Source organism: Pelodiscus sinensis, chromosome 5 (genome assembly GCF_049634645.1).
Source record: "Pelodiscus sinensis isolate JC-2024 chromosome 5, ASM4963464v1, whole genome shotgun sequence".
NCBI lineage: Eukaryota > Metazoa > Chordata > Testudines > Trionychidae > Pelodiscus > Pelodiscus sinensis.
Genome location: NC_134715.1, coordinates 8,036,352 through 8,613,067, shown reverse-complemented (window position 1 = coordinate 8,613,067; position 576,716 = coordinate 8,036,352). Strand labels below are relative to the sequence as shown.

At 46.8% G+C, this 576,716-nt stretch overlaps 8 protein-coding genes and 2 long non-coding RNA genes across 21 annotated transcripts in view; 6 read left to right on the top strand and 4 right to left on the bottom strand.

The window, feature by feature from the left end:
* The window catches only part of CCNG2 (cyclin G2), a 10,876-nt gene extending 3,511 nt beyond the window's left edge, over positions 1-7,365 (bottom strand). Inside the window, exons 1-7 of the mRNA XM_075929450.1 lie at positions 7,098-7,365; positions 5,705-5,842; positions 3,774-3,911; positions 2,564-2,814; positions 2,322-2,400; positions 2,139-2,237; positions 289-494 (exon numbers count right to left, since the gene is read on the bottom strand). Coding sequence (XP_075785565.1) covers positions 289-494; positions 2,139-2,237; positions 2,322-2,400; positions 2,564-2,814; positions 3,774-3,911; positions 5,705-5,842 — 911 coding nt within the window. The 5' untranslated portion in view covers positions 7,098-7,365. The remainder of the gene's footprint in view (positions 1-288; positions 495-2,138; positions 2,238-2,321; positions 2,401-2,563; positions 2,815-3,773; positions 3,912-5,704; positions 5,843-7,097) is intronic.
* A 29,567-nt stretch (positions 7,366-36,932) lies between these two features.
* CCNI (cyclin I) lies at positions 36,933-92,364 on the top strand. Its single transcript, XM_075929449.1, has 7 exons — positions 36,933-37,192; positions 63,497-63,653; positions 81,242-81,376; positions 87,046-87,120; positions 87,289-87,429; positions 88,708-88,938; positions 90,661-92,364. Exons 2-7 carry the CDS (start codon positions 63,540-63,542, stop codon positions 91,117-91,119), a joined length of 1,155 nt encoding a protein of 384 aa, XP_075785564.1. The 5' UTR covers positions 36,933-37,192; positions 63,497-63,539; the 3' UTR covers positions 91,120-92,364.
* SEPTIN11 (septin 11) lies at positions 91,672-213,558 on the bottom strand. 4 transcript variants are annotated; one of them, XM_075929447.1, is made up of 10 exons: positions 193,731-193,890; positions 147,638-147,752; positions 135,171-135,366; positions 131,978-132,164; positions 128,672-128,833; positions 124,448-124,544; positions 121,768-121,936; positions 116,388-116,520; positions 114,238-114,425; positions 91,672-104,776 (listed from the first exon to the last, which is right to left on the bottom strand). In XM_075929447.1, exons 1-10 carry the CDS (start codon positions 193,758-193,760, stop codon positions 104,761-104,763), a joined length of 1,293 nt encoding a protein of 430 aa, XP_075785562.1. In that variant the 5' UTR covers positions 193,761-193,890; the 3' UTR covers positions 91,672-104,760. The 4 variants fall into 4 exon arrangements, with proteins under 4 accessions (XP_075785562.1, XP_075785563.1, XP_075785561.1 ...); XM_075929448.1 differs by lacking the exons at positions 91,672-104,776; positions 193,731-193,890 and adding exons at positions 105,171-108,967; positions 213,527-213,558; XM_075929446.1 differs by lacking the exon at positions 91,672-104,776 and adding an exon at positions 105,171-108,967.
* LOC142829524 (uncharacterized) lies at positions 101,224-110,359 on the top strand. Its single transcript, XR_012903969.1, has 2 exons — positions 101,224-101,350; positions 109,616-110,359. It is a non-coding gene; the product is annotated as an uncharacterized LOC142829524 (long non-coding RNA).
* Positions 213,559-213,656: 98 nt separating the features above from the next.
* Positions 213,657-218,775, top strand: SOWAHB (sosondowah ankyrin repeat domain family member B). The gene has a single exon (XM_075929445.1). It carries the CDS (start codon positions 213,810-213,812, stop codon positions 215,571-215,573), a length of 1,764 nt encoding a protein of 587 aa, XP_075785560.1. The 5' UTR covers positions 213,657-213,809; the 3' UTR covers positions 215,574-218,775.
* A 27,026-nt stretch (positions 218,776-245,801) lies between these two features.
* On the top strand, positions 245,802-248,873 carry LOC102462628 (16 kDa beta-galactoside-binding lectin-like). The gene is made up of 4 exons (XM_006133873.4): positions 245,802-246,011; positions 247,816-247,895; positions 248,127-248,298; positions 248,661-248,873. Exons 1-4 carry the CDS (start codon positions 246,003-246,005, stop codon positions 248,805-248,807), a joined length of 408 nt encoding a protein of 135 aa, XP_006133935.2. The 5' UTR covers positions 245,802-246,002; the 3' UTR covers positions 248,808-248,873.
* Positions 248,874-249,448: 575 nt separating this feature from the next.
* Positions 249,449-255,316, top strand: LOC102463593 (uncharacterized). Of its 2 annotated transcripts, XR_003091318.2 has the most exons (5): positions 249,449-250,645; positions 250,776-250,871; positions 251,086-251,205; positions 252,416-252,544; positions 255,178-255,316. It is a non-coding gene; the product is annotated as an uncharacterized LOC102463593 (long non-coding RNA). The 2 variants fall into 2 exon arrangements; XR_332767.4 differs by lacking the exon at positions 251,086-251,205.
* On the bottom strand, positions 253,457-494,283 carry SHROOM3 (shroom family member 3). 7 transcript variants are annotated; one of them, XM_006133874.4, is made up of 11 exons: positions 494,119-494,283; positions 415,327-415,481; positions 313,296-313,427; positions 295,478-295,609; positions 287,521-290,788; positions 281,250-281,326; positions 274,803-275,714; positions 272,433-272,957; positions 270,632-270,782; positions 262,702-262,974; positions 253,457-261,403 (listed from the first exon to the last, which is right to left on the bottom strand). In XM_006133874.4, the coding sequence occupies exons 1-11, from the start codon at positions 494,281-494,283 to the stop codon at positions 261,050-261,052; spliced, it is 6,144 nt and encodes a 2,047-aa protein (XP_006133936.2). In that variant the 3' UTR covers positions 253,457-261,049. The 7 variants fall into 7 exon arrangements, with proteins under 7 accessions (XP_006133936.2, XP_006133939.2, XP_075785548.1 ...); XM_006133877.4 differs by lacking the exon at positions 494,119-494,283 and adding an exon at positions 397,946-400,804 and having other exon boundaries at positions 415,327-415,463; XM_075929433.1 differs by lacking the exon at positions 313,296-313,427.
* An 8,572-nt stretch (positions 494,284-502,855) lies between these two features.
* Positions 502,856-563,857, top strand: CCDC158 (coiled-coil domain containing 158). Of its 2 annotated transcripts, XM_075929437.1 has the most exons (27): positions 502,856-503,111; positions 506,970-507,075; positions 508,278-508,314; positions 512,278-512,408; positions 512,937-513,181; positions 513,504-513,613; positions 513,933-514,260; positions 515,719-515,795; positions 517,482-517,592; positions 519,364-519,478; positions 524,292-524,411; positions 527,030-527,227; positions 529,431-529,913; positions 532,286-532,475; positions 534,866-535,018; positions 535,467-535,579; positions 536,748-536,906; positions 539,066-539,158; positions 540,932-541,054; positions 547,270-547,433; positions 548,986-549,045; positions 550,939-550,998; positions 554,628-554,695; positions 555,632-555,844; positions 556,505-556,528; positions 562,252-562,353; positions 563,673-563,857. In XM_075929437.1, exons 1-27 carry the CDS (start codon positions 502,959-502,961, stop codon positions 563,747-563,749), a joined length of 3,813 nt encoding a protein of 1,270 aa, XP_075785552.1. In that variant the 5' UTR covers positions 502,856-502,958; the 3' UTR covers positions 563,750-563,857. The 2 variants fall into 2 exon arrangements, with proteins under 2 accessions (XP_075785552.1, XP_075785553.1); XM_075929438.1 differs by lacking the exon at positions 556,505-556,528.
* Positions 563,858-571,350: 7,493 nt separating this feature from the next.
* On the bottom strand, positions 571,351-574,130 carry STBD1 (starch binding domain 1). Its single transcript, XM_075929432.1, has 2 exons — positions 573,912-574,130; positions 571,351-572,677 (listed from the first exon to the last, which is right to left on the bottom strand). The coding sequence occupies exons 1-2, from the start codon at positions 574,093-574,095 to the stop codon at positions 571,848-571,850; spliced, it is 1,014 nt and encodes a 337-aa protein (XP_075785547.1). The 5' UTR covers positions 574,096-574,130; the 3' UTR covers positions 571,351-571,847.
* Between the last annotated feature and the right edge of the window lie 2,586 nt (positions 574,131-576,716).

Genomic DNA, 576,716 nt, shown 5'->3' with positions numbered 1-576,716 from the left:
TGTTGCATGCGACAGAGTGGGTTCCAGACCATGACAGTTTATGCCCATTTTTTTTTAATCTTTAAGGTGCCACAAGACTCCTCAGTTTTTGTAAATTTTCTAGTTACCCAAGGAATATATAGCTTTGAAGTTAAGACAGTTGGGACTGCAACCAGGAAGACTACACTTCAAGAAACTGTTCATGCAAATAAGATCTACTAAACCAAATCTATTTTTATGACTGTGCCATTAAAATGCTTTCAGAAACTAAAAGTCAGTGAAAACCACCACTGTAAGAATGTAATTTACCTCTCACTTTCATTGAAACATCCAACCTCTGGTATAGTTGGCAACTCAGGAACACTGTAGTAACTATTTTGTAGATTCTGAGCGGTACGTCTTGAAACAATCCAAACCAATTTCTTATGATCTGGTTTGCAACATTCAGGAGAAGAATAATCTGCTAGGCATTTTGAAACCAACTCTCTCCAGAAGAGTAGGTCCCTATCACTTATCTTAAAGATAAAAGTGAGAAACATCTAATTAGTTCTACTGCACAGTCTAGAATGAGACTGTCTCACCTTTCCCAACACACTGGCATGTAAGTCAAGTAATATGCTAGTGAAGTAATGGACCAAAATGTCACAGCATTTTTCACTTTTGGAAGACTGGCACAGTTCCAAATATTTTCTGTATATAATACACATTTTGAATAAAAAGATTAATCTGTAGATGGAAAAATTTCAAATGTTAGGCTGTGAGTGTAAACTATCAAACCCTCATCATAGGTGCAGAAAAGTAGTACCTTGTCACCAAGGTAAACAAGATAATTAGTGTTTATATATCTGAACTAGTCCTGCTAATTAAAGTATTAAAAAAGTTTTAGTAGATAGCTACTTAAGTCTAGCCTCTTATTTGCACATTTCAACCAATGCCTGCTGGGTTACACAAAGGCCAGTTTCAAAGTATTAAGAGCTTTTTCTGGAAGTCTATAAAATTCCCAACTGAACACAAAACATCTCCTACATTTCTGGGTAAGTCATGATTTCAAGAGGCCAAAACTAGAAATTCCAAGCTACATTATTCCAAGTACAGTCTGAATCTTACCTAGAACAATTTCCTTCTTCCTTTAAGAAAACAGTCATAGCACTTCACATTGTGTAAATGTGAAGTGGTATGATTGGGTAAGGGATACTAACGTTGTCAATTTTAAAATTTTCAAACTCAGCTCCCTTAGCATGCTCCAGGACAATTTTGTGCAATACAGTGTGAAGCTGACAGTTCAAATAAAGTTCATATTACCTGTAAGTTAAAGGAAGGTTTTAAGCAAATGAGCCAATTATTCCTTGCCTCACAACAGATGCCAACATAACTCGTGACCCTGGATCACAAGATTTTCCATGAAATGAAACTATACTATTTAATGCATATTAACAACATTAAAATTGTATAGTATCAATGATTTTTAAAGGGTGTCAGTCATAACTATTCAGAGCTAGGAAACATGATATAATTCCTTCAGGGCTGGGAACACTTATTCGAGGTTAAATAAATCTGGGTAGGCTTGTTGTCGTCTTGGTTTTATTGTACATTTAAAGTTAAACAAAAGCACTTAGCTAGGCTAATTTCATTAATGCTTTTAAGACTGTGGCTTTCACGTTTTCTATATTAAACAATTAGCATAAAAACCCTCACAGATTTACATAGACCACATTTTAACAGTAATGTTTAAATCCCTTCCCATATAAGAAGCAGGATAAATAGGAAACATCCTAGGATCCACATACTGAAGTGGACTGAATAAGATGAATTTAACAGGTTTTTAATCATATTGCTATCTAATATGACCCTGCTATCAGGCTGCTTCTTGGTAGAGAGAGCACAAAGTGTACACCCATTTAAATGTATCTGTGTGGTAAGATATGTTACATGGTATTGGGATTTTTTCACGTGAGATTTTCTGTGAATCAAAGTTACATACAACCATCCATATCACTTAAGTTGTGAAGGCGCCTGACCAGGTGCCCCAGTACCTCAGGATACCAACGGAGGGGTGCAAATATCACCCAACACCTCAGGAGGCTCAGGTTGGGAAAGTAGCACTTAATTATTCAGTGCTAAAGCCAACATTTAAACAAGTGGTTTAAAATATAGTTTACCTTTGAATGCTTTTGAACACGCAGAACAATTTCAAACAGCTCAATGGATTTCAAAGTCTGAACTTCCAAAGTGAGAAGGCACAAGGCCAATATGGATGGCTAGAAGTACAACAAAAACACCAAATTTAACATACAGGATTCAAAATCCAGTTATGGATTATTAAATATATTTTTTTTACATACTTTTGCTTTAGAAAAGACTAATCGGCAGTTGCAAGCTTTCAGCTGTGCTTCCAATTTGTCAAGGTTCAGTACTTCTTTCCTACAAATAAGGAAAGAACATTTGTACTCAGGAAAAAAAAAAAGACAGATAAAAAGAGAGCTATTTTTACACTAATGGCAGAATTTCACAAGACTGCTAAAGGGATGAAAAGTTTGTATAACAATGACAGAGCATTGGAGATATGGTATATAATTACACTTACCTTTCTGAGGTATGACAGCGTACAATAGTATGATACAAGTGCAAAAAGGTTAAGGCAGTAGTAGCTTTAAATTCAAAGTGCAGTTTTTCAGAAATTATTTTTTCCATCCGTTTTAAGTCAGAAACAGTGCATTTACATTGGCTAATCCGGATGACATCATGAATGGACGGAATATTGCATTCCTCTTCAACAACTTGGGCAGCCAATTGAAAACAACAGACTCCAATACAAGATAAATGTTTAGGTTTCACCTGGAAAAAAGAAAGACTATCAATTGTTACACTAGTGATGACCTGGTGATCCTACAACATGTTACAGTGGAAGTATCACATTTTAAAGTCACACCAGAAATACAAAGTGTTTCATATTTTAGGCTCCATGTTTTTACAAGCAGGACCATCACATATGTTTATACTAACAGGAATTTAACCTGGTTGAGACCTCTAGGCATTACTACAATATAAACATAAGTAAAAGGTTTAAACTGTATTTACTGTTACATGATGCCTAAGCCAAATCCTATACATAAAATGCACTTGGTTATGGCAGTTTCACTGCAAAGATACACTGACAGCACTTTGCTAGTAACAAAATGAAGGAACAAACAAAAATAAATGAATAAGTACAACTGATTACTAGGAGGAAAAAATGGTCACTAATGCAATATTCTAAAATGCATAATTTCCCCCATGGCCTCTGCAAAATTAATTCCATAACTGAGCACCCTCTACTGAAAATACTTGTTCAATGTACTCTTGAAGCTGTTATACTGGACTTTAGCAATACTACACAGACTGACCTTAGTTATACAGAGCTCTCAATACATTACGATTAGTTTGCAAGATACTGAGACTCATCTTTGTCTCTTCATTTCCTATATTTGATGACCAGTACAGACTTAAGGGCAAAAACCTGAACCATATTTTTTGTTAATGCATGCATAGTTCTGTTGAATATTTATATGGTATAACTTTAAATAGTCACTCTGAGAATCTTCTGTTAAGTGACTTACCCAGTTCTGAACTAGGAAGTAGGAGCTATTACAGGATGTTGCTAACCAAGAGATAGGTACTACATTTATTCACTATTAAAGAATTTTTATTGTTATTTTACTTTAGATCAAAGCAAGTATCATGAATGCAAAACTAAAAGGAAGTGTGCATATTCAACAATATTTTTCATGGTAATACTACTTCCCCACTCAAGATACCTTCATAAGAGCCAAGAATCTGTCCAGAATGTTGACAGCTAGGACAAATGTTTCAGTTGTAAATCCAAAGAAACTGGTCAAACTCCAGAGATCTTCAACCTTGGCATTTCTTAGTCTTGGACATAGAGTGTTTTCATTCTGCAATGGAGTGAGTGATTTCAGCATTTATCAACACTGTATCATCATCCAAGGTCATCTGTCTTAGAAGTAGGTAAGTAGATGGCAAATAGTCTCTTAAGGGATATTGTGAAAACTGTAGATTTAATTTACCAAACAAAGGATGCTATCCTACAGCCTTCAAGCCAAGGTGTTTGGACTAAGACCAGACCTTCTAAATCAACATAGTGCAAAATCCAGTATAACTACATTTACAACATGCAGGGCTCGACAAAACTCTGAATCTACTCGCCCATGGCAAGTAGATTTCAGCCGGTCGCTCTGTGAGCCCCGTTCACCGGCGGTTCATGCATGCGCAGTGCAGGGCTGGCAAGTGGCTCTCACCGGGGTTTGTCAAGCCCTGACAAGACGTATTTGTTTCTAAAAGATAATCGCTACAAAAAATGTATATAAAACAGAACAAGTCCTGACCTCAAGGCGTAGGTAAAGAACACAGAAAATGAGTTCCTTCTACTCTCTACCAGAAAGCAAACATTAGACCCATTATGAGCCCTGTTTGTATTAAGTGGAGTGACCACTGCAACCACATAATTCATAGACAGATAAGAATACCTCTGTGATTATACAGATTACTCAACAAAATTCCTCTTTATATAGTGTCTAATTAAAATAATTCCATATTCAGCTAAAGTTGAGAAAAGCTAATTTGGTTAGTTCTACATAGATAAAATATTAAACTGCATGGAATGGCACTTTACATGTCTTAGGTTAAATATACTGATGCCCATTTCCCTCCACTGCCTACTGTCAAGATACCACAAGTAGTTTACAACCTCAAAAAGTGTTTAGGTGTCTGTAAAGTATTTTGAAGACAAAGCACTACGACTTGGGCATATCATTAAAATCCACAAGACTCCAACATTTCTATGTGAATACACACAATTAAGGTAGAACTATTAATAGGTGAAAAAATTATTTTAATGTAAGGTATTTACTTCATATTGAAGTTAGTGGAGTTCGGAACCTGCTAAGGGGAGCAGACAGAATCTGAAAGACTTTGGTGGGAGTCTGCCCAGATGGAACCATTTGATTAGGGCTTTAGACTCCAACTTGAAAAAGTATCCCTAGAATCCTACAAAAACTTGCAGCTTGTGGATGGGCACAGATCCAAATTTTATGGCTTCTCTAAATTGGGGTCTGAGATTATTAAAGCTGAAAATTTGTCAAATACTTTATTTTTCACTATTTATCTTTATATATTTCCTTTGCTTTGACAAAGAAAAACTATGATGTTTCACTTGTAGTGAGTTTTACATTCTGGTTTTTATGCATTAGCGCAGTGCAGGGCCTAAATACTGCAGTTAAAAGTGAAACCAATAGTAACTCTGACTTCAGAATTGAGCAAGAACGCTCTATTTAATATACAATTAAGGCTATGAATGCACAATACCTTGTTTTAACTAGTTCTTTTATTAATGGAACTATCTATTAAGTATTAGAATTTAAAAACAGTTCATTGCACCTAATATGTATTCATTTTAGTAAAAATATCTCAAGCACATGAAAAGGCTGTTTACGTAGAAAAAAGTGTTTCGACTGGTATGCAGTTTCCTACAAATTTAACAGAAAATTTAGGTTTTATAGAAACACATTGAACAGCATCCCTTTACTATTTAATTTCACGTACTGCAATTCTCTAGCATAAAACTACAGTAGGACATACAGTAGATCTATGGCAATGAAAACTAGTTGTGTAAATCTCTCTCTCATGAATAATAAACTCTTCCCCCTTAGAGCTCTCTCCTCCTGCTCACCTCGGTGGTACACTCAATTAGGCTCAGCCCCTTTTCCCGAGGTTGAAATTTCCATTCTTGCTCCAAATGTAGATTTAATTGCTTGAAGAGCCAGAAAGCTTCATTGCTCATTTGTTCTTCAGCCCCCAAATCCTTCATCTTAATAGAAAAACAAATCTCAGTATTTGGTAACTAGTCATAGAATGAAAATTAAACAATGGGAGGCACAGAGAATCTAGAGACTCAATTATCAGTGAGAAACATTCCTATTCCAACTTTAGCAACACTTATTCCCTTTGTCTTGCCAATACAACATCTGTCTTTAATAGAGAAAAAGCTTAGGTTGATGTACTTAGCCCTACCCCTCTATGGGAAAAGACAAGTAGGATAACTGGGAGAGGCTGATACTATATGCTTCCCACCCTGAAGAGGGAAGGGAGAGGAATCCTCTCCCAAGACAGTAGGGACAGATTTGGTGGTTGCTGGTAGGGTGTGTTGTCTCCTACACAGACCAAAGGATAGCTCTGGCATGGGTATTATTGAAGAAAACAATAATACTGCACGGGGAGGTTCAGCATCAGCAATGCACCGCCTTATCGAAATGAATCATGTTGGGTTTCAGTTAGGTGGCTAGAAACACACACTGGTGTCTGGCCACTCTACCCAAACCATTGTAAGGTTTAATTTTTGCCAGTCTTTCCCCAGCTGACCTAGGTATGTTTTATCCGTACCCCGAGTAGTGATCAGATGCTTTAATGCATTTCAATCAACGGCCACCCGCTGTGGGGCGCAGGGGGGTGTCTCTGTTCGGTAACTGAAACTTATCATGGGGCAGGGAGAGGGACACAAAACAAAGGGAGGTTGGCCAGGGCCGCTAAAAAGCGATCAGGGGGCAGGAGGCGCTGGGGCTGAGCGCAAAGCTGCGGAGACCGGCAGGGAGAGAAAGAAACAGCATCTCCCCCCCCCCCCCGGTTCCAACGGCCCCCTCCCCCCATTCCCCTCCCCCCCAGGTTCCAACGGCCCCCTCCCCCCCGGGTTCCAACGGCCCCCTCCCCCCATTCCCCTCCCCCCCCGGGTTCCAACGGCCCCCGCCCCCCATTCCCCTCCCCCCCCCCGGTTCCAACGGCCCCCTCCCCCCATTCCCCTCCCCATTCCCCTCCCCCCCCCCGGTTCCAACGGCCCCCTCCCCCCATTCCCCTCCCCATTCTCCTCCCCCCAATAAGCCAACGATCCCGTTCCCCGTTCCCCTCGCCCCCCATTCCCCTCCCCGCCACAATGCCTACGGCTCCCGCTCCCCATTCCCCACCCCCCATAATCCAACGACCCCCCCTCAAGGACCATCAGCCTCCCCTTCCGTTTCCCCCCGGCCCAACGGCTCTTTCCTCGCCCCTTCCCAGCCCCGCCGGCTCCCTACCGCTCAGCAGCGCTGTCCCCTCCCGCCGGGGCAGCGGGGCGGGGGGCGCAGCGGGGGCGCGCCCCGCCTCTGGTCACCGCGGAGTCGCGCAGCGGCCCCGATCCCAGCCCCGCATCCAGGCGGCGCCGTCAGCGGCCCCCGCCCCGCACTCGCTGCGCCATCGCCGCGGCCTTCCCCGGGGCGCCGAGCGACGGGCAGCTGAGGCCGCCGCAGCAAAATGGAGACGGCTCGGCTGCGACTCGCTCCCCCGCCCCCCGGCTCAGCCCCGTCACGTGACCGGCCGCGGCCACGCCCCCTTGTTTTTGTTTCTCCGGAGCCGCAGATGTTCCCGGCGGAATGATCTTGGGCAGAGCCGATCGGTCAGATGTCGGAGAGGGGCGGGGCAGTTAAAGAGTCCCTCCCGGGGAGTCTTAGTCAAAGGCTGTGAGGGGGCTGCCCCCGTGCTCAATTAGGCTCCTCGCTGCTCCTTGGAAGAGCCCGGGTGCGCCCCACCTCCACCCTGGCGGGGACCTTTCTCTGGGTATTTACGGAGGCGGGGGGGCGCGGAAGGAGATGGAAACAAAGTCGAATCACACCTTTAAAGGGGCCCGAGATTTTTTTCCATTTTGAAAAGGCCGCCCAAACTGTCCTGCGCGCGGATTGGTCCTCACGTCCTGTTCGCTGATTGGCTAGAGCCGTTCCCGTCCTTCTCGGGCTTGTCGCTGTTCAAAATCAAGGATTGGTCGGCGGTGACGACAGCTGCCTGCGATTGGCCAGCCGCGGACACACACGGACACACCCCCAGCTCCAAGCCTTAGCAACTGCGGCGCGCGCGCGGGCGCGGGCGCGAGACGGGGGTGGGGCGAGGGTAGGGGAGAGTAGCCACTGGCGTGCCACCCCTGTCACTGCAGGGCCCGATCCTGCTGCCTGCGAGGGCCTTGGCTGCTGTGCCCTTGCATTGCTGTGGCCCTGGCTGCTGGTGCAGCAGCGGGACAGGGGGCCATGCTGGGCAGCTCCAGCCTAGGAGCCTGCCACTGAGACCAGGCTGCACCACACAGCAGAGCCCTGCCACTGTCACAGCTGCAAGTGCAGCCTGGGCCCAGCCACCTCCCGTCTGCCCACCACTGCCCATGCTATGCCACCCTTGCCTTCATGGCACAGACAGCTGTGCTGCCATTACCGCCAGTGTAGGCACTGCCAGGTCAACAGGAAGGTGCCACCATCACATAGCTAATCTTGTTTGGGGAGATGATACTCTACCAGCAGGAAAAACTCTTTTATTTTGGAATAAATTGTCTACTGGGGGGAATCTGCCGGTACAGCTGTATTGGTAAAGCATTTCTAGAGTAGACAAGGCCTAAATGTGGCAGAATTCAGTCACCCACTCCTATGAGCATACCTATTGCGGTAAAGTTAGAGGCAGCACCCACATTTCACCCAGAGGCAGCACCCACATTTCACCCACATAACACTGAAGGCCAAAACTCTGAACCCACAATCTGTGGGAAAACAAACCTGCTCCCCCTCCCAAACATCTCCCCCCATAGGTGTTGGAACTAGCGGATGCTGGGGGTACAGCAGCATTCCCTGGCTTGAAGTAGTTTCCACCATATATCAGGTTCATAGTTTTCAGCACCCCCACTGTACCAATTGTTCTAGCACCCCATTTCTGCTCCAATGCAGTTGCAAGACACTTATGCCTTGTCCACCCCAATTGTGTTGTTAATTTTATGTGGTTCAGTAACACCAATGATTTCTGCTCAGAAATCATGAGATTGGCTTAAAAATAACATTTCTGTTTGGTCTTACAGTTTTGGAGTCATTAGGGTTTGTGTTTTCAAGCTTTTCTGCGCAAGGGCTGGAAAGTTTGTTTTTTTTTAATGAAAGGTGAGATTGTTGTAGTCTCATTAATACAGGAGTTGGGGCTTTAAGACAAAGGTAATATTATGAGACAGCATCACCAGTTATGCACCCTTCCATGTCATGATATTTACAGGCACTGCTGAACACCTCAGTTTCCAGCTTTCATGTATTACACTTCCAAATGGAGACAATCAGAAGATACTAGCAAATGGAAGGAAAATGGTGTTAAATCATAGCTAAAACTATGCTAGTATTTGTGAAGTTTGTCAGGCTCAGAAAACAAAGCCTTCCACTCCACAAGACAGTTGCGCTGCAAACTTACCCATATTACTCTGACTCTGGGTACTGCAAACTTACCCATATTACTCTGATTCCAGAGGTATCCTGGAAAAGCTATGCCGTGTCCAAGGAACATGCCTGCTTTTCCGAAATTTTTTTTGGAAAAGCAGACACGTTTTTTTCGGCATCCCTGTAAACCTTATTTTACAAGGAAGAAGGGATGTTCCGAAAGAGGGTTTTTCCCCAACAGTTGGCCCCGTGTAGATGGGCCAAAATTTGGAAAAGCCTCTTTTGGAAGAAAAGCGGAAAAAGATATGATTTTTTCCGATTTTTCTTTGTAGTGTAGACATAGCCTGCAAGGTGGGATATGCTGAATGACCACTAACTGTATTATAATTAGGGCCCATAGTTTAAGGATTAAACTCAATTTCCACCTGTAACATGATTTCACCTCTGGTGACCATCTTCTTCTAAGAGCAGTGTTTTCTGTTAGCTACATTGACTTAGGATGAACTATTAACAGTGCTAAACATTGCTTATGCTAGTGAATGTTTGCTGAATAAGGCTCTTGACTTCCAATTTCTGTTTGAATTATTAATGGCATCAACATTCTTTAATTGGTGAAGTGAATCTTGTAATGTCAACACACAATACAGATGTACTTTTTCCAGCCCCTGAATGAAAACGATAATGGATAATGGATATCAATTTCTTCCAGTAATAAACTTAAGTAATAGCAGAACTCTATTTCATTTTTAAAAGAACGATTAAACACAAACACTCACTTTTAAAAATAGGGGTTTGACCTTTCATCTGAACATAGAAATTCCTTTTGTTCACTCAATGATTTAAACCTAATTAAAAACTGCAAAAATACAATTAATATGTCTATCACTAATAATAATAAGAATTATTATTATTAATAATGGGAAGGAAGAAGAAGAAATGTTGACATTACATAATCCACTTATGCTTCTTCTATGCAGCATTGCATTGGAAGGGCTTCTTTTCATCAGTGGAGAGAAGAGGTTCACAAACTATCATCTTTGCTTCTCCTACAAACAAGGTTTCAAGAACATCTACTCCTCTGTATAAATGACACATTCTTCAGCTTTGAATTTGTAATGGGGAAAAACTCAAATTTTGGTTCATGGTTAGATCCCCAAGCCGACTGGAGCTGGCAGTGCACTTCTACAATAACAAAGTTCAGTAACTGTTAGTTTTTTCAAAGAGCAACTACTGCACTTTTAACCGAGTCACCTGTTTTGGATTAAAGGACACACCAAGAAAAGAATATAACATAGCACCACTATATCCTGAAGGAAACCATAGTTTATCTCCTCAAAAATATGCTGTGCCTCACAGAACAGCAGCTGCTTTTGGAGTTGGTTATTCCTGGGATATTTAAAAGTGCAGTAAAAATGAAATTGTAACCGTTTCTTAGCTACATACACACTGTGTGAGAGAACAGACTGAGCCCTGGGCTTTCAAGGACTGCTTGCACTATGTGAGATAACAAACCAATTCCAGGCTGAGGTAATTTTGGATGGAAGAAAACTTGTGGTGGGATTTTGAGGAGAAACAGAGACAATAACCTACCAGCTGCAAGGACACACTCAGGGTACATCTAGACTGCAAACTTCTTTCGAAAGAAGCTTTTTCAGAAGAGATCTTCCGAAAAACTTCTTTTGAAAGAGAGCGTCCACACAGCAAAAGCACATTGAAAAAGTGATGTGGACGCTATCTCGCATTTAAGCTGTGATTACTGTGGACGGAGTGGCCACCAAGGACACCTGTGCTTTTTCTTCTTTCCTCTTCTTTGGAAAAAATTTCCTCTTCTGCATCCCCATACACCTTTTTCTGAAAGCTCTTTCAGAAAAGGCTTTCTTCCTTGTAGAATGAGGTTTACCAATGTTGGGAAAACCCCTGTGTTCTTTCGATTTTCTTTCAAAAGAACACAATAGCAATGTGGACATAAGTGAAGTTTTTTCAGAAAAGTTTCGGAAGTTTTTCCGAAAACCCCCTACAGTCTAGATGCACCCACAGAGGAATCATGACACGCCCTCATCCTGCCATAAAGGTCCAGTTTTAGAAATTGCTCTGGCATGTGTTTATGTTTAAGCTTGTGAGTAGACTAGTCCAGTTGAGGTCAATATGTCAAAGAAGAATGGAGCTTCATTAGTCTCTATCTATAACGGGGAAGGCCTTAGTTTGTGCAGAAACTTTAAATGCTTGTTTATCTTTGCTTAAAAGACAAGAAAAGTAGTAGACTTTACTGAATACTATGCTCTTGCCAGACTTGAAACTCCAGTTGGTTTTATTATTATAGCCTCTTCTGAGGGATATATTTTAACATAGTCCCACAACTTGCACACGATGGGGGGAAATACTTTTGTAGGGAGATCAAGCATGGAAAATTTCATTCTCAAAGGTAAATGTGGAAAGTTGTAAAGAACAAAAACTGTTTCTCAACATTAGCTGTAACAGGTTCCACCAGGCTCACTCCTAGTTTTGGTGTAAACAATCTGTGTTTGTACAAAGCAGTACCGTGTTTATTTGGCATTGATTGTGACTATAAATTTATTCTCAGCCTTGTCCTATTACAGCAGCCACCAACCATAGCTAGATGTTCCATAATTCTATGCTATTGCTCCGTGATGTGTACTTTGAAAGGTATTGGCTGCCGGCTACATTGCTGGTTACCAATTTAGCTACATTAACATTGCACTTTGATCACCAAACAGTGTTCTTGCATAATAACAGAAGTAGGCCCTATGAAGTCTTCATACTTATGTATCTCTTATCTAAGGATCTCTAGACACTTTTGGAACATTAATTAACCCGTTGCAAAGACAATAGGAGGCTTCACTATTTTAGTAAATGGCAGCATAATGAGAGTAATTTTCCAGAGGGGGACTAGAACTCACTGATTTCCTCTTTGTCTATGATGCAATGCTGCTTCCCTTTGACATTTAGGAAGGTAATAGCTGGTTTTGGAAAACCTGTGCATTAGTTTGATAATACCTTTATTTCTGTGATGGTTCCAACAGTGAACAGCTCATCTGATAATCAGCATTTTCTCCAAATATAATTCAAGTTGAACTGAAAAATGTGGGTAAAGTATCCAGTACAAAGAGAGAGTCTGTCTCTTGTCTGATAAGAGCTCTGAATGAATTTCCATTTCCTGTGTTGGTGTAATTTGCAGAAAACCTCTTCATCCTCTTTTTATAATTAGTAAACAGACCTCATATGAGAAATGTTTCTAGCAGGCACCATTTAAAGCGATGCCTATGTAGGTTAAGCTTCACATTTCAGTTTGTTAAAGATAAGATTTGATTCCAAATCTTGTTGGGAATAAAAATGTGTTCATTGAGCAAATTTACATACAGAATGTGGCGTGGTTTTATTGGAGAACTTTACTGCAGTATTTGCAACTTGTAAAGGGAGAGGGCAAGACTAAGAAATGCTGCCAGTAAAGGATGTGATCTAATTCCACTGCAGCCAATGGCTATCAATGTAGAACTTTCAATGGGCTTTAGGCCCATTTGTGGGGATGTTATGCTTATAAGAAACACACAGGATCTTTTACAGGGGAGAAGGCAATACACTGTGTTTATTAAGAAGACAATAGAGAAGCAGTTAGCATATGATTTATAAAGACACACACACACACACACAGAGTCTACAGATGTTGCATAGTTACCAATCCATCGTAGGTCAAGTTAGTCTTACTGGCCAGGCAAAGCTGAATGAGTGAGGAGTCGTGGTCTTTTGATTGTGATTTGAGGCTCCTCCGAGCTTGGCTTGCAAGACTGAACCCAGAGTCCCATGGCAAGAGCTTCTCTTCTTATCCATGTCAGTTCCCATTGGAGTCTATGGGTTTTGCAGTGTCGTGCTGCAGTCATCCACCCTTAGGAGGCGTTAATTTGTATTCCTTTGATGGTGATTGTTTTTCACTCTTGGTAGGGTCTTTGCCTGCTCCAGGGTTCTTCAGTGCTGCCAATTTAATTCAGCCTCAAGACACAATGGATGTTTCAAAGTTTCCACTTCTTCTTGATCACCTGGTCATCTGTGATGGTTTTCACTCACACACACCCTCCACTCACACCACACGATTGCATAGAGTTTCAAATAAGATCAATAGTTACAAGGGGTCGCCTGTGTGTATAGGCCGACTCAGCAGTCACTTAGGGTGCCGCCTTCAACAGGGCGCCCAGGGCACCTGCTGATGACGTCACTCCATTGATGGCCGTGCAGGCGGGGGCGCCAATCGCACATTCCGCCTGGCGCGCCAGTTGCCGCAGCCCACCTCAGGCCACTCCTGCAAGGGGTACAACTTAATTTGCAATATTTAACAGGGAGCAAAGCCTTGTAGTGGACATTATCTAATCATAAGATACAGAGAGAGAAATAAAAGCTATGTAACTTATAAGCAAGTCATTACATCAAATCATTATGTATCATACTTATAATCTTATAATCCATATTAAAACATGTATTTTTGAACATGTATTTTTGCTACAGGGAAGGGTCATAGCCGGGGCAGCCAGAAGATGCACTGATTCAGATCCCTGCTGGCATATAAAGCTCCCTCCCTTGTAGGAACTCGCAAAGGAGGGTGACAATGCACCCAGTGTCCTCTCCTTGGGTTAAATACCCCTGAGGATGCAGCTACTCCATGTATCACAGAAGTCAGTAAAAACTTAAAAATCAACAAAAAGTGTATCATGAGCTTTCATGGGCACAACCCACTTCTTTGTGCTGGTGGAGGAGACTCAAGCTCAGAATTCATAAGTAAATTCAGATCTGTGGCATTCTTCTCACATAACTAGGACAGAAGAAGATTGACTTGTCAGGAATTCAATAAAACAGAGTGGAAATGACTGTTTTGAAGACAAGGTATTACTGGAAAGTATGTGCCTTGTCTCTGTAAATTCAGGATTGACAGAGGGTGTACGATAAATTGCTTCAAGTAAGTCCCTAAGACAAGTCCATGAAAGCCTAATCAGCAATCTAAAGGCTCTCTTCCAGGAAAAACAAGGAAGAGAATAGACGTAGAGGTGTGTAAGCAATGGCCCAGCATGTGTAGCTCAATGACTTCAGTATGAATTCAAAGTAGTTTTTTCAATTAATGCAAGAACTTACCTGAGAACAAAACCAAGATATATTTATCTTGGGGAAATAAACTGTGTTTGGATCGTATATGCACAATCTAAGAATGACAAACCAGAATGGAAAGGCAGGCTAACACAGACTGTAAGATCTTTGGAGCAGAGATTGTCTTTTTCTTATGTATACACAGTGCCTAGCACAAGGGACATGGCCCTCTAAGTTTAAAGTACTTGTTGATAGACCAGGGAAGTTTCTCTGACAATAGGAAGCTATTGGCTCTTCCTACAATAGTGGGATGCAGGCCTGGTTGACACTAGAAACGTGATACTGCTGTCGCTATGTCAGTAAGGTCTGTTTGTTCTCTTTTTAACTGGATCAGTAATGCGGATACAAGCCCTAGTGCGGGTGCAATTACATTGCTGTAATGCTGCCTCACAGAGGGTAGTTGGCTTTCTGAAGGGGTCAAGGCCCTGGGTACCTCTGCTTCTGAGGCAATGGAAGCTGTCGGAAAGAATCCAGAGCCAAGTCCCTCCAGCTGACTGAGGAGAAGCTGGAGGTCAAGCCAATACTCCAAAGAGAAAGAGACAGGGTAAGAGACAGAGGAGGAGAGGTAGGAAGTAGAGCAGCAAGGGACTGAGAAGGGTTAGATCCGGCCGTTCCCAACAAGGGCCTTGAGCTGGAATGCAGTGGAGACTGCAGTCAAGGATTATCTACTCCAGTCAAGGATTCTGGAGAAGGCTTTAAACCCAGGAGACCTAGGTCTGTCTAGCCTCTACTAGAGCCATAGGATTTCTGACTCACCATTACCCTGAAGCAGGTAGAGATTATTAATGGCCCAGCTATAGGACTGGGTCCTAACAAGGCCTGGACAAATACAGAATTGAGTGTGCATAAGAGGGGCGGACTTAGATGGGTGTAAGTCCCCAGTCTGCTGCAAAGAAACACTGACAAAGGCACCCCCTCAAAACATTATGTGCCTTATACTATATAGCTTTGTTTGCTTCCCAGACTATAATAAGCTATACCAGTATACTAGTCTCATACTGATACAATTGCGTCCACATTAGAGGAGGGGGATTTGTCACTTGAACTACAGTATATAGTTAAAGCAGCAAAGCTTTTTAGTATAGAGACTGATAAGCTGCAGTTCAGCATATCGGTCAGGAAGCAGTGGCCAAACCTTGGTAGATCATGAAATGCTGATGCAACATGTTATTTTGAACTTCTATTTTCATACCAGTGACCCTTATCGTTCAAGACTGTTCTTTTGTGAAACTCACACAGTCTGCTTCAGGGTGGGTAAATTAACCTTTGTCCACTAGAAGAGGTAACTAGACGGGAAGAGACCAATGACTCATGATCTTTACACTTACACCTGCTTGGAATTCTCTTCCCCACAAAAAATACCGAACGTTAAAAAAAAAAAAAAAAGCCGGGAAAAAATTCTGTTAAGCCAAAAAAAAGCCACAGGAAAAGTTGTTGAGTAAAAAAAAAAGGACTAGGGTCGAAATGATGTAGTCACTTTCATTCCCGGGCTGCCCTCCTCTCTCCACCCCAGCATGTCCTAAGCAGCCTTCCGTCAGGCGCCCGAGCCAGGCCTCAGGGAAAACAGAAAATACCGGACATTTTAGATGTTCAGTATTTTCTGAATTTTTTTTACCGGACAGAAGGTGCAAATACCGGGCTGTCCAGTTCAATACTGGACACCTGGCAACCCTAGTTGGCCTGAGGAAAGACTTCAGGATTAGACCCATAGGGTATGTCTACACTACCCTCCTATTTCGAAATAGGAGGGTAATGTAGGCATACCGCAATTGCAAATGAAGCCCGGGATTTGAATTTCCCGGGCTTCATTTGCATAAGCGGGGCGCCGCCATTTTTAAATCCTCCCTGGTTCGAACCCCGTGCAGCGGGCTACCCGGGGCTCGAACTAGGTAGTTCGAACTAGGCTTCCTAGTTCGAACTACCGTTACTCCTCATTCCACGAGGGAGTAACGGTAGTTCGAACTAGGAAGCCTAGTTCGAACTACCTAGTTCGTGCCGCGTGTAGCCGCGCGGCACGGGGTTCGAACGAGCGGGGATTTTAAAATGGCGGCGCCCCGCTTATGCAAATGAAGCCCGGGAAATTCAAATCCCGGGCTTCATTTGCAATTGCGGTATGCCTACATTACCCCGCTAGTTCGAACTAGCAGGGTAGTGTAGACATACCCATAGTTACTATTTTGTGACTCAGAATGGGTCTAGGCAACATGCTGGAAAAACACTGATGGCTTAGCTCGCACTCTTACCAGTGTGAAATTTCCTGAAAAAAGTCCTAGTGTAAACTGTCACTGCTCAGGGCAAGTGCACCTGTATTTCCTCTAGGAATGTAAAGGGGTAACCGGTTAACCAGTTACCTGGTACTCATTTCCTTACCGGCATGCTTACTCATGTTAACCAGCTAAACAGCGCCCGGCTTGGCTGGAGCAGCCCACCACTTGCAGCATGGTGTGGTGGGCCCTGCCCGGCCTACCACAGCATGCCATGGCTGGGGGCTGCTCCAGCACCCTTCCTCCCTGTGGCATGACACAGCGGGCCAGTTAACAGGTTAAACATATAGTTTAACCAGTTAACATTTAAAATGGTTTTTTACATCCCATTTCCTCCTCCTGCTCCAGAAAGGGTGTCTACTCCAGGTTCCTCACCCATCACCTCTCTTGTGTGAAAATGTGTGTCTCTTTCCCTGCTGAGCCTCCTCTTTCCAGACTACACCATTCTCTGCCTATACTGTGAATTCCCCAGTAAGTCAGACTGCCTTGCTTTCTCTTCAGTGGCTACAAGCCGCTCACCATTATAGGTTACCACGCCACTTTTCCTAAGCAAGCACACTTATTCTTAAGGTGAACGCATAATAGAGAAAACAATAACATAAGCTCCATGCATGCTAATAAGCTTATCAGTGATCGCCCCGACTCCAACAAGGAGTCAGTCCTTCAAGCCTGTGGCATTACAAAGTTCATAATGACCTTGGCTCAGACCCAGCACACCCTGTCTTGTTCATTGGGCCTCTAATTTTGTCCTCATGTACCAGGCGATCAGCAGAAAAAGGTTCCCACCCCAGGGCAAACCTTCAAAAGGCTGAGTTGTTGCATAAGTGATCTGGGTACATTGGCATAAAGATTTCATGAGAAAGCCATTCAGTTTTAAAGGTGCATTCTTGTCCAGATGCTGTTGGCAATACCCCTTTTGAAGCTCCTAACACTTTCTAGGGTTTTGCCATGTATTCTCCTTCCCGAGATGATACACACAATCTCCCAATAATTCATAAGCATTTGCCTTTTTGATAAAATAAACACCTAAAATACGTCAATTTAAAGATTTGCCCTGTATAATGCGGGAAAGTGCTCTATTTGTCACCTAGACAAGCTGTATGACTTAGAACAGTGTTTTTCAACCAGTGGTACGAGTACCCTCAGGAGTACTCAAGAGAAGTCTGGGTGGTTTGTCAACAAAAGTGAAATGTGGAGAAAACTTATTTTTTGTTTTAAGTTTTACAGTGTTTTATTATTTTTGGACTTTTTACACCCAAAAATGTCATCGCCTGCCCAGCTACGATTAAGAAGTTTAAACAAATGTGTTGCAATGGTAGAAAAAAATGTTGCATGTCTAAAAACTGTAGGTACTGGGGGTACTTACAATTTTTTTTAAAAGGGGTACTTAATCGGGCAATAGTGATAGTCCATTTGATTTTGCTGACATCTGACTGAGATGCTGGCTAGCCATTTGTCTCTTAGGAACTGGTCTGAAGTTGTTTCCCCAGACCTAGGCTTATCAGATAGTCAGGTGGACTAGTCGACTACATGCTTTCCTCCCCGACTCTTGCTACCTCTGCATCAGAGACAGGAAAGGTAGGAAGAAGAAGCTGGAGCTGGGGGGGCGGATCTAACTTAAAAGCCGGTTCCCAACAGCACGTTTCTACGGTGCTGCCTGCCTGCCCTCCCCGCTGCTGTCTTTGTCAGCAGGGGAGGCAGCTGCGAAGCAACCTCTAGCTGTGGCGGGGCAGGGCGAGCGGGGCGGCCGCCCCGGGCCCCGCGCTTCAAGAAGTCCCACACATGCACCCTGTCAAGGGCGGGGGGGGCCACGAAATTGTGCTGCCCTGGGCCCCGTGAAATCCTCATCTGCCCCTGATGGCGGGCCCAGGCTAACCATGGGCAGAGGCTGCTCTGGCATCAGCCCTGTTAGTGCCAGCCCCGGCAGCTGCCCCTGTTCAGGAGCTGGGACTGAGGAAACCTTCCCTTATCAACTAATTGTGTAATCGATAAAAATTTCCTGCCAGCACCATCTCCCCGGTGAGCGGAGAGGTAGAGGCAGTGGGAAAAGGTGCAAGCAGGGACTGAAACAGTCTCCGCTTGCACCAGGTCTGCTGCGATTCTGCTTTTGAAATGTACAAGAACTCCGGCAAGGTTCAATGGCTGAGGCGCCGCAGGGAACACGGAGCCAGCGCGGGAGTTTCCCGCCACTGGGGCTTTTGTACATTTTAAAGGCTCAGGCACCACAGGGAGTGCAGGGTCAGTCACCTGCTGGCCCCAGGCTCCCTGTGGGGCTTCCGCTTTTGAACTGTAGCAGGAGCCCGGCAGTTCAAAGATGGAGGCGCCCTTATTGACTAATAGAATAGTTGATGGAAATCCCATTGACTATTTGTTTAGTTAATTCATCTAAATTTAACATCCCTAGCTCACCCTGGTATGAAGCAGGAGTAACCTTATAAAATGAATGGAATTATGCCAGTATAAAAGGTAGCACAATCAGCCTCAGTGCTTTTCTGACAACTATTTGCCTTCAGTGCAAGTTAAATTGTCTGAGAGTGAGGGAATGTTTCAATGGTTGTATGCTTGTCTAAGCAAGACCATGTAAGTAGCAGTTCACATAAAGTTCTCAGTTTCTCTTTTAATAACAGCTTGTTGCTTGAAGGTGTCTTTCATCCACTCTACATTTTTGACACTTACTTCAAAATGATTTGCTCATTCAATTGACAAGATAATGCTAGGCAGTGCTGTACTTGTGGGTTGTTGGTTTAAAAAAAAAAACGTTCTGTGCATACTTTCAAAGCCATTTTCAAAATCATATGGAATCTACATAAAATGGAATTTAAATTATAGTCATTAAGCAGTTAAATAACTATGAAGACAAAAGAGTAACCAGTCACCTTTCTGACTGCACAACCAGGCAGCTGCTGAGCAAAATGATGGTGCAGAAGGTATTCAATTGCAGAGAACATAAATTAGAATATTTATATTTGTCTAGATTTAACAACTCATTTGCAATTTCAGTCTCTTACAACTCTCATGTAAAAACATTAAGACGCTAATCTGAAGTGCACTGAAGTCAATGGAAAGACACTTAGACTTTTTGTCCCTCAGAGTATGTCTACACTAGTCCCCTAGTTCGAACTAGGGAGGCTAAGGTAGGCATTCGAAGTTGCAAATGAAGCCCAGGATTTAAATATCCCGGGCTTTATTTGCATCTTCCTGTCCGGGCACCATTTTTAAATCCCCCTAGTCCGAATTAGGAATGAGGTGTAACAGTTAACTTGAACTAAGGACTTAGTTCGAGTTAACGTTTGACTGCCACATGTAGCCGCGGGCAGTTAGTTCAGACTAGGGGGATTTAAAAATGGTACCCAGACGGGAAGATGCACATAAAGTCCAGGATATTTAAATCCTGGGCTTCATTTGCAACTTCGAATGCCTACCTTAGCCTCCCTAGTTCGAACTAGGGGGCTAGTGTAGACATACCCTCATTGACTTCATTAGCCTTTGGATCAAGCCCCAGTCACCAGAAAACATGTTGATTAAACCTATGAGAATAAAGACATTATTGTACAGTTAAACTGAAGAACACAGAAATATTGCAGAGAGATTATATGTATTCTGTCATGTAAATCATTCCATAGTACATCACAGTACGCCATTTATGCTTGGCAGAATTTGCTTTTTGCTTTTTTATAGTTTTGATGGATAATATAGATTATTTATTAGGCGTTTCCCCCAATTTCTATCTATTTAGATGTTCGCAGCTGTGGGAAATTAGGGGGCGGGTGTGAAACAATAACTGCTTAATGACAGTAGAAGGTGACATTCAAAAAGTTAAAGCTGTATAACCATTAAATCATATATTGTCAACATCACATGTCAAAATATACTAAGTATGTATCTCAAATGAAATTCTAACAAGTGCTCAAGCAAGCAAAGTCAGAAAAATGCTATCTGTAAATTTCATTGGCTACCAATGGAAAAAAATGGTTGGTTTGTGCCTTGCATGAACAACAAAAGAAAAATAGAAGTAAGGAAACAGAGGTCGGTGGTGGACAAAACGTGAATTCATAACTGGCCTTGTAAATAGCATGTACTTAGTAAGTAAAAAAAAATAGTAAAGAGGCTAACGTGTGATAGGTTTGCAGCTGCAGTTTTGTTTACTATCATATTTTGTAGCTTGTGGACTGTTCAGAATTTGCTTATGCAATGCAGATGCATGTATATAGACTATCTCTCTTTGAAATAGCGGTGTCTTTCTATACCCACCCCACTGCATTTAAACTTAATCACCTCACGGTAATGCTGCTGTATGCCAATAATAAATCTGGATATGAGCTAACTTCTTGGGAAGCAAGTGGAAAAGGTCTTAGGGAAAAGAATCCCAATATCCTGTGAACTGGACATTGGTAATCCTTCCAGACAGAGCCGGCCCAAGCTACGGGGCTCTCGGACCGGGCGGGAGTGGGGCTGCACATGAGCTGGGCGCCTGGGGCCCGTGGGCACCGCATCTCGGCTGTGGGGCCACACATGTGCCGCACTCCCAGGGCTGGCGCTGCACTCTTGGAGTCCAAGGTGCACGAATGGCTTGGGCCGGCCCTGCTTCCAGACCCACAGATATTGGATGAAATCTTAGCCTGGTAGCAGTCAATGGCAAAATAGTGTCAGTGGATTTCTTCCCTTATCTCTTATCTTGCCATTGTCCATTCTTCTATGGTCAATTCCCCCTTCATCTGTTTTTCAGAGGTGCAGATGTCATCTAGTTCAATCATCTGTGAATCACAGGCCATTACATTTCACCTGTAATGAGCCCAATAACTTGTGTCTTGGTTAAAGCATAACTTCTAGAAAGGCATCTCGTCTTGATTTGAAGATTGCAGGTTATGGAGAATCCCAGCCTATCCTCCCTAAACTTACCTGTTTTTTAACCCAGTTATACTTTTGGCCTTTACAGTATCCCCTGACATTGAATTCCACAGCTTGACTCTGCGTTGTGTGAAGAACTTCCTTATTAGTTTTAAACCTACCACCTATTAATTTCATTGGGTGACCCCTGATTCATATGTTATATGAAAGGGGTAATTAACACTTCCTTATTCTCTTTTTCTCCACATCATTTATGATTTGATAGATCTCTATCATATCCCCTCCTCAGTTGTCTCTTTTTCAAGATGAATAGTTCCAGTTTATTTAATCTCACCTCATATGGTAGCTGTTCCATCCTCCTAATCATTTTTGTTGCCCTTCTCTGAACTTTTTTCAGTTCTAATATATCTTTTTTTAAATGAGAGCAACCATAACTGCACACAGTATTCAAGGTGCAGGTGAATCATGGATTTATATAATGTCATGATAATACATTTTCTCTTGCCATGAAATACCAGGCAGTCCCAAAGCAACTACAGGAATATCAGACCCTGTCATTGTATTTCTATAACTGCAGGGAGTTAAATACAGCTTGTGTGAGAAGTGGACACAACTTTGCCAATGTCTGGAGGTAACTCTAAACAGTTTTATCATTGCAAGCATTTGCTTCTACTCACTGCCTGCTATTTGTACAGTATCTCACTGGATAAAAAAAAAAGAGCTGAACAGTTTGAAAAGAAATTAATATCCTGTTCACATGCCTGGAAGTTCAACTCATCTCGTCATTCTCCTGAGCTACGAAGCTGCATGGATCTCAGTTTAGGTATGTCCTATATGCTTTGAATGTTATTAAAGAGTCCGCACAGTACTCCTGCCCCACCTTAGAGTTCATGCCCTATTCCCCAGAGTTGTGACAGTACAGCTATAGAGGTGAGAAGCATTTTCTGATTTGTGGAAATTGTCCACACAGCTTCCATTTGCACTTACGAGGTCAAAAGAGCGCATCACCTACAAGTGTGACAGATTTTCACGCGTGCTTAGCGCGTGGCACAGGAATTCCTGTTGAAACCAGCGGGAGCTGGTGAGTGCAGAGTTCTTCTGAAAATGTTGCCTCTGGTGTTTAATTGCATTTGTAGTATTTAAATGGTTGCTCTGTCAATAGCAGGGCCAACAGAGTTGCCGGGCCCCTGAGCAAGGTGTGGGGGGGATGGTGGCTCCGTGCTCCCGAAAGGGGACAGGCTGTGGGCGGAAGCCCGGAGTATGCTGTGCTGGGTCCCCATCAAAGCAGCCCTCAGTACCACCTTCTGGAATGATTTAAAGGGCCCAGGGCTTTGGCCACCATTGCTCCTACTAGCCGTGGCTGAGAGTCCCAGGACCTTTTGGATCACTGGGCCCAAGGAAGTTGCATCCCCCGCCCCCAGTCCCGATCAGGCCTGTCTGTCAAGAACTAAAACAGCTGTTTCATCCATAAACCTAGAAGAATCCTGTGACACACGAGTGTAGAAATCTCTGGGCTATTTGAAAGCAAATTACCCCTTCTAAAGTCCTGTTTGACCAGACATACACAATAGCTAGGTATTTCAGGCATACAGTACATGTCATCAGACTGATAACGGCACAAGCAAAGTTATTAAAGAAGTTGAGCCAACATTACAGATAGCGATTTCTGATGAAACCAGTCCAGGGAAAACCAAGACGTTAGTGATTTAATTTTAACTCCTCCTACTCAGTATGAATATGGAAAAAAGGGGAAAAAAAGTTGAGGTGTCTTGGGAAAGAAAAAACATAACCAAGAAAGTTTGCATTACGTGAAACTTCAATGGAAGTATTCAGTTTGGAGGTATTGTCTCTCACCATCTTTCCCCCCCCCACAAGAAAATGCAAAAGAGAGCCTGTCACTTAGAACATAAGAATGGTCATACTGGGTCAGACCAAAGGTCAATCTACCCCAGTATCCTGTCTGCCGACAGTGGCCAATACCAGATACCCCAGAGGGAGGGAATCACAACAGGTAATCCTCGCGCGATCCTCCCCTGTCACCCACTTCCACAGAAACAGAGGTTAGGGATACCATTCCTACCCATCCTGGCTAATAGCCATTGATGGGCCTAACCTCCATGAATCTATATAGCTCCTTTTTGAGCCCTGTTAAAGTTCTAGCCTTCACCGCACCCTCTGGCAAGGAGTTCCACAGGTTGACTGTGCGCTGAGTGAAGAAAAGCTTCCTTTTGTTTGTTTTAAACCTGCTGCCTATTGATTTCATTTGGGGACCCCTAGTTCTTATATTGTAGGAATAAGTAAATAACTTTTGCTCATTCACTTTTTCCATACCAGTCATGATTTTATAGACTCCTATCATATACCCCCTTAGTCTCCTCTCTTCTAAGCTGAAAAATCCAAGTCTTTTTAATCTCTCTTCATATGGGACCCGTTCCAAGCCCCTAATAATTTTTGTTGCCATTTTCTGAACCTTTTTTGAGATGAGGCGACCACATCTGTATGCAGTATTCAAGATGTGGGCGTACCATGGTTTTATATAGAGGCAATAAGATATTTTCTGTCTTATTCTCTAGCCCTTTTTAAATGACTCCTAATGTTCTAGTTCCTTTTTTTTGACTGCTGCTGCACACTGAGTGGATGTTTTCAGTAAAACTTAAAACCATGTTGCTACTATTTATTCTTCGGGGCAGATGTGGTCAGAAAGGGACAGCTGTCTGAGGAACTGAGAGTTTTAACTGTGCTCTGAGGCAGATCATAATCTTTGGTTTCATGTAGACTCCACACATAGCTACTGGAGCTCGGAGAGCTGGAGGTGCTGCCGCAGTCTCTGGCGTGAAGTGGTTTCCATCACACACAGTTTTGCTCAACGGCTCTCAGCACTCGCACTATGAAATTGTTCCAGCACCCTTGATTCCCAGGCCACTGTGACCATTTGGTATGACCGCCTATATTACACAGACAACAAAGCTTTCCCCAAAATAATTCCTAGAGCAGAGCTTTTAGAAAACCATCCAATCTTGATTTTAAAGTTGTCAGTGATGGAGCCTCCACTAACATCCATGGTAAATCGTTCCAATGGTTAATTAGTCACACAATTAAAAATAAATGCCTTGTGTTTGGTTCAGTTTCAACTTCCAGCCGTTGGATCATGTCATTGCTTTCTCTCCTAGGCTACGTCTACACTGGAATGATTTTCTGAAAATGCTTTTAATGGAAAAGTTTTCCGTTAAAAGCATTTTCGGAAAAGCACGTCTAGATTGGCAGGATGCTTTTCCACAAAAGCACTTTTTGTGGAAAAGCGTCCATGGCCAATCTAGATGCGGTTTTCTGCAAAAAAACCCCGATCGCCATTTTCGCGATCGGGGCTTTTTTGCGGAAAACACTACTGTGCTGTATACACTGGCCCTTTTGCGCAAAAGTCTTTCGGAAAAAGACTTTTGCCCAAACGGGAACAGCATAGTATTTCCGGAAAAGCACTGACGATCTTACATGAGATCGTCAGTGCTTTTCTGGAAATTCAAGCAGCCAGTGTAGACAGCTGGCAATTTTTCTGCAAAATCATGTGATTTTGCGGAAAAACTTGCCAGTCTAGACACAGCCCTAGAGTAAAGAGCCCATTATTAAATATGTAGCTGCTTTACAGACTTAAAATTAAAAATGCTCCAGAGGTTATCCCAGCGATTACAAGCCACTAAGCCTAATGTCAGTACCAGGCAAATTGGTTGAAACAATAGTAAAGAACAGAATTATCTCACATACAGATGAGTATGATTTGTGGGGGAAGAGTCAGCCTGGTTTTTATAAAGGGAAATCATGCTTCACCAATCTACTAGAAGTCTTTGAGGAGATCAACAAATATGTGGGCAAGAGTGATCCTGTGGGTGTAGTACACTTAGATTTTCAGAAAGCCTTTGAGAAGGTCCCTCATCAAAGGCTTTAACCAAAGTAAACTCTCGTGGGTTAAGAGGGAAGGTGCTTTCATGGATCAGTAAGGGTGTGTCTACACAGCAAAGTTATTTCAGAATAACGACTGTTATTCCAAAATAACTATGTGAGCGTCTACACAGCAATTCTGTTATTTTGAAATAATTTTGAAATAATGGACGGCTTATTCCGACTTCTGTAAACCTCGGTCTACAAAGAATAACGCATATTCCAAAATAGTTATTTTGAAATAAGGCATGTGTAGATGCTCCACTTCTGCTATTTCAAAATAGAATTGCCGTGGTTAGGGGCTAAGTTATTCCTCCTGGGACTATAAATCAAGATAGCACGTCTACATTAGAGAAGCCTGCCTTGGACTTATGTTGAGGCTTCCCCTCAATGTAGATGTGCTATTTCAAAATAAACTTTCGGAATAACTATTCCAGAATAGCTTATTCTGAAATAACTGTGCAGTGTAAACGTAGCCTAACTGGGTAAAAGATAGTAAACAAGAGGTAAGAATAAATGGTCCATTTTCAGAATGGAGAGGGATAAATAGTGATAATCCCCAGGAGTGTTAACTAATACTAGTACTTCATTCATCTGAAGATGTGGGCTGTGCCCATGAAATCTCATGTTACCATCTAAATGTTTTGTTAGTATCAAAGGTGCTGCAAGACTATCGATTGTTTTTTAAGTTTTTCCAGTTACAGACTAACTTGGCAACCCCCTGAAGCTTTTGGTACAAGCATGGTTCAACATATTCATATATGATCTGATTATTTTATGTTGATATGTCAGTTGTGCACTCTTTTTAATAATCAGAGAAATTAGTCTAAAATATTTTGGATGCTGATCTTTAAACTAATGTTGAAGTCTTCAAATGATTTAGATCTAGGCATCTAGAGCAGTGGTTCTCAACCTTTCCAGACTCCTGTATTCCTTTCAGGGGCCTGATCTGTCTTATGTACCACAAGTTTCACCTCTTTTATAAATTACTTGCTTACAAAATCAGGCATAAAAATACAAAAGTATCACAGAAAACTGAAAAATTGCTTGCTTTCTCATTTTTACCATATAATTATAAAATAAATCAACTGGAATATAACTATTATATTTCAGTGTATAGTAACATAAACAAGTAATATCTGTACAAAAATTTAGTTGTACTGACTTCACTAGCAATTTGTATGTAGCCTTTAGTAAAACTAGAAAAATATCTAGATGAGTTGAGGTAGCCCACGGAAGACCTCTGTGTATCTCCAGAAGTACACATGCCCCTGGTTGAGAACTACTGATCTGCATGAGAACTAATTAGGTAGAAATGTCTATAAAATATTAACATCAACTAACAGCCTCAATATATAATTCATTGTAACCGAACTACTAAGACTATAAAATGAAAAATATCGTGGAGAAAGACATGTTTGCATCCACTCTTTGCCTTCCTCGTGTGTTACAACGTGCATTTATGACTCTCCATCTCTTTTCTCGAGCCAATCAATGATTTACTGGTGAAACTGACTGGTAAAAGTATCAATGCTTGCAGACGAAATTAAAAAGGATGTTGTCAAATACTTCCCTAACAATGCAACCCTTAGGAAAACAGGTTGAAGGGGAAAATTACCTTCTCTAGGCCTGGCAATTTAGTGACCAAATCAAGTAAGAGATCATTATGAAAGTAGCAATGCACCTTTCTGGTCACTGGTGGAGGGCCAGGCATTCCAAGAGCAAGAAGGCAAGCACTATAGGGACTCACCTACCTGAGGCCCTGTCTACATTAAGGGCATTGCCACCAGTGTGGCTGCATCAACATGGTTACACCCATGCAGACGCAGAAGAAATGCTGCTCTGGGAAAATGCTGGTAGGGTTGCCACGTGTCCAGTTTTCAACCAGACAGTCCAATATTTGAGCTTTCTGTCCGAGAAATAAATTGAGAAAATACCAGACATATAAATGTCCGGTATTTTCTAATTAAGTTAGTTTTATTATTATGAATATCAGTACGTAGTAGTGTACTACCTGGCTGATAGACATGCTCATGCTGCGTGAGTTACACTGCGTGAGCGTGTCTACCAGCCAGGCAGTATGCAGCTATGCAGTAGAGAGGAGGGAGACGGGGACGGGGGGTGGGATGGGATGGAATCCCCGGGGCCGGACTCGCTCGCGCTCCACCAGGACTGTGCGTGGGATGGGCAGCACCCCAGGATCTGTGTGAACCCGGGCCAGCCCTGCTCCCCGCCAGCCGATTCTCTCCCCGCTGCTCCCTCCCCGGCCAGCCCCGCTCCCCTCGACCCCTTCCCAGCCAGCCTTGATCCCCGCTGGTTCTGCCCCTCCCCCCGATTTCCCCCGGCCAGCCCCGCTCCCCGCCGGCTGGTTCTCCCCCAGCCAGCCCCGCTCCCCCCGACCCCCTCCTGGCTAGCCCTGCTTCCTGCTGGCCGGTTCCCCACCACCATCCCCAATCTCCCCCGGCCAGCCCCGCTCCCCCCTCTCCCCTCCCAGTCAGCCCCACTCCCCTCCCGGCTTGTCCCCCATCCCCCATCTGAGATCAAATGTGTCTGGTATTTTTTTTTGAAGCCATCTGGTAACCCTAAATGCTGGGGCAGTTTACATTGGTATGTTACCAGTTTAATCAGCAACAGAGTAAGCCCTGCTTTGTGTCAGTGCAACATGTCTATGCAGTAACTAAACTGATGTAGGTACACCACTGTGAATTGCTTTAAGATAGACAGGACCTCAGTCTGTCTCTAGCTCTATAGTTTCTCAGCTGACATGGTCCCAAAAGGCCTTTTATCTGCTTTCAGGGCTATCAGCATTTCTCGGTTCCTACCCTTTGAGAAAGGAACTCCTTTTTTCCTACAGAACAGATGTGACTCAGCAATCCTTTCCACAGGCGTCTCATTTCCAGCCCCCAATGGCTCCATGTTGCCTCTTGCCCTTCTTCTCTGGACCCCAAGCCTCTACTGGCTAATTTGCTGCCCGTTTCTCAGTGATCTTTTAGTCCCATGTTCTCTGGCAGTTCCTTGTTTATGGGAACCTGCCAGCCATAATTCTGAGCTGCTCTAAGTGCACACTGCATCTCTTCCCCCCGTCCCCCATGCCTTTCTATTCCATGCAGGACACAGCTATGATGTTATCTGATTAAAATGTGGCAATTGGCCAGAAAGGGTTAACCAGCTCACAAAGCTGACTGACCCAGGGTCAGCCTTTAAAGACTTGTTGGACAGATGTGTAAGTGATAGTTGGGCTATTACATTAGATTAGAATAAAACTTTGAAATGGAAACTTGCATTGTTAGAGCACAAGAATTGATAGGTGTTTGCCCAGGTCTTGTGATGTCAACAAACAATCTTTGTCCCTGTGGCTTTGATTCAAGCTTAGAAGGGAATATTAACATTTATCATGAAACTTGATTGAAGCAGTATTATTGTTCATATGTCTCTTTGAAGGTTGTGGTAAACTGTATGTGAATTGTTTATTGGATAAATCACCTTGTCCTAGTTGCCAAGATGTCTGGGAGACAGAAGTTTACATCAAAAGCCTATTGGGTTCCCTCAGGCCAAGGGGCTGCTGCAAAGGTGTAAAGTCCCTTTCGGTAGGATCCTTTTGGTCTCAGATCTGTTTGAGGTTTCATACTGGTCAGGGCCATCCCAAAGGGGGCACGAGGGAGGCAACTCCCCTGCTGCAGGCCCCTCCTACCCTTTTCCAAACCTTTGCTACTCCCCTCCCACAAGCAACATGACCCTGGGGATTACAAGAGCCTGGAATAGTTTTCATTAGCACAATTAGGCACATCTATTATATATGTGAGAGAGTTTGTGAGTCTGTCTGTTCAGGAACTCCTCCTAAAAGATAAGAGCTAGGACCATCAACTTCAGCATCTTATTATCATAACTTACCGCAAGGTAAGGGGTTTGGTTGTGCCAGGAAAATGGAATGTGCCGGAAATGGGATTGCTTCTCATCTACTATGTACTTGAGAGAGTTTGTGTGAGTGTGTGTGTCTCTCTGTGTGTGCCTCTGGGACTGTTTGTTCAAGAATTTCTCCTCATCACCTAATAAACCATCTTGTTAGTCTTTAAAGCAGTGGTCCCCAACGTGGTGCCCGCGGGCGCCATGGCGCCCGCCGGGGCATTTGTGTGCGCCCGCCGACAACCTGGGCCGGCCCTGCCCCGGCGCACGGGAGGCGCCGGCCCCAGGCACGCGACACGCACCGGCGCTGGGTGCGCAGTGCTCGGGCGCGCGATGCTTGAGTGGCACCGGTGCCGGCCCCAGGTGCGTGGCTTGGGCGGCAGCACCGGCCCCGGGCCCAAGGCACAAGGTGCTCGGGCGGCCCCAGCCCCACCCCTAGGGCACACGCCGGCGCTGGGTGCAAGGGTATCCCAGTCCCCTGGCGTGCCCCCGGACGCGCGGCCCCGCCCCCAGGCGCCCGGCGTGTGAGTGGTCCCCACCTCCCGGGCGCCCGGCACATGAGTGGCCCCACCTCCCGGGCGCCCGGGAGCCTCTAAAGGTTGGGGACCACTGCTTTAAAGTGCTACATTGTCCTGTTTTTTGTTTCAGCTACACCAGACTAACATGGCTACATTTCTAACACTATCCTACATGGTAAGCGCTGATACCACCAAATTTGATAGGCAGCTTCCTCTTATCATAGCTTTAAGCGAGGTCAGAGCTTGGCTGTGTCACAACAATGAGATGTGCTTGGAATCTGATTGTTTCTCATCACACGGAAACGCAAGGCTCCGATAATAGGGATAGTTATACTCTAGCTAGGCTGTGTCTACACTGGCGCGATCTCGCACAAAAGCGGCCACTCTTGTGCAAAAACTTGCTGCCTGTCTACACTGGCCGCGTGTTCTTGTCCAAGTAAACTGACGTTCTAATGTATAAAATCAGCGCTTCTTGCATAAGAACTCTGACGCTCCCGCTCCAGAAGAAGCCCTTTTGTGCAAGAGCTCTTCCAGAAGAGGCTAGTGTAGACAGGCAACATGAATTTCTTGCGCAAGAAGCCCCTGTGGTTCAAATGGCCATCAGAGCTTTCTTGCGCAAGAGAGCGTCTACACTGGCATGGATGCTCTTGCGCAAAAGCACATGCCAGTGTAGATGCTCTCTTGTGGAAGAGTTCTTGTGCAAGAAGCTGCCAGTGTAGACGTAGCCTAGGGGTATGTCTAGATTACGTGTCTCTGTTGGCAGAGGCATGTAAAATAGGCTACCCAACATAGTCAATGAAGCGGGGATTTAAATATCCCCGGCTTCGTTAAAATAAAAATGGCCACCGCGCTGTGTCGGATCAATTGATTGTCGGCACAGCGCAGCAGTCAAGACGTGGATCGGTCGATAGGGGAAGCCTTTGTCGACTGCTACTGTAAACCTTGTTTCATGAGGCATAAGGGAGCGGTCGACAAAGGCTTCCCCCTGTCGACGATCCACGTCTTGACTGCTGCGCTGTGCCGACAATCAGCTGAGCCGGCACAGCGCGGTGGCCATTTTTATTTTAATGTAGCCGGGGATATTTAAATCCCAGCTTCATTGACTATGTCAGGTAGCCTATTTTACATGCCTCTGCCGACAGAGGCATGTAGCCTAGACATACCCTTCAATGACCACAGGGGGAACAGCAAGCATGGGTGGACAGTTATACTTCGGAATGACCACAGAGGGCAGCAAGTGCCCCAGCTCCGGAGAGCAGGTGCCAGCCAGGCAGTGCAGCCCATGCCACCCCAGACTGGCCTTGGGGAGCACCCCGCTGGCCTTGGGGTGGCAAGCGCAGCCCCGCTGCCCCTGCTGCCCTGGCCCTGGGGAGCAACTGCTGGCCATTCCCATCCCCTGCCCTGACTCCTGCACTCCTTACTTCCTGAGACCCCCCCCCCCACACCTCTGAACCCCCTTCCCTGACTCCTGCAACCACATACCCTGCCCTGAGTTTCCCCCATATCTCCCAAACTCCTGCCCTGACTCCTGCACTCCCCAAATCCCCACCCCATGCCTTGAGCCCTCCATTCTCTGCCCTGAATCCTCTCATACCTAATCTGCATGAATATTTCACCCCCCACATTTCTGCCCTAAGCCCCACTTTCTGCCCTGACTCCTGCATCCACCACCCCCTGCCCTGAGCCCCTCCTCATCTCCCAATCTTGACTCTGGCACCCCTCATGCCCACATGTTCCATCTAATTTTTCCATTCATGCATGGAATAAATTTTATTATGTGCATGGAGGTATGTGCACCACCAATAGAAGCACATGCTGATTCATACAGGAACACTGCCGGCTGTTCTCCTTCATCAGGGAGCGAGGGGAAAGTGCATAGTTTGCTGCACTCCTCACTCTGGCTGGGGAGCACAGAGGACAGATGAATCTGGACTCCCTCATCTGGGGGACATGCAGTCCTCTCTCAGCTATGCCTGCTGGAGCTGCAGCAGCCATGGGCAGGTGTTTTTCACCTGGCTGCAACCAGTGCAGGTAGTTCTCTCTCCCCAGGGCAGCCTGCGTGCTTAGCCCCTCATCTCCAACCCCACTCTAGAGCAATGATTTCAATGAAGAAAATAAAAAATGGATTGAATTAAGGACCTGAGCAAAACCAGGTAAATCTTCTAGTTCTATAGATGCCAAAAGTGTAACATTTCATAGAAGGAACCTTTGTGTAACTGTAGGTGATTTCTGCTCAGCAACAGGCAGGATTTTTATTAACATGCTGCAACTTAGGGTTGCCAGTTTTGGTTGGATATATTCCTAGAGGTTACATCACATGACTTAGTCTTTAATTAAAGATTAATCTTTAATTCCTTGAGACTCCAGGACAGTTCTAGAGGCAACCCTAATAACCGCATGGAACTTTGCTGCCTTTGATGGAATTTGGTGTCGGGATGAGAAAGGGGTGTCGGGATGAGAAATAAATAACCAGTGTAAACAAATCACTTAGATACACCCCTAGATTGTTCCTATAACTAAATCATAGTCAAAAAGTCTCAGAGAGCTAGTTGTGTTAGTCTGTGCCTTTAAAAACAACGAATACTCCTGTGGCACCTTAGAAAATAACAAAAATATATATAGTATCATGGGCTTTCGTGGGCAAGACCAGCTCGTCTGAAGAAGTGGGTTTTGCCCACAGAAGCTCATGATACTATATATTTTTGTTAGTCTCTAAGGTGCCACAGGACTACTCATTTTTAAATCATCGTCAGACTTTTAGGCCACGTCTTCACTGCAGAGTTTTTGCGCAAAAACTTGTGGAGCGTCCACACTACACGTGCTTTTTTGTGCAAGAAAAAGTACAGTAGAGCATCAGAAGTCAGGGCTTTTTGCGCAAGAGTTATTCCTCTTTCTACGAGGAATAAGCCTTTTTGCGCAAGAGCTCTTGCACAAAAAGGCAAGTGTGGACGGACAAAAGAAACCCCTATTGGAAAAAGCACAGGTGCTCTGATAGCCACTCTGTGAATGGCCATCAGAGCTTTCTTGCGCAAGAGCGTCGATGGCAGTGTGGACGCTCGTGCGCAAAAGGCCATCTCTTGCACAAAAGCACATGGCAGTGTGGACGTGCTATTGAGCAAGAACTTTTTGTGGAAGATCTCTTCCGCAAAAAGTTCTTGCGCAAGAAGCCTGCAGTATAGACATAGCCCCCCTGTGTAGGTCTCGTTGAAAGAAATGTGGTGTCTTTCTGATGTTCCTAAGTGGGGAGGGGTTTAAAGATAAAAATCCTAAAGCTTAAGAGTGTGATACTTGATAGGAGGGGAATTATACTTAGAGACTGAGGGTAGTGGAGAGGAGGCTGTTGTCACACATTTCCTGAGTAGAAAAAGAGATCAGATTGGCTAAAGCAGGGGAGGTACTGCCGAGGGACTCCTTCCCCAGTGACTCCCTGCCATCTCTTCCGTTATGTTCCCCTGCCCTTATGCTCCAGTCCCATTGTTTCCACATATGTTGCTCTCTTTCCTCCCTTCTCCCATCTCCTAACCCATCTGCCACCTACTTCTCTCCCCACCTCCTGTCATCCCTGCTCTCTGCTGTTTTCTTCCTCTGCCTCCTCCAGCTGGCCACTGCAGAACATGCGCAGTGAGGCCTCCCCAGAATGGAGGAGGGGGAGGAAGGAAAGATGAGATTCATCATAACACAGAGAGCTGATCCTTCCGCCAAGCAGTGAAAGGAAAACCAAGTCCCTTTTAAACAACATATTTGTGAAAGATTGGAACAGAAAAAGCGCTCAGCGCTCGTAACTCACCCTCTGCACGGTGCACATTACATACACTGCTATATTCATAAAGTTAGTTAGGATTTAAATATTAAAATCAACCTTTTACTCATCCTCTTAACTGACAAGTAGTGTTTGTGAGGGACTGATACAGTATTTGTTTTTAAATGATCATGAACATTATTTTAAGGATATGTAAGAAGATTTCATGTTTAGGCTGACCGATTTATATAGACTGTAAATAGAATGTTCTGCATATCCATCAATATGTCACCACTATTTATCTCCTGTTTAAAAGCAGATAGCCCTGCTATGAGATGTTTTATTCCCTATACTCAAAAGTATATGTGTGTCCTTGCTAGACACCCATTGATGTGTCCCTGTTCCATGTATTCCTTATGTCCATAGATGAGTTTTAGGGAGACAAGGAGGGTGAGGTAATATTTTATTGGACCAAAAGAAACAAGCTGTCGATCTTACACAGAGCTCTTATTCAGGCCTGGGCAATGTGCTCAGTGTCACAGCTAAATACAAGGTGGAACAGACTGATTAGCATAAGTAGCTAACACATGGTTCAAGGGATCATTTAAGGTGAAGTGGCCCATTGCAGTCCCAACAACACTGCATACATCGGTAGGGTTAGCATGTACAAACTGACCTACATTTTTCAAAAGTCATTAGAGATTTTGGATGCCAACCAAAGACACCTTAAATGAGCCTGATTTTTAAGAGGGCATGCGCTTGTTACTTTCTGAAAATAAAGCCTCATTATTATTTTTTTTAATTTCAGTAGTACCCAGGCACCTTAATTACTATCACTCCATTGTACCAAATGCTAAATTGGGCACCCAAAACTAGTAATGTGTGGTGGTATAAAATATATACTATATGTATGGCATACATTTCCTTCCCTGTGATAGGCCTTTGGGCACATGCATAGGACATGTTCTGGCATTATAGGATGCCCAAAATATAAGAAACACATGAATCTTTTTATCTACATAAAGAACACACAACTCCACTATGTACAGCAGCCTACACTTCCAAAAGTGACTAATGATTTTGGATGCCCAAAGAGAGGCATCTTGGTGGCACCCGATTTCAAATCATGATGCCTGACAGGTGTCTCAAATTGGACACACAAAAGCACTAATACCTTTTGGAAAAAATAGCAGTACACAGTGTGGCTGCGTCTACACTCATGGCTTCTTGCACGAGAAATATGCAAATGAGGCTAGGCGTGGACTATCGCCAAGCCTCGTTTGCATACCTAATGAGCCGCCATTTTTGCAGAAGAGACTCTTGCGCCCGAGAGAGCTATCTACACTGCCCCTTCTTAGGCAAGAAAACCCCTCTTGCGCAATGCCGCTACGCCGATTATTTTCAGGAAGAATGGCATTGCGTAAGAGGGGTTTTCTTGCGCAAGAAGAGGCAGTGTAGACAGCTCATTCTGGCGCAAGAGCCTCTTCTGCAAAAATGGCGGCTCCTTAGGTATGCAAACGAGGCTCGGCGATATTCCACGCTTAGCCTCATTTGCATATTTCTCACGCAAGAAGCCGTGAGTGTAGACATAGCCTGTGTGTGTAGGTGAGTGGATACACTGTGTTAGGGTCACACTCATGCATTATATAGATGTCTGTAGAGCACATATGTGTACGCAGTGTAAGTAACGAATATATGCATGCATTATATAGATGACTCCTGGGCATGCATTTAATGTGTTTATATCAATGACAGTGGTTCTCAACCTGTAGGTTAATCAGCACCCAGCTGTGGCCCAGCTGACAGCCTCGAGGCCATACAAATGTAGTGTATATGTATATGTATGTGGCCAGGTCCATGGCCAGGTCCATCCAAAACATGCAGCCACGTGGGGCACTGTGAAATTTGGGGCACCAAAATTTCATAGTGCCCTAAGAGTTGTATATGGTGTCCAGTGGGCCCTGTCCCCATTCCCTGCTACCCTTCCTCCCACAGGCAGTGCTCAGCCACTACTCACCAAGTGGCGGCAAAGGGAGCAGGGGACAGCCATGTGGCTGGAGAGAAGTTGCAGTTTCACCTTCAGGGTACGTCTAAACTCACCGTCGACGGAGGCATGTAGATTAGACAGATCGGCAGAGGGAAATGAAGCCGCGATTAAAATAATCGCGGCTTCATTGAAATTTAAATGGCTGCCCCACTCTGCTGATCAGCTGTTTGTCGGCAGATCGGGGCAGTCTGGACGCGCCGCGTTGACAAAGAAGCCTTTCTTGATCGGCACAGGTAAACCTGGTTTCACGAGGCATACCTGTGCCGATCAAGAAAGGCTTCTTTGTCGACGTGGCGCATCCAGACTGCCCTGATCTGCCGACAAACAGCTGATCGGCAGAGCGGGGCAGCCATTTAAATTTAAATGAAGCCGCGATTATTTTAATCGCGGCTTCATTTCCCTCTGCCAATCTGTCTAATCTACATGCCTCCATCGACGGAGGCATGTAGTTTAGACGTACCCTTAGAGTGCTGCTTCTCTCCTGCCAGTGGTCTGGCCACTCTCCTCCTTCTCCTGAACCCTTCGGTCCACACTTGTGTTGCTCCCCACTGCCCACACCGGAAACACCGCCACCCATTGCAGCAAATGGTGTCTGATCCAGGAGAACTGGCAACCCTCTAGAAGACCCTTCACAGCTTCTGCCCCCGGAGCTCCACTGCAGAGGGGCTGGCTTCCCCCTGGAGCAGGATGGGTGCAGGTGTTGGGCTGTGACAGCCCCTGCAGGCCCCTGGGCAAGGTGTGTGTGTGGGGAACAGGCTGCACGCTCCTGGAAGGGGTGGGGTCTTGGGTGGAAAGGGTGGCATTGGGGGCACCCAGCCCTCCCAGTGGTTTAAAGTGCACCATGCCAGCCCCCAGGCAGCTCAGCACCCCCCCCCCCCCAGTCCATAGCAGACCAGTCGCCACCACTGCCCCAGTACAAGGGGTGACATGGTGCAAAGGGGCAGCTGTTCCCAGGACAACTGCCCCTTTTGCCCCCTGTGTGGGGGCTGGCAGGTAGGGCGCCAGGGCTGGCAGGGGCAACACACAACACACCCCGGGGTGCAGACGAGTGAGAAACTGAGGGTAGGGGCTGGGCACAGCCTGGCTGGGGGGGGGGGGGGTGCCCACAGGGAACCCTGCCTCGCGGGGGGGGGGGGAACACGTTCTGAGAGGAACGCGCGGGGGGGGGGGGGAGAACACGTTCTGAGAGGCACGCGCGGGGGGGGGGGGGAGAGAACACGTTCTGAGAGGCACGCGCGCGGGGGGGGGTTGTCCCGCGCGAGGGGCGGGGCCAGCTGCCGGCCCTTCTTTCCCGCCCTGCGGCCCGGGCCGCGGCTGGCTCGCTCGCGCCGTCCTCCCCTCCGCGCGCGCGCCTCTCCCCGCCCCTCCCGCAGCGCGTCTCAGCCCCGGGGGCGGCGGGAAGGCGGGCGCCCGCCATGGAGCCCTGAGTCCCGCGGGCAGCAGCCGCCGCCTGGAGCATGGCCCGGCACGGGCGCTAGCGGCCTCCCAGCAGCGCCCGGCGCCGCGCCGCCAGCATGGGGTGCTGATGGGCCGCAGCCCCGACCGGCAACCCCGCGGCAGGGGAGGTGAGTGGCTCGTCCCCACCGGGCCGGGCGCCTTTGTGCGGCTGCAGCGGGCAGCGGGCATGCTCGGGGGGGCGGGTTATGCAACGCCGCCGTGGACAGCGTGCAGCCGGGGATAGCCTGCGAGAGCCGGCCGTCCTCGTGCATGCGTCCCGGCGGGCGGGCGCTCCCCTGCGGCGCTGCAAGGGGCATGCTGGCGGCGTATGGAGGTATTTGTGCTTGCAAACAGCGCGGGCCTGTGTGGCTGTTGACATAGGGAATGCATGCAGCGGGTATGTGGCTGGGAGTAGCATGCATGCCGAGATCCTGGTCTGTTGCAGGATACAGTATCTAGTATTGTTTGGCGATGTAAATCCGCAGTACCCCTATGTCTGTGTGTAGTGTGTGTGTGTGTCTATTGTGTTTGTCTATTGTGTTTACTTCCGTGTTTACAGTATGCACTCACATCCATGTTACAGTTTGTGTAGGTCTTTTTTTTGCAATAATCCTATCTATATCTATATCTATATCTATATCTATATCTATATCTATATCTATATCTATATCTATATCTATATCTATATATCCATTGATTTGTATTGACTGTCAAATGCAATAAAGAAATTAACTGGGTGTATTTCAGTTTGCGTGCAAGTATGCATGCTTTTATCCTCTCTTCCGGTGTGTCACGTTTCTAAATAATCCCGTGTCTGACCAGTCCTGCAAGATATAGGCCAGTCCTGAAAGGTGCTTAGCATCCTCCTCTCCTGCGGGAAACTGAGGGCCCCTAATATGGACTCTTTATTTCTAGGTCCCCAATCTTGAAATAAACTCTGATTTGGAGTACTCTTGCACCTGTGTGGTGTTCCAGTGCAGCCATTAGGACTCCATGGAGGTTCAGGGGGCTACCTGGGCAGAATTCATTTTTGGCATTGGGGGCTTTGATGTTCTAAATCTTGTTCAAACTGGCATAATTCCACTTTATTTGTACCCACTTCTCAGTCCTGTAATTTTACTGCAGATAGGGTATCAAGTATTTCTTGTGCTTTAGCTCTTGTTTTTGTCCATATGATCAGTTGTCCCTAATTCTTTCTGTCTTAGATTGATTACTCTCTAGCAAAAATATGCTTTAAAATACAACTGTGCTATATTTTAAACTCCTGATCTGACTCTAAAATTGTGCAGTCAGGTTTCTTGGATGCTGTTGGTTTTTGTTTGGTGGTTCTTGGTTGGTACCATCAGTTGCAGTGATGGGGACCCCCCATGGAGAGTGTTTTCTTGAAAGATGACTGAATTACTCATGATGTTGTTTCTTGTAATCCTGTCCTAGAAGGGATGAGAGAAACAGATAATGTTGCCCTAGGTTATTTCATGCTAGTGGTTTAAAGAAGCCTTTGCAAAAATTCTCATGATAATTTGCTACCTTAGGCAAAAAATCCATTTCCCCACCTCTTACCCTAATGTTGGAAAACAAAATTAATGATGCTTTATTGCCTGTTTTAAAAAAAAAAATGATTAGTTGCCCTGGGCAGGCAGGATTAATATGGCTGACTTAAACAGTTGCTTTTCAGCTGCTGTGTAGCTCACAATGCCCCTTTCCCTGCATCTCTGACATAGGCACAGTGTTTTGAATTTTTTTAAAAACCCCTATGTATTTAAATTGCACAGAAATCTCTCCGGTTACGTGGTTCTAGTCTTCCCCCTCAAGCTTGGCTAATGTTTTTACTGTCATAGAGTGATGAGTCTGTAGGCTTTTGCAACCTTTAGATTAGTTTATTGCAGTGCTTTATTTACAATTACCTCAGGGATACTTGTATATGGCACTAGGTTTTGTAAGGTATAGCTAGTAGAAGTTTAGCTCTGGGAAAGCAACCACAATATCTTATTCCAGACTTGGGGAAATCTTCTTTGGATTGCTGCCAACAATTATATTTGCTTTTAAAATTGTTCATATGCTTTGAAAATGTGGTGCACAGTTCTGTGCCTTGTTCCGACCTGCTCTGTCTGGAAAAACTGTGGGTTTGAGCTCTGCAGAGCTAATCTGTTGGGAAAGCCAATAGGCGTTGAAACGTTTTGGTGTGTGCACTTTTAATTGCTCTGCACCTCAAATTTGGAATGTTCTCTTAGCTGGGGTTTGGAAGGCCTCATTAAAAGACTCTTCTTAATCTGTTCCTTGTATATTCTTATAGATTCTTGCTTTTTGTGTGTTTGGGATCTAATTTAAAACACCTTCTGAGACATTTGCATGAAATGTTTCTCTGCTAGTATAAATCTATTGGGTTGCTTAAATGCCCTTTCCAAAAATATATTGCACTGTAGCTATTTGAAGAAGTATAGATTGCTCTGCTGCAAGTTAGGGGCTGCTACTCTGTGTCTGTTCCAGCAACTGCTGGAGTACACGCTGGTGAAGGCCTTCAGGGTGGAAAGTCTGTGGGAAGGGAAATAACGCCACAAAACACCTAGGAGTTCCCTTATATTGGGGTGCTGCTTGTCTGGGATGGGGCCAGGCCAAGATGACTCCAGGATATGCACCTTGGGGGGTCTCACAGCAGCAGTTGCTGTTCATGGAGTTTGGGGTGGACATTACAGATTAAAGCAATATCTTATATCCACCTCCTAACAACTGGTAGGAACCATGAAAGAGGAGGGTTGTGGCAATCACACCCTCTCTCCTCTTTTGGGGTGAATCTCTGTGGAGCTTTGCTGGCAGCTAGAGGTTTAATATTGTATACTCTTTGGGCTAGCAAATAACTTTGTTCTGTGTTTGTAAAGTGCCCGGTACAGTGGTGTCCTGGTCCAGGTCTGAAAGCACATAGTGCTGCTGCAGTTCTCTTAACTAAGACACTGACGTTTGCAATGGAAAATTGGGCCTTTGTTTTACAGTTGCTTTTTGAGGGATAGGGAAGGGCAAAAGTGTATGGATTAGGGAAGTAAGTGACTAGTCGACGATCCAATAAGCAAAAATTTATCCAAAAGCAAAAGTCAACACGCTAGTTGACTAGTCTCTCTCTCTCTCTCCCTTCCGTCCCCGTATCTCGTTGCCTCTGTCAGAAAGAGACAGCGAGAAGGGAGTGTTGGGGAGAGCCGGCTGGTTTCCTCCAGCTCTGTGGGAGCGGTGCAGGGGCAGCGTTCTGCCTTTGAAATGTGGCCCTTGTACACTTCAAAGGGAGAACATCACGTGGCCCTTCATCCTTTGAAAGGCAGCAAAAGCCCACCCAGCTGTTGCTACATTTCAAAGTGGAAGTGCTGTTATTGATCAATCGAATAGTTGATTAATTCATTAATCTAATTTTAACATCCTAGTATCGATGGGTTGGTTTGGGTAATGGCTGACTGACTGTATATTTCATAGGAAGTGGGTAAGAATCCAGCCCAGGTTGGAAGGGAAAGGACCCGAAGCTATTGTTTACTAACAGGGTGGCTCGATTTAAATCGCAAAGAGAAAATCATTGATTTTAAATTAAACTTCTCGCTGATATTTCTTCACATTTTTTAATTGTGCAGATCTCATCACTAAAACATGTTCATTTACAGCTAACTCAGTACAGCATTTTACAACATGTAGGAGGGTATACTTTGTGTAACTTTTTAGGTGACTTTTCTTTAGGAAACAGTGCATTATAACCTGCATCATGCTGCTTATGCAGCATCAGTACATTAGGAATGGTAAGAACTAAATCATACACACAAACACAATAACGCTTCTATTTTATTAAACTAAATCTTAAATGTTGCATTTACATCTCTGGAACCGTTGACTTATGGCTGTCCTTGCACTTTAATTTTCCAGTTTTTTTAACTCAAACAGAAAAGCCATCGCAAAATGCAGGACAATGTAGCACTTGAAAGACTAACAAGATGGTTTATTAGATGATGAGCTTTCGTGGGCCAGACCCACTTCCTCAGATCAAATAGTGGAAGAAAGTAGTCACAACCATATATACCAAAGGATACAATTTTAATTGTATCCTTTGGTATATATGGTTGTGACTACTTTCTTCCACTATTTGATCTGAGGAAGTGGGTCTGGCCCACGAAAGCTCATCATCTAATAAACCATCTTGTTAGTCTTTAAAGTGCTACATTGTCCTGCATTTTGCTTCAACTACCCCAGACTAACACGGCTACATTTCTATCACAGAAAAGCCATCATGACAGTAAAGGTCCGATCTCATTAAAACTTCTCCAACTTCTGATTTTCTCCACTTCCAGTTGGATTTTTTTATTCATAGACTAAAAATGAAATACAAGTTTTCCTGCTTTTTCAATTCCCGGTCAGTTTCTTAGCTTTGAATGAATAATGCCAACCGATGAAATTATTATCTATGCCTACAGAGAAAGCTACTGTTGTGAAAAGATGGCTGAGAAACTGTGTTTCAAGATGCCTGGCTAATGATTCCAACCAAACCAGGGGAGTGATTTGGTTCATAACATCAGTAAACATGTTCAGATTAAATGGTTTTGCTCCATAGGATGTAAGCGACTAGTCGACAAACCTAGGCTTATCAGGTAGTTGAGTCACTACTCAGCTAGTTACCTCCTCCCCTGCTGCCTTTGTATCTGAGGCAGCAAGGGAGGGAGCAGGGTGCGAGTGTGGACCGAAGCAGTCTCCACTGGCATGTGTCCAAACTGCTGCGCTTCTCCCTTTGAAATGTACAAGAGCTGCATGCGGCTCTTGTACATTTCAAAGGCAGAAGCACAGCGAGATATTGAACGCCCCCCTTATTGACTATTGAGTAGTCGATAGAAATTCCATTGCCTGCTCGATTAGGCAACATTTAACATCCTTAGCCCTCACCTTTATTATGACTAGCATAACCGATTTTTTTTTTTTTTTTTTTTGAGAAGCTCATGCCATGGCCGCATCATCTTCAGACATTGGGCATCTACCTTTATATCTGGGGTCGAGAATGTTTGCAAGAAAATCAGGCGGTATTAGTGTTTGATCCATCCGCTTCTTTCCTGCCTGCAATTTAACTTTCTGGTGAGGTATTTTTTCCTCGGTGTCTCGAAGTGCCTTCCAAATTTCAACAGCATGGGCAACTCATTAGCAATTTCTCTGAAGTTTGTTTAAAGCTGTGGAACTAGGCTTCAGTATACTGAGCATAAATTCCTGGAGAAGATGTACTTAAGTCTTTGGCTGAAAAGTGCATTAAATAGGCACTGCAGCAGTATGTTAAGGAGCATATTTCTGTTTCTTCTTCTAAATACCTTCTCATCTTTGCCATGTTTGCAGCATTGTTTGTGACAAAACTGTGCATGTGACAGTTGAATTTTTGTTCAGTTGATTACAGCTTTCATTGCCACTTTTTAAATATTCTCTTGCGTGGGCACTTAAAAAACAATAGATATATTGGAAACGAGATGCAACCCAATCTTCTGTTGTCAAACAGGCACATATTACTGAATCATTGTGTACATTGCTTCACCCTTCAAGGCTTAAACTGGCAAATTTCCCCACACTGTTCTTGTTCCTTCTCCTATGTTGTATCTAGTAACTTTCCACCAATGCCTGTTCTACCAGGTGGCATGTAGCCTTGTAAAAACTTAACCATGTCAATGAAGTGTTAAAAAATATGAAAAAGTTAGTTTGTGGCATAAGTGTACCCAGCAATCTTTTTATCTATAGTGTCTTGTATTTGCTGATCCTTACAACAAACCCATCCATGGTGGTATTTTTGCTGGATGATTGAAATATTTTGCTTGCTCCCTATACTCCTTTGTTGTCTGAAATGTATTTAGTTGCAGCACTGCTGCTAAAAGTACTAATGGATTGCTCTGAAGTGGTTGCAGGTAGACTATCACAGTTTCTTATGCTTAAATGAGATCCTGAAACAAAATTAGGGTCTTGGAATGGCTGTCATATGAGGAAAGATTAAAAAGACTGGGACTTTTCAGCTTAGAAAAGAGGAGACTAAGGAAGGATATGATAGCGATCTATTAAAATGACTGGTGTAGAGAAAGTGAATAAGGAAAAGTTGTTGTTCCCATAACACATAAACAAAGGGGTCACCAAATGAAATTAATAGGTAGCAGATTTAAAACAAAAGGAAACATTTCTTCATTCAACACACAGTCAACCACATGCTAGAGGATGTTGTGAAGACCAGGACTTTAACAGGATAAATTCACAGAGGATAGGTCCATCAATATCTGTTAACCAGGATGGGTAGGAATGGTATCCCTAGCCTTTGTCAGAAACGGGAATGAGTGACAGGGGAGGGATCACTTGATTACTTATTCTGTTCATTCCCTCTGGGGCACCTGGCATTGGCCACTGACAGAGGAGAAGCGACGAAGATTCAGACTAACACGGCTACCCCTCTGATACTTGACAGAGGAGAGGATGCTAGGTTAGATGGACCTTTTGGTCTGACCCAGTATGGCCATTCTGATGCTCTTGTATACTAAGATAATGACACCCCAAGGCAACTGGCAACTCTAGACTTCTCTTAACTGCAGCATTCTGTACTCCAGGTGTGGGCAATAAGCTGAAGGCAGTTTGCCAGGGCTAGCCACTGGCAGGGTGCCAGGGCTTTATTTAGCTGCACGTTTGCAGGTGTGGCTGCTTGCAGGACCTGTTGGCTGCAGCTTGCCATTACTGGTCAATGGCAGGCACAGGAAGTGGTGTCCGGGCCACTGTGCACAGCTTGCATTGGCTGGAATAGCAAACAGTGGTGAATGGGAGCTGCAAACATCTCTACCTGTAGATGCATAGGTAGATAAAATACCAGTGGCCCACCAAGGGCTAACCCTGGAGAACTGTATCTGGCCCATTTGCTGCTTCTTGCCCTCTCCTGCTGTGCTGCATACTTGGGTAATAGATTCTAAACCTAGTTAACTAATTAGCTAAGCCAGAAGGATTACCCAAGCTAAACTTCTTTTCTTTTTTAAACTTCTAGGGCATTTAATTGTTAAATCACACTTTTATATTGAAAGGCATAGAAAAGGTGTTGAAGAATTATGCATGGAAAAATGAATTATTTAAGTTACTAGCCGGTTGATTCACATTGTTCAGACATTCACATCTTCATCCACGTTGTTTTCTCCCAATAAGTGGTTTTCCTTATGATGTTTCATTCTTGCAACTAGGCCCTGCATCATCATCTTTCGCTGCTTACACTTGGCACATTTTTCTTTTACTCAGGGAAGAAATTTCTTCAAAATATTCCCAAAGATATAGTCTCCCTTTACTCCCAGAAGCGATTTTTCTGTGGCAAAAATGTGGGGGAATAAGGGAAGCTGTGTGTGTACTGAATAATGTCTTTCCTTTTTCTTTCGACTCCATTCTTCCTTTCTGTTCTGCCGTCATCCTTTCCTATGTTGTCTTAAAGACAGAGACAGTATCTTACATAACTCCCAGCAATTGTTGTTTTTAAAGAGGAAATTGAGTATTTTTATTTTTTTTTAAAAAATCACAGATTTTGTATTTAAATGTTTATTTTATCAACACTGTTCACTAATGGTTGTTAAATGGCTATCGTGAAATTAGTTTGGTTATCCTAGGTCTACTCACAGACGACAAGTCTTAGGAGCTGAGCATCTAGTACAGCATTTCTTAAAGTGTGTTCTGCAGCACACCGGTGTGCCACGAGGCAGTTGGAGGTGTGCCGTGGAGAGAATAGAATCCAAAAGGCCACCCTTAAAGGGACAAGCCTCTTTTTTCTCAACAAAAAAAAATCCTCGGTGTTCTCCATTTAAAAAAAAAAATTGTTTAGTGTTCCTTGGTCTTAAAAAGTTAAACACTGATCTATTATGAGTCTGTTAATGCTTGTAATGTGTATGCCTAAGTAAGTAGAACCAGATCTAGTGGTGATGTATTTTGCATTCTCACTCGCCCTTTTGCTAGCAGTATCTCAGGGTTACACTTAGTTGATTTGCCTTAATTTTCCTAAAAGTGTGAAGTAAGGATCTTAAATTTAGATTAATCAACAAATCAAATTTGCATTGACTATTTGTTTAGTCCATACGGGCGACTCCACCTTTGAAAGTAGCCATTTCAAAGGCGGAAGCACTGCTGGGAGTGCGGCGCCAGCCTCTGAGGCGCTTTTCCTGTTTACCTCTGAGGCACTCACTCCTTATTGGGTCTCAGCAACCATGTATCATCTGCTGAAGCCATTGATGGTGGCAGGCTGCAGGGCTATTTCCATAAGGAGCTATGACTCTGAATTCACAAAGTCCACATTTTATTTGTCTTAAGCTCTGTTTCTCTAGGCTTTAGTAGTGGGGGAATTCTTGGGTTGGAGGAGAATCATCTTGGTCTAATTTTAGTTTGGCATTGTATAGTTCTTAATGTACAGGCAGTCCCCGACTTACGCGGATCCGACTTATGTCGGATCCGCACTTACGAACGGGGCTTTCTCTCCCCGGAGGTCGAGGTGGCGGATTGCTATTTGCGAGCTCCGGGGCGAGAGAGCCCCGTTCGTAAGCTGCTCCGGTGCCCCTGGTCTGCTGGAGACCGTCTCCAGAGCAAAGCCTAAGAAGCGCGGGAACCTGCCGCGGCTGCGGCTTCAGTCCCGGTGCCTCTGGTCTGCTGGGGACCGTCCCCAGCAGACCACAGGCACCGGGACTGAAGCTGCAGCCGCGGCGGGGTCCCGCGCCTCTGAGACTTTGCCAGAGCAAAGCCTCAGAGGCGCGGCACCCCGCTGCCGCTGTGGCTTTGCTCCCCGTGTCCCTGGTCTCCTGGGGGAGGGGGACGCAGCTAGTGTGCCCCCCCCCCCCCCAGCAGACCAGGCTTTTGTTTTGGACCCTGGGGCAGAGCAGCTGGGGTGCTGCCGATTGGTCCTGCAGCGCCGCTCTGGGCACTACTGGACCAACCCGGCAGCACCCCAGCTGCTCTGCCCCAGGTCCTGATTCAGCCGCTGCTGGTCAGTTTCAGCAGCGGCTGAATCAGGACGCCTGGGGCAGAGCAGATGGGGTGCTGCTGGGTTGGTCCAGTAGCACCGAGGAGCGGTGCTACTGGAGCAACCCAGCAGCACCCCAGCTGCTCTGCCCCAGGCGTCCCCAAGTCAGCTTCTGCTGAAACTGACCAGCGCTGACTACAGGAAGCCCGAGGCAGAGTTGCTCTGCCCCGGGCTTCCTGGAATCAGCTGCTGATCAGTTTCAGCAGCAGCTGACTTGGGGACGCCTGGGGTTCTTAAGTTGATTCTGTATGTAAGTCAGAACTGGCGGTCAGTTTCAGCAGCCGCTGAATCTGGATGCCAGTTCCGACTTACATACAGATTCAACTTAAGAACAAACCTACAGTCCCTATCTTGTACGTAACCCGGGGACTGCCTGTATTTTGTACGTGTACCCAGAACTCTGGATTGGATAAATAGACCATAAAGATCCAACAGTCTTTTTCACTTCTTGTGGCGTGTTGTCTGGATTGAGGCAATAGAAGAAAACATACCATTACATGTACTATATCTTTTCTGTGGACAAAACACTGGCTTTGGTCTCCAAAACTGTCAATCTTGCATCTTTAACTCGCATTGCCGTATACCTTCACATTTTAGAAATATCTTTCTTAGTTACTAAGGTAATTCAGACTTTACCGATAATTCTTTAATAAGATCTGATGTTTTAAAATATGTTCCAGAATTGTAGACATGGTTTTGAGTTTCAGTTCCACTAACTTTGCTTAGACACTTTTTTGTTTATAGAATACACTTTCAAAGACACTAATGACAATTGGGCACCTAACTGCCCCTTTATGCCTCTGAAAAATCTTCTACATAATTGTCTTTTCTCCTGTCAGCCTCCTGTTCTCAAGGGCTGATTCTTCCAGTGTCCCTCTGTTACCAGGTCTCCAGTGTAGCTTGTGCTTGATGAGAAACAAAATACTGTACATACTTATTCTCACAACTTAGAAATGATAGTTTAGTGAACTCAGCAGCTCAGAATCCTCTTGGGAGACTTCCTTCCACAGAAGAACCCTTCTCTTTGCATGTCTGCGGTTGTCACTGCAGCTCTGGTTACTAATTCTGACCTGCTACCAAACTAGAGTCCTTAAAAGCTTGTATCTTTACTTTTTTTATTTCTTCAGCTGCTTTTAGAAGCAGAATATTTTGGTAGATAGAGCAATGGAGTGGGATTCAGAAGACCAGAATTCTATTCCTGGCTCTGCCACTGGTCTCTTATATGTCCTTGGGCATGCCACTTTTCCTCTACCTGCCTCTGTGTTTATACAAGTCTTGTAAAAATGTTTTGAAGTCTCCTGACGAAGAAACACTTATGTAGGAGTTGGGTAATAGTATTCTTTTTTTTTGTCGTTTATTTAAAAATGTGACTTGATTTTAAAAGTCTGATTGGAGGAGAGGAGTCTGATTGGAGGAGAGGATCAGGCTCATGTACTGATTTATTTTAACTCTGATTCTCAACTCTTGTAGTAAAAGTTCAGTTTGTCCCCCTACTTCCTCTGAAACTTCAGATGCTGCTCTGTTCGTATAGAAGTATTTCAGCTGCATTTTTTTAAAACCCTAAAAACATATACTGAAATTTTACATCAAAGCTGCTACTACTCTGAAGCTTGCAGAAAGTTGATTAATATTTTGCCAGAGGGACTGGTGATGAAAACCTCTCTGCCTGATGGATTTTACACAGGGGGTGTTACATTGAAGAAGAAAGCTAAGTCCTTAGAAATCCAACTTTTATTGATGGCTTTATGTAGATTTTTTTTTTCAAAGCAATGGGTAACCAATCGCTAATTCAGTATTGTTAACCCCATTTTACTGAACAGGAAGGCTTTAATGATTTTTCACAAGGTTATGCATGGCAGTGGCAGAGCTGAGTTTAGTCCTCAGGCGTGGGAGGCAGGCCCGTCCCATTCTGCCTGGGCCCCACCTAGGGATGTTAAATTTAGGTTAATCGGCTAATAGAATAGTCAATGCAATTTGCTCCCTGGGCTGTTGCTACACTTCAAAGGCAAAAGGGCTGCAGGGAGCACAGGGCCAGCAGGAGACTCAAGCAGTCCCCTCTGGTCTTGTGCTACCTGTGGCGTTTCAAAGTGGCTACACTGCATGGAGCCCAGGGTCAGTGGGGGAGTCCCCAGCTGACCCTGGGCTGCACGTGGAGTTTCAAAGCAGCTGTGCCACATGGAGCCCAGGGTCTGGTTCCAAGCTCCACATGGCACTGCCACTTTGAAGCAACTCCATCTCCTTTTCTTTCCCTACTCCCTGCTTCCTCTTTCTGATAGAGGCAGCAAGTGGAGGGCTGGGGGGGGCGGGGAAGGGGAAGGAAGCGAATAGTCTGTTAACTATCGAATAAGTGTTTGCTTATCGGATAGTCGACTAGTCGTTCACATCCCTAGCCCCACCCCCATGAGAGGAGGCAGGGTCTCCGGGCCAAGGCTACTGGACCGCTATGGCCTCAGGAGTTCCTAGCTCCTAGTTCCATGATCAGACCACTAGATCATGCTTCCTCTTCTGCTCATTGCTAAACTCTGCAAGGCAGCGGAAGTAACCAGCTGCTTGTAAAATTCACTGGGGTTCTTAGAAAGAAAGAGCAGGGGTGGAGATTGAATTGTGGAGGGCAGCCCTTTTCTTTCTCCCCCTTGTCCACAATTGAGGATGGGTGCCTCAGTCCTTCAAGGTATTTACATACATAGAGGGGCACCTAGATACCTGTGAGGATCTGGATTTAAGTCCTGTCTGCTGCTGCTACTGTCCTTGTCAAGTAGATTTTTCAGGCTTTTAATATGACCTACCCATCATTCAGTTTACAGTGATGTAACTTATTGTAATGCCTTGAAATCTGAGACTTTGGTCCTGCCATGAGGGCAGGGGACTGGACTCGACCTCTTGAGGTCCCTTCCATTTCTATAATTCTATTGCCTGCTTTTTGGCTTGCTCTTGGTCTGACTGCTACTGCTCTGACTACTAGGAGTGATTGCCCTAGCTATGAGTGATTGCCCTAGCAATGAGTCTAAAAGGACGTTGTTTGGGGAGGTGGTGATATGGCAACAGAAACATTCCTGTGCATGTAGGCTGCATTTGAGTTAGAGGGCTATGTTAACAGAGGCTCTGTAATGTAGATGCACCATCAGCTTTCATATCAAAAGTGTTTTCAAGTCCTTAGACTTGCAGAGAAAAGGCTGAGAACATGACCTGTACGTGTCCTCAAGGCTCAAAGCAAAGACATATATTTTACCCCCACCCCCATATTATCTGCCTAAGATTTTAGATTCCTCAGTTCTCTGTTGTAGGCAGATATTTTCTGTTTTCCTCTGTTCCCTAACTGCAGATGCTATTTATGTACTGATTTATTTAATGAAAAACTGCAGTTGGTAACAATATGCAATATACTACAGGTGGAACCTCTCTGGTCCAGCAATACCTATGATCCAGCTAACTAAAACCATGCTGGAAGTCCACTTATGGGTGTGGCCAAGTTTTCCATGGTCCCATAAAGTTTTACAGCTACAAGTCCTGGCTCTCTGTTCTTATGTTTAGTTCTATTTGTCCCTGAAATGTCTTCTAAGAGCCCAGTAAGTGTTGGTCAGTGTTGTCTAGTGGCATTACCTCCTATGGTTGAGCAACCAGTCAGGTCCTGAGAGTGTCAGACTAGAGAGGTTCAACTTATAGTCTGAACAGCATATTATTGCAAATACTCAGTTTTGCTTGTCAATACAGAAATCAAATGATTCTTTAATTAGATAAGTGGGGTATTGAATTAAGACATTTGCCAGAGGTTCACCTGTCCTTGTGACATTACTTTTTCCTTTGTTCCACAAGCCATATTCTCTGCTTGTATAACTATTTCAGCAGCATTATACCAGCTGAAAGCTTTGTCCCCAAAATCTTGAGGCTTTGCTGTTTATAATTCAGTTTAAATGTTAAATGCTCTAGTAAGTACTACTACACTGTCCAGCTGGTGGTTGCTGTCTTTGGAAGATCAAGCTGCTAAACACAAGTCCACTCCCAGCTGTAGCTTGTTCTTTATTGGTGAAACAAAATTTGAAGCACAGGGAGCTACAAATGCTGCTGTAATGGGATGTATGGGAACCAGTGCCAGCTTCAGACTAAATATTTTGCAAAGCAAGCAGAAGAGAAACTCAAAGATGCAGATGTTGACACACCCTAAATCTGCAGAGTTTGCTTCCTCTGGGCAGTGAAGTGGCATATGGGGATAAAATAGTCCGTGTGTTTCTAATAATTACCTTATTCATTGGTGTCCTCTTGAGAACTTCCCAGCTTGAGTTACTTAGGCTTCTGATGCAAAAAAACCTGTACAGATGCCCCAGGACCAGACTAACAGAGGTTTGCACCAACTTGGCAGCAGGTGTTTGCAGAGAACAGATAACACACCCATTGTTCTAGTGGACAGTGGGAATTGGATCATTTATGTCAGGAGTGGGGATAGGGATGTAAGTGACTAGCCGATAAGCACAAGCTTATTGGCTATTGGACTAGTGATGTGACTAGTCAGTCCCCACGTGCCCCTCCCCATCAGAGAGACAGCAGGGTGTGGAACAGGAACTGGTGCTGGGGGGGGGGGGGTGGCTTAAAAGCCAATTCCCCCCAGCACTGTTTGTGGGGCCAGAGGAGGTAGAGGCACAGTGGGAAATGGCGACGGTGGGGACTGAAGTAGTCTCTGCTTCTGCTGGTTCTGCTGCGGTTCCGCTTTTGAAATGTGCAAGAGCCCCAGCGGGACTCTTGTACATTTCAAGAGCAGAGCCCCTGCAGGGAGCTCTGGGCCAGCTGGAATTCTGTGCTGGTCCTGCTTCCAGGGGCTGAATCTGGTCCCTGGGCTTTAGGTTCCCCACCCCTGGTTTATATGGTGTCTAAATGGCATCTTGGAGAGACTGAGAACACGTGATCCTTGTATATAATTTAACTTTGTAATTCTTGAATTGTCTATTTAGTTAATGAGAAGGAGGGCATCATTGTACTGCCTCATTGTTCCAAAGGTAGCTTACTGTTCTTTCCTTCATAATTGTTTCCTCCTAGTGCCTTAAACTGCACCCTTACGTTAGCAGTAATCACTGACCACTTTCCCTGAATCTGATCTGAGTTTGCAGAGCAAAATGTTGGCTTCACTCTGAGTTTAGTTTGGTTTTAAATCAATGTATGGTGGTGGTTTCTTTCACTGAGAATCTTGCTTGCTGTTGTGAAGGGGAACCAAATTATTGTAATTGCTCTGTGTGCTAGACACACAATATAACTTGATAGAAACAAGACTTAAGAACAATGAGAGTTTTTTACTCAATTTTGTTTTTTGTTGCTGTTCAGTTATATTAATGACTGGCTAGTTCTGCCAAAAAAAAATTGAGCTCTTGCTCAGTCTGTTACATTTGCAACTAGATACACATGAATTACAATCATCCAAGGCAGATGAGTGCGTTGCTTGTAAAGCAGTGCACAGTGGGTTTTTTCCTCAATGTATAGCAAACTAGCATAAAAAATTAGACTTTCAGTCATAAAATGCAGTGGTCATTCTACAAATATTACTATCAGAAGTAACTTAAGTGGTGTCAGTGGGCTAGATTGGTGTAACTAAGGGGTAACTGGGACTCTGTTATGAGGGGAGCAAAGAGCAGTTTCAAAATTCTGGGCGGGGTAGGGGTGGTGATGGTGTTAACTTTTAGTATGTATGGAAGGTGTACTCTCTAGTCCTAATGAGCCAACTTGAGGTAAACTAGTGCAGCTGTTGTCTTGAGACCAAAGAGAAGAGGATGCATCGGAGTAAGGGTGTATACAATTTTGCTCAGTACTGTGCCGTTGCCACCTCATTTGCCTTTCATTGTTACTAGACTCAGAATAAAAAGTGGCTTTTGTATATCACAACTGTTTCTTCGAGTTCCCAGTCTGTTTGTATCCATTTTTTTTCCTCTATATTCCTGGGCTTAGAGTGTAAGCTCATCTGGGCAGGGACCACATCTTTCATAGAATACTAGGACTGGAAGGGACCTCGAGAGGTCATCGAGTCCAGTCTCCTGCCCCCATGGCAGGACCAAATCTTTCATTTAGTGCCTGACATAGTAGAGTCCTGCTCTGTAGCTGCAAGGACAGAAGTAAACATACATAATCCTGACTTTGCAGACATGGAAGAAGAAGAAGTCAGCCTGACTATTGTGTGAGATCTGAGTGCCCAGAAATTGCAGGACTGGGCCCAGTAAATGGGCACAGTCAGATGTTAAATCCAGATCTGGACAAATAAAGTAAGAGACATGTCAGTAAGAGCAGTGTAAAGATCAACAATACAGTGTCCTTTTTAGCAATGTTTTGGTTTGAAGAGGTTCATACAAAGCTTTTTGTTTTTTGGTTACGTTTTAATACAGATTCACGTCAAGTTTTGCTTTGAATGTGGGTTCAAGTAAACCAAAATCTCAACGCATAATTCATCACAAATGAGAGGGAGGGTCTTGTATCTTGTAGCTGCAGATTATCTCATGTGGGGGCTAGAGTGTGAGTTTGCATGTTGCCCATAGTAAGCAGGGGTGTTTGTACTGTCTCAGAAGCACTGCGGGTGAAGGAATTGGGACTAAATTCTGCCACTGGTTTATACCAGTAGGCAATTATTTCCTGTCTGTCAGGCCAGCTTGCAAAAAGAGGGTGAACAGAACAAAGACAGCTTATTACTGTCCTCAAGAGTCCTGCCTTGAGCACCTGTAAGTAGACTTGGGATTCAGTGTTCTTTCCCGTCACTAAAAATCCTTAAAAGCCTAGGGCTACTGCCGCACATGCCTCTTCTTTGTTGAATCTTCTGTAACACTTTTTATCCATAGGTTTCTTGTCCGGGAGATATTTCCCCTCTATTTGCTGTTTTCTTGGGGATATTTTGTTCATTTAAAGAATGCCAGTGAAACACTTGAGACCTTTCCATCTTGTTTCTTGGTCTTCTAAAATTTATAAATTGCTATAAAGAGTTTGTGGATTCTGCCTTTACAGAATATTTTGCAGTGTGGCTATTTTCCCCACCCTCCAAACAGTCACTTTTTTATATATAATAAAGGAACTCTTCTAAACAGAAGTTTTAATAATTTATTGATAACTTTAAAGTCCAACTGGTGCCATAGGTTGTTAGTCTAACTCATTGCTTGTAATCTTGATTTTTATGACTGTCTAGAACATCTGTCAATGTGCTGATATTTTGTAAATATTCTGTTCGTGTCTGTAAAATACTTATAACTAAGCTTGAAAGCATTAGATTTTCACTGGTAAATGTCAGTAAATGTTGTTTTCACTGTACATGCACAAACAGAAAAATATTTCCATTGACTGAAATTTACAGATTGATAAAGTAAGAAACACTGCTTACTAGTTTAAGGATATTTATTTTGTGTATGTTGGCATGTGTCATCTGCAGTTCATGTTGTAATGGTCATAAAGCTTTAACCTTTTGAAACCTATTTAATGACTGTGGACATTGTTATTGTCTAACCCAGTGGCTTTCAACCTCTTTCCCTTTGTGGAGTCCTAAAAAGTGCAAATAAAGATATGGACTGCTTTAGGAAATATTAGACCTAATCTGCAAACCTCCTCCCTTCCCTCCTTCTCTCTTCCCCCTTCCTCCCAAGTCCACGGAGCACAGGTTGAAAACCACTGGCTACCCCATCCTGTTGTTTGATCTCTCCACCCCTTAACTTCTTGCAACTTTGATAATTTAAATGGATAAAAATAGGGAAAAAAATGCTTCAACATCAGTATCAGTCCCTTAGGAAATGTATCTCATTCTGACCACTCTTCTTAAAATGTCTATTGATCGTTTATTAACCCTTTTGAAACTGGCTCTGTGTTAAGGGTAAGGATAGCGTGACCTTCTGTGCTATCTAAAGAGCTATTCATCAATATCCCGGCGCTGTGTTAGAGAAATGGCACAGTCTGTCCACAGAGGACACATCTTTGGCTCAACTGTAGGTTTCGATTGGACTTTGCAAGTGCAGATTTTTTTTGGGGGGGGGGAGGGGGTCAGGCTTTGGTGCAGAGGTGATCCTGCCATAGTCTTCTAAAGATGACAAAGGATTGATCTTGCCCACTGCAAAGCTTTAGGTCTGTTCTTGAGCAAGCTCTCTTCCGATTCCTTCAGCCTTGTATGCGGTCTCCATTATTTCTAGAAGTGAGTGGATTATTGTACTTTGGCCTCTTGGGAGGAGAGGCCATTGCTGTGTGGGCCTAGTGCAGTAGCGATACTAGAACTTTGGCCTAGATCATGTGAGTGATTTGGGAGCAGGATGTGAAACACCAGTAAAATACCGTGCTTTTCAAAGGGTTTTATTTCCAAGTTGGGTTGCTGTGTGTGGTGTTGTCTCTTCAGAGCTCTTCTGCTTGTAGAGCAAGTCGCCGTGCCTCATGCTGGCTGTGACAAGTGTGGTGTTCAGCAGTTGACACAGCGAACTGCACAATTGCTGCTTGCCAGCTGATGTTGGGAGAATACCTGTTTGGAGTGTCCACACTACAGGCTGCTCCTTGGGCTGTCAGTCTTGTCCTAGGGCAACGACTGAATAGATGCTGTGATTTAAACACCCTTTTTTTCCCCCCCCTCTTGTGGTGGTCCTCCAGAGTGGCATGGAGATGGCAATGTACGTTGGAGAAGCCTCACTTCAAAGCACTGCCTATACAGTTGCTTTTGGAGCACTAGCATGAGCTCTGTTCACCCAAATCGACCGACATGATCCAGAGACGTGCTCCCTTGGGCTGTGTAGATGTACTGCAGAAGGACTCCAGTCTCCACAGTTGTTCAATTGTCTCCAAAATTCTAAATCCAAGCATATGGCAAAGCCTTTCTTCTCTCAATCTACATAATTATTTCTCCCCTGCCCCCCGTCCCCCCCATAAATTGTGACTTTGTATCCATTAATGCACTAGTCAGATATACACCTTGTTAATGATGTAACATTTTATGTATTGGGGCCCGTTTTGTTTCACATCTTTACCTCTCTAGACAATGGGATAGGTTACACCCTCAGTAAGCTTGTAGATGACACTGAGCTAGGGCAGGGAGGGGGAGAGGTGAATATGCTGGAGGGTCGGGGTAGGGTCCAGAGTGAGCTAGACAAATGGGAGGTTTGGGCCAAAAGAAATCTGATGAGATTCAATGAGGACAAGTGCAAAGTCCCGCTTTTAGGATTGAAGACTCCCGTGCTTACAGACTGGGGAGTACCTGCCTAAGCAGCAGTTCTTGTCTACTGTAATCCCCAGGTCTTTTTCTGCAGAAGCTGGATATGAGTCAACAATGTGCCATGATTGCCAAGAAGGCTTATAACATATAGGGCTGCACTAGTAGGAACATTGCCAGCAGATTGAGGGAAGTGATTATTCCTTTCTTTTTGGCACTTGTGCAGCTATGTCTGTAGAGCCCTTGGCTGGGGGGAGGGTGCAGGCAAGAATTGAAGAGCCATCGATAAAGGAAAACCTACAGATTGCAGAAATGGTCTTTATTCTGTCGACATGGAAGACTTTTTGGAACTGTGTGTGGTCGTTATTCTGCCCCAAGTGGAAAGTGGTGGTACTCATGAGAGAGACCGTGTGTGTGGATTTTGTAAGGGGCCCGGAAGAAGGGACATGTGGCCATGAGGGGAGACACAGAGAATACATCATCACCTCTAAAAACTCTCTGACTTCGGAGCAAGAGTTGCCAACTTAGGACCTTGTTTGGCAGAGAACAGCCTTCAGAACAAAACTGAAGCTTTTTACATAGCGGACTTCCCCCATCCAATTTACCAACCTTTCCATAACAAATATGACTGGCCATTTGTGCCGATGTCGAATGGATTAAGAAGTTGGTGTTTGAGCTAGGGATGTAATAGGTTAACTTTACTGGCTAAACTCCCAGCCTGCGGAGCACTTAACCATGTAACTGATTGAAATTCAATTACACAGTGGCTTTTTAAAAAATGTTTACATCCCTAGTTTGAGCAGTGATTCATGAGCATCTGAAATGGAGGGGGTGGGGGTAGAGGAGGAAGGAGCAACATCAGCTTACTTGTTTGGGGAGGGGGGGAGTGGAGAAGTTTTTAAATCCAACCCCAGAAAGTGGAGACCAAAATTCAGCTGGAGTTGATTAACAGTGGTCCAATACACCCTGATCCAGGTTTGTTGAGTTTCTGTGGTGACAGATACCCAGTTATGTATGAAGGCTGACTTTTTGGGCAGGCTTCTTTGTTTGTCTGTGCTAGCCTCCCTCACCCCCCCCCCCCCAAACTGCCACAGTAGTACCTCAGGAGCACACCCACACATTTAATTGGATGTAGTACAAGTGTTTTTACCACTGATGGGACCTTGGAGAGATCTTTTGTGGAGGCAGCTCATCTGTTTGAGTCTGAGCGCACGCAAGCATCTGAGTTGCCTAAGGAACTCCAGTCTGACTTTCATAAAGCTGGATTCAAAGCAGCAACGCCAGTCTTTCCAGTGTGTTTCCTTCACATATGGCCCTTCGGTGTGCATGTGGTCTGTGTGCTTTGTAAAGCATGGGGTATGTTTGTGAGACTAGATGTGCTTAAAAATCTAAATTTGTATGCAAGTTAGTTTCAGCCTCTAGGGCTCCTTGGCAGGTTGCCCATGGTGCACTCAGTGCTGCAAAAGTTGTGTGCCACTTTGGCTTACCGGGATAGGGATGTTAAACATTGGTTAATTAATCGACTGTTCAACCTCATGAATTCTTATTGGCTACTCGACTATTCTGTAGTCCCTAGGGGTGGGGCTGGCAGCCAGTATGCTTGAGCCCCCTGTCACTCCACACTGCTGCCTCTGTATCGGAGGCAGTAGTGCGGGGTGCCAGGTGGGAGCTAGTCCAAAAACCAGCTTCCCTTGTGGACCAGCTGCTTGTTGCCGTATGCTGCTGCCTCTAGGTACAGAGGCAGCAGTGTGGGGTGGCAGCAGCTCCTGTCTGGGAGGGGGCAGGCTTGAGATCCAGCATGCGCCAGGTCCGGGAACTGAGCCAGGCTGCATGGCCGCTCAGCTTCTAATACACTTTAAATGCAGAGCCGCAGCAGGGGTAGGTCCCAGACCCAGTGTAAGCTAGGCTGCTGGCCAGCCTGCTAAAAAATTTAATGGCAAGGGAGGAGGAGAAATGCGTGTAGTCTGTAGCATTAACTGATAAGCAAAAGCTTATAGGTTAATGTTATAATCAGCTATACTATTGCATCCCTATGCTGGGACACTTTCAAGTGCTGAATTTTATTGTCGTCCCGTCTCCCCCACTCCGCGCCCCCCCCCACCCCCATTTCCTGCTTGTTTGTCCTTCTTGGTTTGGAAAATAAATCTCTTCTATTGGGCAAATGGATTATTTTTTTTCTCCCATCCTGTGGACCGCCTTCTCTTACTCCCAGTTATGGCTCTATTCTCTGTCGTAGGTGCACCTATGTTTGTTCCTTTAGGGCACTTTGGAAAGTGACTTAGTCCTTTGCTGCAGCTGTCAGGCTATTCAGTGAGGTGCATATGCTCTCTCTGAACCCCGGGTGCTTCCCTGCAGTGGAACAGCTGCCTCTGGGTAAATCCTTAACCCCTGAGGGTTAATCTCTTGCTCCTTCTCGCTTCTGCTGGTAAATTGTGTAGTTAAGTGCTTGGCCATACTTCGGTTCATTATGAAATATTCTCAAGAGCCCAAATAACCAATATCAGTCAGGTTTATTGTTAAGTCAGTACAGCCAGTTTCCAGGAAGCTTTGTTGGGTAGTGCTGTTGAATTCATCGTACAAAGAAGGTTTTGCTTTTAAAGTGACACATTTCAGGTGATGCTATTTTTACAGGATGATTTTACAAGTTACAAAATTCTTTACGCATCACTCAATCAACCTTGCCAGTTCGCACCTGCTCCTTAACTTGTGCTTTATCTTCCTTATCTTTGTTTTGGCTACTAACATTTCAGTTTCTGGTCTGTGGATGTACCTCTTGTTTGTACTCGCTAGGACTAGGGATGCTAAAATATGTTTGTTCAAGTAAATGTGTAATTGCTGAATCTCATTGGTTATGCTGTTACATATGGGGATGGGTGGAGCTGGTTTAAAAGCTTCCTCGTTCATTCTAGCTCCCACCTACTCCTCTGTGCTGCTGCCTCTACTGCGCTCATTGGTTAACTGTGTAAACAGTTACACTTTCACATCCCTAACTAGAACATTAATGTACTTAGTTGCCTATTTTCTAAAACCAAAGCTGACTTTAATTTCGCAAACAAATTTTGCAAAATTTTGCCAACAAAAAAAAACCCTATTGTAAATGAACAGGTTATAGAAAGGCACCAATTCAGCCTAGGGATGTTAATGGTTAACCAGTGGGAGCCCCCACCCACCTTGGGTAGGGATTCACCACTTGCCCCTGATTAACTGTTTAATGAAATGGGATTTTACATCCCTAATTCAGCCCATGTAACAGCTAGAAATAGAGTATAATGTTCTATTGCTATTGTGTGCTTAGTGCATCGTAGTTATATAGTGTGAATAATATAGATTGATAATACATATATATATACTGGGATAATATGAGAGAACACTCCCTTCTTTGTGCATAGGTGCCCTTGCAGCTGGGGGAAAAGATGCAGATTGCATCTCGTTTGCATTCTTGGGGATGAATCAGCTAGATATGTTAAAAATTGCTTATCTGTGTAAAAGTGTAACTGCTGAATTTTTTTTAGTGATTACACATTTACACATGGCGGGGGGGGGGGGGGTGGCGGGCAGAATGACAGGTGGGAGCCAGTGACCATGGAGAGCAGGCATTTAAGGAGGCTTCCACTTGCCTTCCCACCCTGCATTGCTGCCTCTATAGGAGGTGGGGGGGGGGGGGGGGTGAAGGAAGGGAGCCTGCATGCACAGAGCCAGCTTAACAGCTGATTCCCCACGGGCACTGACTCCTGCCCCCTTGCTGCCTCTGATACAGAGGCAACAGTGGGGGTGGGAGTGTGGAATGGTTACTCTTAATCCATGAGCCTGGGATTATCAGTTAATCATGTATAATGGGTACATGCTGACGTCCCAAAAACGTATTCAACTCTTGCGTAAGTTTAACTCTTGAAGTCTGGTTTTATAGACTTACCAATAGGTCTTGTTTGTTCATGTATGTAGTGTGTTCATCTGTCAGATACAGTATGTGTATTATTTAGTCTTAACAGTTTCTGTTGAATGAGTCACGCAAATATCTTCGCATTACAAGCCCACAATAAAATTATGAAAAGTCTTCATACTGACCTTTTGTTGTGTTCTCGTGTGTACAACAGAAAAGTGCCGTACAAAAAGTGAATCATGAACAAGTAGGTGTATAATCGCATATAACCTATATTGAATGCCCTTTGTGTAATTGTGTATAAAATATATTTATCAAGATTATATCTGGGCTTCATGCAGTTCCATACTGACTGCTGTAATCAGAGAAATGAAGACACGTATGATACGCAGCCTGTCATGCAAAATCGTGAGTTTGCCAAGTTAAGACTCTCCAAGTTCAGTTGAAGTTCAGACAGTTGTTTCTTCTGTAACATTAATGTTGGGCTTAGCATTGTCTGCCGCATTTATTAAAGACATGGATAGAACATCTCTCTTTGGGCAGCCAGAATTGTGCATTTGCCTGTATTCATTTTATTTACACTGCAGTCTTACTCTTCTGTTGCATCAGTTGATCTCTTCTGGGGAGAGGCAGCAATTGCCCTGCCCTGTGTGTCCTAGGAATAGTTGTACCATTGAAGTCTTTTGTGATACACCCCCCTCCTTGACTGCTTCCTTCTCTTGCAAGAGCTGGCCTTGTTTTCACCATCCAGGCATTGCTGATGAGAGGAGAGAGGGCTGAAGGGAAGAGATGTTCTCTTGCGGTTTCTTCCCTTGCATCAGCTACTTTCCCACACGTGTAGGTATAGTTCACGTACAATCAGAGAAATGCCTCTTGCCAGGAGTGGAATGACCATTGGGATTGCTGGCTGTCTCAGAAGAATCCCTGTGTCAAGAGTCTTATGAGAGGAACGGGTGCTTGGTAGGAGATACTGGTTCAGCGTTTCTTTGTGCAAAGGAGTTGGGAGCACACTTGAAAGCATGACTTTTGGGAGAAGAGGTTAAGCAGGTGTGAGTGACTGGACTAGTGTGCAGTGCTGTACGTGAATGTTGGTAGAATGGATGTTTGGTTGTGATATAGAAAAACAATTTACAACTGCTGGTGTAGACCGACTAACTTCAAAACAAGGCCAGAGAAGAAGTTTGATCTAGCTTGAAATGTATATGTTTAAACCAAATACCTGGAGATGTAAAAGTCCTGAAAGATTGACTTTTGCTTGAAATCTTTAGCCCCTTTTGATATTTTATGTCTGGAGTTTAAGGCATGTCTGCTTGTGTTTCTGTGTTAGGAAATCAAGATATGATGATCAGAAATATTTTAAATAAAGGGACGTGATGTGCATGGGATGTTGTGAAGGCCAAGACCATTGCAGCGTTCAGAAGAGAACGAGAGAAATTCATGGAGGGTAGGTCCCTTAGTGGGTATTAGCCAAGCTGTGCAGAGATGGTGTCCCTAGCCTCTGTGTGCTAGAAGTTGGGAATGGGTGACGGGATAGATCACTTGATTTCCTCTTCTGCTCATTCTCTCTAGAGCGCCTGGCATTGGCCACTATCGGAAGACAGGATCCTTGACTCGATGAACTGGTGATCTGACCTAGTATGGCTGTTTTTACTTTCTTAGGTTAAAGGTCCCTCATGCTTATTGTAAAATATGAGGAGAAAGGATCTTTGTGCTTCCAAAATGGCCCTTGTAACTTGACTTTTTTTGTTCACAGGGCTCACACCTTGGGTGCTGCTGTTTTGAGGTAGAAGAACAGAATTTAGGGCAGTGCTTTGGGGGACTGATCCAAAACCCGTGGAAGATGAAGTCTTTCCATTGACTTTAATGGGCTTTGGATCAGATCCTAAAAGCAATGCTTGTCTTATCCCCCACAACCCTATTCTCTCTCTCCCTCCTTTGTTTACTTATTTTATCTCCTATCAAGTTAAATGTTCGCATAATTGCAGTGTTTTCCAATTATGTACTCTATGGTCAAGACTGCACAGGCTGCAGTTGAAATCCTGCTGGATGTTATCCAGCAAGGATTACCTGAACAAAGAATGTTGTTTCACTAACTTAGTTACATAGCAACTGAACTGCTAAAAGTCTAATTACATTTGAAAATAAATGTAGCCGGCTTCTATACTGTGGAGTCCCTGAAAAAATCCAATGTTGAGGGCTTTATTTAGCAGGTAGGGAAGACAGATTTCAGTGATGTGGAAGCTAGTGTTTGTTTTATCTGAATCTGTTTGTAAGGACCAAATCCAACTCCTATTGAAACGAAGGAGTATTTCCATTGACTTGTCTTACCTGCAGTTGGATCAGGTTCTAAATTGATTAGAGATTTAAAATCCTCTTGAATCAGTTAACTGGTTAAACATTGTTTTAACTGCTTACTGCTTACATAGAGGCAGGTTATGATTGTGAGGTGCTTCCTAAAGGTAGCCATCACAGCCCCCAGTATAGGAGGGCTAGATTCTCCCCCGCCTGGCCCTTTGCGTTGTCACACACATGCGCAAAGCAAGTGTTCTAGACCATTATTCTGATTTGTTGGTGTTTTGCACCCACTCTACAGAGGTGCAAAGGACCGTGTAAAACGGGGGTGGATCAGGCCCCAGATCTGTGCTTCGGAACCAACAGTTCTAATTCTGCGCACGTTCAAGCGAGTGGGAGTTTTGCCAGTGAGTGTGGGATTGGACCCTACTGTGTGAATTAAGTCTGCAGGCCTTGTGATCTCTCACTGGTTTTACAGCTGGGTAATTCCAGTGGAATTACTCCTGCCTTACTATGGCCTAAAAGTCTTCCCCTGAGAAGAGGTGTCTGGGGGAGGGGGGAGAACAGTAAATGGAAAAAGTACAGCAACTATCCAAACAATTCCAGAGCATGTAAAAGGCCAACTTCACTTCTGCTTTGGAAACTTTCCCATGTGACTGCACTTCAATAAAGATTAATTCTGTGTAAATCCCAAACTGACCCATTAGCAGCCAACATCAAGGTATTTGTTATTATTTGTAAAGTATTTTTAACCTGTTTAGAATAATTCACTGGGAACTTGAATCTGAAATGTTTCTTATGAAATTCTCTCGATTGACTGTTACTTTGGTTTATTATTGGGTTTGGCTAACAAGCTTAAAGGCTTTGTTCGCTTTACTTTGAACCACTTTATTTTGGAAGAGTCTCAGAAGAGGTGATTCAGGCTATGCACAGAGGTGTATACATAACTTAAACTGTAGTTGTAGGTGTAAGTGGTATTGACGAGTTTAGGCCTTATGCCTCCTGGATGGGGTGAATAACACCTATTAAAAAGTGCAAGAATCTTGCAACAGACTAAAACAAACTTGGTTTAGTCTTCCTTAAATTTGTGGTGGTAGCATACTGAATCTGCCTTTTCAAAACAAACATGTTGGATTGGCAGGAATCAGTTTTCTCTTGTCATTCTATGTATGCTCTTACATTTGTCAGAAATAGTAGTGGGTTATCTTACTATAAAATTTGAAAGAAGCATGGTCTATGTTGTGTATACTTCTAATAACTGCAGTCTTTGTAAATAGCCTGGCCAGGAGTTGGCTAGCTTCCTCTGTATTGTGTTTCAGATTTCACAAGAAAGCACTTAACTTAGTTCAAGGTTTAAATACTTTCCCATGGACTTACATTTGTAGCATGAATTCTTTTGCCTAAATGACTTGATTGTACCAAGAAATCTGAATTTAATTTTTTTTCCTCTTGAAAACATCTACTCTCTGAGCTCTACTAAAGAGTCTATTTAAAAATGTTTGGGGGAGTTGGGGTAAAATTGTAGCACAACATCTAAGTTTTAGTTCAGAAAGCTGTTGGGTTAAGGGGAACAAACCCTTCCTTTCCATTTGTTTGTTTTTGTGCATTTGTGGGAAGGTTTTATAAGGGAATGGGACTTGTGGTCTTAAATTCTGTAGGCTTGTGTGGGAAACTTCCTCCTTGATTTATCTAGATTGCAGGGCGTTTATGCCTTATTCTAAGCTAATGAATTTTATATAGATTCCCGTGAGTGCTCCAGCTGAACTGGTGTTAATGGTGGATGGCTTCAGGTTAGCTGAGCTTTGTCTGCGGTAGCGCGAACACGGGTCCATTTGCCTTGGGATAACACTGGTGGGGTACTTTGCATTTTAACAGTATTCCTTAGCGTAGACTTGGCATTAAAAATTGACATGTGCAGTATGGATGCCAACAGGTAACTGGTTACCCAATAAGTATCACTCTTCAGTGGGTGATGCTTACCTGGCAAGCTACCCAGAAGTAACCACCCGCCTCTGCCGGGCCGTGGAGCAGGGGCTGCTAGTTCCCAGCCCATGTCTATACTCCTGTGTTTAAAACTGTCTTGCCCAGGTGTGTCACTGGTTTGTTTGCCTTTGCAGGTAGCTGTATCCAGTTGGGTGATAGGCGGATCCAAGGATCACCATGAAGTTTTCAGGGTCCCTGGAGAGCCAGAGGTTGTCTCTCCTCCTGGAGATGGCAATCTCTAGAGAAGCTCAGATGTGGAAAGTGCATATGCCCAAAATTCAGCTCAATCAGGTAAAGTCTCTCCTGTTCATCGTTTTACTCTGTGGGGCTGTTTCTTGGCATAGTTTTCAGTAAATAACTGAACCCATTACATGAGAAGTGATCCTATTGCTCGGGGGAAGGTTAACCTGCTATTCAATGTAATGATTAATGCTTTGTTTCAGGAACATACCCATAGTCTAAGGCACAGAATGTGCTGTAGAGAATAGTGCTAAGTCGCTGCTCTTCTTTCTAGTAGGACGCACGCACGTTTTGGTTTAATTAAATTGACTCTGTGAATTGCACTGATAGTTAATACACGTTTGCTGCTGTACAGTTAATTTGAAAAGCAACTCAGTTGTATTAGGTTAAGTGTAACTTACAATATTGTTGCTGAAACCCTAAGCAGTTGTCTGAAGTGCCCTGTGACTGCTCTCTGAATTACTGTTGGCATTCACTCAGCATGTAGGCAGTCCCTCTTGATTTTTTTTTCCTTCTTTTTCAAACCTAGAGCCTGATTCTGCCACCCTTACTCAAACTGGGCTAGATTGCCATGTAACGTAGGTTGGTGTTACTCCATTGACTTCAATGGAGTTACTCTGGTTTACACTACCTGAGGATCTGGCGTGATGAATAATCCCCTACTCCAGTGGTTATCAAACTGGGTCAGGACTCCAGAGTGGGTTGGGACCTCCTTCAAATAGGGTTACCAGGGCTGGCTTAGGCTTTGCTGGGCTCTGGGGCAGCATCCCGAGCCCCACTGCCCAGGGGGTAAATCCAGAGCTTGAGGATTTGGGCCCTGTGCTTCAGCTATGGCCCCCTGCCCAGAACAGGGGGCTCAGGTTTGCCCCACACACACACCTGGAGCAGTGGGGCTTGAGTGGGCTCAGGCGTTGGTCCCCCCCCATCATGGGGTAATGACGTAACTTTGCTTGTCAGAAGGAGGCGCACAGTACAGTGAAGGTGGGGCAGCCCCACCCTACTCCGTGAGTAGCCTCATTGATTGGTTTCAGAGGAGGGTACTATTTAGTTTAAAGGTGGCAGAACTGGGCACAGAATTCTCTTCAGTAAACCATAAGTTTCTGCTTGTGTTTGGTATACCAAAAAACACCACCTCACGTTTTTGTTTGACTGGCCTCGGTGCTACACAGCAAGTGTAGTTCGATTTAAAACAAAATATCCCGGTGATAGGGTGAGGGATTGGACCTTCCTATTCTTCCCTCTTAAAAACTGGGAGCACATCAAGTCATATTCTTGGGACTCTTTGTGACTGACAGCGGTATTGACAAGTTCTGGAACAAAAAAGGTCCATCCTCTAGGTTGGTACACAGCAAACACATTAGTGCAGGCGCTCAGTAGCTTCCATTGGCTTCAGGCATTGACCAGAAACCAATATCTTAGCCACAGATCTTCATCTCTATGCAGGCAGTATCCAGAACCCTAATTACACATGTGCCAAGAAGTAGTTACTTGCATTCAAGGCATCAGTCATTCTTCGCAACAACTATTGCATTCTAAAATTGGTTTAGTACACACTGATGTATAGGTTCCCCAACCGTGGTATGTCTGTGTGGTAATGGTAGTTTGAATTCAATCTTTACACCTTGCTGTAGCTGCCTGGTAGTACAGTAGTCTTGCTCACGGTCATCTTTGGGGCCTCTTCTTCTGTGTTAGTGACTATTTCAGGACCTTATCTTGAGAGGTTGACCTAAAATGAGGGGTAGGGTGCTCTACTTTCTGCAGGATAAGTACAGATTCAGTGACATTGATTTGACTTAATCATGTTTCTGGCCATCTGCAGCTATGAAAATGGGGAGGCAGTGTTATTGGAGTCTGTGAAACGTCAGACTAGTGTAAAGCCATGGAAACAGTCTTGGTTAATACTTGTGATACTTGCAAAAATCCTACAGTGTTTCTTTTCAGTAGAACTTGCAGTTACAGAATTTAATGATTCAGGGCTTTTGTTGTAGTATGCCATGATGCCATTACACATAAGGATGACTTAGTTAATTCTTATTGCCAAGTTACTGGCCTTGAAAAGGTTTTTGGAAGCGCTTGGGTGGACTGCTACAATCTTAGAAGTTCATTAAAATCGCATCATTTTAATTATCTTGCATCTTTCCATACTTCAGTTCAGACATGATTATCTCCGCTGGAATGCCAGACTGCTTTGACGCAATATGAAATGTCATTTTCTAGCATTAGTGATTTCAGTGAAAATAATCACTAAAGCAGGCTGAAATTTAAGCCTGAGGGGCAAAAATATATGGTAATCAGATTTAAATGAATAAAGAGAGAGCACATGCTGACATGTAAAACTGCGTGTTTTTGTAAGTTCTGGGTGTCTGATAATTGAAGCTCTGTAGTGTCATAAAATATTCCTTTCTAGTGCTTTTACTGTTCATGAGACACTGAACTTCAAACGGTCTCAGATCATTTCATTTTATCAGTGCTCATTTTGGCACTGTTTCAGTCATAAAGTTCAACCCACATTATTGCCATAAACCTTCTGTTATCTGAAACGGGTAAATCTTCCCTAGCATCTATTCACTTCATTGAAAATAGTCTCAATCGACTGAAACTGCAATAACACAAAATTGTTTGTCTCCCTTGGCAATCAGAAAACCTAAGACATACTGAATAGCCAATCCTGGGACTTTGTGGACACTTAATTTTCATTGCCTGTTCAAGCATCAACTCTATTTTGATATGGTAGCTTGGTTTCCAAACGAAGAAACATGCAAAGATAATCTTATGATTAAAACTGACAATATATTTTACAATTTTTCCCCCACTAATGACAATTGCACTAGGGTCTTGGCTGTGTTCAGTTTTAATGGAAAGGGATACATGGTTTCTACACCTTTGTTTTTCTATTGTTTCTATCCTTGGAAACAAAAATACAGGTCGAACCTCTCTAATCCGGCATTCTCTGGTCCAGCAACATCTAAACCAGCTTGATTTTAGTTAACGGGATAGCCTCTTATCATGGTTTGGCACCATTCAGATCTTGAGGGTGCTGAATTGGAGACGTTCAATCTGTATGTGATAAAGGTATAACTCTATTTGTACTGCAGTCTGGTGGGGATTTCTGTCCCAGATATGTTTTGGAAAGCCCCATTCCCTGATGACAAGTGTGTTTCTTTTGGTTTTCCTTCTGACTTGTGACACACTGACTCAGCCTATGTTTGGTAGCTCTAAGTCAGAGTTTGAAGGGGTTTTTCAGTCCAGAAAAGATGTCTGGCTTGTGCGTTTAGAGACACTTTGCGCTTTGTTAGCACTATTAAGTTGTTTGTTCACACACATATACATATATACAATATTTTATTGTGTGTGTATATTGTATATCATGGTCACATGAAAGGAGGGTGACTGATTCTCATGCGGATAGGATGAGAGTGAAAGTTGGAGAGTCTGATCAAAGGTTAATTTTCTTGTTAACAAATAACATGCTATGGCAGTTTCGGCCAGGAAAATTTTTTTGTTAAAGAAACTTGATGCCATTTTATCTTTCGTTTTCCATTCCCTGCTTGTTCTGTTCCCCTTTTTACATTCCTCGTGATCAAGAGGCTTCAGTTCATTCCCATTGCCTTACTATGTGACCTTGGACGAGTCACTTTTAACCACTTTATCCTTTTGCTACCCCATCTGCAAAATGGAGATTATGCTGTTTACCCAACTTTCTAAAGCACGGTGAGATTAGTGGATGAAAACCTCTAAGTGCAAAATAGTGTATTTGCCTCTTCAGATGTCTATTTCAAAGGTTGCCATGCACATTAAGGAGATTGTACTGCTTATGAATTTCGCAGCTGTCATTACACTAGAACGAAACACTATAAATTATCACCATTGAAGACTTCATAGAGATGCCCGCATCCGATTTCGTGCTGGTGCAATTGAGAAACAGAGCCGCTGAAATCAGTAGTGACACTGGTTTTACACGGGTGTATCTGAGATTGGATCTTGATCCAAATTCCATACTGCTATAGCTGCCCTTTAAAAGTCTGCCAAGTGCTGATAAAGATTATTGCTGCTCACAAAACAACCTTGTGAGAGAAGACTAGGAAAGAACAAATCCCAGGAATTCACTGGCTTTTTATTTCACCCTCTCAAATATTTTACCTGAATTTGAGGTGTGAAAACTTAGTAGCATTGAGTTGCTAGGAATGTAAAGTTTGGTTTTCAAAGGTGTCTAAGGAAGTGTTCAGTGGGATTTTATTATTAGTGTTGCAGTAGCACCCCCAGAGCAGTAGTTGTGGACTGAGACTCCAGTGTGATTGACACTGTATCAATGCAGAACAAGAAGGCAGTCCTGGTTGCAAGAGACTTCCTGCCTAACAGCAAGGGGAGACCACAGAGAGGGGAGCACAAGAAAACAGTGAGGCAATACTGATCAGCATAATAGGCAGCGGGATTGTCACTCCAGCAGCCGAACCGTGGGCAAACTTTTGGGTAGGGAGTTGGTCCAGAGATTTGGGTACCTAACGTCACTAAATCCCTATTTGTAAAGTGTGCATGTGAGGTTGGAGTGAGGGAAGACCGCAAGAAGTCAGTGTGGTTAGCCCACAAGTGTAGCAGTATGTCTCTGCTCTGGAGGACAGCTAGGTGTGACAGTAGGTAGGACTTTGCTGGGGGCGGGGTGGGAGCTGAGGAGAAGGGCATCTTATTTTTTTAATCTGGATTTAAACAGTAGTGTAGAAATAACAACCGCCTGTGCAAAAAGTTCGAGGCACCTTCACAATTAATCCCCTCCCAACCTTAAAAACTGAAGTGCGGCTAGCACAAAACCGGCCTTTCAGCAGCATTATGCAGTCAGAGACGGTAAAAGATTAATTCAGCCATTCAGTATCAAAGCAGTATAAAACCCCCTTTCCAGCCTCACCATTTCCTCGACCATGCCTTCAAGCCTTCCCTCTCCCCAGGTGTCAGTTTTTTGGTTGAACTGAAAATCAAAATAACTTTATAAATTCATGCCGACACTTCTGAATGTCTACGAGGCACCTGTGACCTGGCTAGTAGCTAGTGGTCAGGACTGATGGTGCTCTCCTGTGTGCTATGGATACTTTTTCTTCTCTGCTGTCACTCGTTTGGAGGTGGTAGAGTTACTCCACCAGAGGTGGCAGCACTGCTGCCAACATGCTATAGCGGATCAGCAGTGCGAAAGGCTAAACAAGTGGTGGTTTTTTGGGTAAAGTTTTCCCATTGGTTCTATAGAATGTGTTACTAGAGGTGCATTATTACTGTCACAGAAGCAGGAGCATCTTTTCCTGTAGGGCTGATGTGCGGCAGTGCCGCACAAGAGTAAGCAAGTTATAGTGGGAAGAAATAACCATGTTAATCTTGGTGCCACGTTATAAGTGTCCTCACAACTGGGTCCCTGTACAGAAAATTAGTAACTAGACAACTAATCTTTGTGTGTTCTCATGCTGCTCTGAGCACCTTTCAACAGAAGGCCATATTGCTAACTCTAGTATCCTTTGGTATACAGGCAGTCCCTGGGTTACATGGATCCGACTTACATCGGATCCCTACTTACAAACGGGGTGAGGCAACCCCGCACTAGCTGCTTCCCCCCAGCAGACCAGGGAGACGCAACGCTAGCGTCCCGTCCCCCCCCCCAGCAGACCAGGGAGACGCGGAGCGGCTTTTCTCAGCAGACACCTTAGCTTGAGAATAAAGGACTGAGGGAAGTGAGGTGTGGGAGAATAAAACTGAGCTCTGGAGAAATGTTTGGCTAGAGTTTCCCCTACAATATGTACCAGTTCCGACTTACATACAAATTCAACTTAAGAACAAACCTACAGTCCGTATCTTGTACGTAACCCGGGGACTGCCTGTATATGGTTGTGACTATTTTCTTCCACTGTTTGATCTGAGGAAGTGGGTCTGGCCCACGAAAGCTCATCACCTATTAAACCATCTTGTTAGTCTTTAAAGTGCTACATTGTCCTGCATTTTGCTCTAGTTCTCTGGGCTGTTTAAAAAAAAAAAAAAAGATAACTGTTGTAGTGAGAAAATGTAAACCTACTTTGAATGCATCTCTCCAGCGTTGGAAGACATGTTTCTGCCCTCGGGACACTTTCCATGTAGCAAGCTGTTTTGTAGTGTTAAACCCCCACAGAGATGCTTTCTGCCTTGGCCCTGATCCAGCACAGCACTTTGACATGTGCTGAAGTGCTTTGCTGGGTCTAGTTCATAGGGGTGGATCCTGCAGCATGTTGAGCAGCCTGGCCTCGAGGCAGCAAAGCACTTCAGCACATTCATGGCTTCAGCGGGTGAGGCATCCCAGCGAATCCCATACTGACGTGCCTAAAATGGTGATTGAATTTAAATGCTATAGGGTTTCACCTTGCAGGGTTATGCTGTTAGTGCTCTGCCTCGTGCCTCACTAGCAGTGTGACACACAAGAGGGGGCATGCGTATGTGACTCTGCATATGGGCTCCTTAGGCCATGTGCAAGGCTGGTGTGTAATGGCCATTGGGGGGAGCAATAGTTACTTTTGCAGGAGCGTCCGGAGACAGGGCTGGCTTTACCACGATGTGAACTGAGGCGGCTGCCTCAGGTGCCAGACTGGGGGTGGGGGTGCGCCACTAGAACACAGAATGTAGAAAATTGTCTTGCTTCTGGTGCATATGTATTCTCTCTGCTCTAGGTGCACAGAGATGGTGGAGTGCCATGAGAAGAGTAGAACAGGAAGAAGACAGAATTGAGACCTTTCAAAGTTTTGGCCCAAGTGGGGGGGAATGGGATACCCAGAGATAGGCATCAAAGCCAGACAGCCAGTCTCACCAACCCAGTTACTGCTGGCAAGTGTGTGACCCTGCTGGTGCTTTTGGTGGGGACAGAGAGCACTCCCAGCTCTCATGGGGTACATCTAGACTACATGCCTCTGTCACCAGAGGCATGTAGATTAGGCTACCAGGCATAGGAAAATGAAGCAGCGATTTAAACAATCGCCGCTTCATTTAAATTTACATGGCTGCCGCGCTGAGCCGATCAGCTGTTTGTCGGCTCAGCGCGGTAGTCTGGACGTGCGGGTGTCTACATCAAAGGCATTTGTCGACCACCCAGGTATACCTCCTGGGATTATTTAAATCGCCGCTTCATTTTCCTATGCCTGGTAGCCTAATCTACATGCCTCTGGCGACAGAGGCATGTAGTCTAGACATGGACTTGGATCTTGCAGGTTTTCCTAATCCTCCATCTAGGGAAGACCTGGAGAGACAGCGTGTTCCACCATGGGTCCATAATTCACGTTGCCCAGCTGAGGCTCTGGCACATGGACTCCTTTTAAACACTAAGCCTGTCCTTTGGGAAATCACAGGGCAAGTCTCATTGTCCCTTAATCTTGTCGCCCATCGTTGGTGTTGCCTGGAAGCGGAATGCGCTGGTGCTGCTCCTGTTTGCTGCTGTTGTGCAGAAAATTGAAGTGGACCCCCCCCCATCAGTGCCGTGCATTCTCTAAGTTTCCCTTGCATGGGCAGGGGCTGTCATTAAGACAGCAGCGCTTGGACTGAAAAAGTAGACCACAAATTAGTAAGGATAATAATAAACAAATGCTAAACAAGGTCATGAAACCAACATTTAGTTTAATTGCACATATTTAAAAACAAAAATCACATAATATTAATTGTTTTTTAAACCATAAATTATCATTGTAATGGAATTTTCTCACGGAACCATTAGTTTCACTTCACGGAACCCTGGGGTTCCACAGAACACCATTTGGGAAACATCGATCTAGCTGGTCCTGCCATGAGGGCAGGGGACTAGGTCCCTTCCAGTTCTAGTGTTCTATGATTCTATGACTGATACGCTTTGCCAAGCCAGGAAGTAAGTGTCAGTGATTGGAATGTGGCAACAAAACAAACCACCCTGGCACGTGATGGGTTAGCGGCCTGAGAGAACGTCCAGCGGGGAGCACTCTGACGTCTCCTGCTGCAGCCGAAAGGGGCTTTTTATTCTCGGGAACAATCTTGCTTTTAATTTAACTCCTGCAGCGTGAGATATTATGACCCTGCTCTTTGTTTAGTTTTATAGCTTCCTGCTTATTGCTTGTGCGGTTGGGAGTATATGAGAAACATGTCTCCTTTCTTGGGCATTTCACAAACATATGATGTGCAGCAGTCTGATTGGCCACTCCTCTACAGGTGGGTCCCTGCCCTGCATGAGAAAAAGATGGGTGCGTTGCTTTGATTTTTCTCTAGGAAAAGAGTTGGTCTTCTCCATATCCGTATACGGCGCCTATCTAGACTGCAGCTTTTTGTAACGTTTCTACAATTGAAATTTTAAAGCCTAAAGCAGAGACGCTTATTGGGCGCTATTCAGGGGAAAAAAATTACTTTTCCAGATGGCTTTTCTGAAGCTGGATTTTTCTTGTAAGCATTACTTTGTCCATGTATCTAAAAACATCCCTGCTCCTCCTCCCCTCTCCTCCCCAGTGTCTGCTTCACATTAAAGTAATGTGAGTGTCCCTTTCCATATTGTCTGAAGAGATTAGATACCACACTTGCATATGAGGGGCAAGGTCACCACTGTCTTTGTGACACTGCTATTCATAGAATCATAGAACTGGAAGAGACCTCAGAAGGTCATCAAGTCCAGCCCCCTGCTCTAGGCAGGACCAATCCCAACTAAATCAACCCGGCCAGGGCTTTGTCAAGCCGAGACTTAAACACCTCTAGGGATGGAGACTCCACTACTTCCCTAGGTAACCCATTCCAGTGCTTCACCACCCTCTTAGTGAAATAGTTTTTCCTAATATCCAACCTGGACCTCTCCCGCCACAACTTGAGACCGTTGCTCCTTGTTCTACCATCTGTCACTACTGAGAACAGCCTCTCTCCATCCTCTTTGGAACCTCCCTTCAGGAAGTTGAAGGCTGCTATCAAATCCCCCCTCACTCTTCGCTTCTGCAGACTAAACAGACCCAAATCCCTCAGCCTCTCCTCATAAGTCATATGCTCCAGCCCCCTAATCATTTTGGTTGCCCTCCGCTGGACCCTCTCCAATGCGTCCACATCCTTTTTGCAGTGGGGGGCCCAGAACTGGACACAATACTCCAGATGCGGCCTTACCAAAGCCGAATAAAGGGGAATGATGACATCTCTGGATCTGCTGGCAATGCTCCTCTTAATGCAACCTAATATGCCATTAGCCTTCTTGGCTACAAGGGCACATCGTTGACTCATATTTAGCTTCTCATCCACTGTAACCCCCAGGTCCTTTTCTGCAGAACTACTACTTAACCGGTTGGTCCCCAGCTTGTAATTATGCTGGTCCCCAGCTTGTAACTATTCCTTGAGTTTGTGGGCTTGCATGTTATACCCAAGTCTTAACATTTATTCTAAAATTCAAATTTCGGGCCACAAGCTTAAGGTGATCTACCATGGAGGAAGCAATCAGACTTGTTGGCTCATTTTTTTTTTTGTTTTTTTTTAATTTTCAGTACATGTATACCACCATTGCCATAGTCTCTGAGCACCTCACAATGTGTATTCATCCTCACATCACCTTTGGTGAGGTAGGGAAGAGCTGTCCTTCCCAATCTGCCAGTGGGAAACTAAAGAACAAAGACTAAGGGACTTGCCTGAGGTCATATGTGAATTCTTTGGCAGAGCTTTAGAATTGAGCATAAGTTTTCCAAATCCCAGAGGAACAACCCTGGCTCCTGGACACTTCCTCCCCTCCCCCCTTCAGTTTGATATCTCTAAGAAGTCCAGAAAAACTGGCCAGTTTTTAAACACTTCCCTCAAAATCTTTCCTTCCATTGGAAATATAAGGAAGACTGGATCTTCCCTCTCCTCTTCTTCTGAGGGGCCTGTGTTCTGGGGTGCTTTCTCTGGTCTTGAAAGGGAGCGGGTACAGAGCCTCTAAAAAGGAGATTCCCCCCCCTTACCTGTTTGAAATTAAACCACATAATGAAATCCAAAGAGTTGCCAACATTTTGACTAAAAATCCCTTCCCTCTCTAGGGATCAAGTTGCAATTTTTTAAGGACTTGCTGTGATGTTGTACATCTAAAGTCACCAGGAGAAAAGACCTGACCTGACCTGAATTTCAAATGTAAAAACAAGCAGAGGGCGGGGGAAAAGATGAAGCAAACAAACAAACAAAAAATCACTGCTTGTGTATAGAGCATAAAGGGGGGGAGGGAAGGAAAACCCCAACACAACTTGTTTTCCTCTGCAGGTCACATTTCCCCTTTGGAATGGGGGAGAGTGAGAAATGGGGATGTGGGGGCGGGGGGGAATAAAAGTTGCAACTTCACCTTTTGGAATAGGCAACTTGGAGATTTCATACGCTTCTCCCTGCACAAACTTCCCATACTGAGCTCACCTCTTTCTGACATCTCACAAAAGGAATAACGAACGTTAGGACTAATAACATTTCCCCATTCCTGCGGTTTAACAAGAAATGGAATCCACAATGTGCAGCTTTTACTTCGTGTTGTTTTAAGACTGAATGTTGTGACTTGCCAGTGTTTTCTTCAGTTGACTGTTGGGTCTGGGCCTGGGCCTGTCACGCTAAGGTCTCATGGCAGAATGCGACACCTCTGGAGGCGTCCTCTTTTTCTACAGTGTCGGAGGTCCAGCTTTTGAGAGGATGTGGTCAGAGACCTATAGTTGAAGGAACAGTTTGGAGAAGTGTCACACAGCTGTAGAGACAGATACAGGCGTGTAAACCCCAAGCTACCGTATAGGCAAGTGACCTTGCACTACATGCTTCCTTAGGGACCTAGCTGGAAGGAAGATGCCGAAATTCTTCTGCTGAGGGAGCAAATGAGACCCAGCCCAGTTGTACAAAGTTAGGGGTCAGCAGGGAACATACCACCGTGGGAGCAGTTCCTGGCCGCTCTATCAGCAATGGGCATGAGAGCCTCCATTTCCTCCCCCCATCCCTTGTACACAGATGCGTGCAGCAAGAGGAAATGCTTCAGAAAGCGACACTGCTGTTTATTTTCAGTAGTATTTATTTTTAATCTTTCCTTTTGCCCACTAAGGCCCAAGGCCTGTTGCCATTGGTGCCACTGGCAAAAACTCTTACTGACCAGACTGGGCTAATATGCTAGCTGTGATTGGGGTCCCATTATTAAAAGCGTGTTTTGGTTTGTCTGAAGAAGCATTTTGGTTCAGCTTGGATGCATTTTATATTTGGAGTTTAGCTTCCAGGTTCGCCCAGCTACTACATTTTCAAACTAAGCCGTTAAGCCGCTTGAAATCCTTTTAAGTCGGCGACTCTGTCCAAACTGGGTTGCGGCTGTTTCTCCCTTTATGTATTTTGTCTTGTAATAAAAATTAACACTGGATAAAGGGATAGTGGCATTCCTTCTGCTGAGAACTCTGCCGTTTTTCACCCTTTGAGTATTGTTTTGAAGTAGGCTGAGGGATAATATTTGTATTTGGTGTACCATTTTATCTGTCACATTAATATGTGATGTGAATCAGGGGTAGCCATGTTAGCCTGAATCTGCAAAAACAATGAAGTCCTGTGGCACCTTTATAGACTAACAGATTTATTGGAGCATAAGCTTTTGGGGCCAAAGACCCGCTTGGTCAGATGCATCTGACAAGTGGGTCTTTGCCCATGAAAACTTATGCTCCAATAAATCTGCTAGTCCATGTGATGTGTGTTCCTTAGATCATCTAGCTCAGTGGTTCCCAAACTTTTTGGCATCATGCCTCACTTTTTGATTTTTGAAAAACCCTCACGCTTCTCTCCCCCCCTCCCCCCCAATAGCAGCAAAACTTGTTGAGCAAAAAAAGAAAATGAACAGGGCAGCAAAACTTGATGGGGGGGGGGGGGGGGAGGCTGGGTCGCCTTGTGCCCCCCCTGGAATTTCTTCACGCCCCCCCAGTGTGGGAACCCATGATCTAGCTGTTCCCTATTATATTACACAACAAATGGCATTTCTAGGGTAAGTGAAGTTCTGACCACATCTGAAGTCAATGGAAATGTTGCTATTGATGTCACTGAACCCAGGATTTCATCCATACATCCTAATGAGACTTGCTAAAATGATATAATGTTATAGAAATAAATGTACTCTCTCTAGAAGACAGTACCATTTTAAAAACAAATCTGTTACTGTGTGGTGTTTGCATTACAGTAGTAGGTCTCCACTTGTTGTGCTAGATACTTTACCTACGCATAGTAATGTATTCCCAGCTCCAAGAACTTGCAAAGTCTTGTGTGTTTAGTTTTATGCCTTGTAAGTTCATTGTAATAGTTAAGCTCATAGTGTGGTTTGTGTGGTGGGTGTGTGGTTTTTATTTTATTTTATTTTATTTTTGCACAAGTTTGGGGCCTAAATACGCAAGACTGAGGGAGAGGAGAGAAGTGAAGTATCCTGCAAAACGCTTGAGCATGTGCGTGACTTTATATATATTGAGGCGAAGGACAAGTTAAGGATCACTTGACTTTACCCCCAAATGGTGGCAGAGCCAAGCATTGAGCTCAGTCCGTTGCCTTAACCATACCATCGTGCTTCTAACTGTTTCTGTAAATGTTTGTAAAATACAGGAAATGTCTCTCAAAGTGAAGAACTGTTCAGCATGCAGTGCTTTGAAAAAATATGTGCGTAAAAATCACAATCACAGCAATTTAAAACTGTCTTTGAGAAGTTAATGTGAGTTTTAAAAACCAGTTGCATAGTGGGTTTTTTTGGTGTGGTGTGTTTTGTCAGCACTGCTGCTAACTTTGTACAGGTGTCTCAGACGTGGCTGTGACTTTTAGATGTCTGTGTTCTGACCCTGCCAGCTGTTGGGCTTGGGTAGGTTACTGGAGGTTTGAATTTGAGTCTAGTTCATCTAACAACTTGATTTCTATATGGGTGCTGCACTGTTGGTGATTCTGCACATTGTACTTGAGGAAGTATCCAAAGATCTTATCTATGCATAGTTTAGTGGTGCCCAGTCTTACTACATAGGAGGGCCACGTAAACCTAAGCACAGCCTTGTGTTGGTCAAACGAATGCTACAGATTTTAATAAGATTTAAAGTCCCCTGTATTGATACTTAAATCCAGTTTGTTTGGTATGTATTTAGACAGGTTGTGTCTATGTACGGTATGTTAACAAAAATGACGTAAACCTGATGATTCAGCCATTAGTATATTGTAGCAGGCTTTATGAAATGCTCTTTTAAGCCACGTACAGTCTGGGGGCTGTAGGTCAGGCACACCTTAAATATATTCATTTGAGCCCTGCTGTACTTAAATCGATACAACGCCAGCATCGACACTGTTGTAAATGTGATATATTGGTACAGATTATTTCCATGCATTTAATAAACTGTACCCATACAAAGCACTACCGCCTCTCTATGGGATATATTGATTTAACAGTTCAGTTTAAAAAACACACACAAAGCCTCACCCCAAGTGAAACTTGATCGGCTTCAGGCGTGGTCTATGCTGTTTTTGTGCTGGAGACTGGTCCTATGTACAGGGTCATTCGGGGGAGGGAGGGCAAGAGAGCCATTTGGCCTGGGCCTCAAACTCAAAGGTGGGGAGGAAAGGGTCTCAAATTTAGACACTTGTTAATTGAAAGCTAGATTTTTCCTCAATGATTAGTGTATTTGCACAGAAGAGGGCTAGAAAAGCACTTATTACAATAAAAAAAATCTTCAAATTGTTTCTCTCTTGTGCCTTATTTTGTTCCCATGTTTGTCATTTTAAAATGTTTATTATGCCTAAGAACCTCAAACTTGTAAGTGGCCCGGGCACCTCTGGACATCTGAGGGGGCGTGCCTATGTACATGCTCTGCTGTATTTAATACATAAACTTTCAGTTTGTCAAAAAGGAAATGATATGCATGGAATAGACACTGCGCTGGAGAGAGCATTAATCCCTTGTTTGTCAGTAGAACAGATCTCTGAGTGAGTTACTGCTTCAGTGGTGGGTGGGTGTTTGGGTTTTTGTGCGTTGGTTTTTTTAATTGCTTTTCTCCTTTCTCCTTTGTGTTTGTGCTGAAAAGGGAAGCAACCCACGACACCTCCATATAGCTTGGCGTTGTGTTTGTGCAAGCTGTTAGCTCTCTTTGCCACGGTGTGCTGGCAGCCAGCGCTTAATTCCACATTTTGAAACCACAATAACAGCAGAGAGGGCTGTGGGTCTCTCAAGGACACCTTCATGGTAGAAAAAGCACACCTGAGGGCTGTTTCCATTGTAGTTCTGTAAGTTCAACTCACCAGAGTTGAAGTGGGAAACAGCCCCATGCCTCAATGTTTTATGCAGACAATTGTAAATATTTCAGAAGAGGAAATGAGGCTCTGCGTGTAAGCAGAGCAAAATGTTTTGATGTGCCAGTGACTGCTGCTGTTAAGGTTGAAATGTAACTTGGGCCATAAACCTTCATTTGCAGTTACTCGTGACTATAGCTAGCAAACCCTCTTGGGGCTCAAATTTTCCATTCTTTAGCAGGGACCAACAGTAATCTGGTTGTTGAAATCTTTAGTGAAATGTGTTCTGAGCTGATTTTGAGTTCAGTAAGTGTATGTTAAACTTAAAAACAAAACAAGAAAACCTCCTCCCACGTATGCTGCTAACAAACTGGTGTGCATACCTAGTTCCAGCGTCTGACTCAGTTCTGTTCAGACTGGGCTTGTTTGGTAGGTATGCGTGATCGCTTTAAAAAACTGGAGCCAAGCTGAAGGCAGTTTGGTCAGTGCCTTAGAAGTTAACAACACTGAGGCTTTTTTTCCTTCCAACCATGTGATGTACAACCGTTGGTTTGGGGGTTAGGCCAGGAGTACTGCAAAGCGCTCCAGATCAATCCAGACTTGTAAGGGTGGAGGTTTTCCAAAGGCCGACTTTCCTTGGAACTCAAGTGTGTTAACTCCCTTTGCCATTCCTTTTAAAACGCCCATCTAGAAAGTGCAGAAAACCTGATACCCAGGGAAGATGAGGCATTGGGGGGAGAGGGGAGGTGTGAAGTATTTGGTTCCAGGAGTCCATATGAGTTAGGGCAAGAGTGGGGAACCTTTTTTGGGTTGGGGAGCCTCTGTTTCATAGAAAAATCAGTCGGGGGGGTCACATGCATGATGAACTAACACAACAAAAAAAGCCCTCACTGACATAGCCCCAACTGAGAGGGAGAAAGACACTCCCCACATTCCCCTTGCACACCAGAGCCGGGGGGCTTAGGCTATTAGATTTTGATGCTTGGAGGCTGTATCCAGGCAAGCCAGGGACCACATCCAGACCCATGGCCTTAGGTTCCCCATCCCTGGGTTAGAGAGAGCACTAGTGGTAAGGGTCCACACTCAGGAGCTCTAATGCTGCCTCCCTCATGCTGAAGAGAGCTTTCCTGCCTCTCAGATATGCCCATACCCCTCGCTGCTGTCAAGCTCGCTCTTGAGCTGCTGACTGTTTTTGCTTGGTAGATGGGAAGAGACTTCACTGCCCAGCAGTTGTGGCAGATCAGTTGTCCAGAGTACTGGCGCTAGAGAACCATACAAATGCAGGGCTGGAAGGGACCTCAAAAACTCCTCTGGTTCACCCCTAGTGCTGAGGCAGAACCAGGTAAACCCAGACCACCCCTGACACTTATTCGTGTAACCTGGTCTTAAAAACCTCCACTGATGGGAATTTCTGATGGACGAGCACAACCTCTGGGTGAGTAAATGTGGAGCGGGGGGACTCAGTATTGCAGTAGGATGCCACGCTCTGCTGATGCCCTTTTCAGATGCAGCGCATAATCTGTTGCACATACTGGGAGATAAACGAGATCAGGGCCTCAAAGGAGATTTGTGGGTATTCAGTGCCTCTGAAAATCAGGCCTATTGTTGGTTTGAATATGGAAAAGTAGATGGGGGGGGGGGGGGGAAGAGTGGTATGCATGTACGTTATAACACCTGCTGTGGGTTAGGGCAAAAATAAGGTTGCATTGATTCTTAGGACCTCTGCCAGCTGTTGATTAGGGCAATGTATATTAGAGTAAATATCACAGGAGTGGATTATTATACCTTCAGCTAGTGGCCATATATTTACCTAATGTCTCGGAGTCTGGAAAACACCTGGGATCTATGGGTTAACACTGTGGTATACTTTCATTTTGCAGTGCAAATGTAATGAACCATAGATGGCCAAAGCTTTGGTGCTTTACCCCTGCAGCCAAGAGACACAGTGTTTCAGGTTTCCAGAATTCACATGATCAGGAATGGCAAAGAATGTCTCTTAATAGAGTGTTTGTATCCACACAGCTCAGTAATTGGCAACTTCATTCAGAGGAGGAGACTTACTCGTTAAGCCTTAAAGTGCCCTTAGTCTCTTGTTTTTTCCTGTGAGATAACTATACCTGCCATGTTACCAAATCCTGCACTCACTTAAACATTGTAGGATATAACATACTAGGTTCACAGTAATTGAAGGAGGTTAGGGGGGAAGCGATCTAGATCATAAAATGCATCCCTTGTGGCAGCTCTTCAGAGTGCCTTAAAACGAAGCCAGGAGTATCTGATGGTTACTAAGGAACCATTGTTACAGCAGCAACCCAGCTGTGAATGATGTGGTTATTCTAGCTATCCTGGGACACTTCCAATGAGGCTGGACAATAATCATTCATCTTTAGTTATGTCAAATCTGTCATCTGCCTGGAAAGGAAGAGGTCGAATTATTTCACGTAAACAGTGCAGATAATGGAAAATGAATATGTATCCGAAGGACACGACCGCCTCTTTAGACACATGAGGTTTTTGGAGAATCGGGCATCGATGGCCTTCTCTCCCACGTGGTGGCACGTCCGTGACTTCCACAGGAGCACGCTTTGCCGTCTCTTTAACCATGGGAACTGCATTGTGGGTTTCTTGAGCATTCTGCTCACGCTTCAGTGACACGCAGAAGATGGAGGTGGTTCTGTTTTTTGAGGTTTGATTTATTGAAGCCTAAACTTAAGCAAGAGGAGGTGTTACTGTAGGTCACACAAAGCTGTTCCTTAGCTACATGAAAACCACAAGCCCCATGAAGATGATGTACAGAGCTGATGGAAATATGCTCTTGGAAGTTAAATAGATCTGAAACTTAAGCTCCTTATGGGTAGAACCCCTCCTGTAGTTGAAAAGGTCACTGCAGGCGTAGGGACCAAGGGATTGTTCTTGCAAGTTGCTGATTACACTTGAGTTGCATTGACTTTGGTCAGAGCAGAGGGTGCTAAGTGCTATACAGGATGTGGACCACAGTTACCAGTAACCATAAAATAGGTGTCATATTTGCTGAATTGCATCTTTTATCTGAATAGTGCATTTTTATGTAACTTTTGTTAAATACGAGGCTAGCATCTCCTTATGTAGCCTTTTCAGCCATAACACTATAGGATTGGAGCTCTTCAGTTTTCATACACATTCTAAAAGTCTGTCCTGCAGTTTTGCAGTCATGCTGTGGCTTAAGCCTGCTAGACTTCGAACTCCATGGGTGTGCCCACAAATCAAGGCAGGTGTTGTCAGATATGACAACTAAGAACCCCAGCTGCGAACATGGGAAAGTGGCTTCAGGTGGTGTTAAAAGCATTCCCGCTATCCCCTTCCCACAAACAGGTATTTGTTTCTCTGTAGGTTAATGTTCTGCCTTCTCACTTTTCAGCCATCAGCTTCCAGGTCTGAATGCATGTTTTTTCCTCCAACAGGATGTAGCCATTTCTCCAGCACAGCGGGATGAGGTGATTCAGTGGCTGGCCAAACTCAAGTACCAGTTCCACCTTTATCCAGAAACACTTGCCCTGGCCATCAGTCTCTTGGACCGGTTTTTAGCCACAGTAAAGGTAAATAATTGATGGATATGTATCTTGCAGTGGATGTGTACCCCCGCTCATGGCTTCGGAAGCTAGTCTCCTTGCTGCTGCCTCAGTGTAGGAGAGTGCACTTCCAGTTTACACATGCGCGACACTTTAGATTTCAGATGCTGAGCTAGCCATGCCTGAACAGTATGGAAGGGTCTGTGGCAACAACACACTACCGTGAAAGAACAATGTCTGGACTATGGCTAGGGCACCTAGAAGCCGCAGCAATAGAAATAATAGATGGCTTTCTGTACCAGTCTCATATTTTGATTTCGTGGGGCAGACCTTCACTTGATATCAGTCAAGACAGTTCTGTGGACTACAGTGGAGGCATGTCCATGTACCTCCGCTGAGGATCTGTCCCAGTGCCTACCAGTGTCAGGAATATTTGCTCTTCTCCCTGCTCTGACAGATTTCATTGGCATGCTGCAGCCCATCAATTTAACCCAAAAGAGGAGAAATCACTCCACCCCTTGAGAAGCTGTCCATGTTCTTGCTGTCTCTCTGGGCAGGTCTACACTAACCCCCACTGCCAATCTAATCAGTGTGACTTCTGTTATGCGACTAGCACAGCTGAAGCTGGTGTATTTAGTGCAGGATCTTGCCTGCAGGAAGGTTGGTCCGTTGACACTGGCTAATCTCCTCCTCCTGGCGGGGTGCTGGCATCAACCGGAGGGCTCCTGGAGTCTGATTTATCGCGTCTAAGCAGGCACGATAAATTGATAAGTGGATTGATTTGTTGCAGTGTGGAACCCTGGTATAAGGGAGACAAGCTTGCTGTTAACCTGGTTTGAACATTGAATTGGCCTTACCTAGCTGTATCCAAATATTGCCCCCTACAAATGTGTGGGGGTGGGGGGTCTAAAATCATGATGCATCCTCTGTCTTTTAAAAAAAAAAAAAAAAAAAAAAAATTACAGAAAAGCTCACTAAAATAGACTGAGGGACACCTGCCTTTCTGGTAAGCCCTTCCTATACTCGCCTGTCCCACAGAAGGACATGGAGGGTCTGTTGAGTTACCTTCTATAATATTTAACGGAGACACTTGGCAGGTCTGAGTTTGTCTTGTATCACTTTTACCGTGGTGGTGACATCATGAATATAGTGTGGCATGCTAGAGTGCAAATGGGATCCATCTTAGTCTTTGATATGGTGAAATACTGACAGTGCTTAAACGGCAAAACACTGAAAAAGTGTTCTTTAAAGAAAGAAAAGCCTGTTACGGCACCTCCAGTGACTGGGTCCAACGCTGAATGGATAGATAAATGTATTATTTAAACCTCTAAATAGCAAATTCCCTTAGGATATGGTTGGGTGTTCATTATTTCTGTAGCTGTCGGAGGCTTTGACAGCCTAATAGAGGCTGCTGCTGTGAAAGTGGCACAAATGAGTACCAAAAGAAACTCCATTCTGTACTGTAAGGAGTGGTGAAGATAGAAAACACTGAAAGCAGTTTGGGAAGCAGTTTGAGTGCACACTTCCCCCTTCCTCCCCCCCCAGGCATAACATTGTTGATTTAAACTTTGTCCTTTTTCTCTCCCTAATGCAAATGAATTAGGCCTTATTCTACTTGCATTTAAATCAGATTTGCAACAGGGTCACTGCATTGACTTGGGTTACTCCTGATTCATGCTGGTGTGAGAGAAGACTCCATCTGGGAAGCTATTCTGTCTTGGTATAAAAATCCCTCAAACATGAATGTGCCTTGAAATAGTTCCAGCTGTCCTGTGCCGCCATGTCCTCTTGTCCAGCCGTGCTCTCATTCAGTCACATACCAGCAGTGGCTTTTGCTGTCGCTCACGGCACTACATAACTAATCCTCAACATAATTACAGTCTTCGTTTCACGGTGTGCCGGTTGCCAGCGAATAGGGAGTCCAGAGTGGGTGCTGGAGGCGCGACAACAGTGTGACTGCCCTTCTCTCAGACCCTGCTGATCTGTTTTTGTTTAGAGCCCCGATGATGTCTGGGGTGGAGACACAATTTCTATTATGATGATGTGGTATTTTATGGGGGAATTTTTTAATACACATTGGAAGTCCCCTACAAGCTTTTTTTAAAAGGCTCCTTGTCCATTCTGTACACGCAGTGATATGCCTTTAGCCCTGTCCTGTGATACTCCGCTGCTCTGGCAGCTTTCACATTCTTGGGACAATTATTACATTAAAATGTACTGATTTCTTTTCCTCCACATATCCCAGACTCTCTTCCTCTTGTTCCACTGTATCCTTCTCCAACCTCTTCCGTCCAAGGAGGTCAAAGCACTTCAAAACTAAGCTTCTCTGCATCCCTGTAACACGAGGAAATATTGACCCTATTTGTACACATGAGGAAACTGAGGCATAAGTTGATTGCAAGCCTGATCCGAAGCCCTTTGAATTCAGAGTCCCTACGTGATTTGGCCAAGGTCTTGTAGTGAATCTCTAGCTAAGACAGGAATACAACTCAGCTTCCCGTTGCAGATGGCCGTTGTTAAGTTGGTCTCTCGCTTATCGGCTAGTCAAGTCGACTACTCGCATTTCTTCCCCTGCCGCCCTTGCTACCTCTATCGGTGGCAGCAGGGGGGAGAAGCTGGTGCTGGGGGGAGCCGGCTTGAAAGGCAGCAGCACGGTGGAGGGGGCAGGGGAAGCTGCGACAAAGCAGCCTGTGCCAGCAGTGGTGCTTGCCATGGGCAGAGGGCACTCCACATCTCACCCAGCAGCCTGTGTGTGTGTGTGTGTGTGTGTGTGTGTGTGGAGGGGAGGGGGCGGTTATAAACCTGCTCCCGGTGTACACCGGCTGCTGGCCTCACTCCCGGGGCGCTGGCTGCTGCCCATGGCTGCTGCCCAGTGCTGCAAGCTTTGTAGTATAAAGCTTATAAGCTTAATACTGCAGCGCCCACAGTGCGTGTAACTACTGGGATTTTTAATGGTTCCATGGTTGTTTTTCAGTGACTCTTTTAAACATCCCTGGATTGAATCCAGACTTCCCCCTGCTCCCCCGCCTGTGGGCCCATGGGGGCTGCTCCTTCCTCCTGCACTGTCACCTCTGGTGTGTAGGGATGGTGGTGTGTACCACAGGCTCTAGCTCCTCCCCCCCCCCCCCCCTTGCTGCATGTGATACAGAAGCAGTGGGGGAAGGACGGGGGATGGAGGGGTTGCATGTAACTGTTGGGATTAACCAGTGAGTCCAGGCTTATCACACAAGGAAGTAAGTCAGGGCAGGGTGCAAGTACCCACGCCACTAGGGATGTTAAAAACCACGTGTTTAACATGTAACCACTGACATTTTTAGTGGTTACGTGTTTACACGCAAGGGGGGCAGGCAGGCGCCAGTGCTCGATGGGAGCCGGCTTTTAACCCAGCTCCTGCCTGGGCCCCCCTTCGCTGCTGCCTCTTAGAGGCAGCAGCAAGGGGGGGATGCAAGGTGGTTCTGCAGGAGCTGGTACGTGCAGGGAGCTGGCTTCCTGTGTGTGCTGGCTCCCGCCTGTCCCTCCCACGCCCTGTGCTGCTGCCTCTCTATTAGGGCAGCCAGCTCGCCTAATACCTGTGTCTGTGGAGCCGACTTGTCTCTGTCAGCACCCTGTGGGTGCCCTGCCTTATTTCCTTGTGCGGGCGTGTAGGACAAACCGCAGATTCACCCTCTGGGAATTGACTCTCCTCACTCTCAGCAGTACCTGGGCACGTTGTAACAAGGGCAGACTCGACAGATATTTAACTGTGGCTCGCTACTAGACGCCGAAGTGCCTGGAGATCACACATTCCTTCCTAAGTGTAACCTCACTGCGTGTGTGTGGTTTGCAGGATCAGGCCTTGGAACTGCCCCCCAGCTCCATTCTGTCTGCTAGCATTAATCTGCCTGCAATTAATCACGGAAGTGCTCCAGGTTAAAAATGGATTCGGCGTTCTCTGCGGGGCTGCTACTTACTTATTTCTCTCCCTTGCCCTGTGGCGTTGGTCGGTTCCGCATTCCACCGGGGCATTTAAATTCTTTTCAGCACAGACAGCATGAGAGGAAACTGCCAGCTGTCTGTCTGGAAGTAGCTGGGATGTAGAGAGGTGCTCCGTGTGAACGCAGCGTGCTGTCCTAGGTCTTGGTTGATCTTCCTGGTTTTCACAAGAGCCAAAGTTCAAGCCCGAGCCCCATCTTCCCAGGGCTGACATCGATACCTTAAGGCTCCAACCGTTGGTGGGATGGGGGCCTCTGTTTTGGGCCCCCGCACTGGAGGTTTGGACACTCTGCTTGGGGCAGTAGGGTTCAGGGGGTGCTCAGGCTCCAGTCCCCTTGCTGAGTCGTGTAGTAATTTTTGTAGTCCAAAGAGGTTCCCGGTGCAGTGACGTTTGAGAGCCCCTACTGTACTCTGTGCACACAGAATAGAGGGACTCGTCTTTTTCTCACTGTCCCACTCCACTGGTGTGGGAAACCAGGTCCTGAATCACACTAATGCAGCCACTGAGGTCCTGATTCAGCAAAACTTAAGCATGTGCTTAACTTTAGTCATCCCTGTTGATTTTCAATTGACTTAGCACATGCTTAAGTGCTTTTGCAGAATTGGGACCCATAACAAGGACTCCTCATTGTTGTCACTAGAGAGTCTCTTAGGGTGATTGGATATCCAGATGTTTTTGAGGACCGTTCCAGTACTTGGGGCTTTGTCTTAAATACACAGCTCTAGACCCCCCCCCCCCCCCATCACCTTTGATTTTTTTTCACACTTGCTATTTGATCATCCTAGGCTTTCTGTTACAGTCACCCCTCTCCCTCTGCCCCCGCACTCTCCTGCTTGCTTGATTAAAACATTTCACCTGACTGACAGCTCAGCTTCTCTTTGAGGGACCACTGTTTGAGAGCTGTTGCCGTAAAACATAGTTCTCTTGACCCTGGTCTATGCTAGGACCTTAGTCCGAAATAACCCAAGTTTGAATGTGTAAGTGGTGCATCCATGCGACCAAGCCCGTTCTGGAAATTTGACCTCTGCACTCCTGCTTTCTCGAATGTGCAAGTCTGAAATACCGTTAGTGTGGATGCTCCGGTGCTGCTAATTCGAACTAATTGGCCTCCAGGAGGCCGCCTGCAGCTCCCCAGAGTGCTTCCTGAGGCTCTGAGTCCACATGAACGGAGCCTGCCTTGAAGGACATTCAATTCTTCCCTTTAGTGAGGGGACAGAACTTGGAAATAGTTGAGTCGGGAGTCCAGAAGTCAAATTTAGCAAATTCAAAATAATTTCCTAGTGTAGACATGGCCTGGGGGTTTAGCTAGATACGATGTCAACATCTCAGGGCTGTGTTCTTCCTTGCTTCACTTCTAACTCCTGTTGTTCTCCAGGCCTGCTCCCTGGCTTGTGCTGACATGCCAGTGGGGCGTCTAGCTTTTGTCTTTCTTTTTCCTAATACTGCTGCTCCCACTGAAAACAAACTCTTGTTCCTCTCCGGTGATACGCATCACTGGATGCTAATTAAGGCCGCTGGGGCTGACTGACTTCTCTCCTACCTCACGTCATGGGGTATGGATTTTTGCCTTCTGTGGCTCACAACAGTAACAGCATAGTTGGAGGTCAGCCTGCTTGCTTTGTTTTGGCATTCTGCAATCGATCACAGGGTAGCAGAGCTAGAGCCATGTGATCGCAGATCAGTTTCTGCATTGTACTCACTCTGACATTTTTCTGTTGCCTAGGCCCGTCCAAAGTACTTGAATTGTATTGCAATCAGCTGCTTCTTTCTTGCTGCCAAGACCATTGAGGAAGATGAGGTAATATTTTTCTCTAAAGGCCTAGTATCTACTTGAAATTATATGCCCCCCTAATTCTCTAGCTGCTTCAGCTGGGATGGGGAGGTGAGGGAAGAGGTTTGCCACTTTCCAGATATGACTGATCTGTTTGGTTTTTTTTTGGTAAGTTTAAACTGTCTGTTTCTGCAGAGGATTCCAGTACTGAAGGTGTTGGCCAGAGACAGCTTTTGTGGCTGTTCTCCAGCTGAAATTCGCAGAATGGAGAAGATTATTCTGGATAAACTGCACTGGGATCTTCACATGGCTACGCCGCTGGATTTCCTTCATATTGTAAATATGTTGCTAATTACTTTCTTCCCAATGGTGGGGGTGTGTGTGTGTGTGTGTGTGAGTGTTCATTTCATTGGTATTCGTGTGAGTATGCACCAAATCTTAAGGGACTTACTCAGATTTGGCTCCGACAAAAATCCCTAATGCTGGGGTAGGTGAGGAGTGTAGAATTTGATCATCTATTCAAAGACCTGGCCTAACCAAAAAAGACTCTGCAAAGATTTTCAAAAGTGACTAGTGGGGGGTTTTTTGGGCGGGGGAGGGGCATGATATGGGGCACTTCAATGTGCCTGATTTTTAGAAGGGGCTGGGCTCTCACCCTCTGATAATCAGACTCCTTGAAAGGTGTCTCCAGCACCTGAAACCATTAGTCCCTCTTCAAAATCTTAGCCCCAAATGTTACTGGCCAGTCTGTTTGCCCCAGGATCAAAGCAAGGCAACAATAGAGCACAAAGGAATTAGGAAGGAGCTGGCAGGAGGGGGAGGCGGGGGAATGACACCTATGTGGTAGACATGAAGGGTGCTTCAGTGTGTCCTTAACTGCCACAGGCTTTTGTTTACCTGATAAAAACCAGGCCGAGGGAGCTGTTTTGTGTGGCAAAACCCATGGCAGGGTGATAATGGCAAGGAAAATGGAGTCTCCCCTCACAGAATTCCTGCTCAATGGCCTCCTCCCAGTGCGGGGAGCAGGCAGGAGGCCCTGTTTGTCCCTGGCCAGTTGAACCATTGAGCCTGCAGTTGCGGAAGAGGGTGGGGCTATCCCTACAGGGACTTGTGTCCTCCCTGGCAGCCCTGTGCCAACAGAAATGCTCTATCCGGGTCTCCCCCGGTCACGGCTGCCCTGGGACCTTGCTCCCCTTACAAGACTGACCCCACCCCACACAGGGCTCCGTGGGAGGGGTAATCGTCGCCCAGAAACGGTGACACAGCTGGGGGAAGTCCACCGAGGCGACCGTGTGCATCTCTTGGGCCCATCTCACCTCGGTATGAGGCTTCCCACTCTCGCCGAGCTGTCTGCTGGGAGGCCAGTGCCTGGCTGGGAGGGGAGGCAGAGCATGGGATCTTGCCCTGCATGTGCTGTTGGGGTTCAAGTGGGCTAGGCCCTTTCAAAGGCGCAGGGGCGGAGGGCTCGGTGATATTGAGCGCTGAGTGCTCTTGCTGTTGCACATGCTTATGAAGCGGGGGCTGGACTTGACCTCCTGAGGGCTCTTCCAGCCCTTGTGGTTCTGTGACACTCTCAGTAACCCAGCCTCTTGTTTGCTTCTCCCTTTTCCTCAGTTCCACGCGGTCGCTGTGTCCACCAGGCCTCAGTTACTGACCACCCTGCCCAAGATGAACCCATCTCAGCACGTGGCCATTCTCACCAAGCAGTTACTGCACTGTATGGCCTGTCACCAGCTGCTGCAATTCAAGGGCTCCATGCTGGCGCTGGCCATCGTCAGTCTGGAGCTGGAGAAGCTGATTCCTGATTGGCTGGCGCTCATCTTCGAACTGCTCCAGAAAGCACAGGTGAGGGCAGGGCAGGGGTCTTGGGACATCCCTGCTCACTGGCCTGCTGGCTAGGAGAAGGGTCTCTTGTTTCTGCGACAGTCATTGCAAGGAGGTGGAGGAGAAGCTGAGGGTCTGCACTAGACAACCAGCTGTGGTGAGGAAGCCTCTCTCCTCTTGTGACTTACTCTGGCCATAGGCAGCAGCTTCCTCTCGGTCCAGGGCGGGCTCGGCCCCCGACTTTGTCCTCTCGCAGGCCCGGTCCTGACTCCACTCCTCCGCCTCCCTTCCAGAACCTCCTGCACACTGTGAAACAGCTGATCGCAGGGAGCGCTGGGGTAGGGAGGTCTGCCTGCCAGTGGGTGCTGTGCCCCTGCTAATTGTTTTATTTGTCTGTGGGTGCTCCGGGACTAGAGAGAGACGAATAGGTTGAAATTCAGCAGGACTGGTGGTTTTTTCCCTCCCCTTTGTCTCTCTTGCACTCACCATCTCTCCCCACCTTACTGAAGACGAACGTAGACCTACTACGTGTTCGTTCACATTGATTTGTGCCCGTGGGCTTCAGGAAATCTTTGACTGCAGCAACTACTATGCTGGCATCCGTGTAGCACACCCTTCCAAATAAAAGCTGAGTCACGCAATAGGTGAGTTACAGGAAGGTACATGTACCTTTAACGATCTGTCGGCATGGCCAAGAGACAGACTGGGGCTGATTCTTCTCTCGCTTATGCTGGGAGAAGTCAAGGATTTCCCCATTGAAAGTCAAGGGATTTCATCAGTGTCAAATGGGTCTGAAAGTGGAAGCCAGACTGGATGGGACAGATCTTTAGCTGGTTATGACACTGTCAGCTTCAGTGGAGCTGTGTGCTGCTTCGGTATCTGAAACGGGACAGAAAACGGCCTTTTTCTCTTTGGTGTGGGTAAGCTGTCAGAATCCCAGCCTCTGCGCTTTGGATGCAAGGTTTTGTGTGGGGGAATGTTTTGTGTTCTGTTGTGGGGGGTGGGAATGGAGGGTAGAATTGTTTCTGTGTTTTGCAAAGGCGATCCTTTGCAAAGCCTGAATGGTCGAGCTTTTGAGACATCTCTGCAACTACTCTGCATTGTTCAGCAATTGATACTCTCTCCCCTGGATGGAGGGAACATAATGCAGGTGCTAATGTGCCAACCAAAACTGTACAGCTGAGAGCTCCCAACTGGCCTGGCCACAAGGGGTTAAACTAACCAGAAGGATGCAGTCCTTCCGGCTTTGGAATTCTTTCCACCTTTCCTTCCCCCACCGGTGTGTCAAGGAAAGGTATGCAATACTCCCTTGACATGCTGGCGAGGAAAGTGGTTGTAGCACACTTAAATATGTGCAGGGTCGTAAGTAGAAAGGCTTTGTGGAAGGATTTTGGTTTTTCTGTTGCGTACAGACTTAATGTAAGAGGCAGTCACATGCAGGCCATTGATAAATCATTTTGGATGACGTTTACAGACACCCAATTCTCATGCACTGTAACGAGAGCCAATTGTCCAGATCTCTTGGGCAGCTTTGAAACATCTTAGTCTTTTTAAGCCAAAAGTTTTTGCCCCAAATCACTTTCACCCCAGCCCCCCGTTCAGCGCACAAACAAGACGCAACTAGGTATGTGGAAAATGGCCAAGTGTAGCAAGCCAGAATGACACTTGATTTCCTAGCCCTTTTGCTCCTTACCAGTGTCTCACCTTGGTTTTGCAATGCCTGTGTCTTTTCCTTCTGTCTAGATGGACAGCTCCCAGCTGATCCACTGTCGGGAGCTTGTGGCCCGTCATCTTTCCACTCTGCAGTCTGCTCTGCCGCCCAATTCTGTATATGTCTACAGTCCCCTCAAGCATACCCTGGTGACCTGTAACAGAGGAGCGTTCAAATTCAACCCCTCCTCTGTCCCAGGCCCAGAATTCTCCAAGGACAACAGCCGACCAGCAGTGCCAATCAAAGGTACAGCCGTGTTCTACCAGCGTCTGGCAGTTCCCACTGGGTGCAAGCAAGCCTCTGCCAAGCGCAAAGTGGAAGAGATGGAGGTGGATGACTTCTATGATGGAATCAAACGGCTCTACAACGAAGACAGTGCCCCCGAAGCGGTGGCGCTAGAAAATGTGGGGTCTGTTTGTGGTGCTGATGCGTCGAGGCAAGAGGGCAGCAGTTCCCCTTGCCCACCTTTGCAGCCGGTCTCTGTTGTGTAGCTACCGCCTGCACAAGCCGTCAGCGGAAAGCTACTTTTTAAACCATGCCAAGTCGGGCTGTGATGTGTTTGGGAGGGGACTGAGGAAAGAAGCTGTATCTAATCAGGCTGAACTGAAGAGAGCCAAGAAAACCCCCTTTTTTTTTAATTTCCACTCGCCCTTCTAGTGTGGCTAATTATTGTTCAACTATTATTTAAGTACTTAAAAACACAAAAAGTATAAAAAATCTATAAAAGACCCCAAAAAACAAAAAAAGTAGCAATTTTGTTTCTTTCTAGTGTCATTGGTTCCACTGTTTTTCTGCTACTGTGATGTAATCTGTCTTCCATGTCCAAGAGCTCACATTGATTGTACAAAATTGTGCCAGGTTTCCCAGCTGTGTCTGTTCAGTTTTCCTTTTTCCTCCTTGCTCTCTTCCTGCTTGCTCTTCCTTTAACACTCTGCAAGTCTTGTGTGTGACTTTCTGTACTCTGACCTTTGCCGCAGATAACTTTTCATTATAACCAAAAATCTTTCTTTATCTCATTAGTCACTTCGGTGTTTTAATGTGAGAATATTTCAAACTGGCTTTAAAGATTTGGAAAAAAAAAATCCTATGTGTTTGCAAACTCTTTTCTCTCTCCTCTCCACCCCCCCACCTTTAAAAATCCAAAGCAGTGTGAACATGCTATAGAAAAGCGTGAGGTAGTAAGAGGGAGCCTGTATTTAGTGTCTTACACAAATAATTAGTAATTGTGATCTTTGGAAACTAAGTGTGTGTTTACTTTCATTTTAAAATTTGAAAAAAAAAATCAGTCAACTAATTAGGCTAATTTAATTTTTTTTGCATCCACACCAGGATTTTTGCACTCAATTGGCTCTCTTGTAGATGCTCACAAAGGTTTAATTATGTGTGCATCAAATGCAAACCGTGAATTTGCAATTGATTACGATTCCTATGTTTGTAAACTTTAGCATAAGATCAGTGCTGCTCAGTTAGAGGCTGGGACAGTTCTGTGATCCTGAATTTTGGAACTTGTGTAATTATATGCCACAAAATACCCCAAGTTTTGTGTTTGTCACGTTTAACCAACAATTTACAAAAAAAATCTTTAAAGGCTTGTCTTTTTAAATGTTATACCTCTGTTTCTCAGAATGATTTGCCCTGGATCTTTAGCTCTCTCCGCAGCTCTGAGGAAGGTATGGTGTTCAGAGCCATTGTACTGATGAAAGCCTTCTGGTAGCAATAAAAAAAGTTGTCCTTTATTTTCTGAGGTGTGTTGTGTGTTAATTTTTTTTTTTTTTTTTTTTTTTTTTTTTTTTGCACTGGGCTAAAGTGAGTACATGAGAGCCAGAGGAATGCTGCTAAGCTACAGCCTGCTGGGTTGTTCCAAGCATGGCATCCAGAGAAAAGGAAATGTAGGTTTTAATACACTGTAATCCTGACTTCTGTTTTTTTTTCCAGAGCCGCTAAGATTCAGGATGCCAAGTGAGTCACATGCCATCTGGATTTCATTTCATCCATTCCTTCTCCATCTCTTTACTTCTGAGACTCTCCTTGTTTCTCCTTATCCTTCCCCCTCTGGTTCCTTGCTTTCCAAACACAAGTGCCTTCCATTATCCACCATACATCTCCCAAACCCATCTGCCTGCCTCTCTGCCATCTTTCCCCCCAGACACACTGAGCAAGCTGTTTGGAGCAGATACAGAGAAAAGTCAGCCGCTGTAGTCATGATTTCCCTTCCTCCTCCCCATTGAAAATGAGGCTTCTAATAACCTACTCCTGGGCCACATCTCAAGGTCTCTAATCCGTCCTTGCTCTCCCTACGCTCCCAGCTCCTGTAGAGCGCATGCCCTCCTTCTGGACAGGTACCCTCTCTGGGCAGGCCTCGCTGGGACAGAGGTAAGAACTCTGGTGGCCAGGCTACATGAATGCTCCAGTCATTGGTCGTGTTGGTGGAGCTGCTGCTGTAGGTGAGTTCCACGCTGGCCAGCTCTGAGGTAAGCCCATACACGGCTGAATGTAACTGTCTTGAGAACAGCATCCAAGGAGGTTGCTAGAGAGACATAACAGGCTCTCTCTCCTTGTCCTTTAAACATGAGGTGAAAAGTGTCTTGCATGTTCCCAAGAGGCTGAGTGGGAGCAGATTGGGGATCAGGCCTTTGAACACCCTTTCTAGCTATTCCCTTCTCTCAATTTCTTAGCCGTCTTGTTCCCTTCTCCTGACCTGTGACTAATTTGTGGGCCCTGGGGAGAATGTTTTACAGAGCTCTCTGCTTCCATGGAGGACGTGAAGGGGCTGGAAAATGCATGTGGCTGTTTCTTGATGCTGCTGGACATTTGGCAAATGCCTGGCAATCTGGACAAGGTGACATGGGTAGAGAAACCAAACGGACAAGCTAAAGAAGCAGAGAGGTGAGACAAAGCCCCCTGGGAGGGTGCGAGGCCCTGGGCAGTACAGGGGGTGGGGATGTGAATTGCTGCTTTGGTTAGGTGTGGTGGAGCCCTGTGGGGAGACGCTGTTCACAGCCAGCCAGGCACTAACAGGTTACAAATTAAGTTACCGTACTTTGCATAACCCGCGGGTTATAGTTGCTAAAGTTTTACATACCCACCCCCGGCTATACTCGTCCGCATGTAATACAGGTTTTTTGTTTTTTTTTTTTACTGAAAGGAAGACAAGACTGACTTTTACTTGAGAAAGCAGCATATTTTAATTTAATAAGAGGCAGTTCTATTAAAATCATTAGTTTACTGTGCAACCAGTAAAAGAATAAAAACGATTAAAAACCCCGTCTTCACATTCTCGTTCACTCTGATCTCTAGAATCCACGCCAGCAGCATCCTCCTCGGCCAGTTGCGGCCCGTCAGTGGTCGCCTAGGGTGCCAAGATGCATTTAAATGCATTGGAAGGAGCCTGATTTCCCTCAAAACAGTGTGGTTCAAAGGGGTTATATACCAGTGATAAGGGTTGTAGCCTGCTTAGTGCTCGGTGTTACCAGCTGTGGCTCATTAACACTTGATTACAGGCGCTTTGCATTAACATTACCTGTAGTTCATCTCCCATGGACTATACACATGCGCGGGGCATACAAGACTTTTTTTACTCAATCAGGGAAAACTGGGGGATATACACAGGTGCAGGTAATACTCGTGTGCGGGTTATATGTGCTAATTTACGGTATCAATGGAGAATTCTTTGGTATAGATTTTTGTCTACATTGGCAGCGCCGTGTTGAGTGCTTGTAGCTTCATGCTGCAGTGAAAAGTAAAATGGCAGTGTAGATGTGGCAGGCCGTGCTTGAGCTGCTTGGCTCTGGTGAGCCTTTACTTGCCTAAGTCACGCCTCACTCTCTACGCTGCTCTTTTCCCGTACGGCGGGGCATGTCCTCTAGGTGTTGCTGCCGTAAGTAGAGACCGTCACTGACTTCTCACCCCTCTGCACTCAGCTCTGACTCCCGGGCTCACCCGTGTATGGTTCAGAACCCAGATAAGCTGCAATGCTGCTTTGTTTGAATCTGGGTGAATATTCCCATTGTCGTGCAGCCGCACGGTGGAGGCTTTTTGCATTCGGCACTAAAATTATGGACAGATTTTCAAAAATGGGTGATTAAAAACTAGTGTGGCCTCTGGAGAGAGGGGTTCTGTTCCCAACTGTGCATGGGCTAGTCACTCCCTTGCTCTGTGCCTCGGTTCATTTAGAACATTTTTCATTAGCAGCTCTAGGGAAACGAAGTTTTATTAGTAGTGAAGTTACTACTCAGTGGCCTGGTTTTCAGAGGTTGCGGAGCACCCAGCTCCTCCATTTTGGTGACAATGGCCAGGACTTTCAGAGGAAGCGGAGGGAATTGGGGACGTCACTAGGAACTGGGTATCTTAGTCCCCTACACACTTGGTGACTCCCAAGTATGTATCAGCGTGGCTAGCTCCCTTGGCTTGTTCCTGTTGGCACTACCTTTGGAGACTGTGTAGTTTCGTTTGGGGGGGGGGAGGGCTGGCAGGTGACACGTTGGGCATTGAAATTATATATTTAGTCATTGTTTGATCAGCTCCTTAAATGAAGATCACCCTTAGTTTGGCTAGGAGGCTGGGGCCATGTGCTCTGATTGGGTAAATTGACAACACCCAGCGAATTCTAAAAACGATGATTTAAGTAAACAATTCACTGATTTCTCTCTCCTCCCGCCACAAAAGCATCTTACCTCAGTCATTTCTGCTGTTCTCTTGTCACCCGAGAGTTTTCAAGATGTAAAAGTAAGCATGCACAAGCCAGAAAGGTTAATGTCAGCAGTCTGGAAGGCAGAATTAAACTTAGTGATTCGTAGGTGCAGCAGTAGAGTTCTCTGGGTTACACAGGGCAGGGCAGTTACAGACCAGCTAGTTTGAATGGTGAGAGGTCTTTAAAGTGCTGCATAGTCCTGTCTTTTGTTTCAGAAATATTCTGTAAAGACTAACAAGAGGGTTGATTAGGTGATGTGCTTTCGTGAGCTGAGGAAGTGGGTCTGGCCCACGAAATCGCATCACCTAATAAACCATCTTGTCAGTCTTTAAAGTGCTGCATAGTCCTGTGTTTTGTTTCAGCTAGACCAGACTCACAGGGCTGCATCTCTCTCACTTTAAAGACCTTTGTTTGTGTGACCCAACAAAAGGGAAATGCAGAACTAGCGAGTCTCCAGGGACTGTGCAGCGGTAAACAGCTGGGCTTTCTAGGCCTGAGCTCAGATCCCTGTTCTTTGGCACCAAGAGTTTAATTCAGGACTTAAACGGCCCTGATTCAGTGAAGCCCCTGGTCTGTGACTTGAAAAGTGACTGGGGTGTGCGAAGGAGAAGCCCATCTGTGGCTGAATACCCCCCTGCCTCCTCCAGACTTCCCTGGGCCTTGCACTTGCCGCAAGTGAAGCGCACGCTGCAGTGTGTTAGTGAGGTGTGAACAGAGAACTACGGCCAAGCGGTCAATGTGTCTTAGGGTTGGACTGTGGCCCTGCAGAGGGCCGGGAAGCTCCACAAGGTTCCTGTGCTCTCCGGACTCTGGCCACGGACACTGCTGAGCTCAGCAGGTAGGACCAGCTCCGTGGAGGCCTGGGGCCCCTGTGTCTGCTCAGACTCCTCTGCAGGTTTTCCAATTAGCGCCCTGCCAAGCTGGCTGTAATGAGCCAATGCCCCTGTCCCTCCAATTCCCCAGTGCAGAGATCACTCAACAGCAAAGCTAATCCGGCCCCTCAGTGGTATTCCTTCCCCTCGGCTGTTTCCATTCCACAGCCTCGGCCACCCAAGCCCCTCCTGGGAGCCAGAGGCCCTGCTGTAGGCCTAGAAGCAGCTGACTCCCCATAGATCAGAAGTGCACCCTGGCTCCATTATTTCTGTGCCGTGATGGGAAGCCTGGAAGAGCTGGGGCGCCCGCCCAGCAGCTAAGCCTCGCTGAGAGCGAAGTATTAACGTGCCCTTGCTACACACGCCTTCAGCGTTGAGCCTGTTTCCTGGCGTCGTCCTTCTGAAGTGCCACGTGGAGAAACGGTTTGGCAAACCAGACCTCTGATGGAAGACTAAAGAAGTCGGCTTGTCGAATCTCTCGAGAGAAGATTTGGTAAGTCTGCAAATACGCCCAGGGCTGTGTGACGGGTGGACCAGGCCCTGATGCCCACTGCTGGAGGCCTTGTGGTCATGCCACGCCTCACCTCCTCCCTGGCCAGCCGTGTGTGGCCGCACAGGACAGGGCCACGTCTCCTGGGCACTCAGAGCAGTGGTTCTACTGGGAGAGTCAGATCCATGCGAGCTTGTGGAGAGGGATGGGCTAACGTCCCAGGAGCTGGGTGTTTGTGCAGCCCACCCCACTGCATCTTTGTTGCTGCAGCGCCACACCCTGGTTAGGTTACGTGCTTCCCGACTCTGGAATGACATCTCAGATCCTGGTTAAGTGAGTCTCACACACAGTGTCTCTTGCAGTATCTGCCTCCCTCCTGTGGCCAAAGACGCGGTTGCACTGTGTTCTGAATTAGGGATGTTAAATGTAATCACTAGTCGATGGATGGGAGCTAACCCTGCTGCAGCTCTGCCTATTGGCTCTTAATACATTTAAAAGGCTGGTGTGCAGTGTGGGGGGAGGGGCTGCATGAGCCAGAATTCAGTAGTCCAGGCTCACGCTGGTTTTCCCCTCGCTGCGCTCTGCTTTTGAGATGTATTAAGAACCAGCAGGCTCTTAATACATTTGAAAGGCTAGAGACACATCTGGGACTGGTCGCAAGCTGGGAATCAGCTGATTCCCAGCTCACGCCTGGTCCCCACTACTTCCCTGCCCCCTGCGGAGACAGTGCTGGGGCAAACTGGCTTTTAAGCTGCACTCTCCCTCCCCCCCAGCATGGACTCCTGCTCCTCCTCCTCCTATTAGAGGCAGCAAGGGTGGAGGGAGGGGGGGAGAAGCGATTAGTCAGCTATCCAATAGCAAAAGGTTATGCTTATCAGATAATCGACTAGTCTCTTACATACCCTAAAATAATTCAGAATAGGGATGGAAGCCCCTGAGGATTTTGCCTTGGCTTGAATGCTTGTTGTTACCCCGAGGGGAAGATGGTGTGGTGCCTCTTTCACCATAATTAAACGGCTGCCCTGTAGTTTGCAGCCTGAGACATTGGGCTTTGCAAAGGTTTCAGTTCCTGGGAGTGCTCTCAGGGATGAAAAGAACAGTGGGTCTCAAACTGTGGCCCTCATCAGCCCTGCAAGAGGGCTCTTTGGGATGAGTCTGCAGCTGAATATGTAGGTGGTGAGGAATCGGCCCGTCCCTTCTGATCCATACACGCTTTGTGCGGATGTAGATGGCCACACAGGGTGCATGGCGTTGGTGAACTGGCACACAAAGCAGGCTCTGCCTTCAGGCGACGTGCATCCTGTTTTAAATAATTCACTCCTGGTGTTTCCCATTTCCCCTGTACATAGTCACCTCAGGTGTCAAAACCAGCCATTCCCCATGTCTCTCGGCACGCCCCAGGTCTTCAATTTTGTAGAACAGGCCGAAACTAGGGGGAAAGCCGTTGTAGTCTAGTACTTTGCCAAGGTCTTTAGGGGAATTCTCTGCTTCTCCCTGCGTGGAGTCTGGCCTGTTCTTTAGTTTTTAAATAAAGAAATTGTTTTTACAATATTAAACTCTTTCTCCCTTCATGAAGTTCTTCGAACCACAATGCTGTGCTATGTGTGAGGTGATCACACCCAAGATGTCACATTGAGGAGGGTTGCTTAGTGAATGGTTAACCATCCCCTTCCTCGACAGGCAAGTCAGCCCAGAGTCCTATTGGCTGGGGCCAGAGTTCCTTTGGCTTTTCCTGTGGCAATTTGTGTGTTTTGGGGGGAGAGGGGAAAACTTCAAGTCTCATCTCGGTGGGACTTGAAATCAATTGCAGTCAATGGGAGTCTGGCCCGTGGGTTCAGTGTGCTCTGTATTGAATTGTGAATGCTGAAGTTATGATCTAGACTGGGGTGGGGAACCTTTTTTTGGGTGGGGGGAGGGGACACAAGTGAGAAGCAAAAAAACCCCAATTATCTGCCCTCATGTTTGTGGCCCCCAACAGCGAGGAAAGGGCACTTCCCATATCCCCCTTGCACACCAGAATCTAGGGGGGCCTGGCTAGTAGATTTTGTGTGCTACAGCCCCATGGCGGGGGCGGTTAGAGCACCAGGCGCTGGCCCTAAGGTTCCCCACCCCCTGCCCTAGATACTGGCCAAATCCAAGCTGATGTTTGTCACACTGACAGGCCCGGGAGTGTTCCAAATGTCTCCCTTCCCTCCACCACGCAAGTGGCTCCAAAAACAGTAGTAAATTCTTCATGTCTAATAGGCCGTGGTGTCGCATGTTTCTGGTTCCATTTCCTCCAGCGCCATCCCCACAGCGCATGAGCAATGAAGCCTTGGCAGGCCTGTGACCTGCTTCCCTCCCCTCTGGGTGTAGAAACAGGAGCTGCTCGCGTATCAGGCTGTGACGTAGCGGGGATTGTCTCCGCTCTGTTCTCTTTGGTGGGTGATTCCTTCCCTCCTGTGCTGTTCTGTTGTAACTGTGTGCGCGCCTCCCTTTCCCTGGGCACTACCTCCCTATCCAGCTGGGGATGGGAATACAGGGTGTGGCTTTCAGAGGGGAAGGCTGCCCCATCTTAGGTTACAGGACAGCTTGAGCTGCTATTGTCATGCTGAGTCTGGGTAGGGGGAGCAACCGCGTGAGACCCCCCCAGTAACTCGTCCCCCCCAGCCTGGAGGCAGCCCTGCCCCCTCCTGTGTCTAGATTCTCAGGCAAGGTGAATTCTCTCAGCTGGTGGAGGATGCGGGGAGGGGGGGTGCTGCTGGCTCTGGGCCTCCCTCTCCCCACGAGGGACTGTACTGGCTGCTTCTGGTTCCTGTGTTAACAAGTCTGGGCTACGTTGTGTCCCTGTCAATGAATAAACCTTCTGTTCTACCTGCTGGCTGGGTGTCACAACTGGCAGTGGGTGGGGGCGCAGGGCCTGGTGACTCCCCCTGCTCCGTGACAGAGGCCCAATTTCAAGCATTTGCGTTCTCCTGGGGGCCTGCCCCCATGGGATGGCTGTGCAAGGGGAAAGGGAGCATTGAAAAGACCACACGAGACCCAAGCCCGCGTTGTTAAAACATGAAGCCTGCACACCCAGCGGGTGTGTTGTGGATCGGGTGTTTGTGGGTGCGCCAGTCGCTCGATAGAAGCACCCGAACCATCACTTCCCAGCAGGCTGGTGCCCTTGCAACCATGATCCCTCGAGGACACCACGTTCTGTTCCCCTTGTCACCTCCTGCCATGCTTGGTTGCATCTAACCCCCCATGGAGGCTCCATCCATGGTGGTTCCTTTGGCACCAGCATCGTGACCACAACTGATACTGGCCCATGCTTTAACCATCTCACCATCTCTTCCTTGTAGGGCTGTGTGGGATGCCAACGCAGCAGTGCATGCGCTCTGTACGAGCCAGTTACTGGGAGAGAACAGGTCAGTGGCGACTCTTTCTGACCCTGTCCAGGGTGCCTCAGTAGAGATGGTGGCCACGTGAAGGGTGGGAAAGGGAAGTAAGACGCATGGATGGGAAATTTGTACAAACATTGCCTCAGAGTGCCTGTGCCATGGCCACCTCACAATTACGCTCAGCATTTAAATGCATTGGAAGGAGCCTGATTTCCCCTAAAGCGTGCAGAACCTGCAGTGCTGACTGCAAAGAGTCTGTTTCATATCTCCCTTCTAATGCTGTGGCTTAGCAGTTACACCATCACCGGTAGTGAGTGCTGGATTCTCTGCTCTCAGGGTTTTCCTGGCATTTAAGGCCTCCATACGAGAGTGCTGCAGTTTTTGGGTTGCAGTAATGCCTGGGAGCTCTCACCCCAGAGTGGGATCCTGCTGCTGTGCTAGGCACCGTGCGAACAGCCCAGCCACTCCACTACTGAAACTGTAAGCTCCTTGGGGCACAGACTTTGTGTGTGCTGGGGGGGGAGGGAGAAGAAACAATCAATGGGGGTGGTGCAAGGTACAAGGAACTGCTGGCTTACAGACGAATGGTGCTCAAGCACTGTAAATAGATCAGGGGTTCTAACCGCAATACTCCAGGGCTACGTCTACACTGTAGGCTTCTTGCGCAAGAACTGTTTTGCACAAGCGTTCTTGTGCAAAAGGTCTTCCACAAGAGTAGTCCACACAGCCGTGTGCTTTTGTGGAAGAGCGTCCATGGCAGTGTGGACACTTGTGCAAGAAAGCTCTGAGGGCTATTTTAGCCATAAGGCTTTCTTGCACAAGAAATCCCTGTTGCCAGTCCACACTACCTTCTTGTGGAAGAGCTCTTGCACGAGAGGACTAACTCTTGTGCAAGAAGCCCTGTTTTCTGATGCTTTACTGTAAATTTACTTGCGCAAGAACGCAGCTGCAGTGTAGACACTCTGCAAGCCTGCGCAAGAACAGCTGTTCTTGTGCAGAAAGCCCAGGAGAGCCCAGCTGGTGTAAATCTGCATAGCTCAATGGGTGCTACTGGCCCTACGTCACTTCATGCCCCTGCCAGCTATCCCTAAGCCTGTTACCCATGACACAGCCCATGTTAAAGCTAGTGTCACCTCCGTTGTAGGTGAGATACCAAATCTGATTCATTTTGTTCCAGGGAAGCAGGCTCTTGGCCACGTTCAGGGAAGGAAGGTGATGCAGCACTAATGTCAGGCCAGCTGCAATGACTGTGCCCACAGGGAACATTAGCACCCTGCACCAGCTGGAAGCCATGCCTGGATACAGGTAGGCACCATTCTATAGCTCTTTGTACAGAGAACTCATTGTGTGGGGGCACCTCCGTGTGGGTCTGTTGAAGTCAGTGGGGTGTTAGATGGCGTCTTCTCACAACAGGCTCATCTCCAGAAGGGAGGGGCAAATAAGCCAAAGAGCAGCTTCTGGGAACCACTATTCATTTAATGCCTCGCTGCTTCTAGTAGCTGCTGTAAAACCCTGGGGAAGGGCTCCTTGCCTGGTGCAGTACAGGCTCTAGGCCCCTCGGACCACAGCAGTGTGGGCAGCTGTCGTCTCGCCCCCTATTAAGAACAGTAATGTGTGCCTTGTCTGAACAGCTGCAGTGATGGGGGAGGGGAGGAGTGAGAGAGTCACTCCCACCCTTTGTCAAAATTCCTTGTCAAAACAGCGTGGGAAACTTTTTAAACATGGATAGTAAGAAACGTGCCAGCTTGGAACATTAGATGGGTTGCCATCTCCCAGACATGCTGGTATTTGAGCTCAAGTGCCTTCCAAGCTCACACACCAAAGGCCCCACACCACTAGTTACAAACCCATAAGGAAGAATGAGGAGCTGCTGTACCGTTAGGGGCAGGATTGTCACTGTTATCAGAGTTCGTATGAGAATCCAAGCCTTGCCTTGCCCATAAAGAACCAGTATCCTGTGGCTCACCTGTCTCTCACAGCACCCTCCTGTAATGGTCTGGCTCCTCCAGCTGCCTGGAAAGCAGCCTCAGGGGGTGCTCTGCATGAGGATGTAATAGGGGGTGACTATCCAAGTGGCTGTACAGCTAGGCCCCTAAGCTCTTGCCCCTCAGCTGATCTCTACTCCTTTTACACAGGCCAGCAGGGAAACTTACTCCACGCTGGGGGGGGGGGGGGGGTGTTTAAAAAAAAAAATTGTGCTGTACCAGTATTGCCCCATCTGCAGGGGGTGAGAAATGGCCAGTAGTTCCTGCATGAGCTGCAAGGGCTCCTAGTAGCACATGGAAAGATCGGGTTTTTAGGACCATGCTGTAAGCAGCTGGTTTTCTGTCAGGACTAGGGGGAAATGTGATGAGCAGAGATTTTCAAAATCTGGTCTCCAGTTTTTAACACCATTATCTTTTTATTCAGAAAATACTCAGACTGATTAACCTCTGTGCTTGCTCCTACCTGCACTTCTGCATGCTCTCACAATAGAAGAGCAGGGGGAAATGATTTGTGGCTTTTTGGGAGGTGGCTACTGCCAAACCCATCCTCCCTCGCTGGTGGTACAGCAGCACCCATTTCACTGGGGTGCTTTTGAAAACCCCTTTAACACATGCATTGCTGAGCAAGACTGTACGCTCAAATCAAGGCTGCAGCACGAGTCAAGTGAGGCCTGACTCTGTCCAGGCTGGGACTTTTCACCTCTGCTCTGCTGCTTACACAGTGCTAGAAGATACAATTCAACTCTAATATGGAAAGGTCACATCTTATTAAAACAACAAAAGTTTGTGAAAGAAATGAAATATTAATAGCCTAGCCTCATTCCGATACACTCACCATCCTGTGTTTAGAAATGGTTCAAAGCCTTGTGTTTTAACCTTAATACGTTGCAAAAGTGTTGTGGTGTTCTGTGTTGTTTTGCTTCAGCTATAGAGTCCTAACTGCACACCACTTTCTAGTGTAAAATTCTTCATGCATGTGGTCAATTTTTCCCCAGTCCTGGGTCTGTGCTGTTATTTAGCTCTGGCTGTGTGTTCTTATTAGTAAACTGGTGTTCTAATGTATGAAATCAGGGCTTCTTGTGCCAGAACTGACACTCCCACTCAGGAATAAGCCCTTTTGTGCAACTGTTCTTGCACAAGAGGGCAGTGTACACAGGCAACATGAATTTCTTGCACAAGAAAGCCCTATAGTTAAAATGGTCATCAGAGCTGTCTTGCACAAGAGAGCATTTACACTGGCAAGGATGGTCTTGCACAAAAGCATATGCCAGTGTAGAGGCACTGTAGCACAAGAGTAGTTCTGCAAAAGCTCTTCCAAAGTTCTTCCAGGAAAGAGTTTTTGCGCAAGATCACACCAGTGTAGACATAGCCTGAAAGTGCTGGTAATGCTGTTAGACCATATTGACCTCTTGTGGTCTGGAAAAGTCTCTGGTTTAGAACTGCTCAGGTCCCAAGTGTGCCAGACTAGGGAACTTCAACCTTTTGAGCTTTTTTCTTTTAACTAGAACAAGTGTCAATTCTCAAGCTAATGAACTAAACTGTAGAACAGAAATACATCAGAGTAGCCTTACAAGAGAAGAAAAACAATGGTGGTTGTGCTGTTCCGGCCCCAGTCCTCTTTCCAGCATAGGGCATCCAAATCTTCTTTCAGGAGCATTTTTGGTACTATTAAAGCATCTATGCAAGTTTGGCATAACTGAGGGTGTTTAATTAAAATAAGCTGCAGTCCCTTTGTAATGCCACAGTGCACCCTGTGGCAGTGGTTTGTGCTCTGCAGCCATGAACTTCTACTATATGGCAGCAACGGATTAAGTCTCTCCCCCTCCCCACACCTAAAACTACTCAAATGAACAGCACCCACTGCCACTAGAGGGCACTTGACTTACACATGTAAATTAAGTTACAAGCTTACTTGTTTTTAGCAAAAGTTTGGCACTTTTCAAGCTCTTCTACAGAATCTGCTTCTGAAGTGAAAAAGTTATGCCCCAATGCCACAGCAAGACTGCATAAAGCAATAAATGATTAGTGGGTGGTTTCCATATATTTAAAAATAGTCTTCTGCTCAACCAGCAATCTGCATGGCTGGACTTCCTAGGAAAAGATCCCATTTTTCCACACCATTAGGCAGAAGACCAGCTGACAATGTGAACATATTCCATCAATGGGACACTATCAACTAGCAGCTCTTCTGCTCATGCAACCTTGTATTAAAAATAGTAATTCCTGTCCAAGGAACTGTTTTAATAATTGGCTTAATATGTGCCAGAGCAGCCACAGCATGAACGCACTGCTTTCAAAACCATCAGCTCAGGCTGTTTGGCTGAGAGGCTCCGAATCTGCCATGCTTCCCTTGAAAAGGTTTTTAAACGGCACAGGAAAAAAAAAAAGTACTGTGCTAGTGCACGCTCAGTCAGGGGTCCATAAGCTTCTTAGTGATAGCAGTGTATCGGTTGTGGCCCACAAAAAAAGTTTCCCATGAAATAGCTGTGTTTTACTGTCCGCTTTCTCTCTCTGCAATAATGAAAATCTTGTAGAAGACCGAGTGGGCACTGGTAGGGAGCACACAGATCTTTCCACCCACCCCTGACCCACAGTTTAGAGAGCAAGATGGAGATGATGGAAAAAATGAGGTAAATCTTCTCCCAAGGGGTGTGTACACCTCCCGCTGGCTCTTCTAATGCGCTACTGTCCATTAGGAGAAAGGAAAGGGGGGGCTTGGCAAGATGGTGGTTACATAAAGAAGAAGCTACAGAAGAGAGAAGAAAAAAAAAGGATCAGAATCAAATGAGAGAGACAGAGAAAATTCAACATTTTAAAGGAGGTAAGCTGTGAAGGAGAAAGCAGCCCGAGGCAGGTTTTAGTGCAGCAGGACACGAGCAGGATTCGTGTGAAGTGGTCAGCCCAATAAGCACCTGTTTAGTGAACAGGAGAAGAGGAGCAAGGAATGGGAATTTTTTTTTTTAAAGGTAATGAATTCTGCCACTGGTGAACTGCTTTGGTGCTTCCAGAAAGCAATTAAAACACACGTCTACGTTAACATCAAGCATGAAAGTGTCATGCTTAGAGCTCATGCATACATCCGCTTCCTTTTGGCACCAAGTAACCACAAGAAAAGAAAGTTACAAAGGCCACACAGAATGTTTGGGTAAAAATATATTTCCCTTTCCCACGTTGTGTGTTGGCAGTATTCACATAAAAAGGAACGGAGCAATGCTGGAAGATAAGGATTCATTTTGGACTACAAAAAAATGAAATATTCTGACATCAAAAAGTGACATTTAAGATACATACATGTATAATTCTTCATTAACACTGGCTGTTGGGACACAGTCATCTTGACAAAAACATAGGTGTAGAACATTACCTTGCTCTTTGAAAATAACCCATCATTTAAGGCTATGAGCATTTTTTTAAAAAAAGTACACAAAATATTCCTACTGCTGTTCACAGCTTTATTTTCAGTTAGTTTAAAAACATCCTTCATATTTGCATATTCCCCTGCTGTTACACGCTGACTAGGGCCTCACACATATATACTGTAAATGCACATGACTCCTTGGAGGAAACCGATATTGCTAACACTGTGAGAACGACAAATCACACCACGATTCAAATGGACAGATTTGATATGATTGCACACCAACATCAGACATTGCTGTTTTTTCCATCACAACCATTTAAAAATAGAATGAGAATGACTTGGAAAAAATGGAATTGTTAAATACAAGATCACTTACCACTTTGTCAAGACGACTCGTGTATTTCATTTTTTAAAACCCTTATTTTATTTGTTTATTTTTACTTGCTTATCAGTTTACTGCTTTAAGAAAGCTTCCAGGGTTCAGGGGCACACCACTTGGCCTGGCAGCTGAAAGGGTACTTTCTGCACTTCCTTAGTAGTTTGTCTCCCTGTCCCACTGAGTAACTTTCTGTTTCCCATTGCTCCTCAGCCACAAAAGTGTTGACATTTCTAGGAACAGAGTTAGGCCAAGGGGAGTTTTGCCATGGAGTGCAAGAGGAACACTCTTGAACCATGACCCCCTCCCGCCCACCGTATTTTCCATTTTTTAAACTTAGCTGTAAAGTCAGTGGGAATAAGGTGGCTCCAGCAGTGCATTTCAGAACCATCATCAACTAGCCCAAGTGGCCAGTGTGTCCTCCACATCCAGGGAGTACTTGGATTCCCAGAAATGAGCCCTCCATTGGTTATTCCTGCTCATTTATAACATCCTAAGAATTGACTGACCAACGCCTTTCCCAGAGGCACTGGTGTGTGACCAGTCATGGCTGTAACCCTCACACTTGCTTTTGAGGCTCTGTGGAGGCTAGTGCCACCTTAATTTGGAATTTTCAAATGAGTTACGGTCGCTAATCAGGTGCCTAACTCCCTTTAGCGCCTTTGAAAATCCCAGCTGAAGCTGGTGGTTTACTTAAAATTTTAGAAACTCTCATTGCCACTGGTTGAAAAAAGTCAACTTTCATTCATTTCAAAAGCGGGCAGAGCGGTCTTTTGCTGCTGTACTTACATGCAAAGGTGAAAAGCACATCCAACTAGCTTTGAGGGGGTCATTTATTCCGTGCAGAGCCAGGGACTACTGTGAAAAAAGGCATAGATACAGAAAGGAAAGAGAAGTGCAGCAGTAACAAGCTAAACATGGCCCAGGGATTGTTAAAGTTAGTGTGCTATTTGGCAAAAAACACAACCCCAAACACTTTTGCAAGTTTGCAATTCATGCCCAGCCTTTCCAAAACTGCTTTGGAGCGGGGGACCCAACTAGCCCCTCCCAGCAGCATTTAATACATATGGCAGCAGCTTCATGTCCAAAATGAAAATAGCCAGCTACTTTTCCTCTGCCAAGCTTCCCCTGAAAGGGATTTGAAACCAAGCAGAAGAAACTAATGTTAAATTTAAATTATTTTACTTGGCACAACCCCCTCACTTCACCTGTTTCCCCCCCCCCCCCCCATGTTAATTAAAAAACGGACATGCACAGACACAGCTGATGCAAGTACACTACGCAAACATGTAAGCTTCAGACTTGTGCATATTACATGATCACACGCAGCCCTTGGCTAGAAACTGGCTTCATGTGTTCAACACCCCGTGAATTAGCAAGGTTAGGCTCAAGCGACTGCCACTGTTGGTCCATCCAGTGATTGTGATAGCCCCGGGACAACTTAGCTTGAACTGCAAAATAGCTTTTCCCTGCTTTTTCCTTTGCTTCAATGCATGCCGTTTGTCCAGAGATCCTTTCCCCTCCCTAAGAGCCATGTTTATTCAGTGAGGGGGAGAGAGAAAAAAACCAACAAAGCAACCCCCACACATTCCCACCTTGCTTGTTTTTACCCAAAGCACTGGGTTAAGACTTTCACACAGTGGGAATGTGTGGGATTAGGTGAAGAGGGTTAAGTTCAAGTGTGCTTTACAGTAAGAAAACAGGAGACTACCTAGCTAGGAGCAGAGGGAAACCTGGCAGCACATCAGCAGTAGAGAAAGATCCAGAAGTCATAGGGTAAACATGGGTTGCCACTTCTTGGAACGTATCAGAAAGGAAAAGACTCTGTCCAAACAGGAACGGCATAGAAAATACAAATTAAACAGTTAGGTTAGTTTTCTCACCAAGTATGCCCTAAGAAAAGGCCTAGCTTATGCTAGATGTTCAGTCACCGTTTTTCTATTTGCATCCCAAGCCTTTGCCGGCCGTGCATTGATGTTACCTTCATTATGTCTCTGTCAAGCAAGATAGCTATAGAGAATGAGCACCTGTATTCTGTGTTTAGGAGCCCAGAGTAACTGATATTAATGGAGTTTTAATTAAGTCCTTTAATGATTCTCTGACAACGGAATGTTCCGAGACTGATCCTGCAACCGCTTAAGCATGTGCAAATATTTACCCCTATAAGGACTCTTCCTGAAGTCAATGCATGACCATGGGTTTGCTGAATGGGGCCCTAGAGGAGTCCATGGAGCATGGTGGGATGATCATCGTACTCAGGCAATCTGGGGACAGCGTATTCAAGCTTTGGATTCGGTTTCAGTCACCTGGTTAGTTTGATGGGGGACACTTGATTTCAAAGCAATTGAGTGGGGAAAACCTTCTGTCTTGGGAATTTGCAGTTCATTTTGATGCACACTGCACGGTTAGCCACAACACTGAATATAAAAGGATTATTGCAGAGATATTTAACCTGTTGGGCGCATAACAAAAAGCCAAGCCAAAAGTCGTATTATCCATAAAGTGTAAAAAAAACCAAACAAACAAACAAACTCATGCAAGAGTAAAACATGCAACATCAGTTGGTCTTTTGATAGATACACACAAAAAACCCCTAACAATGGGATTGCTACAGTCTTACAAATCAGCTATCAAAGAAACACTCATTTAAGTGGACGTATGGGTTTAGCAAACACACTGGGGAGACTTTGGCCAAGTCTGCAGAGATCTAATTCGCACCGAATGGCTTCTCACACCACGAGGACTTCCAGAGAAATCCACGGGCTTGGTTGTGGGGTGAGAAGCTATTCAGTGCAAGTCAGGGGAATGCCTGCTGTCTGCAGAGAGCAGTGTGCACAAAAGAGAACTGCAGCATTTAAGGCCTGATCCGGAACCCCTTACAGCGTCTTTAATTAAGGGGCCTTGGATCAAACCCATGACACACCGTCCGTGCTCTCAATTCAAGACCAAGTTGCAGATATGATAGACTGCTGCTGCTATCACCAGAGAGACAAATGGCATTGACTTTTCAAACAAAATCACCCCCTTCCCCCACTCAATTTCCAGGTGCTGGCTGCCTCACCCACCCACTCCATTATTAAATGAGTTAATAGCTATTTGTGTTTAAAACAAAAACCACGCAGATGGCAGAGACACATTACTGCAAAAGCAGGTGAATGCAGGAACATCCTTGGCTGGCCAGGCTTTATGTGAAGCTTGCACTGCAAGTTAAAAAAAAACACAAAAACGAAAACCATTAGAAATAATGAAAATGCCAAAAGAAAAGAGAAGATGGGAGAGCTGATACCAGCCTTCTGCTTCAGTGGACGCCCATGCAAATGGATTATGAAATTAAAAAAGAGTGAGACAAACCTTAAAATTGGAGTCAGCTCTATTCTATGACAAGCAAAAGCAAAGAAAAACTGAGTGGGGAGGGGAAAACCACACAGTTAGTGACTGTTTGATAGTGACTGAGGCCGATATTTTGAAGAAGTGGCTAGTGGTTTTTGCATGCCAAACCTACCACACCTTCAAAGGGATTTGATTTTCAAAGGGAAGGTGCTTGGCATTTTCTGAAATCCAAGTCCCTTGAACACCTCTCAAGTGGGGCACTCTTTAAGCCACGCCTCACTTTTGAAAACGTAGACAATGCAGTCTGGTCCAGGTCCCAGCTGCACATGCTACAGGGCGTAGGTTTAAGATTTTATGCCAGGCCCAAGTACGGCCGAGTCTGTTTGCATCCATTTACAATTTCCTTTTGTTAGAAGGAAGTTGGAAGGGAAGTGTCTCGGACTGTTTTACAAAGTGACTTTATATTGGAACAGCCCAAACAAGAGTTCTAACTCCTGTGCCTGTTTGATTAATTGCAGGTAATACAAAGCACGTCTCCAGGCATGCAGCTGAAGATCCTCAAGAGCCGAGATGCATTTCACTGATCTTATTAAAAGGGATCCGCTCTGGTTGTGCCATGATCACACTCTTTGCCAGCAACTAACACTAAAACCTTTAAATATGAAGAAATGCCAAGGCCACAACTAAGATTATAGGATTAAGAAGGGAACCAGGCAAGCACTTGAGCACATTAGTTGTAACAGTGCTAACACAGGGGAGTCCTGCTTTACAGGAGCTGCGGTACTGTGAAAGTTGGTAATAATATACCACTATAGCCAAAGAGACTTATGCTCATGTAAGAGCTGTTCCCTCTCAAAATCCTTTCCTTCACCAGAGCCATCATCACAAAAAATGTTAGAAAAATGTGTATTAACCGTAGGTCTCAAATTCCACTTATGAATTCATCAGGGGAAAAAAAGTAACAAGGACAGCTGGTTATTTTCGTGCAGTAGAATCAAATTCTTTCCAACGGCCTTAGGCCAGCAGAAAATTTGGACCTTTTTCATTATACCGGCTTATGCAGAATTTTGCTAAGGACTCTGCTGTCCAACTTACAGATGTGTAATTCCACATTTCAAAAGAAGCAGTCCAATATTCTGGGGAGGCTATAAGGGAAATCCGGCTGAGAGCATTTCAGGGATTAGCCGGACTTCCGCTGGTAATTGTATAAAACATCACAATCATGTCCACCGCTGTTCAATGATAAGAACCGAAAAACCCTTTATCTACTAGAACTCTATCATTTCATTAGTGTGCAAGAGGAAATGTAAAGCTTTTAGGATCTAAGATATGCTACAATGCAGACACAGCCACATTTCTCATTCCAGAGTCTGAGCAAATTTGAGAACCTGGTGTGGAATGGTAAATGCAGATACTTCTTTAAACACATTTACAAAGCAAAGTGCATATTCCTCATGACTGGATTTCTATGGCAGAACAGAAACCATGTGGTTTGTAATGGCAATTAGAAACATTATGTATACAATACACCAATCTCACGCATGTGCCAGAAGAATTCACAGGAACAACTAGCAGCTAACATCTGCTACTGAAAGTTACAAAACTGAACCACTGGGTACAGTCTGATACATAAGAGATGAAAAAAAAATGCAGAGTGTATATAAATATTAGATTAGCAACGCCATTTAAAAGATTTCTGAATAGGAAAAGGTCATCAAAAGTTCCAGGTTACTTAGAAAAAATGCCATACTACTCGGGGAACACAATGTAGGAACAGCCATGCCCAGCAGGACCTTTGTTCCAGTTTCTTATTTACAGAAAACATGCAAGGAAGAAATTTCAGCAATCTCGGAAGGTTGTTGCCAGACAGTACAGTAATTCCTCATTTAACACATGCCTGCTTAACACGTTTTTGCGACAGCAAGATTTTGTTTTTAGGGAACGTTTTTTGAATTACACGACCGTCCCTGGAATAACACGATTTCCCCAGCTGGCCCGTTGCCTGCGGCTGCACGGGGCTTCCCCCGCCTCCCTGCAAAGCGGTGGAGGGTTCGCCACTCGTTGCGCCGTTCCTGGCGACCCCCCCCCCCCCCACCGGACGCAGTGCGGGTCCCAGCAGGAGTAGGTCACAGGGACATATTCCCAACCCAATCCCCCTCTCCTCCCCTTCCCTTCCCCAGAGCCAAACATCTCCCCTCCCTGTTGTAACCCAGTCCCCTTTCTCCCCCAACCTTATATCCCAGTCCCAACAGACACCACCGCTTGAAATGCAACCCCCACTTTTTCCATTATTTTCAATGGGAAAATTGACCCTGTATAACACGATTTTAACTTAACAGGATGGTTTTCTGAAATATATCTATAGTGTTAAATGAGGAATTACTGTATTAGTTCTGCACTGATCTGCTTTTCTGGATTCTTTTTGTTTGAGTTTTCAGTACACATGAAAATGCTGTATTTTCTCTATGCTGGTTTTTGCATAAGCTTTTAAGGCCAGATCCGCAGCTAATGTAAGCTAGCTTGGCTCCACAGGAGCTACACTGATTTACATCTGAGAGGCACCGGCCCTGTGTTGTTTTAAAAAGTCTTTGCTCACATCCTTGTACCAATGGAAGCTGGAGTCTCTCTCTCTATCTCTCTGGTTTCTGCGGTGGGATTAAGTGCTCTGAAAAAATCACACCCAGTAAAGAGCCACTTACCAGTGTGGAATAATACACGAGCGCACACAAAATAAAGCAGCACCTCACTAGTTTGCACAAGTCCCCTTATGAAGGTAGAAGTTTGCTCAGTTAAAGTCTTACCCACATTTTAGAGTTCGTTCAGATTTTAAAAAGGGAGGGTGGGCCGATTTAAAGCATACCAGCCGCTCCTCTATGCAGACAAGCCCTACGTAACCGAAGAACGAAAGCCACATCATGAATTGCACTTCATCCATTCTTCTCTCAGCGGTGGCAGCTTTAGTGTTCATTATTTATGACCGTGTTTCCCAGCATACCAGGAAAAGCACTATGCCATGTGTATAATGCAAGAGCTCGCTGGAGCATTGGCTAGCAAACATTTGCCGAGGTCTGGGGACAACAATTATTTGCGTGGAAGAAGAAGTGTGTTACAAGAGACTCACTGAGTATCAGCCCCTTATTGGCATATGATTTCAGTGAAATAAACGTGTGCTTATCTCTCAGGAAGCAATCCAACGGGGACTTCTGTTCTACAAGAGAACGGCAGTGAGTAGCTATGGGTACTTTTTACCTAACACCAGCCACAGTTAGGATGTTAACAGGTAAACGGTTAAATGGTTCCCCAGTGAACATCATCCTTTACAGGTGATGCCAGTACCCAGAAATAGCTCCTGCCCCCATAATGGGGCTGACTGCTACCAGCCCACACAGGATGGCAGGGGCAGCCACAGAGGCTGAAAGCTGCGGCAGCAGCCCTCGCATGGAGCTGGGAGCAGCTGCTGGATCATACCCCACCCTCCCCAGCCCATCTTCCTTTAACCAATTACATGGGATTTTACATCCCTAGTTATAATAGCTTGCTCTGCAGACAATCCATTCTTAAAACAAAGAAAAAAAAACCCAAATAGTCTAGTGTCACCTTAAAGACTAACAAAACACGTAGCTGGTACATGTTTTGTTAGTCTTCAAGGTGCTACTAGAACATCTGCTGGGTTTTTTTTTAAGTTTTTCCTGTTACAGACTAACTCAGCTCCCCCTCTGAAGCTTTTCATCCATTCTTATTCTGCTTCAGCTCAGTCAAATTCGTATGGTGCCATTGTACATCTCCAATTCAGAGTCGGTCTGGGGTTTGTTTGTTTTTAAGTGGAATGGGGCAGTCAGTGCATGTAACAAAACACAGACCACGTATACCAATGTTGACAGCTAGTACAACGTGAGCTAATAGGCACAGTTCCTGCTGGGGAAAAACCCAGTCTCTCACAAATAAAGGCAGCAAAAAGCAGGTGACATTGAAATATTAACTTAAAAAAAATTAATCTCCTAAAGTTGGGGGGGGAGTGTGATTGGGTAAGAGGGAGGAGCAGGAATCTAGAAAACAGCTCAACATCTGCTTTAGTGAAACAGCTTCTTGGTCAGGCGGGGAAGCTATTTGAGTCCAGAGCTTTACGAAGGATGGGTTTTCAAATGGCCATACTCCGCTCTCATTGAAGTCAATTGGAATTTTGCCATCAGTTTCAACAGGAGCAAAGTTGGCCCAGGAAGAACATAGGAACGGCCAGACTGGCTGTCCTGTCTGTCCACAGCGGCCAGTGCTAGGTGCTCCAGAGGGAGTGAACAGAACTGGGAATCCTCATCCCCTGTCACTCATGCCAAGGTTTTGGCAAACAGGCTAGGGACACCATCCCTGTCCATCCTGGCTAACAGCTATTGATGGAGCTTTCCTTCATGAACTGATCTAGCTGTTTTAAAAGCCAATAAAAGGACAAAGCCTGGCCTTGGATACATTCGGCCTACTGGAAGCCCCATAAGAATTTGAGAGTTGAATATGCCTTCGAGTGTAAGTATGCAATAGTAGAAAATACAAGGCATTATCATTTGCTAGATATATTCGTTTTGCTAGCTTATTATATTGAATTACTACCACGTGAACAAAATTAACCTGGTACCAGAGTTTAAACAAAAAAGTTAAAGCTTCCAAGCGTTCACTTTTTGGCACTAGGCGGTTCCATGTCAAAATGACACGGCTGTTAAGCTTCTGGTTTTAAATGCATTTATAACTAAAACCACAACCTTAAAGTGTTAGGCTCAGGAACTAGCTTTAAAGTATAAACGGGGAAGGGAAGTACAACGAGGGACCCTTTTATTCAGCTCAGGAGAGTAAGAAGTCTGAACTGAGGGTCCCAAAGTTGGTTCAGAATGTGCTTGAGAAATCCCAGACTAGACCTCCACATTTCGATGGCTCTCTCCAACCATCCAGAGGGATCAATTCAACTCTGAAGTACCCTTTTAATGGGAAATTAAAATCATCTCCCCGCCCCACCCCCTGGAGATAGCGTTTTATTGGATCAGTCTGGTAAAAAGCCCAGTTTCCAGTCTGATGATGGGAAAAAGCAAGTACAGACATGCAACAAACAACACAGGCTGGAATAAGGCCACATGGTCGTAGTGTAACAGCCCCTTACTTTTTCTTGTCCTTGTCTTTCTTGGTTTGTTGAGAACCAGCCTGTTGAGCCTGCGACTGTAGTAGCTGAGCAGCTGCCTTCTTCTTCTGGAAGTTGCTCAGCTCCTCCTCGAGCTCCTTCTTTTTGTCTTCCACTTTTTTCTTCTCTTCTTGGTGCGTCCGCTTGAGATGGTCAAACTTTTCATGGAGCTGCCCAGAAAAGGGAGGAGAGGGGGGAGAACAGAGCTTGTTATTTGTGTGTATGCCAGCACTTCCTACAGGGGTGCCACTGGCCTAGGAGCTCTGCACAGACACAAAGCGGGACCACCGCCAAACAGTGGCACCTGCCCCCGAGAGCTAACGGACAGCCATGGCGGCCAAAGGAAGAACTGAGGCAGAGAACGAGTACGGGAAAGTCAACGGGACTCCCATTTCCAACAGTTTCTTACGTACGTAGAAGCCTAAGTCACTGTGGCTCTTTTGAAAACGTTACCCCAGGCAGGCTGTAGTAGAGCCAGGAAGTGAGGCCAGATCCTGCCTCCCCAACGCCTTCACCACAGACCCAGGGATGGGAAACATGCCTATTACTCTACGAGGAGGAGCCAAGTTTGGAGAGGTATTGCCAGCTGCTTCTATGCTAGTTACTCTGCCAAAGGGCTTCAGGGGAAGTGAAATGCGCGAGAACTGTCTTGCACAGCTATTTCACTGAAGTAGAGTGAGGACTCCATGAAAGACCCAAGCCAACTCGCATTTCTCCCCCAGCAGCTGGCCTGGCTTTCTGGGGACTGATAGAGAACTCATGCCCCAGGAAGGTCCCAGCGATGTGTCTCTCTCTCATCGGAGCCCACGGACTCCTACAGTTGGAGTTTTCATAGGTGCATTAGTGACAAAACAGTTGTACAACAGCGAGCAGCAAAACGCACGCGATGAAGAGCCCCCCAGAAACTCACGCCAGGCAAGTGTCAAGCGTTCAGGTTGCTTCCAGAACCATTGTGCACTTACACATGCCGGGCTCAAGTCTCCTCCGCCCTGCCCCTGGTGGAGATGGCTACACGTGCACAGCGCACCCCCTTGCACCGACACACAGGGAATCGGATCCCCAGTCTTAAAGCTCCCTGGAGCACACACAGAGCAGCCCCTGTTGGAGCGGCTCTCCCGGATAACGCCACGGGGAGAAACCCCACCGCTGCAGCGGGACTGCAGAGAGCAGTGGAAGGTTCTCTGTGGAGCTGCCAGCTTTGAAAGGACTGTCATGGTTAAGCAGTGGCCCCTTCAAGCCAGTCTGCAGCGTTGTGTGCCACCCAGTAAAGCAGGGGTGGGGAACTGAAGGTCCGGCCCCTGGCTTGCCTGGATCTGGCCCTCCCTGCCCAGCACTGGGGAGCCTGCACTGGCCCTCTAGCACCCACATCCTCTTGTCGTGAGGCTGGGGTACACAAAATCTACTACCCTGGGCCCCACGGGCTCTGATATGCCAGAAAGGGGGGGGGGGGTCTTTCTCCTTCTCAGTCAGGGGTCACAGTGAGGGCTGGGGAGCGGGGGGGTTATATCTTCTCACTTGTGAGAGAACTATTTTTCTGTGGGTCAGCGGCCCCCACCCCTGCAATAAAGCCATCAGCTTGCGAGCTGCACTCCAGGCAAAGCTGAGCTATATGACCCAGCAAGTGTGCCCCCTTCTGGGGGGGGGGGGGGCCGCGGGGCAGGCAGGATTCCCATCTGCAGAGCCAGCGCAACAGGAGTTCTCTGCGCCTATTGCACTTATCTGCCCCCCACTACCGCTGTATCCGAACCCCTCAGAGTCTTTAATGTCTATATCCTCACAGCACCCTAGTGAAGCAGGGAATTGCTATGGTCTCCACCCCCCAGATGGGGGAACAGTCACAGAAACTAAGGGCCCAGTGTTTAAGTGTCTAACTCCCACTGAAAATCAACGTAGGTGCCTGGACGCACCTATAAATCTGACCCAAAATAACTTGTCTTAGGTCCCACAGAAAAGTCTATGTCAGAGCAGGACTTGAGCCTGGATCTCCCAACACCTACAAACGTGCCCTAACCATTGGACCATCCTTCCTCTCAGGATAGCAATGGGATCGGAATGCTTAAGTCCTTTAGGCCCCTTTGAAGTCCCCTAGGCTAAACCCTCATGCATAATCCTTTTGGTTAGAAAACGCTCACGTCTTTCTCTGCTTCTTTCAATTCTGCTTCTTTCTCCTTCACCCTCATGACGAACATCTGTCTCATTTCTTCCTCCTTCTTCTGCAGTTCACCCAGGAATTCATTCCTCTTTGCTTCGTAGGTCTCTTGGAGACTGTTACAAATACACAAAGGAAAAAGAGTCAGAACTACACCTAGGGCAAGGACCGGAGATATCGGTCCTGGGCTTTAGGTTCTTGGCACATCGGCCCTCACTCAATATCAATGCAGAATTTCAGAGAAGGGATCTACAAGCACACCTACTGCAGATGCATTTACTGCAATCCAGCTGCCAAATTCGCCTTCCACAGCTGTTCATTCATACATTTCTGTTGGCTCCCCATCTTGCCTCATTTTTTCTTTGTCCTGCAACTAGCCTTTGTAAAATGCAGGATCAACAGAACAGAACACAGATTCTGGGCTGGTAGGTTTCATAAAGCTGCTATTATTTTTCCTCTGAATCGTTCTCTTTTACCATTTTCATCGCTTCATTCCTCCATCAACACAAAGAAAATTGTTTCTTGACTCTGGTTTACTTCCCAGTGAGGAGATGCTGCAGGAAACGTCGTCACGGGGATAAAATGGGCAAATCCAGCCCTATATATAAAGAGCTGTGATTTGTCATCGCTCGGGGGATTTGGAAGCCAAATTCACATCAACTTTATCCCTTTGGTGGCTCTGAAAAATTTCAGTCATAAGGATAGTAATTCATACCCCTCCCCACCCCAGCCCCCCACTTTTGGAAAGGGAAGCTGGCAGGAGAGGATGTTGGCTGAATCCTTGGTCCCAAGGGCCGGCACTCATGCCAGCTTCCCTTTACAAATGCAAAGCGGCAGCTGGCTGTTGTGCGGAGACCCTGCGTGAACTGGGAGTGAGTGCTGACACTGCCCTCCCTTATCGACTAATCGAGTAGCTGATGGAAATTCCATCGACTACTTGATTAGCCAATTAACCACGACGTAACATCCTAAAGGATAGCTTACAGCAGATGCAGAACGAGGAGCAATGGGCTCAAGTTGAGGTTGGGAAGGTCTAGATTGGATATTAGGAAAAACTATTTCCCTAGGAGGGTGGTGAAGCCCTGGGATGGGTTCCCTAGGGAGGTGATGGAATCTCCATCCCTAGGGGTTTTTAAGTTCTGGCTTGACAAAGCCCTGGCTGGGTTGATTTAGTTGGGATTGGTCCTGCCTTGGGCAGGGGGCTGGACTTGATGACTCCTGAGGTCTCTTCCAACCCTAGGATTCTATGATTCTAAGTACAGTACAACTCCAATTATCCGGCATCCAGTGGTCCGGCACTCCTGATAGTCCGGCACCAACTGGAACCCAGGAGTGCTCCAGCCAGCCGGGAAATTGGAGCTCCTGTGAGCCCCATGCACACTCATGGGCCGGAAAAGGGAAGGGGATTATACCCATGACGGGTCTGCTGGACCACACTGTGTCTGGCCCGTGGACGGGGAACGGCGCGGCGAGGGGCGAACCCTCCACCGTTTTTCAGGGAGGCGGGGGAAGCCCCACGCAGCCGCCGGCGACAGGCCAGCTGGGGCTGCAAGTGGCAGCGGCAACTTGGGGAAGCGGAGGGGCAGAGCATCTGGGGTGCTGCCGGGTTAGTCTCGCAGCGCCGCCCCTCACCTGAGCGGCGCTGCGGGACCAACCCAGCAGCGCCCCTGCCGCTTGCAGCCCCAGCTGGCCTGTTGCCGGCAGCTGTACAGGGCTTCCCCTGCCTCCCTGCAAAACGAAGGAGGGTTCGCCCCTTGCCGCACCGTTCCCCGCTGACCTCCCCCCCCACAGTGTGGGTCCAGCAGACCTGTCAGCCCCCCTGCTGGAGTACCTCCTGATACTCTGGCATATCCAATAATCCGGCACCCCCTGGATCCCAAAGGTGCTGGATTATCAGAAGTCTACTGTACAAGGGCAACTATTTCTGCATGTTGCATTCCTGAGAACAAACCATTTTAATTAAAGATCCAATGATATGGATTTTACTTTTACACTCAGCGTACTTTTTACGCATAAACACAAAGGGGAAAATTGAAACCAAGTGAAACATTTGCCCCTGCTTTGGGCCAGTGTGTTATTTTTCATTGCATGCAGTGATGGTCTTTGTTAGTCCGCAAGCCCAACCCGACAGCCTGCCAATTGCTAAGTGTTGGGCTTCGTCTTGCACAAAGCGCCGAACAAACCCAGCTCTTATTCATGTCCTTCTAGCACCTTGCAGGAATGGGTTCTCACGAGTTGCTCTTTTGCAGCATCAGCCACAAACAGAGACTGTCTCATGATGCCAGCTGACCTAGCTGGGTTCCTAGTTCCCAGTCTCGTAAGGTTCCATTCCCGTGAGATTCTCACCCACTGAGAATGGCAAAACGGAAACGGGCTTCCTTTAGATCTGGACTGGTAATAACAGGTAAAAATGTAGGGAAATGAATCGGTCTGACACTCGATTTTAGATACAAGGTTCTGTTTCAGAGGAGGAGCCTTGTTAGTCTGTATCTGCAAAACCAACGGGAAGTCCTGTGGCACTTCAAAAAAATCTGTTAGTCTTTAGAGATAAACTTTCCTGGCTAAAAACCACCACAACGGCATCTGGGTGGGAGGTTTTGCCCATGAACACTTACGCCCCCAAAAATCTGTTAGTCTTTAAAGTGCCACAGGATCCTCATGGTTCTGTTCTGGCCCAACTCTAACTGAAATCCTTTAAGTGCCCAATTATAGGCTCTGGAAAACTCGACCTCCTTCATCAACAGAGCGGCTCCCTATGCATGCTTTCAGTTTTATCCCTGAGTGCCGCTTAGAAGCTGCAGTTGCAAGATAGCATTCTAGAGAGCAGCAGAGCCATACAAAACAAAACTGAACACACTCCATACTCAGTTAATCATATCCTGCTTTGCAACCCACATCTTGGTAACCACATCTCCAACAAAAGAGCAGAGTGGTGTGGAAGGAAGAAGGCCGGCCAACTCATGGAGAGTTTTTTTCTGGCGACAGACAAAATTACTCATTTTTACTGATACCATCTTATTATTTTAGACTGGGATTTGCAGAAGAGCCTAACAAAGTTCGGCCCTCGACCACAGTGGGAAATCCCACCCTTTGTGGAAAAAACTTTCACATTCACTCAAGCCAAATTGTTTGTTGATGTAATACCACCAACTTCCTTGAAATCTGCCCAGGCCAGATTTTCTAAAAGCACAACACCATGACGTCTCTAGAATTCATCTGGGCCAAATTCTTTGTTGGGACAACACCCCTGAGCTCTCTGGTGTTAGGCCAGCAAAGAATTTGGCCCAGCAATTCAAAATTACATATGGAAAATTCACTTCCAGCCGGGAGGAGTACAAAAGCAAGACCATTTGGGATTTGAGCAACTTCTCAGTTGCAGCTCTCAAGAGACGCTGTTACTTCAGCTACCAAACAAAGAGGCATAAGCTACAGGCCACAAAAAACTCCCAGAATCTGAACATTTATATCCAATTAAGGAAAACATGTTTTCAAATTACTGTCAAATATTTTTAAAAAATCTAGTTTTTATTTTAAACATTGACAGCAGCTAATAACCCAAGGGACAGGGAAAGGACTCTACAAAGAGGAGGAGAATGCATGGGGAACAAGGGAAATACAATGGGAAAGGGATGCTGTCTTTTTTTGTAGGGAACAGACTACCTCTTCGCAAACAAAAAGAAACTCAAACCCAAAAACCTTCTGCTAGATCAGGGGTTCCCAACCTTTTCTGGACCCCGTACTCCCTTGACTTTTAATAAACGTTCCCGTACCCCCTATTCAATATGAAGGAAATAAGTTCTAGACTCGAGTCCACAACTTTTTTCACTAACACTACTACTTTTGGAATATTTCAATTAGGATAAACTAGTTATTTATCAAATATTCCCCGTACCACCTTGACAAGCTTCTCGTACCCCCTGGGGGTACGCGTACTCCAGGTTGGGAACCCCTGTGCTAGGTACAGACACCGCCTCCTATTTTAGCACCTCTTTGTGCAGGGGTGGGCCATAAAATAGCAGCAGTTCACCAGGGACCAGGACACCGCTATCCATGGCTCCCATTGGCCGGGAATGGCAATCCACAGCCAATGAGGGATGCAATTGCCTATACCTGAGGCGGCGCAGGTAAATATAGAGGCGGTGACCCGCCAGAGGCTAACCCCGAAGAACCGAATCCAGCCCCCCTGCCAGTATTTGCCCACCCGTCTTAGAGTCTGCCGAGGCAGTGGCCTGCATTTTTGCCATTTCACTGATCCGGGCCTCTCATTTACATGCTTCTGTTCCAAAACATCCTATTTAGTGTAAACAGTTTGCTGCAGTCTCTCATCCAGCTTGGCTTAAGATTAATGGAACCCTTACCGCTCCTGACAGAGAAATGTAAACCAGCCCGGGACCCAGGACTGCTGCGGACGTGCGGTCCGTAAAATAGGATACTTGGGCTGGAAGGAATGCCTGTTTGTTTGTCTTGGGAGGAATAATAGATACGGTCCCCAAAACGACCGTTTCCCTCATTTCTGAAATACGGCTACTCCAGGCAAGAGGACAGGGGTATTTTACATGAGCCTCCGCCCCATGTATAAAATTAGGTACTTTCCCTATTTCCTTTCTACTTATAAGTTGGTCAAAAGTGGCCTCAAGTGCACAGGAAGCAATGGAAATTCCTGGGATTCCTGCAAGGGAAGGGCTGAGCCCATGTTAAGTCGTTGCCTTCTGGAAAGGAAATCAACTCCACACTTGAAAGCTGGTTAAAGAGCAGGGGAACGACTCTCCTCTCACTCGTTGCGGGTAGAACTTTGCTTAGCCAGTGAAGCTACGCGGGTGTCAATCGGACCTGAGAGAGACTGATGGACAGACATTACCTTCCAAACCACAAGTCCAGCTCTCCTCTCTCGCTGCATTAAGACCAATGATATTATGCTAGCGTTGGGGAGAGAGGCCTTGTGCTACATGGAACACGCCGGGGCTTTACGTTGCCACGGATCAGAAAGAAAACCTGTTTGCAAACAGCTTTCCGGCTGGCACCGATCCCTGCAATCTCACAGATTAGCATGGCTATTCTCTTTCACAGTTAATAAGCTGCCCCCTCATGACTGGCAACTCAATGCAGAGGTGCATCACAGGTTTAGGCGCAGGCTGACTTAGATGCAAAACTGGAGGCTGATTGCATTGCCCTTGTTACGCCCCTAACTCACACCAGCCAGGAATGACTTGGGGTACTCAACAGGCAACGTACTCGGCTGTTCGGAAGAGGGAACACACACACAAAGCCCTGCGAAGCGTGTAGGAGGACAAGAGAAGGAAAAAAAAAACCTCACAAGTGACTCACACCAGCAAAGGCACATGGACTTCGTTACGCTTTCATACCTGAATGGTTTGCTATCTGGGTCAGTGTCTTTGAATCCCATTTCTTCCAGCTTACAACGCCTGTACAATTCGTAGTGACGGGTGTGCGTCTGCTCTCTCAAATCCTCCATGTTCACTCGGATCAGCATCTCACGCAGCTTCACAAAGTCACAATGGTTTTCGTTTTCAACTACAAAAGTAGCCCCCCCCAAAAAAAAAGAAAAAGAAAGAAAAATGGCCCATCAATAAAGACAAAAGAAAGTAACATCCAGGATTCAGTGGGCTCTTCCCATTCCTCTCTCAGCATGGTTAATAGTTACCGTGCACAGACACGTGTCTATGCTGCTTCTATCTGCAGTTCCACATGCCCGTGTTAAAAAGTTAGGAGCCAAAATCTCTATTTCATGTCAGAGCAGTGCAAACTGGCTTCACTGTAAACGGGAATAAAGCAGGAGGTTTCCTGGGAACAAAAAGAAACGGACAATGCACGTGCCTAATATGTGATTTCCAAATGTTTGTTGCTGCACCCCCATTCACCCCGAGATGTTGGTGGTTTGAGCGCCTGGCGAGTTTCAAGTTGCACAGCCAGCAGCTTGTGTTATCAACAGGAACAGAACATTTTCCTGCCGTTTTCTCCTCAGAGCGGAAGGAATTATTTTGGAAACACTCCTGCCTTTTACTGCACCGGGTCACTTGTGAGGGAAGAGATTCTATTCCTCTTACTTCTTCGTCCCCAAGAATAAAATGGAGGCGGAGGCCAATGTGTGACCAGCTACAACTGAAAAGTTTTCATTCAAAAAGTAAAATTCCCTGTGAATTCCTTGGCAGCAGTAATTCCCTCAGGAGGAGCGCTCATGACTTGCAGCTCTCTCAGTAATAACCATACTCTTAGAGACTCAGCCCACAGAAGCCCTCAGCTTCCTCTTTGGTCTAGACCTGGGTTTCTTAAACTGTGTCAGCCGCGGAGCCCCTACGGGACCATGAAAATTCGATGGAGCCCTTAAAATATCATGATTTTTAATTCAATAGGAACCCAATAAAGATCCAGCATTCTATTTTTATTTCTTGTATATTTCTTACAATTTTTTTTTTCCAAGAACACTATCAGAAAATTAGTAACAAAATACTAGGGTCATACAAAGATCATTCATATTTCTGTGACACTCTCCAGGGCTTCATCGAGCATGCTTTGGGAAATCCTGATCTAGACCATTACCATTACCAAGGTAAGGGTCTTCCGCTTTGGATCACCGCAGCCAGGATCTTTACAAAAGGTTCTCAGCAGATTAAATGAGAAGAGTGGGATGTCCATTTGGATAGCTGTGTCCACCCTGCTTGAGTGCCTGTGTTTCAAGGCATCCACATACCAGCACTGGCTGGATTCAGCAGCATGGTGATAAAAGGAACCAAGCCCTCACCATTTCATGGCATCCACATTTGCTACCACTTGGGGGGCTGCAGTGGGGGTCGACTGCAGGACCTAGGTTTTACCAGTGTTCTGGGTTGGCTTATTAAGAGCTTGTCTCCACTACAGTTAGGATCGATGCTGTAGTAATTGACCCACCGGGGGTTAATTTAGCAGGTCTAGTGAAGACCCACTAAATTGACTGCCAATTGCTAAGACATCAACTCTGGTACTCCAGTGGAATGAGATGAGTAAGGGGAGTTGACAGGAGAGTTTCTCCCATTGACGCAGCACAGTGTAGACCCCGGGATACGTAGATCGAAGCTACATCGTTACTAATGCAACTCAAGTAATGTAGCTTGGATCAGTATTTCCCCCTAGTGTAGATCTGCCCCATGCTGCACACTAATGCTGAGGTAGGACTCAGATTTTAGTCCAAGCTTCACTGCAGATCACACACAATTCAGTCTAACTCAGATCAACAATAACTCTAGAACCCTGCTAGAATGGTGGGTCAGAGCGAGATTCCTACTGAGACTGGGGTCCAACCCTTAGCATTTTGCAGTGTAGACACAGCTCAAGTAGCAGATCTGAATCAGCAAGTATAAGGAGTGCAGCGTGGATGCACTAGCACAGCCATGAGAGCTGGGTCCAGCAACTATAAACACAGGTTTACAGTGCAGTGGGGACACTCAAGTATGGTCCACACACCCTACTCCCATAGACCCATGCAACGTAGACAAATTCTACTCCGGAACATATACATGGGGTGTCCAATGACTTCAGAGGAACCAGCACATCCAAAGGGAGAATTTGGCCTTCTGGGCATTTTGTTAGACTTTCAGGGTGAGATTTTCACAAAAACTCTGATCCCAGCTGTGTACTTTTTGAAAATTCCCCTGAGAGAGAGAGAATACGACAAACCATTCAACTGGCTGACTATTCCCTACTACTCAGAGGTAGTTTGCTGGCACAGAAATGCCAGGACCATACAAAGAGACCATAAAAAAAAAAACCTTACAAAATTAAGTATTTGCTAGCATCTCTTAATTCTAACTTGCACTTCCCGGATAAGGCAGTCAGGTGATAGACTCAAGCCTTCCACAAGTGACAAACCTCTAGGTTAAGAAGTGCTGGTGAAGCCCTGTTTTGTTTTGCTTTTCAATTGGCTTTTTGTGACCCTGAGCACTACAAAATTCTTACTACCCAGGGGCAGAAATTGGCAGGCAGCTTCCACTGATCAGAAGTTTGTGTTTCAAACTGGACAGCATAAAACAAGTTTCTCTTTTGACATACCTTGCACGACCCCCCATGGATATTGCCTGGCCTTGCTCATCTTATTGCCAATCTTCACTTCTTCAGTGCTGCCAACCACAGCAAAGGGAAGGTGGACCTACAAAAGCAAAGGCACAAAGAGATCAGGGATTTCCTCTGTTGCTTTGCCAGCGCGGGTTTTGGAAGAAAGCTCTGTTTACTACAGCAGCTATAATTTTTTATTTCAAGTCACTAAAGTGTCTTTGTAATCCAGCTGCTGTCTCTGGATGATCAATGGAGGCTCTAGATCAGAGGCGTGCTCTCCATTCAGAGGGGAAAAATCCAAAACAGATGAGGCCCCCTTCCCCCCAAAAAAGTCCAACTAAACCACAGCACTTGCATTTCATTATAACATGGACTTTACAGTTAAAGATTAGTGCACTTCCCTGCAGCTTCCCATCCAACATGCTCGTTTTCATAACAAACTTCACCCCTCTATTATTTGAGATGGGACAGCAATTAAATCCCGCAAATAGGAAAGTAATGAATTTTCTTTTCGCTCTGTGTCTATCGGGCGACCATACTAACGTTTATAGCCTGGTTCCGCTGCCCTTCGCACAAAGGCTATCGAAATGAAAATGAATGCGAATATTAAAGACAATCAAACATTTCACAGTAAAAACAACCGTGCTTCTCAGAAGGGCTCATTTAAAACACAAGTTAAAAATTAAATAGTTGCTCAAGCCTTTTAATTCAGCAATTTGCACTAGCTGGAAGTAACTGTTCCATCTTCCAAGCACGGGCAAGGCTGCACAGCCGTATGGAACTGGACCACCGCCAGGTCCAGTCAACTGCACCACCAGCAGGGGGCAGCCTTCCTCACAGTTCCTCCCTGCTAGTGAGCGTGTGCCCGCACAAGAGTGTGAATTTGCAGCTCACCCCCAATCCGCTGCCTCTAGTGACCCACTACGGCCAGTTGTGCTAGCCGGTAAGGAGAACACCAGAGATCACACCCGAGTCTGAGCGGGGAGAAGGCAGGGAAAAGAGATGGAGACGTCCCCACCGTGCTGCTTGGGGAGAAGGGAGGAGAGAGCCAGGAGCAGCTGGATCAAAGCCCTGAAAGGGGATTTCAGACCATCCCAGCAGCTGGAAGAGCTGCACTTGGAATTCCCCGCATGCTCGAATGGGTTTTCAGAAGCAAAACCCCTGCCAAGAGCAAGCTGGGCCCGTGCACATTTCCACAGCCTGTCCTCTGAAAGGGCTCAGAGCAGGAAGTCTGGAGGCCAGTACCCAGCCAGGGCAGCCAAGCCAAGAGCCCGCCCTGCGGGGCCATGGAGCAGCTGCAGCAACAACAGCTGCCCCCTCCGCTCCAAAGGGGCACAAGTTAAGAGAAGCGGGATGTGCTTCTTCTCCCCAGCCCACCCCCTGCGCCTGCCTCTCCCTCCCTTCCTCGCTGCCATGCGGGCTGAGCTCTGCACTGTGCCAGGCACAAACCCGCTGGCACTTTGCCCCCTTTCCTCTCTGAATCCTGCTCTCCCACCACGACATGGAGAGGGCCAGATTTCACCCTGCTCAGCCCCTGCTCCTCTCCTAGAGCAGCTAAGCACACAGGCTACATCCACACTGCAGCCGCGAGTGTTTCAAAGCCGGGGTAAACACATACGCTAGGAGCACTGACAACAGCAGGGTAGGCAGCGGCGCAGGCTAGCCACCCGGGAACACAGGCTCCCTACACACTAAGCTAGCCCTAGCCACCCGGGAACACAGGCTCCCTACACACTAAGCTAGCCCTAGCCACCCGGGAACACAGGCTCCCTACACACTAAGCTAGCCCTAGCCACCCGGGAACACAGGCTCCCTACACACTAAGCTAGCCCTAGCCACCCGGGAACACAGGCTCCCTACACACTAAGCTAGCCCTAGCCACCCGGGAACACAGGCTCCCTACATACTAACCTAGCCCTAGCCACCCGGGAACACAGGCTCCCTACACACTAAGCTAGCCCTAGCCACCCGGGAACACAGGCTCCCTACATACTAACCTAGCCCTAGCCACCCGGGAACACAGGCTCCCTACACACTAAGCTAGCCCTAGCCACCCGGGAACACAGGCTCCCTACACACTAAGCTAGCCCTAGCCACCCGGGAACACAGGCTCCCTACATACTAAGCTAGCCCTAGCCACCCGGGAACACAGGCTCCCTACATACTAAGCTAGCCCTAGCCACCCGGGAACACAGGCTCCCTACATACTAACCTAGCCCTAGCCACCCGGGAACACAGGCTCCCTACACACTAAGCTAGCCCTAGCCACCCGGGAACACAGGCTCCCTACACACTAAGCTAGCCCTAGCCACCCGGGAACACAGGCTCCCTACACACTAAGCTAGCCCTAGCCACCCGGGAACACAGGCTCCCTACATACTAACCTAGCCCTAGCCACCCGGGAACACAGGCTCCCTACACACTAAGCTAGCCCTAGCCACCCGGGAACACAGGCTCCCTACATACTAACCTAGCCCTAGCCACCCGGGAACACAGGCTCCCTACATACTAACCTAGCCCTAGTCACAGCCTGTGCTCCCTCTGAGCTGAAGCAGACCTAGTGCCTGCTTGTCTACACTGTGCTGGGATCCTCGCTCCCAGGGCAGAGCGGACGTAGCCTCAGGCCCTTCAATATGCAACTGTATGATCAGAGTTCTAGGAAGGACCCTTGGGCACTAAGGAGAAGGTCGAATCAAGATACACAACTCCATTACATAGCTGGAGTCGACGTGCCTTGTTTCAAGTTTATCTGCTGTCCCCATAGCGTGAGACACAAGCAGGAGGTACTGGCCGCCAACCGGGACACCCTCTGAGTTTGATTTAGTGAGCCTTAAATAGACTCGCTAACTCAAATTCTGAAAGATCGATTGCGGCCATGTGGATCTTCCATTTAGCATAGACATAGCCGCAGAGGACAACTTGCAGTTTAGTGCTGGCACCACAGAGAGCAAGGACGGCCTTCTGGGAAACAGGAGGCCTGGTTCAACTTGTGGCCCTGGGACACAACGTGGCCCTTAATATTTGTAAGGTGCTCTTAATACAGCAGCAGGCTCCAGAGAGATTCTCAAGGCACAAGCTTCAATAGATATTTTTTTTAAATATAACAAAACAGAAGTAATTTCCTTGCATGTAGTGTGGCTAGAGACATGCCCCGCTAACGTGCTCTTAGACAGCACAAGCCGCAGCCATGAGCTAAGTTGTTGGAACGGCAGAAACGGTGGCTCTCCTCAAAAGAATGGTTCTCGCTACCAAAAAAAACAGACCAAACAAGATCTGGGTGCAGACACGACTCAGCCAGTCCGCCTGCAGCATCAGGGGGAAAGAACAGTGCGGGAGCATTAAACCCGTGCCCTCTCCAAGGAGAGCAAAGCATACCTGAGTTCAGACAAAGAACTGGTTAAGTTCATGGAGGATACATCCATCTAGAGATGGCTCTTAGCCTAGATGTTCAGGGAAGTAACTCCAAGCTCTGGGTGGCCCTAGCCTCTAGAAGCCAGGTGCTCTGGACTAGAGTAGGGAATAGATTCAACACTATGTATAAGCACCATCCCTAGCACGATGGGGCCCTGATCTTGGCCGGGGCCCTCAATGTGCTACTATAATAGCGAGAGGCAGAACGGCTCGGTTTCCTTGTCTGCTTTTGCAAACAAGGTGCAATTCGTGTCTCCCTGCCTAACCCTTGGGCAAAGGCCTGTCTGCACTGATTTTCTTTTCCCTAACACCTCTCCTTGCTACCACTGGAGCAGTTTGGTGCTGACGTAGGCCCGTTGCCAGCAGTCTGCACCCCTCTAACCACCGCACCACTCAGGACTGCTCCCCTCGGCACCAGAGAACCAGCCGCCTGATTCTAACCCTCCCCCCAGGAACAAAATCCCAGGAACAAACAGCTCTGGGGGCCTGGGAACAGGAGACCTTGCTCTGAATCTTGATCACTCCATCACTCGGCCCTCCCAGGATATGAATACTTAGCAATGGGGAAAGCATATGGGAAGGACGTGATCAGCAGAGACTTGCTGTCAAGGTTTTTAAATATGTATCAGCTCTCCCTCTCCTCTCCCCACCCCATTCTGTGCTACGAAGTCCTGCTGACCGGCGTGGAGAGCAGTTTCCATCCATCTCTCTTTACCGGCTCCTATTTGAGTTTCAATTAGAAAAGCAAAAGGATGCAGCATTCCCGGCCCTGAGGGTAAGCACTGATGGATCCAGGCAAGCAAGACTTACACTCATCGTAGCATTTATCTCCGCCACCGTCTCTTCATCTGTTGGGAACTGATAGATCTGAACTCCATTGCTGACCAGTTCGCTCATGATTTTACTCTTGAATTTATGTAACTCGTTTTTTGCAATCGTATCGGCTTTGGCTATGATAGGGATAATGTTGACCTGCAAGGCAAAGAGAGGGCTGTCATTTTACTTTGCCAGTGGCCTCTTAAAGGACGCCTCCCTCAATAGGTTCAACCAGAGGAGGACAATGCACACGGAACAGCGAGGCAATACCAACTTTCTATTGGAACAGGAATTGTCGGCCCATCCGACTCATTGGATTTCTTTTGGCGTTGAAGCTAGTAGCATTGCCTTTGGCAGGACAGCGCCAATTGCTTTTCACGTGGAGAGTAGTGCTCCATTAACAAGCCAGTAGTATCTGGCAATACAGTATTTCCTCTTTTGTAGCTGCGGTTTTCTTTTTTAACTGGGACGGAATGCAAATGCAGACACGCAGACTGGACATTACCATCCAGGCATTCATCCGCTTCAGATCTGCAGAAAGCTTGAATACTCTAAGGTTTACCTGCAGAAAATAGTCTAGAGATTTACACTCAGGCACATCTACTAGGAATATTAAGAAATATTTCACTAATCGTGTAGTCGACAGAATTTGTATCGACTACACGATTAGTCAATAAAGGAAGGCGCTCAGTCCCAGCTTGCGCTGAGTCCAGGAGCTACCCCGGCTGCGGCTCTACAGTTTCAATGTAGTAGTACCTAGGCCGCCTGCCCACCCGGCTCTCATCACATTTAAAATGCAGAGCCGCAGTGGGAGTTGCTCCTGGACCCGACGTGAGCCAAGCTTGCTCAATCCCAGCTTATGCCAGGTCCAGCAGCCTCTGTCCTAGCATGGTGCTGGGAACTCCCATGGACAGGGGCTGCTTTGTGGCAACCTTCCTCCTCACATCCCCCCCCGCCACACTGCTGCCTCTGATACAGAGGCAGCAAAGGGGGGAGGGGAATGCGAGTAGTCAAGTAGTTGACTCGACTTGTCGATAAGCCTAAGCTTATCGGTTGGACAACGACTCACTTACATTCCTAACATCTACAGCCTCTTATTAAAAGGAAATGTTCACATCAGAGGAACAAGGCGTAGGGATTGGTACAAGGATGAATTGTCCCTTTATTGTTTCTTTCCTGTTTTTTTACCTTGTACCTCTTCCCTACTAATGAAGTTTGCACACCCTATACTACACACTGCCTAGGGGAAAACTACAAGGAGTCCTGTAGCACCTTAGATACAAACACATTTATTTGGGCATAAGCTTCCATGGGCAAAGATCCATTCTGTCAGATGCACGGGAGTGGGACTTACAGAGGCAGCAGAGATCCCCTGACACATGAAAAAGAGGGAGTTACCTTGTCAAGTGGAGCACCAGTGCCAATCAGGTCAATTCCCATCAGGGTGGATGTGACCCACTCCCAGGGGCTGAGGAGGGGGGGTGAATACCAAGAGAGGAAAAAAGGGCTTTTGTAGTGAGCCAGCCATACCTAGTCCCTATTCAAAGTTGGGTCACACCCACCCCGACTGAATTGGCTTAGTGAGCATTGGTCCTCCACTTGACAAGGTAACTCCCTCCTTTCCATCTGCTATGCTGCCTCTAGTTTCCACTCCAGTGCATCTGACAAAATGGGTCTTTGCGCCCACGGAAGCGTTTGCCAAATAAATCTGTTGGTGTTTATCTGCAAAAACAACCAGGAGTCTTGTGGCACCTTAGAGACCGTCACGGCTCCCTCTCCGATTGCCTCCGGGAGTGGCATCTAACTCGGCAAATTCCAAGTACATATAAAAACAAACTCGACACAGAGCCAGATCCTCAGATGGAGCTAGGTGGAGCTCGGAGGATCACAGGGTCATGGTGTTCAGGAAGCTACGTGCAGGCCACCGCTCTGCTGTGACAAACAAAGATGCTCTACGTACCCTTTTCTTGCTCGCTCTCTTGCCCTAGATTACTGGCTGTGTTAACACGCTTATAGTCCCTCAAGGGTCTGGCCAATCCAGCTCAATCCAGCCATAGGTTAATGTAGCGTTTACTACACAGAGCCTTTTAAACCCACTCTGAAATGCCCACACCGCTAGGTGCTACCTACGATTAATGAGTAGCCTTCTTTCTGTTCTGACCAGTGGCAATATAAAACACCGCTACAGCAAGGAAGATGTTAATTTTGACCTATATGGAGAAAATTTAAATACAGTACTTGAAAATCCTCTTAAAATTACAGAAACTAATTTCCTTCTGCAGATGGCTCTGTGTCAGCAACTAATCCCCGTCCAGGGAAAACGTCAATATCAGTGCCAAATACAGGCAAATCCTCAGCCACTCTCTGCAAGCACAGGAAAAACCAGCTCCATACTGTACCCACATCACCACCATCAGGCAACCTGTTACCAATTCTTCATGGCTCTTGGGCCCATGCTACTCAACAGGCATGGGTGGCTCTACGCATCTGAAATGGAGAGCTCCAGCTGCCTGCTTTCCTGCCTTGTGCGCATTACAAACCAGAAAGCAAGCCGCTGACCACATCACAGTGCGGATGTGCAGCAGGCACTAACTATGTAGCCACACCAGCTTCCTTTCAAGTGGGCTTGGCTTTCTACCTCCCTTTTCAATACAAAAAGATGCTCCTGAACATGAGAAATTGGCATGTGAACTTTTCTTTACGCATCTAAGGGCTAAATCAGCCCTCTCTCTCCTAGCCCCCAAATAGATCCTTTGGCTGTATCTTCAGTACGGTTGGTTTTGCCTGCAGCGCAGAACTGCTGAGCCACAACAACTAACTGCGTTCAGTGCCAGCATGGTCTCTTGCCTTTGAGGAGCATTGAGGGGGCGTGTGCAGCAACACAGAGCTGACGCCCTGCAACACCAAAAACGTAGCGCTCTCAGCATGAAACGAGGGCCATCCTTGATGGCAGGTTCATGCGCAGCTGCCTGCTTCAGGATCGCTGCTCGTTTGGGGCTAGCGGGAGCAACGTGGCTGATGATGTTCTCCCTGAACACGGTGGACCGGTTTGGATGAACAAGGACACCGATTTTTGCCCAAACCCCTGTTCCTGGTGAGCCGTTAGACATTCACTGGTGCTAACCTGCCTCTAGCCACCTAGCAAGCCGACAAGCTGTTTTAAACCTTCCCTGCACTCCTGTCCCTTCCCAGCAAACGGGTGTTTTCCATTCCCCTTTTGCTAGTTCCGTGGCATGGATGCCCAATTAAGTGGCAGCAGCAGGAGGGGCATCCCAGGGTCAGGAGATGGGCAGCACACACCTTGCTGTCAAGCTTCTTCATGGTGACCAGGTCTAGAGACTTCAGCGAGTGTCCAGTGGGTGCGATGAAATAAAGGCAGGCATGAATCCTTGTGTCGTGGTAATTAAACAGCGAGCGCTTGATCTTCAGCTCCTCCTGCAGGTAGGCTTCAAACTGAGTGTCGATATATTCCACGATGGGCTTGTAGCTGAAAAAGTGGGGAAGAAAAAACGTCTTTTCAGATCAGGGCATTGACTGTGGGTACGTTAGGCCAGGGCTACCCGAAGAAAACGCATCAGACAAGAGCTCAGAGTGGCTGGCAACTGGGGCTTTCAAATCATCCCGAAAGAGGACAGATTTCCTCGAGACACTCTACAGCACAAACCACTTGCCTGTCTGCATCAAGATACAGTTGATGAAGAAACCCCCCCCCCCCCCTTCCCCACACACACACTCATTCTGACCCCAGCTGTTTCACTCTCCTGGCTGGGGAGAGAGACTTACCCAGGAGAACCCCGCTTCTCCAGAGTTTGGATCGCAGAGCAGAGAAGCCATATTTGTTTGACAGCTGTACTGGAGATGCTGCTGTCAATGCAGCCTGGTCCGCTCTGGACTGGGCTTTCAGAGGAGGGAGTCACAGGCCCTGCTTTAGTTAGTGCTGTTCAAACTACCTGCTACTGATTGGTTTCCAGGGTAGGGACTGATCCTGTGAGGAGCTGAGCATTCCTAGTTCCCAGTAAAGACAACAAAAGTTGGCAACCCATGGGACACACAAGGGCCTCTCCTGCTTGGGAGGCATTCATTGGAGTCTCCCTCCGGTCTGCCCAGACATGCTCCGAGAGCAATTACCCATATTCTTACCCTGGTTAGAAAACTGTGTTTAACTGACTTCATTCAGTCAATTGGACACAGTGTAAATCTGTGGTGGCCAGCCAGTCCTGAAGCAGTAGCTACTGCTACCCCGAACTAGCCACTTTAGTCTGAAAACATGAATAATTTCACGAGCCAACTAGCCACACACAGCCCCACTTGCCCTGCCCTATATCCGCCCCTGATCCCCGGGGCACCATTGTCTGATCTGAGCCAGGCGATCCAAGGAGGCCGCAGAGACTAGCGTACTGTAGAAGTGGCTGTGGGTGTCCGCTCGCGGCCTGAAATTAAAGACACTGAACAAAGGGGTCACCAAAACGGGCTGGAAAATCATCTGGTGGTGCCGGCTGCTGTAGTCACGAGTCTTGGATTGTGCAGAGACAGAACAACAGCTTTCCCATCCCCCCTCACGCCCTGGCTGCCCCTCTCCAGGAGCTCAGGAGAGCGAAGTCTGAGAGACTCCAGTAAATGCCATTTACTCCAGCTGGCTGTTGAATGATCAAATGCAAAGTGACCCAGCAGTAACAAGTCGCCCATGTCCCCATAGTGAACACCTGCTCCTTCTCTGCCTTGCCTGCCTTCCAGTTTGAGCGCATATGGCAGCGCTCAAAGCACAGAGCTGCCTTCGGTCGGCACACGCCACACGTGTCACTTCTCCTTGGCAGGAAAGCACACAGTGTGTGGGTTAACAGCAGCCACTGAGCAGAAGGAACGAAGCGAAGATAGTACACACCACGCACACACACGGCATTTTGGTGCAATTGCAGCCAACAGGGATGTTTTTAAAAAAGGCAGTGGCTTTTCAAAAACACAACTAACCAACCAGTCCCGTGGCTCTAGAGGGACGTTTTCCATCGAGGGACAGAAATGATTAAGACAAGCCTCACGATCGTAAAATACCGAGGGTGACTTTGCAGGGGCAAAGGGATCCCAGCAGAAGGCAGAAGCGTGTTTAAGTGTACGAATGTCTGTCTATTTGGGCGGCACAGTTGGGCTGCCTAGAAATTCTAAAAACCAGTCATCTCTGCAGTGTGTTGGAACGTGCATGGAACAGAATGTTTATTTCTTCTCTACAAAGAGAAAATCTGCATCCACACTAAAACCCATCCCCATCCCATTGCTGCCAGCAGAGTGTAATCAGGGAGCGCTCTCATGCTGAGATCTGAAGGAATGGGCACCGAGTCAGAACGGCCAAAATGTGAGTCCCAGCTTTCATGGGTGGCAGGTAATGCAGGCAAGGGAAGGTATTGCCTTCCCAAAACTGCAGCACAGCACTCCTGGCCCTCCAGCTGGCCAGCAAGAATCTGGCTTCAGGGCGGGGCCCGGCTCTGGGCCCAGGGAGAGGTGGCTGAAGGGGTGGGGTCTCAGGCAGATGGGTGGAGCCTCTGGCAGAAAGGGCGGGGCGAGGCGGGGGGCTTGCCTTTCCTAGCTGAGCCTTCCCCTACCGCCCATGCCAGCTCCGTCACCGACTTGAACGACCTGTCGGCAAGTCACTTCACTCGCCGTGTCAATTTTTTCCCCTTCAGCAAAGAGCGATAATAGCTACCTGCTAGCCTCTGGCGTGGATTCTCTAGTGGAGGACTAACCAGTGCTTTCTAAATTCTAAATGAAGCAATATTATTTAATACAAATTACCATCCTATGCAGTTTAGATCAAATTCATTTACACTCAGCTGCACAGTTGATTGAGCTCCTTCCTCGAACCGAGGTTCAGAAGCAATTCAACTTTTGCTTGGCACAATAAATCTCCACCATGCACTGCTTTATTCTGCATTATTATTTCGATTACAGCAGTGCGTAGAGGCCCCCAATCGGAATCGGCACTTCCTTATACTCCAGCATTGCACCTGCACTTAAGAAAATATAGTCTCCGCCCTGAAGAGCTTGCATTCTAAACTGACAAGGGGTGGGAGGAGACAGACGCTTAGGGGAGGTCTACACAGCAACTAGACACCTGTGCCAGCCAACGTGGAGTCATGGGGCTGTTTCATTGCTCCCACAGCCTAGACTCCAGCCCACGTCCAGAAGTCTACTCAGTAATTAAACAGCCCTGCAAGCCTGAGTCGGTTGGCATGGGCCAGCCATGTGTTTTTCTTTGCTGTGTAGACCCACAGAGAGCAAAGGACTCGTGTAAGGTCACACGGGTCTGTGGCAAATGCAGAAATAATCCTGGTTCTGTGGAGTCCCTGTCCCGTACCACTAAACCCAACTATAACTACAGCACCGGGTTTTTGACGCTGCAGGCCTCAAGGGCACTGGATACTAGATATCATTCCCATAGTAGGGCCAAGCCCTTCCCTCTTCAAGATGAATTAATCCTTTTCCTATGCAAAACCAACTTTACCTGTCATCTTTATTAATCTGATCTCCAAATCCAACCGTGTCAACAATAGTCAGCTTCAGACGAACGTTGCTCTCCTGCAGTTCATAGCTTCTTGCTTTCAACCTCACGCCAGGCTCATTGTGGGTGGCCGGGTCACTTTCAAACTTTGTGTTAAACAGAGTGTCCATTAACGTTGACTTGCCAATGCCGGTTTCACCTGAGCAGACAAGAGGATGCGTTAGAGCAGTGGTCTCCAACCTTTTTACACCCAAGATCACTTTTTAAGTTTCAGAACAGGCGAAGATCTACTGCCCCGCCCCTTTCTTGAAACCCCACACCTTCCTTGAAGCCCCGCCCTCTCTATTCTCCTGTCCATCACTTGCTATCCCCAGCCCTTATACACTGTTAAACAGTTTATTTTTAAATTATGCAATATATAAAATTAAAATCACGTTTATAGTTATGAAATAAATGGTCTGTTTTTAATTCATGCTATTTAAATGTCAAATGAAGCATTTACAATTATACATTTTGTTCTCTGCTATTTTGTAAATCTAAAATCAAGTATTGATAATTATATAGTTTTTTTTCCAATAACAAAGTCTCAGTGTGACACCTGTGACTGAACAGTATCTGCCAGTGTCTTGAAGTCTGGGTTGTAGTCTGAGATTGCTAGTCGTATACAGTCCATCAGATGGGCATCTGTGATCCTGCGCTCAGCCTGGGAAGCTTGCTCCAGCACAGCTGGAGCTAGACGCAGCCTCCCTGGGCTGAGCGCAGGGCAGCTGGGCTGGAGGGAAGAGAAGCGGCTGCCCGGCCAGCTGGCCATGGCGCTCAGCCTGGGTGCACCAAGCTCCATGTGGGCAGGTGCAGAGGAGAAGCCACCGATCAGCTGGAGCGCGGGGCAGCCTCTTTCACAAAGCCACAGTCAGCTTGCTGGGGTGTTTCAGCCCTCCCGGCCTCCCAGCTCCCACCATTCCTCGCAGCTACTCACCTGTGTTGTTGCTCAGTGAGTAGCTGCTCCTCAAATGAGGAAATCTAATGTAAATGTACTGCGCAGGCACGCAGTTCAGAGAGGGCTCAAGAGCTACTCTTAGAGCCCCTGAGATCTACCAGTAGCTCACGATCTACTGGTTGGTGACCACAGCATTAGAGCCAACGATCACTCCGCCCCCTCCCATTCTGTCCCAAGTGCTCTTCACAGAGAGCGCGAGCGAGTCACTGTTACTTCTGTAGCACCAAAATCAGAATGGCTGGTTTTCCGACAGTGAGATACGCTCTACAGGCCTACACACCTTCTAAGATGGCTGCCATCTTGGCCAGCTCTCTCAGATTGAACGGAGGACTTTCAGAGCTAAAAGCAAGCGCTGCAACAGCTTGAGCTGTGACTCATTTACGGGATTGTAACAGACTTCAGGTCGGGCACTGAGGGGGACCTGTACAATATACACATCATAGGACTATCTTAAGGTTGTCAACGCTCCAGGATTGCCCTGGAGTCTCTGGAAATTAACAGTTAATCTTTCACGTGGTGAAACCTCCAGGAATACGTCTGACCACAGTTGGCAACTCCAGTCTACATAGAACTTCTGAGCAAAGGAAGCTCGGCTTCGACTATGTGAGGGCCGCCAGTATGGCAGACATCAGGTAGATCTAGGAGGATGAATTTCTGCGGCCTGAGCCAGGCTATGTAGCTGAGAACCGTAACCGATTCCCGTACAGCATGGATCAGTCCCAGGGCACACACCTACCTACCACTGGGTCACATTTACAGTTATGAACCATGTACAGACACTGGATGGGATACCACTGATACCAGCAGCATGAAGCACATCATTTTGGGGAGGGTCAGAGGGCTAATAAATATATATTCCGACAACAATTTTGTTACCTCCTCTCTTGGGCTGTGTCCAGACTCAGGGTTTTTTTCGAAAAAAGTAGCCTTTTTTCGAAAAAACTTCACCTGCATCTAGACTACAGCCGCGTTCTTTCGAAATTAAATTGAAAGAACGCGGCTTTTCTTTCGACGGCGGTAAACCTCATTTCACGAGGAAGAACACCTTTTTTTGAAAGTGCTCTTTCGAAAAAAGGCGTTCTTGAATGCCAACAGGGCTTTTTAGAAAGAGAGCATCCAGATTCACTCGCTGCTTTCTTTCGAAAAAGCGGCTTGCTTTTTCGAAATTTCCGCTTGCAGTCTAGACGCTCTTTTTCGAAAGAGGCTTTTTCGAAAGTATCTTTCGAAAAAGCCTCTTTCGAAAGAGGCTTGCAGCCTAGACATAGCCTTGGGGTGGGGAGAGAGAGCTAACTGGGGCTTGTAGCCCTCCTGGAGGAGGCGTACTTAGAGGAGGAAAGATCAGAAGTCTGGTAGGCTGGGTAGGACAGAAAGGGTTACTGCACGTGCTGAAACATGCAGCATTGATCAACGGAGCAGATGAGTTCTCCAGATGAGGGAAAGCAAAGGTCACTTTCCGCTGAAGGAGCAGGAATCTGCCAGCAATAGAGGAAGGTAATTAGGCCTGCTAGGCACAAGATGTAAACATAGCAAGTCCTACTTTCCTGAGTACCCTTTTCTTTTGTGCATTCTTCTGCCCTCGCTGATTATTTTTAAGCTGGACCAATTATGTAATATCCTCTCTACAGGCTCGTGAAGAAGTAATTAATTCTTTCCTCAGACTGTATTCAGAATGTGCACATCCCAAATACTCACAACTCGTACACAACTTTGGCATTCAAAAGAATGTGAAAGCATTTAGAACGTTATCTTGAGAAAGAACTGTGCTTAAATTCCCTCTTAAAACCCTGAGCCTGATACTAGTTTCGCATTTTTCTTTTAAAGAAATAAGGCAAAGGAACCTTCCCAACTCAGATTTATACACTTTTTTTTTAAATGTTAAATTCAAGTGGAAGATGTCGCATAAGACAAACATATAATAAATTCAGTCCCCTTGCAGTATTTTTCAGACTAAATCACCATAGTGTCATAAACCCAATAATGAAACAATCCATACAAATTAATAGACTTAATTTTCATTGTCCAGTTTGAAAGGCAAAAGTGTAAAAATACCTGAACATGTAACAAACTTTTTAAATTATTTCAGTTTTATTGATTTGAAATTCACCACTGGTAAATGAATTTCTTTTAAAATAAGATTAGTAAATTGAAGGGTTTGTTTAAATCTACAAACTCTAAGTCTCTCTCATCATACCACACTAGATGGTATACAGTGCGGGGGGGAGGGGGATATATACATGACTGGTCTATTCCCGGTTGTGGAAATCAAAGCACGCAATCCCCTGCATTCATACTGAAATCCACGGAGATCAGTAATTATGTTGTTTGAAGCTGATGGGGCTTTGTGTAGGTTCAGGGTCTGGATGTAGATTTAACTGCACGATTGAGGCCTTCACAAGAAAACTACCATATAGACACATAAGAAAAGCAAATTAATTTTTCAAGGTAATTTAAAGGCAAAGGATTATAAATACTAAAAATGGGGCTTGTGAGGTTTTATCCAATTTATGATTAGTCTGGTCAGAATTTGATTTATTGTTTTATAATTCTGAAAGTTAATATACTTTTATTTAAACAGTTATTTTAATAGTCACAGTTGCCAAAGTTAAGGGGAGGGTCGTACAACAATGATTTAACAGCCAGAGATGTTAGGATTAAAAAAATTAGATCTTTATAACCAGGGCTTGACAATTAGCGTAATCTACTTGCCCGAGGAACAGCCGCTTGGCAAGCCCTGTTTATAACCATTAGCACACAAACCAACCACATCCCATCAAAATATACAAAATAAATATCAAATCAAACTAAGTTCTCAAGCAGCATTTTTCTTACTTTACCTACATGTAAATTTTAATGGTCACTGATAGAAATATTTTTTCACCAGTTTGCATGTGTTCAGTGAAATCTGAATCCTTCCAAGCCTGATGTGCATAGAAAGATGGAAGGTTTCTTTTTGAGTTTAGTTCTTGAAACTGTTTTTCTGCTTGTCTGGTCTTCTCCGGTTTTGCTGAGAGCTTCGAAGCTTGCTCATTATGAGCACTCACACATTCGTTATCAAAGAATTCCTTTAAACAAAACGTTAGCCCTGGAACTTAACAGTAAGTCAGTATTGATAAAACTAAACTAGAAGCTATAAATCACGGAAACCAAGAATGTAAAAAGATGACTATAAATCTCTTCTCTCAAATGCTTAACTTTCATTCTTGTGACCACTGCACTAGTTATTTCACAGCATGCCAGGGTAGGGATGTGAACGGTTAACTGGTAAGCACCAACAGTCAAACCAGTGGGGGCTGGAACAGCCCCCCGCCCACTGGCAATATTTTCCAATGCTGAGATATCTTTTTCCGAGATGAAGTGACCACATCTGCATGCAGTATTCAAGGTGTGGGCGTACCATGGAATTATATAGAGGCGATAAGATATTTTCTGTCTGATTCTCTATCCTTTTAATGATTCCCAATATTCGGTTTGCTTTTTTGACTGCCGCTGCACATCGAGCGTATGTTGTCAGAGAAAACAACTAGCAAAAAGGGTTTGGGGAGCCCAATTTGTCTTCGGGTCACCACGAAGATACCTTGATGGAAGGCAGTACAAAGGAATGGTGTCCTCATGAAAATGAAGGTGGTAATATGAGAACTCCTCGTAAGAGAGCCCAGCAGCAAAGATTCACACTTCTGTGATCGCTGTTTGCATTTAATAACCAAAGACAATCTGCCTGTTTTTACAGTAAGGACCTCTTATTTGCGATGGTACTCTCCTTTCTCATTTAGTAACACGGTGTCCTCTTATTTCAAGCGATCCTTGCCTCAGTTTGCCTGGACTATGGAAAGAAATGTTGGCAACCACAACAGCCGTGCATGTTGCACCGACACTCACACTATGTCCCAGGGGTACGTCCAGACGACAATCACTGTGCTCTAAGGATGGGTCCCCAATTGCAGAGCTGTTCCAGGCTGGAATCACACCATGCTGCTGGACCTTGTATAAGCTGGGTTTCATTCCAACCTAACAGGGCTGATTTGAGCTAGGGATGTACTAGCGTAGTGCCGTGGTCCCCAACACGGTGCCATTTGTGTGCACCCGCCAAGTGCTCGGGGCTGGCCTGGCCCCGGGCACGTGGTGCATACACGGTGCCGGAGCCGGCCCGGGCGCACGGTAAGCGTCGGCTCCGGGAGCGCCGCGAATTGGCCGCTCGCGCCCCCGGTGCGCGGCGCTTGCAGGAGGGGGGCGCGCCGGCCCCGGGCGCGCGGCGCTTGCAGGGGGCGGGGGGACGCCGGCCCCGGGCGCGCGGCGCTTGCAGGGGCGCTGGCCCCTGGCGCTTGGGAGGAGCGCCAGCCCCGGGAGCGCGGCGCTTGCAAGGGGGGGGGGGGTGCCGGCCCCGGGAGCGCGGCGCTTGCGGGAGGCCCCACCCCCGAGCACGTGGCTATGGGGTGGCCCCGCCCCCAAGCACGCGGCTATGGGGGGGCGGGGCGGCGTGCATGTGTCCCCGCCCTCTGGCGCCCGGCAGGCTAACGGCCACGCCCCCTGGCGCCCGGCAGCCTCTAAAGGTTGGGGACCACTGGCGTAGTGGATTAACCAATCAGCAAATGCTTATAGGTCATTGCTGTAGACTTCATGCATTTCCCCCTGCCCTAGCCAGTACATTTTTTAGCAGGCTGGCCAGCAGCTATGCAATGGGTCCTGGCTTGCAATGGGTCCAGGACCTGCTCCTGCTCTAAAGTGTTGTTAGGAGTCAGGCAGGGAGGCAGCCTGGCTCAGTTCTGGCTCATGCTGGGTCCAGGAGCTCAGACTCCTTCCCCAGACAGGGGCTGCTGCCACCCCGTATCCGAGGCAAGGTCCTCTAGGGGGACTGGTTTTTAAACTGGCTCCCCTCATGGACCAACTCCTGCCTGGCACCCCACACTGTTGCCTCAGATATAGAGGCAGCAGCACGCAGTGGCCAGGGGCTCCTTGGGAGCAGGGCCGGCCCCACCCCCAGGAACTATAAAATACTTGAGTAATTGATACGCATTTATGAGGTTAATTAACTATTCAATTAACCGATATTTAACATCCCTACTTTGAGCACGCTCAGCTTTCTAGCAGAACCATTTGCCCCTAGCCATAGACTTCCTTCCATCAAGGGAGCCCAAGATACCTACACCTAGTAATTTAAGTTCTATTATTTTCTCACTGGAATAATGCCACAATTCCTGGTTTTCTTGCATTGACTCACAGGATATAGGAATAAAGTCTCGGTGTTTGCAAAGCTATTCAGATAAGGAAAGGAAACTTGCAGGCTTAAAACTCTCAATATTTAAATCTGGACCAGCGTCTAAAAGCCCACGGCTAGCAGGATCAGTGATCGCTTTAATCCAGGCTAGAAATTAGGGATGCCATCCTAGGCTTATTGGTTAATCTTATGTACTCCATGTATTCTGCATCCCTCCACGGAGCTGTCTGCCTCAGTCCCCGCCCTAGCGCTCCTACCTTGGATATAGAAGCAGCACCTTATAAAGTGAAGCAGGCAGGCAGGAGCTGGATACGCAATAAGCCAGCTTGCAAGCCAGCTTCCTGCACATATTAGCTCACACAAGTCGCTGCCCACCCCCCCTCCAGTCAGAGGCAGCAGCGAGGTGCGGAGGCAGGGGAGGCTGCCACGGACAGAGGCTGCTCTGTGGGATGCCGGTGCAGATCCTGTCTGCAGGAAGCTCAGACACCCTAGGACAGAGGCTGGTGGTGCCGTGCACGACTGCCTCTGTATCAGAGGCAGCAGCCTAGGGCAGCGGGAGTGAGCAGCTCCCCAAGAGGGGGGCTGGGAGCGCACTGCCTGCTGGCCCCACCCCGGGGGACTGTTGAATAGTCGTGTAACCGATAATACATTGTGCGGTTACACGACTATTCAATTAATCACTATCTAACATCCCTAGGAGAAATGCTGGTTTTCAAGGCACTCCTAGCCTGGAAAATTGCAAGATCCATAGGGAGCCGGAAAATCGGTTCATTCTCAGAGCCATACAGCTTTGCCTTTTGCTTCGCACCCTGCTTGATTTTGGTTGCCAGTCTCTCAGATTGCTACAGCTGGCAAGCAGTACTGTCTCTACACCGGGAGCAGCTTGGGACCCCAGCAAACCAATAATGCTTTTAAAAATCTGTCTCTCTTTCGTAGCCACAGACCGCTGTGGTCCCCATGAGGAATGGACTGTGCATGCAATTACTATTATTAAACAGATCTATTGTAAACCTCTGGCGTGGCGAGCTGCTAAAGCAAACATTCCCCTCACTGCAGGCTGTTCTCTGTGGCTCAGAGGCACTTGGGCAACACACACCACAGACGTGTTACGTCACCACGCAGAAGCAAATTGAGATTCCACTTTTTTCCCCCCTCCCTTCCTTCCTTTGGACAAAAGCAGCAATTGCGGGCGTGAAATTTCTACGTGGAGCTTAACAAAAGTCGACTAGCACATTTTGAAAAAGAAAAAGCGGGAAGCGAGTTGCTCCGTTAAAGACAAACTGAGTCATGGGAGGCATGTTGACCACAGGAGGAAAAAAAAAAGCAACCAATTGATGCCATTTTAATCAGCCACTTGCTTGCTAATGGGGAAGCTCCCTGCTGAATTTTAAACAGCTTCATGCTGCAACTGGCTCACGTGATGGCTGTTTGCTGTGGTCGTATTTCTCCACGCTCATCTCTCCTGTCTAACTCCTGACGACCGAATGCAGTGAGGGGAGTCTAGTCGGGTTAGCCAGATGTGCATTTCTGACAGCTGAGACTGCACTGTGGAGAGTATTCTAAACATGCCATGAAAACCCCAGTCAATGCATTGAAAAAAAAGAATAAACCTAACATCCTGAATCAGAAAAGAAAAGACGTTTTGCTTTGACAGATGAGCAATGGAAATAGTTCATGCAATGCTCTGCCAAGAGAAGCGTTTTGTTTGCCCACAGAAGTGCATTCAGTGTTTGAGACATTTGCGATGACAAGATCTTGAGGACAACCAAGATGTTACAACTGATTTGACAGTTGAGTTATATAATTTTTTTTTAATCTGGTGTAATTCGAAACTACTAATCACTGCGGGGAGGGGAGAGTGTTTCCAACTCTAAGATGTCTCTCTCCTGGATAATAGAATTTGGGATTTCACTCTCAATACCTGGGAGGAACAGACTAAGGAAAGTGAACACAGCTGCCATACGCACAGTGCTCAGAGTAAATACAACACTGAAAAGGTGGCAAGTCTGATTCTCCTTGACACCCACCATGAAAGCCCTGGCATTGCCAGCGTGATGGAATAGGGCAGAGTTTCTTAAACTTTTTAAGACTGAGGAACACCAAACAATTTTTTTTTTAAATGTGGAACACCAAGGATTTTTTGTTGAGGAAAAAAAAATGGTCGGGGAAAAGATGTTGAGCCCCCTCCACACACACACACACACAAAAAAAAAATCCTGCCCCTTTAAAGGTAGCCATTTTGAACTCTGTTCTCTGCAGTAGAACACAGTTTAAGAAACACTGGAATGGGGCCTTAATATAACAGAACCAGGCTCGCTGCAAGCAGGTTACATTCCCACCCCACCCCAAAACATACAGACCCATGAGAAATCCATTGGCTTTTGTCCCAAGTACGGAGCAGCTCATCTGTCAGTGTTAGCAGGAGCAGGCCCAAAGCCTGCACGTGTTGCTGGAGGTCAGTTCCCCCCCTCAGGACTATTGAGGTTTCAGCCGTGCTCACAGCATATCGGGCACTTTCCAGGCTTAACACAGCTCCATCCACGATGCACGATTTAAAGGCAGGCAGGTTGTGGGGCAAGGGAACAGCACAATGGGCTAACTGGCATCGGACCCTGACCATGTCTGGGCTGAACAGTATCAAGTTAGCAGATGTGCATGCACAAGGCACCCATGTGCAACATCAGAAGGCTCCTCAGCTCCCCATAGGTTTGCGGGAGGGACTTGAATGAGGAAAGCAGCAGGCACTGCGGGGAGAAGCTGACACACATGGAGGCAGCTGGCATTTCTGCCACAGACAGGAACAGCAACATCACCAAAACCAATCAATAAATTAATCAGGCAAATGTCCACAAGGAGGGAGGGGCAGATATGCAGGGAAGGGTAATCTCTATTCTTTCACAATGTCGGTTTTTCAGTAGGAATTAATTATCCTCAAAGAGGTAGCAGAAGAGGAAGGCCACGGCCCACTGGTATATGGAACTCTTTGCCAGAGGAGGCTGTGAAGGCTAGGACTATAATAGAGTTTAAGGAGAAGCTAGATAATTTCATGGAGGTTAGGTCCATAAAAGGCTATTAGCCAGGGGATAAAATGGTGTCCTTGGCCTCTGTTTGTCAGAGGCTGGAGAGAGATGGCAGGAGACAAATCGCTTGATCATTGTCTTCGGTCCACCCTCTCTGGGGCACCTGGTGCTGGCCACTGTCGGCAGACAGGATACTGGGCTAGATGGACCTTTGGTCTGACCCAGTACGGCCGTTCTTATGTTCTTATGAGATCATTGCCACGCAGACCAATAGATTAGCGTCTCACTGTTTCCCTGTTATGCCCCAAGTCTATCTGCAACCATTAGGGATGTAAAAAAAATATATAAAATATTAGCCATGTAACTGATAAAAATTGTATCGCGGTTAACCACAGGGCTGCTGGCCTGAAGAGAGCAGTCCCCCGCTCACAGTGTAGCTGGGCACCAGTTAACTGTTTACCAGCAAGTAAGGACTGTGCTTACCAGGTAACTGGTTACCTGTTTACATCCCTAGCAACTATCTGTTGTCTCCCTGTAAACTGAGAGCTTGGGCAGCCACCCAGAAGAGATTCTAATGTCTCCCAGCTGAGTAGCAGAGTGCTCACAGCATGTTTGTATAGGTGGTGCACGGCTGCAAATGCCTCAGTGCACATAAAACTTATTCTGCACATAAATGGAAAAAATTAAGAGGGCACACTGCCCCAGTCCCCAACTCTTTGCTATGGTAATACAAATAATGATAAAGATGCAACAAAGAATCTGAATTTGACAGAGGAAGTGGAGAGGGAGCCAATGGAGGGATTCAAAGTCCAAAGTCATATACCTGCATGTATTGCACATTTTATTTTTCCAGCCACAACATTCAGCTCCTAACACAGAGTAAGAAATGTGTATGTACTGAATCAGACTTCAGGGTGGTTGTGAGTTTCATTTGTTTAAAAACAGAGCCGCACACAGCACAACTGTCTACAAAGCAGGTGTTTCTTTCTGGAAGGCCCTAAAGTTGGACTATATTTTCAAATTTCAGACGTTTGAATAATCTATCTACAGTAAAACTCCAATGGTCTGGCATCTGATGGTCCGGCACCATCAGGAACCCAGAAGTGCTCCGGGCAGCCGGACCATTGGAGCTGCTCTGCCCACAGCTTCCCGGATTCAGCCGCTCCTAAAACTGACCAGCGGCTGAATTGGGGAAACCGGGGGCAGAGCAGCTGGAGTGCTGCCGAGTAGGTACCGTAGTGCTGCCCCTCGGGGCTGCGGGACCAACCCGGCAGCACCCCAGCTGTCCCCAAGTCAGCCGCTGCTGAAACTGATCAGCGGCTGACTCCAGGAAGCCCGAGGCAGAGATGCTCTGCCCCAGGCTTCCTGGAGTCAGCCGCTGGTCAGTTTCAGCAGCATCTGAATCAGGACGCCTGGGGCAGAGCAGCTTGCGGGGCTGCCAGGTTGGTCCCACAGCGCTGAGGTGCAGCGCTACTGGACCAACCCGGCAGCACTCCAGCTGCTCTGTCCAAGGTGTCCCGATTCAGCTGCTGTTGAAACTGACCAGCAGCTGACTCGAGGAAGCCCAGGGCAAAGCAGCTCTGCCTCGGGCTTCCTGGAGTCAGCCGCTGATCAGTTTCAGCAGCGGCTGACTTGGGGACAGCTGGGGCAGAGCAGCTGGGGTGCTGCCGGGTTGGTCTCCCTGCGCAAAGGGTTGGCGCTACCGGACGAACCCGGCAGCACCCCAGCTGCTCTGCCCCAGGCGTTCCCAAGTCAGCCGCTGCTGAAACTGAAACTGTCCAGCAGCAGCTGAATCAGGGACGCCTGGGGCAGAGCCGGACTATCGGAAGGGGGGGGCTATGAGGGGTCTGGGGCCCCCCCCCCTTCCGATAGTCCGGCATATCTGATAATCCAGCACCCCCTGGGTCCTAAAGGTGACGGATTATCGGAAGTTTACTGTATATATTTTAGAAATGTGCATCTGTCTAAATGTTCATGAGTCCGTTGGCTTAAGAACTTCTCCTAAACCAGACGTTCAAGGGCCATCAAATTTGGTAGGCAGTTTCCTCTTATCCTAACTTATCAGGGGTTGGTCCTCCAGGACAGTGGGATGTGCCTGGAATGTGACTGTTTCATATCAAACAGAAAAGAAGGGGTGTGAGAGCAGACACAGTTATACTCACCCATGACCACAGGGCGGCAGCAAGTCCCAAGCAAGCAGTCGCTGGCTGGCAGCACCCACCCCGCCAGCCAGCCTCAAGGAGCAGCTGCTAGCCACATTGCTGCTCCCCTGCCTGACCCAGAGAACACCAGCAGGAAGCCTATATGGGCTGGACCCAGAGAGAACCCAGCAGCCAGGGCCAACCCAGAGACAAGCCACTTATCTCGGGGACAAGCCAGCCTGACCTCACCCTGTTCCCTGAAATCCTCCCCTCCCCCCCACCAGTTCCTTTACCCCCACACTGCCAGCCGCCTCTTCTGAAGGACCCAAGTAACACCAAGTAATTCTGCTAGTGAATAATAATGTTTCTAAAAGGAAAAAAGGGGAAAATGCTACTAGTTTCCTTCAGGTGAATAAAAATCAACTATCGGGGAGAAGAATGAGGTGGGAAAATCAATTTTTAATTATTTAAATTTATTGTTTAAAAAATAAACTTGTTTAAAATTAAATCTGCATTTAATACAAAATATATTAAGGCCTAACCATATTATAATCTCTTCAAACACAAAAAATAAATGCTGGTTTGTGTGTTTAATTCAATTCCAATTACCATCTTAACACAGCTTGACACAAATCATGAGCAAAAAGTTAATTAGCTAGTGAATAAGCAATATATAGCACTCACTATTTTCTATCATGCTAACACGTTCAAGAAAGAATCAGACAATATTAAAGCTATAAATTTACTTAAAGAAATGTATATAGTGACAGCCATACCCACCCAGGTAAGAAAAGGACCTACCACTGCTAGCGTAAAGACTATTTAGTTGTAAATCAACTTGTTTTAATTATGCACCCAGTGCAAATTCACATTTCTTTAGGAAATAACTGAATTACAAATGGAAAAATTGATTAAAAACAGTGCCTTTTAGAACATTCAACCTATTGGTTTATCGAATGGAAGGGAGGATTTTGTTTTTGGATTTTAATTTACTCTCTCTCAGACACACACCCCCCAGCCTCTGTTTAAATTATTAATTTTCTTGTCACGGCTGTCTTGATGTGAAAAGCCAATTTGTTTAGCCGCGCAGCATCGCTTACCGACACAAAGAATGTTGAAGCAGAACCCTTGCGAGGTGGATTTGTTGACCAGCTGATCTGGAAGACTATCAAAGCCCACATGGCCAGAGAGGGAGAGGTTTCGAAGCTCGTCGTTCTGAAAAACCCAAACAGAAATATTTGTAACCAAGATGCCAAGCAACCGCGCATGCAGGTCCAAGTTATAGGAATCTCTGGCACTCTCAAAGGAGAGAATAACACTGTCCCCCGTTAGCCCAGGTCAGTGTTTCTTAAACTGTGTTTCGTGGCGTACCGGTGCGCCCCGGAGAACAAGAGTTCAAAATGGCCGCCCTTAAAGGGCCAGGCGACCTTGGTGTCCCTCAAAAAAAATATTATTTGGTGTTCCTCGGTATTAAAAAGTTTAAGAAACACTGGTCCAAGTGGTCTATGGCAGGAGGGAATGGACGGAGTAGATTCTCAACTGCAGTAAGTTGAGGGTCAGTAATATGGAGTCAGCAGGCCTAAATAGAGGCCTGCAACATGGAAACAGCAACAGGCCTGCAATCCAGTGAGCAAGACTTTGGTTCAGTAACACAGGAGCCAAGAAAGAAGCCATATTGATAATTGTGTAAGTTAGGTCAGGCATGGAAGGACACAGGGAGGCACTGGGTACAGACTGTAAGCCAAAGGGGAGTAATGGAACATCTTAATAAGAAATGTCTTGGTACAAAAACTCCCTAAAAACTAATGCACATACTGACCTAGGTTCAGGACCAGGTCGGAATTGACAGCATGAAGGATAGTAAGTAAGCCCCCCTTCCGTAAGGTGAGGGGTGGTAACTAGGCAACAGAGGGTGGTAACCTGGTACGTAAAGAAATGATGTAAGTTGTTTGTACCTGTCTATAAAAGGACACCGCAGAGGGTGCTCTCCGGCCGACCTTGGGGGGGGAGGGGGGGGCGCACTAGGCGCCTGAATGGCAGGCGTCATTGCCTAAACTTACAGAGTGCACAGTAGCTTAACTTTGACTAACTGCTGTTAATATCTGTTATGTAGCAATAGGCCTGCCCGGTGTTGGTACCTTGTCAACGCGGGCCATAGTGCCCAGTGGTGTAACATTGTACTGATCTCTGTTACCAACTGGTAGAGCTTCGCATTTGACAAACCTGCTCGATTGATTTCAAACCTTGCCTGCATCTGTCGTTTCCGGGGCCTCTCAGAGATCTCTTGTGTTGACCCAAGTGCACGGGGTCTAACACTCTAGATCAGTGGTCTCCAACCTTTTTACACCCAAGATCACTTTTTAAGTCTCAGAACAGGCAACGATCTACTGCCCCGCCCCTTCCTTGAAGCCCCGCCTACATTACATGAGGCAATCTAATGTAAATGCACTGCACAGGTGCGCAGTTCAGAGAGGGCTCAAGAGCTACTCTTGGAGCCCCTGAGATCTACCGGTAGATCGCGATCTACTGGTTGGTGACCACGGCTCTAGATAAAGGGAGTACCGATTGTTACGCATACAGCCGAGAGTTTAACAACGGAGTAGAGGTCCTGTCAGGAGCGCGCCAGGACAACCCTGACCAGACGACGCTGACACTGACAGTCCAGACCACCGAAGGTACCGGGGTACGAGAACACCGAGGTACGACACTCAACCACCTGTTCTTCTGGCTCAATTTGCTCCCCAGTGCCCAGGTGTCTTCCTTGGGTGTGTGTTCTACCCAACCCTTCTGTGGGGCTAGCTATCTACAGCTCCCCCCCCACAATCCACAGAAAGAGGCAGTTCCTCTGGGCCAGTGACTGGCAGATTGCAGAAGGTGAAACTGAAGTTCCGTGCCCCAGTTTCAGACAGTCTTGTGGCCACAGGAGAGAAAAAAAGTCAGGAGGCGAGACACACGGTCAGACAACGGGGTTGTGACTGCCCCCCACCAAGCTGCAATCTTAGCTCTGCTCAGATGAGCCCCCACTATGAGACACCAGATCCCCTGGCTTGCTCTGTGACCATTGTGCACGGTGGGAAGAGGCCAACAGAGCTGCCGGGCCGTGGACAAGATATGGGAGGGGGGGGGGGGTCACACCTCCATGCTTCAAGAAGAGGCGGAGCCTCAAGCCGAAGGGGCAGGCCTGTGGGCAGCCAGCCTCTGCACCGCGCTACGCTTAAGCCCCCATCCCACCCCTCAGGGACTCGCTCCGGCAGCAATTTAAAGGGCTTGGAGCTCCAGCTGCCGCTGCCCCTAGGAGCCCCCGGCCCTTTTGTTGAATTGCCGGGTCCCGGAGTAACTGCCCCCTTTGCCCCACCACAATCAGCGGGCCTGACCGTGCAGCTCTCATGATGCAGAGACTATGGCAGCTGGTTACCTCCACCCGGCTAAGAGTTTCCCAGTTGTCTGGGGTAGGGGGAAAGAGGAACGGCCCGTCTGGTGCAGAACCATTGTAGGCAGCATCTTCACCACTGTCCCTGCAACCTTTCTACCGGGGGGTTGGGTGGATCATGCCGAAGTCTCTGTCCCCAGCTGGCCGCTTGGGATTTTGACTTCAACGTCATCAGTCCTGATGTAAGTAAGTGGAGAAGCCAGCGCGCTACTCCGTTACATGCGTCACGGATAAAGGAGTTCTCTCAATTCTCCTAATCTGCACCGCAACGTAACAAGGACGGGACGCTCTGCGTGTCAGCCCTGGCGATCGTTGTAGGGCCACGGCAGGGCATAGCTCACGTTGTTCAGAGAACACCCCTACAGCGTCCAAAGGCTTTGGACGCATCGTTCCAACACGGAAGACGGGTGTTGGCCTGTGAGTGGTTTGGTTTACACGCAACAGCATTGCACGGTAAGAAAGCGGGGCAGTCACCCCTCGGCTTTTCAGCATGGCGCACAATTTCCTGTGCAAGGCCTGTCTCAGATTCCATGGCCTTGAAGGAAAAGTAGTCACTTAACGCAGACACACTCAAGTCTTCCTGCAGGTTTACTTTACGCCTGTGGGAAGATTTAACCAGGAGTTTCCACCACCCCCCTCCATCTACCTCTGCTGGCTTGGTCGGGTACCCTGAGCCGAAAGACACCTCAGCAGAGATTTTCACAGGATTTATTGTACCAGCAGGGATCTTGCAGGATAAAGAGCTGGAGCAAGTCCGATGTTATATTTAGAGTTTTCCACAACAGCTGTACAGTTAGTTATGTTTTAGTCTAGAAAAAGCAGCCTCACTAGTTAGCTCTTCTGCCAAATCACCCGGATGCAAAGGCTCAGGAACAGATTACAGAACTCTGTGAAACAGCACAAGATGTCATTCCCTGTCATGCTGGTTTCCATAAGAAAAGTTGGGTGTCCCAGACTTCAGACCTTTACTTTTTTCCCCCCAATACCAGAAATTTGCATAGGAACTACTAAATTGCTACTAAATTATAACCCTGTACAGCCTAGGCCTGATCCAAAGTCCGTTGAACTAAATGGGAGTCTTTCCATGGATTCCAACTGGTTTTGGATCAAGTCCTTAGAGAAATGGTGTTTAATTTAATTCTTAGGGGTCACCCTTGTTTTCTGCTCTGTGTTCTATTCTCCCATTTGCCAGAGATTTGCTATGCAACCGGGGCAAGGCATGGGGCTCTCCAAAGCCCATTCCCCACCAGAAACAAACAAGAGCCCTATTGCTTAGGGGCTGAGAGATGGGGGCTACATCTACACCTCCAGGGATTTGATGGTCTAGATATACTGGCAGAGGTACCCTGACAAACCCTGTTAGCAGTGGGTACACCCCGAAAGTAGGGCTACTCAACTATGGAAACCTTGGGGGCCACAATGATACTTACAACACATGCCCGGGGCCACAACTTAAGTGTGGTTGCATGTACATGCAAATATATATGCAAATATATTCAAATAGCTTCTTTCACACTGACGGGCATGAATACAAAGCACTTCCCACAATGCCCTGGAACCTCCTCTCTGGGGGCTAGAAATGCCGATACCCTGCACCCATCTGTTCTGGCCAGCCTGTCCACTTGTGCCTTTCAATGCTCATCCCTCCTGGGAGACGCCTTGCCATTGTGGAGCGTGTTCCCACAAGCAGGCCGTGTGCTGAGCCCCGCGTAAGCCGAAACCGCCCCGTGGGCCGCAAACAAACAGGCCACAGGCCACACGTTGAGTAGCCTTGCCAGGGAATCTTAAGCCAGTTTCCTGAATAGAGCAAGGCCTAGTCTTCACTTATCTACACTGCTCTCTCACACCCTGACTTAATTTTCTAGTGTAAACGAGGCCCAAAAGGCACCAGCAAAAGGGTGTTTTCGCCAGTATTACGTTGTCTGCACAAGGGTTTTTGCCAGCGGGGATGGAGAGACACACAAAGGGGCTCCCATGACGGACACGGCTGTGCCAGCAAACCTGTTACATGCTGTTCAGGTGTAGGGGTGGATCCACGGCGTTCAGCACTGACTGACTCCCACTGAAGCCAGGGCCAGTTGACGGCAGCACGAGCCGAGTTTAGGTGAAGGCTGAGCGCATTTGAAAACCCCTCCCTTAATGTTTGTGGGGACAAGCACTTCAGATGTAAAATCTGTGGGTCTGTGCCATTTCCGTTAGAAGCTTGGCTCTGTGTGTGTGTGTGTGTGTGTGTGTGTGTGTGTGTGTGTGTGTGTGTGTGTGTGTGTGAGAGAGACACACACACACACACACGACAGCTGGCACACACACAGGCAGTGGCTGCCTTTTCTTCCTTTGCCCCCCTAAACCCAAACAGCAGAACGCAGGAGTCGGTCTACCACTCTTCGCTCTAGTGCCTCAGCAGCATAGAATCATTCATGCCTTTTCTCCTCAGCTCCTCCTCATTCATGCTCATCCTCAGCATCTCATTTAAGGCAGAGCATTTCAGGGGCAATTAGGAATGTCCCTACCAGCAAAAGAGCAGAGAAAGGCAAAGTCAGTGCATGGACACAGGGTCTCCACACACAACTCGCCTCATGGAGGATCCCAAGATCTTGATGCATCTCCAAGGGATCTGCTGGATCTGACATGGACCACTGCCTTTTTCTGGGAGGAGCCAATGCACGCTGCCAACACAATGGAAGAATCCCTCAGCTATTCAACTAATTGAAGTTCACACGCATCTCCTATTGCTCCTTATTTATGCAGGCATACGTCAAATGGCGGCGGGGAGGGGTGGGGGAGGAAAGCATGGGATCATGTTCAGGTAAATTGTCATGAAGTGGGGCAAACAACATGCTGTGGCTGCTAGTCATTTTTAAAGAGTCTGTTGAATTAAGTTTTTAACGAAGCAGTGGAGGCTAAGTCCTGGCCCACCTTTCTTGGTGGCTATTAAGTACAGGAGGCCCCTGCCTTACAACAGCCAGAGTTATGGCCTTTTCTGTATGTGCAGAAGGGGCCAAAATCCGACTTACGTCCTCATCCCTGCAATTACGATGGCATACACGGCCCTGTCATAAATGCGGACTCGAGTTACAATGCCCCCACTTGCAACGCAATCTCCAGAACTGATCACATGGCAAGTTGGGGGCAGCCTGTATTCCTCACCACAACAACCCTGTAGCTCCTTACTGGGAGTATTTTAGGAAATTGGCTGCAATATTAACAGGCAGAAAAGAGGTTTTTTCTATTGCATTTTGGGAGGTGGGTGGGGCTAGAAACGGTAATTATCTACCAAAATAAATAATAATAATTACTTATTTATTATTATTATTATTATTATTATCATCGCCGCCAGGGCTCGCCAAGCAGCTACGAGCCCTGCTCAGCAGCCGCACGATCTCGCGTGGTTCTGTGCTCTGCGCCGGCTCTTCTGGGTTGTAATCTACTCGCCACGGGTGAGGAGATTAAATTATTTGTCGAGCCCTGATTATCGCCATCAACAACAATAATAAAAGGGCCACCAGAGCTGAATGCCATGACAACCCAAACATTTGTCAGAGCTCAGGCTGGGTACTAGCCCGAGGTCACACTAGAACCTTCAGGTCATGCGGGGCTGGGCCAAGACCCCACGCAAACCAAAGCCTCTGTCTCCCAGCAACAGCAAGGAGAGCACAAAGTCAATCAGCTGCCACTCTCCACAGAGCCAGCCAATTCTGACGTATGCTAAAAAAATCTCTGTCATTTTGCATTCACCAGGACCAGACGCCAAGGGGGCCACCGCCACTACAGAGTCCGAGCACCTCCAGACCAACGGGACCACACAGTACGGAAATGCAACCAATTCTGCTGCGCACAGGGAATCCCACAGGGGGCAGGTCTGTGTGATGTGACATTAGCTGCCATTGCATTTGGGGAGGAGGAAAAAAAAAAAGAGAAGTGGAGAAGAAAATACTGGCACGATGCCTGTTTCTGAGCCAATGCGTTAAGGTTAACGAGAGAAGCAGCAGCTAGATCTATTTCCCTCTCTACGCTGTGTCAGATTGTTGCTGCGTTCTTTAAATGGGGCAGGACAGAGGTGAAGACGCATGGACCTGAAAACAGAGAGAGAGAGAGAGAAAGAGTGTGTGAGTGTGAGTGTGAGTGTGAGTGTGAGAGAGAGAGAGGGGGGGGAGATCTGGGCCAAAGCCATTACAGTGCTCCCAGTAAAGGAAATTGGGAGGAGGAGGGGGAAGACGGAGAGGTTACCATATGTGGAGAGTCTGGAGATGGTTGTGTGGTCCTTTTTCAGGCACTTTACCATTTAAGTTCTGGCACCAGGTAGCCACGGAGCCAGGTCCTTGGCTAGGTAAATCAGCACAGATCCACTGGGGTACCGGGGCTGTAACATTTATACCAGGTGAGGATCTGGCTCTGCACTTTGAACCTCAGAGTGGTTCTTTGCAGTCTATCACTGTCCAGCTGTGTGGATCATTGAGCCAGTCATCCCAGAAGCCCAGGCCGGCCGCTTGGGATGATCAGGACAGACTAGTACCAGCAGAGAAGGGACTGTATGAAGACAAAAACTCCACCCCAAAAGCAGGCCAGGGGAAAGCTGCTTCCTGCAGAACAATCCACACCAACACCGTAAGCTCTTCCATGAGGCCAAAACCCACGTGTGGAATTACCATCCCCGCTTTTGCTGCTATTTACAAGCCAAGCCAAGCTGCATCCACTGATGCACACACACGGAAACAGTACGAATGTGCTTTATTTGCCAGGCCCCACCTACACTCTGGAGAAGGGAGGGGGCAAAATGGGCTGAAAAACACCTCTTTTGCAAAAGAGCTCCTGGCCTCAGATTTTATCAGCATCAAGAGGAAGTCACTGCAGGGGAGCTGAAAGTGCAACTATTTCGGTACATAATTAGAAGAGCAGGAGGATGATTCACCCACTCAGTGGGGAACAGCACGACTATTTAAAATAGAAAGACGCCAACTCAGAGGGCCTCCCGTATCTCTTAATTAGCAGCAGGGATGTATGCCACATTAGAGCCAAGGGGCTAGATTCTGCTCTCACAGACACTTGTGTAAATCCTGTTCAAGGGACACCGGAAAAACGCCTCCTGTTGGGAGGGAAAACTGTCAATCCTGGCCTACTGTGATAAGGTTTTTCAGGCTAGAAAGAACGGTCAGTATTCTGACCCTGGTTATTCTGGGGTAAATGCAGGTTTTCTCTGTAGAAGTTAAAGGAATTAGTCAAGTTTAATGCTGGTGCAATTCAGATCAAAATCTGGATCATTCTATTTTCTTATGTGAAAAGAGTCGTTCAAAAGATGAAAACAGACTCCACTGAACCACTGTAGCGCAGAGGTTTGTTCCTAAATGGAAAAGCCCATCTCTCCCAGTCCTGGATTTTCCTTGATATGATATGCTCCAGTATTTTGTTCAAGCCAAGCCATCTAGGAATGTGTCTTCCTACCACCTCCAGCAAGAGATAACTCAGTGCAAGGAAACTTCTCGAGTTTCAGCCTAAGTTTTCCCTTTCGTCATCACCACGGCAAATCCCAAGGGGACATGTCCTCATTGCAAATCATGCACCACCCAGATCCATCCCTAAAGCAAGGTGCTGATGGTGGTCTGGATGTCCATTTAGTTTATCTTTGCTTAACAGCATCCCCAGTGTTACTCCCATCCTCCACCCAGAACAAAAACCATGCTTCCAATGCTGATAACTGGGAGGAGAGGTGACCTGGAATTAAGGGACGGTCTAGTACATGGCCATTTGCCAAAATTTAACTTTGTGCCTTAAGAATGAGAATAAGGGAATACTACCTGGGTGCTTCCCCAAGTGTGACATTGGGCATGCTAAGCCAAATCCTCAGCTGGTATAAATCAGTGGAGCAACTCTGATTTCAGTTATACAAGCCTGCACCCGCTGACGTTTCTCATCTCTGGCATCTAGGTATTTTAATGTGCTGCAGACTTCTCAAGACAGAAACAGAACGGATCAAGGGGAATTTTCATTTTTAAATTGGTCCTTCCTGTAGTTTCGGGACAGAGTCACTTCTTAAGCATTCTGTTGTTAGCCATCTTGGATTGTATTTCTTTACGTTTTTTTCCCCCATAGGGGCGTACATTTGTATGGTGCAATTGGTAGGCCATTAGAATTAAGGATGTTAAAATGCGGTTAATTGACTAGTTGATGGGATTGCCATCAACTAGCTGATCAGCACTTCCACATTTCTCCTTTGAAATATACAAGAGCCTCTACTGGCGCCCTTGTACATTTCATGGGAAGAATGCAGAGCTCCCCTTACAGCCCGGGGCCAGCGGGAAGTCTCACTGACTCTGGGTTGCACTCAGTGTACCTGCTTTGAAATGCACATGAGTCTCCAGAGGGGTCTCTTGTGCATTTCAAAACCACGGAGCCCAGGGTCAGCGGGGGACTCTTGTGCATTTCAAAGAAGGCACTTGCGTGCAGCCCGGATTCAGCAGGACTTCCCGCTGGCCCCAGACTGTATGCGGAATTCCGCATTCCTCCTTTGAAATGTGCAGGGGCTCTTGTACATTTCAAAGGAGAAATGCGGAAGTGCTATCGATTAGTCAACTAGTCAAAAGATTATCCAATAAGCAAATGCTATCGGATAGTAGACTAGTCTTTAACATCCTTAATTAGAATGATTTTTGCCTGATCTATGAACAGCTGTAGTGTAAGGAAGACACCTAACTAATGAGACAAAATTCAAAATCCTTAATTATTCCTGGGAAAGTGGAATGTGATGTAGCTATAATGAATGAACATAGAAACGTTGATGAGCAATGATCTTCTTGGTTTCAATACTGTGTTTCTTTGGGCAGCATGAGAGAAGGACTAAGTGGCAGAGAGGCACAAACCTTCAGAGGCTGACACACCTTCCTTCGAGCCAGGGCAGAAAGCGAGGCTTCATTCAACATAGCACTTAAATCAAAAAACAGCACCCTGGGATTCCACGTTGAGTTTGACACGACCAGCATGGTGACTTGCCTGGTGCAAAGATTGAGGCTCTCTTGAGACTTAATGCAGTACTGGAAAGGAGCCAGTGGCCGTGGAACACATCAGTACAAAGGACATAGAGAAAGGTGGGAAAGTTTCCCAGAGGCCAAATTTAGGCTGCCAAATCCAGAACCTCCAAAGGCAGCATTCTTTGAAATGCAGCCAGTTCCACACACAGGGCTAGCGAGACAGGCAGAACTGCAAGGGGTATCAATGAGTGGATGAGAAGATGGTGTTCAGCGGAGGGATTCTGGTTTATTAGAAACAAAGGAATCTTTTTGGGAAAGGAGAGGTCATTAGAGGAAAACTAGCCTCCACCTAAATCAAAATGGAACCAAATTGCTGGCATGTAAAAATTAAAAAGGCCATGAAACTTTTAAAACTAAATCTGAGGGAAATCCGACAAGTGGGGGGAAGCACGCAGTTTGGACAGAAATATCCCTTAGAGCAGGATTTATTAAGGGGATTCTCTATAATCTGATATAGAGTATAAGTTAATAAACGACGGGTAGGAACTGACGAAAAACAGTCAACACAGGAGTCTCATTCAATTGTGTCACATGAAGGCAGACAACTAAATAAAGACTAATATATAGGGCCTGAATACAAAATGCTTGAAGTCTAAATACTAAGATGGGTGAACTTGAGTGCCTGGTATTAAATGAGAATACTGATGATAATCAACACGACACAACACCAGAAGGCAAAACATACAGGAATGACAAGGCTGGTCAGCACCATCTATAGAGTCAGATATACTAAGCATCTCAAATGACTCAAACTGTGCCACCGAATCTTTGAAACATTTCCATGCCGCTTGCAGGAATTTTACTTGTGTCGCTGCACCTTTTAAAGTCTGTTTAACTAACCTCCTCAGATTTGTGTTGTTCCCCTTTCTGAAATTAAATGCCACAGTGTTAGGCTGCGGGGGTGTTTTTCCTGCCACAGGAGATGTCAAATCTGACTACATTAGGCTTACTATTTCCAAGCAGTCCAGCTATAGTCACCTCTTGGACCAGATCCTGCACTCCACTTAGGACTGAATCAAGAATTGCCTCTCTCCTTGTGGGTTCCAGAACCAGGTTCTCTATGAAGCCGTCATTTAAGGCGTCAAGAAACTTTATCTCTGCATCTCGTCCTGAGGTGACGTGTACCCAGTTAACATGGGGATAGTTGAAATCCCCCACTACTATTGAGTTTTTTAATTTTTATAGCCTCTCCAAATCTCCCTTAGCATTTTACAGTCACTATCTATATCCTGGTCAGGTGGTTGGTGATGTCTCTCTACTGCTATATTCATATTATTAGAGCATGGAATTACTACCCATAGAGGTTCTATGGAACAGTTCGGTTCATTTACAATTTTTACTTTATTTGACTCTACGTTTTCTCTCACGTATAGTGCCACTACCCCACCAGCACGACCTGTTCTGTCCTTCTGATATATATTCTGTTCTTCCTGGTATGACGGTGTTCCATTGATTATCCTCATTCCACCAAGTTTCTGCAATGATGCACATCGTATCAATATCCTCATTCAATATGAGGCACTCTAGTTCACCCATAGTATTTAGACTTCCCGCATTTGTATATAAGCACTTTAAAAACATGTCACTATTTAGCTGTCTGCCGTTATCTGCTGTGACTGAATGGCACTTCTTTTCATTTGACTGTTTCTCATCAGATCTCACACACATTTTATCGTCTTCCATCCTCTACTCTTTATGAGGACATAGAGAATCCCTATTAATAGACCCTCCCATAAGGAATGTGTCTGTCTGATCTGTGCGCTCCTTTGCACCTCTCAGATTGCCCCTAGCCCTTGGAACAAATTGATAAATGTTAACAGCAATAAGACACCAGGAGCAAATGGCATTCACCCAGGAGTTGGGAAGGAACTTAATATGAAACTGCAGAACTAACTGCAATATCAGCCTCTGTACCAGATGACTGGAGGGTAGCTAACATGATTCCTATTTTCAAAAGAAGCTCAGGGTGATCCTGGCAATTACAAGCAGGTAAGCCTAACTTCAGTACCAAGCAAATTGGCTGAAACTATAATAAAGAAGAGAATTACCAGATACACAAATGAACAAGATACGTTAGGGAAAAGTCAGCATGGCTTTTGTAAAGGGAAATCATGATCTCTCAGACTAGGGAATGAAAAAGGTGATCCAGCTAATCTAGTGCAACAAGACTTTCACGGTCTGTCTACACTGCAACTGAAGACCCACAGACTGGTCTGTAGCAGCGGATAAGAGCTCAGATAGCGGGTTTAACTGAAGTGTAGCTGCTTAGGCTCGGGTTCAGCATGGGCTCTAGAATCCTGTGATGTCCCTGAACTCAGTGGTAGCCTGAGCTGGAACATTTACACTGCCATTGCCGGAGCCCCACCAGCTGACTAGGCAACAAAACAGCAGATGAAATTCAATCCTGTAACATGCAAAGTAACGCACATTACGTTTCCCAATCCCGACCACACATACGAAACAATGGGGTTTAAACTGGCTGTTACCACTCGGGAAAGGTCTTAGAATCATCTTGAATAGTTCTCTGAAAACATCCACTCAGTATGCAGCAGCCATCGAAAAAGCTAACAGAATTTTAGGACCCATTAGGAAAGAGCAAGTATAAAATCTCACATTGCCACTATATCAATCCATGGTATGCTCCCAACCCAGGATACTGAGTACTGTCCTGGCTGTCCATCTCCCAAAAGCTGTATTAAAAGGGGAAAAGTCACAGAGAAGGGCAACAAAAATTAACTGGGGATATGGAGAGACTGAAAAGATTTGAGAGGGCTCAGTTTAGAGTAGAGGTGACTAAGGAGGAAACATGCACGAGGCCAATAAAACAATGAATGGTGTGGAGAGAAAGTATTATTTACCCTTTTCACAGAACAAGAGAGCCAAGGGTCACCCATAGAAATGAAAAGGTAGCAGATTAAAACACAACAAAGGGAAGCATTTCTTCACACAAAGCCAGTTAACCAGTGGAACTCGTTCCCAGGTTGAGAAGACCAATAGTATAATTAGGCTCAAAAAAGAATTAAGTTCATGGTGGGTAGGCCCATCAATGGCTGTTAGGCATGATGGTCAGAGATGCAACCCAATGCTCTGGGTGTCTCAAAGCTCTGACTGCTAGAAGCTCGTACTGGCCAACAAAGGTGTTTTATGGACAGTTGCTCTGTTAATTCTCTCCGAAACATCTAATGTTGGCCACTGTAGGAAGACAGGATATTGGGTTAACCATATCCATTAGGGTGGTTCTTACGTTTACAGTCTCTGTTCCCCTCACGGACTTTCAATTTCAAGATCACGTTTTCATTTTACAAATAAAAAGAAAGGCGGGGGCCTCCGATTGGCCCTGCACACTCAACCCCACATCCCTCAGCGATTCTGCGGATCAACCGATGCCTTCGCTCACCTCTTTTCGCTGCCAAGGGTTGGTACTGGTAGGAACTCAGTAAAACTCTTTGGTTGCTAAGATGAGTCAAAGAAGGGGCCCTAGTTCACAACCTCCGAGCCACGCTGGCTCTGTGGGGCTAACAGGAATAAAAAGCAATAAAAATTTATTTTCCTAACTATGGGCACCAGGTATGAATTTCCATGCGGGGGGAGGAATCTGACCTGAGGGAAGAAGGTGCCATTTTTTTCCCCTCATCCCTACATGGAATAAGGTATTTTTACAGAGTATATTGTTTTCTTCCCACAGGAAACAGAGACTGCCTCCAACACGCAGCTGAATCCAAGGCCTTGAGGATAATTTATGGATTCTTAGAGATGACGGCCAAAAAGGCCCATCAGATCATCCAGTCTGACCCCGTTTATCACAGGACAATAATTGCATTAAGTTACTCTTGTACTGAGCCCAATAACCTGTGCCTGACTTGTGCCTACTGCCGTTCCTTTTTCCATCCAGGGGAATGCTCTGCAGGAAAGCAGAAATCTGCTGTTTCCCTTGGTGCACTTACAGTGTCTTGTGTGTCTGAGTGCAGAGTGCTCAGATAGCAGGAAACAGCCTCTTTTGGTTGTCAATCTGTCCCCTGCGCTACAAACCTCCTCAGGTTTCTTCTAGAGTCAGCTACTACTTTTTAGTTCATATGTGTTCTTTTTTTTTTTAAATTGTATCCTTTGGTATACAGGCAGTCCCCGGGTTACATGGATCCGACTTACATCAGATCCCTACTTACAAACGGGGTGAGGCAACCCCGCACTAGCTGCTTCCCCCCCAGCAGACCAGGGAGACGCGAAGCTAGCGCCCCCCCTCCCCAGCAGACCAGGGAGACGCGAAGCTAGCGCCCCCCCTCCAGCAGACTAGGGAGATGCCTCTGCCCCACTGGATTCTCATTTCCGGGCAGAGTTTACTGGGCTTTCTTTTAGGTGTGGCCCCTTATTGCTGCCTTAAATGGGAGACTCATTCACTCACTGCTGTGACAGAGATTTCACAGGCCTTTTAAGAGTAAAAAAAGCAAACAAATGAGCTGCAAATTCAAGGAGGAAAAAATTGTTGGTATGTAAAATATTGAGATAAACCACAGATATGAGGCAATAGTTTAGTAATTGGAGGCCACACATTTTAGGAGTAACTCTAGAAATATTCTTAGAGCTTTATCAGTGTCAGCGTTTCAAGCAGGCTGTATTTTTGCATGCTTATGGAAAAGTATTTCCCGGTATCTCATGCTAGCTCCAAAGCTGGGAGCCTCAAGGATTCTTCATGCCTTGCACAGGCAGAGTGCATGGGAGGCTTTCAAAGACAGAGCAGTGGGAATGGAGGCTAGGAATAGTCAGCGGGTAAAATCTGCCAGCACCAATCATCAATTGGGTATGGTGCGGAACATTGATTAGGCATTTTTGGCAGGCTGGAAGGGTACTTGCATTCTAGCAGTCAGTAAAAATTGCATTGTTGAGGCATTTCTTTAAGAACTGGAGCACCACTCCCACCCACTGCTACACAAAAACCAGAGTTCACAGGGACTACATACTAATTAAGTTAAATTGCGGCTAATTTACGAATGGAGTAGTCGACAGAATTTCCATCGACTACTCGAAAGGCACTTCCACATTCCTCCTTTGAAACATACAAGAGTGCAGTCCTGCTGACTCTGGGCTGCACGCCAAGTGCCAGCTTTGAAATGTACAAGAGTCCCCAACGGGCTCCATGTTGCGCTGCTGCTTTGAAATGCCACACGGAGCCCAGAGTCAGATCCCAGGCTCCAGGCGGCATTTCAGCGGAACCTGGTATCAACTGGGAGTCCCCAGCTGACCCTGGGCTCCAGGCGGCAGTGCCGCTTTGAAATGCCACCTGGCAGTACCACCATAGCAGTACCATCTCCCTTTATGCCAAGAACGGACATAAAAGGCCTTAGGTTTCCAAAAGCCATGAACATTTCTATTTGGAGTAAGTGTGACTAATGCCGCTCACAGCTCTAATGTCACAAATTGCTAACCCGCAGAAAGCTGAAGTTTGGGAATTGATAAGGACCATCTGTGCATTCCGGCGAGTCTTGTAAACTTACTGAAGGGAGAGAGAGAGAGAGACAGTAATGTGACAAACAAGTATGAGGAATTTCCAAAGGCAAAGTCCAATGAGAAACAGATGCTGTATCCCTCCCTGGCCCTGGCTCTGTAGTGTCAGGCAGATAATGTGCAACTCTGCCATTCTGAACCACTGTATTAAGTTGAGGAGACAGAAGTATTAATTCCAAGCTTCCTTGGTTTCAGGGGTAGAGGATGCAAAATTACTGTGTTCCACAAGAGCCTGCAGTTTGTTTTTAAAAATTAATTTCTCCTTGACTTCTGAAGTGTGACAAGGGGAGGAAAACAAGTATAGCTTCTCTCAGTTTGTATCCCACACTCTGCCATCCCCACGCGCCAAGCACAAAAGAAAACTGTGGTGCCATTCATTCAACTACTTTTTACAAAGATGTACCCCATGAGGGCCAGATCTTCTAGTGGTCAACATAAGCATAGTGCTATTGACTCAGTGCAGCTACATCCATTTACAGCTCAAGAACTGGCCCTTAGATTCAACAATTAATCAGAAGGAAAGAAGCATAACTCGGAGGGAAAAACCAAGTTTCAGAACAGGAGCTTCGGAAAACAATTTTTTCCCCCAGTTATTCAGTCACCATTCAAGTTTCTAGCCCTTCCGCTAGTACAGTCCACATCATCAGAGAAAGACTTCAGCCAGCAAGGCAGTCAAGGCAAGAAAAATATGAAATATTTCTTCCTGAGCACTCCTACAACCCACCCAAAAGAGCTGCTTTACATATCACAAAGAAATGGTGGTAGCCCCTGCAAAAAAAAACAACAACAAAAAAAACCACACACACACCACCAGAGGTGGAGTCAGAACAGAATGTGAAATTAACCCAGAGAGGAACATTTGATCTTTGTAGCAGAACAGAGGCAAATCTGGTTTGGTTCAGTGACTTTTGATTTTGCAGTTTACCCCACAGGAGAATTCATGGTGCTATTTTGAAAGCAGTGTCTGAATCCGGTCTAGCTCTCTTCAATGCCACACATGTCAGTCATGGATGAAACACAACCAGGGTGAAACACTGGCCAGAGAGAGAGAGACAGAGACTTAGGAAGGCTCATAGCTTAGACGGTTCTCCTGTCAACCTGTGGGCACAGCTACAATCCAAACTTGACGACACAAGCGACCTCGCCATAAAACACTCATTTTCTAGAATTCAAGTTGCAAGCTACCTTAGTGAGATTAATATTCTTAAGTGGTCTTGAATTTTGTTTTTAACTAGGAATATTCTTTTAAAAGATTTTAGTTATGAGATCACAGTACAGTAATTACTCGTTTAACACGTGCCCGCTTAACACGTTTTCTCAATAGCATGATTTATTTTTGGAGGGAACGTTTTTTGAATAACACGACTGTCCCCGAAAAAACACTGTTTCCCCAGCTGGCCTGTCGCCGGCGGCTGCTCAGAGCTTCCCCTGCCTCCCTGCAAAGTTGGCCCCGGCAACCCCTCCTCACCGGACGCCCCGCTCTCCTCCGTCCCCGCTTGCAGGCCAGTGGCTGGGTTTCCCCAGCTGGCCAGTCACCGGCGGCTGTGCGGGGCTTTCCCCGCCTCCCTGCCATGCCATTCCCCGGTGACCCTCTCCCTCGCCTACCGGACACAGTGCGGGTTCCAGCAGACCCATCACAGGGGCATGCTGTACTCTCAACCCAATCCTCCTCCCCTCTCCTTCCCTTCCACTCCCGAGAGCCAAACTCCTCCCCTCCTTGCTGTAACCCAGTCCCACTTCTCCCCCAACCTTATGTCCCAGTGCCGGCTGCTAACAAGTGCAGGCTGGAGCCGCGAGCGCACATGCGGCTCTCAGCAGCCGCTGAGAGAGCAGCAGACCGGAGCACTTCCGGGTTCCAGCTGATGCCCTATTGGGAGTTTTACTGTACAGTACATCGTCTAATGCTGACGTTGACGACTCAGCACCAACAGAAAATTGACTTTGACACGACCGCTTGAAATGCAACCCCCACCTTTTCCATTATTTTCAATGGGAAAATTGACGCCGCATAACACGTTTTCACTTAACACGATCATTTTGTGAAATGTATCTACCGTGTTAAATGAGGAATTACTGTACAGTAGACATCTGATAATCCAGAACCTTTGGGAGCTAGGTGGTGCCAGATTATTGGATATGCTAGACTATCCGGAGGTACTATAAGCTGGTTTTACTTACACACACACACACACACACACACACACAATAAAGTGTTTTTAACCCTTTTTATTAGACATACTGTAATGCATAAATTTAATCATAGAATGAAAGAATAAATGTACAGTACAGTACAGCTGCTCCCCGAGTTGCGAACAGTCGAGTTACGACCGTTCGCACTTACGAACAAAGTTCCCATGGAGCGGTCGTAAAGGCGGTCCCCGAGTTACGAATGCGACCCGCACTTACAAACAGCGCGGTCGCGTGTAACTCAGTGGGGTCCGAGTTACAAACAGCTCGAGTTACGGCCAAGTGTTTGGTTCGTAACTTGGAGAGAGGCTGTCCTCACCATTATTGGTGCAAAGCCTTTGAATACAGAAAGCAAAGGATACTATGTACAGTAGTGTGCAGCACTGGCTAATCGCTTAAACTATTAATCACTTGAACTATTAATACAGTAACTTAAACCACTTAATACAGCACTTTATTTGCTTAAACACAAACATTATTCACTTCAACACTAATACAGTCTGTAAATTATTCACTTAAACACTCAAAAAACCCCACTAGGCGCTTGCCATTTTGATGCCAGACTATAGGGAGTGCCTTACAATTAGATGCTGGACTATTGGAGTTTTACTGTCTATAGGAGTGAGGTACCAACTTTAACTGATTTGTGTGTGTGGTGGGCGTGCTAATTGATTTTACTGGTTACCTTTAAAATTGGAGAACTGACCCTGCCAATTTGAAAATGTTAATTTGCACATCCAAGAGCGATCTTCCTGTGGAAAGGCATGCAAGCGTGAGGCAGTCATAACATTGGGTTAGAATAAGCCAGAGGCACCAGACCATTCTACAACATTTTTCCTCATCTCCAGTTTTACTCTGCTGATAGATTGTTACAGATATTTCACATTTTCAGCCTTCACCAGCAGCAGCAGCAGAGAAAATATGCTTTTCAGCTACAGACTGCATCAAAGGAAGGTTCCCACAGCACTCCTCACATCTGTCACTTGCAAAGGAAGCATTTGATCAGCACTCTGCTCATGTTGATATTCCAAGCCATAGAGAAGTTCTGAACGGAGAAACGGCCAACCAGACACACTAACATTCCTATCAACAAACTAGAATGAGGTTGATAATCAAACCTCCAAGCAAAGGAAGAAAATTAAATATTTTCATAACCAGGCAATGCAAAGATCTCCAACAGTCTCATTTTGGGGTTGCTATAGGTTCTGTCCTGACATGGCACGAGACTAAAATAACCAAGATCAGGCAAATTTTCTCTTTCCATTGTTTCTATTTTATTTCCTTGCATTTGTACTGAGCAAAGGAGGCCCTGGACTCTAGGTCAGTGTTTCTCAACCAGTGGTCCGAGTACCTTTAGGGGTACTCAAGAAAAGTCTGGGGGGCGGGGAGGAGATACATCAAGACAACTGAAATTTGGAGAAAACTGAATTTTTGTTTTAAGTTTTACAGCACTTTATTATTTCTGTACTTCTTTTACACCCAAAAATGTCATCACCCAGCCGGCTACAATTAAGTTGTTTAAACAAATGTGTTGCAATGGTAGAAAAAAATTGTGTGTGTCTGAAAACTGTAGGTACTGGGGATACTTAAAATATTTTTTTTTTTAAGGGAGGTATTTTTTTTTTTAAATAAAGGTTGAGAAACACTGCTCTAGGTGACCTTGGTGTCAATTAAAACAATACCCAAATCCTTGCAGAACCACAATAGCTACACCCGGCTCTTCTCACCTGCTTCACCTCATACTGGCCTTGGCGGCCACCAGAATACCTTACAAAAATCTCTGCAGAACTGCCTTCCGCTCTCCCTAAAAAAGTCTTCCCCAGAAGCACACTAAGACTACAAGATGGGCTACAAGAGGTCACCACAGTGGTGGGGCACAGTATGAATTTACAAAGTCATGGGGCCTGCACAGAGAATGCCCTGACTACTGGACATCCCCAACCAGGAAACAAAGAGGATCGAGAGCAGAGATTCTCCGTGACTACAGATGTCAGCGCGCAGTCGACTATACAATTAACTGATAAGCCTGGGCCTATCAATTAATCTTGTTGACTACCTGCATTTCCCCATCCCACCTTGCTGCGGAGAGGCAGCAAGAGGGAGGGAGGGAACGGGAGCCCATGCCCATGAAGAGCTGGCTTAAAAGCGGCTCCCCATGAGCACCAGATCCATCTGCTCCCCGCCCCGTGCGCGCGCGCGCACGCGCACACACACACACACACACACACACACACACACACACACACACAGACAGACAGACAGACAGACAGACTGGAGCCTATACACACAAAGCAGCCTCTGTCTAAGGAGAGCTCTGATCCCTCCCCCCCATGGGCAGCCCCTGCTGCCACCCTCTGCTGCTGCATCTGTATCAGAGGCAGCAGTGTGGGGTGGCAGGCAGCCAGTCCACAAGGGGAGCTGGCATTTAAACCAGAGGCAGCAGCGTGGAGTGGCAGGGGGCTCCCGGAGTGGGGCCGGGAGTGACTATTGAATAGTTGTGTACCCAATAATATTTTGGGCAGTTACATGACACTTCAATTGCACTACAACACCCCTATCCATGACCGTCCAGAATTTTCAGATGTGACAGTGGCTGACACTCAGAGAGGACCTAGTGTTTTTCCTCTCCCACCTCCTGGCTACAATCTATTTCATCTGCAAACTAGCATGTTTACCCGGCAGGGGCTCAGGGCAAGGAGCTGAAAGATGCACGAGTCAGAGTTGGGGGGATGAGGAGGGGCTCTGGGTAAGGGAGGGGAAGAGTGAATGAGAGTAGGAGGGGGACAAAGTCTTCCCCTTCTCCCTCCCCCGAGTGTCATACCAGGACTGTCAGTGAGCGAGAGCAAAGAGCACAGCTCATCTGCCCCCTGCATTCCCCAGCCAGAGGAAGGAATGCAGCAAACTGTGCCCTTTCCCCTCTCTCCATGACTACAGAGAACACCCGACAACATCACTGTAGGAATAGCCCAACCTAAAGATGTGTAGGAGTGGGAGGCTCGGGACTGGGGCAGTCCCAGATATGGGGGGGGGGGGGGCACGCCCCCAGCCAGCCCCTTTCACCTGTCCAGTGATTCGATCTCTTTTCTGAACAGCTTTATAAGCAGCAATCCCATCCTGGGCACATCCCGTTGGCCTGGCACAACCAAACCCTGAGCTTGCTTTAAAGTTATGATCCAAGGAAGCTGCATGCCAAACGTGGCGGGCCGAGCTCTTGTCATTTAGGAGGCGTTCTGGCACAAACGCAATCACAGAGGGACCGACAGAGGCACATTTTTACAACAGATAAACTCAGGCCTGGAGGAGTACACACCAGCAACCCAGTGAAGACAGCCTAGATTAAGTAGATTACCTACCACCTGGAACAAATCAGCTGAGTGACGCTAAGCAGATAGGATGGTGGAGGCAAAGGAACGTTTTGCGGCCTCCCACGCAGCCGGGGCAGAAGAATTCCAAAGAATCTTTACGATGCATCTCATCAGCCTCAGCATGAAACTCCTGCCGCAGGCCCTTGCTGGGTTTTCTCTCATGCTTGATCTGGGACAGGTCATCCATAAGCCATGGTGGACAGAGGATGGAGCAGGGGAAGAGGGCAGCGAGGGGGTACATTACTGATAGTAGACAAAAGATCATTATAAATTCCTACTGAGCCATTCCCAGAGTAAGGATGTTGCATTGTGGTTATCTGGCTACTCGTGTAGTCGTTATCATCTGTATCGACTACACGAGAAGGACCGCTCTGCAGAGCCACAGCGGGGGTAGCTCCCGGGGCTGGCTCGAGCCAGGACTGAGCAGTCCCAGCTCATGTTGGCTCCAAGAGACACTTGTGCTGCAGCTCTACATTTAAAATGCAGAGGTGCAACGTCCCAGCTCGCGCCAAGTCCAGCAGCCCGTTCGCAGTGGCCCAGACTGGCCGTGGCTGCGCCGGCAGCAGCCGCTGTCCATGGCAGCCTGGGCTGCCTGTGGACGGGGCTGCTGCTGGAGTAGCCCCTGCACGTGGCCAGCCTGTGCTGCCACAAACAGGGGCTGCTTGGCAGCAGCAATCCCTCTCCGCAAGGGGACCCGGCTCCCCGCTGGGACCTCCACAATCAGGGGCTGCTGCCAGAACAGGCGGCACCGCAGAGACAGTGTTGGGGGGAACTGGCTTTTAAGCTGGCTCCCCTGAACACTAGGTCATGCTCCCCCCGCTTGCTGCCTCCGATACAGAGGCAGCAAGCGGGGAGGGGAGCAGTAGAGTACTCCACGACTACTCCCTAAGCTTATGCTTGTCGAGAAGTCGACTACTTACTAACATCCCTATCACAAAGTAAACCAGCAATATGTTGTTGCCCTTCAACAACACAGATCATCTGAATTTAAGACCAATCAAAAGCCCCCAAACCCCCTCCCACCTCGTCAGAGAGAAGTTGCATACACGCCCGCTGACCAGAATGGGATGTGCCAGTCCCATCGTGACAACGAGCAGATTTAGCTGAGCCTGGTAGTTGTAAGGTCAGAAGCTGCTTTCCGCCTTGCTTTGTCCTGCCTTTCTTTCGCTAGGCATTGACAAGCTTCCTGCCAGGCCGCCATCCCAGGGACTAAAGGTTTGTGAACCCCCTGAAGTAAAACGGGAGCCCTACAAGTCAGTTTCAGCTTTATCCCGGGATATCGACATGGTGACCAAGCTCTTGCTTGCCCAGGTTTGGACAGCCTAAAATTGTGACCAATTTCAACTGGTAAACAAAGCCCTGGAATGGCCGGTCTTTAGAAGCTTGCCCTGGGAAGTAGGTGTCTAGGTCACCGCAAAAAGGGATTTAACTAATTCTACACTTCGCCATGAGCCGTTTATATTTTCAGCTCTGACACTTCGCCCGTGCCTTGAAAGGCCTCCAAGTGAGACACAAGATTCATCACCACCGCCATTTTACAGCGGCACAAGAGAGTTTGTTCAATCCCAACTCCTTGCCCTCAACGATGAGCGATTACACTCCCACCCTCCACAAATCCCCCTCCTGAGGAACGGGGACAGCACAATGGAGATAGAGAATTGGCAACAGTTGAAGCAAGAGCAGAGAGACCACGAGGGTGCCTTAGAGTGGCAGCAAAATGCTGTGCTGTCATGGGCCATTCGGAGGCAGTCTTGCAACTGCCCGTTAAAGCCAGGGAAGAAGCCAAATCCTCTGCAACAAGATTAGACATCGAGCATGTTTATTTCCTGCAGCTATGTTCTTACCTGCACACAGAGAAGGCAAGTGCTGTTGCAATTATGCTCTTTACACTCTACCTGTGCTGTAAAAATCTGCACTACCCACGAGCCAGGCTTGAAACCAATGTCACCAGCGGATGAGGAACCATCAGAGAGAAAAACCAAACACCCGGCACGGAGCAGAGGCTTTAGCACCTGCCCCATTCACTGGGAGAAATTCTCTCCTTTTGAGTAGAAACTGCTGTTTCCGGGGCAGCTAAGGAGAGAGGTTTCATGGAAAGATCAAAATCTTCTGCAACACCAGGGTCAAAGCTTTAATATTTATAGCCCCCAAACAGCCAGTTCTGGGATTCCAGAGGCTGACTCAGTGGGTGTAGATCAGCATGGCTCTGATTTACACTTTCGGCGAGTGACTTAACCCCAAAGGCCATGACCCTTTCCCTCCCGGCCTCTGCTAGGGATACATAAGTGCGAGGAATAGCATATTCAGCAGCCACGAGAAAGAAACCAGGGGGCCCGGCCACTCTTTCACAAGTGGGAGAATTAAAAGCTATGGACATTTCACGTAGTCCTATCAGGCAGGAAGTGAAATCACCAACGAAAGTGCTCACCAGGAAATAACACCTCAAGTCGCAGTCACCGACCTAGAATAAAAGCAAGATCTGCAAAGAGCAACAGCCGGCTGAGACGAGACGAGTGTTGTTCTCACTGGCCCAGAGAGCAGGAACTTATTTAATAGAAATCAGGCAGGATTCTTACTTTACCCCGATGTAATTCCATGGGGGCAGATCCTCAGAGTAAGTTAGCATGGGTCCAGTGAAGTCAATGGAACGACACTGTTTTACATCAGCCCGTTCTGACTCATTGACACTGACGGTGTTAAGTGCAAGGAAGAGATGAGGAACAGCCGGCCCTCCACGCACAACACAAGAATGCATCTACCACTGTGGGTTTTCTGAACCACCTAATTACAACTAATGCTCGGTCTAGAACGTCTGACTGCCCACTGGGCGACGGTGCTGTAGGACCAGAGTGCAAGGTGTCAGGACACGACTGCTACAAAATAGCATTCATTTTGTCCTTCCTTGTACTTAAAAGTCTACCCTGCAAGCGGATTCCATGCCATTTTAAGAACTTTATTTAGGATTCGAAGAGGAGAGATCCTTTTCAACTCTTAAGGCTCACCAAGTTCTTCAGCTGCTCATAAAATCCAGCAACGAGATGCCAGCATTCTTTAGAAGAATCAGCCACATGAGTACACTCTTAAATAGGACACCAACTTGAAAATTAGTTTCAGACCCTATACATACTTATGGAATCCCCAAACTAGGTTTGTGGTTTTTACAACCAGATCTTCCTATTGTGATAAATTTTTTTCTCTCTATTGTTAATGTGTGCAAAAAAAAATCCACACAAACATGGGAAATTGACCAAGAGGGTAGGAGATGCGATTAATCTGATTATATAGCAAGAGCATTCAAATACAATGTACATGAACGGGGCTGGGGGTGAAACAGATTCTTTTCCCCTCCATTTTTGTTCAGTTGGAGAAATCCTAAGTGTTATTTGAACCACTGCAGGTAAAAAAGTTTCAAATGGGACACCTGATTTCCAGCTGGCACCATCGCTATACATAACTGTATTAATGGATATATTTGAAAAGCTAATTAGATCAGCGGTCACACCGTGATGCAATCACATTCACATTGTTTTGTAATGTTTAGAGCTTGATGCAAAGCACAGCGTTAACTGCAAAGAGGGTGATCTTTCTTTAAGATTTTAATTAACCATTGCACATGTGATAAGAAAACAAGATTAAAAGAGAGAGTTAGAATAACCACCCTCCCAAAACACAAAATCATCCAACAAACCAGGATGGATAAAAATGGATGATTTTGTGGGGTTGGAGGGGAATGGATTTAAATTATAATAAATTTGTCTTTTTAAAAATAAACCTGTTTAAAATGAAATCTGAATTTAATGCAAACTATATTAAGGCCTAAGTTTATTATAATCTCTAAGAACATTTAAATAAAAATAAATATGCTGAATCCATGGGTCTCTATTAAAATAAACTGAGTTAAAGGCTGTTTTTCTATATAAAGGAAGAATTAGGGTAAGACCTCTAACTTTTGAGGTCAAGCTTTATAAATATGGCACAATACCACAACCTAAGTAACTTAAATTCCAGTCACTTTCCCTTAAGCACATTTGAACATTTTCCCAGGCTGACCGGAAATAATTAGTCTAATCCATTGACTACACTTGATCCTTTGGTTTAATAAGTCTTTTAGTTGTAAATATGAAACATGTTTTTATAAAGAGAAGTTTAAGTATCCAAAACAGGGATGTAAAAGGTTAAACAGTTAACCGATTTCCCAGTAAGCAGTAGCCTTACGGGCACGCTCACCAAGTAACTGGTAAACAGAGGGCCCAGCTGGTAAGACCCTGGCTGCGGTGGAGCAAGAGACAGCCCCTGCCACTTGTGGCCGGTGGTTAACCAGTTAAACAAATCATTTAACCAGTTAGCTATTTTAGGCTGTTTTTACACCCCTAATCCATAACAGGCAAGGTTATTTTCGTTAATGAAAATACGTTTTATATGCTATTTTATGTGTTTTAATTAAGACTGCATTAAAATAGTAACTGGAATTTAAACAAATCATGAGCAAAAAATAATGTATCTAGTAAACAAGCAATACATCATGCACCATCTTCTAACATACCAAAACGTACAATTAATAAGAGGAGGAAACAATAAGCTATATAATTGCTTCCATAAATATTCATATTTATAGCTTACATGGCTAGATAGCAAAAAGATGTACCAAAGCTAGCATAAAGGTTCTATGTAAATAAAAATGAACATGTTTTAATGGTTATACCAAACTACAAGAATGCACCTTTCTTTAGAAAATAACTGGAGTACAAGTAGAAAGGTTGATTAAAATCAATTCTTTATATCAGGGCTTTCTACTTGGTGATTTTAATTAATCCACCCTGCAACCAACACAACAGAAAGGAAACATCTTGCACGGAAATGTCACAAAATTCAAAGCTTTCCAGAACCGAGTCTTGTACTCAGCAAGACTGAGATAATCAGAGAGCTGGAGAGAGGCAGTATTGATTTTAGTGGAGTTACCACTAAATCTATCCAGATTAGGAATGTCAAGGACTAGTTGATTCCCCCTCCCCCCCCCTTTGCTGCCTCTATCAGAGAGAGACAGAAAAAGGGGGGGGGGGGGGAGAGAGGTGGAAGGTAACTTCAAAGCGGCAGCACCACACAGCTGAACCGTTGCTCTGCACCTTGCCCTGGTGTAAATGACACTGCAAAGCTAGTGCAAAACACTACCACTCACACTTGGTAGCACACTGCACTACTGCACTAACACGATTTCAGAAATTGAGGCTGCAAGCTCAGGTTCAAACTACTCTTTTTAAATCATGTGGATAGTGATTAAGCACAACCTACGCCTACAATTTGATGCAGTTAATGCATAAAGTCAATGTAAGAGATATGGGGGTTCCTTTAACTAACACCAACACACCTACTAAGGTGTTTCAAGACTGCTTGCGGCTAGCACTACAGTTCTGTTCAAGCAGTTGCTACACAAGTGGCCACTTTAACCATATTCGAAAGGCTCTTGTTTTACAATACCCCCTTGATTAGAGTTATGTGCCTGGCAGTCTCATGATGTATTTCAAAGCTCAAGAACCTTTTAGGATTGTATTGAATGTTATTGCCTCAAACACAGTTGGCTTTATGCAACAGAAAGCAATGCTACTTGTAACCAAAGGCATAGCCACAAGTAATCATCTAGTATATTTAACAGCAAAACTAGAACCTTTAAAAAATGCTTTAAATAAACAAAAACAAAACCCCACAAGAGTCCACCTTTCATGTTTTAGGAATGCACTGAAAATGTCAGCATGCCTGTGGCTAAGTGAATGCAAGACTTTGGAAGCACCAGGGGCCACAATGATACTCACAGCGCAGGCCGAAGGCTGCAACTTAAGTGTGGTTGCATGTACATGTAAATAGCTTCTTTCACGGACGAGCTTGAATACAAAGATTAAGGCAAGACCGCACAACACGCAGGCCCCATTTTGTCAGTTCTGCTGATATTAACAACATGCAATATTTACCCAATTTCCACCCGTATGGCAGCACTTTTAATGAGCAATGACAGTCCAGGAGTTTAACTACTAAAATGCATATCAACAGAAAGACCATGACATCGACTACTTTTTTCTTTTTTTGGCTCCCACCCGCGGGCTGCATGTTGAGCACCACGCCAACCAAAACCGCATCGGGGGCCGCAAACAAACGGGCCGCAGGTGGTCCACTTTCATGAAGTCAGGGCTGCTGTTGTACTAGGATGAATTTAGCCCTTTTCAGCAGGTTAAACTATTCCAGAATAAGGTAACTCAGCTGTGGCATTAAATGTTTGTGCAAAGTGAGGCCTGTTCACTACTTGGAAGGCTTTACCAGTATAAATAACTGGTGAATACTATCCCAGCGAACTGCCCCGGCGTGGTGAATTTTGCCAGTATTGATCCCTGAATAAGATACGCTGTACGGGTAAAACCTCAATTTTGCCAGTGTAATTGCATCTACCAGCAACACAGCTACATCAGTCACAGATCCAACCTCATCGCACTCCTGACCGACAAGAGTCTGTATCCCAGCACTCCGTGTAGCGTCGATGGTAGGAAGGAAAGCAGGTGCAGTTTATGAGACACAAAGTACATTGCGGGACTGCGTTGCTGAAATTGTTGGTGCCAGAACAAGGGGTTTATTGTCCTTCATCTTAGGCGGTCCTTTGCAGCTGTGCCCAGCAATTACCGAATGCAGCCTGCTGTTCTGATTTGACAGCGCGAGGCACCCACTTTTGCCCAGGTACACTGCACGCCCCGCTGGAATGGTGGGCTGCACTTCACGTTGGCTTGGGACAGGTGTGAACCACCCCTCGAGCAACCAAGGCGGTGAGAGCCAGGCTTCCTCGATTCTAAATCGCACCCTGCCCTAGGGGCTGAAAGTCCACATGGTCTGAGGCACGTTCCTAGCTGGCAGGTTTCCATATCACAAAGCTGTTGGCGCAGCTCTAGCCCCTTGACAGCAAGGGCAGCAGAACCCAAGCAGTGTCCTGACATGGTAGCTGAGTTTCACTCTCTCCTCTTGAACGCATCGCTCAGTGGCAGGGGACACTTGTACTGCCATTCTGGGGACACCGGCATTCCCCAAAGCGTCAGCCCAGGAGAACAGTGTTAGAAATAATAAGCGACGTAACACACGCTGGCCTTAGGAGCCAAACTGCTTTGAACCCAATAGCAGCCATTGAACTGTCCTCTCCTGACAGCTTCAAACTCCTCCTTCACGCCACTCCAGGGCAAATGCTGCTCTATTTAGTGGCGGTAGCCAACGTCAGTGGGCTCAAATGAGAGCAAGTCCCTCAAAGCCTCCGGGCGTGCAAGAATGCAAATATCATTAAACAGTCACATGGCTCAGTCACAGAGAAGGCACTTGGCCAAAAGCAGAATGAGACACATGAAAAGTGTTGTGGGGAAAGCTGCCACCTCTGGTGTCGTGAAGCAGCTAAGCAAGAAGGTATGAAGACTGGCACAAGTCCAACAGAGCTGCCATCTATTTCTAACAGGGTGGATAAAAAAAAAAAAATGAAAAAGCTTTTGGGGAGCGGAGAAATCAAAAAATGTCTATTTACTGAATTCGATTTTTATGCTGTTATACACTAAGCTTTTCTTTTCAAAAGCAAATCTGTTTACAAAGAAATCTGAATTTAATACAAAACGTGTTAAGGCCTAAATGTATGATGATCTTTTGAAATATTTAAATAAAAAATAAATATGCTGAATCCACAAGCCAATGTTAAAATCTTTAGCTTAGAGGCTTTTTAATGCATAAAGTATTGGGGGGAGGGAAGACACTTTAGAAACCAAACATTATAAATATGCCATTATAGTTCAGCCTATATAATTTAAGACATTTCCTAAATTTCAAGAGATTCAGGAAAGTAGACACTTAAGTCCCAGTCACTTTTACTAAGGTAGATTTGAAAATGTTCCCAGTGTAACCTGAAAAAAAATCAGTTTAATTCACTGACTGATTTAATCCCCCTCTGTTTCATAAATCATTTCACTGCAAGTGTGAATAAGTTTTGAAAAAAGAAGCTCACATATCCAAAAAATGCAAGGTTGTTTTGGTTCATAAAAATAAAGTGTGTAATATGTTTATTTAAATTCCAGTTGCCATCCAAATGCAGCTCAACAAATCATAAGCAAAAAGTGAATTATCTAGCAAATAAACAACATATTATTCACCATTTTCTAACATTCAAATAGTACAACTATTAAGAATTGAAAAACATAAGCTATATAATTCCTTAAATAAACGCATGGTTATAGTGTACCCACCTAGGTAGCAAAAAGATGTACCAATTCTAGCATAAAGGCTCCATTTACTTATCAACATATCCACCAATGAGAAAGCACTTTTCTTTAGAAAATAACTGATGTACAAATGGAAACGTTGATTAAATTCAATTATTTAAACTGAGGATTTCCACTTGGTGATTTATATCACAATTTAAATCACGGATTTAAATCACCTTGATTTAAATAAAAATCCACCCTGATGTCACGGATCCACAAGATAGATGCTATGCCCCCATCTTGTCTACAGTCTGCAGACCCCCAAGTGTCCTCAGTCACCAGACCCCCAACAGGTCCCACTTTTCCTCCAAGGCAAGGCACAAGGAATCGCTGATTGAACGCTTGGGGCTTCAGCACTCCGGCTCCGCTTAGTAAATCCAACTGAGACTCCTAGCAGAGACTTATATGCTCTTCAGATTATGCACGTCCCCAAACTTTTGCAGCGACGCTCAAACAGCCATGTCAGAACACACTGGTTTATTTATCAAGTGGAACCCAGCATAAGAATTCCTCCCGCTAGCAGAGACAAAGGAAGATTAACATACAGCTCTCATATTTCCTAGTTAGCCCAGAGTCCAGCCAAGTTGAGTAAATCCCCCTGTTCAAGGGATCTCTGCTTGACCTCCTTGGTCAGATCCAAGGGGAGAACTTGGACCTCTTCCAGCAGCAAATTATTTTGTTTCCCCTCTCCCTTTGCATCTCCCCCATCCACTGTTCTCAAGCTGGGGGATGCTGCTGAGGGGTGGGGAAATCCATCTCCCTTTGGGTCGCTGATTGCTAGGTGTGTCAGCCCTGGTGATTGATTTTGAGGATTCTCCGCGGACATGAGGGTGGCTTTGGCCAGTCCCTCTTAATGACCCATCCCAGCGCAGATAGTTAGGTGACATTCAGACCTATGACCCGTAGCCTGCCCTGCGAGCAAACCATTCCCCCTGGGAAACAAGTCAGCAGATAGGGGAAACTGAGGCACTCGTCGGCAGTCATAACGGTATTACTAAACATTCACGCTGTCACGTGACTTCTAGCTCTGTTAGTCTGAGTAACACTAGACAAGTCAGCAGGCCTTTCTTAGTCATGTCTGGAAATCCCAGTAGGCAGCTACCTCCATCTTTAGCTGCCTCAACACCTTTGTAAATCTGGCCCTTAACCTGTCGGTCTCAGGCCAGGTCTACACCCAACGCTGGCTCAGCTGAAGGAAAGGTTTGATGTTGACTGGGCGCAGTTTTATACATGGACACTCTTACAGTGGTATAAACCTGGCTTATCTCGGTTCAGCCGGCACCAATACTTCTGGGCGTGTAGACAAAACCCACAGCCGCCTCATCCCCATTTTGCAGAGAACACAACGGACGTGTGCCAGTAGCCGGAAGGTGCAATGGGGCTCTCGAGAGCTAAGAAAAAAGGATTTTCTCAACAGTGAACCGAGCGTGGGGGGTCAGGAAGGTTGCACAAGCGTAGCCTAGAGTTGACATCTTTCCCATCAAGCTACTCAGCCTTTGCGTCCCACATTCTGTCTACGGCATTCAAACACGCCTCCTTCCACTGTCACCCGCAAGCCCCGGAGCATTCCTGCCACAGCACCCCACTGCTCTGCAAAAGGAACAGATCCCAGGTGCTGGCAGGTGACATGTGCAGCTCTGGTCCTATTCCCCCTCTCCCGGTGTTTTCCCCGTGCTGCTCCCAGCACTTACAGAGCAGATGGCTGGGGTGTGTGACCCACCAGCACCCATCCCCACGCTTTTCGGAAATGCTTTTTAAGTCAATCTATTATTCCACAGCTATTAGCTGTCAGCAGAGCACTGCAGAAAGATGCAAGGAGAACAGCCTCGCCTGCCACAGCACGGCACAGCATGCCACCAAGTTCTGCTTTGAATGGCCAATCCAGGTTGGGGTTTTTTGGAGGGGAGGGGGGAATTATACTATCTATGCCGAATTATTGATTATCCTCCTCCTTTGGCAGGGCTTCTCGTGAGGTGGCCCGGCTGCCCCACAGCTACTCTTTCTATAGATATAAGTTTTTCCTGCAGGACAACAGTGACGTAAGGATGCCACACTGCACCCCACAGCCCCTTCTCCCCAGCTGCCCCACTTCCTCCCTGCTGCTAACCCAGCAGGGTTGGGCAACCAATGGTTCCCCAGCTGCAGCAGCACCGAAGGTAAGCTGCTGTTGCTGCTGCTGCTGAGCAGGGCTGGCTGTACTTCCGCCAGCCGCCTGCCACTTCGTAGCTCCTGGAGTTTTAAATGACACTGCTCCAGCGATGCAGGGGGGGGAGGGCAGCAAGGCCCATGATGGGGGGGGGGGTAGAATGACTACTGCGGGGGGAGGGAGGGAAGGCAGCACAGAGACACACATCGACGCACCCACGGGCCTCACTGCTGCGCGCCCCCCATCACTTGAAAACCACATGACGGGCTGCTGCTGGAGTTTTAAATTGCAGTCCTCCAGCCTGTGCCCCACGGCTGTGCAAGGAGTGTGGGGGGCTTGGTGCAGCCGGGCAGGGAGCTATAAGAACTCCCTCTCATGGTGGGGGGGAGCGGGGGGGAGCCACAAGGCCGGAGGGAGAGATCCGGGCTAGGAATAGCCTCAGCTCAAGCCAGTCCGCCCCCCCGGCTGCTGGAGGAAGGAAGTCAGGCCGGCCTTGGCCTCAGCCCGCCAACCACTCCCTCCCCCCCCCCCCGTGGCCATGGGGGGAGGGAGAGAGCAGGGGCTGGCCTGGTTTCAGAGGGGGAGGGGGAGCCCAGTGGCTGAGGAGAGAGAGCCAGGGCAGGCCAGGACTGCCACGCCTCAGCCTGGCCCCCCACGGAGGCTGGGGAAGCTGGGGCTGCCTACCCCCGGGGGGGGGGGGGGGGGGGGGGAGTTGCCGAGCGTAGCAAGCAGGGGGCACCATCTCCTAGCTGTAAGGAGATATTAAAATATATTCAACCTTTTCTAAATGCAACATTTTCCTTGACGTATCCCCCAGAGAAAAAGAAAGCCTTCAAGCTATTTTTCACGTGTCTCCAAACACGTATTCCAGCTACAACAACTTGCAGAAGGGGAAAAAAAAAAAGTCTACAACCGCTATTCAGACTCCTTTCCTGGAGACTTCAGCAAAACACGTACCTGCCAGCATCGGAAATCTTACGACTTTATTTATGAGACAAAAAAAGGGCCAAACCTCCGCACTTTGTGGGAATACACAGTAAAAGGAGAGGAGCTGTTTGGAAGGCCAAAACGGAGAAGCCTGCAGCTCTATTGAAGACAGGGAAAAAAAAAAAAGCACCCAGGACTTGATCCTCCATTGCCTTGTGGATCTGTAGTCATTGCTCCTGTGCAGAGCAAGTGTAGTATATTACACCTGCTTTGCATTGGAGTAAGTCATAGAATAACAGTCATTTAGAGCTGGAAGGGAGCTAGGGAGGTCATGTGTCCATCCCCGTCTACGGTGGCAGGGCCATATACACCTAAGCCAGCCTTAGGAGCCGTTTGTCTCTCTACCCTACTCTTTCAAACCCAATATGATGAGGCTTCCGTGGCTCCTTAGATGCAGAAGCAAGAAACTCTCCCTCTTACACAGTGACAGTCCCATGTAGGCATTAATACGTGGGGAGTTTTACAGCAGGCAAGCGGTGAAGACTTGCCCTCTCGCACAATGCCCTTTGAGGGGAGACGTGGGGGAGCATGCACGGCCCAAGCCAAGTCACTGTCCTGCTACTGGATCCACAGGGCGCAGACCCTGGTGCCTGGTGCCGAGTCCCAGAAACTGCAATGGAGCTCCAAGCAAGGTGGTAAGATACTGCTCTCTGGGTCTCTGGGCACAACCTGGGCCTGGTTCTGTAACAAGGAGACACCGGTGCAATGGGTCCAGTTGATTCCCAAGGGAAACAGGCCCCGTTTTCACGAGGGGTATTTAGTTCTCATTTCAGAAGTTTGTTTCTTTAAAAAACACAAACCAGCCAGAGTCACAAAAGGGTCTAAGACATGCACGCAAGAGAGCGCAGCCAATTGGCTACAAACAGGCAGGGAGTGTGACATAGAGCTGTACATTCATGCAACGTTCTATGTATATGCTGGACCAGAACTGATTGGGTCCCGGGGACAAAAGTTACTTTGGACACTTGCTGTGCATTTGGAAAGACACACTAGCGTTCCTTATTAAGGGCCTGATTCTGCCCCTTTCCCCGCACCCAGCTGTGATTTTTATTACCCTGGTAGCCCCACTGACCTCAAGGGGTGTGCTTGTACCTCTGTAGTAACCCCATCCTAAAGTCTCATTTCCCTACAGTAATTATTGTAGTTTAGCTGCTTGGCATTGTTATAGTGCTCATATTAAAAAGCTCGCTTGTGCCACTTAGGCAGAGTCGGCACTGGGAGCAGCAGGCACACGGTGACTCAGAGGGAAGGGTGACGCTGTCGCTCTACAACACCCTCTCCTAGGGTGCACCCTGCTTCTTTCCATACGCCAGTTCAGTGCCCTGGGAGCATGATTCTGCAGGTGTAACAAGAGATGCCCAGATCTTCCCATCTTTGTAGGGTTCAAATCACCATTCTTGCCACAGTGAGTTGGAGGCTCATGTCATGGACCAGGACAAAATACACAGAATTTACAAGCCTCGTAACACTGGCCACTAAGAGTCTGGGAAGTTATTTGAGCACAGGTGAGTCCTAGAGAGAAACATGTAATAGCTACAGTCATTTAATTTGGGTAGGAAAAGAAAGCATACACGCCCGTAGGCTAGGGTCTTCCATTCTGCATTTCAAGCAGGAACCAACCACTAAGAATCACTCCTTCAAATATTCACACCGCTTAAACTTGGCCCGTGTTTCTACAATAACATATTACATAAAATGTAATAGAAGGCTCCTGGATTTAGATTTCACACTTTCTGGCTCATTTTGTTGGAAGAAAACATCTGTTTGACAGGAGTTAAAAAATGTTTTAAAGTTAAATAACTAAATTAAAAAGGAACTCACACCATGGGGATAAACTGCACTCAAGCCCCCGCCAGGAAGCATGGAAACTCTTTGGAGCAAGCGTTCACTGTTCGATACCTATCCTTTGTACTAGATAATTTACATGTACTACATAACATTTTGCCTTGGATTTAACTGGCTCAAACTTAAAAGCCCCTGGTGTTTTAAATATAATTGGCCAAACCCTGCACCCAGTTACACTGGTGGAGTTACGCTGGATTTTCACAAAGCACATTTATTTAATGCTTTCCGCCTTCACTGAAGTCACACACTGACACTTCTCAAAAAACACAGCTGCACAATATATTAGCTTTATGCCAGTATTAAAACATCTTTAGAATTAGGCTGATGAAATAGTTAAGTGGCAAAACTCTCATTAAGTTCAATAAGAATCTAAATTATTATAGGACAGCACTTATCAATAGATCTCAAAACATTTTAACAAAAATGTGCCTCCATTTTACAGATAGGGAAAGTGAGGCACAAGGTGGTAAAGTGACTCGCCCAATGTCACCCAGTAAACCAGTGGCAGAGCTAGGAATAGAATCCAGGCCTTCTGAACTCCAGGTCAGTGCACTGTCTGCTGAGTCCCACTGCCTCTAATTGCATAGGGAAGAGTAAATACATACTACATACGGCAGGGGTGGGGAACCTCCGGCCCCGTTTAATTAAATCCAAGCTGCAGCAAATCTCCATGCCAGAGGCCAGAAGCGGTGAAGCTCAGTTTCTCCCTCTCTTCCCCCTTTGGGTTGGAGCTGCAAGCACCACTGCCTGCTTGCAGCAAGAGCTCTGCACTCTGCCTGCAGGTGCCTGCCCCTGCAGCTCCCATTGGCCAGGAACCATAGCCAATGGGAGCTGTGGTGGGCGGTGCCTGCATGTAAGGGAGGTGCATGGAGCCACCAGCTGCAGCTGCTTCTGGGAGCCGCAGCACAGGGCAAGGAGCCTGCCTTCGCCCAGCTGTGAGACCAAACAGGAGCTGCCTGAGATAAGTGCCCTGCACCTTCTCCTGCATCCCAACTCCCTGCACTAGGCCTGAGCCCCCCCCCTTACCCAGACTCCCTCCCAGACCCTACGCCCCAAATCCCTGCCCCAGCCCTGAGCCTACTGCCACCCTCAAACTGCCTCCCAAAGCCTGCACCCTCCACCCCGCCCTCACCTGCTCCGGCACCCTCCCACCCAGACCCCACACCTACTGCCTGCACCCCAAACCTCTCACCCTGAGTCCCTGCTCACCCTGCACCCCAAATCAGAGCCCTCACCTCCTTCCATACCTCAATCCTCTGCCCCAGCCTGGAACCCCCCCTGCACTCTGAACCCCTCATTTTTGGCCCAAGCCTCTGCATCCTCCCCCACATGACTGTATGAGGCCCAAGACGGATTTTTTCTGACGGTCAATGGCCCCTGATAGGAAAAAGGATCCCCACCCCCAACACAAGGCACAGTACTATTACACGATACTCTTACTTCAAACAGGAAGGAACACACATCTCAATTTGGAATAAAAGGCAGCCTGTAACTCCAAGAATAAGAGAAATACTAGATTTCTGAAGTCTGCTTAACCCACATCCCTCATCACTGCGACCGTCCGTGCGTGCCCTGGATGGCTTGGCACTTCCGAGATACAGCTTGGCTTCATCTTTCAGCTCAGCTTCCTTGTGAATTCAAAGCCTCAGGGAGGCTTTCTTACTGCTTTGTCACAGTGGGGGCTCAGAGCCAAAGCTCAGATCCATGTCTGAACTTTCCCAAAGCTCAGCAGTTTCCAGATCCATGTTTTCCCTCCACAGGGGATGTGAGGAACTGAAAGTCAATGGTAGGTACTTGTGTTCACCGGCAACACAATGACAGCCCCACAATTCCATTTCAGCCAGTTACAGAGAGCAAGCCCACAGCTTGGGGAAAGGGGTTTGCATCTGAGGTTGCATTTTGGGCTCATCTGTAACTTTTAAATGAGCAGCTTGTTGGACAGTCATGAAGCCAGAAAGCACGTTCTACCAGATGCAAAGCAGCTGGGTGTGCTTGTAGTTCTAATTTCTTCTGGCCCATCCATATCACGTGAAGGATGTTCAACTGTGGCCATAGTTGATACAATTTGTATCGACCACAGGATTAGTCGATACGGGCCGCTCTGCAGAGCTGCAGCAGGAATAGCTCCAGGAGCCGGCTCGAGCCGGGACTGAGCAGTCCCGGCTCCTGCCAGCTCCGGGAACCACGCACCCTGGCTCCTGGTTTTAAATGGACTAAGAGCCACCAGGCTCTTACTAATTTTAAAATACAGAGATGCAGTGTCCCGGACCAGGACGAGCCAGGACTGCTTGGTTCCACATTGCGCCAAGTCCAGCAGCCCCTGTTCACAGTGGCCAGGACTGATCACGGGTAGGGGCTGATAGAGGTTCCACAGAGATAGTGCTGGTGGGAACCGGCTTTTAAGCCGACTCCTCCCACACCGGCTCCTGTTCCTATGACAAGCAGCGGGGGGAGGGCGGGAGCGAGCAGTCGATACTCCACTCGACAAGCTTATGCTTATCGGGTAGTTGACTACTCGCTAACATCCCTATATCAAGTCACATTCGTTTCTCTACCCAGCTCATCCCTGTCCTTGAGAGGGGTAGAGATGGAGCGTCACCAGACCTTATCGTGGGCTGGCTAGCAGCCACTTCAGCAAACTTAACCTGTACCTTCAGCGCTGGCCAACTTCATATTTAACATACAAATATGTTCATGCCTCCTTTTAAGCCAGTGGAGCTCTTTACACCATTGCTTTGGGACTCCTTGTGAGACAGCAGCACCAGGCCTTAGTGGGATATTCAAAAGTGCAGGACTCCCCAAATCTAATCAACATCCACAGGAACTGTGGGTGCTCACGACCCGTGTTCCCTGTAAGCTGAGCACTTGGGCAGTCACCCAGGAGAGAGTCAAATGCTGCCCAGCTGATTAGTGGAGCCAGCAGCATATGTTTCCACTAGTGGTGCACATCCACACATGCCTTGGTGCACATAACAAAATTTATTCTGCACATATATGGAAAAAAATTGGAGGAAACACTGCTTAGCACCTCTGAAAATTGTGCAATATCTTTGCAGACACTGAGAATTCATGATCCCTGTGTCTGACTAATCCTGCATTCCAAAAAACAGGTTAAAAAGGGAATTGTAAATTAGGTCAAATGCTACTGAAGAGTGCCAATTATTTTATAGAGAGCAGATTGCACTAGAATGCCAGTTAATTCTCAGCTTGCAGTTGTCAGATTCTTGCTGAAATTCCTCCTTTGCTTCAGCTGCCATATTAAATTGCCACGTATTCAGTATTAATGAGACAGATGAAACAGAGCGAGACAACCTGCGCTCTTTCTGTGATAAAAGACACTATGTGGCAGACACAAATTCCTTTAAATATTCAAGGCATTAAGAGTTTGAGATTAGCTACAATAGTACCTACAATATACTGGAAACATACTTGAAAAAAGCCATTTTCAGCGTCTAAACTGAAATCTAGTGCCTTGAAAAAAACAAAAGCCACGGAATAAAGCTACCCCTGGTTCCCTATTTGTTAAAGCCCTTAACATCATGATTTTGTTTGGACACAAGCAGGGAAATGTTTACAGGGGTGGGGAACCCTTTTTGGGTTGGGGGCCACTGGCCCACAGAAAAATTAATCAGGGGGCACGCACAAGTGAGACACAAACACAAACAAAACAAACCCTGACTGAAGTGGCCCCCGACTGAGGAGAGAGACTCCACACATTCTCCTCACGCACCAGAGCCTGGGGAATCCAGGCTAGTAGATTTTGTGTGCTCCAGCCCCCCATGGGGGGGGGGGGGGAGAAGGAGCAGAAGTGCCAGTGCAAGCTCCCCAGTGCTGGGGGGAGAATCCTGAGCTTAGGGGCCACATCTGGCCCTCAGGCCTTAGCTTCTCCATCCCTGGTTTAAAGCGGAAATTGTAAGCCTGGATTTTGAGACGACTCAGCTCAAGACACCTTAAAGTGCCTGCCCAGGGAAAAGATCTAGAAGCCTCTTTAATGAAGTAGAGCTCCACTGGGGGGGGGGAGGGGGGGATGTTCTGGTTTTTAGACAATTTGTGTAATTAACCAATTGAACAGGTCACCAAGGAATGGGGTAAAGTCTCCATCATTGGAAGTCATTAAATCAGACCAGAAGTTTTTTAAAAACACAGACAGTGCACATACACCCACCCTTTCTACTCCAAGTGAGTCACTGGGTAAAATACCACCCAAGTTACCCAGTTAGCCAACTGACAGTCTTATTATGGCGTCTCAACCTTATTTTTATAGGGTCCCAATTTTTTGAAGGCGGGTGTCCAGCACGTTCTGAATAAAATATATCTCTGGGTGGCAATCAAATAATCAAAGGCAAAAACTAGCCTCTGTTTAAAAATTTTGACCCAAATTACTACTAAAGAATATGTATTATACATCAATAACTAATAAAGCGTATGTCTTATACATACATGTATCAAATCCTATTGAGCTAAAGAATAATCAAGACAAGAGACTCTCAAAGATATGAAGGAACAAACAAGAGAAAAGAGTTACAGTTTTTTGGAGCTTCGGTAGCTAACAGGAGACAATCTAAGTGCAAGCATCTTGGGTAACGATTGTTATTTCAGTAAGGTGCCAAGAGGTGTTTTCAATGTTAGCCAGATGCTGCTGTCTTTCCAGGTTGCAAGTCTCTCACTTGCCAAACCATGCTGTTGCCTGCCAAATACTATACTGGAAAAAAAAGCCATTATTATAACAATCCTGGCATTCTTCATTCATCTAAGTGTGGCCAACAGCAAAAAAAAAAAAAAAAAAAAAAAAAAAGTAATACTATTACAGTCTGAGACTGCCACTCAAATTGCAAGGGGTGGGTGTTGAGCTCAGTTGAAGAGGATTTGAAACGCAAAGAATAGGTTGTGGGAGGAAGCTGAGAGTAAAATGATCTAACAGTATAATAAGAGATTTTCCGTTCACTCTCCAGCACAGCTTATGCGCTGCAGTTTATCACTGCAATATAAAGTAAAGCTTCTATGTAATTATCAAAGCAATCTTCACAAGGCTGATCCTGGCTTTATCTTCCTACTGTTTAAAAATATAAATGGAAGATGACAGGGGTAGAGATCTTGGAAACTTGACTGGAATCATGTTAAATTGTTCTGAGTCAAGATTTTTAAATACTCACCCTAGACACTGAATCTCTTCCTTAAACGCAAAAGGAAAATGGGGCCTGATCCTATTTTCACTGACCTCAATGGCAAAACTCCCACTGACTTCAACAGAGCAGGATTGTCCCAGCCACCTTATGGAGAAAAAATATCAGACCGGAGTAGGTCAGCCTTTTCTGAGGATTCCCCTCAGAATCCAAACCATTGATCCATCAGTGGAAGAATTTAAAAAAATTAAACATTCTTCTCACTCAGCTTCCTCTTATGACCTAAGAGAGATTAACGTTACTCTGGAGCACAAGGGACAAATACAATGAGATTTACCAAAGGACTTTGCAGCAGGTGTTCAGGAATCTCCGAAGAAGTGGATGTTTGGATACAAAACCAACAAGGAGGGCCACATGGCTGGTAAAGGAAGTTAGGGATGTAAGTGATTAGTTGGCTATCCAATAAGTGTACGCTTATGGGATGCTCGACTAGTGATGCGACGGGGTGGGGCTCTTGTACATTTCAAAGGCTGAGGTGCCACAGAGAGGGCAGGGGCAGCGGGAGTCCCTCGCTGGCCCTGCGCTCCCTGCGGGGCTTCTACTTTTGAACTGTAGTAAGAGCCCAGCCGGGTGGAGGTGCCCTTATAAACTATTTGAATAGTCGATGGAAATACCATTGACTATTCGATTAGCTAATCTAAATTTAACACCCCTAAGGGAAATATTTATGATTTTGGAGCAAGATTTATTAATATATTTTAAATGAGAAATATATTAATAGTAATGTTATATTATAGCTATATTCAGGGCTCGACAATCTATGTCATCTACTCGCCTGTGGCGAGTAGATAACATCCCGGAAGAGCCGAGTTTGGGCAATCTGTGCATGTGCAGAACACCGGACAGCGCGGCTGGCGAGCCCTGGCTATATTAATAGAATCAAAATAAAACAAGGAAGGGGGTGAACTCAAACATATACACATTCAGAGTTCAGGAAACAAGCAATCAGCTGAGAAAATCCCTGAAATGCCCCATGACATTACGTTATCAGTGACAGCAGGAGATGAAAGGAGAAAACAGAAGGCCCAGTCCTACACACAGATGCACATACACTAACTCCCAGTGACTTCCACATAGCTAGGACACACTGTTTGCAGAACAGAACTCTCTTCGAAACAGACTCTGTTTAGATTTTTGGATAAGAAACCCCTAGGACATGAGTTGGGAGGTAATTATTAGCGAAATGGTGATAATAGTCTCTTGGCCACTTGCTTGCTGTTCCAATAGTTGATTTAATTCACTTGGGAACAGCTGAGGCCATCTCAGTGGAAGACCAAAGAGATGCTGTGGGGGTACAGAGAGACAGACAGAGGAAAAAACTTGGTGATACTTGTAAAACACTGCAGGGAATTGACTCCCCCCCCCCCCTTTCCTATGGATTTTTTTTCAAATACAGCACAGCAAGGTGGTCTGTCAGTTCTTGTCTATCCTGGAGTCCGAATGCTGTTAACAGGAACAGTGTACATAACTAGCTCTAGAATACCACTGGCCCTGCGCTACGGAGGGTGGAGAAGCGCAATGTAGATTAAAAGAGTCTCCACTCACGAGATACCTAGCTTCTCAGTGGTATGGTCTCCCGTGGCCCTCCAGACCCCTTTGCAAAAAGCCACGCAGGACGGGCTCAGAGGGTTGGCACCGGCTGGCTGGATTTGTGCCACTAGTTACAAAAAAATAAAAGCCTTGTGCCCATCCCACCTCTGCAATTGTCAGAGACGGAAAAATTCCAAGAGGAAGGACAAAGAAAACCCCCAGATTCTTTCCAGCGCGGGCAGGCACTGGCCAGAAAAGAGTCTCTCTCCCGGGGATAAGGGAGGGGAAAATGTAAAATGCCTCAGCTGTAAGCAAACATTTGCTTCTTGGATTGAGGCTGCTTAATGAGCCATGGCATTTCAATGGCCCTCATTAGGCTTTAAAACAAACTGCTCTGCAGCATCCCTAGGTAAGGAACATCTTCCAAGAGTCTCCCACCTTTGCTTCACAAGGAACTAGCCCTAGGGAAGATGGACAACACTTGCAGGCCCTCCACTGAGAAAAAGGTTAGCCAGGCAGGGGGCACACACTGTTCACGCCCCGGCTCTCAGCGTTGTTAACACCTGGGAACAACTGAAAGGGGGAGAGCAAGAAGGGGAAAGATTTGAATGAATCTTCCTGGTGGAGAAAAGCAGAGGTCACACCCCTGCTAGGTCTGTGATGGAAGGTGTTAGAGATGGCTTGGACAGTTGCGAACAGGGAGATGGGTCTGCAAAAAGCAACCTCTGTATGCAGGTGGAGGGGTTCTGCTGCCATTATAGATACCCATTTATGGGGCCCCACTACTGTGATGTCTGAGGACCTTATAATGTAGACATGCTCATAGCACCCCGCTAGACATTTATCTAGAAAGGAGAAGAAGAAACTTCCCAGAAGCATCACTGCCACAGAAAACCCAACAATAAAAAAAGAGGCATTTGCAAACACCGGGAAAAGACTGATCTGGCCATTAGATGCTACTTCCGGGGTCAATTCCCTCCTCTGCCAGACTTGCTATGTCACCTTGGTTGCATCCTCGTGCTGCACCTCAGTTCCCAACGGTAAAATGGAGATTCCAATGCCTCCCCACCTTGCGGGGTGCTACACCTTCCATAAACCACTCTGCCAGCTGTCAGAGACACCATGTACATAATAAGAGCATGCATCCAATAATACAGATGGAAGCCTCGCTTTCCAAAGATGCAGAGCATCCACAATTTTCAATTATCAATTTTGGTATCAGTGGGTACTGCTGGTGAACAGCACCTGGGATCAGCTCAACATCTCTCTTTCTCTTTCTGTATTTTTTTAAATGAAATCGGACATTGTGCCAGCAGTAACAAAAAATACCGGAACATCCTAAAAATCACAAATCCTAGTACTCCGTTAGCCCATGTATCAAAACTTATACATAGATGTTATACATGTATCAAAACTTTGGTTTTCTCTCTAGAGAGCGTGATTAGTAGCCCTTCCTGCATAATTGATACCTTTTCAGGATAAATCTAATATACTGTAGTTCAAGTCATTTTTAATATTGTAATATCTTCCAAGGCCCATGTGTAAAATTTGCATTCTAGTACGGCTTTATCTTACATAGTAGCATTCTAGTACAGCTTTATCTTACTAGTAGCTCAAGTCCATTTTTGGACTTGAGCTACTAGTCGTCCTATCAAGTTAAGACACAATCTTAAAAACACTCAAACATGTTGCATAATGTTAAGCAGATACAAACTGGAATCCCTACCATAACCCTGCAAAAACACGTGCACAACTTTACACGCAGGAATCACTCTCACCAAAAACAATGAGATCGCTTGCAGTGAATAAACTGCATTAGCCTTTGCTGGATCAGGGTCTTCGAAAAATCTTTCCTTCTTTCAGAACTGAGCCAGCCTTCTACGTTATAATTAAATATGGTTTCGTTGGAGTGGCTGGTTGGGTAATATTTGTTCTAGTTATTTTTAATGCATGTTTTATGACTAGCATAAACCTTACATCCTGCAGGTTTATGGCCATCTCAAACATGACTCAAGAATATCTTGGTTCATTAAATCTGATTAAGTCGTTCTTAGTTTCATTCCTTCTGCTTTCATTTCCCCCAAAATATTATACAAATTTTAAGATACAAATTAGTTAAATGCTTGGTTTTCAAGCTCTGAATTTAAGGGGAATGTCTATCCTTTTCTTGATATATCCAATTTAACCAGTGCATATTTCCATTGGTGCACTATTATTTCGGTTTAAGAAATGCTTATTTTGGTTCAGCTTACACCTCTTTCTAATGGACTTAAACTAGCACATGAAAGCAAAGGATTAACAGACACAAATCAGATATTCAAAATGGTAACACACAGAAACCGATTGGGGGACATTTTAACCTGCCTGGGTACTCAGTAATAGATTTAAAAGTAGCCATTCTTTTGCGGAATAATTTCAGGAACCAACCAGAGATTTGAGACTGCGGGATTGGCCTTCAAATGCAAGTTTGACATGTTTACCAGGGAATGAACAAAGACATTAACTGGATGCAGGGCCAGACTGAGGCATGGGCGTGCCGGGCAGCTGCATGGGGCGCCAACCGATGGGGGGTACCCGATGGCAGCTGTAAGGGGTGCGCGGCGTCTCTTATAGCTGCCATCAGGCGCCGTGTGCCTCCCGCAGCACCGGCCCCACGGCGCCGTCCAGCAGCGCCCTTCCTCCCACGGCCACGGGGCCCTGCACAGCCCGGCGCGCGCGAGCAGTGCTGGCCGTGCTGGGCTGGGCAGCGCATACGCTGTGCACCCCAGGGGTGGGCTCTGGGCTGCGTGCCAGCGGCCGTAGCCAGCCCGCGCATGCACCGTGCACCCTGGGGGCAGGCCTGCTCATGCGCCGTGCGCCCAAAGGCTGTGCCGCGCACCCGGGCCCAGGGCACCAAAAGGACTCGGGCCGGCCCTGACTGGATGAGCCGTTATAGTCAATACCCAAATGACAGCAAAAGCTAAGTATCAGACACTCTATTAGCCTCATTTCATTGACACTATAATTGACAGACGGGTTTTTTTTTCCTCCTCCCCCTGGTCCCTCTTTTAATGCTTTAAATTTTGGGGGGTTTCTATGCCCCAGTGCTTCTTGCTTCACTCATCTGAAGAAGTGGGTGGTGCCCACGAAAGCTCATGATTCTATTTGTTTTTTTAGGTGCTGGATCAGGTGCTCCAGGGCCACTTGTCCTTTATGGTTTTTTAAGTTACAGACTAACATGGCTACTCCTTTGAGACATGAATACCATGCCACTTTTTGCATCAGTTTAACTAGATAAGTTATCACTTAACCTTGAACTGGTTCCCGTCTTCATGTAGACAAGCCGCTCCTCACTCACTTAGCAACACATTTAGGCCTCTGCTACAGTCCCAATGGATTTCAACGGGATTTAAGCCTGTACTGAAGTACAAGTTTTACATTTAAAGTGCATACTTAATGCCTTGCTGAACTGGGATCTTAGAGGGCCATTTCACAGCCAGCTCTGTCTTTATAGTAGCTATTATATAGTTGTTCTTTTATTAAATTTCAACTCGTTTAGTTTAGCAACGCAACTTCCCCTTCTACAACAACACTGAGAAGGGACTTTACACATTTACTCTGCTGCATTGAACTATGCAGTTTATTAGCCTGTTAGAGCCATAATTACGTAATAAACGCTAACAGAGACTGTATGATCCAGGTCCCATCTTGAACACAGACATCATTTAAGAAAGCAGCCACGTTGAAAATCTTCAACTCATGTGCAACATCTGTTTGACTGGTACACACAGGAAAGAGTCAATCAAGTTTCTTTCCCTTCCCCCTCCCGACAAAGTATGAAAGTGCATTCATCTGGTCAGCACTTCATTTCTCCCACATTTCTGAGAGTTAGACATAATGAAAGTATTTTGGTAAGATCGCTTTTAATGCCTTTCTACTCCCCAGCACGTATGAAAAACACTGTGGGAACGGGAGCACAAACCAAACTGGTCTACATCAAAAATGACAAAAGCTTGTCCCAAGAAATCATTTTAAATTACGGTTTCTAACTCAGCGATTATCCATTAGCAACATGTAAAAACAAACAAAAATACCTAAAAAACAAAATCTAAAATCCCAGGCATTTTCCCTCTCCTTAATAAATCCTAGACGGAATCTACAGATGCACTTAAATCCAGCAGCTGTATGTTTTCTGACTGTGGGAAATTGCTTGGGAGAAGCCAGAGCTGCCAAAAGCCCACACTGACTCACCATCACCATTTATTACATGTATTTTATTCTTTGGGGGATAGCTGGGGAGGAAGCTAAGAGAGCATTTCATGCCCTGTTAAGCCAGATTTCAGATGCATTACCCTTCTCTCCCCAAACCCTTCTGTTTTCCAGCACAATTTCTCCCCTCTCCCAGGGCACACAACACCAAACGCTTTACCCAAAGGAGGAACTATTTGCCCAACTGTTGTCCGAAGCAGTGGAAGAGAAAGTAGAGCTAAGGCGTCTCCATCCGGTACCCAATTTACCACCGCTTCTGCCAGGACAGAGGACGTTTGAAACCTCCCAAGAACGAACCAAGCTGGAATCGCCATCCCTGCTGCTGTACGGGGCAGCTAGGGAAGCATCCCTTACGAATGTTTCTCCCCGCGCTGCCGGCCAGGGCGCACACAGGGAGCCGGAGGGGCTGGCTCGGGGGCTGCACACACCTCCCAGTCCCTTCCAGGGAGGGCTCCAAGCGAAGCACTGGACTCGATTCGGATCTCGCCCCACGTGTGAGAAGCAAGGGGCTTGATTCGGATCCCATACCCGGCGGGAGAAGCAAGGGGTCCGATTCAGATCTCGCCCCACGTGTGAGAAGTAGGGGGCCTGATTCGGATCCCATACCCGGCGGGAGAAGCAAGGGGGCCTGATTCAGATCTCGCCCCACGTGTGAGAAGCAGGGGGCCTAATTCGGCTCCCACACCCGGCGCGAGGAGCAGGGGGCTTGATTCGGATCCCACACCCGGCGCGAGGAGCACGGGGCTTGATTCGGATCCCACACCCGGCGCGAGGAGCGCGGGGCTTGATTCGGATCCCACACCCGGCGCGAGGAGCGCGGGGCTTGATTCGGATCCCACACCCGGAGCGAGGAGCGCGGGGCTTGATTCGGATCCCACACCCGGAGCGAGGAGCGCGGGGCTTGATTCGGATCCCACACCCGGCGGGAGAAGCAAGGGGGCCTGATTCAGATCTCGCCCCACGTGTGAGAAGCAGGGGGCTTGATTCGGCTCCCACACCCGGCGCGAGGAGCAGGGGGCTTGATTCGGCTCCCACACCCGGCGCGAGGAGCAGGGGGCTTGATTCGGCTCCCACACCCGGCGCGAGGAGCAGGGGGCTTGATTCGGCTCCCACACCCGGCGCGAGGAGCAGGGGGCTTGATTCGGCTCCCACACCCGGCGCGAGGAGCAGGGGGCTTGATTCGGATCCCACACCCGGCGCGAGGAGCAGGGGGCTTGATTCGGCTCCCACACCCGGCGCGAGGAGCAGGGGGCTTGATTCGGCTCCCACACCCGGCGCGAGGAGCAGGGGGCTTGATTCGGATCCCACACCCGGCGCGAGGAGCAGGGGGCTTGATTCGGATCCCACACCCGATGTAACCACCAGCCCGCCCAGCCTCCGCGCGCACACCCCTGCCCCTCCCGCGCCCAAACTTTTACCGACCCGCCGCTGTGCGGAGCCGGGCAGCGCCCCCTCCCCGCCCTGCCCCCGGCAGCTGCACTCACCGCGGGCCGGGGACCCACCGCCACGGCCATGCCCGCTGCGCCCCGCCGGCTCCCGCTGCAACCTCCGGCTCGCTGCGCGCTGGGCTAGCGCCGCAACATGGCACCCGGCGGGGAGGGCCCAGCCACGGGGGAGGGGCCGGAGGCCTGGCCAGGCGGGGGGGGGGTCCCGCCCCCGCGTCAGGCGAGCCCGGCTGGAGCACAGCGCCTGGGGGCAGAGCGAGCCCGGGGCTCGCGCCCCCCCCCCCCCGCCCGCAGCCACAGGCTCTGAGTGGGGAGCTGCCCCGCCCCCTTGTGATTGCTAAATGGGCCCCCCCCCCCCCGCACCTCCATCCCCCTCGGCACCAGCGCCTCTGCTCGCCGGGCGCCCCTTCAGTGGTGGTTTACGCTGGGATTCACTGTATATACTACAATGACCAAGGATTGTTTTTAAAGCACAATGTTGAGTGCTGGGTCTGTCCATACCCAAAGGAAAACACAGCCCCTGCCCCAAAGATCCTGCAGCATCAGTGATGAGTGTGGCCCTTGATAAATAGGTCCCTTCCCAGACACCAATGTTAGTCTGGCAGTGCTGCGGGAGGGACTAGTGTTATTTCGAAATAACAATGCGAGCGTCTACACGGCCATTCTGTTATTTCTAAGTAATTTCGAAATAATGGACGTCTTATTCTGAAATTTGTAATCCTCATTCTACGACTGCATCTAGACTGGCAAGTTTTCTGCTTTTGCGGAAAAACTTGACAGCTGTCTACACTGGCCGCTTTGAATTTGCAGAAGAACACTGACGATTGCATGTAAGATTGTCAGTGTTCTTGCGCAAATACAATGACACTCCTGTTCGGGAAAAAGCCCTCTTGCGCAAATGCTTTTGCACAAGAGGGCCAGTGTAGACAGCTGAGAACCGTTTTGCGCAAAAAAGCCCCGATGGCAAAAATGGCGATCGGGGCTTTCTTGCGCAAAACCGCATCTAGATTGGCACGGACGCTTTTCCGCCAAAAGTGCTTTTGCGCAAAAGCGTCCGTGCCAATCTAGATGCTCTTTTCCAGAAATGCTTTTGATGCAGTCGTAGAATGAGGATTACAAATTTCAGAATAAGACGTCCATTATTTCGAAATTATTTAGAAATAACAGAATGGCCGTGTAGACGCTCGCATTGTTATTTCGAAATAACACTAGTCCCTCCCGCAGCACTGTCAGACAAACATTGGTGTCTAGGAAGGGACCTATTTATCAAGGGCCACACTCACCACTGATGCTGCAGGATCTTTGGGGCAGGGGCTGTGTTTTCCTTTGGGTATGGACAGACCCAGAACTCAACATTGTGCTTTAAAAACAATCCTTGGTCATTGTAGTATATACAGTGAATCCCAGCGTAAACCACCACTGAAGGGGCTGGCAAACTTTGTTTATTTGGCAATAGTACCTAGGAATCCCAATCACGGAGCAGACCCCTGTTATACAAACACAGATAGTTCCTAATACCAAGAGCTGGAGGGAATTTTTACAGGGAAGTGTCTCTGGTACAGAGAGACTGTCTCTTAAAACAGGAGATTACCTCATAGGGATGATCTCTTCTTGTACCGGTTTCTCTGTAATTAAAGAGTGGAAGGAAAGGGGTGGAGATGTGAAAGAGAATTGTCATTACTCTCAGCTGGAGAAAGATCCTCTTTATTGGGAGTGCCTCTACGTATGGCTTTGCGGAGTTCATACATTCATATTGTCCCTAGCCAGCAAGGACCACTGTGATCAACTAGTCCAGGGGTTCTCAAATTAGGGGTCAGGACCCTTCCAGGGTTGTGAGGTTATCACATGGGGGGAGAGTATCAAACTGTCAGCCTCCACGCCAAAGCTGGCTTTGCAGCCAGCATTTAGAAGAGTGATAAATATGTATTTTGAAGAGTGTTTTTAATGTATACAGAGGCTGGCACTCAGCGGCTTGCTATGTGAAAGGGGTCACTGGTACAAAAGTGTGAAAACTACTGAATGAGTCTGACCTCTTGTATGACACAGACCACAGAACTTCCCCAATATGAAGTTTATGGTGTGTGTCATAAGGGTGGAGGTTAGGCCAGAATGTGGAAGGCGATGGACATATCACTGCGGCACGGTGCTGTCAGAGGCAGCGCCTGGCTGAGTCCTGGCCCTGCTGCTATTTATAGACACTATTGATCACATTCAAGCAGGGGAACTCGATATTGAGGGGATGCTGATTTCGTAAGAATTAGCCCATCACAGCTGGAGCAGATTGTGAATGGCAGCCAATGACATCTTTGCTGCCTCAAAGGTGAACTAGGAAACACTGTCATTTGCTGCTCCATTATGATGTTTAAAGATGGCCTCACTGAGGATTTTTTTCTGGTTTTTAAACAGTCTCACTAAATAAGAATAAGAATACATCTGTGGCTGATTGCTCCTGCAATCCAGTCCATGCTTCCAAACTCAGATAAGAGGCATTGTCACGCCCCTAGGCTCAGACCTACAAAATGCTCAACAGTCTGCCTCCAAGTAAGCAAAGCACTTCAGCAACAGTTTAAGCACATGATTTCAATGGACCCAGCTCCACAGGCGTAAAGTTTGCTGGACCAGAACTAAAGTACGCAGCATTTCGCAAAGTTGAGCCCCTAATCTAGAGCTTATACAGGGGCAGGGGCAGATGACTGTTTTGCGGGGGCCCGGGCAGCATAACTCCGCGGGGCCCCTTCTTTGCCACGGCGCATGCGCGGAGCTTTTTTATGTGCGGGGCCCGGGGCGGCTGCCCCGTTCGCCCTGCCCTAAATCCGCCCCTGTACAGGGGCATGGAACCTTTTTTGACCCACAGAAAATCAGTTGGGGGCCGCATACAAGTGAGAAGTTAAAAACAAAAGCCCCTCGCTCATGTGACCCCGTCTGAGAAGGAGAAAGATGCTCCCCATATTCCCCTCCCATGCCAGAGCCTGGCGGGGGGGGGGGGGGGGGCAGCCTAGTAGATTTTGTGTGCAGCAGCCCCGTGGTGGGACAGTGGGAGGACTGGAGCGCCAATCAGGGTCAGCCCGAGCCATTTTGGCGCCCCAGGCACGCGGCGCCACCCCCGGGGTGCATGGCCCAGCCTCCAGGCGCATGAGGCATGTGTGGGCTCGCCCCTAGGACGTGTGGGCGGATGCTGTGCCTGGCCATGCAGGGCCCTGCGGCTGTGGGGGGGGAAGGGTGCTGCTGGCCGGTGCTGCAGGGGTTAACACGGAAGCTGCTTTTGCGGAAAAACTTGCCAGTCTAGACACAGCCTTACTTTTCTATGAAGGGCCAAATGGTTCTGTACATTCTCTTACTCTGCACCTAGAGTACCTGGGGAAAGGAGGGATCTGAGCAAAGTTTTCTAGCCCTCCAATGCTCTAGCCAGCAGAGCCAGGAATAGCAGGGGGTTGGGAAGGAAAGGGTAGCGGTCTGCTGGCAGCTAAGACAAGCAGGAAATGACTTTCCTGCCAGACCAAGAGGGGCACAAGGGAAGACTCGAGTTGTAGTTCCCAGACTCCCTGGAAGGATGCAGCAATGTAACTGTGTACTGCAGTTTGGGTGCTCCCTCTCACCCTAAGACCATCCCAGGAAGTGTGAATACGATGCTGTTTATCACTGTGTTTTCCACATACAGTCAGGATGTGTAATCATGGCCTCAAAGCTCTTGCCAAAGTTCTTCTCCATTTTGGGGAGTCCTCCTTGATTAATGATTATTTATTTTTATTACTATTTATTAATCATAATAATTATTATTAAAGGGATACCCGGGTCTGACTGGTTTCTTTCCTCCAAGATTTTCATCGCAATTTAAGAGCCTGGGAACGTGACATGAGAGGAAGCTGAAAGCCAGGCGGCAGCTCTCCCTGAGGAAAAGTGTGAGTTTCAGTTCAACGGATGTCGAGTCTCGGTTTTTGCCTACACTGGGGAATGTAGCTGGACAGAGCAACCGTCTAGTTCAGACACGGTGCCGTGGTCTAAAAAGTGACTTGCTTCTGTGCCCCTTACCTCCTTTGTACACCAGGGCCAGCCATACCAGTGTTTTACACTGGAAGCCTTGTTTTACACTATCTGAACTAGTAGTTTCCGTTATGCAGCTACCATGTCAAGCAGTGGTCTCTGACCTTTTTACACCCAAGATCATTTTTTAAATATCAGGGCAAGCCAGGATCTACACCGTTCCTTCCCCGAGATCCCACTCCTTTCTTGAGACCGCGCCCTCTCCAAACCTTTCTGCAGACAACTCGTTGCTAATGGAAACTCACCGTTAATTACATAATTACACCCGAGCCATTTTGCCAGTGCTGCAGCTGGGGAGAACGATGTCATTTAAATTATTAAACAGACGAAGCATTTTAACTTTCCCAAGTCAGTTGATCAAACTTCATTTTAAATAAAGTAAAACATTATGTCCAACTCAAAAGGTTTCAATGTTTTCTTTATTTACAGCAGGGGTGGAGAATCTTTTTGGGGTCTGGGGCCAAAGGCCCACAGAAAAATCAGTTGGGGATCACACCCGTGAGAAGCAAAAAAACTCCTCCCAAAACCCCCAACCCGCACTGATGTGGCCCCCAACTGAGACACCTCGCTCCTCTTGCACGCCAGCCCCGCACAGGGTATGGGGAAGGCGCAGGGAGGACTGTGGTTCAGGGCTTCCCACAGGCCAGATTTACTCTTCTGGGGTTCCAGAGTTAGTGGATTTTGTGGGCCCCCTTTAGGCTCTGGGGTAGGTTCAGAAATGAGGTCAGGGACGGGGCTGCCAGCGAGTGGGATAGGGATGCAGGATCTGGGTGGGAGGTGGAGTGCAGAGTCTGGAAGGGAGTTTCCTGGCAGGAGAGGGTGTGGGGTGGGGGTACAAGAGGGAGTTTGGGGGTGGGAGGTGGTTGGGGCAGTAATGCAGAAAAAGGTGAGAGGGTGAGAATGCAGCCAAATAGCTTGTGGGGGAGGAAGGCAAAGACGTGGGGAGTAAAGGAAGGTGCAGCTTCTGCCAAGTAAAATTATACCCCCTCCCTCACATCTTCCCTCTGATCCAGCCTCACTCCCCTCAGCCCCATGATTCCTCCCAGCCTGATCCCCTGCACCACCCCATGCCCCTCAGTGTAACCCCTGTCCCCTCTCACCCTGCCCCCGCATCCTCCACCCCCTCTCCTGCCTCCACATCCTTGTGACCCCAGCGCACTCTCCGGCAGGACAGCAGTGCTGGGGCAAGGAGCTGTCTACACTGGCCCTTTTGCGCAAAAGGACTTTTGCCCGAACAGGAGCAGCACAGTATTTCCACAAGAAGCACTGATTTCTTACATGAGATTGTCATTGTCTCTTCCCTGCCTGGCCCAGCCCTTTGCTTGCAGGCAGCAGCTCTGAGGCTGGGGCAGGTAGAGCCCAGGGCTGGCTTCAGCAGGCCAGGCACAGCGGGGCACTAAGGCCGGGGCTCCCTGAAGCTGCACACAGCTCAGCCGGGTGCAGCAGGGTGCTGGGGAAGGTGGCTCTCCGACCCCGCACACAGCCCGTGAGGAACAGTGCGGCGTAGTCCTGTCTCCAGGGCGCCACATGTGCCAGCCACCCAGCTCCCTCCTGGAGCTGGAGCAAGAGTGGGGATGCAGGTGTGTGTTTGCACACACGCCTCTTCCCCTCTCAGCTGGCAAGTTAACACAGAGGCTGTGCCATGCTCCAGCTGGGCAGGATCAAAGAGGGGCAGCCACCTGGCCAGCTGGTCCTGGCAATCGACCCCTATGGGTGCCACAATCGACTGGTAGACTGCAATCGACCGGTTGGTGACCACTGGTGAAGGGACACTAGGGTACAAACCCCGCACTTAGACAAGCCCTAGGATGACTCGTCCCCTTCTTCCACAGCCATCCCAGTTGTGAATCAGGTTTCTCTCTTATAGTACCATGTAGAGGACTTCCTGGATACAGTTGTTAGAACAGACGGGTTGGCAAATCAACAATCAAGGGGATTTTCTATGATTCGTTTGAACGTGGGTCATTATCCAGCATGGTGCCTCTAAGAGCCATTTGGAAAGAGGAACCACACATGCACTGTTAGTACCTTCATTTCATCAAATCTAAAATCACATCCATACTTTGGTGCAAAGAGAAAGGCAAGTTATTCATCCTAAAGCACCCATGGGTGAGCAGATCACTGCTTTAACAGAACTTTCCTAGCTCTGCAGCTCCTAGAGACTAACAAAAATAGAGACGGCATCATGAGCTTTCGTGGGCACAACCCACTTTAAGTTTTTCCAGTTACAGACTAACACGGCTACCCCTCCGAAACTATCCTAGTTCTGCGATTTTGCAGACAAGAGGTTCCAGGCCTCTTCCTTTAATAGTATTTCATTGTAACTATGGCACTATTCAATTTATCAGCCTCCCTTTTGCTGAATGAAAACAATTGTGTCATTTTATTTGGCATTTGTTTGATCTCAGTGCTTTAAAATCCAGGAATATGGGTCCCTAAAGTCAGACCTATAGTACATGTGGAGGAATCTGTATCATTCAAAGGGGAGTGGCTGTATCAAGGGCTTAAGCTGTTTGGCAATTTTTTAAAACTTATTTTTGAAATGCGGATTCACCCATTATTTTTGACCAGCTCTATTATAGGTTTATTTCAAATTTCTCCTGGAAGAGTCAGAAATGACCTTTGGCGGGCTAGAGTTGCCCAGCTAGAGTTGCCCAGCAACCGTGAAGCACTAAACTTCATTCACTTCAAGAGCCTAGAAGGGTATTACCAACAAGACAGAGCAAACAATTACAAAACAGCCATGAAACAATAGTATCTCTTTAAACCACTTAGCTTGAAACAGACAAAGGGAAAGATTAAGGGTGGGAGGAGGGGAAGACAGCGGCTTGGCTACATTTAATACACAACATCAGCAACACTACTGCTGTGCACTTGTAGCCTTTCACTACCTATGAAGACAGGAGGGGCGCCCCCCCCCCCCCCAATGTATCAGTAATCCACCTCCTTGAGAGTTGGCAGCTAGGCCAAGGGACGAATTCTTCAGTTGACCTAGCATTGTTTGCATTGGGATTAGGGTAGTTTACCTACACCTCTCAGGGGTGTGGATATTCACACCCTTGAGCAATGTAGCTGGGTTGACCTACATTTTTAGTGTAGACCAGGCCTTAATGCATGTAAGCTAGGGTGTGAATCTACAGCACCTTAGTGGTATGTGCTTCCATTTCAAACAGCAGTCAATGTGCAGCAGTCAACAGCAGTCAAACACATGTCAATGTGCACAATATAGACCTTTTAGCGGCCTGTGGCAGGGACCACACAGCATTTTAGTACAGTACTTGGCAAGCTAGAGCGTTGTGGATTCACACCTGGTTTGCTGCAGACTCAGGCTATGTCTACACAGCAGTGTTATTTTGGAATAACTGACTATCCAGAAATAACATAGCCCGCATCTACACACAAGCAATTATTTTGACATAATGTCAAAATAATGTTGAGCTGGAGGACTGCTTACTCCTACTCCTGAAACCCTCATTGTACGAGGAGTAAGGGAAGTCGGGGGAAGAGCGCTCTCTCTCAAAATAACTGCCATGTAGACAGCACCAAAAGTCAAAATACAGGCAGTCCATGACTTACGAACAGGTTACGTTCCGAACACCTGGATGTAACTAGATTTGGTTGTAAGTCGGAAATATCCTTAAATGCACTGCTCACGCTGTTCGAAAAACTTGACGTACATGGTTCTCAACTCGAAAATATTATAATGGGAGGTTGGTTGTAAGTACGGATGGTCGTAAGCCGTATCTTTGTTTGCGTAACACTGACAGGCAGAACTGAACCTGGGACGCTGGAACTTTGTGCATGAGCCTCTACCTCTTGAGCTAAAAGCCAGCTGGCTCGGAAACTCATTCTCTCTCTCTGTAGGTGGGAAAAGTGCCACTACATGAGACAGTGAGCCACACCCAGTACGAGTGTGGGTTACACCTGCAGCATTGCACCAAGTCAGTCTTAAGGTGAGGCTGCCCACCCTTTGGCCGTTTATGTGCTCCCACTCTTGCTGTCCTCTCCTTGCTTTGCCTCTTCTTCCCCCTCCCCAGCCCCACTTCTCCTCCATAACCATCTGGTGGGACATGTCATGCTCCTAGTGCTGTACAAAGAGCCAGGCCCTGGCTGGAGCACTCAGCTTGCCAGGAGCTTGGCCAGTGGCAGGTTGATTTCTTCTCCTCCGGCTTCTGGCTGGGCCGGCCTCTCAGGAAAGCTCACAACCCTCTGGCCTAGTAGGAGGAGCCTAGCCCTACATGTGTCATAGCCCCCTGGCACGGGGAATAGGGTTGCCAGATGGCTGAAACAAAAATACCGAACACCCCCCCGCCAAAAAAAACCACCGGGAAAAATTTTTTTTGGAAAAAAAAAGGGGGGGACCAAAGTTGTTGAGCAAAAAAAGACTCCAAGAACCTGGATCACTGCTAGGGGTTGCCAGGCAGTCATTAAAAAAAACAAAACCCAGACACACTTCATGGGGGTGGGGGAGGAGGCGAAGGACCAGCCAGGAAGGGAGCGGTGCTGGCCGGGAAGGGGGGGGGCCTGGAAACTGCTAACGGGGGGGGGGGGGGAATGGGGCTGGTCGGAGGAGATAGGGGGCCAACAGGAAGCAGGGCTGGTCGTGGGGGGGGGGTCGGGCAGAACGGGACTGGCCGCAGGATATCGGGGGAGGGGGAACTGGCCAGGAGTGGGCAGGGCTGGCTGGGAGTAAGGGGGGGGGGAAGCACAGCTGGGGGGGATCAGGGGCCTCGAGGGTGGCCGGGAGGAGGGGGGAGCGAGAAGCAGAGCTGGGGGGGGTCGGGAGCTGCGGGGCTGGCCGGGAGGAATAGGGGGCGGGAAGCAGAGCTGGTGGGGGCGGGGAGAGGTGCAGCAACACTGGCCGAGGGAGATCAGGAAGAGGAACGGGCCGGTGGGAAGCAGAGCTGGGGTAGTGCAGGGGGGCTGGCCGGGGAAGATCAGGAGGGGAAGTGGGGGAGAACCGGCCAGCCGGGAAGTGGGGGGGGGTGAGCAAATTGGCCAGCGGGGAGCAGGACTGACTTGGGCACTTGCTGCCTGTCAGCGCAGGCTCCCGGCGACACACGAGCGAGAAGGAGGCTTCCCCTCCTCCTCACACTCGACCGACTGAGGGCTCCCGGTGGCAATCGCGGCCCCGCCTCCCAGCTGGGTCTCCCAGCCGCTCCCCCCCGCCCCCGCCAGGCTTCCGTCCGGTGCGCAGCCGGAAAAATCAGAAATCAATGCACGTCCGGTATTTTCTGATTTTTTTTTACCGGACAGAGCGCGCAAATACCGGACTGTCCAGTACAATACCGGACACCTGGCAACCCTAATGGGGAAGCCTCTGCACCCCTCAGCTTAGCTCCGGAGTGGCAGGTGGAGGGAGGCCACTTTCAGCTTGTCCAGGCCTTGACTCTGCAGGCTCAACTGCGCTCCCCACAGGCAGGAGGGGCTAAGCCTCCCCCCCCCCCGTTACTGCCCCCAAGCAGCCTGAGAAGAGATGAGCTTTACAAAGACATGGACCAGGTCTTCCCCCTCCCCTCATGGCTGGGCACAGCTCTTGTCCCTTCCCTCCTGCACAGGGCCAAAAGGCTGCTGCTGGTCACCTTCTGGTGTGAACCCCAGCAGAAAGAGACCTTCTACTCTCCCCCTCTCCCTTGCATGTTAATTCGGGAAGACATGGCAACGGGAGAGGTGTGTCCATCCTGGGGCCCAGCCAGGCAGGGAGGGCAGAGGATGCTGGGCGGGGAGGGAGGGGGGATAGGGTTGGGGCAAATTTGTTGGTTACCTCCCCTGTGTGAGAGAGGTGTACGGGGATGTGCGTGTGGCCACCTCTCACCAGGCAAGATACAGATAAATAAATAATGATAAAGATACATTAAAAACCCCCAACTACACTGTATTTCTTTTTAACCGGGGCTCAGTCAGTTTAATGTTCATTTGAACATTGGTACTACGTAGTTTTGCTTGATTGCCACTGAAGTCACTTGACATGGAGCAATTTAACCAGCTGTCCCGTATTCAGCAGAGGGAAATTGGTCACCCTAGTAATAGACAATATATCAAGCAGGATATTACTGCCTGAGGAGAAAGGAGGAACTTTAAAAATACATCCTGCTTACACATCACTCCATTACAATTCCACCCTTTCTTCAGAATCATGCTGCTGGTGCTTACCCAAGACATATCGTGTTTTTACCCTGCCGAGCTATCACCCTCTCCCCTTTGATCCTGCAGTGATGAGATTAGACAGCATTCGTTCCTTCATCATCGCTGCCACAGCAGCGCACTGATGTCACACGCCGAGGATTATGAATTCAGTGGAGGGCCCATCCGAAGGAAGAGCGGGGCGAGGAGGGAGAATGCAGCGATGGGCGCTAGTTTTGGGTGGAATAGTGGATGTGGGCATAGCGAAACGTTGCAACCAGATGCATTGGTTTTGATTAAAAAATGTTCACTTTTCCACGGGATCATCCCTGTTTAGCAGTGCAGATTGAACAGTGCCAGTAGGCTGTAAACATGTGTTCATAAAATACACCCTAAGCAAGAATATTACGGCACAGACAGATCCTATCACATGTCGCTGTCCAGGCCTGCCGACAAGGGAAGGGCAAAGGTGGCAACGGTCCCAGGGCCTGGTGATTCAAAGAGTCCCAGCCTTTTAAATCGCTGCCAGAGCACCGTGCCACATGCTCCTCGCGGCTCTCAGGGCTGGAGGAAGGAGAGTGGTGTTGAGATCTGGGCTGCACTGAGGGCCGGCTGCCCCAGCCCTTCTATCTGTGGCCCCTCCCCTTCTGGGGCACAGAGCCAGGCCCCCACACTCCTTGCCTAGGGGCTCCTGGAAGCTGTCAGCCCCCCTGTTGCTGTCTATGCTGGCTCTGGAAGTGCTGGCAGATCCTTGAACAGTTCTGCTCTTTGTTCCTGAGGTGTAACTTTTGACTTGTAGCCATTTAAAGCTTCCTTACAGAGACAGTGTTGCGCCTGGAGAGCTACGTCCAGAAAAGCAACAGTTAGGACTCCTTTTCCCATGTAATACAATTTGTTACACCAACCAGTCTGATAATCTGTTGTAACTGATACCCAGAACCAGCCCCTTGTATGGACATAAGTGCAGGTTGGACCTCCCTGGTCCGGCAACAGGAGAGTTTGCCAGACTGGGGAGGTCAGACCTGGGGCTCTCCTGGGATTTACCTCTTGGCCACCAGCCTGGCCAGTGTTGCTGCCCCTGGCCAGTTGGCAGGCTCCAATCGGGGTTTGCAGTCCCACTCCGGCTGCAGCTCAACTCCTAGCTAGCAGGGCTCCCTGGCACCACTCCAGCCAGCAGAATCCAGCTCCTGGCTGGCAAAGTCACAGCTGGCCCAATGCAGCTGGTGGGACTCCAGCCACAGTCGCCAGCCCTGCTCCAACTGCTGGCCCGCTGGCCGGGCTCCCTGCTGCCAGACTGGCTGAGCTCCCTGCCGCTGGCAAACTACCACAGATGTTGCCGGACCAGAGAGTCCCGGACCACAGAGGTTCAACCTGTCCATAGTTTACCTCCTTGAAACCCAGTTCTGCAATCATACATGCAACATGCGTCATGCTGCTAAGTGTCTGCAGGATCTGACCCCTGGTGGTTATAGCCATAGTTAAAACCAACCAAAAATACACACAGTGTGTGTGAGATTTATTTTCATAATGGTCTATGCAGGGTGTTCACAAAGACCGTGCATGCTTGGTGGTTCCTGAGGTTTGTGGATATGTGGTTATATAAGCCAAACACCTAAAGGTCTGCAGTGACTTGGGATACCAGCATGCCACTGATGCAGTGTGAGAAAGGACAGAGGCCTGTCTTTTGGTTAAGGCTGGATTCTATTCCTGGATCTGTTACAGACTTCTTTTGCGTGTCGCATACCCTAGGGCAGGGGTGGGCAATAATTTGTAATGGCCACTCCACTCCAAGGCTTTGGTGAGTGGTCAAGAGCCCCACTTTTCTGTGGAGGGTATGCAGGGTCTGGGATGGATGTTGGGGGCACAAGGGAGCTTGAGGTAGGGATTTGGGTGCAGGAAAGGGTGAAGAAAGGGTTGTGTCCTGGGGCAGAGGGTCAGGATGCAGGGGTCAGCAGGGGGTATGGGTGCAGGAGAGGATTCTGGCCTGAAGGAGGGATGTAGAAGGAGGTGCAGGAGCTGGGAGGGAGTCGTGACTTGGGGCAGAGAGGGAGGTGCAGAAGGTTTAGGTGGTGACCGCAGGGAGTTGGGAAGCTCCCGTTGGCAGCCAGCCGCTTGGAGCGGTCTTGGCTGCTTCAGGCCTACGGGTTCCGACGGGGCTGGCCACGGGCCGGATTGAAAGGCTTGGAGGGCCACATCTGGCCCACCCTGATTCAGCACAATAGAGCCCCAGTCCCTCTGAGCCTCTGGGTGCTACTGGAATACAAAACAAGGACTGAGTTATTTACTGGAAGATGTGCTCCAGCTCCCTTCAGCCACGCTACAGATGCAGCTAGCTAGTGTCACTTCACTTTAAGTGTTTTCGATACATTTGTTTCACTGTAGCATTTGAGCAGTTTATAATATGATACATACCAGTACAGGCAGCTACAAACCAAGACATCTCTACAAGCATAAATGCCACCAATTTGTTTCCTTTTTTATATAGTATATTTTATAATAGACAATAGCAACCTACTCTCTTGGGTCAGCATGCCCGCTAGGGCATTGGTAAGTCCGGCAGGTCCAAAATTTTACCTGTTTGCTTCCTATTATCTCTTTGCAAAGAGGCCATATAATTAATTCTCTCTTGTGTTTTTCCCATGAAAGCAAAATACAGGTAGTCCCCGAGTTACGCGGATCCGACTTATGTCGGATCCGCAGTTACGAACGGGGATTTTCTCGCCCCGGAGGACTCGAGCGGCGGGACGCCTGGTCCCGCCGCCCGCCTCCTCCGGGGCGAGAAAAGCTGCTCACCGTCTCCCTGGTCTGCTGCGGGAGCCAGCAGACCAGGGAGACGGGGAGCAAAGCAGCGCAGGACCCAGGGCCGGACCCGCGGCCGCTTCCAGATCAGCTGATCTGGAAGCGGCCGCGGGTCCGGCCCCGGGTCCTGCGCCGCTTTGCTCCGCGTCTCCCTGGTCTGCAGACCAGGGAGACGCTGAGCAAAGCCGTGGAGGACCCGGGCCGGACCGCGGCGCTGATCTGGAAGCGCCGCGGTCCAGCCCGGGTCCTCTGCCGCTTTGCTCCGCGTCTCCCTGGTCTGCTGGGGGGGACACAGCTCGTGCCCCCCCCCAGCAGACCAGGGAGATGTGGAGCAAAGCCCGGGGCCTGTGGTAGAGCAGGTGGGGCGCTGCCGGTTGGTCCCGCAGCACCGCTCCTTGGCGCTACTGGACCAACCCGGCAGCACCCCAGCTGCTCAGCCCCAGGAGTCCTGATTCAGCCGCTGCTGATCAGTTTCAGCAGTGGCTGAATCAGGACGCCTGGGGCAGAGCAGCTGGGGTGCTGCTGGGTTGGTCCAGTAGCGCCGAGGAGCGGCCGTGCTACTGGACCAATGCAGCAGCACCCGAGCTGCTCTACCCCAGGCGTCCCCAAGTCAGCCGCTGCTGAAACTGACCAGCGCTGACTACAGGAAGCCCGAGGCAGAGTTGCTCTGCCCCAGGCTTCCTGGAATCAGCCGCTGATCAGTTTCAGCAGCAGCTGACTTGGGGACGCCTGGGGTTCTTAAGTTGAATCTGTATGTAAGTCAGAACTGGTGTCCAGATTCAGATTCAGCGGCTGAATCTGGATGCCAGTTCCGAGTTACATACAGATTCAACTTAAGAACAAACCTACAGTCCCTATCTTGTACGTAACCCAGGGACTGCTTGTATTTCAATGTTCTTTTTATGCCCTTTTGAAAAACAGCATTACTTCAAGAATAATGAAGGGGGAAAAGTCAGCAATTAAAAATTACATCTGAAACTTTCTATGAGACTTTAAAAATATTATATATTTTAAGCACTTAATATTGACTGTGTTATTATCCGTGAATTAAGAAAAGTGTCAAGAATGTGTGTATATAATTTCTGAGCACCCTAGCAATTGCTTTTACAAAAAAATCACCCAGCACCTAAATGAAAAAAAATGGAGATGCCTATCTCCTAGAACTGGAAGGGACCTTGAAAGGTCATTGAGTCCAGCAGGATCAAGTACCATCCCTGACAGATTTTGCCCCAGATCCCTAAACAGTCTTCTCAAGGACTGAGCTCACAACGTTGGGCTTAACAGGCCGATGCTCAAACCACTGAGCTCTCCCTCCCACCTAATACAACAGAAAAATTAATATGTTAGCCAATAAACTCAGGAGCAAACTTCATTCCACTCCAATGCCCCACACCCCCACTCTTTCCTGGAAACCTTATCAAGCAGTGGTTCTTAAATACTGCAATATAATTAGAGGGTGGTATCACCTACTTTGTTCTAAGTGCTTTCCAAACCGAGAAAGATTTGGTCTCTGTCCTTGTAAACATTACCGAAAGCCAGGAAAAGATCTTTGAATTCCCTTTGCTCTGCTTTTTCTCTCTTCACCCTGCTTGTTATTATGTTGAATTGCAGATTGGTGAAGGCTCCTACACTCAGAGTTGCTGACCCCAGCACACCCTCGACTGCTGTGAAAGGTAATCCCAGCCATGAGTGGCTGCATGTATGGCCCTTCCATCTCAGAGGGCCACAAGATTGTCATAACCAAGGCAGTATCCTGGGATAGGGAAGTTTTACTGACTGCAGCTGTGTCTCTAGAATTTGCAGGAGGTGATGACTGAACTGTACTAGCACTTTGATTGGACACAGAGGGAGCACCCGGCTCTCACAAAGTTGTGTGCAATCAGCATGCACCTCACTTTATGCGACCTGGCTTTACGTGTGTGTCACTTTAGTAATACTGGTAGGGAAAAAACCAACTATGCAGAGAAAAACCAGCAGAATCTGGCAACCTAGTGCACCCGCAACAGTAAACAAAATGTCTCCTGGGCCACACCTAGAACCCCAGCCTTCGGTCTGTGAGTTGCCTGCCACTGCTCTATCTTCATGCAAGTCAACAGGACTCGTGTGTGCACATGAAAGGGTCTCCCCAGGCGGGACAGCTTGCAGGATCAGGGCTAAAATGAGCAACTTCTGTTTTGTCAGAGACGAGGAGTAAATTAAACTACGACATATGGCTTATGTTGATTTGTCATAACATTGGAACTTAACATGTGCATTCTGATACAGCCATAACTAGCATTGTGACTATCACTGTGATGACAGCGATGAACATTGAGAAAAAACTTCTCATATATAAGGACAAAAGAAATCTGCATGAACAGAGGGAAAGCTTCTAGATTAGGGCTTGCTTCCCTCCTGCATTATGCCAGTAACACAAGGAGACTTTGATGTAAAACACTGAGGCTACGTCTACACTGGCAGCTTCTTTTGCGCAAAAACTTGCCTGCTGTCTACACTGCATGCGCATTCTTGTGCAAGTAAATTTACAGTATAGCGTTGAAAACAGGGCTTCTTCTGGAAGAGTTATTCCTCTCCCCACAAGGAATAAGCCCTCTTGTGCAAGAGCTCTTCCAGAAGAGGGCAGTGTAGACAGGCAACGTGAATTTCTTGTGCAAGAAGCCCCTATGGTTAAAATGGCCATCGGAGCTTTCTTGCACAAGAGAGCGTCTACACTGTCGTGGATGCTCTTGTGCAAAAGCACATCTTTTGCGCAAAAGCACATGGCAGTGTGGACACGCTCTTGTGGAAGAGTTTTTGCACTAGAACTCTTCCACAAAAGAGTTCTTGTGCAAGAAGCCGCCAGTGTAGACGTAGCCTATATGTTCTGGCCCAATCCATGTGACCAGCCCTCTTGAAGTCAATAGGGCAGTACAGAATCTCTAACCAAAGCATGTATGTAAATGCTTTCTTGGATCAGACCACCTTGCAGGATTGAGGATTGAGTGCTGAGTTACAGCAGCATGAAACTGGAGTAACACTGGGATGAATCAGGCCTGTTGGCTCTTTCCCCCAGAATTCAAGCTGGTTTAAAAAAATGTCCTGTCCTTTGTTGCGAAGATAACCTTCCGTTTGTAAACCCATTCTCGGACAATGAGAATGATTTTCGAATGACATGGCTTTCCGTCCAAAGGATGCAAAAGTGCTTTTTTACTTTCCAACTCTGAGGCTTAATTCAATTTGCACTTTGGATGATAACATTGTTAATCATTTCATGGCTGAGAGGTAGCCAACGCACTTATCATCGTGAAATGACGAGGAGTAACGGTAGTTCGAACTAGGAAGCCTAGTTCGAACTACCTAGTTCGTGCCCCGTGTAGCCGCGCTGCACGGGATTCGAACCAGCGGGGTTTTAAAAATGGCGGCTCCCCGCTTATGCAAATGAAGCCCGAGAAATTCAAATCCCGGGCTTCATTTGCAAGTGTGGTATGCCTACATTACCCTCCTAGTTCGAACTAGCGGGGTAGTGTAGACATACCCTTAGGGAGAGGAGAAGCTTCCATAGAGCTCATGTTCAGGACTGGAAAATATTCTCACAGCTACACAGAAGGTGAAACATGGTTTAGCGTAAGTAGTTAACACCTATTTCAAGGGACCATTCAAGGTGAAGGGGCCCATTAACACCTCTGGGATCATGAGGGGGAGGGATGGGAGAGGGTGATAAGTGGCTTATAGAGGTTTGCAATTAGTGTCCCTCTCCACTCCATGATTTTTAGTCCCCAAGGAAGTTTTGAATTTAACCTCCCAGACTGTTGAATGTGTTGGGCAGGTTTCCTTTAAGGATGAGGATTGACAGGTCAGATATACACAGTGCTGGTGACAGACTTGTGGAGGACCTGGGCAGGGAGAGAAGGGAGGGGGCTCCGCTTCAGACCCACCAGAAGGGCTGGGGCTGGAGCCTCTCTCCAACCTTCAGCGCCACCCAGACTGTCTCCCGGGGTTCTGGTAGCAATTTAAAGGGCCCAGGGCTTCGGCCACTGCTGCTGCTGCCGCCATGGTAACAGTGGTGGTGGTGGGAAGTCTCAGGCCCCTTTTACATCACTGGCTCCTGGGGCAACTGCCCCTTTTGCCCACCTCTACCCCGTCGGCAGCCCTGGACATAGAGAAATCACTCTGGGAAAAGTGCTCACCCACAGGTGATAGGGGGTTCTACTCTTTTGTCATTTCCCTGTGTGAGTTCCTTGGAGAGCGTAGTGATTGTGTGGTTTAAACCCAAACACGGGCAGCAAGTAACCTATGGAAGGGGAGGCAAATGCCTTCCCAAAACTGCCCATGCGGGCACCAGGCTGCCAGGCCTCTCTCAGCCTCAGAGTTTGGGGGCACATGATCCCTGTCGCCTTCCCCCCCTCCCCCGACGCCTGGCCTGGGTGGCGTTCGGAGGGAGGCTGTTAATGTTGCAGAGTTGGAGGATGTTGGGTTGTGTCCTAGAGGAAGCTAACCCACTGTGTGGTGAATGGTTTGAGGACAGTTTCTAGGAGTCCTGGTATTTCTTCAGGACGAGGGCTGTGGCCAGAGGAGTCTGGCTTGTTTGGGTATTTGAGAGAGTATGTAGAGGTCCCCGAAGCGGGTTTGTGGGGAATGAAGTTGCAGAGTTTCTCAAGGAGGTGCCTGGGAAAGAATTTGATGACCCCCTTACATTCCTGGGTAAACTGTGGTGTGGGCTCTTTGCATTATTTATGTCATGATGGTGGAGGACTCTGATGGCTTCCCCTTCCTGCTGGTTTGATCTCTGGCTGCTGCCTTTCAGGGGCTGTGGAGCTGTCTTCTTGGCAGCAGAGGGATTGTGGTTGATGTCACATTTCACAGTCCTTTTTTTTTTTCCTGAACCAGTCAGTATAATGACCAAGAATATGGTTTCGTTCACTGCGACATGCCCATCATTTGTCTTATGACACTCACGGGGAACATAGTAATTGTGGGTGTTAGGTTGTGAAAGAATTCATGTGAAAGAGTCATGGAAGAATTCTTCTTGTTCCCCACATATTAGTACCGGTCAAGCTCTGTGGTGGGGCAGAAGTTTAGTCTCTTGCAGAGCACAGATGATTCAGCTCCGGTTAGGCGTGGTCTTGCTAAATTGCTGATGTCAGGCTGTCCTGTAGCGTCCATGTGGTGAGTCCTGGTGCCAGGGTTTCTGATGGACATGCCATTCTGTGGGCTGCGGTGTTGTTGTTGACTCCACTTTCTCTTTTAGCCGTTGGCTGGCTGTCACAAGGATTATTTGCTCATTGTTTTGGGTTTCATGCATGATTTGCAAGCAAGTTTCCTGATTTTTTTTTTCCTTCCAGCCTGTGGGAGAAACTGCTGAGTTCTTGTGTGAGGCAGCCCCTTCTGGAATATGCACGGTTCAGTTAGTGGTCCTGCAATTTTCCCAAAGAGCTCTTCAGCATATTTGGTGTAGTATGTAGTGGTCAAAGGGGAATTTTGTAGGTTTCCTATCAAGACTAGTCCAGCAGCATTGGCAGTTCACTTTAAACCATTTCCTGCTAACTGCGCTCCTAGGCCACAGTCTTGTAACTGATAGCATGGAATTGGCATGCTAAGTGCATGCCAGGCCCCATTAACTTTGAAGCTCCCAGCAATCTGCCTATCCATTGTCAATTGCAGAACAAGAGTATTTGTCAGCCTCCCTTGAAATACTGGATACTCCAGAGAGTATTCTACACATTAGGCATTGTGCCACACATACCTAGTGTCTTGTGCAACAGGAAGGATTTAATAATAAATATCCACGAATGAGTCTCTCTCTCTCTCTCCTTGTGTCTTACTATGAAATCTGGCACTAAAACATAAGAGCAGAGTCAAAGGAGAACAGAAACCCAGTTCTCCCCTCGGGCAATCCTTCCATCTCAATCATGTACATTTTTCAGATTAAAGATCCATCCAGTTGAAAACTACATTCATGAATGAAAATTGAGTAACTAACACTGAACTGTAACTGTCAGGAGTTAGTGAAATAAATCTATTTTATTGTGACGTTTCAAGTTTTTAACTTTGTTTTAGTTTGCTCTGTTTTCCTGGTGTTGCCTGTCAGTTTCACGCCAATTCTGGACCAGGACCCTCGGGCACATGCTTCATCTCCTGAGATCAGTGGGATGCATTGGATTTAGCATGGGTACTGGGAAAACCTGGTAGTAGCTCCCATTATAGGAGCAATGTTTTAAGGCTTGATTCTGCAAATCCCTGGGCACCTGAGTAACTGTCACTGGTGAGCTACTCAACTGCGCAAAGTTACTCCCACACCTAAATGTTTGTCTGAGGGCCTTCTGAACAGCAAAGAAAAGCCTTGTGCCTACCTCCTGCTTGATTTGAAGCTCATTTGACTTTATAGACCTCTAGTTTAGCTCCTGGGACTTCAAGAGGGGAGCAGAACCCCCCCCCCCCCCAGAACACATTGTAAATGTAATTTCATTTCAGTACTATAAAGTTATACTGCGCTGCTTTCTGTTTACATGCCAAGTCATGCACTTTTTGAACACAAGCAGCTTGGGTGGTTGTTTTAAACTCAGGACTACTACCTTAAGAAACTTTTTTCAAAATGGCAGTAACCACAACCCTTTAACCAGCATAAATGCCACTCACTTTAAGAGGGAAATTGGTTGGTGGGGGCTCACAACACTCTGCTTTTGCCCAGATTTCTATTATTCCACCCTCTCTCTTCTCCCCTCCCCAGGAAGCTGTCTTGTGGCACAACTTTGGTTGCCATTTGCTCAGGCACAGGACTACAGGTCAGCCTCCTCGTTTTCTTTTCAGGGACACCCCCAGGTGGCTGCGAGACAAGGAAAGGGGCGGGGGTAGATAACGTGAAAGTAAGTTATAAAAAACAGCCCACAACTTGCCTACAGGTGAGAGCCGAGTTTCTCCGACTCGTCCCCTGGCTGGCTCACGGCTGTACACACGCTGAACCCCAGCCTGCTGCCTGACTCATGCCGGGAACGCTGGGGAAGGAGCGACCCGTGCCGGAGGGAAGGGGAGGGGAGGAGCTGGCGGGGGAGGAGCAGAGGGGAGCAGGTGAAACTGACTCCTCCAGGAACTTTATCAGGGGCTGGCCTGTAGGAGAGCCCAGAGCCAGAGGGGACAGCCCCGCCGCTGCCCAGGGGCACCGAGCGAAGGGGCAGAGCCATGGCCGGGGAGCTGAGCCAGGAGGCGCTGCTGGATTTCTTGTGCCAGGCTGGGGGGCGAGTGACCAACGCCTCCCTGCTGGGCCACTTCCAGCGCTTCCTGCGGGAGCCCGGGGCGGCCGGGCAGGTGCAGCAGCGCCGGGAGCAGTTCAAGGGCTTCGTCAACGCCGTGGCCACGGTGCAGCAGGCGGCGGGCGGCCCCAAGTACGTGGTGCTGCGGAAAAGGTACCGGGAGCTGCTGGGCGAGGAGCCGGCGCAAGGGGAGGCCGCAGGAGGCGGCGGGGCGCACGGCGCTGCCAGGGCGCACGGCGCGTTCCAGGCGCAGCAGCGCCCGGCGCCCACCCGGGACCATCCCGGCTCCTGTCCGGGCGGAGCGGGCCGGGGGGGCCCCAGCCTGCCCCCTGCAGACCCAGCGAGGCAGGGAGCGGAGCCGCCTCCTGGCCCGGCCCGGCCCGGCGACCAGGGGGGCCCCCCGGAGCCCTGCGCCCCAGCCGCCCTGCCCGGTGCGTCCTGCGCGCTCTCAGGGCTCCAGCAGCAGCAGCGGATCCAGGCGTGGGTGGAAAGCAGCCGGGACAACTGCTCCGCGCTTCCCCCGGCCCCGCCGCCCCCCGAGGATGCCTGGGGGCGCCCCCCGCCCATCTTCAGGAGCATCCGGTGCCAGCTGGCCCTGCAGGACCTGGAGGGGTTCGTGGAGCAGGCGAGCCCCAGCAGCCAGAGCAGCGACTCTCTGCCGCAGGCGAGGGGCCGGGAAGCCAGCCCCCCCAGGGGAGCAGGCAAAGGGCCCAGAGACCCAGGGGGGCCGCAGCTCAGCAACGGGGCCCCCCGCGCCCGCCGTCTCCGCAGCAAGCGCAGAGCCAACGGGCAGGAGGTGGAGGTGAATGGCGTCGCGCCCGGCCCCCGCCACTCATTCCGGAGCAAGAGCACCCCGGGGAGCAGCAGGGCGTCCTCCTCCGAGGATGAGCTGAGGGACCAGGTCCAGGGGAGGAGAGGCCGGCGCCTGCGGCGGTCCAGGAAGATGTCCAGGCGGGCAGTATTGGCCTCCCCAGGTGTGGACGCTCCCATCACTTTCCTGCACTTGGACTTTTTGCAAAGACAGGTGTGTGCGGCCACAGAGGAGGTTCTACCAGCCTCCCATGGGCCTCCTGACTCCAGACCCTCCTTGGTGCCCCTGGAGCCCAGGGAGCACAACTGGATCGTCATGGTGGCCGCTGGCTCCTGGCTGCAGGTCCGGGCGCTCTTCCTGGAAGATCCACATCTTGCTTTGCAGAGGGACTTTATCTCGGGCTACACGGCGCTCCACTGGATTGCCAAACACGGAGCCACTCAAGTGCTCCAGGACTTAGTCAGTGGGTCCCAGAAAGCCGGCATCCCCCTGGATGTGAACGTGAAGTCCAGCTGTGGCTACACCCCCTTGCACCTAGCAGCGATCCATGGACACCAGAGGATCATGAAGCTGCTGGTCCAGAAGTTGAACTCTAAGGTCCACATGCGGGACAGCAGCGGAAAGAGGCCTTGGCAATACCTGAGCAGCTCCACCTCTGGAGAAGTGTGGCAGCTGCTGGGGGCTCCAAAGGGCAAGACTATCTTCCCCACCCAGCCTTTAGTCAGACACACCTCGCCCTCCAGGAAGGCCAAGAGCCAGGAGGTGGCCAGGAACATCAGCAGGAAAACCTCCCTCGCGGCCTGCCTGAAAACACAGCACATGAAATGGAAAATGGCCGCCAAGTACCCCGCCCTGAGGGAGCGGGAGGAGTATAGTGACTGACAGCTCACGGTGGGGAGCACACGTACAACGAGTCTTGGGTGTCTGCTACAGAGTGGGCCAAGCTAGAGGTGGAGGCGAGGGGGGACTTTCTGGTTAATTAACTATTTCGCTGCTTCTCACTGGACCCTTTTCTGGCCTGTCTTAAATAGAAACATTGGTCTGGAAACGGTCTGCTCGGTGAGCTAATACTGTCACCGCTCCCAGCCATAGGGGAAAGCCCAATTTGGGAAGCAGCTGGGGGCCCTTGCTCCTTGTGACTTAGCCATGGTGACTGCAACGGAGCTACTTCTCAGACTAGCTCCCCTCCCTGCCACGGTTCAGGTAGTCTCAGAACCATTCGTTAGCTGCTGGAAAGTTGGGGTGGGGGGGAAAGAGGCAAGCAGTGATCACAGGAAGAAAAGATTGGAGGGACACTAAATCATCCCCGTCCGACCTGGCCTCCAGCCTGAAACCCAGGGCAGAGAGACGGAGGCAAAACTCATGTTTGAAGTCCTTCCTGCTGTGAAAAGAGGCAGGGATCATCAGCAAAACAAGAACCGAAATATTCACGTCATAGGTGAGGGGGATGAAAAAGCTCTTAAACTGGGACAACACTACACTAGTGGCCAGCTATTCACTTATTTGCCTTGAGAGAGTGTATTTTGGGGAAGAAAGATGGAGTCCCCAGACCAGAGACGTGGTCCTAGGAAACCCAAACGTTATAGCTGTTTGGATTTGAAAACCCAAGACTTGTTTCAGTGTAGATCAAAGGAGCGACTGAAAAAAGCACAATCACAAAGATGGGAAATATGGCTAATCTAGTTAAAAACAATGTTTTTAAATGGACGAGATTCATAAAGTGCTTTTTTTTCCCCATAAAGTAGCTTTGTTAGTCATTCATAATGCTGCCAGCGAGTGTGGAAACGTTTTCTGAAAAGTGTCAACCGCTCAGGGTGTCCAATTTTCTCATTCTTTTCATCCACAGCTGAGGAATCTTTGAGGGGTTTCACATCTTCATAACACCACACGCACAAACAGCAGTTGTGCTCTGTTGGCTGTCTCATGCCAGCTTTGTTAGTTCTGTTGTATTCCTGCCTGTCTTTCATATTTGCTCAGGCAATTTATTCCTAAATGCAACTAGCTGGATTTTGATAGTTTTAAAAAATTAGAAGAATTTCTCATTTGAATATTCTATGCAACGAGTTGCATTTTTTTTCCGCACAAGAAGTGCAAAATGTGCACCATAGCAAAACCTGAACAAAGAGTATTAACCCTGATTATGGATTTGTATTGATGCTATTTGTTTAGAGGTTGCACTTCCTGGGTGATGGGTAATGAAAACAGAGCAGCTAACGTCTGTCTTGGATTCCCAGACGGGCACAATGCTCCAAAGTCATAGGTTGCACATATTGCTGGGGGTGGAGTGGTTTCTGCAGCTGTTTGCTCTCAGCTGAAATATTTCATTGGTCTTAAGTGTTGGAATAATTGTTTTCAGCAGCTACATGAGGCCCTGTAACCTTGATGGATTTTAATATTTAGATCAAGGGCCCCACTCGCTTTAAAAGCCAAAGAAGTTAAGCTGCATGGGGAGAGGACCCTACATTTCCCAGGGACCTTCTTGCCTGGGAAGCTGGAGGCAGGCGGAGTGTCCCCAGGTAAGGTGGAGGTAAGAACAGACGCTGTAGGGTGTGACGTGTTCATTCCAAACCACACCCCACCCAACTTCTGCACAGCGTGCTATCTGCTGCACCTCCCTGCATACTCCTGGCGCACAAAGCCCTCGACGCCCCCCTACAGGGCTAAGCATGCTGAATGCAGGGAGCACAATCGGACTCTTGTCCGTGCCTTACATGCTGTAGGCCCTCGACCAGCTCCCTGTAGGTGGAAGGCCACGGGGGCAGCAGATGAGGGTCACAACCGCACTAGTGCGACAGGCTGCTGTTTAAGCAGATTTTCTAGCATGTAGATTTAGTGGGGGGGCCAAGGGAGACCTGATCACTTCCTCCCTGGCAAGTATCCCTGCTTGAGCATGGCTGTCTCTTTTGGGGGTAGGTGCGTTAGGGACGGCTACAGGCAAGGGCAGTTGTGAAGCCCTCCAGCAGTAGCGATGGCTTTGCTCGCCCTAGGAGCCTTGAACCTTCTGAGGCTCCCCACCCACGGTGGGGAACCAAACTGTGCTCGTTTGGTGCAGGCAATAGCCGTGACTGCTAGATCCGTTACATGCGGAGGAAGGGCTAGAAACCCTGCCCTTCATTTTACAAAGTAGCCAGCCTCCCAGGCTCAAAGATGAGCCTTGTTAGCAGTAGGAGAAGAGCCTTTTGTCTTGGCTGAATGCCAGCTACTACAAGGTGACATCACCCAGACCCTCATCCGACAAATGTGCTTAACTTTACTACGATGGCTAATCCCACCTCGGTTGTAAAACCCAGCATTTGCCGGATTGCAGCCCCTAACCAGTGCACTATTCCCTGTCGGCGTGTAACTTTAGGAACTCTTATCAGCGTGAATGCACGAGAGTGGTGACTGATGTTACCCAGTGCATGGGTTTTTCAGTAGGATAAGGCATGATCTGCCCTATATGTGCAACCCCAAGGCTGCACCGTTGTAGCAGGGCATCAGTCCCAGGAAGTGAAATTGATTAGAAGTGAACTACAAGGCTTCGTCTACACTACACGTTCTTGTGGCCGAAAATATGCCAATGAGGGACTCTAGCATATTTTCTGCTGTTTCTTTTTGCGCAAAACATAAGTGGCTACACTGCTTCTTTTTGCACAAAAACCCCTTGCGCAAAAAGAAATGGCAGAATATACTAATGATGTTGGAGTTATGCTAATGAGTCCCTCATTAGCATATTTTCTGCTGCAAAAACGTGTAGCCTAGACGAAGCCTAAGTGAAAGGGGTACTGTAGAGCCCATTTTCCTCATCCAAGCTGAGCAAATGGGAGAGAGTTAAACCAAGAGAGCACAAACACTGAAGAGCAGCTCTGTTTTTTCTGATTTTCATTTCCAATAAGCTAGGGTGTTATCCGCAAACAGGGCTGGCACTTTTGAAATAGCTCCTGGAAGTTCAGCGTAGGCAAAAAGGAAGAATCAGTTGCTAGTGCGTGTGGCCAGTGATCTAAATATTAGAATCCATCAAGCTTAAAGGGCCAGTGTTTATACTTGCCCCCATATTTAGCTTCTGTAAACCATTATTCCAAAGCTTAAGACCAATGAAATATCTCCATGAAACTGAAAATAAAAGCAAGAATCAATTTCAATTAATAAAACTCAACAGAGCAGAATGGAGGTCAATCATGCTAATAAAGCTTTGACTCTTCATCCCCTTAAGAAAATCTCCCCCAGCAACTATAAACAAGCCTACCCGAAACATGAGTTGAAGTGCTAAGACGCACTCTCTAGCAGCTGCTGAAGAATGGCGCCACATTCCTGCCCTGTTAGTTGTGGCTTGGGCATGTTTTATTCCAGTGTGCTAAAGGTAAGATTTATAAGCAATTGGAAGGAATTAGGTGTCCAAGGAAGTTGGGCACCAAACCCTTGCGGGTGTTTTTGAAAATTTCAATTTATATTAATGTTCATGTACAAAACGGCTGAAATTGCTCACTTCCCACTCTCTGGCCTTTGCAAGAAGATGTTGTCTCGGGTATGTGTGCTGCTCTGACTCCAGGCCAATGTCAGGGGTAGGACTGGGTCCTGCTACAGTAACTCTGCTCCTAAACCAGTTTGAACTGGAAAGACTTTTAAAAAAAAAAAAAAAGTTTGGATGGATCTCTTCTCCATTAGCTTGTCAAGCTCTCTTTTGAACCCGGGGTAGTTTTGGCCTTCACAACCGTCAAGGCTTCTTCCTCACTCTGGCACAATAAATGCAGAGGTGGGGGCCCGCAAAAGTACCCCAAAACCTGATCTTTCCAGGCTTTGGTATAAACCTTCTCCCCAAAATCTTAACCTAGATTTTGGGGATAAAAATCTACTGCTACCACCCAAGTAATAATAGAGAAACCAGGGAGTGACTACTTGGGAAATCTCAGCCCCCAAACTAAAAACCAGGACACCAAAATTAACCAATACCAGGTTAAGAAAAGAAAAGAGAAAAAAAACTTATTAACATTACAATATTCCTGTTGCAAGCATAATGACTAGATAGAAAAGTCACAAAATAATACTCATGGGGGAACCCCACCGTGGGCCAAGACTTAGTTACAAAGTACAGGAAAACTAATTTTTAAATGCACAGACATCAGATTCCATTTCCCAACCCATACAACAATAAAACCTAATGGATTTATCTAAACCTTACCCTACCTACAGATAGTGAAGAGTCTTTTCTTGGAGGGAGACGTTCTGTCTGACCCCCTCACTAACTGGAGAGCAAACTTCTCTAGAGACAAAGGAGAGAAAACCCCCCAAAATTCCTTTGTCCCAGTTTGAAATTCCTACCTACGTTCTTACTGGCCGACTCTACCTGGCTTAGGTATAGTTAACCCCTTAGTCCCCAGGCTGCTGGCCATCTCTCATGATCATGACACCCCCTTCCCCCCGGACTGGGAGTTCCACAGGTGAATTGTGCAGCGTGCGCTTTCCATATAAAGCACAATTAACTTAGAGGGTTAATGAGCTGAGGTGAAGGCCAGAAGCGTAACTGGGTTAAAAAAACAAGGAGGCAATTTCATGGAGAATAGGTCCGTCAATGGCTATTAGCCAACGTGCTCAGGGATGTTACCCCATACTCAGGATGCATCCAGGGGCAGCCCGTCCATATAGGCAAACTAGGCGGTCGCCTGGGGCGCTAAACGGTGGCGCAATATCATTGAGGGGCTTGGAGGTGGGGGCGCTGACTGCATGGTTCGCCTAGGGCGCCAGTTGCTGGCAGCTAGTCTAGGGCCACCCTTGGGTGCACCTAAAACCCTCACTGCCAGAAGAGCACCACAAGGTAGATGTCTCCCACTGCCCTGTTCTGTACCCTCCCCAGCAGCCCTCGTTTCGGCCATTGCTGGAGACCAGATACTCAGCTGCACTGTCGGTATCTGGTGTCACTAGGGCCATTCTTGTGTTCTGAAGGGTGTGGAGAAAGCGATGGTATAAGGCAGGGGTCTCCAACTTTAACCACAAGATCGCTTTTGTAAAATCTACCTCAAACCCACATATTCTTGCCCGTTTCCTTCCCCGAGGCCTCACCCTGCTCACTCCATCCCTCCTCCTCCCTCATCCTCTCTCTCCCCAGGGTGGGGTAGAGGGTTGGGGTGCAGGCTCTGGTCTTGGGCCAAGGGGCTTGGAGTGTGGGAAGGGCTCCGGGCCACCTGGCTCCTAGCCCATGCTGTAGAGGTCTCTTGGTCTTAACTGTTGCTGTGGTCTAGGTGCCGCTGCATGGTAACCACACTAGGCTCTGTCTACACTCGTGGCTTCTTGCACAAGAATCCACAGAACGTCCATACTGCCCGCCCACTCTTGCGCAAGGAAATTTACAGTACGGCGTGGTAAGAGAGGGCTCCTTGCACAAGAGCGACGCTCTTTTTTGACAGGCGTAAGCCCTCTTGCGCAGGAGCTCTTGCGCAAGAGGGCAGTGTGGACGCTCGGCAGGGGTTTCTTGCGCAAGAAAGCCCTATGGCTAAAATGGCCGTCGGAGCTTTCTTGGGCAAGAGATCGTCCACCCCTGCCATGGGCGCTCTTGTGCAAAAACACAGCTCGCACATGGCAGTGTGGATGTTTTCTTGCACAAGACTTCTTGCACAAGAACCCTTGCGTAAGATGTTTTTGCGCAAGAAGCCGCGAGTGTAGACACAGCCCTATAGGTGTGTGGGTTACACCTGCTTCCAAGGAGCAGTGGTTTCTTAGTCCTTGGAAGCTGCGTGACAGCTCTGTTCAGTCTTGTTAAAATATCCAGGGGGAGATTTCCGGGGACACTAGCAACATGAGTATTAGCCAGGCACCGCTGGGCATAGAACTGAGCAGCAACCATGGCACCGAGTCAGCTGACTCAGGCTCGCAGGGCTGCAAACAGCAAGACAGATGTGGGCTTGGGCTGGAGAGGGGCTCTCAGAGCCAAATGTCTACACTGCAGCGTTGCTGTAGCCTGAGCTTGTGAGTCTGTGTCCGGTGACACAGGCCAGCCAAGGACATGCTGCAGGTCTTATTGCACAGGCATACCCCAGAGGGCTCCTTGAGGCTAACCCTTAGGCGTGGGATTCGCAAGAATGCCTCAGTGACTTAGAAGCACAAATCTCACTGAAAAATCAACGTGCTCCTCCATCATTCGAGTCCATCTCGACAGTGTGGATGTGTCTAACGCACTGAGGAGCTGGGTTGTAGGAATGGTGGAAAAGTCCAGCCTCTCTGGAAACCTCCTTCCCCACGGCACAGGGGCTGCCATTAAGTTGCTTCCCTCCTCCCCCTCGGTACAGCTTGCCAAAACGGGAGGGGAGAGCAGGCAGGGCTGCATCTCGCCCCTCACAAGTACCAGCTGGTGGAGCTGGATGACCTCAGTCTGCCCCCTTTGAAGAGAGAGAACCAGTTTACACCCCAACAGCACACTAGCTAGACCTGCTTGAAAACTAGGAACCCAATTTTGCAAGCCACGTTTAAGATCGTGAGGTGGCTTCGGTTGTGCTGCGTTTGAGAAATACCGAGAAAGATGGAGCCACTTCCAAGTAGTTTTTTAGAGTTTATCAAAGTGCAAATTTGCTTACCAGGCTTTTAGTAAGCAGGGGGGAAAAATTAATAATTATTTTTAAGAGTTCTATCAAATTAAAAGTACTACAGAGAGCTTGGGGGTAGGGAAAGCAGAACATGTCAGTGACCGTGATGTTTCACAGGCGGTTTCTCTACTGAGAAAAGACCACTCTGGCACACAGAAAGTGTTGGTCTGAAAAATTTCAGCCAGGTGTATAAATAACCCTTTCAGGCTGAGGACGGGGCGAGGCCTGGAATATGAGCTGGGGCGGCGAGGAGTGATTGGAAGCCGAGGGGCGCAGGAGATGGGACTGTGCAGGTGGAGGACAATGAGGAAGGTACGTTGCTGATTGCAAGACGGCAGCTGGGACACTAAAAAGACGCGTTGTCCTGTTGTTGTTATTTTAAAAGAGAAAGGGCAGGAAAGGTGAAAATGAGCAAGCCCTTGCCCTAACTTGAATAGGCTCTGAACATATTTTAAGCCACTACAGCACAGCTGAAAAACGATACAGTCCCAGGCACGCATACCGTGTTTTCCTTGGCCATCTGTTAATATTAGCCGACACACATTGACAGTACTCGTGCGCCAGACTAGCTCAGTACACAGAGTGCTTCTGCCGTGTGCCAGCGTCTCCCTACGGCTATTGACCACAGTGACTCAAGTGCTTTGTGATGCTATGATGTGTTTGTATTTACTGTCCCTAGATGTCCAACCCCGCTTAGAAGACATTCAGGGGCCACTCCTCAGGAGTTGTCGCAGCTCCACTGAAGTCCGTGGCCCTGTGACTCTTTATACCAACTGAGAATCTGGCAAGTCGTGCTTGGGCATGAAACGTTGCACATATCTGCCTGTCACGAGGGGTATGGAAGTCAATGGAGCCGGCCACGAGGCCCTGTTTGCAGTTGATCAGGATTCCAAACAGCAGCTGAAGTTTTCAGCAGCACGGATCACTCCTTCCCCACTGCCAGATACTCACCTGAGGGGGCCTGGTGGATAGAAAACTGTCCTTCAGGGATCCCCTGTGGGAAAGGAGGCCATGTGGCCTGGGGAACAGTAGCAAGGAAGAGCCACTTGGTGACTCCAGAAGGAAGCAGCAGTTGCAGAAGCAGCTAAAGCCGGAACCTTTAGCCTCTTAGAGAACTTTCGACAGTTTCCAGGGAACTGTCTCTGTCCTGTGTTGATTGGCTATTTGCTCGCACCCTCTCTCTCTTTCAGTCTTTTCACCTCATCGTGCACCTGCCCTGTTCACCTCACCCCTTCGCTCTCCTGTGCCTCTCTCCTCCCTTTCTAGCTCAGGGGTGGGCACTAAACGCCCCCCAGGCAGGACACGGTTCACCACAGTTCGCTCCTGGCATTCGCGGGTCCGGCCACTCACAGCTCCGTGGAGCACTGTTCCTGGCCAATGGGAGCTGCGGGAGGTGGTGTTCCCGGTCCATGCCACTTCCCACTGCTCCCATTGGCCAGGAACAACGCTCCACAGCCAATGAGAACTGCAAGTGGCCGGACCTGTGGATGTGCAAGTGAATAAAAAGCCTCTGGTGGGCCACCGGTTAACCCCGGCAAACTGCTTCTGGCTTATTGCTCACCCCTGTTTTAGCTGATCCTCTCCTAATGGAAACCCATCCACAAATCAGTTTCAGAGCTAGCACATCAGTGGCTGCTATCCCATAGATCACTCTGCCCACCTGTTCTACCCCTTCTCCCAGTCTGGGTCTGTCTTGTCTCTTTAGATTGCAAGTTCTTCAGGGCCATCTACTATGTACAGGGCCTTCCTGGACGAGGCTCCCTTCTTGGACGTCCCATAGGCACCACTGTAATAAACCTGGAGTAGTAATAATAAAAATTAGAAAAGAGAGAGGCCACCCCTCAAAGGTAATACTGGGCAGATGACTTGGCCTCATGTCTTGGCCCTTGGGGGCCCAGTGCTGTGTTAAAGAAACAAGGATCAGGTAATCAAATGTGCATAACACTTTAAAGGAAAGTTACAAATGGTTGGGATAAAGAGATTCCAATGTCAAACCTCCTTCAGGCTGCAGATATTTTATAGATCGCACTATTCATGGGGGGGGGGGGGGGGGAATCCATACTTGGCAAATGGAGTTATTGCCTTGCATTTGTGTGGCAAAGGACAACAACATGGCGTAGGTTTGGTGTGCACAAGATTTTTTCCTATAGAATCATAGGACTGGAAGGGACCTCGAGAGGTCATCGAGTCCAGCCCCCCGCCCTCAAGGCAGGACCAAGCTCCGTCTACACCATCCCTGACAGATGTCTATCTAACCTGTTCTTAAATATCTCCAGAGAGGGAGATTCCACCACCTCCCTTGGCAATTTATTCCAATATTTGACCACCCTGACAGTTAGGAATTTTTTCCTAATGTCCAATCTAAACCTCCCCTGCTGCACTTTAAGCCCATTACTCCTTGTCCTGTCCTCAGTAACCAAGAGGAACAAATTTTCTCCTTCCTTCTTGTGACACCCTTTTAGATATTTGAAAACCGCTATCATGTCCCCCCTTAATCTTCTTTTTTCCAAACTAAACAAGCCCAGTTCATGAAGCCTGGCTTCATAGGTCATGTTCTCTAAACCTTTAATCATTCTTGTCGCTCTTCTCTGTACCCTTTCCAATTTCTCCACATCTTTCTTGAAATGTGGCGCCCAGAACTGGACACAGTACTCCAGCTGAGGCCTAACTAGTGCAGAGTAGAGCGGCAGAATGACTTCACGAGTTTTGCTTACAACACACCTGTTGATACAACCTAGAATCATATTTGCTTTTTTTGCAACAGCATCACACTGTTGACTCATATTCAACTTGTGGTCCACTATGACTCCTAGATCTCTTTCCACCATGCTCCTTCCTAGACAGTCGCTTCCCATCTTGTATGTATGGAACTGATTGTTCCTTCCTAAGTGGAGCACTTTGCATTTCTCTTTATTAAACCTCATCCTGTTTACCTCTGACCATTTCTCTAACTTGCTAAGGTCATTTTGAATTATGTCCCTATCCTCCAAAGAAGTTGCAACCCCACCCAGTTTGGTATCATCTGCAAACTTAATAAGCGTACTCTCTATCCCATCATTGATGAAGATATTGAACAGTACGGGTCCCAAAATTTTCTATGAAATGCTTTTTATCATATTGTCTTTTAACGCGCCATTATTCCTTTATCGGATGCATTGTGTGCATTCAACAGTGGCAGATAAATGAAAGCCATGCATTTTTATAACACCCACTTGCTGCTTTTACCTAGAAGGGACATCACAAACTAAAAAGTCCCAACCCTAGCCCCCCGCCCTGATAGGGTGTGCATGTAATTCAGTAGCAGTAAGTCTACACTGCATGGCTATTTCGGGATACCGGAGGTATCCCAAAACAGTTACCCCACGTCTACATAAGCTGCCTGTTATTTTGAAATATTTTTCAAAATAATGGGCACACTATTTTGCCATCCTGGCGAACCTTGTTGCAGGAGGGATAAGAGATGACTCAAAATAGCACATTATTTCAAAATTTGGTGCTGTGTAGACATGCCAAATTTCAAAAGAGTCAAGATAAGATATGCAATTTGTGTAGCAGAAATTGCATATCTTATTTCGAGCTTAGGGTGCTGTGTAGATGCACCCTAGGACAGGTTCCCATCCATGGCGCTATCATGGAAATGATATGAGAAAGGAGTCTGGTTACTTTCCGAAGGGTCACAGTTACTTGTCAAAATCCACCTACAGTCCGCAGTCAGCATTGGACCCTTCAAAGGATGGTTTATTGGGGTTTCATAGCCAATCTGATCTTTCAGCGCTGCAGAACAGAATGGCAAGTCGGGACAGAAGAAGGTATTTTAGGGAGTGTCTTAGTGCGGAAACTTCCTTATCTAGAAAAGGAGACTGATGAAGCAACGCAGATCCTATAATAACCCATTATGAATGGCAAGGAAAGAAGTGCCCTGTCTACGCTGCATAGCAATAAAATTCCAACATAGTACCGAGGAGATGTTATCACAGCTTGACCAAAGTCCTCACAGCAGCTAGCAAGAGTACACAAGTACATGGGCCTGGTACAGGGAACTGAGGGAACGGCCTCGTTCTTGTTTACGTTTACCGAAAGGGAAGAGAAAACTCTTCCTCATGAGGGAGGATGAAGGGGAACGGGGGACATTGCTGGACGTTAGTGTCAGAGGAGATGAGCTAACGACTGCATTCACTCCACTCACAAGCAGGGACACCGTATCTACCGAATGTGACGGGCTCTAAAATGGAATGAATGATTCCCCCCTCCCCGTTTGCAGTAATTCAACACGTGTGTTTCTGTCTATGGAACAGCCTAGTTCCAGAGGACTGAAATCCATCAGCGAGTTTCAATGCACTCTCCCATTGACAGAGCCCAACAGAGACGCTGTTACTACCCATCCCTTGTGCGCAGCCCAGAAAGCACAGCAATGCTGATCATTAGTTTCCTCAGCCCCCGCCAGATGGCCCTTGACTCGGATTTTTTCTTCTCCCCACTTGCACAGGCGTCTGCACTTTGAGGAGAAGCAGCATGGTCGGTGCGAACAGAGCTTGCCCCCGCCAAGGTCCACTACTGGGCACCCTTCCCAACTAGGGGCTCTTTCACTCAAGGCTTTCTTCTGGTTTTGCAGTAGCCTGCAGCTTTCACGCGCCAGCCCCAGGCCACATCCCCTTCCCCGGGCAATAAATGCCCAAACCAACCTCCAAACAAATGGCTCTTCGGCTCCGGTTGGCCTACTCTCCAGTCTGCCATCTGGGCTCCATCTTCAGGCCCTTCTGGGCTACTTGGAAGGCTTCCCCTGCTCTGTCAGTGGAGCTCGGCCTTCAGGCCTTTCTCCCTGCCGACCCTTTTTCCTAGCAGGCTCCTACAGCCCGGACTCAGGCATCTTCTCCTTGGGACTTCCCTGCTTTTCACAGCTCCTACCCTCAGGCCTCCGTCAGGAGCCTGGCTTCATTCCTAAAGTCTCCTCTCCCTGCCCCCACTTATGAGGCCCAGAGTTTCATCCGGCTGGCACCTGGCCCCATTAGTCCTGCTTCCCCATGCTGGGAGGCAGCTAATTATGACATTCACTTCTCCTTTAAGGGGGCCGCCATTTTGACTGAGCCCCAGTATGGGGAAGGCCACTCTGGGGAGTGAAGCAACACATAGGTAGCCCCGCAGGGCCCCTTGCAAGGCATCTGTCTTAGTGCCCCGGCTTGTGGGGAAACACAGGGCTTAGCTTAGGTTGCTTTCCCCTTGTGGTGATAGCAACTGGGCAGAGGGGAGAACCGGCCAGTGAAGCCATAGTACTGCCCCACGGCACATTGGCAAATGGAGCTGACTGGGGGGGGGCTAGGGAGGGTGAGTTACACCCACGACAGATGTAGCCAGTTACTTCCACTACTAACCCCACTCTGCCACCCCATACAAGCCGGGCGCTATGGAAGACACTGGGAGACTAAGGTACAATCTTTTCCCGGAGTTCCCGCAGGGCTGTGCCTCTCTTCACCCCTCTCTGCACTAGAAGTACAGCCCTGCCTCTGTCTGTCATCTGCCTGTTCTAGAGGGTGATACCATGGGCGGGTGTTACTGACACATACACACACACTGGATGAGTGGGTTTGGCCCAGCTGGAACAGCTGTAGAGAAAAATCCCCAAATAACTCAAATGTAGAGGAGATAAAAACTGTCCCCTGCTGGCTCCTTGCAGCAAAATGGTTCATCAGCTGGACTCCCGGCTGTGCTTATGAGATGTATTGTTAGTGACAAGGAAGGTGAAGGTGGAGTCTTGCTTTAGCATATTCCTGGCCAGAGGTTTTGGTGCTTCAAGGCTGTTACCTTGTATTTCTTCCTAGAGTCTTGCTGGATAAGCTGCTGTAATTTACAAGCACTGGCAGAGGCAGCAATGGCTAGAAATTCAGTAGGCAGAGTAGCTCATTGCAAACACAAGGAGCTGATGACAACAACAAAAGCTTTCCATGTACCATTTCCTTTGGGTCTGGACAGGAAATGAACCACTTCCTACTCCAATTTCATAACATATACTAGGCACACGTCAGAACACATCCTTTTCCAGGAAAATGAGCGCATGGGTGAAACTGGGTGAAGTAGTAGTAGTAAATGTGGTTTGATAGGCTAGAAACAATGAAATGCTCTTCACAAGAAAGACTCCAGGGCAGCTCCCAAACTATGGAGCCGCTTTAATAAAAACAGAAAGAAAAGTCAGCCACAGAAGTAGCCTTGCAATAGTTATCTAGCTTGTTTCTGTCTCATATGCAATGTAGACAGACAGCTGCATCCGCTGGAAGATGTAAGTATCTGTTGTATAGAATATTCATTGGAAACACAGATCTTTTTCAGTTCAGGAATCATTTGCAAACTCACCCTGAATTTTTTTAGAGCATTAGTTGCAAATACTGGATGAACGGGTTGAGCAAGCCACTTTAAGCTCAGGTATGTTTGCAAACCGATTGGCAGGAACCGATTTTGGGACTTTGCAGGTCAGCTTTCCCAGTGGAAAAGAAATCAGTGACAGAATCTGGGTATATTGAAAGTTTAACTTGTTTCATTTATATTTTATAGTATATAAGTCAGGCCTGGAACAGAGATGGTCACAAACAGCATGCAGGCCAATCTCTACATTCAGGACACTCAGCCACACACCAGTGCCAGCTCCCAAGAAGCAACTCTGCCTCCAAAACTGATCCAATCAGTCTCCAGGTCAGAAGCTCTTCCCAACCACAGAAGGTCTTCCCACCACATTAAGAAAAAGACTTGTGGCAACCTGTGTTTAACAGTGCCACCTGGTGACAGTAGCCAGAAAACTATTCACTGTGATTTATTTACTTACTTACTCCTGGGGATCCGCCACTGATGCTACGATTGGTCACCGATACTTCATAATTTCTTCTCCCTTGGAATAGCAAAAATCCACATAACTTCCAAGTGTCACCATCTTTCAAAAATAGTTCACAAAACAAATTTCTGCTTCATACACCTCAAAATAGAAATCCCCTTCAATTTCGATCTATGTCTTTGTATATGTAGGGGTGTGAAATATTTTTCTACTTTTCCAACGCCTGCTATTCATGACCCGCTGGTTGGGCAAGGGGTTGAGAACCCAGGTCAGATGTTGTTACCAAACTAGCCCCTTCTCCATGGTCCCCTATACTTTGTTCCATTACACTACAGTACAATGTAACAACACAAAAGACGTGTGAACTGCACTGGATAGACTGCAATCAAGTTCCAAAATTCAGCCAATTTTAAATTGATTTTTTTAAGCTTTGAAAAAATATCAGTTAACATTTTGCCCTCCTGTTTTAATTTTTTTTCTCCACTTTGCAGTGCTTTTTTGGTTTTTTTTGTTCCATCCAGCAAGGAAGCTGCTATGAGAGAAGGATGCCTTCCAGTTATTTCTGGCCCACCCAAAACCGAAAAGCCCTATACCGCTCATGAGAAAACCTGTTCTGGTGGGATTTCCAGCCTAATTTTGCTGACTTGAGGAAAGGTAGGTGCTTATCTCAGCTGACCCTGCAAACCTTTGGGGGTTCCCCCTCACTAAGTGACATGCCTGGAGAAGCGACACTGCATCAGAGGTTTTGACTACACATTCAAGTGTAAAGCACTGTTGCAGCGGCACTTTGATGCCGCAATGTGGTCACGGCAAGAATGCTAGGAGCCAGGAGCCTGCTTACACTGGAGTGTTACAGGGCTGTAACTTGCTGCACTCTGGGGAAAGGTGTATTTTTTCACACCCCTAAGCCAGAAAGTTACAGTGCCATAACTTGTCAGTGTCGACAAGCCCAGGAGGATGAGTATGCATTGGGATAGGGCAGTGTTTCTCAAGGCTGGGGGGCTACTTCAACACAACTGAAATTTGGAGAAAACTGAATTTGTGTTTGAAGTGTTACAGCGCTTTATTATTTTTGTACTTTTTCCACCCAGAAATTTCATCGCCTGCCCGGCTACGATGAAGGGCTTCGTCTACACTGGCATGATTTTCCGAAAATGCTTTTAACGGAAACGTTTTCTGTTAAAAGCATTTTTGGAAAAGCACGTCTAGATTGGCAGGATGCTTTTCCGCAAAAGCACTTTTTACGGAAAAGCGTACATGGCCAATCTAGATGCGCTCTTCCGCAAAAAAGCCCCGATCATTTTCGCGATTGGGGCTTTTTTGCGGAAAACAGTACTGTGCTGTCTACACTGGCCCTTTTGCGCAAATGATTTGCGCAAGAGGGCTTTTACCCGAACGGGAGCAGCATAGTATTCCCGCAAGAACACTGACGATCTTACATGAGATTGTCAGTGTTCTTGCGGAAATTCAAGCGGCCAGTGTAGACAGCTGGCAAGTTTTTCTGCAAAATTAGATGATTTTGTGGGAAAACTTGCCAGTCTAGACACAGCCAAGCTGTTTAAACAAATGTATTGCAAGGGTAGAAAAAGTTTGTGTGTCTGAAAACTGTAGGTACTGGGGGTACTTATATATATATATATATATATTTAAAAGGGATACTTTATAAAAAAAAAGGTTGAGAAACGGATATAGGGGGCTGCCGTGCTGTAGGCAGGTTCCCTTGGGACTTTCTAAACTACACTCTCTGGAGGCTCTGTTTCTTTTATGCTATTTTATCCTAGGTCCCAACAATCCAAGAAACTGGGTTTACTAATCTGTGCCCAGCCTGGGTTGGGCTTGGCTTACCACTGCAGGAGCACTCAAGGAGTGTTCTGAAGGACACGCAGTTTCTTCCAGGCTAAGGTCTGTAGGCCTGGGGTGGGGTGGTATGAAGGTGAGTGAGCAAGTGAAGCCGCTGTGGGGTGAGGAGGAGGAGGAATCATCTCCATACGTTGCTCCAGGCCATCTACCAACGGGCCCAGATGGGTCAGATCTCCTGGTTGTGCCCTATCCCAGCCCCCAAATCCTGCTGTACAGAAACATGGAGGTCCCCATGCAGCTGGTCCTGCTAAGATCTCCAGCTCCCCTGCCTCACCACAAGGAACACACTCCCCCAGCACGCCATGGGCTGGGACGCCCCTTTTGAAAAAAGGAAAAGCAGGGGCAGGGGACAGCAGCATCTGCAAATCTCACACCTGGCCTGGCTCCTTCTGCCCCAGGCTGCCAGGATGTACCAGTGCGCAGGTCGGAAACTATTATAGATCAGGGCAGGAAAGCGGGACAAGCCACAGTCTCTGCACCAGACGGAGCTACGCTGCGGTGGCAAGCTACCAGCACCAGTCAAGGCCAGGTGACCCGGGGGGAGGAACACATCAGGAAATGGGCCTTTGAAACAGGACCTTGAAAGAAGCTGGATCTCGGGGAGGTGCAATAGCCTGGAAGCAAAGCCTTCGGCTGAGCGGGCAGCTGCAGCGCTGCATTCCTGGGTGACATGCAGCATGACACTGGCTCCAGGGCCCCCCGCCGGTGCTGAGGAGGAGTAACGTAGATTCAGAACATCAGCCGCCCACTCGCCCCCTGCCTTGGCCGTGCTCTGACAACCCAGCGGCGCTCCTCACACAAACGCGCTCTCAGCTCGATTTTGCCTCCGACAGCTGCTTGCTGCTGCCGAGTGGCACATGGGCATGTCTGGGTGGCGGCAGGGACATCGGGCTGCAGCAATCAGTGCCCAGCCTTGGCAGTTCGCGCGAGGCGGGCAGCGGGGTCGACTCTGCGGGCGCAACAAGGCTCAGAAAGAGAGACGCCCCTTCCCTTTGCCCCTCTGCTATTTGAGAGTTGGTGGAACACCCGGGAACTCTCCCAGGGCACTTTTCAGCAGGGTGGGGGGCCTGTCCAGGGAGGGGAAAGGGTCGGATGTTGGTTCAGTTCCAGCCCAGCTCAGCTGCAGGAGACTAAATGTGGTTATGACAAGCCGCTGTCACAGCTCAGCCAAATCGGTCCTCTCCTTGGCAGTCTCTGAACGCGCAGCGTGCCGCAGGGGAGGGATACATGCCCCACGGTCTTGCCCCACTGGGACACTCTCAGGAGGATGCCACTGAGGATCTGGACAGGCCCCTTTTCCTGTGTGGGGTGAGAACCTGCATATTACGCCCTTTCTTCAGGCATGGCTCACAATGCTTTTTAGTGGATCTGGCCCCCTCCTACTAGCTCCCACACTGAGTTTTCTTTCATCCATCTGCTCCTGCAGAGCGCCCCCCCCATCCCTTTTTTTTTTTTAAACTTCCTGTCTTCGCATTTATGACCTCTTGAGTTTCCTGGCCCGCAGCCAGAATCCTTGATTCTTCCCAGCGTCTGTTTAAACATCTTGCTTCCGGTGGCAGTGCCCTCTGGAACGCCAGCTCTTGTCAGCCCTTTGTTCCAAAGGAGCTGTCACACATCCTCCGAAGGCTGGTGTGTGAGCCAGGCCAAGCAGGATTGTGTAATCTGATTATATATAGTGTGAAGCATTTTATGAGGTCAGGAAGAGGCTTTTGAAAAAGCGCCAATGTTCATGTTTATTTGCAGTCGTTTGATTTCACGACAGGCCTGAAAATGGAAAGTGTCAAATGGGGTCGTTCAAAGAAATGTGTCCACGACCAGAGTTTGCTTTTCTCTTCGTGAGTGTGCGCGCCTGTGCACGTCGGTAAGAATTTTCTTTAAATATTTCATTGCAGACTATATTTCTGTAGCAAGAAAGGCTGTCAAGTCCAGGTTCTCTCTTCTAATCCAACCCTACAGCTGGTTGAAAAATTGAAGAGGGGTGGGGAAAGAGGAAAGAAGTGGGAATCACCCAAGAGATCAAAACGGTTTCCATTTTACAGAGTTTGGGCAGATTTTATTCTTCATTTCAAAACTTGCTCATTTGTTTTCAATCCTTGGCATTACCGAAAACGTTCTCAGGCTGGTCCTCTCGACCCCTTGCTGGAAACTGAGTTGGAAAAATCCCCACCAAGTTTGTCCGGCTCCTTTCTCATGCCTCGGGTGGCACCAGCAGAGAGGGGTTTTAGCTAGAACTGGCCAATAGTAAATTCTCCTTGCGGAGTGGAACTTTCCACTGCCGGCGTGTGAGGATGCTGGAGAGGGGAGAGAGCTGGGGTGAGGGCAGCCCCAGAGCACAGCTTCACCCGCAGTGGGGCTCTGATGGATGTCGACCCAAGAGTTTGATCCTGGAGTTTCATCCAAGTGAACGGGTGTTTCAAGCCCTAATCAGGGAGCAGCTGAGAGACCCTTGACAGGGATTTTTTTTTTTTTTTTATCATGAGCAATACGAAGGAAATCAACGCTCCCCCCCAACCTGGAAAAAACGGCACAAAGTCTGACACACTTCCCCTTTCCATTTATCTTTCCCTTGCAGCTGGGACTTGTGCATGGGTGGCCAGTAACGTGGGCAAAGCAAAGCACAGCCTTCCCAAAGTTGCCTACACACGCCGGCCACCCAGGAAGATTGGGGCTGCAGGGGGATTTGATAGCAGCCGTCAACTTCCTGAAGGGAGGTTCCAAAGAGGATGGAGAGAGGCTGTTCTCAGAAGTGATGGATGACAGAACAGGGATCAATGGTCTCAAGTTACAGTGGGGGAGGTCTAGGTTGGAGATAAGGAAAAACTATTTCCCTAGGAGGGTGGGGAAGCACTGGGATGGGTTCCCTAGGGAGGGGGTGGAATCTCCATCCCTAGAGGTTTTAAAGTCCTGGCTTGACAAAGCCCTGGCTGGGTTGATTTAGTTGGGATTGGTCCTGCTTTGGGCAGGGGGCTGGACTTGATGACCTCCTGAGGTCTCTTCCAGCCCTGGGATTCTATTCCTGGGGACTTGAGCGATGCAGTTCTGACAGGGTCTGTCAATTACAAAGGATCCGTTACTTCTTATTTCTATTGTGATATCACCTGGGAACCCAAATTATGGACTAGGGTAAACACAAAGCAAAAAGATAGTTGCTGCCCTCCCTAAAAATGCGCAATCCAAGGATAAGCCAAGTATGAGAAGTGTGTTCAGACAGACGAGGAAATGCCAGGAAACCGTGAGATGAGGTTGGTCAGCATGACAGACCAGTAGTGAGCAACCTGCGGCCCCTCAGGGTTCTATGACATATTGGTTACGGCTGCCCAGGCACAAGGTTGCCAGATTCTGCTGGGTTTTCATCCATGTAGGGCTTTTTTTCCTACCGGTGTTACAAAAGCGACACGCACTTAAAGCAAGGCCACGTGAAGAAAGTGCATGCGGATTGCACAGAACATTGTGACCGCCGGGGCCTCCCTCTGCATCCAATCAAAGTGCTGGTACGATTCAATCGGCACCCCCCGCAAATTCTAAATTTGAAAACGCAGCGAGCAAAACTACCCCGTCCTAGGAGACCATCTGGGTCACGACAATCCTGTGGCCCACTGAGATCAAGAAGGGCCACTCATACAGCTCACTCACTAGCCTACGTTGCTCCTCACTGTGACAGACTGTGGTCTCAGCACACCCACCATCTAACCAGGGTTGAGTTTATTTCTGGCATCATGGCAAAGGAGAACTTGAAGGGGTGTGTGTGAAAAGACAATAAACTTTCCAAACTGCTCCACACCACAGGCTACAACAGCAACAACCTCAACCCACCGGATAATATTGTTAAACTCAATCCAGCAGAAGAGTCTGTCTTGTCCCGGGGTCTCTCTTTCTGCCCCATGTCCCCCACAAACTGGATACAATTTTGTGGTGACCTTGAAGCTTTTTTTCGCCACCTCCGAGAATATTTCCAAACCACCAATGAACACCAGTCTGACCTATCAGATTCCCCCCTATCAACACAAAAGGAAGAATAATTCTATATGGACTCCCCCTGACGGTCGGAATTACAATCTGGATTTCTATATACAAAGCTTCCGCAACAACGCACAGACTGACATTATTCGCAAACAACAACAAGCGACACACAATCTCAGCCACTCTGAACACCATGCCATCCAGAGTCTCAAAAACAACCTGGGCATTATAATCAAACCAGCTGACACAGGTGGTGCTGTGGTCATTATGAATAAGGCCGACTATAACCAAGAGGCAACCAGACAACTCTCCAACACCACATTTTACAAACCTCTCTCCTCTGATCCCACCTCGGAATACCAAAAGAAATTACTCTGTCTCCTTAAAAGCCTCTCTACAGCTACTCGGGAATAAATCCACACAGAAACACCTTCTGACCCCTGACTAGGATTGTTCTATCTGCTTCCCAAGATCCATAAACCTGGACACCCCATCATCTCTGGTATTGGCACACTCACTACTGGTCTATCCAGCTATGTAGACTCTCTCCTCAAACCCTACGCAACCAACACCCCCCGCTATCTCTGGGACACTACTATCTCTGGGACACTACTGACTTCCTAAGGAAACTACAAAACATCGATAACCTCCCCAATAACACCATCCTTGCCACCATGGATGTAGAAGCTCTATACACCAACATCCCACATGAAGACGGATTACAAGCAATTAGAAACACTATCCCAGAGGACACCACTGCCAACCTGATAGCAGACCTATGTAACTTTGTTCTCACCCACAATTATTTCCAGTTTGAGAACAACTTATACCTCCAGATCAGCGGCACAGCCATGGGTACACACATGGCCCCAGAGTATGCTAACATCTTTATGGTTGACCTAGAACAACGTTTCCTCAACTCCCGTCCCCTTTTACCCCTTCTCTACTTACGCTACATCGATGACATCTTTATGATCTGGACGCATGGCCAAGAAACACTGGAGACATTCCACAGAGATTTCCACAACCTACACCCCACCATCAACCTCAGCCTGGACCATTCCACACGAGAGATCCACTTCCTGGACACCACAGTACAAATCAACAATGGAAAATTAGACACCACCCTCTACAGAAAACCCACCGACTCATACAATTACCTACATGCTTCCAGCTCCCATCCAGCACACACCATATGATCCATCGTCTATTGCCAAGCCCTTCGATACAACCGCATCTTCTCTAATCCCACTGACAGACCAGAAACTTCAGGATCTCTACCAAGCATTTATAAACCTCAACTACCCACCCGGAGAAATAAAAAAACAAATTGAAAGAGCCAGACGAATACCCAGAAACCATCTACTACAAGACAGACCCAAGAAAACCAACAATAGAACACCACTTGTCATCACCTACAGCCCCCAACTTAAACCCGTCCAACACATTATCAATAAACTACAGCCTATACTGGAACAGGATACTAAACTCCAAGAAGCTCTGGGAGACAGACCCATAGTCTCCTATAGACAACCACCTAACTTCAAGAGGATTCTTACCAACAACCACAGGACATACCACACTAATACCAACCCTGGTACCTTCACTTGCAACAAACCCCGCTGCCATATTTGTCCACATATTCACTCTGCTGATACCATTATTGGGCCTAACCAAGTGAGTTATAAGATCAAGAACACATATTCCTGCAATATAATTTATGCTATCATGTGCCGAAAGTGTCCGTCTGCTATGTACATTGGACAAACGTCTCAGACACTTCGCCAAAGAATCAATGCCCACAAAACAGATATCAGACAGGATCACAAAGAAAAAACAGTTTCTTGCCATTTCAACCAGAAAGGACACTGTCTCAACGACCTAATTACCTGCATCCTACTCCAGAAGGCTTTCAAATCTGCACTTGAAAGGGAATCCTCTGAACTATCATTCATGCTAAAATTCGACACTCTACGTGGGGGGGCTCAACAAAGACACCAACTACCTTACCCATTACAAAGATAGATTCCCCAATTATCACCTCTAATACCATTAACTCACAGACATCTACCTTTCTTCCCCCCCCCCCGCATCCCTCTTCTGTTCTGAAATGTGATTTGTCCTTTACATATGTGTTCATTTTTTTAAATTGTATCCTTTGATATATATGGTTGTGACTATTTTCTTCCACTATTTGATCTGAGGAAGTGGGTCTGGCCCACGAAAGCTCATCACCTAATAAACCATCTTGTTAGTCTTTAAAGTGCTAAATAGTCCTGTATTTTGTTTCAGCTACATCAGACTAACACGGCTACATTTCTATCACTATATTTTCCCATGAGTTGGTGAGCTGCTTTAGGAAAGAAAGGCTGACGCATGGTTTGGAGAAAAGTTTAGAATTACACACAGTGAGGTGTCTAAGAAACAAAAGCACGCAGCCTGTTTGCCATGTGAAAAACAAAGACGGAGGGTGTATTTGGCAGCTGCAAATTTATTCAGTGTGGAGAGAGGGTCTAAAGTTAAAGCAACTCAAAATAACTTGTGATAGCTATTGCTTTGGGGAGTTGTTAAACCCTTGTTCTGATTAGCAATTGTATCTCCAGGCATGGGATTTAAATCCAAACAGGGCCGATATTAAGGAGGGGGGGGGGGGGAGTGAAATGTTCAGTAAGCTCATTGACGAATAAGAGCTAGCCAGCTCCTTTCACCACCAGGCAGATATTGCAGAAACTGCCTTATAATTAACCTGGTATAAAGGGGTAGCTCTCTCTTTAAGGGCTAGAGCAAGCCACCCCAGATTACAGACTGAGCCCCACTGTGGTGATTCCTCTGGAGTTGGTCACTGAAGACTGCCAGGAGTCCTGGGAGACAGGGCTGAGGGGAAGCAGGAAGAGCCTTAGGGGAAGAAGAGAAGCTTCTGGTTTGTGTAGATTCTTGGCTGGACTAAAAATGGCATTTGGGATATTTGTGACTTTAGTAAAGCAGAACTCCAGAAGCAACAGGACTGGACAAAAGTACCTTGCATGGTCCAGCCCAAGAGAGGAAACAGAGGCAGGAGAGCTGTACACGAAACAGAGGCTGAGGAATAGCCTGACTCTCAGCCACAAGTGGGCAGGCCTGGTTTCCCCTGGAATGAAGGCACGTTGTTTCCAGCACAGGGTGCGGAGGCATGTTAGCAAATTCTGCTCACACCGCTGGGTAGTCTTGTCAACATCAGCCAGGTTTCACTGAGGGGGCGACAGGGTGGGGTGAGTCAGAGCAGGGGCTGGTGCTGGAGTCTGAAATAACTCTCTTCTCTTCCTTAGGAGAAACACACTGGCTGTGTCTAGACTGGCAAGTTTTTCTGGAAAATCAGCCGCTTTTCCGGAAAAACTTGCCAGCTGTCTACACTGGCTGCTTGAATTTCCGGAAAAGCACTGACAATCTCATGTAAAATTATCAGTGCTTATCTGGAAATACTATGCTGCTTCCGTTCGGGCAAAAGTCTTTTTCTGAAAGACTTTTGCGCAAGAGAGTCAGTGTAGACAGCATAGTACTGTTTTCCGCAAAAAAGGCGATCGGGGCTTTTTTGCGGAAAAGCGCGTCTAGATTGGCCACGGAAGCTTTTCCGCAAAAAGTGTTTTTGCAGAAAAGCATCCTGCCAATCTAGACGCGCTTTTCCAAAAATGCTTTTAATGGAAAAGTTTTCCGTTAAAAGCATTTTCGGAAAATCATGCCAGTCTAGACGTAGCCACTGCATCTGCGGCTTGCGACAGTGAGTGGTGGGTGAGGGTGCTCAGCGCATTGGGGGTGACCCCAGTACCTTGCCGAATTGGACCGGAGCAGCCGAGCGTGGCAAGAGCGTGTGTTTGAAGGGTGCGTCAATGGGGGCTCATGAACCTCTGATTGCATCTGCACGGACGGAGATCAGACCCACCCCTACCTCTCTCCCCTGGGTGGCTCCACTAACTCCATGGATGGCAAGCGTGGTGCTAAAAAATCCCTGCCTACACTGTGGCTTCTAGATGGTCACTTACATCACAGGAACACGTAGGTGCCCCAGCTGAGATCAGGAGCAAGGCGCTGTACATGCAGAGACAGCCCCTGCCCCACAGTCTGACTAGACAAGACCGACAAAAGGTGGAAGGAAGGAAGGATTCTTACCCTCACTCTACAGATGGGGGCTGGGGCATAAGGAGGGATTTAAAAGCCTCCATTAGTCGCTTATGTCCCTAGTGTGTGTGATCTTTTTTCCTGATCTAATTTGGGGGGCACAGCCAGAGCTTGGCCACGGGTCCTGCGTTCACTGCAGTCAACATTTGCCTCAGCGGCCCACCACAACCCTCCCCACAGCCTCTTCTTTTCTAGAGGCCAGGGCCACAGCCTGCTGAGCCATCCTCATCACAGGCTAGGGCACAGTTTGGGGTGAAAACCCCTCCATAGGCCTGGTCTCCCTTTTGAGTGGCAGACTCTGTAGCGGCGTGGGGCGGTTAGGGGAGGGAACCCGGGCACACCCACTACTCCAGGTTCCAGCCCAGGGACCCTACGGCAGTGGCAACAGGCAGAGTTTCTTCTGCTCCCAGTCTGGCTGCTTTTTGCCTGGGCCACTCCCCAAATAATCCCTCCCAGTGCCTTTCCTCTGGTACCTGAGCAAGTCCAGCCTGCTCCTCCACGGCCCTCTGCCTTGCTCCTGGCCCTCAGCTCTCACATACCGTTCACCTGCTTGTTCTTGGGCTTCTTCGCTCCCTGCAGGGAGGCCTTATAAAGAAACCCCAGCAGGCCTCCCTGGGCTGCAGGTGCCCTGATTAGCCTGCGGCTTCAGGCAAGCTCTATTTGAAACCCAGGGGAGGGGCACTTCTAACAGCCCCTACCCCAGCCTTGCAGAAGGGACAACTAGGCCTGGGGAATCAACTAATTCCGGGGGACGAATCATGAAAAAACACAGTCGGGGGTGCGGGTCAGAACAAGGGAACCGGATGGGGACACGGAGCATGCTTCAGGCAAGCTCTGAAGTAGCCCCAGGTGCCTGATTCTGCTGCACTAGGCGCGGCTCTGTAGCCTCAGGGAAGAGGAAACTGCTTACCCAGAGCCCAGCGTACCTGCCCTCCATTAGTGTGTGGCCTGCGACTGTGGGGCCTACTTCCGCTCACACATCCAGGCAGAGTTCCACTGGGCAGCGTCCGCTGGCTCTCGCCACGCCTTCGAGGGGCAGTGGGCCCCGTCTGGGGCTCTCTGCTCGGTGTCCCCATCCGGTTTCCTTGTTTTAGCCCTTTAACTTTCATTCCCATCCCTGTTTTTTCTTTATTTGTCCCTCAGAATTATTTGGTGTCTAGGGCTCTGTGGAGCCTCCCCATAGGCTGGCGGGGGCTTTAGAGGGGACCCCACCTCCTGGACCCCAATAGGATGAGTGTGTGGGAGCCAGCTGGTCTGGGTCTGTCATGAATTGTACAGGAACAACCCCACCGTGGCTGTAGGTCTCCTGGTGATCTTCCTTCACTTCCTGCACCAGGGTAAGCTAAATGGGGTAAGCACTTTCGCATGGGCAGAACTGCCGGCACAGCTGGGGCGTTGTCCCGTTCATGACACCAGTACAGCTAAAGCGGCAAATCGTCCCCCTGTAGACGAGTGCGAAGCCATTTGGCCCCGGGAGAACTGGGAATTGAATGCAGCTCTCCTGAGCCTAGTGCCGTTAGCTACAAGCCCAGCTTTCCCCTGTTGCTGCAAAGCCCCACCAGGGTCAGCGGTGGATATAGGGCAGGGCGAGCGGGGCGGCTGCCCCGGGCCCCATGCTTCAAGAGGCCCCGCGCATGCGCCGTGTCAAAGGGGGGGGGGGGGGGGCCCTGCAAAACTGTGCTGCCCTGGCCCCGCAAAACCCTCATCCATCCCGACCAGGGTTGAACTGCAGGCTGACGGTTTCCTATCGCAAACAAGGCACCTGTGATAAGCTCAAGGAGTAGGAGTCCCCGTCTTACTCCCGATCTCAGGAGCCGCCGAGCCAGCAGTCACCTCCCCTCAGCGTGGCCTGTGAAGCGGGCCAGCCCTACCTCCTACTCAAACAGATGCAAAGGAGGCTACAGCTTCTGCCGACCCATTAGCTTGTTTTTCATAGTATCACGTAATAGAAAGGGAAGAGACCTCGAGAGGCCATCAAGTCCAGCTCCCTGCCCTCACAGCAGGACCAAGAACCATCCAGAACATCCCTGACAGGTCTCTGTCTAATGATGGAGACTCCACAGTCTCCCTAGCCAATTTATTCCAGTGTTTAACCACCTTGACAGTTAGGAAGTTTTTCCTAATGTCCATCCTAAAACTCCCTTGCTGCAATTTAAGCCCAGTGCTTCTTGTCCTAGCCTCAGAGGCCAAGGAGAACAATTTTTCTTCTGCCTCCTTGGGTGCGTCTACACGGCACCGTTATTTCGAAGTAACAGCGCGAGCGTCTACACAGCCGTTCCGTTATTTCAAACTAAATTCAAAATAACAGACGGCTTATTCTGAAAGCTGTAAACCCCATTCTATGAGGAATAGCGCCTCTTCCGAAATAGCTATTTCAGAACAAGGCGTGTGTAGCTGCTCCACTGCTGCTATTTTGAAATAGCCCCTCCCCAGGGCCATTCTAAGTTATTCCTCCCCAGTGCCTTTGGGGGCTCTAAATCGAGATAGCGCATCTACATTAGGGAAGCCTGCCTCGGACTCATTTTGAGGCTTCCCTGCAGTGTGGATGTGCTGTTTCGAAATAAGCTATTTCGGAGTAACTATTCCGGAATAGCTTATTTTGAAATAAGCGTGTGGTGTAGACGTACCCCTTGTAACACCCTTTTAGATACCTGACAGCGGTTTTCAATTTTACAAGGAGCCCAGCCTTCGTTCCACCTTCTTTGTTTCTTTCTCCACCTCAGTCACGCTGGCAATTAATAATTTAGAAGGAAAAAAAAAGCAAACAAACCAACAAGGGGCGCTGCCTGTGAGAGCAGCGCAAAGCTGGGCGGGGGTGCCAGGGAAACAGATGGAGCATCTGAGGCCTGCTGCTCATCTCTGATAAAGGTGATACATCCTGGTGGTAAATCCTCTTTTATAACACGGTGCGTCGGTAGCTCCCCAAGGATAGGACTGTGTGCACGGAGTGGAATGGGCATCGCTCAGGGCACCGCAAGGGAGGTTTTGCGGCCCAAAAAGACCCCCGCTCCAGGCTGCGGCTGCACAAGGGGTAACTTTGCCAGGTGCCCTTCCATGCTGACCCCACCGGAGACGGGATTAGGGGCTGAGGCAAGAAGAGACACCGCAGAGGGAGCCAGGAGGCTGGGGAGGGGAAGCAGCCTCCATGTGGATGGCTCCTCTGAAAACCACAGGGACGGGGGATGCTCTGTGAGGGGCTGAGCTTCCCGTTTGCTCACAGGGCTCACCTTTGCCGCTGTAGAAACAAGTTCCCCGAGGGAAACCCTTCCCCTCTGCAGAGGGGACAAGTGGGTGTAGGTGTCCAGTTGTGTAAGGTGAGGGCTGGGCCTCGTGCCACACCCCAGTGGGGAATATTGTGCTTTTCTCCCTGGCAGCCCTTGCGTTTGGTGTCTTTGCGCCCAGGCGTGGCGCTGCCAGAGGGTGTGTGAGGAGGGAGGGGTTCTTTATTCCTTCTCCTTGCTGCTCTGTTCCCCACCCTTCTCCCATGTTTGCTCTGAGAGTGACACCTACTGGTCACAGCGAGCAGCAGCACGCAGAGGAGGGCCGAAGCTATTGGCGTCAGGCTTCCATTTTCGGGGAAATCTGAGGGAAAGTTTAGTCCACTCCCTGCAGTTGGGGCTGCCCACCTGGCATCCCCTGTGTTGCACAGAGCCACTCCCAGCAATTCAGGAGTCTAGGGTGTGGGTGGGAAAGGGCTTTGGTTTAGTCCCGGGTAGGGTTGCCAGATGGTTTAACAAAAAATACTCCCCCCCCCCCCCCCAAAAAAAAACACCAGGAAAAAATTCTGTCGAGAAAAAAAAGGGGAGACCAAAGTTGTTAAGCAAAAAAAAAAAAAAAAAGAGGGTGTTTCCATCTGAAGGAAACAGGAAATACCAGACATTTCGGGGACCTGAATAACAAACAGTCCGGGTGAAAACTGGACATCTGGCAACCCTACTCCTGGGTTGTCTCTCTCTTCCATCATGCGCAGGGCAGGAGCCGAGGTGCTGAGCAAATTCCTTCTGCTGAAGAGAGGAGGGTTCCCCACCTGGCAGCCTGCCCCTGCTACAAAGCCCCCGGAGGGCGTGGTGAGCAGCGAGGGATTCTCTCTCTCTCTCTCACCTTGTGGCACGGCAGGCAGGGGCTAAGTAAGTTCTTCCTTCCCCTCCATGGTTTGTGGACGAATCATCTCGGGAGGAAGGAGTCAGGCTGGCATGGCAGATCGCTGCTCGGTTTCTTCTCCGGCACGGCGGAGCGCTTTGCTCCCTCGGCCCGGCGTGAGGGCGGTGCCGCGTTACACCGGGCACCGAGCAGAGGGTCTGCTGCTGACCCAGTTCAGGGCCTGAACGTCATTCCACGCAGGCCTGGCCCAAGTGTTTGCGGGGCCCGAGGCGGCAGGTGGTGGTTGGCTGCACCGTGTGGCCGGGCGGCTCCCCGCCAGGGCAGCGAGTGAGCAGCCGGGCGGGTGGGTTCCAGGCAGTGAGGTGCCCTGAAAGCGCGAGGCCCAAGACAACCGCCTTGCTCACCGTGCCCTGATTCCCCCCCCTCGTCGTCACGGGTACACGGAGCGCCGAGGAGAATACGCTGTTCCGTTTCCCTTTGTAATTAGACAGCTACTGCCTTGTGTGAAGGAGCAGCCCTGAAGGGCAGGGGTAGCAGAGAGAGGCTAGGCCAGCCAGCTGTTCACAAGAATAGGGAATCACCAGGAAATCACGTCTGTGACACCCTAGGCCTACAGAGTGGGGTGTGGGGATTAACAGCAGGGTTTGTGAAGGGAGCTTCAAAGAAAATGCTACTTGCGAGGCCTTGCCAATATAATACAAAATTGACCTGCACAACTATTCAGGTAATTAGAAGTCAGAGGTCTGGAGTCTCTTTGGGGTATAGGAGTATGGGACAATGGAATTTGATGTAGCTCCCCGTGGGCAAGGCATTTCCCTCTGCTATTCAGCCATAAATTCCTTTGCTCAGTTTCATTCACTGCCCTGGCTCACCCAAATGTGGACAGCCCTTTGGTATCTGTGGATAGCTCTTTCAGCCCTTAGTACCTGCTGATCAAACAAACAGATAACGGGAGTTTGCCCTTCTATGGTAGCTTCCATCTGAAGGAGTCACAAAATATGCCACAAAACATTAACCAACTCTTACACCACCACTGTAGAGTAGGATTGCTATCCCCATGGGGAAATCGAGGCACAGAGGGGTCAAGGCCCAGATCCTCCAAAGGATTTACCCACACTTAACTACACAATCAGCATTAAGTGCCTAAATTGCTTTGGGGATAGAAATGTAGCCATGTTAGTCTGGTGTAGCTGAAACAAAAAACAGGACTATGCAGCACTTTAAAGACTAACAAGATGGTTTATTAGGTGATGAGCTTTCGTGGGTCAGAAATGGGTCTGGCCCACGAAAGCTCATCACCTAATAAACCATCTTGTTAGTCTTTAAAGTGCTACGTAGTCCTGTTTTAAATTGCTTTGGGTGTGTCTACACTGCAGCTGCGTCCCCACCTCCCATCATGGGGAGGCTAGACCAACCCCCGGGTGGGCAGCGTGGCTGTAGCTGGCCCCCTGAGTTTGGTCTAGGAGTATCAATCTGACCCCTGCTGCTGCCATAATTTCCATGGGTTTCTTGGGGCCCATGAAGTTCTGGGTGTTGTGAGTGGTAGCAGCCCGCTGACAAACAAACCTTCTCCAGCTGGCTGCACTTCCTTCGGTCACGTCTTTTCCTCAGCTCCCACCAACGCCGGGGTCCTGCCCACCCCCTGCATTCCAGTGCAACACTGGCTCCATCAGGCTATGCAGAACCCTGGGGTGTAGACGCCCAGGCTGTGTGCGGGTGCCCTACACGAATGGCCTCGATTGGACATGCTATTTCATACCCTCCGTGAGTGCCGCAAGACACTTGTCGACTAGTAGCAATCCTTTGCACTGCCCTAGCCTTATCCGCCGAAGTATCCCACAATGCTTTGCAAGCCGCAGGCCTTGTTACACACAGACTGAGAGGCGGAGGAGAATGATTGCTCCCGTTTTACAGGTGGGCAAATGGGGAGACAGCCGCAGCGCTGGATTAGCAGTGTATCCTTTAAGATCCTCCGTCCCTGCCTCAGTCAAGAAGATTTCAAACCCACAACAGTCCATGCACGGAGCCAGCTGGCCTTCGAATTGTGGGAAAGAGGCTACCACGTGCTGGCATAGCAACTGCAGGAGGGCTGGTTGTGCGTGGATAGGTTGGCTTTCAGTCAGCTAGCAGAGGTTCGGGTTAGTGAATTGTTCCAGGGGCAAAAGATTCTGCCACCACCAGTCCTCAGAGTCATACGTGGGTAGCAGGTTTAAAACTAATAAAAGAAAGTTCTTCTTCACACAGCGTGTAGTCAACCTGTGGAACTCCTTGCCAGAGGAGGCTGGGAAGGCTAGGACTATAATAGAGTTTAAAGAGAAGCTAGATAATTTCATGGAGGTTAGGTCCATAAAAGGCTATTAGCCAGGGGATAAAATGGTGTCCTTGGCCTCTGTCTGTCAGAGGCTGGAGAGGGATGGCAGGAGACAAATCGCTTGATCATTGTCTTCGGTCACCCTCTCTAGGGCACCTGGTGCTGGCCACTGTCGGTAGACAGGATACTGGGCTAGATGGACCTTTGGTCTGACCCAGTACGGCTGTTCTTATGTTCTGCCTCTTTAAAGCAAACTGGAGCTATCGATCGGAAGCAGCCCTGCTGCTGTCAGTGCAAAAGCTAATACTTGGCCGGAAAAGCTCAGTCTTGCTAACCAAATACTGACTCCGGCCTGCTGTTCTCTATTTGTAGGCCTGAAACTGGAAAGAAGAAGAACTGACCCTCCAACCAGCCCCACCCACCCAAGAAATCATGTGAGCACTTTGCTGCCCAGCTGTTTAAAGACCCCAGAGAGACAGTGCTGAGTCACGCAGCTGAACCTTGGACCCGGAGAGCAAGCAGTTGTCCTCACTTCGGGGGCTTCCGGCAGCAGCAGCATGGAGCATGTGAGTCTTGGTTCTTGTAGCTGGGGGGCTGTGAGGCTGGAAAGGGCCAGGAGTTTATTTTCTAGACAAGGGGCTAGTTAGTGAGGTGTGGAATCCTGGAAGAAAGTTAACTACTCGCGATTGTTTGGGATCACGCGCTGCCTTGTGACCAGACTCCTTGTGCCCCTACATCTCACTCATCTGACTGCTAATGACTTTTTCCCGTGCATCTTGAAATAGAAGAATTTCTCGAAGGGAGGGTTAATAGCTGTAGGTATTGTGTTGGGCCACATATGTCAATGACGGTGGGAAAATGCACGATTGGACTATTAACATTGGGGGGAGAAGGGGAGGAACCCTAGCCATGGCAGAACTTTGATTTTTTGCAAGACATTTCCAAGTTGTTTTTTGAAGTGTTCCTGATGAGCCACATATTCATCTTGACAGTTTCTAGCCCCCCCATAATGTCAGTAATTTTACTAAAGTTTCCAATTTCTTAGCCTGGAAAGACCATCAAAGGACTTTTTTTTCCTCCTTTGCAAACTCTATACAAAACAGCTGTTGGAATATTGCAAAACATGCCAGGTCTGTATAAAGCCAGTGTTTGTTTGTCCTGTTATCTTAAAATAAAAGCCTTTCAGCCCAGCCTTACAGGAGAGAGGAATGTCATAGACCCAACCTTGGTCTTTCAGCCCTCTCAAACTCAGAAACGCAGCTCCTGCTCTTAAATAATGCCACCCTGCCTCTGTCTCCATGTCTGCCTCCTCCTGGAATCTGCTCTCTGACCATGCTGCAGCCTGTATGCCAGAAATAGAATCAAAGAGGGACAAGAGGCCAGGGAGCCCGTATAAGCAGGGCTTAAATGCTATGGGGATTAGGCATTTTGCAATGTGAAAAGAGAAGCCTCTATGACTTCAGCACTGTGGCAAGAACGGCTCTGAGGAACTGGGCGCAACAGAACAGAAGATGCAGGTAGCGGGATATCCTCTTGGCTGCTCCCACTAAAGTGGGGACAGTAGAACAGCCAGTCCTTAGGGCAGATCTGCTAATCTACGAGACCCAGTCATTCATCAGTGTGTGTCCTGGAATATAAGGGCTGGGGAAATCTGCCTGGGGTGGGAGTGCGAAGAGAGAAATGTCTATTTTCACTGTTCCCCAGCTCTGAACTCTCGCATCCCCACCTGGTGGAGGAGGGGGGTAAAATGGAAACTGACCCTCTCCCCAAAACTGAAGGTGGAGATGCTGGTGCAAATGCTGCTATGACCACTAGTCTAATGTGATAGAACTGCTGGGAGCCTATTTACACTGGTGCTTTACAGCACTGTCGCTTGCTGCACTGGGGGGGGGGGAGGGGTGTATTTTTTCACACCCCTAAACGAGACCGGCACAGCGCAGTAACTTGCCAGTGTAGAAAAGCCCTAACTGCTAGCACATGGAAAATCACAAGCAGCGGCAGGAGCAGCAATGCAGGCTCCCCTGGGTGTGTTACATCCCCAAATCCCCACTCGTGAGGCCCCCACCTCCCTCTAGTCCAGGCCTTGAGCTCGGGCCAGACAGCTGGCGGTCAGACCAGTTGGAGCCTGTGGCTGGGAACATGTGGAGAAGGAACAGGACTGAGACCAACACGCCTCATCCTCTGACCTGCGATTGCATGTTAATGATTCCGGGTGCTGACCGACCCACCCAGGGGATGGGTTGGAACCTGTCTTGCCTCAGGACTCTTCGTTCTGTGTCCCCGGAGGTACTGCCCACCCCCTTCAAATCAAAGGAGTAGCCTGTTGTTCCACAGGGCCAGGCTCATACCTATGTGGCTTGACTCCCTCAGGTGCTGGTGGCTACTCACTTGAATGTCCAACCCGGAGAGTGCATCAAAGTGAAGGGGAAGATCTTCCCAGAAGCCAAGCGGTGAGACGGGGAGCCTGGGAGGGATTAAATGTTACCTCAGCCTTTAGGTAAGGAGCGGAGTGAGGGGCCAAGTTCTGCCCTTAGTGCACGACCAGCGTAGGAACGGTGACTCTGCCTCTGACCCTGTTGTGAAGCGGGTGGTTCTCTGCACCCCAGCGCTGTCCGATCCGGGCTCTGGTGGGCGGGGGCTCCGTGGCGCGGTGGTGTCTCTAACCGTCTCCTCCGTGCCAGGTTTGCTGTGAACGTGGGGAAGGACAGCGGCAACCTGGTGCTGCATTTCAACCCGCGCTTCGACTCCCACGGGGACGTGAACGTCATCGTGTGCAACTCCATGGAGGATGGGAGGTGGGGGACAGAGGAGAGGGAGGCTGACTTCCCCTTCCAGCAGGGTGACAAGACGGAGGTGAGGGCCGTGGAGTGGGATGCAAAGCTGTGCTAAGAGGGCACGTTATTTGTGGAGCCAGGAGTCCTTCCAGACCTGGGGGCTTCCTAGCCCTATATTCCAGCACATTCCCCACCATACATCAGAACACTTCACACTAATTAAGTAGGCCTCTGTTCACTGTGAAGGCGCCCTCTGAGATGTTGGGGGGGGGCCCTCTTAGCCAGCTATGGGGGAGACAAAACTTTCGGGGCAGATGCCAGTCGAGGGAAGAGTCGTTGAAGCTGTCCGGGAGAGCTTCTGGCTAACACCGTTCTGAGAGGTGGTGGGAGGACAGGCTGCCTATGTCCGTGTGTTGGTTCTAATATGTCTGCTCCCTGCAGATCTGCATCTCCTTTGACACAACCGAGCTGACAGTGAAACTGGCTGGTGACAAGGAGATCACGTTCCCCAATCGGCTGGGCTTGGAGAATATTGAGTACCTGTCTGTGGACGGTGACTTTGCCATCAAGGCCATTAAGTTTAGCTAACTGCTGCTTGGTTTTGTTCCTCCCACTTGCTGGCTCAGTGAAATAAACCTAAATGTGACCTTTGAAGTGGCCACGTCTGCTTACTCTTTGCCTTTTCTGCTGCGCTAGCCAGCTTGCTTGTCCTGCACTAGGTAGGAACGGCTAATTGCACCAGGTGCAAACACTCCTGTAACCACCAGCCCCCAGACATCTAGTCCCTCCTTAAGTCCGGCTACTGCCTGGTACTTTTAACTCTACCCCTATGCCCATCCCCATCTCCATCCCCTGGATTTCTCACTGGTAAAGGATACAGCCCCCCTCCTCCTCCAGAGAGAATCTGCTGCTCAGGTATTTAAATGCAGCTGGGGAGCTAGTACTGACTCCGTAGGCGTGGACTCCGGGGGTGCTCTGGGGCTGGTGCACCCATCGGAGCACTCACTGGCACCAAGCTTCCTGCCCCGCCCTCGCGTACCAGCAGCCCTGCACTTAACTCCTACCCCACCTTCCCCACGCTTCCAGAATGTCGCAAACAGCTGATTCGCTGGCTTCAGGCTCCTGGCGGGAGGAGGAGGAGTGGGAACCGTGCTGGGGGGAGGAGGCGGGAAAGAGGCAGGATGGGGACTTGGGGGGAGAGGGGTGGTGTGGGGGCAGGGCCTGGAGTGTGTGGGGCACCCCCCAGCCAAATGAGAAGTTGGCACCTATGCTTGAATCACAATTGAAGCCTGGGGTTGGTTGGCTGGCTTAGCTTGTTGGCTCTCAGGCAGCGCAGGAGTCCTGCCTCCACAATAGCTGCTCTGGAAGGTGGGGTTGAGCCTCTGACAGCCGAGTAGGCTGGCTTGGAAGGGCTGCCTGTCTCCTCCGTCTTGGGGAGGGGAGGACACCTCCTCTGGTGGGGCTCACAGGGCGGGGGCGCATGCGGCTGCTGATGCCACCTTGCTCTTCTGGCTTCCCCTGACTGAAGTCTGGCTTCTTCCCCCTGGCTGCTGCTTTCTCCTGGGCTCTGCTGCTGCCCTTTTCCCGCTCACGCCCGGCCTCCCTCACAGCGACGCAGCAGGAGAGAAGGGGGGGGGGGGCTGAGGAGCCTCCGTGGCCATTACAAGACACGGAAGTGTGGGGGTTAGCCCCACAGCAAGACTGGGGGAAAGGGCTAGGGCTGACCGCCCCAGTGAGCGGGAGGAGGGGAGCTGGCGGAGGCGGAGGACAGACTGAATGAATGTTAGCGGTCAGCCTGGCCCCGCCTCTGAAAACAGGGAGAAGAGAACAGTCCGGACCGGGGCTCGTCCTGCTGAGCTGGGATAGATGTGGCTTCTCCACTCAGCCTTCCTCCCCGTGTCACCTGCGTCTGCTTCTGACGCAGGCGCGCGGAGCGGCTACCCCCAGCAAAACGGTCTGCATCACCCCAGCCCAGGCTGCTCCTCCAAGCCCAGGCAGGAAGCCTCTCCCCAGAGCTGGAGGGGACCATGCCTATGCAGTTGCTGCCGGGCCCAGTCAGGCCAGCATGAGGCCGTCCGCTGACGGTCATTATCAACGATGGGGCTTCCAGGAAGGCTCTGGCTGGGCCCCATTGAGTGTCCCACCCATGGGAGGGGCAGCTGAATGCTGAGCATGCTGGGGTGGACCCCTCATCCACGTTATTTCCTTTCTAGGGGCTGGCGGGAAGATGGCTGCCACACGCGCTGCAGGACCGGCGACGCTAGCGCCCGGCCTCACCGTTGCCGCCTGACTGGAGCGAGCAGACGTGCTCTTAGAAACGCCTTTCCCCTCAGGGAAGGGAGGGACCCGCCCCCCACCTCCAACTCGCCCCTTCACAAACAGCTTCTCCCCTTCTCCGGCTGGGCGGGAAGCTCCGGGGCAGCAGGGTGAGCATGGAGCCTTCTGGGGGTTTTCTTTCCCACCCCGAAAGGCAGCTTCGTTTCCATGGCAGCCCAGCGGGGCGGGGCCGTGCTGGGGGCTGCAGACTGTCTAACTCTCTCCTCCTTGCCCCTCCAGGCGTGCTGTGAATGTGGGGAAGGGATGCTGCAGCCCCTCAGCTCCTGCTTGGACTGTCGCCAGGGCCGTAGTGCGCTGCTCCACGCCAGGAGAGAGGTAATCAAAGGCTGGCTAAGCTGTGTCCTCCGTCATGCTATCGGAGGAGCACCAGCGGCCTCTCTCCCACTCCTCTTTCCAAAAGCCAAAGCGCGGGCGGGGAAGGCATGTCAAGAGGCATAGCGGAGGAAAGAAGAAAAGGCCTTAAAAGAAAACCATGGAAACCCCAGTCCTCGGAGGGCCAGGGGGACTTAGCTTTCTTGCCCTTTCCCAGGTGCTCAGGAGGAAGTTCTTGGTGCATGCTAGATACCTTGCCCTCTCGCCCTCAAGATCATACCAGCTCGCTCGACCCATCTAGGGCCAGCTGGTGTCACTCCCTCTCCCTCGCTTTTGGGTAAGTTGGCTTTACTGACCTGCTCGCAGATGGTGGCAGCTTCCAGGGTGATGGCAGATGCTCTGCTGTCCAGAGCTGTGATTCTGCCTGTTGTCACCAAGAGGGCTGGGGCACTGCGTTGACAACAGGCGGCTAGGCTGGCTTGTATTATACTAGCAGCATGAGAAAACCTTTGCTAAGCAGAAAAGGATAAAATAGAGAGAAACATTACACTCAACCACTGCCCATGGTACCGTGGCTCCAATGCTGCTTATACTCCCGCCAGCTCTCATGGAGCCAGTGCAAATATATATACCCAAACTGGGAGTCGCACCTAGCTCCTAGTATAGCCATTGCATAGCCCTGCCACTAGAGAGCTCTCAAAATGTGTCCACAATTGGGCTTTGTCTACACTCGCGGCTTCTTGCACAAGTAGGGCCGTTCTTGCGCAAGAATCCGCCAGTGTAGACGTAGCCTTGCTGATTTTACCCTCCCCCCTGACTCCCACAATCTGTGTTCTAATCCCGTGTCCACTAGTTAGGCGCATGACACATGGACAGCTACGCTTGCAGTGCTGAGCTTACTAATATGCAACTTAACTTAGGGGACATGCAGAATTGTTACATTCCAGACCCTTGGTAAGTCCATTTCGTAGGGTAAAAGCAGCTGGCACTTAGAGACACGTACACCGGGTAAAAATTTCAAAACCACCTGCATGACATAAAAGCCCAAGTCCCATTTTCAAATGTGACTTAGGCCTAGAACTTCAAAAAGGTACTTACGCACCCAACCCCCACTGAACTGGGACTGAAGCACCTAAATACCTTTGAGGATTTGGGCCCTATGCTCCTAGATCTCATAGAAAGTCAATGGGCTTTAGGCTCCTAAATCACTTATGTGCTTTGGAAATTTTTACCCAAAAGCCCTGTTAGACTATGACTGAGATCATGCTATGCAGACCCGCTCCAGTTGGGGGACTATATTTGTGGTTTTCCAAAAGGCTTCTCAGGAAAGTGTCCCTGTCCAGTCTGTTCAAGGGAACGCAGCTGGAGCCCTGCCTGTCATAACTATGTTTGTACGTGGTCACTGTCAGCTTGGTTTCAATCCTAGCACTGAAAAAGGCCTACCTTCACCTTGGCGCTTTCATCGCTGGGTAGCTGAAAGCACTGCGTTCTTTGCCTCATCCACTGTTGCTTGTGTTGAAACTCATCCTCCTAATGTATTACTGCAGAAAGGCCGTTTTCACTCAGCTGCTCCAAATGTGATGCTTAAGATGATAACGACGACAGCAACATCGTCATCCAGCTCTTGCAGAGCATGTTACACCAGTAGATCTCAACATGCATCACAAAGGAGGATGGTAAGATTATCCCCACATTACAGAGGGGAAAATTGAGGCATGGGGAGGGGATGGGACTTGGCCATCATCACACAGCAGGCCAGTGACTGATCCAGGAACAGAATCCAGGTCTCCTAAGCATGAGTTCACTGCTATGTCTCTGGAGAACTCTGCCTCCAGGGAGGCCATTTAAAATCCTCTAGGAATCTTGTAGAACTGCATAGTCTATTTACCCCCGGCGAGTATCTGGAAAAACTGAGAGAAGCGACTGCAGGGGTCAGTGAAGCCTGCAGGGAAAGTGAAAATTAGGAAGGTCTGATGCTGCTAGCCATGCCTGAAAACATTTAGAAAAGAAGGAAAAAGGCTTAGCCACCAAGGTCACATTTAGATTAAGTAGCCATGCTGGTCACGGGAGCTGGCTGACACATTTGCACAAAAAGGAGTTATTGAAAATGGTATTTTCAAAAAATGAAACTTTTAGCAAAAATCATCTATTATTGACATTTTCCATGAATTTTTTTAACCAAGTATTTTATCCAAATCATTTTTTTCATTTACCAAGAACTCTTTTCATACTGCATATTCAAGCCACCTTGAATATTTTAAATAGAAAGGCGGGGTAAACATAAATAAATACATAAATAAATAAAATTTCAGGACCCATTTTAAAAAAAAAATTAGTAAAATAAATAATGGAAAATTTAGTCAACATTGGCAAATGGATCTATTCTGAATCCTGAAAGAACAACATTTTTCATTGCTTAATTTTTCCCATATTTTGATCTTTTTAAAGTCAGTTCCTATTTATACCAGCTGAAGATTTGATCCTCTAGATTTCAATTCTAAAATACACTTGGAACAAATTAGAAGGAGAAAAGAACCATTACTTTCTCTTCTCGTATCATTTTATTTAAGAGACATCAACTTCTGGAGTATTTGATAGCCACACTTCTTTTATTGTCAGTATCAGTTAAGTGGTTCTCACATGTCAATATCAAATACATATTTCAAGTCATAATTACACATAATGCTATATAACAACAATAACCTTAAACTGTAAACTGATTGGCAATCTCTGGCAACCCCAACACAAGAAAAAAATAAAAGAATCACTGAAAGCAGCTAAAAATACAACATGTGTAACCAAGCTGTGCAAAGCAAGTAAAATTGTCTGTAAGCAATGATCAGATTGACTCAAACTTCCAAATTTCCTTTGCAATGAACTGGAAAATAATCGTGCCTTTACCCCTGGGTCCAAAGGGATACATCTCCCTCCGCCCCATAACTCACATTCAAAATTGTGACAGCAACTAATGCAACAATATCAAAAACCAAAAATCTAGATAAGAACATTTGCATAATCTTGGCACTACAAACTGGCAATCCCCACTCTTTTTTTTTTTTTTTTTGCATGGTAACGTGGCATATAAGAGAAGAAGGAATTTGTTAAGATTTCAGTGTTGGTACACAAGATGCTAAATAGCCTTATTGCCAGCTAGAAAGGGTTTGTCTTGTGGACAGGCTGCTGGTCTGAGTATGGTCTCCCTGAACGGCTTGTTTCTCATCCCAGAGGGCAATTTCTACCTTAATTTAAATGCCTGCAACATGTACTGAAGATTCATGACTAGCCAGGGCAGAATTTGTCTCCACCTATTGGGGAAAGCGGAGGATCCTGGTGCCCACAATAGCCACAGGAATACATATAAATATGTACCACAAGTGATCTTCATTAGGCAGTAACATTGCATTAGAAAACCCCTGAGTGTTGTGCTCTGACAAGGGAGGCATGTCCTAGCAGGAGGGAAAACATGAGCACCGAGGCTGCAAGTACACAGCTGGCCTGCACTGCCAGAATACCCAGAGATTGGCCGGGAGGGTTGTATTACACGCTAGAGATCAGTTAGAACGGAAGCACCTTTTGTCTGTTAATCAAGTCTCGCTTTCATGCCAGCCTGGGAGAGGGCAGTAGGGGAGGCGGGGGAACCTGGGTCTGAGAAACAGATATTCCCCTAAGCTGCTCATTTTCAATCTTAGTCGCTATTATTTGTATGACCGTGTAGCACCTAGAAGCCCCAGGCATGGAGCACAGCCCCACCATGGAGTCCACTAGGAAAAGCTTTTGATCTCCCTGGCCAGGAAAGGCTACTGCCTGGACCCACATGCAGATATTTAAAACTTGGGCACAGTGGGGCTGGTCTGCTGGCTTTTTACATCCAGTCACACCACAGACATGCCAATGAGAATCAGGCCTGGAATACATTTGCTATTAGATGGATCTCATGCATGAAGTCCCTTTCATCACCCAACCCTGGCATGGTTTTAGTCATGGGGGAAATCTCAACTGTGTGACTGTCGAATCCATCTCCCTGACCCCCCATCAGTGGCTTGGTATTCTCTGTTTCCCCAAGACCATTTTAAAGAAAGCAAATCCGAGTTCTGATGGCTTGGACTGCATTGACGTCAGGCCCTGCAGTATGTTATGACAGCTGAAAGCAATTCCAGCTTGCCCGTGCCGCATGGAACTACTCTGTTAATGGATGTATTTGAGGGTCTAGCAAGAGCCGATTTAAAAGGTTTGTTGTAATTATACAACACATTGGATCGTGCAGGACTGTGCTCTCTGACACATGCCTCTCTCCTCTTCCAATCCACAGTGCTAGACCTGGCTGCTGTGATGTTTGTACTGTTTCACTGCTTTTCAAAACCACTCCATCACTGGGACAGAGGAGACGAATTCTTTCACTAGGCCAGATCCTCACCTGAAGTCATTAGAGTGGCGCTGATATAAGGCATCTGAAAACCTCATCTGCATTCCTGTGCCCTACACAAATGTACACTTAGTTCAGATTTGGCCCAGCTGCTCTTCTGTCACGGCTCTGCAACCTGGTACACAGAGTCACAGAGCCGCTCTGGCCAGCCTCTCCATTTTGGGCTTCCTCCATGAACGTGGGCCCTAAGAACATGCCATGGTTGCCTGGCCTTGAGCACTGACTGCTAAGGACAAGCCATTTGGAGGGAAAATATGGGCCGTGGCCCCATTAGCACCAAGGGCTGAGGCTTGTATTTTGCAGCCAGGCCAGGGAGCAGCAGGTAGAAAAGGAAGAGGTGTAAGCAGGAGACATACAGTCCCCCAGCTGAGGGGCGTGTGCACTAGAGAAAAGCAAGACGTTCTTAGCTCGAGATAGCGAACCTGAGGTAAAATCCCAGTGAAGATGAAGAAGTTTGTAGCTTTCATGAGTTAGCAGGTCAAGATAAAGACTATGAGTGATCTTAGGACTTACCCATACTTGATAACCAAACTGCTTGATTTTCACTAGGATTTTACCTCACGTTAGCTAGTTCGAGACCAGTGTGCATCAGTGTTCCCTGTGGAGTGTTTGTGCAGCCACTCAGGAACATCGCCCTGCTGATTAGCAGAGCACTGACAGCTAGTTTTTTTTTTCTACTGGTGGTGCACATTCGCACATGCCTCAGTGCACGTAAAAATATTCCACACATAGATGGAAAATATTAGAGGGAACATCAGCGTGCACCTTTTCCTCATAAACACCAGGCTCGGGTGTAGTTGGCCTAGCTGCACTCAAGTCAAGGAAGCTACATGGCTTTATACCACCTGACAGTCTGCTGCCCCAGAACCAGCAACTGATCAGTGACACCAGAAGCAAGGAGTTGCCATTTCTCTGCCAGCAAGCGGCGATTTGCAAGAGCCACCATGCTGCTATCTCTATGGCTAAAAATACAGCACGATGCTGGCTAGACGCAACACGTTCTAAATGGCTCAGCTTCCCCCTCTCCTCCCTTCTCTCTGCCACGCCTTCCAGGGTATGGACAGCTGGGATGACTGAATCCAGATTTGTTCCACAGGGAGATCAAAACAGAGTATGGAAGATATCAGATTACAGATTGAGTCAGCAGCAAGATTACTTTCCCCAGGGCCAAAACCATGTGTGCGAGCCAAGAACATAGTGAAAAGGCACATGGAGAAAGAAAAGCACCTTGTACCTTTTCTGTAAATCAGTCCTTGGTCAGCTGTGCAAAGGGAGGGAGCGGAGAACCAAGTGAGCGTTTGGATCCCAAACAGAGACGCTTCATTAGAACTGTACTTTAAAATACCTTAGAGAGGCCTAGTCCGAAGCTGTCAAGTTTTCATGCAGCTGACCTATATTTTGAATGCCTTGTAAAACACAACATGGTGACTCTCTTCTGATCAGGGAGATCTGTCTGCTTGTCACCACCCGAACTTTTGGCTTCAGCAGACTTGCCTAGAGGAAAGAAAGAAAAGCAAAACGGCACCCCTCCTGGGCCTATCTCATAGACCTTGTGACCCCCCCCCCCCAAACAAAACCATGTCCACTGCAATACACAGGTTATAAATATGTGGGAACATGCCAGGGGAACCTTCACACGACTGTCCTGGAAAGTCCTGCTGCAGCTGCTCCCAGGAAACACAAGCTGTATAAGACACAACCATTTTGCCAGATGTTTACAGATTGGCTTGTTACTCACAACTCTTGCAAACCGAGAGAGACTGCTCAAGGGTATGTTGTTGAGAAAGACCCTTGTGGCACTACCCTTGTGAAAGAGCATTCTAAACAAGGAATAAATACAGCCGACCTTCTGCTAGTGAACTTACCGCTGCTGAAACTCTCAAAGTAGAGATGGTAAGAGCATTATTATTTCTTCCATGAAAGGTTTCAGGTAAAAAGTACCTACGTGAATTTAGGAGCCAAACTTGACCATCAATGGGATATAGGTTCCTAAAGTTAGTCGCATGCTTTAAAAGTCTCAGAGTGATAGCTGTATTAGACTGTAACTTTAAAAACGAGTAGTCCTGTGGAACTTTAGACACTAACAAATATATATATAAAGTATCATGAGCTTTTGAGGGCAAACCCACTTCCTCAGATGAGCTTGTGGGTTTTGCCCACAAAAGCTCATGATACTTATATATTTTTTGTGTTAGTCTCTATGGCACCACAGGACTACCCAAATGCTTTACAAATGTTTACCCTTTGACAAAAAAACCAACAACTTTCCAACACGATGGAGATTTTTTTCCTAGCTAATGGATACTGGATTTTGAGTGGAGAGGTGTTAATTGAAAATCTCAAGGATTTTGACGACAATGGAAAAACTCCTAGTGACATTTTCTGTTTTTGCCAAAAGCCCCAACCAAAATGTTTTGTGGAAAATGTCTTAAACTGCCTCTAGTTTTTAGCCACTGGTACAGCTGTGCGGCTGCCTGTGTTCAAAGCCCTAGTCTACATGCGCAGCCCAGTGGCATGCAGCCTGGGAAAGCTGCCCCCATGCAAGACATGTTCAGTGTATCCCCATTAGGAGTTTACACCAGTGCAGCCACATCACTGTCACTTACACCCCTGGCTGAAAGCCTGGTGTTCTGGTTGATATCAATGCATTGCAGTGGGCAAGCCATTATAGGCACAGCTGTTCTATGTATGAGCTTCACTATACAGTTAAGAGGCTTCCACTCTATGCTACTTTTAATTAGCAGAACAGGAATGCATCATGGGAAATGGGGCAATAAAGGCACTTGGAAGCAAACTCACTGAGACCGGTCGATGCTTAATTTTCATCCAGGTACATGTCAAGATGTTCTTTCCCCAATCTGATCACATGCAGAAAACCCCAGAGAATTAGCAGGCTCAAGCAAAATTCCTTCCTTATGTCTGAACCTTAACTAATGAGCAATGAAACACAGGACAAAGGGAGGGTGAAACTTCCTTCAGGAAGGTTGCCAGGAATGGGTACACACAATACAGCATCCACATGAACGTACACACAGTACTAGCTGTTCAGAACAGGGTCCATTCTCCCCTTGATATATACTTATAATTCTAATATGGACAATACATTACTCTCCACTCTATGCATGTAAATTATCTTTTGCCTCAATGGCAGCTGCTTGTGTGATTAGAAGTTGACTTCTAAATGACAAACATAGGAACCCCAGTGTGCACACACAGTAACAACTGGCTCCAGCAGAAGCTGAGCAATGAGGGGTCAGGATCTCAGCAGGTGCAAATCAACATGGAAAAAAGTAACAAGTAGTCGTGAGGTATCTTAGAGACCAACAAAAATACATACAGTATCATGAGCTGTGATGGGCAAAACCCACTTCCTCAGATGAGCTGAAGAGGGATAACAGGAACCCAGAATTTATAACAGGGAAAAAAAAGGGAGAAAAACGTTCTATTATAAATTTGGGTTCCTGTTATCCCTCTCCAGCTCATCTGATGAAGTGGGTTTTGCCCACCGAAGGTCACGACACTATATATTTTTGTTAGTCTCTGAGGCTGTGTCTACACTACAAAGACCTTTTTTTTGGAAAAGCAGATGCGTTCCTTGGATGCGGAAGAGCTTGTCCGGGATACCAGAGGTATCCCGGACAAGCTCTTTAGTCTAGATGTACCCTAAGGTGCCTCAGGATTACGCGTTGCTTTTAAAGTTACAATCTATCATGGCTACCCCTCTGAGACTGAGAAAACTGACACCTCTCACTAGAGCGAGGGGGCCCCTACAGGGAAGTTCTCTCTGGCTTAAAGGACCTTACGAAATGCTTTGCGGGGCAGAACAATGTTGAAGTCGGGAAGCTACTAAAATGGCCCTTTTTGCTCTGTTCTTCCTTCCACTTCCTGCAGTGTAGACAGCGCCAAAAGCCGAGTTTAGCAATTTTGACTTCATTTACGCAATTGATGTAGTTTACGTTGCGTATCTTAACTCGACTTTTGCCCTGCTGTGTAGACATCCCCGAAGACACACTGTCACACACAGGGCAGATCACCTGAAATTTCATACGGCAACAAGTAGCATGCTCGAGGTCTGCCATGCTTCCCAAGGTAGCAATACAATCACCGGTCCTAGCTGGAGCATAAATGAATTGCACGAAGCTCTCACAAACCATGCATGCTGGAGCTTTTGATGGGGCACTGGCATCTGAGGTCCTTTGGCAGCACGATCAGATGGACAAACACGCACTGAAGCACATGGGAGCAGCTTAAAGAGCAGCCAGCAACAACATCAAATCCATACAAAGACAGACCAGAGTGTCCAAAATGCACTCCATGGATGCCCTCATCTTTCATGGAAGGTGGGAAGGGTTGCGGGGGAGGGTTGCAATGCCTTGGAGAGCCACAGGTCCCTGAATTCAGTGCTCTCCACAAGTGAGATAACACCCACTATCTTAAAAAGGCGGCCATTTCCAATCCGCCTTGCTTAGTGCAACCTGACTGCAGCCCCAGAGCTCTGGGTAAATCGCCAAGTGATGTTCAGTTGGGCACATTTGGTTGTCGCAGGTTAGACTGACTGAGAAATGACTCGCTAATCCTACAGCAAAAACCCCATTTAGATAATTAGGACAAATGGGCTTTTGGGGCGGGCAGTAGACTTAACGCAAGCAACGCACGCTGGGGCTTGTAACCACAGTTTGCCATGAGGGGATTTCAGATAAGATACGTCCAAATAAACGAGGTATGACTGGTTTGTTTTTTTTTTTTAAATGCTGGTGTGTATGTCATCCCCTTTAGAGAAAGCAACCTATAAGCAATGCCCTGTAAAGACCCTGCCCAAACCTCCCTAGCAACCTTCAGGCTGCATTTAGCACAGATCTTGCCTTGGTGTTGTCTGAAATCATGTGCAAGTCCAGAACCTGAAGGGAATCTTTTTGCTTCATCCTAACTTTGTCTCCTGCGTGGCTCGGTTCACACAAGTGCTCATTTAAACTCTGGATGTATCAAGCCATGGGGTCCAGAAGAGGATAGATTACACTTTTCTGGGCAGCGTCTCCTTCGCAAGGACACTTACTGGTACATTCAGCAAATGTTAAAACAGGTTGAAGCTTTTTCTGGTAGCCCTTTATTTATGTAAAAAGCCCCCGAAAAGATGCTCCAAGCTAGGGTGTGACTATCTTTGGAGATTCCTCTTTTTGTTACGTTTTCACGACATACAAAATTAAATGCATTTTCTAGGTACAGAGCCAAGACCCACGTTACTGAGTAGCATATGTACAAAAACTTACACATTCTGTCTTGTTATTAAAAAAATATAAATATCAATAACGTTCAGGCGTATCATGGGTCGGTTTTATTTTTAAGGCTTTCTTCATTCAGATTCTTCATTATTTAATGCGGGTGCCTCACTCTGATTGAGGGGTGTGTGTGGGAGGAGGCCGGGAGCGCAGAGGCGACCGTGTCATGTTACGGAAGATGACATGCTTGTTCATGATGAGCCGGCCCATTCAAAAATAAGTGCCTCCTTCTCGTACCTGGTAGGAAGAGAAACTGTTCACCTCCCTCTTGCATGAGCCAGGCTGGATTAAGTTTGCCTAGTGAGCTCTCAGGGCACTGGGATAGGGGAAGGAAAATAAAGAATTTATTACCAATTTTTTCCTTCCTTGGGTTTTCTTGTTAAACCCATCACCCCATTGTAATTGTGGAGAGGTCTCCCAAAAGTTCTCTGATTAAATAAACTCAAGCAGAAGAGTTTCACAGGAGGCTTGTCGGGGAAAGGTTAAAGTGAAGAGGCTGACGGTGCAGGTAAACTACTGCTGACTCCGAGGGGGGTAGCTGCTGCTGTGGCCGTGGCTGCTGCCGTGTCCCTGGGAATGACGTCCGTGGGGAGGCTTTCCGCCAGGCACTTGAGCTGTTCCTGACCCAGTTTAATCTTGTCGTCCAGCTCCCGCTGCTCTATGAGAAGTGCGGACTTCATCCTCACAAAGTGCTGGTAGTCCTGGAGCTCCTGCTCCGAGAGGTAATTGCCCAAGATGTCCCAGACCACGCGTTCCCGCCGGTCCAGGTTCTCCTTCAGCTCCCGGGCATCCTCATGCTGGCCAGCCAGCAGTTTCCTCTTCTCATTCAGAGAGCTCTGCCGCATCAGAGAGAGGGAATTAACATCACAGTGCTAATTCAAGGACCTCTTCCCCTCCCCCACAGACAACCTTTCCCTCCCCAAGCAGTGGGGCTATGCTTCCCCCAGACATGGTCACGCCCCGGGAGAAGAGGGAAGAATATTTCAAAGTGGCACAAACAGGAGCCCCAACTCAGGAGTATTCTGAAATGTTTGGTCAACATGGTGGGTGAGGGAATATCTTTTATTAGACCAACTTCTGTTGGTGAGAGAGACAAGCTTTGGCGCTTAAACAGAGCTCCTCTTGTCTCTCTTATTGGACTAACTTCTATAGGTGAGAGAGACAAGAGGAGCTCTGTTTAAGCTCTGAAGCTTCTCTCTCTCACCAACAGAAGTTGGTCCAATAAAAGATATCACCCCTCCCACCTTGTGTCTCCAACTCTGCTGCACCAACGCTTCATAGAACATAGTCGCCATGGAGCAGATGGGGTGATAAATTGTGAACAAAACATGATCAAGCCATGGTTTCTACCATGCTTTGGCCCCCTCTGAACAGTTTGGCCAAAGAGGGCTAAACCATGCATAGCTAGAGCCAGGAGACCACCGTTTGTTCAGCTGTGTGCTGCTTCATCTGCAGGTCGGCTTGCACAGCTGATGGAAAGACCAGTCAAAAACAAAAGCAGTTTTTAAAAGTTGCCAAGATGCATAGGGTGAGAGTTGTCTGTACAAAATATCAGCCAAGATTCATGGGGCCTGAACGCTATTTACTAAGATTTATACCAATGGAACAAGCTCAACCGTTGGCTTCACTTCGAAGGCTACGATCCTGTATATGGCTGGGAGTTTCAATGGTTTCTAAGAAACTTTGGGCAGGTCTACACTTACCAGGAGATCGGTACTGTGGCAATCGATCCCCCGGCAGTTGATTTAGCGAGTCTAGTAAAGACCTGCTAAATTGACAGCCGATCGTTCTCTCATCGATTCCAGTACTTCACTGGAACAAGAATCATAAGTTGATGGGTGAGTTTCTCTCATGGACCTTCTACAGTGGAGACCCTGTGGCAAATCGATCTAAGGTACGTTGGCTCCAGCTGCACTGTTCACGTAGCTGGAGTTACATACTTCAGGTCAGCATTGCCCCATAGTGTAGACCTGACCATAGAGGCCTTGGTCCGGTTGACTTTCACTGGGAGTCAAGCACCTAACTCATTGAAGCCCATTTGAAAGTCCCATCTTATATGTGGATTTTCTTCTCGTCACCCATTTGTTCAGCACAGTGAAATTATCAATGTTCTAAAGTTTACAAAGAGACATACCCGCTCTTCAGTATTCACATCTTCACCGAGGCTACTCAAAACGTTCTCTACCCGGGCCAGGCGCCCTGAGAGGGAAAGCAAGAGGTTCACCACTTTATCCAGATCTCCTATGAACATCTTGTATTTGTCAAACTCGTTGGGCTTGCATAACTCGCTGATCAACACCTCCACCTCCTCTCCCAGGGCGTTATTCAGCTTGATGTCGGTTAGCAGGCTCTCCTTAGCTTCCTTCAAAATCTCCAGTTTGCGGGTCAAACTTTCGATGAGCTCCGCCTGGTAAGAGGGAAATATGATTACTGTTCTTTATGGTGTACGCTGTGCTGTTGGTGACTGGATGAAGACATGGCCCTGGTTCCATCACACTGAAAAGTCAACAAACGCTGATGACAATCGCAGCGGGGTGAGCTCGAGAGAGAAAAAAATGGAGGAGACAGTGAAGCACAACATGAGAAGACCTGAGCTGCTGGCCAGCTTTACCTGCCTATTAGTCCAAATTGTAACCTGGTTTTGTAATCACTGGGCAAGATTTTGGGTGTCACATTTTGACGCACCTCTTGATACACCTTAGAAGGAGCATTGAAACTTCCCTTCCTTTGTAGAGTGCTTTGAGATGCATGGATGAAGACTGCTTTATAAGATTGTATATATTGAAATCAGTGGAGGTTAGGTACTTAAGAACGTTTAAAAGTCTGAACCTCTATCATGCTCCTACATTCCCTGCCCCTTCAGGATTCTTGTTCGCATATTACATTTTGATTTGTCCTTGGTTGAAATAAACATTATTTTAAAGACTGATTGAAAAAAGGGAGTAATTTTGACTTATTAGCCAAGACTCTGGCCTAGGTTGTTACAGTATCACAAATGCCAGGGCTGGAAGTTGCTAGCTGCACAGTGCACGCTGGATCAAAACACCTCTAGGGAAAAGAGAAAGAAAACTCGCCAGGTTTGTCCCTCCTATTTTGGTGCCTCTTAGAAAGCACTATAAAGTGCTAAGAGCATGGTGCTCCCAAGGACTTGGGCTTTGTCTACATTTAAAAGTTTAAAGTGCAACTACAGTCATGGCATGGGCACCGGGTGGCTAGGTCTACACTGGGAAATTATGTCAAAATAATAATTCTCAAAATAACTATTTTGAAATAAGCTTATTCCTCAAGGAAAGCCGGAGCTTTTATTTCAAAATAACCAGCCCCTTATTTTGAAATAATAGTCTTGGTAGTGTGGACATGCACCTTGTTATTTTGAAATAATTCCCCAGTGTAGACATGCCCAGAAAAGGCTCTCTGTGTAAACCACTCCCACAAGGGGAGTAGCTAGTTCACACTGGCATTTTACAGCGCCACACCTTCCTACACTCAGGGTGTGCATGTGTTTTTTCACACCCCTGAGCCAGAAAGTTACAGCGCTGTCAAGTGCCAGTGTCGATTTAGCCTTAAAACGTGGGTTCGAGTTATGATGCCCCCGACTTGCGACGCTTCCCCCGGAACCAATCGTGTTGCAAGGCCTCCTGTATTCTTTTGAAGCAAGAAGTTGCCCACTAGATGTGATTTTCACCGAATCCTTGAAGATTAAGGGTGGAAGAGACCTTAGTTCAGAGGTGGAAAACCTTTTTTGGGTCGGGGGCTGTTGACCCACAGAAAAAAATCAGCCAGAGGCCACACACAAGTGAGAAGCAAAAAACCAAAACAAAAAACCGAATTCAACCAACCAACCAAAACCCCAGAGGAGGTTGCGGGGTGTTGTAGGGCCAGTGCATGCTCCCCAATGATCTGGCCTCAGGAGCCAGAGCCAGGCAAACTGGGGGCCACATCTGGGCCTTTGGTTCCCCACTCCTGGCTTAGGAGGTCATCTAGTCCAGTGTTTCTCAACCAGTGGTACAAGTACCCTTGGGGTACGCAAGAGAAGTCTGGGGGGTACGTCAGCTCTCTGGCTTTGGCCATGAGCTCCAGCAAGTTTAAGCCACCCCAGAAACATTAAAATGGGGTCCTGACCCACAGGTTGAGAACCACTGATCCAGACCTGTGTTTCTCAACCAGCGGTACGAGTACCCTTACGGGTACTTGAGAGAAGTCTGGGGGGTACATCAAGGCAACAGAAATTTGGAGAAAACTGAATTTTTGTTTTTAGTTTTACTGTGCTTTATTATTTTTGTACTTTTTACACTCAAAAATGTCATCACCTGCCTGGCTACGATTAAGTTGTTTAAACAAATGTGCTGCAATGATAGAAAAAATGTGTGTGTGTCTGAAAACTGTAGGTACTGGGGGTAGTCATAATTTTTTTTTTTTTTGGAAAAAGGGGTACTTTATTAAAAAAAAGGTTGAGAAACACTGATCTAGCCTAACCCCCAACGCGAGCGTCACTGTAGCTAAATAATACAGCATGGTTTAGCTGTTTACCACTAGATGGCTACATTATTCACAGATCAGCTGGATTCTAGAGCTGGCACCCTCCGGCGGCAGGTAGCTTTCTGATTGTGCTGGAAGTCTGTTTCCATTTCGGTCGGGGTGCTGATGGTCCGTGAAACGTGAACAACTACTCTCGACCACCGATTTCAGCGGCCCACGCTCCGGGTGATGCGGCCCAGCGAAACCAGTTCTTTTTGTAGCTAGCAATCCCCAAGAGAGAGGTGATGGGTAGCTGGCTATTAATGCCCAGCAGGGTGGTTTGGGGCAGGGGGAAGAGAAGTTACAGGCTCCTTATTCATCAGCATTATGCTGTAAGCTCCTCGGAGCAGGGACTGTGTCTTCCCGCGTGTCTGCGCGACGCCTAGTCCAGCGGGTCCCGGCTCTGACTGCAGCCTCAGAGCGACCGGAATGCAAATACAACACAAAGATGGCTCTGATCCTGAGCGTCACAGTGCAAAGCTCTCCCCTTGCCAAGTGGCTCTAGCCCTGGTGAATTCCGTGTGCCCCAGGACCCTCCCAGCACCCAGGCACCCCTTGCCCGGAAACGAGAAAAGGGCTTGGGGGAGGTCATTGCAAGGCAGACACAGGCCGGCTGTTACCCTGATGGCCCCCATTATGGCCTTGTCCAGCTGGAACCTGAGAGGCACTGCCGAGACCCCGTCCCTGCGGGAGCCACAGGACTGATACTCCAGGGAGCCCGACAGCCACCAATCATGGGGGCAGCAGCGCAAAGTGGAAACAGCCATGAATTTTCTATCCTCCTTCAGCCACCCTGGGAGCCACTGTCCCTGCCCCGTGGTGCCAGCCCCTTCTCCTCACCCTCCGCCTGGCAGCTTTGTTTTGCCTTCTGCCACCTGCCAGGAGTGCTGGGCTTTTCCAACTCTGGGCGTGGGCCATCTCTGGCAGCATTTGGCCAACATACACAGTTTGGTGTGGGCAACAAGCCCCCCTCGTCCTCCCAAACTCCACCCCGGCAGACCACCTGGAACTGTGCCATAGCCACCTTTGGGCTGTGGCTCAGCATCAGGAACGTCTGCCCCAACAACCCCTTGTGGCCTTTGGTAGCTGGTGTAGTTTAGAGCAGCCTTCAGGCTGCTGCGCTCAGTGCTAGAGAGCTGTGTAGCACAGCGCAGCCCCAGGGCCCTGGAGCGAAAAGAGCACCTTTGCGTTCTTTGGCCACAGCTGTAGCTCAAGCCCCTTCTTTCTAAACACATCAGAGAACCACACTGGCTTCACCACACACGTAACCAAGAATGCTTTCCTCCTCCGGCCCCCGTCTGGGCATAGAGCAGCCCAGCAAACACCAACCAGCACTACCTGGACTAATGCCTCGAACGCAGACCCACTTTGCCCTAGGGATGTAACAGTGCAGTCGATTAACCGATAAGCAAAAGCTTATAGGGTAATGCTGTAGACTTCACGCATTTCCCTCCCCTCCCACACCAGCAAATTTTTTAGCAGGTTGGCCAGCAGCCCAGCTTGGTCCTGGCTTGCAATGGGTCCAGGACCTCCCCCTGATATGGCTCTGCGTTGAAAGTGTATTAGGAGCTAGACGGGCAGGCAGCTGGGCTCAGTTCTGGCTTGCACTGGGTCCAGGAACTCAGACACCTGCCCCTCCCAGACAGAGGCTGCTGCCACCCTGTGCTGTTGCCTCTTTATCAGAGGCAGCAGCACAGGGCAACCGGCAACCAGTCTACGAGGGGAGCTGGTTTTTCAACTGGCTCCTCTCACAGACCAGCTCCCACCTGGCACCCCGTGCTGCTGCCTCAGATAGAGAGGCAGCAGTGTGGAGTGACAGGAGGTTCCTTGGGAGTGAGGCTGGAGCATAGTGGTTGCTGGCCCCGCCCCCAGGGACTATAGAATAGTCGACTAACCGATAAGAATTCATGAGGTTACTTGACTAGTCAAGTAATCGATACTTAACATCCCTAGTTTGCTCCTCAATAGGAAAGAACCGGGTCATTATCAACCTACCAAACAATGAAGGCAACAATGGTTCTTTCTCCATGTAGAATCTCATGATACCATCTACATGTTTTGTCAGTCTTTAAGTACTTCCTGACCATTTGTTGTTTGCTAATTAATGGTTCTTATCTGCCTCTTATGACTATCCAGGCTTTTGGTACTTAGAAACTATTTGTTTTTCCTATTACATTCCTGCTCCGCTTTCCCCTTGATATTTTTTACCCACTGCTTCTTCTTGTCCCCTCTCCTCCCATTTTTTCCTTCTTCCCCCCACTTCCCCTTCTCCCGTATTTATTTTAGTTCTGGATATCCAACACTCCAGTCATCTGAAGAAGTGGGCTATACCCACAAAAGCTCATGATACCGTCTACATGTTTTGTCAGTCTATAAAGGGCTACCAGACCATTTGTTGTTTTTTTAAGTTTATCCTGTACAGGCTAACGCGGCTACCCCCTGAAGCTGCAGGAAAGAACATGCTATGCTACAGACGGACATCCACTTTTGGTCAGATTCTCTGAGGTATGCGCCTCCCGCTCCAATAAGCACTACATCATGATGGCATTAGTGCGGCCAGGCCTGTCACGCTGGAGTGGGGTGGGTTAGCCTGGATGTGGGGTAGATTAGAGCTTGTTTGCAGCAGAGGTCAGCCTGACATAGCCATGCCACGGACTCACCAAAGCAGCCTCCTTGTCGTCCAGCTCCGGTGGCGGCAGCAGGGGGTTCACTCCAGCTTTACGCTGGCATAAGCATAGAACCGAGGTCCCTCGCCTATTGCACGATGCAGCTCTCGTGACCGTTAGCTAGAACTCACGTGCCTGGAGACTGGGAGTGAGACACAGCAGCCAAAGGGGCGAAAACCGCAGCGGCATTAGTACAACAGCAAATGGGAAAACACCCGGGAGCCATTCAAAGGGTCTGGTCCAAAGCCCAATTGGGAGCATTTCCATTGACTTTGGATCAGGCCCGGACTGCGCTGCATTGGCGCTGCTCACTAGTTGTCTGCGAGTCAGTGTTGTCTGTGTAAGTCCCCTGTCCTTGAGCCCCTAGTTCTAAGAGGGTGTCAGGTGGCGGGGGTAGGGGTGGAGGCGGGGGAGCAACATGCTTTTTAATCAGAGCTTTGATCTGGAATGCCTAGGAGTCCGACAGGGACCTGAAAGCGCTTGCTTCGTATTCATTAATCAGTGACTCCTGCCTTTCCAAATGCCAGCTCCCACAGGCCTTTGCATATTTACAATGGAAATGTGCTGGGTTTACCCAAATGACCTCTTAGAGTAGCTGCCTCCCTGTAGAATACCTATGCAAATGTTACTGCACACAGACTCCGAACAAACATGCCAGCCAACGCAATCTCACTACTGGGGCCTAATCACTCAGATCCATTGCTGCTTTCCCATGCAAATGTAACCTTTGATGCCTGAGACTCGTCCTCCCCGGCAGGCTCACACCTACTTGCAAGCTTGTCAGTCCTTCGCTACATGTATCTGAATCATCAGCTCAACTCCTCATCCTTTTACACTGATGTCTTTCTGTTGATCCGGGTGGATGGGGTTCCATTGGAAATGCGATGTTCAACAGCATTGGGAAAATTAATCAAATGTTGCAAATCTGGGACTGGCTGTAACTGTAAAGTAAAGTACCGTGGACTAGGCTGGTCCTTAAAAACAGGTGCTAAGTGGAGTCGAAGGCAGAAGCTAAATGTTTGTGATTAGCAGACCTTGTCAGATAACGTATTCACTGGGCATTTACTTTCCTGCATTGCTACAGAATCACAGAAACCGAATGAGGCCTCTAACCTCAGCTACTCCATTCCCTGCCCGGGCTGGCCTGCTCCCAAAATATTTTCTAATACATCGCTGGGGTCTCTTTTAAATGTCCTATGAAAAGGGGCTTCCCAATTCTAGCTTTAATTATTTGTAATAGGGTTGCACCTAGATGATCCCCATGAGATTGGGCTCCCCTTCTATCTAGGCCCTGTACGTCCACATAATAAGAGACAGGCCCTTCCCCAAGGAATTTACAGTCACACAGACAATGGCGGGGAGCAGACACAAAAGGGAATCAAGCACTCAGGCGAAGGGACTCAGCGAAGCTCACACAGCAAGCCAGTTGCAGCACTGGGTGGCTTGGCTCCAAGCCCAACACTACACCAAGCGGCTCGTGAGCCCAAGGAGAAAGCACACGCACACGTGTTTACAACACCGAGTGCGGGTGCACCTTTCTGTATCTCTCGGTCTGTCCCCCCGCGCCTGTTACGCCGAAGGAATAAAAATGCTGTGGTGTGATGCTGCGCAGTGTGACACAAGGTGCTGTACGTTTACAGCAGTTATTTGCTTCCTGACACGGGGCAGAAAGAATGTAGAAATGCGCTTGGGGGTCTCTCCAGCAACCATCTGCCCCCTGGGATTTGGGAGCTTTTCCGTGTCCAAGGGAGAATTCCCTGGGCAACCGAGGGAGCCCTGCTACCAGCTCCAGAGCTGAATTCTAGGAATTGACACCAAGGGCTTCAGCAACAGAACGGCACAAGAGAGGGCCCCTGTCACTGGGCTAGGGGTCATGGGACCTAGATTCTGTTCCTGGCTCTCCCAGGTGACCTGAGCTGTGGTTTTGGCTTGGTTTAGTCTCCTAGCTTGTGCAAGCTGTATGGAGCAGGGGCTGTGACTTGTAATATAGACCTACGCACCTAATACAATTGGGCAAACCACAAACGGAAATGAGGAAAGCCGAGTTTTGCACATGTTGGAACAGGGGGTAACACTCCTTTTTTGCCCTGATACAGCTATACTCAGGGCTCGACAAATAATACAATCTACTCACCCATGGCGAGTAGATTGTAACCCGGAAGAGCCGGGTTCGGGTGATCTGCGCATGTACAGAACGATCTGTGTCAGATTGCCGGAAGCGCGGCTGGTGAGTGGGGCTTGCCATGGGACAGCGAGCCCTGGCTATACTGATGGCCTCTAAAAACAAACCTCTGGTACAGGTCCTTTCTGAAGGGCCTGTGGCAGTAATGTCTAGGGATATGTCTACATTACAGAGGTTTTTTTGGAAAAAACAACTGTTTTTTTTAAAAAAAAACCTCACTTACGTCCATACTGCAATTACATTCTTTCAAAAAAAAAATCGAAAGAACAGAGAGGTTTTTCCGACATTGGTAAACCTCTTTCTACGAGGAAGAAGCCTTTTTCCAAAAGAGCTCTTTTGGAAAAAGGCCTGTGTGGACGGGGAAGAGGGAGTTCTTTCAATAGAAGAGGAAAGAGGAAAAAGCACAGATGCCCGGGTGGCCACTCCGTCCATAGTAATCACAGATTACATTCAGTGTGGATGCTCTCTGTTGAAAAAGCAGATCGCTTTTTCGATGTGCTTTTGCTGTGTAGTCGCTCGCTTTCGGAAGAAGTTTTTTCAGAAGATCTCTTCCGGAAAAGCTTCTTCAGAAAGAAGCCTGCAATCTAGACAGCCTAGAGGTTCTGAAGCTGAACAGCATTGCATTTCTGTACATCAGCACTGAGTTAGGTCCCAGCTGGTCACATTCAGACCTACAGAAAGCCATGCTATGGATTTACCTTCTTCTCATTGATGTCCAGCTGCTCCTCTTCCTTGTCCACATCTCCTGACAAGTCTTTGATTTTATTCAACAGCTCTGCTTTGGGTGCCGACATGTTATAGTAAGCAGGGCAGGTGATCAAAGTTACAGCAGCTTCCTTTTCCTCTCTCCTAGATGAAAAGAAAAAAAAGAGACACACAAGTCCAGAGTTGGGTTTAGTCTGGTTTTGACTTTGGTCTATTTTTCCCTTAGCAAAAGTGGTAGGATATCAACTGGGATAGTTTATTAACAGTCCGTAACAGAGAATGCCAATTCCCACCAGTAGCTGAAGCAAAATGCAGGACAATGTAGCACTTTAAAGACTAACAAGATGGTTTATTAGATGATGAGCTTTCGTGGGCCAGACCCACTTCCTCAGATTTGAGGAAGTGGGTCTGGCCCACGAAAGCTCATCATCTAATAAACCATCTTGTTAGTCTTTAAAGTGCTACATTGTCCTGCATTTTGCTTCAGCTACCCCAGACTAACACGGCTACATTTCTATCACCAGTAGATGGTGCATGTCAGCTATCTTCTGTTTTCTCCATGCTGGGAAAGCCAACACAATCGCACTGATGTTTGGTTGTCAGCTGACAACTCGTCTAAACACTGGGGCTGGATCCTCAGCTAGTCTAAACTGGTATAGCTCTGTTGAAGTACATTTAATTCCAAATCTTATCCTGCATAATCCAGTTGTAACTTATTGTAGCAGAGCTTCTCCAGCTGTTGCGTGTGGCCCTTTGTTTTACAGTAGGCATTTTCCAAAGTTTAGGGCTAATTTTTATAGCACACTGTAGTGCTTTTTTATAAGGCATTCCCCCAAGCTCCTTCCCTCTCCCACGCAAAATAGTGCCTCTCCTAAGCCTTCACAAAGATTTGCTTCCAATTCTGTTCTCCCAGCAGTTTTACACGGCAGTAATTCCATTAGGTTGAGTGGAGTTACTCCTGTTACCATGGTGTGAGAATAGAATTAGGCCTCTGGTTTGGGGGTGTAGCATGGATCTCAGTTTCCAAAATCATGGGAAATATCACAGAAAAGATTAACTAACAAGGGGGTGGAGTGAAGCAGCCCTCCCCATGCTCCACACCAAACTCAGCACCATATTCAGTACTGGCCGTAGTGTCCTGGGCTGTGTCTACATTGGCATCCCTTTCTGGAAAAGGGATGCTAATGAGACACTTCGGAATTGCAAATCCGCGGGGGATTTAAATATCCCCCGCGGCATTTGCATTTACATGGCTTCCGCTTTTTTCCGGCTCGGGGTTTTTGCCGGAGAAAAGCGCCAGTGTAGATGCGATTTTCCGGAAAATAAGCCCTTTTCTGGAAGATCCCTTATTCCTTTCTTGAAAGTAGGAATACGGGATCTTCCGGAAAAGGGCTTATTTTCCAGAAAATCACATCTACACTGGCGCTTTTCTCCGGCAAAAACCCCGAGCCGGAAAAAAGCGGCAGCCATGTAAATGCAAATGCCGCGGGGGATATTTAAATCCCCCGCGGATTTGCAATTCCGAAGTGTCTCATTAGCATCCCTTTTCTGGAAAGGGATGCTAATGTAGACTCAGCCCTGGAGCTTAGAGGAGAGATGGTCCGGAGGCCAATAGCTATGCACAGCCAAGATGGTAGGAAACCCTTTTACAAGAATGATTTGCTAGTCCCAGTGTTTGGGGATCGAGATCAAAGTAGTGTTCCATCCGCACTGGCAGGAGGAATCCAGCCCACGCTCTTCCATACAAGAGCTAAGAGCTTTTCTTATCCAGCCCCCAAAATGAACTGGGCTCACCTGTCATCCTCAGGCCCCACCCTGCTGGCTTTCTGCATCATCTTCCTTTTCAAGTGGTTCTCTTTCAGCAAGCTGGTTCCCCTGGGAAAGATCCCTTCCATTAAGTCCATGGTTGTCTTCATTTTGGCATCGGGATCTAGGATATCAGCTAGTGACTTATCCCTTTGGACAATCTCCTTGGCCAGAGCTTCTGACTTAATCTCCTCCGGGGTCTTCTTCTTCTTCGCTTGAATGGCTGCGCCCTGAGACCCGGGACTGAGGCCACCATCTTCCGTATCCCTCCCCTGGACGTCTGGCTCTTTCAAGCTGCCACCGAGTCGTGCTAGAGTCTGTTTTTCAGAATGAGGGGGCTCCCCTGGAGCAGCAGGCGAGTGGTGCAGGGCATCCAAGGAGGTGGGAGAGCTAGTCTGCTTTGACTCAGTGCTCCCGACAGATAGGGAAGTGCCCAAGTGGCTGTCCCTGCTGATGGACCTCAACTCTGACTTCTCCCTGGCAGCCAGACTCTTGGGAAACCTGCCGAAGCTGCTGTGGACAGAAAAATTATACGATAAACATGGGGTGAAGGGGGTACTTTTGGAGAGGGGACTAGTACTAAGCACAAACGAGAGAAATGTAGTAAATCACATTTCCCTTTCCACTACACTCTTTTGACTATCTAGAGTGTCAGTCCTTTGAGGCAGGAATTGTCTCTCTTGCTAAGTATTTGTGCCTAGAAAAACCCACTCGAGGAAGCTAGTGGCGCCAGAAGTAAGTGATCCCCATGACTCCAAACACGGTTGCTTCTTTATTCTAATAAAGATCAAAGGAATCTTCTTGTGCCGGATGGGGCAACTCCTGTGTTCACTCTCAGAACACGTCACAAGCTGACCCTTTCTAAAAGGGCAGCCGCCCTTCCCAGAAGCGTTCGGGGGTCAGACTCGTCAGCGCCACAACAGAGTCAATTGGCTTTCCGTTCCCAAGCTGGGAAGGAGAATCACCCGGAAAGTGCAAATCCCAGCTGTCCTTTACACACTGAGACCAAAGGCTCCTTAACAACTTGCTACCACGGCCCAGGTAACAGAGCCTGACTGGGCTGAGGTAACTTGGGGTAGCTCCCTGGAAATCAATCAGGTTGCTCTGATTTACTCCCGTGGCGGGCCTTCTTTACGAGTTATTCCCATGGGATAAGAATTGCCAGACTGGGTCAGACCAGAGGTCCATCCAGCTCAGTGTCCTGTCTGCCGACAGTGGCCAATACCAGGTGTCCCAGAGGGAGGGATCACAACAGGGAATCCACACGTGATCCCTCCCCTGTCGCCCATTCCCAGGCTCTGACACACAGAGGCCAGGGACACCATTCTGACCCGTCTCTGTGCAGGTGGGAGCCGCGATAATTTTGCGCAACCACCTCCTGACTCCCAGTCGCCATGTTGTGACAGGGTCATGACGCACACTCTAGTCTGGGGCGCTCTGATCCCGCACGCCCACGTTTCATGTGGGATCACTCCCCTCAAGACCTAGGATGTCTCCCTGGAACAGAGCGCCCACCTTTCAGCACGTCAGACCGCCAGGCTGATGCTCCTCTCACGCAGCAGGAAATAAGGCGTCGCGTCAACGCTGCCACGGAGAGGAGAATCAGACCCAGCGAGAGTCTCAGAGTTACATGCCCCAGTGAATGCGGTGGGTTTATGAGACCTCTGCAGCTGCATAGGACCCTCTTGTCCAGCCCCCTGCAGTAACAAGCCTGCCAACTTTGGGCGCTGCAATAAAAGACACACGGCACAGCCACGGCTGGCCCAGCTCAGGCTCACAGGTCCCAGGCCAGAGGCGGGCTACACACAGCAATGTAAATGGTCAGATTTGGGCAGGAGCCTGGGCGGAGGAGGAGGAGGGTGGGATTCAACACCCCCGGATCCAGACCGAGTCCGAGTCCGAGTTGTGACATTGCTATTTTTAGCCCTGCAGCCCAACTCCCGCCGTAGGTAGACCTGGGCTCTAAGACTCGGTGCTGCAGGGGTTTTATTGCCGTGTAGGCGCCACGGAGCTTTAAAGTCAGAAAGGAACATTTTGTCTGCCCCCCGGTACAGCACGGGCCACGGTCTCAGAACTCTGTGACGTCTCCTTCTTCCTTAGGGGCGCTGATCCTCCCCTGTCCGCCCACAGAGCCAGATGAGCAAGCCCTGGGGACAGACACTTTCTCCAGCTTCCCTTGCTGTGTGCACACTCCCTAGTAGCCTGTCCATTTAGCTGGCGGCTGTGAATGGGTCCTCTGGGTAGGCAGTGCTGTGTCAGTCACAGAGGGACTGGGCCCGGCATATCCGACTCCTTCTGGCCCTACAAAGACCAAGGCTGGCCCTACAGAGACACCGTGGCATTACAGCTCTCCCTTACCTTGTTTTGGCCTCTTCTGTAAGCCTGGTGGATTTGTCTCCTGTTGCCCCACCTGCCTCACAGGCAGCCAAGGGAGGAGGCGATGGAAACTCCTCTGCGTCGCTTGAGAACGTGCTGGAGCTCAGCTCAGGAAGAGGCGGAGGTGGCGGGGGGGAGAGTTTCAATGCAGCCCCTGCAGCACCGGGCTGTGAGTCCTTGATAAACACCTCGTCGTCGCCGAACTCCGGCAGGCCCGGTGGGGGACTTAGCTGAAGGCCAGACTCAGAGATCCGCAGAGAGACCTTCCCATAGGGAGGCGGAGTCTCTGAGTCGGAGGAAGTGCTGCTTTGGGTCGGCAGGCTCTGCCCCCGCTGAAAGAGCTTCTGCCCGGACACCTGAGAAGACACCAGGCTTTTTGGGAAGCTGTCATCATTGACCGAATGAGCCCATTTCACTTTTGGCGGGGGGCGTTTCTGAGGCAGCACGGCCCTTCTCTGCATCGCTTCTTCGGCCGAGTCCTCAGGGGAGCTGTCATCGCGGTACGGAGACCGGGCCTGACTGTTGTTATTGCCGTCATGGGGCACGGCATCTAGTTTGGCGCGCTGCCCCATTGCCAGGCCGTGCCGAGCCGCCAGCAGGTCTGAGGAAGACTGAGTGAGATGAGCAGCCCTGGAGAAGGACTGACCAGATCCAGAAGAAATAAGGTTGAGGAGCACAGGTCTGGTGCCCTGCTTAGGGTCAGAAGAATGATTCTTCAAGTCTGTTGGCGATGACACACACCTCTGAGTCCTGCTGATGTGCCCGGGAGGTTCTGAGGCCTGATGGCTCTCATTCAGAGTGGAGGCGCTTGTGAGGTCATTACGAGGAGGATGGGGATAATAATTTGGGATTGTTGGCCTTTCTGGGTGGCTTCTTTTCGTACGGAGGAAGGACCTAAGACAAGATAAACTATGATAAATCCAACATTTTCATTCAGGGAACCAATACAGCTGCCCCTTTAAAAAGCAAAGAATTATTAGAGTATTAGTTTAGATCTTAATATCAGAGGCTGCTGCCAATGTCTGTCTCTAGTTAAAGCTGATTTCAGTGGGATTGCACCAGTGAAATCAGCAGTTAATTCTGTGCATAGGCACACAGGTATTATGGTGATGGGCTGGGTACCACCTAGAGAGATAAAAATTACAACTAATCAATAGTGTATTTTTCCCCCAAGACTGATGTGTAGCAGGGCAAAAAATCTGATTGAGGAGAAATGTATTTCTGTGGCACGGGATTCATGAAGTTTGATCTGGCCTCCAGAAAACAGCATGAATTGTTGCAATATAGATAACAATTCAGGAACTAAGCAATACAGCAATTGATATGGGGAAAACCTAGGTCCAATGGTTTCAGTTAGCATCTTGATTTATTATTGGAACTGCAGGGAGTGAGTCGTATAATCAAGGTTGCTCAACACTTCTTATTATAACGTCCTGTTTTCAGTTGCTTATAATTTTGCCAAATTTAAACCGTGGGCTGAAATTTCCGAAGCTGGGTGTCTGTTTTAGGCTGGTTTTTTGGCATGTGCATAAAAGTTTCAGCTAAAATGGTTCAGTTGCTTCCAGGAATGAGATTAGGGAAAAGGAATTGTTTTTACCCATCTTAAAACATTCTTACAACTGCAAGGTCCTCTAGAAAAATATCATCTTATGTACTATTAATATAATGGTGATTAGACTTATCATAATGTGTACACATTAGAGAAAGGCCCAATTACGGTTGCACAACTTAATTCTGACATTTCCTAACTTTTGAATGCTCAGCTTTACCACATGACCATTCTTTTCATGTAGGTTTTCCTTTTTGTTTTTGACATAGGGCCAAATGAGTTCTACGCACTTTGTAGACAAATACAAAGAGAGGTACTATGCCCCAATGAACTCCCAATCTGAATGGACAACAGACTAAATTGTTTCCACTACTTTTAAGAAGGCTCTCAGATAAATCAGAGCTACAGCAGTTGTCTTGAAAGTGAAAGACCCTCTTAGAACATCACATAAAATCCACAAGCCCGAGCAGTTGGAAAACAAAATTAATGATAACAACAATTAATACAAGCAAAATATTCCAAGCACGCATTAGGCTGTAGTAAAAAAGTCCTGCAGTATTGCGATTATATCCTATATCTTTAAAGGCTGCAGCATTGAAATGATCTGCTTTATGTGCTGTATGAGATTTGAGGCCAAAAGGTGCATTCAGTTATGTGGGGGTACACCAGAAATAACTCCATCAAAGCTTAGGGGTTACTCTGCATTTACACTGGTGTAACTTAGGGTATGTCTAGACTACACCTCTTGGTCAACAGAGAAATGTAGATTAGGCATGTTGAAATTGCTAATGAAGCAGGGATTTAAATATCTTGTGCTTTATTAGCATAAACATGGCCACCGCTTTTTTTCGAAATGGAGCTTTTTGGGAAAACCCCCCCGGCAGTTTAGACGCGGATCTGTCGAAAAATAAACCCTTTTTTGACAGATCCTGTAAACCTCATTTTTTGAGGAATACAGGATCTGTCGGAAAAGCTCTATTTTGGAAAAAGTGGCGGCCATGTTTATGCTAATGAAGCACGGGATATTTAAATCCCTGCTTCATTAGCAATTTCGACGTGCCTAATCTACATCTCTCTGTTGACAGAGAGGTGTAGTCTTAGACACAGCCTTAGAGCAGAATTTGGCAGTTTCTAGCCCCCAGGGAGAGGGGTCAAAACTTCCCAGCCCAGCCACTGTTAGGACAGTCTGTGGTTCTCGGATAGTAGCAATGTGTGATTTTTGAGCTGCTCAGTGTTGTCAGGAGAACTGGATGGTAGATCTGCAATTGCCTGTCACACTTCGGTGGCATTTTCTGATCCTCAGACTGGTAGAGTCACCTCGGTTACACCTACTGCACTAACAACAAAGATGTTGGAAGGCATTTTGGAGGTTGGTCAGGGACAACACAGCATATGGCAAAGAATACAAGTCAAGAGACCACATTAGTCCAATGAGGTCTTGTTTGACTGCCCGTTTAAAGGACTAACCCTGCTCTAACAAAAATCTTTGGGAAGAAATAGGGCTGGATTCTGGTCACAGCTCTGGCACTTTACAAAGCAACAGCCACAGTAGAATTCCACCAGCACTGGAGCTGCATAAGTCTGGCATATAGGACCCTTTATTGCTCCCTTCACGGTCTTTGGCATAAGGAATGCACTAGTGACAGAGCTGAGAGAGGCTGTACTGCTCAGAGCTTTAGCTATTCTGGGGCCACTGGTAGCCACAGAGAGGCAGTCATATGGTAGCAAAGCCCTGGGGGCTGTTCTAACTTACACTATTCCTTGGCAGGCACAAAGATGACTGAAAGCCAACTTTGCTCCCATCTCAGGCTGCCCTCTCAGGAGAAATATTGCATAATATCGCACTTTTATGTGCATGAACTGTTCTACACAGGCCATGCTGTGACCCCTTCCTCACTGTCTCAGTTCCTGGCACAAGTAGTCCTTTTGACTTCAAGGGGCTCCTCGTGCGAATTCACTGATGTGAGTAAGGAGATCTCAATCTGGCCTAACTGGGACTTTTAAACCTGGAAAGGGTCCAGTCTTGTTACCACAGAAGTCAAAGGCTAAACTCCCACTCATTTTAGTGGTGCAGAGTCATGCCCCAAATATGTGCGTTCTGATATTAACACTCACAGCTGACATTGCTTGTGTCTGGGTTAAAAACATCAGCGAGGGTGACCAGAGGACCCAATATGATCTGGACAGCCCTGATATTAGGACTTTGCCCTACATACACGGTTAAGTCCTTTTGCCACACTCTGTTTTTCACATTTACTATTTGGTCCATCTACGTGTCACAGTTGGGTTGGTGAGACAAAACCATCCACAGAGGGCCCTTTATGAAATTGCTAAGCAACAAATAAGCAAAAAGAAGAGTCCTCCCCTGAGCAGCGATCTAGCTGTATTTTTTTTTCAAGCACATGTCATTTCCAGACTCAATGAAGTTTCAGGGGTATATTTGGTTCCTGCCTTCCACATTTCAGCTATCCAAAGAATCCAGAACATTCAGAGCAAGGCACTTGACATTCCATTGGAAAATGTGCTAAGAGAACACACAAGTTGCGGAAGCAGTAGAAATATCACAAAGATGTGAAGATAGGAATAATAATTCAGAAATGTGGCTCTTGGCAGGAAAGTACATAACATAATAACCTATTTCCTGCCCTCTTGGCTCTCTTTCAGGCCTGGTGTTAAATCTAGTTACTTAGAAAGAGAAGGAAGCAATGGGAGTTATAACATAGTGAAGTATTAAGAAATACTGATGGTAAATAAAATGAGGAGGGCAGGAAGGGTTTAAGAATAAGAGCCAGATGTATCATACTCTAAATAGCACTGCAAACACTGTTCAAATCCGGCAGGAAATGGCACACTTTCAAATATTCAAAAATGGTGGTAACTTAGGGCAAAATGACCTTCCATGGTTTACTCTGCAAATTTCTTAGGCCAGGTCTATACTAAATGGGAAGGTCAAATCAAGATACCTAACTCCAACTTTGTTAATTACATAGGTGAAGTCTACACATCTTGTTTTGAGTTTCTCCACAGTCCACATAGCGAGAGGCCGACAGGAGCAAACATTCCCATCAGCTTCCCTTACTCCTTTCAGAAGTATCAGCTGCCAACAGGGGTGTCCTCTGAGTTCAATTTAGCGGGTCTTAACTAGACCCGCTAAATTGAACTCCAGAAAATTGATTGTAGCAGCGTCTATCTTCCGGTTAGTGAAGATATGGCCTTAGTAGTAGCATAGGAGTTGCAAGACTGGCTTAGAACCATCAAGTCCAATATCCTGTGTTTGACTTGCCTTGTTTTGTCCACCTGGGTGGCATTTCCAGGACTCACTGCATTATTGCCCCGATGCTGTTGTTTGGGCGACTGCTACAGATGTGATTCCCAACATGACCGAAAGGTGGAAACTAGAACTAGAATTCCTGAATAATTATGTTAATGCCAACTTGTGTTTTGTTGCGATAGTATGTGCTTATGTACCTAGAGCTTTGTTTGAGTCTTTTTAATATTTAAATTGAAACAAATACATAAAACAGATCAACTTGAAACCAGATCAACATCTCATCTGAGGAAATGGGTTTTGCCCACAAAAGCTCATGATACTATTTTTTTTTGTTAGTCTCTAAGGGTACATCTACACTGCACGCTTATTTCAAAATAGCACACCTACACGGCAGGGAAGCCTCATAATTAGTCAGAGGCAGGCTCCCCTAACGTGGATGTGCTTCCTCAATTTAGAGGCACTGGGGAGTAATTAGTTTGAATGCCCCTGGGGAGGAACTATTTCAAAATAGCAGTAGTGGAGCATCCATACTGTAGCTATTTTGAAATACCTATTCCAGAAGGGTGATAGAAATGTAGCCGTGTTAGTCTGGGGTAGCTGAAGCAAAATGCAGGACAATGTAGCACTTTAAAGACTAACAAGATGGTTTATTAGATGATGAGCTTTCGTGGGCCAGACCCACTTTCTCAGATCAATTCCAGAAGAGGCGCTATTCCTTGTGGAATTAGATTTACAGAAGTCGGAATAAGCCGTCCGTTATTTTGAATTTATTTTGAAATAATGGAATTGCTGTGTAGACGCTCACATTGTTATTTCAGAATAATGGCCGTTATTCCGAAATAATGCTGCTGTGCAGACGCGCCCCAACGTGCCACCGCAGTACTTGTTTTTATAGTTACAGGCTAACACGGCTACCCCACTGAGACTTTTAATCAAGGAGTGTGTTACTTAGAAGTGTCAGGTAATATCTATGCTGCTGCACCCCCTTCCAATTTTGTAGGGTTTACAATCACTTTTAAAGGTCCCTCTCCCATTACTGAGTGAAAGACCCTGACAGGAAAACAAGGAATCTGCCTTATGGCAAAGCCCCCAATCCAGCAAAGTAACTACGCACAATGGGAATGCTCACTTGCTATGATTAGGTACTTTGCTGGATTAGGGCCGAGTAAACAGACAGGAACTTTAGGGTATTTTTTTTCCAGTTTCTCTTAGTTGCAATTGAAGAGAGACAGAAACACCCAGAAACCTAAGATGTGACATTTAACACTAGTAAGTCACTATCAGACGGAAGTGTTATTTTTAAGTTAATGAAACTTCTGCATGTTAAATGAGGGTAGAATATGCTACAGAAATAAGGAGAAGACATCTGAGAGTAGGGTTTTACCTTGAATTAATTTCTATGCTGAAAAACAAGAGCTAACTGAAGATTAGTCCGGGTACACCACACAAGACAGCCAAAATGCAGTCTCCCAGTGCATATGGTCTGTCCAGCTCCTAATATCCCATTCATTTATATAAAAAATGCATTACAATTGAATCGTTGCCAATGGCAGTGGGGTTAGCACCAGCTGAACCAGCAGCTGGAGAAGAGACACAAATATAAACCTACCTGTCGTCTGTGCCAACCATGGAAGAAGGATTAGTCACCAAGTGGCCAAATTCACTGCTTTCCCCTGTCAGCAAGTCCTGGAATGCACAAAGGAGCAGAGTTAGCAGCAAGTAAGACACGCCTGAAGTTTCAAAACAAAAGAGCACTCTGTGTGTCCTTTACAGTTGCAAAGAGAGGGAGTGTGGTTTCAGGATCAGAGTAAAAGAAGGCCACTAGTGAATGTGCAAGGTTTCCACAAGCTAGTTAAAATGGATTCACCCCAGCTAACACTGAGGCCTGCTGGGCAGCATTTCTACAACCACCTTCCCTGAGAAATACCACAGAAGAATGAGGAGGGGGGCGATGTTCCCTTCAGAGATGCCTCTGACAAAGGTTGTCGCACAGATGCTATGACTCAGCCATTCCCCTCACTTCTCCGGCCAACACTAAGCCCTTTTCTGCTGCTCCGGCCCCCAGCTGGTCCCCCGAGGAAGGGAGATTGTGGTGGTTATCTGTGGCCCGTCTCTCATGGGCCTGACTTGCTTCAGTGAAAGCCAGTGCAAGCCAGAGTGGAATATTGCTCCAAGAGCCTAAGAGCCTTCAACCACGCTGCGATTCTGAGGCCGCCATTTTCCTATCATGCCCTTCCTCTGATCAGCAGGACAGCCTGTGCAAGCCCAGCACCGATCTTGCCCCCATTACAATCAGGGGAAGTTTGGCCTCATAAGGCTTAAACGGGAACTGGATGAGGCCTCAGGCTCCCTAAGAGGAAGCTAATTGTCAGTATTGCCGCAAAATCTTCTTTCCCAGGAGACCAAGCCGACGCTTAGCCCTTCCACACCAGCGCATCCCCCAACCCAAGCATAATATGCCACGGGCAGGCTGGCTCACTGCCACCGTTCCCCTGTAATGTCTCACCGTCCTTTCAGAGTCTAGTTCTGATCATAAGCTCACAGTCGGGCCTTCAAACAACTCCCATTTAGACACCAAAACAACTGGCTGGATTTCAAAGGGCCTCAGCAGTTTAGCTGCTCTGCCCTCTCGAACGACGAGCCACTTGTCTCCATGGGAGCTGCCGAGTGTCGTGCGCATTTGCAAATCCAGTGTGGGACACTGACAAATTTGGCCCTGAGCTCTTCCGGAAATCTGGTTGCAGCTGCTCCCCCGGGATGTAAGTCAATTACATGATGGTAAATGTCCAGCATCCTTTTCCAGAGCTCAGTCATTCTTCTGTCACTCGTCAGCCGTGGTTTTTAATTGAGGGGCCTCCAGTCCTGTTCCCTCCCTGGTTTTGTTTCCTCCCTTTCCATGGCTGCGGATGGAAGGGAAGTGCTGAACTTGATTTAGAAGTTGGGGAGCCGAAAGACAGGCCGGTTGAGATAAGCCAAAGGGGCCGAGAGAGAGGAAGGCAGAAATTGCGCCCTGCAGACAGATGGCGAATAACTCCCCACTGCTATCCATTTCCTCACATTTTTAAACAAATTCCTACAGCAGGGGCGGGGAACCTTTTTTTGGGTTGGGGGCCACTGACCCACAGAAAAAAAAGTGTGTGGGCGGGTGCACACAAACGGTCAGAAAAACCCCCTCAGTAATGTGGCCCTCGAATCAGAAGGAAAAAGACACTCACCACATTCCCCTCCCACAGGAGGCCCGGCCTAGTGGATTGTGTCTGCTCCAGCCCCATGGCAAGGGGTGTGTGTGTGTGTTGAGGGGGAAAAGGGGGCTGGAGCACCAGTGCAGGCTCCCCAACGCCGGGGGGCCCCTGAGCTTTGGGGGTTGGATCCAGGCAAGCCGGGGGCCACATCTGGCCCGGGCCAGAGGTTCCCCATCCCTGTCTTACAGTGACACTGTGGTGGGATTTATATTCAGCATGAAGAAAACAGCATAGACTGCAAGCAAAAGCATACAATGAGCCCGCGAAGGCTGCTTATGAAATGGGAATGACTGTTTTTCACAGAGGAGCTGAGCTGGTAAAAAAAAAAAAAAAAAAGATGTGTTCTCTTCTCCACAAACACTTCTACATTTTTGGTTCCATATCCCTACACATGCTTGAAGATAAACAAAGAGGCTTCACATAATGCACAGTCAACCTGTGGAACTCCTTGCCAGGGGATGTTGTGAAAACCAGGACTTTAACACTGTTCAAAAAAGAAATACATTCATGGAGGATAGGTCCATCAATGGCTATTAGCCAGGATGGGTAGGACTGGTGCCTGTAGTCTCTGTGGCTATGTCTACACAGCCGTTTTTGCGCAAAAACCCCGTGGAGCGTCCACACCTCAAGCGTGTTTTTGTGCAAGTAAATTTACAGTGAATCGACAGAACAGAAGGCTTTTTGCAGTATAGGTATTCCTCTTTCTACGAGCAATAACTCCTTTTTGCGCAAGAGCTCCCGTGCAAAAAGGTGTGTGTGGACAGGAAACGGGTTTTTTGTGCAAAAACAGCCTATCGAAAGAAGCACAGGTGCTCTGGTTGCCATTAACAGAATGGCCATCAGAGCTTTCTTGCGAGAGAGTGTCCATGCGGTCTGGACGCTCTCTTGCACAAAAGCGCGTCACTTTTGTGACGTGCTTTTGCAGTGTGGACACGCTCTTGCGCAAGATGTTTTTGCGGAAGGTCTCTTCCGCAAAAAGCTTCTTGCGCAAGAAACCTGCAGTCTAGATGTAGCCTGTTTGTTGGAAGCTGGGAATGAGACAGGGAATGGTTACTTGATAATTCCCTGTTTTGTTCATTCTCTCTGGGGTAACTGGCATTGGCCACTGTTGGAAGGCAGTACATTGGGGTTGATGGACTTCTGGTCTGACCCAGTCTGGCTCTTCTTATGTTCTTATGCTCTCCTGAATCAGGGTTTAAGAGTAAACATTTCAAAAGTGCCTAATTGCTTTAGGAACCTAAGTCCTATTTTCAAAAGCCTAAAGCACTTTTAAAAAAGTAGGAGTTAGGCTCCTAAATCATTCAGGACACTTTTGAAAGTGTTGCTCTTACTACGTCCCTCATCAGTATGAATTGAAGTATATGCGTAAGTGATTTCCTGAACTGGGGTCTATTACACATCTGCATTTGTTTATCGTCTTCCTAGCACTAGTCCCGCTGTTCACACCATTTGGGACCTTTAGTGTCACTAATGCACCCATGGGAAAAAAGCACAACAAGCCAACAGGAAAAATAAAAATAAAAGGTCTCAGGATTTGTGCCCTGACACAGAGAGCAGCTCGATAAACAGGAGCTGGAACAACTGGTTTCCAGATTGCCATCATAAAGTACCTTTTGGCAGCGGGGGGAAAAATCTCTTTGCTTTGTGCTTTCCCCCTCTGGAATCCTGTTTATTTTTGTTCCTGCTTTGAAATACACCATCAGGCAGCATCGGCTTTGCTTTTTGGCTTTTACAACACATCTTTCTTATGGAAATGTCCTCTTGCTGAACATGAAGGCTGGGTCTACACTGGCCACTTATTCCGGAAAATCAGCCGCTTTTCTGGAATAACTTGCCAGCTGTCTACACTGGCCCCTTGAATTTCCGGAAAAGCACTGACGATCTAATGTAAAATTGTCAGTGTTTTACTGGAAAAACTATGCTGCTCCCATTCGGGCAAAAGTCCTTTTCCGGAAAACTCTTCCGGAAAAGGGCCAGTGTAAACAGCCCAGTAGTGTTTTCCGCAAAAAAACCCCGATTGCGAAAATGACGATCGGGGCTTTTTTGCGGAAAAGCGCGTCTACATTGGCACGGACGCTTTTCTGCAAAAAGTGCTTTTCCGGAGAAGCATCCTGCCAATTAGACGCGCTTTTTCCGGAAATACTTATAACGGAAAAATGTTCCGTTTTAAGCATTTCCGGAAAAGGGTGCCAGTGTAGACGTAGCCGAAATGTTTCACAATTGACAATGGTTGTCATAAGGTTATGTAGATGGGCCTGTTGTCCCTTCTAGCCATTTGATATTTAGGTGTTGGTTTTAATGCTCTCTGTTGAAAAAGTAGTGCAAGGACTGAGGCTATGTCTAGACTACAGGCTTTTCAGAACAAGCTTTTTTCAGAAGAGATCTTCTGAAAAAACTTCTTCCGAAAGAGAGCATCCACACTGCAAAAGTGCATCGAAAAAGCGATATGCATTTTCAAAAGAGAGCATCCAGACTGAATGGATGCTCTCTCGCTTGTAGGTTGTGATTACTATGGACAGACTGGCCACCAGGGCACCTGTGTGCTTTTTCCTCTTTCCTCTTCTATCGAAAGAACTCAGTCTTCCCCATCCACACACGCCTTTTTCCGAAAGAGCTCTTTTGCAAAAAGGCTTCTTCCTCGTAGAATAAGGATTATCAATGCTGGAAAACTCCCTCTGTTCTTTCGATTTTCTTGTGGAAGAACGCGATTACAGTGTGGACGTTCCTCAAGTTTTGTCGGAAAAACGGCTGTAGTGTGGCTATACCCTGAGACATTTCAAGATGGGAGATTTCAGATAGACTGTAGGGTAGGGTTAGAAAGGACAGACTCCCACTCCTGGTGCATTTCAAAGCACTCCACTTGCTAGCTTCAATCCTCATTCGGATTCATTCTGTTATATACTACAGTATCGCAACTGGGTATTTTGACAGCACTGGCAGTTCCAGATCTAGATTTGATGCTCCTGTTTTAAAACTTGGGCTTACGCAGACAGCTAGGAAACATTTTTAGAAAGAATTCTGCCTCTAGAACTTCCGTGTTGTGTTTTTGCTCCAGCTCTCTCTCTTTCCACTATAGGACCCTATATGGAAACTAGTGGGATGAATCAGCCCAGCTCCTCTGATTTCGGTGATGTCAATAGAGCTAAATTGATTTACACCAGCTGAGTAGCTGACCCGGGATCTTGCTTTCTTCTCCCTTGTTTTATTTGCTGCCACTCAAGTCCGTCAGCCTCCCGCGGCATTTGTGACGTCATCATCATTTTCACAACAACCGGCTGGGAGAAGAGAATATTGGTCCGGATTCTCCTTTGCAACTGGATTGTAGGGGGATCTTCCAGAGGTGAAAAGTCAATTTAACAGCTCCTAAAGCATACCCCTCTCTCCCTGCAGGCAGCTGTCAACCATTCCAGACCACAGTCCTTCCTAGAGTCTGATTTGCCATGTGTATCCCCCAGACCCATTTCACTTAACACTTACACAATCAGACATACAAATCCCAAAGCACCACAGCATACTACGACTGAAAAATTCCTTACTTTCTTGTTGTTAACCCCATAACTGTAAAATATATCAATCAGAATATAAACATTGTACTTGCATTTCCATGTGTTGCCAACAGAGCAGTGTAAACAAATGACCGCCTGTGAAATTTTAGTTTGCACTGGCCTCGTTTGTGCTTTGTCTGGAGACTGTTGCAATTCCAGGCAAAGATCTAGCTGAGTTGATCTGGAAGACCCATGAGGACTCCCAGGCATATCTCAGGTTGAGAAGCACTAGAAAGGGGTACAGGGTAGGGATTCCCCGCACCCATGCTGTTGCAATAGCTTTTTGGGGTCACTGGAGCCCCTGCACCTTTTTAGAGCTGTGCTCTGCGCGTCTGAGCTAGAGTTAATCCTCTAGACGGAGGATTTCAGACAAGGAGTAAACAGCAGGAGCACATGTGCTCTTAAAAACAGGACACAGACGCCCTTCCCCCAAGCACATACCCCTAGGCTGTGTCTATATTGGCTTCCCTTTCCGGAAAAGGGATGCTAATGAGACACATCGCAATTGCAAATCCGCAGGGGATTTAAATATCCCCCGCGGCATTTGCATTTACATGGCTGCTGCTTTTTTCCAGCTTGGGGATAAGCCGGAGAAAAGCGCCAGTCTAGACGTGATTCTCCGGAAAATAAGCCCTTTTCCGGAGGATCTCTTACTTGAAAGTAGGAATAAGAGATCCTCCGGAAAAGGGCTTATTTTCTGGAGAATCACGTCTAGACTGGCGCTTTTCTCCGGATTATCCCCAAGCCTGAAAAAAGCGGCAGCCATGTAAATGCAAATACCGCGGGGGGTATTTAAATCCTCCGCGGATTTGCAATTGCGATGTGTCTCATTAGCATCCCTTTTCCGGAGAGGGGTGCCAATGTAGACACAGCCCTAGTGTTAAGAGAGCAGGAGGAAGAGCAATACAGAAGGGCTGTGCTATGCTGCTGGCAGGCACGTCAAAGTGCACCAGGCAACTTCAAACAGAGCACACGATCCATATCCGAGCACACGAGCACATTTAACCTGAGTGCCAAGCTAGCATCATAACCTCCCTCTCCCTCAGCCCGTGGAGCCTTCTGCCTCTGAACAGCAACCCAACAACGTTCATACCTGGTGTTTTTTGTCGGCTGTCGGAGAGGACCTGGAGCGCACGTGCACCGGGACTGACTGGTGGTCAGATCGATCGAGCAAGTCTTCAGCAGACACCGATTTCCCAGATTTCCCAGGTAACGAGGGGTTTTCGAAGGCCCGTTCCTCCATCCTGTAGAGGACTTGGCCACGCGAGCCACGCTGACCAGCCTGAGAGCTTCTCAGGGGCTCCAGTTTGGCTCGGTAATCTCGGCGTTTGTCTGTGTGAAAGTGGCTTGCAAAGGAATTGCTGCTGATGCCTTCCTGGTGCCCTTTCTTTGGCTCAAACCCGTTGAGATCAAAGCAGCCCGTGAGCCCGGGAGGGAGGGTGGAGGAGACCCGGCCTGTTCTAGAGACCTGGTCTAGTGACTCTCTCCGGCGGTAATGCTTCTGATCCTGGAGCGAATTCATGCTGGAGGCGGAGGAGAGGCTCTGGCTATCCAGGCCACTGGCTTGCAGGCAGGAGCTTTGGGAGGGCTCTCTCAGGACCCCAGCATCTTGAGAAGGCCGCTTCCCCGTTTTGCGTTCGATGTAGTCCGCGAGCGCGTTCTGCTGCAGCTGCTTCAGCTCCGGCTTGGACAGGTTGATGGTAGAGCGAGCTTTGCTCTCCTGCTCAAAGATCTTGCGCCGGTCGGCCACTGTGTTCTCCGGGAAGATGAAATGAAGGCCTTTCTTTTGTGGGGAGACGGACGAGGGCTCGTGGTCTGAGATGCCCACTTGGTTTATTTTCTCTGGCTCGGAGTAGGACCTTTTCTTCTGCTCCGCCGTCAGCCTCCTCCTGCCTCCGATGCGGGACACGTGCTGTAGCCCCGCGGGGCTCTCCTGCTCCATGCAGTCCAAGGTCGGGAGGTTGGTCTGCGTAGGAGTGATGCTGTGCCTCTCCTTGGGGACGTGAGGGGAGGTGGCAGTGCTCCTCATCCCACTGTGGGCCGAGGCTGGCCTCTGGGCACTCCTCTTGGGTTTGCTCCCAAAGGGCGGGCCGATGTCGAGGTCTTTGCGCCTGAACGACGTGGCTCTGAGGACCTTGGACTGAGCGTCTTTAATGCTGTTTCTGTAGTCCCTGCTGAAGGAGGTCTCCAGCTGTGAGCCAGGAGCACCTTGGACGTGATCCCTCCACAGGATTTCCTTCTCTGGCTCAGACATCAGCTGGAACGTGCTTCTGCTCCTTGTCAGAGCGTAGCACTCGCTCTGCTGGACCGGGCTTGCTGTGGCCACCATCTGCTGCTCCACAGGGCGCCAATCGCACTCCTCAAGCTTCGGGCTGCTGTTCCTGCTGGCCTGCTGCACGCACGGCGGCTTCTCAGAGCCCACGCCCGGGTCGCCGAGTGGCTGGCTGTGCTCCTGGGCGCTGGACTTGCTCCATACATCCTCTGTGCTGTGAAGAGAGCACCTGGCACCGGGGGGTTGGCTGGGCCGACTGGGTCCATAGTTCTGGCCAAAGCTGGGCACACTCATGCCCTGGGGCCTCTGACTGCCGTGCTCACGCTGCTCTATCTTGCTGACCTTCTCCAGCACGGAACAGTGGGGCTTGCTGGAATCCAGCTTCCTGGGCTGGAGGCTTTGGGCGCTGCCGGAGCTTAGCCGGCTCCTGCTGACATCGGAGGCCTTTGGGTGCTGCAGAGAAGGGGGCTCCTCGTACGTCGGCTCAGCACCGTGGAAAGGGGCCGTGCCGGTAGGTTCATCCTTGCGCTGGGCGAGGGCCTGTCTGTCCAAATCGTTCCTCTGCTCACAGCCCTGCCCTCTTTGGTCCTTCTCTGCTTTATTACCGCGAGCCGGGAAGGACAGTTTGGCATCCGAATAGCCCTCGCACGGTTGCATCTCCTTCAGCTCCAGGCTGTTTTGCCTCCTGGTGCCCTCTAGGCTGTTCTGCATGGGCGAAAAGCCCAGCTGCTTGGCCCTACTGTAAGGCCCCTGATTGTGGTCTCTCTCGCTTCTTTGCAGGTTAGCATTTTTGTCCTCCTGCAACTCGGCCAGCCAGTACTCCTTGGGCTGGTAGAGAGCTTTGCTTTCACTGGCCTCCCTCCAGCAGGCCTGCGGGGGCTGGGAATTGTGGTTCAAGTGCTGGGCATTGTGCGTGCCGATGCCATGCGATGTCACCCCAAGGGAGCCTGACTTGTCCTTTTGGGAAGGGGTCGAATGGACGTCCAGGCTCAATGGGCCATGAGGTCTGTACTGAATGAATTTCGTGGCTGCTTCTGGCTTTTTCTCCGCAGCCGGTGGCCCGTGGTCTGGCCGATAGAAGAGGGACAGTCTGTTTCCATTCTCGTCCATGCCGGAATGGCTGCAGGCCTGCTCACACGTGGCCGGGAGGGGTGGAGCATATCCGCTCTCTTTGGCCAGAGCTGGATAAAGCATCCCATTATTGTTTGCCAAAGAGTGGGGCACCTGGGCAAAGTGTGGCTCGGGGGAAGGTACGGGGTAGATGCCGGTAGGCAGCAAAGGCTGTCCTGGCTGGCTGGCCTGGGAATAGCTCTGCTTAGGTTTCACTTTGGGGCTGCTCTCGGGGCTCTTCTCCACCACAGTGTGCAGCTGCCCTTCCACAAACACGGGTTTCAGCAGCTGTCCCTTCCCCAGGGAGCCAGTGCCGGTGGGCGGAGGCCAGGCTCCTTTTGGCTGAGCGCGACACGGCTTATGTGGATCGAGGCTGGACCAGGAGCTGGGCCTCTCGTGGTGCCTTATTGCGGCATAGCTGTCGCTGCGCGTTGGGGGATGGGGGGCCCCCTTGGGGTGCTGACCCTCACTGTCGGAGGAGCTCCTCTTTTGCTGGCCCCAGAAGGGGACTCCGCTGTACCGGCTGTAACCAGGCAACCTGCTGTAGCTGCGGCCTTCTGTCTGCGCCCGGCCCTCCGGACGCAGCGCGGAGGAGTTCACCTCGTACTCCTCAGAGACCCTTCGCTGGGCGTCGTAGACCGTCTTGACGTACCTGATGTCGGCCTGCCTCATCTCCTCCTGCGGGCTGCCTCGGGAGTAGACGTTGTCCATGGAGAAGGAGCGCTCCTTGCAGAAGGCAGGCGCCGGGCACTCGGGGATGCTGGAGTTGGTGGAGAAGGAGCTGTAGGCGGAGTCCCTCTTGCTGTGGAGTTGGGCAAGCTGGTCGATGCTGTTGGTGGACTTGGCCGGGGAGAGGTGGCAAGGGTGATAGCCAGAGGGAGTGTGGTCCAAGGTCTCCATGCTGCCCCACGAGCTGTACTGGTCAGGGCTTCTCCTCAGATAGCCATGGTCATAGCCAGAGAGATCGCTTGTCGAGGAACTAGTGGGAGAGAGAGAAGGGAAAAATCGACTGTGAGCAAGAGAGGCGCGCGCTGGCTTATAAACAAGCTCAGAGGCAAGATGTTTAGTTTTTAGAGGAACAGACGAAAACCCATATTTGGGCCTGACTGTTCCCTGTCTGCAGTCATCTTGGTTTACTAAGAGAAATTGCTTGACATTGCACCACATGTCTCCGATTTATCACCCCGGGGCGGGAGGGAGAAGAAAGACGGAAGCCTAGCGTGAGCTATGGAGCCAGGGAAATCTGCCCCACCCATCCAACCCATGCAAAGCATTTAAACATTAAAAATAAATGCAGATGCCAGAGTGGGAAAGAGCAAGGAACAGGAGCAGCTTACTGGGGGGAGGAATTGAATCTCTTTTTTTTCCCCATTTTGTTTCTTTTTATGGAGTGGAAGGCTACACCCTGGCAGTCTTCCTGGAAACTCAAACTGTAGCAGAGAAGTTTTGTTTGCTGTGAGAAAACTAAACAGACAAGACAGAAAGGAGATGGGGGCATGTGGGTGTGGGAAGGAAACAACCGTAGTTTTCGATAACGCCCCGGGAAGTCTTTACAGACCCACCTTGCGTGTAGCTTAGCAGGCAAGGCTGTTCCCCATTAAGAGATCCACAGAGCACTAGCTAGGTCAGATATAAGTTGGCGGAGGACTCTCTGATGTGGTCCGTGGAAGTCTGTCCAGAAAGAGGACTATTCAGGTACTGTTCTAGTTACTGGGAGGGAGGGAAGTACCGTCCAGGGGTACTTATATTTCTGAAAGTGTTTGTTCACATAGAGGGGAAGGTGGGGAGGGTTTAAATTGCTGGGAGGGTCTTTCTAGACACCCCGCCCCTATTTCACTCCAGCAGGTGTTTCTGAAGAGGGATGTTTGAGGTACCACTTCCTTCCTCTCTGTCCTCAAAGGTCCTATGCCACCCTCCCTCTGGACACAGCTCACCCGGTCGTCCTTTAGTGCTACTGTGAGTGATGGTCGGAAGGAGCTGCCTGGGAGCACTGTGAAGCGGTACCCTAATGCCCCTACACAAGGAGCTGGGAATCACTGGCAGCCTGGGCTTTGGTGTGCCGAGAAAAGACACAGGAGGCACCTGGGGCGAATAGCAGTCGCGCCTCAGCTCTGAAATAGCTGCATTTCCTGGACTGCCAGGGTCCAGCTCCTGGTCTAGGGTCGCTCCGCTATAGCTCACGCAAAGCCCTTTCCTGCAGGCACTTCCAAGGAGATTAGAGGGGCTGCGCATCCGCAGCAGCTGGTGAGGCTCATGGGAGTTGGGGACGCCCAGTAGCTATGAAAATGAAGCTCCCCGGTCCCGTGAGGCAGATGGTGTAATGGAAAAGAGCCCCCAGGCTAACGTGTCGCCACTGAAGAGCCCACGGTGGCTCGCAAAGCGTGCTCAGACTAACCTCTCCGGGCCCGGCTCCACTGAAGGAGCAAGGCTGTGAAAGGACAGCTCGAAAGAGAGATGGGTGGAGAGGCATAAGGAAAGGCAGAGAGGAGGAGGCTGCCTGCAAAGCAAAGGATAAGCCACGTGTAGGAAGGGGGGCAGAGAGACACATGGACATGGAGCGGAATAACTTCAGTCAAACCTCAGACCAGCCATGTTGATCATGACCAATCATAGAATCCTGCGGCTGGAAGAGACCTCAAGAGGGCACTGAGTTCAGCCCTCTGCCCAAAGCAGGACCAATGCCAACTAAATCAACCCGGCCAGGGCTTTGTCAAGCTGACACTTAAACACCTCTAGGGATGGAGATTCCACCCCCTCCCTAGGTAACCCATTCCAGTGCTTCCCCACCCTCCTAGGGAAATAGTTTTTCCTAATATCCAACCTGGACCTCTCCCACTGCAACTTGAGCCCATTGCTCCTTGTTCTGCCATCTGTCACTACTGAGAACAGCCTCTCTCCATCCTCTTGGGAACCTCCCTTCAGGAAGTTGAAGGCTGCTATCAAATCCCCCCTCATGCTTCTCTTCTCCAGACTAAATAAGCCCAAATCCCTCAGCCTCTCCTCATAGGTCACGTGCTCCAGCCCCCTCATCATTTTGGTCGCCCTCTGCTGGACTCTCTCCAACGCATCCACATCCCTTCTATAGTGAGGAGCCCAGAACTGGACACAATACTCCAGATGTGGCCTCACCAGAGCAGAATAAAGGGGAATAATCACTTCTCTAGATCAGCTGGCAATGCTCCTCTTAACGCTCTCTAACATGCCATTCACCTCCTTGGCTACAAGAGAACCCGGTTGACTCCTATCCAGCTTCTCATCCCCTGTTACCCCCAGGTCCTTTTCTGCCAAACTGCTGCTTAGCCAGTCAGTCCCCAGCCTGTAACAATGCTTGGGGTCCTTCCAACCCAAGGGCAGGACTCTGCACTTGTCCTTGTTGAACCTCATCAGATTTCTTTTGGCCCAAACCTCCTGCTGATCTGCTTTCACATTTTATTTTAGTTGTTTTTTTCAAACGAGACTCTGGGTCTCAGCCCCCGACAGCCAGATTCTCAGCCTGGATCCAGGCCTTCCTCCAAGGGAAGCTGCCAAACTGACCACTAGATGCCACTGGTGTCCCTCTTTAAAAACACGTGGAGGAAGAAGCATCCCTGGCAGCCGTGAGTTTGGCTGGAGCTCTCTGCCAGGAACGCAGTTGCTGTGAAGCAAAGCCCCTGGCTATCAGCGGAGTGGGCTACGGGATGATTTGAGCCAAGGGCAGGAGGGGAACACACATTTCTACTGCAGCTCTTGTTTTTGGAACCCTAGCTTGCCTTCCCCTGCCTCTCCCCAGGCTCTAGGGAGCTGGTTCCTGGCTCACATTTGCAGCCCAGTGTTTAAGTTGTACAGAGGCTGAAGCCCGTCTGTCTTTCCAGGGGAAATGGAGAGGCTGGAATCTCGTGCATCTCTCCTCAGACTGCCCAGGACTGTTACGGACAAGTGTCCTCTGGATCGTCTTAGAGCAGCCGGAGATCTGTCTGTACAGACTTTGAAAAGAGAATCCCTCCCCCATGGCATGGGCTCTGGTTTGCAGCCTTAAACGATGTCTGGCAGCCTATTCTATTAAGAGAATTAGGGTCCCAGGGTTAGTTTTCTAGGAATGGCAAACCACCGCACTGGCTTAGGAGGGAAACCCCCCCCCCATAATTCTAACTCTGACCTCTGCAGAAAGCCACTGGCAAACCAGGAAATCCTTTCCTGAACTTCTCACCCTGGGAGGACCAACAGTGATCTCATACTTTTGGCTACAGCGACAACTGCTCACGCGAGTAGCTTGTTACGCGGACAGGTGATGTTTCCATGCTGCCTGAGCTTGTTTCGTCTTTCTTTTTACTTTATTCCACTTTTTTTCCCCTTTCGATGGAGGGCGGGGGAGGGGGAGGAAGGAACAGGGTGGAAAATGTTTGTGAGATGTTTGTGAGGTCTTGAAGATCTAGGAGTATCTCTTGCAGATCCAATTAAGGTCAAAAAATTCAGGGCTAGCCAAACTCATTTTTAAAAGTGTTTTGCCTAACATGAGGTTAAAGGAGTTGCCCAGTCAGAGTAGAGCAGGAAACACAGGGTTTAATCTGCTTTGGAACCATTTTACAAGACTGGGTCTTGGAATTGTAATATCGCAGTAGTAAGATAGGACTTGGCTAGGTCCTCGCTTAGAATTGGCTAGCTCTTAGTGTTATGCGAGATTTGACTCCAGACTTCCCAACAAGTGTTCCTATAAGCTGAGCCACCAACGTGTTCCTAATCTTTTTGCCATCCATGTGTGGAATGAATTTTTCTATGTGCACTGAGGCACATATGAATGTGCCCCACCCATAGACACAAAACCTAGCTCTGCTAATCAGCTGGGAAGCATTTAAATCTTTCCTGAGTGGCCGCACAAGTGCACAGCTTACAGGGAACGCTGCCTCCCAAGAGGGTAGGAATACAGAGCCAGTTTTTTTAAGGGAGATCATCATCAACAGTTTCCATGTAGGCACCTAAACAAAATGCAGCGGGCTGCTTCACCTGGATGCCACCGAGGAGTTGAGAGCTTGTAAAAATCTAGCCCCAATTGTGGGTTGTGAGCACTTTTGAAAATGTGGTCTGTCGTGTATTAGGGGCAAGTGGTTTTGTGTTGCCCTGACACATTGTGTCCCATTTCTTTGTCTCTATATTTAGGCCCTGATCCTGCAATGAGTTCCACATGGACAGCTTCTCAAACTGACATGAAACCCCTTCAAAGTTAACGAGGTTCTGAGGATGATTGTTGGCTCAGGTAGGGCCTTAGCTTAGAAGCCGTGTGGACCTGTCTTATCACATGTAGGTAAATAGATAAATAACGGTAATAATCACAGCAGCCAAATGCTGCAGTCCCAAAGCCTAATGGAACCATTAAGTGTCTTTCAGCTGCTTTCACTGAACTGTATGTCCTTACTCACATAAAATTACCACTGAAGTCAACTGGAGTTTGCCTATGTAGAGACTGAATAAGGACTGTAGGATCTGTCTCTTGGCAGTGCAACAAGTGTCTTATCCAAAGCAGATTGCAGCAGGCAGGCAGTTTGATAAGGATGACTGATTTCATTGCTCAGAAAGGGTTCTCTTATGGAGGAGCAGAGCAACTTATTTTCTTGGAATGATGCACTAAACCAAACCACTCTGCTGTTAACCCTCTGAATCTTCAAGTGCATGGTCCAGGGGACATGGCCCTTACCTGGAATGGTAGGTCTGATGCCAGGGAGTGCCAAGCGTGCCCTGAGATATTTGCATCATGCTGGGATCGGGCTGGATCTCGATGAACTTGGTTGAATGCCAGGAATGGGGTCGGCCCACAAGTTCAGCCCGCCTAGGAAGAAAGAGAGCGAATCAAAATATTAGCAACACCCGTCGTTCAGCTCCATTCTCTGGGGTAAGATCTGTGTGAACGGACACTGGCAAATGAACGTCAATGAGCCTCTGTTTGCAGCAACTTTTCAGAAGGGATGGAAAGGGGTAACCAATGAGCCAGTTACCTGGTAAGCATCTGGTGTGCTTACCGGGGTAACTGGTTATCCAGCATCTGGCCCGGCTGGAGCAACCCCCACGCACAGCACGGGGGTTGCTCCAGCCCAGCTGGGCCCACCGCATCACAACACAGCGGCCCTGGTTAACTGGTAAAACATTTTAAGCAGGTTTTTACATCCCTACTTTTTCAGTCAGTTAATTTGAAAGGACACCGAGTTATCCACCACGCCTGTCTTATGCACCCACGACAGCAAACAGTCACACCCGGGCGCACATACCCTCATGCCAATACACAACCGTCAACACACACGGGGACATGCCGACGGGCCATGGATACAGATGGACACAGTAAGCACCGACACACACACACATATTGAACGGTTGTTACCAAGCCCATCGGCTCCTAGTAGAGATGTCTCCTGATGTTTCTTACTTGCAGACATGGGCTCTGATCCAGCATCTGGCCACAGCACTCCAAGCACATGGATCAGCTTGTAGGACCAGGGCTTTATTTGGCAGCAGCTTACTGTGGGATGCTACTTGATAAAAATCCCAGCTTTTTCAAAAATGACTGTGTGTTAAAGCAATGGCGGGCAGAGCTCTCTAAAGAATTAATACCCCGAAAGGGAAAGCGTGGGCAATATTTCAGAGGGTCCTTCAGACTCTTCAGCGCCGATAACTGTCCAGAATGACACATGCCCAACAAGGTCCCATCTGGGACTGGCCCTTTACATCTTCCTTTAGCCAGCCAGCTCTTCCTTCCCAGAGTGTGTCCCAGGCTGCAAATGCTGCCCTGGCACGTCCCACTACACTCACTCTCACGCAATTTGGGGCAAACGACGCCATTTGAAAGCAGAGTGGTCAAGGAGAACATCCCAGCCTGGAAATCAGCTCAGTAGTTCAAGGGACCCGAATGGACAGAGAGTCCCAAAGCCTGAGTCTTTTCAGTCTGCTTCCTTTCCTTCTGTGTACAAATCCCCTTTCTTTATTGTCTGTTATTTTGCTAGAGCTGCCATTACTGCAGCAGTCACGCTCTGTGGGCAATACTCAGTCCCATGCTGAGAGCCAGCACAAGACCTATCTACCACTCACATCCCACAGGAATCCCACCTTGCTAACAGGTGCATCACCTTACAGATAACTCAGCCTGTTCAAGGCAGAGCACCATTCCTCTGCGCCATGCCTCTCTTAAAAGTCTTTGTCGCATGGAGATGTTTACAGATTAGGTACGCATTCCAAATAAACCAAAACATAAATAGCACTAAGTAGACACAGAACAGCTATTTTGAAGATGGTGTCCAGTAGTGCTGCATGAAGCTGTGAAAAAGAAGGTCAAAAGATACTAGACAGTCTAAAAATGCTACGGTCCAGATACACAGCTGGCATAAATTGGTATTTACACCAGCTGACGATCAGGCCCTATGCTCCTCTTAAGGAGAAAGTGCTGAGAAAATGTAGGAAAAATTTCCCAAAGAAAAAAATTATTATTTCAATTTTAAGGGGACCTTTGATCTTGAGTGAAGGGAAGCGATCTGTCCCACCCCTTACACCAGGATCCCATTAATAAGAACTGAATTGAAAATTTAAAAAGGAGGAGCTGAACAAATCAGATTTTACACGTAGGTGTGTTTAAACAGAGCCCTATTGTTCCATCTCTTGCCAAGAAAACAAGGAAGCTGAATGCAGTCGGGTGGGAGGCTGACAGAACTGGATTTGCTAAGTAACTCATGCTGTCGCCTGCTCTTACTCCTGATGTGTCCCTTCATAACACGAAGAGACTTAGGGATTTAAAGGATTTCTTTGTAGTTTCGGTAGAAGTGAAACCTACATTTTCAGTTCTTGCTTACGGAAGCCCATTGTCTGACAGACAGAAGTATGTTTTCCGTGAATCCTTCAGTGGAGGGCTGAAGGAGGAGTTGCTCTGCCCACCTCCTCTAAGCCATTAATACTTTAATAGCAATTCAACCCACAATCCTGCAATCACATCATGAGTAAACAAGGAAGCTGTGAATCTAACTCAAAAGACAAGCACTGCCAGCTTAAGCGTGGGGATAGCCTTGCATTGTGTCCACACCTAGGCGTGGCTGAAAATGTGGATTAAGTGTAATAGAATCGTAGCAGAGTTTAAACTAATAATGGTGGTGCATTGGTACACACCTGCTTGTGTTGTGCTAAATCAGGCACACAAGCTCTGTGGAAAATCTGAGACTGCAACATGCGTATCTGCAACATACAAGGTACCAGACTGGCAAGACTAAGGACTTGATCCAACACCTATTAAATTCCCTGTGACTTCACTAGGATTGGGCCCAAAAGTCTACAGCCAATTGTGCAGAGGATGTTTTCTGTGTAGCAGTGTGTGTGTGTCGCACAACACCATAAGTTCCTGGCATGTGCCTTCTAGCCCAGGAGTGGGCAAGGAGCTTGCTTTTTTGCGTATTTGCACACCTCGGCTACGTCTACACTGGCCCCTTTTCCGGAAGGGGCATGTTAATTTCAGCTATCGTAATAGGGAAATCCGCGGGGGATTTAAATATCCCCCGCGGCATTTAAATAAAAATGTCTGCCGCTTTTTTCCGGCTTTTAGAAAAGCCGGAAAAGAGCGTCTACACTGGCCCCGATCCTCCGGAAAAAGTGCCCTTTTCCGGAGGATCTTATTCCTACTTCAAAGGGCACTTTTTCCAGAGGATCGGGGCCAGTGTAGACGCTCTTTTCCGGCTTTTCTAAAAGCCGGAAAAAAGCGGCGGACATTTTTATTTAAATGCCGCGGGGGATATTTACCTCCAATTGTGTATTACAGGGAAGATGATTACATTGAACTCATCAAAGATAAGCAATGGTTTACCAAAGGCAGGTTTGATTGCAGTCTTGGTGAAAACATTCCATACGTGTGCTTTACTCCAGGGCACAGGTACAAATATAAAATTACTGCAAGAGTAATCATTTTTTAAAATGGCCATAGAAATGGATTTTAAGATCCTGCAACATTGTAAGAACCTGACTCTTATCCTAGATAAACTGACAAAGCTGAACATCTCTCAGGCTATGTCTAGACTACTGACTGGATCGATAGGCAGCGATCGATCCAGCGGGGGTTGATTTGTCGAGTCTAGTATAGACACGATAAACTAACTGCTGATCCTGCTCAGCTTTGTCTCTGGTACTGTACCTCAACAAGAGGCACAAGGGGAGTCAATGGGAGAGCGTCTCCCATCGACACAGTGCAACAAAGACACCACAGTCAGTAGATCTAAGTATGTCAACTTCAGCTACGTTATTTATGTAGCTGAAGTTGTGTGACTTAGATGGATCTCCCATGATAATGCAGACCAGATCGAAATATTGCAGTTCATTTCTGACTCAAGATAAACAATGAGCCAGATTCTCAGCTGGTGTAAATCACTGAAGCTCCATTGACAATGAAGCCAGGCCATTCTATGGAAATCAAGGATCCAACCCAGAAAGTATTTCTAAAGGCAAAACTGCTGATCTGCATTACTCATCAGATGACTCTATATTTGTTTAAGATCTATCCCTGTCCCACTCCTATTTAAATGTTAGGATACTCCATCACAACACTGATAGCAAATCCTCAGCATCTGAAAGTTTAGGACCCTGGTGATTGTAAGCCGTACGCTGCCAGGGTTTGTGGATGGCAGGGTTTGACAGGATGCATGAAAGATATGTTTATAGTGAGATTTTGAAAGCCACCTAAAGGACTTGGATGAATTGGGCATTCAAGCCAATTAGGCATTTTTGCAAATCTATTAAACTCCGTACAGAAGCAAGATCCGCACTAGGAATGTTAAACATGTTTTTTTTTGTCAACGTGTAACCACTTAATTTTTTAGCGTTTCCATGCAGTGGGGCAGGTGGGGAGTTCCTACCTGCTCCCCCACCTCCTGCGCTGCTGCCTCTTAAAAGCTGGCTCCCCACGGGCACCAGCTCCCACCTCCCCCCCTTGCTGCCTCTGATACAGCGGCAGCAAGGGGTGTGTGCATGTAACCATTAAGATTAAGTGATGAGCCCAGGCTTATTGGTTAATCATGTAACTGAGTACACGCTAACATCCCTAGTCCACACTAGTGGATCTCAGTGCAGGACTGGGATCTAACAGGGCTTGTCTACAAAACATTTGGGAACAAGTTTCCTTGCCTGGGACAACAGCAGCCCCTAATCTCCAGGCTTCAATGCCTGGGCTTCAGTCTAAGCCGCAAGATCAAAACACTGTCTACACCACTATTTTTAGAGAGCTTAGCACAAATCTTGCTGTGGGCAGGATGGCTCTCTCTAAAGAGCTGTGATGACCCCCCCCCACGGACTGTCAGGGGAGCAGTGACTCTGATTAGACACAAAAGGCTGTTGAATTCAGCAGGCAATCAAGGAAAATGCATTGGGGAATCGCTAATCTCTTCCTATTACTGTTATTTTAAGTGTTCCTAATTCTAGTAGTTTCGTTTTCAGACAGAAATGGGCATATCACGTTAGAGTTCTTTTACCACTTTCTGGCCAAGGTCTGAGGCAAACTTAATTTTAGCCACTGCAACCAGTGTCTCTTTAATGATGTTTTCATGCCTGCTCTGTGAATGGAATGAAATCTAAAGAAAATGCATTTTAAATCTGTCAACAGTTTAACTGAAACGCTGAACACCCTTTAGCTTGTGTTTCAACTTTAAAAACATAGCTCTGCCTACAAAACAATTAATCCTAATTAGCACACTCATTCAAATCTCTACACACACGTGTTCAGAAAATGCACACAAAAGCTCGTGTCAATATGTCCACGTTTATGAAAACGGGCACCCCGAGCTCTTTCAGTTTCTGGTCTCTTTATACTTTCCCAGTAACATTTTAGGATGCAGTACACCGTTTATAAACCTGGACCAAAAAGAAATGATAATCCCCTACAGTCAGGGCCGGTCCGAGCCATTCGTGCACCTTGGGCCCTGGGAGCGCAGCGCATGCGGGGCCCCATCCCCAGGTGCCCGGCGCACATGCGGCCTCACCCCCGGTTGGTCCAGCAGCCCTGCACAGCGCCTCCTACAATGGGGTGCCCCGGGCAGTAGCCCGGTCAGCTCATAGCTTGGGCCAGCTCTGCCTACAGTACCGGGATTTCTCTTCCTCTTATGTCACGCACCAGCCTCATGATCGGGGTGGGCAAAATACGGTGTCTGGGCTGAATCCAGCCTGCCAAACCTTCAGATTGATGCCCACCACCAACCCTTGGCAAGCTCCCTGCTGGCTATGCCCCCGCACGTTGCTTCAAATCCAGCACAATCTTGCAGCTTCCATTGGACAGAAACTGGCCAATGGGAGCTGCCTGGGTCATGCTTGTGGTCCAGGGGCATGCACGGCAGTGCAGGGGAGCACCTACAGCAGCGTGCAGAGTGCGGCAGGCAGGGAGCCTGCATGAGAGTCCTGCTGGGCTGCTGGCTGGGAGCTGCCTAGGATAAGTGCATCCTGGGCAGAGCCTGCCTCTGGCATCCTCCCTCCAACTCCCTGCCCCAGGTCACAACCCAAACACCTGCACCCCTTGCTCTACCCCTTGTCACAATTCCTTCCCAGACCCTGCACCTCTTCTGGACCCCAGTCCCTGCCCCAGGTCACAACCGCCTCCTTTACCCAACCTCCATCCCAGACCCCAGACCCTCTTCTACACCCCAATCCTATACCCCAAACTCTCTTCTGCACCCCACCTCCATCCCAGGCCCTGCACTTCCTCCATTAACACCATGTAAGAGTGCAGCCCTTGACCACTTTCCAAATTCTTGGAGTGGCCCAATCAAAAATGATTGTGCACGCCTGCTCAAGATCAATGCAACTATTTGTGGGCAGCCTTTATAATTTAGCGATGTACTTGCAGTGGGGAGGAAGAACAGCACAAAGAACCGTGCACACAGACTTTGGACCAGATTCACATGAACACTCCAGTTGCTTTGTCCTGCTCTGAGATGCAAAGCCCCGCACATCCAGTTTAGCCGCACACTTAAGACTGGTTTTCTGGCCGCTCTGCATCAGCAGAACAGCACAAAGCAACGGGAGCAGACAGGTGAATCTGGCTGTTAACTACATAGAATCGTTGGACTGGAAGGGACCTCGAGAGGTCATCTAGTCAGGTCCCTCGCATGAAAGGCATTATCTAGATCAGTGGTTCTCAACCTGTGGGTCAGGACCCCATTTTAATGAGGTTTCTAGGGTAGCTTGAACTTGCTGGAGCTCATGGCCAAAGCCAGAGAGCTGCTGCCCTAGGCGGTGGGGCTCAGGTTACAGGCCCCCTGTGCATAGGTGCTGGTATTAGGGGCGTGGGAGGTGCTACAAGTGCCCCCTGGCTTGAAGTGGTTTCCATTATATACAGGGATTAGTTTGGTTCAATGGCTCTCAGCAGCTCCAGTGTAGAAATGGTTCTAGTCCCCTGCTTCTATCTCGGGCTCAAGTGCTTGGGCTTTGACTTCCCCCACCTGGGGGAGCAGGGCTCAGACAGACTCAGGTTTCACTACCCCCCACGCCCGCCCTGGAGCTAGGTTGCAATTTTCATTATCAGAAGGGGGGACACAGTGCAATGAAGTTTGAAATCTAGACCATCCCTGAGGGGTGTGTGTCTAACCTGCTCCTATAAACCTCCAGGCAATTTATTCCCATACTTAGCCTCCCTGACAGTGAGGAAGTTTTTCCTAATGCCCAACTTAAACCTCATTGCTGCACTTTAAGCCCATTGCACCTTGTCCAATCCTCAATGGTTAACAAGACCAACTATTCTCCCTTCTTTTTGTAACCCCCATTGCAGGCCTGATTCTCCTCTCACATCCTTTTTAACACTAGTGTTCAGTTCACATCACTGTGCGTTTCATCTGACTTCGATCAAGGTGAAGTGAAAATCAAGCCCAGTTGTTATTTCATTTTGACCGAGCTCCTGATCAAAAGGGAGAGGGGAGGGGAATATCCTATTTAGGGTGCTGATTTAGTGAAAAGAAATAAAGCATACCCGGGAGAAAGGTGTTTGGTTTTACCATTTTAAAAACAAATAGAAAACAAAAACAGCAACGGAAAAAAGCAACAGTGAGAAAATTAAATACACTTGCTTTTATTATTGTGTTGAAGATTACTGTGATTTAGAGTTTATCTTGCATTATGGAGCTATTTGAGTTAGCCAGGAACAGTTCCTCAACTGTTATATATGCCTATTCCTTTTATAGTACGAAGATATGGATACTGTGGATCAGACCTAAGGACTTCACTTACAACAAGTATGGGATTTAGTCACTGTGGGTACGTCTACACTTGCACCCTAGTTCGAACTAGGGATGCAAATGTAGGCAATCGAAATTGCTAATGAAGTGGGGATTTAAATATTCCATGCTTCATTAGCATAATCTCACCCGCGCACTATTCCGCTCGCCAGCTGATTCGAACCAGGAAGTGCGCTCTGGGCCGCAGTAGTTTGAATCACACTCCTTGGTTCGAACTAACGTTACTCCTCAAAAAATAGGAGTTAGTTCGAAAAAAGGGGTTTGATTCGAACTACCGCAGCCTGAAGTGCACTTCCTGGTTTGAATCACCTGGCGATCAGAATAGCGCACGGGTGAGATTATGCTAATGAAGTGTGGGATATTTAAATCCCCGCTTCGTTAGCAATTTTAGTCGCCCATATTTGCATCCTTAGTTCGAACTAGGGTGCAAGTGTAGATGTACCCTGTTTGACACATCCAGGGATTTATTAGTAAAATTCCTCCTATTGTGAGGAAGTTACGCAAAGCTCTTGAAGGTACGGACCACATATATATGAAAACCACAGACAAATAATATGGATGAGAGGATGGAAAAATATATGTCCTGAATGTGAAGGTTTTGAACGTGTATGAATGGACCAGGATCCCGAACTGCTTTAAATCAGCGTAACTCCATTGGAGGTAATGCTCATTTATAAGCGGTTGAGAATCTGACCGTCATAGACTAAGTGGAAGAAAATAGATCTGTCGCAACCTCAGGAGTTCCCCCCACAAATAAATCACAGAACACAACACAGCTGCAGAGCTGTGGAGAGGGTTCTATGCTGCTGCTGTTCATCAGAAAGTTGGTTAAAAGTGGCTGGATTGTCCATTACCCCTCACCCTGGGCAGTATCTCATCCTGGGGCAATACGTACTAGGGATGTGAAATATCGATTATTTGAATAATCAAGTAACCGCATGAATTCTTATTGGTTAATTGACTATTCTATATCCCCGGGGGTGGGGCTGGCAGCCACTTCGCTCTGGCCTCACTCCTGTGGAGCCCCCTGCCACTCCGCGCTGCTGCCTCTGTATCAGAGGCAGCAGCGTGGGGTGGCAGCAGCCTCTATCTGGGGGGAAAGTCTGAGCTCCTGGACCCAGCATGAGCTGGAATTGAGCCCAGATACCTGCCCACCTGGCTCCTAATACACTTTAAATGCAGAGCCACAGTGGGCTAGGTCCTGAACCTGGTGTGAACCAGGGTTGAGCTGGGTTGCTAGCCAGCCTGCTAAAAAATGTACTGGTGCAGGGAGTGGGGGGTGAATGAATGTAGTCTATAGCATTAACCTATAAGCTTTTGCTTATCAGTTAACTGGTTAATCGACTACACAATTACATCCATAATACATACACAAGAGGCTAAACAATGGGAATCCGGCCCCTAAGTCTCTAAGCTCATCTACAGAGAACATTAACACACAAAGCAAGATGAGTTCCAAAACAGAGATGTTACCTCATAGCAAACATCGGCATTTTTTATAGTAACCCTCTGGCCAAATCAGCATTGCATGGAGAAGGTGCTTTGCACATGGCCCTTTCTCTGTGCTCTCTGTTCTTCTTTTGGCCTCTTTTTAGGTACAACTTCTCCAGGAGCTCCGTTTTCTGCTGCAGCTGTCCCGTCGGATTTGATTCCAGAGCACTGAGTTTTAGGGAAGTTTCATCAACCAACCATTCCGCTAATATGACTCAAGTTCCAGGGATCCCACCGCAAATCATGCTAGAAGTAATTAACTGCTGAGTGTCACAACGCAACACAAGAAAAAAAGGAGGGGAAGAAAACTGCTGACTACTTCCACTGGGGGGGGAAAATGCTTTTATGGCAGAACCCAAGATAAAATCCAAAGTTCCTTTTCAAATGATCTCACCCATAACAACTGCAGCCTCCTCCACACACAAAAACGACACTGTCTGCACAACCCCCACGCTTCTCTATGGGCATCACTGCAAAATGCTGCAGAAAGACCTTGGGAGGGATCTGTACGTTTTGGTGCCATTCTTATCCAGTGTGGAGCAATCATGCAGCATAAAGGTTGCCGTACGTCTATAGCAGCACTGGGGTGCATAACAGATGACGAGAGCAGGGAGAATGGGATCTCGAGTGCACAAAGCAGTCCTTATACCACACCCCTGAATGCCCCTGAATCTCACATTGCAACAGTTCATCAACAGATTGCCAATGGCAATATATTAGGAGAGAATGGATGCCAGGGCCAGCACTGTAAAACTGCCCCATTGTCAGGGGTTTAGAACTTGGCTATACAAATTAATTTCACTTAACAAGGAGAAGTGGTTTAACATTAAGAAGGGGTTCCTGCAAAAGTAGGCATAACTAACAACTGCCTTCCAAGGCACCACATGCACCTGGCTTACCAAATCTCTCACCTGAAATCACAACGGGATGCATTAAGGGGTCAAACCTCCATTTTCAGCTACGAGTCTAAGTAAAGGGAGTTTCTTACATATCAAGTAATTAATAGGTTTCTCCATCTTTTACGAGGGCTATATTTTGCATTAAGTTACATCCAGGAAACACCACTGCAGTTCATGGTCCTGTCACAGTGCACAGTGCAGGGGATCTAGGTTTGATTTCAAACTATACATTTTATATGAAGGTAGCCTCCGATTCAGCCATTCACTTAAGCGCACAATTAACTTCAGTCTGTGCTTGTGTCCCATGTAAGTTGATAAAAGTTAAGCGCATACTTAAAATACTTGGTTGGCGCAGGGCTTTGAGTGTTTATTAAATGGAAGGGTTGCCAACAATAGCTAAGAGTCAGGCATAGGGTAAGAAAGCCCTGGGAACATTTCTCAATCATGTCACGCTGCTGTATCTCAGCTGCAATAGCTCTGGCTGTACTAGTCCAAAGTGTCTCTTGAGCAGAGAAAGGCCCCTCAGCAAAATTACACAGACTTTTGAGACACAGGTGAATGTCTAGCGTGAGAGAGCACAAATCCCATCTTCATTCATGAGCAAAGGTAGCTCTGCAGAGATGAAAGACTAGTGCATTCATTCAGTACACAACTGTGGGTGGAATGTTTTCTCCAACTCATAGTTAAATACTGCAACACAAAGAGAGTCCCCTCAGGTTCTTCTGAAGACAAAAAGGGGTTGCAATAAACATTTCAGCCAGGCTGGGCAGGTCAAGAGGGCTGCCAAACTTCTCATAAGATGGTTTACCTTCTTCTAAATGGAGCACCCACTTTGTGGATCTAGGGGGCTGGAGCACATGACTTATGAGGAGAGGCTGAGAGATTTGGGTTTGTTTAGTCCGCAGAGGAGAAGAGTGAGGGGGGATTTGATAGCAGCCTTCAACTTCCTGAAGGGGGGTTCTAAAGAGGACGGAGGGAGGCTGTTCTCAGTAGTGATGGATGGCAGAACAAGGAGCAATGGTCTCAAGTTACAGTGAGGGAGGTCTAGGTTGGATATTTGGAAAAACTATTTCGCTAGGAGGGTGGGGAAGCACTGGAATGGGTTACCTAGAGAGGTGGTGGAATCTCCATCCCTAGAGGTTTTTAAGTCCTGGCTTGACAAGGTCCTGGCTGGGTTGATTTAGTTGGGATTGGTCCTGCTTGGGGCAGGGGGCTGGACTTTATGACCTTCTGAGGTCTCCTCCAGCCCTAGGATTCTAACAGCAGCAGGGGCTTACAAATACAGGCACATGGTAGCATAAATTATATTATAAGATCAAGTTATAAGGTCAACAACACATATTTCTGCGCATCCAGAAATATAATTTATGCTACCATGTGCCGAAAGTGTCCGTCTGCTATGTACATTGGACAAACGTCTCAGACACTTCGCCAAAGGATCAATGCCCACAAAACAGATATTAGACAGGATCACAAAGAAAAAAACAGTTTCTTGCCATTTCAATCAGAAAGGACATTGTCTCAACGACTTGATTACCTGCATCCTGCTTCAAAGGCCTTTTAAGACTACACTTGAAAGAGAATCCTCTGAACTGTCATTCATGCTTAAATTTGACACTTTACACTTAAGTTTGAATAAAGACTCTAATTATCTTACCCATTACAAAGATAGCTTCCCCAATTATCACCTCTAATATCATTAGCTCACAGACATCTACCTCCCCCACAATCCCCTTTCTGTTCTGAAATTTGATTTGTCCTTTTCATATGTGTTCATTTTTTAAAATTGTATCCTTTGGTATATATGGTTGTGACAATTTTCTTCCACTATTTGATCTGAGGAAGTGGTTCTGGCCCACGAAAGCTCATCACCTAATAAACCAGCTTGTTAGTCTTTAAAGTGCTACATAGTCCTGTATTTTGTTTCAGCTACACCAGACCAACATGGCTACATTTCTATCACTATTCTAGGCTAATGTATTTCATACAATCATAGAACACTAGAACTGGAAGGGATCCTAAGAGGTCATCGAGTCCAGTCCCCTATCCTCATGGCAGGACTAAGCACCATCTAGACCAGGGGTGTCCAAACTTTTTTCAAAGAGGGCCAGATTTGATGAAGTGAACATGCGTGAGGGCCGACCATTTTGCCTGACATTCTTTGAACCATTAAAATTAAATGCAAATTAACTATTTTATGCAAAGTTTATTGCAAACGGCAAACGACATAACACCAACTATACATGTTGTGTCCAAATATATTTATAACTGATTTAGACCAACTGACATTAACTGAGATTTTACAATGTATTCATCTCAATTGAAAAAAAAACTTGCCTACACTAATGTGAAGGGTGAAACTGAGATCTGGACTGCAGTACATAGGCTAGGTCTGGTTCAAAGGCAGTCCCTGATCTCAGCAGCTGCGGAGTCCGTCCCTGATCTCAGCAGCTGCGGAGTCCGTCCCTGCACTCTCAGCCCCAAGGTAGAGGGCTTGCAGGGTCAGAGGCGGGCGGAGAGCGCAGGGCACGCTGGCCTCACGGCGGCCCGGGGGCAGGGCGAACCCGTAGCCAAGCGGGGGAGCGGGGCTGCGGACGTGCCCTACATGGTGGACTTTAGGACCGCAGCGGCCGCCATGGACGGCGGCGGCACGGCCGGAAGCGGCGCCAGTCAGAGGAGCGCCGGGGAGCCAGGAGAGGGGGAGGAAGCGGGGGCTGTCCCTGCACTCTCAGCCCCAAAGCGGAGTGCAGGGGCAGGGTTTGGGACCGCGGCGGCGGCGGCCCGAAGCGGCACGCTGAGCGCGCCAGTTAAAAAAAGCACCGGGGACCCGGGAGAAGCGGGGGGCCGTATTAAATCCGACCGCGGGCCGCATTTGGCCCGCGGGCCGGACTTTGGACATGCCTGATCTAGACCATTCCTGATAGATTTCTATCCAACCTGCTCTTAAATATCTCCAGAGATGGAGATTCCACAGCTTCCTTGGGCAATTTATTTCCCTTTTATCACTCTTGTATACCCCTCTGGCCTGACCCTGGCACACTACACACCAATCAGATGATCTTCATCAAATCATGGCTGACAAATGAATCAAAGAACCTTTGGTGGGTCTAGATTTTCCCAGTACAAGATAATCCATGTGCATGGACTCATGTGCCCATAGAGATGGGTATAACAGTCCACCAGCATGGATCATCCTGCTGAATCAGGGCCCATGCCTGCAATTCAGATAAACAAGGGAAAATCCATTGTCATCAATGGAGCTAGACTGATTTACACCTGATGAGAATCTGGCCCAGAGGTTGTTATATTTCACTGTAGCAATATCCTGGGCACCATTAGAGGGATATATTCTATGTGCATCTACCAAAATGAAAACCAACCCCCAAACCTGAAAATAAATCAACTGCATTGCATATCCCGCTTCATATTTGTATTGGCCCATTGTCATCAATGCAATCCTTGTGCTTTGCTATTAAGCAGAAGGTGAATGAAAACTAAAACACACAGAAAGCCAATTAGGGTTTCTACAGAGTGAAGCCCCAATCCACTCAAAGAGACGTCAATCATAATTAAGGTGCAGTTATGGTTCTCGAAACAGCACACTGGACTAGGCCAATTAGGAAGAAAATCAACCTTAATAGCCTCAGCTTTATTTCTCTTTACCCTTTCTGGCTTTTTAGAACTCTTCTACGGAGTTTTGGTGCCAGTTGGGAGGAGGCTGTGTTCCTTGCTAGACATTACTGAAGAATATTGAAAACTCACCAGAAAGATTAGTCAAGTCAGTGAAGCATTACTTAGAGTGTCACCAGATCAACATCAGGCCAAGAGGACCTCCCCACAAGGTTTGCGAAAATGGGACAGAACTACAAACACACATTTATTCTTCTGCACATTCTCAAGAAACATTCTTTCACTATCAACAGTGTAGGCAGGTTGAAAAAAGGAACTTCACAAAGCTTAGTAAGACCTGTGAATATACTGCAAGCTGGCTTTTAATCCTGTTTTTTTTTTAAATAATTCAAAATATATTGAGTAGTACACGAAGGGTTATTTCTAATAGACAACTTCTTGCCTTAGGAAATAAATTTACAGTGTCCCCAAGATTTCTAGCTTGTTTGATCTTCAAAGATCAAGGGTCACATTTATCTGCCGCGATCCACAGAGTTCTAGCGGGGACCAGTTTGGTCCCACTTCTTTTGCTGGCCTCATTCCTAGTTCTTAAGACAGGTTTCACTTTTTGCCCTTAGCTGAGAGACTCAAATGCTATTTGTTTACTGTCTTTGACAAGCTACATTTAGGATACCTGAATGGTGCAACATTGAATCTTTATAGCCATGTCACATTGTATTTGTTGTGAAAGCTTTAACACCCCTGTAAATTCACTTTACATTTAGTAGGGCTAGTTTAGACCAGCACTTCGTTTGTGGCAAGCTGGGGTGTAACCTGACCTCATGCTAGCCTGCGGTGCATTTAGACCTTCTCTATATTTACGGGGAGATTGATGCTCTGGAGATCAATCTTCTGGGCTTTGATTTAGTGGGTCTAGTAACGATCTGCTAAATTGACCACTGATGGCATCCCTGTTGACCCCGATACTCCACAAGGCTGTGAGGAGTAAGGGAAGTGGACAAAAGAGTTTCTCCCGTCAATCTCCCACAGTGCAGACACCACAGAAAGTTGATTTAAGGGTACATCGATTCCAGCTACTCAATTCTTGTAGCTGGAGTTGCGTGTCTTACGCTGAATTTCTCATGTAGTGTAGACTTGGCTTAAGTGCCCATGTGAACCCATCTGTTGGGTACCAGAAAGTCTGGAGGGAGCTTTGATCTAGTCCCATTTCAAAGTGGAGCCACTCCGAATGCATTAGGAAACATTAAAGCACAGCAGCAGAGTGCACAGGGACAATATGTGCACAGCCGGGTATCATGGGTAGGATTTACACACATCCCTTGCTGTGAACTAAGAGTATGCCTGTACAGCAAAAAACACCTGACAGCTGTGAGTCTCAGAACCTGGGGTTAGTTGGCTTGGGCTAAAAATAGTAGTGTAGGAATTCCTGTTTGTGCTGGAGCCCAGTTTCTGAAATCCAGTGAGCTTCTAAAGATGGGGAAACTGAGGTAGACAGTGGCGATGTGACTTGCCAAAGGAAACCAGAGCTGGTAACTGGATTATGCTCTAATTACCTGATGCTTAAAAAATCATTCAGTAAAAAGTACAGCTACTGACAAGCTCTCTTAAATTCAAAGCTCATCTTCCTTAGGCGAAGACGCCCACTGACGTCGGGTGACATTAACTGGACAACTCACTTGAACAAAGCGAGCAGGATTTGGCTGTTAGTAGGAGAGCCGATGTAAAGTAACTACATGCTCGTTGATGAACATCGTCAACACCTGTCCCCTACTGGAATCTTTTTGGAATGCCGATTTCTAACAATTGGTCATATTTATTTAATCCCCTTTATAAAGTAAATGAAAGGGGATACCAAATCCTAAATTTTGAAGGGAAACTATACTGGTGTTGTTCCATTGCCAGAGCATTCATGCTGTTCCCCCGTGGCCGTGGCTTAGGCAAGTAAAAGTCAGGGCAAATGAACTGTTCTTGCCTGGTGATATCTAGAGAACAGGGAGGCTGGACTGGAAGTCTGGAGGAGTCTGAAGTACAACCTCTCCCCTAGTCTCATGTTCTTGCTACAATTTCACAGTACTTTCCTTTACTGGAAAAGAGGAAGAACAGAGAGCTATGGAAAAGGTGCCTGATTATACTGAATGGCTTTTCTACTTTTTAGCATGTGTCTTGGTGAAGAACTCCAGCTATTTCTGTCTCCCCAGGCATGGCCATTATGAGCTCTTGAAGTGATATCAAAACAAAATACCCTCAGCCAGACCCCCGGTTGGCATATATCAGCAGAGTTCTCTTGAAGTCGTTGAGCGATGCTGGCCCAGCAGGTTTAATGTAAATATTTTTTCTGGCTCTTCTTCAGTCAAGACACGATTAGTTGAGAAACGGCAAGAGAACAGGAAAGACCAAAGTGCTTAAGTGCTTGGGCTAGAAAACACACAGCAACAGCATCAGGAGAAACTTCTAACCAATGGATGGAATGTGCTTTCCCACTCTCACTCGTTTCCGACATGGTGCGGTACCGGGCCGGCCAGTGGCAGGAAATATGTCACACGATAAGCCTGATTATCCAACTGTAATGGGGACAGTGAATAATTGCAGAGAGCAAAGGGGATTTGCAATGTAATTAGCAGACATCAGGAACGTGATCCTGGTTTGGATAACTATTTCAGACGGGATATCTGAACTCCATCCTTTTTGTGCTGTTATGTCTGATTTTCCTCCCATTTCCCCAGATCACATCCAAAGCAATTCTGCTGAATTCAATGGAGGGACACACATCAAGGCCTTGCTGTCCCCATGTCTACTTTGCTTCTATACTTGTATATGTACTATGTATGCATTTACATACCACAGATAGTCCAAACCAGACCCTTAGCCTGGGCAGATCATAGATAAATCGATCAACACTAACAGAGGATCTGACCTCTGATTTCAACTGTGTTTTCCTGATTTGCCCCTGAACTTTTGAGAGCAGTCTCCAGGCCCTATGACTTAATGGCTTAGTCAGTGTGGAGAGCATGTTGCAGCAACTGGATTCAGCCCTGGTGCAGTTCAAACTGCCAGGCCCAACCTAACTTATGAGACCTGCCTAAGGTCCCTTAGGAGACTTGCATCAATGAAGGGGCAGGCAAAAACAAGCTCAGGTCTGCCATGATCCCTTCTGTCCCTACCCCTGCACTGCTCCATCCTTCCTTTTCCTATGGGGATGGGAGATGTGCCTCCACCAGATTTACACCAACCAAGAGTTACCTGGCACGGCGGTAATTCTCCACTTGTCTTCTCCACTGGCTTGCAGTGCCTAGCAAACCTGAAAATACAGCCCCTATATGCAGTCCAGTGGCACCTTCGAGTGTAACAAAAATATATGACATCATGAGCTTTTGTGGATAAAATCCACTTCCTCAGATGAGTTGGAGTGGAAATAGCAGAATCCAAGATATATACATGACAGCAACAGAAGAATATACATATTTTTGTTAATCTCTAAAGTGCCACAGGAGTCTAGGGTTGCCAGATGGTTTCCACAAAAATACCGGGCACACTCGACATTACATCACAATCTACGTTACATCTTGTTTAGAAAATACCGGACATTTCTATTTTCTCATTTCTATTTTCTCAATTTGTTTCCTGAACAGAAAGCTCAAATGCTGGACTGTCCAGTTCAAAACTGGACACCTGGCAACCCTTCACAGGACTGCTTGTTGTTTTTAAAGTTACAAACTAACTCGTTATATGAGGAATAACAGTTATTTCGAGAGAATGGTTTTCTGCTGCTAGACAGGGCATTTTATTTCACAATAATGCAATTTCAAAATGGCAACCGGACACGATTATGCTAATTAAACGCAGGATATTTAAATCCCGCACTTCATTAGCCATTTCGGTACACTACATTTGCATCCCTATCTCGAGATAGGGAGCAGCTGTAGACATACCCTAAATGTTTAGCGTATTATAACAAAATAATTTTACCAACCACTGTTTCCACTCACATTTTTCATTAACCTCCCTTATTCACACTAACTGCGCGACTACCTTGAACTCCTTTATATTTAAATAAAATTGTGGACCACATTTACAAAAAAACGCACCTCCCCAATTCCCTGGAAAGTCCTGTGTCCGTGCCCGTTGCTGATTCACTTTTCTACCCAACGAGGGCAGTTTTTTTTACAACAGACCCAGCCGAGGAACTGTCCCAAAGCATGTAAGTAACTGGAATATTCACACATAGGAAGATATTTATGAGCAGAACCGTCTTCTCTCTCACCTGTTCTTCAGCCGTGGTTTAACTCCTCCTGCCCATGCTGGTTTGCTGAGCTGCAGGTCAGTGGGGATACACTCTGTACTGAGTGAGTGGGAAGCTGGCAGGTCAGCGTACTCCTTGGCTGCGCATGTGTCCCTGGCAAAAGAAACCCAGGGAGTGTCAAAGTTCATGGCGTGCCTGAGACAGACTGACAGATTACACTCGGAATATCCAAGAAATATGTGTGTGTGTGGGAGGGATTACTTCAAAGCCTCATTTTTAACATGTAAAAAGGACAATATCTATGTCCTGTCTGATGGAAAACAGCTGCTAAAAGCCATTGGAAAGATGAAAGGACACACCACCATCCAAAATGGATTTGCAGGATGAAATTCTGCTCTGTTATACTAGGCAGAGTTTGGTCATTAAAACCCACCTCCCTAAATGTTTTGGAGCAATTCTGTAATAGAGCAACATAGATTGCCAGTGAACTGAGGTCACCAGTGGGATCAAATATAGGACGTATTGCAAGAGACACAAAGAGGATGAAGTCATATCATTTAGTAGGCCAATTTCTGGTGAAGGGGACAGGTTTTGGAACGTCACAGAGCTCACCGTCAGGTCTGGAGCAGGTAACCAGAGTTCATCAGAGGTTAATGCATTAGTACAAATGCTAGTAGTAATACAGAACTGCCCTTACACACAGTCAGAGGCACGTGTACACAGTCAAAACAAAAGCTACGAGAAAGGAAACATTATCCCCATTTTACAGGTAAGGCCTTAAAATATTAACCCAGGCCACCCTGGAATTCTGTGACGGAGCCAAGAGCTGACCACTGCTCTCCTGGCCTTAACCACGAGGCCACCTTCCTTTGCTGTAAGAGTAGCAGAAGCTGTGCTGCAGAGCACATTGTTTTGGTTGTTTTAAGAGTGTATTCCAGGCTAGCTTGCTGTAACTCTCCTAACAGCAAAACCACTGCTCTTATACTCACAGACAAGTCCGACCTACCCTGAGCGAAGGCAAGATAGAAAGGTCTATCCATAGTTCAACGTTCTCCCAGTCAGAGGAATGCACAAAAGGCTAATCCCACTCCGTTCTAAACAACACTGATCATTATAAATGTTTCTCTTTTTTTAGCATAGAAAATGAAATGTCTTAAAACACTGGGTATTCTTAACTACCCTAATTTTCATAGTCAAATGTGGGTCTTGTTTACAATCTTACTCTACTGATGTAAGGCAAACACGGCATAAAAATCTATGTGAGAAGCATGCTCTTCCCTCTTTCCTTCACGCCTGCCTAGCCCAGAGGAGAGCCGCAGACAGAATGGGGCATAATTGTCCCTTGTCACACGTTTAGTAGGCTGCAGTCTGAGATGCACGAGGTTTAGATATTTCGGATGGCTTGGATTCCATTCCTGTGAGAGGCCAGCCTTCTTTGTATCCTTCCCCACTCCCAGCCCTCCTCCACCAACAGCCCCCCACCCGTCAGGCAAGAATTTTAAGTCTCACATTGCAGATGAGATAGACCAGGGAAACAGCGATACTTTCACCTAGATTGGGGAACTTCATTGGGCCAGAACTAGACAGAAAGGCCTCCTTCCTCCCTGCTTACCTATGTCTGCATTTTACCCCAAATCCTGCCTTTGATACTTTTTTTTTTAACAATCCTTACTCTACTTTGCCCATGGTGACACTGTGCTATTCCCCTCTGTCTAAATCTCTGAGGAACCTTGTAAGGTATCAGTAACTGAGACAGTGGGTCCTCACAGTTGCTCAGTGCACGAACAAACAACACAAACTCACGGACCAATGCAGAACAAAATGGATCTCCCTCTGAATACATCTAACCAGATTCTTCTCAGGAAAAAGTCAGCGTGAATATTGAGAGCCAAATTTCTCTGTTTATACCATTGACATGGTCCCAAAGCCAATAACTCCACCTATCTTGCACCCATTTCATCAATACAGTTATCGTTACTCTTGATTTACCCTTGTGCTGGAGAAAAATGTTTCATTGCAAGACAGAACAGAGATGGCCTCAATAAGATGAAAACGTAACCCCCCTCCCTTTTACAAATAAACTATTGCTTATATTGCACAGGAGTGCCTAAAGGACTGGAGTGATGAAGTGGGAATTCTTCATCGTGTTTCATAAGAATATTGTGCATGCCTCAGTTTCCTCCGTGGCATGTGACTGATGCCTGGCTGTCTGTCCCCATGCTGTAGTGAATCTCAGCAGACATCTGCCCAGGCTTTTGGTACCTAACAACCATGAATGACTCATCCCTCTGCAGAAAATCAGTCCGGTGGGAGTACAAAGGTCTAGGAACAGGATCTGACTGCCAAGGGAAAGGTGAGTAAGTAGCTGCCAGGTCTGAGGAGCGCATGCGCTTCCTTGTCACTGCAATAGACACACTGTGAGATTTTAAAAAAATGGTTTTAAAAGCATGTTAAGAAAGCAAAAGTCACTACCGATTGCTGCCTCTACTGAGCTGCTAGTTAATTTCAGGGTGTCTCCAAAATGTATCCCCATGTGGCCAAATTTACAGATCAGCATCTAACTGGTGCACATTTGGAATGTTTCTCCTAATGTAGTAAAAACCCACACTGGTAAAAATGCACTGTTGTTGTATTTACTTCACAGAGCTGAGAAAAAGTTAGTCCCTGTACAAGATCTAGGGTGGTTGCTGAAGGAAACATAAAGGAGATTTATCAGGCCTTGCACACTGTGAATGCTATAAAGTGCTGGTGTGACAAACTCCCTAAAATCCTGAAAGATAATCAAGAGACAAGGTGGATGAGATAATATCTTTTATTGGACCAACTTCTGTTGGTGAAAGAGACAAGGGCGGGAGTTAGTGGGTGACAGATTGTCCTAATAAGTCATAAATCCAGTGTCTTTCGTAAACTATGATTTTTAGTGTCTAGCAAAATTATGGATTTAAGTTCCCAGGTTTGTCTTTTGAAGGCCTTGTGCAGATGTCTTTCGGGGAAGAGGATTGTGCGGTCAGTTACAGAATGATCGCTTTGCGGAAAGTGTTCACCCACAGGTGACAGATACACGATGAGAGGCAAAAGCATGCTGGGTGCTAACCAAGCAGTTAATGAATGACGTGGTGAATTAAACCTCACCACTTTAGTGAAGTACCTAGGTGATGGGGATCAGTCTGTCACTAAAACACACACCTCTGAGACAGAACACTGTGGCTATTTAGCAGCATACCGTAACACCGCGTGACCTTTAGGACAAGTGAAGACGAATATTCTGCCCAGGTGAATATACAGGGGGGACTGCAGGCAGAGAGATTATTGCTAGCTAAATGGACAGTAGAGTTAGCACACCTGTCTCAGAATCTGTACTTGTCAGGCCTTTATTTGACATGTCCCCTGAAAGGTGGTAACTTCCCACAGCACCGCTCGCTCACAGCATTCCTTGATACAGCGCTGAATCCAGCCACCTGCCCAGTTACTCGGCAATATATTTACTCTCTAGGAAGGCTCTTTACAGACATCACACCTGGGTTCCCCCCCCCCCCCCCGTTTTCCAATTCATAGCCGTCTCAGTGCAGGGAGCAACTCAGTGAAATACCTTGTGCTTTGTGTGTCCTCGCTCAGTTCAATCTTCTTTACAGTAACTTCTCTTGGACAATCTGAAATCTCCACAAGGGAGCAGAGTCCACCCAGTTCTCTCAGTGATAACACTTCCCTGCAGACAGACTAGCAGGCCCCTCCAACTTAATCTGAAGTACCCAGAAAGCAACCTCACAGTTTCACAGTAAAAAACCAACACCCAAAAAAAACAACCCTGAAAAACAACCAAACCGCAGTAATCTCAGAAAAGCACAATCCTTTTTCTGTCAGCCAGATTTAACACTGTTTCTAAAAGGCTGGCTGCGGCAGTCTAACATCCCTCCTGGCTTGCTTGAAGTTGGCAGCGGCTGCCAAAATATTTTCTTTATTGCAAAGTTCTTGTCTAACTGTTAAAAGTTATTTATACTGGCTGCTCCCATTGTGCCTTTGGCATTTAATGCCACACACGTTAAATACTTGCTGTACAAAGACATTCTGTCCAGCCTTTCCTTAGCTTAGGTGTATGGCCCTTTTGCTCTCTCCTTAACAATAGTGCAGCCATTAGCAAAAGAACACTGTAGCATTATACATTAAAGCCAAGATTTTTAAAATTAGGAGTCTGAAGTTAGTCTCCTGAATCCATTATTAAGAATGTAAGTAAGTAACCTGATCTTCCAATGTTCTGAACACTCAGCAGCTCCAAATGACTTAAAAGCTAAAGTACGGCCAAGGTCGAATTTGTAAGTGATGCGTCCACACGAACAAGCCCGTTATTCTGGAATAAGGGGCTTCAGAATTCGAACTCTGTACTCCTGCTTCCAGGAGGAGTAACGCTATTCCCGAACTAGTAAGTCCAAAATAATGTTAGTGTGGACGCTTCAGTGCTGCTAATTCAAATTTATTGGCTTCCAGGAGGCCTTCTGCAGCTCCCCGGAGCTCCTTCTGGGGCTCTGAGTTCGAGGTAACATGACCACATTAACAGATCATGCCTCTGAGTACATTTGATTCTTCCCCATAGTGAGGACACGGAAGTTCAAATTTGTAAAATCAGGTGCCCAGAAGTCAAATTTAGTAAATTCAAAATAATCTCCTAGTTAGTGTAGACATGGCCTGAGGGATTAGGAGCCTAATTTTGCCTTAACCATACAAAACATTACCCCTTGCATTAGTGATACTGACATAGTTTTGGGTCATTTCTGTAGAATACTGATATACAGGGATACAGTCTTGTGGCTTTATTCTTTTAAGAATTCTGTATACTTCAAGGGGACCTAATGGGAATGTATCGAAGAGGGAATACCCTCCTTTATCTCCTTTCACTAGAGAATACAGACCTAGATTTTGGAACAACCCTTGTAATCTCGTTCAAACACTGGCTCCCCTCATCCATTTCTTTCCCCTTTTTCAAAGGGCTACAGGGGGGTGGAATGAAAAAGGGTTTGGCAGTGTCGAATCAACACCCTCACTCACAAATAGTCAAGAGTTTTTGCTTTTTAAAGTTAAAGCTGACAAGTTAAAGCTGTTTTATGTATTTTATGATCATAAAATACACAAAACAGAGGTGGGGAAGCTTTTTTGGGTTGAGGGGGCTGCTGACACACAAAAAAATCAGTCAGGGGCCACACACAAGTGAGAAGCAGAAAAACCCACCCCTCCCTGACATGGCCTCCAACTGAGAAAGACACTCCCCCTATTCCTTTTGCCCAGCCTAGGAGATTTGGGGTGTTCCAGCTCTGGGGGGGAGCAGTCGGAGGGCTGGAGCATCAGCGCAGGCTCTTCAATGCTGGAGGGGTTCTGAGCCTCGGGGGCTGGAGCCAAGCAAACCAGGGGCCTTATCCGGTCCCCGGGCCTCAGGTTTTCCACCCCCACACTAAAATCTTTATAAGAAATCAACTTTGTTAGCCAATGTTCTGTCTTAAGAGACTGCCACCGAGTATCCACTATATACTGGGCCAGATCCTCAGTTGGGGTAAATCACTATAATTCCAGTAAAGTCAGTGCCAACCCAACTGAAGAGCTGAGCCACAGTGGTCCAAAGCTCCAATTTTATTAGCTGACCACCCCTGTTAAGGCAGATTTCTCTTTGTAAGTATGGCACCATCTCTGCAGTCCATCACTCACTGCCTGTTTTTCTGAGCAATCCATCTGCTTAAAGGTTTCCCCATCTTTTACCACCTCCTTCAGATTTCTGAGATGGACCTTGTGTGGGCTCAGACTTGGAATAGCCTTTAAGCAACTTCCCCAGAACATGCGGTCTGTTTCTAGCGTTTGATGTCTTTCATTCTCCCTTTACCTCCAGCATCAGACCTTCCTTTCTGCAGAATTCATTGAATGTTTTCATAACACCCCCTCTTCTGTCCATAAATTACTATGACCTCCTCCTAACGGTTTGTCTGCGTCCTGCACTGACCTCTGGTTACCTACATACTTGAAACATTTCTGATTATTTATCTTAACCTCTTGGGCTCTTTGCCCTTCGGTTCCATCTTTTTTTGCCTTCTTTATCACTATTTACAATCTCTGCATTCCACCCTGCATTCTCTCCCGGCCTTTTGTGAACCTGATATTTTCCATCTCTCTCTCTCTTATATCACTTTCTTTAATGTATTGTTTGTGTCTCCGTGACACATACACATAACTCTTGGGCGCACATTTATTTCTCTCTGGACACTTTGTCGGCTCTCTGTGCTCGTCCTCCCTCTATTGCTTCCTTCCAGACGATTTCCTACAACAGACACTCCCTGTATTTCCAGAATACTCCACAATTTGTACTGCTGACATTCTAATCTATGCCATGTTTGAGCCTGTCCTTTGGTTTTAGGGTGGAGTAGACCTCAACCAACCCGCCCTCTTATCTCAATACCCCCACTTATTACAGTGCTGCCCAATCTCACAATGCTATAGTGGACTTTGCGTTCTATATTGTTGTCTTTAATCCCCAATTTCAGGAGTTAACCGATTACAGGAAAATCCTAGTTTTTTTTTAAGGGAGGAAGTTTCCAGCTCTCATCGTCACAGAAACGAACTTGGAAAGAAGACCCCTGACAGTTCAAAAAGCCAATAGGCAAATATATTGAATCGATTTATTAATTTTTCAAAAGTTGTTATTTTAAGCCAATTCCTTGATTTTGGGAGTCTGCAATTTTTTTAAAACCAGGGGTGGAGACCGTCAGGTCAGGGGGCCGGATGTGGCCCCTGGTTTGCCTGGATCTGGCCCGAGGCTCAGCATTGGGGATCCCATGCTGGAGCACCACCCACCCACTGGCAGGGCTGGAACACACAAAATCTATTAGCCTGGGCTCCCCTAGGCTCTGGTATGCGTGGAGAATGAGAGGAGGGTCTGTCTCCTTCTCAGTCAGGGGCTTCTCACTGCTTCTCACTTAGGTGCAGCCCCCGACTGATTTTTCTGTGGGTCAGTGGCCCCTCCCAACCGAAAAAAGATTCCCCACAATAAACAGGATTGTGTCGAGTTTAAAATTTCACTACAAAAAAATTGCACAAAGGCTGGCACTTTTTAGACTGGGCAGAACGTGAATGCAGCGATCGGCCGTGTGAGTACTGACAAAGATGTATCCTCTGCAGTTTCACTGAGCTCTTCAGGCATTTTCTTGTATATTCAAAAGACAGGACTATGCAGCACTTTAAAGACTAACAAGAGGGTTTATTAGGTGATGAGCTTTCGTGGGCCAGACCCACTTCCTCAGATCAAATAGTGGAAGAAAATTGGCATGACCATATATAACAAAGGGATGCATATGGTCATGCCTGTTTTCTTCCACAATTTGATCTGAGGAAGTGGGTCTGGCCCACAAAAGCTCATCACCAAATAAACCATCTTGTTAGTCTTTAAAGTGCTGCATAGTCCTGTCTTTTGTTTCAGCTACACCAGACTAACACGGCTACATTTCTATTACTATTCTTGTATATTCTAATTGAAAAACTCCAACCCCCTGAAACATCAAATGCTCTGACTACAAATGTGAAAACGACACACCCGACATGGCCACAAGAGGAAGGAAGTGAAGGGGTTAAGGCTTGCTACTTTTATCATGCCCTGTGCTGCTGAGGTGCCTATTACATAATGTCACACATTGTCCTGAAATCTGGGCCCAAGCAGTCCTGGGCGCAGCCAGTGAGATAAGGGCAGTCTTTTGGCTCGAATTCGGATATCCTCCTATTGCAGGCCTAAGGCAAGCTCTCAAAGGGACAGCTGTCAGCTGGTGAAACATTTATTCCCCCGTGAATGGAAATGGCTTCAAGATGAAAACCCTCTATCTCCTGGAAAGCGGAATTGATTTCTTCCTCTGTTGCACTGTTCCCGACTGTTACACGGTTGACAGTCTGTAAATAAAGGGCTAACCCCATAGTCCTGTGGTTTGAACTAGACATTATCGTGCAAGACACACACTATTAATCACAGGGAGCAATCCTGCATACCGAGCTGTGGCCATCAATGACCACACTGCTCAAGTATCTGTCACTTTGTTCCTGCTGTGCCTGGTCCAGGAATAGTACATAATCCATTCTGCTGGCACCCGCAATAAAGGATCTTCTTTCACGTAAGTGATTGTGTCCTGCGGTTTGAGAGCACACGTCCTGAGTCCTTTTCTGGATGCTGTGCGTGGGGCTTAGCTGATAAAGGTACTGCTGGCCGGGTCTGTGAGCACGGTTAACTCAGCCTCAAGCCCTGCATATCAGCCCTGTGGGTAGGGCCCTATCAAATTCAAGGCCCATTTAGGTCGATTGCACGGTCACAGCATTTTAAAAAAATGATAAATGTCATGATTTCAGCTATTTATATCTTGAAATGTCAGTGTTGTAATTGTAGGGGTCCTGACTCAAAAAGGGAGGGGTGTGAGTAGGGACCACAAGGTTCCTGAAGAGATGGGGATGTTACGGCACTGCTACCCTTACATCCGGCAGCAGCACTGCCTTCAGAACTGGGCAGCTAGAGAGCAGTAGCTGCTGGCTAGGATTCCAGCTCTGAAGGCAGAGTTCCCGTCAGCAGCTGTGCAGAAGTTCAATGGCCTGGCATGGTGTTGTCACCCGTATAGACCCTGCTGAGCTGGGCCTTTAGTCAGCAGCTGCCACTCTCTGGCTGACCGGCTCTGAAAGCAGCAGTGCAGAAGTCAGGGCGACATGTGTATGGTGTTGTCACCCTTACTTCAGAACTGGGCACTAGGTCCACATTCCAACCCCTGCTCTCCACTTGCCCCGCTCTGAAGGCAGCACAGAAGTAAGGCCGGAAATACTGTGATGCTCCTAAAATAACCTTGTGACCCCCCCTACCCTTTCCTTTTGAGTCAGGGCCCCCAATTTGAGAAACACTGGTCTCCCCTGTCTAATCTGCATAATAATTTTTGATGGGGGGGGCACTCAAAGATTTTGGAAAGTGGTCAAGGGCTGCACTTTTCTATGGAGGGAGTGCAGGGTCTGAGTCAGAGGTAGGGTGCATAATGGAGCTCAGGGTCGGGGTCTAGGGTGCAGGAGAGGGTGTGGGGTCTGAGAGGGAGTTTGGGGGAAGGAGGGAGGCTTCACATGCTGTCCCCACCCCCAACAAAATCTCTCAGCTGCTATTGGCTGGAAACCGGTCAATGGGATCTGAGAAATGATGCTGCACTGCCCCTGTCCCCAGTAAAATCTCTCAGCTCCCATTGGGTGGATTCCAGCAAATAGGAGCTGAGAAATTTTGCTGGGGGTGGGGGCAGCACGAGAAGCCTCCCTCCCCCAACCACTTTGAGTAATGCTGATCCCGGTCGCAGGGGCGGGCCGTGGGCTGGATTAAAAGGCTTGGCAGGCCGTATCAGGCCCGCAGGCCAAATCTTACCCACCCCTGGGGTAAAAGCACAGAAAAGGCCAGATTTCACAGACTGTGATGTGAATGCATGGCTGTGAATTTGGTAGGGCTCTATCCATAGGTTAACTAAGAGTCCAGTGCTCTACAGGGACCTTTGTGGCCTAATTAGGAACAGCAACAATATGCTTTTGAGTTCAGATAGTGATATTTAAATTCAGTAAAAAGTTTAGTGGAGCAGGCTGTGGCCAAGTGGAGGCAGGGGAGCCTGTGGGAAGGTGGGAAGAGTTGAAGAAGCAAATCCATCAAGATCCATCCTCCTTTAAACAGGGATTTAAAAACAAAAACTAGAGATGTGTATAAATCACAGTAGCTTCTACAGTTCCATTCACTAGGACAGATCACAAGGGCAGCTCCTGGGCTGGAGTCAGGAAGTGAAATTTCTAAGGAACTTTAGAGCACAATTAGGTGAACTGGGGAGGAGGCTGGGACAGAGATTCCGCATCTCTCGATGTGCAGGCTGCATTGAAGGCAAATGAAATGATTGAAGAGCACTGGGCTACCCTGATATGGAATCACCAATTGAAGAATCTGTTGTATTTATCCCAAATGGCTCCTGGCTGGCAGCGCAGGGCACATGGAATCGCAATGCAAGAGAGAAGAACAAACCAGCTGAAACGAATTATGTGTCTCAGCTCTCCCACGATGAGGGAATTTCATTTAAACAACTGGAACTTCTTTAAACTTTATACAACTAGGCTTTAGTGAATAAGAACCATAGGAGTCACCCTGCAGCATGAAGGAAGAGAAAGCCCAATGATCTCCTACCCTGCAGAGGGAAGGCTGTGGAGAGAAGTGTATTTTGATCAGGCAATATTATTTAATCCCAAAAGTTTCTAGCATTGTTTTAATGTTAGATGGGATCTCTTTCCCTGGGGCTGTGTCTAGACTGGCCAGTTTTTCCGGAAAATCAGCCGCTTTTCCAGAAAAACTTGCCAGCTGTCTACACTGGCCACTTGAATTTCCACAAAAGCACTGACTTCCTACTGTAAGAAATCAGTGCTTCTTGCGGAAATACTATGCTGCTCCCATTTGGGCAAAAGTCCTTTTGCGCAAAAGGGCCAGTGTAGACAGCTCAGATTTGTTTTCTGCAAAAAAGCCCCGATGGTGAAAATGGCCATCGGGGCTTTTTTGCAGAAAAACGCATCTAGACTGGCACGGACGCTTTTCCGCAAAAAGTGCTTTTGCGGAAAAGCGCCCGTGCCAATCTAGACGCTCCGTTCCGAAAATGCTTTTAACGGAAAACTTTTCCGTTAAAAGCATTTCCGGAAAATCATGCCGGTCTAGACGCAGCCTGTGTGTTCAGACCCCAATCCCACAATCTCGTTGCGCTCTGTTCTCATGCACACATACACACCAATAAGATGTTTCACCCCACTATCTGTTTGCAAGCAGAGAACTGAATGAGGGATTTTCATTCATTTGAAGAAAATGGGATCCTTGCTAAATTTGGCTTTGACATCTCTGAGAAAATGAACTCCCTTTTTGTTTGGGTGCGAGACCTAATCTGTACTTCGCCTCGGAGGATTATCGGGTACTTGGAAAGGGGCTCATAGGCACAGTTTTAGATTGTGCCAACAGCACTTGTGTCCACAATATTCAGACTTCCTTCTGCTCTTTAGGTTAGATAGTAGGCATGCCACAGCCTTTAAATGCACCCAGACCTTGTCTATGCTGGCGACTGAACGACAAAACTTTGGTCATTCAGAGGTGTTTAAAGGACACCCCCTGCTCCGCGAAAGACAAAAGTTTTGTGGCTAACAAGTGTGGTGGGAACAGCACTTTGTTGGCAGGAAAGGCTGTTGGGGGTAGAAGTATTTGTCAGCAAAAAGCTGACAAAAACCTGGAGAAGTGGATTGTGTCCACGAAAGCTCATGGTACCACTGACATGTTTTGTTAATCTCTAAGGTGCTGCAAGACTATTGGTTGTTTTTTAAGTTTTTCCAGTTACAGACTAGCACAGCTACCCCTCTGAAACTTTTAAACATAGTGTAGACAAAGCTGGGATCTGTTGGCGTTACACTTACAGTTAAAACAATGTAAATGTGAATCTCATCAAAAAATGTCAATGTCTATGTTTCTAAAACCTGAATTTCTGAAAATTCTAAAATAGATCAACCTTTCATAGGGGCCATTAGCTGGTAGTAATTTTCAGCCACTATTGAAGTGGGCTGGATTCAAACTAATGACCCAAAGGAAAGTCCACTGAGTCATCCACTTCCTGTCTTCTATTAACCAATTAACGAATCCCGCAAATGCAATCAGCACACAAGGGGCATCAATGAACTGCTCCCTTGTTTAAAGTAATTTTTTACTGAATCAGGGCCAAACTCTATAAAGAGATTTGCGATATATTTTCTATGGAAAATGGCCCTAAAACTTTAGGGCCACCAGTGTTGCTCTATTGACTTTAATGGAGCTATGCCAATTTACATCAGCGGAGGATATCACCCATCTTGCCTGGTGTGAAAGAAGTATTCTGGATTTACAAAGTCACAGCTGTCTTGGGTTTTCAAACAGCATCACAATGGATGCTGCAGATTAACTTTAAATGCAACATATTCTCTATCTAAAACTCTCCTTGAAAGCTAAACATTTTAGCCTAGTCTGCACTAGTGGAGAGCCAGATCTGTTGGGAAAAGAGCTTTAGGTTTTAAACAGAAATAGAAATACCAAGAAACTTACTGTCTACTCTTTCCCAGGCCAGAAAGCGCCGTGACTCTTATATGAGATTTCACAAACATGCTCCTGACAGATTTCCCACAGAATTTCCTGACTGGACTCCTCCCAGGGTGTATTCAAGGTGTGTTTAAAACTTCAGATAAGTAACAGGCATCCTAGAGCTACAAATTAATTATAAATGTGGACAGGCCGGCATATATCTGAAAACTTCTGGATGTCAATTCAACCCACATCTGCAGCACAAAAAACTTTTTTAAGGTTCACCACAGAGAGCCACACTATAAAAGTCAAACTCCTTTTCCAAATTTCAAGGGTGTTCATATTGTGGAGTTTGGTTCTCTCCCTTATTGAACCAGGGGCCAGGCATAAAGCCTGAATCTGGATCCAAACTTCCGCCGTGCGTCAGAGTGCTCAGATCTGGCATTCTGGCTTGGCTGATTTATTTCTCATGCAGATGAGAACTCTGCCCTTTTGATGTACAGATGAACTACCTCATAACACAACAATAATTAACTCAAACAGCCATTTGGTACAGTGAAACTAATTATTTTTTATGCACATCGTGGCACACACTGACAGCGAGAGTTGACCTATGCAAAACTTATTCAGTTCCAATGATATCATTTGTTTCCTCATACACAGATACTGTAATGATACTGTAACAGCCACAGGAGTAAAGTGCTAACTGCCTGCCAAATGAGCAGAAAATCTCTTGGCACATGCCAGGAAAAATAGCAACAAAAGGAAAACAGGTCTCCTGCTCATGTGAAACAAAATGTCCCCTTTTTAGAGCTAATTATAAAAATAAAGTAGCCCCTAAAAGAAAAGTTCCCTGGGTCTAAAAGATGCTCTTAGCTGTATTTAAAGAAATTGTGTAAACAAATAATATTCTTCCATATGATTTTTTTACACTTAATTCTAGAACACTGACATTTTCCAGTCAACTAAACAATTGCTTCATGAAAGGATTCATTAGAGATTTATTTGATCCAAATGCCCCTGAACTCTGGGTTAGGATTCAAGATCCAAAATTTAGAATTAGCTCTGACTGGCAAGATTTTCAGCACCCACCACTTTGGCCTGACTTTCAGAAGGGCACAGAACGTTGGGTGTTGAGTTTGAGGGTCTGGCCGTAAGTGTCACCATGGGAGTTCTTGGGTGCTCACTCTTTAAAAACTTGGCCCTGGTTGCAGAGGCCGAGCACTCGAAAATCTGGCTGCATGTTTCTAGAAGACTGACAAAAACCTCACATTCAAATAAGCCCAACGTTTGGCCGTTTGGTGGGAGTTCAGACTCCAGATGGGAGTTTAAACCGCAGCTGTAGCGCTGCTCTGCTATCTAATCTGTCTCTTTGCAGCTTTGAGTGTTTTCCCCTATGCTTAAATTTGAACTGCAGTAACCATGAGGGTACTTGACGGGACTTATCAATTGGCTTAGGGTTATGGCCTGAAACACCTCCGCCTACGCTGTGCCTATCTGCCTATGCTGCGCCTAATCCCAAAGATATGTCCCTGCTCCTTAATCATACTTATTTAAACATCACCCATCGGCCAAATCCTGAAGTCCTTACAAAAAGAGGACTTCTGCACTTTTTGCTCTCAGTGGGAGCTTTGCCTCAATAAGGAGTAAAAATGGAGTAAGGAGAATGAGGATTTTGCCTGAATGCTCTTCGGAAGAACTAGCACTCGTCCAAGTAGCGATCCACCGACTTGTTGGATTACCTCCCACATAAAGTGGGTGATTGACAGCGGTACAACAGCATTGCCCACACCAATGGTTTACAGCCCACTCAGTTAAGCAACTGTGAGGGGAAAGAGTTTTGCATTCCTGTGTGTTTGTTACTTGTCACACTATGCTTATAGTTCCCCTAGTTGGGAAAACCACTTAGCTTCATCCTGCCTTTATCCTCCTCTATATATAAGAGCTATTATTACCCATCGTTCTCTCCAAACCATTGTTACCATCCCCGCCTGAAACAAAAGGCCCAACCTGAGGTAATCAAAGAGGTAACAAAGAAGAACAAAGACAACAACTGTTGACCTGCCTCCTTTAATATGGTAACGCTCGCATATATGAGAGACCGAAAGCCACAATCTGCTTTCATTTTTTTAAAAAGGAGTATGTTACTACAACACAAACATCACATGGCATCTTGTTCTCATTGGCATCATGGGTGCAAAGTTCAAAAAGCTATAGCCCTGGGGATTTTTAACAGAGAAGAACAACAAGAAAAACATGCTCACAGTGGAGTAAAGGAATCCAGAATAGATCCAACAATAGGCCTTGCTCAGTTACAATTCAAACCACCAAGCAAGGAATAGAGGCACCTGTGTACCTTATGCCATCTTGCGTGTGGGGTGAGGAAGGTGTATCTGTATGGGGGGAGCTGCTTTTGTCAAGAGTTTGGAGGTGTGCTCAGAAGCTCAGGTGGAGGATTTGCACAGGGCTTGTCTACACAATGTTAGAGGTTTAGGGGCCCTTTCAGTTCAGCATTTCAAGTTGGCAACACCTTATTTGAAATAAATGTTCCTGACTGCCTTACTTTTCCTCTAACAGTAAGAGTAAAAAAATGCCTTGATGAGGGCAATAATGCATTATCTGTGCAGATTGTAAACTCTTTTGTTCTGTGGTTGTACAGCGCCTCACACAACAGGTCCTCTCCATGACTGGGGCTTCTAGGTGCTACTGTAACCCACGCACCTTCTGGATGTGATGTCGTCCCATCTAGTAGCACTGAGGCCACTTAGGCTGTGTCTAGACTGCAGGGTTTTTTAGAAAAAAGTAGCCTTTTTTCGAAAAAACTTCACCTGTGTCTAGACTGCAGTCGTGTTCTTTTGAAATTAAATCGAAAAAACGTGGCTTTTCTTTTGACGGCGGTACTCCTCATTTCACGAGGAATAACGCCTTTTTTCGAAAGTGCTCTTTTGAAAAAAGGCGCTATGTAATGCAAACTGTGCTTTTTCGAAAGAGAGCATCCAGACTGCCTGGGTGCTCGCTTTCGAAAAGCGGCTTGCTTTTTCGAAAGTACTGGTTGCAGTCTAGACGCTCTTTTTCGAACGAAACTTTTTCGAAAGTATCTTTCGAAAAAGCCTCTTTCGAAAGAGGCTTGCAGTCTAGACGTAGCTTTATAGAGAGAATAATGGGTCTGCTCTACAGCCTTCGCTGAGAGCCAGTGGTCCCAGTTTTGGTCCCGCCCGTCAGCATTACACGGCCACAACTCAAATGATAAATAATAACGGTGCCGTTGGGTGCGTGTTTCACCTCAACAGACTGCCAGAGAATACTTGACCTTCAAGGGGAGACTGTGTGGGGAGGGAGGTTTTCTTTGCTTCGATGGGGATACCATTTTCAGTGCTTCAGAATCCTTCCCTACCCCACAAATGCCCTTGGCGACTCCGTAGGAGCTACAGCCATCCAGAGACACAGTTCTAGATGCACAGTGCTACTGAAATACAGGGTTATAGTTGCCCCTCTGAGAGGAAGGGCGAGATCTAATGCAGAATGAGGGCCCGTTTTGCAGTGTACAAACTACCCCTAAAGGAAGAGTGAATGTATAACCCCTGCAATCACTTACTCTTTGCCTTGGCTTCTTGATGTGCCAGTTCAAACAGGAGAGAGGCAAAGAGGAAACTAGCAGTTACACCAACACAAGATTCAATTTCTTACTCCCACAGAACTTGGCAGCAGTCAAGGCTGCCCAGTATCTCAACTGACCAAGCTGAGGGAGCAGCCAAACCTTTAGTCTGGCTGATTTTTAAGGCAGAATATGAGTTTCCTGCAGTCCTGGCCCCAAAGCCCTGCTCCTTAGAACAGTCTTCCTGCAGGGGTTTGTGCCTATTGACCCCCGCGGGTGTAAATCCTCACAGCTCCCCTGAAGTCAGTGGGCAGGGAAGACCATGCCCATAGACACCTGCACAGGATCTGGTCCGTGCATCTTTTCCATTCAAGTTCACTTTGGTTCTTGACTTCAGCTTCTGACACCGTGTCGGAGGCAAGCTGCCTGCAGAGCAGGCTGATGAGCTTCCAATAAGCTCCCCGAAGCTCCCATGAGTCATGCAGTCAGTCTCGGTTTCTCACTCTATTTTTAGCACCCATTCAGATTAGATAGTTGAGAACAGTTTTTTTGGGGGGAGGTGTGTGTGTGTGTGAGGGGGGAATATGAAGTCATCCCACATTTCTGATCCCAAGAGAGAAGCTGAGAAGTTGTTGGTGTCTCTGACCTCGTCCTCAAGGTCCCCATCTCACACAAACAGAGCCGCAAAAGAGCCCACAAAAGCAGCTTTACACTGCCTCTCCTTCCCAGGCAGGTAGAAACCACAGCACAAAGGGAAGGAGCTGGACGTTAACCCTACTCTGTGAATCCTGCTGCGGGTGAATGTGGCAGATCTGACTTTGTAGGTGCCTAAGGGCCCCAGCTCACATTCCTGCTGCTGCCCGGGAGGGGTAAACCACGGGACGTGACACAAAGGAGCTCATTCTGAAGGGGCAGTGGCCGGGAGGCGCAGCAGAGGGAGGACTGTAAGAGACAATACAGCAATTATTCTCATTTCAATGGGGGTCCGCGGGGGCAGTATTGTAAGTGTGCAAAGTGGGCTCGAGGCTTGTGATTAGTGCCAAGCTAAGACAGATGCTTCGCTTTACACGGGAGCCACCTACACAAGACGCAGGGGCAGGTTTTTGTGGCTTCCAGGGCCCATAAGGGAGAGACTCAGGGTCGTTCCTACCAATTTGCAAAGTACACAGTGGCACAGGGCACCACAACATTTGGAGCACCACAAAACTAGCTGCGTGTTGCATATGGGGCCAGCCCCTGGCCAGCCCTCCCAACAGGACGGTCCCTAGGAGGGAGGTGGGCCCGGAACGCTCCCTCTGTCCCACCCACATTCTAGGGGCCTAGCTCAGGACCAGGGGCCTAGCAGGAAGGCTCAGGCCACCCCTGCACTCACCGGCACTGGCAGTTAGCTGAGCAGCCCAGCCTCAGCCTGTTCCGCTCCTTTGGCTCCCAAACTGTGTCATTCCGCTTCCTGCTGTTGGGGAGTGCAGGGGGTGGTTCCCCCCCTTCACCCAAGTGCCTGCCCTTGAGGGATGTGGCTGGGAGCTAGGAGAACAGAGCCACATTGCTCTGCTTCCTGCCAGGGCTGGTGAGCCTAGGGTGGGCTCACATCCTGCTTCCTCCGTTCCCTGCTCCTGCCCCACACTGTTCCTGGCCCCATGGTCCTGAGCCCAGCTTCGCTCCCCCTCCACAGAAGGCTTCCCGGCACCACAATTTCTAGGGATGTCACTGGAGAGACTCTTAGGGAGTTCCCCCTCCTCTGTGACTTCCTCCCACTGGCAGGTTAGCGTCACCGTCATCGGTTCTAAGCACGAGATGAGCCCTTCACTGTGCACTGCCTGTTAGTCTCGAAGGTGCCACGGGACTACTCCTTTTCATTCTGTATTGAATTCTACCTGACGTTTCCTCCAGGGCAGCACTGATGCACAGTGGCAAGGCCTTGCGAGAGAAGATTCTGTTGCTACAGCCTATGCGGTGCCCCTGCTGAGCCTCAACAAAGGATGTCAGTCTCTGGAGTTGTCAAACTGAGCCATCATCCCCCAATTTGAATAGGCAAATATACGGCACAAGCTTTACTCGAGAGAAGGAAGCACTCATCAGAATGGTTACTCCACGGTCCCATCGGCTCGCTCGCTCTCAAGCTCTCTCAAAAACAAGTTCCATCCAGTGACCATTTGTCTCCAACGAGTGTCTTTAACCGGCCCCGTGCAAAGGAGTCTCAGGGATTTGAATCCACACTCTGTGCAGAATGGAATTCGGGGGGTGGAATGTATAGAAATCGGAGCTTTGCTTTCCATGGCAAGCGACAAAGGGCAGCAGTGTGCGTCCCCCGCCCCCTCCCGGCCCAGGTCCAGAGAACATTCTATTAAGAAATTCCCCCTGGACTAAATTTTGCTCAGGTCTGTCCCAAACACAGTTTCTCATTCAAGCCAACACACCAAGAGCCACAAGTGCCAAATGCTTCTACCCAGTGAACTGCAAGCTAAAGCCTATTAGGCAGCCATCACTGTCAATATTTATTCCTAACAATTCAGGGACAAGTTTGCTAATAAAAGGTGTCAGTTAGAGCTTGGGAGATGGAAGAGCAGCGAGCCAGGCGAGGGGGAAAGGGCATGACACATTAATCAGCACCTCCCCTGCAAAGCCCTGGCAGGAACAAGGTAGTAAGCTCATTAACCACTTAGGCAACAAAATCCTTGTGCATTTCACATAGCAGCTACCTCTTGCCTGGACTCCTTGTTGGAAGGTTTGTCATCTTTCCAGGCACGTCCACTAGCACCTTTCAGGCTTTTTTTCTAAATGTATCAATACCAGCACAACACCGAGATAGTTACTACAGACCTTCCCTTTGCCACAGCCGGAGATAAGTTGTTGACGCACATGCTCTGGTATTTATTCATCGTAACACCTATCTCAGGGCCCCGCTGTGCCAGGTTTTATACAAACATTTAGCAAGAGTCTTGCTGCACAAAACTTACAGTCTACATCAGTGGTTCCCAAACTTTTCGGCATCACGCCCCCTTTTTGATTTTTGAGAAACCCTCATTCCCATAGCAGCAAAACTTGTTGAGCAAAAAAAAAAAAAAAATAGCAGCACAACTTGGGAGAGGGGGGGATTGATGGTGGGAGGCTGGGTTGCCTCACGCCCTCCCCAGGGGGGCACACCCCCCAGGATGGGAACCCATGGTCTACATAGACAAAAGAGGAAGAACCGCTATTAGCCCTGTTTTACAGATGGGGAATCGGTACACAAAGAGGAATCAACTTACCCACAATCTGCGGCAGGACTAAAAGCTGACCTTTGGTTCCCTGAGTCCCAGTCCAGTGTCATAACCACAAAACTTTCCTTTCTCTTACAAGTTTTGAGGCTGTCTTACTGAACCACATAGGATCTGTCAACGGAAGCAGACTAAGTAGTCTGGCCCCCATCACCACAGTATGCAAGCAGCTCTCAGACACCTGTGGATTTACCCTCCTAGCTCTCCTCTGAGGAAGGGGCAGAGTAACATTTCTGTTTTGTAGAAGGCGATTCGAGCCCTAGAAAGGTTAAGTGACTTGACAAAGAAAACATGTGCCGCAGCCAGGCAATGACCCCCAATCTCCTGAGCCCACCTGCAGTGCAAAAGCATTCCTCTTTGCTTTCTCCAGGGTGACTGTCAACTTCAACCCCTCCACAAGCCCGCTATAGACTATGACTTCTCAGCCCCTTTTTGAGGCAAACCAAGCAGGTGTATTTGTGTGTGTTTAAAAACGCACACTCTGTAGCTGGATGGGCGGTAGCCCCTGGTCTGTGAAATAAAATACCTGAGGCAGCACTTCAGCTGCTGTAAATCCAGTGTAACCCCTTCAAAGCCAGTGAAAACACACTGATTTACACTACTAAGGAGCTGGCCCCATCTTTTATGCAGAATCCATGGGTGGGGCCAGACTCTGCTTTCAGAGACACCCACTGCAGTCAGTTTTCTTTCGTGCACACATTTCCTTTTCCCCCTTAACGCTGCACCGCAACCCCTGCCGTAGACAGCAGCGCTATCACTGGGAAGAGCCAGGACCGTAGTCCCGTACAATAGACTATGGCCCAAGATGTCAGGAAGTACAGTCTCAATATGCTGACCCAGACATACTGTAACATAGGGCGAACTGCACAGACGGGACAAAACCACGTTATACCAATGTTAAGGGAACCAGGCCACAACCCCCCTTTTCTTAGGGCTGTAGCCTGATTTTTGGAACCTAATTACAACACAGCTTTGCCCTTTCTACCTGTCTTCGCTGCCCCAGCGCAGTGAGGACACATCATGCTGGAGGTGCACGTTCTGTGGTGGTTATAACCGGGCTGCAGGCCAACACTGCTCACCACGAGCTTTGCCTAAATCACCCGGCAGGCGAAGCACACGAGTCGGATTCAGGTCTGGGTCTGCCGAGAGCTGCAATTTGAAGGCTGCCCACAGGGCCAGCTCAAGCCATTCCTACGCCCTGGGCAGCGGGTGCGTGACGCATGTGCGGCTCTGCCCCAGGGCGCACAGCACATGCGCGGCCCCACCCCTCGGCGCACTGCGCAGCTCTAAGGGGTGCCTCGCAGCCCCCGGCCCCGGGTGCGCGGCACCTGATGGCAGCTCTAAGGGGCGCCCCTTCCAGCTGCCATCAGGCACCTCCCATCAGGCCGCCCTGGGCAGCGGCCCGGCTAGCTCCCCCTTAATCCGGCCCTGGCTGCCCAGCCGCTTCTGCACATCAGATCACAACTGAGGACCCACTGACACGGCTATTTTGAGTGGCTGAGTGACCATGCTAGGCCTCTTTAAGGGAGCTTGACAAGCTGGAGGCTTTTGGAGGTTATCTCAAGCACCTAGGGAATTTAGGAGCATATGTGCCATTGACAGCCAGTGGGAATCGTGCTCTTATCCTCTTGGCCTTTTTGAAGCCTTCCCCGTCCTTACCAGGAAGCCCATTTTTATTTAACGTCGAGAAGACGAACGCAAAACCAGTTCATTTCATCTGCTTGACGTTTCTTTAGATTCCACGTTAAAAAATGAAGCAGAACTCCAGCCAGCCAGAGCCACCCACATCAGAAGGAGCAAAAACCTTTTCCCCTAGAAAAACCACTGCTCACTGTTGACGCCTTAAAAGCCAAGAGCTGGTGGTAACCGAAGAAGGGGGGCAGGTGCTTACGGCAGTGCAGCGATGTGGCGGCAATACCATAGCACAGACGATGCTTCCTACCGGGATGCAAGGGGAGATGCTGCTCTTCTGCGTAGCTGGAGTTGGGCAGCGTAAGCCGAGCTGCCGGGCCTAGTGTAGACCTGGCCTTAGCTATTACTTGAATTGCTGTAGCATCTAGGAGCCCGGCCTTGGACTGCGACCTCCTTGTGCTAGGCACTGTACAAACACAGGCCAAAAAAATAGTCCCAGCCCCAGAGAGCTTGCAGTCTAAGTAAAGGACATAACATCTTTGGGCATCTAACTGCATCCATGCTCTCCTTGCTTTCTATAATTAACCTCCCCCCAATTGCAGTGGGAGCAGAAGCAAGGCCAGTATCCTTTTCTTTTCTCTTTGACTGGGAATCTAGGATAGTTTTTAAAACCTACTGACCGCTGGGATTTTTAGCTGCACTTTCAAGGCACCCCAGGTGGGATTGGGGGAGGGGGAATGGATTGCTTGCACCACTGCAACTCTCTGCATGGCTTCTGCCAACAGAACCCAAGAATACTGGGTATGGGGTCTAGGGTGGAGGTTGCGTGCAGAAGGGCGCACGTGGTAAGGGACTGGGGTGCAGGAGAAGGTGTGAGATCTGAGAAGAAGTTTGGGTGAAGGAGGGGTTGTGATCTGGATCAGGGGATTGGGGTGTAGGGTCATGGAGGGAGTATGGGTGCAGGAGAGGATTCTGGCCTGGGGGAAGGGTGTAGAAGGGGTACAGAGTCTGGGAGGGAGTTATGATCCGGAGCAGGGAGTGCAGGGGGTTTGGATGGTGACCTGTGGGAGGGAGTTGGGGTGCAGAAGGGGCTGGGGTGCCAGAGGCAGGTTCTAGCTGGGAGATGCTTACCTAAGTGTCTCCTGGCCAGCAGCCCTGCAGCACCCCCAAGGCAGGCTGGGCTCCCTGCCTGCTGCAGCCCCAGATCACTTAGAGTTGCAGGGTGCTCCCTCCATGTGGCTCTCAGCTCTGAGTGGGGAGAGGCTTGCACTGCCCCCACTCCCTAGGTCAATCTCTCAGCTCCTATTGGCTGGTTGTTTCCGGTGAATAGGAGCTGAGAGATTAGCTGGGTTTAGTTCCTATTGGCTGGTTGTTTCCGGTGAATAGGAGCTGAGAGATTGGCTGGGTTTAGTTCCTATTGGCTGGTTGTTTCCGGTGAATAGGAGCTGAAAGATTAGCAGGGTTTAGTTCCTATTGGCTGGTTGTTTCCGGTGAATAGGAGCTGAGAGATTGGCTGGGTTTAGTTCCTATTGGCTGGTTGTTTCCAGTGATTAGGAGCTAAGAGATTGGCTGGGTTTAGTTCCTATTGGCTGGTTGTTTCCGGCCAATAGGAGTTAAGGATTGGGCTGGGAGTGGGGAGATCACAGGAAGCCTCCCCTTCCCTCTGGAGCAAAGATCTGAATGGACTGTGCTTTAAACTGTGGCAGCTGTGTGTCTGAGGGTCCTGGAAGGGTGGTCCGTGGGCTGGATCTGGTGGCTTGGTGGGGCAGATCTGGCTCCTGGGCCGTATTTTGCCCAGCTCTGCTACAGAGCCTAAGTTATGTTATGGCAGCTTTTACTGCTGCCATTGGGAAGTGTGGGAAAGCACAGACACGCAGAAGTCATTTGCCAGGGAGATGTGTGGAAGGTTACTCATAAGAAATATGCTGAGTGCCCAATTATGTGTCTTAGGCCAGGGAACCAAAAACAGCCATTCAACTTTGTGTCAATCAATTCTGCAGCTAACACACGGAAATGCCGACCAACGATAGGCTTACACCGAGCTCCTGTTACCACTCTATCAGAGTTCTCACCGACCTGTTGACACAAGATATCAAAGTTTGCAAATGTGACACTCAAGAGGGTGTAGGTGGCGCTGAAGGGATGTTGTCCAAACAGAAAGAAATGTTGTGAATCACATCTGGGGAGCGGCTATCGTTGGCGCAAACTTTCATACTGAGGCTCCCAGGGAAGTATGTTAATTAGGGCCTGATCTGGCCTGATCTTGCCTGCCTTTCCCCCCTCCCACTCTCAGAGGTCCCCGAGAGTGTTGGATGCAGGGATAATAGCGTGGAGAGTAGGGATGTTAAGAAACATGTAATTCGTTAACCGTGTAGATCAGGGGTGGGGACCCTTTTTGGAGTTGGGGGCCACTGACTCAGAAAAATCAGTCGCACATGAGTGAGAAGCAAACCAAACAAACAAACTCCCCCCCATCAAACCCTCACTGCCATGGCCCCCAACTGAGAAGCAGAAAGACCCTCCCCACATTCCCTTCCCACCCCAGGTTAGTAGATTTTGAGGTAGTGGGGGGGCTGAAGCACCAGCTGGGTTCCTCTACGGTGTAGGGGGCCCTTAGCCTCGGGGGCCGGATCCAGGCAAGCTGGGGGCTGAATCCTGACCCAGCGCCTGAGGTTCCCCACCCCTGGTGTAGTCAACAAAAATTACAGGATTAATCGACAAGGGTTAGCGTTTGCGCCGGGTCCCGGCAACTACCCCAGACTACCCCACAATTACCTCTGGGCTAAGATACAGGACAATGTAGCACTTTAAAGACTAACAAGATGGTTTATTAGGTGATGAGCTTTCGTGGGCCAGACCCACTTCCTCAGATCAAATAGTGGAAGAAAATAGTCACAACCATATATACCAAAGGATACAATTAAAAGAAAGGAACAGAGTATTTTAGGAGCTGGCAAGCAGGCAGCCTGGCTCAGACCTAGCTCCCAGGAGGTACCCCCTACTGTGGCTCTGCAGGAAAAGTATTTTAGGAGCCAGCAGGCAGGCAGAGCAGAAGGGGGAGGGGAAGCTGCATGTAGCCAGTAGCATTAACCAATAAGCATCTGCTTAACGATGACTTGCCTACTCTATTACATCCCTAGTATAGAGGACTAAAACAGTAAAAGGGAAAAATTAAATCTGAAAACTAGATACTTTATCAGCCTCAGGAAATATCTGATCTTGTATCTTTGACAAGATCTGCTTGATTGCTCATCCATTGACTCTTTGTTTAAAGTCTAAAGCTTCACATTTCAACATAAAATTCATATTCAAGATAGTATGTATCTGACCTAGCAAACAACACACATCCTCTGCTAAAACTATGTTGCAATCAAAGAGGCAAAAGGGAGGTGAACACACATCGGGGTAAGGTATCTAAACCGTTTTGTTCAGGTGATATTAACAAGCTACAAGCAGTAGTAGGACAATATATTTTAATGCACACAACAGACCTCAACTTGTCTTCTCCTCTAGGGTTCGTTACACTGTACGGCTATTTCGGGATATTGTATGCATCCCAAAATAACTACCTCGCATTTTCACAAGCCGCCCGATATTTCAAAATATTTTTTGAAAGAATGGGCGTGCTATTTTGGCATCCCGGGATCCCTCATTCCACAAGGTTTAAGGGATGTCTTGAAATAGCACGTTCTTCGAAATTTGGCGCTATGTAGACATGGCAAATTTCAAAATTGTATTTCAAAATAGGCTATCAAAATAAGATACACTCATAAAACAGTAGGGGTGCATTTACACAGTACCCTGAACTCAAAATAAGATATACAATTTGCACTACACAAATTGTGTATCTTATTTTGAGTTCAGGGTGCTGTGTAAATGTACCCCTACTGTTTTATGAGTGTAACTCCTTCCAGTAAGATAACTGTATTGTCCCTCTAGTGGCCATCAAATACTAACAGTCTAGTGATAGAAATGTAGCCGTGTAGATGTAACAGTCTAGATAACTAAATTGCTATGGCACTACTAGCACTGTTGTCACACTCCCATCTCTGTTCCCTTCCTTCCTGTCTCAATTTTTCTCTTCAGCATCTGAGGAAGTAGGTTGTAGCTCAGAAAAGCTTCTGCTCTAATACCCTAATACATTTGTTAGTCTTTAAAGTGCCACTGGACTCCGTGTTGTTTTTGTTGAAACAGACTAATACGGCTGCCTCTCTGAAACCTACGGTAGTACTCTATCATTTTGTCTCTGTTGAACTTGGCTGGAATTTTCAACTTGGATTATATGTTGCCTCTGTTCAGGAAAAAAGGCAGTAAAATATACTGTGATTTCCTCCTTCTCTGAAACATGCAACTGACACTGAGAAATAGGAAAAACATTTCCAACGTGATCCATTTTCGGGTGATTTTAAAACACCCCAAGAAGGAAAATGTCAAAGCATTTATTAAAAAATTAAATTAATCCACAAATTCCCCAGACCACATTTATCCCTGGCACTGAGCCCATATCGACTTCACTGGATGAGTTGGGCCCCTGGTGTTTAAGAGTTTCCTTATAAGCAAGAGAAACACATTTCTTTTGTTTTGCTTCTTTTTTAAAAAAAGGGGCTAGTTGCTTTTTACCTTCAGAACGAGGCAGAAATAACAATGGCCCTTCCTCTGATTTCACACCGGTTTTACTCTAACGTTACTCCGATTTGAGTAGAGCTACTCTTGATTTACACCAGTATACGTGAGAGGAGAATCAGATTTTCCATTACAACGAATCTCTCAGCATCAAACTGTGTGTGTGTCTCTCTCTCTCCTAGCTGTACGGGAAATCCTTGTCTTGGCAAATAATTAACCATAATTAAAGCCATAGGCTGCTCCTTGACCAAACCTCTCAAAATAAGCCACGAACATTACAGAGACACCACCACACAAAGCTCAGGACCCCAGCTCTGGCTGCCTTGTACACTCCCATTGCAAACATAGGGATTTTCTAGTTCTTTCAGGCATTAGGGAAAAGAAAAATAACCCTCCACATTTTTAGAACTGGTCCAGATCCTCCCCAAGGGCCCACCCCCAAGCCAGCACTTACCAATCCTCTTAGGTCTAGCCCCCGGTCAGGGCACGGGAACCCCCCCGGAATCCTGCCAAAAGCCCAGGTTCAAGTCTTCTAGCATCCCACTTGCTGAGTTGGCTGCAGTCCTGCCACTGCTCCAGGGAGGAAGGGAGGCATTGCTCCTTCTGGAGGTAATTCAGGAGGCGCGGCGACACCAGCCTGCTCCCTGCAGCCCCTCTCTCCAGGGTTTGCCAAGCAGCAGCGCCTCAGAGCTGCATTTGCTGTGATCTGGAGGCATCCCAGCCAGCATGGAGGAAGCAGAAGCCGGCTATGCAGCAGAGCGACAGCCCTGACAGGAAGCGTAACACACACACATATTTGCTGCAGAGGGTCAGGCGAGCACACCACTTTTCCCAGCTCCTAGGGATCACCCAGCCCTCTCCTCCCCCTTCCCTCCCAGTCTCAGGTAATCCCACAAGGAGCCGGCTCGGATTGGCTCAAGGCAGGCAGGGCTGCATTTGCATGTCAATGGCTCGCCGGGCTCCCTCCCGCTTAAAATGGATCTAGTATTCCCAGGTCCAGCCTGCTCTGCCCGCCTCATCCCAGCGCAGGGCGAGCCGCTGATGGAGACTCGCTGATTCCTTGCTCAGCGGAGGGAGGCCGCTTCGTTCTGGATTTAGATTCAAAACAAAAGTCGCTGACTAATTTGTAGCCACTCTCCAGGCCCTAGCAGGTCAAATGGAGCATTGATAATAGGAGGTAAAAAGTTCAGTGCTTTTAGACAGCTCACATTACAGCAAGGGGAATAATCATGTTCCTCCTCTGTGCATTCCCTATGTACCACCACCGCCGGATACGCTGTGCTGTGTCCCAGCAGCTGCTGCAGTCCCTGGGCCTGGCTCTGCGCACACACTGACGCCAAGCTAGCGTAGTTCCACCAGAGTCCATTCACCTGATTTTCTTCTCCTTAACACCACTGTCACACCACTGACTGCCACAGAGATACTCACTGCCAGGCTGGAAAGCCAGGAGGCTTGCTGGAGTATAAAATCGACGGCACGGAGAGGAAATAGCAGGGCCAAGGGGCTATCGGTGAGAGAAATCGGTTCAGAAGCTGTACTCCTTTTGGTGCCTAATGCTCATCCTTGAGGGTGCATCTACACTGCACCTATAGGTCGAAATAAGATCCACAGTCTGAGCTGTGCAAATTGCATATCTTATTTCGATCTCATTTTGAAATAGCTTATTTTGAAATTTGGTGCTGTCTACACAGCACCAAATTTCGAAATAGAGCCCTCTTCTGAAACGTCTCTTAAAGGCTAGAGGCAAGTCGGAATAGTGTGCCTGTAATTTCATTTAAAAGACACAGAACAGCTATTTCGGGACACCGAAGGTATCCTGAAATAGCACCGCTGTCTAGCCATAGCCTCAGTGACCTGTTTCCCCTTCTTTTTGCCCTCTCCTCTTTTAGGGCTCTTTCAGTGCTTGCAGCTGATTCCTGCTGAAAGGCCAGGTCAGTGTTTTCTATTGTTCTTCCTGTTTTGCACCAAGGCATGAATACCAAGTCTAGCCCTCATGGAAAGGCCTTTCACGCCACTTAACTCCCACGCTTTTGCAAGGGGCAAGCTGCCCCACAGAGACTGAGCAAAAGAGAGAAGATTGCAAACCAGGAGTGAAAGGTGAGGGATAGCCACTGCTGACGGAGGGAAAAAAACATTTTAGACTCCAAACAGAAGAGTAGATGGGATGTACAGAAATGCAATTATTCCCCTCCAGAGAAGAGTAACTCCCTGGAGATATAGATCAGTTCCTACTACCAGATGATCTTGCCTATCAAGTGTCTTTTATTCAAGGAACTCTGAAGAGCTTTACAAAGTGGATTTCGCTCTTATGCCCATTTTACAGACGGGTAAATTTATGTCCCAAGAGAATAAGGATGTTGTCCAAAGTTCACACAGTAAGCCTGCGGAAGAGCTGGGGATAGGACCTATGCCACCTGACTCTAGGGCTTTGTCTTCACAAAAGGGTAGCAGAGGTTTAATTTAAGCCAGTGAAAAAAGCTGCGTGGACAGTCTTATTTTGATTTGTGTGTGACTTGTTTTGGGTTTGCTTAAACGTGTTTCTAATTGGCTTAAAAGTGAACTAAAATGAGTCATTCCCAAATTGAAATCAAAGTGTTTACATGCCCTTTGGCAATGGTTTAGAAAGGATCAGCTTAAGTTCATGCTTTAAGTGAAAACGGTTCTACTGTCCTTGTAGACAAAGTTGCCAGCTTCTACTCTATCTACCGCACAGGGGCATGGACAGGAATAAAAATCTGGTGGCTTTTGGAGGAGCACTTTCTTGCCCCCTTCCCCAAGAGGAGCTCTTTCTCTTCCCTCCACCCCCAGTGCCAATGGAGCTCTCTTTCCCCAGCTGCCACGGGAGCTAGCTGTCATCTCCTGTGCCAGCCTCAGAGGAAATCGGTGCCCCATCTGACTTATGGGCCCCACGTCCCTGCCTGCCCTCCCTTCCACATGCCCCTGCTACCACCCCGTGCTACAAGCCTGAGATGTTTCCTGGCTAGCAAGATGCAAATACCAAACACATCCTATGTGCCACCTTCCCAGTCCTGGGCTGGGCTAAAAAATGGGAGGGAGGAGAAAGACTACGGGCGATGCTCTAGCTGCTCTGAATGTTAACTACGCCCTTTAATAGTGAAGCCTGTGTTCTGACTGGATCTGCCCCAAACAGCCATCATACAGGAGAAATGTCACCTTTCCATGTTGTGCAGCCTGTGCTGCTTCACAGTGAACCCCAGTCCCTAGCACACACCGGTACCTTGCCATCTGAGTCAGCCAGCTTATTAGATGGGCATATTACAGAATTAGCATGTCCATCAAGTCTGATTAATAAAGGCCAGATAAGCATCCAGGAAAGTCAAAATTGCTCCGACTCCTACAGCGAAGGGGATATGCCATCACCTCTCTAGAACAAAGAGGGATTAATTCTGATATCCAGAAATAGCTTCCGTGGGTTAATTTTTGGGCATATAGGAACGAGGATTAAGCAGTATGCTAGTGGGGGGGAGGGGGAGGACGGACAGCGAGGAAAGATTAGACTGAAATCTCCACCCATGACTGTCTGAAGCAGGCAAGCAGTCACAAGCTGGCTATGATCTGTGTGGGATTCCTTCACAGAGAGCTACCGGGAGGGTGGAGATTTCAGTCTAACCCTTCCCAACTCCTACCTGGTGGTAGACTGCTTAGGAGTTGTCTCCACTTTCCCCCGAGATCCACGTTATGGGGATCAATCTCCCGAGGTTCGATTTAGCGAGTCTAGAAAAGACCCACTAAATCAACCGCTGATGATGCCCCCATCAACTCCAGTACTCCATCAGGTCACAAGGGGAAGGGAAGTCAACAGGAGACTTTCCCCCGTCTACCTGTGGCTCTGATGTCACTGCAGAAATTCAACCTAAGGTATGTTGACTCCAGCTACGCTATTCAAGTAGCTGGAGTTGAGTATCTTAGGTCAACTATCTCCCCTACTATAGACCTGGCTTGAGTCCTGATTTCCTTGGGTCTGCAGCTAGAATTTCGGCTCAACGGTGCCTAGAATGTTACACTCATTCTGCTAAAACCTAACATGACTTTTTCTAGCCAATCAAGGTAACACGATTTCCTTAGATTTTGCAGCAGTCGAGCCATGTGCTGTATTTTATAGGGCCTGTTTCACTGTAAACTTTATAGCTTGTATTGACAGTTCATGCTCACTCCATTATGAGACACATGAGCCCAGTGTAATTTTACCATATAAAATATGCAACCAAGATGTGCAAACAGTTTTCCAGAACTTTTCTCAGGCAATGAAACAAAGTCCTTCCCTGGGCTATAATCAGAAAAGCTTCTAAGAAACTGACGTGTTCTTGCGTGTGATAAAAATCTTAACAAAGACAGCTTGCCCTGTAGAACCTCAGACTCGCTGTAACCAGTGATGGTTTGTTTCAGCGGTCCATGTTTCTGAGAGCCCCGCTACAAACTTTTCAGCAGCCTGCCACAGCCTTTCCAGCTGGGGATTAGATTAATTAGCAGTGATTACAACAAGCACACATTCGGAGAGAGGGAGTCAGCATCTGAGCTTGCAGCCAGAGTGCCTCGGAGCAATTATCATGCTGGTACCTACAGGAAAAGTGGGAGTGGGTCAGGTCAGAGCTTGGATAGGAACCCACCACTCAAGGACGAGCGGGTGAAGGAACAGCTGTTGGTGATTAAAGGTCTAACCTGAGAGATGCTAAGAAAACTCTCGCTGACCCTCTCTGTATACGTTCCTAATAGGCGGCTGTAATCCCTCTGGGTCGGACTGGGCTACCCTTGCTCACATTGAAATCCCAGGGAACAATTTGGGGGGATATGTGCTACTCAGCATGAGGAAGGGCGTTAGTACCTGGCTCTCTTCATCAGTATTAAGCAGCTGATTGGAAATAGCAGTTTGGCAATAGCAGTAACTATGCCCTAATCTACACTACAAAGTTAGGTCGAGGTAAAGCAGTTTCTGTCAAGGTAACTCTGCAAGCACCTACACTAACATGCCGCTCCCGGATGAGTGCCCACTAGCCCGATGTCATAACTGCACCTCTGCAAGAGGCGTAGCGCTTCGTTCAATGTAGTCAGGGTGACGCAGTGTCGGTATCGATGGCTGCCGCCTTTCAGAAGCTGCCCCGCTGCGCTTCCCACCCTGTCAGTTTTCTCGTGCAAGTGTTCTTGGTGAGGACATGCATCGCCAACGTGAGGAGCACCCCAGGGACATGCAAAAGCCATTTAATTATCACAGTGGCCATCTGTTGATTTAACCTTCATAGATTTAATTTTGTGGGGCAGACTTGCTCTTAGTTATAAAGAAGCAGTCTCTTCTACCTCACCCAGCGAAACATATTTTGTCAGAAGTCCTTTGAGAGCCTTGGATTGTGGGGGGTGTGCTGGCCAAATGCCAATTTGGGAAATCACATGATAGTAGTTGAAATTCCTCTCTAAAGTCAACTGGAGAAGACAGTCTTCACTTTTTGCCCTGAACTGCTGCAGAGACCTGCTCCGTGCTGTCAAACGGTTGCTGTGTTTCAGAGATGGTGGGTAAAACAGCTCTAGTTCATCAGGGTCGGATTGCCAGCTGCTCCGTGTTCATATTTGGAGCCCCATTTAAAAAAAAAAAAAGTTCAGCTCCCATATATGGCCCTCAGGTAACGGCACATTTTTCATTCGGAATGTGGGGTGGGTGGGTGCTTGGCTCTTGAAGAATCTGACTTGTATTATAGTGCCTAAATAGAAGCTCAGCCCATTTGAAAACAAGACCTACCTTCAAACAAAGGAAATACCATTGTGTTATGAGCTAGCGTTTTCCACAAGTGACATTATGAAAGATGACTTTGATGATTCCGGTCTCAAATGATATATTCTGCAAAGAACCATGGGGCAGATTCAGCTAGCATGCTTTTTTTTTGGGGGGGGGGGAGTGTTTTATGTTTGCTGTTTGATTCTGAGGACGCTTTAATCCTATTTAGCACACTGAAGTAGTCATACGATCTCCCTTAACCAACCTCAGTAATTAGTACTTTACAATGAATTTTCCTCAGTGCTGGGGGTGTTTTCATTGCCTTTGAAAATATGCTTTGACCTAACATCAAAAGAGAAAATGGGGAAACTGGAGATGGACATGCCGGTACCCCCATGGCTTTCTGGTGTGTTTCTCAGAAGCGTTCCAAGTCAAATTACAAGCTGTCGGAGTGAAATATTACAGAGAAGGATTTACCCACCCTTTGAAAAAAACCATTATTAATGGAGTAACATCCTGCTGGCATCTTACACCCCCGAACCTCAAGTATGACCTAAATTCACATTAACAACAACACTGGCCACACGATCACATTCATCTACAGCAACGTGGTTTAGTTACTGTTGCACAGGCATGTTTATTCAAGAGCAAAAGCCTTCTTCTGGTAGCTCATTTCTGTCTCGTTTGCAGGTCGGCAAGGCTCTCCCTGAACTGGGGTTGAGCTTCAGGAATGCGTCCTATTCTGACAGGCATGCCCGAGAAGTTTGGTGCACTTTAAACGTATAGGCTGGCAATAGCAAGGCGCTGCCTTTGTGTTCATTCCCATTTCTGACACTGACTAGGAGTTGGGCATTTCATGGTGGGACCTGCTGCCTCCCTGAATATTCCAGTCGCATTGTCAATGTAAAACTGTGCCTGGATTATGAGACACCCTTAGTAAAATGTGCTACAGTCTCCTATAATAATCACATCACATCATATATATAGTAGCCCAATGTCTGTGACTCTGTAACACTGAAACGCTGGCTGTTCCCTCTGGGCGGCGCTGTTGCCTCCTGCCATGGCGCTCAGCTGACTTCTGCGCCACTCAGCCGAGCCGCCGCATGGGAGCAAGCAGCGCAAGCAGCCGTTTGGGCTCTGCGATCCCCAGGCAGGAGGAGGAGGAGAAGAGAAAGAGAGAGTGAGAGGCAGGAGGAGGAGAAGAGAGAATGAGAGGCAGGAGGGGGAGAAGAGAAAGAGATGGAGAGAGAGACAGGAGATGGAGGAGAGCTGAGGGGAGGGGGAGGCAGTAGGAGGAGGGGAGAGAGAGAGAGATGGAGCGAGAGACCGGAGGCTCAGGAGAGAAGACCAAGATAGAAAGGGAATAGGACATGAAGGAGAGACCTGAAAATCCCGTTTTATGATGGGCTAATTGTCTAGTTGTGCAATAATGAGCAATTATCCCTTTGCACAGGGGCAGATTAGTAGTGCTCCTGAGGGGCAAAACTTCTCCCGAGAGCCAACTACTGAGGAATTGACTGCCTCCTGCCGCAGGGACAGCTTGGGAAGCACAGAATCCCCCTTCCCAGCCCTACCACTGATGGGAGCATGGCTGGAGAAAGGGACATGACTGGGGCTGTCTTATATCCCAGCCATCCCTGGTTGCCAGAGTGGTCTCTGAGGGCGTCTCCAGAGTCTGCTGGCGCTCAGCAAAACAGGGTGTGAATGCACTGCACACGAGCCGGCTGTGTCCTGCCTGCAGCAGCACACCTTTCGCCTGCAGTAGTGGGCGTCAAACTGCCATGCTGTACAGTCACACTCTGGCGTCACCCACGCGCTAACAGGCCACGGAGCTGAGCCCTAAGTCAGCGGGTGATATTTTACGTACAGGTTGGACCTTCCTGGTCCGGCACCCTCAGGACCTGACCGGTCCCAGATGCGGGAATTTGCCGGACCACGGGAGATCCCCTGATACCTGCCCCTCAGCCCACTGCTCCTCCCCACTGCCGGCTCCTTTGCCCTGGCCGGGCTGCCTGCTGGCCAGCCCCAGCCCTGCTGCCGGGTATCATGCTGCCCCAGCCTCAGGTTTGCTGCTGGGTAGCATGTGGCCCCGGCCCGGCTTCCCCTCCTGGGCTGCTGCAGATGCAGCCCTGGTCCCACTGCCAGGTAGCAGGCAGCCCCGATCATGCTCCACCGCCGCCCGGGCTGCTATGGCCCCACTGTCCCCAGACTCACCAGGCTCCCAGCTGCCCTGGGGCTCTCTCATCCAGGAACATCCGTGGTGATGCCGGACCACGGATGTTGCCGGATCAGAGAATCCTGCATTTAGGAGGCGCAACCTGTACTTCAAATTCCTCATATCGCTTCTATCCTGAAGCTCTGGAGAAACCTGCAAATTGTTCAAATACAGAGGAGTGGATAGAAATCCCAGAGCTAGTGTGTAGCCCCAAGTCACCTCCATACCCCAAAACACCCACCTCCCAGCTACGTAATAACTGCTCATTTTACCTCCCTCAAACCAGCCCCTTGCCAAAAGGCTTGGAATAGCATGGAAAGCATAAAATGTGGGCGGCCAGTCAATGATTGTGAGCTTTGCCCTCTCAAGCAGAGAGAGAGAGAGAGGGTGTGTGTGTGTGTGTGTGTAGGTGTGTGTGTGTAGGTGTGTGTGTGTGTGTGTGTGTGTGTGTGTGTGTGTGTGTGTGTGTGTGTGAAATAAAAACGCCTCGCCTCGCAAAACGCCTCGCAGAATTTTCCCCAATTCCAGCTCTTTGCCATTCCAGCCAGGTGTTTGTTTAAGCATTTCAATTGATCGTCCCGGCAGCAGAACCACATGAGGAGAGAGATGAGGTCTCCTCGAGAAGTGCGAAGTCTTACTCATGTGAGTAATGCTCCCTCAGCTCAACAGCTGCATTCCGATTAAACACTGTGACTGGTAACAAGGCCTTGTCAATGTTGTCAACTATTCTTCTAGATGAGGCTTACTCACATGCGTAAGGGCTGCTGGATCAGGCCCAACGTACATAAAAACTGGCTTATGTCTATTTTTAAAGCCAATTTCCTGTTAGCCTTGAATCATGAAAGGAGTGTTCTGCGTTTGCTCAGTCCTAGAATTACAACCTGTCCAGAAAGCAACTCACCAGCCATCATTTTGCTTTTAGGAACGGTTCATGGTCCTGTAGTGCCAGCATAAAGACTAAATCACCTCTTTTATTCAACAGGAAGAAAAATCCTTTTGGATCAGGGTTAAACTCCTGGGCAGGGCAGCCGGGGGATCGGCAGTTTGGATTCCTGCCCTCTCAGGCTGCATTGGAGATAAACCAGAGCAGTTCAGTTTACAAAGCAACTTTCACTTCCCAATAACTGTGCCGCAGAGCCCTGCTTTGCACCATAAGAACGGCCGTACTGGGTCAGACCAAAGGTCCATCTAGCCCGGTAGCCTGTCTGCCGACAGTGGCCAGCACCAGGTGCCCCAGAGAAGGTGGACCGAAGACAATGATCAGGCGATTTGTCTCCTGCCATCCCTCTCCAGCCTCGGACAAACAGAAGCCAAGGACACCATTTTATTCCCTGGCTAATAGCTTTTTATGGACCTAACCTCCATGAAATTATCTAACTTCTCTTTAAACTCTATTATAGTCCTACCCTTCACAGCCTCCTCTGGCAAGGAGTTCCACAGGTTGACTCCTCTGGCAAGGAGTTCCCAAGGGCACGCTTTAGAAGCCTGTTCTTACATACCCGGCCGTGACTATCGGGGCCACAGCAAGAGATTTTCCGGAAATACTATGCTGCTCCCATTCGGGCAAAAGTCTTTTTCCGAAAGACTTTTGCGCAAAAGGGCCAATGTAGACAGCACAGTACTGTTTTCCGCAAAAAAGCCCCGATCGCGAAAATGGCGATCGGGGCTTTTTTGCGGAAAAGCGCGTCTAGATTGGCCACGGACGCTTTTCCGGAAAAAGTACTTTTTCGGAAAAGCATCCTGCCAATCTAGATGCGCTTTTCCGAAAATGCTTTTAACGGAAAACTTTTCCGTTAAAAGCATTTCCGGAAAATCATGCCAGTGTAGACGTAGCCCTACTGTCATGAGCTGCCCAATCAGGAATTGCTAGGTACGGGCCCAATCCTCTTCCTATGGCACTGACGTTCCAGGGAGCAAGGCTGCGGTCCCCACTACATGTAATGTAGCAGCAGCAGGATGCACATGATGTGCAGTTGCTAAATGAAAGCTAATTATTAATTAGTTTCCCTAACAAGCAATAGGAAGAATGGGCAGATCATCTGCTGCAGCCTAACACCCAAGGCCAACTGGTGTGACTAAGAAGAAATTGGTCTCTGTAAGAGAGGAAAGCGACCAGAGTCAAAACTTAAAACACAATTTGGATCATTAATATGTGACCACTAATACAGACAAGTCTGAGTGGCACCTTCTCATCTTCATTAACAATGAATGCACCGGAGACAGAAACATCTGTGTGTTTGCACAAACACACTTTTTCCTGTAATGTTTGAACAGGAGATGATACAAATGAGCATACAATAAAAACTCCCTTACACTCCTGTGACAGTTTTTAATCTGGGTTTTTCTAAACCAGAGGGAAAGAAACATAAAATGGTTTGTGAACTGAATGTTATGGTTTGGCTCACACTCACAAACACTAGATAAGGAATAATCTTGTGGCACCTAAGGTATGTCTACACTTGAACCCTAGTTCGAACTAGGGATGCAAAGGTAGGCATTCAAAATAGTCAATGAAGCAGGGATTTAAAAAACGAGGAGTAATGTTAGTTCGAACAAAGGGGCTTGGTTTGAACTAACGCATCCCGGTACGCACTTTCACTTTCGAAACAGCTGTTGATCGGAGTAACGCGCTGGCGAGATTATGCTAATGAAGCATGGGATATTTAAATCCCCACTTCATTGACTATTTCGAATGCCTACATTTGCTTCCCTAGTTCGAACTAGGGTGTAAGTGTAGACATACCCTTAGGGAATGTCTAGACTACAGGCTTTTGTCGACAGAGGCTTTGTCCACAGATACTGTCGACAAAGCTTCTGTTGACAAAGAGCGTCTAGACGACATCCAGTTCTATTGACAAAGCAAGCCGCTTTGTCGACATGAGAGTGTAAACGCAAAGGACAGTGTAGATGCAATAACGCCTTCTGTCGACAGAACTCTGTCGACAGAAGGCATTATTCCTCGCAGAATGAGGTATACAGCCGTTGACAAAACTGCCGAGATCTGTTGACATTATGTCAACAGAACTCGGCGGTAGTGGAGACGCAGGTATAATTTTGTAGACAAAACCCCGTAGTCTAGACACACCCTTAGAGACTATCAAAAATACATAGGGTCATGAGCTTTCATGGATAAAACCCACTTCAGCAGACAACTTGGAGTGGAAATATCAGAATCCAAGATATATATAACAGCAAAAACAGTTACCTGTCAATTGTAGGACCTGAGTTAATGAAGCTAATTAAGTGGGCTGGATGTGTCCCATTAATAGCATTTGACGTGAAAATGCAAATGTCAAAGGTAGGGGATATTGTCTTTGTAGTGTATTAACTAGTTAATGTCTTTATTCAAGCCCAGGGTAACAGTGTCAAGTAGAGTTATAACATCACTAACACAATTTCCTTCTTCCTATTTAAATAAGGCTGGGATGTTGGCTTGGACTGAAATGCAGGGAGTACAAATCTTCAGCTGGAAGGAGTACTAACTAGCAAAGAGCGGGGGAGAACAGGCTGGTAAATATTCTAGTCTTGTAAGTCTTTGAGCCTTATTCTCTGTTGTTTATCACCACTTAAGCTGCCACACTGAGAGATGAGCTATTCTGGGTTCACATAAATGACAAAAAAAAAAAAAAGATTTGAGTTGAAATAGCAAGGACAATGTCAAAGGAAACTGTCTTGAGTCTCTAATTTATGTGACTGGCTTCCTTATCAAAGTAGGTGCCAGGCCCCAGTAAATCTGGCCCAGTCCATGCAGTGACTCTGGCAGCTGGTGTGAAATGCGAGGTTTGTGTCACGTTTGCCAGGACAGGAAGGACTCGAAGGGAGGAAATTAGTTTTGAAATAAGACGTAAGCTTCATTCAAGAAGGATGATTTCCTTGAAGGGGCTGTTTGCAACCATGACTTATCCTCAGACCATGGGAAGTGAGAGCAACGAGGGTGGGGGTCAAAGCCAGAGCTATCAATCAGACAGGGGGGGAAACGGTGGGAGGTTTAGGTTTTCAGCGACTTCCCCAGTAAGCGCTTGGGTTTGCAAAACTCAAACCTTAACCAGGAGTGGTTCAGAACCAGCCTTTCTATCCAACCCATCACTGAATAGGGAAGCTCAGACAAACGTTCTGGCTTTTGGTTCATCTCTACTACAGATTCATTCTTGTAAGGTAGAAAGAGATGCTCACATAGATGTAAGGCAATACTCTTCTGGGTAAAGGCATTTATTTTTCCAGCATGCACAAGCGATTTCTATTGAATTTCCTCTGGCACTGTGAGTCTCAGAGTCACTATACTGAGCCATGAGGCTGCTATTAAAAAAAAGACACCCCCTTCCAACCTATGATCTATCATTGTTCAGTTTTACCGATGGATTCTCTCTCTCAGGGTGTGTCTAAACTACATGGCTCCATCGATGGAGCCATGTAGATTAGGCTGATCGGCAAAGGGAAATGAAGCCGCGATTTAAATAATCGCGGCTTCATTTAAATTTAAATGGCTGCCGCGCTGAGCCGACAAACAGCTGATTAGCTGTTTGTCGGCTCAGCGGGTTAGTCTGGACACTCCTGCGCCAACCTGAAAGCCCTTTATCAACCTCCCTGTTATACCTCGTAGGATGAGGTTTACCGGGGAGGTCGATAAAGGGCTTTCATGTCGGCAGGGAAGCGTTCAGACGAGTGCGCTGAGCCGACAAACAGCTGATCAGCTGTTTGTCGGCTCAGCGCGTAGCCATTTAAATTTAAATGAAGCCGCGATTATTTATATCGCGGCTTCATTTCCCTTTGCCGAACAAACAAATCTACATGGCTCTGTCAACGGAGCAATGTAGTTTAGATGTACCCTCATAGTTAAAATAACATATTCAATAGTCAGAAGTTTAGCAGCTGAACATACAGCAGGTTGGCAGGATGAGGATTGTAGAAAGGCGAAACTGGGAAGAAAAGTTACAAATTTGATACTTCTGGGAAGTTACTTTTTTGTCATTTGCCTGTCTTGGCTTGTCTTCAAAACTACAGGCTGTGTGGTACAGCTACTGTCTTGTGTCCTGTGTTTGTACAGCATCGACCCTTGTGGCCACTGGAATATGCATAGTAACAGGATAATACTGTAATAGTTATGAGACTGTGGAGAGGAGACAGGGGGAGGGTGTTGGGTACACATCTAGCGGAGAATTAAAAAGAAAGACCTGCATTTAATTCTTTCCTGGCAGCCAGGAGAAATATAAAGAAGGACGCACAGACAGGCAGATTTCTCCGGCTTTGAAAAGCGACTCTCTTTCTGAACCACTGACAAGCAGATTTTTAAAAAAAGTACATTTATACACCAAAGAAAAGGGAGGAGGCTTTTGAAGTCCTCCTAATTAACAGACTCCGTCCCAAGTCACTGCAGTTCAGCTGCGACACAAAAGTTTGACAGAGATGCATGGAACCACAACAACTTGCCTAGACAGTAAGACACTGTAAACAAAATCAGCCACTTTGGAAACACACTGGGCAAGGGGTTTGCAGTTGGGAGGCCGAATCTTTTGCACTCACTAATAAATTTAATTTAGAGAATCTTTTGTGGGTCCTTTTTAAAGGTTGTTTGTTGATTAAAGCAGCAAACAACAAACTTTTCCTTAATTTATGCTTCTTTTAGCATTTCGAGCTGGGAGGGTGCTTTTTGTAAAAGTTAATGAGGCAGAATAGCTTCCTTATGGGAAAGATATTTTCTCACCAAATTAAAACCTGTATTGGAAAAAAAAAATAACGAGATGAAGGTGGCTTTTCTCTGAGAAGTTAAATAAATCTCAGAGCAGGAAACTTCTCCCACACTTGGAACTGTCCTTATCGGAGGAGATCTGAGAACAGCAGCTTCACAAGATGTTCTATTTTTTGAATTTTACGTTCCTTCTTTTCATTCATACGGTAATAGCGCATTGTTAGCTGAAAACATACAAACAGATCGCAGGAGGGCCAGAGCAGGGTGTTACCATGAGCTCTGAGTGAGACACTGCTCTTGGGGTAGCCTCCTGCCACACCTCTGCACACCCACTACATTAGGGGGTTCTAGCCCTAGTAGCTGAATTTCTCACCCGTGCCCCCCCCTCAGCCAGGGATGTGGGTAGCCCACGAAAGGGAGTAAGAGGGTACATTGTGCCCCATAAGACCCCTGCATGGGTGCTTAAAGCAGCTGGTGACCAAGCCCCATGTTAATAATCTTTCAGCATTAAAGCATTACTGCTGTTTTAAGCTTGGCATTTTTGCACTAGTGCAGAGCTGCAGGCTTAGGGGCATTCTGGTCAGACATCGTCCTTATTATGTATCCCGTGGTAGTGTTCAAAGTAAGGATGTGAACGGGTAATGGTTAACTGTTGCCCGGGAGCCGCCCTCAGTCCTCAGCAGGTGGAGGGCTGCTCCAACTCTGTGGGGGTGGCTGAGTCAGCTTCCCCCCTCCAGTTCTGCCTCCTCCCCCACCCTGCGAGGGCAGTTATTCTGCTGGAAAACAGTTTAGTTTAAAAAAACAACAAGAGTATGTCTACACACCAAAGTTATTTCGAAATCACTTTCCTAGCATCTACACAAGCCAAGTGCTATTTCGAAATTAATTAAACCTCATTCCACGAGGAATAGCGCCAATTTCGAAATTGCTATTTCGAAATAAGCGCTGTGTAGACGCTTATTTTGAAATAGGGGGCCTCCAGTCTTTCCCAGGGTGCCCTGCTGGCTGTTCTGGACACAAGGTAACTTCTGACCTGATGCCCTGCTGGAACCAGTTCCGGCTGGCCTTAAATGCGATTCAGCATCCAATCCGTGTGAACGCGCTATTTCAAAATAGCAAAACGCTATTTCCAAATGCATTTTGTGTGTAGACGTGTTATTTCGAAAGAAGGTATTTCAAAATAACTATTTCGAAATTAGATATTTCAAAATAACGCTGTAATGTAGACATACCCCAACTGACCAACCCTTATGGCAAGGCTAGGCTGGAGCTCCTTCCACACTGAACCAAGTGGAAAACAAGAGCACATGGAATCTTCCACTCTAACCCTTTCGTCCCTCACCCCTGCCCTGCAGCGCCCTCCGTGCAACCACAGAGGCTATGTCTAGACTGCAGGCTTCTTTTGAAAGAGGCTCTTTCGAAAGCATCTTTCGAAAGAGCCTCTTTCGAAAGATCGCGTCTAGACTGCAGGCGGATCTTTCGAAAGAGCAATCCGCTTTTTCGAAAGAGAGCACCCAGCGAGTCTGGATGCTCTCTTTTGAAGAAGCCCTATTTACATTGAAGAACACCTTCTTTCGAAAGAGGAACTTTCGAAAGAAGGCGTTCTTCCTCGTGAAACGAGGTTTACCGCCATCAAAAGAAAAGCCGCGTTCTTTCGAAATAATTTCGAAAGAACGCGGCTTGAGTCTGGATGCAGGGGAAGTTTTTTCAGGAAAAGGCTACTTTTCCCGAAAAAAACCCTGAGTCTGGACACGGCCAGAGAGAGTAGCAGCAGTCGGCTTAACCCACCAAGACACTGCCCTCCTCCTACACCTGCCAGCAGGCTGAGCCACTGCAATGCAGCCCATTCCAAGTCACATCCGTGACAGCTGCCCCGGTGCCAGGACTGGTCCGCCCACACTGTTAATAGAATGGAGAAGAGGGGAGCTATTTTTATACCTTTTCTACAAGATCCTCTTTTAAAAACAATGCTGTCCCCTTTCAAGCAGAACCAGCTGGATTTTATCCAGTGCTCTCTCCTGAGTCCTGGTCATGGGAAATATGTACCAAGCATCGACAAGGACGCTACAGCCAACAGACTGCCGCTCCCAGTGAAACCCAACACGACAGGAATGAGAGAGAGAACTCAACGGACATCAAAGAGTAAACAGCATGGGAAATTCCCGTGGATGGGAAGGGCTGATTAAAAATCAACTCCTGCAAGCCAACAGAACTCTGGATAGCTGATCTGGGAAGCAATGTACAAAGCACGTTAGAGAGTGATAAACTGGGTGTGAGAATGACTAAACACCCCCTTTTGGTGCATGAAAAGATATCAAAAGGATACTAGCACCAACGGGGGAACAGCTGCCGCTATGGAGAGGCATGCAAGAGGATAGCAGCTGTGTGGTGGTGGTGGTGGGGGGGGACCGGAACTGAGAGAGCATCACAGAGATGGAGGGTGTTGATGGAGAGAGGTAGTAAAGGGAGAAGACAGAATCTCAGAGCACGCACCAAAGGAACGAAGTGAACCAGAAGCTGTGACTTATTGAAAAGCATTAGCAGGGAGATCTGAGCATGTGGGAGAAAGAGGCAAGCCCTGAGCGAGGCTAATGAAACCAGCTGATGCGAGAAGTAGGTAGGTGCCGGGACAGGTAACCTAAGAGCCGAGGACAGATGAGCTGGGAGAAAATATTGTAGGGAGATGAGTGAACGAGGTCTGGAAGCACACAGGGAAATGGAAGGGAAGCACGGTCATTGGTTTTCCTTCTAGAAGTCCAGCGAACGCTCATAAAGAGGAGCCCAATATTCGAGGGACCACGGAACTGACCTGGCCATGAAACAGTCTCCTGGGCTTCTCTGGAGTGAGACAATGATTTCACTGTGCTGTGGGGACAGTAAAGTATTTCCCTGTCTGCAAGGCTGATGAGGTGAGGCAGCTCTGTCCATATTGAGGTGGTCCTCTTATTTATCTACAGGTTGAACCTCTTTAGTCCGGCACCCTCGGGAACTAACCGGTGCCAAACCAGAGAATGTGCCGAACCATGGGAGGTCAATGTTGTCTAGCAGCATTACCAACACTTGTGCTGCTTACTGGGCTCTTAGAAGACATTAGGGGGTAAATTAGAGCAAAAAATCAGCACAGAACCCTGAGAGCCAGGACTGGTGGCTGTAAACAACTTTATGGGACCACTGGAAATTTGGCCACACCCATGAAAAGCGTACAGCCAGCTAAGTAAAATCATGCAGGACCACTGATGTTGCCTGTAGTTCGCTTCTATCTGATCATTCTCTCTGCCCCCTGTGTTATGTGCAAATGCACAATACAATCGGAAAGAGAGAAGAGCCAACATAAAGCCCAGAAGTGTGGAACTACAAGTCCATGGGTTGCTTTCTTTATCCTAAATGAAAATGGGCCTGATCTTGAAAAATTTGGAGGACCTATAGGGCCTGATACATGCCTCCGAAATCCAATCAGAGGCCCGGGTGCCCAGCAGGTTGGAAGAATATTTAGGTCTAAAATCCCTTTCTAATTAGCGATAGCAGAAGTCTGAACTAGACTAGAATGCAGTAGACCAGTACTTTGCCTTGGCTAACTGGGTGGCCTTGCAAACAAAGGACCGGAGTATGATTGTCAGTGAGTCATAGCTTGAGTTTAATCTCGCTGCTTATTTTTAACTACTTTCTGCAGACTCAAAGATGTTCATTGCTGCATATGCGCTCGCTCACCCATTCTCTGAATCTCTGAAAACAATGATTCAATAAGAAATTGATACAAGTAACACTGCTTTTGTGAGGGTGCTTATTATTATTATTTTTCTTAAAAAAAAAAAAAAAAAAAGGAAGAAGAGTCCTCCAGGCTAACTCTTTGCTTCACGTTGACTCTAATTTTGCTGGCTTTTCTTAAATGATGAGAAATAAGTACATTTCAACGCAGTTCAGGAAGATTTAGCTACACGCATCCTCACCTCCCCCTGGAGAGAGGACTCCGAGCTACAACCACAAATGTATTGTAATGAATTCTGAAACTACACCAACTCTTACTGATATTGGTACAAAATCAAAACCTTAACCAGATTCTTCAAGATTTGGGAGCCTTTTGGCCAAAAAATGACACAACCTTTGGCTGAATTTGTAGGTTCCTGTGCAGTCTGTGAAATTTGGTGGTTGTGGTGTGAATTTGGGGTTCAAACCCAAATTGAAAAGCACAAATTGAAGTGGGCATAAGGGTCAAATACAGAACATCTGAACCCTTGTGAATTGATACTGCTGAATTACACACAAATCTATTCCTACCCGGCTGGAATTGAGAATTAGTTGTGTAACCTTTCAGTTGCCTTTAGTCCTAAGGGTGGTGTGGTGCCAGGAATAGAGATACAAGACGGAAGACATCCCGCATGTGCAGTGCACCAAACATGGCACCCAGAGCTTCTGAGTCCTAGCCTAGTTCCAACCCAGATTCCACTGTGCGGTGCAGGGAAGTTACTTACTTTGTGTTTGACTCTGGGGCTATAAAAGTGGGAGCATGAGGAGAACTGGACAAATTGGACAAAACGTTTTTGATGGAAAATGGGTTTCCTAGTTCTTACCTGTGGTTTGCAGAGGGACTGTGAGATTGGTAAGTTAATGTCTGGAAAGTGCTATGAGGCGGTAGAGCACTAGCAGCTAGCTAGATGAGTGCAAAGGCCCAGAGCCTAAGAAGGTATTCAGGCCCCTGACTACCTCATTGAAAAGAGAATTAGGCACCTAAATACCTTTGCGGATCTGGGTTTGGGTGTTATTGTCTGCCTGGTTTGGAAACAGATACTTATGTGAAAATGTGTCTTCTAACTAGTGAAGGAAGGCTCTGAGATAAGCTGCCCTAGAAGTACGGCACATCCTGGGTGCACATAGTTGCACACCACTTTTGACTAGTTTAATAAGCCAATGGATGTCACTGTTCCTCCACAGAAACAGCACTAGAACAGAATGAAAAGCAATTAGGCCGTTAAAACGTAAGTGCTCACAAGACGGTTCTTTTTGGCTTTGGTTTGGTGCCACCTTTAGCCAAAACAGGGTGTGAATTGTGTGTACAAAGGAAGCCCCTTTCTTCACCTGTAGAAATGTGACGGATACACTAATATTAGCAAGCGATAAGGTCAGGCTAAGAGCTATGCGCAAGAAAAAGGTGAGGCCGATAGCCAGGGCTGACAGCTAGAGAGTGGAGGCAACCTACAAGAGCTATAATTAAGGTCAAGGCCAGTTCAAGGAAGGCCTCCAAAACTATTTGTGGAACCCCATCTCCTCCTAGAAGGCTCAACATTCATGGTGTGAAATTCCATGAATTCTATTCCTCCCCTAACCATCTGTCCTAGGCGGCAATATTTTTCCAATTAACATTGGGAAATATTCAGATACCCAAAAAGGCTGACATTCAGGCCGTCCAAGACATGTTTTTATGTCAATGTCACATCTCTAATATACACACACCTTCCGAAATGTTTACAGGACTGGAACCATCTGAACAATCCAGCATGTGAGGGGGAAAACACAGACACAGGGTAACATTTTTGGAAAAAAGTGTCTGTGTCATTCAGGAGCCTGAGTCTCCTTTCCCAAAGCACCTACATCTCATTGATTTTTCAACTCCAAAGTGACTTGGGCACTTTTGAAAATGGGACTGAAGCGCCTCAGCCATGTAGCTTTTGAAAAACATGTCACCCAGAATTGAATCATTCTTGTGTCTCAAGTTCCCTTTATTCTAGACTTTTCCAAACTTGTTCTTGCCACCTCTTTCACCACGTCTCTGATCACTCCATCTAGGACCTCTGAGCCGCCGCTTAATTTGTTGCAGCTGTATTATTGAAGAGGATTGTCTCCCGGTGCAACTAAATACACTCCGAAAAGTGTGAAACGAGGCCCCCGAGAGGCTATTTTAGTGATAGCCAGTAACACAGCTGCTACAGTTCGGTTGCCACTTCGATTCTACTAGCTTTCTTGGGATCTACAAAAGAAACGGCGTGTTCACTCTCCCTCCCATGAAACACAGAACCACAAGCCGGTGCTGATGGCTTTCCCCATAGAAAAGGTTTGCAGTTGATTCCCACTGATTCAGTGAGTGGTTTGCACTGATGGAGAAATACAGCTACCCGGTCACAGGATGAAAGAAAACGTGCCGCATCGTTCTTATACGGATACATAAGGCTGCTACATTCTCCTCCTTCAAATCACTCAAGACAAATTCAGCGCTCAGCCTACAGCTATGCCTCTCCCTAGGCCCCCATCTGCCTTTGGATTGGGACAACCACTTAAATGAGCAATAGACCACGTACTGTTCCAACATATCCCACTTATGAAGATTTCACTGTATCTGGATGAATATACCTATGTCAATGTCTGAGCATTGGCATCTCTTGACTAATCACGAGTGTCATTCCATGCACGTGCAGTGTGTCCATCAAGCCAAGAGAAGCTCAGTGCAAAGAGATGACAGAAGACAGAACTAGAAACACGGGAATTGCCAAACTGGGTCAGAGCAGAGGGTCCATCTTGCCCAGTTGCCTTTGTCCAACTGTAGCCAGTCCAAGCTGCTTCAAATGAAAGCATGAGAAACCTCATGTTGGGTAATTATGGAAAACTTGTCCACATTCCTTCCTAAGCCCCATCAGCTACTGTTTGATTTGTGCCATGGAAACCAAAGGCCTCTAAATACATTTTTGAGCCTCTCTGCTGTAGCTGTGGATAGTCTCATTATCTAGAGGAATATCCAGGCCTTTTTGTAACCCCGCTAAGCTCTTCCCTTGGGTATTGTGTGGCAGGGAGTTCCACAGACTTATACATTCTGCAAAACAGCATTTCCTCTTCCCTGTTTGTCACTTGTTGCCTTTCCATGTCGCTAAACCCACCAAATACAATCTTGTGTTCACCTGAAACACGGCTTGTAAGAAAGTCGGCAAGAATGTGCTAAACCCTTCTCTATTTAAGAAAGACATAGAGCAAGTGCTTACACTTAACGACGTTGATTTCCAAGGAACTTAAGTGCTTCCCTGAATAGGGCTGTTTTCCTGAATCAAGGGATGTCCTCTCGGGGGGCAGGGGGTGGGGAGGGACTATGTGGATGGGTAAATAGAAGAATCTGCCTCCATTTCTCAGTAGCATTCATTATTTTGTACAGCTTCCCCATATCTCCTCTAAGCAGGGGGACAAGAAATTGGGCTCAGAGCTGTTTTCTTGTACAAATCAATTTGATTTTTAACTAAGGTATTCAAACTGCGAGCGCTTTGGAGAGATACCCTCTGTTACTATACGCCTGTACCAACACCTAGTACAATGGGGCCCCAACCTCATTAGGGCTGCCTGACCGAAATACAAATAAACACTAAAACCAGACGACAGGTTAGTATGTTCAAGTACACTATGCGCTCTTGGCTCTTTCCGTTTAAACTGTAAGTTTAATGAGCATGCTTTTCCTTTCAGCCCCTTTCTGCCAGCATCGCAGCCTGTGCTACAAACCATCTAAGTCGTGCCTGATTCAAGAGCCATGAAGTAAAAGGCAGTTCCTCTGCTGTAATTTGCAGTTAAGTGTAGCTTCCCCAGCACGGAAGTGAGCTCACAATTCTTTGCACTGATACAGCACTGTCCAGCCCAGGATCTTAATGCTTTTGACAGAGACGGGCACATTTTATAAGTGTTCCAATTTCACCGATGGAGAAACTGAGACACAGAAGCGGAATCGTGACAAATAAGGAATACGCAACCCCCTAGGACTCTTCTAAAATCAATAATCAGATGAGAAGGAATCATTTAGCAACCACAGTGGAGGAGAGAAGGAGTGTGAAAGGAGTTAGCTGCAAAGTGGAAAATCTAGGGCAATTCACTGATTCAAACTTGGGAACAACTGTGAATAGAGTACAGGCAATGCCAGGCAAGTGCTTTAAATGGACTTGGTGTGCCAGCAACCCATTGTTTACAGTCACTGAATCTGCTCTCTGGCAGTCATCCATACCTGGGGCATTTATCACAATGCTGATGAAACTGACTCTCTTGTACTCTTATTAGATTCCCTTGAAATCTTCTTGTCTCCACTCAGGAAAAGGCGGAGCCTCTTTAACCTATGAATCCTGCTGGTGACTCCAGTTGCATTAAGCAGGAACCAGCTCTTTGGTAAGCTTTGTGCTGCACACTGAGTCACCATGTACAGCTACAGTCCCTGCGGCTTTGTCTATATTGCCAGTTGGACAACAAAACTCTTGTCATTCACAAGCGCGTAAGAAGCCCCCCTCAAAAGACGAAAGTTTGGCTGCGGCGAGTGCTGGAGCGTAAGCAGCTCGCTGATGCAAAACCCGTGCCTGGGCGGTGGTAGCGTTTTGTCGGCAAAAGTCACAACAGCGTTTATACGGCCCGACTTTTAAAAAGCTGGGTAGTGTAGTAAGATAAAGGCCTAAAACATAAGCCAATGTAGCACAGGCCTGGTCTGAAGCCTAGTTAACAATAGACAAAATATGGCTAACATAAAGCAAAGCTAAGCTGTAAGCAAGAGGCAGGCCTCTGCTGATAGAAATTGGCACAAACAGGGCTGAGAGTGCAAAACACTAATGGGTAATAGGTTCAGGTGCAGAACAATAATAGGTACCGGTCATAAGCTGAAATCACATGGTACCACCAGCTCATTAAAAAAGACCTTGGTACCCACTCCTCACAGATACAGACCCAGGTTCAGGAAAGGGTCTAAAATGACAGCATGATGGATACAGATGATCTAATCAAACCATGAGGGACAGGGTGGTATCTACATAGCATCAGAGGGTGGCAACCTGATACATCAGCTGTGAGGTGTGACTTGTTTGTACCTGTATATAAGGTGGTGTCTTGCGGGGGAAGTCTTTGTATGACTTAGGGGGCAGTGGAAATTTCCCACTGATTGAGTCATTCCATGGTGGCAAGTACATGTGCATAGTGGTTCAGTAGAGTCTACTGATGAGTGCTTTTTTTGTGACGGTACTGCCCGGAACGACGTACTGTCACCTATTTTCCCAGCCCACAGAAAGGGAATGGGAATTCCCCTGCGCATACCGGAACCTGTTTTCCTGGGGCGGCTCAGCTCGTGCTCGGGATGCGCAGCATTTTTTTTTCCTGCTCCCAACGTGGTGCTGTGGCTCTTAAAGGGGCCACGGCTGCATTTCAGCCCACTGCGCGGTTTTTTTTTTTTGCTCAATAAGTTTGCCCCGGAGTACCAGCACCTGTTTTCTTACCAAAAAAGCACTGCTGACAACTATGACTGTACTTCGCTTAACAATAAACCTGGCCTGGCACCTTCGAACCTTATCTGGTTTGTGGTCTATGGGGGCCCACTCAGGGTCTGCTGTGGTCATTGGGCTAACATCACTGAGAACACAAACAAGCAGCCTTCTGGTTATCGTCATCGATGGAGCCAGAGACCTGTGAGGACACCGCGGCAGTAAATCCTCCCAACTACAGGTAGTATAGACAAATTTTGCTTGCTTTAGCCACTTTCCTAGGCGACAAAGCCATGGCACAGTACGACGCGGTGACTCTACCTGCCCTATGTGAAACCCAGCCTTTTAGAAAGCAGTATGTCAACTTCTTCTGAAATTAGCGGAAGGGAGCCGCTCTTCCAAATCACAAAATAGGCTCCTTTTATATTTGGGACAAAGCTTCTGCTTCTTATACAGCCTCATCACTCCTAGCAGGAGAAGCATAAAAATAAACCCCAGCCACACATGGCTTTTATTGTTACCCCGCGTGAATCTGCCCTCAGTCAGAGCACTGCATCTCCACTGGCTTCCCCGGCATTGAAGGCTTTGAGTGCGGAATCTGGCCAGCCAGCTCTGTGGACTCCCATGCTGCACCGATTGTACTTTGCAGAACACACACTTGGGCCTGCGCCTACTCCTGCGGTAGCCGACAGGACGTCAGTAAACAAGGATTGGCTCCCTTCTCCCTGCAACTGCTTTTACAGGAACTGTTCAGGATGTGAGTGAGAATGGTTTTCTTGGGCTCTCCCTGGACACCAGTGGAAAACAGCTGGTCCCTCCCTGTGAGTACCATGCAACTACGTTTCATTATGTAGTTTCTGTTGTGCAACTCTCCTTCCTCTGTTTGTCTGTGCGTGTGCTACTGGGAGGGGTTAGTTCAGAACAGCCATGGGGCTATGTGGGTGTACAGAGCTGTCAAGTCTAACTCATGTGGAAGAGACTCCTTGCTCTAGAATTAATCTCCAGGAACTTTTAGAAGTTTCATCATCATGGGATGAAGGGTTTTGCCGATTGTTTTTCAACAAGCCTTTTGAAATGTCACTTCTATCATATCTCCCTTGTTCCAACTATCACAGGGGGACAGACCTAGCTGAGGGAGACCTTTCCAATAAGTTCTTTCTGTTGCATGAGCTGCACCGAAGACTGTTAGCTGGGCCATGCTAGCACACAGTGAAGCGCTAGTTCATTTCAGCCACTAATACATGCGCAACAAATTACATTCGTTTGGAAATGAGGCAGGGGAGAAAAATCACCAGAGGAACAATTTTTCACTTTGCAAGTAAATGGTGAAAATGAACCAATCGGATCTGCATATGGTAAAGAAGAATTTAGATCAAGATTTTCAGATAAAAGTGTGATTGATACCCATAAATCAGGCCTGCACAACTCGGAAAGCGGCGAGGCCCATATTACTCCAAAGAAAACAGCTGCAAGCCCCAAGTAGGGTTGCCAGATGCTCTCCCAAAAAATACCGAACACATGGGCTAAAGATTTTTCTCGAGCAAAAAAAACCAAAACCCCACGCATGTCAGGCATACAAACCCCCCCCCCCCCCCGCACCGTCCAGGTTCAACACGCAACCACAGGTTTTGTTGAAAGCTCAAGACTTTGTTGCATAAATTCGCACACAAGGGAAATACTCACAGTCACACGCAAAGAGAAGAAATATCTCACAGTGCAAAATTTGTTCCCTCTGATACAAGTTATAATATCAACAGGGCGTAGATTTTACCAGCTGGTGAGCTGTGACAAGCTCCAACAGCGTCCACCCCCGTGCTGCACGGGGAGCGCAGTGTTCTGATAGTGGTCTGCGCCGCATAAGCGGCCGCCCAGCTGAGCAGCGTGCAGGGGGGCCGAGTCCTGGGATGGGAGCCAGAAGCGGGGGTGGGACCGGACGCGGGCGAAGGGCAAGACCAGAGTGTGTGTGTGTCCCTAACGTCAGGGGGAGAGGCTCCGGTACAAGACAGTGCTACGTTCAAAAGGGGAGTAGAGGAGAGCAGAAGAGAGGAAGGAGGAAATATTATTTCCAAAAGCCGTTGTGGGCCGCACATTGAGCTCCTTTGGGCCACATGCATCCTGCGGGCTGTATGTTGTGCAGGCCTGCCATAAATGAAGCCTGATACTTAAATACCCCAAATGATTTTACATTATGTTATAAAATCCTCATCAGATCTAAGAATAAACTGAATGACAGAAGCATTTTGAAATCATTCCAGTCTACACACAGACACCGTAGAAAGAACAATGGAGTAGATAAAGAAACAAACCAATCCAGCTACCATGGGGTGAGTTTGGCATCAACGTCTGCTCAGTCTTGTGGCCCAGGGGAGCTGTGACTTGCTGGGCTGTCTGGCTTCAAGATCCATTTCTGACTGCTCCCCACTTAGCTCACCACATCATCTAGGTTTCAGCAATTTACACAAGGTCATGCTTGAAAGAACCACACTCCCCTCCCCAACAACCTCAAGGACATCCATAAGAACAGGAAACGGCAGAGGGTCAGGATGAAATCCACAGAAGTCCCAGCACAGAGTATGTTCTACAGTGCAAATGAACATTTCAGTAGACTCCTTCCCCAAAAGAACAGGAACAACGGGCCCAGGGACTTGAAAAAAACAAACTCAACAATACTCTGGCAGAAAATTGCCTTCTCCAGACACTCAAGAGAGGAGGGAAATAGTGAAAGTAGGCATGAAATGCTCTAAAATAGACCTTTCCTGCTTGGATTTCCCATAGAAATGAAGCTATGCAACACCCGTGTGCCTCCTAATAGAAACAGACCCTAGCCTAGATCATGAGACAATCTCTCACTGCCCCCTCGGCCCACCTCTGCCACCTGCAAATACTGCACACGCGCCCAGGAGTTACTCACAGACCTCGGTTCCGCTGTCCAACAGGTCAGGATCTTCAGAACTGGGTGCGGGTTTGAGTGCATAGCGAGCTGGATGAGGAGCCCGTATGCCACTAACATGAGCCTTGAGCATTAAGGCTGTAGTTTGAGACAAAGAGGCGAACCCGGGCTCAAGAGGAGAATCCCAGAGGGAGGCAGACAGAGCGAGTGTTGCTCACACCTTGACAGGCAGAGACACTAACAAGGACAAAGCTCCCTTTCCTAACAACCTACAGCTGCTGGCTTGCTACATACCTGCTCTGTAGTAATTGCCATAGCTGCAGGCACGGAGGCGATGACGGCACTGGAGCAAAAGAGGGAAGAATGACTAAAAAGGAGAGGGGAAAATACAGGGCATTTCTACAGGATGATGCTCTCCTTCGTTTTTACCTTTTTCAGATGTTGCTTTTGCTACTTAAAAAACCCTCCCCCATTCAGGCCTGGTCTACACTAAGACCTTAGACTGAAATATCCCCCCTCCCGGTTGGATATGTAAATGGTGAATCTGCATTATCAAGCCCATTATTCCAAAATAAGGGGCTGCAGAATTCGAACTCTGTACTCCCACTTTTCAGGAGGAATAATGCTAATTCCGAATTTGTAAGTCCAAAACGTTACTGTGGATGTGCTGGTGCTGCTAATTTGAAGTGATTGGCCTCTGGGAGGCCTCTGGCAGCTCCCCGGGGCTCTGAGTCCGAGGTAGCGCGTCCACATTAACAGAGCCTGCCCTGGACTAATTTCGATCCTTCCCCGTAGTGAGGACACGGAACTTTGAATTTGTTACATCGGGCGTCCATAAGTCGAATTTAGTAAATTGGAAATAATTTCCGAGCGTAGACATGGCTTCAGTCACTCTGACCTCCACGGCCTGGATATCGTCTTTTACAGACAGACAAGATGCTGCATGGGGAAATGACGACCAAGGTTTACCAAAAACAGGAACCTAAAATGAGGCTCCCCAATCCCTGTTTAAGCTGCCTAACTAAGTGCCTGATTATCAAAAGTGCTGCCCATCCAACAGATCCCGCCGACTTTGGGGGGAGCTGCTGGGTGGCGAGCAGTTTTGAAAATCCGCCCCCTCCCACTTCATAGCCTCACTTTAGATTCCTATTTTGGAACAGCTTGGTGGCAGGGAGCTGCCCAAAGCCACACGCCAAATCAGCAGCAGAGTAGGAAACAGAAGGTAAGCTATTGACTGTCAGTTGCCTTCCCTCGACAACATTCCTGTTTCACTTGCATTGTACGTTTCCTGAATTCATTAAGCTCACTGAGGCAAGGGGATGCATCTTTCCTCTACACTAGCAACAAGAGGCCATCCCTACGCACCGTTTAATTAACCAGGTGCCTAAATCTTCTTAAATCAAACCACTTTCTCTCAAGCACAGAGATCAATGCTGTGGTGCCTTCCTTTGATCTCCGTGGCACACGGGCGACTTCCTACTGGGCTGCCTTCAGAGCCTGGCTGCGATACCTAAATTCTCCAGACATCATTAAAAAGGCATCACCATAAAACAGGAGCCAGCAGCTGCAAGCGAGGCACTGCTAATCCACAGCTAGAACACACATCTGCCCACAGGACAGCGGTAAGGAGAGCCGGGAGGGAACCGTAAGGCTCATGCTAGGGAAAAAGGGAATGTTTTTAATTGCATTTGGCTGCTGGTGCCAATCCGCCCATTAACCAAGCTCATCCCTCCTTGTATATAAAGGGCATCTGTGTTGCTGCCACAGCTGAAAACAAACACGCTTACACCCTGGATTCAATCCCTCTGGGGGGTGCCAACTACTGCCCTGCTAGTCGAGAAAATGTATTTCAGAGCCAGGGGGCTGGCTGGCTTTGCCCTCCTTGCCTAGTGATAGCCTCCAAGCCTTTTCCAGAGCATCTGCCAAAGTTGGAGGAGCAGCCTCCATTCACGAACATGAAAGACAGACCATTCCCCTGAGCAACACTTTCTTCAGTGCCGGTGAAACGATGAGACACGTCAAGGCAGAGGCCATGGGGGGTTAATTCAAACCTTGCGCATCCTGCAGAGACCTTGTGGACAACACAGCCATGTGGGAGTGACACTGACTACTGAGGTCCTTTAAAGTCTGGGCGGGGGCAGGCTCAGACACAGGACCTAGCTCCAGAGCGGCTGGCTGCAATGAGCAGAGAAGGTGATGTTTAGAGAAGGCCCGTGGGTAGCGGGCAGTATTCTGAATAGCGCTTAGCACTGATCCCCGGGAAAGGAATAGTAACGCTCTCCTTTGGGTTCCAGGGGCGCAGAGGTGGGCCAACGCTGAGCGTTTTTTGCAAATGTGGCCCTCTGATGTTTATTGAGTTAATTAAACCCTTAATTTCAAATATGTCTGAAAACACAGTTGTCAAACAAGTGGCCATGACAAACCGAATGATGCAGTTACAAATGCAGAGCGGCTCGTCAATCACATGGCACGATGAAAGACCCGGAGATGCAGATCATGGTTCCAAGGAACCAAATAAATGCTCAGCTCTCAACAAGTGAAGTAACTGCAGCAGTGCACTCTAACGAGAGAGGAAAGTCAGCAGGCATTTGAATGGTCATATAACCTCCTTTTATTGCCATGTAAAATGGATGGGCCGGGCCCTCAACGTTTTGACCTACCAATTATCTTGTACGTTGGGAACATGGGCGGGTCCCAATTCAAAGAATTTTACATGGCAATAAAATGAGCATATAATCCCTTTAAAGGCTGTGGATTCTTCTGAGAGTATGACACCTCCACGGATAAAGGGCTCCCGTGGGTTTGTACAGCACCTAACACCGGGAGGGTCTCGATCTTATCTTTGGGTGAAACCGCAAGACCAATTAATAAGATAACAACACAGACCAGCAGTTTTCAAACATTTTTTCTTGCGACCCCCTTTGAAGAAAATTGTTGATGCCCGTGACACAGCAGGCTATGGGATGGGGCTGGGGATGAGGTGTTTAGGGAGCAGGAGGGGTTTCTGGGTTGAGAGGGGCTAAGGGCTGGAACAGAGGATTGCTGGGGAGCAAGCTTACCTCCAGGTCAGTGACACAGTGGGATACTGAGGCAGGCTTCCTGCATATCCTGGCACAGGGGACCACAATGAACCCTGCAAGTGGCCAACAGCAGCTCCAGCTCACCCCTGCCCCAAGCTCTGGCTTCACATTCCCATTGGCTGGTTCCTGGTTTGTTACCAGGCATTGCTGCGCACAAATGGGTAGAGCTCCTTTTGGGCTTGGCTTTATGTTTTTGGCTTGTTTATCTTGTGAAGAGTTGGCCAGGAAACTGCCTTTACACCCCCACTGGTCCCCCTCCAGCAAGGCAACCCATTGCCTGATTTTCCAACACGCTGTACTTTGAAAATCACTGACTGAAATAAATGGAGATTGCCTATCTCCTAGAACTGGAAGAGACCTTGAAAGGTCATCAAATCCAGCCCCCTGCCTTCACAACAGGACCAAGAACCATCCACCATCCCCTGACAGATTTTTGCCTCAGAATCCCTAAGTGGCCTACTCAAGGATTGAACTCAACCTGGGGTTTACCACACCAATGCTCATACCACTGAGCTATTCCTCCCCTTACAAGCATCTTTTGAAACAACGTGGTTGAGCGAGTGCTCCACAGTTTAGCCATGCTCTAGCCTGTAAACACCAGACTGGCAGGCTGTGAGGATGAACTTCTAGTTCAGTATGTTACATCTTACTTGAAACACTTTTATAGTCTTGCAATGTGCATGCAGGAGGATCACGGACAGTTATACATACTATATTGCTGGGGATCTGGAGAGGGTCAGCTATTTGATCGGCTCAAACACTGGCCAATATTTCTCTATCAACCCGTATACAGCTACCAAATGACGCTGAACTACCCTGAAAACATCCCATACACCTATGTTTTCATTCCACTTCCATTAAAACAGCAACACCTTCAGTGTAAATCAAAGTGTTGCCTGGGGATTAGCAGCCCGCCAGGTTTAACAGATCTGGGGCTGGCAGCTTCTCTCAGCAAGTCATTAATCCCTCTCCTCTCCAAAATGCCTTTCACCTTGATCACTGGCCTTGCTGATCTTCAAGGCGTCACTGTGAAAACTGATTATCCTTGCGGGTTTCACAGTGACTGATTATTTTTGAGGATTTCAGACTCAAAGCTCGAGGTGGGGGGACTGAAAGCACACGCTTTTGATCTAGAGAAACTCCAGCCTTCTGGGAAAGGGGATTTCAGGGAGTGAAGGACTATTTAAAGAACACGTAGGACAACCCTATGCTTCTAAGAGACTCCCTCGCTCCCGCAGTTATCTAGGGTGCTGCACATAAACAGAGCGAATTCCCCCACCTCTGCCCCGGTCACACGTGGGCACCGCTGCTTTACTGTAACAAAAATTAATGTTATAACCTTCTCCTGTGCCAGACTGGAGAGTCGGAGCCTGATCCTTCCAAACCTCACCCATGTGAATAGTCTTGGCTTCCCCCAAAGCCCTAGAGCCCTGAGTGTGCCATGAACGTATCCGCTTTTACTGTGACCCCATGGGACTGTGAGCAGTTTAAGGCTGATCCATCAAGGTCCCCCACAGGGGCCAAGGTGAGAAGATAATTGGTTAAACGCTGGATCAATTTAGCCAGGGGGGTGCTGCTCCTTTGCTGGGAACAGCTAAAAGAGAAAAGAGGGGGATGCAGAGGGTTGGCAGGAGGGGACAGAGAAGCCCAGAATATCAACATGGTGAGATCTTGCGTCCTGAGCTTGGGGAGATGGGAAAAGCCTTATGCTGTGGGGGAGAAACACTTGTAGAGCACACAGTACATAAAACACCCAGAGTTGAATCTACGCAGGAGGGCGTGAGGACTGTTTGCAGCAAGGACTCCAGGATCAGGTTAGCCTCCTCCGTGACACCCCACTTCAGGAAAATACTTAAGAACGGTGCTTAACATGAAGCTTGCTCTTAAGTTATGTGCACATGCTTAACTTAATGTATGATCTGAAGTCCAGTTTAATGGCAGGGGACATAAGCATGTGCTTAAAGTTAAGTAAGTGCTTAAGTGCTTTCCTGAGCAGGGATGTTCCTGCTCCACCAAGGCCTTCTTAAAAGCACGAACCAGAGCTGGGAGCAGTCCTGTCTGCATGGCTTGCAGTGTAGGAATCTGTTCAGCAAACATGGTTTGGCAGCTCCGCAAACCATAACCAGCCGGAAAAGCAAATCTGCCCATCTACAGGAAAATCAGATGCTTGCTCAGAGGGGCTTGGGCGGAATAGAGAGCAGAGCTCTAATCCTGGATCCAGCAGAGCCAAAAATGTGCTCTGAAGCTGTTGAGAACACAATTGCAATTTCTCCCTTGAGAGCCAGTCCCTTGGTTGGGTAGATTGGGCACTGAATTTAATCTTAGGGGAGGCAGCACCATAGGGACAGCTTATTCAGCATTCTTGAGTAGAAATGCTACTCAGTAGTCGGGTTAGATACGCATGCGGGTTCTATTGCAAGCCTATACTTATGGGTATCGCAGCTACTGACATACGTAGCTGCTATCTCCTCCTGCAATGCTCTCCTCCGCATCTCTCTGCATGCTAGGGCCGGGCAAGTTGTACACTGCAGAGAGAAAGTTACATGTACTTTGTTGCCTTGTTTAATCCGCAACGGTGGGAGGTCTCTGAATTCACCCTCTCCCTGAAGATTTGTGTAGAAACCAAAGTCTCCCCAAACCACAGCTTAGCACTTCCACACATACTGGTTAGTTAATGAAAATTCTGAGCAAACTCACAGAGTCTCCTAAGGAGGAAGCCACAGAAGAAATTGGAGATCATGTGCTATCTGTGCAGGTTGGATAGAGTGGGACCATGAAAACAGAGCAAAGACTCAATCAGCCACCATGTATAAAGAAGTATTTCCCCATGAATGAACAAAGTTCCTTCTAAGAACTAAACATGCTAAGAGGGGGGTAATTGGCTAATCATGTAGTCAATACAATGTGTATCGACTACGTGTTTTGTCAATAAGGGAAGGCGCTCAGTCCTGGCTCACGCTGGGTCTGGGACCTACCCCCGCTGCGGCTTTGCAGTTTAAATGTAATAGGAGCTGGGCGTGCAGGCTCCTACTACATTCAAACTGCAAGAGCCGCAGCAAGGGTAGGTCCCAGGCCCAGCGTGAGCCGGGACTGAGCAGTCCCAGCTCGTGCTGGCTCCGGGACCACTGCAGCTCTGCATTTTAAATGTAGGAGTTCCACAGGTTGACTGTGCGCTGCATGAAGAAAAAACTTCTTTTGTTTTAAACCTGCTACCTATTAATTTCATTCATTTAATTTCTCTCTGCCTTTTCATTCTTCTCCTGACGCATTGTGCTCCTTCTAACTCAGGGGCATTCACATTCTCCTCCTCCCAGTCAGGCTGGGATCCTGACAAATATTCTCCATGGTTTCAAATACTCAAACACAAAAGAGAGGAGTATACTAAACAGCAAATATTGGTTTAACAGTTGAAGTCAGAGTTTGCATAAATGACAGGCAGGTACAAGAACTACCCAATATTACACTGATATCTACACAGTGCATTCAGGAACCAAAACCTGTCAAGTCAAAAAGGATATGTGCTCGCTCCTCATTGCTGACATGTCTTATTCTGGCAGCATTTCCATGTTTTCCAGGCCCTATTAACCCTTTAAAATATTCTTGTGCAGAGAGGCTATTCTAAGTCACCTCTCATAACCAGAAAACTTTTTATTTTCCAAGTAAGTTAAAAACATTGGTCAAATTTTCATGCATCCAGACACAACCCTCTAAGGCCCTGATTCAGCAAAGCATTTATTCAGGTGCTTAACTGACTGTAGGGTTGTTGTTGTTTTTCCAAAATGAGTTTATTTTCTGCAGGCAATTTTGATTTTTCACACCCCCATCCCTCCAAAAAAAAAAAATGGAACACCCAAACCTCTAAATATTTCAACTTACAAATGGTGCCATAGTGCCTCAAGGGATCTGATATTCGGATACCTTACATCCCCATTCCCCTATGTGGGCTGACTCCTCAGCCAAAGGACATTGCTCTTCATATGCTGTCTCTCCTCTCTGCTTGCAGCTAAGGCAAGGAATGCTTAAAACAACAATGAGCGTGCTAAATACAAGCTCCCCTGAATAGGTCTATCCATGGGAGTTAGAGGTTCAAACATCTTAGAGAATCTAGACCACAGTGCCCTCATAAGAAACACAACCCACCCCAGAGTTTTAGGTAGTTCAGACCTGGGGTTTGAGTTCAAATCGATTTTGTTTGGGCCATTTAATAGAAGATGGGGTAGCTGCAAAGTTTAGACCTGGAACCAAATATGTCTCAAGTTCAAGGGGGAAGTTTTTACCCAGCGGCTTAGAGCCGTTTCTGCTGAAATGCTCTTGGTCTTTTTTATGCACGGGGATGGACAGCGCTCCTCAGACAGTATAAATCAGCATAGTTCCAGCTAAGTCAATATCCTTATGCCATTTGCACCACATGAGGAATGAGAAAAATCCACATGAAAATACTTGGGGCAAAGCTGAGCTTTGGAATCCACATTTAAGTCCTTAAAAAATGTTGGATACCCAGGGCCGAATTCTCTTCTCACTCACTCCAGTTTAATGACAGTCTAGACGAATGAACCCAAACAGCGTTACTCCCGTGTAAATGAGAGCAGAATTAGGCTACAAACTGGTTGGCCAGGAACAACTAGCAAACCCTTCCTGTTAATCTCTGTTAATCCCTGAGCCACCAATTATGCACAAGCTATTTATTTTAAAGAGATAAATAACACAGCATGAAAAGGAGGAAATGCCCATGCAGTCAGCCCCCTGCCTCCCCCTGTTATTAACTACATTTAAAAAAATCAATGTATGGGTTTTATATCCATTCAAAACCCTCTCTCATTTGATTCAGTGGTTTGGTCTCCGGTGAATAATTGGCACTTTTTACAAGAATGGCAAACTCTCCACTAATATATCAGTCTAACCTGAATGATAATAGTGCCGATCTTGGACAGTTTGACAGCTATAATAGCTATTACATAGCTGGGGGGTGGGGGGGGGAGGTTTGGAGAAGAGGGAACAAGCTTGTAACTTTGCTCAGCTGGTGTCTCCTCCTGACTGTCAGGAATATTTTCTGTGTACTTTCAAAACCCAATCAAACACAACCCCACAGTGCATAAGGTGCAGGAGGTGACTTTGTGACACTTTTCAGGACTTGCCATCCCTGGGAATTCTCATGCCCCCCACCCACCCTTGGTAACCTTCATTATAAAACAAAGCTGAATGCCTTCAGAAATGAGTCAGGCCAGAGCAAATGTTGCTCGTGTTTTATCACCCGGGAAACTCAGAAACTTTCCAAGAATGAAGTTATGGGAGTAAAGCAGGCAGCAGTGTAAGCCAAGGAGCTCTAATGTACTGTCTCTCGCAGACAACAAGGCCTCAGTGTCAATGCAACAAGACCAAGGGCATACGCAGTCCAGAGAAGAAAGCCTCTATAAGAACTTACAGAACAGTGTTACAAACAGGTGGCAGAATACTAAAGAAAGAGACCCACAGAGAGAACAAGCAGCAAGACACAGACGTGCGTGGCGTACTTTTTTCAGGCTGGCATAAAGAATGTAGAGAATTAAGAGGGTTTTCTTTTTTTCCTCCTCAGCAGAAATGTGAAGGCTTTAATGATTACTCATGTCGAGGGAGCACAAATACTAGATTGTCTCTTTCCAGTGTATTCTGCTATATCTAACTTACTTCCAGCTTTAAAATCATTGGTTTTTATGCTGCTGCTATTTCCAGCAATTGAGAGAGTGAATATGCCGGAGTTAGTGGATACAGTGAGAGCTGGGTGGATGATGGGTTATTTGGTTCACTGGCAACTGTGAATAATCACTGAATAAATTATTTCATATTGAACTGAAAAAGCCCCCTTTTCAGAATTTTTGACAAACAAAAAAAAAATGTTTCAGGCTGAATGGCATGTTTAGTTCAGGCCAAGACAAAATGTTTCGAGTTTTTTTCATTGTCTTTGCCATAACACAGAAGGAAGTTTCAAATCAAAAAGCATCATTTTGAAGCAAAAAATCTACACATTTCATTTTGAAAATGATGAAATAGTTGACTACTTCTTTTTTAGACTTTTTCATATTTGTTCTGTCTTCTTAACAGGCACCAATTGGATGAAACCTACACAAATTCACAAAATATTACACTGTTGCAAACTCAGCATTCTTCCACATTCCCCCCAAATAAAATGAGGTTTTGGCTGAAACTTTCCCCCCAGCTGTAATTTTAAACCCCTTTTTTATATTCTTAAACGACAGTTTGAGGATTTCAGAAGGGTGAGAATTGAGCTGAATAGTGAAATTTCTCTCACCCAACATTTCAACATTTCTATGGGTTACAGAAGCAGTAACGTGACCTCATGCATGTAGAACAGTCCCTGCCATTTAACTGAGAAAATTACGCACTTCTCTTCTGTAAGGGCCCCATCCTGCCAAGGGCTGAGCACAGCGAAGTCCTTGGACACAGGAGAAATCCTAGGAATTTCATTATAACTACTCACGTGTTTTAAAGTCACTCATGTTCTTATGCATTTGACAGGATTGAGCCTCAGTGCTCAGTACACTGTAGGATGAATCATAGAAGGCTAGAACTGGAAGGGACCTGGAGAGGTCATCAAGTCCAGTCCCCTGCTCTCATGGCAGGACCAAGCACCGTCTAGACCATACCTGACAGGTGGGTGTCTAACATGCTCTTAAATATCTCCAGAGATGGAGATTCCACAACCTCCCTAGGCAACTTATTCCAGTGTTTGACCACCATGACCAGTTAGGAAGTTTTTCCTAATGTCCAACCTAAACCTCCCTTGCTGCAGTTTAAGCCCATTGCTTCTTGTCCTATCCTCAGAGGCCAAGGAGAACAATTTTTCTCCCTCCTCCTTGTAACACTCAGAAACTTGAAAACCACTATCATGACCCCTCTCAGTCTTCTCTCTTCCAAACTAAACAAGCCCAGTTCTTTCAGTCTTTCCTCATAGGTCATGTTTTCTAGACCTTTCGTCATTTTTGTTGCTCTTCCCTTGACCTTATCCAATTTCTCCACATCTTTCTTGAAATGTGGTGCCCAGCACTGGACACAATGCTCCAGCTGAGGCCTAATCAGTGCAGAGTAGAGCGGAAGAATGACTCCTCGTGTCTTGCTCACAACACTCCTGTTAATGCCTCCCAGAATCATGTTTGCATTTTTTTGCAACAGCGTCACATTGTGGACTCATATTTAGCTTGTGGTCTGCTATGACCCCTAGATCCCTTTTCTGCAGTACTCCTTCCTAGACAGTCGTTTCCCATTCTGTATATGTGAAACACGTTGTCCCTTCCTAAAAGCCCTAAACTGCCCCTCAGAACATGTTTCTTTTCCAAAGTCTTCCCAGTAGGGCTACTGCTGGGGTTCCCAGCAGTGCCCCGTACACCAGGCATGTCGGAAATGATTTGCCTTGTGTTTGCACTACTTTATGAACACCTTGGTGCGGGGAATATGTTGTGCAGCACCGTGCATGCTGTCAGCACTCAGTAAATACAACACATGAAATACTAGCTTGAAGCCCTGAATCCAACAGTGGGGAAGGTCCGATCCAGACCCAAATGGTGCATCTCAGGCCCGTTTCTAAATACTCCAAAGACTTGTGGGTAAATAAATGTTAAGGCTAGTTTGGGCCTGATACTAACAGATGTTTATGAGTCTCCACAGCTCATGCGGACTTGCCATCCTAGGTCCCACCCTTGCAGGGTCAAACCTACAATGAATACAGTCATGTCTATATCTTCAAGACTCCTTAGCTGAGCTACTAAAGAAAATCCCCCTCCTCGATCCTCTTTTCCAGCCCGTGATGTACAAAATAATTTATACACAGATGATGCCAGAAGCTACACATGTGTAAAGACCATGTAAGGTGAAAGATCTGCAGTAGCAAGTTAACATTCTCCTTGCCAGGCAATATTATTACAAGTCCTTACTGAAAAAGGCACCTGCTTTGTCCACCTCCGTCCTGAAAACATGGGGGCTCTGAACAAATGACGTGAGTCAAATTCAGCCCTTCATCCTGTTTGCACAAGCCCACTTACTTTGAGGGTTGCCAGATACTTTCGCAAAAAGTACCAAACATGGCGTGGGAAAAATGAACAACAACAAAAAAAAAGGGGGGGGGATGAGCAAAGTTGTTGAGAAAAAAAACCTTCATAAAAAAAAAGAGACACTGCACCTTTCAATCCCCGCTCCCCCCGTTCCCACCAGACACGACAGGGGAAGAATGTCCCAAGCAGCCTTCCGTCCGAGAAAAACAGAAAATACTGGACATTTTACATGTCTGGTACTTTCTGTTTTTTTTACTGGACAGAGGCCACAAATACCGGACTGTCTGGGCCAATGCCGGACACCTGGCAACCCTACTTACTTCAGGGGTGGCCTTGCATGAAGGTTACTGTGAGCAAAGAGTGACCTTGTACACCTCTGACATCAGAAACTGGTCCTGCACCTGCTCGGCAGGGAACTGACATGATCACTAAGCAGCCTGCTGCTGCTGAAATACCAGAGGAGTAAGGTACGGCTGCGGGGAGGGGAGGGGAGGGAGAATAGGGGGGGTCAACATGCTGCACATGGAGACTAATTCCTAGGGCTTCTGAAACAGCCATTTAAATCAGCATTAAAATAGGCAAACAGTCAAATGCGGGCTCCCTTTGTGCTCTTCTTCTGCGCCCTTCCCCCACCTCATTCCCTAGAGTGATCCCTGGACAGGCAACAGGCATAATTAGGGTGCCTCAGGGCGGCCAGGGGTGTGTGTCCCTAGTCCTGGTGGTGCACTAGTGCAAGGTCACACAAGGCAGCACCAGGGGAGCCCATCAGACTTTTCTGGAAGGGTAAGTAAAGACAACCTGTGACTGCTTCCCTCAGAACTCTGGGGCTATACCCACACTACCCGGTTATTTAGAAATAAGTTATTTCGAAATAATAACGCCCGAAATAACTCTTTCAAAATAAGCTAATTCCTCTTCACAAGCAGGATTTATTAGCTAATTATATTATATATATTAATACATAAATATATTGGTGTTTAGAGAGAGAGAGTGAGTGAGTGAGTGAGTGAGTGAGTGAGTGAGTGAGTGAGTGAGTGAGTGTGTGTGTGTGTGTGTGTGTCCCCGTCCCCCTCCTCTTGAGGTGTTTTAGCAGGTTTTATGTTTCCCCCACTTTGGGGTCTTGTATTTTACTTTACATACACTCATTTATTGTGTTTTAAATTTTTTTTGTAAACTGCCTCAAACATTTTAAATAGAGATGCAGGATAAAAATATCAAATAAATAAATAATAAATATATTTCAAAATAACCAACTCCTTGTTTCGAAATAACAGGCTTGCTACTATGGACGCTTGCATTGTTATTTTGAAATAAGGGGAGTTATTTCAAACTAACTCCTCAGTGTAGACATGCCCTGGGAGACCCAGTCTTCTCCCTGCCCTATCACAGCAGGATGCCTGATTTATCCCCTGCTGCTCTCTTCCAGGCCATTCAAACAGCAACTGGTCAAGAGGTCTGTCATTATGATTACACGGCACCCTTCCTTTTCTCTTCCCCTGAGAAAATCTCATGCAGCAGGCCGGGACAGCAGACAATGAAATTATACCATTAGTTTTTCCTTTGGGACTCCACCTGCAGAAAGTAATTGTTAAGCGTCAACATCAGCAAGGCAATGGAGATGCAGCAAGATGGGCTACTCGCAGGCTTGGAGTGGAGTCATTTTCATTAAACAGATAAGATCACTCACGAGTCAGAGGTAGCTTACAGCAGCCAGTCCTCTCTGTCCTGCTTTCAAAAAATAGGCCATTTGTTAACATTAATAACCATGTGCGCACCCAGAGCAATTCAGAGGGTGGGCGGGTGCCTCCGGTGAGTTCCATTAGCGAAGAAAAGAGGACTGCAAATCAGAGTGAGTTCTTCCCACTGCACTTGAACTCGGTAAAAACAAACAATACTTCTTCTCTAGCAGTTTTCATCAGTCCATCTCTCAGCCCTTGACAAAGAAAGTCTCATCAGCCCAGTTTTACAGATGAGGGAACTGTAAACACAGAAGCAAACTGACCTGCCCAAGACCACTAGCAGGCCAGCATCTCCCCTTGGAGTAGAATCTAGGTCTTATGCCTCTGTCTTAGTCGGAGACTATGGAGGGAGGATGGGGTGTGGGTGGAAGGGGCCTACCTGGGCCTGGCTGTACCACATTTGTCTGGGCCAAACCAGTGATTCTGCAACATCACGTGCCCAGTTGCAACATCACTCACTCCCATTTGGAAAGGGTACAGGCAGTGCTTTTTTTGTGACGGTACTGCCCGGTACTCAGTACCGGCACCTCCAGACGCAGTACCAGCACCTCCAATCAGACCGCAACCATTTTTCCCCTGGAGTACCGGCACTTTTTTTTTTTTAAACAAAAAAAGCACTGGGTACAGGTAAGACGGTTCGACGGGTGAGGGGAAAATCTAAGCTCTAAATCTCCACTGCTACCCATGTACTGTCAGTGCTGTTCCCCAGCCCCTGCCTGGTGGCTAATAGTTTCTTTCAAAGCGGGTCCCCTGGAGTATCCCCTCAGAGCCACAATGCCTTCCTGCAGATTAGTGCTGTCTCCACATGCAGCTCTTCTTTCCTTCCTGCAGTGGGACACTGATCCGCTGTCCAAAACAGAGGCAGCCCCTCCGCATTTCCTACAATGCCTGAAGTTACTGTTAGTATGCAGGTGGCATTTAAAGACTGAGGCCCGGCTGGCTACGTGCTGCACAAAACACACAGAAAGGGACAGCCCCTGCCCTGAAGAGCTCTCAGGCTCAACAGCCAAGAAGCGATGTGCCCCAAGGCAGTGGCAGAGACAGGGATGGTAACCACATTTCCTGATTCCTGGTCAGTGTCCTGTGCACTAGATCAGGCCAGCACAATATATGGTCCGAGAGCCGCGTGCGGCCCGCAGGCGTTCACTGTGCGGCCTGTGCCGACTACGAGTGGCGCGGCCCCATCCAATCCGCCGGCCGGGTGGAGGAGCGGAGCGCCGCCGGGGAGGGGGAAGTGCGGCGATTTGAAGGTTTGAAGGATGTTTGTCCTGTCTATTTGTTTATTCTTGAAAGTTCATGCAAATGAATTCTCTGAATGCAAATACCTAGCTCTGCGCACATACAAATGTGCTTGTGCATGAATACAGGTGTTCACAAAGGGCTAATCCTGTGGAAGTCAAAGGCAAAACACCCACTGGCTTCCATGGAGCAGAATCAGGCTTCATCTGTACAAAAACCCAACAGCGCCTCTTTGTAGTTGCAAGCCCAGGAACAGAAATATTGTGGGCTAGCCTCAGGCTTTAGATGCGGCAACGAGTAAGAGGCAGAATGTGGCCCCTGTACACCATGCAGAATTGTGTCTCAGAGAGTCAGAGGTCCTTCCCCGCTCCTCTCTTGCTCATGGGTGGAAGGAGAGGGGGTGGTTTTCTGAAGTCCCAGAGAGGGTGCATCCTCCTTTCCTTCACCCACGCAACTGACTTGCTCCTCTGGCCAGCAATCAGGGGGAGGCAGAAGGAGAAGGGGATCTAATCACATAAGCCAGCATATCAGAGGCTCATACAACTGCACATCCACCAATGTGATCTGTGCCATCAAGTGCCCGCAAGGCCCCTCTGCCACGTATATTGGCCAAATTGGACAGTCTGTACGACAAAGGATAAATGGACACAGATCAGAAATTAGAAATGGCAACACACGGAAACCTGTTGGGGAACATTGTAACTTGCGTGGGCACTCACTAAGGGATCTAAAAGTGACTATATTACAAAACCAGCTGGAGAAAGAAGCTGCAGAACTCGGTTTCATTTACAAGTGTGACACCTGTAATCAAGGTTTGAACAAAGACTTGACCTGGATGGGCCACTACATTCCACACCCTAATGACATCAAAAGCTAAGCACCGGGTACGTACAGCCCTCTCTTTTAGCCTCATTTAGCACGGACACTCTAACTGACAATATTTTTTTCCTATTTTTTCCCTTCTCTTTCCCTCCCCATCCCCTCTCTTTCTCTGCCATTTATTTGTCCCCTGCACCTCTTGCTCCATTCATCTGAAGAAGTGGGTTGTGCCCAAGAAAGCTCCTGATACTATCTACATTTTTTGTTAGTCTCTAAAATGCTGCAGAACTATTCATTGTTTTTTAAGTTTTTTCAGAAGGGGAAGTACTCAGAGAGCAGGGTTGGAGGATCTTACTCTTCCCCAGTCAATACAGACCGGGGCCCAGTCCAGCTATAGGGACCAGTTACATACCCCCACCACTCACAGCTGGTCACAGCCAAGGGCCATGCCAATTATCCAAAGTGTTAGGCAAACCATCCCACAGAACAAATGGACCCTTGGAATATCTCTGAGAAGATAAGGAGGGGAAAGTGGCTAAAGCTGTTGGATAAATTGTTCCTTCTGAGTAGGCGGCCCAGCTCTAGGAGAGTCTAGATAAGATTTACTCACCATTTATGGCCAAACTCATGCTGCACTTTTTAACCCCTTCACGGGGATGCTACCACGTACCCATGTACTCAGTGTGAACTCTCTCTTGTTTAGAAACACTCAGAGCTGAAACCATCAGTGTTTGTGTCTTTAGGGTGAAGGTCATTGACTCCCCCTGCTCCCCGGCCAAAAGGCTCTCACTCACCCTGGCCCTTAATAGGAGCAAGAAGGCTGTGTCCTGAGACAGCGCTTATCAGCAAGAGCAGATAAAAATGCTGAGGGGGTTCCAATAAAGTATGGCTGAAGGCTTAATGGGTTGAAATGGGAGTCTGGGTTTTTTCAAGGCACTTCCCTAGCAGCATAAAGTAAATGCTCAGACACAATTTCGTCTGGGATGGCTGCTGATCCTTCCCTGCCTCGTCAGCTCTGTTAAAAGGAAAAGCCTCTTTTCCCCTTCCACAAATGCAGCCCATCTGATAAGAATAACTTAAGCAAACAAAAAAGGGTTGAATTCCAGTTGAGCTGATTCATCACTGAGTCAGAACTCCTGCCAATGAGATCACTGAAAGAGCATTTGCTGAGCAAGGGAGATAGGGCGAGGAGCTGGGGAACGGAGAGAAATAAAAATGGGTTGTGTCTGTCCATGACTTTTTGTCTTCACTGGGGGAATAGGTGACTTCTCACTTCAGCTAATCCGAGGGGTGAGAAGGCACTTTATCATTTTCACATTTGTTAGCAGCAGAGGAGCTCAGTTCTGTGCTCCTGGAAGGGGTGGGGCCTTCACAGGAAACGGCAGGGCCTTGAGAGGAAGGGGCGGGACTGGGGCACCCAGCCCTTCACACCACATGGCACACAGCATGCCCCCCAGCCCTCAGAGCTGCACACAGCCCACGGCGCTCCAGTGGTGACTTAAAGGGCCTGGGGTTCTGCTGCTGCTGCAGTAGCAGCAGCAATGGCCAAGAGTCCCAGGTGCCTTTAAATCACTGGACCCCAGGGCAACTGCCCCCTTCCCCTCCTCCACATCCGCGGGTCTGTTTAGCAGGCAGAGGTAAACCCTCCAGCAGACCAGGGAGATGGGGAGCAAAGCCTCGGAGCATGCCAGCAGTGGGACAGCCGCGGCGCGCCTGGACTGTCCCGCTGCCCGCGTGCTCTGCGGCTTTGCTCCGCGTCTCCCAGGTCAGCAGACCAGGGAGACGGAGCAAAGCCGTGGAGGACTTGGGCAGTCCCGCCACCCCCGTCTCCCTGGTCTGCTGGGGGGGGTGCAGCTAGTGCCCCCCCCAGCAGACCAGGCTTTTCTTGCCTACCCCTGGGGTAGAGCAGCGGGGGGGCTGCTGGGTTGGTCCCGCAGCGCCGCTCCGGACCAACCCGGCAGCACCCCAGCTGCTCTGCCCCAGGCGTCCTGATTCAGCCGCTGCTGGTCAGTTTCAGCAGCGGCTGATTCAGGACGCCTGGGGCAGAGCAGCTGGGGTGCTGCTGGGTTGCTCCAGTAGCGCCGAGGAGCCGCGCTACTGGAACAACCCAGCAGCACCCCAGCTGCTCTGCCCCAGGCGTCCCCAAGTCAGCCACTGCTGAAACTGACCAGCGGCTGACTACAGGAAGCCCGAGGCAGAGTTGCTCTGCCCCAGGCTTCCTGGAATCAGCCGCTGATCAGTTTCAGCAGCAGCTGACTTGGGGACGCCTGGGTTTCTTAAGTTGAATCTGTATGTAAGTCAGAACTGGCATCCAGATTCAGCCGCGGTTTCAGCAGCGGCTGACGCCAGTTCCGACTTACATACAGATTCAACTTAAGAACAAACCTACAGTCCCTATCTTGTACGTAACCCGGGGACTGCCTGTAATCTTGCTCCCGCCTCAAGCTGAGACTCGCACGGTTAGCAGCTTTACCAAAGGGCACTAACAGGCAGCAGATGTTAAGTGGATAAAGGGAAGCCCTCCCATTTGCTGGGGTAGGTTTTTCTAAGAGGAAAGCTGCTGTTCAATAACATCTCAGGAAATCTCAGCCAACCCAGACCTCAGTGCTCTGAAAGGATTGAGAGAACTAGAGCCCAGCACTTCATATTTTTTATTTGCTACTGCAACCCCTGTGCTGCCCTACCCTCTCTGCCAGCATTGATATGTGAACTTACCAGGTACACAGGTATGTTCTGTGTCCCCTCACTGGTACCTTATCCACCAAGAAGAGGTTACACTAAAACTGCTCTCGGGCCATGTGGTGTCATAGAACCATAGAATACTAGAACTGGAAGGGACCTTGATAGGTCATCGAGTCCAATCCCCTGCAGTGTCCTAGTGGCTGGCAGCATACGAGGGCTGTCTGAAAGAGTTGAGTTGGATTTCTAAACTAATCCAGACCCTCTGGGCCTTGGAGTGCTGCTGGGACGGTTCACACATCCCTTTGGGGGAGACTTCACGTGGGCCTCCAAGTATTCACTCCACATCAGTCCTGGAACTGCATTGAGGGGTGTAACGTTCAGCTCTCCTTATGCAGAAAAATGGATTAACCCAATATGGGTCCTCTGAGGGTGATCGAAGGGGGGGGAAACATGGTGGATTCCTAAAATATTTCCCCTCCAGATTAAAAGTCACGGAAATAATGGCACGGCAATTCTGCCCAACGGATGCCAGCAGAATGGAGCAGAAACTTGAGCACGTGGGACGCAAAATGGTGAAATATAACACACACACACACACACACCCCCGCCACAGAACAAATATCCATAAATAGAGAAGAGGCAGTGGAAGTCAATAAAATAAGAAATGGGACAGAACATAAAAAGATGCATAGGCCAAAGACAGACACCAGAAATTAATTCCCGAGATATATTTTTAACCAGGTACAATAGGAGGAAAAGGAAACTGTGTATCTTCTGATACCTCCCATGTAAACTACTGCCAGGAAGAGAGGCTAGACTGACAGGAACACTGCTCTCTTTCAGTTACAGACTAACACGGCTACCCCTCTGAGGGTATGTCTACACTACCACCCTAGTTCCAACTAGGGTGGTTAATGTAGGCAAACGGAGTTGCAAATGAAGCCGGGATTTGAATTTCCCAGGCTTCATTTGCATATTGCCGGGCGCTGCCATTTTTAAATGTCCGCTAGTTCAGACTCCGTGCCCGCGGCTACACGCGGCACGAACTAGGTATTTAGGATGTGCAGACCCAAAATAAATAGGGGGGAAGGGAAAAATGGAAGGGGGAGGGAAACAAGGAGTAGAGAGTATGAAAATATCAAAGGGAAAACCAAATAGGAAGAACTGGTAATTTATATGCACCTACCGATTGGATAGTTAAAAGAAGCAGATAAGGATCATAGGATAGCAATTAGAGAGGAAGGGTACTAAAGCAAGAATCTACACAGACAAAGAGCTGTTGGCATCTTCTTTGAATGTTAGGTTGATAATGTCCCAGCCATCCATTATCTCAATTGAGGAGGCCATCAGTGTGAGAATTGAATTTGTGGATAAACTGTAATTCCAACGTGCCTCTATTATTTGGCTTGTAGAAATGGTTTGTGAGAAGACAGCCACTTGGAGATCTTTTAAAGAGTGATTAGGTAGATTGAAGTGTTCCCCAACAGGTTTTTGTAGGTCCCCTTTACATATATCCGATTTGTGTCCATTGATTCTTTCCTGTAGGAAAGGGATAGGCCAGGGTGCTAAAAATTAACCTGCCCGGCCTTTATGCAAAAACCCTACAGAATTTAACTGGAGGTTTAAAATTTCGATCACCTTGTTCCCATCCTCTATGACATTCAGTTCGACTTTTCCTTCAGGAAGCAGTGGCAGGCAATTGCTTTCTATAGAGCCAGAGAAAAACTGCCGAGTCACATCACTGAGTCTTTTATTTTTCTGAGAAACTTGGACTGCTGGAACTCTGAACTCCCTAGGGAAACGCAAGAAGCAGAAAGCAGGGTGTGTCTGAATGGCTAACTGTCTCCTTTATTTGTTAGATAATCTGTGCATGTGCGGTTAGGCAAGAAGTGGGGGAAGCTGCTAGTTCACAAGGCACGGGTTAGATTTCTCCTTTAGTAGCTCAGGACGGGGTTCCCCCCCAGGGCAGTGGAGGGAGAATGAAGGTCTTTGAGGTGGTGCGTTCCTTACAGGGACTTGTAATGTATTGGCTGGTGCGTACCACTGTCCCAAGATGGAGGGGCAGATTGCTTTCTACTTGTTAGCCTATAAGCACGAAACTAATTTAGCATGAAACTTGGGATATTTCTATCCCTCCAAACCAAATTTAACAATTGTAGTGAAAGCTGATACTTCAAAATTCCCCCCCCCCCCCCAGCTGCTGCTTCTGCTATCACTCTATCGGGCAATCTAATGCCTCAGATTTTGGGTGTTGGCAGCCAGTTATATTGCAAATAAAGGCTTTTAACTGGCCATTTAGTATTATACCACTACCACAACGGTGTTGTCTGAACTCCTGTCCTCTCACCTTCAGAAAATAACCTTGTTTTTCAAAAACTAGTCTGGAACCTGAACATTGCAACAGGATACAACTTCACGGAGGACATGACCAATGATGCAAAAAGGACTCTCTTGAGAAGCGGCTGAGGTAGTATCTTTTATTGGACCAATTTCTGTTGGCCAAAGAGGAGACAAGCTTTCAGGTTGCACAAAGTTCTTCTTCAGTTCAGCTCTTCTTCCTGAGTTACCAATGTATCATTTCAGTTCTCTGGGGCGATTACCAGCTTCCACCTCAAATCCTTCCACTTTTGCACAAAGCCCCAAATCTCCCATCAAATTTTAATTCTATAACAAAAGAACTTTTCTAACTGAAACATTAGTTGCTTTTGAACTAATTCCCTCCACTTTTAAATCCAAATTCAATCATTCTGGGCACTCTCTCAAAAGAGTGGCCCTAGCAACAAGGCCTTGTGTTGCTTCAACTCATGGGGATTCTCAGTGTGATTTGGGAGCAGAAGACCCGCAGCATGCTCCTCAGCTCTGCTAATGGTGATGTCTCTGTGACTGCAGTGGCTGTTTCTGTAGTTTTCCTGAATATCTACTTTGTTGTCCAGCTAGTGTAACCCCAGTATTGTTGGCAAAAAAATACTCCAGGCAGGTCAGAGCAGGTCTAGATGACAGGGAGTTTAATACCGAAGGCTGGTCTAAGTGACCGCTTGTACCTACAGTAGCACAGCAAGACTTCACCAATGCTACAGCCATGGGGAGTGGTTTCTGGGAAAGCCCAGGGTGGACAAGGATGGCATGTGGTTTAGTGGATAGCTCCGATGTCCAAATATAAAGCCACTCAGGAACAACCGACTTTGTTTCTTACATTCCTAAAGGATTTTCTACAAAGCAAAGAGAAGTATTAGCTCCCCGATTTGACTCAATGACCTCCTGAGGTCTCTTCCATCTCTATGATTCTGTGTCAGTCCTCTGTCTTGTCATTTGGAAGAAAAAGAGGCACCAAAAAGCCTTGTTCTCCAAGGTCCCCAACATGATGTAGAGAAGCACAGTTCATCTTAAACAAGAGGCATTAGGGAAACCACTGCAAACAACGGACAGATTTCCATACAATCTGCGTTCCAATTGTGTTTCATTCATTTATCAGCACCGCATTGCGTTTTAGGGATGTAACGTTCCAGTTAATTAGTTAACCGGTTAAACTTTAGGTTTAACTGGTCAACCAATTAAGCGGTATCCCACACCCATCCCCCACTTCCCCCATGCAAGGCTGTCGCTGCCGGCCTCCCCGCGCTTGGGGCTGTCCGTTACCCGTTCACATCCCGACTGCATTCCGGAACCCTGTCGCGCACACATAGACATCTAATTGCCAAATAACATAACTCCCATCTCTTATTAAAGCGAGGAGTCTTCCCACTGACCTTAATGGGAGTTGGATTGGGCCCCAGACTGAGAGGAAAAAAACAAGCCCTATAGAGAGCTAACTGATTTGGTGACTAGGGGAGCCCCGGCACCAATTCTCAAACCTGAGAACATCTGGCACATGCGCCCCATGGGTTCTCCCAACCTTCAGTGAAAAACCTGTGGTGTGCAGCCTGCCCAAAGGTGCGCAAGGGAAGGTGGAAAGCTGCAAGCTAACATGAAGGCCTGGAATCAAAAGAAGGGAATGATTCATACTTAGTTGTTGCCCTTCCCCCATTCCAGCAAAGCAGAGTCAAACACTGTCCCCCGCCCCCCTTTTGCTCTCTAAGGGCTAGAAGTCTTTTATATTTAAATGAAAATCTGTCAAACTAATTAAGTGAAGAAGTAACAGTCTCATTATGTGCTCATTAGAGGACATCATAATGGCCATAAATTCCTCAGAGGGCAACAGAATGTGTGTGAGTGCATGTTCTTAGAATGTCTCAGAAGATCCACGCTCAACTATGTCTTTTGTCTTTCCTTTAGCCTCTGAGAGACAAACAAAGACCACAGTATTGCTTAAATTAGATGCAAAGTGCTACATACTGCCACAACGGTATGGGCCAGCGTTCTGCATGCACAAAAAGTCAGGAAACTCCAATGATGGTTCCCACAGGGATGATAATTTGGTCACCATGAAAGATATGGGAAGTGAGAGAACATTGTATGAGGTGTTCATTATTGTGTTTGAATATACATGCACAATACAGTTAGTGGTTGCTGTGGATTGCTCTGAATTTATTGCTGGTAAAAATCTCAACTAATATGGTACATTAATGTCATTTTTATTTTAATTGCCTTAGTTTTTCAAAAACAAATTAGTGAGCAATGGCATACTGAAATAAACGGCGCAATATTTAGTCACATACAATTGTCTTTATTTCTCATTCTTCCCCCTTCTCCCAAACTTAAGCTAAGCCCCATTGAGGTCTATCAGCTTCTCACGTGCGAGCTTTTAAAATGAAACTGGGTTGGAATTAACATGACAATAAAAACTGGGTTGTGAATAATAAAATAATAAAAACTGGTTGTGACAATAAAAACTGCTGCAGGTGTGAGCAGAGCGGGAATGACTCAAAAGCAATCATAGATTTGGGGAGCTGTTCTGATGCAGTAGCAGCAAAAAGACCGCAGAAAGCTCTGCAGCAAAATAGACAATGTGGAGAGAGGAGATTGGACAGCTGGTCTCATCTCTCAGGCCATGTGCAACGGTTGGGTGTAGCTACAGATGGCAGCTAGACACTTTTTGAACCCCCAGCTGGTGCCCTGACCGGCAAGTGTGGGCATGAGAGAAAAACTAGCTAGGATGCCATGAAGAAGTAAAACCAGGAAAAAAGTCCCACCCGGGGAGCTTCTGAGAACCAATCAATGACCAAACAGCAACCACTGTCATCACTGCTCCTATGAAAACAACAGCTACAGTTCTACCAGAAAAGAATCCGGTTATCAATCCTCACATGACACGACACAAGCCGATCCCCAGTGACTGCCGGAAAGAAATGTTCATCCACAGATAGTGCTGCACAAATAGGAGCCTGCAGGGTGGGTTTTGCAAAACACCTTGTATGTAACTGAGAGCAGATCCCAGAGTGGACAAGTCGATCCCGGCATGATGATTCCCCTCCCCCACAAGTGGGCTAAGTCAGATCCAAGGGACAGGAGTGCTGCTCATGTGGAGACCCCCAGGCGAACTATCCAGGTGCATTTGTGCCTTTCTAAGCATAAGTTAAGAGGAAACTTTCATTTTCCTCAAGCCTGAGTTATGCCCAGGCCAGCTCCTCCTGTGGGAGTCAGCACAGAGTGGCAGCAAGAGAGAACCACCACTGCAACAGGGGGGCTTCATTAGGCAATTATTTATCCTCATTGTTACCGAAGTGTTGATGCTTTGGAGGAGGAATCCATGTAACCCGGGCAATGATTCATTTCCCTGCCTCCCTCTTCCACAAAATAAATAATCTGGTTTAGTGATAAACGAGGCTGTGTTACTGCCAGGAGACAGATCTCAGCTGGATCAGCCTCATGGCACAGAGTGAGAAATGGATTTCATTCTATGCGATGGGCCTGATTTGCAGAGGTGCCCATTGAACTTGCGGGGGGAGTCACATATACACCACCCCTCCAGGAACTGGGTCCTGCATATGGCAGAATGTGTTTGCTTGCCTTATTATGCAGTGTTGCCAGTCCAGTTAGTTTTGTAAGAATTAAATAAAAAAGATCCTCCCCGCCCACTTATTATGTCTTTCTGGGTTTTGAGCCAGGAGGGCTAGCCACCATGTTTTAAAGGAAAGCTGACAGACTCATGAATCATATGACTCCCAAAACTAGGGCTTTAAGATGAACATCAAAGATCTCAGAGTTGCCAAAACTGCTATAGCTCACTGAAGGAATTTCCTGTTTGGTATTAAAGTGTTCCAAAAATGGAAGCAAAGCACACAACTTTGGAGAAAACTTCTGGTCTTCACAGAGATGGAATGAGATTGAACTAGAGAACTTAAACTTCGCTTAATCAGCTAATCGAGTAGTCGATGGAATTCTATCCCTGCTGCGCCTCGGCTTTTGAAATGTAGCAAGAGCCGCCCATGGACTATGGAAATTCCATCAATTCCTCAATTAGCTGATTAATCTCAATTTAACATCCCTAATCCACGTTAACCAAATCATTCAGTCCTTGCTTATGAAAGTCACCCATTAGCCTCAGAGGATCATCTGTTTGGGGCAGGAGGGTTACAGGTTTTGGCTGGATATTAATAGTTCTGAGTTAGAACAAAATCCTAAATCTTCTGTCCCGGAAACGGGGCAGCTTCCCTTGGGAAAGAGAAAGAGAGACATATGAAAGTGTCTGCAAGTCTTACGGCGTCTGGAAGATACAATTCTATTGTGACAGGATTCTGGTTTGGAATAATTCCTTTGAACGTTCTTTGGTCAAAGGAGTTACTGGATTGTAATGACTTGTTTTCCCCATCTCCATAGGGGCAGAGAGGCTGTAATCTCTTCTGTCTCCAATGAAGAAATGCTTTACCTTTCTTCTGATCACGGTTAAATGATACCTGTCAGTTGAAAGACCCAACAGCCCCTCTCTCGCTACCCATGGCCTCAGGCAAACAAATCTAGTTCTCAGAAAGATGATTGTGGGACAAATCACCTGCTGGAAACTGACAGCTGACAGGTGATAATGACTACCTGTTGATTGGGGGAGAGTCCCCTCTTCCCAGCAGCCTTTCTGCAGCTATCGGCTTTCACTCTCTTCCCTATGATCAAGCCTGCCATTATAGCTGGTGCCCAATTTCAAACGCTCACGACAGCCTGCAGAATTGAGGGGGATGATTTTCTAACTCACAGCAGGTCGGATCTTCCGGAGTGCCATGAATGAAGAGATTCTTCTCCCTGACCCTATTGTGTTCCTGTGGTTTTCCCACCGCATGCCTGTATTTCTTACTGCCCGTGGATGTGCTAGATGGACGACTATTACCAATAGTTCAATCGATACGAAAACCAATGTGCTATTTGGAAAGTAAGGCGCAGTCACCTCTTCCAAAGTATACGGGCCTCCATGCCGGGCTCAGCCACAGTGGCTTTGCATATGAAACGAGCACATGGAATTCGTTACCTCTGTGTGGCCTGTCATGCCACTAAAGTCTCAGAGAACTGAGTCAAAAAATAAAGCCAAGTTACCAAACAGAACCCACCTATAAGAACCTACCGAGTCATCTAGCCCATCACCCGCTCCAGGTGTGTTCCCTACAGAAGCTGTTGAGTGCTCTTTACAGCAAGGTTGGGGAATCTCCGGCCTGGGGGCCAGATGTGGCCCCCAGCTTGCCTGGAGCCAGCTCCCGAAGCTCAGGGCTCACCCCAACACTGGGGAGCTGAGCTGGCACTCCAGCCATCCTGATGCCTCACCATGGGGCTAAGCACACAAAATTTACTAGCCTGGGCCCATGGGCAGTTGGTGCAGCTGGGGTAGGGGGAGGCTGGCCCTTAGCTCCACCCCCTCTGCTGAGGCCCCGCCCCCACAGGGAAGGGAGGAGACGGGACAGCGTGCTGAGCTGGGGAGGAGAAGAGAGGTAGGGCAGCGCACCGAGCGCGCCACAGCCTCCCCAGTGTGCCGCAGAGAGGAAGAGAGGCAAGGGGATGCCTGCTCAAAGCACAGGGGGAGTGGAGGAAGCTGCGCAGTACGGCTCCCAGAGCACCGGGGGACGGAGGAGACTGCCAGGTTCCAGCCTCCCCAGCCAGGAGCAGCACTCCGCCCCCCAGAACGCCAACGGCACGCAGTGTGGGGGAAGAGCGTTGGCAGGGCCATGCCTGGCGGTTTGGGAAGGCTGTGCCCCTCCCCTGCCTAGGCTACTGGACGCCTATGCCTGGACCCCCAGGCCCTGGTGTGCAAAGGGAATGTGGAGAGCGTCTTTCTCCCTCTCAAACACAACTTACAAAAAAAACCAAGTAGTCTTGTGGCACCTTAGAGGCTAACAAAAATACATGCAGGCTGTGTCTACACTGGCATCCTTTTCCATAAAAGGGATGCTAATGAGACACTTCGGAATTGCAAATTCCGCAGGGGATTTAAGTATCCCCCGCGGCATTTGCATGAACATGGCTGCCGCTTTTTTCCGGCTCGGGGTTTTGCCGGAGAAAAGCGCCAGTCTAGATGGGATCTTGCGGAAAATAAGCCCTTTTCCGGAAGATCCCTTATTCCTACTTGAAAGGGCTTATTTTCCACAAGATCCCGTCTAGACTGGCGCTTTTCTCCGGCAAAACCCCGAGCCGGAAAAAAGCGGCAGCCATGTTCATGCAAATGCCGCGGGGGATACTTAAATCCCCCGCGGAATTTGCAATTCTGAAGTGTCTCATTAGCATCCCTTTTATGGAAAAGGGTGCCAGTGTAGTCACAGCCGTCTAGTATCATGCGCTTTTGTGGGCAACACCCACTTCAAGTAGATCGTCTCATCTGAAGAAGTGGCCCATGAAAGCTGGTGATACTAGACATTTTTTTGTTAGCCTGTAAGGTGCCACAGGACTATTTGGTTTTTTAAAGTTGTTTTTAAAGTTACAAACTAACACAGCTACCCCTCAGATTTTTCTCCTCCTCAGACAGGGGCCATGTCAGTGAGGGGGTTTTTTGTTTTAATTTTTGGGTTTGTTTTTGTTCTTTTTGCTTCTCACTTGTGTACAGCCCCCGACCAGAAAAAGGTTCCCCAACCCTGCTTTACAGTCTATTTTAAGGTCCGCTGCACATGTCAGAAAATACGGTGCAGCTACTCAACTGCATTTGCTCATATGGTTGCTGTGATTGCATGGGCAAACGAAGTAATTGCAGTGACACCTAACTAGCTATTACATGGGACGCACAACACATTTGGTCTCCAGTCAGCTCTCTGGCACAAAGAGCGTTTCTACACAATCTAAGCTAAGTCCCCTGCGCTAGGATGACCCATAACTGAAATGGCATCGTCACCAAACACAGAATGTGCAAATACAGCTGCAGGTAGCAGGCCACACAAGTGCATTGAAACATACTTGTATGGACTGGAGAGCCTGATCTTTGAAGTGGCTCTGGATGGGATCAGTAAGTAGGGAGCAGAAAGGCGGGGGTGTGTTGAGCTGCAAAGATCAATTCACTTCCCGCTCACTAGATAAAAACTGGCATTTATCCTTTGCTTATACAGCTACTGCACACCAGCCCTGCTTGTGTGTGTAAAGGACAGGGTGGCAGAAGCCCTGGGCAAACCGGTCAAGCAGAAATCCCAAACCAAACTGGAAGCGGCCCTATTCTAGTCTGCCAAACTGAACACTAACGTTTGGGGGTTCAGGTTTGGCATGACATCACCAGCCCAAAAGGGCCGGTGCTCTAGGGGCTTGATCCAGTAGGGTACTGAGCCCTCTGGTACCGATCCAGCAAAATGCTTAAACAGATGCTTAATATTTAGCAGGTAAATAGCCCCATTGCAGTCAATGGGACCACTCTTGTACTTAAAAGGGGGCCATCTCTGGAGTCCAGGGGATGAGAAAAGGCAAGAAGGAGCTCTGCAGTTCAGGAGCTGATCCCTGAAAAATGCAGGAAAGAGGAGACATAAGACCATTCATTTGGCCAGGCTTCTTCTACCTCTGCACTCTCAACATGGGCTCTCAGCCTGTCATCTATAATGCTCAGAACGAGAGGGCTGGAGAGACCATTAATATCATTGTACTGTGACACACGTCAGGTCAGAGGGCCAAGTCCTGAGCTGAGGTCAACTGGGACAACTCCTCTTGGAGCCATTGAAACCACATTGATTTAAATTGTCTGAGAACCTGCCTCGGAAGCATCAGACTAACTTCTCTGTATCCATATGCACCTAGTCACAAAAGAGAGGTCCCATAAATGAACATGCCCATGCAAAAGCTATGCAAGTTATCATTGGGTAATATTCTGTAAAATCAAAGGGACGATACACCCGTGTTTTACTGAGTGGGACAGTGATAGGGGAAGGGGGAATCTTCATTTGCTAGAGAATACGCTGCTAACATCAACTCATCTCATATGCTAATGAGTTCTCGGATGGTAACAATGCTGGTCCCTGTTGACCTAGAATGGATTTGAACTGGTGGCTTTTGGCTGATCAAAAGACTATAATACGTGTCAGTTCATATCCTAATATAAGTCTTGGTCTGACACAAAAATGTCTCCTCAAACCCCCAACTAAATACAAGCTGAGCACAGAAAGGCATTTCCCCCTTTCAAGCGCTCAGCTCTCTGTGAAGGAATCTAAGCCCCTATCCTGCTTATTCATGAGTGTGTGGGGAGCCAGGGGGGCTCTCTATGAAAAAAAATCATTCTTGAGATGCTGTTGCTATGAAACTCCATGGTTAACAACAGATGGCAGGGAGAGCCGTTCTCAGGGCCCGGCTCAGAAACGCTCCACTCAAGCATACCATTAACATTCCTCAAATACCTCAGGCCCTGGCGGCTTCAATGCCGCCTGCCAGTCCCCTAGACAAGCTCCATGCACACAGCTCCTCTGGCGGCGACTCCCCTCATGATGCTCCGATAGCTCCAACGCACTGGGGACTGGCCTCCCGCAGTCTCTCTCCCAACCCCCTGCCTCCCCAGCGCGAGCTACCAGATGCCACAATTGGGAAACTGCTCTGGTTGCCGAAATCCAAACTCAGCTAGTGTCTGAACTGGCTGGGGAGCACTGAGCACTCCTCGCTTTTGGCAAGGAGACAGCAGCTGAGCATTTGCAGCTCCCACAGGAGTCACAGGTACTCAGCACGGGGGTGGACCAGGCCCTGGGCTGGCTTTCCAAGGGCTCTCAGGGATTATTTCTGTTTGAAGACGGGGGAGGAGGCAAAAAGCTAGTCCCCTCACTCTGGGAGGATCATTATCTTTCCACTGTCTTTGGGGTGCAGGACCAGGGGTGAAAGGAACTTAAATTTCGTACCAGTCCTGTCCTATCACAACCTGGGTCCCCACCAGCTCTTTAAATAGCGCCCTGCTGGCTTTTGCCACAGCTTAGCCAGTTCTTGCCGGAGCTGCGCACTGGAGCGCATCCACTTATTTTCACCTCTGTGCAGGATGCCTCACAGAGACAGGGCTGCTGTCCTAAAGAGCTTACAGTCTAACAGGCAACAGGAGATGTAGCACTGGAGAAGTTAGTGAGGGAAAAGCTACTGGAAGGGAAGGAGGAGGAGGGAAGGCTGCTGGATGTCCAGAAAGAGAGGAGCTACTCCATGGGGAGCAATGAGATAAACTACAACACAGCGCTCTGCATGAGAGAGTCTAGCCAGTGATCTATTACTATACAGGCTGGAACGAAAGGTGCTGCCCTGGCTCAAAGTGGTTTCCATCATACACAGGGGTTACAGTTTGGTTCAAAAGCTCTGAGCACTCACACTATACGCCTCGTTCCAGCTCCCTAACTACTACTTATATTACAGTTGCACCCCAAAAGCGCTAGGTGCGCAGAGACACAAGCTGCTGGGAGACACAGTCCCTGCACTGAATCTAAGTACTGCTGGTCCCCGACTTACAAACGAGTTACATTCTAAGCACTTGATCGTAACTCGATGTGTTCATAAGTCGGATTACATTCACTGACGTATGGCCGTGCTGTTCGCAAGTGTGGGTTTCGTTCATAACTCGGGTTCTGGCTGTATAGGAGGTTGGTCGTAAGTACAAACAGTCGTAAATCAATGTGTTTGTAACTTAAGGACTGACTGTACTGCTTAGACTACCCCTGTAAAGAAAGTCCTTCATGAGGACTGGAAGCCTGCATGAACAGGCGAAGTCACAGCTCCCCAGGCAAACTCTGCACAGCATGGCCTCCATAGGGTTGCCAGGTGTCTGGTTTTAGCCCGGACTGTCCGTTATTCGGGTCCCCTATCTGGTAAAAAAAAAAAAACTAAAAAAAAACAACAGAAAAAACCCTGTTTTCCTCAGACGGAAGCCCGGTGGGGACAATTTTCCCTTGACACGTCTGGCGGGGGCAGGAGACTGAGAAGTGCAGGGCCATTTAAAGGCGCAGCACCCCTTTTTTTTTGCTCAACAACTTTGGTCTCCCCCGCTCCCTTTTTTTATTCCTCAACAGAATTATTTGCTGGTGTAGGTTTTTTTTTTTTTTTAGAAGGGAGGGGGGATTTCGGTATTTTTTGTTAAACCATCTGGCAGCCCTAGGCCCCCCCATGCACACACAGTGCAGACTGTGCTGGGCTCCCAAACAGAAATGCTCAATTTGCAGGGAAGCGTATGAATCTGCTTTGCCTGTCACTGTCGTGCTGGTCCCACACGAGAAGCCAGACCCGTGGGGGCGGACTGGCTTTTGGTGGCTGGGCTGACATTATTTATTTATAACCCCCGAAGAGACAAAGAGGCAGATACCGTAGGCTGAAGTCAACAGGCAAAGCCTTGCTGTGGTATATGAGCTCGCCCCCTTGTGGTGTGCAGGAGAACTGCTCCATAGACTGCTGGGGGAACGGCATTAGCCAACATGCTCCCAAGGGGTAGGACGACAATTTCTGAGCGGGTCTCTTTCATCACAGCCACTCTTCTGAACCTATTAAAAAGTTGCCCCTGCAGCACGTCAGCAGGTCGCGCCGCTACACAAGCCAGAAGGGAGACAGTGCACTTGTGACATGAATATTTATGACTCTGCTATTAGGAGAGGGCTTGGGGGGTTGCCTAGTCCAAGTCCTTAGTCGTTTGGAGCAGTCGCACAGGAAATTCTCCCTCTCTCTCACACACACACACAATGGTTTAGATTTGGTTTATGAGCTTAAGTTACAAATAAAGAAGGAATGAAGTTTCCAGGTGGCTCTTTCATCCGTTCATCGTCTTTTTTTTATCAATCTTTAATCCAGTTCCCGCTGTTACCTCTCTTGAGCCAACGATAGCTGCCATGGCTTATAAGTGTCTGCACTCATAGCCTGTCCTATCATAGCCCAGCTGCTAGGATTCATTGTTAAGTAGTCTCTGCAGGCTGCAATTTCTAAAAAGCCAAAAGAAATGACCTGTGTTTGGCATCTGAAGTCGATGCCAATACCTGGTACTTGTTCAGCCAGCTGCCAGGGCAGGGAGGGCTGCTTTTAAGCCTTCGGAGACTTCAGAAAAGGTTCCCTTTGGGAGGCTATCGGATACACCAGGGAGAGTGAGAGACGTTATTGATACCCTTAGTCTGCATCTACACTGAAAACACGACCATGCCACAGCTGCCACCAATGGAGGGCTTCAGTATAGACACGACCTACGCCAGTGGGAGCGATTCTCTCTGTGGGGTACATAATCTAACTCCCTGGGAGGCCGTAGCCAGTTTGACAGAAGAATTTTTCCAATCACACACTGTTGTTTACACAGAGTTTAGGCCAGGGTAGCTACATCCATCAGGGGTGCGGATTCTTCACAAGACACGTAGCTGCATAGTACTTACGTAAAATCCTCCTGTAGACCAGGCCTGACATTTTAAAAGCTACCTAAGAGGTTTGGATGCTCAATTTCTTTTAATAGAAAATGGGCATCCGAATCCCATCCACAGCTTTGGAAATCTCAGCCATAATATGTATTAGCTACATACATGTTACACGTTACGGTTCACAGAATTACTCGGGTGCCAGTCAGCATAAATGATTCACAGAATTAAAGATGGAAACTTGAATTAGAGATACTCATATAGCGCCTGGTCTGAGACCCTCTGATGCCAATGGCAGACTGTACAGGGCATTGGATAAGGACCCTTGCTAGTGCAAGATTGCTACTCTACTACATCACTGAGTTCTTTGTTCCCACCCCACCCCTGCTCAGACAGACGATCTGAATTGCACAGGGGCGGGGGGAGGGAGGGGAGAGAAGGCATCCTCTCCCTCCAAGCCAACGCAGCCACTTTACAGAAGTTAATTCAGCTGCATGATTAAGACGTGCTCCTAGTACAGATCCATCATGGGAAGATGAGGACTGGCGACTCTGCAGAGCAGTCTCCCCTCTGACCTCCCACATCCTACAGTCCAGCTAGGAACTGACCCCTCTCCAAACAGCTCCCAGGGACCTGGAATTTGTGCTGCTCAGAAATACCCTTCAAATCCAGACTCATCCAAAGGCAAGGGACTTTCAGGGCTGCTGAGGTGGGGGCTAGATTCCCCCTCAAGGCACTGCAGGAATATAGGAATATGTATGCCGGAGAACGAATACACCCTCTCGCCCCTGCTCTCCAACCATTTGCAGGACTGACAACCTGGGAAGTGGCAGCGTTCCGAGGATTAAAGTTGCTATACAACCAATGATCTGTCCGCCCCATTTATTTCCACGAGATCAGTTAAAAATGGCACATAGGCAAGAAAAAAAAAAAGCAGAGTCTTTTGGAGTGCAAGATGTTTCACCTAGAACAGTGTTTCTCAACCAGTGGTCTGAATACCTTTAGGGGTACTTGAGAGAAGTCTGAGGGGGGTACATCAATACAACTGAAACGTGGAGAAAACTGAATTTTTGTTTTCAGTTTTCCAGCACTTTATTATTTTTGTACTTTTTACACTCAAAAATGTCATTGCCCGGCCGGCTACGATTAAGTCGTTTAAACAAATGTGTTGCAATAACAGAAAAAAATAATAGAAAAAATTGTGTGTCTGAAAACTGTAGGTACTGGGGGTACTTATAATGTTTTTTAAAGGAGGTACTTATAAAAAAAGGTTGAGAAACACTGACCGAGAATGATGGGTATTTGCTCTATAAATCAATCCCATTACCATTGCGAGAGTCTCCTTACTCTCTAAAGCTGTCACTCCTAAGGTTAATCAGTGTGCGTTAAACAAGGTAAAATGCATCATCCACAAACCATTGAGGCTTGGCTGGAACCATAACCCATTTGAGGACAATTTTCCCCAAAGAGAAATCCCCAGAAGGAAATACTCCCTTTCCTACAATTATGAAAACAAACCACAATTACCACTCATGCCAGTCAACCATTGTCTTCCCCCAATTTTCACGTAGTGGGCCCAACCTCAGGATGCTGATTTGAATGGAACTAGGCTGATATATATGAACTCCGGTTCTAGTGTACCTTAGTAAATAACAGAATAATAGGCCTACAAATAATGCTCACAGTAAAATGGGTAACTTGTCTATATATTTGTTCTGCATTATACTAAGGGAAATAAAACCATAATCTAAATCAAAGTTCAAAGTCCTTCCTGTGTTGTTTGATAAGCAATTTACAATGTTGTATATATTCTGGTGTAAATTGGTGTAATTCCACAATAAGAGTTAAAATGGAGGATTTGGACCTTTTAAATTCTTATTCTGCTGCCTACAGGCAAATAGCTCTGTATGGCTGCTCAGTCCTGATTAAAAACACAGATGCAAAGCATCACTTGGATTGAAACTTGCCTCACACAGCCCACGCGGAACTAGTATAAATCTGCTACTTCAGAGAGCCTTTAACGATAAAGGGAATCTTAGCAATGCCTTGTGAGGATGTTGTCTATTGGGGATGGCCTGGAGTAAAAGATTCATTACACCCCTCTTGTTGCGTGTGCCAGCTTCTGAAGTCTATGGAATTACGCCCATCTATACCAGCTGAAGGCCTGGCCTTAAATATTTTTCTGTCTTGAGATGTCTATAAGATCACCTGTCACCATGGTCTCTGAAAGCCCTTTCAACTCAACACTCGGATTTTTTCCCCCGGTCTGGATTTTAACATTGCCCACGCAGTGCTGCTCCTCTTTGCTCCGAGTCTCACACACAGCAGCAGCTCACTTCATCACCTGAACACTTGTTTGTTCACTTGGGATCCTTCAGCATTTAGGACCAACAGGAGTCTGGATTTTTCCCCCTCCCCCTCAAGAACCCAGCCACACAAGCTATTACTTGAGCAGGCGGAAAGCCAAGGCCAGCTCGCTCTGCAAGAGCTGCCTAAAGGCTGCTTACCTTACGAAAAACCAGCCCAAGCCTCAAACAGCCTCATCCTTGCTTGTGCGCTGCTCCCAAGACGGACGGCACCGTACAGGCGACCTGCCATGTGGCAGGCTCAGCACTTACAGGAAAGAATTAGAATGCTGTCTCAGAAAAGGAAGAAAGAGGAGGGCAGCAATTAAGATAACGAGTCTCAGATACAGGTGGTTTGCGCTGAGGCACCTCAGCACTGACCTAGCAGCTAAGCAGGCGGCTCAGGCAGCAAACTGCAAAAGGCAGCTCAAATTACTGCCCTCCTACCAATCAATCGTCAGCAGGCCTGACAGAAAGCAGAGACTGTGATAGAAGGGGAAATACACAGAGCGAGGATGCCAAGGCGGCTTCTGTTATGATTTCTGGTGAATGTGATCCTCATCTATTCCTGCCACAGCCGAGATCAATGGCTGACAACCTCTTGTAACCTGTCATGCCATCTCTACTGTCTTAGATATTTAAATGGCCTCCTCACCATAGCATCTGAACACCTCTCAGTCTTTAACATAGCTCCCTTCATTATACCCCTGTCAGGAAGGGGAGAATTACCCCTATTTTACAGGTGAGATGACAGACCATGTCGACACTAGGGGGCAAAGTCGAACTAAGTTACACAACTCCAGCTTCATGACTAGCATAGCTGGAGTCGACATAGCTTAGTTTGACTTACCGTGGAGTCCTGACCGCAGGAGTCGATGGGAAAAACTCTCCTGTAGACTTCTGTTACTCCTCGTGACTCGGTGGAGTATCACAGTTGATGGGAACATGATCAACGGTCAATTTAGCATGTCCTTACTAGACTAAATCAACTCTTATCTCCTTGTAAGTGAAGATAAGGCCTGAGGCAAGCTACTGCACACAAATCTGGCAGAAGAGGGTATTAAACAGCCAGATTTCCTACATCCTGATCTAGTGCTCTAACTGCTGAGCAACCCTTCCATCCCTCAGAGATCACTGCTGATGGTAGCTTGTTTGGTTCTCCCACTGCAGTTTAACAGTGGAAACATCAGCCTTTGCAACAATGCTACAAAGATATGGCAAATAGGGGGATGGAGTAGTAGCTATAATCTGATTTCTCTGGCTCTTTTCAGCTTGTGATGGATCTGAATTCATTTGGATATGGCTGCTCTTTCTTAAAGAGCTTGGTTTGGTCTGAGAGCAGCAGAAAGTAACTCTCAGGATTAAGATCTATTTTAAAAGCTTGCTACTCATATAAAACCATCTACATAAGTGTAGCCACAACTGATACCTAATGACACTAGCACGTGGCTCTCCTCGTGTCATCACAACAGGCAGGATATTGCATATAGATATTCTCAAGAATTTGTTTGAATTCCTAACAGCTGTTTGTTCCATGGTCACATGAAGATTTATACATTATTCACAAACATTTGTGCAAGGCAGCTATTGTTGGATAAATATTTGGGGAATGGCTGCCCTTTGCACAAATGCCATAAGCCAACAAGTCCGCATGTGAACAAGAGTGTTCACTACTGGTTGTGTGTTGTTGCTGTTCCTCATTTGTATTCCTTGTTTTAAAAGTTTCACTCGTTCTGTCAAAAAGCAAAAGCAATACCTTGTGACATATACGACCAATCACACCCCACAAATAAGGAACAGCAAATAGCCACAGGGACCAGTCTGCCAACGAACCTCAGGCTGAAATATGTTTCCACAAATTATTTGGCAAAAAGATTACTTTACCTGTAATCAAAGTCACAAACAATTTGCAAACAGAAAAAAAGGTCAATTTTTTCAATTGATTCACCACATATAATTCTATCATCTCTAGTAAAAACAAACCTTCAATAAACATGATTGATGATGTATCGTGTTCATGGCTATTGTAGATTTAACCTTTGCTCTGTATTTAAGTTCTGTGAACTAGAATCCAAGACCTGATTCTGGTCTCACTGACACTTGTGTAAATCAGAACCAGCTCCATTTAATCCTGCAGAAATACTCCAGTGTAAGGGAGATGAGAAGTAGGTCACCAATGTCTGTTACATTCATGTAAATTGAGACAAACATTTATATCAGAGGAGTTATGTTGGATTTAACTGGGATCAGATTCCAGGACAGTGGCACAATAAATATTTAATCTTTCTGAGTGAATTTAATCAACAACCCAGGCAGTTTGGCAGTGTATACGCATCTGATTTCACTGCAATGCAAATTATAAACCCCTTTTAATAAATAATCAGATTTATGATACGAATCAAAATGGACTCCAAACTGAAGCAATGCTACAGGAGACTTGTACAATACAGGACTTTTAAATTCAACCCTTCATCTAGATTTTGCTGATCTGAGTCATTTGAAGCTATCATGCTGCAATTCTTTCCACGTGTACAGAGAAGAGTACCCTGACTCAGGTCCTACTGTTTGCCCCAGAATCTAAAGGTCAGCCTAGACCAAACTGCCGATGCAGAAGTGAGGCAGAAACCAGCAGAACACTTTATTAGCTTTTATGTTCTATACTGGCCTGACCCTGCTCCAAATGAAGCCAACAGGGGTTTCAGAAGAAGCAGGACTGAGCCCTAAAATACCACATTGCTCTGGACTAGCAGGGTTTTCCTGACGCATGCAAATCCAGTTTGATTATTTGTGGGATATCACAGGACCGAGCTTTTTCTCCAGAGCTGCTGTGCCTGCGTCTGCATTTCTAGGGCAGCGTCTAAAAGCCAGCATCTTGTCCATTTGGCAATGCTCCACTTACTGTAGTTCTCTTGCCAGCAGCTCAGTGTCCAATGCCCCACGGAGAGCAACACACTGTGACAGCTGGCACCATGTTAGACGGCAAAGGCATTTGGACATGGTCACCCTACCACCGTCAATGACCTGAAATTATAAAAACAAATGAGCACACTGATTTTCTGGTCAACATTTTCCCACAGGGCAAAACCTAAATTAGAAGCTGGTTTAAACACTTGACAGGCAGTATGTCTGCAATGATTCTTAATTCATTGTGTTATTTATTAAAATTCGTTGGTCTAGATTAGCTTTCTTTGCTCTAGGTGTGGTGTTGGGCCTCCTCACTAGAGCAAGAACTGCAGACATTTTGATGAACAGGTCTGAAAGCACTTCAACGTTCATAAAAATACTTAGCATTTAAACAGTAGGGGCTGTATGGGCTGGAACCTACACACAACAAAATCAGCCGCAAAGCTCTTCAATAGTCTAGGAACATGCCCTAGATCGCCAAAATACTTTACAAGCCTTGGGCTTGGGCCTCTGTTTAATGGGTGCAGCTCCATTGATAATATGTGTGCTGTTCCATTATTATTAACTGTAGTACAGTATTACCATAGCCCAAGGGTGGGCAGAGGGGCCTCCGCTAGCTGGATCCGGCCCCTCCCCTGCCCCCAGACCAATCAGGCCCTGAAGGCGGGAGGAGCGTGCAAAGTCTCTCCCTCCCTGCAAAGGCCGCGCACCCGAGCAAGAGACTTTGTGTGCTCCTCCCGCCTCCAGGCCCTGATTGGCGTGGGAGAGCATGTGAAGTCTCCTCCTGCTCTGCAAGGGGCGGGTGCCTAGAAGGAACCCCCAGCTGTTCAGAACAGCTGGCAGCTCTCTCTAGGTGGAGGAGGGCGGGGGCAAAGACTTCACGTGCTCCCCCACCTCCAAGCCAATCAGGGTCTGTGGAAGGAGGAGCAGGAAGTGTCCTGACCCCATCCCTTCTGCCAGAAGCCCCGTCCCTTCCGGGGCAGCCCAGGGCCACTTCAAAAATGAGCAAAGTGGCCCTTGTCTAAAAGTATTGCCCACCCCTGCCATAGCCCTTAAATGTCCCAAACAAGATGAGGGCGCACTGTGGTAGGTGCTGTACAAACAACAATAAAAGACAGTCCCTACCCCCGAGTGCCTATGCACCACCGGCAAAAGGTGAGGAAAAGGAACTCTGATTATTCCTAGTCAACAGAAGGTGAACTGAGCTGTAGAAAGAAGATGGGTGCAAAGTCCAACAGATAGGGAGTGAATCCCTCTCTCCTGAGCCCAAAACCATAAACCTTAGTCAGAAAACACCCTCCCATTCTTTTTCTCAACTCAAGACTCTGGTCTCCAGAGCTGCTAATCTGGTAACTTTCATGGGCTCTATCCCCCTTCCCTCCCCGGCCGTCACCAATATTGTACGGAAGTAACTGTACTGAACAATGATCATCTGGATACAAATCGCTGCACTGCGGAGCCAGCCTCTGTCTCAAGGAGTGGAGCGGGAGCCAAATCCATCTTCTAATTAATTGCATTCACCAAAGTGGGATTTATTTGATTTAATTTTTTGGCTTGTGGTCAAATACAACGTGAAATTACATTCGTGCTGCCAGAGGAGAGGGTAAGGCCACAAAGCTCTTTGAAGGGGAGTGCTGGCACTCGGCTTGCTGTAAAAATGCCAGCAGCTTCCCTTCCCTCCCCTTCAGGACAAATCCATTTCCACCCAACAAATGAAAAGGAAGAAGGGCCAGCGAGGAAACCCTGTTCAATAAGAGTCTGAGCTGCAGTCTATTGAAATCAATGGGACTCTTTCTATTGACATCAATGGGCCCAAAAGGAAAGTTACTCGTGTATTTTCTCCCAAACCCCGCTAGGATCATTTGCCCGGCTGCGTAGAAGACTTTTCAGGCTGTCTTTTTAAAACCCTGAACTATAACAAGAGGGTCTTGCAAGGGAAGAGGATTTTGTTAAGTCTCTGGGGCGTATTGAAATCGGTGGAAGTTAGGCACTTAAATACCTTGGCTAGACCACAGAGACGACACAGTTTACCCAGGGTTATAAAATCTGTTGGAGCAGGGATCTGAACTTGAGTTGCCAAAGTTTGAGGATCCAGCTATAACTACAGGGCATTCTTCCTTGAAATACAGTACAGGTTGAACCTCTCTAGTCTAGCACTCTCTGGTCCCGCAACATCTATGGCCCGGCATGATTTTAGTTAGCTGGATGTCTAATATTATCACACCGTGCCCTCATATATATGGATATTATACTCCTTTGATATTCTGCTCTAAGTTATCAGGGCTCCACTGACTTCAGCAAGAGAGGTAGCATGGCTAGAGCGCTAAACTAAGACTCAGAAGATCTGTGTTCTAGTCCTACTTTCCCTCCTTAGGCCTCAGTTTCCCATTTGTAAAATGGCCTCCTTTGAAAAGTGTTCTGAGAGCTACTGATGAACGAAGAGCTAGATATTACTATTATGCAAAGAAAGCCGACAATTTACACCAGTTAAAGAGCTGAGCCTTAGGTCTTTATATTTCTATGTACCTGCACTTCATATCTGAAGCTCTGAGATCATAATTTCATATACGTCACTGGATTAAAAAGGTAAAAGATTTCAAACGGCCTAGAAATATTCTCTCTTTCCTTTCAACCATCTAGCTTATATTTCAGCACTGAATGGGGCGTGTACCACTCTGTGGTAAATTGTACTCTTCCTTTAAAGGAAATTGAAAGGATGACTGTGGACTCTGCTGTGGTTGGCAAACAAGCCATCAGCTATATCCATGTTAATAGCAGACACTGTAAACAAACAAGGACCTTCAGAAGGCTGACTTGCAGCCAGCTAAGCCCAGCTTTTGCTCAATTAGATTAATCACATATTGAAGGAGCCATTCTCAGTGTAATAACAGGCATTGCTTAGTTGGGTGCAGACTGTTAACATTGAGAGAGGAAAAAAGGAGTGACTTGAATACTGATCTTTGCTATCTTTGTGTTTGTGCTTCCTTAGCCTTTAATGCGGAGCTGCCTCACAAAGCAAGAGATGAGGGAGTCATGTGTCTTTCATTCGACAGAAAATATCCTATACAGTTTACAATCAATGCATTAGCAAGTGTACAACAGGGAACAGCTCTGTGCTGGCAGGGAGACGGACTAGCATAGCAGGAGATAGAGATTCAATTCCACATCCTTTGCATTTACAACTAATTTGAACTTATGCATAATTAACATCTGCATCATAGTAGAGCTCAGAGATCCTTACCAAGACTGAAATGCTAAGGAACCAGGTACTGTACAGTCACCTAAAGAGAGGCAGCCCCAAAGAACTTTAGTCTCAGAAGATAGGAGAGAGGAAATGAAGAAAGTATTTTCTCCATGTAATACATGGAGAACAAAGAGCAAATGACTTGCCCAAGGTCACACAGACCATCTGTCCTGGTCTACACTAGGACTTTATTTTGAAATAACCTCCCTTAAGTCGAATTTGTAAGCAGAGCATCCACACTACTTTATTTTGAAATAATGGGCTGCTTAATTCAGAGTCTATACTCCTGCTTTTCATCAGGAATAACGCTCATTCGAAAAGAGTTATTTCGAAATAGCGGTAGTGTGGGTGCTCCAGTGCCGCTATTTCAAAATCACTACTCCCCAGAGTAATTTGAACTAATTAATCCCCAGTGCTTCCTGGGGCTCTAAGTCGGGGTGGCGCATCTACATTCACGGAGCCTGCCTTGGACTAATTTCAAGGCTTCCCCGTAGTGAGGACGCGCTATTTCAAATTTGTTAAATCAGAAGTTAAGTCGAATTTAGTAATTTCAAAATAGTTTCCTACTGTAGACATGGCCCCTGTGGTAACCCGACCAGCTTCAGCTGAATCCTAAACATCAGCTGAGATGAAATAGGATCAGTCTTTATTAGCAGTAGCAGCTCCAGCCCATCTCAACGACTTCTCTTCTCCCCAAAGAGACATTTGTTACCATCTTTGATACCATCCAAGGCAGGGGTCGGCAACCTCTTCAAACCAAAGAGCCAAACGATTTCAAAATTCAGACCAAGTGGACAACAAAGTGCCGTATCAGAATGCCCATTTGCATGACTGAAAATATACAACTTCATATTATTGATGATTAATAATAGCTTAAAGAAAACACGGTTCTCACAGACGTTAATTAACGGGACTTCTGCTGCCGCATCTTTGCACTCATTTCTTTGAAGTTTACATCATAACTGGTGAAATCCAGGTTCATGCGCACATCCAAGCTACATGAGTCATTGCGCGGTTTTACAATTTTGAATTAATTTTTCATTTTAATTTAAAAAGTTGCATGCATTTTGGGCATGACAAAAGAGCCATATTTGGCTTGAGAGCTATAGGTTGCAGACCCCTGATCTAAGGGCAGGGCAGGCAAGAGGGTTTTTCCTTCTAAAACTCTCCTCAGTGAATGGTGAATGCAACATTTTGGCACTTGAGGTGGGGAGCTCAACACCCCCATTCCCACTCACTTGGGCCAAAACTTTGAAAGGTCTCAATTCTGCCTTCTTCCTGTTCTTTGTGCCCTCCTTCCTCCAGCACAGCACTCCACCATCTCTGTGCATCTAGAGCAGATAGACTACATAGGTACCAGCAGCAGACACAATTTTCTACACTCTGGGTCCTAGTGGCACCCCCGCCACAGTCTGGCAACTGAGGCGGCTGCCTCAGTTCGCCTCATGGTAAGGCCAGCCCTGGGTGGATGGCAGAAGGAGTTACTGACTTAGTACAAACACCGGGGTTCTTTGAGACCCATGGGTGCAGTGCATTGTGAGGCACCCCATCTGTCAGAGCAAGATCTAGACTGCACCCCGGAATGTCATAACGTGGCCTTCATTCAAAGGCTGCTCGTGTCTGGAAAGGTGCTTCTGAATTATTGCCCCTCTGGCTTGCACAATATTCCCAGAACAGCTGTGTTAAACATCATGCTTCAGCAATCTAACTGCTGCTGTTGTGCACATAAAACTGTGTAAACAGTGCACGGTGACAGCCATCCGGGTGTAATGACCTGTGGGAAAAAAGTCTATTTTTAGCACGGCAGCCACTGTAAAACAGGCAGGCAGTGCACCGATTTGGGGCCAGATTCTCCGCTGGCGTGAGCGAGGAGCACAGCGGAGGAGCGGGGCCTGAGGAACATAGAACCTGCTAGGCGAGGAACCAAGAAACCCGTTTGACAAAAAGCAAAAACCAAATTGCACCTACTCCCTGAACAAGAATGAAGCCGACCCTTCTGTTGGGCTAATGCACAAGAGGGAAGGCGCCTCAGCCGGTGGTAATTGGCAACCCAATGCCGAAGTCAATGGAGCTCACCTGAGGTTCTAGCCTGTTGTCTTTAGGAATGAGGGATCAGCTTTGACCAGCAGCAGAATCCATGCAGGCACCCAACCCTCCAGCCGCATCTCCAAGCAACAAGAGCTTTTAATAACATGCACGGTAGTAAATAGCCCGGCTCTGATTGGGCCAAATGCCTCCCTCAGATACGACATGCAGACACCTGTCACTTTACTCCTGCGTGCCAGTGATCACACGTCAAAGTTTGGGCCCAGTCCCTCTCCCTTTGAGCCCACTAGGAAAGCTCCCACAAACAACAATGGGAGCAGGGTCAGGCTCCTCAGCAAGGACCTATTTGTTCTGCGCCTTCCCCGCAGCGTCTCTCACTTCAATCCCGAGAGTCCCCTTGCTCCACACACGTTACCTCACTTCTTACCGCTGATGTTATTTACACCAGAAATTCAGACACCGGAGAACTGATGCCGCGGAAAGAGCTATTTGCAACAAAGGGAGGCATTCCACAGGCATTTTATGTTGCCGGGGTGAATCAGATTTCCACATCTCTCACATTTTGGTTCCTTGCTCTCCATCACAGCCTGCGTTTGGGTGGGGGTATTTTGAAAGGTCCGGCACTGTCAAGAGATATCCCAGATCTGTCCCATCTGTAGAAGTGGGAGCTGGGAGACCTTGTCTTTGCATCATCTTAGTGCCATTGACTTTGCCGATGCCCTGTTATTGTGCACATTTTTGCTTCCCAAGCCTGACGATCATGGATGCACAGATTTTAGGACCGGAGGAGACGGTTATGATCATATCTGACCTCCTGCATAATACAGACCATATAACCTCAGCCAGTAATGTGCACATCAAGCCAATGACCTCTGCTTAATCTCTATAGCATATCTTCTAGAAAGACACAAAGGCTTTGCTTCACATTCTTCAAATGATGCAGAATCCACCACATCCCAAGATAACTTGCCCCCCGTGGCTAATGACCTTCACTGTTAACAAATCTGGCTTTACTGCTAGATTGTATTTGTTGCAGCATTAGCTTCTCTTCCAACTATTGGATCTAGCAGAAAAAGAGATGCAAGAGCCATTGACTATCAGAAATCTCTTTCCCGTACAGGCATTTGAAGACCAAGACCAACCCACCTCTTTAGTTTATCCAAGAGAAAATAAATTGATTGAACGTCTTCAGTTTCTCATTCTAAGGCAGCTTTTCCAGACCTGAATCATTCTTGTAGCTGAACGTTTTCCAATTTTTCCAACTTTCTTTTTGAACAGTGGACACCAGAACTGGACACAGTACTCCACTGACCGTCTCACTAATGCCACAGACAGAGGTACTACCACCTCCTCCCCCTACTGGATATTTCTCTGCTTACACATCCAAAGACTGCATTAGCCTTGGCTAGAACCTCACATTTGTTCAGCTTTTTATCTACCACTTCCTGGGTCCTTTCCCGTGTCACCACATTCCAGGAGCCAGCCCCATATCTTGTAAATGAAACCTAGCATTCTTTGTTCATAGGCAGATGACCTGGCATTCGCTGTATTACAATATATGTTATTCAAATGAGCCCATCTTACCATGAGATACAGAATTTCACTCCTCTTCAGTAGGTACTTTTAGGGCAACTAGACAGAGGGGTCCAGACCTTCAGAACGTCAGACCTAATTGGAACACATGCTCCAGGACTGCGTGTATGCAATCCCTCGTGTCACGGGCATGTGGCCTTTGTGCACGTGACTGCGGCAGTTGCACGCTCAGTCATGTACATTTGGAGCACACAGGGGATTGGACTGTTCCAAACAGGGTTTGGTAGTGAGATGGCACGAAGAGGGATGGGTTAGCATGTGCTCACCGTGGGGTTCTGCAGAATTTCAGCTGTCTTTGATGCTTCTAGAACCTCTGGTTACCAAAAAAAAAAAAAAAAAAACGCACAAAACTTTTCAAGTGTGAATGGGTGCCGTGCCATCCAAGGGGCCCGTCATCCTGTGGGACACAGGACAGAGTGAGGGCTTTAAGAAACCGGAGGGAGATTTTCCCAGGGCATAGTTCTATGGCTATGGATGTCAATGTGTAGTCGACTACACAATTAACCGATAAGCCTAGGCTTATCAGTTAATCCTGTCATCTACACACAGTCTCCCCGCCTTGCTGCTATATTAGAGGCAGCAAGGGAGGGGGAGCCAGTGCCCATGAAGAGCCAGCTTTTAAGCTGACTCCCCATGAGCACCAGATCCCACGGAGACACCTGCACCCCCCACGCTGCTGCCTCTGATAGCGAGAGATGCCAGTGCAGCCTCTGTCTGCAGGGAGCTCGGGCCTCACAGACAGGGGCTGCTGCCACCCCATGCTGCTGCCTCTGTATCAGAGGCAGCAGCGTGGGGTATCAAGGAAGTGGAACCAGGAGCACAATAGCCGTCAGCCCCACCCCCAAGGAGTAACAAATAGTCATGTGACCACTAAAATTTGATGTGGTCACACAATTATTCAGTTTCACGGTATCTAATATCCCTCTCTACGGCAATTAGCACATATACTCTGAACCCAGCCGGAATATTCCCGAGTTCACAGGACGGGAGCAGCAGCCAGATGTAGGTTCTTTGTGCCTATGCTGTGCTCAAGTTCAAGAGATTGACAGGGTGACTTGTACTACGAGGCAAGCTACAAGTTAATACACTCAGGCACTGTCAGCTCTACAGAAAGCCCTGGCTTCCTATCACTTCCTCAAACAGTCACAACACCCAGCTAATGGTTGCTTCAAACATTTGTCCCCAGCAGTTGATGCAATGGGGGAAAGTACTTGTCGTCCAGTAATTTCAGTTTTCTGATCACTTTGTTTCTCTATCACCGGCTTGTTCATTCCACCCTCCAGTTGCTGCTGCCGTGTCACCTTGCCCAGCTATTATTTTACAGGCTCTGGCCTTTGCATTCTGTTTACACTTGGCACTTTATTTGGCTAGAAGGGACCGGTTCTTAAGCCTCCAATATGCTGTGTGTTTAATCTCTGTAGTTTAATAATACAGAGGAACAGGAAATAGATCTGCTTTGTCTCAGGCCAGAGGAGACAATTTTCTGAAATCTACTTCCTAAAAGAACACTGCACTAACAGTACAAGCGGAGAGAGGGATTTTCTTCTGATATTTGCATTTAGAAGCACATGGCCGAAAATGGCTTACCCAGTTGAGTCCAGCTTGCCATGGACAAATATACAAAAGATAGTAGCAGCAGGGTGTGTAAGGCAGGAAATTATTACTCAATTTAGCAGGGCGTGGAATATGCACCTAAGGAGCATTCGATAAGGCTCCCTGATTCTCTGACATGCAAATCAGATCCTTCTTTGACTCCCAGCTGACTGAGCACCAAAGATAAGCAAATTCCCCTTGGCACTCAAATTGCAGGCTCAAGCTATAGAAAGAAAGAGAAAAAAAAGAAAGATCTTGAACCTAACGCCGTAGGAAAAAAGTCTCAGAGGAGTTGCCATGTTAGTCTATAACTTTAAAAACAACGAGTAGTGCTGTGGCACCTTAGGGTGTGTCTACACAGCAAAGTTATTTTGGAATAACAGCCGTTATTCTGAAATAACAATGTGAGCGTCTACACAGCAATACCCTTATTTTGAAACAAGTCCAAAATAACGGACAGCTTATTCTGACTTCTGTAAACCTCATTCTACGAGGAACAACTCCTATTCCGAAATAGCTATTTCAAAATAAGGCATGTGTAGATGCTCCACTTCTGCTATTTCAAAATAGCCCCTCACCAGGGCCATTCTAAGTTATTCCTCCTGGGGCTCTAAATTGAGATAGCACCCCTACATTAGGGAAGCCTGCCTCGGACTGATTTTGAGGCTTCCCTGCAGTGTAGATGTTCTATTTTGGAATAACTATCCCAGAATAGCTTATTCCAAAATAACTACAGCCATAGGCTGTGTCTACATTGGCACCCCTTTCCGTAAAAGGGATGCTAATGAGACACTTCGGAATTGCAAATCCGCGGGGGATTTAAATATCCCCCGCGGCATTTGCATTTACATGGCTGCCGCTTTTTTCCGGCTCAGGGTTTTTGCCGGAGAAAAGTGCCAGTGTAGATGCGATTCTCCAGAAAATAAGCCCTTTTCCGGAGGATCCCTTATTCCTACTTGAAAGACCTGCCTACTTGCCTTCCCTCATTCCACCGCCCCAGAGGGCTGAATCGTGCTTCCTTCCTGGGTCAGCAGATTTCATACAGCTTGAAAGTAGGAATAAGGGATCCTCCGGAAAAGGGCTTATTTTCCGGAGAATCGCGTCTACACTGGCGCTTTTCTCCAGCAAAAACCCCGAGCCGGAAAAAAGCGGCAGCCATGTAAATGCAAATGCCGCGGGGGATATTTAAATCCCCCACGGATTTGCAATTCCGAAGTGTCTCATTAGCATCCCTTTTCTGGAAAGGGATGCCAATGTAGACACAGCCATAGGGTATATCTACAGTACAGCGTTATTTCGAAATTGTTAATTCGAAATAAGTTATTTTGAAATAACGCATCTACACACAAAATGCATTTCGAAATAGGGAGAAGAGTGTTCTTGGTTGAGGCTGGAGTGGCCACCAGGGTACCCTGGGAAGGCTGGAGGTCCCCTATTTTGATATAAGAGTCTACACGGCACTTATTTCGAAATAGCTATTTTGAATTTGGCGTTATTCCTCGTGGAATGAGGCTTACCAAATTCAAAATAAGTGCTCTGCTATTTCAAATTAATTTTGAAATAGTGGTTTGGCTGTGTAGACGCTAATAAAGTTATTTCGAAATAACTGCTGTCATTTTGAAATAACTTTGCTGTGTAGACATACCCTTAGAGACTAACGAATATATTAGATCATGAGCTTTCATGGGTAAAACCCACTTCATCAGATGAGCTGGAGTGGAAATACATATCCAGGGTATATAGAACAGCAAAAGCAGTTACCTGTCAATTGTAGGACCAGTATCAATGGAGCTAATTAAATCACACTGCATTTGATGTTCACATTTCCAATGGTATGAATGGGACACATCCGAGCCATAAGGAGCTTTCACAGTTCTGGAGGACATTACAGTGCATATTGTTAGGTTACCCTGAATGGTCAGGTGCATTAGGAGTGGACTAAAGACGATCCATGCTTCAGAACATCCCTTCTGCGGTCAGTCTCTGAACCTCACTCGCTCGCTTTTGAATGTTTGCATTTCATCACATAGCTACAGGCAGACTTAGCAACATTCCCCAGCTAGCTATGAAGGATCTGTGGCCCTAGCTGTGTTTGTGTACAGAACAGCTTTTCTTAATTAGTCTCTTTTGTAATCCCTGCTGTATTTTGCTCCTTATTTCTTTCTTTCCATTTTTATTCTAATTGAGGGTGGTTCCCCCAACCTCTTTTTTCTCCTACCTCTGGATTTGGAATCCTTTATTATTTCCCTCCACTCCTTGCTTTCTGCTGGAGACCTGCCTACTTGCCTTCCCTCATTCCACCGCCCCAGAGGGCTGAATCGTGCTTCCTTCCTGGCTCAGGAGATTTTGTACAGCTTCTGACCCACGACCCGGAAGTTACTTGCAATCTCCAGTTTCTGCTTGTCTCTCAGGAGTTTAGTCTCCGTCGGTGCGTGCCAACATCCAAAGGCCAGATTCTCGGCTGGCAAAGTCAATGGAGGACAAGTTGAGGCTCTAACCCTGACAGTTATTTATCTGTTAACTGTACATTTATAAAACCATAATGAGTAAATACACCAGTGATTAGGGGATGGAACAGCTTCCCGATGAGGAGAGCTTCAAAAGACTGGGACTGTTCATCTTAGCAAAGAGATAACTGGGCCTCCATAGGATAGAGGTTGGTAACATCATGACTGATGTGGAGAACGTAACTAAGGAAGTGTTATTTATCCTGACGGAGAACACAAGAACTAAGAGTCACTGACAGCTGGTTCATACCACCAACGAAAACGTTTTACATACATCAAACAATGGCACCATCAACCTAGGCTCCTTGCCGCAGTCAACAAGAAGAACTTGAGACAAAAGAGAATTAATTAGATACGTTTAGGGAAGATTGGTCCATCAATGGCTTACCAGTCAAGATGGTCAGGGATGCAGCCCCATGCCCTGGGTATCCCTAAGTCTCTAACTGCTAGAGGCTGGAACTGGACAACAGGGCGTGGATCACTCAATACTTGCCCTGTTCTCTTCGTTCCCCCTGAAGCAGCTGGCATAGGTCACTGTCAGAAGACAGGATATTGGGCTAGATGGACCATTGGTCTGATCCAGTGTGGCCATTCTTAAGTTAAAATTGTATTGGAGCTGGGAACACCGTGGCAGGAGTATTACATTAATAACATGATGACAGGTGGGACCTCCCTGGTCTGGCATTCAGGACCAGAGTGGTCCCAACCACAGAGTTTTCTGGATTAGGGGAGGTCAGGGCTCCCCTCTGGGCTATCAACCCTGGCCACTGGGCTCTGCTCTTGGCCCAGCTGGGGCTGCGCTGCTGGCGCCACTGCCTCCAGCCATTGGCCAACCCTGGGAGAGTTGTACTCCCAAATCTCATGCTGCCCCGACTGGGGCAGCGCTCCCGGCCACTGCACTGATCTCCCCACCTCACTAGCCCCACTGAACCTCCTGAACCTGTCCAGCCGGGGCTCTCTGGTCCAGCAATATCCTGCTGGACCACAGATGTTGCCAGACCAAAGACTCCCAGATTTTAGAGGTTCAAACTTCTTTAATATTACTATGCTCTATCTCCTCTTTCCTCTCATGGTATATGGCATCTACCGTATTAAGCTGTCATCATCATGGTATCTAAAGTGACAATTCAAGGTCTTGGTCCTAATCTTCAAAACCATCTGTGGCTTAGGACCCAGCTTCACATGTGAGCACATCTCCACGTGTCTAGACAGTTCTGCTTCTGTAGAGCAATGGAGCTAACGAAAGGTAGGATGAAGAACATAAAAGAAAGAAAAAGTATTTGCAGGGGAAAGAGTTTGTAGGTGGGGACAAACCAAAAAAAGTCTGCAAGTCTTCCTCTGTGAGCTTGGGGTGAAGGGCAGAATACTTTACAAAATAACCTATGGTCCTTGTTAGGTCAGATTTTATTTACATGTGCAACATTTAGATGCTACGGTATGAGGTGCTATAATAAAACCAAACGGACCAGCACTAGGGATGCTAGGCTTTGATAACCAGCCGCTGCCAAGTATAAAGGTGTTTTCAAGGACAAAACACTACCGTTGACCAGAAAAGAGACAGTCTATGAGGTCAGGACTGCAGCTAGCAGCCTGGATTCATTTGAACCATTCCGTCTGACCACCTTTCACTGATATTGCATTCTAGAGATACTGTGCTATTGAACACACACAATTTTTAAATGACTCTGATGCTCAAAATGGGTGTCTTTAAATGGGAAGGGGGAAGCAGAGTTGATGTTAGAACCCTGTGTTCAGTGGGGACCAGGACGTACCTTTGCTCCTTACCAGAAAGTTTAAAAACCACACTTCAGTTTTACCCTCAATTTCAGTGGGAGCAGAATTAGGGCCATGCCAAGCACAGCTGAAAATCCCATCTTACAACCACATGTTTTAAGGGAAAAAATAGATCCGAAATCATCGCCCATGTAGCGCCAAGGCGGCTACTGCGCGTGGACCACATCACGTGATGGAATGACACAGAGCACTGCCATGGTGGCAAATCAAATCAGCACTCATTGGGAAAAAAGTATTTAGGAATCCCCCGCCATGAGAGGGGAGGAAAAGAGAGACGCGACCCTGTCCTGGGAAAGAAGGGTGGTGGCAGAAATGTTGCATGGTTCCATTTTAGAATCATGCTCGTGGAATGTGGGACACAGCAGGCTACTTGCTCATTTTTTTCAGCCAATAGGACCATGTCCTCTTTCAGTAACTAAGCAACTGTAATTAGAACCCTGGGCTGGAGGCTGAGCTGTACATGCTTTTCTGCCTCATCATGTGACATGTAGAAGCTAGTCTGGAAAAAACAAGAACGAGGCACATTTGTGCTACCACTGGAAGAAAGGACAGATTCCCCCAACTTGGGCCCAGGCCTACCGCACTAGGAATTGTGGTCCAGCGAGACAGACAGCTGACTCCGCCCCCCAGAACACAAGGCTAAGCAGAGCCTCTCCCGCAGGCAGAACAGACTGCAGTAGTGATAAGCTTAGCTTCTAAGAGGAACTGCACCGCAGCTGACAATCACCATGTCTGACAAGAGCCAACTCCTGCACACAAAGAAAACGAGAAAGCCGCCAGCTGCCACTGCTCCATAATATTTCACCGAGCCCTTCCCTTCACTTTTGGGGATGCGACTGAGGATGCAAACCCAGCTCAAAACCCCAGTGCTTGCTTTGGCCTCTACCCCTCCAATGTGGTAGAACCAAAACCTCAGATCCAACCCTCCCAGTCCCTGGAAGATTCAAAATATCTGTATCTGCATCCAGGTCTGTGGCTTGATTCTGACACAAACACTTCCATCTATGAAAGGTATTTTCTCTGCAGCAGTCACAGTGATTTACATACATGAAGCAGACTCCTCACACCCCACGAGGTAGAGCGTGTCAGTATTACACATTACAAAGCCATTGAATGCCCAGGGGAACCTGAGGCAGGGTTAAGGGACTCGTCCCACTTCATGTAATTTGTGCCACAGCTGGGACTAGAATGCAGGAGGCTCGAATGCATTACCCACTAGATCCCAGCTTAGCGATATCATCCACTGCACGCTGACCCAGCCATTCTTCCCCTCAATTGCCCAGGAAAGGTTGGAGCCAAACCCCACCGAAGTCATTAGGATTCTTGCTGTTGATGTCAATGAGCTTTGGATCAGGCCCTGAATCCACAAGGTAAAATGATAGCGAGCACATGGCTGCATCTTCTCCTAGGAAGCCCAAGATACTTCACATGGGCAGTGGGACTCGGTGTTGAAGCCACTGAACGGTGCCCCTGATGGGCTGTGTTGATGGGAAGCAGCAGAAATTGCTCTTTCAGACATCCCACAGGGTAGGGCGGGGGACCGACAGCTTCCACAGGCCCCAATTCTGTTCTCCCAAAAGGGGCGGGGCCTCAGGCAGAAGGGGAGGAGCCAGGGGCAGCCAGTCCTCACTGCTACCTTTCCCCCAGCTGTCATAGCCGCGCAGAGCGTGTGGAGCAGAGCCACCGTCCCCTTTGACTCCCCTGCTCCCCCGTCAGCAGGCCTGATGGTGGGACACTGCACGTCAGACTGGCCCAGGTGACGAGTCACAGGCGAGGTGGAGATGATGGCTGAGACTATTTAGGAGTAATGGGGGGCGGAAGGGGAGGAGGAAGTAATGAACCACTGCCCCCTGCCTGCCTACCTGCGGATGATCAGCTTCAGCGTCTTGTAGGACCCCTTCACCAGCGAGATGGCCTCCCGCCGGGAACTGCTCAGCTCCACCTCATTGATGTTCACCACCTCGTCACCTGCCCGCAGCTTGGAGCTCAGCGAGGCTGCTTTCCCCCCTTCTTCGATCTGTAGGGAAAAGAGGAGAAAAATCAGTGAGACGCAATCGGCTTGGATTCGGGATTGGATTGGATTAGAACCATGGAATCCTAGGGGTTGAAAAAGACCTTAAGAAGTCATCGAGTCCAGTCCCCTGCCCAAAGCAGGACCAATCCCAGCTCAATCATCCCAGCCAGAGCTTTGCCAAGCCGGGACTTAAACACTTCTAGGGATGGAGGTTCCACCCCCTCCCTAGGGAACCCATCCCAGTGCTTCCCCACCTCCTAGGGAAATAGTTTTTCCTAATATCCAACCTAGATCTCCCCCACTGCAATTTAATTGGAAGCCTTTTGCGGCACTAGAGTGAGTCCCTTCATTGAGGACTAATTTTACAGACCCCCACTCTGCTCCTGCACTGAGACACACCCAGAATCCACTTCCTAGCCCCCAGAACTTTCTGCTTGCCTCTCTCTCCACTCCATATGGATGTGAGCCATGGCCTGGTTTGCAAAGAATGTAGCCCTGGGTGACTTTTCCACTGGAACTGAAAATTCTCTGGGATGTTTGCAAGCAATAAGTGATAAGGGAGCAGACATGAAATATTTCCTTGCCCATTTTATAAGCCTCAGCCATGAATTGTGGGTCTAGCTGCAAAGTTCACATCAGATCCAAGCTTTACTAAAATACACCCCTTTCTAGCAGCAGTGGGGCTGGAACAAATTGCACCAGGGGAGTGGGGTGCTAAGACCTATTGAACCAATCTGTAACCCTGGTATCTGATGGAAACTACATCCAGGCACGGGCTGCGGCAGCTCCCCTAGTTTCAGTACCTATGCTCTCTAGTCATTAAGCCGGAAGATGAGCAAGAGCAAGTTGCTAACATGCAAGCTGCAGAGCGGATGCATCTAGGTCCACACAATTAACAACAACAGGGGGCACTTCTGCAGTACTTTTCAATGGAGGATCTCAATGCACTTTAGAAAGGGAGGTAACATTTTAGAGAGGCACAGAAAAGTTAAGTGACTGGCCCAAGACTATGCTGTCTGGCATAGGCAGAGCTGGAAATAAAACCAGGGGCCTGATTCTTCCCTGCTCCACACCTTGTGCAGCATTTATTCCTGTGCACAGTCAGCTGTAATCCACTTACCCATGGCATTGGGGCAAATGACTTCACAAAGGGCAGGGGAGAATCAGGACCGAGGTCTCCTGTCTTCTAAGCTTGTGCTCCCTTCATAGAGAAAGGCCGTCTCCTTACATATGCGCCTCAAGTACGACTCATGGGCAGTGGGGTGAAGCCAGGTGACACAAAGGGTCCAGGCATTTCTGGAGACTCAAGTTCACTTGTGCCACAAAACTACCCCTGAAAATCCGCTGTCGGACAAAACTCTTGAGGGGAGGGCCTTGCAGAGGAGGGCCGAAGTCCAGCCACCTGACATGACAGGAGCATCAGCTACCTGGCTCTAGCCAGGCTTCCACTTCCTCAGCGCCATATTCAACTCACAATTGTAACGGAACTCCTCTTTGCGCATTCACGTTCTCTGCACGCGTACGAGCGCTGGCCCCGTCTGCGGTAGTCCAGCAGGGTGCATGTGGAGAACGGCCCATGTTTAGGTCCGAGTGATTTTCTTACATAGATCAGGGTGGCCCAACGTACCGACCCTCTGAGCCGCATATGCCAACCTGCAGAAGTGGGTGAGCCAGGGCCCCTGTTAGAAATACATCAGGAAGTTGACATGCTAGGCAGAGACTAACAGAGCCAGAATGCACATTCCAGCACATTCAAAGGAATAAATCTGGGAGTTTCACAGTGTCTAAGGTGTTTTGGGGGCGGTAGTGGCCTTTTCTTCAAATGGGAATAGGATTTAGCACATACCTCATATAGAAAGCATCACATCATCAAAGCCTCCTCCAAAAATTAACTACTCTCCCCGTTGAATACCCCTGCCGGGGTGCTAAGTATCTCTGCATAATTAAGCCTCCTAGAGAGTTGTATAAATTCTCATTCCTTGCAACAAAGGACCAGGAGTGTATCATAATGCCCAGGCAGAGTTAGAAATGTTAGACCTTGCAGGTCACATCAATTCATCCATAAATCATCAAATCAAAACGCAGGATGGTTCCAGCTTGTGTCAGGTGGTATCGTTTTCAGAAAACACAATCAGATTCTAATTTCACCAAAGGGGCCCGTTTGCACAGTTAAGCCTGAGCAAAATTAATTAAGCGCTTAAATACTTTGTTGCACGGGGATCACCCCAAGGCTATGTCTAGACTGCAGGCTTCTTTTGAAAGAGGCTCTTTCGAAAGCATCTTTCGAAAGTGCCTCTTTCGAAAGATCGCGTCTAGACTGCAGGCGGATCTTTCGAAAGAGAAATCCACTTTTTCGAAAGAGAGTACCCAGCGAGTCTGGATGCTCTCTTTCGAAGACGGCCTCTTTACATTGAAGAACGCCTTCTTTCGAAAGAGGAACTTTCGAAAGAAGGCGTTCTTCCTCGTAAATTGAGGTTTACCGCCTTCGAAAGAAAAGCCGCGTTCTTTCGAAATAATTTCGAAAGAACGCGGCTTGAGTCTGGACGCAGGGGAAGTTTTTTCGGGAAAAGGCTACTTTTCCCGAAAAAACCCGAGTCTGGACACGGCCCAAGGCAAAAGGAGCGTAAAGCCACTACCAACGCCGAGACATCACCAGCATAGCTATGCTGAGTGCCCAATTCCCAACACTTTCAAGCCCATTCTTCTTGTGAGTAAAACCGGACCTTCAAGCCCTGGTGATCTCAGAGAAATCATGCCAGGCAAAACAAAAAATAAGACTGTGTAGCACTTTAAAGACTAACAAGAAGGTTTATTAGGTGATGAGCTTTCGTGGGCCCATGAAAGCTCATCACCTAATAAACCATCTTGTTAGTCTTTAAAGTGCTACATTGTCCTGCATTTTGCTTCAGCTAGACCAGACTAACACGGCTACATCTCTATTACTATCCTAACCCTAAACACTCTCAGCCATCTTCTCCACCCTCAGCCTAACAGACACACACTGTCCTGTTATTATTTTGTTATTCTCTCTTTAAAAAAAAAAAAAAAAAAAAAAAATTTAAGCCAAGAAAGGCTTGGCCACTTGTTTTAAAGGAAAATATGTGCACCTGCAAGGAAATGGGACACCAGGTATTACACTGCTCTGCCTCACAAGCACTGAGCGTTCGCCACAAGCAGTAGGTAAATTGCCACTGCAGTGGTTTAGATTAACACCTTTCCTGAGCGAACCCCTTTGCTGGTTAGTGCCAGATGTGAACCCCACCCAAAAGAGCCAGCAAGCCCCAGGATCCTGGCCTTGGGATTCAAAAACGGAACGGGGACGGGGGCAAAAGCAGGTGAAGAGAACTATACAGCTTTAAAAACGTGTACATCTGCTTCCTGTGCTGCATGTTTTTGTTAAAAATATTACAGGGCGCCCCGTGCGTACAGGCCGACTAGGTCATCACCTAGGGCGCTGCGTTAAACGGGGCGCCCAATGATGATGTCACGCCATTGAGGGCTGTGGAGGCAGGGGCGCCGATCGCGCATTCCGCCTGGGGCGCCAGCTGCCGGCAGCCCGCCTCGGGCCGCCCCTGCAGGGCGGGTTGGCGGGATGCCAGTCAGCAGCAAGCCTTGAGCCTGGAACCTCTAGATTTTAAAAGCAGGATTCTCTACAGACAGCTAAAAAGCCTTGGTACATTGCTCAAGACTCTCGCTAGCTCCCCGTCTGCCCCTGTATCCAGACACCACTGGAGAGGGACAGAGAACGGTATCTAGTGGATCATGCATACAAGGGCCCTACAGGAGAAGCAAGGGGGCAGGGAGGTATTGCCCCAGCTCAGCAGTAGCTTGGGGCCAGTTTCAATCCCATCTCCACATTTGGTCAGCTCTTACCGCCGCCCAAGATCCACAAAGGTGGTTTAAAGCTGCTTTCGTCTCTCTCTCCCCCATCCCAGGTGGTGTCTTCTCTGTCGCATCTCTCAGGAAGTTCAGCAGAGGCTTTCCCCCTAGCGCTCTGGGACCTAATAGTTTTCTTGCTGTCTAGTCATGAAAACGAAGGCCAGAGCGACCCCACTTCCCGGTTCAGATTTATCGACAGCAATTCTCGCAAATGCAGATGGGTTCACAATCCAGACCTGAACCCAGACCTGGGTTTTGTACATACAGCCTCTGGGATGGCCCCGTTCCACACCCATCTCTTGTGATTTAAGCTGGGTATCTTCTCAAATCTCAACTGGAATGCCCAGGATGGGAGCTGACAGGAGGGGAAAGGGGACACCAGTGTGACAGACCCGTGACCTGAGCATGCCAAGCGTTGCACTGTTCTTGTCCTAATACGCTCACGGCCTGCAGAAAAAAAAAATCAAAAGCAAAAGGAGCCCACGGCTCCCACTAAGCATCAGGAGCTCAGCTACCTTCTCCCAAAGCGACGTGGAGATGCACCATGTTCTGCAAAGGTCACACTTCCTCAGGCTGGCTGCGTACACAATGTTTGTGGTTAGGGAGCGGCATTCCCAAGGCAAAGCCTGCATAGTTCAGACACAGCAAGCACACACCAGCCGCGGTTCTATCTCCAGCCAACGTCATCATTGCAGGAGCAAACAAAACCCAAAGAACAAGGAATGTATTTAAATGAACACCTGTTTCAACAGAGGATGGAAAACAGCGAAACCAGGAAGCAGGACACTTTGAATGGGCTGAGGGTGAAAGTATGAGGCTAGGGCAGCGTGATGCCACACCATGAAGGGTGGGGAGCGTCCCGGAAGCTTGGCGTTTGGAAGAGACAGAGCCATATGTTACTCTGCCTCTCCTGGGTTAGGAACAGGCAAAGGCAGTGTGATCTAGTGGCTAGAGTCAAGCGATCTGGAGTCAGGCGGTGTGGACTCTATTCTCAGCGCTACCCCTGGGAAGTCACTTCTCCCACCTTTTATCGGTCTCATCAATTGAGACTTAGTTCTTGAGGGCAAGAAGTGTCTTGCTAGGCATGTCTCCACACTGGGTCCCTGTTCTCAGTTGGGCCCTAATAAAAGTCAGTGGCTCCAGACCTCCTGCACTGGAAGGCCAGAAAGAAAGTGGCCATGACATGAGGGTTAGAAACAGTACAAGAGAAACAAAGCTCTTACCGTTAATGAGGAGTTCTTGAGCAGACAGACAGACAGACACTCATGTACGCACAGAGACAAACTCCTTCAAATATATAGTAGGTTATATTATATGCCACACCAGCTAAACATAAAGAGCAGGGGGCTAGACATACCGTTGTGCTTGGGTTTTGCTGGACCTCTGAGTTGGACCTTTCACCTCACTATGCTGCCAGCATCCGTTTCTGCCTGGTGGTGCCCTAGCACATCTACAAGGGATCGTATGAGGGATCCACCCCACAGATACACATCCCACAAGAAATACTGGAGAACTCATTGCCTCATTAGACTTTGCAATATATTAGAAGGCCCTGAAACCCTTCCCATTCCCTTTGTTTTGTGGCAGCAAACGCAGCACCTACTCTCCTACGGGACAGCCCGACAGAGCGTTGCAGGAGACAAACCAATAGCCTTCTATGGAAATCACTCCAAAAATCTACCGGACTTTTGAACCACGCTGGAGCATTCCTGATAGGAACGTCAGCCTTGCGGTTAAGGCCCCAGAGTGGGACACCGGGGATTTGGGTTTGATTTCCAGCTCTGACACCGGCTCCCTCGGTCACTTAGCTCTGCCAAAATCTGTGGGAGGATTTGTGTTCCCAGCAGGGGAAAAGGGTCTCTATGCCTCAGTCCCTTGCTGGAGAATGGTGGTGGACCGGACAGACAATGGAAGTACAGCGTCAGCTCTTTGGGGCAGGGACGGTGTACGCAGTACTGCTGTAGCCAGGTTAGTCCCAGGATATTAGAGATGAGGCGGGTGAGGCAATATCTTTCACTGGCCTGAGTTCTTACTGTGTGTGTCCCATCCTAGCATGATGGGGTCCTGAGCTCGGTGGGAACCTCTAGGTGCGCCTAGAATATAAATAACCCTCTTCAGTTCTATACTCAGGGCTCTATCCTACGGCAAAGGATGATGCAAAGCACCTACAGCTGAGTTTTCTTTTTCTTATCCTGCAGCAATTTTCCATGAGGCCTGAGTCCAGCCTCTCCTCTCCTCCGCCTCTCTCACCAAATCCTGCTTGCCTGGCTATTCAGCTTCTTTCAAAAAAGACAAAAGTCTTCCTCCCTAAGCCAGCCTCTCCCGAAATGCGGCCACTTCAACCCCACTCCACGGCTTGCTCAGGCTGACACGAACGGGGCTCCATTCAGTTGCCTCTATTGAGGGCAAAGCACGCCACACCCGTTGCCCTGGCCTGAAAATCCAACAGGCCACCCCGGGGCTCCTTTGCATTAACATCCTCCTCCATCTTGCCCCTCTAGAGCCGGCCTCTTGGCATTCCGTAGATCACGCCGCAGACTTTGAACCCGTCTGGTCTCTTTTTTTTTTGGCTTACTGTAAAAGCAAGAAGTTGCTTAAGCAGATCACCAAGGATACATAAGACTTATTGCTACTGTCTTTTGTTCCGTTCCCTATGGTTACTGTAGGTTCAGAGAATGCCGTCTCACTGGGATCCTTTCTCGATGATTTTAAAGAGGTTTCCTTTATTTATTCCACTCTTTTTTCCTCCCCTTTGTTAAATGGGCTTTTGTAACAATGAAATCTCTGTACCTTTTAAGATGGAGCATAATAGCGTGGTGCCCTTTGTATTACGCACGATACATGTGATTACTCAATTGAAACGATTTGCTGAAGTTTCTCAATTATGGAGGAAAAAGAGAAGACAGCATCCAAATATGCGTGCGCGCTCAATGGTCACAAAGAAGCAGGAACTCTGATGCGGCCGGGTCAGGACAGACGCAGTGAGATTCAACCATCTTAGCGCAGCACTGACGGAAGCAATGGCAGTCGCTTGACAAACTATTGCTCTTCACTTGTCCAACAAGGCGACCAGCACAAATGAACTGCTGGAGAGGACGGTCTGTGGTCCCTCAGCTGCAAGAAACAGCTTTATAGAAACTGACAGGGCGAGAGGGAGAGATGGTATCCCTGGGGCGCTCGAGATTTCGCAGCTCACTCTATGCCTGTAATTCGGGCAGCAGGGACTTAATCCCAGACAGAATGCTGCTGGGAAAGGTTCGATTTGCCTCTGTCTTGCCCCTTGCACCAAGCATGGGTGTAAAACTAGACCAGATCAGAACTGTAGCCCTTTGTCCTCTCCGTTTTGCATGGGGAAAATTACCTCAGAAGGCGCATGGCCCTAACATGTCAGCAGAACTGTCCCTCGGGTAGGAGAATCAAGGCCACTGCTCCGGGCCCCGTGCACTGTGGGCCAGGGCTGGCCCACAACATTGTGGCACTTGAGGAGGGGAGCTCAAATGACACCCCCATACCTTGGGCCAAAATTTTGAAAGGTCTCAATTCTCTGGATCATAGTGGTGCTCTCCCTCCCCCCCCCCCCCCAGTCTAGCAGCTGAAGCTGAGGTGGCCGCCTGAGGGGCCCTGCTGGGTGGGTGGGTGGGGTGTGTGGGGGGGTGCCTCAGGCCCAGTCTCTGGCAGCAATGACCAGTGTGCCTCACTGACTGCCAGGCTGATGCATCCCAGGCACCCCCTTAGGGACAGCCCTGAGTATCAGGCCCAAATCCTGCGGGCCTGACTCACCCAAGGAGTCACACTGAAATCACTGGGCCCACTTACACGAATGAGGCCAGTGGGACCCGGGGCGGATGGTTCAGCTGAGACTTTACATGGAACATGGAGTTTCTTAGATGCTCACGGAGCGCTGAGGGCTTCAGGAAACAAGAGCGGGGGATAACAGAGAGGGTTAGTGACTCTGAAGCACATGGGCCTTTCCTCACTCAGACTTAACATCGTTTGACAATTCGGGGGGAAGGGTAGAGGAGGGTTTCCGATGCAATCCAGACATTCCTTCCTCATTGTCCCTCAACTGTATGTCAGCAGGATGGAGCTGTTAAGACAATTAAATCAAAAAACAGTTAAGTCAAAGGTCCCCCTGTGGAGCTGTATCACTGCTGGATATCGCCTTCCCTGGGCAAACAGGCTTGTTGGGACTGAGAACCCATCCATCGAGACTGACGTCCAGTCACAGACGCTGTCAGAGAAGCGGGTACTTTATTCTTCGGGGAGGCAAAAAGGGGCGTCTCTCTCAGACTGCTTTGGAACACACCCCGGCGAACTGGCCGTGCATGGCAGAATCTCTGACTCGCTCAGGAGGGAGAAGTTCTTCCATTCTGGGTGGGCGACGGGTTCCTAAGCTTTACGTCGTGCAGTAAATGAAATGGGTTCACTCAGATTACTGCTACTTGGGTTTCCGTAGTGCCTGCCATTAAAGTGCAAAGGAAAGCACCCAAGGCCTGACTCTCAGCTGTCCACCACGCTGGAGCGGGTTTGCCCCACTGCAAAATGGGTGCCAAACGCCATCATTCTGCCTGGCTAGCACTTTCTTTCCACTGCTTTGCACATGACTCCACATGCCAGGGAAAACCAGGCCCAAGGGGGTTAAGTGATTTGACCAAGGTTAGTGCTCACAGCTAGTCATAAGCAGGGCTCAGACTAGAACCGACAATCCTCCCAGTCCCATGATCTCACCACTGGGGGATATATTTTTGAATTGTCAATAAACATACGCCACCGCAAATAAAGGAATGGGCTCAAACAAGATTCATGCATCCCGGGAGCCTCGATCAATTAAAGGGAGGAACAAGTTTTGACAGCGCCATAAAGAATTTTTTTAACATGGGCAAAACAATGTCTTTCCCCCTTCCCTTGTTCTGAGAAACAGATGAACCATTCTAATTACATTTTTAAAAAGTAATAATGCCACCATTCGTTGTCAACAGCAGCAGCCTGAGGCAGATGCCTGGAGTTGAAAATTCAGCCCACACAGCTACAGTTCGGCAAATTTAAAAGCAACTGAAAAACAGGGTCTGCTAATGGGGAGTCTCTGGCAACAAACCTGAAGCAAAGAGGGCTCTGCTTTCCAGAAGCATCCCAAAGCAATTTTCAGAGTGAATCAAATTCCGTTCCTGTTGACACCAAGAGAAAGTATTCATACAACAATAGCCATGAAACTCGGACACCAGTAAAGCAATTCAAAATATACACACGGGTGAAACATGGCAAAATTTAATCCTGTGTAAATAAAGAGTTGACTGAGAGTATGTCTACACTACAGCACTAATTCGAACTAACTTAGTTCGAATTAGTTAATTCGAACTAAGCTAATTCGAACTAACGGATCCAGACTAAAAAACTAGTTCGAATTAGCGTTTTGCTAATTCGAACTAGCATGTCCACACTGAGTGGACCCTGAACTGAGGTTAAGGATGGCCGGAAGCAGTGCCGGCAGGGCATCAGATTAGGATTTAGAGTGTGGAGCTGCTGCCTCAGGCTAGCCGAGGGCTGTGCTTAAAGGGACCCGACCCCCACGCTGGACAGACAGTTCTCAGGGGTTCCCCGCCTGCAAAGCAGTCCTGGCTTGGAGTGCCCTGAATGCCCACGCTCGGCACATCACAGCACTCGGCCATCAGCCCGGCTGCACTTGCCGCAGGCTGCCATCCAGAAGGTGGGGTCAATCAAGGGGCTTCAGGAGAGTTTCCACCCCGAGGAGCCCGCAGAGCCAGCCCAGTCCTCCCCATCGGGGGCTCGTACCCCATTCCTCCCTCAACTCCTTCCACTTACCCCTTCCTAGCCCCCCTTCCTGATGTTCAAAATAAAGGACACGTGTGTTCAAAAATAGAAACTCTCTTTATTGAACAAAACTCGGGGAGACTGGGAAAAGAAGGTGGGAGAGGGGAAGAAAGAGGGTGGGAGAGGGGAGGGCAACTAAAATGATCAGGGGTTTGGAACAGGTCCCATATGAAGAGAGGCTAAAGAGACTGGGACTTCTCAGCTTAGAAAAGAGGAGATGGAGGGGGGATATGATAGAGGTCTATAAAAGCACAAGTGGTGTGGAGAGGGTGCATAAAGAAAAGTTCTTCATTAGTTCCCATAATAGAAGGACTAGAGGACACCAAATGAAATGAATGGGTAGCAGGCTTCAGACTAACAACAGAAAGTTCTTCTTCACAAAGCAAATAGTCAACCTGTGGAACTCCTTGCTGCAGGAGGCTGTGAAGGCTAGAACTAGAACAGAGTTTAAAGAGAAGTGAGATAAAGTGATGGAGGTTGGGTCCATGGAGTGCTATTATCCAGGGGGTAGGAATGGTGTCCCTGGCCTCTGTTTGTGGAAGGTTGGAGATGAATGGCACGAGACAAATGGCTTGGTTATTGTCTTCGGTCCATCCCCTCCAGGGTATCTAGTGTTGGCCGCTGTCGGCAGACAGGCTACTGGGCTAGATGGACCTTTGGTCTGACCCAGTATGGCCATTCTAAGCTCAGGGTCGGGGGTCTCAGTGGACCACCTTGATTTTCATGCACACCTGCTCCTGGGTGGCCAGGTTGGCAACTATCCTGCCCTAGATGGCCACTTTCCTGTGCCTAGTGCGGAGGTCGTGGATGAGGTCCACGATGTCTGCACTAGACCAGGCGGGCGCCCGCCTCTTGCAGTCCCGGGCAAGCTCCCAGGAGCCGCCAGCCTGGTCCCAGGAAGAGGGGGAGGGCTGGATGGCAGCAGGTGGCCGGCTTGAGCCGTGCCAGTTGCAGGTTCTGCTGGCTGGGTGCTGGCAGGCTTGCACCTGGCACAGGCACCGTAGCCAGCCCGTGCCCCTTTAAGGGCTCCGGGGCCGGGAGGGGGGCAGAAGAGTTTCCCTGGTGGTGCCCAGAGTGGCCACCAGGGCAAGCTGGGGAGGGCTAGCCTCCCACTAGTTCGAATTAAGTGGCTACACACCCCTTAATTCGAACTAGTTAATTCGAACTAGGCGTTAGTCCTCGTAGAATGAGGTTTACCTAGTTCAAATTAAGCGCCCCGCTAGTTCGAATTAAGTTCGAACTAGCGGTTTGCATGTGTAGCGCCTATCAAAGTTAATTCGAACTAACGTCTGTTAGTTCGAATTAACTTTGTAGTGTAGACATACCCTTAGGTAGGAACTAACTTTCCTGCCCTGCAAACATGTTTGAGAGACATTATCTTTGCTGTCTCAAACTGGGACAAAGTGAAAATCTCAAACTGAAAAAACCAATTTTATTAAGTCAATCTAATGTTTTATTTCAATAATCTTGAAACAATGTGTTTGCATTTCAACCACTTAAAAGTTACTACAATTAACTTAAATTGTGAAACAAAGTTCTCTCAAACCAGAAAACTGGAGTTTTCTTTCCTCTCCTCAACATTTTTTGTGTAAAAAAAAATTGTCAAAAAAAATCCAACCTCTCCTGCCAAAATTTCAGTTTTGACAATTTGGCACTTTCAGATGAAGAAAAAATGTCATCCAAGAACTCCCAAACAGCTCGAATGAAGAGACCCAGACCCAGCACTAACAGACACCACAATATTGCACAAGAATCTTAAAGGAGGGAGAGCAAAGAACAACTTGTCAGTTGTATTTACAGGGGTGGGAGGTTAGTAGGCACAATGTTTTTACCCAAGTTGGAATATGGCTAGGACACAGAGATTAATGCCTCCTGCAAAAAGTGACCAGGACCTTGTTCTTAAGGTCTATTCCCACATGCCACATTCCTGGTGGCATTACTGATCCAGAGAGAGAGTTGCTACCCACTGATTCACCAATTTCATGGGACACAGATCAGGCTTAGCCTGAGATCTGAGGCAAGTGCCGGCAGGCCATGAAGTGGTCAATGGAAGAGATAAAGAAAAATTATTGTGATCCAACTTCTGCAGGTCTATGCAGTCTTTACCAAACGCCCCCAAAATCATCACAGGGACTCCCAACACTTCCACTTCCTCTTGGAGTGTTTCCTGTCCTGGGAGCAAGGTCAATCTAGGCAGACAGCCTGTCAGCTAAAAGTGGCCAGAAGTGCATGGAGAACAAATTGCTGGTTTCAACAAGAGGAGATAAGGGAACATATCTCTGTCCCTTTGTATCTGACTTCCCTGGGGTGACTCTAAATTCACAATCTTATAGAGGAACGAAGGCTTTACTCTTAAAATGATTTTCTATCGATGCAAACAAAACTTTCTGGCGTGCACAGAGATTTTTATGTAAAAAGCATGGTGGGGTAGGGAAAAAATAGTTTCCTTTCACCCTACAACGGGGATGGAGCTATGCCAGAGCTGAGGCATTTAAGAAGCAGCCTCCAGAAGCATATCCTTGGAACGACAGGAAGTCAAATAAATGGGAGATGCTCTCATTCCTAGCTCTGCAACACACACATGCCAAGGAACTAGCCTGAGAAGTTACATTATGACTGTCAGGATAGTCTACAGTGCATGCTTATTTCAAAACAAGCGATTCCGGAAGAAATCCTCCAAAATAGCTTATTTCAAAATAGCACGTCTACACTACAGGGAAGCCTCAAAAAATTAGTCAGAGGCAGGCTTCCTAATGTGGATGTGCTACCTCAGTTTATCAGAGGAGTAGGCTCTGACAACTGATGAAGTGGATCTTTGCCCACGAAAGCTTATGCTCCAATAAATCTGTTAGTCTATAAGGTGCCACAGGACTCCTCATCGCTTTTGCCTTGATTTAGAGTCCCAGGAGGCATTGGGGAGTAATTAGTTTGAATGGCCCTGGGGAGGAGCCATTTTGAAATAGCAGCAGTGGAGCATCCACACAACAGCTATTTCGAAATAGCTGTTTTGGAATAGGTGTTATTCCTCATGGAATGAGTTTTACAGAAGTCAGAATCAGCTGTCCGTTATTTTGAAATTATTTCAAAAATAATGCAATTGCTGTGTATTTTTGTGCAATTTTGGAATAACGGCTGCTATTCTGAAATACCACTGCTGTGTAGCTGCACCTTTACTGATTTGCTTGACCGAAATGTCAGGTGCCGTACAAACACCCAGTAAAATAGTTCCTGCTCTTAAGAGTGTAGAGTCTAAGTAGACAAGACACATACAGGGTGTGAGGTGAAATGGGATCTGAGAAGTAGAGTCACCAGCAAGCAGCAGGTCTGCAGCAGAAATGAAAACAGAAGCAAAGTTTCCTGAATCTCCCAGTCTAATGCCCTGTCCACCAGACAGCACAGCTTTTACCACACACCGTAGGAAAGCTAATTTAAGTCCTACAGATTAAGGGCTACATGGTCCCCTCCTGCACCAGACCACGAGCGGTCAGTATGCTGCATGGGTTCCCTTAGCAACTGAGTTGCAGATACCAGCACAGGGTGGGGGCCTAGCCTGCTAAGCTCACACAGCTGCCTGGGGCCTGTAGAATCGCATGCCATGTGCAAAGTGTCTTGTGCTAACTCTGCACTGCTCCGCACAGTGATGACAGCATGGATGGCTTTCCAAGGGGGAGAGGCTGCCATTGACTGGGCACCTGTCAGCCTCGAGTCCATGTGGGGAGAGGGCTGATGGCAGCATTGATTGTTGCAAGCGGTATCGGGCAATCCTGTGTCCTGAGATGGGAACATGCCGCCGGAAGCGTGCAGGGTGCCATGCAAGGGCTGGAGAGCAGAGGAAGGGGATTCCTGCAGAGACGCTGCCTTTTTCCTCTACATGCACCCTCTTGGGACTAGAGCCCTTCTTTTTCCTCTACATGCACCCTGCTTGGGACTAGAGCCCTTCTCTCCCCTCCCATGCTGCACACTGGGAGGGAAGCACCTGGCAGGAAATCAGGATGTTATAAAACCACAAGCATTTCCAGACAATGCTGTGAGAGAACAACATGCAAGGGTGCGGGGGACCAGCCCTGGCAGAAGAGTCTTGGGTATCACTCCGTGGGGTGATTTGAATGACACACTGACTGCCAGTTGGTACATTCCAAAGGCAGGTGTAATACGCTCAGACTTGGAGAGAAACAGAAGACGCTCAGAGATCAAGGATCAGTTCCCACCACAGGCAGGAGAACCTTGCACAATACCAATTCCTCCTTCTGCTCCAAGCCTCATTGGCAGATCTCTACCCCTCCGATCCAGAGAGCCACGCCGACTTTCATCAGCTGAGGATCCAGCCGCAAGGATCCAGTCCTGCCAGGATAAATAGCTGCCTTCAGGGCCCGATCCAGTAGGGCAGCTCTGCAGCACCATTCCTTTGTCCGAGGAGGAGAGAAGGACGGCCGCATACATGTTATTCCCATCCCAGACAGTGCCGGGCATGGATAACGCCAAGCAAATGAACTGGTGGCCCAATAGAACCTGGCTGGTCGTGGAGTTGGGCTGCCGCAGTAGCAACAGGGGTGGCCAGAAGCCTCAGGCCCCTTTGAATCACCAGGTCTCAGGGAAACTTCCCCCTTTGATCCTCTCCTGCCCCCCAGCACCCCAGTTGTATTGTGTATAGAGACAATCATAACAAGTCAGCCCCAAATGCTCCACTGGGTTCAATGAGCACCAGCAGGGTATTCTCTTGATAGCCAAAAGGAGGGAAGGTCTACCCTGTCATTTTCAGTGCTACAACTTTAGTCCTTCAGAGGTGTGAAAAGACATCTTCCCCCCCCCGCCCCCGAGCGATAGAACTTTTAAGTGCTGAAAAAGTGCCAGAATAGACAGAGCTTTATTGCCCTCAACAATCTACTGTGTTGAGTCCCCTTCCCATGTTCTTCCTCTCCCAGTAATCCCCACATCCCGCCAGACCTGTGTTTTCCTTTTCCATATGACAGCATCATTCTGTGGGGCAGGGAACAGGACTCAGTCTATTTGTAAAGCACTGTGGAATTACTAGGAAATGAACCCTCATGAGAAATTCAATGGACAAAGCCATCCTACTGGTATTTCGCACCCAACAGATTTTGGTGCAGCGGATGCTTATCAAAACTGACACAAACATTTCAAGATGCTCCCATCACTAGTAACGACCAATTGGTTTTTGCTTGTGAATGTTATTGACCATGGCATCTCAAGGAGGCACAGTTTCCCAGTGCCTGACTGGAAGCAGGTAATTACATGCAGTGCCTGATGAATTTGTGTCTGAACCAGGGGCCTGGTTCTGCTCTGTTGCTTTGATGTCAGTCCAGAGTAACCCTGCTGCCACAACCTCCACTAATGTAACCGAGAGCAGTGTAACTGGGCTACGAGATGTACCACTGATTATATTCTGATCTCACCCACACTAGTGTAAGGCAGGAATAATCCCAGCAAAATCAATGGAGATAGACCGATGTAAAACAAGCATAAGTAAGATCAGAATCCGCCCCTCTCCCTGTATTCTTAATGGACTAACGACATTCATGGAGGATAGGTCCATTAAGGGCTATTAGCCAACGTGGTCAGGGATGTGACCCCATGCTCTAAGTGTCCCTCACTTCAGGGACACTTAGGGTGTGTCTAGACTACCTAGTTTTGTCAACAAAAGTGGACTTTTGTCGACAAAACTATACCAGCGTCTACACTACCACTGAGTTCTGTCGACATAACGTCGACAGAACTCAGCAGTTTTGTCGACGCTGGTAAACCTCATTTTACGAGGCATAACACCTTCTGTCGACAGAACTCTGTCGACAGAAGGTGTTATTGCCTGTAACATTGCGTCTAGACTACGGAGTTCTGTCGACAAAGCAGCTTGCTTTGTCGACAGAACTCAATGTGTCTGGACGCTCTTTGTCGACGGAAGTTTTGTCGACAGTATCTGTCGACAAAACTTCCGTCGACAAAACGCGGTAGTCTAGACGTACCCTTAGAAGCTGGAGAGAGGTGACAGGGGATGGATCACACAATGATTCCTTGTTCTGTTCAATCCCTCTGGGGCACCTGGCATTGACCGCTGTGGGAAGACAGGATGCTGGGTTAGATGGACCTTTTGGTCTGACCCAGTATGGCTCATACCTATGGCTGTACCTATGTTCTGACCCAGTATGGCCGTACCTATGTTCTTATGGAGCCATATGGGTTATGCCTATACAAAGAGTGACCACATCTGTGAGGTAATATTGGACCAACTTCTATTGGTGAGAGAGACAAGCTTGCAAGCCATCCAGAGTTCTTCTTCAGAAGCAGGGAGCAGGTACTCTGAGCATCACAGCCTGAAAGGTGTGATTCTGTTTGTAAACTCTGTGGGGAAACTTTGTCATCTCTGTGTCTGTAAGGCACCTAGAACAACTACTCATCTGTATTACAAAGCAGTCCCATTGTGGTAGATGCCACACAGACATATAGAGCGAGACTTCCCCAAGATGTTTACCGTCTGTATAGGCAAGACAGACAAAAGAAAGGTCGTTATTTTATAGGGGGAAACTGATGCACAAAGCAATTAAATGATTTGCCTCAGGTCAGAGAGGAATTCTGAATCCCTCCCAGTTCAGCACCTCAACTAAAAGACCAGCATTCCTCTCAGTCACACTGAAGGTACGTCTACACTACAGTGTTCTGTTGGAAAATCAGCTGTTTTTCCGACAAAACTTAAGGAACATCCACACTGAAATTGCGTTATTCCACAAAAAAAAAAAAACGAAAGAACGGAGGGGTTTCTCCGGCATTGATAAACCTCATTCTATGAGGAAGAAGCCTTTTTGCGAAAGAGCTCTTTCACAAAAACGCAAGTGTGGGCGGGGAAGAGGGAGTTCTTTCGGAAGAAGAGTAAAGAGGAAAAAGCACAGGTGCCCTGGTGGCCACTCTGTCACTAGCAATCACAGTTTATACGTGAGAGCGCGTCCATTCAGTCTGGACACTCTCTTTCAAAAAAAGAGATCGCTTTTTCGATATACGTTTGCAGTGTGGAAGCAATTGCGGCAGCCCTACTCCATGTCTGGCCAAGTCCTGTTGAGCCACCAGTTCATTTGCTTGGCTTTATCCATGCCTGACACGGTCTCAGATGGGAATAACATGTACGCGGCCATCCTTCCCTTCTCCTTGGAAAGAGGAATGATGCTGCAAAGCCGCCCTACAGGATCGGGACCTGACAGCAACCATTTATCCTGGCAGGACTGGATCCTTATGGCTGGATCCTCAGCTGGTGAAAGTCAGAAGAAATTTTCTTGGAAGATCTCTTCCGAAAAAAGCTTCTTGTGAAAGCCTGTAGTCTAGACATAGCCAAAGAAGGAAGCAGTATCATTAATAGTAAGCACCAAGACAAATGCAGCCTAGTCACTTGGGGTCGGAGAATATACTGATATAAATCAGGGATGGTGCAGCTACAGGAACCCCGTGTCCTCATCAGATGCAGAATAAGGATAAATTCAATCCTAGCAATAAACCATATGGATCATTTTCTTCCACTGCTTCCCTGCTCCTTATATAATGTGGTTTTACTACAGGTGGGAGAAAACTCCGGGCGATTGCGTGTGAGAATTGGAGACCGCATTACCTCCGTCCGTTGCTATTTGACTTGGCAAACAAGTCATTCCATGAATTCCATTGAGAGTTTATTACCAGGTGATGGCAAATAATGGGACAAGGTGATCTGATCTTGTTTGGCCTACGGTGGTTATCAGGGCAATGCTTAGCCAAAGGCTTATTATAACTAACTGGCCCTTCTTCAGTTACATTTTACACAGCCTCCTTCCTCCCCCCTCCTCCCCAGACCATACAAACAGACTGATTACACTGATCTAGTGTTAAGGTTTGCTTTGCAGTGGGCTAGATAAAAATAGCTGCCTGTCAAAGGCTGCAGGAGGCATGTCAATAAGGTCCACTACCCTACTCAGGCGCACACCAGGTCATTCCTTTTCTTTCTTCTATTCTGCAATCACACGCCCAAGCAACAGCCTTAATCCTGCCTCAGTTTCTCTTGCCTCCGCTGTCCCCTTGGGGACATTTTCCTCACCACGTTGTCGGGTACTTGGGAAAAGTCTGCCAGTGACAACAGAGTGCGTGTTTGCTATGCAGCCATTCTAATGGTCAGAGTGACGCGTCTGTCTGTTGTAAAACCCCCAATCCCATACGTATGGGGGGGGTCTGCCCCTGCACAGCAGAGCTGCAGAGACGCTCGAGAGAACGGGCTGAGCAGGGCAGCTTGAAACTGCATTAATAGGAGAGTTGCTACACAGCCATCAGGGGCCACCTGCCTTTACCTCAAGAGTAAGGCCTAGGGAGGAACACACTGTTAAGAGCTTCTTTAGCATTAGGGTCACTCACACTTAGGCCCATTGCTCTTCAGACACTCCCAGTGCACTTGTGCTCCTAAGAAGCAGGGGGAAGCAGGCACACAAGGGGGATGAAGCCTAGTGCACAACAGGGCCTGCACTTGTGCTGGAACGCACAGCGAGGGTTACCACGTTGCAGGTCCCTAAACAGAAGACACTACTGAAGGGAGTGGGAGATGGAAGAGATATTTGGGCGGATTCTGGAGGGGTGTAGGAGGGAGTATTTGGAGGTGTGGAGGGCGTGTATAGTGGGAGGGGACATTAGGGGGTGCTGCATGGGTGTGTTTACTGGGAGGGTATATTTGGGGGGCACTGGAGGGTGTGTGTACTAGGACAGGGAATTGGCAGATGCCTGAGGGTTGTATTTTGACGTGCTGGGGTGTGTGTGTGTGTGTGTGTGTGTGTGTGTGTGTGTACACACTGGGAGGAGGTATCTGCGTATTTCGACGTGGTGTGTGTGTGTGTACTGGGATGAGATATCTGCGTATTTCGACGTGGTGTGTGTGTGTGTACTGGGATGAGATATCTGCGTATTTCGACGTGGTGTGTGTGTGTGTGTACTGGGATGAGGTATCTGCGTATTTCGACGTGGTGTGTGTGTGTGTACTGGGATGAGATATCTGCGTATTTCGACGTGGTGTGTGTGTGTGTGTGTGTGTGTGTGTGTGTGTGTGTGTGTGTACGTACGTACGTACGTACTTACGTACGTACTGGGAAGAGATATCTGCAGCTTCATATTTGAGGTGGGGGCAGTGTCGTGCTCCCTGTCATGGCGGCAGGTGCAGGCCTGGGAAACTGCACCAGCCTGTCAGTCAGCACCACCATGAGGGCCTCTCTCCTTCCCCGGGGTGGGGAGCCGCAGCCTGGCCCTGTCTCACCTCCGTGGCAGGGCAGGCAGCCGGATGGAGAGGCACTTGGGCAGCTCCACTTACCTGGTGGGATGTGTGGGATCCAGTAGCTGCAGCGGAGCCCAGAGATGGCTCTTTCTGAGCTGCAATGTCTGGAGCAGAAAAAACTGCCCTGAGGGAGGCGGCCATGTCTGGGAAAACCCCGATGTGTAGGAACCTTAAAAGTTACTTATGAACTTGAGAAGAAATTGTGTTTGTATGTTGCAAGATTCTCAAAAGACAATCCCATTGTGAAGGCTAATCTCCAGCAAGTTCCCCTTGGGGGGATGGGCTGGAAATAAAAAGAAGAATCATTCAGGCTGCATCCAGTGACCTCGTCTAACAGACGCAGAGATGAGGAGCCCGGCAGTCGTCCTGGCAATCACCCTGACTGTAACTGACCTCGGCGCGCTGACTGGTGAGTAACTCTTCCCTTTGGAACTTCACTTGCTGATGTAATTTTCACCGGCAGCCTGTGAGTAAGCCCCATAAGCAACGACTCGCCTTTTGGCTTGGGCGCTATTCCTACCCCTCGACTAGGAAGACCCCACCAGGCAGATTCTCATACCTGCGCCCAGAGCCAGAGAGCTCCATCTGCACTGAGCCCCATGGACTGAAACGGAGCTGCCCGTGGCATGGGGGTATGTAGGACTGGACTTGTGTTACAATGGAATAGAGGAACCAGTACATGTGACTAGCCACATACACACACACAGATTGGACCTCCCTGGTCCAGCACCCTTGGGACCTGACTGGTTCCAGATATGGGGTTTTACCAGACGAGGGGAAATCATTTCTGCCCCCCCACCCCACTACTGGCCCCACCCAGATTCCCAGTGCACACTGGCCTTCCTGCTCCCCACCCCCTGCATAGTCCCTTCCCAGCTCCACATCCCCAAACCAGCGGCGCTGCATGCTGGGCTTCCCTGCTCTCTCTCCCCCTTCCCCTAACAGCGAGGCATCTTCCTGGTTCTCCGGGCACTGGGATCCTAGCCCCTCCTCCCTGCAGCGCACCAGGACTCTCTGAACCTGGATTATCTGAGGCCCTACCAGACCACGGATGTCACCGGACCAGACAATCCTGGTTTATAGAGGTGCAACCTGTACATTATAGTTAGGTATGCCTGGTTTGCTCTTTCCCTTATAGCACCCAAAATATTAATGAAAATATTAATGAGACAGAGCAAGTTGTATTTTGAAATTTACCAGTTTGAAATGTTAGTTGCAATGACATTGTATTTTAACATAACTGATGGCACTTGGTAAAAGGCTTTTGATTTCTCAGATGGGGAGTACATTAATGTTTCTCTCTCATGCCTCTTATAATAAATAATTCTCCTCATTCAAGAACTCTAGGCAGGGAGAGATTATTGGTTCATTTTGGTTGACCAGTACTGCCACACCTTTTTTACCCTCTCGCCTGGGTAAAATGAGATTAAGCGTGTTCAATCCAGGGCTTTTAAAATACCACAGTTCTATTTCTGATCAAATTTGTCTTTGTAAAAACTATTTTTACTAGTGACTCTGAATAAGTAACTTAACAGGAGAATTTATTAATTAGTTACAGCAGTCCAGAAGGCAACTGCCAACCCAGATCTTTTTACTGGTGAAACAGAAGTCAAAGCTTTCCATTTTAACAGCTACTGTGTAGCAGTCAGGTTTTTTTGTGGACGCCTCACTCCCCACAGGAACTGTGGCCCTCGAGTTGACTTGCCCTAAGTTCTAAGCAGAGTTAAGACTTGCTAGTTGCTACTACGGAAGCCAGCTGGAGTTTTGCCATTGAGTCCTATGTGAGCAGGACTGGACCTTTAATGATACAGGATAAATTAATCTACTGCCCTACACAAAAAGTCAAAGAAAATATCAAAGCATCAATAATATAGGCACCAACCCTACAAAAACTTCCACGTGCTTATCTTTATGCATGGTGAATAGTAAACATAATTGAAATCAGTAGCATACTAACAGTATGTTAAATTAAACATGTGTCTGTACCTTTGTAGGATTGGTGCTGTGGACAAAAGTTTAAATCCCCAATGCTTATTCCCCCTCCAATCCCCCACCCCACACTTTCTTGCAGTTTACACTTTTTATGTCAGTTCATCGCAATAACATTACAAAAGGAATCATTACTGCAACAGTTCTTCTTTGATTTTACTTATCAAGATACCAATCACTTACTTTGTACATAACAACAAGTATCCTGTGGTACCTTAGACATTAACAAAAATATATAGTATTATGCGTTCATGAGTAAAACTCACGTCATCAGATGATGAGATGGAGTGAAAATAACAAAACAGAATATTTATAACAGAGGGGGAAAAAAAGTACCTGTCAATTGTAGGACTGGTGCTAAAGAGGCTGATTAAGTTGGCTGGAAGCATCCCATTCTTAGCTTTTGATGTAAAAATGCAATCATTAGAGGTGGAAGAGACCAGCTTTATAATGCATCATCCAGTTAATGTCTTTGTTCAAGTCCAGGGAAACAGTGTCAAATTTGTAGCTGAATACCAATTCCACACTCGCCCAGTGAGGCCGTTGGCTCCCCTGCTTGTCAGTCATGGACTCCTTCCCTGAAGCAGGAGGATGTATATCCCTTCCCAAACACTTGGGTAATTTTCCATGTTTACTTTGATAAATACAGATATTCTTGTCCATATAGGCCAAGAGTTTACAAAGTGACTGGTGATTCTGGATGTCCCACTGAGACACTGTCTAGAGGCCTGGTTTGCAGAAAGGGCTGAGCCTGGGCCCTCAGAAAACAAGGCTGTATAAAGGAGTTTCCAATTGGGCACCCAAAACCAGACATCCAGAGTCACTAGTCACTTAGTAAAACCTGGGCTTCTGCAGAGAGCATGACAAGGTTTCTGGAAAGAGAACAGGACAGCTGAGAAAGAGGGAAGATGAGGAGGTATATACAATAGAGACTGCTACCCAGAATGTAAATTGGGCCCTCATTAGTAAAACTGCGATAAAAAAGCACCTGTGAAATCAAACAGTATGACTGAGGAACTCCTTGCCACAATCTGTTCTTGAGGTCTAGAGTTTAGTAGGATTCGAAATGGGATGAGGCCTGGATAGGTCTTTGGAATAGGGATCATCTTTTTGTTCTGTGTTTGTACAGCACCGAGCACAACGGTGTGTGACTGAGGCTTCTAGGTGCTAACGCAGTAAGTATAAAACATTCCATAAAGTAAATAATAATTGAAATGTCCAGAGTCACATTAAATAGAATAAAAAGAAAAAGACATAAAGGCTGTGTCTACACTGGCAAGGTTTTTCCAGAAAATCATCTGATTTTCTGGGAAAACTTGCCAGCTGTCTACACTGGCCGCTTGAATTTCTGGAAAAGCACTGACGATCTAATGTAAAATCTTCAGTGCTTTTCCGGGAAAACTATGCTGCTCCCGTTCAGGCAAAAGTCTTTTTCCGAAAGACTTTTGCCCGAAAGAGCCAGTGTAGACAGCACGGTAGTGTTTTCCACAAAAAAGCCCCGATCGCGAAAATGGCGATTGGGGCTTTTTTGCGGAAAAGCACGTTTAGATTGGCCATGGACGCTTTTCCGCAAAAAGTGCTTTTCCAGAAAAGTGTCCTGCCAATCTAGACGCGCTTTTCCGAAAATGATTTTAACGGAAAACTTTTCCGTTAAAAGCATTTTTGGAAAATCATGCCAGTGTAGATGTAGCCAAAGGGAAATAAACCCTTCATGCTTCTGAGCATACCAGCCAGTGACTGCCTGGACTGATAAAATAATTTATCCTGTGGTCAGATTATTCCATAAGGTCCATTAAGGCCTAGCCTATCCCTTTTGTACAGCTGGTGCTGGCCTCTGTCTGAAACAGGGTATTGGACGGGATACCCCACAGATCTGCTGAGTTATGGCAAACCCTAGTTTGCTTTCTATCCCTCTTTTTTAAGAGAACATTGCTGGCTGGGGGGAGAGTTAATACCTTACATAATAGCAATAGTTCTTAGCACATAATCTCCAAAGTACATTCATTACATTAGCTAATCTGATCTTTCAACACTCTGGGAAGGAATTAACGGAGTGATTTTATCCCTAGTTTAGAGAGAGAGAGAGAGAGAGAGAGAGAGCACATGAGAGAGAGAGCGAGAGCGAGAGCGAGAGCGAGAGCAGTGTCCTTGTAGCCTGCTCAGGGTGACAGAGGGTTGCAGAATCTCAGCTGCCATTACCCAGACCTGTGTTCAGACCCCTAGGACATGGGTTTCCAAACTGGGGGGAGTTGCCCCCTGGGGGGGCATGATGCAACCCAGCCCCCCTCAATCAATCCCCCCCCCCCCCCCAAGTTGTGCTGCTATTTTTGTTTTTTGGCTCCGGTCAGTTCCTTTTTTTTGCTCAACAAGTTTTGTGCTTTTGGGGGGGGGGGTATGAGGGTTTCTCAAAAATCAAAAAGGGGGTGTGATGCCGAAAAGTTTGGGAACCACTACCCTAGGATCTCTCCCCTTTGATGTTTCTGCCACTTTCTGATGACCGAGTCAGCCTCCCAGGGAGCAGTCACTTTTCTCCATTTCCCTTGGGTGCTGCTTCTCTAGCTTTGGTTTCCTCTCTGCCTGTTCTTAACTCTTCTGTTTTCTCCAACTGTCTCTCTTCCTAGGTACTATTTTATTTCATTTCTTTCCTGTGCTCAGGTTCCCTCTTGCCTTTCTGCCACCTTTCCTCACTGAGATTGCTAATTAACGAACCCCAGAAGGGTCAATGCTTACAAGGACCCTCATGGTCAAGTTGACCTGCCTGGAACTGTCCTGTCCCTAGCAAGACACTAAAACTGAGATTCCCATTAGCAGCTTTGGAGGTCCAATTCCCCTTCTTGAACTAGGGATGTGAAAGTTTTATCGGGTGGGGGCTGAAGCAGCTCTCCACCTGCCAGGGGTAGGAGGCTGTTCCGGTTGGCTGGAACAACCCCTGTGTCTGCGGTGGACGCGGGCACCCATCCACACACCCCCTTTAATCAGTTAAACATAATGTTTAATTAGTTAACCAATTAAATGGGAATTTACATCCCTAGATTGGACATCCGTGTTTCTTAAAAGATCTGATGCTTTTCTGAAAAGCACCTTACAACAACTTTCAGGGTCAATGCAATGCCAAGAGAGCTGTGTTTGCCTCCCAGGACAAACATATTAGCCCCTGGAGAGGAAATGCTAACTGACTTTCCAGATGGAGCGAGCATAATTAACCCCAGCATTAAGGCTTGAGGCCGTTTGAGTCCCTGCCAAATCATGCACACTCCAAAAGAAAAAAAAGCAGCCATGTAGCACTTTGAAGACTAACACAGCAAGAGCTCCTCTCTAGCCTGATAATGGGAACAGTGCGCTGTTTAGCATGCCGGTGCTAGTACCAGAGGGAAAATGTTACAGTCTAATATTTCCATTGATAGCAGAGCCAAAGCCTTGTCACCACATCACACATGGCGAATGCACTGCTCCCCATCCCCGCTTTTATAATTATTGCCAAGGCTTCCCCAAGTGAATTTAGTGCCCACGAAAGGCACCGGGTAGGCAGTCCAGAGACTGATTTTCTGTCGCCAATCAAGTTCCCGCTCCTCCGCACTCCCCAGTGCAGGCTGCCTCTTTCCTAGACGGATAGCCCACTAGGGGCTTGTTCTCCGCAGCTCATTTACTCTCTGGCACCTCCGCTCACTCTACCAGCAAGGGTGACCCACATGGGGTGATGGCCTAACGGTAGGAGCACTTGTCTGCCAGAATTGGGAGTTACTGGTCCCACTCCCAGTCGAAAAGAGCAAAGCAATTCCAGAACAAGAAGTGGCCCTCTGCCCTAAATCCATACCAGTGTGCGTGGGCATTGCAGCTCTCCCAGGCTGCGGTGAACACGGAGTACACCTCACTGCAGAAGCAATACCTGCTGTGGAGGGTGTGTGTGTGTGGGGGGGGGTTGTCAAGCTTTTGATGTTTAAGATTAAAGCCCCTTCCGCTTCATTCTGTCTTCTGCTGCCACCCAGGGACAAGAAATGGAACTTCAACGGACATGTGGGGCAGCTTCCACCACCCCTTTTAAAGAGCAGCTGCTTTTCATGGAATCATAGAACACTGGAAGGAGAAGGGACCTCAAGAGGCCATCAAGTCCAGTCCCCTGCCCTCACGGCACGACCAAGCACCGTCTAGATCATCCCTGACGGGTATCTGTCTAACCTGCTCTTAAATTTTTCAGAGAGGGAGCCAGGTTAGTCTGTAAAAAAACAGCAAATAATCTAGTAGCACTTTAAAGACTAACAAAGCATGTCGATGGCATCATGAGCTTTCATGGGCGAAGTGGGTTGTGCCCACAAAAGCTCATGATACCATCGACATGTTTTGCTAGTCTTTAAAGTGCTACTAGACTATCTGCTGTTTTTTAAGTTTTTCTTGCTCTTAAATATCTCCAGTGATGGAGATTCCACAACCCCCGTAGGAAATTTATTCCACTGTTTAACCTCCCCACAGGCTGGAAGTTTTTCCTGATGTCCAACCTAACCCTCCCCTGCTGCAATTTAAGCCCACTGCTTCTTGTCCTATCCTCAGAGGCCAAGGAGAACAATTTTTCTCCCTCCTCCTTATGACACCTTTTAAGATACCTGAAAACCACTATCTTGTCCCCTCTCAGTCTTCTCTTTCCTAAACTAAACAAGCCCAGTTCTTTCAGTCTTCCCTCATAGCTCGTTCTCTAGACCTTTAATCATTTTTGTTGCTCTTCTCTGGACCTTCTCCAATTTCTCCACATCTTTCTGGAAATGCCGAGAATTAGACACAATGCTCCAGTTGAGGCCTAATCAGCGCACAGCAGAGTGAAAGAATGACTTCTGGTGTGTTGCTCACAACACTCCTGTTAATGCATCCCAGAATCATGTTTGGGTTTTTTTGCAACAGCATCACACGGTTGACTCATATTTAGCTTGTGGTCCACTATGACCCCTAGATCCCTTTCTGCAGTACTCCTTCCTAGACAGTCACTTCCCATTCTGTATGTGTGACACGGATTGTTCCTTCCTAAATGGACCACTTTGCATCTGTCCTTATTAAACTTCATCTTATTTACCTCAGATCATTTCTCCAATTTGTGCAGATCATTTTGAATTATGACGCTATCCTCCAAAGCAGTTGCAACCCCTCCCAGCTTTGTATCAACTGCAAACTTAATAATCATACTCTCTATGCCAATGTCTAAATCGTTGATGAAGCTATTGAACAGAACCGGACCATAGAAAAGGCTAGAGATGCCTTTCAGCTGTGTGCGAGAGAGAGAGAGCATGCGTGCACTTGAATTTTCAAGTTTACTGTTGATTCAGTAAACAACAACGCTATTTCACACAGTAACACACTCAGGCTTTATGGTCAGAAGGGACCAATCTGGAACTCCAGCTCTTGATCAGTTTGGAGGAGGGAAGCATTCCAGGTTTAAGACCTGAACCCAGATTGGAATATGAGCATTTGAGATGAGCTGGGTTTTTTATTAAGGACCCACAGCAAGTGACGTTATATGATGATAGGGCAGGATACGCCATTAAAATATAGGCCCAATGGACTTCCAGAAAGACAGTCTGAAGGTCAGTTTATGGGTATACCAGAGACAGCATCAAATGCACTGAACAGAGTGTATGGCATGAAGAATAAGGAAGGAAAGGAGCTCTCTGTTTAATAAGGCTCCGTAGTTAGTGGAACAAGGGGCACTCAGGCTGGAAGGAGCCCCCCAGCCTCCGTTTGCTTGAGAGCCAAGTCACATCGGCAGCAGGTTTCACTAACTCGCTGCGCCACGGAGCACCCTCCCTCCCAGCCTGTCCATCAGCCTGAATCTCTGCGCTCTGAAGGACGAGGGCACCTTGCCAGCTGGGGGGGAATGTCAGAGCAGAGTTTTGAAGCAGAGATGCTAAGCGAGAGCTAAGCTAGTGATTAGCAGGACTGCATTTCACTGCAACCGGGGGGACATTCCCTTTCAGTGCACACAACACCACTGGGCTCTAACGAGGGAAAGACTACGGGTCTTTGTTGCCTTGTAGGACCCCTTGAGAAGTGATTGCTAAGCAAAGGTGATCTTTAAAGCTACTGCCACAGACAGAAAACAAAAGTCACTGCTGCCTTCTCTCTCGTCTGCTGTCAGACACCTTTGCATTTGATCCTTGGCAAGGTGTCTTAGTTAAAGAGAAATAATCTCTCCCCCGCAAAAAAAAAAAACTTGTCCTGGATTCTGCCTGTTTGCTCTCAAGAGGGCAGCAGAGCTCTCTGAAATGCAAAAGCAGCTAATGCTAAACTCTGCTAGCAACAATCAGAGACGCAAGGGCTGCGTCTAGACTGGCAAGTTTTTCCGCAAAAGCTACTGCTTTTGCGGAAAAACTTGCCAGCTGTCTACCCTGGCCGCTTTGAATTTGCACAAGAACACTGACGATCTAATGTAAGATTGTCAGTGTTCTTCCGCAAATACAATGACTCTCCCGTTCGGGAAAAAGCCCTCTTGTGCAAATGCTTTTGCGCAAGAGGACCAGTGTAGACAACTGAGAACGGTTTTGCGGAAAAAAGCCCCAATGGCGAAAATGGCGATCGGGGCTTTCTTACGCAAAACTGCGTCTAGATTGGCACGGACGCTTTTCCACAAAAAGTGCTTTTGCGCAAAAGCATCCTTGTCAATCTGGACGCTCTTTTCCACAAATGCTTTTAACGGAAAAACTTTTCCGTTAAAAGCATTTGAGGAAAATCATGCCAGTCTAGATGCAGCCAAGAGGAGCAAATAAGAGCTCTGTGAGGCTGGAAAGCTGGTCCCTCTCTCCAACACAAGTTGGTTCCATAAAAGCTATGACCTCACCCCCTTCTCTCTGATATCATGGCACCGATGTGGCTCCCACACCATTGATGACAATTAATAAATAAAATCCGTCCATTGGTCATACAGGAAAATGTGCAAACTAACTCCACTGCTCAGGTCCCTCCTTGTACCCGCCACCGTGGTGTGACTGGAGTTCAAATCTGGACCCATCATTTGTTGAACTACAATGAATCCCACCTACTACAACCAAAAACTAAGCATGCCACAAAGTGTTGGCCAGACTGTCTTTTTCCAAGCAAAGCTCTCGTCCCCTGAATCTCTGCCTAGAAGAAAGCCCTTAACAAGAACAAGCCAAGAAAGCTGCGGTTTGTTCATATGGAAGGCATGATGGAAGCACTGGGTCTCAAGCAGACTCAGCCTTCTGGGCTGCTCCTTGTGCATGGGGCTGAGTCTTGCTCCCCCTAGAAAGCCAGCCCTGCTCAGCAGGCTGGTGTGGGGACGAATGGCAAGGTTTTTCTTTGCCGTCTTTACCGCTCAATGTGCAGGCAGCGCAAGACGCACAAAGGTGCGGCTTCTTGTTTGCCTGCCTGCCCCTCTGCAGCAGAGCAGAGGAATTCCAGGCACATGTAGTCAGCACCATGCCGACCTGTCCATCCCTGTGTCTACGTGGCCCCATCGCCACAGCATCCGAGCACCAGTCAGCCTGTCACAGGCCTGGCAGATCAGCATGAATGCATCAGATCCTCAGCGGGCATTAGCGGCCATGGGCTTCCATCCATTTACACAAAGTGACGACCGGCCTCATTCCTTAACAAGGATTTCGCTCGGAGGCACCCACCTTGCCAGCTGGATCCTCATGGCCCAATATTTACCGCATTCCCTCTCACACCTACTTCTTGGGAGGCTGGTATTACACAACGGATACAAGCAAAGGCCACCCTCTGGCTCAGACGTTTGGATGGGTCTGTAAGGTTGTGAATTCAGTTGCGGCTGATTGTGTATCTGCTTGAGAGGCATTTTGCTTTCACCCCACATGCTGGAAGCATGATCGATTAGCCACGCGGGGGCTGGTGGAATGGCGTGGAGTCCTTGGCTAATTATGGTGGCCTAGATCTTTTGTCCTGCTCCCGCTGGATTGTCTGATTGTTTCAGTCACCAAACAGCTTTGTGGGAGGCTTGGGCAGAATAAGGCTTTTTTGTAATCCTTGAACGAACAAAAAGTTCCCAATCTGCTCCTCCCTCGACTGCAGGAAGGGTAGTCTCGGAACGAGGACAGCTGTCCCTGGGCTGCATTCGCATCCAGCAACCTCTGTCCTGCCCAAAGGAACCCTTTCCCGCCCCCGTCTCTGTTTGGTTGGGGGAGGGTTTCATCCATCACGCCATTGGCTATACGGTCCATCACTCAGTCAAGGTTGCAGACTGACGACTCCACCAGGCCCACCAGTTCTTTTCGTTCTGTCTAGCAGCCCACAATCCTACCGCCTGGTTGGAACAATTAAAACTGCCCCTGGAAGGCTTCTAAAAGTGTTCTTTGGTGTCCCAGAGAAAGTGTAAGAGCCAGCTATTAAAACCCTCAGCAACTTCTCCAGTCCCATCCCACCAAAAAAATCAAACAGGCCCCCTTCAGACGCTGCATGGCAGTGGTGGGCAACCTGCGGCCTGAGGGCCACATGTGGCCCGTGAGACAATTTGGTTCCCGTTGCCCACGTGCAGAGTTGTCAGATTCTGCTGGCTTCCATCGGTGTCATTTTTTTCTTAGTGGTGTTACTAAATTGACGCACACATAAAGCCAGGGCACGTGAAGGGGGGTGCATGCTGGCTGCACACAACGCTGACTGTGAGAGCTGTGCGCCCCCTCTGCAGCCAGGCAAACTGAAAGAACGGGGTTTGTTTAATATGGAAAAAAGACTGAGGGGGGACATGATAGTAGCTTTCTAGTACCTAAAAGGTTGTTACAAGGAGGTGGGAGAAAAAAATATTCTTCTTAACCTTACATAGAACAGGAAACAGTAGACAAGGGAGGTTTGGGACATTAGGAAAAACTTCCTAACTGTCAAGGTAGTTAAGCATATGGAATAAATTGCTTAGAGAGGTTGTGGAATCTCTATCACTGGAGCTTTTTCAGAGCAGGTTGGACCTGCCAGGAGCGCAGGAGACTGGACTTGATGACCTCTCGAGGCTTCTTCCAGTTTTATCATTCTAACCACGAAACAGGTATAATAGCACTTTTCTACCTCCTGAGGCGGGCAGGATAGAGAGCGGGTTAGGAGGATAAATACACCAAAGATTGGGAGATGCTTAGACATTACTGCAATGGGATGGTGTAAGATAGAAGAAACACAAGCATGCACCTTCATGCTTTTCCTACAGAGTGGAACTCATGTTAAAAATAAACCCAAAGCATATAATCTACTTCAGGGATTTTCCTCAGGGGCTCACACAGGAGGAGTTCCTGTAGTTTAAGTACGTGAAGCGTATATTCAAAGGATTTAGCTAATTTGCATGACTTGCACTATTTTTTTAAACCTCACTAATGGATAGACTTTGTCCTAGATTAATCAGCAAAGCTTGTACATTCCTTAGCTATTTGCTCTCCGGCACATAAAATGTGTGGATGGATTCATGAGCAGGTCACAGTTCAATGCCAACTGTCCATTGAAATTTTGACCGCAAAATATTTGCAATCTTTCCCCCACTCACCACTTTACAAAACAACAAAACAGCAGTAGAGTAATTTATATTTAAAGGCCAGTTACGTTTTCTATCAGCATTTTAGTTATTTTTTTTAAGAAGGTGAAAAGTCACAAGTTTTGCTGACAGTTCTCCCCCATCAATATGCTAATGAAAAGTTCTGTTCAGACTAGAAAAAAAGAGCCAGCCAGCATTATTAGCAATGCTTTCAAGTGCCAAAAACTCTTCCTCCTACTTTCCCACAACACACTCTACAAGCTACACACGGTTCATTAGTTGAGTATATTTTTTTCCATCATCATCTTTCAAAAGCATTTTTAATGCCTGGCAATACTATCAATCCAACATGTTTTACTCAGGGTGCTTGCAAGTGCCACCTCCTCATGTGAGTTTGGTACATTATTGTTTACTCAAGGAGACGGACATGATGCATGGGAGCTCAGACATGCTCAAACAGCAAGAGCATGAGGCTTTCACAAGTTACAAGTGCTACAAGGAAGCTCAGCGAGCCCTGAATATGAATGACAAATTATAGACTCTCCTTCTAGGGGAATTTACAACATCTTTATAAGGGCACAGCCTCACCTCCAGGGCACACCTTTGCTCAGGGACTCAGCCCTGTGGCAGACTTTGCCTCTCACACCCTTCACATAGCCTAAATGGCCAGTCCCAGATGGCTTCTTCTCCTAACTCCCTTTCTGGGTTTTCTAGGGTCAGCCTTCCAGCCGAATCTCTTGCGGAGTAGTATGAACAAGTGCAAATAAAAACCCAAACAATCAAACTAATAACCCTTCTGCTCCCCTCTGGCATCACCACATGGGGTATATTTTCTTCTAGACTCTTTTTTCAGACTAGAGGACCAGATATAGCCTTCTATTTCCCTTCCTAGTTCCCCCATTCTTCCCCCTGCTACTCCCCTCTTTGAAAATTTCAGTCCACAGTATTGGACACATGGGAAGGACAAGCCCGCTAGACTTCTCCAAAAGAAGGTGCATCAGTTTTCTTTTTGTTGGGTATCTTTCCCCATAAGCCATCTTTATAAACGAGGAGACTAAGGGGAAGATATGATAAAGGTCTAAACAATCATGACTGGTGTGGAAAAAGCGAATAAGGAAAAGTTATTTATTTAGTCCCACAATATAAGAACTGGGGAGGGAGGGGGTTCACCAAATGAAATTAATAGGTAGCAGGGTTTAAAACAAAAGGAAGTTTTTATTCACACAGCGCACAGTCAACCTGTGGAACTCCTTGCCAGAGGATGTTGTGAAGACTAGGATTTTAATAGGGTTCTTAAAAGAGCTAGATAAATTCAAGGAGGTTAAGTCCATCAATGGTTATTACCCAGGATTGGTAGGAATTGTGTCCCTAGCCTCTATTTGTCTGGACATGGATGACAGAAGAGGAATCGTGATTATTACCTGCTGTGTGTTCACTCCCTCTGGGGCATCTGGCATTGGCCACTCTCAGCAGACAGCATACTAGGATAGACGGACTTTTGGTCCGACCCTGTATGGCTCTTCTTATGTTATAAAACCAAAATACAAAAAGATTTGCTGAGTGCAACGCCACACTCCATTTTAGCCAAACTGCCCCCCCCCCCCCCCCGCCCCCAGCCTCTTCCCTCAAAGGAACAAGACAAGGCAAAAAATCAGCACTGCCGGATTGCAAGTACCTTTATGAAGGAACTTAACCCAGGCCCAAAAAAGCTGCTCTGAGCATGAACTTTCCCCAAACCTCTCTTGCATATTATGCCTTAGTTTATATTCCTCGATCAGAACTGCCCACATGCTTGGGACTCTTCTTCCCCAAGAAAGCTACATTTATGTATCCAGTGGGTTTTGTGCATCATGGCTACATTACTGAGGCCAAGAAAACCATCGGCCAGCACCTCAAGTGGTGTAAACTGAAGTCGCGCCAGAAAAGTCAGTGCAGAAGGTGCTGACTGACACGAGCTGAAGATCAGGTCCCTTAAAGCTTGTTTAGTGCTTAATTAATTTTAATGATCTAGGCAGCTTTGCCTGCTGGTTTGAATGTGCACTTCTGTGTCACACGCAAGCTCAAACTCGCCCTCATTGGGAAGGGTGGTCATGTTCTGGTTTTGTGACCAGTTATGGATTCCACTTTGTCCACACAATCCTCTCCCCCTCCGTTGCTATTCCAGATGGGGTGACCTGCTGCGATAGCAGGCCCTGTGAACCGTCACACACCAAACTGACATTCCTTCACCGCTCTGAACCCATCACCCCTCTCCCCCCGACTCCCGCTGGCTAATTCACTGCTCAGAAGGAGCGACTCCAGCCGCGTGAGAGAAGGAGTGATGAACTTGCTGAAATAAATACGTAGCATCTCCCCACCAGCTTTTGGAGGCAAAGGGCATTCTGACAACAAATACAGCCCAGAACAAGACAAACGGGGATATACATGCTGCCTAATGAAGCAGCCGGTCTGAATTATTTGCTGCTTTTCTAGTTTCTTTGAATTGCGCAATGCTGGTGCCCAGTTGCAGAGCCCGTGTTTGGAGATGAATTAAGTGTTGTGGCTGCTAACCCTGTTTGCAAGGCGCTTTGTAATCCGATAGTGCCGGGATGGTGCAATTCTAATTAAGGGTGTGCAAACTGGGCCTCATGAAATACGAACTGATTCAAGCAGTCAGTCCAAGTTTAGACCCAAATTGAACTGTTTGTTTGGATTTTTTTTTTAACTTTGAAGTTTCAAAAACAATTTGATCATTCCCACCCCATCCCAGGTTTTCTGACATTCTGCCATGTCTGCGTATCTGTCAGGCCTGGGAACAGAAATTCTGTGGCCCAAAAGTCAAGCCATCAGCCCACACTAGGCAAGTCCTTCATCACACCAACGATTTATGAGAAGGGACAGAAACTTCCTCTGTTTCTCCCAATGCATTTTGCCTTCTCTGCAGCTTGCCTAGAGGCCTTGTCTACAGAGAAATAGGAACCAAAATAACCAATGCGGTTGTTCATCCACATTGTTGTTTCAGTTTCCCTCTGTCCACACACACGCTGGCCCTGAAATCACTAAAGGTGTGAATTACAATCAACTTATTTATTTCGGACCCAATTTCTGCATATAGGAGGTCATAGTACACTCCTTGGGGCAAAGAGGTAAGGAACAACATGTGGTAGGTCTGGCAGTTTCCTGTAATTATTGTATTGCATTTACGAATTATTGTGGGCCAGGACCATAGGTAACCTCTTGCGGGGAGATGGAACAGATAATGGAACCCCATGCAGTCCCAGTTTTAAATGAATTTGTTTATGGATGGTTGTGTGCTACCCAATGGTCAGGGGGGAGAGGCGCGGCAGAAGAAGGTGCAGAGATGATTGCATAAGAACTAGGGATGTGAAAGCTTAATTAGTAAGCACCGTCCTGAACATAAGCATGGCCATACTAGATCAGACCAAAGGTCCATGTAGCCCAATATGCTGTCTGCTGACAGTGGCCAATGCCAGATTCCCCAAAGGGAGGGAACACAGAAGGTAATCGTCACGTGATCCCTCTCCTGTCATCCATTTTCAGACAAACAGAGGCTAGGGACACCATTCCCAACCATCCTGGCCAATAGCCATTGATGGACCTAACCTCCATGAATCTATCTAGCTCTTTTTTGAACCCTGTTAAAGTCCTAGCCTTCACCGCATCCTCTGGCAAGGAGTTCCACAGGTTGATTGTGCGCTGAGTGAAGAAAAACTTCCTTTTGTTTGTTTTAAACCTGCTGCCTATTAATGTCATTTGGTGACCCTTAGTTCTTATATTGTGGGAATAAATACATAACTTTTCCTTATTTACTTTTTCCACACCAGTCATGATTTTATAGACCGCTATCATAGCTCCCCTTACTTTCCTCTTTTCTATGCTGAGAAATCCTAGTCTTTTTAATCTCTCTTCATATGGGACCCGTTCCAAACCCCTAATCATTTTTACTGCACTTTTCTAAACCTTTTCCAGTGCCAGTATATCTTTTTTGAGATGAGACGACCACATCTGTATGCAAGTAATGTTTACCGGTAATGTTTACTGGTTCTGTTTAACTGGTAGGGGCTGCAGCAGCTCCCTTCTCATCCTGGGTTCCCCATGGGCCCACCACAGGCAGGGGCTGCTCCGGCTGGTAGGTGCGTAACCATGTAAAGGGTAAGTGGAATTTTACCGCAGGGAATGTTAGTGGTTACGCCCTTTTAAACACATTTTTACATCCCAAATAAGAACCTAATTGCAAGCAAAGTACTGCACCTTGGAGCACATGCTCATGTCCCTATCTTTCTTTTATGCTTCCTAGCCCTATAAGCCTGGGAGCTGTCGTTGCAGGACACACGCGTCCTTCAAGCTGACAAGAAGGCACCGTGGTTAGGGACGTTTGAGCCCTGGAGAAAGGGCTGGGGCGAGACCTTGGGGGCAGCGAGATTGTTTGGGTTGCTTTGTTTGGACAGTTAAGCCAATACAAAAGAAAGAAAAAGAAAAGCACTGAGCAAAGGATTTGGAAATGCACCATTGTGCGCAGGGATTTTGCCTTCCATGGCTGGGAAGGGATCAGTCCAGCAGTTCACACTGACCAGCAAGGGAATGAGGCTGTTGGGAAGGCTCCTATGAGAAGACCCGAGTGGCAAGCGGCCAGGAAAGCAAGGAAAGGCAGCCTGAACTGGGTGCGGGGCACAAGGGGGAGCCAAGAGAGGGGCTCAAATAGCGAGATGATGTGAATCAAGTGGAAGGGAAGGAAGATAGTCTTAGCAAATGTGTACTGTGTGGATTGTAGAGGGGTAATATCTGTGCTAGGGAGGCTGGAGAGTAGGAAGTTATAGTAAGCAAGGTAGGAGAGACTAAGGGCATGTCTTAATTACAGGTTGGATCTATGGGCAGCAATTGATCCAGCAGGAATTGATTTATCGTGTCTAGTATAGACACGATAAATCACCCACCGAGCGATCTCCTGTCAACCTTGGTACTCCACCAAAACGAGAAGGCTGTGTCTACACTGGCCACTTATTCCGGAAAATCAGCCGCTTTTCCGGAATAACTTGCCAGCTGTCTACACTGGCCCCTTGAATTTCTGGAAAAGCACTGACGATCTACTGTAAAATCATCAGTGCTTTTCCGGAAAAACTATGCTGCTCCCGTTCGGGCAAAAGTCCTTTTCCGGAAAACTGTTCAGGAAAAGGGCCAGTGTAGACAGCACAGATTTCTTTTCCGCAAAAAAGCCCTGATCGCGAAAATGACCGTCGGGGCTTTTTTGCGGAAAAGCGCGTCTACATTGGCACAGACGCTTTTCCGGAAAAAGTGCTTTTCCGGAAAAGCATCCTGCCAATGTAGACACGCTTTTTCCGGAAATACTTATAACGGAAAACCGTTCAGTTTTAAGCATTTCCGGAAAATCATGCCAGTGTAGATGTAGCCGAAGAGTAAGCAGAGTTGATGGGAGAGTGTCAGCTGTCGACTTATCGCGGTGAAGATGCTGTGGTAAGTAAACCTAAGTACGTCAACTTCAGCTACAATATTCATGTAGCTGAAGTTGTGCAACACAAAAGCTTCTCTCACCAACAAAAGTAGATCCAACAAAAGATATTCTCTCACTTACCTTGTCTCCCCATCTCCGCTGAAGGTGCTGGAAGGGACCCATTGGCAGCAAGTGTGAATTTTGTTTCCCCGCTTTAAAATACTGTCACCCTAGCAAGCCCTTTGAAGTTCACTCATCAGCCATTTTAATGCTGTTTGCTAAGCAGTGATCAACAGGAACCCGAGGCAGGCAAATACGTATTACCATTAACACCGACTGAGGGACAGATTCTGGCATCCTTGCTCCTGCTGAAAAGTACCTTAACTTGTCTGTCTCCAGTGAGACTCCTCATGGAGTAATGTGCTATTCAGTGTGCATCAGGCTATCAGAATCTGGCCTGAGTTGCAATGCTCCTTCACAAAACACAGAACTCTGTAGTCTTCAATCTGAACCATTCCCTGTTTCCCTAAAATGGATTTCTTTGAGTGCAATAAGCCATCCCAGATGCAGCAAGGACTAGGAAAGTAGTATTGGTGAAAACAAAGCCAAAATGTTCAAAAATGTCAAGCAATGTTCTCTAATCTTTCCCATCCAAGTGCAGAATAAATTTTATGTGCCCCGGGGTATGTGTGAATGGACATCACCAGAAGACACAAAAACCTAGCTCTGGGCACTGTGCTAATCATCGGGGTGACATCTGAATCTCCCCATAGCCGCTGCACAAGCACACAGCTTACAGCGAAGACTGGTGACTACCACTATTGGCTGGCTCAGTTTTTGGATGCCCAACCGGAGACACTTTGTAAGGGTCTGCATCTCAGAAAGTGCTGAGGAGCATCTGCCCTCTGAAAATGAAGCCCCTTCTAAGTGGGTACCCAAATCCCTTCTAAAAATGGCCACCCTAAACCAAGTGATACGTTGTAATGACCCCACTGCACACAGCAGCAGGCCGTGCATGGGGATGAAGTGACACATGGAGTAATTTGCTTTTCCTTAGCATTGTGGTGTTTCCGAGAGCAAGCGCTGCAAGCTATAGCAGTGCAAAACAGGAAAGCAGGAGCAAGCTGCCGGGCCAAATCCAGTTCACCTTACGCACACAAAGATCCCTCCCAGGCCACCGAGTGGCTTGTGTGAATAAGGGTATGTCTAGACTGCATCCCTCTGTCAGCAGAGGGATGCAGATGAGGCAGGTCAACACAGTAAATGAAGCGGGGATTTAAATATCCTTGCAGGAGGCATAAGAGATCTGTTGAAAAAGGCTTTCTTTCTCGACAGATCCCCTCTAGACTGCCGCTTTTTGCCGATAAAGTCAGCAAAAATGGTGGCCATTTTTATGCAAATTATGCACCGGATATTTAAATCCCCGCTTCATTCGCAATGTTGACCTGCCTCATCTGCATCCCTCTGCCGACAGAGGGATGCAGTCTAGACATACCCTAAGTGTCACAACAGAGGTTAATATTTGATCATATTTGCAGGGACGATTTGGCAAAGCAGGCAAGGGCCCAGGGGCTGCTAGCTCCTCCCTGTTCTCCTTCTGCCATGCTGGATTCCCCAACCTCCTTTCCTGCCAAGCCATAGCTCCTTCCTCCCTTTGGTTCTGCCCCCTCCCCACTTCCACTTCCTCCCCAAATGGCCATTTGCCCACTTCCTCCCCCATGGCTCCTTCCTTCTTCTACTCCTCCTCCCCACCACACACACACAGAGCAGGGAGCCAACAGCCTCTGCCCCCCCCCCCCCCCAAACACACACAGAGAGAGCAGGGAGCCAACAGCTTCTGCATGCCCCTGGGCAAAGTGGGGGGAGGGACTGTGAGCTCCCAGAAGGGGCGGGGCCTCAGATGGAAGGGACGGAGACGTGGCAGTCAGCTCTCTGGCCACCGCTACTGCTGCATGAGTGGCAGCGGCGGTCGGGAGCCCTCGGCCCCTTTGAATTGCCGGGGCCTGGGGCAACTGTTCCCTTTGCCCTCCCCCACCCTGTTGCATGCACACCCTGCAGTAGCACCACATACCTGCTGTGACCAGCTGAAAGGCAGCGAGGGGGAGCAGGCTGCTGAGAGAGGAAGAACAGCCAAAGGACAGCAAAGGGGACTCCAAAACGCACACAGGAAGAGGAGCACTTCAGAAGAAGGAAGCTGCCTTCTGCTACCACAGCACAACTCGGACCCTGGCCAGCTCCCCAACACTGTCCTCATACGACCTCTTCGTCTCAGTTTCTTCACGCAGACAATTACCCACGTCAAAGAGATGCTGGGAAAACGAGTGCCGAGCTCTGCTGCAGTCACACCGGTGTCAATGAGGGGGAGACCCCAGGGAGTCCCTCAGGGTTCAACGAAAAGTAGAAGTTGGTCCTCGACAACCTTGCAGTGCTGTGGCGTTATACTGTGCGCTCATCATTTTTTACAGAGCTACTTGCGCAACAGGGACCATTAGCAAGAAATGCTTGAAAGGCTGAAGGGCAGAGAATGGTCGGTGACACGGTGCATACGACTCCCGTTCAGTGAGCCCACGCGTCTCGTGTGCAGTGAAGGTGATGCGGTGGCTGGGAGAGTTAACACAGGGTTGTGCTGTAACTATTTCACCTCCCCACGGAACCCAAATCCTCTCATTCCAGGGCTCGGAAGTCCCAGTGCACTGGAACGTAATAAGCTATTCTACCCTGTTCATGGCTGTTCACATGACCCCGACGGAGCCTCTCTGCACTACGGTAATACAAATAATAATAAGTAATCAAAACAAGCACTTGCACCACTGGGAAGTGTTCTCAAAAAAGACACCTACAGCCCTTCACACATGTCTTCTCTGGAAAGTGCATCAGTTAGAGTCCTTAGCAGTAAAGGTAAAAGTTTCTTTCCCTGGGTGGGTTCCTTTACAAACTGCTTATTTAAATTCTGCTCATCCGAGTCCTCAAACTGGTGATTATGGGCTGCCAAGCAGGAGGCTGCTCCAATGATGGATTTGTGGATGTGGCTTTGTGTTACAGGGATGACGCAGGCAGAGCATACAGGAAATCTGGTCCCCTATTTTGTGTTTCCATAGAACAAGGGTAGGCAAATACTGGCAGGTACGGGGGAATCGCAGCTCCTGTTGGCCGTAGATTGCTGTTCCTGGTCAATGGGAGCTGCGATTGCTCATACCTGCAGAGATCCCGATAAATATAGTAGCAGAGGCCTACCAGGGGCTAATGCAGGTGACCAGCTCTGTTTTATTGCCCACCCCTACTGTAGAACCTAGAAGCCCGAATCAAGATCAGAGGCCACATTGTGCTAGGCACTGTACACACCCATCGTGAAAGAGGTTACTATCAAAATACACAAGATTGACACAAGAGGAATAGAGTCAGAGAATGGACCAGAGAGGAACAGCAGACCATCCAGTCTGACCTTCTGTCTGTCCCAGGCCACCAGCTCCACCCAGCACCCGCATGCTAACGCAAAAGACGACCAAAGTTTATGGGACTGAGCAGAGAACAGGAGGGACTGAGGAGCAGCACTGCTGAAGGTTCCTACAATGGCAGGGAAATGATTAATGAGACATACCCAGATAATCCTGGCAAGTCACCCACATCCACACGCTGAAGAGAAAGGCCAAAAAACAAACCAAGGTCACAGCCAATCTGACACAGGGGAAAACTCCATCCCAAGCCCACGTATAGCCCCTGAACATATGAGCAAGCACCAGCCAGCCAAGCACTGAGAGAGAGAATACTCAGTGCCAACACAGAGCACTTGTGTCCCATCTTCAGCTGTGGACATCCCTAATGTGATAGAGGAAGGAGACTGAAAAACAGCTACCAGAATTCATTGGGTGGGGAAGGGAGGGATTCCCCTCCTGACTCCAGCAGGGGGCCAGCTGAAACCATGAAGCCCGAACTTTTCGGAACCTAAGACAAACCAGAAGTGAGCTAACAACAGTTTGAACAACAAAACCAATGTGAGAGCTGAAGGGAAATTAGGGACAAGCAGTAAAACTAGAATCAGATTATAGGCCTGATTCTTCTCTCACACTGGTTTTATATGGTATAGCTCCTGTATAAGAGGAAGTGTGGTCTAGTGGATAGAGCACTTGCCTGAGAATCCTGCCATTCACCTCTTTGATTTTGGGAAGGTCACTCTGATTTTTAACCCAAGAAAAGTGCATTATATCTAAGGGTATGTCTACACCCAAGGATGAATATAGGCAAGCAACACGGGAATGCAGGGGCAAGATTAGAAAGGCAAAGGCACAAAATGAGATCAAACTAGCTACAGGCATAAAGGGAAACAAGAAGACCTTTTATAAATACATTAAAAGCAAGAGGAAGACCAAGGACAGGGTAGGCCCACTGCTTAGTGAGGAGGGAGAAGCAGTAACAGGAAACTTGGAAATGGCGGAGACGCTCAATGACTTCTTTGTTTCGGTCTTCACCGAGAAGTCTGGAGGTGTGCCTAACGTAGTGAATACAAGCAGAGAGAGGGTAAGTTTAGAAGATAGGATACACAAAGAACAAGTTAAAAATCACTTAGGAAAGTTAGATGTCAGCAAGTCACCAGGTCCTGATGAAATGCATCCCAGGATACTCAAGGAGCTGATAGAGGAGGTATCTGAGCCTTTAGCTATGATCTTTGAAAAATCATGGAAGACAGGGGAGATTCCAGAAAACTGGAAAAGGGCAAATATTGTGCCCATCTATAAAAAGGGGAATAAGAACAACCCAGGAAACTACAGACCGGTCAGTTTAACATCTGTCCCAGGGAAGATAATGGAGCAGGTAATTAAGGAAATCATATGCAAACACTTGGAAGGTAATAAAGTGATAGGGAATAGCCAGCATGGGTTTGTGAAGAACAAGTCATGCCAAACTAATCTGATAGCTTTCTTTGATAGGATAACGAGCCTTTTGTGGATAAGGGAGAAGCGGTCATATACCTAGACTTTAGTAAGGCATTTGATACGGTCTCGCATGATATTCTTATTGATAAACTTGGCAAATATAACTTAGATAGGGCCGCGATAAGGTGGGTGCATAATTGGCTGGATAACCGTAGTCAGAGAGTTGTTGTTAACGGTTCTAAATCCTGCTGGAAAGGGATAACAAGTGGAGTTCCTCAAGGGTCTGTTTTGGGACCCGTACTGTTCAATATCTTCATCAATGATGTAGATATTGGGATAGAGAGTACGCTTATTAAGTTTGCAGATGATACCAAACTGGGTGGGGTTGCAACTTCTTTGGAGGATAGGGCCATAATTCAAAATGACCTTAGCAAGTTAGAGAAATGGTCAGAGGTAAACAGGATGAGGTTTAATAAAGAGAAATGCAAAGTGCTCCACTTAGGAAGGAACAATCAGTTCCATACATACAAGATGGGAAGCGACTGTCTAGGAAGGAGCATGGCGGAAAGGGATCTAGGGGTCATAGTGGACCACAAGTTGAATATGAGTCAACAGTGTGATGCTGTTGCAAAAAAAGCAAATATGATTCTAGGTTGTATCAACAGGTGTGTTGTAAGCAAAACTCGTGAAGTCATTCTGCCACTCTACTCTGCACTAGTTAGGCCTCAGCTGGAGTACTGTGTCCAGTTCTGGGTGCCACATTTCAAGAAAGATGTGGAGAAATTGGAAAGGGTACAGAGAAGAGCGACAAGAATGATTAAAGGTTTAGAGAACATGACCTATGAAGCCAGGCTTCATGAACTGGGCCTGTTTAGTTTGGAAAAAAGAAGATTAAGGGGGGACATGATAGCGGTTTTCAAATATCTAAAAGGGTGTCACAAGGAGGAAGGAGAAAATTTGTTCCTCTTGGTTTCTGAGGACAGGACAAGGAGTAATGGGCTTAAAGTGCAGCAGGGGAGGATTAGATTGGACATTAGGAAAAAATTCCTAACTGTCAGGGTGGTCAAATATTGGAATAAATTGCCAAGGGAGGTGGTGGAATCTCCCTCTCTGGAGATATTTAAGAACAGGTTAGATAGACATCTGTCAGGGATGGTGTAGACGGAGCTTGGTCCTGCCTTGAGGGCGGGGGGCTGGACTCAATGACCTCTTGAGGTCCCTTCCAGTCCTATTATTCTATGATTCTATGATACACTGCAGCATTATTTCGAAATATCTAATTTCAAAATAGTTATTTCAAAATATCTTATTTCGAAATAACTCGTCTACACACAAAATGCATTTTGAAATACCTTTTTGCTATTTCGAAATAGCGCATCCACACAGATTGGATGCTGAATCGCATTTAAGGCCAACCGGAACTGGTTCTGGCAGGGCATCAGGTCAGAAGTTATCTTGTGGCCAGGGCAGCCAGCAGGGCACCCTGGGAAGGGCTGGAGGTCCGCTATTTCGAAATAAGCATCTACACAGCGCTTATTTCGAAATAGCAATTTTGAAATTGGCGCTATTCCTCATGGAATGAGGTTTACCAGTTTCTAAATAAGCCCTCCGCTATTTCGAATTAATTTCGAAATAGCAGTTGGCTTGTGTAGACGCTAGGAAAGTTATTTCGAAATAACTTTGCTGTGTAGACATACCCTAATATACTTGGACTTCAGTAAAGCATTTGACATGGTACCATGTGGGAAATTACTGGTTCATTAAGCAAAGACTGGGATCAGAACAAACATTGTAAAGTGGATAAGGAACTGGCAAGGAGCTATACCATATAAAACCAGTGTGAGAGAAGAATCAGGCCTATAATCTGATTCTAGTTTTACTGCTTGTCCCTAATTTCCCTTCAGCTCTCACACTGGTTTTGTTGTTCGATATTGACCACGGCGTGAAAAAACTTCCCATGAATAAGGAGTTTCAGTAACTCTGGCCATAAGCCTTTGAGGTGAGAAAGTCAAGTGCTACTGTGGGAGCTCAAATGACGTCTCATCATTTCCTTAATATTTTTCTTGGTGTTTAGCAATTTGCTTCCTAACTAGCTAATGTTTGTTCTATCAGTCACAGGTTACTGTGGTAAACTGATATCAGAATAGCAGCGTGGGAACTAGATGTCAGTGCATTCACCTGTTGTATTTAATACTCAGGCAGACTGCACAGGAGAGAGTTAATCCAAGAGCATTCTTCCAAAGTAAGACTAACATGCTGCTGCTAGCACACGGTGCCATCCACTAACGTGGGGGCTGCTGAATTTCCAGGAGTATTTCATTTAAACGGACAACTTCTAGCTTGGTGGTAAACGACGAGAGTTACAGAGCAATCAAACAGACAGCACCAGATCCTTTGCTGGTGGCAATTAGCATAGCCCTAATGTAGTCAATGGACTGATGCTTATTTACACCAGGATCTGTCCAAGGCGTTCACCTCACCACCCCGGCTGGTGTGTTTGGTTTCTAATCACACTGACTTCAGACTCAGAGTTACACAATGAGCAGGAAGCATGGGGTTTGGAAGCCTAGTTAAATATCTCCTTCCACACCTGGCCCTCATTTTCTCGACACTCCCCAAGCCTTCAGTTCATTGCCATTGTCCTTACTTGCCAGTGAAGAGTGTCTCTCACCAACCACATCGCTGTGTTATGGAATCATTTAACTCACAGGCTACGTCTACACTGGCCCCTTTTACGAAAGGGGCATGCTAATTTTAAACTTCGTAATAGGGAAATCCGCAGGGGATTTAAATATCCCCCGCGGGATTTAAATAAACATGTCCGCCGCTTTTTTCCGGCTTGGGGAAAAGCCGGAAAAAAGCGTCTAGACTGGCCCGATCCTCCGGAATAAAGCCCTTTTCCGGAGGATCTCTTATTCCTACTTTGAATAAGGCTCGGCACCCTACGCACACATGGCGGGGGTGGTGGAGAGCGGCAGCCGAGCGGATTGGAGCTTTAAATTAAAGGAGCCGCATCAAAATGTTCCTGGCGTGGTGGGGTTTTTTTTTCCGCAACAAAAATTTTCCTGATTCCAGGGGTCACGAATGAAAAAAGGTCTAAACCTTTAATCATTCTTGCTGCTCTTCTCTGAGCCCTCTTCAATTTCTCCACATCTTTCTTGAAATGTGGTACCCAGCACTGGACACAATACTCAACTGAGGCCTAATCAGCACAGAGTAGAGCAGAAGATAGTCAGCAAGAGCAACTCCTGGCATGTGAACTCTTTCTGGGCCTGCATGAATTGGCTCCTTAGTGTTCAGTTTGCAAACCAAAAGGCCTGATCCCATAGAGACACTTACGTGAGTGTTTAACTTTGCTCACATGAGCAGGCCCAGGGAACAGCTGAGGTGAGGACAAGCTAGGCACGCAGTTAAGTATGTGCAGGACCTGGCCCAAAGTTGTGGAAGGTCTGTCTCTCCTTCTCACTTGTATGGAGTAAGTTTGGTTTAGAGTAGAACATCAGAGTTATGGACACGTCAGGAATGGAGGTTGTTTGTCACTCTGAAATGTTTGTAACAAAACAAAACATGATGGTTCTTCGAAAAATTTAGAACTGAACATTGATTTAATGCGGCTTTGAAATTTTACTACACAGAAGAAAAATGCTGCTCTCCTTTCTTAGTCATTTACATTTAAACACAGTACTATATTGTGCTTTTGTCTTTTTTTATTTGTTTCTGCTGCCTGACTGCATATTTACAGTTCCAGATGAAGTGTGTGATTAACTGGTTAGTTCATAATTCTGGTGTTTGGAACTCCGAGGTTCTAATACAGGAATATTTTCTATTTCAACCTTGCTTGCTTGCTAATTCCTCGTAAAAAATTCTGTTCTATTTTAGAGGCCATTATGCTAGAAAGCCCAATAATCTGATCAAACTCCCAGCAGTAAGCAGTGAAAGTTCCCCATAGCATGGGTTTCTCTCAGCTATGACTGTTTCCCACTGTCAAATTCCATGAAGTTTAGCAGCTGCATGGTTACAAAACGTGACATGGCTGGAAATGTGTGGCTATAAAAACTTATTACTCGTTGAATAGCTGGTGCATTCTTGGTGCGTTCATGCGCACATTACAGCTTAAGAGCACTGGCTGGCATCACATCTGAACTTCATTAGCATGCTTACGCAAAGATCCCAACCAGAGCTGCACAGTCCTCCCCTTCCCCTTTCCAACGCCACTCTGACTGCTCCTGTGTTTCCTACATGGGAGTGAAAGCATGGAGCCACAATGAAGCAAGGCAGTGTTACTGACAGGAGTCAGCTGCCCTGAGCTAACCTCAGCGCTGTCCAAGTCGGTTAAATGTGGCATCTCACCAAGATTGGCCTGGGCTGATGAAGTAGGCGCCACTCGTGGGATGTCAGAATCATTCTAGATGTTACGCAAGTGTTAGGAATTGCTGCCGTCACTGCATTTGAGACCAAGTGTGGCGTTTCCATGTCAGTGTGACAACACGGATACTTACCATTTGGCTGTCCAAAAGTGGAGGTGGCTACCCAGCAAGCTTCTGTTTCCACAGCATGCTCGCTGATGGCGATTAAAAGCCATTATGCTCAATTAGCTGCAGAGGCAGCCAGAGTTGGGGCAAAATGGGCTGTGATGAGGAGATGCTAAAGTTGAGCACTGGACTGGACAGTGGCCAATGCCAGGTGATTCAAAGGGAATGAACAGAAAGCGGATAATATTAAGTAATCCACCCCCTTGTTGTCTAGTCCCAGCTTGTGGCATTTGGAGGTTTAGTGATACCGGGTTGCCTCTCTGACAATCTGGGTTAGTAAAATTGGCAGATAAATTCCTGGAGGTCAGGTCCAATTCTTTTTTGAACACAGTTATACTTTTGGCCTTTCCTGCATCCCATGGCGAGGAGTTCCACAGGATGAATGTGTGTTGTGTGACAAAGCTCCAACTCAACCTCAGTGGGCCCTGCGCTTTGTGGCGGATTGCTTGCCTCAGAGGCTCACAGCAGCCCTCAGTTTAGGCACCACTCCGAGGGCATCAGTTTGCTGTTTGTGGAGCAACTCTTATCATTGGCCAGCATGAGGAACAGAGGGAAACCAAACTCCACAGTTTCAGAGAACCCTCCACATGATACAGGGCTGGATAAACCCCCTTTCTTTTCCCCAGCCAGACTTTTCTGAGTGGAAATGGGGAGTGAGTGTTGGGAGGAACCCATGCCCACTCTACTCCAGGTTCCAGACCAGGACTCTGTAAAAACAGCTGTCTGTAAATGTCTCCAACATCAGCTGCGTGACAGCTACAAAACCTCTACACACCTTCCTCAGCACCTTCCTTGTCACAGGCTCTTCCTCCTGGTACCTGCTTGCGCTTGCTCCTCCCAGCTCCTCCTAGCTCCTCACATGCTAAACTAACTACAGAGGAGCTCTTTTTAACCAGTCTCAACTGGTTCTTAATTGGCTCCAGGTGTTCCAACTAGCCTGGCTCTCTTGACTCTGGAAGCCCTCTGAACTGAGTCCAGGTGTTTAATTGCCTTGATTGATTCTGGCAAGTTCCTGCTGGTTCTGGACTATCCCTTGTTAGTTTACCCTGGGAACAGAGACTTACTCAAACTAAGTCTAAAATACCTCCCTTCCATCACTCTCTTGTATGCCTCTGGCCTGACCCTATCAGAGTTCTTTCTTTTGTTTGTTTTAAAACTGCTGACTGTTAATTTCATCATGTGACCTCCTCCCCCCTCCCACCAGTTCTTGTGTTACATCAGGGCTACTCAATTTTGACAGCCCTAGGGGCCACAATGATACTCACAGCACATGCCGAAGGCCGCATATTAAGTGTGGTTGCATATGCATGCAGATATATATGCAAATATATGCAAATAGCTTCTTTCACACTGACAGGCATGAATACAAAGATTAAGCCTTAAGCTACAGCACCGGACCCAAACGTGGCCGGTTGAGCCAGTCAGCACCTCTCAGACTCTGACTTCAAGGCTAAGTAGCCAGCACTTCCCACAATGCCCTGACACTCCTGGAACCACCCTGGGGGCTAGAAATGCCAATACCCTGTACCCATCTGTTCCAGCCAGCCCGTCCGCTTGCATCTTTTAATGCTCACTCCATTGTGGAGTATGTTCCCAATGGAGGCCATGTTCAAAGGATCCCACTTGTGGGCCACATGTTGAGCCCCGCGTAAATTCAAACCGCACCACAGGTCGCAAACAAACGGGCCACGGGCTTCATGGGATGAGGTTTACCGGGGAGGTCGACAAGTGCCTTTGATGTTGACCACGAAGCGTCCAGACTACCGCGCTGTGCCGCCAAACAGCTGATCGGCTCAGCGCGGCAGCCATTTTAATTTAAATGAAGCGCGATTATTTAAATCGCCGCTTCATTTTCCTATGCCGGGTAGCCTAATCTACATGCCTCTGTTGCCAGAGGCATGTAGTCTAGATATACCCTAAGTGAACAGTCCCAGTGTCTTAAATTTCTCCACATATGGAAGCTGTTCCATCCCCCTATCACTTTCGTTGCCCTTGTCTGCACCTTTTCCAATTCCATTATATCTTTTTTTCAAATGGGGTGACCAGAACCGCATACAGTGTTCAATGTGTAGGAGTACCATGGATTTATAGAATGGCATTGTGATATTTTCTGTTTTATTATCTATTCCTTCGCTAATGGACCCTAACATTGTTAGTTCTCCCCACCCCCCCCCGCTGTACTTTGAGCTGATTTTCAGAAAACCATTTGTGATGCCTTCAAAAGCTCCTTCTTGAGTGGTAGCAGCTAATTTATCACGTGGAGGGTTCATCATTTTGTCTGTATAATTTGGATTAGTTTTTCCAGTTTGCATTGCTTTGCATTTATCAACACTGAATGTTATGTGCCATTTTGTCATCCATTCATCCTTGGTAACTCTTTGCAGTCAGCTTTGAACTCAAGTCAGCTCTCTCAAGTCATTTTGTATCATCTGCAAAATTTGCCATCTTACTCTTTACCCCTTTTTCCAGATTTTTTTATGAATATATTGAACAACACAGCTCCTGTTTCAGATATTTGGGGGAACCTGCTAATTACCTCTCTTTCATTGAACCATGAGAGGATCATGACTGCTTACTTTGCTTAACACCCTTTGATGGGACACCTTGTCCAAGGCTGTCTGAAAGTCCAAGTGCACTATGCAGATTGGATCACCCTTGTCCACATACATGTTGATGCCCTCAAAGCATACTAACGGATTGATGAGGCATGATTTCCTTTACAAACGCCACGGTGATTTTTCCCCAGGGTATTGTATATATCTGTGCAACACACAGATAAACCCATCATGTTGATCTATCACGTGTCTGGACTCGGAAGAATACGTGCTTGTTTAGGCTAGGAAATTTGGCACTCGTTACTATTGATGCAAATCTCTAATGCGGAGACACTGCACCAATGCGTACGGGGATCTGTGCAGGTGTGACTTACAAGGGGAAAGCCCACATCTCATACTAGGGATGTAAAATCCCCTTTAATTAGTTAACCAGTTAAAAGTTAAGTTTAACCAGTTAACTGATTAAACAGGGGTGGGAGGGGGGTCTCTCTAGCCCAGCAGGGCTGGAGCAGCCCCTCCGCCCATCATGGCTGGGCTGAAGTGGCCTCCTCATTGTGGGCAGGGCCTGCTCCAGCCTGGCTACTTCCGGCCCAATGTGGGGCTGCCAGCTCCCAGCCCATGGGCGGCGGGGGGGAAGGAGGCAGATATGGTAGCCCTGCATGAGGCCAGCAGAACCACTGCGACTTCCAGGAGCTGCTGCCACTTCTGGGGCCGTTTCTGCATGAGGCTGCTGCTTCCAGCATCCAAGTGTGGTCCATAAGCAAGTCTATATTACTCATATTAATACCCATCTCCATTATTACTGTTCACTGACCCAAACTGTACTATCCCATTGCCAACACTTCTCCGGCTCTCAAAGAGAAGGGGTTCAATGGACCTTAGCAGTGCAGGTTTCACCAACCAAAGGCAAAGCTGCATTTTTCTCATGTACTAACAGTGCTGCCTGTGCCTGCTGTACTGTGTGTACCACGAGTGGAATGCCGGCTAGCTACAGCTCACAGGGGCCGCCGTCGTCCTCTGTTCCTTCCCATTTCTCTGAGATATAATCTCACAAAGTATCCAACACATGACTTGATCCAATCAGATAGGGGGAGATTATTGCCAGCCAAGGGTGACACAATCACGATTAACAGGGAGTAAGGTCACCACCGTAGGCCAACTGTTCCAGGTTACTTCAGGACAGCCGCAGTTCCCAGCAGGTCTACAGTGCTAAGCAGCCAACTCTTAATCTTAGAAATATGAGAACTATGCAACTGATCCCTGGTACTCTACCCACCATCTTCACTTCATACTGAAAGGTCAGCAGTTTTAGGTCTTGAGCAAAGGCCTACTGAAGTCAATGGAAATACTCCCATTGACTTCAATCGATTTTGGATTAGTGCTTATTGGTGCCCATAGGCACCCAGCTGTTGTTCTTACTTTCCAAACACCTGCTGCTGCTACCTTCTCAAGACACCATGCAGAGCAGAACTTCACATCAGCTAGAAAGGTTTATACAATGCAGTATATTAATCCAGAGCTCGCTAGAGGCTATGAAAGGACCCTCCCACTCTACCCCACAAGCAACAGTGATCAGGTGGCAAAAAACAAAACAACCACCATTATAGGTCGTCTGTTCTAATGCCATGTCTGTGGTGAGGAATTAAATGATTCGGTGCTTTTGGAAGGCAAAATTCTGAAGCACTTGGAGAAACAGCTCTTTGTATTCGAACTAGGAAGCAGACCTCTTCATATTTCTGAATGACTGTGTCAGTAGTCCTTTGCGTGCACCTCTAACAGAGGAATAATAAAGGCAATGCAGTGAAGCAAGAGTCACTGAATATTTATCAGCTCGAATTGCTTCTTGTAATGCCAGTTTTACCGTGAATTTCAAATCCGTGGGTCACAGGGCCTGTGCTTTCTCCAAATTCAGGTTTTCGTTGTTCTTCATGGCCCTGATTCAGCGCAGCACGAAAGCAGGTGCTCAGCTTTAAGCACATACTTGAGTCTCATTGAAGTCAATGAAATTTAGGCTCATGATTAACATGAGCCCTCCACACCATCAAGAAGTTGTTTCCCTTGCAAGAGCTCATGCAACTTCACTCCATTTACCGGCTGGAGATGACCATGAGCCACAAAACATGTGAGGAAGATTATTCATACACGTCACAAACTCATGTTCAAATGTAGTTGTATTTGCATATCTATGTTTCAGACACATTTTTCAACTAAACGAAATCTGTGCGTTAAGTTACAGAACTCTAGTGCAGTGGAAGCTGCTTCCCTTCCCCTCTCCCCACTGCTAAGGAAAACTTCAGGAGATCCATTAAAATTCTTTACCTAGCATTGGAAGTTTCTACTAATCTGTCTTGGTTTCTAGCTGCTACTGCCATTTTTTTCTGGCCACTGTTCATTAAGTAAGAGGACAAGAACCATGAAACCAAAACATCCAATGTTCCTTTCCAAAACCTAGCTGGCTAATTGATACTAGCAACAAATTTCGTCATTTCAACTGGAATTTCCACTAGGAGACTTAGGAGAACAGACACTGGGCTACAGCAAGCAGGAAACATTACTGCCTGAAGATTAATGCTTGCATCCCCGAATGACAGGAACATTTCTGTGGCTCTTCAGGAGAGCTCCATGACCCACAGTTTGAAAACCACTGTTTAGGTGACTAATGCTTCAAGCAAACCCTGCTATATAATATAAGTGTTAATGAATTCCAAGAGAAGTAAGAAAAGCTGTAATATCCCAAAGATAGCAGGAATAGGGGAAATAGTTACCCTGGGAGAAAGGCACATGGTTTCCCTTTCATTCCATTTGATTATACTGGGATAATGCCTTCTACTGAGCTGTCCATCACTTGCAAGCTCAGGTCAGAGAAACACCCTGACCCGACCAGCTGGGTGACACAAGCCAAACAATGATGAATTCAGATTCAGTTGATCTTGCGAGAAAAGTATCAGAGTGGTCCATTGATCAGCTCCAAGAACACTCCATTTTTCATCTTTTTCACATGTAAGGATTTTGGAAAAGTGCATTCATGTTCCGAGGGGAATCTTCACTACCTGGACATTTTGGGGATCAGCACTACATAGATCAACCCCTGCTGTAACTATCCAGTTGTAGTCATGTCTTTTGACTATTATAAAATGTTAACAAACTACATTTGGAAGTATTCTAGCACATTTTTCCAGCACAAAAGAGAACCACTGGACAAGCACAGTTCCTGCAGTTCTTTCTTCCGCTGATCTGATATTTAACAATTTGTTCCACTCTGCTCTCTTAATTTGTTACTAAAGAATGTTGTCCATATTAAACTATATGAATAGAAAATAATGGAAAAGGCACCAAGTTACAAAGCTGTGATGCCAAACTTCCCTCAAGGGTTCTGATTTGTGTCCTCTCTCAATTATTTACTATTCCAGTTTACACAGCCCTAGTTATTACTGGTAGAAAAGTAGCCGTGTTAGTCTGGTGCAGCTGAAACAAAATAGAGGACTATGTTTCTTCCACTATTTGATCTGAGGAAGTGGGTCTGGCCCACGAAAGCTCATCATCTAATAAACCATCTTGTTAGTCTTTAAAGTGCTACATAGTCCTGTATCTAGTTATTACTGTGATTGAACGGATGAAGCAGCCATAGAATAATCATCATTCAGCATCTGACTTCTGTGTAGGCTACATCACAGTGTAACCTACGTGTGAGTGCATGTGACAGGTGCCCCGTTATGCTGATCTGCAGAGCATACGAGTTATTACAGCAGCTAGCTACAGCAGTCTATCCCCATAGCTCAGACTGTAGCAGTTCATGTTATGCAAGTCCCAGGTTCAATCAACCAAAACAGCAGGAGATCACAATTAGACTGCATTGATCTACAGACCAATGCTACCACATATCTTTTTAAGGGACGATAGCTTGTGAGAGGGATGAGCAAATCCAGTGGCGTTTGGATTCAGGTTAGTTATAAATTTCACCAAACCCCTCCTTAAGTTTCTGCTGCACTGGATGAAAATTGAGAAGTTATGCTTCAGCAGTCAAGGATCAGCTGGTTTGGGTGGGCTCTGCTTTCAATGCCCAGCCACAGTGGGCAAACTGTTAAGGTATGTCTATACTGCAGCACTATTTTGAGATACTTCTGGTATCTCAAAATAGCTATTCCGTGTCTTTTAAGCAAGCCCGCTATTTCGAAATGTAACAGGCTCTCTATTCTGATGTCCCTGTAAACCTCATTCCACGAGGATTAAGGGACGTTTCAGAAGAGCGGTTTATTTTGAAATCTGGCACTGCGCAGACAGCACCAAATTACAAAAAAAGTTATTTTGAAATTCATTCAAAATGAGCTACGCAATTTGCATAGCGCAAATTGTGTAGCTTAGTTCAAGCTAAGGGTGCAGTGAAGACACACCCTTATGGAGCAAAATCACGGCTGCGATCAAGATCTTCAACTGCCAAAACCCGTCACTCAGACTCCCAGCTGCATTCTGCCCTTCCTGGTCACTGCCACAGTGAGAAGAGGTTGGAAGTATCCCGCCTGAAGCAAGTGGCATGTCTAATGAGGTAAGGAGAGCGCACATAGCAGTTAACGTATTTTTGGAGACAACATGTGTTCCTCCCACCACCAACCAGCTTCCTTGGCCCAATCCGTGTTTATCCCATGTGGGGTGTTATGATCCACTGGATGTGAAACAACTTCCACCCATCACCGGAGGCCACTGCCTCTGCGGGCACCTGGGCAAGCGGGGGCCTAGCTCCACACTCCTGGAAGGAGCAGGGCCGAGGGCAACAGGCCCTCAGGCCAGCGTGCATCACCTCCCTCCTATCCCCCGCTATTAGCACTGCCCAGAGCACATGGCCCGGTGCTCTGGTGGCAATTTAAAGGATCCATGGATCTGGCTGCTAGTAGCGGCGGCAGCAGCTGGACTCCAGACCCGTTTGAATCACCAGGCCCAAGGGCAATTGCCCCCCCCTTTGGCCCCACATCCCTGTCAGCGGGCTGGCTGCCCTTGATCCCTCTTTCTCTCCTCCTCCTCCTCCTCAGTAAATAGCGAGATATGTATAATCTGGCTTATACATCAAAGACATACTCCTTCTAGCTCCAGACAGCAAAAATGTGCTGCATATTTAGATCTAGCTTCTTTTCAACATCCTTTCCTTTCCTTTTTAAGCGTAGACATCCCCTTAGTAAGAATAAGTCTGCACATTCACCTCCAAACCACAGGAGGTAAATTAAAAGGGTCCGAGCACCTAACAATCCTATGCATGGATTTGCCAGCAGGGTTGGAAACTAAGTCCTTCGGAGCCATAGCACAGACCTCTATCATTTGAGCTAAAGAAGCAGTTGCCAGCTGACAACAATAGTAGGCTGTTATCCTCCAGGTGCATAAGAACATAAGAATGGCCGTACTGGGTCAGACCAAAGGTCCATCTAGCCCAGTATCCTGTCTACCGACAGTGGCCAGCACCAGGTGCCCCAGAGAGGGTGGACCAAAGACAATGATCAAGCAATTTGTCTCCTGCCATCCGTCTCCAGCCTCTGACAAACAGAGGCCAAGGACACCATTTTATCCCCTGGCTAATAGCCTTTTATGGATTTAACCTCCATGAAATTATCTAGCTTCTCTTTAAACTCTGTTATAGTCCTAGCCTTCACAGCCTCCTCTGGCAAGGAGTTCCACAGGTTGACTACACGTGTGTGAAGAAGAACTTTCTTTTATTAGTTTTAAACCTGCTACCCATTAATTTCATTTGGTGTCCTCTAGTTGCTCTATTTAGGAAACTAATAAATAACTTTTCTTTATCAGCCCTCTCCACAAGCAGGAAATGCAACACACACTTTATGACCAAACTGTAAGTGCACATGGATTTTCTAGGTAATTGTTCACTCCATTCACCAAGTTTTCACACCTGTGTCTTCTGGACTATTTGCCTGTTCCTTTTCCTGTTTACACAGTTTCCAAATATATATCTATCTATCACTCTTGAGACACTGGTGGGAAATCAGCCAAAGCTTCTGCCATTGATTTGCACACAAAGCTCTTTTCCTTGGTTGTTGTCTAAATGCATCCAGATCAGTGCACCATTTTGTCTCACTGTGCTGTGCATGAAGGTCTCTTTTACTGTCCAAAGTATAAAATATAGTCAGATACTCTGTGATTCCTCATTCATTTATAGTGCACTTTTCACACGTTACAGAATTACAAGCCATGTCAACAGAAGGAACATTTCATTGCCGAAATGCACCCATCTCTCCAACAGTTTGTATAATAGCACCACCCATGCTATGTAACAATTTTAGGTCAAGAAGAGAAGTCGTGAGATGGAATTTAAGTTGACAGAATGTAATTACTCTCGGAATTTGGCCAGGACCCAGGCTTCTCCCCACTGGTCGAACAAAATAGCCCACAGGATGAACCATAATGACTGCTTGTCTTCAGAAAACAGGAACCTTGAGCAGCACAGCACCCACCCTGCTCCCCAGTCCCCTCCTAGGGCACTGGGTCAGAGGGAATAAAGGCACATATTGAATCCCCAACGTCTCCTTGTAGCATTTCCAAGTCTCCATCCAAGTCCTGGCCCAGCCCAACCTTCTTACCTAACGAGATTTGACAAGATCACAGCCTGAGACTAATCAAACATTTTCTGCACTGAAAAACAGCCACTCACCCTCGGTTCTCTTAAAACCTGACTAGCAGAAGAACCCTTTGTTTTGGGGAGCTGATGAGATGCAAGAGACATCTTAAAGATGTAGTCACTCAAGCATGCTTACATTGTCGTAGCTCCCAGTAAGGAATTTTGCTGCTGAAACACTCTGTAATGAACCAAACTGTACATCTACTGAGAGATGTTACTGGTCTATTGGACAATAATGAGAAATCAACTGCCTTATTTATAACAACATTTGAGCATGATACAGGTGTAGGCATCTTTTGTCACCTATGCTTAACCTTTATTATGTACTAGAGCTGTGTTTCTTAAACTTTTTAAGACCAAGGAACACCAAACAATAATTTTTTTTATGAGGAACACCAAGGATTTTTTGTTGAGAAAAAATAAAGGTCAGGGAGGAAAAAGGGTCTGGGGGAAAGTTATTGAGAAAAAAAAAGGGTCAGCAGGAAAAACATATTGAGCAAAAAAAAAAAAAAAAAAAAAAAAAGTCGCCTGCTTCTTTCAGGGCGGCCATTTGAATTCTGTTGTTTGCCGCTGTGCACTGGTGTGCCACAGAATACAGTTTAAGAAACACTGTACTAGAGGTTTTACCCAGCATTGCTCAGGTCCTTAACTGAAATGTTTGTTTCTCTTCATTGAAATCATTGCTTTAGGGTGAAGCTGGGGATTAGGGGTTCAGTAGGCAGGCTGTGCTGGAGAAAGATGACAACCCAGCCCTCTGTTACCACAGCAGCTTGTGGCCAGGTAAGAAGTGCCTGTTCACAGCTGCTACAGTTGCAGCAGGCACCGTGGGGAAGGGGTGCATGTCTGTCCCTGGCTGGAGGAAAGACCCACAGACAGACAGACAAACTCTCTCAAATATATAGTAGATAGCTGTGCCTTTCACAACTCTCTGCCCCTGCTGTGCAAATGGGATTGTAGTTGTCCTGGCTCATCTGTGGCCCTTTGCTGTCCACTGTGGTCATTATACAGTATAATTGTCCCTTCTAGCAGATCCCTCCCTCTCGGTTTTATGAGAAACAATCACATTCTAAGCACATCCCATTGTCTTGGCACAACCAAACCCTGACCTCGCTTTAAGTTATGATAAGAAGAAGCTGCCTACCACATGTTTGCAGTCCTAGCTCTTACTCTCTAGGAGGAGTTCTTGAACAGACACACAGACAGAGACAGGCAGACCTCTCTCAAATATATAGTAGATTGTGAACACATAGAGACAGACAGGACCAGGTTTGAACGGGTGTATATTGGAGGAAGTAGGAGAGGGCAGGGAGAAGCCCTGCAAAGAACAGGAGAGCGCAGCCGGAGGGAGGGGCCGGAAAGGAACTAGACGAGATGGTCAGGGCCATCCTCAGGCATACAGACACCCATGGGTGTGTAAAAGCACTCGAGAATTTGATGCCCCAAATTTTTGGGTGCCCTACACAGCTGCATATTTCGTGTACGCCAAGGGACGGTCCTGCTTTCACCCCTGAACTAAGTGAAACAGAGAGACAGCAGAGATCTAATGATAAGGGGAATGTGCCTTTCAACCAATGGGGCTACAGTTCCTTTGGAGGGAGCTGGAGTGGGGTAAATGGCTGTTTGGTAGCGGATTGGTCCAATTACACTGAGATATAATCACTAATGGTGTAAGTCATGAGGAAAAGGTGGACGTCCCAGGGGCTATAATGTGTATCTTATCTGCGACCAGAAAGTGTCTAATAAACCAGCCAGTGAACCTTTGCTGAGACTGTTTCAATTCTACATGCTCCTGAAAGTCCATGGTGACTGCAGGGCATCCCGGCTTTTAAATGGAAGCAAAAAGAAAAAAAGGGGGGGGAAACAGTGTAAAGTGTGGCTGGCTTAAGGACATTAACAGAGCATCTTCAGTTTAGAGGGAATTTAAATGATGCAATGAAGGACTGGTTAATATGCACGACAAAAATAAAGCAACCACAAACCAATTACTGACCAAGATATGCCACGGCTATTTGGAAGAGGCCAAGAAGCTCATACCCGCTAAAAGGGGACACTACTCTGTACCTTGATAGGCAAAGTTACCTTGTGACACTTCTCTATATGGAACAGGAGAGGTAACTTCATCTGTGGTGGAAGATCAGACCAAAAAATTCCATATTCTGCACAATGCAACTACAGCCATCCTGAATAAAGAAGCTCTCGTTTTAGTCTGGAGAGTTACAAAATTTGTCTAATCTCTGTAGGAGAGATGCCTTACTCTGGAGACAGATCCTTAACCAATTTTTAACCCAAAGACAGGAGCGCAACAGCTCGGGGGCGGTTTTTGAAAATTTTGGCCCTAGAATCTAAGTTTTCTGAAGCGTCAGTTTTCATGCAGGCAAACTGAAACACCTTAGAGAGGCCTTATTTTCAGAAAGTGCTGAGCACCAGCCTGCTGGGAAAAAATATCAGACCCTGTCTAAGATGCTTCAGGTCGGACACCAAAGCTAGAAGCACCTACAATTATTTTTCACTTTGAGAAAATCCTCAGTTTCTCAGATAAAAGATATGTGAACTCAAATATAGCCCTCTCTTCTTTCTACAGTAGCTGTTGTGTACCTGACCTGACAGCTGTGTAACAAATATATGCAGATCAGAATAGAATCACCATAAAAATGCCATCTACATTGACCAACAGCACTGGATTGGGAAGTCCAATGTTAATGAATTTACCTTGTCCTCTCAGATTCCTTAACTACTTTGGTTGGCCTGATGGTGTTACTAGGTTAGAGATTTAGGTAATGGGGGAGAAGCAAGGGGAATCTCTCCTAGGGCGTAACTAAAGATCCTTAATAAATCACAGGCATGATGTTTTCTGGCAAGCAGAGGTTGGCCATGGTGTTCTGAAGGCAGCCTCAGCTGGCTGGCTCACAGAACAGCGCTGGCCATACCTCCTACTATTGATTCAAGTGGGAGAGAAATAGGGTTCTATGTCTGGAAAAATTGGCTGTTTTCCCTTTTGGGGCGGGATGGGGGGCAGAAACCACCCTGTGTGAGAAGCTGATTTTCTGGACTAATGAAAAGGCTAAGTCACCACTGATGAAGCTGTAATGGAAACGTAATCCTCTTCAACAAAAGCGGCAATCAGAAGAAACACCCCAAACCCCTAGTATAAGAGAATGGGAGTATCTCTTCAAAGAACACTGTTGCTACATCAATCTTTCGTGATGCTTTTTTCCCCTCATGTTCCTCTCTCGCTCTCTTCCCTCCCCTCTTTTTCCCAGCTGCATGGGCTATTTATAGACATTTACGTGGAAAGCCTGCGGAAACCTCTTAGCCTGGAATCAGAAATGTGCAGTGCTGTATACCCAGGAACAAACATGTCTGAACTTGCCTCCGCAAGAGCATTGCATTCATTGACTTGCAACCAGGGTGAACAGTGGTAGTCATTTAACTAAGGGACAAGTGCCAGCAACTTATTTAATTGCAGATTGGTGCCAAGAGGACTACAATACAACTATTAATAAAAGTCTGCACTACACGACTAATTCAACAACCTTTTGTTGTTGCCTTATAGTCAGGTCAGCGGCTGCATCCCTTCTGAAATGACACTATTTAAGGACAACTACTTTTAAGCAAACATGAACTGAAGGGAGGGGGATCTTTGATATTATGAAGATCTCTCAGTTTGCTTCTCTCCAAATATTTTACATTTCTATGTTTTAAGGCTTGCACTCTCTTGAAAGCAGAAATGTGTCTTCTTACCATGTATTTGCTCTTGGAAAACTGCCAGATCTTTAGTCTGAATTCCAGCAGTTCATTTCCCAGTTTCTATGAGACTGCACTTGAGAAATGTGGATCTTTTAGTCCATTTGCAAGATTCTTCAGCAATGAACACAAAAAAATGAATCGCCTGGCACTGGGGACCAATCCGGTTTTCTAATATAGCCACTCACTTTGAAAATAATTTTTAATAAAAAACGGTGTGAAAGGATACATTCCTAGATTTTTCAAGAAAAGGTTTTAGTACTATCAAAAATCTTCAAGGAAAAGATTATTCCAAGAGTAAATATGTGCAGCTGCAGGCATTTGATTCTATCTTTTAAATCATACAGAAACGTCAAATTCCATAATTTGGAATTCCTAAAAGCAGTAGATTATGTAAAGGAAAGCAGAGAGTCAATGAGTCTACACACTGTATATAAAGTTAAGCATGTGCAGCATTTGCAGGTTAAAGACCTATGTTTGTTTCACTATTTACCCATCACATCATTTGTCTGGTTTATCCACATACTGTTACATCACATGTACAGATTGCTAGCTCCTTGAAGCAGGATTGTTTTTGTTCTGTTTATGTACAATGCCTAGCACAATGGTACTCTGGTCTCCTATTGAAGTCTCTTAGCACATCAACACTAAAAATAAAAATGTAGATAAATGATCAAAAACAGGAAAAAAGCACTTTCACAAGAAACTTCAAAACTTTCCACTATTCAGCATTCAAAACAGTCCCATTTTCCACTTTTGGCAAAAGTTTCTACTATATTTTTAATCAACACTTTTATTAAACTGGTGCTTGAAATACATTTATCCCCTATTTCATTTATCAACACAAATGCCGATTAAAAACAAATAAAAATGTCCACAAAATGTTTGCAAAAAAGGGAAAGTGGTGGGAGAGGTTCACAGTTTTTTTGCAAAAAGTTCCGTTTTCAAAAATAGGCCACTTTTCTCTGAATATGCTTTTGTCTGAAAAACTTTGGTCCGCTCTTATAATGATGAGAGACTAGAATAAAAATATTAGCCAAACATCAGAGACCTCAGATGCTGAAGGTATTCATCTGACTGTCAATCAAAAGAAAGAACATGACCTGCAGTTGACAATGGCTGTCGAGAATTTCTCTCCCTCCAACTCAACTGCTGTTGGAAACTTTTTAACTGCTGATATAGACAAGACAAAACGGCTTTCAGCACTGCCACAAAATGCATATTTGAGACCTAGTGGAACCTGGAGCTATGACAATAGTCAGCCACATACGTCACTTGTCCATCATTCTGAAAATCCCCATTCTCCACTGAGAATAGTGACGGGCTTTCAGGCCAGCAGATTATCTGGAGGGGGCTGTGGGAACTGAAAAACACTGCACCTGCTTATAACATGGCATCAACTCAGCACAACTCAGCGTTTCCAGAGGGGAAAGTTAATATATGGGAGGAATGCACCATAAATCCTGTTATTTCTTAATGGGATTTGGGAGCTTACTTCTCACCCAGTGCTTTGAAATGTGTCTCACAGCCTGCTCTATTAATGAAATTAAGCACAGTGATTTTCTTATCCACGGGAATCATTCTTAACTGTTACTTTCTGTTTTCACATTAGTATAAAACAATGAACACGGTGCTTGGATGTTGGTTAGAATGTTAAGCACTATGACCTGAGTAAGCTGAGTTCATCTCTTCCGGATTCCCTTTCCCTCCCTCCTTTAACAGCCAGCTTTCACTCAGGATAAATGTAAAAAACAATTAATCTTCTTTATGCCACAGATAACTGAAATTAAAGGAACTGAACTATTTGGAGACATCACTCAAAACAATGGCCACATGCAAAGCTGCAGGAGGAGTGGAATCGAAGGGGCTTTCCCTGAAGTCTGAATGTACATGCAGGGGGTGGGGTATTTTTCGATGAATCTGTATGCATGTATAAGTGAAGGGGCAGAAACGCCTATCGCATACAGAGAAGGCAGCAAGGAAGTGCCAGAGAAAGCCAGTGAAGCACTTGTAACATGACCTCAAGAAATGCAGCGAGAGAAAGAGCGAACGAGCTAGCTTTTGGATTGAACCCTGGCTGAAAAGAGGCCTGGAACTGTGAGCAAAGAAGCTTTGCCTGTTGTGTGATTCCTCCTGTGTTCAGGCAAACTAGACTTTGTACAATTTTTGTAAATAAACAGGGTTGCCTCAAAGAAATAAGTGTTACCAAAATCCAGCTCATTAACGCAAGTGTGAGACAAGCTGCCTTATGGTGCAATGTGACGATAAGTTACCATATCTGGGATGGATAATTAGACTTCATGAGAGTAGTAGCACATCGTACAATCAGTGCAACCCTCCACAAAAAAGTCAACAGGCTTACATGCTTGTTCTCTGTACTGCAGAGGCAGCCTGCTCAGCCACGCCCAGTGATGTGCTGGAAGAGGCTTCCGGAAGCACCTTGTTAAAGTTCTACCACCACACTGAATGGAAAGTTGAGGCGACTACCTACCTCTGATGGAGCCTCTCCATTTAGCGCTGAATCATCCCTGCCCAGGATGACTTCTTCCCAGAGCTCAGGAAAGCTCATCTGAAGCCAGAATTGGTTGATTATAGAATGGGCCAAATTACATAGAGTGCCAGGTCATACTTGTGGCATTTTCCCGTTGGGAAGAGAGCCCTCAAATCCTGTACCCAGTATTCCTTTTTCAAAATGACAAAGATTAAACAATTCCCCGTTGTATCACCACACCCAAACAAAGCGCAAACATTCCCAGCACTGGCACTTCACAGGAGTTGCTTGGCCAGGTGGTAACGCTTCCCTCCTCAGCTTGTGGTTATGAGAAAGGGCTTGTGTTGAAACGGGCACTCAAAGAAGACCTAACCCAGCAGCCCTTACCTCTACCACAAACGCCTATGGTTGGCAGATGTTTTCCAAAAAAAAATGCTGAACATGGCAGGGAAAAAATTGGTTGAGCAAAAAAAAACCAAAAACAACAAAACAAAACAAACAAGAAAAAAAGGACCAAACTTGTTGAGCAAAAAAAAGGGGGAAGGGGACAAACGAAAGTTGTTGACCAAAAGAAAAAAAAACCGCACAAAATAAGGGTCACTGCGCCTTTTAATCCCAGCACTACACACTCCTCGCTCCTCCCCCCAGACACGGCAGGGGAGAAATGTCCCAAGCAGCCTTCCATCCAAGACAAACGGACATTTTACACGTCCAGTATTTTCTGGGTTTGTTTTTTTTTAAACCAGACAAAGGCCACAGATACCGGACTGTTCGGGCCAATACCGAACACCTGGCAACCCTAGATATACCTCTTGGCACACGCAGGCTGGCACACACGAGACGAGGGAAGATGTTCTAATGGCAGCCCCTCGACGCTTCAGTGATTGTGGGCAGGGAGGAATGCTTCATAGCACCTAGCAGCTCCTGAAAAGAAGAGGGGTTTGATAGGCCTCCCTCGGTGGGTTCGGTTGAGATCTCTTTTGCTTGAAGAATGGTGACCACAGTGAAAAGCAGAGGAACTTAAACTCTCTGCTGGAGACACAGGCATCCCTTGGAGGCTGGGGAAGAGGGAAACCCAGATGTCTGAGTGTATTACAAGAAGCAAAAAGTGAAGCATATTTTGTGCACATCAGATATAAAACTGGAAGAGGCAGCCTTAGGCCCAGACTACCCATGCCCAGCTCAGCCAGGCCCATGGAACAGACACCACCAGGAGTAGCACCACTGGCCTGGTTCAAGTGGAGGACAGAGCTTTGTGGAACTTCACACATCTTGGGTACGTCTAAACTACATGGCTCCGTTGATGGAGCCATGTAGATTAGGCTGATCAGCAAAGGGAAATGAAGCCGCGATTTAAATAATCGCAACTTCATTTAAATTTAAATGGCTGCCGCGCTGAGCCGACAAACAGCTGATCAGCTGTTTGTCGGCTCAGCGCACTAGTCTGGACGCTCCCCTGCCGACATGAAAGCCCTTTATCGACCTCCCCGGTAAACCTCATCCTACGAGGCATAACAGAGAGGTCGATAAAGGGCTTTCAGGTTGGTGCGGGAGCGTTCAGACTAGGGCGATGAGCCGACAAACAGCTGATCAGCTGTTTGTCGGCTCAGCACGGCAGCCATTTAAATTTAAATGAAGCCGCGATTATTTAAATCGCAGCTTCATTTCCCTTTGCCGATCAGCCTAATCTACATGGCTCCATCGATGGAGCCATGTAGTTTAGACACACCTCTTATGTCATGGAGCTGGTGCCTAGGCATCTTGCCTGTGGCTGTGACCTCCTCCCACCATACATACCAGACAGGGCTGGGCTTTACAGTAACTGGAAGAAATGCATCCTGAAGCAGGGCGGGATTGGTGGGGGGTAGGAATCTTTTCCCCAAGGCAGTACTGAACCCAGAACCTGGTGTTAGCGGGCACAGGGCTGCTAGATGGTGCTCCAATTTAGCAGACCAAATTTGATCTCATGTCATTTCATTCTGCTACCTAAGTTCCTGGCTCCAGACCCATCACTTGCTGTCCCATTGCTAGTGGCATCATCCTGCCCTATTAAACAGATGCCATCTTCCACCCAGGAGATTCCACTGTTCTGATGGGAAGGGAAATAATGTTCTATACACGGTCTGAAAGACCACCTTGGGATTCTCCCTGGCAGTGGCAGATCTCTCATTAGCTTCCATCATGCAGGATCAAGCCCTAAATCTCTCCACACCCTTCCTCGAATGACAAGGAGTTATAAAAGGTAAGTGATTTGCCAGTCTGATTGACAGATTTCTCCATTACTGGAGCCAGGGGCTCTTTGCTGCCACCAAATGGTGATGCACCCAACGCTTTGGAGAGTCTGAAACTGAAAAGCTGTAGCAAGAAAAACTTTATAGCTCACAACTGCATTCAGACCGAGGATCCCCAGCTATTTTTTCCAGTCATAGAATCACAGAATGCTAGGGTTGGAGGAGACCTCAGGAGGTCATTGAGTCAACCCCCTTGCTAAAAGCAGGACCAATCCAAACTAAACGATCCCAGCCAGGGCTTTGTCAAGCCAGGACTTAAAAACCTCTAGGGATGGAGATTCCACCCCCTCCCTAGGGAACCCATTCCAGTGCTTCACTACCCTCCCTAACAGTTTATCCTAATATCCAACCTAGACCTCCCCAACTACAACTGGAGACCAGTAAGGGTTATAGAAGTTTGGAACGGGTGCCATAGGAAGAGAGATTAAAAAGATTGGGACTTTCCAGCTTAGAAAAGAGGAGACTAAGGAGGGATATGGTAGAGGTCTATAAAATCATGACTGGTGTGGAAAAAATGAATAAGGAAAAATTATTTACTTGTTCCCACAACATAAGAACTAGGGGGCATCAAATGAAATTAACAGGTATCAGGTTTAAAGCAAACAAAAGGAATTTTTTCTTCATGCAGCACACAGTCAACCTGTGGAACTCCTTGCCGGAGGAGGTTGTGAAGACCTTAGACTTTAACAGTGTTTAAAAAAGAATTACATAAATTCATGGAGGTTAGGTCCATCAATGGCTATCAGCCAGGATGAGTAGGAATGGTGTCCTTGTCCCCTGTTTGTCAGAGGCTGGAAATGGATGACAGGAGAGGAATCACTTGATGATTACCTGTTCTGTTCACTCCCTCTGGGGCATCTGGCATTGGCCACTGTTGGAAGACAGGATATTGGGCTATATGGACCTATGATCTGACCCAGTATAGCCATTATGTTCTTGCGTTCACTGCTCCTCGTTCAATCATCTGTCACCGCCGAGAACACCCTCTCTCCATCCTTTTTGGAACCCCCTTTCAGTGAGTTCAAGGTTACTATGAAATCCTCCTTCACTCTTCTGTTCTGTAGACTAAATAAGCCCAAATTCTTCAGCCTCTCCTCATAAGTCATGTGCTCCAGCCCCCTAATAATTTTTGTTGCGTCCTGCTAGACTTCTTCCAGTGTGTCCCCATCCTTTCTGTAATGGGGGCCCCAGAATTGGATCCAATACTCCAGATGTGGCCTCACCAATGCCGAATAAAGGGGAACAATCACTTCCCTAGATCTCCTGACAACACTCCTCTGAATGCACCCCATATGTGATCATCAGGTTTATTTGTAGGCAAATTACAGCTCAACCTTTAGGATCATTTTCTTCTTTTATAATCAGCAGAGCTGAACTCCTAGCAAGGCTTGGACAGTAGAGGTGCATATTCCACAGTGTTGGGCTTGACCCCAAATCCCAAAGACAAATACCACTAAAATTTAAGTCCAGTTTATCTCAGCTCCAACTCGAGTTTTTAAATTAATGCACTATTTTCTCTTGGTCTCCTCTGATACCTTGTGCTCCCTGGGTAAATGCTCTGCAAGTACAGGAGTATTTTAGAGATTGCCAGAGCACTCCCTATAAACGTGTCAGGGCACATCTACACAGCTGAGCTACAGCCAAAATAAGCTGCGCAACCTGAGCTACGTCAATTGCGTGGCTTAAGTCTAAACAGCTTGTTTCAGCTTTTGGCGCTGTCTACACGGCAGGAAGTCCAAGGTAGAGCACTCTTCCTCCGACTTCCCTTACTCCTCGTTACGATGAGGGTTACAGGAGTTGGAGTAAGAAGTCCTCCAGCTCAACATTATTTCGATATTAGGTCGAAATAACTGCTTGTCATGTAGACGCAGACTAAGTTATTTCGGAATAACACTGCTGTGTAGATGTACCCCTTGTTCTGCACAAACTCTTATTTTGGGTCTCATTGGGGTGTATTTATAAACCTATTCTCCACACCCTGGAGCTCCCTTCTGCACCCAAACTCCCACCCAGAGTAGGGATGTAAAAGAATAGTTGATCAGTTGACTACCTGATAAGCCTAGGTTTCTCAGGCAGTTGAGTTGACTAGTCGCCTTTTTCCACCCCTTCTTGGGGATGGGAGGAAGCAAGAGCCGGTGCTGGGGGAGCCAGCTTAAAAGCCAGTTCCCCCCAGCACAGTCTCCATGCTCCATAAAATGGTTGAAGACCATTGGTTTAAAGTCTATTGATCTAGGAATCAATGGCTCCCTCGCTGTTGTGTATTGACAGATAAGTAGAGGAAAAACCGGTATTTTAAAAGTACTATGCCTAATAACATGGAAGACATTTATTCTGTAGTTGGGCATAAAAAACAAAATAAACTCAAACAGCTGATAGAAGAAAGAGAACAAACCACACGCAGTTTTAGGGTGCATCTACACAGCAAGGCTTAACTCGAAAGAAGCTATGCAAATTGAGCTACATCAATTGCATAGCTTATTTCGAAATAGCTTATTCTGAAATTGGGAGCGACTACACAGCAAAAATAGAGCACTCTTCCTCTGACTTCCCTTATTCCTCATACAGTGAGGGTTACAGGAGTCGGGGTAAGAAGTCCTCCAGCTTGACAATATTTCGAAATAACTGCCTGCTGTGTAGATGCGGGGTAAGTTATTTCAAAATAACACGAGTTATTTCGAAATAACGTTGCTGTGTAGATGTAGTCTTAGAGAACAAAAGTATAGTCAATGTCCTGGGATTTCTAGCTCTACCATGCCATGGACAGCGTGTCCATCTTAGAATCAGAGAACCATAGGGTTAGAAGGCAAGGCCAGGGTTTTCTAGTCTAACCCTTTGCCAAGATGAAGGATTTACAGCTTCTTGAATGGACCAACTTCAGCTCCTTTCATAGAAGAAGTGCCCTCTTCTCCCTTGAAAACCGAGACATTCGGAAAGGTTAACAAACAGTTTTAAAAACATCTTTCGTAGAGGGTCACGGGAGTTAAAAAAAAAAATACCAGGCTCAGGCAAGAATCTATGCCTCTCGGTGCTTGGGACCGTTTCCTTTCACTTAGAAGCCGTCTGGATGTCAGAGTGGGAGAGACCGACTGACTCCTGGAATTGACCTATGAGAGAATGCAGGCGCAGTCCTTTGATCAAAATGTTACAGGATTTGGAGCCAAATCAAAGGCAGAGACTTGGAAGAGTCTGTCAGCCGGCCAGCTGAGGTCCAGGCTGTCTATTTGGGCCTGGCTCTGTCCAGGCTGATAGAACGATTCTCATTATGCGTCGCTAAATGCGGTACGAGCTCGCTCAAGTGAAGACAGAGAGAAGCGCCTTAAACGAAAGGGTTGGAAGCAGCAGCATTGGCAGAATAAGTTTCCTCAAGGCCCAACCTAATTTCGATTAAAGTTCATGGCAAGACACCTATGAGTTTCAGCAGGAGTTGAATCAGGCCTTTGATAGGGGCTAAACCTCTTGCTAGTTTTCAAGATTATTTCCCATGCTCTCTCCCAGGCTATCCTATTATTATTAAACTTTGATTGCTTCCTACAAGCCTGCTGGGAGGTAACGCTCAGAGTTCGTCTCGTGTTTCTGGCACAACGACCCTGTCGGTGACCTACGCTTTTGAGTGAAGGGAATGGATGAGCTACAGCACAGCATGTGAAAAATGTTCCCATATAACTACTAGCCAAGAAAGAATGTCTCCGATGCCTTAATCCCTAGCAAGAGAAACAGCCCTCTTATTAATTACATGAGCCCTGAGTTTAAAATAGATGGGCATTTCTGAGGCCTACATCACCTAATATTTCTAAAGGTCTGTGTGTAGCACAGAGAGTGCAGAAATAGATCACGCTAGCATGCACCAAATGACATTATAAATTCCCGCAGCAAGCCAAGGAGGACGGAATAAGGCTTTTCCCCACTCCTAGCTTGACTGCCTTTGCTGCACAGAAATATTCAGGTGCTTTTCGTTCTTGTGATGCTGATCTCACTGCTAGAGTCAGAGTAAAAGTAGTGGGGATCTAGATTGGGTTTAGAGTCCTGGCTTGGTCTGGAGACCACGTCAGGGCAAATCAAGTTCACATTCAACACAGTGAAATCTTTTTTGCTCTCCTCCTGAGATATTTTGGCCCCAAATGGCAGAAATCAAGAGCCACTGATTTAGTGAGATTTCCACCATGAGTAAATCTCATGCAACTTTCAGCCCTCTTGCAACAGTTTTATTAACAGGATTTGAAACACAACTCAGAAAAAGGGAACAGGCACCAAAGCTGTATGTGGGGACCTGAATTCAAACCACCCCATGCCTAATATATCAAGGTGTATACTAGAGGTACTGATTTTAGCTACTTTTTATTTATGACCCTTTTATACTATAGCACATTAAAAACACTTTTTGAAGAGATGGGATCCTAATAATAAATCTTTTTTGAAGTAAAGTTATGCCAGAAAACAGATCTGAGTAATGAACAAAGGTAACTAACAAGGAAACTTTGCCAGCAGTGAATAGTGTACATTTGCCTTGAGATTTACATTGGATTATGAGACCCAAAACCTTGCAAGTTCACTCCGCTTAGAAAGTTCAGCATGAAATTTGGCTTGCTGTAAAGAGACTTTTTTCTCTCCCCACCAACCCCTTTTGCCCCTCGACCTTAAGAGAAAGTTCTTATGTTTTTAATAGCTGGGAAGAAACGGTGAATAGCTCCAAATACAGAGGTTGATTGACAGAATCATTCCCAAAACCCACACAAACAAGAAATATTAACTGCTTCTGGGGGCATGTCAAGACCACTTCTTCTACTTCAAACCCCTCACATACAGCCTTGATTGACAAATCTGCTCTTTATCTCAAAAACAAGACAAAAGGGAGGCTAAGTTTCACTGGTTTCTCAATCTTGCTCAAAAGATTTGGCTGTTGTCCCATTTGCAAACTCAAAAAAATATTATCCCTCATTTAGAGGAGTGGTCTTTGGAAAGAAGCTACATTGAAACGTCCCATCTTTCTGTATGTTAACTTTCAACAAGAGAAAATACGTTAATGTACAACCAGATTCCTAGATCAGCAGATGCTGGAAGCACCTTAACCAGTGCTGAAAACTTTAACCATTCAGTCAGCAAATGGAATCTCTCACCAGCTGATTTAGATTATTAGGGCTGAGACTTACACAATATGGGTGCGTCTACACTGCACCCTACACTCGAAATAAGATACGCAATTTGTACTACGCAAACTGCATATCTTATTTCAAATCAGATGATTTTGAAATCTGGCACATCTACACAGTGCCAAATTTTGAAATAACGCGCTATTTCCAGCCATCCCTTAACCCTCGTTTCACTGGTTTCTCAATCATCTTCAAGTTTGACACAATCAGCTCTAGATTAAACAAAGACTGTGAATGGCTTGCTAACTACAAAAGCAGCTTCTCCTCTCTTGGTATTCACACCTCCAGATCAGCTGCTAGAAGTGGGCCTCATCCTCCCTGATTGGATCCACCTCATCATCTCCAGCCTGATCCTGGCCTGCATATTTATACCTGCCTCTGGAAATTTCCACTACATGCGTCTGACAACGTGGGTCGTTGTCCACAAAAGCTTATGCTCCAACACTTCGGTTAGTCTATAAGGTGCCACGGGACTCCTCGCCGCTTTTGCAGATTCAGACTAACACAGCTACCCCTCTGATACTTAACATCCTTAGTAATCACTAAAAGAAAAATCCGGTGGCCACACATTTACACAAATACACAATAGTTAACACCCCTATGATCGAGTGAGAGTTACACATTGCAGCAGAAAGGGAGTTGGTGGCACAAATGTGAAGGAAGATACATTGCCTGACTCTACTCGAAAGCAAGGATTAGCAAAATGTGGTTCTCTTCCCTGCAGGGGTGATGAAACATTTCATTTTCCCCGCTTTCATTCAATCACACCAGGAGAAAGCACTCTATGGTTTTCATTTGATGCCTGTGATCTGTGTTATTTTAACAAGTAAACTCTGATGGAATTAATTTGCGAGGCACCTTTCCATCATCTCACTCTACCCTGGAACTCACAGGGTTGTCTGTGCCTCTTCTCATACCTGGTGCTGCAAAGCGATGACTTGTACAGAACCAGCCCAGCTCTCTCCTCCAGAGCAAAGGCTAGAACAGGGGTGTGCAATAAAAACAATGGCAGTCCGCAGGGTCAGTCCCTGGCGGGCCACCGCCACTATGTTTACCTGCGCCTCAGCAGGTATCGGAGGATCGCAGGTCTGGTTAGCCACAAATCACCGTTTGCGGCCAATGTGAGTGGCGGGAAGCGTCAAGGACCGGGACGCTACTTCCCGGCGCTCGCATTGGCCACAAATGACAGTTCGTGGCCAACTAGAGCTGCAATCCTCTGATACCTGCTGAGGCACAGGTAAACATGGAGGTGGGTCCCATCGGGAACTAACCTTGTGGACCGGTTCTGGCCCACTGGCTGGAATTTGCCTACCCCTGCCCTAAAAAGACGGTTTTCTTGTTCCGTAGCATACAGTTTCTGCTCAGGTTACACAGAGTGATGTACACACAGTGAGGAAGATCTCCAGGTGAAGCAATTCCACGTTATACTACCTGAGGATTTTACTCTGTCTCTGCAATGTCCTTTACTTTTCATTATTAAGAAGATACCCAAGAGCCATCTATGAATTACTGGGCTGCAGATGGAGGTCCCCGAATGGACTGGGCTAGTTTCAAAGGCCCAGATCTTCAAAGATATTTAAGCTCCTAACTTCCCATGCACCCAGAGGAGGTTAGAGCCTATGCAACTTTGAAGATCTAGGTCAAGGTTCTTGGTGAAAATTGACTAAATATTTCCAGTGCCTGTAGGACATGCAGAAGGGTTTTGTGGATGGGACCTGAGCCCCAACGTGTTCTCGAAAAAGATTTGGACCTGGTCCTGAATTCCTTGCACACTGAAAACTCCCAATGTCATTGGGCCAATGCCTGGCACTCGCCATGTGGGTGTAAAGAACTGGCTTTCCAAAGGGTGCAGTACTGAGAAGGGGGCTGCGTCTAGACTGGCAAATTTTTCCGCAAAAGCGGCCGCTTTTGTGCAAAAATTTGCCAGCTGTCTACACTGGCCACTTGATTTTGTGCAAAAGCACTGACGTTTTAATGTCCAAAATCAGTGCTTCTTGTGCAAATGCTTTGACGTTCCCGTTCGGGCAAAAGCCCTTTTCCGGAAATGTTTTTGTGCAAGAGGGCCAGTGTAGACAGCTAGAAACTGTTTTCAGCAAAAAAGCCCCGATGGCGAAAATGGCGATTGGGGCTTTCTTGCGCAAAACTGCTTTTGCAGAAAAGCGTCCGTGCCAATCTAAACGTTCTTTTCCGCATATGCTTTTAACGGAAAAACTTTTCTGTTAAAAGCATTTGCGGAAAATCATGCCAGTCTAGATGTAGCCAAGGAGTTTCTTTTTATGTCAGTTTCATAAGGCGCTCTTAGCTGAGGTCACCAACTAAGCTCACAGGACCAAAATGATTGTCCGTTACTGAAGACTACAAATATAACATGTCTTACATCACCCATGATCGTTTGACTGGGTAATGTGAGACCATAGAATAACTAATGGGTGTACAATGGACTTTCAGTTAGACGCCAAAGGATCTCAACTTTGCAGATATCAACTTGCTATTCTATACCCACAGCCATATGCAAGCCAAAACAAATGATTTCCAGGCCTGAGCACAATTAGTTGGATATCAACACAGAGGAAATTCAAACCATGAGAATCAAGCACACAATGGGAAATGCCAATAACACTTTCTGGGACTGACATAGAAGGGGTCCAATACTTCACTTACCTTGGTAGAACCTGAAAATCAGCCCTGCAGTGATAGAGTTTAAGGGTACAAAGGACCCCCAGATCATCTACTCTGACCTCTTGTATACCACAGGCCACCAACACCATCCAGCACCCCCATGCTAACCCCAACAACCAAAACAAGACCAGAGCATTACTGCCTGCAGGAGACTAAATTCTGATGTGCCACAGGCAGAGATTAGCAGACGTCAAGGTGCACCAGGGCCTGAGGGCCCCAGAATGGCAGGAAATTATTACATGAGATATACTCAGATAATCTTGGCCAGTGACCTGCATCCACACGCTGCAGAAGATGGTGAAACCTCCACAAGGTCATTTCACTGCCAATTTGACCTGGAGGGAAAATTCCTTCCTGACCCCTTATAGGGCAATCAGTTAGATCAGTGGTCCCCAACACGGTGCCCGCAGGTGCCATGGTGCCCGCCAGGCCATTTCCGTGCGCCCGCTGAGTGATTGGGGCCGGCCCCGCCCCCGGGAGCGCGGCCAAGGGGCAGTGCCAGCCCCAGGCGCACAGCACATGGGCGGCCCGCCCCCGGGCGCGCGGTGCATGGGCTGTGCCAGCCCTGGGCGCACGGCATATGGGCGTCCCTGCCACTGGGAACGCGGCACAGGAACAGTGCTGGTCCCAGGTGCATGGGTGATGCTGACTCCTGGGCGAGTGGCGTATGGGCATCCCCGGCACGTGAATGGCCCCGCCCCCAGGCGCCCGGCAGCCCCAAAAGGTTGGGGGACCACTGAGTTAGATCCTCAATATGTGAACAAGAACCAGCCAGTCAACACCTGAGAAGTGTTTGGAGCTACCTCAGGTTGTGTCTAGACTACATCACTCTTTCGACAGAGGGATGTAAATTAGACACTTCGAAATTGCAAGTGAAGCCAGGATTTGAATTTCCCGTGCTTCATTTGCATAATCGCATCATGGTGCTCTTTTGAAAAAGCGCTATTTTGAAATTGAAACCGCGGTCTAGACACGGTTCTTTCGAAAACAGATGCCTTCTTCAAAAGATCCTATAAACCTCATTTTTTACAGGAGGTTTACAGGATCTTTTGAAAAAGGCTTCTATTTTCAAAAGAACTGTATTTAGACTGCGGTTTCAATTTCAAAATAGTACTTTTTCCAAAGAGCACCATTATGTGATTATGCAAATGAAGTGCGGGATATTTAAATCCCAGCTTCATTTGCACTTTCGAAGTGCATCATTTACATCCCTCTGCCGACAGGGGGATGTAGTATAGACGTAGCCTCAGAGTCCTGGCTCCCTCATCCAATGTCCTATCTCCTGCTAGTGCCATCCTCGACGCTTCAGGAGAGAGTGAGATTTTAAAAAAAGAAAAACAGATTACACTGAGGGTTGAGGAGAAGAGTCCCTTTCTAACCCCCTAGAGATGGCCAACTGAAACCCTGAAGCATGAATCTTTAGGAATGTAAGACAAACCAGGAGTAAGCATTTGCAACTCTACAGCCAAATCTGGAGAAAAAGAACTATTGCCCTCCAAACTAAAGTTTGAACATTTAAGACTGCAAAAAGTCAGTCTTCCTATATAGTGCTGACACTTTGAGATTTATTAAGATCTTACTATCTAAACTCCAAATTGTCATAAACAGCTGTCTCAGACAAATCTACAATATGAGATGGAGGGTGGATAAAAATCAATTATTTTAAAAAAATAAAATAATAATTCAAATCAGATTTTTGGGGGTTCTTAATCGATACAATGCTACAATTTTCATTTAAAAATAACAATTACAATCAAATCTCATCACAAACATGCCACACCTACACTTACAATCTCATAAAAATGAATTAATGGTTCTAGTCTGCCCAGCTTAACAATCAGCTCTTGCTTCTTGAAAATTCTGGGTTTCAATTTCCGTTTCTCAGAAGACTAAAGTCACGTGTGCAAAGAAAGACAAGAGCTGGAGAGGATTGTTTTTGTTCTATGCTTACGTGGTGGTGGACCTGAGCCAAACACGGTAGAGGAGTTAGTTATAACATTGTTATAAAGACAAAGAAATAATACATAGGAAGGGATGGAGGCAGCACAGAAAGGAACGGTGGAATGGACTGAAAAGAAAAAGTGAAAACTTTATTCAACACTCTCTCTCTCTCTCTCTCTCTCTCTCCCCCCCCCCCCCCCCCCCCACAGACCCTATCTGGGAATATTTTGAAGAAATTCATTCCGTAGGTAAAAAAGGTAAACGTGTCAAGTATCAGCTGTGAAAGAAGATGATGCAGGCCTAGTTGCAAGAATGAAATATCGTAAAGAAAACTGCTTGTTGGGAGTTGAATGAAGGTGTGGATAGGTCTGAAGATCAATGTCAATCAACTGGTTAGTCACTTAATTCACTTTGCAACGCATCTTTCTTCAAGACTCTCTCTATGCCTTCTAAAAAAGTGTAATTTAACAAGTAAATTCCCAAGCTGTTTCTTATGTTGGATGTTTCTAGAAAAAAAATAATTTAGCTTAGCAAATCCTTATGGCGTGTTTCATTAGTTAACTGGGTTTAGACTCTATCACCCACTGCTGATGCTGTCAAAATTTTGAAGGCATTTCAAGAGACACTGACGAAAGAAATAACTGCAGGCAATAAAGAAGCAGATGGATCAAACACTAACTACACCTAATTTTCTTGCAAACATTTTTAACCCCAGATATAAAGGCAGATGATTAACTTCTGAAGATGATGCTTCTGCCATGGCACGTGCATCTCAAAATCACTCTTCAGTTATGCTAATTATAATAAATTTCAGGATTGAAGCGAAACCACATAATCTGTATGTGTTTACTGATGATTTTTTGAACAAGATCACTGTGTTTAATTGGTGGGAATCATTAGCCAGGCACCAGAAACACAGTTCTTTCAGTTGCTCATCCAGCTTTTCATAGCAGTAGCTTTCTCTGGATGCATCTGACGAAGTGGGTCTTTGCCCACAAAAGCTTATGCTCCTACACTTCAGTTAGTCTATAAGGTGCCACAGGACTCCTCGCCGCTTCTGGAGGAAGAGAGAGAATATTTTAATCATTTGGCATTATTCACACAAATCTAAGAAATTGACTCGGAGTTGAAAAAGCAGGAAAACTCTAATTTCTGTTTTAGTGCCTGAATCAAACTGACAGTGGGAGTGGGGAAGATAAGAGACAGTCGTAGAAGTTTTAAGGACACTGTACATTTAGTGTTCTGAGGACTTGTCTGTGAGAGTTAATAACATCTGAAAACTAGAAGAAAGTTTAAAGACAGCCATTGGCTTGCAACTCAGAAGACTGCTACAACGTAGTCCTGTGGCACCTTAGAGATTAACCACACACACACACACACACACACACACACACACACACACACACGGCTCAACAAATAATACAATCTACTCGCCCGTGGTGAGTAGATTGTAACCCGGAAGAGCTGGGTTTGGGCGATTTGCGCCTGCGCAGAATGATCTGCTCATGCGTTGATCGTCGGACAGCGCAGCTGGCGAGCGGGGCTCACCGCGGTTCAGCGAGCCCTATATGTGTGTGTGTGTGTGTGTGTGTGTGTGTGTGTATATATATATATATATAAATAAAATCATGACCTTTCCTGGGCAAAGAGGAAGTGGGTTTTGCCCACAAAAGCTCATGATACTATATATTTGTTAGTCTCTAAGGGTGTGTCTAGACTACATAGTTTTTTTCGAAAAAAAGTGGCCTTTTTTCAAAAAAAACTTCACCTGCATCTAGACTGCTGCTGCATTCTTTCGAAATTAAATCGAAAGAACGTGGCAGTTTTTTCAACCGCGGAAAACCTCATTTTATAAGAAATAACTCCTTTTTTTGAAAGTGCTCTTTTGAAAAAAGGCATTATTGAACGCAAACAGTGCTTTTTCAACAGAGAGCATCCAGACTGCCTGGGTGCTCTCTTTCGAAAAAGCGGCTCTCTTTTTTGAAAATACTGGTTGCTGTCTAGACGATCTCTTTTGAAAAAAGCTTTTTTGAAAGATTCTTTCGAAAAAGCCTCCTTCCAAAGAGACTTGTAGTCTAGACGTAGCTTAAGGTGCCACAGGACTACTTGTTGTTTTTAAAGTTACAGACTAACATGGCTACCCTGCTGAAACATTTAAGATTTATTTTAATAAAATATACATGTTATTGTGTTTGTGTGAGGTTTAGTTTTTACTGTTCCTAATGTACAGCTGCTGCATCTGCAGCCTAACACAGGCAATGAGTATTATGTGCTATTTCCTAAAGTAATAAGAATCAAATTATCTAAAATAATTACACAAAGTATATCCTCTTAGATGTTGTAACATTCTGTACAGAGTTGTAATTTAACATGTTTTAGTGATCAGATTTGCACATTGATTAAGAAATATATGAAGATGTATCAGTGGGAAACTATTTAAATCAATTATTTGTTTCTTGGGTGATTTAAAAGACATTGATTTTAAATCAATCCACCCTGATCAGATGGCCATGAAAAAAAAATCATAAAGAACTCTGAAGGAGGACAAAAGAGAAAGCAATAGGATGGGAAATTACAGAACAAAAATGGACATGTGAGCCTGGCTAGCTCAGTCGGTAGAGCATCGACTTTTTTTGTCTGGAAATGGGTGACAGGAGAGGGATCACGTGAGGGTTACCTGTTGTATTCCCCCCCTCTTGGGGCATCAGGTATTGGCCACTGTCGGCAGACAGGATACTGGGCTGGATGGACCTTTGGTCTTACCCAGTATGGCCATTCTCAAGTTCTTATAACATGGGTCAGACACACATGAAGGAAAAACTCAGCAACATAAAAAGGTAAGTCTGGGACTGAAACCTTCTAAGCAAGAGGCAACATGGTAGATGAAAGATAACATGGAAATACGTAACAGAAGCAGCAAAAGACTGCATGAAAAGAGAGAGGCAAGTATCACGTGAGTGGACTTGCCAATTGCCATGAATTTCATGACCCCCTACCTGTGTTAAATGTGGATAAGATAACATATAACAATAGACGGTAAAATTACTCTGCAAACTTTCATAAACTTTGACTTACATAGTTGCGCAAGTCCAGATTCTCATTTACACTAAGGCCTTACACTAAGGCCAGTTTGCATCACCCTGGCAATGTCAAGAGACCGTAATGTGGGTCTAAACATAACTTACTTGCCAAAGGAGTATAAAGAGGCCACTGTGTAAATGCAAATGAGGCCTTAATTCTGAATTATCATTCGTTTAAGCGCTTAACCTGCCTCTATGTCCACTTTTCTCTAATTTTTACTGCTAAACTAAATACTTCTCCATATCTACACCATGTCTACATTGCAACGCTATTTCGGGATACCCGAGTATCCCAAAATATCTGTCCTGTGTCTTTAACAGCAAGCCCATTATTTCAGGCTCGCTATTCCCATGTCCCTGTAAACCTCATTCCACGAGGAGTAAGGGATGTTTCGGAACAGGGGGTTATTTCAAAATTTGGTGCTGTGTAGACAGCGCCAAATTATGAAATAAGCTATTTCAAAATATGATATGCAATTTGCGTATCTTATTTCGAACAACAGTGCAGTGTAAATATAGCCCTACTTGCTACATTTACATAAGTGGTCCCATTCATTTCAATGGGAACTTCTTATGTGAGTAAGTTAGGTCAGGATTTAACCTATATGTTTTTATTTATTGTTTCCTAATAGCTCTACAGTATAATACAGTATAGATCCAAAGGCTCTCTAGGTAACTAACATGAAATCTCTGTCTGCTTTTCAGAGTGAATTATGAACAATTATGTTACACAGCTCAAAGTTATTAATCTATATAACCTGACTGGTTTTCAGCTGCAACTGGAAGCAAAAACTAAAAACAAACAAACAAACAAACCATGTTTTGCACACTTTCCAGAGAGAGTAAAATATTCACACGGAAGCTGGCAAGCAAGCATCTATGTCACGGAGGCATGAACGGACGCACACAAAAATTCATGACAGCGCAAGTGAGGTTGTAGCTACAAGTTAAAAAAACAAAATACAAATTTTTGCAGTGTTGTTTTAGGGAAGGAAGGCACAAGTCATACAGCTGCCAGCGGCCTCATGCACACTCCAGACATGCTTGACATTCAGAGAGCTGGTTGCTGAGACAACCAAATCCCACAGACTCATTAATGCTCCACAGCTAGAGCCATCTCTGTCTCATTTAAGAAAAGTTATTGAACTTTGGATGTTGTGGGCAGCTATTTCGGGATTAAAAGCAAAACCTGGTTTCACCACAACAATAAAAATGATCTCATGCACAAAGCTGAAAATTATTAGTCCCCAACATGCAAACAGTGAAATACAACCTACTGACTCGGTGATGTGATGTTTTGCTTTATGGTTCTGTGCCAAGTTGTTTCTATTTAGCATTGCCCTACAGGAAAGAGGGGGATATTTATTTAAAGCTAAGAAACATTCAAATTGGGAAGATTTATGTGATAGTCCCCAACCTGCAATCCTTGCTCACGTGACTAAAGGGGAGATGCATTGACAGGAACTCACTGATTTCAACAGAGCTACTCATCTGGGTAAGGATCATTCATGCGAATGAAAGCTGCAGGATCACACCCAAATGGAATACATCCAGAGTACCAATTTTCTTTTAGCTACCATTGGTTCTGATCCTCTACGTTTCTAGAATCCACAAGCCCGATCCTATATAAATAAATTAGATTACACACATGCACACAAACTCAAAAACACAGACATGAAAGATCCATTCCATACATGATGTATGTACATGTACACATGCTATTGCCATTAGCCTAGCAGAAAGCTGAGAACAACTAAGGATACACTTTTCTAATGCATTTAAGTCCCATTTTCAAAAGTGATTTAGGCACTTGCAAGTCTGCCTCACTGAGCACAAATAGGACTTAAGCCCTAAGGGATGGATTTTTAAAAGTATGTAGGCACCTAAAGAGTCAGATAGTTGCCTAAGGGTATTTTCTCTTTTTAAAATCTCATGAGGCACCCATCTAAATCTTCAGGTGCCTAAATACTTTTAAAATGTGTCTCTCATGAGCCAAGACCTATTGACTTTCATTGGGATTTAGGCTTCTAAAGGTGCAAGTTCCTTTTGAAAATGAGACCCAAGTGCTTCTAAAAATTTACCCTAAATATATTTGCCACCTATGCTCAGTTTCCTGTAGGCAAAATGTTGCATTCCTGAATAATAGTAATTGAATTCCAGCAGTACCACATTTTTCATAGGAATGTAATAAATAAAAAAATGCTGGAACAAGTTTTCTAAAATTGCTAACTACATATCTGCATACTCGGGGTGTATAATCACATCCATGTATGCATATTTATACACAGACATACCCAGAACTATTTACTACACTTTTCTACTTTTTTTCTTTCAGTTCTGATTAGCTGAAGCAATATCATGTGACCCACAATGTTTTCTTGATAATCAATTCACAAAAGCAGGTAATGGCTCACTGAACACGCTCAGATGGGCTATGATTTCATGGTACAAGATGGCTGATGCAGCACACAAAAGGAAGATTCACCCACTTGCATTAAAAATAAAAAAGCCTATGATGAAAGAAATGGAGTCTCTTTCTGAAAGCAATAGTTCCTGTCCTTTGGGACAAGAAAGTGATTTTGGTAGCTGAACAATGCCCATAGATTTCAGGCATTACAATCACCCAGAAGATGTGCTGGGCACCTAGGGATTTCAACAGCGCTAGAGGGTGCTCAGCATTTGCTAGGATCCGACCAAACACAGGAACAATTCCACCATCTAGGAGGCAATATTTTACAACTTACTGCCCCGGAAACCAGGCGTTTTTGTTAGCATCCTGATTTAAATCACACAAGTACCTTGGAGATGATTAATGGTTCCCCGTGTTCAAGTCCACCTTTCAGAGTGAATCCCCATGGAGCGCCTCCTTGAAGCAACACCTCCAGATAAATGTATCTTTCCTTATAGGTCATGCCAGACCTTGAAGAGGCTATGCTAGGGGCAGCGTTGTCTAGCATCCTCATCTTTATCACCACATACTCATTCAGCCGCAGGTCCCACCGAAACAATCACAGAAGATTCAGAACAAGCTGAACTTCCCCCAAGTCCACTATAAGTCATCCTGAAGCATGTGAGACCCTCGGTGGTTTGGGGAGAGGCTTCTGACACAGCAAGTTTCTCTTCTGAGTTGAAGTCCAGGATCCTGTGTTGAAAAGTCTTCATGCCAGCATTTCAGCATGTTGCTTTTCCCTCAGCGCTCACTGAGCCCTTGCCGGCTTTTCAGTATTGTGTCTTTCCCATTGTAAGTATTCCTTGGCATGATAACTTTCTGCAAATTATTCTTCCTGCCCTTAATATTTCAAACCTGTGTGTTTGACGTAAATTGGAGTAAAGGGGTGGGGGGGAAACGCTGTAGGCTTAAAACCACTGGTCAGGGAATTGCCAAATTCCGAACGAATGCTTCATTTGTGATTGATTATCAGTCTTTTCTTCCTTTCTGTGTGCGATTTACCATTATAATGGCCTTTTTGCCTCAGTCCATTGCACTAAAAGAATGAAAACGTCTTCTCCCTCTCGCTCTCTCTCCTGCTCACTTCACAATTTTCTTACTTGTCAAAAAGAGAAAAAAAAAACAGAGGGGGGAGAAAGCCCAGACCAAAAAAGCATTTCCGTGTGGTTTTAAACTTGAAATAACTTCCCACATCTTGAATTAAAAAGAACCAGCATCTACAGGGCAAACAGGAAACGCAGGTGAAATTAATCCCTTGAAAAAAGTTAAGATGATAGCCAAGTTCTTTTCACTTTCCGTGCTTTCCCAGATGATCTGCCAGAGTTGCAGCAGCTACTGCTGCTGCTCTGAGGGAGAGGGGGAAGTTGAGAATAAGCTGGATTAAAGCAAGGGGAGACAATACTACTCATTGCTGCACAGCAAGCATGAAACTATGCACCCCAGGCTGAGGGAGTGGTTTTCCCATTTCTATAAAGACCCCAGAACCCACCAGCTTTACATAGAATATTCCTAGGGACTATTATGATCAAATCTGCCATTTGCTGAAAATATGCACTACTGGACATGTTCTAAGTCAGCACAGAGTACTACTAATCCAGTCTTACATTTATCAAGTGCCTTTTCCCCAGAAGGATCCAACTAAACTTTCCTGTACACCTTTCTCACACCCACAGATTTAATTAAATTTAATTATTTGAAATTAAATACATTTATAAATTATATAATTATAAACATATTTATACATTTATAAAATTTAAATTAAATTACATTCAATTACATTAGTAGCTGTTGGCAAATGTTGACCTTTATCAACAGTTACTACGGGTGGTATCTCAGATGCCGCATCCCTACACTCGGGGCAGGAAATAACTGCAGTAGCTCACGGTATTTCTGATGTATGGAGCTATGTGGTAATGGTTGGAACGGTTTAACTTTTTAATAGCCCCTGTGTATGGGTCTGGACAGACCGACTTGAACTGATTTAATCTGCATTAGTTTTACTCCTAAAATACTATAGTAGACGGGGGCACAAACATTTTCTTAGCATATCTTTCTATTAAGCTCTAGTCTCAATGGAAAAACGGTCTTGCCTCCCCTCCCATGACATCCCTGGCACATCTGCCACGATGTATGCTAATGAATGTGCTTTTACTCACCAAGGTTTGCAGTGTGGCTTTACTCTGAAAATATAGTGGCAAGCTCGTTCCCACTGAGTGACGGTCAGATCCAATAGGCTCTTTTTATACAAGTCCAAGTAAGGTTTTCTGGTGGACAACGCTGCAAACTTAAGACTGGGCTCCAAGAGCCAAGCTCTGTTCGTCCCACCATTGCAGACCCGCCAGCTCGAGGGGTTTTCCTTGCAGACAACAGGATTTCAATAGGTATGTGGGGGAATCTCCCAGTCTAGACCCTCTGATTCCCCCTTCCGCTGCCTGCTTTGCTGGGTAAGCCACAGGCTCACTTCTCAGGCCTTTGGTCTCAGAGGAGCTAGGAGGTGCCTTCTTCCTTCTTTGGCCTGTAATGGTGATAAGGAGTCTGCCATTGCTTCCCTTTCCCTGCATCAGAGGGCAAGAGAGGCTGCCATGCAGCAGCCCCTGTCTACGGGGGGGGGGGGGCGCGAGGGTCTAAGCTCCCCGCAGACAGAAGCTACTCTGCATCCCATGGAGCGGCCTCCGTCCATGGGGAGCTCGGACCCTCTAAGAACAGGAGCTGCAGCCACCCCACACTGCTGCCTCTGTATCAGAGGCAGCAGCACAGGGCAGCAGGCAGCCAGTCTGCATGAGGAGCTGGTTTTTAAATTGGCTTCCCTCATGGACCGGCTCCCACCTGCCACCCTGTGCTGCTGTGTCTGATAAAGAGCAGCAGCACGAGGTGGCAGGGGACTCCCCAGGAGTGGGGCTGGGAGTGCACTGGCTGCTAGCCCCACCCCCGGGGAATATCAAATAGTTGTGTAACTGCTAAGATTTCATGTGGTTACACAATTATTCAACTATATGATACCTAATATCCCTAATTTGCAATTCTCCACTCATGCAGTGTGACCCTTAATTTTACAAATTTGTTTCAAACCCTTGTTATTGGGCTTGCAAATTCATGTACAGGTTCCTTTAATATTCTTGAACATCCTGAAATATTCTAATACTATCTGGCCCCCATGATTTGTTCCCATTAAGGTTTTTGCATTTGACTTTCACCTCAGATGTGGCAACCTTCCTTACAAGAGGTGAAGTAAGATTAGTTCTAGAGAAATTCTGCACTGTGTGTGCAGAATTCATGTCCCCCCGCTGATTTCTTTGCTTCACCGCAGAAAAATGTTCTAACAGGGAAGCTGCAAGAGCAGTCATGTAGCTCTCTCTAGCAGTGCAGGTACATTGTTTCAAGCACCTAGGGTAGCCGGTAGAGGGGTAAATCATGGTAGGGCTGGGGACACCATAACTCCTATCCTTAGTTGAGATCAGCTGCTAGTCCCATCTGGGCTGGAACCAGGACAGGACAGGACTTCCTCTTCCCCTACAAGGAGTGACTGGGGTGGTGTCAGATCCACCCCCAGAAACCATCCCCAGCTGCAGGAAGCTCAGCATCCTCCCCTGCTTCCTGCCCCCTTTGCTCCTAAACTTTTTTGGGGAGGGGAAGTGGGGGGGAAAGAGGTCACTGTATGGGGAGCTGCTCCCCATCCACCCAACCCCCATGCATCCAGACCTCCCTGCCAAACCACATCTGGTATATCCAGAACCTCCCCAGGCCTCCAGACCCGAACCCTACCCCACTCAACCCCTGCATCTAGAGCCCCCTGCATCTAGAGCCCCCTGCACCCAGATTCCTTGCCTCTGGACTCCAGCCTTGACCCATGCCAGGAGCACCTGGCATAGAGGGGACAGTGCCCCAGAGTGTTTCTGGAGTAGGCCCAGGCCTGCTGCTATGTCTAGGATGGGTGAAGCCTCACTGCTGAAAGCAGGGGGCTACAGGGGGATCTCTCACCTTCCTGCTGGCCTGCAGGCTGTCTGGAGGGGAGCGAGGTTCCAGGTTTGGGGCAGGAGCGGTCCTTACCGGTGTGCTGGCAGGCAAGATGGGAGCCTCAGCCCCATTGGACACTGTCTTGTCGCTTTCCTAGTTCCACCAGTTGCAAATCCTGTGTAACTGCATGGAAGTCATGGCAAGAACTACTGTAAAACAGGTAGAAAAAAGTGAAATAAAATAGTTACCAGCAGTTGGTCTGTTGCCTTTGGAGCAGTCAGAACCACGTCAACGTTTGGCTCTTGCTCCCTTGTTAATGCAACAGTGTATAATTTAAGCTGTAAATTTCATTCTAAAAGGATGGCAATTCTTGGAATATTAGAAAGACAAGGCGGGTAAGGGACCAACTTCTGTTGGTGAGAGACACAAACGCTTGAGCTCAGGAAAAGAAAGCTCTGTATGTGCTCAACAGCTGTTTTCTCTCATCTTTAGAAGGTATTACCCCACTCACCTTGTCTCTAATATCCGAGAATCTACACAGCTACAACAACACTGCATACAATTATTAGGATATGCAGACATACCTAACAACCCAGAGATCTGATTTCCATAACAATGCGTAGATGAAGACAAATGTGCTATAAACAGCCAGTGGTCAAAGAAAGATAAAATGTTCTCTACAAATTAAAAATGATCATTGCAATTTAAATGAATGGGGCGGATCTTCAGCAGGTGTAAATATGGAAAAGCTGTATTGAAGTCACTGGAGTGACAAGAATTTACATCCGCTGGGGATCTGGCCCACCGTTTACTTAATCTAAGTTTGCAAAACCACGATGCCAGGGAACACATCAGGCCCACACTTCACGACAGTGGCAGTTTGAATTCTGTTGCTTGATTATGCTAATAATACTCTAGTACAAACCCTTCTGAAAAGGAATATTCATCCCTAATGAGAATTAAAACACTATTTTCAGTTTAGTCACAGAAAGAGAAAACAAAGTCTTAATTAGTAATGTTCTTTTTTTTTTTTTTGTTAGCTTACCTATGGCCTTATCCTCCAATATCTGGAGTACCTTGGCATGACTTGTCACTGCAAGCTGGAAACTTCTTTAAAAGCAAGAGGTTCTAAAAGCCAAATTGCTTGTGTAAATGGAGCCAAAGTGTTCTCGGTCAGGTTCTTGTGAAACAAAAGACCTTGCTCCAATAACTGTAGAGGGAAGAAAAAGAATGAACTTGATTTTAAATTGTTGTAGGATTTCAGAGTCATTAAAAATAGTTTTGGGTCTAGCAGGGGCAAAGTCCACTTATAGGCTGTGTCCAGACTCCATGCCTCCGTCGACGGAGGCATGTAGATTAGCCAGCTCGGAAGAGGGAAATGAAGCCGCGATTAAAATAATCGCGGCTTCATTTAAATTTAAATGGCTGCCCCGATCTGCCGATCAGCTGTTTGTCGGCAGATCGGGAGAGTCTGGACGCGATGCCCCGACAAAGAAGCCTTTCTTCATCGACACAGGTAAACCTGGTTTCACGAGGCTTACCTGTGTCGATGAAGAAAGGCTTCTTTGTCGGGGCATCGCGTCCAGACTCTCCCGATCTGCCGACAAACAGCTGATCGGCAGATCGGGGCAGCCATTTAAATTTAAATGAAGCCGCGATTATTTTAATCGCGGCTTCATTTCCCTCTTCCGAGCTGGCTAATCTACATGCCTCCGTCGACGGAGGCATGGAGTCTGGACACAGCCATACAAGCCTAATACAATGGAAACTTCCACCAACTGCAGTGTTTGGGCTGACTGATCAGTCCCCAGATCTCTAATCAATCAGATCACTGCTTCCTGTATATGCATTGTCGCTGGTTGCTGTAACTCAGTTTCTAAATCTATGACTAACGTTCTCCTTCAATCGATCAGTGTAAGTAACATCCTAATGTGCTGCTTTGACAAGACGCAGGTTTGTTTCACCAAAGCCATGGTGCCACCTCCAGGCAGTCTATAGTTAATGCAGTATTTTGACAGCTTCGTCACTCCTCAGATAGTTTTCCAGATCTTATGAATTCACAATTATTACAACTGGCTTGAACCATTCAGGGATTATTTCCCTTATTTTATTTATTTGTATTTCAAAGAGGAAACAAAGATCCACACAAAGACTCTAAAACAATGTTAATGACCCTACACACAATATCACATGCTGGAAGAGAAAACAATGTCAGCTAGTAGTTCCTCCCTGCAAAAAATCAATAGGAGTTGCACCCTTATATTATTAATTCCCTTGCTCGTAGCAGCACATTAGGATGTAGAAACAGCTGTCAAAATAAAGGACAGTATCTGTGAGGATGGTGTGAAATTCTGGCTGATTTTAGGGTGTGCCCCATAACCAAAACTCTGTAGCACGTAGGAAATGTAGCGGAGATGAGAGTTTAGCATTTTCAACTTTCAATAAAATCGGGAGGGTGTTATAAGGAAGAGGTGCTGCCAGTCAGGGATGTCATTTAAAAAAAAATTGGTAGCGAGGAGGGAGATGTGTCAGCACGGAGACCATTAGATGTGATTTTATAGTATCCTGTTAATGGGGGGGGTGGGGACTGAACATATAGGCCTATGAAAAGTTGGAGTGGCAGCAACAAATCAAGGCCTGAGAGGGATAACTGCCCCACTTGACTAGCAGCAGATGCATCACTTGCTATGTGACCAGCCCTGGTGATTTAAGGAAGCAGCTGCAGACCAACTGTCATGTTCTGAAGCGGGACATAGGTAGGTTTGGAAGGATTTGGCTTTAATCATTTATAAGTGTCAGTAAACATTGATTTCAACATATACATGCAAACCAATGAAAAAATATTTCCACCGATAATCATTAAAATTTACAGAGGTGAAGTAAGAAAAATGTTGCTTAAGAGTTTGATGTAAAGATATTTACTTTATTTTGACATATGATATTGACCGGTTTTGGTTTAGTGGGTATAAACCTTTAGAAATTCTGAATCTGAACATATATAGTCATTAAATAATTATTGTCTGACTCTTCCCTCGTAATTTCCCACAACGGTGATCAATGAAATAGGAAAAATATTAATTATAATAATAGCTAAAAATAATAGCTCAATACCAGCTGCTTGAAAATAATTCTGCTGTATTTAGGCTCTTATGCTGCCCTCCTCACTGTAGTATCTGACTTCTGAAAACCCTCCATTTGTGCAAAAAGCAACGTGACTACCCACAGTGGTTTATAGTCCATTTTGCCTCTCAGCCTCTGCCTTCTAGCGCAGGCAAGACTCACCCTGAGGGCAGAAAACTACTGAAGACCTTAGAGTTACAACCTGGCCTTTGAATTTGCATTTGATAACACTGAATTTCTTCTTCCATTCTCCTAGGTTGGTTGCTAGGTTCTCCCTCTGAAGCTCTTCACAATCTTTTCTCATCTTGACTACCTCTCTGCAAATTGTGTCACATTTCTTCCCACCATCCTCTCCTGATAAAATCCAATGCAAATAAATCATTTAGCTTCTTAACTATGCTCTCTTTAATCCCTGATAACCTGGCAGGCCCACCGATTCTTTCCTAAACTTTCTGCTTGTGGTATACTTCAAAAATTCTATTTGTGTTTTGCTGTTACTCCTCAGGTGCCATTTTAGCCCTTCTAAATTCCTTATGATATTGCCTGCAGAAATTGTGTGCCTTGTTTTGGCTTCACGTGGTTGAATTTCCATTCTCTGAAGGATCTCTCTTCGGCTTAAACAACTTCAAGCCCGCTATTTCCTTTTGCAAAGCCCCGCTGGTTCGCACGTTACTCCTTAGCTATGTAAGCTGATTCATTTCTTGTACACCTTTTGCTTTCTAATATAATGTATGAATTACAGATCGCAGGGGCATTCTTTGGATATGTTTTCTCACTACTTTATTAATTTACCCTGTTTTTGCAATTCTGGACAGTCTTTAAGGGTGTGTCTAGACTACAGGGTTTTGTCGACAAAACTGGACTTTTGTTGACAAAACTAAACCTGTCGACAGAACTCAGCAGTTTTGTTGACGCTGGTAAACCTCATTTTACGAGGCATAACGCCTTTTGTCGACAGAGTTCTGTCGACAGAAGGTGTTATTGCATCTAGGGTTGTGTCTAGACTACAGGGTTTTGTCGACAAAGCAAGCTGCTTTGTCGACAGAACTGAATGTAGTCTAGACACTCTTTGTCGACAGAAGCTTTGTCGACAGTTATCTGTCGACAAAACTTCTGTCAACAAAAGCCTGTAGTCTAGACGTACCCTTAGTCTTTGCATGCATGTTGGTTGAGCTGTCGCTTAAAAAGATCTATGTCATTACTGAAATCAAGATATGCCCATGTATCATTGTTCAGCCATATGATGTCTGTGTTATGTCCATTGACATGGTCAAATTCTGTGCCAGTGAAGTTTTATCATTTACACCAATGGAGCAGCATTGGATCCTATGCCTCCAAATCCATCTGGAAACACATCATGGGCCAAATCCTCATGTGGTGTGAAGCAGCCAAGCTCCACTGACTTCTATGAAGCTGTGCCAGTTTACACCAGTGAGGATCTGGCCTGGAAAGAAAAGACAAATTTGTTGATAGACAAACATTTAATATTTCCAGCCAGGTGCAGAGATTCATAAGTGCTTCCTTAGCAGATATGCTCCAAGAGTAAGAGGCAAAGTTTTCAGTAAGAGCATAGCAAAAGTGCTATAATGTCCTCAAGATGTGAATGATCAATGGGAGTTTTGTGCATTGTGAGCCAGGAGGGCCCGGGCACCAGAGGAGGCAGGAAGTGGGATACCTAGTGATGGGGCTTCCACAAAATCCCAAGGGTCTATCCCCCTCAGGCACAAAGGCACCTGCACTATCAGGAAGAGGCAGGGGAGGGAGGGTTAGAGGCACACATTTGAGGCATAGGCTGCAAACCTAGTGAAGAACAGGTATTGAATTTCCTCCTGCAACAGCAGTTAGAATCCACTGAATGAAACTTCAGAGAAACCAAACACTACATGCAGCTTCTATTGATTCCCGCACACCACATGACAGCTCCTAGAGGTGGGGTTTGTTTCCTAGGCTACAGAGCCAGCCAAAGGCTGGGGGCGTGGGTGAAGGGGAGGGCAGGTGCCTTTCAACGGTTCCTAGAGTTTAAGAGCCCCGGACTAGTTATCCTTGCCATGTGCAAACAAAGGAGCAGAGTATGAACTGCCCCCGTATCCCCATAAGGAGAAGAAATCACAACACATGCTCGGGGCAGGGAGGTCCCATACCAGGGACAGCGGCCCCACTGCAGAAGGAAACAAAGACATTGCTCAGTTCAATATTTCTTTATGGCATGATGAGCTATCCAAGTGCTGCCAAAGAGTACGAAACAGACCCCACAAGTGCCTGTCAGAGGTAGGTATAATCTCTCCATAACGAGGCTTCATGCTGTGAGATTAAATTGTCATTAATGTCCAGGCCTGATGCAGCATCAGGCTGTTATATAGGTTGATGTTTCTCTGCTTTGTCACAGAATCACACACTATTTTTCCTCATCACTTTGTGATGAAGAGCCCTTAAACATTCCTGATATCATGAGGTAATAACTTCATACTCCCTCATGTCTGAACCAGTGGAATAGAAGGTGTGTCTATCTGGACAAAGTTTGTCTTTGTGTTTGTTTTTTTCCTGCGGGGGTACTGATTTGTACTACCACAATGTGGTGTAGTAAACAACATGCTGGCGGGTGTTGTGGAGGTCTTTGTTTTCAGGTGGAGAATTCCCTCACTTCATTGATGGCAGCTTGCATTTTTCTTTCATTCTGAGGTGCAGCCCTTTCATTCTGGTTATATGGGTGCTTGCTTAGTTGAGGATTTCATACAAGTCTTCTGTGGCAATGCTGATGTTAGCTGCTGCTGAATTGCAGAGTGTGTTTACAAACCGTTCTCACATTTTTGTGACAGGAGTGGTCTATTATTTAAGTCTTGTCAACACATGTATTTCCTGGGTACTCTGTAGGGGTGCTCTGTGTTGCTGTTATTTGGTTTGATTTGTTTTGGTATAAGAGCAGTCAACTGCTACATTGAATGTGGTTTGGCTATCAGTACTTTGTGACTGAACTCTAGGTAGGTGATGGAATAATTGGTCACCATATTTCCAACTAGTTTCTGAATTTAAAGGCCTGCCCAAATTGCTTTCCAATGGAGAGTACGTAATCCCAGTCACGTTATCAATAATGCAAACTTTAGGCATTCAAAAAATATCTTAGGCACCTCTCGAAACATGGGATTACAACCAGGAAGAATTTTTTGGAAAAAGTTATTCATTGGACAGTTCAGGCTGCTTGTAGATTTGACATTTTGGGGGAAGCCAAATCACATTTGTGTGTGATTGTTTTGTGTTCAACTTTAAATAGATGACAACATGACAAAATGCAACCTGTCTCCCTGACTGCGCCCACGGAAATCCCAGTTGCCCGCTCCTGATCTCTGGGAAGGGGGTTCTCCCCCACCATCACAATCTTGCCTCCTTCCTTGTTCTCCTAACCCCCTCCTTATCCCTTGCATCACCCCACCCCACAATTTACTGCTGCTCTCAAAGGCACCTTGTATGCTGCTCCCCCTCAGAGAGCAACAACCACAGAGGCACTCTGGGAGATAGGGGTTACAAGAGAGGCTGAGGGGACATGGGACGAGAGTCCCACTAGTAAAGGCCCCTGCGGTGAGCCCGGCAAGGAGACTGTACTTACCATGAGCACCAGGCTCACGTCTGGCTTTGGGCCAGAGGTTCCAGCGCCCTCTCGTCCCCCAGCCCTCTGGCCTGCTCACGGAGTCGGAGGCGTTCCTGGCCGCCGGCTGCAGGACTTCCCAGCCCCGCCACCGCCCGGGTGCTGAGGGAGGCGGCTGCCGGGGGGGCCTGGTCCCCAGGAGCCAGGGGAGGGGGCAGCGTGGAGACAGGGTGAGAAGCGGGGGCAGCAGAGGGCAGGGGCTGGCCCAGCAGGGCCGGGCAGCGTCAGGCAGCTCAAAGAAAGGCAGGTGGGGCAGCCCCAGGTGGCCTCCCCACATCCCGGGGGGGGGGGGGGGCAGCAGGGGAGGCTGCAGTACCTCCTCCCCGCCACCGGGCGCTGCCCCTCGCTGCCAGACGCCGCTCGGCCTCCCCCTCAGGGACCCAGCGCCGCGCGGCAGACACCGCCCCCGGCCGGCAAGGTGGGAGCGCGCCCCCGACAGCAGCAGCTGGGCCCCCCCGGCCAGCCACCCGGCCCCTCCCCCGGCCTAGCCACCCCCCCCACCCAGCCCCTCCCCCCGGCCCCCCAGCCAGCCGCCCAGCCACCCCCCCACCTAGCCCCTCCCCCCCGCCACCTGGCCCCCCCCCGCCCCCCTCCCCACCACCTGGCCCCCCCCAGCCCTCCACCCAGCCACCCTTCTCCCCTCCCCCTAGACACCCTCCCTGCCCCCCGGCCCCCCCTATACCCCCGCCCAGCCACCCTCCCCCTGGCCTAACCACCCTTCCCCCCCCACCCAGCCACTCTCCCCGGACCCAGCCACCCTCCCCCTCTCTTTCCCCCCACCCAGCCACCTGCCCCCCCCCCCCGGCCTAGCCACCCTTCCCTCCCAACCTCCAGCCCAGCAGCCCTTCCCCCAGCCCCTGCCCCCGGTCATTGCCAGACACCTCCCCCCCAGCCCAGCAACCCTTCTCCCCACCTCCCCCAGCTCCTGCCCACTGCCAGAAATCTCCCAGACCAGCCTCCCTTCCTCCACCTCCACCAGACCAGCACTTCCTCCCTCACCTACCCCAGCCTCTGCCCCCTCACTGCCCAGCTCCAGACACCCACCTGTCCCCCCACTCAGTGCCAGGCACTCACCCAGCCTGACATGCACCCAGACCCCTGCCCAGTGTCAGGCACCAAGTCACTCACCCCCATTCTGGACTCCACCCCACAGCACAAGGCATCCACTTGCCTTCCCCCCAGTGCTAAGTACCAAGCCAGCCGCACCCAACCAGCACCTAGCACAGCACTCAGCTAGCCCCAGCACCTCCAATCTGATGCCCCCTCCCATCCCATGTACCCAGCTAAGTTCCCACTAGAGTGCCTGGGTTCCTCCCCACTCTGTTTCTAGAAAGCAGAGAGCTAGGTCCCCTCCCACTCATGTCTGCTCTGACAGCTCCTGGCATCAGGGAGGGAGGAAGGGATCAGTGACTTTCTTTCACTTGTGAGAAACAACATTCATGAAGCAGCCCCATACTTGGCAATTTGGCTTGAAGGGGATTTAATGGCCTGATTCATCACTAAACAAGTCCACTGTGATGCCTAAGGAAGTGGCATAGAACTGCAGTAACACAGTGGTGAACTCCCCCCCCCCCCAGACACCTAATGGGAAGGGCAACGGGGAGAGAAATACACAGAGCTAGGGAAGAGAAGAGATTCAGCTTCCCAAGAAAGAGTGATGGTGCCTCTAAAGTTGCCTGCAAGGGGGTGTAATGGAAAATCAGCCCCCTGCTGAGATGAAAATTAAAGACACTATTTTCCAACAGGCTATGACCATGTATGCAAATCAACTAACGTACATATGAGCCTGAACTAAAGCTTTTTGAAGGCCTACTGCAAGCAGGTCAGATTCCTTTTTACTTCCTGTAGAGCCAGCAGGCTCCAGGTGCCTTCAGACTCTTAAACTTAAGCTTACTCTAGAACTTCAGCAATGAAGTGTGCACCCAGAAGGCACATGCCCATATCTGGAAAACTGAAAGGAGGAGTGATTCCCTCCTGCAAGTTCAGCACTGTGGGGTAAAGTTGCAAGTCAGCATTGCAGACTCCTTCCCCCCAGTATACAGAGAAAAAAAACCAAAGGGAGCTGCAGGTCCTCATCACCACTAAAAATCGGGTCATTTGTAATTTTGTATTTAGGCACCCAACTTGGACCTTCCGGTGCAAACCCAACTTGGACGTGTAGCATAGTCAGCCAGGTCAGCCTTCTTTAGTGGTTAAACTGGGGTTCTGGGTGGTAGTACTCCTGGCTTTTATTTCTGACCCTTCCGTTGCTTCATTAAGCACCTTGGACAAGCAACTTCAGTTTTCGGTCTCAGTGAAATTGGGGCAATAATATTTATCCATTTGCATAGAACATACTTGGATAGTTTGGCTGAAAGTATTATACAATCACACATTCTTCATTTTCTTATATTCCTTGGGACAAACTCTGAACTAAACGCAGCTCCAGTGTAGGCGGATTATGCAAGAGCTGATGTGGACCTGTTGTCTTTTTTATATTAATCCAGCCTCACAAGACTGTCTTAAAAATTTACCAGATCAGATACAAAAAAGTACTCACCCTCCATACTGAAGACACTTTACACACCCGTCAAGAAGAATTACTTGCCACAGGTGAGCAGATGATTAGAATTTTGCAAAGCTGAATAAAGCTTTAGATTTATTAGGGACAAGTTTTCAAAACTGGCTGTATAATTTATGCAAAAAAAAAAAAAAAAAAAGAGTCTGTGCATAAGCCCCTCAATTTGAGCCATCCAGATAGGCTCTTCAGGTCAATGCATGCATATAAGCCTCTGTGCATATAGTTTATATGTGTAAATGTCCCCAGGACTTGTGTGTGCTCAAAGTCTGCATCACCAGTTTTGCTGTTGTAGTCTAGGCAGAGTTTTGACATTTTGACCTTTAGTGCTAATGCAGAGCATAATATTTAATACCTGACACCAATTGTGAGAAAGGTATGCAAAACTTACCATTTATTTTTGACTGGAAGAGGTATTTCATAGAAGGTGCCAGGGTCATATAAGATGGGTGCCATGCCAGATCAGGACTGCTAATGGCACAGTGTAGTTCTGAGAAACCCTGCCATAACTCCTGAATTCCTATTCAGGTAAATTACTTCCATCCAGAGTCTTTAAATAATATTCACTTTCTCCAGGGGCCTATAATTTATTTAGTTTAATCAGCTACCCCACAGAAGAGTTCCTTCTAAATCCCATCAGACTGCTCTATCTTTAACACTAGAGACCCACAGTCCTGCTTGTTGAACTGCGTTTATTTCAGACCTGCTTCTCCCCAGCTAGCTGCTCCCTTTCCCCTTACTGCATTTTTCCCTCGATTGGGAAACTCAGCAGGCAGCAACACTGCCTAGACTGGCGTCTCTAGGACTAAATTTCCCTCATCAAGAAGGCCTCTTTCAAGCTACCTAGTTGCTCTCTTTTTTCTTTGGCTCTCTGGAAGCTTCACATTAAACATCAGGCCTGGGCTGATTTTAATCACATGAACTACTAACCAATCATGGGGCTGCACTAATTTTCCCCACGTGGATGGAGGGTTTGAATGAATCACAAGCTGGGGCAGGACCAACTACTTCTTAAAGGGGCCAGACAGTTTCTTCATGGAACAAAGTCCCCTTCACAATATTAATTGCATTGCAAAACAAAACAAAACCTCCCTATGCAAAAATAAATAACTAATTGCATAATATTTGTGAAGGTATTTCTACACTGTTCCATTGCATCAGTTCAAAATTCATTTGATTAAAAGAGACAGTTGATTTTTGAAATGTGAAAAAAATAGATTGCTATTATTTTTTGCAGACACTGTTACAATGAGCAAGAATATCCAGGAATTAAGGTAGTGTCTGTCTTTTTTGTTTGTTTATTAATGACGTTATTTTTAAAATACCCCACTGTTTACCTTTACGGTGTTCACTTTGATTACTGACCATCAATGTGACTGGAATGTTAAAAGATAGTTTTCTTAGCAATAATGTGATCTCCAAAATAAGAAAGAAATGTATTACAAAGTGCACGTATATTAAAGCCGTTTTATGGAAAGGAATGAATTACATTGTTGATGTCAGAGCAATAGTTTGGCTAGGGGTATTTCCTCAAGCCACAGTAGAATTCTCACCGATGGCATTGGAACTTTGGCACAAAGATTTAAGGGTAGAATATGGCCCTGGGATAATAAATAAACTGTTGGGCCTGATTCTCATTTACTTATTTCCCGGATGGAGTTGATTTAAATAAAATTGATTTAAATCACTAGTAAGGAAAACTTGAGTCAATCATGGTTTTCTACATCCAAGTGAATTCTTGTTGGTTGTCATAACCTTAATACATATTCTTCACAACTCAGAGATGAACATAGGTTTCATTTTCAGAAAGCACATGCTATACATTTTTAAACAGTGATATATTTTGAAAACTTTTCAGATTATTTTTACAGCTATATCAGAAAACAAATGATTGTTTGGTTATTTCAGTTACCAAAGGTAATTGAAACAGATATTTATGAAGTCCTTGGGAGGTGAACTATCCCCAATTGAACAGGTTAATCATTAATACTTGGAAGATTTTCTTGCCATGCTGTATTAGGAGGAGATCATCACATTTAAATTGTTTTATTTAACCAAAACAGCAACGTTATGTATACTGGATTTTTTTCTTCAACAGCAAACATATACTATTTTAACAAAACAAGAATATGAATTTTTGGATGTACAGTAGTTAAACATTACAGTTTTTTAAAATCAAGTTTGCTTTTGTTAAAATTGTTTTTAACTAAAATGTTAAATGAAATATTTTTTTCAACACGAGAAACTTAAAATATTGGTTTCTATTCTTTGAACTTTTTAAAACTTTGCACGTCTAGAGAGAGGTAAGGGATTGACTCTGCGTACACAAATTTGCAGAAGTACAATAGGATTGAGGTCTGTTATTTCTCATCTTCATATATTATTTATTTATTTTAAAACATTTTTGCTGCTAACAAGCTTGTTAACTCGGGAGACACAAATCCACAGTTTGAGACTTCAGAACTAAGCATCTCTGATGGTATCTTCTGGACTGAGCACTGAGTCTCATTGATTATGTCTACACTATGGAGTTCTCCGGTATCCTGGAAAAACTCTGCCGTATCCAGGGAAAAACTCTGCCATGTCTGTTCTTCCGAAATTTTTTTCGGAAAAGCAGACGTGCTCTTTTGGAAGCCTTGTATTCCTCATTTTATGAGGAATAAGGGCTCTTCCGAAAGAGGAGGTTTTTCTGATATTTGGCTCCGTGTAGACGGGCCAAATGTCAGAAAAGCCTCTTCCGAAAGAACAATCGGAAAAGGCTTTTTCCGATAAAACCCTGCAGTGTGGACATAGCCATTGGGTAGATAGAAGGATTAACCTAAATAATCTATACAGAAACCTGTAGAACTCCATAAATTTGGGTCCCTAATCCATGAACTACTAGAATTCATTTACAAAACTTTTCTTAAACATTACATGGATTAGAATTAAAATTTATAATCCCTGTTCCATGATGAGATATCTTTGAGCTATGATGTATCTTTATTAAAACTATCTTTACATAGGTTTTTTCTTCAAAAAGCATTTTATCAAAAAATCTGATTGAAAAATCCAATTTTTATTTTTTTTAAATAATTGATTTTATCTACCCTGCTTATTTCTCACACTCTTACACTGAGGATCACTCCATGAAGTAAAAGTGATACAAGGCCCTTCTAGGAATCTTTCTGCCTTTTGTTTATTTGCAGTTCACTAATTTCTACACACAATTGTGGCAATTCAATGTATAGTTAGGTGCACAGTTACACATCAAATCATTGAAAGCCTTGCCTGAAAAGTATCACCAATAGGCTTCAGCTTTAACAATTGATTGAGATCCTTAGGGCAGTTTTAACACTCTTCAGGTTGGCTTTGCTAGTGCAGGGGCTTTCAGACTTTGGGTCATGGCTTGTAAAGGTAAGTCACTAGCTGGCTGCAAGACCCTTTTTTCATCTGAGCGTCTGCAGTCATGGCCGCTCGCAGCTCCCCGGGGCCGTGGTACAACGTTCCCAGCCAATGGGAGCTGCGGGAAGCAGTGCAAGCTGGGCCACCACTTCCTTCAGCTCCTATTGGCCAGAGATGCGAACCACAGCCACTGAGAGCTGCGAGCGCACCTGTGGAAACTCAAGTAAACAAAGCATCTGAGGGCAGGCTAGTAGCTTCCCTTACAAGCTGCAACCCAGAGTTTGAAAACCCCTGTACTAGTGGGTTCTGGATGCTTTACACCCATTCGGTGATGTAAGGCACATAGTATATTCATGAACCTAGTCCCAAGTTTATAAACTCCTCTGAAATCTTAACAACAGGCCTGGACCAATTTTAACCACATGACCTACCATCCCATCATGGGCTACATTAATTTTCCCCACATGGAGGGAGGGGTTTGAATGAATCACAAGTGGGGCAGGGCCAATTGTTTTACTTCAGTGGAGGGCTCCATCTGAGCATTTAATGTATCAGACTATTGAAGTGTGAGGTAAAGTCGAGGTGTTGTGTTGCAATATCCATATGGTGAATGAAGCACTCTCTAATTACAACTGAGATTCAGTAAGCTCAGGTCAGATTATAAGCATCCTGTGCAGCACCTGTCCAGCGCCACAAGTTTATGCAGAAGAGTTAGGGATACAATCTTGCCTCCCACTACTCCAATTCTCTCACTGGGCAACGTGTACCCTTGAGGCCTCATGGAGGGATTTATGGGGTCTCTGGATGAGACAGAGGCTTGTTTGAAACTCATAAAGGAAGGGAGCTTCTTACTTCCCTCCCCTGTGCACTCATACCAGTGCCAGTAACAATCTGGCTATAACTGCATGGGGTTTTAGTCACACCCAGCACACTTAATTGCATATGCACCTATAAAAAGGCAAAGCTTGGCTGTAGGTTTTCCCTCCTGGCGCATTTTTAAAATCTAGTATTTTGTCCATTTTCATGTGCTCTATACACTTCAAAAATTAGAGCTTGATCTACATTTAGGAATATCTCTCTTCCTATTCTTTTCTCATTTTTTCCTTGCCTTCCTTGTCCTCCCTTCTTCACCAGATATGTGTTTTTAAGAAATGGTGTGCTCCCTAAGTGACTTCAAACAAATAAGCTTTTGAAATTCTGTGTTATATTGGTGATGTCATGCTGTGAGCTAGGAGTCCTTGTTTCTGTGCTGAAGATCACTTTACTTAATGAACCAAATGTTTTCTGTAGGGGTTCTTCCCTTTACAATCCTGAAGGGTCTTTACGTAATGTCTGAAAAATACAGACCCTCACAGCACTTGTCAGGATTCCGTATGAAATTTCTCCTTAACCCATTGATTGATTGACTGACCAGTTGACAAAAGCATTAACTCAATCAGTCATGCAAACTTTACACAGTGAAGCAGGATGCCTATGGTGCTGTGTCAGTAGATGGTAAGATGGTATTTTACAAGCCATTCAAGAAGTGGGGACAAAAAAAGGAGTCTTGTTGTGATATGATCTGTGCAGGTTGTTTTTATTTGTGTGATGGAGAGTTTTGTTTTGATGTATTTTGTGTTCAGCCCCCTCAGGACAAATCTTGGCTGGTTCAGTGGAGCTACACAAATGCACATGAGTTGAAGATCTGTCACTTTCTTGTTCCTGTGTGTGTATAATGTTACTAAATGGAGCCTATGAATGATTTTTTTAGTTATTCATTTCAGATACTATTTGTGGTGACACAGTGCAGATGGATACTCTTCTCTATTCAGACATTGCACTCTCAACAAATACTCACCTGTATGATTTTGCAGGGAAGCACTGGAAAGACAAACAAAAGAGACTCTGAAACTCCAAGAAGAAGCAACCAAATTTACCATGGAATCATTCACACATTCTCTAAGTCATGAAGAAACTTTATCAAGTGGTAATATGCCCAGTGGGGGTAAGTACTAAATATGTGTTAACAATATTGAGAAGTCATTTAACAGGCTATTTCGGGAGGTGCAAACTATCCCACTCCGGAGTTATTGTTAAAAAGGATGTGTAAGGCCTGACATTTTAAACTTAAGGTTGAAGCCTCTTTTTGCAAATATTCTCCTGTTGTTTCAAAACTGATGTCTTGAGAGAGAATCATCCTGTAGCTGAAAGACTGAAGCCACTGGGACTCAAATTACCCTGCACCTTGTGGCATCCTTTTCATCAGTGCAAACTGAGAGCATAGTGGGTTTAAAATGTTTCCATTCTGATGTTACAGTATCTGACACCCCTCTGCACTCACTTTGTACTGGTATACGTGGCAAGATGCATTTCAGGAATGGATGGGGCCTATACAACCCTTTAGAAAAAGCTGACTTCTAAAATACGTGGGCTTGGTTCTCTATTGCCTTGAAATCAAAGGGCAGAACGCTCCTTTGGCTCTCAGTTTGTACAGATGCCAATAATTATTTTTACATAAGGATTCTACTTGCAGGTTCTGCTAGCCCAACTTTCAACAATCAGAATGTATTAGCCTCTTCCATTCGCAGCACAGTGATGGAGACCTCTACCTCTGGTAGTGCTGGCAGTAGTCCACCCAAAACTGTCTTGTATTCTAAATATGAAGTGGACATTGATACCCAGAAGAGAAGCATCAATTATCCAGGGAAAGAGCACATTGAGAACATCTTGGAAGAGTACTCGCAGCAAGTCAGAGATCTGCAGAAGAGGCTAAATGATGTGAGTTGAAGATTTTGAGCCAGATTCATGGGTGTGGCTGGCATGGCTTTCATACATACTGGATTCGTGGACAGTTTGGTCACCAACATGTTTAGAGCTGCCTCTTGCCTGTTCCCAGCTGACATAGTTCCTAGGGTGCCTGTGAACAACAACTCTTTTGCCATGTAGTGCCCCCAAACACTCCTGCATCACAGCACAGAAAGACTAGCTGGGTACCTGAGAACATTAAAATCATGGATCTGGTTTACAAGTTCCCACATTGCTCTTAGCCACATTTATTTTTAATCAGATATTCAGTAATTACGTTGCTTTGTTTTTCCAGAACACTGAATTGCATGAACAGCAGAAGTTCAATTTAAGACAGACCATCATTGATTTGCAGACCAAACTTCAGGAGGTACAAATGGAGAGAGATGCTCTTGTGGATATCAGGTGTGCACACTTATATTGAAGACTGGTCCATTGAAGTGTACCTGGTAAATGGTACATAGCTCCTCAGTGGGCTTGGGAGGCACCGAAAGGACTCCAGGCGATTGAACTGGACCCCAGGTGCAAGGAGGGTTGTCCTGGAAAGAGCTGTGGGCAGCAGAAGTCATAGCAGAGTGTGAGGTCTGGCCTGTAGTTTCAAACATACCAGATTTCTTAATTTGCAGAAATAGCGTTTACAACCCCCCATATCTGACAGGATAAAAACAAACATTGTAGTCACTGTCAATATTTCTTAGCTGTCTTCTTCCTTTCTGAAATACAGACGAAGAGAATCCCAGAGCCAGGAGGACATCAAAATACAGCTACAGGCTACAGTTCATGAACTGGAAACAGCCAACCACCTTCACGAGGAGATGCTGAGGGAGGCCAACAGCCAAACTGAGCATCTGAAAAAGATGATGCATGGCCACGAGGAAGTGCTCCACGAATTGCGAGGCATCCTGGTGGACTACGAAGACAGCACAGGCAAGAGGGTGTATGAGCATGAGAACATCAGCGGTCTCCATATCCGCAACCTAGGCACAGCTTTTCGTAAAGTCCTGCGAGATTTAGACTCAGAGGTGTCGTATTTCAAAGGGAGGATTTTCCCGGTGAGTGGGGAGAATGCTGTTTTTCCTTTCAGTCAGTGGTGTAAGCTTCCAGTGGACTATCTGTTATGTAAAAACACTCAGAGCCAAATCCACAAGGCAGTGCCTTGCACAAGTAGCTAAGCTGTGCACTACCCAGATGAACGGTGTAGGCTGAAGAATGCTTCCCCTTGCATCAGAGTAGCTGAGGAGCCAGTTCACAAAGGGTGTGTCTACACAGCAAAGTTATTTCGGAATAACTATGCGAGCGTCTACACAGCAATTCTGTTATTTCGAAATAATTTTGAAATAACAGATGGCTTATTCCAACTTCTGTAAACCTTATTCTACGAAGAATAACACCTATTCCGATATAGCTATTTTGAAATAAGGTGTGTGTAGACGTTCCACTTCTGCTATTTTGAAATAGCCCCTCACCAGAGCCATTCTAAGTTATTCCTCCTGGGGCTCTAAATTGAGATAGCACATCTACCTAACGGAAGCCTTCCTTGGACTAATTTTGAGGCTTCCCTGCAGTGTAGATGTGCTATTTCGAAATAAGCTATTTCAGAATAACTATCCCGGAATAGCTTATTCCGAAATAACTGTGCCATGTAGACGTAGCCAAAGGCTGCTTCAGAGTGCTGCATGATCCCTATGCACATCTCTCCCACCTCCTGCAGGCGAGAGCTCCACGGAATCCATGTCGTTGTGGATTCTCTTTCTTCTAGACCTGTCCACTCCACTGCTAGGAGTGGGCAGAGAGATTTGTCTGGGGATTGACTGCAAATACAGGTGCTGGGATATTGACTAGTGGGTGGGGTGGGTGTCTATGGCTGTCTGGGAGAGGAAGTTATAAAAAGTCAGGAGAAAGCCAGTAGACAGTGAGAAAAGCAGTCATAAGGATGGCCCTGAAAGAGCAGAGACAGCTCTTTGGGGCAAAGGGCTTGCTTAAAAGTAGGCTTGGAGATTGTGAGCAAGGAAACTGGCCACTAGTGTTTGTTCCTACAGGTCTTTGTATATATTCTTTGTTAATGGTATCCAAAAACATCAGGCTCCATCATCCATTTCGCTTCCTAATGGAAATAATTCTGTGACACCCCAAATACTGGCCAAACAGCAACAATGCTGATGAGTATAAATCAATATAATGGCCAGAATCTGTACAGTGATGAGCTCTGTAGTGTGTCAAGAGCCCTCAACTTCCATGGGCATTAGGTGAACTAACGTTCCCCTGCCGTTTTTAACTCAACCTGTTAACTTGGGTGAACACTACAAATGCTTTTACCTCAGGAAAAATTATAGTGAAGACAGTTCACTAGATTTAATCTTGCTTGTGTAAAACTTCACAATGCAAACTGTTCTAGAAATGAGTCTGGGTTTCTTAAACTATACTAATAAATTATTTAGATTGTGTTTTCATTTACTAGTGGGTAAGAGTGATTACTCACTATAAACAACACTGTAATTTACTTACAACAGTTGGAGGAACAACTTGAATCACTGAAAAAAGAATCACAGGTCAAAACAGAACTTCTGCTTCAACAACATCAAGATAGGTAACTTTTTTCTCCATTTAGTCACTAATAGAGTTCAGGCACTGACGCATCCTCACATTTCCAGGATGACATTTTTTTTTGTACGAGATGCTGATACTATAATAGGTGTGGGGTACAGCAGCAGTCACTATTATTGAGGGCTTATCTGTTTAAAGTCTAGCCTTGTGTTTTTAATTGCTCATAATTTCCTGACACATTTAACATGATCTCTGTTGAAAGGTCAATATTTTGAAAGCATCTGAGCAAAACTTTTCCCATTGTGTTATAGTTGGAGAATTTTCTGACTTTTGAATTCATTCCCATGTTGTGTTAATATTTTCCTAATATAGGCATGTTTGTTAATGAGTAGAACTAAAATCGTTTAAATCATTGTGTGGAGAATAGCACTATTGTTAAAGCTGGTTAGGATAAAATCAATAGCTTTCTAAGGGTGCATCTACACTGCACCCTTAGCTTGAAATAAGCTACGCAATTTGAGCTACACAAATTATGTATCTTATTTCGAGTCAATTTCAAAATATCTTATTTTGTAATTTGGTGCTTTCTACACAACACCAAATTTTGAAATAAACTACTATTCCGAAATGTCCCTTAATCCTCATATAATGAGGTTGACAGGGACGTCAGAATAGCGAGTCCGTTATATTTCAAAATTTTGAGATGAGGAATAGCTATTTTGGGATACCGGAAGTATCCCGAAATAGCACTGCAGTGTAGATGTATCCTAAGGTAAATGGAAAGTACAAATAACCAGAGGTATTTTAAATATTGCTGCAAAAAATCCTTACAGTGCTTTTTTGCTTTTTTTTAATCAAGGCTCTTTCCTTCACTCTGAATAAAATAAGTAGCTGAACTTGCTTTTTATGTAGCCAGTGCAGATTGTAGTACAGTTTGTCTGGTACATGGAAAATAACAATGGGTGGATGACACAACTTTTGCCAACTTTTATTTTCCTAGGATTTCCCCTCATCTCTTATTTTGTTTTGTTTTTTCATTCAGAATTTGGCCTTAGTTCAATAAAACTGCAACTTTTCCAACTTTATAAGGATACGTCTATACTTGCTCCCTAGTTTGAACTAGGGATGCAAATGTAGGTGACAGAAATTGCTAATGAAGTGGAGATTTAAATATCCCGCGCTTCATTAGCATGATCTCGCCTGCGTGTAATGCCATTCAACAGCTGATTCGAACCAGGTAGTGCTCTCCGGGACACGTTAGTTCGAATCAAACCTCTTGGTTCAAAATAACGTAACTCCTCATTTTTTGAGGAGTAACGTTATTTTGAACCAAGGGGTTTGATTGAACTAACGCGTCCCAGAGTGCACTTTCACTTTTGAAGCAGCTGTTGAGCGGAATAACGTGCGAGCGAGATCATGCTAATGAAGCGCGGGATATTTAAATCCCCGCTTCATTAGCAATTTCGGTCGCCTATATTTGGATCCCTAGCTCAAACTAGGGAGCAAGTGTAGACGTACCCTAATTGAATTATCTAGTTATGGCTGTTCAGCATCATCAAAATAAACTGTGGATTAATTCTTTACAATTGATTATGTTTGTGACAAGTCCCGAAATCTTTAAACTTGTGACTACTGAGAAAGATTTTTTTCCATATAGTTTACACAGTGAGGAAATCTCTTACCTTGTCTACAACTGTAACCAGTCTTTTTTTTTTTTTTTTTTTAACAGGATTGAGCAACTAATAAATGAACATGAACAGGAGGTGGCAGCACTGACTGAAAAAACAAACAGCGCACGTAGCCATGCAAATAGTATCCAAAGCCAGATGGAGATCATTCAGTATGTTTCTCAGTTATACTGTAGAACACATTAAAAGTAGCCTTGATTCTAGAGAGATTGCTCTCTCCTAGTATGCTCTGATAGTATGGAATGATTTCATAGGATACGTCTACACTGCAAGCATATTTCGGAAAAAGCTATTCCGGAAGATATCTTCTGGAATAGCTTATTTAAAAATAGAGTGTCCACTCTACAGGGAAGCCTCAAAATTAGTTCGAGGCAGGCTCCCCTAATGTGGACGCGCTGTCTTGATTTAGAGCCCCAGGAGGTACTGGGGAGGAATAACTTTAGAATACCCTGGTGAGGAGCTATTTTGACATAGCAGCAACGCAGCGTCCACACACACCTTCTTCCAAAATAGCTTCTTCAGAAGAGGTGTTATTCCTCGTGGAATGAGGTTTACCAGTGTAGGAAAAAGCCCTCCATTATTTCAATTTTTTTTCAAAATAACAAAATTACTGTGTGGATGCTAGTATTGTTTTTCCAGAATAACAGCCATTATCCCGGAATAATAGTGCAATGTAGACGCACCCTTAGTAACTTTATTTCAGAATTAATCAACCACTGCAGAAATCAGGGGAGGAGAAATCTAGAAAAGGGACTAAGTAAATGGAAGAGAACAGAGTCTTGTGCTTAAGGCAAAGCTCTGAGAATCAGGAGACACGGGGACTGACTCTCACTCATAAACAAAGTAGGTTGAATGAAATCACCAGAGTTACTCTGGTGCAGTTGAGAGGAGAATCAGTCCTGGGCTCTTTTCCCTACTGATGTAATTTTTATGTGTGACTTTGAGCAAATCTATGAGTCATGAATTATGAGCAATTCCCGCAACACTGCACAGTTGAGAAGGAGTGAATAAGAACATCTCCTTGGGGGATGGTCACAATAGAACTCCCTGAACTCCCCAGTGATGGAAGAGACTGTTTCTCTTCCTCTGCTCTTTGGGAAGTAGGGCTTCAAAAAAGGGTTAGGAAGAGATGGGAACATGGCCCTGCTCACTCTCTCTCTCTCTACCACCAATAAAGCAGGAAAACATTTTGCACCAGCCTTATATAAATTAAGCAGAAGTGGGGCTGTTCAGAATGGAAAAGTTCCCAATGATTTACATGTTGTCACTTGTATCATAAACAAATATTGGTGAATTCTTGTGATGTTTATTAGCAGAAATCAATGACTCTTATAGAAGATCCTGTAGAAAAGTCACATATATGGCCAGTTTTGGCATTGCTGATAATTTGAGTGACTGGAAAAGGGCATGACGGTTCCCTGTTGATGGTCTCTTGATGGCTTGTAGGTCAGATGTGCTCACTTTACACCTTAAAAGATGAGTTTTCTATTTGCCAACCCTGCAAAATCAAGTTGTGGTCTGGAAGTCAAACTACGGTGTGTGTGACTTACAAATAATCACTCACTATAAACATTCTGAGAGCAGAATTCTGCCCAGAGTTCCACTTGTGTCGTACTCTGATACAAGTAAAGACAGACTCTGGCTCCCCAATTAGTTAACATGTATGTTGATGATGCATAAGCCAAAATTGTAAACAGAAATAAATGCACTAACACCTCATTTTTCTCATTAAATGAACCACTTTGAATACACACAGAGCAGATCTGTTGAGTAAAAAGGTGCCTTTTTTATACTGTCCTATTTCAAGCTATAACTACAGTTACTACAGTAAACTCTAGTGATTGACTCCTTAGCATAGCTGTGACTATATCATGCTTTAGCTGTGCTCATAATTTTTTTTCTTTCTTTCAAAATTTTTCATAGAGAACAAACACGAAACCAGAATTCAATGTACATGCGTCAGGTCAGTCAGCTGGAATCCACTGTTTCTCAGCTGCGTTCAGAGCTGCGGGAAGCTAAAAGGATGTATGAAGACAAGGTGTGTGAGGGCTTTAGAGTTAGTAACAGCGCCCACTGAACTTGGTACATGGGCGTCTTCCTGAAATGCACCATATAGTTCAGAAAAGGATAATCATGGTCTCATTTGAAAAGATGCTTCAGAGAAATTCAATGGCTGACGAGGAAGATTGCTATCTTTTCTGTTTTTCTTTCAAAACTATTGTATTGTCCACACCCTGTTTAAGCATAAGTTCTGCAGTACCCCCTCCTTGACATGGTTTCCATTATGTACAATTTGCAGTTTGGTCAATGGCTCTCAGCACCCCCAATATAAAAATTGTTCCAGCGCCTGTGTTTAAGAACAAACAATGTTGTTCTCTAACAAACAAATTAGAGGAGCACGTGGATCAAAATTAGAGGCAAATGATTTCATCTTGAAATAAATGCAGAGGGCCGTAGACTTTAAATGGTTTTAAATATATGGATCAAGAGTATTATCTCTCTATATATAAATGATTTTCCTGCCAGGTGACAGAACGATGTCATCACACTCTCTGGCCACAAAAGTGCCCAGGGAGAGGGAGGTAGGCCAGTGTAGCCAGCATGGGACCCAGCCCGTTAGTGTCTCCTAGAAAGGTAGATAATATACCAAGAAGACCCAATTAAGCAAAAAATAAGAGCTTCTTGGGTGACTCATAGCACCTAAAACTGTCCTTCAGTAACTTTATTTCTTGAGAAATCAAAGGGAAAACTAATTTGCAGTAAACAGATCAAGAGACCTAATCTGCATCCGGCATGTTAATTTTTTTACCCATTAGTTAAAGGAAACTTGATGACTAAGTCAAATGAAGCTACTGTAATTGACTAACAAAGTGCTTTGGCCAGAGAAAGAGGGAGAGTCATGGCCATACCCAAAAGTATAGGCAGAGGAGCTTTGGTCCAGAAGCACCAATTACAGCAAATAAATTTGACCCAATCACCAAGCTTCCTCACTTTCTTTACAAATCTTTTATGCTGCTCCTGAGTCTTCTTCCAGTTGCTAGGTTTCATCTGGCTATCTGATAATGTGATAATCATGTCTTACCACAGGGGTTGTCTCAAAGGTTTTCATAGTGTTGGCCATACCTCAAGAAAGATTGTGCTTTGACTTTGAGGCATCTGCCCTTGTGTCTTCCCAATCATGAACCATTTAGAGTCACATAAAACCTACAGTGGCTACTAGAGCAATTGCTTGTGTAAGGAAATAATATTAAGTATATCCAGGTTGGATATTAGGAAAAACTATTTCATTAGAAAGGTGGTGAAGCACTGGAATGGGTTACCTAGGGAAGTAGTGGAGTCTCCATCCCTAATGGTGTTTAAGTCTCGGCTTGACAAAGCCCTGGCTGGGTTGATTTAATTGGGATTGGTCCTGCCTTGGGTAGGGGGCTGGACTTGATGGTCTTCTAAGGTCTCTTCCAGCTCTATGATTCTATGATTCTATGATTTTGACCTGACCTAGCTAGAAAGACCAAGTATGTCAGCACCTGCAGGTTCAAGCTGCTTTTCTTCTTCATCCCAGCAAGTTTATTAGTACAGGCAGTCCCCGGGTTACATGGATCCGACTTACATCGGATCCCTACTTACAAACGGGGTGAGGCAACCCCGCACTAGCTGCTTCTCCCCAGCAGACCAGGGAGACGCGAAGCTAGCGCCCCCCCCCCCCCCCCCCAGCAGACCAGGGAGACGCGGAGCGGCTTTTCTCAGCAGACACCTCAGCTTGAGAATAAAGGACTGAGGGAAGTGAGGTGTGGGAGAATAAAACTGAGCTCTGGAGAAATGTTTGGCTAGAGTTTCCCCTACAATATGTACCAGTTCTGACTTACATACAAATTCAACTTAAGAACAAACCTACAAGTCCCTATCTTGTACATAACCCGGGGACTGCCTGTACACTGAAAATCCCCAGCTCAGAATTTGTGCAGCAAATCATTTTCCTACACATCTACCTTTTGGTGATCAATTATCTTGGAAAAATGGAGAGAAGTTCACACCAGCCAATTCCCACTCCAGAATTTCACTCCATCTGTTCCCTTTTCAGATCATTTATTTTGTCTCTCCTCCCTACCTCAATTCCACACCCCTGTTTAAAAAATACAAAGAATGAATTCAGTGCCCTTCCTCAAACGACAATAGAATTGTTACTTCAGTAGTAATTGAAAGGGGTCTTATCATCATTATCTCCTCATTCTGAATTACATGGGCTCTACAAAAACTGAACACATCAAAAAAGTTCAGTTTCTGTGTGTTGATGATGGTAGCCCCTACAGTATAATTCTTTCTCTGGTTCCCAAAGTTATGAGACTGTGCCCCTAAAGAATGTCTATTTCAATAATAATAACTAGTGCTGTAATCAAAAATATTTGAGGTTTTACAATAGGGGTGGGGAACCTAAGGCCCGGGGGATGGATGCAGACCCAGCTTGCCTGGATCTGGCCCCTGAGGCTTGGGGCTCCCCTCAGCATTGGGGAACCCATGCTGGTGAGGGGTGGGGGTTTTTTTTGTTTGTTTCTCACTCGCGTGCAGCCCCTGAGTGATTTTTTCTTTGGTCAGTGGCCCCCGACCCAAAAAAGGTTCCCCACCCTTGCTTTACACAAATGAAGACCAATTCCCAGATTTTTCAGGATATGGGTGGGTCCCATCAAATATGGGTTGTGATTATTTCATGATAACTCATGTGGGTTCCAGTGTGGGCTGGTAGATTGCACAACTAGAGATGTGCAATGATTTCTCCCTTGCCTCATAACCGGAGAGGTGTTCATGGGCTCAAGAAAGTCCTGACAACAGCTCTATTGGCGCTCCACTGTCAGGGAACAAGAGACAGCTAGAATACCAGAGTCAGTAGAGGGCCTCTGTGCAGATGATCCTTGTCACTTCTGCGTCCCCCAGCATCCAGAGAGCGCTGGTGATGGGACCATGGCTCACTGGGTAGGGAAACGCTGTCCTCCTCCCAAGATGATTTGGGAGGACACTCAGAGGAAATGCACAAAGAGAACTTTCTTGCACAGCAGTAGATAACTCTGAGTCACTAACCACACATTTTGTGTGTCTTTTCTTTGTAATTTCAATTTCCTTATTCCCATCCCTGAGCATAGGCCTTTTGGTTTCTTAGTGAATACCGCTGTGATTCTGAAATCTCATAATTATCAGAGGATAATTCCCCTTTCTCCTCAGAGGCTGACCCGAAAAAGGCTCTCTGCTCCCTGTAAATTAGAGCTGACAACTCATGTAGAAATGTCTGACTTCTGGAGTCAAATCCTACCTATGATACACGTCACATTAACTTTGGCAGCCTTCTACTTATTAGTGGAAAGTTGCTCATATTATAGAGCTGCTGCAGGATTTGACATGGTTGTTATTCTCTGTTCAAGAAAGGCCCAGGAAGGGAATAGCAAGGATGTGATAGGTTAAGCTTGAGGTGGCATAGAACAAATCTGTTAGGGTATGTCTACACTGCACGGCTTTTTCGGGATACCCCACATCTACACAAGCCACCTATGATTTCAAAATATTCTTTGAAATAATGGGTGTGCTATTTCACCATCCCAAAAAACCTCATGGCACAAGGGTTAAGGGACGGCTCAAAATAGCACGTTATTTCAAAATTTGGCTCTGGGTAGACGTGCCAAATTTCAGAATAAGCTATTTTGAAATAGATTTGAGATAAGATACACAATTTGCATAGCACACGTTGTGTATCTTATTTTGAGTTTAGGGTGCTGTGTAGACGCACCCTAAGGCATTTGAAAGCCCACTCGCCTGCTCTTTGGCTCCACTTACTGCTCTGTTTTACATGCATCAAAGTTCACACCTTACTGTTTCCAAACGAGCACCATAGATCTCAAACCAAACACTGTTTGGGTCATGTATCTCTGTTATGTTCCATCTGTAGAAGGGAAGCAGTTTACTATGTACTTTTTCATGTAGATGATTTTAATAGAGAACTACTGCTCTATAATCTCATTGAAGAGAAAACAAAGTTTACTGCTTCTATTCTATGCTAATTAAAGGGAGGTTTTTTGGGGAGTGTGGGGTTAATGCAGAGAGATAATTCCATGATCTTGGTATGGCCAAGAAATATTTTAGATTTTACCATGTAGTTCTTAAAAAATGCTGCAGGTGGAACTATGTTTATTATCACACAGCAACTTCTTATCAAAGTATCTCAGTTTTCAAGTAAAATGTTGATTTAATCTAACTGCCAACCCTGCAACTAGCTCAGACATGACCAACATTTAGATCAGGGCTACTCAACTTTGGAAGCCTCAGAGGCCACATTGGCATTTATGGCACATGCTGAGGGCCACAACTTAAATGTGGTTGCATGTACATGCAAATATATGCAAATAGCTTCTTTCACACTAACAGGCATGAATACAAAGCACTTGCCACAACCCTGTACCTGTCTGTTCCAGCCAGCACGTCCGCTTGCGTCTGTCAATGCTCACCCCATCTGGGAGACACCTTGCCATTGTGGAGCATGTTCCCAGTGGAGGCCACATTCAAAGGATCCTACCTGCAGGCCACGTGTTGAGTAGCCCTGATTGAGACTATAATTGACAATTCTCTTGATAAGGTGTAAGTGGGAATAGATTCCAACTCACTCTGCCCTAACTGTGGTGGTTATCCAGGACTAACAAGAGAAAAAAAATCATTTTAATCACTAAAGCAAGCAGATACATCTCTGCAAACACATAGCGAGCAGATCTGCAGAGTAAGGCAGCACCTTTTGTACATAGTCACTTTTCAGAGTAGACCCATAAGATAATTAGCACCAGATGTTACATTATTTTTTATTTGTGTGCATACTTTAGATAGAAGATCTGGAAAAGCAATTGCACCTGGCTCGGTCTGAGATAGCAGAGGCTCAAACTGAACGGGATCAATACAGTCAAGAATCTGGAAACTTGGATGATCAGCTTCAGCAACTGCTGGTAGGAATTTGGGATATTGATAAACCATTGAAGAACAATTTATAGGGCAGTTCCATTTTAGTAATCAGATTGTCTAGCCATCAGCTGAATACATGGAAGAACTTTTGTTTTTATTGTTGCTATTGTGTTTGCCCTATGCTTACTATGGAAAGCTGGCAGCCTCTTTATAATTAAGATTGAGACTTATTATAAATATAATGATGATGCCTCAGAAAGGTCTGGCAAAGATAACACTCAATGCAGGCATGTCCCTTGTGGCTGGGCATGGCATAGCAGACTCTCCTTCTCTACTACCAGCACCAGCGCCTGCCTGGGAGAGGTCTAGGAGGCCCTGGGGCTAGGAGTCACAAAGCCCTTCCCTGAATGGATCCCCCTTTTCCACCTGTTTGTTGACCCCCTCAACTCTAGCAGATTAGTTAGGTATGGTTTCTCTTTACAGAAACGATGTTGAACTTTCCCCCAACAAATTATATTCATCCATGTGTCTCACAATTTTATTCTTCACTATAGTTAATTTATATACTTTGCAGAGTCCTTGCTTGCCTTATAAGGTCCCAGATGTTTAACTGCCTTTTGAATGGGTGTTTCTCATTCACACTTCTTCACTCATTCCACAGATTACATACATATTCATAAGTTTACATTAAGCAATATTGTTTCTAGGCAAAGTCCATCCTTATGGCCTTAATGTAACGAAAAAGCTAACATAAATTATATGGGTTAACATAACAAGAAGACATAACAACAAGCCTAACATAAATCGGATTGCTTAATATCTAATATAAATTATAGCTAAGAGAAACAGGGTCAAGGGAAGGGGGGAAAACAGGTGTGTCTCCAGCTAGCTAGACTCCAATGCTGAGGAGAGGGGTCGTGTCCAGCTGACTACATATACAGTATTTCTTCCAAACATTGTGGTATTTATGTCCATTGCCTAATTATTGGGCTGAGTTGAGTCCTGTGTTTGAAAGTGTACCATTCCGTCGCCCATTCCCATGTTTAACTCTGACCCTAAAGCTAAGCTAGGTTGGTATCTCATCAGCCCTTCTTTTTTCCTTTCATATCTACTTTGTAAGATTTTTTTTTTATCCAGGACTTTCCTTGACTGCTTTAAATGGTTCCTGGCTATAGACGGAAGACATCTTAAATTGGGGGAAAAAAACAAAAATAAAAACCCATGCACCTGTACAGCTTGCACAGATAGTAGCAAAACTGTGCATTAGAGATTACTGGTTTCATACATACACCCCTTTTCCAGTGCTTAATGTAATACTTCATCATCACACTCATCTTTTGCTCTGTGTATGAGTTCTGTAATTTCATTATTGGGTTTTGGGAGATTAGTATGTGTCACTTGTGTAACAGGTAACACATGGAACGCAAAAAAGTGTTTTGCTTGATTGCAATCTGTATGCTGTTTATCTAATCTGGAATGTGTAAAATATATCCTTTTCTCTGAACTCTTTATAGCTATAGAAATCAGAATCAGAATCAAATATAGAATCAGGACAGGCACTATACAATTAAGAGTAAGCTATTCTAATTTCATGGTCACTGATTAAATGAAACTAGTAGTTTCTAATATTCTTCAAGGCATTGGGAGAAAAGTTAAGTTTGTTTCAATGCCTTGGCTGTGCAGGTTCATTCTTTTACTCCCTGAGCCTCTCATTTCATTCCCTTTTCCTTTGGCTTTGTGTAGTATTCTGCATGCTGTCTCCCCTTTCAAAATTTCAGCCCCTTCATTTTCGACTAAGAATTCTTCTAATGCCCTTTTTAAAACTATTGTTTTCCAAATTGCCTAATAATTTTGGTTTGTGGCTTCAGTTTTTGAACCTTTACATTCATTTCAGAGCTAAAAATGATTAAAAAAAGGTATAACAAATTGTCTGCAAATAGAGTAAATAAACCCAATTAATTACAGTTATTGCTGTTAAAAGTGGCCGATTTTCCTCTTTGGCATATACTGTAGTTGTATTTTGTTAACTTTTACTTTTGATACCATGCTGCTTTTTTCAGCCTCAGGCCCAGGGACCAGATGCAGCCCCTGCCTTGCCTGGATCCAGCCCCCGAGGCTTAGGGCTTCCCCCCAGCATTGTGGAACTCATGCTGGCGCTCCTGTACTGTCCCACCATGGGTCTGGAGCACACAAAATCTACTAGCTTGGCCTCTCCCTTGGCTCCGGTGTGTGTGAGGAATAGGGGGAGTGTCTTTCTCCTTCTCAGTTGGGGGCCAAATCAGTGAGGGATTGGGGGGTTTAAATTTTTGGGGGGCTTCTCACTTGTGTGCATCCCCAACTGATTTTTCTGTGGGTAAGCAGCCCCCGGCCCAAAAAAGGTTCCCCACCCCTGCATTAAAGGTTCGAAGTCTTGAAATGTTAAATGCTTTAAGATGGAACAAGTCATAATACTAAGAAAAAGATTAGTTTAAAACTATTGCTCGATTGAAGGGAAGCACCTCACAAGCATCAGCCTAGTTGTGCACCAGAAGTCCTGGCTTTTATTAGGAGGAAAGATATAGTAATGATGACTTAACTATTTAACTGATTGTTATTAAAGAAAACAAACGGGAGGATGGCTTAAGGATTTAAAGAGGGAAACGACTGCTGTAATATCTTGTAGGCTGATCTCCACAAAAAAGAGATGGAACTGAGTCTGGAAAAGGAGCAGAACAAGCGGCTTTGGGATCGGGACACTGGCAACAGCATCACCATTGACCACCTACGGCGAGAACTGGACAACAAGAATATGGAGTTGCAGCGCATGGAGAACATAGTGAAGACAATGAAGAGTGAGTGTCAGGGACAAATGGAACGTCAGGTGAGGAAGCAACTGTTGGGCAGTACAACTACCACTTCCCATTCCCATACACTAGATATTTATTATAAATAGTACTGTTTTTGTTGCCTTGGTAGTTGGAACATGAGCAGCATCTATACTTAAGGTGCCAGAGTCTGTCATTCTATAGTCCTTGTTTTAATCACACACAACTTCCTGGAACTTTCACCTGACAGTCTGACATTTGAAGTCCCAGTCTCCAGCCAAGAGTAATTTTATACCAAACCAGCCAGAATTTGAAATATGGCATGTTAATACACTTCATGTAGAAGTGACTTGGCGCATTCTGGTGAAACTTGGTTTGGCTTTGGTCATGTTGCAAGCCTCCAACAATCACATTTTGTGCATGTGCAGTAAATACAATTGCATGGGACTAATGGAAGCACCCGATGAGCCTCTTGTGGGCTGTTCTCTATGTTTCTTTCAAAACAGCATTTCTGGTGGCAGTCACTTCTGCAAGAAGAGTTGAGGAACAAGAGGCCCTCATAATTGATCCACTTTACACAATATTTCATCTGGACATAGTGGTGTTTATGTCTGTGAGGGGGCCGACTCACCACTGCAGCGCCACCAGCCATCTGTCCTGGGAATTAGCTCTTTCTTGCCAGCTAGGTGCCTTCCGTCTGGTGGTGTCTCCCCTCTTTCTTCCAGTCACGGCATCCTCTTTGGGACACTGCCCTCCGGCAGTGCCCACATCAGTCTCTGAGCCCCCCTTCCGGGGGTCGTTGTTTACTCAGCGTGCCATGTCTCAGGCCCTGCAGCCTGGGAGCTTACTCGGCCAGAGTTTCCCTAACCCTGCTTTAACTCCAGGGAGCCTCCTGTTTCCCTGGCAGCCAGGTCCTTACTGCCCTACATCCAGAGCAGCAGCCCAACTTTTTCCTCCCTCCAGGAGTCCTTCATTTTATAGCCCCCAGTTGAGACCTAATCAGTGAGGCCTGCTTCAGCTGGGGCTTTACTCCCAACCCTTGCTCAGGGCTGGGGTTTGCCCTTAAAGGGCCAGTGCAGGGTAAGCGCCCTGTCACAATGTCCAAGGCCTGATTATTAGGCTGAGTTAAGCCCTCTGTTTGAAAAGACTGTTGCTTTCAACAGAATAGACTCCTGGGTATCAAGCTCTGGAGTCAACTCCTTCCTTCACACTGCTGCATCCTCTCAAAAGTGTTTCGACTTCTAATAAGTAACCCAGGGCCAATCCTATCAGCTGCTGTTCTCTACTTTAGGTTAAATTAATTTGTTCATCGCTTGATTTCTTTATTTGCCACCAACCAAACAGCATCCACTTTCCTGCAACCACCCACTCTGTGAAAATTCCACCTTTCCTTCTTGGTATTTCTGGGTCCATTCTTGTCTGTTGCATCTGTACAGCACTATTGGCAGCTCTCGGGTCATGGTGCTTTCGGGTGGAGGTTGTTCCGTGAAAGCTATGCAGTTTGCTGACTAGAGCAATAAAACTAACTGGCTGTGTCTAGACTGGCCAGTTTTTCCGGAAAATCAGCCGCTTTTGCGGAAAAACTTGCCAGCTGTCTACACTGGCCGCTTGAATTTCCGCAAAAGCACTGACTTCCTACTGTAAGAAATCAGTGCTTCTTGCGAAATACTATGCTGCTTCCGTTCAGGCAAAAGTCTTTTTGCGCACAACTTTTGCGCAAAAGGGCCAGTGTAGACAGCTCAGATATGTTTTCCGCAAAAAAGCCCCGATCGCGAAAATGGCGATCGGGGCTTTTTTGCGCAAAAGAGCATCTAGATTGGCACAGACGCTTTTCCGCAAAAAGTGCTTTTGCGGAAAAGTGTCCGTGCCAATCTAGACGCTCTTTTCCGAAAATGCTTTTAACGGAAAAGTTTTCCAGAAAATCATGCCAGTCTAGACGTAGCCACTGTGTACAACTGATGCACGCATATTTCTTCTAGGATGTATTTGCTGTGACATTACACTGTCCAGGCCTTATGATGTTGAATGATTTAGACCTGTCTCCCCTAAATAATTCAGAGAGCTAATTTGTTTATTCTGCTTTTCACATCAGCCCTACATATTTTTTCTATATTTTACACTGTGTTCTCCTTACCAAGGAAGCTGTGAGATACTATAATGATGCATCCAATAGAAAATCCATAGATAGGTGGCTAGAAAGGTGAGAAGGTAGAAAAAAACATGGTTGTCCAAGTTGACTATTTTATTGTTTCCTTTCAGATGGCTGCAATTAAGGAAAAGAATGAAAGCATTGAGAGAGTCTCCTCCTTGACTGCCCAGCTAGAATCAACCAAAGAGATGCTCCGTAAAGCAGTTGAAGAGCTCACAGCCAAGAAGATAAATCTGGAGGCTTCTGAGAGAACAGTGTCTGACTTGACAGTCTGCCTGCAAGAGAAGGAGAGAGCCATTGAAATTACCAATGAGGAAATCAAGAAGCTCCGTTCACGGGTAGATAGTAAGTTGCAGGAGCTTCAGCATTTAAAGAGCGAAGGGGACTACTTACAAAACGTGCAGTCAGAGTGTGAGACACTGAAACTGCAGGTGATAGAAAAACAAAGAGTTATTGAGATCTTCCAAAAGCAAATTGATAACATGACTCAGATTGTGGGCCAGCATGGTCGAACTGCTGGTGCAATGGAGGTGGAGAAATCTCAGCTTCTGAAAGAAATCAGTGACAGGAAGCTGGAAGTACAAGAACTTAAGGTCTGTACATTTTACCATGTTCACCTCTCTTCAGGACAGTATGTTCATTCTATTTTAAAATACATATACTGATATGTTATGCTGCCTACGTTTGCAAGCAGGTCAGAAAATGGGCCTAGGAATCTATAAACATTTAGAAGACCTAGCATGGCTGGGAACATTATAATTAAATCAGTGTAATTTTGATCAGTTTGTATTAAATATAAGAGAAATATTTCTAAGGATACATCTAGACTACAGACTTTTGTCAACAGAAGCTTTGTCGACAGGTACTGTCGACAAAGCTTCTGTCAACAAAGAGCATCCAGACTACAGCCAGTTCTGTCGACAAAGCAAGCCGCTTTTTCGACAGAGAATCTAGCCGCTTTCTTTTGAAAAAGCAGTGTGTATGCGATGGCGCCTTTTGTTGACAGAACTCTATCGACAAAAGGCGTTATTCCTCGTAGAATGAGGTTTACTGCCGTCGACAAAACTGCCACGTTCTGTCGACTTACTGTTGACAGAGCTCGGCGGTAGTGTAGATGCAGGTATAGTTTTGTCGACAAAAGTCCACGTTTGTCAACAAAACCCTGTAGTCTAGACACACCCTCTGTCTGAAGTTAACAGATTATGGGTAAAATACTGGCCCCCCTGAAGTCAATGAGAGTTTTGCCATTGACTTCAGCACTGCCAGGATTTCTCTCTGTGCCTATGTGTCACAGTGGCAACTAAACTGGACTAAATATTAAAAAATGCGCACCTGAGTTGCTCATGTAAAATCATGCTTTTGCATACTTCAAAAGGATAGTTGCATGCAAATTTAAAAATGTGTGAAATTACCCAATTATGCACAACTAAATGTGTGTCTGAGTGCATAGCTTGGCTTTTTATTTTTATAATTATAGTTATTAACGGTTCACAATCCTACTGGAAAGGTATAACAAGTGAGGTTCTGCAGGGGTCTGTTTTAGGACTGGTTCTGTTCAATATCTTCATCAACGATTTAGATATCGATATAGAGAGTACACTTATTAAGTTTGCAGATGATACCAAGCTGGGAGCGGTTGCAACTGCTTTGGAGGATAGAGTCATAATTCAAAATGATCTGGACAAATTGGAGAAATGGTCTGAAGTAAACAAAGACCTCAGGGCTATAGGATACGCTCTAGATGTAACTAAACAAGCCCAATTTTTTCAGTCTTCCTTCATAGGTTATGTTCTCTAGACCTTTAATCATTCTTGTTGCTCTTCTCTGGACCTTCTCCAATTTCTCTATATCTTTTCTTGAGGTCTTTAAAGAGACATTCTAAGCTGCTGGCAAGATGCCTTAGAAAACAAAGGGTTGGTTCTTGGGGCTTACTCAGTTCCAAGGGGCTCAAATCTGTTGGTTCCCATAGTAATCATTTGTGCGGCTCAGCACTGGAGGAGCATTTGTGCCCTCTCCATTGATTTCTATTGGTTCAGGTTTGACGTCGGTCCAGCAGCCAGAGTTTTGTATGAGTCCTAAGAAGGAGTTTTCTACTGCATCATCAGATCCAGAGCTGACTCCCTAGTTCTCTTATAAGCATGGTCCTACGTCTGTTGGTATGGTCCCAGATCAGAGACTTTACAAGTGCTGTATCTGGCCCTATACCCCGCAGGTTTCTCCCTTCAGAGACTCCTATCCATGAACTTCCCACCTCATCTGCAGTAGCCATCAAAATGAAAGGACCTTGTTACTGAGATATTCTGATATACCTCTTCATTAGCTCTGTCTTCTCTCTGTGCTGGAATTCCTATGTTTAGTATGAAACCATCCTTTTCTCCTTGTACTTTTGCTGTTGTGTTGTATGTATGGAGTGCCAGAACTGAGCTATGACTCCTACAACCTTTGGAGCATGTGATTTTTTGGTTTCAAGTGCCACTTTACCATGCATCTTCTCATAGTCACCTCATATAGATGGTATACTAAACACCTTCCCAAAGGCTCAAACCTAGTTTCCATCAACTTGGTAAGAAATCATTTCAAATCCCAGTTCATGCACAGGTTAAAAGGTGCAATCAATCTTCTTAGAAATCTTGTGAGTGACTATAAGAGTTAAAACACAAAACATCCTTGAGTTAGAAATCTTGTAAACTGATTTAGCCACTAACTGAACTCTGACAGTGCATATGGCCCAAGCACATTTTGTTAAAGACAGAAATCAATTGGGTTGGCAGAGGTATAGCATAGGCTGCAATAATCTGTTTATGTATTTATCCCTGCCCATTTTAAGTAAACGTGTCTTTTCCGCCTTAGTTTTCATCTTTGCACCAATTTATTCCATGATAAAAATTAGATTTCAAATAATCCTGATGTGTGTGTATCTTAATTGTTAATTAATTGATTTATTCTAATTTATTTACATAAGTAGATTGTGATGGAGAAGAAAGAAGACAGAATCCGTGAAATGGAGGCCAGATTGAGTGAGCTGGAGCTGGAAAAAGTTAAATCAGTAAACACCTGCACTGAGAGGCTCCGTGCAGTAAAGGATCTGAAACTGGAAAGAGACCAACTAATGAATGAGCTGAAAGTCAGTCGCACTGAGCTAACTAACCTTGCAGGTAGGGAGCCCATATCAGATATCTGCTAAATCAGGCTGATGTTAAAAATAGAAGAGCTGCCTTCTCAATCCAAATACGGCTGCTAGTAAAGTCAAGGGAAAGGTTCCCAGTGACAGCGCACCCGTGGTCAGAGTGCTTCAGAGAGCTAATTCATTATTTGGATTTCTGCTATGGAATGCAGATGGCGTAATCAAGAGGCACAACGGTCAGTGCCTGGTGCAAAAACACCTAGCACAGCCTGACTTTCTGGAGGGCCCATATTAAAAAATCCTGGTAGGTCACAGAGTGTAAACTTTAGCAAGTCTTCCCTAGGTAATATACAGGGAAGCTGGATACTGCTATGTTCTGTCATTGAAATAAACTGATCTGGCAAATCCTATTCATGGTTGACTCTCAAATTATAGTGGGATAGGTTTTAAGTTTTTTTTGTGACTGGCATTCTATAAAATCTAGTATCTTAACTCATCAGAAATAGGACATTAGCAAATGCATTCCTTAAATGCTGTATGTGAAAGGAGCTCAGGATGCCAGGGACATACAGTGTATGATATTGGCAGAAAGTGTCACCGCCGATAACAACCTGCTCAAAAACTCAAGAGTATTTCTTATTACCATGTCACCAGAACTCAAGGAAATCACCCAATAAGGCAGCATTAACATCCAGACCAACCACAATTCACATGCTGTACGATCCAGACATTGTAACAGCCACATGCATTCCCAGATTCCCTCGTTTATTTCAGCAAAGACACACCCACAATACAAACGCCCAGCTCCCCATAGTCATGATCTGATGCACAGCCTTAACTGTGAGCTCAGCAAGATTAGTAGATGGTGACCATCCACGTACTTTTACTTGGATAGTCCGTTCTCAGATTTTGTAGAAGATAATAACAGAGTTGAAGTGGCCTGAGCGAGTGTGGGAGAGGAGCATGAAATGGACTGCCCAGAGCTCAGGAGGGCACACTGTGTGGGAGCTAGAGCTGTAGCAGTTGTGTAGCTTTGTGGAGTGTGATAGGGGATGGATTTGAGGGGGATCAGAGCTATTTGAGGGATGAATTTGAGTTGGAACTGTGCTGGAATAGTTTTGCAGGTTGGGGGAGTGTAAAGAAGGGATGATTTATAGCTATGACAGGCCTGGGCAAAATACGGCCTGTGGGCCAGATGTGGCCCACCAAGCCACCGGATCTGGCGTGTGGAGGTAATGGGGAGCCCCATGCAGGCTTCCCTGCTTGCCCCGCACGCTGCTCAGAAACATGGCCACTGGGCCCCATTTCTGTTTCAAAACTGAAAGGGAGGGAAAGCTTCAGGGGCTGCCCCCCGCCCAAAGCACAATCCCATTGGCCAGTTTCTGGCCAGAAACTGGCCAATGGAAGCTGCCTGTTTGAATAATCGGCAGCCAAGAAGAACCATGCCCCCTCTCCTCACCTCAGTTATTCATACAAGCACATGGCTGTGCAGCCTGTGCATCTGCAGGGTGGGAGGGCAGGCTGGCTGAGAAACACTTTAAGCTCTACAAGCCTTAGCTCTACAGGCAGGCAGGCTGGTATGGCTGCTGGCTGGTAACTCTCCTGGCCAGAGCCTGCCTCTGGCTCCCAACCCCTCCCTACCCCAACCCTCTGCTCCCCCCAAATAACATACCTAAACCCTCTGCCTCCCTCTTGCATCTATACCCCCTCCCAGATCTGGCACCCCAATCTCCTGCCCCAGATCACAATCCCCTACTACCTTAGGTCACATCCAAAACCCCTGCACTCCAGTTCCCTGCCTAGGTCACAACTGCCTCTTTTACCCAAACTCCCTCCCAGATTCCATTCTTCCCCCTGAATCCCAATCCCTTACCCCCAAGCTCCCTTCTGCACCCAACCTCTATCCCAGACCCCACAGCTGGCCATGGAAGAGTGCAGGCCTTGACCACTTTCCAAAATCTTGGAATGGCCTCCCCGTCAAAAATTATTGCCCACCCCCGCTATGACAGGACATAGAGCGGGTTGGAGTTGTGAAAAAAAAACCTTGACAGCATGGGCACAGGTCAAATATTTTGTCTCGCTTATAGCTATGCCTACACCAGCTAGCGATGGGCAGTCTGATTCCTGAGCAGCACACAGTGAAGAAGTATAGCTTTACAGTCATACTGTAGAATGGTAACTTTAGAGAATAGCTAGGAAATGCATCTCATTTTGTTCCAGTAAAAAGCAGGCTTCTGATTACATCATAGCAATGCAATGGAACAGAACTTGTTCAATTTGTTAGCATCTTTTCTAGGTTAATTGCATAAATATTTCTTTTAAGGGATTAAACAGCCCATCTCTATAACCTTTGAGTAACAGGTGGTTGATTTGGAGGTCACTTTGCACTTTCGTTCAATTCAATGTGCTTACATTGAACAGAGGAATATGAAAATGTAAAGAGGAATTATCGAGACAAAAGTGAAGAGATGGAAGGTATCATAAGCAAACTCAGAATGCAATTGAAATCTGCCCAAGCTGAACTGGAACAAACCAGAGCCACTTTAAAGACTATGGAAGGATCCGATGGCCATGGTAACTTTGGAAGGGTTTTTAAGGGTTTTTTGGGGGGGAGGGGTCTTTTAAACAAGAGGAATATATACATATATTTATTCCTTCAATAGAACTTATTAATGGTATTTCAAATATTTTATAAAAGGAGTAAAAACAGTGACATATGCAGACACTTTGTTGTTTTATGGTTTACTAGGGATCAAATTAAGTCAGGAAATTTGGAGCTGAATTTCCTCAAAGTATGAGTTTAGATTCTACTATTTGTACTGATATCACAGTCACCATCTAGGCAAAACGCCTGTTGACCCTACTGGGAAGTTTGCTCATATAAGGACAACAGGATCCCAGCCCATAGTCCGTTTTTAGTGTATTATTGACAATTGATTTCTAAATAAGAACACAGAAAATATCATGCCTGTTCCATTTTGTTCATAAAGGACTAATCCACTGGGAAACTTGTCTTTTACAGCTATGAAAGTTGCAATGGGGATGCAGAAGCAAATCACAGCCAAGAGAGGACAGATAGATGCATTGCAGAGCAAGATTAAATTCTTGGAGGAGGCAATGACAAATGCAACTAAGGTCACAAGAGCTCCAAGTAAAAGTATTTAACTATATTTAGATAAATAGTTCCAAGTAGAGATCCAGGGCCAAATTCGGGGATAGTCCAAGAGAGACCAAAGGGAGTATTAGTTACACCTTCATTTGGCTTCCATCAGTTCTATGTTACATCAATCAGTCGGTCTCCAGACTTAGATTCCCTTAGACTTAGGGCCTAATTCTCATATGCACTAAGTTCTCTAGTGATGTAAAAGAGCCCTAAACTGGGTGTAAATATAATTTACTGCCAGAGCAGCTTAAGGTAACTTTGGTGTAAATTAGAATCAGGCCCTTAATTACTTATAAACTCTTTTAGACTCAAGCCCTATTACCAACTGACTTCCCTTTCTTGCACATCCCTCTGAATCTGGCCCTTGGTGCTTATCCTTACTTTTACCTTCCAGTTTTGTTTGCTGCTGAGTTTAAGATACTTGCTCCTATCTGAAAAATCCACCCAAAAGTGATTTGGGTTTGTTCTACTCAGTAGCAGGCAATTATTATATTTATTAGCTAACATACCCTGATTGACAAAAATTGTCAGACAGCTACACTAACTTTTCATATTTTCTTTAAACATTATTGTTCATACGATAATGCCAGACCGGGTGCTTGCTTTGGAGACTGTTTAGCAGGTTTTGTCATAAATCAGATTCTCGGCATTTCAAGTTTTGGTAGGTTCTGCTTAGCAGTTTCTTAATAGTGAAGCTCTCTCTAGTGATTCCAAGACACATAAGTGATTTAGTAGAGTTGACTGGATAATCACGTAGAAGTGGTCACAGCAGTTCATCCTCCTCTGCTAGCTTTAGATCTCGTCAGCTGTGTGGAGTTTGACAGGTTTTTCTTTGGTATTGGGCAATGGAAGAGCTTATAAAAGTGAACTGTGGAGCATGTGTGCGCGCATGTACTCTCAAAACTTCAAATTTCTGATTTTAAATGGTTCAAGGTTCTGGGGGGTGACAGCCAAACTCTGAGGGGTCATTTTCCTCTTGTGAAAACTCCTGTTTCTAAGTACAATAACTGAGCTTCTGGAAAGATTCACTGAAAATTGTGAACACTATAAACTACTTCAAATCACTAATCTTATTGAAAAGAGATGTGTATAACCTTAGTAATCTCATATTCATGTTGGTCTGTATCTCTACAAATGCAGGAGAAGCATTATCTGAAAGAAGAGAAAAATAAGCTAAGCCAAGAACTGAGTTGCATTGCAACAGAAAATAACAAGATGGCTGGAGAACTGGAGATCCTAAGGTCACAGGATCGCCGCTTGAAAGAAAAGATTGCTAACATGGAGGCAGCTCTGGATAAGGTAGCTCTTGGTTCCATCAGACTTTTTTGTACTACTTCCTATGAAGAAAGGGGATTGGCATTTTTATCCATGCTGCAGTAAGGAACCAGTGGGGTTGACAGAGGAGACAGAGACAAGGTGGCTGTCAGGGTGATTAGGATGAGGCACCTAGGGAGGGAGGGAGTTATTCACACAAGCACATGGCTGTGCAGGTGTAGGGCAGACAGGCTGAGAAACATTTTAAGCTCTTCAAGCTTTAGCTCTACAGGCAGGCAGGCTGGTTTGGTTCCTGGCTGGTAAGTCTCCTGGCCAGAGCCTGCCTCTGGCACCCCAGCCCCTTCTTTCCCCAACCTTTGCCTCCCCCCATCAACATACCCAAACCCTATGCCCCCCTCTTGCATCTATACCTCCTCCCAGATCTCCTGTCCCAGATCACAATCCCCTCCTATCCTAGGTCACATCCCTAGGGAGACTACAGCTGTGTACACTATAGGCTTTTAGCAACAAGGCTGTGACGACACAGCCCCCTTGCTAAAAGTCAGCACATGTGAATGCCATTTGTCAGCACTTTTGCAGACAAAATACTTCTAGCCCCCACAAGTGGCTTTCGCTTTGTCAGCAGAAGAAAGCTCCTGCCGACAAAGCAGCGTTCATATTTACAATTACCAAGGCAAAACTTTTGTCATTGGATGGGGGGTGGTAAATACCTATGAGTGACAAACATTTTGTTGACCAATTGCGAGAGTGGGGAAGATGGATCAGACTCACAGCTGACACTACAGGCATTGTTAATGTTTTTAGCACAGCTTTGTTGGGTGTAACAGAATATACATTAATAATACAGCCAACTAACAAAGGCGTAGGCACAGGGGAGACTGGTGCTGTCTGAAAGCGAGTGGGTAAAAACTAACTGTAAACAGAGTCAGAGCCTATTTAAAGCAGTGGGTAAAGATCACACAGATGGTCAGACAAGATAGATCGGCGCTATCTTACCTGCCCTGGAGTGCCTCCACTGTGTAGACATCATCCAATGTAATTGATCAACCTGCTGCTCATAAATTATTTCTGAGTTGAAGGTTGAAATGGAAACTACCATGCAAATAAGAGGCAGCTATTTATGGGTATGAACACACTTCACTGTTCTTCAGTGAACACAGAGAATCAGCTCCCTGTTTGCCATGTGGCCATGGTAAAGAACAACACAAAGAACCTCAGTTTCTTCTAACACTGAACAAGGAAATTTATTAGAATAATGAAAACACCCTCCCTAGAGCTTCCCCATCTCTCTCTGCCTCACTGTAGAGCAGGGGTGGGGAACATCAGGCCTGGGGTCTGGATATGGCCACTGGCTTTCCTGGATCCCCCGAGGCTCAGGCCCCCCCCCTTCCATTGCGGAGCTAGTGCAGGCACTCTGGCCACCCTGCTGCCCCATCACAGGGCTGGAGCACACAAAATCAACAAGGTTGGGCCCTTCTAGGCTCTGGCGTGCAAGGGGAATGTGTGTGGGGGTCTTTCTCCTTCTCAGTCAGGGGCCACATCAGTGAGGGGATTTTGTTTTTTTGCTTCTCACTTGTGTGTGGCCCCCGACTGATTTTTCTGTGGGTCAGTGGCCCCCCGATCCAAAAAAGGTCCCTCCCCGCCACTATAGAGCTTGGGCTCAGAAACTTCTCCAGCTCCTGTTGCTTACTTGCCTGCTACCGATTAAAAAACAAACAAAAAACCACACCAGGATCCATATTATCATATCTGCCCACATTTTGCTACTATAAACAATTTATTTAACAAGTTGTATTATTTAAGCGTAGAGATTCAAACAAGTCACTAACTCTACCCCCTCACCCACTTCAAAGCCTGAGGAGGATTTGCCCTGTTAATACACTTGAATTACCAAATCCCGGAGGTGTTCAGGATTCTTTCCAACAGGAATACCACCTTTCGCTAAGATTGTTGTGTGGGTATCATTGTTACTATGGTCCTATGGCAATTCAGCAGTCTTTGGAAACTCTGCAGGGCCAGCATCTGGTCTTTTATTTCTAGAAAGCACCTACCACACTGGTGGCTCTGTACAAATAAAAAGTGTCTTGGTATGTCCCCGTATTCTTAATAGAAAGAAAGGATTTAAAACATTTAATAGAACACACAAAAAAAGGTTAATTAAAATCTCATATTCTCTCTTGCAGGCATCTATGCAATTTGCAGAATGTCAGTGCATAATACAATGTCAGGAGCAAGAAGCTATGCGCTTCAAACTACAACACACTTTGGATGTAAAAGTAAGTTCTTTATAGCTAATATGTGGAATGAAAAGTATAGGCACTTCATCTTGATTCCAGTTTTAATACTGTCTAGTGCTATTCCGAAATAACTTAGTCCATGTCTGCACAGCAGGCAGTTATTTCGAAATAGTGTCAAAATACTGTCAAGCTGGAGACTTCTTACTCCAACTCCTGTACCCCGCATTGTATGAGGAATAAGGGAAGTCGGAGGAAGAGTGCTCTATTTCAAAATAAATGCTGTGTAGACGCTCCAAATAAGCTATTTCAAAATAAGATATGCAATTGACGTAGCTCAATTTGCGTAGCTTATTTCGAGTTAAGCCCTGTGATACTCCTGAAATATTCTGACAGCTTCAGGTAAATTAGAATTGGAGAGTTTTATTGAATTATATATAAAACGTAACAATACACCCAGAACAGTAATGCTATTTAACTTGACATTAACATTTGGGGCAATTTTTTTTGTGGCAAGTCAACCAAGTGCTGATTTCCCTGTCTTGACTATGCATCACTTCACAGGCACACTTCTCCCGTTAGCCCTCATCTGCAAGCCTGTAAGAACTGCACACAACTTTCATAGGGATGTGACCACACCCTGGCATAATAAGGGCTGGCTTAATAAGAGGATGATGCTTTTCCAGGTTAACATCACTCCTGCCTAGGGCTGACATAGTAGCAGAAACAATCTCTTTCTATATTACCCCTGCCTATGACCACTTTGATAACAGAAATAATTTTTAACCATGCCAGGGTCCCCAAATAGAGCCCTTCACTACATAAGAGTCTATATTAAACTCTGGTGTCTTCTCTCCTAGCCAGAGCTCTTATTCTGTCCCTGTTTGTTCTCACAACCCATCTTCCCAGCTCATCCTAGTTGGAGTTTAACCTTCCAGTACTGGCCTGTAGCTGCAGGCCCAAACTCCATCCAAGTTTCTCCACACAAGCTGCCCATCTCTGGAATTCTCTCCCTTCACAGCTCCCTTCATCTCAGGGTCATCCCCACAGGAGGCCTTCACATACTCTGCAATTTCGCTATGCTATGCTGTGCTCCCCCTCCTGCAGCAATCACCCTGTTCTCTCTCAGGGGTATCACTTTCTATAATCAGACCTGGCTCATCCCCAGCCTTTAAGGCAGGGGTGGGGAATCTCAGGTCAGGGGCCAGATGCAACCCCAGCTTACCTGGATATGGCCCCCAAGATTCAGGGATCTCCCCCCTCCCCCACATTGGAGAGTCTGCACTGGTGCTCCAACCTCCCTGCCACCCAGCCACAGGGCTGGAGCACACAGAATCTACTAGGGTGGGCCCCCTTAAGCTCTGGTGTGTGAGGGGAATGTGGGAAGTGTCTTTTTCATTCTCTGTCAGGAGCTTCTCATTTTGCTTCTCAATTTTGTGTGGCTCCCAACTGATTTTTCTATGGGTCAGCAGCCCCCCTCCCCCCCCCCCCCCGACCCAAAAAAGGCTCCTCACCCCTGCTTTAAGGGATGAGCCACCCTGTGGCAGCTCCTAAGAATTGTTATCCCTGAGTGGTTCCCAGCTAGACAACAGATGGAAGCACCACAGCAGTGCATGGAATTGTGAGCACAAAGCAAATTGCTGGAAGCGTTTTCAGTGTGATTAATGGGGCTAAATGGGTCACTTTTGAGAATCTTGGACAACGGTCCCATTGTGCAACACACCGTAAAAAGCACCTAACAAAGACAATCCATGTCCCAAGTGTTTCATCTGTCACCATTCTTTCTGCTTGCACATGACTCCTGTTTTTCTTCAGGAGCTACAGGGCCCAGGATATACATCAGGTTCCACTTCTGGAAAGCCACGCCACATACTGCCACTTTCTCATCCCCACTCAACTGTGCCACCATCCCAAGCCTTTGCAGGCTTCATTCCGCACGTGAGTATCTGCTCTAGACTGTGAAGTCGGCATGACGACGAGTTGTGCTGAAGTTCAAAAACAGATGTTATTTGCATTTGGGGTTTTTCAAAAGAAGATTCTTCCCTATCAGGATTAACTAATTTCCTAGAATTTCTCTTATATTCTGGACTTCTTTGTTTTCTTTTTATTAAGCTAAGACCATCTTAAAAGCAGCTGGACAATAAAAACTAGCTAACTTTTTAAAACAAATATCCTGACTTCTTTCACTAACACCACTTTTCTCCCTTTCTGTTGTAACTCAGCACAAACAATGCAAAAAAGATTAATAGGATTTCCAGCGTCCAGCCAATTGTGTTTTCTGGTTCTCATGCACCGGTAAATCCTGAAGTATTTGGACTGCAAATTCTGCAAGAGAATGTTTAAAATGTTTCTCCCTATACTGGCATTCTCTATTTTTTTCCTTTTCGTTTGGCAGGTTTTGTATTAATATTAGATTATGTAATCTTCCTCCCTTCTTTTTAAATACACCTAAATCATGGATTTAACCTACAACTTGTGCAGAAAATAATTCTCCATTATTTTCTGAGCAGTTTTTATAGGATTCTCCATAAAGGACATGACCCTTCTCCTACCCAGGTAAATGGGAGTCTGCATTACCTTTGGCAGCAATTGGATCAAGCTCATACACATTAAAACACAGCAGAGTGTGGGTTTATCAGTTGCTATGTGCACACTTTATTTTTTAATCAGTAAATATGTACTGAAGGACCAATTCTGTCCTCACACCGTTCCACTGATCTCAGTAGGAATTGCACTTAACTAAGGCCTTGAGCAACTCTCTGAATCTGCACCTGGCATGTCCCCTTCATGCCCAACTACTTTCATATGCTGGGAGGGCCCAAAAGTCACAGAGAAATCCACCTAGCCATGGGGAAATAGGAGGTACTGCCAAGAAAGTCTGCAGTAATTTTTTCTGTCTTGCTTGCCTTGGACATTCACATTTCCTACGGAGACAGCTGTGGCTCAAGGGAACCCCAATAGCACAGCTCCTATAGGAGCTATACTGTCCAAGTCCACAGATTTATGGGAGTGGGTAGCAGGCACCGGTGCCTAGAGGATGTGGCCTGGTGAGGCCAGAATTGGACCCTATCTATTTACAGTATATTCCACTTTATCTTTGCCCGGTCCAGTGTAAAACAAATGCTGACATTTAACTTTAAAACACTAATGCCCCCACTTTAGTAGCTCAAGTGCAAAAGGTTTTTATTGTTTTTCAGAAAAGAAATGGTTTGATCACTCTACATCAGGGCTAGTTTCCCTTTCACGCAGCTGAGAAAACATCATTACAGGATTATAATTTTGTGGCTAAGGCGTGTTTGTATACTCTAGCCTATGAATTGTCTGTTTGCTCTGTCCGTTGAATGATTGCAGAAACTGCTACCTCCTTCCGACTGAGTTTTCTCAGAACCGAGAGCAGATGGAAAATTCGAAATAAGCTTTGACCAAAGTTTAGCCTTCTATCACTTGCAGCCATTCACTAAAAAAGTTTTATTTACCAACTTCACTTGCTAACATGCCCCTTCTTCTGTATAGAAAGCATGTGAACCAAGTTTAATCAGTTGGCTCCAGTAAAATCAATGGAGTCATAGACAGCATGCAGTTGGCCTTTCTGAGTATGTCTACACTGCAATTAAAAACCTCTGCAGATCGGTGCCAATTGATTCTGCCTAAGGGGCTGTTTAAGTGCAGTTTATATGTCCAGACTCAAGCTTGTGCCCAAGCTCTGGTACTTTGTCCCCCTAATGCTCCCGCAGAGTCCCAGAGCTCAGGCTCCACCCAAGCCCAAATATCTACACTGCAATAGCCCCCTGAGCCCTCGCCAGCTGACACAGGCCAGCTGTTGGGCGTGTAATTGTAGTGTAGACGTAGCCATTCTAAGCAGGCTGGCAGCACTAGTAAGATTGTGTGACACTTCACATGATAATCTTCTATTATTAGAGGCTTATAATTTCACCAAATTGTAACCATTTAGGCTGAATATTTTTGTATCAGGTCTGTTTCAAGCTGACTTAAGGGGAAAAAATCCTTTACAGCCAAAATAGTTTAGCCATTGAGGCTAAAGAAAAATGCACTGTTGCGCCCATGTTGAAAAGAACTCTGGCAACCTTCTCTTTGGGAAGCACAAGCCCACTAATAGCATGTTCCTCATTTTCATAGTGCCTGACTTGAGCCCCGGGAGTCTTGGTTTGCAGAATTGCTGAGCATTATAGCTGCAGCTGAAGTCAATGGGGTTTGGGCTTCCAATATACACAGTTCTATACAATGCTAAATAATCTGAAAAATCTGATCGTAGGGGTCTCAGAATAAACACTATAATTAGAGGAAGCTTTTGACCTTGAAGTCCCTTTACCACTGCTCACTGTGTGTAACATGGAAGTAATACCAGCCCCCCATCTTACGGGAGTGTTGTGATAATACATTCATTCATATTGGTGAACACTCAGGCCTGGTCTGCACTGGAAGTTTAGGTCAAACTTAACCACATTAGGTTGATTTTCTAAACAGTGAGTCCACACCACCAAGCCTATTCTATTGACTTTAAGGGCCGTTAAAGTTGATTTAAGTACTCCCGCTTTTCACAAGGAGTAACAGTAAATTTGACCTTGCCTGGTCCACTTTAGGGTAGTGCAGACACAGCGCTGTGGAAGTTGATGTCTTGGCCTCTGGGAGGTGACCCACGGTGTCCTGCTGTGACCACTCTGGCCAGGACTTTCAACTCTACTGCTCTCCAGGTGCACAGGAAAATCCACGGGAAAATTTGAATTTCATTTCAGGTGTGGCCAGTGTGGCAAGCAGACCTCAGAGTAGGTTGCACACCTGAGCGCAGCACACCTGACCCATGAGTTCCATGAATTCCCAGGGTTGCAAACAAGCACCAGCATGGAGCAGGCGGGAGATCCTGGACCTCATTGCTGTATGGAGAGAAGAATCTGTTCTCACAGAACTACAACCCAGCAAAAGAAACACAGATATCTATATCAAGATTGCAAAGGGCATGGATGAGAAAGGATAGGCCAGGGATTCCCAGCAGTGCCACGTGAAAATAAAGGAGCCGAGGCAGGTGTACCAGAGGACAAGGGAGGCAAATGGATGGTCTGGGTCATCACCACAAACATGCCAATTTTATGACCAGTGTCATGGAATCCTAGAGGGGGACCTGACCAGTTTCCCAAGCCAGTTTGTGGATTCCTCCCAAGACACATCTCGGGCAGCAGCGTGGGGGACAGTGTGGATGAGGAAGAGTGGAAGGAGGAGAATGGGGAGGCATGCCTTATTCCATTCTCCGCGGTAGGACACCTTTCCATGCCTCCACGTCAAGCCAGCAGGAAGTGCTCTGGCATCACTGCAACACAAAGCATTGCAGCATACGGTCTGGTTTCTGGCCACATTCAGTCAGCATCCACTCCCAATCACTCTGTGCAATTTGGAGAAGACTGATATTGCACGTGGCAACCTGGATGAAGTAGGGAAACCTATTAACTGATGCCTCAGCAGTAAACCTCCTTTTGCTCATCCCCAATGAAGCATGGCTTGAGCCCCTGCCATGCCCTCACACCCAGCCCCCCTTCCACCTAGAGGCTCCTCAGTGTCCACGTGAGTCCACACCACCTGGACCTCCTCCCCTATCCTGCCCGCATACACCTGCAGGAAGGGAAAGTTGCATTCTCCCAGCAAATAGGGGTGCTGAACTTTCGGTCACTGCCTGAGCCCCTGCCCTGCCTTGTCACCACACCAGACCCCATCCACCCTGTAGGCTCGAGTCCCAACCTGTCCTTTACCATGCCTGCCACCAAAACAAGTCCAGCTCCTCCCCTAGGATCTCTTTGGGATACCTGCTGCATAATGGGTGCTTAAATGCATAACTGTGGCCTTGAACATAACACATTCCTATGGCATTGAGACAGACCTCCCTTTAGGCTCAGAGATTAGGTTTTACACTCGACAGTTCATCTCCTGTAAAGTCTGCCCTTCATTTTTCATGACAGTGGGTGCGGCAGCATGTGTGCTGCAGGCTCCCTGGCTCCTCCAGCTGTCCAGCTAGCACAAAGCCAGAGGTGAAAACACACTGGGGATGACATGTTCAAGGAGCAAATCAGTCCACCCACTTGGACAGAGAGCAGTTAAGTGAGTGGAAGAATGTGCTGCCGCAAGAGATGCGAACAGAGCGTGAGGACAGGAGAGCAAGCAGGGAGCCCGAAATGAAGAACCAGGAGAGTCTTGGCTATTATGGCAGATGTGATGACCCGCATGGCAGACTTCCTGCACAGCCACATGCACAGGCATCCACACTCCCTCCTACCCAGATTCCATAGCCTCCTCTTCTAGGGGCCCTGGAATGCTGCAAGGGAATCAAGGGAAACCTCACACAACCCCACACATGCATCCTAGGGCAAAAGGCTGTCCTCCTCACACCTGTGATTTCTGCACAGGGGGATTATAATACGCCACTTTCCCTTCTCTTCCCCCCTCCCAAAGCTCTGTCCTGAATTCCTTTTCTGCCCCTACTTCCCTGTGTTCCCTAAATAAAAAAGCATGATTTCTGAGCAACGGTCTCTTTATTAAACTTAAAAAACAACAAATGAGTCTGGTAGCACTTTATAGGCTAACACAATATATAGATAGTATCATGAGCTTTCCTGGGCACAGCCCACTTCTTCGGATGACCCGAGTTTTGAGTTTAGGATGTGCAGACCCAAAATAAATAGAGGAGAAGGGAGAGTGGGGAAGGGGGGGGGGGCGGGAAACAAGGAGCAGAGGGTAAGAAAATATCAAAGGGAAAAACAAGTAGGCAGAACTGGTCATCTATAAGCACCTGAAGATTGGATAGTTAAAAAGAAGCTGATCAAAGGATAGCAATAGCTAGGAAGAGTACTAACGCAAGAATCTACACAGACAAAGAGCTGTTTGCACCTTCATTGAATGTTAGGTTGATAATGTCCCAGCCATCCCTCATCTGGATGGAGGCCATCAGCGTGAGACTTGAACTTCTGGATGAATTGTAATTCCAACACCTCTCTGTGTATTTGACTTGTAGAATTGGTTTGGACAAGACAGCCACCTGGAAATCTTTTAAAGTGTGATTAGGTAGATTGAAGTACTCTCCAACAGATTTCTATATGTTCCCTTTACGTATATCTGATTTGTGTCCATTAATTCTCTCTCGTAGGTACTGTCCAGTTTGTCCAATATATATTAAAGTGGGGCATTGCTGGCATTTGATGGCATAGATGTGCAGTTGAATGATCCTCTGATTTGATAGCTTATGTTGTTGGCTCCAGTGATGAATTTGCTTGTATAGATATGAGGGCAAAGTTGGCACCGTGGCTGATTGCAGGGCTGGGTTCCTGGATGCTTATGATGTGATTGTGTAGCATGGTTACTGGACACTGTCTTTCCTCTCAAGCGGGCTGGGGAGGGAGGGGTGAGTGCATTCTGGGATGCTGACAATATGTACCCAGAACCATCCACTGCACAATTTTGGTCCCAGCGTGCACTGGGAGCATAACCCACGATGCAAAGGTGCAGCAGAAACTGTAGGGTAGCTACCCACAGTGCATTGCTCTCAAAGTCAACGGTAGCCACCCCACTGGGGATGCATTATGTCAAACTATGTCAAACTCTTACACACAATGGGGACATGCACCTTGACTTTACAAAATCAGATGCTAGAAAACTGACTTTAATAAATTCAACCTTATCTCTCAGTGTAGACAAGGCCTCGTACACTGTAGTGAGGAGTACCTGAGAAAAGCTGATGAGGAAATTAATAATTCTGTCTTCAGAGCAGGGTTTGACTAGAGTTCACTAAGGCCTAGGGCCACACATTGCACAACCAGGAGAAAAGAAAATGTTGAATTTAATAAAATGTAATAAATACAGAATTGACTTTTCATTGAGTGAAGGCAAAAATTTGCAGTACTGTGTATATAATCATGCTGCATTTTTTTTCTTTACAATATTCTGAAAGAGGCACATGTTAGGATATAATATAGTCATATATATATATATATAAAGTATTTTGATTAAATTTCCATATACCTTCCATTAAAAAAAGCTAAAAGAGCTAAATAACTAAGAGGAAAAAAGAAATGTCTGTCATTAGCTGGGTATATATAGGCTCTGGAAAGTTAAATTGCCATTTACATTTTTTTATGAATGAATATTTAATTCAGATGCCACCCAAGCCAGGCATTGTGAAGGAGGACCCACTGCGAGATTTAAAGCGGCTTCTCCAGGAATTGAGAAGTACGATTGATGAGATTCCCTCCATGGTTCTCAGTAAGGAAGACAGCGATGGCAGGCGAGAGTCACCTTTAGCTTCCTTGAGGAACACAATGTAAGAAGCATGTAAATGACTCTGGACTTATATAGCCTTCTGAAACTAAAATATGTCTGCCCAAATGCTCTGGGAGCAGTCCAAGATGCTACTCGACAGGAAACCTGGGTTTAGCACTGAACTCCAGGTACCCGGAGAGATTGGCCATATTGCTCAAATTCATTAGCCACTTTCTGGGAGAGGAGTAAGAGTATTTATAAGAGTGCAGAAAGAGAATGGTGGCCCAAATTAAAAAGATAGGCAAGGTATCTGCTCCATTGTCTACTGAATCCCTATCACAAGCTGATGATGAGAACAATGGCTGTGATGGAACTAGAAAATGACTGCATCCGTTGCACCCCAGTGATGCTTTGTTGATTTACATTTCATGTAAGCATTTCAGATTTTAATATAATTTGTGAGCCCCCTTCTTCTGTATTGCGGATGTATCCTTTCATTTGGGAGACAAGCAAATGGTTTCTTCATGCCTTAATGACGTCCATGATCATGTTAACTAACAAATCAACCCCGCAGCATTTCTTGTGAAAGCCTGATGCTCTGGCCAGAAACAGACAGTTTCTAAAGGTGAACATCATTCATGACTTTGAATTAGAATATATTCCTTATTTCAAAAATAATTTTCTCGCACAACATGTAAAATTGGGGCTTGTGAGACCAGTCATACATCCCATATATCATGTTCTCATGCTTTTTTGGTTGAGGGACTGTTTTGATTGAGGAAAAAAAAATCAGCGTCATCAGTAATTCAGCATCAAAACCTCTTGAGAGTCTTCACAGTCATGTCAAGAGAAGAATGTTTCAGAACACAGTGGAATTAATAGTGTTGATTTTCCGATGTCTGGATTATATGATTGTTTGTGTTGTATCTTTCTGATGGAAGTGAGATAAACCACTGTTTTGTTTTTTTGTTACTAATTCAGCCATAAGTTAAAGAAATGGTTTTCAATATCTACCAAAAGGACCACAAATCTTTGACATTTTGCAAAGAACAGTTTCATTGGAAAGATTTGTCACTTTGGCTGTGTCCAGACTCAGGGGTTTTTTCGAAAAAAGTAGCCTTTTTTCGAAAAAACTTCCCCTGCGTCCAGACTCAAGCCGCGTACTTTCAAAATTAAATCGAAAGAACACGGCTTTTCTTTCGATGGCGGTAAACCTCATTTCACGAGGAAGAACGCCTTCTTTTGAAAGTTCCTCTTTCGAAAGAAGGCGTTCTTCAATGTAAATAGGGCTTCTTCAAAAGAGAGCATCCAGACTCACTGGATGCTTTCTTTCGAAAAAGCAAGCCGCTTTTTCGAAATTTCAACGTGCAGTCTAGACGCTCTCTTTCGAAAGAGGCTCTTTCGAAAGTATCTTTCGAAAGAGCCTCTTTCGAAAGAGGCTTGCAGTCTAGACATAGCTTTTGTGTGATACTTTTTTCCCCATAAAAGTTGACATGAGGACTGGAGATTCCTTTCTAGAACTAAATAATCCTCAGAAAGTGAAGGTATCTACCAACCCCAATAGTGGTGTTTTTTCTTGATATTGTTAACTGTGGTGTATTTTTCCCATACAGAGACACTGTGAGTAGAGAACCTGCTGGTACATGCAGCCTGCGACCAGATATTTACAGCCGGTAAGAAACAGTGTCATTTGACTGATAATGTCCCAGACTTTTACAAACAATCCAGGAATTGGCCTACTAGCTTCTCTGGAGTATGTTCAGTAGAAACAACTAAAGCTAAACATCTTTCAATTGGCAAGTCCAAATAACTTGCTTCCAAATGGTGTAAAAGAGCTGGCTTAGAAGCTCACTGAACCATCAATGTTGATTTTCAATGTCTTGGACCAATGGGGATGTTCCAGAAGACTAGAGGAAAGCTATTGTGCCAATTTTTAAGAAGGATAAAAGGGATGACCCAAGTAATTATAGGCCTGTTACTCTCACATCAATCCCTGTCAAGATAAAAAGAGTGGCAGACATGGGACTCAGCTAATACAAAGTAACATTATTAATGTCAGTCAACATTGTTTTATAGATAATAGATCTTGATATTGTGGGCAGGCGGCCCAGCTCTTAGTACATTTAAACTGCAGAGCCGCAAAGGGGGTAGGTCCCGGACCGAGCACGAGCTGGGACTGAACCAGGCTGCCTTCTCTTATTGAGTAATTTAGTAGTCGATAAAAATTCTATCGACTACTTGATTAGCCAATTAACCACATCTTGACATCCCTACTCCACATTAACAGAGCCTGCTTTGGACTACATTTGATTCTTCCCTGTAGTGAGGACATGTAACTTCAAATTTTTAAAACTGGGTGCCCAGAAGTTAAACTTAGTACATTAAAAATAATCTCCTAGGCTATGTCTAGACTGCAAGCCTCTTTCGAAAAAGAGCGTCTAGACTGCAAGCGGAACTTTCGAAAAAGCAAGCCGCTTTTTCGAAAGGCAGTCTGGATGCTCTCTTTTGAAAAACCCCTGTTTGCATTCAAGAACGCCTTTTTTCGAAAGAGCACTTTCAAAAAAGGCGTTCTTCCTCGTAAAATGAGGTTTACCGCCGTCGAAAGAAAAGCCGCGTTCTTTCGATTTAATTTCGAAAGAACGCAGCTGCAGTCTAGACGCAGGTGAAGTTTTTTCGGAAAAAGGCTACTTTTTCCGAAAAAAACCCTGAGTCTGGACACAGCCCTAGTGTAGACATAGCCTAACAGAGTTCTCTTCTCTCCTAATCTAGTTTCTTTCTCTCCCTTTCACAGATAGATCACTAGGTAGAATTGAGTTGCCAAATAAGGACCTGCTGACAAATAGCTGCTAGGTCACTGGCAAAGTTGATCCCAATTCCCCTTAAGAGCAAGTGCACACTGCTGTTGGGAACCAGCATGGGCAGGTAGACATGGGAGTTCTGCTCAAACTAGCATGCTAAAAATGGAAGTGTGGCTGGGGTTGCACAGGCCATGGTTTATTTAAATTTTTTATTTATTTACATATTTTTACCCCGCCTTTCTATTTAAAATATTCAAGGCGGCTTACAAGAACAAACAAAAAAATACAAATATATATAAAAATTTAAAATATGAGACCTCAGAGGGACATAACCAGCTAAAAACGTATCGAGAGGAGGAACACACACATACAGACTCAAACATTAATAAAAGCACGAGTAAAAAGGGTGGCTTTAGCCTGACGCCGAAACAACGCTAGCATTGGCGCTGTGCGAATATCCCGTGGAAGAGAATTCCACAGCCTGGGAGCAAAAGCCGAGAATGCCCTGTTCAGGCTACTCACCCAAAATCAGGTAGGTTTGGATTTGGGTGCTGAGCCCGAGCTGCTGCCCATGCCGCTATGGCTGCACGGCTGGTTTTGGCATGGTAGCTCAAATAGCTAATGGGTCTGATGAATGTGTATAACATGTTAGCAACTTTGTCTTCAGATCAGGATGTTGTACTGCTGCAAACTGCTACATCCTGGGAAATCGGCATTCCGATAGTAACATTCCAAGAGGTTTTAACTGGCGTATGTCTTTCCATACAGAGATACTGCCGTGAGAGATTCCACTCCTCAAAGCAGTCTGGGGCAGGATACTTTCAGCAGGTGAGAAGTGAAGAGACTTAACTGAGTTCCCTGCATGTAACCCCAATAGCATCAAGGCATTTATGTTGGTCTCATTATCTTTGTTATTTGTTTGTAGGAGGTGACCGCTTTGTTCAGTTGAGTTATTCTTCTGCTTTTTAGCTTTCAGACTTCTTGGAAACAGTGTAATAAACATGATCAGGCCAATTCAGTGCTGATTTACACCCGGTTCAACCCCATTAAAGTCAGTGCCACTTCAGGCTGTATGGCAGTATGAAGTTGTTGCAAAGCTATTTACAGATTATTGTTAGTGTGGTTGAGAAGTTTCTCATGGTGATTCTGCTTCAGAAACAGGCCCTAACAGTGCTTGTTATAGACTTAAAATGCCAAGCACTAATGATGGAATTGTGGATGTGCTACAAGTCCCATTTAAATCACCAGTTGCTCTGCCTCTCTGAAAATCAGACCATTAGTATCCTAGCACCAAGACACAGAAATCCAGAAAACTGGGAGAATCCAGAAATCATGAAATTTTTTTTTCTGGAATCCATTTAGGGCCAGATTACAATACTTTTCCTCATGTTAAGTGTTACTTTACTTGAAAAGTGGTTCTGGTGATTTAAAAGTGGAACAGTATGTGGAGTATGGTACAAGTCAACATGACTTTGGATATTGGAATCTGGCCGTAAATCATAGCTGAGGGACAAAACAATGAATGAACTTTCCTTTCAAAATGAAACACTTGAATAATTCAATCAGATAACAAAATGATTTGATCTAGCTTTCCAGACACTGGTTGGAAGGCATGTTTTAGTCTTTCTTACCACCCCATTTGCAAAACAAACCCCTTATTCGTCAGTTGATATTAGTAGTACAGTAAATCAGTTCTCAGTCTATACATTGAAACATACCAGGAAATGATGGATGTAGTTATCTGCTTTCTCTGTTCTAATATCCACCACACATTGCTATTGAATAAAAAATCTCAGTGCTGGATTACAGGCTATATTTTTATCTCTGTAAATCCTTCCGGCCAGATTCATCAACTTATTTTCTCTGACAAAGCAATAGATTTTCCTCAGGATTTCCTTTTTTGCTGTCAAAAGGTCAAGAGAAAATAACTAGCAGTAGATTATCAATTGATAAAATGATCGATGAATATAAATGTACACGAGTAAAAAAAAAAAAACAGCCACTTTTTTGCATTTTAATGTATTGTAATTGAATTGCTACATATCTATGCTTCATGTAACCCCAACATCATCAGAGTATGCATGTTGATCTCACCATTTCATACCATGCAACCCTCCTTATTACTAGTAAGATAACATTCCTCAAACAAGGAAGAATCAAAAGCAGGAGAGCACACCGAGATGTGAACCTGAACAGTTCTATATCAAATACACTGTGCTACAGACAGTCTGGAGTAAATTCAGGGCTGTTACACCAGGAATTGCATGTGTAGCCTACTAAATATAGTAAACTTATCATAAACAGAGTACTTGTCATTACTGCTTACTTAGAACGTTGACATACGTATGGAACAACTACCAGTGGTGTTGAGAACTCCATTCATAAAATGTGTGCCCTAATTAAAACTCAACTATTGCAGGTACTATTTATACAATAGCACGGATAAAGGGGAAAGGATTATCACTCAAATGCTGCCGATACCTAAAGCACTGAAGTAGCTAGTGCATAAATGTTGAAATAAGCTGCTCATGACAATATTTTGTGATGCTAGTATCAACTATTTATATCACTATGCTGGAGTTATACTGCTTTAGGCTCTGAGCAGCCCTCCCCACTTACAGTATGAATTCTACAGCAAGATTACTGCACAGCTCTGGCAGTTGTATTTCTGACTGGGTTTAACCCCTCAACTCTGCACAAAGACCCTGTTCCGGCCATTTGTTGTGTGTGGGCAGACCATTGGCAAAGCTCCATCCAATCCAATGAAGCTCCTTGCAGACTGACCCCTATTTTTGCCTGGCACCCCACTGACTTCAGTATGGCCTTCATGGACACAAAAGTCAGCCCATATAGGACACTTTGCAAGATCAGCACTGTAGGCTACATCTATGCTACAGCAGAAAGGCGACTTAAGCTATGTAATTTCAGCTACGTGAATATAAGTCCCTTAGGTGGAGTTACCACTCAGCTCCCCTGTTGACTTCCCTTACACTTCTTGTCTGGGGTAGACTAACAGGATTGATGGGAGAGCAATTTGCAGTCGATTTGGTGGGTCTTCACTAGACCTGCTAAATCAACCACCAATGAATCAATCTTAGGGTACGTCTACACTAGCCCCCTAGATCGATCTAGGGAGGCTAATGAGGGTGACCAAAATTGCAAATCAAGCCCGGGGATTAAATATGCCGCGCTTGATTTGCATGTTCCCGGCCGGTCACCATTTTAGAAATTGACTAGCCCGAAGCGACTGCCTGCATCTACAGGTGGCAGTGAAACGGGATTCTGATTTAAAGCCCCTAAATCAAATCAGCTGGTAAACCTCATTGCAGGAGGAATACTAGCTAATTTGAGTTAGGGCTTTAAATCGGAATCCCGGCTGGGAACATGCAAATCAAGCACAGGATATTTAAATCCCGGGCTTGATTTGCAATTTCTGTCGCCCTCATTAGCCTCCCTAGATTGATCTAGGGGGCTACTGTAGATGTATCCTTAGAGAGTCAATCCAGGCTGTTGTGTAGATGTAGCCTTAGTCTTTACTCTACCCTTATGCAGCCAAAACTCTCCCTGGGAATTAAGAATGGAGTAAAACCTAAGCAAGGACTTCAGGGTTTGACTCACTGCTTACTCTCCAGGTAGAGCTTGTAGTGTGTTTTTCCTCATGGTTTGATGTTTCCAGTCTGTGGACTGAGTGCAATTATATATGTTAGATCTTTTATATAACATAACCCAGTATTCTAAATATATGGGCCCTCTACAAAAGTCAAAAATCCCCATATTGTACAAGAGCACCCAAGAGTTAATCCAGCACCCACTGAAGTCAGTAGAAAAATTTAAATTGAACTCAGCTGGCACTGGATCAGGCCTTAAGTGCTTAAACTGAGGTACTAACATGGCTAAGAGTATGCAGCTTTAATTTGCAGTAAAGTCAGCAGAAGAGACTCTCAAATAGCATGTTTATGGTGGACATGTAAGTATGTGTATAAGGGCAGCTCATTGACCGTGGCAAATTTCCACGTCTCCCAGCAACATAAGCACCCCTTGCTCTCCAGGCAACGTTGCCCGCTGCTGGGCTACACTTTCTCACATACACAAACACTCATGTTCCTTTGTGGTGAGAGATATGGCCACAGTGCACCTCTTCAGTATTCTCCCATGGACTGAGCTATGTGCAAGTGTGAGGCCATACCATTAGTGTTTACATTATGCTAAAAATTGCATGAGCTTTAAATGCCTGAGCACGCTATGGCTGTGATAATTTAAATGCCTGAGCACGCTACAGCTGTGATCATTCTTTCATCCCTCCAAGTCAGTTCATTTGAATCCTGCAAACACCCTGTAACTTTCATGTTTGTGTATGAGACTTCTAATATGCATGTAATGCTTCACTTGGTCATTGTGGGGCAACCCCTCCTCATGGCACTTTCAGAATGCTAGTCTTGCCGTTGTTCTGCTTGCAGGGAGCCTTTAACTTTACATGTTTCGGACCTTGAGCACCCAACTGTTACCATGTCTTTCACGTCCACTGGTAAGTTTTTGCTGGCTGCGCTAAAGAATGCGTGTTTCAGGTAGGTGTGGCTTGGGATAGAGCAGAATTGTATAGAGACAGGAAACGAGTGTTTTCCAGAGGTAAGTGTTACAATGTTTCTTAGCGGGAGCTAGTTACAAAAGCTAAAGCACTTATCAGAGTGCTTCTCCACATGCATTTTGTTGTTAATAGGTCAGCTCTGAGAGTGACATCAGCTTACTAAGAATGGAAAAGCGGAGGGCTTTGCAGTTAGCTATTGTCCCAGTTCTAGAGGAATTTCAGGAAGTTACTGTGGTTACTATGTTTTTTCCCATGACTCTCTTCCCACCCGACAAAAAAAAATGTCCATAACAAGCCTTGGTTAGAAGTAGTGACCGTGTGTAATTACAAAGGCCAACGTTTTACAGCTTGGGTGCCCACATTTAGGCACTACTCAACTACTCGCTTCCCCCCTCCCCTTGCTGCCTCTGTATCAGAGGCAGCAAGGGGGGAGCAGGACCCGGAGCTGGGGACTCTTACTACATTTAAAAACTGGAGCTGCAGCGGTCCCTGAGTCAGCATGAGCCAGCTAACACCCTTACTGACTAATCAAGTAATCAATGGAAATTAACCATTACTTAATGTCCCTAATAGACACAAGTAGCCAGTGGATGCATATTTCGCCCTATTCACCTAGGGAAAAGGTACAAGCCATCTTCCAGTTGACAGTCCATGCAGCAATAGTACATGGGACTTGCAAAGGCGCTATCCCCTCCCACCCTCTGGTCTCTGGGATAGAGAGTAAGGTGGGCGCTATAGTCCTGGCTGCTGATGAAAAAGGGGAAGGATGACAGAGCGCAATGAAGAGAACAGGATTATGAAATGGTGGCATAGCAGAACTCACATTAAGAGTATCAGATGAGCTTTTATTCAAATTGCACTATGTTGATTTTCTAGCAAGCCCATCCATCTTCACTGCCGCTCCTCAATATGCCTCTTCCCCAAAGAAGTTCTCCCAGGAGGAGAGATACAAAGACAGGTCTCCAGTGCACTTGCTGTTAACTGCTCCACTAGATGACCTGAAGGCTGGCCCTAGTACTTCAGCAGACCATCGACCATCGTTGAGGAAGGGAGGCGCAATGGAAGTGACAACTACAGCTGCCCAGAAAAGTAAGTTTGGCCCCTTCCTCCAGTCAAGAGAACTCTGCTGGCCTTTTTCTCCTGAATCATGACTGTAGTAAATTACAAACACTAGGCTGAATACATCTCAATTGTAACTCTACCGAGACCAGAGAAGCTATTCTGCCGTACACAGATGTTGTGTTATATGGTCTATGACAGTGTTTCTCAATGTTTTTTTATAAAGTACCCCTTTTAAAAAAAGTTATAAATACCCCCCTTTTAAAAAAAGTTATAAATACCCTTTTAAAAAAATTATAAGTACTCCCCAGTACCTACAGTTTTCAGACACACACAATTTTTTTCTACCATTGCAACACATTTGTTTAAACAACTTAATCGTAGCCAGGCGGACGATGAAATTTTTGGGTGTAAAAAGTACAAAAATAATAAAGCGCTGTAAAACTTAACACAAAAAATCAATTTTCTCCAAATTTCAGTTGTGTTAACGTACCCCCCAGACTTCTCTCGAGTACCCTTGAGCTTTCTTGTACCACTGGTTGAGAAACACTGGTCTATGAGGGCAACGTTTTTAAATGTTCAGAAATATCTCTCATTTTTGCCTTTGTAATATTTAACCATTTAAATTGTCCCTTTTTGCTCAATATAAGCAGCGGCAATTCTCAAAATTACGTTTTTCTTTTTAAACAGGTGTCTCTTTCACTCCCAGTTCTCATAAGTATGATTCCATTACGCACATTTGTTTCAAAGCTGTGTTCTAGAGTTCACAAACCTGCTCACCTTTCTAAAATCCATCTCAGTTATTACCGATTTTCTCACTTCACACTGCATTCATTTAAATGACAAAATGCTTCAACATTTAGGAAGTGCTGTATGGCTAGAGCCCATATGAAGAGAAACACTTCCTGTAGTGTATACACCCTGAAGTGCATCACAGCAATTGTTTAAGAGTGCTTATGATTAACATACGCCAGGTTAGGATAGAAAGTGAAGTACTATATCCCATTAAAGCCACATGGGAAATTAACAAAACATTAACAAAACTGAAAGGAAACAATTGGGATGAGATCTTCAAAAGCATTCAGTGTTGGCCTAATTCTGCATCCCTGAAAGTAGATCCCGTTGATTTCATTGGCAGCAATTAGGCCAACACTGAGTGCTTTTAAAAATGCCAGTGACTGTATATAAGTTAAGTGCTTCTAAAACTAAACTTGACAATGCAGAATATAAAACAGATTTGAAGAGAAAGGGAGATAAACATAACTGAAAATCAACTATAGCTTTAAAAAATCTGGAATACGTGGCCTTCCCTTATTAAATCAGAACAACATACAATTTACCAGAACTCAATTCTACAGTCATTATCCAATCAAAACTCCATGCAAGAGATTTGCTGCCACATTCCTAAGACAGCAGTTCCTGAATACTTGAAGAAATAAGTTACCCAAAAGGTAATTTGGACAAACAGGTTCCTTCTCTCCATCTGGCAGAGAGCAGTTTTGGCAAATTCCTGTTGTGGCAGGTAGACAGACAATCCTATTCCTTCCTCAGTAGGAGCTGAGAAAACAGCACTTCCTTGGAGAGAGGCAAAAAAGAGGGCCCCCTTTGGCCAGTACGTTGTCATTGGGCTTTTGAGGAGGGGTTGTTTTCAAAAGAAGTCCTGATTCTTCCTTTTGGCAATGAGATAAAAGCAAATGATTCTTCTTTCATCGGGGGAACATCACATACAAACACCCACCCCTCTCTTTCTACCTACCTCCTTGGTTGCAGGGCAATCAGTTCCACATCATAGATTTTAAGGCCAGAAGAAACCATGCGTTAAAGTGCAGCACCTTCCAATCAGCCCACTAAGCTAAGTCCCCTGACACATGTTTGTGGCTACATCTGAATGGCCAGAATTGGAGAACCCTTTCCTCTAGGCCTGAAAGTTATAGTATCATAGAATCCTAGGGCTGGAAGAGACCTCAGGAGATCATCAAGCCCAGCCCCCTGCCCAACTCCAACTAAATCATCCCAGCCAGGGCTTTGTCAAACCAGGACTTAAAAACCTCTAGGGATGGAGATTCCACCACCTCCCTAGGGAACCCATTCCAGTGCGTCACCACCCTCCTAGGGAAATAGTTTTTTCCTAATATCCAACCTAGACCTCCCCCACTGTAACTTGAGACCATTGCTCCTTGTTCTGCCATCAGTCACTACTGAGAGCAGCCTCTCTCCATCCTCTTTGGAACCTCCCTTCAGGTAGTTGAAGGCTGCTATCCAATCCCCCCTCACTCTTCTCTTCTGCAGACTAAGTAAGCCCAAATCCCTCAGCCTCTCCTAATAGGTCATGTGCTCCAGCTTCCTAATTATTTTGATCACCCTCCCTCTCCAATGCATCCACATCTTTTCTGTAGTGGGGGGCCCAGAACTGGATGCAATACTCCAGATGTGGCCTTGCCAGTGCAAAAAAAAGTAGAATAATCATTTATCTACATCTGCTGGCAGTGCTCCTCCTAATGCATCCTATGCGGTTAGCCTTCTTGGCTACAAGGGCACACTGTTGACTCATATCCAGCTTCTCATCCACTGTAATCCCCAGGTGCATTTCTGCTGAACTGCTGCTTAGCCAGTCGGTCCCTAGCCTATAACAGTGCTTGGGATTCTTTCGTTCCAAGTGCAGGACTCTGCAATTGTCCTTGTTGAACCTCATGAGTTTCTTTTGGCCCAGTCCTCCAATTTGTCTACGTCACTCTGGACCCTACCCCTACCCTCTAACATATCTACCTCTCCCCCAACTTAGTGTCATCCACAAACTTGCTGAGGGTGCAATCCATCACCTAATCCAGGTCATTAATAAAGAGGTTGAACAAAACAGTTCCTGGAACCGATCCTTGGGGCACCCCGCTTGAAACTGACCACCAATCTGACATTGAGCCGTTGATCACTACCCATTGGACTCGACAAACTATCCAGCTTTCTATCCATCTTACCGTCCATTTATCCAATCCATACTTCCTTAACTTGATGGCAAGAATATTGTGGGAGACAGTATCAAAAGTTTTGCTAAAGTCAAGGTATATCTCATCCACTGACTTCCCCACATCCACAGAGCCAGTTACCTCATCATTTGGCAATCAGGTTGGTCAGGCACGACTTGCCCTTGGTGAATCCATGTTGACAATTCCTGATCACTTTCCTCTCTTCCAAATGCTTCAAAATGGATTCTTGAGGATCCCCTCCATGATTTTTCTGGGGACTGAGCCAAGGCTGACTGGTCTGTAATTCCCTAGATCGTCCTTCTTCCCTTTTTTAAAGATGGGCACTACGTTTGCCTTTTTCCAATTGCCTGGGACCTCTCCCATCTCCACAAGTTTTCAAAGATAATAGCCAAAGGCTCTGCAATGACATCTGCCAACTCAGTATCCTCAGATGCATTAAATCCAGCCCCCTGGATTTTTTCTTTTTTCTTTGTGATCCAAAACAGATATTAGACAGGATCAGGATCACAAAGAAAAAAGTTTCTTGCCATTTCAACCAGAAAGGACATTGTCTCAACGACTTAATTACCTGCATCCTGCTTCAAAAGCCTTTTAAGACTGCACTTGAAAGAGAATCCTCTGAACTGTTATTCATGCTAAAATTCGACACTTTACACCTGAGTCTCAACAAAGGATCTAGTTATCTTACCCATTACAAAGATATCTTCCCCAATTATCACCTCTAATATCATTAGCTCACAGACATTTATCTTCCCCTCCCCTTCCCCCTTCTGTTCTGAAATTTGATTTGTCCTTTTCATATGTGTTCATTTTTTTAATTGTATGCTTTGGTATATATGGTTGTGACCATTTTCTTCCACTATTTGATCTGAGGAAGTGGGTCTGGCCCATGAAAGCTCATCATCTAATAGAATAGTGATAGAAATGTAGCCGTGTTAGTCTGGGGTAGCTTGCCATTTTAACCAGAAAGGACACTCTCTCAATGACTTAACCACCTGCATTCTGCTACAAAGACCTTTTACATCTGCACTTGAAAGGGAATCCTCTGAACTGTCATTCATGTTAAAATTCCACACTCTCCAAAAAGGAATGAACGAACACTCGAACTATCTTACCCATTACCAAGATAGCTTCCCCAATTATCACCTCTAATACCATTAACTCACAAACATCCCACTCTCCCCACCTCTAATATCATCAATTCACAGACACTTACCGTCCTTCCTCTCCCCCCCCCCCCCCCGGCATTCCCCTCCTGTTCTGCAATGTGATTTGTCCTTTTCATATGTGTTCATTTTTTTAAATTGTATCCTTTGGTATATATGGTTGTGACTATTTTCTTCCACTATTTGATCTGTGGAAGTGGGTCTGGCCCACGAAAGCTCATCACCTAATAAACCAGCTTGTTAGTCTTTAAAGTGCTACATAGTCCTGTATTTTGTTTCAGCTACACCAAACTAACACGGCTACATTTCTATCACTTCTGCCTACACATCTTAGGCAAAATTGACCAACTTTTCCATCCCATCACTAAACGGGTGTTTATTTTAACACCATTGTATCAGCCACCTGCCAGTAGCTCAGGTTGCCGGGCCTACTTTATTAATCTGGCATAAAAAAATCCCTACATAAATAGGGCCATTAATGAAACACCGATTGAGACTAACCATTGGAGTGAGCCCCGACTGCATGTTAGTTGCTACATTTTCTTTTTATGGTTTGTAATCCCTTCGAGGAGCCTGACATTATCACTGCCCTCTTGTTTGGCTGGAGCTTTTACATTTGCCAAACCTCAAGGTTTTCCCTGTGTGTTTCCCAAGCCAAAATAGCCGTGCTGGGCTCACTTCCATGCACTGAACACTCACATTGCGTTGCTGTGTCCCTTCCTGGTGGGCTAACCCTGTAACACCTTGTATGCTTATTGTTTAAAAACTAGAGTACACACGATCATATGCTGAATAAGACGCACATGACACAACTATGCTCATTGCTAGGGGACAGTCGGGCAAGTGCAAGTCCATTAATCCACAGAACAACACGAGCTTCTGCCACCGATGTGCTTCACCCTGGAAGGGGCTTCTCAGCTCCAGAAGCAATGAGTTGCAAATGTAAAGAAGACTGTTATGGGGTGCGCATCGCTGCAGTTGCAATTACACATAACCCACCACTTTATTTCACACAGACCACGGGACAGCCCGATGGCACTGAGGACATTCAGCTGCTGCCAGCGCTGGCTCAGTTCAAACCTGTAACTTAGAGAGGAAACGTTTCCCGGCCCATGCTGTTTCTATGTAGCTGTGTCTCCGCCTACCCCCATCTACCTGTCCCTTTCCCTCCTTTTGGAATCAGTAGCAGATATGAACAATGCAGCTCCTGACCAGAAGTCGTTTACTATGGGGCCAGCTGCAGAGTGAAACTACAATTGTGCAGTCATAAAAGCACTGATTTGCATGAGCACAGCACCTCCTCCATGTGCCATTAACCTGATAAAATGGGCTAGTCAAGGGCTACTCTACTGTGGAAGCCCCGGGAACCACAATGATACTCACAGCACATGCCGAGGCCCACAACTTAAGTGTTGTTGCATATACATGCACATATATGCAAACAGCTTCTTTCACACTGACAAGCATGAATACAAAGCACTTCCCACAATGACATGGTGCTCCCAGCACCTCCTCCCTGGGAGCTAGAAATACCAACACCCTGTACCCGCCTGTTCCAGCCAGCCCATCCGCTTGCATCTTTCAGTGCTCACCCCACTTGGGAGACACCTCACCGTTGTGGAGTGTGTTCCCAGTGGAGACCTTGTTCAAAGGATCCCACCTGCAGGCCATGTGTTGAGCCCTGTGTAAACCCAAACCGCACCATGGGCCACACGTTGAGTAGCCCTGGGCTAGTGTATCGTCCACCTCTTGATCTAACTGAATCCCAGACTGGCCAGCTACTAACTTGCTTACAGCTGTAATATCTGCACATTTCAAGTCTACTTCTGAACATCACTGTTCTGTCAGAGGCACTGTGGCCTAGAGGGTGGAGCACTGTACTGGTGCTGAGAAGACCTGGCTTCTGTTCCCATGTCTGCTACGTGCCTGTTAATGACCGTGGGCAAGACCCTTTGCTTCTGTGCCTTAGTTTTCTCATCCATAACATGGACCTCTTGCATAAAGAGTTATGAGATCCTCTAATGGAAAGTGCTACACACAATTATTATTAAAGTAATTCTTATGCCTTCCCCTCTACACAACCACACAGCATGTTGGCTTGCTTGAAATAGAACTACTAATTACTTGAACTGATAATTATCTTGCCATCTCTTTTATTTTCTCTTTGATATTCAAAGTCGTCATATTTGTTTGAACTGTCTTAATTTTAGAACTAATTTTAAGCCTGTAATACGGAGGTTCCTTATACAAAGTATTTTTTGTACCTAATGATTAATCATTTTCTCAATAGCTTCTCAGCCTGTTGAAACCAGTGGGAGCACATGCAGGAAGCTACAGAACAAGATGGAAAGCCTACAAAACCTGGTGGAAACATTACAGTTGAAAAACCAAGGTACTGGAATTTATTCTAATGATAGCACTAGTATTTTTTAAAATGTGTTGATCTCCATTGTCTTTGTGGTACACACCATAGCTCCGGCCATGCTTGTCCATTTCTCTGTTTAGATGTGTCTGCTTTACTAAGAGCCACCTCCACATTATCCACCGCCTAGGAGAATAAACAGATTAACTCCTCAATGTACTCAGCCCCTTAACTCTAATGAGCTCTGAAATCCTAAATCTCTCAAACATGGCAGCTGTTCAGGGATGCAGACACTAGTTACATGGGGTTTTTAAAGAGCTGTTGACACTTTGTGGAAATTGAAAGATATTCTCTTCGGAGGAGTCTCCATTGAAAAACAAAATCCCAGTTTACCAGCAGTGACCGCATGGCCATAATGAATCCTCCTCCGCTCTTCCTTACTCTCAAAACAGGGAAATACTGTCGCCTCAGCCACCAATTGATTGCAGCTGTCATTAGGGCTAGGTCCTACTCCCACTCACATTGAAACCACCAGCAAAATTCCTCTCAACTTCAGTGACTGCTGTCTGCTGCGTTAAAGAATTCCTTTTGTCATCAGCCCTTTTTTTTCACTCCATGTTTTAATTCTCCTCCTTTTCCCCTTCACTTCTGTGCTTACAGACCCAAAAATGACTGCTTCCACACACCATACAATTCTTATGTGAAAGTCCTGAGTGATGGAAATGTATTTGATAAGACTCTACTGAAATTATTTACGTAAAATAAAAAGCCAAGTGGGAAAAAGTTTGAGCCAGCTGGATTGTAAATAGTCATTGATTTCAATGACCCCTCAGTATTTGCTCTCATTTATCTTCCTTGTTTTACAGCAGCATGTTTTCTGTGCCAGCATCCCTTCAATAATGCATTATACAACAGCTGCATCAGAGCTACAGAACAAATATATAACCCCTCTCATGCACATGAACAAACTCCACCTTACAAATATTGGCACAAAGTCACTTACTCTTATGGGTTGTATTGAAATGGATTGAATTGTAATCAAAATTAATGCAGTTGTGCCCATTTACTTTCTGACTCGTAGTGAAGTTGCGCTGTTGGGTCCAAATGAACAGCTGTATGCCTCAGCTGAGGGGATATCCATTTATTATTAGGCCTCTTTTGTGTGTTAAACCATCAGCCTACTAAAATCGAAGCCACGTTTGTTCTGTTCAGGGCTTAGCAAGCACTGAGCATTGCAGTTGCAATGCGCTGGCTGACAGCCTAAAGCTGCCAGTGTCAATACCTGAGGCATCAACTGTTTTCTGCTCAATGTGATCTAGCAAGTAAACTTTTCTCAATGCTATTTTCAGCAATGTCTTCAATGATCAGATGTCAGGAAAAGAAGATTGAGAAAGTGAAGGAAAAGGAGAAAAAGCTAACAAAATGAAGAAACACTTTACGGTTGTGATCGTTTTAATAGACGCCGATTGTGCCCCATTAAATGTGATGTTTAAAATATAGGACACTGTTGAAGATTGATAATAAAGGTTCTTGTAGTTTTGTAATCTGTGTCTTGGACTAGAATACTAGCTGCATCTGCGGTTCTAAAAGAACGGGACATACTGCGACGTAAACCCAAGCCATGGAGCTAGTGGTGTTGTAGCTTTGATTGGCATATATTGGGAATAGTCACATATGCCAAGTGACACAGTTGAAAGAGAGTTATGCTAGTCATCCCAAATATAATCCAACAGAGACCTCACAAAACTGCCCCACACATACACAGCCTGGATCGGTCACATCTCCAGCAACTATAAAAGCTGTTAAATCTTCAGAAATGTAAAATGGGATGCCTTTTGATGGCCATCCCCTTCTGAAAGCAGTACTGAGTAGCTTTTTCTATACACAATGTCATGATAGTCCATATTTCAGAGGTAGAAACAAATGATGCATCCCACCCCATAGGCAAACAGGGATCTTCCCTTTTCCACTTCTATAAACTAGCCATCTTCCACCCCTGCCAACTCTTGGATCCTACATCTGGCACTGGAGCAGGATGCAGCTCATGCTGCACCTCGTTTCAGTGTGATTGTGGCAGAGGGGCAGGGCCGCGAAGACACAGTTCCGTCTCAGTAGATAGAAGGTGCTTTGGCTGGCAGGATTTATTTTTAATCTAGTGGACACCTGGAGTATGTCTAGACTGCATCCCTGTGTCGGCAGAGGGATGCAGATTAGGCAGGTTGACATTGCAAATGAGGCAGGAATTTAAATATCCCATGCCTAATTTGCATAAAAATGGCCACCACGTTTTGCCAACTCAGCACTTTGTTGGCAAAAAGTGTCAGTCTAGAGTGGGATCTATCGAGAAGGAAAGCCTTTTTCGACAGATCTTGTAAACCTCCTTGCAGGAGGCATAAGGGATCTGTTGAAAAAGGCTTTCTTTCTCGACAGATCCCCTTCTAGACTGCCGCTTTTTGCCAACAAAGTGCGGAGTCAGCAAAACATGGCGGCCATTTTTATGCAAATTAGGCACAGGATATTTAAATCCCTGCCTCATTTGCAATGTCAACCTGCCTAATCTGCATCCCTCTGCCGACACAGGGATGCAGTCTAGACATACCCCTGAAGCTGCCATGCACTGGGACATCAGCAGTAACTCCTAAGGTCCTGAATTAGGGAGCAGAATGAAAATGGGAAAAGTGGGGTGGTAAAAACCTAATTTGAAACTACTGTTGTCTTCACTTCTGAGTAGTAAGCCATCAGTCAGATGTATTCACTTGGATTTGGCTGGCTAATTTAAGGTCCCATTTTTTATTTTTTTTTGAAAGGGTGAGCTATCATCTTTATATCTTACTACCAGCTGAATTCACTGAAACACACAACACTGCATTAATGGCAGTATCTAAGGAAAGCGCCTATGAAGACCACCGTGGACCTGACCGGGAGCAATGCACATGTGAGGCATGTCTGTCAGACTCAGCGATTTATTTTTGAACTAACTTTTGACAGTGGAGGATTTTTGCATGAGTGAGCGGCCAGATGACAGAGCAGGTAAAGGTGCTTATTCAATCTGAAAAGGCTAAGCCGTGCTGCAGGAGGCGGCAGTTAAAGTAGTGAAAACCACCCTGACAGCATTGACCAGGCTAATATGTATAGGCCCAGTAAAAGGTGACACAGCCACATAGGGAAGGAGTCATAAAAGAGAGGCACTTAAAACTTTAAAGCAACATCTGTATAACAATCAAAGCACCTTGGGGTAACATTTGCAAAAAGTGCCTAAGTCATTTAGGAGCCTCCATCTCATTTTCAATAGTGTCTTAGTAGAGAAGGCTGTAGAGTCTACGGCAGCATAGCATCCCCAGCCCAGAGGTAGCATACACCAACCAGAGGAGTTTTTCTGCTGGCATAGTATTACCGCCTCCCCACCCTCTTCTGTCAGCATAGCTGTGCCTACTGTGATGCTTAAATTGGCATCACTATGGCACTAGGGAGTGGGAAGTTACCACTTCGGCCACCCGAGTTATGCCAGTATAAGTTAAGTGTAGACCAGGCCTAACTGTTCAATGAAACAGTCTCCCAAGTTCCTAAAACCGATTTGAATATCAGGACAGAGGCTTGGTCGCCACTTAAGTTTCATTGCAATAGTTAAATCAATCAGTTAGGGATGTGAATCAACCACTCCCACCCCCATCCTTCTGACCAACACAGTTATGCTGACCTAACCCTCACAGAAGCCCAGCTATGGCAAAAGAAAAGCGCTTTCGTGCCTAACGTCATTTTGGGAGGTGGTGTTTCTACACCTTCCGAAAAGACTCTTCTGTCAGCGTAGTCACAGCTTACACCAAAATACTTCACCAGTAGATTGCCCATTACCTAGAAATACCCTTCCCTTTGGCAAATTTTACCATGGGTCAGCTAAGAAGGTAATATAGGGGAAGGAAGGAAATGAAGAATAAGTCTAGTTTCTATGTGAGCATGATGCACCGTTCAGTTTTATAAAAGCCGTATCATTTGGAGGAGTGGCTCTTGGTAACCACAAAACATCTAACTTACTCTAAAATGTTTGGCTGGTCATAAAATAACATGAGACAATACTCAGGACAGACCAATCATCCAGACTTGCTCTGTTCATTGTCAGTTTCATTGGGGTTTGCAGGTTCCTTTATGCTTTTCAAAGACTGTAGTCATCGTCCATAGCAACGTCACACAAAGTCTCTCATTAGTCTCAATTCAGTGGCTCACTAGTTGATGCTTGTGACTCAGTAACATCTTGAATCTATTTCACAGGTCTTGATCATAATTAGATGCACCCCACCCCCATCAAGCACTTCTAACATCATGGTAACCTTAATATCAGTGCTTAAGTGATACCTGTGTTCTTGTTCTATAGTTCCTTTAATTCTCAAAAATGTTAAGTAGTAAAGGTTTTAGGGGAGAGGAAAAAAATCAATGCATTTTAACAGTTTAACACTCTCATTCCAGAAGAGCTGGAATGATCTGTGCCACACCTTTATGCACAGGAGGAATGTTCATAAGTTCATTTCCCTTTTACATGGGTTATCTGCAGAACAATTACAGAGCGGGAACTGGTAGTGCAAGCCTCTGTGGACTGCTCTACCGACCCGCCGCTCGGCTGCCAGAGAGGGAAGCCAAGTACAGACTTGGAGATTACTAATTACAGCGCGGGCGGGCCAATAACCTGATCCATGAACTTTAATTCATATAGGCCACTCCTCCCAAAAAAAAAAAAACCCACTCAAAAGTAACAACTTCTAGACATTATTAGCCTAGGGAGGGTTTGAAGCAGGGACCTAGAGTTCAATGGCCTTCTAATCCAATTTGCTGAGCCATCACACACGATAGCTTGTAAGACAGTTCTGAACAACTCTGGGTCAGGCCTTTTGCCTTCACAGCAAAGTTGCCGCACATTTACTATGCCAATAGGGCTAAAATGGTGCATAACCTCCTCAGTATGGATGCAGTTACACAGGTATGAAGGTGCTTCTATCAATACAGCTTATTCCATAGAGGAATAAGTTATACCTTTACAAAGGACCATTATACTGGTCACCTGTGGTATTGTTTAAGCACGTATAATCTTATCGTTGTGAAAAGAATCACTATCCCAACTAATAAAGGGACACAAAAATTGTGAATCAACCAAGATTTTGGACATTGAAATCTAATGGAATTCACTTCATCATACCATTGATGTTAGCCTGTTTGCTTAGTGCGGGGCTGTTAGTTAAAGAGTAATATCCGTTTGGGGTTCTTCTTCTGCCTACAGGGCTGGTCTTTGATCTCACAGCTGGTAGGATTACATCACATGCCATTGCAGAATTCTTGCTTTATCATTAACAATGGGTGTTGGCTTCTCAACATGGCTGTCCTGTCACTTTGAGGAGACTTTACTCCTTACAAGGGCTATTGTCTACTTGAAAGACATTCATTATCATATTAATTGTTCTATTCTAGTGACGGTTAAGTGGCTTTCTGGTGAACATCTTACTCTAATGCTGCAGGTTTTAGATTAGTTTAATCCTCTTGGACAGGCATCCAATGTGTCCATAAATCCATTCACAAACTCAAGTCTCTACTATATATGCTCCTTTAAAATTCACAGTTCATCACCATTTTACCATTTAGTGACAATACATTAAAATTGCTAGGCAACTTGACTCAATATGTACTGAGCTGCACTGCTGGGTTAATGATGCCTATAAATACCTTCCTCTTTCAACTGTGTCCTTTGGGAGTGTTGGTCACTTTCATGACCAGGGTTTTTTTTTTTTGTTTGTTTTTTTTAAAGCTAATAGAGACACTGTTAATTAGTTACATCATTGCACAAAGTTTATTCTGCCTTGAATCAACTGGGTACATAAATTATTGCTTTAACCCCAACTAAGAACCCCAGCCTATTTAATACACAATCTTAAGTACTGGTGAAAGGTGCCAGATTAGCAGGCTTTAGAGCCTTCTAATTATATACTAGGGAAAGCAGAGTCATCAATAAATAAAAAGGACATGGTTAGGATGCACCAGAGCTGCCCAGGAATTGAAGTGAGCTTTCTATGATCAGCTGTTTCTCAAACCTCCTATCCACAGCTTCCCCAAATCAACTATGCCATCTAGCCTATCAACTGAGCCTTCATCGCCCTAATCCAGATATCCTGACAGCACTGAACCAGGAGAGGGGCCCAGCTGACATTACCATAGCTGCTGACTATGCCTAAATTCCAAACACCACCTGCAGCGTGACTCTCACCCTGACCCCTTTTGTGTAACCTTTTCCTTCCCCACCTTACATCTATTCTTTCCTATCCCTCTAACACCAGTCTGGCTTAGCCAGCCAAAACTATTTTGAACACTAGTGTAAACCGGTGACCAGGAAGCCAGCTAACAGCAATGCCCTAAACAGCTCAACATTAGTACACGTGTGCCAGGTTTTGGAGTGGCAGGTAAGATCACAAGTGCACTGGTTTTGGAGTGGCTCGTCTTTCTAGCAGTGAAGTTGTAAAGAAGAGTCCACACCAGGGTCAGAAGGTACATTTTTGTTTTCACTCTTTTCTTTCCCTGGTTGTGGGTGTCTCTTGTTTTTATCTCTCTCCCCCCCCCCCCCATCCCAAAAGGACAGTTTTCTTTACCACTGTTTAAAAAAAGACAGTCCAAACAAAGGTTCTCCATGTTGCAGGGGGGGGGGGGGGGGGGAGGAATCAAGCAAGCTGAGGTCTTTATAGAACCAAACCTTGTTCAGTGTTTGACAGTAACTGGGTCACAACACCTTTGACTCTTTGAACCCATATATTCCATTTAAGTTAAGACAACATACCTGTGAGCCTTCAGGTGGTCTTATTTTCTGAGGTTGCATAAGGCAAGTTCAGCCCAACTTTCAGGAGAGCCAGAGAATTCTATTCTTCTCCCAGGTAGGTCCTTTGTCACATGCTGGATGTAGACAGATCATTCTATTTGCCTAGAACCAAGGATGTTTTGATCCTCTACAGTGCTGTGAGCACAGGCATGTACTCGGTGTGGCTCACCCGTTCCCAACCCTTGCCCCTTCTGCGGTGTGAGGGAGACCCTGCTGCATGTGTCTTGAATGTGCCAGATTACAGCCCCTTTTCCAGTTCCTCCAGAACTTCTTGTTGAGGTTCTGGCTGCACTTCTTCCCTCGCCTAGTAGTTTATGTGCACCCGGCCAAGACCCCCCCAAAGTCATGGGACCTCCTCAACCACCTCCTGCTGGCTTTAGTCAAGATGTCCATTTATAAGACTAGGGAGCAGAGGTTGGCTGAGGGAGGAGCCGATCTCCCTTCACGTGTCTGGGCAGAGTTCCACTGGCTCTCTCAAAGACTCCAAGGGACAATGGGCCTGTCCAGGGTTTTCTGCTCCATGTTCCCATCCAGTTCCCTCATTTTAGCCCTTTGACCTCCTCACCTGTCCCTGTTTTCCCTTCCCCCACCCCAGTCATTGGGTATTTCAGGTTCTGTGGCTCCTCCCCATAGGCTGGGGGGAGATCCTTTAACTGTGGGCAGGTATAAGCGTAAGCCTACCCACCTCTCAGACTCACATAGAACCAAGGATGATTTGAAATACGGCTTTTAAAGAGGGCTGAATACAGCAGAAAAATACTTAATTGGCTAGCTAGAGCATGTCTCCTTTCTCCTCTTTAAAGGAGGAAGTTGATGGTTCAAGAAACTCTGCTTTTCTAGATGAGGTCTGCACCGGCAGGACCTTTCAACTTATGGCTCACCTTTGTATACTATGAAGTGCAGGTGGTCTGTCTTCAGCTATAGAAGAGTTTACTCGGCAAGCCACAGTCCTCAAGATGGTACAGGTAATTCTAGGCACTACAGGTTGCACCTCTCTAATCCAGAACTCTGGTGCAGAAACATCCCTGGTCAAGAACGATTTCAGTGAGCCAGCTGTCCACTTTTCATAGGTGTGGCCAAGTTTCCCATAGTCCCATAAAGTTTTACAGCCCCCAGTCCTGGCTCAGTGTTCCATGCTGATATTTAACTCCATTTACCCCTAAATATCCTCTAACTGCCCAGGAAGCAGTGGAAGTATTGGTAATGCTGCTAGATAATATTGACCTCCTGTGGTGTGGAAAATTCTCTAGGTCGGAACCGGTCAGATCCAGAGGGTGCTGGGCTGGAGAGGTTCAACCTGTAGATGGAAACATTTTGGTCTCACACAGAAAAGTCAAGTGGCAGGATGGCAGCTCCCACCTACCAGACTGGAAGTGCACCTGGACTTTGTTCTAGGGGGGTTACCAACCTAGAAGCACTTTTTCTGCTAGCAAATCAGTTGACTGGTGAGCAGGTACCAACTGGAGCAGAAGAGGCCTCAGAGCTTCTGCATGGAAGGACCATCTGAGCTGCTCACATGAAGGTTCATTTATAAAGAATGAATAATGTTAACCCAAGTATAACAAAATGAACTCTGCATTTAGAGCCACGGCATCCAACCAGTTCTGAAGCAGTAGCCACTAGAATGGCTACTGCTATAGCAAACTAGCCACTCTTAACCGGCCAAATAACAGCATTGTTCATGGCCAAATAGCCACACGTGGCTAGCAAGTTGGACACCACGGATTTAGAGTGAAATCCCTGCCTTATTTAGCCTCTAGAGCAGTAGATGCTCCCTTTGTTTTAAGTGCAAACACTGCAGATTGTTACCTTGGGTAGTGGGAAGAGAAAATTACAAAGTTCGTTTGGAAATCCCTACCTGCTCCCAGTGAAAGGAAAGTCACTTATTAATCATGTCAGGTGGTCACTTCTGAACTTTGGCTTTCTAAGGCTTCCCTGCTCATCTGAGCTTTCAGGCTGACCAACTATTCCCTTTTCCCAAAGCAGAGTGGAGTTGAGGTCAAAGGGGGAGGCTCGGGGGGGAGGGGGCCGGAGGGGGAGAGATCAGGCCTTCTTTCCTCTAAAAAGCCACAAAGCCTGTCAGGGAATACCTGGCACCTCAAAAGGAAATAGGTCCTGTTACTCTCAATTAACCTTTTAAAACAACTCAGGTTAGGTCTCAAGATGTGAAGGACAGCCAATCTGAAAATATATTGTTTATTGTTTAATTGTACAGTAAAATAAATTAAAACCATTCATAGCAAGTCACAAGTGCAGTGTAGTTAGCTATACCTTCTCTGGCTTAAGGTTGGACAGCTGACCAAATGCATACCAAGCTCATCCCACTGCTGCACTCATACCAAGTCAAATTTAGGATCAAGACTTAACTTTACAGCTATTGGCGCTGTCAGAAGTGCTGATCTTGTTTTCCTGTGCACCTTGGTATCAGATTGTCAGCTAAAGTCAACTCAAAGCCTCCTCCCATAAAGAATCCCTTTCTACAGAAATAGCTACTCCAGCAGGGGAGAGATCGGTGGATCAGACCGGTCTAATGGGGGGATTGCTATATGATGTACATTAAGTCTACAATGCGGAGAATGTTCTGCTGGAAGCTGGAATAAAAGAAGGGCCCCCCCCCATGCTTCATCTAAGCATTTTTTTGGGGGGGCGAGGTCAGGAGCTTCTACAGAGATGCCATTCAATGATATCCCCACAACTGATGGGCCATTCTATCTTCGTGTTCAGTCATTAGGGTTCTGTTGTCACATTCTTCCCAACGTGTGACTTTTCCATTCTCCACCAAAATAAACTTCCACTCTATTGTGGTATCTGCTGGTAAGATAACAGTGTCAGACCAGAACCCATCCTTGTCACACTTGAGTGGCACATAGTTGTGCCACTGACCAAGACACTCATGGTTGCCAGTGACCGCAATCAGCTGGGCATCCACGTGAGTGATGTAGTGGACACGGAAGTTCACGTGGATGTTCTGTGGCATCGGGGGCACAGCTGCGACCCTTTTTGCTTTTGAATCCGCCTCAAGGAAATCTATCTGTTCCAGTTCCTTGTTGTCTGGGCCCACGCTGGCGTCAGAGTCATCTGCACTGCTGTTTTTACTAGCATCCCTGGACAATGAGAGTTCAGGAACAACTTCCCATTCTTCATGATCAACCAAGTCCTGATACTCAAGCGTCTGACCTGGCTGTTCTTCCCTTTTGTCCTCGTGCGTGTTACTTGAAGGAGATGCTTCTGCCAAAGCATCCCCACTTTCTTGTCCCTTGACTAGTTCTGATTCTGTGGCGGAAGAACCAGTAGCTTCACTGCTTAAGTATTCGCAGTAATTCATTAGCGGGGTGGAAGGTTCTTTGACCAGTGACTCTCCTGAAACAGATTCTCCAAGAATGCCATCATCACTTTGACACAGGACATGTTTTTCTGGTGTACTTGCCAGACTCTCCACTGGCTCCTGCAGGCTGGACAGGGCGCTGGTTTCCAGCAGGACTCGCTCTTTGCTTTCCAGGAGAGGCTCTAATTAAACATAATATTAGAATACTTAGTTAACCAGAAACATACAGCCTCTGTCTCAGGCAACTGAAAGCGTTCCCAACTCACAAGAGTAAAACTACTTTCTAAACAGCTGTTAGGATTTACTAGGCAACTTCCTATAGCTGAAGCAAACTATACACCCCTTTACTACAGTTACATTAGGCAAGAGTTCTTACAGGTCCAAAGTTTACCCTGGCTCTTTAAAGCTTGATTCAAGAGCAGTACTCCATGCCAAGGCCTCATAAACCCTCTCTCTACAAATCAGTATGTTTACTAGACCGTACCGACATCAAATCATCCACTGTACTTGTGGGAGTCCCTTCCTTTTTGACTTTCAAGAGTCACGTATTCACAACCAGTTAGACAAGTTGTTTGACAGCCAGCTCCTGAAGCGCTGATCTTTATAGTCACTATACAAAAATCTTAAAAGACCACTTTCCTACCACATCAGGAGGGTGGAGCCCACGAACGCTCATGATACCCTCTACAGTTTTGTGTTAGTCTTGAAGGTGCAGCGAAACGATTTTGTTCTTAAAGTTTTTCAGCTGTAGTGTCGTTTGTTCCCTGCCCCTCCCACCATGCTTTTCATTTTCCAGCCCTATAGATATTGCTTCGAAACAGTCTGTAGCCACTAATGCCATTTTCAGTAGTGTCAGATGTGATCCGGGGCTAGTCAGCTCCTCTAGAGTACAGGCTAGCATGGGTTCCCAAACTAGGGGTGTGCCCGCCTGGGGGGGGGGGGGCATGCCAAAATTTCAGGGGGGCACAAAGCAACCCAGGCACACCCCCCAGTCAACCCCACCCTACATTTTGCTGCTTTTTTGGGGGGGGAAGAGGGTTTCTCAAAAAATCAAAAAGGGGGCATGAGGCTGAGAAGTTTGGGAACCCCTGGGCTAGAGGCGCCTAGAGGATCGTGAGGCCCCCAGTTACGCTACAAGGGTGAGCTGCTCTGCCGGCCAGAGGCGAACTATGCCCCCAGCCCGCCCTTAGGGAGCCGCCCCCTTTCCCCGGCCATTGGAGCCCCGCAGAGGGGGGAGCTGGCAGCTCGGGACGCGCTTTCGGCGGGGAGGCGGCAGGGCTGGTCCGCAGCCCGGGGGGCGGGCGCGGCGCCTTGCGGAGCCCGGCCGCCTGGCGAGGGCCGCGCCGCATTGCAGCAGCCGGGCACGGGGGAGACACGGACCCGGCCGGCGGACCCGGGACCGCCCCGCGCTGCTACCTGTGGCGGCTCCGCAGAGCTCGGCGCCCGCGGGCGGCTCCGCGCAGGGGGCCCGGCCGCTGCTGCGGGGCTCGGCGGGCGGCTCCGCCCCGCCCCGGCCGTACCAGAGCCAGGCGAGCACCGCCGCCACCAGCCCCACCAGCAGCGCCGGCCACAGCTCCGGCAGCGGCTCGCCCTGGGCCATGGCGGGGACGCGGGAAACCGCCCGCCCCCTGCGCCGCCTTATATCTGCGCCCGGGGCGCGCTCGGCTTCCCGCTGCCCCGCCCGGGGAGGAGCCTCCCCCGCCCCCTCCCGCCCCAGCGCTGAAGTCCCCGCAAAGCCCTTGTACACTGGGGGGAGGCTGAAAGCTCCCCCCCCCGCCCAGAGGGGTGTTTGTAAAAGTTCCTCTGCCCCCCCCTGCAAAGCCCTTTTACACTGGGGGGAGGCTGAAAGCCCCCCCCGCCCAGAGGGGTGTTTGTAAAAGTTCCTCTGCCCCCCCTGCAAAGCCCTTTTACACTGGGGGGAGGCTGAAAGCCCCCCCCGCCCAGAGGGGTGTTTGTAAAAGTTCCTCTGCCCCCCCCTGCAAAGCCCTTTTACACTGGGGGGAGGCTAAAAGCCCCCCCCGCCCAGAGGGGTGTTTGTAAAAGTTCCTCTGCCCCCCCCCCCTGCAAAGCCCTTTTACACTGGGGGGAGGCTAAAAGCTCCCCCCCCCCCGCCCAGAGGGGTGTTTGTAAAAGTTCCTCTGCCCCCCCCCGCAAAGCCCTTTTACACTGGGGGGAGGCTAAAAGCCCCCCCCCCCCCCGCCCAGAGGGGTGTTTGTAAAAGTTCCTCTGCCCCCCCTGGAAAGCCCCTGGGCAGAGCTGCATTATGACTTGCGTGGGCCCCAGGCACTTTTACCTGCGTGGGCCCCTCCCACCATCATCATATCAACATTACAATGATTGTGGATATAACTTTAAATGCTTCAGCCTTGTATTTATTTTTTAGGCAAAACGGAATAGGTTTCCACGGGCCCAAAAAGTGTTTTTTTTCCCCCCTGAGGCGAGGAAAACATTAAAACATTTTCTTGGACCCTAAAAGTTTTTTTTTCCCCCTTCTGAGTTTAAAAGAAATTAAAGCATTTTCATGGGCCCCGAAAAGTATCATGGGCCCTAGGCACTGTGCCTAATGGATGGGTCGGGCCGGGGCTCTTTGCACTTTGCTGCTTCTGAGTCCAGTATGGCCACAGCCAGTTCTGCCCCTCGCAGTGGGGTCCGCGGGGGAAGGCTGCCCAGAAAACACTGCTGGGAGCTGCATGGAAGTAGGCTCACAGGGCTGGTTCCAGCACAGCCCCTGGAAAGGCACTTGGGGCTCTGGGGTGGCCCCACTGCCAGGCCAGCTGGTGGGGAACAGTCAGGGAAGGGAAATAGTGGCCAAGCTGAGTAAAATGCTCAGTGGCTGCTGAATTCAGGCCCAGGCTGCTCTCCTAAGGCTTTAGTAGCTGCTAGGCCTCAACAGTGTGAAGATCAGACCCCTTCATCTCAGGGTAGGCACTTGTTTTGTGAAACTGTGGCTGTCTAGAGCGCCAGGGAATGGAGGGGGTGAGGGAGACTCAGGGGACTAGTGGATGGAGCTTTCCTGTTACACGGTGAGGGGGTGGGGTTGAGAGGAGCCTTGATGTCCCCCAGCCAGGTCTGAGGTAAAATGGAGGCATCTGGATTTTCACCACAGAGCTCTCAGAGCCTCAAGCATTGCCAGTTAACATCAGTCGGGGTAGCACTGCTGAAGTGCCCACACACAAGGGCTATTTTTTTCTCCTGGCTACAGGCTTGGCAGCCCTTGTGCCTGGGTTCCATATTTGATGACTGGCTGCTGCCTGTGCGTTGGATGAACCCAAACCCCCGCATCACAGATCGCCTCCTCTCTTGCACTTTGGGACGGTTCAGAGCTTCATTTGGAGCCAGAATTGTGCAACTTGAGCTCCAGCGTTAATTCCAGTGTAAGGGATTGTTTCGTCAGCCAGAGGTGTTCGAGTAGGGCAGAGGTGGGGAACCTAAGGCCTGGGGAACGGATGTGGCCCCCGAGGCTCAGGACTTCCCCTTCCCCCAGCATTGGGGAGTCTGTACTGGTGCTCCAACCCCCCTCCCCCACCCACCCAATTCCCTCATGGGGCTGGAGCACACAAAATCTACTAGCCTGGGCCCTCCTAGCCTCAAGTATTCAAGGGGAATGTGGCAAGTGTCTTTCTCCTTTTGAGTCAGGCCACATGTTTGGGGGGGTTTGTTTGTTTGTTGTAAGTGTTTGCTTCTCACTTGTGTATGCCCTCCCCCACTCATTTTTCTGTGGGTCAACAGCCCCCCGATCCAAAAATATTCCTCACCCCTCGAGTACGGATATAGAGACAGAGAAAAATGAAGGAAGTGTGGTATATTAAAAACCTGAAGTTGGGCCTAGATTGCATCTGTATTGGAAACTCTCCACTCTGGGAATTTCAGATCTGGTTTAGCATTTCCTTGTTTGGACATACTGCAGCAAGAAGGAATTTGACTTACCAGACCCTACTTTCCTCAAACTCAGAAGAAATTTGGATCCAGATGTACATCCAACCAGTATGAGCTCATCTCTACATTGTCTGTTAGGGTGTGTCTAGACTACATGCCTCCGTCAACGGAGGCATGTAGATTAGACAGATCGGCAGAGGGAAATGAAGCCGCGATTAAAATAATCGCGGCTTCATTTAAATTTAAATGGCTGCCCCGCTCTGCCGATCAGCTGTTTGTCGGCAGATCGGGGCAGTCTGGACGCGCCGTGTCGACAAAGAAGCCTTTCTTGATCGGCACAGGTAT

Coding starts and splice junctions, on each gene's coding strand:
- SOWAHB (XM_075929445.1), top strand. CDS start 213,810: ATGGCCGGGGAGCTGAGCCAGGAGGCGCTGCTGGATTTCTTGTGCCAG.
- CCDC158 (XM_075929437.1), top strand. CDS start 502,959: ATGCTCGGGGCAGGGAGGTCCCATACCAGGGACAGCGGCCCCACTGCA. Junction 503,112..506,969: donor CCCACAAGTGCCTGTCAGAG/GTAGGTATAATC, acceptor ATATTAATCCAG/CCTCACAAGACTGTCTTAAA. Junction 535,019..535,466: donor GGAAGGATCCGATGGCCATG/GTAACTTTGGAA, acceptor TGTCTTTTACAG/CTATGAAAGTTGCAATGGGG.
- STBD1 (XM_075929432.1), bottom strand. CDS start 574,095: ATGGCCCAGGGCGAGCCGCTGCCGGAGCTGTGGCCGGCGCTGCTGGTG. Junction 572,678..573,911: donor GCTCTGCGGAGCCGCCACAG/GTAGCAGCGCGG, acceptor ATGTTTAATTAG/AGCCTCTCCTGGAAAGCAAA.
- CCNI (XM_075929449.1), top strand. CDS start 63,540: ATGAAGTTTTCAGGGTCCCTGGAGAGCCAGAGGTTGTCTCTCCTCCTG. Junction 87,430..88,707: donor CGCTGGATTTCCTTCATATT/GTAAATATGTTG, acceptor CCTTTTCCTCAG/TTCCACGCGGTCGCTGTGTC. Junction 88,939..90,660: donor AACTGCTCCAGAAAGCACAG/GTGAGGGCAGGG, acceptor CCTTCTGTCTAG/ATGGACAGCTCCCAGCTGAT.
- SEPTIN11 (XM_075929447.1), bottom strand. CDS start 193,760: ATGGCCGTGGCGGTGGGTCCCCGGCCCGCG. Junction 121,937..124,447: donor TCCATGGGGGGTCGTGCAAG/GTATGTCAAAAG, acceptor CTACTTTTGTAG/TTGAAAACGAAAACCATTGT. Junction 114,426..116,387: donor TGAAAGAAGCAGAGAAAGAC/GTGAGCGTTTTC, acceptor TTTTCTGGGCAG/CTCCATGAAAAGTTTGACCA.
- LOC102462628 (XM_006133873.4), top strand. Junction 247,896..248,126: donor ATCTTCCCAGAAGCCAAGCG/GTGAGACGGGGA, acceptor CCTCCGTGCCAG/GTTTGCTGTGAACGTGGGGA. Junction 248,299..248,660: donor AGCAGGGTGACAAGACGGAG/GTGAGGGCCGTG, acceptor TGCTCCCTGCAG/ATCTGCATCTCCTTTGACAC.
- SHROOM3 (XM_006133874.4), bottom strand. CDS start 494,283: ATGAGGATGCTAGACAACGCTGCCCCTAGCATAGCCTCTTCAAGGTCT. Junction 281,327..287,520: donor CAGCCGACAAAAAACACCAG/GTATGAACGTTG, acceptor TGTGCATTCCAG/GACTTGCTGACAGGGGAAAG. Junction 270,783..272,432: donor GTGGGGCCTGAGGATGACAG/GTGAGCCCAGTT, acceptor CTTTTCATCTAG/GAGAGAGGAAAAGGAAGCTG.